We start from the raw sequence: 494,546 nt of genomic DNA, 5'->3' as shown, positions 1-494,546 counted from the left end.
AGTTATCTTTTTTTTTTCAAAAGAAGAATTGAAAAATATTTTTGTGTATAATTTATAAAATGTAAAGCACTATGGTAGGCCTTATTTTAAATTAAAAACAGAAAAAAAACCAGCCACCACCTCTTCAACAGTTTGATGAAAGAATGTGTGATTTGTACCAAAAAACTAAAATAAAAGGTCTGTATACATCCTCCATATTGGTGCATGCCCTTCCCCTCTGTGCCCATACCACCCTCTGCTCAAATCATCACACTACATTGGCAAAACATGTTCACCCATCTCCCCAAGTGGAATGATTTATTTCTGTGTCCCCTTCTGTATAGCATAGTAATGAGTTCTCAATAAAAATTTGTTGAAAAAAATGGATAAATGGGTATATGGATGGATGACTAGGTCAAATGAACATTGATATTCTGTATGATTATACCAGCCATCAGTCATATCCCGAAACAAGTTGGCCTGAAGAGGTGGAAAAATATGTTTTGTACAGATAAACATCTTCCTACCTGGTAATTCTATAAATACTTGTGTTGATGTCACCTGTGCATTGTTACCTACACTCAATGTAGGAATTTCCTGGTGTTTTAGCACAGTTTTTCTTTTGTCACAGAATTGTCCTAAAACATTTCTACTATTTAACTTACCAAATGCAGTCAACAGAACAACAACCATCATTCACATGGACTGAAGTTTTACCAAAGTACCTGAAAGCAGAGATAAAACTAAATTGAATTAAACAAGAGCAGATTGAATTCTTTATTCAGGTATCATTTCCTGCCAATTGTCAAACAATTGATTCTTTTCAAAATCAAATTCTAGTAGCTGGTCTCTCTACAGATGAATATGAACTCTTGAGCTTTGACTTTTCTACCATTATTTGGTGGAAGTTATAGATATCTAAATAAAACATGGAGGCAGCAATAGAGAGAGAGATTTCCTTCAAATATACAGTAGGAACATTGAATGACTACATGAAAATATTAGTGTAATGACCTAACTATTCTTAACGTAGACAAAGTTAAGAATAGACAGAACTTTGGGGGGAAAGCAAGGAGGTGCTATTTTGTTCCTGTAAAATTTTTGTAGGTCATTTAACTGCTCCCAAGGATGGATCCCACCCTAGGCTCAGAAAATAACTAGAGCAAAATAATGTAGAATATCCTGGAACTAGAATTTGATGACCATACCTCCAGTCAACCTACTTGGGGTTCCATTCTGATCTGTCCTTATAGTTGTAGTAAGTAATAGAGTTCTTCGGTTGAGATTAATTCCCAACTAATACTTGGTTCTGGTAAGCAGGATCCCACTTTATTACTTCACACCTGACTCTGGCTTTGGATCCTTCTTTAATATCCCCTCTCTTTAAAGAATCAGTTACCATTTTGTTCTTTTTTGTCCTCTGGGAGCTCAAATCACAGTCTTGAACTGTGTGTCTCCCTAGCTCTGTTCCTATTTTTTTGTTGTTGTTGTTTATTCTGTTCCTTTGCCTTTTCTTAGGGTTTTATGTAACAGTGAAAAAGGGTCTGGCCCATAAAATAGCACAATCCTAGAAAAGGCTGACAAAGCCTAATGGATAAAGAAAAACACTGACTTTAGAGAATCATAGACTTAAGTGTTGCAAGAAACCTATACCTATTCTACTAACCTCTTCTACCTAGGAGTATGTCTGATCTATAAAGCTGAATAACCTCAAATTCCATTGACTTTATTTATTAAGTCATGGAGGACATTACTGAAGAATCCTCTCACCAGCTAGTTTGTTTGCTTTATTTTCTGGGTGTGATTAACTTTACATATTTCAGTATAAGTAGTATGACATATGTGTATGGACAAATTAAATTTAACTAACACTCTAGAGTGAGTTAATTAGCCTAAGAAATGTCTATCAATCAACCCCTTTGGGTTAATTAATTTACATGAGACCTATAGGAAATAACCTTTTGTTGGTGATAGTAATGGGATTTGGTATATATGAAAAGTAAAGAGGAGTTTAAGATCCTTGCATGAATAAAGTATGAGAAAACTGAGCTCAATAACAATCAACACCCAGAGTGCAACACTCCATCTTTAGGATGTTTTACCCAGAGACGTTTTGCCACTGGTTCCAGTTACAAAGCCTGCATATCCTGCCATTAGAACCTCTTGTGCCTTACTCAGAGTGAGTGTTTTTCATGGACGATGCTCATCTGTGAACCTGAGGGGGCAAAAGAACAAACCTTTCTTAATTAAGCTTAAAAAGTTCTGTGATTATGTCTGCTTGTTAATGAATGTCTTTTATAGGGCAGGCAGATTTTGGCCTAAGATTTGTTTTCACTGTGACTAACATCTGCCAGAGAGGTTGCAGGGTGGGGATTGCCTCTAACCAGAGGTGGTTACTGATGTTTACCTAGAAAACCTGACATTCACTGAAGGACTGAATTGGTTTTGGCACACTTGAGTAATTTGGAACTGTTCAAAGGAACTGTAGAGTTTGAAAATGAGAAAACAAGGAGTGAGCAGCTGGTGTTTAAGAAAATGTTGCCAGGGCTTTATAGTTGGCATAGGGCTAAAGGTAGCAATAGTGACACAAGTTGGCTGGAGTGGGTACAGAAAGGGAAGGCTTACTCACATCTGAGCCTAGGCTCTTAAATTTGGACAGGGCTTCCCTGGGGAAAGAAACTTACAACATAAGTAGGAGAGTTTGGGGCAGAAAAGGTGTTTTATTTCTAGAACACTTGCAGATAATATGGAAAGCAACTCTTGAACATGGTGGTTGGTACATAAGTCAGAGCCAAAGATATTTTAAGTCTTAGTATCTTTCCCCAAAGAAGCCTCACCATGGCACATGCTAGCATGAGTAGGATTGAAATCGAAAGATAACAGATTTATAGCCACAAATCAGAGCTCAAGAAAACGATGAAAAGTTAGTAAGTCTAAGCTGCTGGCCAAGAAACCATTTGATACTATTAGTATTAGATTCTCTACTTGGGGGAGGGCATGATTAATGAGTTAGTAACCAGAATTGGGAAGGTTAGAAACAGGAACAGAAATTGCAGGAACAGAAAACTACACAGAGTCTTAAACCATCTGACCTTGAGAAGGTCTACATTGTCCCCATGTGCAGATTGACATTTATATCAGAGTCTGTTTGGAGAAGATTAATGTTCAGGTCACTCTTTCCCTTCACTTTCCATCATCTTTTTATCAAAAAAGCAGCAAATAAAATTAGGAATGTTTCGTTTTTTTTCTATTTGGCCAAAACTCTGGCTGCCAGGGAAGGAAAGATATACTATGATTTTATTTTCTTCAATTCCTTTTCACAAGAATTCTAGCATACTTCATATGGTAGATGTAAGGTTTATACACAATCCTTTTTCAAATTAAAATAAATTGTCTGTAGTCACTTTTTTAGGAATTTGGTCGAAAATTTATTTTTTCACTCATTTATCAATCATCAAAATAAAAAAATAATGTAAATTGACACACAGTTCATAAAGTACATGGGCTTCGTATAAGCTAAGGAACCTGATTGTGTAGCACAAGACATTTCAGTTTAATGCCATCAGTTATCTTTATAAAGAACTCTTCTAATTGAGTTTACTTACCCTCTCAATCAGCTTCATCCAGCAGCAATGTAGTGTTAAAAGGAAGAAATGGAGACAGAGAAATGGAGCTCTTTAGCCATTTTACTATGGAGGCAAATGCCCCGTTTTTACTAAAACAATACTATTTCACACTTACTGAGCATCAACACTGTGCATGACACTATATGAAGAACTTTATATATAGCATCTCACCAGTTTCTTGTAATAGCCCTCTCAGATGTTAGCTCTGCCTTAAAGATTAGGAGAATAAGGTTCAACCTGGTTAAGCTATTCATTCACGGTGATAGAGCCACTCAGATACATATTATAACTTAATAAGCCCCAGGCTGTTTTACCTTTGTGGACCCCTTCCTCTGTAAATAAATGATAGATAGATAGATAGATAGATAGATAGATAGATAGATAGATATAAAATAAAAGCAATATTTTGTTAATTGCCTAAGTATAAAGACTTATTATCCAGGCTAGGTCTGCTTTTATTTCTGTTTTTAAGAAAAACTAAAATCAGGGTGCCTGGGTGACTCAGTCTGTTAAGCATTCGACTTTGGCTCAGGTCATGATCTCAGTATTTGTGGGTTTGAGCCTTGCATTGGGCTCTGTGCTGACAGCTCAAAGCCTGGAGCCTGCTTCGGATTCTGTGTCTCCCTCTCTCTCTCTGCCCCTCCCCTGCTTGTGCTCTGCCTCTCTCTGTCTCTCAAAAATAAATAAACATTAAACATATTTTAAGAGAAACTAAAATCAAAATATTTTGTGAATCACTAAAAATAAAAAATTTAAAAAAGCATGGGCCCAAGTACCATGCCTACAGTGCCTCAGAGGTATGCTGGCTATACAGCCATAGGATTCAAACTCAGTCCTATGAAGTGAATTCAGAAGCCATGTTCTTCCACTTACTTTTCTCAGTTTGACCATCAAATCACCAATCTCACATTTTTTCCCACTTCTCCCAAATTAAAAAATAATAATAATATAACAAACTCATCTGCCTGAATTTTATGAGAGGTAGAACTCTGGTTTCTTTGCTTCCAAAGAACAACACTCCAGAATTAATTCAAGAATTTACAAAGAAAGTTGTCACAGTGTTTGCAATGCTGCAAAGTGAAAGGAAATGTTTTGTTCATAATCGTTTGAACTCTTAAAGCCATAAAGAACAAAGACGCCTAACCTATCTTTATCATTCATTTCTGTATTATTGAACTGCCTGCAGGTGCATGTGGCTATTTAAAGTGAATTGTAAATCGCTTTCATATCTTACCAATGTAGTGAGGATGTATAAATAGTTGCACATGGCAGATAATTAGTTTATGCCAACACATCATTGTGCTTACGAGCATCTGGATATCAACTACTTGGCAAAGGAGCCAAAGGCAGTTATTGCTAACAAAATACGCTGAAGTCGTTTGCAAAGCGCTGAGTGGCGAATAATTAAGTGACAAAAAGAATATTTAAACTTGAGCTAACGTAGAAGATATAAGTTAACAAAATTCAAAGAAAGTAGCCTGACAGTCAAGTAATGGTGTGCGTAATATATTAATGTTTCTTGAAACCTGTTTTGTTTTCCTTTTATTCTTGTAAAATAACAGAGAATAAATGCGTAAAGATACACATATAAGTTACACTTTGTCTACTTTACATTATTAGAAAATATTACAAGTCCTTATTTCTACAAGAGATATATATATAGTATAGCACACTTTTTAAAAATTAGAAACTAGGATAAGTTGGCACTCTTTTTCTTGGGAGGCAGTCTGAAATCTGTCTATCCATGGAGGGCTAAATTGCCCGTAGTCCTCAGAAACTGGGCCCCTTTTTTCTGTTATGTCCCGTGTACCACTAAGCCATTAATTTGTCTCCTGTGCTAGATCCTTCTCACCATCCCTACCTCTAAACTTCAGAGTGACTAGGACTCCACCCTCAGACAGAATATCTTTACTCTCTATGCTCACTCCTTAGGTGACCTCATTCATTCATGGCTTTAAATACCATCTATACACTGACTCTCCAGTCTGTATCTCAGAACTATTCCCAAATTCCAGACTCCTATGTCTGAAGACTTACTTGACATTTCCGCTGAGATGTTTGGTAGGTCCAGCACGTTTCTCATGTCCAATGCAGAACCGCTGGTTTTAATCCCCCAGATATGTTCCTCATACAGTCTTCTCCATAAATGGCAATTAAATTATTTATGTTGTGCAGATCCAAACTGTAAAGTCCTTGTTGATTCCCCTCTTTTTCTCAGAGTCAATATCCAGTCCATCTGCAAGTCTGTTGTTCCTGCCTTTGAAACTAGAGTCCTTCCCATGCTCACTGATTCTATTGTTTAGTCGAGGCTTAAGCTCTGTTGCTTAGACTATGAAAGTCACTGCTGAATGTTCTCTCAGCATCTCTTCATGCCTCCCTACAGCCTAGTCCCTATATGTCTGCATTTCTGTATAAGAAGTGCTTTCACCACTTCTAGCCCCAGCCATGGGATCGAAGCCAACTGTACCACCTGTCCTCCTGGGAGAAGAAGTGGATGCCAGATCTATAAATATGTATCATTCTGACTAGTATTAAGTATTTCTCGTTTCTTAAATCACTTAAAATAAATGTTATTTCTAATTCGAGTGATATATATGTGTGATTAAAACTTCCAGTATTACAGAGATGTATACTGAGAATCTAAACCCTGCTTCCCACTCATAAGTTGCACCACGTCAGAGGCAACAAGGTTTAACCCTTCCCACTGGTTTCCTCTGGCAGTTGTTTCTCTTCATACAAGCAACATGCCCAGACTGATGTTTTCTGATTGTTTGATTTCAAACATTATCCACAGAGTTCCTGCTGGGAAGATTTAGACTTCTTACAACTCAGCCTCACCTTTCTATCTCACAGGCCCTATTTGGTTTTATCACTATAGCTAGTTGAATGAATAAATAGTACATACACGATTATGGCTAGGTAAATATTTTGCTCTAGAGAGCCAAGTAGGGTAATTCTTATTCCATTTTCTTTCTTTCACAGTATTTTCTTTTTCCCTAAAGTTTTAATTATTTTTCACTTTCCTGGTTATATCCTCAAATGTTGCCTCAAACACTCAATGATGTCAGGTATTCTACTGAGACTCTCTCTTTACTTCTTCCTTTCCCTCGTAAGGACCTTCTTGCTGGAGTCGTCATTCTCCTAAACTGAATAATAAAATTTGCAACAAAAATATTTAGTTAAGATTCATTTGATTACATATAACACAGAGATAGGAAAAATCTTCTATATACCATGTACAGTTATTATGAAGCTTAAATATAAGAAAACACCTGATCGACTATAAACCACTAAAAATGCGTGATGGTATTATTATTTTTTAATGTTTATTTACTTATTTTTGAGAGAGAGAGAGAGAGCATGCTCACGCATGTGTGCTCAAGTGGGGGAGGGGCAGAGAGAGAGGGAGCCACAGAATCCCAAGCAGGCTCCAGGCTCTGAGCTGTCAGCACAGAGACTGACACGGGGCTCAGACCCACAAACTCTGAGATCGTGACCTGAGCCAAAGTCAAACACTTAACTGACTGAGCCATCCAGGCACCCCTTTATTATTATCATTATTAAAATTACCATTCTCATGTTGAGTTGTCAAATCAACTTCATGAATGCAAGATACTAAGTTCAAGACGTCAGAAAGAAGGGGCTCCTCTACCAGTAACCCTGCCTAGCCAATACCAGTTAGCTGTTTAGCTGGGAGGCAGCATAGACTATTCAAAGGAGCACAGCCTTTGTATTGAAAAGACCTGGGTTGGAAACGGGTTTTTCATGAATTGACTTTAATTAAGTCATTTAACTTTTCCACATTTCATCTTCTATAACATACTAGAGTAGAAATAGCTGTTTTTATTTCGTCAGGGTAACTATTGAAAAATAGTCCCAGCCAAATGAGAGCGAAGGGGGTCCTGTGTAGATAGTCACTTTTCAGCAACTACTTTATGTTACAGATGAAGAAATAGAAATTTCGTGGGCAGCTAGCCATCTTCTCTGCATTCTTTCACAGATGTTTATGGACATAAAAGCTGATAATACACCTTAAACTATTGTGTAAACTCCAATCTGTGATTAAAATATGAGCTCCATGTGTGAGTATGCATGTGCGTGTGTGTGAAGTGTGAATATTTCATTATTAGGACCACATGCCTGACTAAATATCAATCAAGGAATACCCTGCCTTGTTCAAGTCAATTCAACAGATATTCCTTGAGCATCTATTATATGCTAGGCACTGTACTAGGTGGTAAACATATATGAGGAGATAGAAGGCATTCCTTGCCATACAGCATCTACAGGGAAGAATGCAGGGAGAGATTCGATGAATGAGTTCCAATGCATGACAACCATATCTGTAGGTAATCAGGAAGCTGTTATTTAGTGTTTTATTTAGAAATTTTTTTAAGTGTACTATAGGGAAATAAAATAGAAAATAGCGGTACTAACAAAGCTAGACTGATTTCTTTATAGCACAACTTCTCATGCACTGTGAATCACCAAAATAAAACAAAAATACAAATTCCTAAGCGTATCTGATCACTGACATGTGCTCCCACTAAAATCTGACAGAACATTGCCATTTGAGAATTTGACAAGTAGAGCATTTTCTTTCACAATCGTATCACAGTCCTCATGTGTCAAGCACATAAAAAAAGTTCACCTGTAAACATTGTTTCTATTTTCTTTGGTGATTTGACTTGAATTTCAGATGGAAAACTCTGATTTTTTTTTCAGCTAAGTATTTTGAAAACTTTCCCATTTAGGACACGGTGGGAAACTAGAAGAAACACCATCTGTTGATACCGTGAAATCAGGCCCCCAAGGATGGGAATTTGAACAGTTCTCTTTTCTGTTTTTTATTATTTATTTAATATATATCTTAACCCTCCCTTCGCCGCCTTCTAGCCCCTCTGCTTCCTGAGGTGTCAAGTCAAAACTAACACATTATGTTCAAAAAAATAATGAAGAGTTTCTGAAAGGACATGCTACTGAAAATACTTTACATAATACTATCACCTAAACACTATATTGTTCACACTGTCTGCCCTAAAACTCACTCCTGGGGTACATCGTCTTAAACCCTGTTCAGTAAAATCTCAATTATAATTACCCCCATGCCACTTCTATCTGGCCATTCATTTTAACTTGTAATCCCTGGATGGTTGTTTTTTTGTTTGTTTGTTTGTTTGTTTGTTTGTTTGTTTTCTGCTGATATAATCAAGAACCATTTATTTCAGTGACAAATTTTTAAAAACTGATTTATTAAACTACATTGAAAAAGACACTAAATTTTTGTCATCTCTCAGGATTTTTTGTTTCCTAAGTAATTCAAGGGGGAATTTTTGTTTTTGCTTGTGTTTTTAGGAAGATTACAAAGATGTCATCATTGAGGGCACATTTTAATAAAGCCAGGCATGTGTTCAAATGTATTCTAAAATTAGTATTCATAACTTTTACTCAACAGACAGTAAAATAACTCTCTGCAGTGTTCATTTTATCATTTCTTTTCATCGGGAGCAGCCACCCTTGCTGAAAGCTGGTCACTGACTCCTGTTAAAAAGGGAACTTGGGGGGGGGCGGTGCCTGGGTGGCTCAGTTGTTTAAGCATCAGATTCTTGGTTTCGTCTCAGAGCATGGTCTCATGGTTCATGAGATTGAGCCCCACATTGGACTCTGTGCAGGTAATGTGGAGTCTGCTTGAGATTCTCTTTCTCTCTCTCCACCCCTCCCCCACTCATGCTTGCTTGAGTACTCTCTCTCTCTCAAAATAAATAAATAAACTTAAAAAAAAAAAAGGAAACTGGGACTTACACAACCTCCAGTTCTTCCTTGTTATGAAAGGAAGTTCTTGGGGGAGTTAATCTGACAACTCCCTGAGCCATTGATAGGTAGCAGAAAAAATGCAGGGTCCAGCCCAACAGAGCCCTTGCTGGGAGCATAGGGATGACAAGCCAGGGCAGATTGGAAGCACTAGCCAAGACTGAGAGCTAAACACTCTAAGACAAGCCCCTCCACTCTGTTTTCTCCAATTGTTTTCCAGCTTTCTTTGAGAGATCATAATCATAATACACATTACCTGACATTTGCAAAACACCAAGAATTTTTTTTTTTCCATCTTTCATTTCATTTGACCTACTCTGGGGAAGGCAGATGATTTTACCCACAAATTTATAGAAGATGATATTGAGACCTGAACAGATGAACTGAGACAGTTCGGGGTATGGTGAAATAGGCAGGCTTTGTTATCAGGCAGAGGTTAGCTCACACCCCTATTCGGCCATTGATTGTGTGTTTTGCCTCTTTCCAAGCCTCTAATTCTCATGTAGAAAATGATGACAATATTTATCTGGAAGGATTGTTAGAAGGATTAAATGGGTTACTTATAGTGCCTGACTTAGAGTAAATACTCGAAAATGGGAGCTATCTCAAAGGGGACTCACAATAAAACTAAGCTTGGAACTGGGCTATTCTTTCTTTACTAAATCACATAAAAGTTGGTTAACACAGATTTGCAAATTAGAAAAAATCATGAAAGTCTGCACAATTCTCTACCCAACTAGACACAAATGCATTCTACTCTGAGAATTCAAAAATGACACAGGAAGCATGTTTTCTTTGTAGTTCTTCCATTTCTTCTTCTGAATCAATTTTCTCGCCTTTTATTTTTTGGAAGACTCAGCTGTTTTACTACATGTTTTCCAAATAAGCATTTTCAATTATATTATTTATGTAATGTTTTTCAAAGTTAACAAATAAGTAACTGATAAATCTTGATGATTTTATACTGTTAAAGCCAAATTTGTAAAGAGTACCTCACATATTTCAAATTTAAATTTAAACTTTATTTACATGAATATATAATGACAAGAATAAATGCATATGCAATGACAAGAATAGGATGAAAGGTTCAAAGACACAGGTCAACTGATTCTTAAATTCTTTCATCGTAAACTATTTTTGCCTGAGTTGTTTTGCAGCAGCATTGGACCCTTTAAAATAAAACTAATCTGTTATTAGGGTGCCTGGCTGGCTCAGTAGAAAGAGCCTGAGACCCTTATTCTCAGAGTTGTGAGTTTGAGCCCCACATTGAGTGTGGAGCCTACTGAAAAAACACTAATCAGTCATTCTAAGCCAGAAATAAATACGTACACATAAATACGAATACAATAAGAAAATCAGTGGTAGGTATAAAAGTTAGTTTTACAGTGCATCCAATAAAAATGATACAGACAATTCTTAAACATTTTAGTTTTAACTTTGAAAACATACATGTGCATTTCTTGGTGAATATTTGATATAGAGATGCAGAAATATGGCGTTTTCTCTGGATTTAATTAAAGCTTTACATTGTCTCTCTTACATGAATCACATCCCAAATACATCATTTTTAGTTCCATTTTGCTTCTTTTTTTTTTCTTTCTTTTTTTTTTTTTTCACTTTCTTCACAGATTTCTGTTTGCAACCTTCCATTCCTCCTTTTGGACCTCCTCCCTCCACTCTTTCCAGTTTAATGAGAGCTTGAAAAGTCAGGTGAAACAATCTGGATTCCAAACTTGATTACAACTCAGGACTTGGTTATAATCCTTCATTAATCTTTATAATTCCATCCTAGTTTTTAGTTATCTCTCCAACACCAAATCCTCAGACTTATTTTAGCAACCCTTATTCAACCACACTTAACAGTGCACTACATTGTTTTCATGTAATATCAGTTTACGAATATCTCATCAAGTTAAGTATTGCCTTGATAAGTATAATTGGCAGATACGGATTGGGAACAAAGACAGTCTTGAGAAACATCCTAATCCTAGAGGGAGTAGAAGAGCACGGACATTGTAGAGAGAAGCCTATGTGTGGGAGCAATTGGCAACTATTGTTATCAGTCAGTGCGTTTTTTTTTCAATTTAAATTCAAGTTAGTTAATATACAGTGTAGTCTTGGCTTTAGGAGTAGAACCCAGTGATTCATCTCTTACGTATGACACCCAGTGCTCATCCTGCAAAGTGCCATTCTTAATGCTCATCACCCATTTAAACCATCCCCACCCCCATTCCCCTCCAGCAACCCTCAGTTTGTGCTCTGTATTTAAAAGTCTTTTATGGTTTATGGCCAACTAATCTTCAACAAAGCAGGAAAGAGTATCCAATGGAAAAAAGGCAGTCTCTTCAGCAAATGGTGCTGGGAAAACTGGACAACAACATGCAGAAGAATGAAACTGGACCACTTTCTTACAACATAGACAAAAATAAAATCAAAATGGAGGAAAGACCTAAATGTGAGATAGGAAACCATCAAAATCCTCCAGGAGAAAACAGGAAGTAACCTCTTTGACCTTGGCCACAGCAACTTCTTACTTGACATGTCTCCAGAGGCAAGGGAAATAAGAGCAAAAATGAACTATTGGGACCTCATCAAGATAAAAAGCTTCTGCATAAGAAAGGAAACAATCAACAAGACTAAAAGGCAACCAATTGAATGGGAAAATATGTTTGTAAATGACATATCAGATAAAGGGTTACTATCCAACTCTATAAAGAACTTACCAAACTCAAAACCGAAAAAATAAATAATCCAGTGAAGAAATGAGCAGAAGACACGAATGGACACTTTTCCAAAGAAGACATGCAAATGGCTAACAGACACATGAAAAGATGTTCAATATTTCTCATCATAAGGGAAATACACATCAAAACCACATTGAGATACCACCTCAAACCAGTCAGAGTGGCTAAAATGAACAACTCAGGAAACAACAGATGTTGGCGAAGATGTGGAGAAATGGGAACCCTCTTGCACTGTTGGTGGGAATGCAACCTGGTGCAGCCGCTCTGGAAAACAGTGTGGAGCTTCCTCAAAAAATTAAAAAAAGGGTTACCCTACAACCCAGCAATAGCACTACTAGGAATTTATCAGAGAATACAGGAGTGCTGATTCACAGGGGCACCCCAATGTTTATAGCAGCACTATCAACAATAGCCAAATTGTGGAAAGAGCCCAAATGCCCACTGATGAATGGATAAAGAAGATGTGGGTGTGTGTGTGTGTGTGTGTGTGTGTGTGTGTGTGTGTATGTATACAATGGAATACTCCTCAGCAATGAGAAAGAATGGAATCCTGCCATTTGCAACAATGTGGTTGGAACTGGAGGTATTCTGCTACGTGAAATAAGTCAGTCAGAGAAAGACAGATATCATATGTTTTCACTCATATGTGGAATTTGAGAAACTTAACAGAAGACCATGGGGGAAGGGAAGGGAAAAAAAAGTAGCTAAAAACAGAGAGGGAGGCAAACCATAAGAGACTCTTAAATACAGAGAACAAACTGAGGGTTGATGGGGGTAGAGGGGAAAGGGAGTGGGGAAAATGAGTGATGGGCAATGAGAAAGGCACTTGTTGGGATGAGGAGTGAGTATTGTATGTAAGTGATGTATCACGGGAATCTACTCCCCAAGCCAAGAGCACACTGTACACTATATATTAGCTTGACAATAAATTATATATATATAAAAACAAAGTAAGGAGCCAAACATGAGTGAGGCATCTCTTTTTTTTAAATTTTTAATTTAATTTAATAATTTAATTTAATTTAATTTTTATTTTTAGAAAGAGAGATTGAGAGAGCATGCACAGGGGAGAGAAACAGAGGGAGAGAGAGAATCCCAAACAGGCTCCATGCCAAGTATGGAGCCTGATGTGGGGCTGGACCCACCACTCTGGATTTATGACCCCAGCAGAAACCAAGGGTTGGACACTTAACCGACTGAGTCACCCAGGTGCCCTAAGTGATGCATTTTTTTTAATTTTTTTTTAATGTTTATTTTTGAGACAGAGAGAGAGCATGAACGGGGGAGGGACAGAGAGAGAGGGAGACACAGAATCTGAAACAGGCTCCAGGCTCTGAGCTGTCAGCACAGAGCCCGACGCGGGGCTCAAACTCACGGACCGTGAGATCATGACCTGAGCCGAAGTCGGCCGCTTAACCGACTGAGCCACCCAGGCGTCCCTAAGTGATGCATTTTTAATGGAAATTGAGCACCTAGTGTAAGCTGGGTACTTGGCTGAGTATTGAACACTCAGAGATGATTTAGAGATGGTCCCTGGGTCACCTGTGGAGACTGCTTAAGATTATCTTTCTCCCTCTGCCTCCTCTCCTGCTCTCTCTCTCTCTCTCACTCTAAGAAAGCAAGAAAGCAAGAAAAAAGAAAAAAAGAAACGCTCCTTGAGTTTCAAAGGTTTGAAGTGGAGGAAAACACTGAAATAAATATAGTGCACTGTGGTAAGTAAAATAGATGTATGAACCCTGTGTATATTTCGTGGAACCCAAATCGGGAAGGGCTCATACTAGGCTCAATGGAGCTGAGTTGCGGAAGACTTCACAAAGGATTCTTGTGCCAAATTAATCTTTTAGCTAAAATTCTGTATATAATGTATGTCTTTTAACTTCTTATAAATTGGCTTGATAAAGAAATCATAATTTATCCTCAGAAATTATAATTTATTCTGTTGAAAACTTCATTCAATTTAGTAGTCCTTCTCGAAAGATTAGAGACAAGTAGTTTTCTTATCAGTCTATCCAAAGGAAATGTAGAAAAAATACAATGTAGTTAGTGAGGCAGAATACATGTCAGATATCTTACATTACCAGAGTTTCAGTTTTTGTTCTTTTTTTAATGTTTACACAAAATTCACTAGGCAAATCTGAACACTTTGGTGACTTTGGCTGTTTTATGTGTAGCATTCAGCTCAACTAAGCAGATGATATAGGTTGAAACAGACTTTAAAAAGAAAGAAATGAAGAGGGGAAATATTTTAATGACATTGCTTTTTTATAATCCTTGAGAAGTATTTTCTAGAAGCAGTTGACAAGAAACAAAATTATTTCCAAGTGGCTTAAAAACACCATACTATATATACTATACTATATTTTTTTCCTATATATTCAGCTTAATTACTTTGTCTATGCATTTAAAGTAAAATTTCTATAAACTGATGGAAATAGCATATATGAAACTAATTAGGATCGCAATATAAAACATGCATCTCAACATTGTTTCCTCCATTCTATTTCCAACACACACATACACGTGCACATGTGCGTGCACGCAAACACACAGATTTTACCTGGTTAATTGAAATAGGTTTTCAACAAGTTTTAACTTACAATGAGTCGCTTGGGGTGCCAGAAAACTCCTAAATTCTCTTAAATTATTGTACCCACTCTTAGCTACTATCTACAATTTTGGCACATAAAAACAAAACATCCTTTTTAAGATTAATTAAATTTTTAAATCGCATAAAGATAAGTTTTTAAATCACATAATTCAGATGGAGGCACACATGTTCAAATTCACCCTCCAGCATAACTGACTGGCAACAGAAAATTTCCAATAAACAGATTCTGACATAGCTTTGGGCCTCTGGAGGAAGGATAGAAGACAGATTAAGAAGGTTAAGTGAAAGAAACAGAGAGGTGAGGATAACTGAGTGTAAGATCTCCCTAATTTACAAATTGGCTTAGGAAGTTATGTAGTCTAAAATTTATTATTTAAAAAGGTGACTTAGAGAACTTTAAGCTTAGTCATAGCCAATATTTTAATGCAGACAATATATGTAATGTATGGTCATTAAGACAATTAAAATGTTCTGGCAGAGGATTCCAGCCACTGATCATCTGGATAGTATCCCCCTGACTCAGGATATGTTTTGGCCTCCGCAATCCTCTGAAAACCAACTTGAGAAGGAAGAACACTATTCACCTTTTTGAGAAGGGCCATTGGTTTTGAGAAGGGCCGGTAATGCTTGAATCTGAGCCCCACTGTTGGCTGCTTTACTAGTAGGCATTTTTAACACACTGAAAAGCCTCAGTTTTGTCCTAATATCCATCTGCTCACCCCATGTAACCAGAATTCGTCCAGAACTAAGAAACATAGTAGTAGTATTCTTACTTCCATCTATTGGTGTAGAGGCAAGCACATAATCCAGTTTCAACTAATAAGACATAGGAAGTCTCCTAGGGGCTCCTGGAACATGCTTCTTCACGCCTAAATAGAGTCACCAAAGAAGAAATGATTCTGTTTCTCCCACTAAACACTGTGACATTTTCAACAAAGCGATGAATCTGTAACAGCCATTTTGCAATTAAAAAGAGACTCAGCCCGGGGGTACTACACTAGTAGGAGGCATGAGAACAGAAAGATGGAAAAAACCTTGCCCCAGATGACATCACTGGTTTACAAAATTAACCAAATCTGAAACCATTCTATCTTGAACTTTTTCTTTGTTTTTTCTTTCTTTTGGTGTGATTCTTTCCTCATTATTGATGCTATTTTGTTACTTGCAGCCAAAACTCCTTTATAGAAAATCAAGGGGAAGAATCATAAATAGAAATAATTTTTAAGATGCATAATTAAATTACACGAAGCCACAAAATGCACGTTTATTCACTACACTTCAAACTGAGATTCCTTTATTCCTAATTCTCATACCCAGATAAGGAAATAGATTGCAAACATGCTTGCAGCTTACTGAATGACTCAGCCTGGCAAGTTTCCTGTCTGGAACTATGGGCTGCTCTGAGCACCACTCATCAAACATTTATCCCAGGAGCATAAGTACATGCATTCAGCAGATATTTATTAGACACTCATTCTTAAACCTAGGAATCGGGGCACCTGGGTGGCTCAGTTTGGTTGGGCGTCTGACTTCAGCTCAGGTCATGATCTCACGGTTCGTTAGTTCGAGCCCCGCGTCGAGCTGTGCTGACAGCCTGGAACCTGGTGCCTGCTTTGGATTCCGTGTCTCCCTCTCGCTCTGCCTCTTCGCTGCTTGCTCTCTCTCTCTCTCTCTCAAAAATAAATAAAAACATTAAAAAAAAGAAACTAGGAATCATACAGAATATAGCATAAGTCTAAAACATGATCTCTGCCCTTATGATGCTGACCATCAAGTTAACAGAAGAAAGCATAACAAAATAAATTTCATATATACGTGAAAAGAATATCATAGATGGCATAAAACCAAGTGCTAAATAAATGGTGTCAGAAATATATCCTACAAACTGAAAAGAGAAAAAATATATAATCTAGCGCACTCAGCGATGATGGAGTTTATCGTAGGCCTATTAGACAAGTAGAATAGGGAGATTCAGAAAGGAAGAGAAAAGATTTTTCAGTGTTATTCTTTAACTCTGCATGGAACTGTTAGAGGAGGCAGGTAGTTAGGTTCTAATAGGATACCTGGAGGCCAGCACTGAAAAAGCATGGCCAGCTATCAGGAAGATCAGAGGCCTGTCCTTGCCGTACTCCACAAGCAGCTGGATAAAACCAGACAGCCCCAGATGGCAGATGCCTTGACAGAAAACCCCTGAAGAAATTAACAAGAAAAAAGTACAAAACCCTCAACTCTGCCCCCAATAGTAAATACTCCAACTCCTGGTTAACAACTAGGACAGGATAGAAACCCAACCCCCAGGGCGCACAGCTCTCTCTCTTGAGCTCACCTTCTCTCATATCTCTGGAGTGTACTTTTCCCTTCAATAAACTTTCCCACTTGTGTTACTCATCCACTGTGCAGTGTTTCTGTCCTTAAATTCTAGTGACAAGATCAAACTTTCAGTGACACCTTCTGGCTGTGTCGAGATCCCAGGATCCAGGGTCTCCCCAGTTTATTCAGCAACTGTACCAGGTATGTTCACAAGAACATAAAACAAGGATGATATAAGAAAGGAGTCAGAAATAAGAGAAGCACACAAGTGTAGGTTAATTCTGGAACCCTTGGACATCAGAGCAAGAAGTCTGACCCTGATCCTATAGGTGAAAAAGTAATTGGAGATTTTGAACAGGGAAATACAATACTGAAAACAATCTACCTGAAAGAAGAATCTGATGTCTGTGTGAAGGATTGGAAGGGAAGAATTGGAAGCAGGATGCAGTGAATAAGCTGTTGCAAAAATCTGTTCTCTTGAGCAAAAGCTAAGCTCATAATTCACATCATTAAGCAAGGTTGTCACTAAATAGAACTAAATTGACTTGAAGGAGATTGACAATTCAGTAAAAGAAGAAAACCAAGTGCAAGGTATTTGATATCATGTTGATTAATAAGCAATATATTGATTGATTTTTCTCTCTGGAAAATTACCATTATTGTAATAGAGCTTCTTGTTCAGTATGGGAGTCTCCAGTTGATACAGAAAGAGAAATGCAGATCAATGGCATTTGGTCCTTCATTCCATTGTTGCTGTTAATTTGTGGTTGTAGGATCTGCCCAGAGTAGTCAAGGGAAATGCAGCTCCATTGTTCCATAAACAACAGAAATAACCTTCATTAACCAAGTTGGAAAACAAAGATGTCACTTCTTCCTAACAGGATTTTTGTTACTACTTACAGTCCTTAATTATGAGATTCATTTATTCAGTCTCTGATTATACAGTCTTTAATTATTAGGTTCACTTATTCATCCAAGCATTTATTCATTCATCCAAGAACTTATTCCATTCATTCATACTTATTTCAACAAATATTTATTGATTGCCTCTTCTGTGCTAGCTTTTCTGTGCTCATTACTGGAGGTACTTAAAAACATAAACAAGATAGCCTCTTTCCCCTCTGGAATTCATAGTCTAGTTAGGGAGGTATCCCATGAACTTGAGGCTATCATAAACTGTAACAGTGATAAGGTTTATAATGCAATCAACACAGGCTACCCGAGAGCACACAGGAAAGGGAATAAGCCTATCTCAGAAATGTTCCCAGCAAAAATGATATCTCTATTCTATTTCTGTCGCTTAATAGCTATGTTATCTTGAACAATTAATTAATTGTTCCCTCTGTGTATCACTTTCTTTATCTATAAAATGGTACCTCCTTTATGGGGCTATTATAAAGAGCAAATTTCATATACCTGTGATGTGTGTGTGTATATAATGACCTTTACCTAATAAACCACTCAATGAATGTTATCAATTATCATCATTGTTATTACTATAGTATCATTACCATCATTCTTATTCCGAGTCATGAACAATGAGTAAGGGTCATCAAAGAACTGAAGCAGTAAGGAGGGGAGGGTGAAAGAGAGGGTCTAATTCATGGGTAAGGATGGGGGAAATTAAGAGCAGAGCTTATGGAAGACAGTTCTTTCAACGACATCTGTTACTAATGAATTTTTGCTGCAACAGTATTTTCTCTCAATTTGAAGCCTGTTGCTTCCTCTGCCTTATCTTAGTGTTTCCTCATCCCCAAGCACCAATTTCTGTGCCATGCTGTGGCACCTAAAGCATGATTTGCCATATTCACTGTGTGGTGAGAAAGCAATTCCCGTTCAAAGTTAAACCAAACTCCCATTGGGTAGACACCTGAATGCCCAAAGTCTTCCTATGTATTTTTTTTTTTATTATTGAGGTATAAGTGACATATAACATTATATTAGTTTCAGGTGTACAACATAATGGTTGTAAATATTGAGAAATGATCACCACAATAATTCTAGTTAACACCTATCACCATACAGAGTTACAGTTTCTTTCCTTGTGATGAGAACTTTTAAGATCTACTCTCCTAGTATATGTATAATACTTATACTAGTTCCAACCCAACTGCAAATATCCCAAAATTATATGCAAATGTCTGTTCATATGTACCTTCTAAACTTTATTTTTCCTTAAGAACAATGTTTTTCATCAGAGTCTCAAAGGGGTCTATGAGGCCCCAAATTTGCTTTAAAAATTAATCATAATTCTGGGCCATCCTTTACCACAACTGTGGATATAGCATAATTTTTCACCAACTTTAAATTTATTTACATATCTATTACACTTACTTAGGTTTTTAGCTTATGGTATATTCTGGGCATTGAATTCCACAAGGCTACTGTCCATTATAGAAAGTAATTATTTCCATTTTCTTGTGCTAAAAATCCTTCAAGCATCAAGCTATATCCCATAAGTTCTAGTTTTATAGGATCTTGGGAACAAGTCCCCAGTGAGAAGCAAATTATCTGTGAAGAAAGACCTTCTCCTCCTATTTCTCCCTGGTCTGTTGTAAAGAGACACAGTCGAAAAATAAAATTTTGAAATGCAGCAATGTCAAACTTGTGTACAAATTTCTAAGTGCATGCTCTCAATTTTTTGTACTAATTGCATATCAGTAACATTAGTTCACAGACCAGCACCAGTTAATTGGTCCACACTTTGTGCAGCACTATTATAGACCACTGGAGATGGAATGTATGATTTTCTAGAGACATTTGCATTTTATTTTTTTATTTTATTTATTATTTTTTTTAGTTTTTTTTTAATGTTTATTTATTTTTGAGACAGAGAGAGACAGAGCATGAACGGGGGAGGGTCAGAGAGAGGGAGACACAGAATCCGAAACAGGCTCCAGGCTCTGAGCAGTCAGCACAGAGCCTGACGCGGGGCTTGAACTCACGGACCGCGAGATCATGACCTGAGCCGAAGTCGGCCACCTAACCGACTGAGCCACCCAGGTGCCCCGAGACATTTGCATTTTATACGTGAGTTGGTGAAGACTGAAAGGCCTTAAATAATTTCAGAGAAATTATTTTTCTTATTCTGGTAAAGAACATGGAACAGGAAATCTACTCTCTTAACAAACGTTTAAGTGCAGAGTCCAGTATTGTTAAGTATAAGCATAGTGTCATACAACAGTCTCTAGAATGTTTCCATCTGGGGAAGCTCTGTACCCATTTAACAGCAGTCCCCTCATCTTCCTATACCCTCAGAAAGAAATTATTTTTAATGACAAAAAGTCAGTCTATGAAGGAGATAGGAAGGAAGGACAACTTCTCAGCCCCATCTTAATGTGTTTATGAAATGACTAAATCAGATGGCAAGTATAATCAGGTGATAGGACTCAAAAAGAATAATGAAGACAATATAGTTATTTCCTTTTCCCTTCCCCTAGCATGCCTGAAAATATCGTGATGATAGGAGTTCCTGTGTTCTTTGTTCACATAAAAGACAAGCTATTACCCCCTATGTATATAACCTTCGCTTTTAAAAGCTTTCTCTTAAAAATAAGGATGATAATGCAACCTGCTTCAAATAAATCATCTTCAATCATTATATTATGATCAATACTTACACAAGGATATATAACAAATTTAGCCAGGTTTCAAGGTGCTTGCTATGTAGCAAGACAGCATAGAAATAAGTCCAACACAAGGCGTTGTAGGACCAGCATCTTATGAGGTATGCAGAAAAGAGGAACTAAGAACGCTTAGTGGGGAGAAGAAACACTTTTCTTTTCTATGAGTGGGGATGAAAGTAAATATGAATAACTTCTTATTTGCACTTCTTCATTATTAAAGTTATCCTGGGCATTCCAATCTTTGGGGAAAGTGGTTTTACTGTTTCCTGTTATGAGATACATATGCACTGAGCAATGATTCAGAAACTATAGACCAGATATGTTTAAGGGCAGAGGCAGTGAGATTGAAGGTGCTAAAATGAAACAAATCACTAGGGGGCCAGATCTTGGAGTTGTTCTGAAAGGTCACATTTTCAAAACATGTACCTTATAAATGGGCAGAAGAGAAAAGTCATAACGTGAGAATCTTAAAGCGAGGTAGAGATTGGAGAAGATGACAGAGATCATACCAATTTTTCTACATAAAATAGACAATATTGAGACATCAAACTTAATTTTCAAAGGAAGAAGGAAATGTGATAATCTGAAAGGGACAGGTAAAGGAATGGAATGGAGAGGTGAAAGAAGGAAGGGATATTTTAGAATAATTGTTACAGTGAATGTGTTGGCAAACCATCAAGATATGAATAATGTTATTTTCATTGAGAACCCAGCTAGAGCCAAACAGTACAGCTCAATTCTTGGAGTCATCAACATTGAGAAAATTCCCTGAATTGATTATGGGGAGATTCCCTGAGTCATCTTTACTGTTCCTGAGGTAATAGAAACATTTTTTTTTTGTAGATGAAAATGTCCAAAATTATGCCTGCATTCTTCTTCTGAAAATAAAAACATACAATGCGATTATGTAAGTGTAGGAAATGACTCAAAGTCTGTATCCATGAAACTATCAGGCTTGATTGTGAAAGAGTTTATCTCTTTGCTTAGATTTCATTCCAGACAGAGTTTGATTCCTGCATGATCGTGATGATCAGCTTAATGAAAACTAATTCACTGGATAAAAATCAAAGGCACAATTAAAAATATGGTTATCTGTTTGGATCTTGTCATAGCCTAACTTCTTACAACATGGTGAGTTGGCAGCTCATTCCTAACTATTAGGGCCATTAGTTCTAACTGCCTACTGAATAAGTCCTATCTGGACATCCCACCAACCCTTTCAAAGAAAAGATGTAACAAAAAATGTGGTTATTATCTTCTCTTCTATAGCTCTTTTGCCTCCTGCATTCTCAAATTCTGTTGACGTCATTCTTATTCCAGGCACTCAAGCTAGAAATTTTAGAATGATTTTCTATTCGTTCTTTTGTCTTGGTATTCTTAGCCAATATGATATCAAACTCATTTGACTTTACAATAACATAATGAAATAGGCAATATTTCTTGAGGACCTACTGTGAGCTAGACTCTGTGCTAAACGCTTTGTATTTTTCATTCAATCCCCATCCTCATACAAATCCATATGTAGTGGCTATATTATCCTCATTTGTAAAATGAGGTAAAGACTAGAGCAACTGAGTAACTTCTACAAATCAATGCTGCTGGTAAGGAGTGCAACAAGAATAGGAATTTATGCTCCTACCAATATGCTGTAGTCCGTCTCCTTTCTATAGAGATGCATTCTCCTCATTCAGGATTTTATCACTTTTTTGGGCCTTTTAAACTTTTGGTAGACTGCTGTCTGGCTACCTTTCTCCAGCACTTTCTTACTATAAGGTCATAAATATTTCCACTGCTTAATAAAAGCAACTCAAAATATATAGCTAAACCTTTCATACTTTGGATCCAATTCACCTCTCCAGTGCTATCTCCCCCCATTTCGAGGCGTATAACCAGTACTCCAATTTACAATGTCGCATTTCCTCTGAAGACTATGCATGTACAGAAGCTGGGAAGTGTCGAGTGTTTGAGGACAGGGGAGGGCTACCTGCAGGGTAGTGGGGACTAAGCTAGAAAGGAGATTGTGGCCAGAATGCAGAAAAATTTGAGTCTCATGAGAGTAAGTTTAACTTCTGGCCTGGAGTCAAATCACTTTGACTTTCGGTAGAGGTGGGGGTGCCTAGGTGGGCTCTGTATGTGTTGGGGGGAAAGTCTCTATTTTTTGCAATGTTTTGATGGTTTGTGTCTAAAAAACAAGCTATCTTTATTTTTGATTTGTATGAGCATGATTAAAGAAATTAGAATGTAAAATCAGCGAGATTAGGTTGCTTCAAATAACTAAATGGTTAATGTGGACTGTAAGGTAATCTTGAACCAAGGTTTTTAATTTTCTCAAGATTTTAAGAAGTGTCAGGGTGAGGGAAATGTCAAAGACCTTTAAGCAAAATTAATAATATAAAATTATTTTGGGGGCACCTGGGTGGCTCATTTGGTTGAGCATCTGACTCTTGATCTCAGCTGAGGTCATGATCTCATGGTTGGTGAGTTGTAGCCCCACATGGAGTTCTGCACTGACAGTGTGGAGACTACTTGGAATTCTCTCTCCCTCTCTCTCTGCCCCTACCCCACTCGTGCTTTCTCTTTCTCAAAGTAAATAAATAAAACTTAGGGAAAAAAATTTAATTACTTTCAAAAGGTGAAAGTAATAAATAGAAGTCGTTATTTTGATGAAATAAGATAGCCAAACCAACCTATTATAGGATATATACTATGATAGTAAATAATAGCAGATATTTCATTAATCAGTGTAGAAATTTAACTTAAAAATTCTTATCATTCAAAAATGCTTTTGATCAATTTGATCATGTCTTCATTCAACTTTCTTAGAAATATCCAAACGTAAAATGTCCATCTTTGCACATTTTCTGTTGTTTTATGCAGTATGTGAAATCAAATAAAAATAGTAAGTTATATTAATTATTAGGCAGCCTCTCAAATAATGACCTGCATGTAGTTTTCTCTTAGTTTTAAAAAATTATTTATTAAAAAATTATAAACACAATGGTAGTTCTCCTTAAAAGAACATTTTTTTTTAAATTTTTTTTTCAACATTTATTTATTTTTGGGACAGAGAGAGACAGAGCATGAATGGGGGAGGGGCAGAGAGAGAGGGAGACACAGAATCGGAAACAGGCTCCAGGCTCTGAGCCATCAGCCCAGAACCCGACGCGGGGCTCGAACTCACGGACCGCGAGATCGTGACCTGGCTGAAGTCGGACGCTTAACCGACTGCGCCACCCAGGCGCCCCTAAAAGAACATTTTAAAGCACCAAAGAGTTTCCATTGGGTGACTTAAAAAATAACTTACATACATTATAGAACAGCATTCCCTATCTTGCATTCCATGCATGTGAGAAAGAGAATTGAAGCCCAGAAGTGCATGTATTTGGAAGACTGAGAATTCGGTGGGCATGACATTTTCTAGCCAGATAAAAATACACATGCATATGTCTGCATGACTCATTCCACACAACTCAAAATTGCTGGAGAGTGGGTGTAGCTATGAATATTACTGCACAATGAAGTTTTCAAAGGAAAAAAAACAAATTTGGCAGCTTCCAATCTTCCTGGATAACTTTAGATTAATTGAAATTTCAATTAATAAAATGCCCAAACTAAAAATGCATTAAAAGCTTGTCAAGTGCTAGAGAACAAATGAGGGAGAATGAATAATGCAACACCAAAGTGATAGCTGTTCTATAAATGCACATATTTTGTCTGTCTGTCTGACTGCATTTTAACAAAGTTAGGTCATGTCTCAGCCAGAATTTAAATAGGTAATTGATTTTTTTGTCAGTACTTCAATTTCATTGTATTTCATATCCAAATTGTAAAATCTGAATTGTCCAGATAGTTTGTTTCAATTTCAAACATCTTTTTATAAATTGTGACTTGATTATTAGTTGTGAATGAGACAGGTTCTAGTAAATAAGAAAAATAATACAGACAGCTCTAAAGCTATAACTTTTGAGTGTTTCCTTATGCCAGATACTTTGGTAAGTGACTACATGCATTAACTCTTTTGAACCTAAAAGAAACATATATGAACTTCTTATTATCTTCTTCTGTTTTGTTTGTTTGTTTCAGGTGAAAAAAATAGTATAGTGTATTGCACAAAGCTAATAAATAACATTGTCAAGATTCAGTTCCAGGTTTGTCTGATGCCAGATTTCTTCTCTGACCTATTGTACTATTCAGCATGTCTAAGAAAGAATTATTTCAGTTTAACAAAGGTTGTAGGTCTGTAGGCATACAAAAGCAGTGACCCCAAGATGTTCCATTTTGGCATACAGATTTTTCAAGCTGAAAACAATCAAGGTCTGAAAAACTCAGGAAGATGCTTTGAACTTTCCCCTAACTACCTAAAAGAATTTAGATAGAGCACCTGCTCCAGGACAGAAGCTATCACCAGAGATAGCTATAGTACAATATGAGCTAGGAATGGTCGACGGTGAGGAACTTAGCACAGTTAGTTTGTTAAAATTCCTCTCTGTGTCCCATTATTTCTGTATGATATAGCAAACATATGTTTACCAAGCGTTTCCTCTTTTTCATCTTCCTATAAGTTGTTTTCCTTCCCTTTGAAGTCTCAGACCCCTACCTCTTCTCCTTGGTTCAGGAGGACATATATACCTCATTTTGCCTGACTGTTTTCAGAAGCTCACATGTTTATATGCATTCCCTGTGCAGATATAATGTAATTAAATTTGATTTTCTTCTGTTAATCTGTCTCGTGTCAATTTGAGTCTTATATCAGCCAGAAGAATCTTTAAGGGCAGAGAAAAAAATTTCCCCTCTCAACAGGGTCATTAATAACAATTAAAATATAGGTGAGAGGAATGATATAAAAGCATGTCCTGTCTACAGTGGTTCAAACATGTATGTGAAGGTTCATCTATAAACAATCATGTATTTATATAATATTAGTTTAATCACTGCATATTCCTACTGTATATAAATTGTCCAAACGATTCGCTCAATTCGAATGTAGCAAAACCAATATTATGATTTTATTTTTTACACAAAGGCTCATACAAACATAGTAATGTACAGAAGTTGTGTAGGAAGCTTGTTGTTGGAAAGTTTATAAATGGACTAAATTTTATCTATAACAGAACTGAGTGCACAGAGTTTAGTCTCTGTAAATCACTTCATAGAAATTTTTGAAAATTGGGTGGTTAATAAAGGTTAAGGCCCAGCCAGACTCATAGTAAATGAACCCACTTCATGAGGACATATTTATGTGAGGGAGGGAAAATAAGATTAAGTATGGAAAATAACACACATGGGTCATTTCTGTGCATCTTAATAGTCAATACCAGTCACTGCGGCTTTCGCTGCTGCTATTGATTATGAAATTGGCATCGTGAACCATAAAGGCTTTGCTTGCTGTCCTGCCATCCATTTTATTGACCTAGGCATAAGTGAGCTTCAATCAGCAGATACTTGCTTTGTGCACGTTGAACAAAGCAAAAAGCAAACAAGAAAATAACATTACTTTTCCTTAATACTTTTTGTGCTCTCCCAACCTCGCCTTAAAGGCTTCATTCACAAATCCACAACTGTGCATATGTTTGTGACTTGCAAAATGCCTCACATTGATCTCACCTCCCCCGATTTCATATAACCCATTTCATCTAAATAATACATTTGGTTTTTACTATCAGTCAGATTTGAATTTCCCAATTGTATCCCAATTGCTTTTCTTTCCTCAGATAGTAAATATTCCCCAGATGGTAAATATAAGCTCATTACAGGCAGGATGTTTCATATTAATTCACTTACTTGTGCATGCGGGCATTATTTCATTCATTCAAAAAGGATTTATTACCGTGAAACTACCACAGCTTTTTCCTACTTGAAATTAGAAAAAGTCACTTAGCTACCCCAAGCTTTAGTTTTCTCATGTCTAATATGTGGCCTAGCAAAGTGAATTATAATTACGGCGAAAATTAAATGAAAAAATTTCTGGAAGAGGCCTAAAACACAGCCTGGAAGATTCTCAGCACATAGGCCTTCCTGCATTTCCTTGGGTAAGACCTGGGTAAATGCTGAACTGAATGTTAACAACTGATTAGTTCCATCAAACTGGTCAAAGAAATTATCTGTTTAGATGTAACCATTCACTTCTTTAAGTCCTTAATAAAATTAGACTTTAGGGGCTCCTGGATGGCTCAGTCAGTTAAGTATCTGACTTCGGCTCAGGGCATGATCTCACAATTGGTGAGTTCGAGCCCTGCGTCAGGCTCTGTGCTGACAGACAGGGCAGCCTGGAGCCTGCTTCAGATTCTGTATTTCTCTCTTTCTGCCCCTCCCCCACTCACACTATGTTTCTCTCTCTCTCTGTCACACACACACACACACACACATTAAAAAAAGAATGATAAAAAAATAAAATTAGACTTTAAAACATGAAAATAAATTTTCTTCACCTGATACATTCGGAAAGATATATCAAATGCATTGTAGAAGTTACTCTGGAAAGAAAGAGAAGGACGTAGATGAGGATCTGGGATGGAGGGGGTGGCAAACAGGAGAGGGACCTTGTACCGACCTACAACAACAGTGCACCTAGGCCTTAGGATTAAATTAACCTCTGCTCCTAAGAAACTGGGGAGGGAAAGGGAAAAGCAACAAACAACAACAAAAACCAACAATGCATTCATTTCGTTGGCAGGCGCGAAGAATAATAAACAAACGTTATATATCCCAATGCGAGTAAAGATAGTAAGTCCATGTGTTTATAGTGTTTATATAGTCTCTCTGCTATTTATCTAATTAACTGGCTAGCTAGCTGTCTAGCTGTCTAGGTATCAGAGTAGTTAGCTACCTAACCACCCAGCTTTCTAGTGGTTCATGTCATTGCTGAGGGTGAGTGATTCATGACATTCATATCATGATCTTCTTTAATTTGCACGGGTGCTTCCGGCTTGACATTTCCCTTCCCCCTTTCCCCACAAAGGGAAAGACAGACTTGCAAGCCTTACCTCAGCCTCCTCAAAACATGTACATCAATGTTATTGAGGAAAAAAAAATGATGCCCTCTAAAGATGGACTTGAAGCTTCAGAATGAAATGTAATAGATTTCATCACAAAAGAGAATTGATACTTACATAAAATATTTTAAAATCCTAACGTGACTTTAAGACTGGAATTATTTTCCTTTGAAGACTTAACTCAAAATTCTCAGTGAAATTTCCTTATCATGGAGAAAGCAAGATATCAGGCTGTCAGAGTGGTGTGGACACTGAGCTAAAATGATTTTGAACCAAAAAAAGAATGCATTTTATGTAAAATATAATAATGATGGTATTTCGTATCTTTATGAGGAGATGTTTTTAAGTGTATTTATTTTGAGAAAGAGAGAAACAAGAGAGTGAGAGTGCATGGGGCAGAGGGATAGAGAGATTCCCAAGGAGGCTCCACACCCCGCATGGAGCTCGACATGGGGCTCGATCCCATGACCAGGAGACCATGACCTGAGCTGAAACCAAGAGTTGGATGCTTAACCGACTGAGCCACCCAGGCTCCCTTATGAGGAAATTTTTAAAGCCAAACATCTATGATCTACATTCTCATGTTGATAAAACTTACCTCATTTATTACCTTTATAAAAATAAACTTTCTAGATTTCTACTGTACTTAAAATTATTTAAGATTTGCCCTTCGGCAGAAAAGGACTATATATACAGGAACAATAGTAGACTATTCCTGAGAAAAGTTTCCATTGTAGCTTTTTCTATGCTGCTCTTTTAGCACGGAGCCTCTAAGAGACAAGACACTTAGAACACAGAGCAATGCTAATTGGTTCTCACGTGTTAGTCAAAATGAAATCTTAAATATCCTCTTTCAGAGTGTACCTTTGTTCTTTCAGAACATACCTTGAATGATATGCCTTGAAAACATTTTTTAAATCATACAATTTTACACTGTGCCAATGCATTTTCAGGGAAGAGTCAAATTTAAACTAATGTCTGGATAAATACATGAAGTCCAAGGCACTGAAATAAAGTTATATATGTTTTAATCCTTAGGTAATTGTATTACTTTTATTGTCTCCTTTGAAAAAAATGTTAACTGTGCCTTTGTAAAATTTTAGTGAGATGACATACTAATATAGAAAATAGATTTTGTACAGTGAATATGGTAATTTGCTTAAGCTTAAAAATTGTAAAGAAATTATGATACCACAAGTATAATAATAAAGAATGATGTTTTTCGTGTAAAATAATGATTTATAATTACAGAATTATGCTCTTAACAGAAGAGTTTTCTATTTTTAATATTTGATAATAAGAGTTGTACAGGAAATTTTGCATCAATGTGTCCATGGAGTAGAAAGTTTTAATGTAGTTGCAATAAAAAATAATTTGCTAAGTTTGAAGTGTTACCAAGAGAAGCCTTATCCTTACAGTAAGAAGACTTACAAGGGGCCTTTACTCAGTGATCTAGGGACAATGTTACTTCACACATGAGTGAGAATATGGACAGAGATGCTTGGGATTCACGCATGAATACTGCCACTTACCAGACCTAAAAGCCAAACCCTTGCCCAGTTGATTCTGCTGTAGGTTGTCCTTGACCAAACTTTGAGAAACACTGCTAAAGAGTCTGACTCACATCCTTACAGACTCACAAAGCTGGAAAAATTTTAAGTATGTCAAGAATGGATCTCTCTGTCTGGAGCAGAATCATGTGCACAGAGAGAAATGTATAGTTGACCCTTGAACAAACAATACAAGTTTGAATTCTGTGGGTCCACTCATGTACAGACTCTTTTCAATACAGTCCAGTACTGTAAATGTATTTCACTTTCTTATGATTTTCTTAATAACATTTTTACCATACTTTATTGGAAGAGTATAGCATATTATACATATGTATAACATATAAAATATGTGCTAATCAACTCTTTATGCTATGAGTAAGGCTTCTGGTCAACAGTAGGCAATTAGTAGTAAAGTTTTGGGGGAGTCAAGAGTTATATGCAGATTTCAAACACCTGGGTCAGTAAGGGTTAGCACCCTTAATCATCACGTTCAACTGTATGTAACAAAATGCTAAGGTGTTAATTAAAAAGAAAACTATAACTCATGCAAAGAAGTACAGGTAGATCACTAAGGGAGACAGAATCAGAAAGCTGCCTGAAAAATACAGTCTCAAAACAAAATGATCTATAGAATTCAAATAAAGTAGCATCAAGTTATACATTGGTATTGATTTCACACACACACACACACACACACACACACACACAACTTGTTAATTATGCAGAATGGTTTTCATTTTGATGGATATAAATGTATGGAAACTTACAAAGAACACAATACTCCTTCATATATCTATCACTCAGAATGAACAAATGTTACAAGTGTAACATATTTCATTCTTAAATGCATTAATCCATTCACACTTAATTCACATAATTTATACATATGATACATACATACTATACATATATATTGTACATATGATATGTGCATATATTGTGCCTTAGCTTATAAAACATTGATGAAGTCCCTGTTGAAAACCATTTAGCCCCTTCTTTTATAGCATATTGCAAGTTGTTTTCTTGCATCATGCATAAGCTGTCAGGAATAATGTTCACTTACATGAAAGTACTGAATGTCTGTTGCCATCCTGTCACTGTCAGCTGTTAGCTTACCATGCTGCTACCGTCAATCCCTTTGAAATGCATCCAGCGGTATTGACAGGGTGCTTACTCCGTATAGCAGCTAGAAGGATATTTTACATTCGTAGATACAAACAAATAATATAAGAGGAAAATATCACATAAAAAATTATGACTGCACTCATTTTAGAAGCATGAATCAACAGTAAGGATTAAGACAAAAAGAGTTAGAAATTTCATCCTTCAAAAAGGAGCATATACTGCAAACAGAAATATTGATATATAAAAGGATATAAATCTTAGACGGAGGAGTAAAAATTTGCATAACTACTACGGCTCTAAAATAAAGGATAATAGCCTAAAATGGAGATCATCAAGAAAGGCCTTTGGGGACAGGGGGATTTTAACCTAAATCGTAGCAATCCTGGCAATAATTAGGGGAGGGGAAAAGGAAGATGACCTTTTCTGGAAACGATTCATGCACAAAGTCGCAGAAATGGAAATGAATAAGCCTGTGTAGACCATATCACAGGACCACCTAGACTATGGCTCATGACACTTGTTGAGATTTTAAAAATGGGTGAGCTGATAGATTTAAACAGTAGGCTTTTTCAAAATGATTTTCAAAGTTTAGCTTTCCTTTCATGGTGGTTTTTTTTTTTTAATGTTCATTTATTTTGAGAGAGAGAGTGAAAGAGAGAGAGAGAGAGAGAGAGAGAGAGAGAGAGATGGAGTGTTGGGGGAGGTGCCAGAGAGAAAGGGAGAGAGAAAATTCCAAATAGGCTCCATGCTGTCAGTACAGTGGGACTCAATCCCACTAATGGTGAGATCATGCCCTGAGCTGAAATCAGGACCCAGACGTTCAACTGACCGAGCCACCCAGTTACCCTCATGGTGATTTGAAACACACTGGCGTTCTGTTAGATATTAACGCTATCTCACTTCCCCTCCAAAATAATGTATTCTATTTGGGAACTGCTACCTACTCTGTACCCTCCTGGCAATTTACAACAAGTATTAGCATATCTTAGTTCCTCTGCCCCTTGTATAGCAAAGAAACATCTTTACATTTGTTCACTTTAGTCCCTGAGCTCTTTTTCATAAGAGTAACCATTTTAGGGTTTGGTAACATTTGCAAGAGATAGTGAGAATGAGTATAGATTCTTGAACAGTTTTGCAACCTGGTAAACATCATCTTTGGGAGGGAAGGCTGGAACCTGGTGAAAGAAATCTATGGAGGTGGAGAGGGGAAGACAGAATCATGTCAGAAAATTGGCAAGGTGGCTAAATCCTTCCTGCAGGTGTCAGGTAGCAAGGATGAGACCTGCATGGCACAGAGGAAATAAGAAGGGGTGCAGTCTGAGAGACAATGAAGCATTGAGACAATGAAGCAAATGAAAAGAACATATTGGTTACTTGGATATAAAGGAACAAACAAAAGGGAGGGGCAAAAACAGCTATGAGTTAGTGAAAGCCACTTAACTAGCTTTTTTCTCTTTATTGTCTTTAAAAGGCAGAAAGAGCTCAGGGCACCTGGGTGGCCCAGGCAGTTAAGTGTCTGACTCTTCACTGGCTCAGTCATGATCTCCACGTTCCTGGGTCCCAGCCCTGCATCCGGCTTTGCACTGTCAACCCCTCCCCTGCTCTCTCTTTCTCTCTCAAAGATAAATAAACAAACTGTAAAGATAAGTGTATATATATATATATATATATATATATATATATATATATGTTTTAAAAAGGCAGAAAAGGGCTTAAAGAAGTCAGTGAGGACAAAAACGAAGTTCTATGGTGAATGTGTAGATTCTATGCAGAATAAAAGGATTAAGGAATTCAAAGAAAATGGAAGATAGTTAACTAGTACATTAATCAAGAAAATAATCTATGAAATTTAGGTCACCCGTGATATTAATATTTATATATCTGCACTATTTACATATATATAAATCTACCCTATCAATGTTATATATTGGTACATACATATAAATATTATGTCAGGTTTTTTTTGTTTTTGAGTTGTAAAGTCTGGAACTCAAGGAGATTTTAAATGTTTATTTTGTTTATTTTTGAGTGATAGGGAGTGCATGGGAGTGATAAAGGTGCAGAATGAGAGACAGAGAAGAAGTAGAGAGAGAATCCCAAGCACGCTCCTTGCTGTCAGCACAGAGCCCGATGTGGGTTCAATGACCTTGAGATCAGGACCTGGGCTAAAATCAAGAGTTGGACACTTAATCGATGAGGCACCCAGGCACCCCACAAAGGAGATTTTAATACTGAGTTCAGAGAACATTTACTGAAGAAAATACATTTAAAATAAAGATGGGAAACATACACTCAAACTTGTAATTCATGTGTTAGTGGTCATAGAAAAAATAACATTTTGATTAATTTTTCCTGAAGCCTGTGATGCAACAAAAATGTCAGTTCATTCTCTATCCACTGCCGATACTGGCTTCCTGTGGAATGACAAAGTAAGACAAGTCAGGCAATAGTAATTTCAATCACCTCAAGATTGATTTATTTTCAATTGCAAGTTCAGTCTGGTGAAAGGTGTGATAATGGCAGCTTGAGATCCCCAAGGTAAAGTAGAACATGAGAAACAGTAATTTAAACTGTTCTCCACGTAGGCCTCTATCTTGACCTAGAGAATCGCTGTGGTCATTCACTTATTGAATTCATCTTTTGTTTATACTCATGCTCCTTAACTTCAATCTTGTCTGTAGAGCAGAGGGTCCTTTATGTAATTTCTATCCATGCCTTCAATAGATAAAATATACAGTGTATTATCCTTCAGTTACAATAACGGGACACTGGACGATTGTCACTATGGCACTAAGGAAATGTGAAACATTTATGTAGATGATACTCTCAACAATGGGTACAGCACTTTACTGCCTTACAAAGTACTTCTACATTATTATCGCATTTGGTATTTAGCAATAACATCATGTTTAAAATTGTGAACAACCGACTGAGTGCTTTCTCCTGAATGTGCCAAGCACCACAGAGCTATATGCTTTCAACCTGGATTTTTCCATCTTGGATCAGGAACCCCCCAGGTGTATGCAAATTTACACGTTACTTTTGTTTTTTAATTTTCTATTTCATGTTATTAGTACAAAACATGAACTTATTCTGAATTATCTGAATGATCATCTTATAATTGAATGCTGAAAAGTTTTCATTCCTGCTTTGGAATTGGGATTTGCAATAACATGTCCTTTACCAACTCTAAAATAATGGCATTTAACATTAATTTCAATGCTTCTCAAACTGGAGTTCAGAGACTGAGGCATCTGAAAATGCGTTCTTGGAATGCTGAATACTTGGGGTGCAGGTTTCAGTTGCAGAGAATAGAAGCCACTGAAGCTAGTTTAAGCAGAAAACAATTTAGTACAGAGAATTATTAAATGTTCAAAGTCACTGGGAGGTCAAAAGAACTATATCTCAGTAAGAACAATTCCCAAAGATGCTACAGAAATAGAAGCCAAAGTTGCTGCTGCTGCTGCTGCTGCTGCTGCTGCTGCTGCTGCTGCTGACATCATATGAGTGCTGCCCATGGAGTCAGCAAACTGATATCACAATTAGTGGCCCAGAACCACGCAGCCTCGGCTACAATACTCACCAGCACTATGTAGCTCATCTTCGTGTGTCCGGGAGACAATGCTTAGCATGAGGGAGATAGCCAATGAGTATTTACTGAAGAGATGAACAGATCTTCTTTCTTCTCTATTACACCGCTCCAAATTCATTTGGGCAAATGGCTAAAGAATGTAAGAGAGTTAATGATGGCCATGAAGAAAAGCTGGCGATCAATACTGTTAGACATATTGTTGTAGACTTACATATTATTTACTATCATTAGTCACAAAGATAAAACACAATCCATGAAATTTCAGTGGCTTAAAGGAATAGTAGTTCGTTTTTCACAGTTGGGTGAATTTATAGGCAGTGGGAGAATTGGGGGTTCCTTTACTTCACATCTCATGCATGGACTGGGTAGTTTGGGAACAATGCATTGAAAACAGCAACCTTCTGCAGCCTGGGTCAACATTCAGTTGGCATTCGGAAGGGTAAAAGTGCTTATGGTCCAGGCCTTGAAGGGGTACACATAATTTTCATTCACCTGACATTGATAGGTCACACAGCTCCAGATGACTACAGGGGGGACAGGGAATACAGTAGCGTTGTTCATTTTATCCACAGGAAGGATTGGAAATAGATTTTATTTTTTTTTTTAATTAAAAAAAAAATTAATGTTTATTTTATTTTGAGAGAGAGAGAGAGAGAATGAGCATGAGCAGGGGAGGAGCAGAGACAGAGAGAGAAGAATCCCAAGAAGGCTTCACACTTAGCCCAGCATGGGGCTTGATCTCATAACTGTGAGATCATGACCTAAGCCGAAATCAAGAGTTGGACGCTTAAGCAACTAAGCCACCCAGGCGCCCCAGAAACAGATTTTAATGGGCATAACTGACTTTGTGGCAGTGTTGGGAGAGAAAATGTAGCATTTGGTTTCTAAAAATTCACTAAGTGTGAAGGCTGCTTAAGATTTTCAATCTCTACCCCCCCCTTTCCTGTGTGTACTCTCTCTTTTTCTCTCCAAAACAAAAACAATTTTAAAAATTAAAAGAGAATCCTTACAGTAAATTGTATTGTGAATGCTGTTTTTGAGAGACATTACCAAAAGTATACACAGAAACATCTTATCTGTCAAAGTAGTAATGATAGGACTGTAAATAACTTTCTGGGACCACAAAGTTGGGTGTTAATATATCTTTGAGTGGTAGATAACAGTTTGTGAGATTTATCTTTTTCTACATAACACACGGAGGTCGTTTGCATTGCATTAAGCATCTAAACATTTTCCAAGGAAGGCAGGTCACAGTTGCCACTTCTCCCCAAATGAGGTATTTCCTGCTTCTGGACATGGAGTGCACTGCTCCTCCACCCATTGCATTTCATGGGAATTTCATTTAATTAACAATAATCCTAACTTTTAATCCTTAAGAGTGGACCCTTCAAAAAGGAGACTGATATTGAATCTAAGTGGATGTATGCAAAAAAAAAAAAAAAAAAGATAAGAACTGTGAAGAGTTGAAAGAAACGGAAGGGCATGTAACAGATAAAGACTTTTAGAAAAGGGTAAAATTCTATAGCTGCCCTAAATCTATGAAATTTGCTTCTTCCTGTACATTTTTAGTTTTTTGAATGCCTTAAATCCAGAAAATTAATTTTTGACAATAGCTGGTTTTACGTATTTTGAATGATATTATATGAACATCGATTATACAAAAAAAAAAAAAAAAAAAAAAAAAAAAAAGGAGGAATCAGAGACAACATTCCCAAGACTATAACTTGAAGAAGAGAATCAGGTCTTAGTCCTGAAGAATAATAGATTGTAAGAAATTTTTTTTGGTTAAGCCATGGAAACTTATCTGTGGGGAATAAGTTTTGGAATTCCCTGAGCTGGCACCAATGGGTTAACAAGGCATGAAAAATTAGAAAGCCATAGGATGTACACACTCAAGTTTGGGTAAAGATTAGGTAAATAAGATTAGGTAAATGGGGCAAAGGCCCCCAGTATAGTATAGGACAACAGCAGAAATCTGCTTTCACAAGAAGGAAGGACCAAATTAGGTAAACAGGTAAATAGGGCTATAGGCCTCAGCAGGGGGAAGTTGCCCAGAGGAGAGCTAATTAGCAAAAGAAAGATGCCTTGTTGACCATGAGGTGGCTTGCTCTATCTTTCTTGTCCCTTAGGCCAGTTTAGGTAAACAGAGGTGGGGCCTCATGTTTGCTGTAAACAACCTTCCACCCAGCACCAGAATCTTGTTTTGTATTGATCCAAACCGCTAAAACCATGTATCTCCAAAACCCACTTTTCCCCACCCATGAGTTAATGTTCACAGTTTCATTGTCTCTCTGTGCACACCCATCATGCTTGTAAGCCTTCTGATCCTAATAAAAAAGGAGCAAGGACCCTTACTCGTGGCTCTTGTCTCTTCCTGGTCATTAGCCTCTCTCGTATTTTCAATCCTGCATCCCAATCACTTGCTGGACAAGAGAGAACTCCAGACCCAGAATCTATGACACTTATCTGTCCTCCTTGAACAGCAAAGTTCAGATTCCATAGGCAAAAGATTAAGTTGCAAAAACTTAGTTTCATTTTGATTTTCAAGAATATTTAGCTTTCTCCCATTAGCAGTTAAGACTTGGGGATATGATTCTCATAACATAAATTTGGCTATTATAGTATATTACATTTATATTGGCAATGCATTTTATTTTTATATTTCATCTTTACAACCTGATTACACAGATCTCTCTCCCTCATTTTCTTTGTTCTTGAAAATGGCAACATTTCTCATGTATCTTTTCACAAATCAGATATCTAATAAATGTATGTTGTTGATGTTGGTTAGGTACACATTCGTACATTTTGTCCAATCATCAGCATGTGGTCAGAAAATTAGAACATTGTTAGTGAACAATGAAATCACTGTTTATGATTTTTCAAAGAAATTCTTCTTAATTATTTGCTCTAAATTTGCTTAGAGTTGCATATTTTGCTTTCACAGGCAATATTAATATGTCAGATATAATGGACTTTCTCCATCACTGGCACAGTTAAATTTAAAATTCAATTGTCAGTAGATAACACAACGTTAGGGATTTTGCTAACTAAAGAGGCTTTTACCAGAAGGAATTGGTTTTTTATTGGGATTCTTCATGGTGTCAATGTGGACATAACATTACACATTGATGTTATAATTGAAACAATTATTATTCATTTAGTGTGTGTGTGTGTGTGTGTGTATGTGTGTGTGTGTGTGTATATATATATATATATATACACACACACACACACATATATACACACTTCATTCTATATATATCCTTTGTTATTCATTGTCTAATGTTCCAAGATAGAGCAGTGATAGAAGACTGATAAGTAGTCTGCATTCATGGATTTTTAGTTCTCACAGACAATAAGAATATAAATAGATGAAATAAAGCAGATAGTGGTATGTGCAAAGAGAAAAGAAAACAAGAAAATGTTATAGAAACTGACTGTGATAGTGTACAACATTACACAGAGGAGTCAGAAGAGATCTCTCATGAGGTGACATTTGTGCTAAGATCTGAATGACAAAGTTGTCAGCCATGTGAGAATCTGGAGGAGGGGCTCTCTAGGGAGAAGCAAATGTAGAGGCCATGATGACAGAATGAGTTTGGTTTATTTACAAGGAGAGAAGGGGAGTGTAGCTAGAAACCTGAACGAGGGGGAGAGGGCTGGGCGAGGAGATTGGAAAGGAAGCCAGGGCCCTATCTTAGTGATGATTCTCTCATCTCTTGTGCTAGGCTGGAGGCCTCCAGAGAGAAGGCAGCTATTTGCAACTACTCATGTAAGAATATTCTTAGCAATTGTACATATGAGTTACTTTTATTTTTGTTAATTTTTCCAATTTTCCCCAAACATGGCCATAATATCTATTCATTGTGGAAATTTTAGAAAATAGAAGCAAGTATTAAAAACTAAAAAGTATCTTAAATCCCAAATGCTCAAGAAAGTACTATGACAATTTTGTTTTTATGCCTATTTTTCCTAAGTATTTAGGCTCCAAAATCTAAGCTGTCAGTGTGGAGGTCGGTGTGGGGCTTGAACCCATGGACCGTGAGATCATGACCTGAGCTGAAGTTGGATGCTCAACCAACTGAGCCACCCAGGTACCCCTTAATATTTATTTTTTACATATTTTTATTCAATGTATGTATAATAACAAGCAATTGTTAGGGTCTGCTACTCAGTTTCCTCATTTATAAAATGGAAGAAATATAGTACTTACAGCCTTTTTGTGAAAACAGAGTTTATGTATGTAAAATTCTTGGAACAATGCTTGGCACAAGAAAAGGCTAAATAAATATTATTTTTACTAGAATGTTTATTACTATTATCATTTATTATTATATATGCAAAGCACCATAAAATTAACATTACAAAAGACAATACACTTCTTTTATACCTTCCTTATACTACATGGTAAGTTTTCAACAGATATCAAGTCAATGAATGCAAAATGGAAAAGTGCATTGTGGAAAATTGAGATTTGGACACAGTAATTTCAGGGAAAATTTGATGTATGATTGGACGTGTGAATGTATATGTATTTCAAAAAAAAAAAACAGGAAGAATGAGGAATATATAAGCACCCTGCTTTTTTAAAAGTTTATTTCTTTAAGAGGGAGCATGAGCGTGTGAGGGGCAGAGAGAAAAAGGGAAAGAGAGAATTCTAACCAGGCCCAGCACTGTCTGCACAGAGCCCAACATGGGGCTCAAACTCATGAACAGTGAGATCATGACCTGAGCCGAAATCAAGAGTTGGACACTCAACCAACTGAGCCACCCAGGTGCCCTAGCATCCTGCTTTTTTATGCATAAAACCAACTGAGAAGATTTTGGTTGCTTATTCATAAAGGCAATAGGAATGAAAACAATAATAGCAACAACTAATAGTCTATACAAAAATTATCTAGAAACTTGAAAGAACATAGGATTGTAGGATGTTTATTTTCATGCCAATGCTAACCCTCTATAACAAAGTCAATAAGAAGGGGTATGTGACAGAGTTGATAGGATTAGTGTGTAAGAAGGAATTTAGCTTGTAAAATATAAAAGAAGTTCCCTTTTCTTACAATGCCATAGGAAAAGCAGAAATTTCCCATAAGCTGAGAAATTTGGCAGAAGTGTTATTTGGAAAGAGGCCAGAAAGGAAGTTTCTTGAGATAACAAAGGATATCACTAAAGCACATACTAATTATCAATGCCCAGCTATTTTTAGGTGAAGTTTCCCCTGGAAGGTCTGCTCCCTTACATATTCTAGGTTATATACATTCTCTTGTGTTGCCAGGTTGTTTATCTGAATGCATTATTTTAATATCCTTCATTCTTTCAATAGTTTATTTATTCAATAAGTATTGATTTAGCACTATTCTATGGCAAATATTGTGCTAGATATCCTGAGAATGTGTCTGTGATAAATAATAATAATAATAACATCATATAATATATACCATATACAATAATGTATAACAATATATAATTATATGTAATAATAATTATTATTATGGTAAACTTTATAGAAACTTTACAGAGCACTTACTATGAGTCCTGTTGGGAATTTTTCTAAGCATTTGATTATCATAAACAAAAAATGTCAAGACAAGTATGATAATATCCCTGATTTATAGGTGAAGAAATGAGTCACAGAGAGGTAACTCCCCCAAGTCCATAAGCCAGTAGATGTCATAGGTAGCATAACTCTAGTCTATACCTCTAGCCACCATGTTGAAGATGCCTCTGATGAGCATATATATGCTCTCAGAAAACTTATAGACAGGCACAAGGAACCAAATAGTTACAATAAAACATGACAAAAACTATGTTGGGGTATATTTAAGGTATTATGAGAACACATATACTAAGTATCCAACCTAAAGAATGAGAACAGAAAAGAGCCTATCTAAACTGAAGCCTGATGTATGAAGTATAATAATTGGATGTCAGGATGGGAAGCCAAAATGTTCAAGGAAGAGGAAACAACACGAAGTCCCCAAGGTAAGGAGGAATAAGATCTGATCCGTTTGAGAAATGAAGTAAAGTTGATTGGACCTGAAGGGGAGAGATGATGAAGATGAGCCCAAAGATTTAAGAAAACAAAGTCAGGATGCTAGAGCTGCAGACCCAATTCTTCTCTTACAGGTCTGTCCAAAGAGGTGATGTCTGACTCGCCCTCCAGAGCTCCACTTGTAATAAAAAGTGCATGCATATTTCAATGGGCCACTACCCTGCCAAGCAGAACCATTCGGGGCTAGAACAGGAAGAACTTCTAGGAGGATTGATTAAGAGAGTGGAGTTTGGATGCCCTTTTTAGATGTCAGAGTGAGTGAAAAAGTTAAAAGTGATATGAGGAATGATTTTAAAAGGAGCTGAGTAAAGGAAAGGCTTTCAAGAAGAAAGTCAATATTCTCTAAGACTGCAGAAGCATTTGATGGAGAGATTAATAACAGAACAGCAAAAAGAGAGAAAATCAGTTAAACGTAAAATAGCAAAAATCTAAATTCAGGTCAGAGAATTTGTCTATATCATTAAGGTAGAAAGTACAAAGAAAATGTCAGACAAGAATAAAATATCAGACAGAAAACACAGAATAGGCAAAGAAGAGAAAGTTAGAATTAGTTTTAACATATTAAAAAATGGACAATAAGATGGAAGAGAAAGAGAGATCAGAAATGAAGGAAATGATCCTTAAGAAAGAAAAGCAATGTGTGCCAATGCCAAGGAATTAATCAAGAAGTCAAAAATTATTCTACAGAAACATATCAACTTAAAAATTGCACAGAATAATTAAGGTAGAGTTTGGTGTTTCTCTTGGGTTTGATATTTGATGGTTCTCTGCTGAGTCTTTCAGCTCTTTAAACAAAAGTCGTTCTAAAAAACCTTTGGATTAAAGCTATATTAATAAAAGGTCAGTACAGGAAAATTACCAGTAATACTTATGAAAGAGAGGGTAGAAACATTAGAACCTAGAGACCACTAACATAACTGAATGAACACTGGTCACAAGACTTATGTAGACATCTCATTGCAAAGGTTGGCTCGGCAGAAGGCATGACACACGGGGCAAATGATGTGCCACAGAGATCCAAAAATAGCTCATTGTGAATTTCAGAGGAGATCTGAAACAGGACAAAATAGGGAGGTGGGAAAAGTTATTAATTAGCTTATTCAAAAATATGGCTTTGATGATTAACTATAATAATTCTTCCCTTAAATCCCAAACCAAAATAGTGTTTGCCAGATAAGCTGCTAAAATAAGCAAGGATGTTATATATCAAAGTGACCCACATTCTAATGCTCAATGGGTAGAGGAAGAAATAAATTAACGTGCCAAAGAGAGTGAGGCAAGTCTACCCACACAGGCCTTTCTTTTCATGTGTGTTTTGCAGACCCTCTCAAAAGAAAATAAATAACAAATCTGAGAGAAGACAAATGGGAATGATTAAAAAAAGAGATGCTATCAGAGGTTAGTTAATAAGCCTAGGTGCCTTATGCAGATAACATCATTTTGACAATAGCAGACAAACCCGAGACGTGAATATTTAAAATCGATAAAGCCCAGGAGAGCTGGGGCAAGAGGCACAGTGCTATCAAATGAGACAGAGGGAGATGAAACTGAAAACCTCAGAGTGCAGGCTGGGCCACTGGCGATTCTTGACTTGCTTTGGAGAGGGAAAAGACGCAAACTGGCATCAGTGCAATGAAAATAAGAGAACAGACGATGAAAATAAACAGAGGGGATTTGAGTTATTTGGAAGCCGGATACATATAATTAAGCACTGCCAAGTGCCAATTCGTGTTTCCACATCACTGTTCCCACCACTGTGTGCAGCTCCGTCATTAAACAGTCATTTTATTTATTTTTATTTATTTAATTTTTTAAATATGAAATTTATTGTCAAATTGGTTTCCATACAACACCCAGTGCTCATCCCCACAGGTGCCCTCCTCAGTGCCCATCATTTAAAGTTCTCATAGCACAACGGGGGCAAGAAAACTTAACAGGAGGTTTTGTATGTCTCATGAGAAGATGATCAACGTCAAAGTATTTTATCAGTCCGTGTTTTTGTCTTTCAAATACGTGAAGGCAGAAGGTGGCAAAAAGTGGGCCAGATGATGATGCACAGCACAGTGGGAAAGCACCCACTTTGTCAGGCGCAAAGCCCCTTTGACGTCAGGTTTTACAATCTCAGCTGCAGGGCTGGGCCACTTAACTCACAGCTCTAGTGTGTCTGCATCCTGAAGTTACAGTGATCATTAAATGAGGTAATATATGCAAAGTGCTCAAATATGTCGGTAGATTTTCAGAGAGGTAGAATTTGAAAATCTGAAGACTCAGAAAGGGGGGTTGCCTGGGAAGACAGCATTGAAATAATAAAACAAATTGAAGAATTTAATGTTGAGAGGTTTAGAAATGTTTTTAGGTAGGTCCTGGAAATCATGGTGATGTGGAATGTTTTGCATAAAACAAAAACAAAAAACACAGAAACACCTCCCAAGCATGAGAACGTGAGGAGACAATGAAACAACATAAGAAGGCTTTTGGAGACACTCCTTTAAGCAGGGGTGGTTGGGCAGGGGGAGGCTGGGGGAGTGGAAAACTCTCAATGGCAACTACAGTGTTGATGGGGCAATATTCAAAGAGAATAGCAAAGAGCAGAAAGAAAAAATTATTATTCATTCCTTCATTCGTGCGTTCATTCATTCACTTATGGATTTGACAAATATTTACTGTGCTAACCATGCTGAAATAGTTAAAAGAAATAACTGAGAAAAGAAATTACATTCAAAAAGGAGATTAAGAGCACACACACATTTGTTCGCATTAGTTAAATCATGATACATGAGATGCCGATTATAGGAGGATAAGAATCTTCATCAAGAAATTTACAGGGCGCCTGGTTGCTTCAGTCCGTAGAGCATGCAACTTTTGGTCTCAGGGTCTTGAGTTTTGAGCCCCACGCTGGGTGTAGAATTTACTTTAAAAAATGAAAAGGTGTTCATGCCTTTATAAAAAAAAAAAGAAAGGAAGGAAAAAGAAATTTAGGGCACTACATGTATGACAGCCTCGTGTGAAATCCCTGGTCGGATTTTCACAAATTTGAGAGAATATTTTAGTTGGTCTGACTCAACCCGCAACTCGCACTTGGGGAATAGAGAGGGAGGCATGCTTCACAGAGGTTTTTGGTTTGCCTTTGAGCTGCTTTGAACACCCAGAGTTCATAGCTTTGATGGAAGAGAAGGAGCAGAAATGTATGAATGTAACGATGGTTAGCGCTGCTTCCGAACAACATCTAAGAGGTCAGCTAGGTATGAATCACGCATAAATAAACTTGAAACTATTCACCCACGGTAGATATAAGAGATCTTTGAAAGATATAAATTATAAAAATTATAAGAGATTATTATTTGCTACTGGTCCATGAACTATGCAAGGGCCAGGCTTTTTCGTATTTATCTGTACCTACACAGCTAGCTCCCAGCACAGTGCCCTGCACAGACATGGCATTTAGTATTTGTTGAACTTGAGTACTTGTTTGTCTTTCAGTGACCCTGTTTACTTATGCCTTTACACCATACACTTTGTAAACGTTTTTCACGGGTATGCCTAGGCTAATAAGTTAAATCCCAGAACACTCTGGGAACATATTTCTAGCTAACAAGAGGAAGCTGAAGTTCTATTTTCTCCGATCTTTCTCCAATGGAAACATTAAGAAATATTCCCCAAAATTAAAAAAAAAAATTGGACAAAATAGTGACTTGTCAGGCAGCATCATTGAGTTAATCAAGTTAAGTGCTACTTTAAAGATTTCTTCCCACCACAGCAAAACTAAACAAGAACAAATAAAACAAGCATTACTGTATTTAAGAAAGACTTATAATGTCAAGATGACATACAGTTTCTGTAATTATAACGTTCCTATCACTCAGCAAGTGGCTGAATAAATTAGAAATAGAGCACAATATTACCCATTTTTTAAAAATAACGCAACACAAAAGGTTGCCAAGATACTGAGCTTTCATCATCTCTAACGCTTGTTCTCCTGGTTACTTTTGTTCTGTCTACCCTATGTGACAATGTTTGTTGCTATAGTTAAATCCAATTCTCATTTTTAGTGCGGTTGCATGCTGCTGAGATGCACAAAAGGGTAACAACACTGTGTCTTCAGGCAAAATTCCTCTACCGGGGTGCAACTTAAGCTCTTTTCCCAGAGTAATTTTTCAAAGTTGAAATGGTATCAAGAATGCTTAGCTTGTGCCAAGTTTTTTTCAAGTAAAAATATATTCTCACTTACCTGGTAATTGTGTTATAAGGTAGAGAATTCTCCTTTTCTCCCTTATGTATTACTTCCATATAATGTGTAATATGCAGTACTGATTGCATATTGAAATTTTGCCTAAGAGGAGTTACTATTTAATATATCTCATCTTCATAAAGACTTTATCTTTGATCGTGGGTTTAACAACCTTGAATTCAGTTTACATATTTAAGGAATTAAGAGCTTAAGAGGAGGATGGACCCAGATAAGTAAATCACAATAGCTATCTCTGAGAAGTGGAATCTGTAAGGCATATATTATAGATAGATAGATAGATAGATAGATAGATAACTTATCTATCTATATCTATTTCCATATCTATATCTATCATCTCTATATATAGAGAGATAGTAGAATAAATATATATATGTATGTCTTTATATGTAATTTAGTGACACACACACATATATATAAGGCTATATTTGTAATTCATATCAAAGATGTTTTTCTATACTTCCAAATTTTCTCTACTAAATTGCTTTTTTGTTCCAGAAAAACAGTAATACATATTGAAAAACCACAGTTTCAAAACTGGAATAATCAGAGTCTAAGGTGTTTTGGAGACAAATTCCCCCCTATTGAAGAAAGGGGTGAAAGGCATGGAGATAGGAATTAGCCAATGGCTAAGAAGGGTAAGAAGAAAGCAAAGCAGTGAATCATGATAAATCAGCTTTAACTGAGATGTTACCTTCTTTAATTTCCTTCTCCATGCCTTTCTGTATTGTACCCTACTATTAGAAAATACTCACACTTCATCATTACTGTCCATCATCTTTTTCAAGCCTCAGTTCACAAGACACATGTCCATCATTGTGTCATCAGATGAATAGAAATGCCTTTTTTGGGAAGCCTATCCCGAATAATTCCATCCTATTTTTAAATCCAATACTTAGTTTAAAAAAAAAGTCAAGGTTAGAGAAAACCCAGATTCATATCAGTATCTGTGTGCCAAGGTGTGACGCAGCTGCCAGCATTTAATGAGTCTCTGAGCTACATCTCAGGTCAACTTCATAGAATTGTAGGGCTTAGACCAAGAAAGATAATGGTGTCATTGTGTCCTCAGATTGTATGCTCACTTTTGAAGTATTATGACTGTCACAATTCAAACATGTTCATAGAAGAAGGACCAAAATGGTAATGATCTGGAACTCTGAAGAAAGTAGACATATTTAACCCAAAATAAAGAAGATTTGCTACATGAGATCTCTTCCTTCATGTATTTGAAGGATGTTCATGTGAAAGAAGGAATAGAAATGTTATTTATGTTTCTGAAAGGAAAGTGCTAGGACCAGTGGGGAGGAAGTGATAATAGGTAAGTTCTCAGGTCAACATGAAGGAGAACTTTCTGATAATTGGATATAATGTTAAAGAAAAATTATCTTGGCACTTGTTAAAATGGTAAGGAAGACTTCTGTCAAGACTACTGCAAAGCAGGTATTGAACAGGGGAGAGAGATTAGGCTCAACTCCAAATACAACAAAGACAATAGGGGATTTATAACCAAAAAGAAGAGTGAGGGGGTCAGTATTTGGAAAACTGCTAAGAGGAGACATGCTTATTAAACTTAATAGGATTCTTACAGAAGGCGGACCAGAGGGATTAGATATAAAGGGTGGGGATGAGGGATTTCATCAGCTATCAGGGTGACGTTTACCAAGGGTGGGGAATTCTGGATAAACTGACTTGACAGAATTCTTGCTGCAACTGAACTTAGCACAGATGGACAAGAAACCTAGGTGAGAAGAGGGCTCAAAGAAGCCTAACTAAAATTTAATCAAAGAGAGAGTCTTTGTCAATAATAGTAATACTAATGATAGTAATAATATCATCTTTTTAAATAAATGATAACATTGAGGCTTACAGAGGTTAACCAACTGTCAACCATGGACCTCTCCCACCCATCTGCTAAATGAATTGTATAGGAGGTAAAGAGATTGCTGAGGTATGTTCTAACTTTAAGTGCCCATGGCTTTATGATTCTACTGTGATGATCGCTTTCATTTTTAATCTGGGCCAGAAGGAATCTTAAAATAATCTAACGTTTTTCCGCATCCTTTCAACACTAGTTATTTCTTGTCTTTTTTTTTTTTTTTTTTTTTTTTTTTTACGATAGCCATTCTAACAGGTATGAGGTGGTATCTCATTGTGGGGAGCATGGTGACTATAGGTAATAATTATTGTGACTCTAGTTAACAATGTAGATATAGCTCCATGGTTGACCATTGGAGCTTTAGGGTTATGCCTTTCTGAGTGTGAATCCCTGCTCACTAGCTAAGTGACCTTAGGAAGGTTAATCTCTGTAAAATAATCAATGCATAGATACAAACATAAAAAACACCCTCATTTTATTTAACATTTTTTTCTTGTGAAATGCAATTCAATCAGTAATTTTCAGGGAATTGATAGGATTATTATTTTTTATTGAAGTATAGTTGACACACAATGGTACATTACTTTCGGGCGTACAACATAGTGATTTGACAATTCTATACTCGATGCTATGCTCCCCACAAGTATAGTCAGCATCTGTCACCATACAATGCTATTACGATACTATTAACTATATTCCCTACGCTGAGTCTTTCCTCCCCATGACTTAATTCATTCTATACTTGGAAGCCTGTACCTCCCACTCCCCTTCACCCATTTCGCCCATCCCTCCACCTTCCTTACCAGTTGACAACCATCAATTTGTTCTCTATATTTATGGGTTGGTGTCTGCTTTTTTTGTAACACTCTCTTTTTAGAAGTGATAAAACTGAAACTAAGAAACATAAGATGGATTGTTGATGATCACATAGTAGGTTTGTTACAGAGCAGAGAATAGGGAAAGCCCATGGACTCATGGGTCTGAAATTACGCTTGTCTATTATTTTGTAATTATCTAACCCATACCCAAACATCTTATTGACTAATTTTGCTTAAACAGTATGTCTTCACTCTTGCAGAAGTATAAGAAAGTGCAGCATTGCCTAACACAACTCAAAGGATTCTTGACTTTCAAGATCCTCAGAAATTTGGTTTTTAACTGTCCTTCAGAGTGGATGGATTTTTTTTTCAATGTTAGGGAGAAAAAAAGTGATCTGAAGGATTTTTCCACTAATGTATTAACTCCTTAATTGGTCCAGGATATCTGCATTTTAAAAGATGACCTACTGATCCAAATGAACTGGAAGAGGAGTTTCAGTTGGTATGACTTTGCCATTTAAGTGAAAGGAGCTATTTTGGGGATAGAGATATCTCCTACTGTGCAGAAGAAATGAAATGGCTCATCTTCCTCCATACTCCCAAGTTATTGATCCAGAAGCCTAAGAACCACACACACCACATTTTCTTATCACAGCTGGCTCTAAACATACTGAGATAATTCCAGGCTTTGTAAGCTCTTCTTAAATTCAGCTCTTCCTAGATTATTTTATTCTCCCAGGGGTTATGCTATGCATGTATGGAGTGTGTGGGGTTCCAATCAGCTGTGTCAATAGGAAATTGCTGGAGTTTCATTTGGCATCTCCTTGGGGGTCAGCTAGAGTCTGGAGAACTGGACCAGCAGCACAGAAGACCCCTGCACAAGATATGAAGCAACGTCTGCTTATGTATGTTCACTTTCATGTATTGTTAATCAGGAAACCTAATTTCTAGGTTCAGTTAAACAAACAAACTCTTTAGGTCTGCTTTTCCAAAGTGAAGTATGATAGTTTATGAAGCTAAATTATTTAGGCAATCTTGGGGAAAAGAAAACAACTAAGAACAACGGCAATAAATTTCATGTTTCTTTATTTTGTACCTAATAAATAATGTATTATGTTTTGACCAAAATCCAAACATTTGCTGGTAATTTCACAGTGCTGGATTGAAGTAAACAAAAATAATTTGCAAAGGCCTACTGGAAGAATGGAAGCTAAAATGTTATTTTTAATTATAGCTTAAATTATTCCTAATAACTTAAGCAAGAACAGGAATAACACTGGAGAAAAGCTTTTACAACATTGTGACAAAAGATTACAAGTCGAGCTTTGTTAAAATATGTGACTCATAGGAACATGGGATAAATTATGCCTTTCCAGCCCTAGTGATGCTCAATTTCAAAGCTACAAGATACTTTATATTTTGGATTGGGTGAAGAAAGGGCTGCACAGGAGCTTTGGTATTGTCTCAGGGAACTGGTTCTCAAAAGTAATAGAGAAATAAGTCTGAAGCATTCCCTGTGAACAAACGATCAGTGTTTCTGTTCAATATAGTAAGTGGACTTTGTGCAGAGAAGGGGGAAGTCAGGAAGTCAGTCCAGAGTGGAAGTTATCTCTTGAAGAGTTAGATTTCTCTGATTCTTACATTATGCTTTCTTCAGGAATAATTAGAGAAACTTAGAGGACTTAGAAAATGATGAGAATGTATATGTGCTGTTATTTTCAAAAGAATGGATGCTTGGTAGAAAATCAGTTAGCAAAGTGGAAAGAACCCCAAGTTCGGAGTAAAAGAATTGATCTGGTTTGAGCTCGGGCTATGCCACATTCTATTACTGCAACTTTGACAAAATTAACTCTTCCCCCTCTCCTCTTCAGTTTATCTCATTTGTGGGGGGAAAAAAGCCAATATTACTTTTTACATAGTTTTTCTGTAAGAATCATATGAAATACTATAGATGAATCATAAATGATGAAGAGTTATGCTGAATCACTTACTAGATTTTTGGAAGTATTTATTTTATTGTGAGACGTTCCAGTATTTGAAATGGTAGGAACTAGAACAGATATATATATCGATATCTATAGATATCTATATCTATATAGTGACATTTTGTTTAAAATGCTACCCCTCAATTTGCTTCTTATAATGTCCACACCTCCCTTTTTCCTTGTTTCAAATTCAACATTTATCACTTCCATTCTAAATATAGTGGTTTAGGGTACTGGTTCTGAATCCAAACTCATGAGTTGGACTCTCACTTCTGCCACTTAGTAGTGACCTATGTTAATTCATTTTACTTTTCACTGCCTTACGTTTCTTCTCTATAAATGGGGATAGTAATAACACTACTTAACCAATAAGGTTATTTAGAGGATTCAATGACATAATATATGCCAAGTTCTCAGTACAACGCTTCACACATACGTGTTGGGACCAATACATGTTGGCTATTTTCATTATTTGCACACCAGATGACATAGTCAAATAAAGTAAAAACACTTATCCCACCTAAAGGCAACTTGATCCTCCCACCTGTGTCCCCCAGCCCATCCATGTCTCATTCTTAAAAGACCCTGCTTCTTCCTATGCTTCTCTCCTTTTCTCTTTTCTGAGAACCTTTGATTTTCAATGCTTATTGTATGCTTGCTATCTTTAAACCTCATGAGGTTCTCAATTCTTCATTACTAAATGACTCTTTCAATAGACTCTGAGAATTGATACTTCTAATGAATTTTTTTCTATCCTCTCTATTGTTCTCTATCATGGCTCGGATAATTCTAATTAAACTATCTTTGGGGGAAAAGTTAATTCTGTGCTAATACATGTATGTCGGATACATGCGTATCTAATTTCATGCTTCTGTAACTTCTCTGCCTCCTTCCACCTCCCCTAACTGTAACTTCTCTCTTAAACTTCTTTTATTTTTGTACTCTTTTATTCAAGGGAACTCATTCATTTTCTTGGCTTTAGTGATAATCCCTATGAAGATGACTCACATATCATATTTCTATCATGGGACCCTATCTCCGTTCCAGGCAGTAGGCTACTCAACTTTCCACTGAAGGGTTTATCTCAAATAATAAATAAAAATAACATATTTACTCCAAACACAAAGTTTTCACTCAAAATTAGCCTTGTCTTCCAATTTACCTGTCCCTATTCCTGGCATTTTCATTGTCCCAGCTCCTTAGATTTGAAACTATAAAGTTATCTTTGACTCACTCCTTATCTCTATTCTCTATATTCTGTAAAGATAGAGAAATCCATAGTTTTACTGATAGAGAATTATTTCGGTCTTCACCTTCTTCCTATTTCCACTGTTATGGGCCACATTTTACTCATAATCAAATGATAATTACAGCTCTTTCTTTAGCTTTTCCAGAATTTCCGTTGCTTTGTCACCCAGTTTTTATAATTAACAGCCAAATTAGTTATCATTACATGGGTTTTCATCTTGTGAGCCCCTGACTGAAAGCCTAAATGTCCATCAGTGTTACTATTTCAAGTCTAAACTCCTGTGCCTGGTTTTCAGATTCCCCACTGCCTAAAGAAGACCTATATACATGTGTTCATACCTCACTTCTTTGTAACACTTCTGTTCTACCCAGGCTTACCTCTTCATTTCTCCTCAAAAACATTTTGCTGCATTCTTTAACCATATCAGCTATTGTTATATGAGAATGTATCTTTTTTTCCACCAGGGCAAACTCTACCACTCTTGTGGTAGTGTCAGCTTGTGTAAGTTATACTATTGTAATACACAGCTCCTAGTTCTTAGTGGTTCACAAAAACAAAAGTTTATTTCTCACACATGATGTGCTAATCTCAATTGCTCTGAGATTCTCTCTACATAATCTCTATGCTAGTCTCAACCTGACAGAGCAGTCTCATGTGGGACAATGACATTCTTCTTTCAGAGGGTACAAAAAGCAACATGGGTTATTAAAGCTTTTGCTCAAACTGTAACATTTTATATCCGTTCACATTTCTCTGGACAAAGTAAGTCATTTGGTGAAGCTTGGTATCCATAGGATGTCAGTAATCTGGACTACAACTGAAGGGTTTTGATGTGTGCATATTACAACATGAAAAGGATGCCTTTTCACATGAAGAGGCACAGAAAATCCCATGGCTAAGCCTGGTGTCAACAGAACTGGGATGTATAATACTTCCATAAAGAGGAGCAGCTAGTATTTTGAAAATTTATCAAGTCTATTACAGTTTACTCTCTTTGTCACAAATATTTACTCTTGTCTGCCCACAAAATATACTTACTTCCTCTTCAAGAATGGTAATTCAACATTCAACACACAAGATCAACACTCTAATCTTATGATATTCTGTATCTACATCAGGTCAAGATATGGTTCCTCTTGATTTATATATTTATGAACTAAAATATGCCCACAACATACCCTATGGTAGTAGGGGGACATAAAAATACTAGTAAGTATTCAAATTTAGAAAGGAAAAAAGATGCAGCATATGACAGGGATTGGTCAACAGCAATGTTCAAAAGTTGCTACAGGGAAGTTGTGAGGCATGCTACCATGGAGAGGAAGTGAGATCTGAATCAGACCCTGGGTCTACTCCTTCAAAGCAGCTCCCTGGTGCACTGTTCGTTGTCTTTTCCAGGGCACACTGATTTACTTCTTTTATGAATTCATGGAGTACTAGTAAGTGTTATCACATTTTGTATGTTTATTTTAAACATTCTGATCTTATTTCATATATATTAATATGATCTCTCCAAACAACTTGTAACCCCTTAATTTAGTGAGACTGAATCTTATCAGTGTTGCCAATGCATTATTGTGCATGTAATAGCTTTTAGAACAAATTAGTAAAAGTACAGTAGGGGCGCCTGGGTGGCTCAATTGGTTAAGCATCCAGCTTCGGCTCAGGCCATGATCTCCCGTCTCATGAGTTTGAGTCCTGCCTCAGGCTCTGTGCTGACAGCTCAGAGCCTGAAGCCTGCTTCGGATTCTGTGTCTCCCTCTCTCTTTATCCCTCTCCCCTCTCTCTGTCAAAAATAAATAAACATTAAAAAAATACAGTGAAAATACAAAACCATTTGTTTCAGGCTGAACCTTCCTAAGGATAAGTTGGTTCACAAAAAGGAGTTTCAAAAGTAACAACTTTATAAGAATTATATATGTAAGAAAGGATGCAAGGTTACTTATAATAGGTTGGTGCTCAGTTTTTTATGAGCAGATGTGACCACTTGACCATGATTCTCCTGATTTCATGTACCTTTTATAGGCCTGGGTTTTGTTTATGTTTTTGTTATGGAGACATTACTGGTACAGGAAAGTCCTAGGAACAGTCAGTAAAACACTAGGAGACAGTTGTCCTAGTACCTACCTGGCCCTCACCCTATATTGTGACTTTGAAAACTAATAACTTTATCCAGGGCTCCATTTGTAGATTGGGGAAATTATACTCTGCCTCTTACTATTCCCAAAGTGTCATGAGACTACCTAAGATCACATAATTGACTGTTTTGAGTCCTTTACTCTCTGAACAAAGAACATTTCATCGTGATTATTAAAGTCAGGCCTAGATAAAGCTGTGAAGTAAGCAAATGTGCTTTTATATTCTTTGGCCTCCCAATGCATTTATATGAAGTTAGAAAAGAGAGAATAATGTAGAAGTAATTATGTTTGGTTGTGTTGGTGATAGAGATGATTTTGGACAATGAGCCATTTATGACCCCTTCAAGAATACCACCAACAATACTTCTCTCCATTTATGTAGCATAGAAAACTGCTTCCCCACACAATGCCGTGAGATAGACATTAAGAACTGTTAATGTATCAACAATAGCCAAACTATGGAGAGAGTCCAAATGTGCATCAATTGATGAATAGATAAAGAAGATGGGACACACACACACACACACACACACACACACTGGAATGTTACTCAGCCATCAAAAAGAATGGAATCTTGGGGCGCATGGGTGACTCAGTCGGTTAAGGGTCTGACTTCAGCTCAGGTCATGATTTCACAGTTTGTGGGTTCAAGCCCCTCATTGGGCTCTGTGCTGACAGCTCAGAGCCTGGAGCCTGCTTCGGATTCTATGTCTTCCTCTCTCTTTGCCCCTCCCCCACTCATGCTATGTCTCTCTGTCTCTCAAAAATAAAAATATTAAAAAAAATTTTTTTAAAAGAATGAAATCTTGACATTTGTAACAACATGGATGCAGCTGGAGTGTATCATGCCAAGCAAGATAAGTCAGTCAGAGAAAGATGAATACCAAATGATTTCATTCATATGTGGAACTTAAGCAACAAAACAGATGAACATATGGGAGGAGGGGAAATAAAAAAGAGAGAGATAGAAGACAACAAACCATGAGAGACTCTTAAAGATAGAAAACAAACTGAGGGTTGATGGAAGGGAGGTGGGTAGGAGATGGGCTAGATGGGTGATGGATATTAAGGAGGGCACTTGTTGTGATGAGCACTGAGTGATGTATGTAAGTGATGAATCACTGAATTCTACTCTGGAAACCAATATTGCACTGTATGTTAACTAACTAGAATTTAAAGAAAAAAACTGAAAAGGGAAAAAAAGAATTGTTAATAGTACAAAGACTATACTATAAAATTCCCTAGAGACTGTCTTCTCTGTATCACTGGAGGCCAGAGTATGATAAGGAGGCCTGAATTGATATGGAAAGAATAGCTTTTCATTAGAAAAAATTAATATTTCCTTTCATTCCTTCATTTGTGACATCATCATCTGAAATGTGTAATAGCAATGTTTTCTATTGTATACATATATGGTGGAAATGCTGCAAGGCAAATTAATAGTGTAAAAAGGTTTTAATGCATATGTTTAACACTTAGAATAGTAATGTGCACATAGAAATTAGGGATCCTGATGTCAGTTACAGGTTAGCTAAAATATCCCTGCCCCAAACACTATTATTGTTACCAGATCCTTAAATAAATGTTTGTCCCAGATTTCTCACTTCCTCTTCATTCCAGACCTCTCTGCTCACTGTGTATATTTGTTGCTCTCTGACATCTACCTTCTTTGCATCTCTGAAATATATACTTGCTCTAATTATGTTATGCCTGCAACCTATCTCTTCTCTTCTTATCTATTAGTATGTACTCCGTAGCCAGATTTTGCTTCTCCAGTGCCTTATACTCACCTTAAAAATGTGCTGGAAATGTAGAATGAGTGATGCTTCTCAGCCATTTTCATATCAAGATACACAGACAAAAATGAGTTTTGCTAAGAATTTGTACATTATTTCACTCATTCATCCAATGAATACTTTTTAAGCATCTGCTCAAAACATCTGCCTGTCTACCAGGCACTCTTGCAACATCAAGATATGTCAATGTTCACAACACATCCCAACTCTCTTGTACTTTCATTCTTGTGAGACAGAATTGTTCTTCAAATGTATCCACCTTCCGTTAAAGTCGGTGAGTCTATTCTCTGCATTGGGTCTGCTGCCCAAGCCAGGGTTAGGAACCAGGTAGCAGTTATGACGAATTGCTTCATCATCATGCACTACTTTTGCCCAGTTCAGTTCTGATCTTGACGCTGCTATGCACCATTCTTGATTCATAGTGTGTGTGTGACTGAGCTCTTGAAAAAGGCACAGTGTTCTCTCATGGCTGGCCAAGAACAAGTGGCTGTCATCTATGCTGGTGTAAACAGGTATCTTGATAAATTGGCGTCTGGCAAAATAATGATGTTTAAGAATGCTCTCTTAGCTCATGCTGTCGGCCAACACCAAGCCTGCTGGGCAACTTCAGGACTAAAGGAAAGATCTCAGAACCGTCAGATGCAAAACTGAAAGACATTATAACAAACTTTTTGGCTGGGGTTGAAACTTAAGCTCCTATGGGTTCCCATAAAGTATCAGTTGTTTTTGCCATTGTTTCTTCTGGTAATCATTTCCATTTATAAGAAAGATCACTTGCATACTTCTGACATACAGTAATTATGTAAACATAAAGGTTCCATATCTTGGGTGAAAAAATACATAATGTCATGTTGTAATATTCTGAGGAAAATGGGAGGACTATGTAGCAGAATAGATGATATTTAGGAGGATGGCTATTATTTTAGATTGTATAAGACAGGAATAGCCTTCTGTAAAGGTGAATATTCAAACACATGCTTAGATACAGTAAAGGACATGAATCAAGAAATAATTAAACAAATGGTAACATAATAATAAAGAAAATAATTGAGGGTGATGATCTGAGTGTTATGTGCAGATAGTCTGGCATATAATTTTAAAAAGCCTTGCTGCTTCACTATAAAAATGTTTCTATTTTGTTGGAGGTGAAAATTGTCCAAAACCATCAAGTGAGAAGAATGTGGACAAGTCAATTCAATGTGTGAAAGTCTGTTATTTTGAAATTTTAGTATTTAAAAAAATATATATTTTTTATTTTTTAGAGACAGAGATTGCAAATGGAGGGGGGAGGAAGAGGGTGAGAGTGAAAGCATGGAGCTTGATGTGGGGTCCAATCCCACAACCCGGCAACCATGACCTAAGCTGAAAACCAAGAGTCAGACACTCAACCAACTGAGCCACCCAGGCTTTTTACAGATCCTCCCTCTACTCTCCAAATGTCTTTTGTAAGCATAACAAATATTTTAAGAACAGAGGCACCTGGGTGGTTCTGTCAGTTGAGCGTCCGACTTTGGCTCAGGTCATGATCTTATGGTTTCTGGGTTTGAGCCCCATGTCAGGCTCTGTGTTGACAGCTCGTAGCCTGGAGCCTGCTTCGGATTCTGTGTCTCCCTGTCTCTCCTCCTCCCCTGCTCTCTCTCTCTCTCTCTCTCTCTTTCAAAATAAATAAATGTTAAAAAAAAATTAAGAGCAGTTCTTAAGGCAAGAAGTATGATTTGATAGAATCATAAAAATAAAAATACCCTGTGGTAAACAGTAACTAAATTTAGATAAATTTAGCAGTGACTTAAGACACATGAAAGAAATTACTGTGTCACAGATGTCTTGTCCATGAGGAATATTCTAGAAAAATATATCATTAAGGCATGAAGACACCTTCTCCATAAATTTCCACAGTTGAGAAACAGCAACTATAATGTAGAAGAGTTAGTTTCTCCATACCTTTGTTTAATAGTTTCATATGTTTTTAATATTAAAAAATTTGCTGGAGGTTCCCTTTATACCTAGAATGTGGAGTTCTGGAGAAAGTGTTGCCACTACCTGGATAGCAACAAGAAACAACCAGATAGATAAACCACAAAATAAATTTTCCTTAGCACATCAGGGAGCTGAATTCCCAAATCACACAAGAAGCCTGAAATCCAAGAAGAGACAGGTTCTGCCAAGATAAAAACAAGACTGGGGGCGCCTGGGTGGCGCAGTCGGTTAAGCATCCGACTTCAGCCAGGTCACGATCTCGCGGTCCGGGAGTTCGGGCCCCGCGTCAGGCTCTGGGCTGATGGCTCAGAGCCTGGAGCCTGTTTCCCATTCTGTGTCTCCCTCTCTCTCTGCCCCTCCCCCGTTCATGCTCTGTCTCTCTCTGTCCCAAAAATAAAAAATAAACGTTGAAAAAAAAAAAAAAAACAAGACTGGCTTATCACAGACCAACAGACTATGAGAACAGATAGTGTCACTACACAAGCAAGTAGGGAGAAATCAGCTAACTTTTTATAAATGTATGAAGGCTTGGTATAGATTAATATGACTATGTAGAACTCCTAGAACTGTGAAAACAAGGGACTTTGAACCCATAGGTAGACCTGTATCCATCCATGGACTGCCTTTGGGTACTCATAAGAAAGACTGAGGACAGGTGGAATGGGTCTCCTTTTTAATTGAAGGCATGCAGGAACTTTCCCTTAGGAAAGTCACAAAACCCCATAACTTTCTCTCAAAAAACTTAAATCTCTGAAGAAGGGACAGCCAACTCTGTCACTACCAGGCATGGGAAAAAGCCCTTAACCCCAGGGGAAGACTCAGCTAATATCTCTGAGAACATTATCTTACACCAATACTAATAAAGGTTTTCTACATCTGGGGAAAAGCACAAAACTTTCTGCTGCTTAATACCTACCACAGACACAAGTCACAGGTTGGCTACCTACTATGGGAAGGATGAGCAGGAACATTGAAAGAAACCTACTTCTGAGGCCACACAGAGCTTATCTAAGACTTGAAGGTGAACTATGTCACACAAGAGCAAGCACCAAGTACAAGCAAGAGTCTAACCTTGGAGGAGAAATGAGTGGTGTGAGAGAACACCACTGTAACACAGGCATACAAGATGGCTGAAACTGAGAGTGGAACACAAACTTTGAGAGAAACCCTCCACCAGTGAACAACTGTCACTCCAATCACAGAATAATAGCATTGCCTTGGTAGGTGCACGGGCTTTTAGATTGCCAGGAATGTATCAGAGCTTATCATGGCCTTATGACCCAAAGCATCTCCATACCCAGCTTTTCCTTCCAAACTTTAGGTTAGTCTATTGATTACTCCAACTTTTATCTACTTCCCAAGGCAACAGGCACTAACATAATTGCCTGTAAAAGTTTTGAACATATGTCCCCTGAGTAGCTGCCTGATACTACAGGAATTGTGAGTAAGGTGAGCAAGCCCTTTGCAATGGTCCTTCAGGAAGCCACCAGAGAGGTAAAAACAAACAAACAAAAACAACAGCAACAAAAACCTAACTACATTTCTTGGCCCATGAGGTTTATTTTACTTCTTCCTGTACCCATACGCTGTTTTCTTTAGGGCCACTTATGAATTAGAAAGCAGTAGATGGGGCCAGAGTGTGTTAGAAGCCACAAAGCTCACTGTTCTTCACTGAGATTCAGTTGGGTTTTTTTGATTAAACATCTCACAGGGTCCTATTGGCTTCGATTAATTTGCGGAAGTCTGAAAAATTTGACTTTGCCAGTTTTTTTCCCCATTGTTTTTATGTTAGTACAAACTTTTGGAGTTCTTTATTATGCCATTTTTGCTGACATCATCATGTCACAGGAATTTGGAGTCTGTAGTGCTCTGAAGACGACCACAACAACAATAAAGCTTAGTTCATAATTAGATTGAGTCCATCATCCATATAAACTTCTTGAGGAAAGTTATGTCCTTTCCAGCTATTAATATTTACCACATCATCACCTGTTCTACAAAAGATATTGTGTTCCATGTAAAAAAATTACAAGACACACACACACACACACACACAAAAACCATTATCAAGAGACAAATCAATCAATAGGAAAGGACTCAAAGATGACCAGATGTTGGAACTATCAGGTAGAGAATTCAAAATAATGATGATTAATATGTTAAAGGTTTTCATGAGAGAAATGGATATCAAGAATGAACAAATGAGAATTTTTTTCAGAACATTAGAAATGATAGAGAGGAATCAAGTGAAAATTAAAGAAATACAAAAACCTGATAACAAAGAACCAGAGTATCTGCCCTCGGCTCCTCAGTAGACCTGAAACTAAACAGCACACTTCTAAATAACCCATGGGTTGAAGTAGGAGTCACAAGGAGAATTAGAAAATAGATTTATTATTTTATTGAAAATTAAAATAATATATCAAAATTTGTGTGATGTGGCTAATGAATAGGAAAATAATACTGTCAAATGCTGATATTAGAAAATAAGTTTCAAAACAATGTCATTAACTTTCATCTTAAGAAAGTAGAATGAGAAGAGCAAATGAAACTCAAGTCACACAAAAGGAAGATAATAATTAATAAAAAAGTGGAAACAATAACATTAAAAAAAACAATAAAATAAATGAAACCAAATTGTGATTATTAAAAAATATCAGTATAATCATTAAACCTTAGCAGTATTGCTTAGGGAAAAAAGAATGTAAAAATAAATAATATTAGCAATAAAGAAGGGGACACACCAGCAGGTCACCATAATATTAATAGATTAATCAGGGAGTATTATAAGCAATTGATGTTAATAAATTCTGAACTTTAGATAAAATAGACAAATTTCTTGAATGACACAATACCAAAGATTATTCAAGAATGCATATATTACTAGAATCCTGTATTTCCAGAATAATTCTATATTTATTTAGGAAATTTAATCATAAGTTAATAATTTTCCACCACCAACTACCACAAAAACAAAAACAAGCCACAAAAACAATTCAAGGCCCAGATAGGTCAGTAGTGAATTTTATCAAACATTTAAGGAAGATAACATCAGTATACAAGCCTCCATAAAACAGAGGGTAAAGAACACTCCCAATACATTTTACAAGACCACTATTACACTGATACAGAAACCAGATAAAGATATTACAAGAAAAGAAAATACATACCAACATCCCTCATGAATATAGACAAAAAAAGCCTCAAACAATACTATAACTCTAAATCCAGAAAGGCATAAAACATCATGACAAGTGGGCATTATGTCAAGAATGCAGGAATGCATTTTCACATATGAAAATGAATCAATTTAATTTTACATTTAATAAACTGAAGAAGAAAAACATATAGCCACCTCAATAGAAACAGATAATATCTGTGATACAATTCAACAATTAATTTATGACAAAAATATCTTCACAAGCTAAGAATAGAAGGAAACGTCTTCAAACTGATAATGAGCATCTATAATATCAAAGCCAAACTGAACCAAACCAAAACAACAACAACAAAAACTACAGGTAAATCATACTTCATGATAATGAGTAAAATAGGTAAAAGGTTTGGACAGCTGCTTCACAAAAGAAGATATATGGATGATACATAAGCACACGCAAAGATGTTCAACATTACTACCAATAGGGAAATGCCCATTAGACCTATCATAAGATACCAGCACACATCTATAAGAATGGATAAAAAAACAATGCAATGGCAATATCAGTTGCTGGTGAGAGTGCAAAACACCAGCAATTCCCATACATTGCTTGTGGGAATGCAGAATAGTCACAGTGGAAAGCAAATTGGCAGTATCTTGTAAAATTAAGCATACATTTACCATCCAACTCAAAGATCCTGTCCAGAAGTATTTCTCTGAAATAATAAAAGCAACGTTCACTCAAAGATCTGTGTGCAAGAGTTATAGTGGTTGTAATCACAATTACCCAAAACACAAATGCCCTTCAACTGGTGAATGGGTAAACTGTGGTGCCACTATACAGTGGAATGACATTTAGCAAAAAGGTCAATAAAAGTAACAAACTACTGATCCATGCAATAGCATGGGCAAATCTCAAATGCATTATGCAAAGTGAAAGAATCCAGAATCTAAAAGTTGCGTACTATATAATTTCATTTATATGACACTCTAGAAAAGGTATAGGTAAGTAGTTGCCAGTTTCTGACTTGGGGCAGAGGAAAGTGACTTGTTAAAGAGCCTAAGGAAACTGTGTATTGTGATAGATACATGCCATAGCTTGATGATGTGGTGGGAATAGTCATGTAACTGTATATCTAAAGAGTATATTTTACTATATGTATACCCCCATGATCTTGATTTAACACAAGCCAATAAAACAGAGAATCTTATTGGAAAAGAGCAAGGAGAAACCCATGAGAGTCTTAGTATGTTTATTGACAACATTAGAGAATATTTTTCATTGTTGGAAGTATGGACTAGTAAACTGGGGCTTTAAGTAATTCTGAAATGTATATATATATGTAGGATCTATAGAGAGATCTGGTTGGTGATCATGAAACTCGGGTTTCAATTCAAGTTGGAATTCAAATTCAGTGACTTATTTGACCTACTTTACTCTGATTTCTACTGCCATTTTATGTCTTCATTTTCTTGGAACATATCTATTTATGCCTGACTTAATTATTAATAGCATCCTGTTTTCCTCTCTAAAGTGTCTTTATGCGAGCAACGATCACATGGTCACCCTACTTAAGTACGTATCCTGACAGATACAGGTAGAAGAACTTTATCCCTATGGAGTTGCTAGGAAAGGGTGAGGTTCATGCTGAGTTCTCTTGGAGGAGAATGCTGTGTCAGTCTGAAGTTTAATCTTATAGTTACAAAAAAGGAAATATTCAAGGTTATGTACTCAGCATCTTTAATAGACTATCAGACATCAATTAAAAGTTTGCTGAACATGCTATAAATCTTGGTCAGCACTTTTTGCTTTGTTTCTTTAGCAACTTAGTTACTTTTTTAAATAGAGAAATTAAGCCATTAGTGAAAATGAAGTCTAAAACCATATTTTAGTGCTGGCACCTCTCTATTTCTATTCCACAGAGCATCAACAGAGATCTAAAAACAAACAAACAAATAACAACAAAAAAAGAAAGATGAGATCAATGATGAGCCTCTTCTCCAGGGTTTAATGAGATCAAGTAACAGATTCTTCCCTGTTCTTAGGTCATTGCTCCAAGGGCAGAAAGAAAACACAAATTAGTATGGTATTTAAACTATTCATTAAAAATTCCATTGAGAGGAAGGCATGGCCCCATTTTATATCCTACTTTGTGCCTTAAAGAAATAAAATGAACTTGGAGCCATCACTGAATTCCAATGAAGCTGCACTGAGTATCACAGGGAAGATGACAAGGCTAGTCTTTTCTCCCTATCACTGGACCCAAAGACAAAGTCCAATGAATGGATTAGATAGTGCTTTTTTTTTTTTTGGTAAGCAGAAGAAAGATAAAGCAAATTAAACTATTGGGAAAATTAGAAATCAAACTATAATTTTTAAGACTATTATAAAGATATTTCTATGAAAATATAGATATTGACCCCATTTCCCTTCTTTAAGTCTTACTAAACCGTACAAAATATTTAACTTATTTCCTCTTCTAGGACATAGTAAATCTTATTGGCTTGGAAAATTAATTCTCCAAATCCCTGTGAAACATCTGAATTTTTCTATCTGTAGGTCTTAAATGGCCGTAATTCAAACTTCTTCTTGAAGAATTAGACAACCATTAGTAGAGTGGTTAATACCCAGGAAAAGCTGGCATAATTCCAAAGCAATGTTCAAGTTGAAAGCTCCATTTCGGATATTTTACTTACTGTGCAGTTCATCTCAGCTGCAAAGTAGGAGAGGCAACATAATTTACCTCAAGAAATAGGTGAGTCATTTTTTAGCAAAGCAGATATATAGTAAAGTGTTCCAGAAAATATATTAAAGGAGCAGATCTTGGAAGAAAAATATAATAGAAGAAGATGGCTAAAATATGTGCTAATTCCATCAGAAGCCAACTTACTTCATTACTTGGATTCTGATACCTGCTTAGGATCTAAGCTTGTGGGGGGGGGGGGGGGAAGGTACTTTCTATTCTCTAAGAAAATGCATGAAATAAACCCTGTAGTTTTATGCCATGTCAATTAAGGAATGTGACAGTATTTGACAGGAGGATCAACCTTCTTTCAATAAATAAATCTTGGCCTTTGGAGTTCTCCAAATAACAAATACTCCATTTTAACCTGAAGTTCCTCCTAAAATACCACTATAAGATTCAATTAAAATATTCTTTCATTCTTTAAATAACAAAACTATCAATTTGTTGACTAGATTCTTTCACATCCTTTTGTATTATTTGAATTTGTTTTTTATGCATGAGCTTAAGTTATTTCGCTTGGATTTTATTATTCCCTGTTATATGTATTTTAAATTTTAGATTCTATTGAAGTAGAGAACCCATCTTTTTAATGTGTAGACTGTTTATATTCCATCAAAAAGAAAAATAAAGAAAACCAAAAAATAGACTGTTAATTTTAAAGAACAAACTGATGGTTACCAGAAGGGAGTGGGTAGGGGGATGAGTTAAATAGGTGATGGAGAACAAGGAGGGCACTTGTGATGAGCACAGGACTTTATTGTATGGAAGTGTTGAATCACTAAATTCTATACCTGGAAATAATATTATGTTAAATAACTGGAATTTAAATCAAAGAATAAAATAAAAATAAATAAAAATACATATATAATTGTAAAAACTATTTGGATAAAATATGAGCAATATTTTTAATAATTTTAAAACCCATATTAATTGGGTCATCAAGTGAGTCTTTTTCCCCTCAGCTGATTAAATTACTTCCATTACTTCCATATTCATTTCATTTGGTCAATAAGTAGCAGTAATAATGTTTTGTGTCAGATTTTGTGTCAGTATATTCAGTTATCAAAGCATCAGGTGATTTCAAAATCTTCCTAAAATCCAAGAATTTAACATTTTGACATTAATTCAGCACTAATCCTCTAAGTGACTATGAGTATATATGTTTATTTGTGTTGGGTGATTGTGACTGAATGCTTTACTAGACCTTCCAAATTTTCTATACTGGGTAAGTATCATCTCAATCAGATCAAAATAAACAGACACAAAATTCTATGGGTCCTTCATGTTGGAACAAAGCCTTCATGACGAAATCAGTACAGCTAACATATCCAAGATCAGAAAAAGTTTTGAGAAAGCTTCCAGCAATAAATAAAGGCAGAGAAACAAGGTAGTACCATGGGATATAAAACCAACCTAGCTGGAACTTAGTACCAAAAGTATCAGCAGGAATCAAGGACACAAGCACCAACCATGGGTTTCAGCGACATCTCCATTTCTCAGGGGAAGTGAGGACCAGGTCAAACAGAGCCATCATCTCAGGAATTATCTCAAGATAGCAAGCTAGAGATAGCCAAATCCCAAATCCCAAATCATCAAACTGCTGAATCTTGCTGTAGATGAGCATATTAGGATCTCTATGCAAAGGACAAGTACCTGTCAGTTCCGTATACCTCCATGGAAACCCTGACCATGGGAAGCAGAGCCAGAACTTATGTGAAAGGATATTATGTGTTCTACCTGCACAATTCTACTAGGCTTCTTCACTAATCTTGGTCTTAGAACTCTGATTTCTCTAATGGAAAAAGATGTTATCCTAAAGCTTAGAGCAATGGATCTTGGCAAATGCTAAATGTCCGCATCCTAGTACTACACAGATGTCCAGGTCTATCTCTCACACTATACAGTGTGCAAAGAGACAAGAGGGAATAACTTCATGAATTAATTTAATAGGAGTCCCTAGAGTTACATAATATCAAGAAAAGGAGGGGCTAAAGCCACACTATCTGTTAAGTGTACAAAGAAACAAATTTGTCCCAGATCTTAGAGGATTAATTAATTTCTAGGTAGGATGTAAGCTGTTCCAACAGTGATAATTGGAATAACTCATTCATTCCTTCAATTATTATGTCATTGATGGAACAAATATTTGGATAAAAGTAGACTATTTGGAAGATTATAGTAGTAGTTTAGGAGATAGATGAGTAGGGTAGAGGTGGGGAGAAATGATGACTTCCAGTGATAAGAAATAAATAAGATAAAAGTAGATAAAATAGATAAGACATAATAACATTGTTTGGTGAATTAATGTCAAGAAGGATTTCCATATTTCTTATTGAGGACTTGTTTGGAGTCCTCCTGTATGGGAGATTATGGAGATCAAGAAGTTTCAGGGAAATAAGGAATCATGAGTTCAGTTTTAGCATTGTAAAATTTGAAATGCTTCTGAAAGATCCAAGTGTAAATGTCAAGGAGGCAAATAGTTATATAGATCTATAACTCAGAAAAAAAGTCTTGACTCAATATATAAATATGAAAACATTCAGTTTATAGATATTGATTGAAGTTCTGGAAATGGATGTGTGTGGGGAGGTTATGCTAAGAGAAGAAAGTAGGAAAATACTTAGGAACTATGATATTTAAAGATCTTGTAGATAAAAACAGCCAAGAGATAGGGGTGCCTGGGTGGCTCAGTCAGTTGAGTGTCCAACTTCGGCTCAGGTCATGATCTCACAATTTGTGAGTTCGAGCCCCACGTTGGGCTCTGTGCTGATGGCTCGGAGCCTGGAGCCTGCTTCGGTTTCTGTGTCTCACTCTCTCTGCCCCTCCCCTGCTCATGCTCTGTCTGTCTGTCTCTCTCTCTCAAAAATAAATAAACATTAAAAAAATTTTAAAAAAACAGCCAAGAGACAAGGCTGAATAGTAAAGAAATGGTAAGAAGAAAACCAAGAGGAGTGTATTATGGAACAAAGGATCATACTGTTGAAAAATTAAGTAACATTAAATTAAGATTCTATAGTTTTATTGAAGTGGATCCGCCATGTTCAAATCAATAAATTGGATTGGAGTGGGTTAAAGAGTGAAGAAATGTAAAGAAAATGGAAGTTCTAGGCAGCTCCTGAGAAAGAATGTTTTCTCTATTTTAAACATGGGAAAAAGGAGGATGGCTGAGGATTCAGAGAGGTATTTATGTTTAGTGGTGGGAGGTTGAAGGAGTTCCAGAATGCTGGCTTTTACTTTCTACAGGAAGTAAGAGATTTCTGAAACTGCTTAGTATGGTGAAGTAGGAGAGGCTGGGAGTCTGGATAGAATGGATAGAACTGAAATTGTTATTATGGAAAGTAGGACAATTAGCCAAATAGGAAAACGTCATTTAAAATTTAAGCAGTGTTTATACTAGTGAACCAAAATTGTGGATGATCTTATTCCAGTCTGGTTGTGTGATTGCCTTCAGCAATGATCACTCGCCCAGGCGGAGATAGAGAGAACAGGCGGGCTCATTGGAACAGAGGCAAAGAGTTTCAGGTTTGAAGGAGTGACTGAAACAAGGGCATATGTAATCTAATCTGAAGAGAGAAGGAGGTAAAGAAAGGTGGTAGTGATGGGTAATGAGAAAAATGAGCTATCAGTGAGTTGAAAACCTCAATAAGGCCAAAGAAAGAAAATAAATGATTATACAAGCATTCTGGAAGGTAGTATGTTGGGGTTGGAGGATGGAATGTTTCAAATGGAAATGGGAGAGTTAGGGTGACTGCAGAGGGTGAGATTAGATGGATGAGTGATGCTGGAGAAGATGTTACTTTCAGTGAGATGCAGCAGGATTGGAGGAGTCTGTGGACCAGGAATGGAAGTCTTCACTAATGTGGATTTCATAAGATGAGCTAATGCTATTCAGAGGGAAGCCTGGAGCGCTGTAGAGCTGGAAAAATAAAAAGGCATTTCACAAGCTCATAGGTGAGAATTAGTCTGGAGTCTGTGTTTTGTCAATTACATCCCAAAGGGGATGGCAGAGGAAGCAGTGTCTACAAGAGAGCAAGTTGGAGGAAATAGGGAAATGTAATACCTACTTAAAATTGAGGCTGGCATCAAAGAGTTAGATGATTGTACTGCAGTCATAGAAAGTAGAAGAAGGTTCAAACTGAAGCATCTGGATCTAAGTTGCTATACTTAGCCTTTGTTTATTTATATACTCAGAATATAAGATAACAGAGCCAAAATCTATATAACTCACAGAGGCAAAGTTAATGTGCAAATTCATGGAATCTCCTAATGAATGAATAGAGGATTTCATTCTCAGGCAAAAAAATAATAATAAACTACACCAAAAATGACAAACAAAAGGATCTTGGAATTTATAAAAGAAAGGAAGGAGAAAGAAAAGAAGGAAGAAAAGAATGAAGCCCAGTGACTACCATTTTCTCTGACATTACCTTCAAAACAAATAAAAATACATTTCAACAATTATACACATACATTGAATTGACTTCTTTACCAGCATCACTTCTCTATGTTTTACAATCTCCTATTTTTTTATTCCCAAGGGTGTAAGTCCTTGCTTCATTTATCTGACACACTAAATATGTTTACTGGCTAGGCAGCATCTAATTATTCTCTTAACTATTTCTTTGAGTGCAAATCCTAATTGTTGAGTTTGGTAGTCTTTTTTAAGCTTGGATTTTCTTAAATATTTGATGATTGAGTTTATTTTATTTATTTTTAATGATTAAGTATTTATTTATTTATTTATTTATTTATTTATTTAGAAAGAGAGAGAGAACATGAGCAGGGGAGGGGCAGAGAGAGGGAGAAAGAGAATCCCAAGCAGGCTCCGTGCTGTCAGCACAAAACCCTATGTGGGACTTGAACTCAGGAAACGTGAGATCATGACCAGAACTGAAATCAAGAGTCGGTTGCTAAACTGACTGAGCCACCCAGATGCCCCTGGTGATGAAGTTTATTGTAACACATATTTGCAACACTTTCCACATTTTTTTAACTGCACCTTTCTAAAACAGCCATGGGCCTCATGGGGTGACTGACCTCAAATACCTGTGTTAGTTCTATTTCTAATGATAGTCATGAATTGTAGATGCAAGTTCCCTTCTACTTTCCTTATTTTGGTGGGGAATTCATTTCAGTTCTTGTTTATTGATAGTTCCCTTTCTTACTTTCCGGCATGATATGTACTTATTTCTTTTGATAATGGTTCTATTGTTTCTGAGTTTGACAGATATAGAAGAAATGAAGTATGAATGTAGTGTACAATTTTGGAATTAGAAATCTTAAGAAAAGTACACATACACCTAGAAATGATTCATTAAATGTGATGAGAACCAGAGCTTTATCAGTGCTACTTTTATTCAAATTAAAAGATTAAGAAAAGCACTGCCCAATGTAAATTATCTAATTAAAAATTAAAGTTATTATTATCCACCTATATGGTGAGTCAGTTTTCAATCATATTATTTCCAGTTTTCTATAAATGCAGAATCATGGTATATGCTTATTGGTTTCAAACTTCTGCTACTTATTTGTAAAATTCTAAGAGCTCATTCGATTTTTTTAAAGATTTGTTTTCTCATTGAATTATACATTTGGTTTCTCTCCAAGTCTACTTAATTTGATAGAATGTCTGGAATCACACTCTATTATAAAATAAAATAAAGGCGGCCTAAACTCTAGCAGGAAAACAACTTAATTAGTCCATGAATATTAAAAAAGGAAATTGTATCTGAACTTACTAGGTTGTATGCTAACCTAAGAACCAAGCAGGTGAGCTTATGTATTTCAACACAAACTATATACATCCAAACCCATAAGATAATAACCTATTTTGAAAATCTGAAGTGAAGGTAATATTTCAGCTATATTGATCTACAGTTTCAGTATTTGCCTTTTTCTTCTCATAATCATACATATATTGCATTAAAAATTATAGGAGGAATCACAAACGTCATATCCTTGAAAGATGCAGCATACTTGGGAACTGAAGCCCTACATGGCTATGCTGAAATTCTGAAATATTTCACAATCAAATCTGAAAACTTAAGACCACATAACATTAAAATGTTGGGGTCACCTGGATTCTTTTACACTTCCTATTTGAAATCCTTATCCCCCAAATCTGAAAAGTCTGAAAAAGTAGCATTATTGTGAACTGACAGACACAAGTGGGACCTAGAAACATTACACAGATTGCTCAAGGTTAGAGAGTGGTGGTTAATGGTCAAATCAGGGTTCAAAGCCAAGTGTGTTTCTCTAATATCTATTATTCCCCTATAGCACAGACTACATGATGGCCAGGGATCTAGTATTTTTCTTACTCAGGTCTTATATTTCAGTAACACACACACACACACACACACACACACACACACATATACACTGAATATACATGTTATATGTGAATATATGTGACTATAAATATGTGTTTATAACTCTTCCTGTGCAAAAACCTAGAAACAGGTATATATGTACATATATATGCATGAAATAGGTATATATGTACACACATGCATGTATTCATAGGCAGAGGTTTTTTTATTCATTTAACAAACACTTCTTGAATAGCTGTGTGTAGGCAAGTTGAGCAACTTACAAATGTGAACTTAGCTCCATCTTTTCTTTTAGGTCAAAGTATCAAAAATTGGAAACCAATAAACCTCAATGCTAATTTTATGTGTAATAGAAATCTTTGTTTATGAAAAGGAAATAAACATTAATATAATCCTAGAGTTTGAAGATTTGTTTTACGTATGCATCTTATTACAATATTTATTTTATCTTTCTTCCAGGTATTTTTGGTTAGAATTTAAAGCAACACAACCTTTTTTCCATACAATTGTTTTATTGATAACCCTCAATTAAAACTTATAAAAGAGAATAAAAGGAAAATTAATGCCAGAGATCCTTCAGAAGTCCATTCATGTGCAATGCCCAATTTTCCCCAATTATTACCATTTGCCTTCTTGTACAGAACATCCTGCAACATTTGCCAAGTACCTTTTAGAATCGCAATCAAAAAATAAAAGTGAACTTCAATGATTTTTGGCTCATGTAGATAGTGTCCTCAGTAGCAGCTTATGGCTTTGATTTGCCCCAGTGGAATGTTGTTTCCGGAAAGAGGGTGCATGAATCACTTTTATGGGCTAAGAGTCTTTCTCTGCACGTCACCTTGCATTATTAATGGCTGATTCAATTTTGCTGGCTAGAATTAGAGTTCTTTCTAGGGTAAGGTTAAATTCAAGTAGCTCTCTTATGATTTCCTATATGGTCAACCATTAGTATTATTTAGACCCACAGCATTTTATTTCTCTTTTACATAAGTTTGAATATATTCTTAATTTCAATGTCAGCTTCTGGGATATACTTTTGGCACTTCTTCTGATACAGTACTTTAAGACATGGGCTTTGTAGTCAGACACACCTGGATTTGATTCCTGGATCTATCGTTTAAGCTTTATAACCCTGAACATGTTAATATCTCTAAGACACAATTTCCTTGTTTCAAAAATAAGGAATGAAACAACCTATCTTATTGGAGTTAATGTAAGGATGAAGAAGATAATAAAAGCTCCTAGTAGGGTTCTTGGCAATGTAGGAAGCCTTTAATAAATGATAGGTTTAATAATTTGTCAGACAGTTACATTAAGCAATCAACAAAAACACAGCCATAATTCAAGTTCAAAAACTAACACAGGTCTAAATTATCTTTGCATAAGAATTTTTATTTTCTTGCTCTTTCAAGTGTAGGGTTACATTCTATTTTCATATTTAGTTTACAGTTATTAATTGGACAATTGCTACATGTGTTGCAACATAATAAATATTAGGGGCTTTATGATTCCAAACATTAAGGGATTTAAATCTATCTGAAATGGAAAGATCAGGATGTATGAAGCTGTGAATAATGTAAATGATACATATATACATGTTGCATTGTGTAATAGGGAAAATGAATGTAAGAATTAAAAAGAAGAAAATGAATAAAAAGGAAGATTTTTATATATTCAAGAAAGGCTTGATAAAGGACTTAGGAACCTGAGTATAATCTTGAAAGGTAGTTGTAGTTTCTTTTTCTTTTTCTTTTTTTAAATACTTATTCATTTTTGAGAGAAAGAGAGCAACAGAGCGCAAGTGGGGTAGAGGCAGAGAGAAGGAGACACAGAATCCCAAACAGACTCCAGGCTCTGAGCTGTCAACATAGAGCCCAACACAAGGCTCAACCCCATGGACTGTTGAGATCATGACCTGAGCCGAAGTCGGACACTCAACTGACTGAGCCACCCAGGTGCCACACGATAGTTGTAATTCCTATAATAACTGGAAAATAGTCAATTTGTACAGCTTATGAAAGAATGAATATGAATATGAATATGTCTCACTCACAAAGACTTGGAGTTAAATAGATTTAATATACATACTTATATATCTACGTATACTTATATTTAATATATATACTCACACACACACAATCTCTCTCTCTTTCTCTCTCTCATAAGTAGATTAGAAAATTTTTGTTGCTTGCTTAGGTAATACTAGTCAGTAGTTAAGTTCAAACTGATGTCTAGGTGTTCTGTTCCTGTCTCCTTTTTTGCTGCAATATGTTGAATGAGCAAGCCTTCAAAAGCTTCTTGAATTATTTATATAAAATATGGACAACCCTATCTTACTGCATAAGGCCATTTCCATTTAGAGATATTAGGACTGTTAAGATTTCGCTTATATTCAGCCATCTCAATGGCTAATTCGTTCACCATCAGCTTCAGCAGGGTGCTAGAGCTGGATTCTACAAGTTGCTGAAAGTCTCAAATCTGTGTTCAGTGAGGTCACACCGGTAGCTTGAAAAAAAGCCATGGTGGGAGTATTCACACCATGGTAACAAATGTTATAAATTATGACTTTTTTTCTGAAGAGAAACATTTTCCAGCACACCACTATTTGTAATAATGAATTCTCTACAATTCCACTATTAAAATGGCTAAAAATATAAAATTACATTTTTGATGTCGATAAGTGGACTTTAGAGTAAGATATGGAAAGGTCAAAGAAATATTAGCCTTTGAAGGAAAAGTGGTGAACATGGAGGAAGCATTAGGTTCTACTAGAAGATTCTCTTATAAGTAAAGAGGAACAGTTTTGATATATAATGCATGTGGAATTTGCAATTGTAGTAAGTTTTGTAATCTATATAAATTTACACAAAGTAAATAGAAATAACATACGATGGATAGATCATTCTGTCCCAGGAATGCAAGGTCATTACTGTTCCAAAAAATCTATAAATTTAATCTGTTATTCATCGATTGGTAAAATATTTAAAAAAAATGATTACTTCAATAGATGAAGATAATGCACTTGATTAGTGATTAGGCACAATGGGATAATGGCATATGCAAGCAACATATAGAAAAATTGAATACTTTCTTTTATATAAGTAAATAATAGTTACAAAATATAATCATTACCCATGACCGACAAAGATGTTCTATTTTATAAATGTAAACATACGCCCTCAAGATTATGCTGCAAACATTAACCAGATAACATACTGTGGGTGATTTTTCTTTCTGCATTAGAATTTTCTCTATTTTAAAATTTTCTCTACAGTGAAACATTTAGATTGTGTAGATTATGAAAACTAGGAAAAGAAAATATAGAGACCAGACCTCATTCACAACAGTAATGAAATTTAAATTTTTAAGAGGAGCTTTATTTATTTATTTTTTAATTTTTTATGTTTTTTATGTATTTTGAGAGAGAGAGAGAGAGAGCAAAAGAGCATGAGTAGGGGAGGGGCAGAGAGAGAGAGGGAGAGAGAATCTTAGGCAGGCTCCAGGCTCTGAGCTGTCAGCACAGAGCCCCATGTGGGGCCACAACTCATGAACCTTGAGATCATGACCTGGGCCAAAATCAAGAGTCAGATGTTTAACCGACTGAGCCACCCAGGCGCCCGTTCAAGAGTAGCTTTAAACGAGAAGAAATTAAAATTAAAATTATATCAGTCCTTAATGTGTAAGTATAAAAAGGAAGAGTAGGAGAAGGAAGTGAAAGAAGAGAGAAGAGCAGAAGAATATTCAAGGAATAATATGAATTTTACTGAAGTGTGGCATGGGACAAAACGAGAAAGAAACAAAAACTAACTTTAATAGTAGTATCTTCCTGATATGACCATATGTGTTTTGTTTTTATTCTACATACTTGAAAAAATATCTTCTTATCTTTTAAAGCATGTGTGAATTATTGCAATTTTATTTTTAATATTTAAAGAAAAGGGGGTGCCCAGGTGGCTCAGTCGTTAAGCGTCTGACTTCAGTTCAGGTTTTGATCTTGCAGTTTATGCGTTCAAGAGCCCCGTGTTAGGGTCTGTGCTGACAGCTCAGAGCCTGGAGCCTGCTTGGGATTCTGTGTCTCCCCCTCTCTCTCTCTGCCCTTCCCCACTCATGCTCTGTCTCTCTCTCTCTGTCTCTCTCTGTCTCTTTCTGCCTCCCTCTCTCAAAAATAAACATTAAAAATTTAATATTTAAAGAAAAGATGTTATATGGTTTACTTTCTCAAAGGTCCCAGGACTTCCAGCAGGAATTCTCTTCAACCACACCACACTCCCAAACTTTTTGTATGTGGCTGATCTCCCTCACTATTTAGGTCTTGGAGGTGATCCTTAACAGTTTTATGTAATATGAACCAACAACAGTAGATGTTCCTGCATCTTTTTTTCTTTTATTGTCCTTACCACAGTGATAAGCACATGTTATTTTACTTATATACATGTTAAATGCCTCCTTTTCTCTCATTTATCTACTCCAAAGGGGAGGTCACCTTTCCGTTTTATTCACCAATGCATAATCACCGCTAGGCACAAGGACGGGCACATTAGGTAGGCACTCAATAAACACCTTTGAATGAATAAATATATAAGCCAGGAAAGTGAAATTATAATACAGTTTGGAGGCATAATTAAAAATCTATAAGTACAAAATAAACATTGATTTGCCGGGACAAATCATTGCAAATTTGTCATCACAAAATGGGCCATTAGTGTCCTGATTTTTTTTTCCTTTTTGATACTCTTTTATTACTACTCTGCATTGAGATGTGCTATTTCCAAACCTGAAACATGGCCATATCATATGAGAAAAGAGTAAATAAATATGTTTTTAACATAATGTAAGCACCAGAACTGGTCTAAGGCGAGGCAACTGATGGCGTCCAGGGAACACAATGTGAGCAGGCATTCACTCCTAGGTTTGTGCAAACCCTGACCCTCAACTTTCATGACCCTGCGAGTAAGTGCCTCCTTAAACTTTGTATTCTAGGGGCCTCGCGTGTCTCATTCTGTGGCTCTGAAAGTTTATCTATTATTTATCCTTTCTATAAGTTCATCCTTGAAAGAGAAAAGAGTGCATTTCCAGGCTGTTTTAGCTTGCCAACCATGGGCTTCATGAATGCCCCTCGCTTCATACACAGATTCCATTCCGTCTCTCAACCACCTGCCAGACCCACAAACCAGAACTTCTTAAGAGATATTTTTTTAAGTTTATTTATTTATTTTCAGAGAGACAGAGAGAGCACAAATGAGCAGGGGAGGGGCAGAGAGAGAGGTAGAATCCCAAGCAGGCTTCACGCTGTCAGTATAGAGCCTGACACGGGGCTCAAACTCAGGAACTGTGAGGTCTTAACCTGAGCCGAAATCAAGAGTCGGCTGCTTAACCGACAGAGTCACCCAGGTGCCTCATAACAAAACCTCTATGTTAGGTAGAGCCATCCATTTCCTTTGCTCCAACCCCATACTGCTAACTATGGCCAAGCTTAAAGGCTGCACTACACATTTTTGCTATGCTATACAACCTTACCTGGTCTGTTATGAGACTTGCTTATTCTTTTCATTTCCATCACTTTTTGCAAGCCAGAGATTACAAATGGGCATAGACACTGTCCTTTGCTTTCGCCATACCTAATTCTAACTACTTCCTGATGTTTAAAAATGGCAATTTTACATAAAAATCCAGAACAGAAAATCTCAAAAACAAAAAAACAAAGAATATCTGACAAGAGTACACCATCTTTTAATGCATGGCTCCATTAAGCTGGAACTTTCTTATTATCCGACTGAAATAAATGTCTTCCTTAGAAGCTGCCAATGAGCTTACTATGGACAAAAAAAATTTCCTCTCAGTTTTCAATTAATTTCAGCGATCTGCAGCATTTTCCAATGATGCTTAGCACCTATATATTAAAACCCTTGTGAAATATTGACAATGGGGTGTGGGGAGCCTCCTCTCTTTCTAGCAAATGTAAGTTACTGCTCAACTCACTCCAAAAAACACAAGATCAAGCCTTTCCACATCACGTTTGTGGACACAAACTCTCATGCTGAAAAATGTCCCTTTAACATCTCAGTCACCCCTGGAACTAGTATTATTCTTTTAATTTAATTTTATTTATTTTTAAAACATTTAAAAATTCATTAAACTTTTTATTGAAGTGACATTAACATACAATGTTATATTAGTTTCAGGTGTACAATAGAATGATTTGATAATTCTGTACATTACTTATTGCTCACCACAATAAGCATAGCCACAATCTATCACCATACAATGTTATTATTAACTATGTTCCCTATGCTGTACTTTCAATCTCTGTGACTTATTTATTTTGGAACTGAAAGTTTGTGCTTCTTAATCCCCTTTATCTGTTTTGCCCATACTCTCACCCACCTCCCCTGTGGCAACCACCCATTTATTCTCTGTATTTAGGAGCTCGTTTGTTTTTTGTTTGTTTTGTTTCTTAGAAATCTCCTCAGATAAATATCTAAGTTCACCACAAACAAGTTCCACTTCCCACAAAACAGTAAGCGCAATTCAGCCAAGTGCTTTGCCACTTTATAACATAGATTGCCTTACCTCCACCTTCCGATTAACATTCCTCATTTGCATCTGGGAGCTCATGAGCATCATCTTTAAATGCTCAGACTTCTACCAACAGTCCCATCAAGGCAATCCAGTCTTTTCTACATTCACCTTAAAACTCTTCCTGCCTCTCCCATCCCACTTCCACATTTGTAGGTATTGGTTACAGCAGCGTCCCGCTTTTCAATACCAAAATCTGTGTTCATTTGCTACGGCTGTGTCAACAAAATAGACACCAGATTGGGTGGCTTAAGCAACAGAAATTTATTTTTTTCAGAACTCTGGAGTTGGAAGTCCAAGATCAAGGTGTCAGGAGCTTTGGTTTCTCCTGAAGCATCTCTTCCTGGCTTGCAGACAGCACCTTCTTGCTGTGTCCTCACATGGCCTTTGTCTGTGCGTGTCCATCCCTTGTGTCTCTTCCTCTTCTTATAAGGACACACATCTTATTGGAGTAGGGCCCCGCCTTGTGATTTAATGTAACCTAATTGCTGTCTCTAAGCACAGTCACATCTTGAAGTGTTCTGGGGTCGGTGGGGGGGGCGGTTAGGACTTCAGCATATGAATTTGCAGAACAATATGATTCAGTCCTAACACTTGTTATTTTCTCCATTTAACTTTGAGACCCAACCACCACCACCACCACCGCAGGAAAAAGAGATATTGGTTTATGAACAAATCTGCTCAAGTCCTGGTGTTATTCAGTGAGGGCTACCACTTTAAGAGGCACCTGAGAGTCACAAACCAGTGTCACTGATGCTGCTGGTGCCCCACATTGCACTGCTTCCTAGCCCACTGTGGTGCCACCCAGACACCTCCACCTTAAACAGAACACTGTAATGATCTCCCATGAGCAAAACAGCACTATGTTCCTCCAGTCCTTACTAAGGCCTGAATCTTGATAAATCCTGTGAGGTTTTTCCAAATTGGGAAAACTTTTTATTTTTCCTTTGATATGGTTCAAACCTGTCCATGAGGCTAGTTTCAGGAGCACGTGTGTTTCCCTTCATCTTGCCTCTGTGATACATTGGACCATTATTGGTAATTCTTCACTACCCTACATCAATATGCATGCCATATACCTCATGCTGGACACAGTATACCTTCTGGCTCCTTAATATTAGGCTTGGTCACATGACTTGCCTTGGCCCATGTGACACCGACATGTATAACAGAAGCAGAAGCCTTAGATGACTTTGCATGGTTTGGCTTACCTCTTGTGGTTCAGAAATCTGCCATAATTTTTCATAACAGCTGATGCCCCATCAACTTGTCCCTAGAACAAACCACATGAAATAAATATGAGCCTTGAACCCAGCTGATATCCTAGAGCTAGGTTTAGCTTATACACAGCCTGAAGCATGCTGCTCAATGGACCCAGCTTAGATCAGCAAGCCATTCAATGTCCTGACCTGTGAGCATATGAATAAATCTTTATTGTTGCAAGCCACTGTAGTTTGGGGTGTTTTTTTATATGTTTTGTTGTTGACAATGGCTGACTGATACAATATCTAAAGAAAGTGAATAACAACTGTCCTCCTTGAGACCCCTTCCATCATTCACAGAAAATAAAGCCAGTAGATAACTGGAGCCATCTGTTCACCAGTTTCTTAGATATACACAGATCCTAAATTTCAGTTTAGCAGACTTTAAATCACAGTCTCAGCAAGGAATGTTGCTTCATGTAACCTTACTATTAATGATGGCTTCCTCACTTTTCATGGATTCATAGGTCTTATTAGGGCTGGAAATCACAGTAGAAGCTACACCATAACCCTCCAATTGATGAAATATTTGAGACCCACAGAGGAAAAATTATTTACATGAAGCCACACTATAAGACAACAACAGTTACAACATTACACATTGGGTTTCCTGACTCCTAATCCAGAACTTTTCTATAATGATTCTCACAGCATAGTTGGGGATTAGGAAAACTACCTGTGAAAGATATTTATTAAAAGCATTCATGGTGACAATGAACTTGCTCAGGAATTCCCTGATTAGATAATGCCATTATCATCCTATTTTTGTAGTTTCCTTCAAGGTCAATCTTAGATGATTTTCACCCAGATTTTGATGTGAAACTTGACTGTAAAGGCATATTTTACTGAAAGGGAGTAAGAGCCATGAAGAATAATCAACTACACCAAATATTGAGATCTATAAATTGCTTGAAAACCTCCGGTCATTAAATTAAATCTCCTCAGTCATTCTTCTTGCTAAGGATTCATCTAGAAAGATGCACTAAAAAGAACCACATCAATTGTAGTTGCTTTCTTTCTACTCTTGATATTTTCAATTACAAAGGAAAAATGTTAGAATTCTGGGAGGGATAATATTGCTTATATTATTTGAGGGGAAATTTTAACAATACTTAAATGTAAAATATGCGTCTGTGTGATGGACTTGTTTCTTGTTATATTGTAATTTTCTAAAAATTCTGCAAATGTGTGTTTAAACTGGGGACATGGTAATGGGATGTGGTAATGGGACAGAGAAGCAAAATTGTTAAGAAGGGTCATCTGTTTTTACAGGCAATGTGAAAGTTTAAGGTTTGCATGTTGTTTTCCTTTCTCTCAATGCAAAGCAATATTGCACATTTTTTTGAACTCAGATTCTATAATCATACTATCTGCCTTTGACTTGGGTTCTGTCAATTATTATTTGAACAATCAGAGAAATTTTCTTTCTCTTTGTTCATCTGTTTGCTGCTTTGTAACCTGAAGGAAATAATAATAACACCTATCATGGAGAGTTGTTTTAAGACATTAATTCATTCCATAAGTATTTTTTGTTGAGCGCCTACTATCTGCCAGACATTGTTTCTCTAGGTACTTGAGCTACATGAATGAACAAAAGTGGCAAATATCTCTGCTGTCATAAAATTTACATTCTAAAGGCAAAGACAGACAGTAAAAAAATCTAATAAGTGAGTAATGATATATGGTGTACTTGAAAGACATAAGTAAAAATTTAGCATGGTAAAAAGAATCAAGAGCATTGAAGGAAAGGGTAGCTTGCAATTTAAAATAAATTAGTTGGATAGATTTCACTGAGAAAATGCCTTTTGAGAAATGACCTATAGAAGATGATTGCAAAGTCTGGGGAGAGCGCTCATAGATGAAGGAATAAGTTCAGGTGCCTAAGGCTCCTAAGATGGGAGCAGGAGATAATGGGTATGGAAACAGAAGCTCAAGAATATTAAGTGACTTGATCCAGTTTGGATGAATCTAAGTGAAAGAGTGTATCAGCAGGTGTGGAATATAATGGGCAGAGGAAAAAATATTTTCAGTCATTAGAAAACTCACATACTCAATGTCTTCCAACTTTCCCATCAAACCCATTCTGATAATGTATATAACTTACAACAAGTGAATAAACTTGTTCTACTCATGAATGTTCAAAATAATTTGAGATCATGAATCCAACACCCCTATATTTGAATTTTTCAAGGTTTAGTCTCAGAGGGGAGAATTCGAGTGCTCAAGTATACAAAAGCCCAATAGCCCTTTGGGTGCAGTGAACACAACCTCTCACTGTAGCAGACGTTCTAAGATGGCCCAATTATCCACGTCTCCTGGTACTCCTGCCCTTCTCTATTCACCTCCCCTTGAGTAGGGGTGGGACCTGTGACTTGCTTCTGGCCAATAGAATACAACAAAAATGTTGGGATAGAAACAATTATGTGGACATTATTATGTTACATAAGATTATAATGTCCACCTTGCTAGAAGAATCTCTCCCTTGCTGGCTTTGAAAAAGCAAGCTGCCTTATTGAGAAAGCCACATAGCAAGGAACTGAGGACAGTCTCTGGTCAGAAGCCAAGAAGAAACTGAAGCTTATGAACGGATGATCTGTGAGGAATTGGATTCTACCAACAACCATATGAGCTTGGAGAACTATATCTTTCCCAAGTTGAGCCTTGGATGAGAATGCAATCATGGCTGACACTTGAGTGGTAACCATCAAGAAGACCCAGAGAAGCTAGGCTCAGACTCAACCAATAGAAACTGTGAAATAATACCTGTATGTGGTTTCAAGCCACTATGCTTGTGGTAATTTGTTACACAGCAGAAGACAACTAATTCACTTACCCACTTCACTACAGACCTGTTCGAAGTAAGTTATACAGAAGCAAACCAAGACTGTCATTAGAGTGTATGACTCAGACCTACTTCAAGAGAAAATCCGCTGCAAGGAGGGTAGTTAACCAAGCCTGCAGCTACTACACTTTGGGGACCCACTGCAGTGTTCTCACCCCTCCTGTCTTCCTCCTACTACCCCTGGCTCCTCTCAGCCAATGGCTGAACAATGACTAGTGATATTAGAGCTGAGGCATTTCTGCCCAATGTGGGACTCCTCTAAAGATTAATCTTTGCTCTGGACACTCCATCAACCTAGCTGACACTTTCTCAGAACTCTACAGCAATCAGAGTCTCTTCTCTCTTTCCCTTCTCCTTCACAGTGTCAGACTAGCATTGTTATCTGAAGCCTCTCTCCCTTTCTTTCATTCTTCTTATTCTTCTTTATGCTTCGTAGGTACCTCTCCCAATAAATCTCATGCCTTTCTAATTCTGTCTTGCCATCAGCTTCCCCAGAGAGCTCAAACTGACATAGGGAACTTTTGATAGTTTTATAATTTTCCTTGTCTGGGACTTCAGCCTCAAGCTAGGCTGGAAAGGCAGTCTCATAAACTAGGAAACATGTGAATGGCAAGTATAGCAACGTTCATTCGCATCTCTGCTATTACTAAGAATCTACACCGACTCTGAGCATGTACATTGCTACTTCTCTGAGGCTGCTTCCTTTTTGTTAAAATGAGATGTTGCATTAGATGATTTTTAATATTTTCATTTCTTTTTCTACTTTCACTAATTGTAAAAGGAGAGCAAACACTAAAAATGACTTAAAAATAAACAAAAAAGGGATGTATAGAAAAGAAAGAGGGAAAAGGAGAACATAGGTAGAACCAATGGGAAGGCTTAAGAGAAAAGAATCACAATGCTACATTAGCCACTGCAGACAGTTCCTGGTTTACATCCAGACATCTGTCATGTTTAAATTTTTGTAACTAGTTTGATGTGGCTGGCATAGTTAATGGTAGACTTGCTGTAAGCCATTGTATCACTTTTCTCGGGATTTCAGATTATAAAACTTGCAGGGCTATGTGTGAGGTGAAGGCCAATTTCCTGTTATGTTCTTTTTTCCCTGTGTGATCCCCATGGACCCAGCTTGCTTTTCCTTCCTCTTCTATTGTTAGCAGTACACCCACTTTCTTTTGGGGCTCCTTCCCCTCTCACATTTGCTCCTTAGTGGTTTGTCTTTACTGCAGCTCAACATCTTCTTGAACAAATGCATGCCTTTTCGATATGAAGGTTTTTACTTCAAATCCCTTTGGGGAAACAGCCTGAAGAACAAACGAAGGAAAATTCAAAGTTTTAAGAAATCGTATGAAGTTCATAGAGTCATTGCCCCTGGTCTATTTTGCCTGCCGCTGTGACATTTATGATACCAAAAGGCACACTGGACTCCAGCCCTCTTCTTTGATATTTCCTCCAGCCTCCATTTCCCTCAGATGTTTCCCTTCCTCAAAATCTGAAGACCTTTCTTCTCCACAAAGCACCTTCTTCCTGGTAAAGAAGGTGAAATCCTAGACAGAAATATAGACATAAAACCTATCCATTGAGATGTCCACTGGAATCGATGTGTGCTTTGGGTAAGGAGAAAAGAGGTATTGACAGATGATATTTTCCAAAGGTGACTGCAACATCGCTCAACCCACATGGCCTCCTACATTAATAGGTAGTGTTACCACACACACTTTGAAAAGTGGAATCTATCTTTTCCATTTGAATCTGAACGGACTTATGGCTAACTCAACCAATAGAATGTGGCGGGAATGACATTATATGACTTCTATGGCTAGGTTCTAAAAAGCAGTGAAACTTTTGCCTTGTATTTGGGACATTTTTTATGACACCCCGAGTGGACACAAAATTTCTAAGTATCCTGAGGCCTTTATGTAGTGAGGAAGCCCACGCCATATGGACAGACTTTGTGAAAGTGTTCCAGTTGAAGTCCTAACTTACAGCTAGCATCAACTGTCAACTGAGAAAACGGATGCCTGGAAATCATTTCAGTATCCAGACATAGACGTTTTGTCGTGTCTTTCTAGCTAAGGCCTCAATATGAGGGGCCCTGTCTGGATTTCTGACCTGCAGATCCATAAGCATGATAAAATGGCTGTTTTAAGCTGCTAAGTATGGACATAATTTTGTTATGAAGGCATAAGAGCCAGCACATGGATGGAGCCCATTCAGTTCCAAGGGGGTATTCTTAAGGGATTGTCTCCACTGCCTGCCTGCCTAGATCCCTGGGGCTGCTACCATTTTCATTTTATTCTAAAGCCAGGTTTTTAGGTTTTTTTGTCGTCTCATAGACTCCTAATAAATCGTCTTTTCATTTAACTTGCCTACGGCTATTTTTTCTTGCGTGCCACCAACGAATGCAAGCTGATTCTGTGTTTCTTTGCACTGATGCTGCACTAGTGAAATACACTGGCAAGGAAGCACGATTTTAGTAACAAGAGGAAACAAGAGGTCTACCCTCCCCCAAACCTCCATCTCCTACAGATATTGGGTTGAAATTTCTGGCGAGGCACAAGTTTTTGTTTTGTTTTTGTTTGTTTTGTACTTTACATAGCACAGATATGGAAAGTAAATGGAATGCCAAACAGTTGCATTTTAATAAAGGAAAAGAAGAAAATTATCAAGAGACCAAAAAGAGATAATATACTTCCACTTTGAATTCAAGACTCTCCTCCAAAGTTAATAGTTACAATGTGTTTAGACATGATTACCATCCTCTGGGATGGTAGGAACTTCTTCTCCATGTATACAGTATAAGAGATCTGTAAAAGTCTAAATTAATTACTATGTGAATTTTTTTCAAAAAATAATCTCATGTTGTCTCAGTGAAATTATTTATCTGACATGCAGAAAAATAAAACTAGGTATAAACTCATTATGCTTATGACTGCTTTAAAACTATAAAAATTTTAAGGGTGAAAGCAAAGAACACTGCAAGCCTAGTTGAATTAATCCTGCAAATTATTAATTTAATGTGATAAACTGTATTGGTGGCACTAAATGAAATGATCTACTTCGATGTGTTCTGGCTTCAGTGTGCCAGATGAAAGTATAATTCTGCCAAAATGCATTTTACAATGTAAATCCTTTGTGTGATGTATCACGTTATCATTTGGTGTAGAGGTATAATTCACATATTTGCCCTTCTCTTTTTTGGTCAGAATCCTAAAATAGTATTAATCAGCAAATTGAAATGAAGGCACCACACTTCTAATAGAGTATTCATCTATAATGTGGTTATCTGCTTGAAAATGTATTATTCATCAAAACATGCAGTATCAGTTGTCCATATAGTATGTATATATGTGCATACATATATGGACTATGTTTATAGTATAGATATGTATGTGTGTGTGTGTACATATATGTATATACATATAAAATATATTGTTGCACTTATCTATAAGTATTCTTGAAATTTATTTTATGATAAAGTTAATTTACTTCAAAACATTTAGTTTGTGCTTGGCAGGATCAGAAAAGCATTTAGTTTAAGGCTAATTTTGCCCCATTCCTGAAGCAAAGTTTGTCTGAGTCTACTACTCATTGCCCAATGAATTATGAGATTTATCCTCTTTGGCTGCTGCGAACACGCATTTTTCCTGGTCTGTGTGAGTTCTTGGTATTGTTTTTTGTTACTGTTTGGGGCATTTTCTTTTTTCCCCAGCCTGGGGCAGTTTCTTGACCTACATCCACTGATCCATATCAGCTGAAGACTCCAGAATGCAGACCTTCTGCAGATTTTCAGAGCTCATTTTCCATGAATCTCTCCTCTCTACCACTCTGTCCTGCCAACTCTATCTGCTCCCCATTTAGTAAGTAAAACTACTTCCAGCCCCCATATCCTCAATGCAGGAGACCACTGGCTTTTTCCTGGTTTTCACTTTCTGTACTGCAGCCTGGAAACTCTCTCCAAGTGTTACTCTGGGCCAACTATAGCTCTCACCATGCTCAAGGATCATGGTCTTTTTTTGCCTGATATACAATCATGAAACTATTGTTTCTTATATTTTATACAGTATTTCAGTTGTTCCAAGTAAGAGGGTAAATCCAGTCCCTGTTACTCTATCCCAGCTGGTGGTAGAAGTCATATGATACCAGTTTTTAAATGAGATAGGCAATATAGCATGCTGATGGTTACATATACTAGTGATCTCCAGCAGTAAACCTTGGATATTAGCCCCACCTAAATATATTTAAGGTCATAAAAGCAAGTAATGAGAGTTCATTTTATACTTAGGAATAAAAGAGACAATTATCTCCATAAGATCATTATATTTCACTTACTAACATTAACACAAGGGAGAAGAAAAGTACACAGAAGAGCCTAAGGTCTATATGAAAGGTTCACTTGTGCTACTTAGTAAGCAAATGTAGGTTTTTCTTTAATGCTCTTTGATTATGCTCTTTTAACCTAAATGTCTTTCATTTAACAATATATTTATTTTTTTATGAATTGTTAATTACATAAAAGTAAATCATACTCTGGCCTATCCACAAAGTCTGTGTGTCATGTTATCATTAGCCCATGGTGAAATTGATGAGAACTCCATATGGATATAAGAGTGTTAGATACATAGCCTTCTTGATGTCAATAAATCTCTCTGTCCCTGAAGTAATCTAGGGTTCACCCACAATGACAGACCAATTAACCATTTGGCAATGAATTGTATTGAGTCTAAAAAATGTTTATTTAGATTATTACTTAAGACTGTTGGCATATAATGTATGCATTATAAGTGATTTTTTGGAAAACATCATAGCCTATCTACAGAAATGATTCTATCTTTTTCTGACAAAAACCTATCCAGCAGAACATTCCATGGCTAACTGAGTGCATTAACAGTATTAACAAAATAAAGACGGATGGTATTTTTACACTTCTTTAATATAAGCCTCCTTTATAAATGCAACAATTCTATTATTTGAAGTAAAGCTTTATTTGTTAAATATAAATTCTCCTAATACTCTTACAGACAGATGAAATGACTCCCTAAGATGATATTTGTACACATATTATGACATGGGCACTAACTGGGTTGAGAACAATAGAACAATTAGAAATACATATTGAATATTAATGATGTTTCTAGATTTATATGTTATTACTTTTTCTTTCATTCTCAAATTGGCAGAATTTTCCATCTCTTTCTCTAGATACTTATCCCTGATATATTCTATTACTTTAGAACTGTTCTTTGGATTCAATGCTTACAACCAGAAAAGGAAAAAAAAGCAGCTTCCATTTAAATGTTTTGTTTTTGTTTCTGTTTTTGTTTTTAAAGGGCCTATTTACTGTAGGAGAAACTATCTTGTAAACATCTTCTGTGTTCAAATGGTATGTTAGCAATCTTACATCACGATAAAGTGTGAATTCTTTCTGACCTTTTGAAATTCATTTCTAGAAATAAATCCGAATGATAACAGGTCACATTTATTGACAATATTTGTCAGGCACTTTTGTGAGTAGTTAACATGAATTGTCATGTTTAATTCTCACTAAAATCCTATGAGGTCAATATTATTACTTAGACATGCATGAGATAACTGAGTCACAGAGAGCCTAGGTGACTAGCCTAAACTCACATTTTGAGTGGGTGGTAAAGAGATTCAATTCCAAGAAAATGGGGACAAGGACTCACATACTCAGCTATATGCTATATACTGTTATATCCAAAGCACATAATCAGAGAGGCAAATAACATATATGGGGAGGATAGATAAACAGACAGAGACAGAAGTACATAAATGCTCATTGCTGTGTTGTTTACACTGATGAAAAATTGGGAAAAAATGCCTCATTATGGATGATTAGTTAGATACATTATAATAATCTTCATTGAAGGCTTACCATGCAATCAGCAGGGATGACAAAAGATAGATTTGTTGACATAATAGCATCTCTTTCATATATTTTTATAAGGAAACTGAAGCATTGTAAGCAGTTTACATGTTACATTACTTTTGTAAATGTATACAAAGAAAAAAAAAGAGTCTTTGATGCCTGCTTACCAAGTGACTACCCAGAATAATTTCGAGATCTCTAGATCTCTAGGTGATAAGAGTATTTATTTATTTATTTATTTTCTTGATTTTTATTTGTCTGTAATAATCATGAATTGCCATGGGGGAAAACCTTCAACAATATAATTACCAACCTTCTTAAAATAAATAGAATGAGAATACTGCCTTTCAATATTTTTGAAATATGTTAAAATTTATACTCCGAAGCTAATTTCATGCCTTACACTTTTTGAAGAAAATAATTAAGCATTCAACGCCAGATGTTTGAAAAAAAATAACTTCGAAGAAAAAAGGAGTAGGAAAATTATAAACATGAAAAGACAAACCAATACATTTGAAAATAACAAAAATATCAAGTAAGGAACATCAAATGTCATATTTTATTCTCTAAAAAATAAATATGGTTTTGAAAAGGAAAATACTAGGGGCACCTGGGTGGCTCAGTTGGTTAAGCATCAGACTTTGGCTCAGGTCATGATTTCATGGTTTGTGAATTCAAGCCCCGCTTTGGGCTCTGTGCTGACAGGTCGGAGCCTGAAACCTGCTTCAGGTTCTGTGTCTCCCTCTCTGTGCCCTTTCCCGCTCAGCTCTGTCTCTCTGTCTCAAAAATAAAATAAATAAACTAAACTAAACTAAACTAAACTAAACTAAAATAATAAACACTAAAAAAGAGAAAGAAAGGAAAAGAAAATACTAGGGGTGCCTGGGTGGCTCAATTGGTTAAGTGTCTGTCTTCGGCTCAGATCATGACCTCGTGGTTCATGAGTTTGAGCCCCCCCCGTTGGGCTCTGGGCTGACAGGGTAGAAGCCTGCTCAGGATTCTCTCTCTTTCCCATACTCTGCCCCTCCTCCACTCATGCTTTCTCTCTCTCTCAAAATAAATAAATAAACTTTAAAAAAAAAAAAAAGGAAAATACTACAGGGGCACCTGGGTGGCTCACTGTGTTAAGTATCCAACTCTGGATTTCACCTCAGGTCATGATCCCGCAGTTCCTGAGTTTGAGTGCCACATGGGTTTCTGCACTGGCAGCTTAGAGCCTGCTCGTGTTCTCTTTCACCCTCTCTCTCAAGATAAATAAACAAATAAATAAAAAATAAATAATTTTCCTTTTGTCTTAAGAAAATACTGCAACAAATATAGAAATTCAAAGGAAAATGTAAACAAGGGGTGTAGAGTATGCTGATTAACTGTGGACACAGGTGTCAATTATGTAAGTTTGCATTCAGTTTCAATACATACAAGGTATGTGATTTGGGGTAATTTACTTGATTTTTCTTTATCTATATAACAAGGATAATAATCATACCTCTCTAGTAGGATTGTTTTGAGCATAATATGAGATAATGTAAATAATGTTATCACCTATGCTTGCAAAACTTTGATAAAATACTTGGTTTTTCTGAAATAAAATTGATCCAAGAGTCAGAAAAAAAAAAAAAAAAACATCAAAAAGCAAACTTCACTTTTCAAGGATCATATTCCACTTCCTTGATAAATTCTTCCTTTACATCCTGCCAACGAACTTTCTCTCCTCTTTCTCCAAACTGTAACATAAGCTTCGTTTTTAAACTACCTTTTCAGGACTTACGGTAGGCAAGATAATGGCTCCCAAAGATATCCATGCTCTAATTCTCAAAACCTGGAATGTCACCTTACATAGCAAAAGGGACTTTGAAGTTATGATAAAAGTTAAGAATATTGAAATATGTTACCTTGGATTATCCAGGTGAGACCAGTCTAAGCATGTGAGTTCTTAAAAGTGCAGAATCTTTCTCTTCTGATATCAGATGGAGATACAATGATAGAAGAAGGTTCAGAAAGAACTCTGATATTGCTGACTTTGAAGATAGAGTAATGGAGCCCCAAGAGGATGAATGCAGACAGATTCTGGAAAGTGGAAAAGGTGAAGAAATCATTTCTCCCCTTAGAGCTTCCAGAAAGATAAAAACGCTGAGAGATGTCTTTATTTTAGCCAGGTGATACTTCAAAGCTACAGAACTGTAAGATAATAAATTTCTGTTCTTTTAGTATATGTGCTGCCGAAGCGAGCACAAATTTCTGTTCTTTTAATCCACTGTTGATGACAATTTGTCACAGCAGCAACAAGAAACTAATACACTATTATATTGTGATGTTCAATTAAAAAGCATGTGCATTGTCTTGCCCCTTTGCTTTCTGAGGTCAGGCATCTGACCTGTCTATAACCTGTAGCATCTAACCTGTTGTTTGAGTATAGATGGAAGGGTTCAGCGTTTATTTGATTTGATTCTCCCCTTACAGTATTATACTCTGCCTTCTACCCTTCTCTCTATAATCCAACAAATCTCAAGCAGTCTGTGGGAAAGTCATGCAGATTCATGTTACATAAATGTAGTTAGGTTTTTAGTTATGAAATCTGGGATGAGTATATGCATCTGAAAGACAGTATATGCATCTTGTAGATGTATTCTGCCACCTGAAATATTAATATAATCATCATCTTTTATTCTAATCCTAACCCCTAATAGCACATGACTGCACTATTTGCTTTAATTACCACATCGATACTTATGTACCACAAAACAATACACATTACACATAGACTATACCATATTCTGGAGAAAAATGCACTGCTGATTGATATCAGAGAGTCATCATCAGATGCCATATTGGCTGGGCTCAAAAGATAGACTATTTGTAGCAAAACAAACTATATATATTTAGAAAGAGAAGTGTAGGTGTCAAATAGGAAGAGAAAATAGTCCTGGAGCATTATGTTGTCCATACAAATTTCAAAAATGATTAAAGTAACTTGCACATTAATGCATCTTATATTTGAAAAAAATCACTATCACTATTATAAACTGTTATTTTCAAAATATTTGAAATTATTTATTTTAAATAATAAAACAACTGGAAGTTGGTTGTAACATTATACTATTGAACTCGGCAGGTGATCTTGAAATAATTTCATCCAACCTTACAGCTAAAGCAAGAATCCAGTCTTTAATATCTTCACCCATTGATGTAAATTATTATTTGTCTGGTGAGCTTCATAAAATTCCCAAACTTAGGAATACAAGTGATCCTTAATAGTTCAACTATGAAGAGAGGAAGTGAGGAAGTTCACAGAGGAGGCCTTGCTCTTTTATTTTCAAGAAATTTTATTAGGAAACACTGGGAAAGAAGAACATAGCAACTAGGCAAGGACCAAGATTTAAAGAGGGTTTGGTGATGCTATGAGTCATCTGAGAATATTTACAGCAGGACAGTTTGAAGTCCATCCCTGTTAACATCTTTGCTGTGTGACATAGAGGAATTACTTCTCCTTGCTTGTCTATGAAGTTAGAAAAAAAGTTCACAATGGAACGAAATCACTTTATAGACACATTTCATCTTAATATGAGTGTTCTCTCCAAGATCTTTTATCAGGTGTTAGAATATAAGATGTTCTCTTCTTCAAGTTAATTTGGTTTATAGTCACTATTAAACTTATTTCTGAATGACGGAAAATACTTGTAAAGATTATGCTTAAAGTTTGCCTTTCTTTTCGAGGAAACATAATTTTAAATTCAGCACTTAGAAGTCCTATATGTGATTTCCTAGAGTTTTTTTCCAGAACAGAATTAGTAAAAATGAGAAAAAAATTTATTCTTTTCTTCAGTTTTTAACTGTTTTGGAAAGCCACTCCATTTGTGGATGAAGAGGTTTCCATTTAAAAATCGTCTGTAAAATCCTAAATTGATGACAACACTTACAGTAAATTCAAGGCGCTCAGAATATTGGCTATCTTAAAAAAATGATTAAAACTGTATCAAAATGTTCTGGTAAAGGTGAACCCATTTGTTCATATCTGCATTCTCTAGGAAGAATGAGAAAATCTGGAACAAAAAATAACCTGTTTGGTGATGCTAAAGCCTTCCCAAGGCAGAAAATTATAAGGTAAAGATCTGGGAGAAAAGGAAAACCCATGAAGGTAAATCCAGAATACAGGGCCATATTTTCTCGAGAGGCAAATGTCAATTATAGAGAAGATCACTGAGAGACTGAGAATTCGAGCACAGCATTGGAGAGATTCATGTACAGCAAGGACAAAAACTCCAGTCAAGAGGCCACTAAGGATTAGAGGCTGTGGTAAACATATTGGGGTTTGGTTCATGGCCCAAAAGGACACATTTTAGGACAAAGAGAAAAAAATAGACTTTCTGGCATTAAAAAGAGAACGGAACACAAAAGAATGTAGAAGAAACACAATAAAGATTAGAAGATCAATTAATAAATTGATGCATTGGAGATGGGTCTCCAATGCCAAATCCTACAAATACAATGTTGAACAAAAGAAGCCAGGTCTCAATTAATTATTGCGATGATTCCATCTCTACTTTTAAAACAGATCAAATTTGTGCTTTTAGAAGTCAGGATAATATTACCTTTGGCAGGAGGGAAGGAGTCTGATTGGGAGAAGTCACAAGTGAAGTTTCCTAAAAAATGGAAATACTCTATTTCCTGACACAACAATACCTTTGCAGTTCTAATTACCTTGTAATAAATTATTAAGCTGTACATTTATGATCCATATAACTTTTCTGTATATATGTTGAGTCAATTCAATTGAAAGGAAAAAAAAGACTCAACAATAGAGCAACTGACAATGATATAATCCTCTTTAAAAATGACAATAGAGGTGCCTGGGTGGCTCAGTCAGTTAAGCATCTGATTTCGGCTCAGTTTATGATCCTGTGGTTCATGAGTTTGAGCCCTGCATTGGGCTTTCTGTTATCAGCACAGAGCCCACTTTGCTTCCTCTGTCCTCCACTCTCTGCTCCACCCCGCTTCAAAAATAAATAAAACATTTTTTAAAAACTGACACGTTGAGTCTGTTTGTTTTTCTATGACTTTAGAGTAGTAGAGGACTTATCTACATGGTGTGCTATCTAGTCTAACAAATAAAAATCTTACTTGTTAAACACAAATCAGATCTTGCTACATCCAACCCAAAACCCTCAATGACATCTTGTCACTCTTAGAACAAAATCCACAGTGAGCAAGGCTATAATCAATCTGGTCCCTGATTATTACTCCAACCTTATTCCCTATTTCTCATTTTGTGCTGGCACTCTAGATTCCTCACCAAACCTTATATATATTTAGCAGGGCTTCCATTTAAGAGTGTTTGTGATTTTTTGTTTAGCCTGGAATGTCTTTACCTAAGATTCTTTCCCTAGCTGCTTTGTCTTATTCATGATGTTACTCAATTGCTACTTCCTCACTGAGGCCATCTTTGAACACCTTATTTTAAATAGCACTCCAACTTCCTACATACCCTGTCTTTCCTTTCCCAGGTTTATTCATTCTCTTATCACTTATAACTGGTATTATGTTGCATATTTGTTCGTTTATGTGTTTGTTAGCACAAGGAATGTGCCCGTTTGCACATCACTTCCTTGTTAACGTGAAAAACATGCCGGGCATGTACTATTCCACACGTTGTTGTGAATGCCTAAAGGAACAAACAGATGAGTTAGTATATGAATGCATTGTATTCTGCAAAGACATGGCAAGAAGATTTGAAGACTTTACTACAACTCAGCAATGTCAAGACACTTGTACACCCTGGGACCACCAGTCTTAAGTTTAGTGAAGTGAAGGCAGTTTTCACAAGGGAGAAAAAAGTGTTAAATTTATTTCTAATTGAATTGCTATGAACTACAAAACACAGCAGCCTTTGTTTACAATGCTACTGACTAACTGCTCATAGTTGTAGGAGTAGCTCACAGCGCCCCTCCTCCCAGAAAATTCTTGTTGAGGCAGGATTCTGTATGGGTTTTGTTTACTTTCCTTTATCTTTTCTGGGTACTGAAGTCTTTATTGCCTAACCTAAGTGTTTGTAATAATGCTCTCCAGAGAAATGGAACCAAGAAAAAAAAATCTATATATATATAAAATATTTAGATAGAAGCTACCAATAATATATAGATAGAAGATAGATAAATGATATTGATAGATTGATAGATAGAAGATTGATAGATAAGAGATGGATAGATAGATAGAGGATAGCTAGCTAGCTAGATAGATAGATAACTGGTTCACACAATTATATGACCTACAGGTTCAATGATCTGCCATCTGCAAACTGGAGCTCCCCAGGAAAGCTGGTGGTATATTCCAGTTGGAGTCCAACAGCTTGACAGCCAAGGTAACCAATACATAAATCATACTCTGATAGCAAGAAAAGATGAGATCAGATGTCCCACTCCAGGAGTGAGGCAGAAAAAATAAGGGGTGAATTCTTTCTTCCTTCAACTTTTGTTCTATTCAGGACATCAAGTTATTGATGATGTCCACCCACAACGGGGAGAGTTATTTACTGAGTTTACTGATTCAAATGCTAATATTATCCAGACACACCCTCACAAACACACCTGGAAATAATGTTTAATCTGGGCATCCCATGACCAATAGTTGACACATAAAATTAAGCATTACAGTACCCTTATATGATAATATCTGGTAGGTCTCTTTCAACTAACGAATCTATAAAAATAACCATTTTTTTGAGAATAAATGAATCTAAGTTGAGACACACTATATTAAAATATGTCTAAGTGAAACACATATATGTTTATACATGAGACATATGTATATATGTATATATATATGTATATACTTACATACAATTAATGGAACAAGGATATACAATAATTCTTGATTCCTGATAGAAGTCTCCAGTGCCACATTATTAAGAAACAAATTTTGTCCCATCTGAATGCTTTCTCTAGTGCACAGTTTTACTACAGATCATCACAGTCCATGTTAAAAGGTCTGGTTCTTGGGGTGCCTAGGTAGCTCAGTCAGGTGAGCAACCCACTCTTGATTTTAGCTCTGGGCACGATCCCAGGGTTGTGGGATCGAGCCCTGCATCAGACTCCATGCTGAGCAGGGAACTTGCTTAAGATTCTCTCTCTCTCTCCCCCTCTGCCCCTCTCCTCTGCTCACACATACACTCTCTCTAAAATAAACAAACAAAAAAACAAATAAATAAATTTAAAAATGTCTGTTTCTTGCTTCAGGTATAGTCCACATTAGTGATTATGAACATACGATTTGGAGTTAGAACTGGCTTCAAGTCTTATTGTTGAAATTACTAGTTGTTTACTTAACTTCTCTAAGCTCCAATTCCCCCTTTTTTTAAGTTTATTTGTTTATTTTTGAGAGAGACAGAGAGAGAGCACAAACAAGGGAGAGGCAGAGAGAGAGGGATAGGGGATCCAAAGTGGGAGCCGTACTGATAGCAGAGAGCCCAACAGGGGGCTCAAACTCACAAACCTGAGATCTTGACCTGAGCCAAAGTCTGATGCTCAACCAACTCAGCCACCCAGGTACTCCTCCAGTTCCCTATATTAAAAAATGGAATTGATAATTGTACATGTTTCCTATGATTGTCAATGAGGCTTAAAAGCAATACTATTGTGAAATATTCAATACAGTACTTGGCATATGGTAATCACTTAACAAATGTGAACTAGTATAAAAAACAAAAATGATTAAACATTTATAGAATAAAATGATGTAAGGTATAATTTTATGTGCTTGCTCAACACAAGACTTCACTATTTTGATCCCTTATTCCTAGGGAAGACTTTATTTTCTCTAGTCTCTTCTGCAATTATATTTCACCAGATTGCTCTCGGTCATTACCAGCCACTCTGAGGGAATATTGTTCTTTGTTCAATCAATAATAAGAAAGAGTTTTAATCCCCGTTCTGAAGAAAGAATCCATTCTTGCTCGGCAAAGACCTTTCCCATGTTTCAGAGGCATTGCCCCCATGGTTCTTTACGCCACTAAACTTTCCCCAGGAAACCAACCATAAGTCAGGGAGTTCCTACTTCGCCCCTTCACACTCCTCATCAGGGCTCCATGGGCTCCCATCCACACTAAACAAACTGTCTTCTGCTTGGTATTTAGCCTTGTATTGCCACGGGCTGTTGCTACTGCATCAGATTTGTCCAAAGTCTAGTTATGTCTCATGTATTTTGAGATTTGGAAATGGAACGTTAGCTCTTCAGTGCCAGAGGCACCACCTGAGGCTGTTGTGTGATTCAAGCATTGTCATCTCCTCCTGCTCTTTTGCTTTGAAATCAGTAAGGTTATGTGTAATCAAAGAACAAATACGATCACTCAAAGGAATTAGTGGCTGGTAAATTTAGGACTAACCCCTCATATGCGACTTCACACAGAGATTGTTTTTCATCTTTCTCTGCATGTCACAGAGCTCATCTAAATGAGAAGTACAAATGTTTTCAAAGGCAATTCCAATCGCAGCTCAAAACTGAAATAATGATGAAAAAGAATCCTTTGGTGTATTATCTTTCCGCCCACCTGACTTTTCATTGCACTCAAGATACATTACTGATGTGATTGAATTTTTAATGATTTTTTATTAACTAGACAGGGTTACATCATTCAGAAAAAGATATTTGAATACTCATATATTAAGTGTTAAGTATGCAGAATTAAGAAGGACAGGTTAATCAACATTAATGGAATATCTACCATATGAAAAGTATTGCGATAGGTTTTAGGGGAATATAAGGATGATGTCTTAGCTTGGGCTGCTATAACAAAATACCATTAACTGAGTAGCTAATCAACAATAGAAATGTGTTTCTATCATTTTGGAGGCAATAAGTCAGAGATTGGAGTGCCAGCATAGTCAGGTTCTGGTGAGATCCCTCTTCCATGTTGCAGATAGCTACCTGCTCATTGTATGCTCATGTGGTGAAAAGAGAGCTAGCTAGCTCTCTGACCTCTTCCTAGAAGAACACTAATCTTTTTCATGAGGGCTCCACTCTCATGACCTAATTATTTCCAAAGGCCCCACCTCCAAACACCATCTTAATGGGATTAGGGTTTTAATATATGAATTTTTAAGGGACACAAATATTCAGTCTATAACATGACTAAAAATAGTTGTTGATCTCAAGGACTTCACTATTGAGGTATAGATAAGATAAATAAGGCATAATTCTGGAACCATAACCCTCAAGTTGCTTGAGGAAAATCCTATTGCATAAACCTGAGCCTATAGGACTCAGTGCTCTGGGAAACATGCCATATTGAGTAGAAAACGATCCTTTTTTGCAAATGGTCTTACTATGAGGGAGAAAAAAAAGTTAAGAGGAAAAAAATCAGAAATTAATTCAAGAAATTATATGTGCAAACTGAAAGTTTAGCTAAATCTCCATGTTTTAATCTCTTAACAGTTTCTGAGAAGCAGAGATTCATTCAACTGCTTTACTTCTAGAGCTATTGGCACACTTGTGTCCCTATTATCCTTCTAGATTCTCTCTGAGGCTCAATTCTTGTCTCTCCAGACCCATTACTGACCCCGTTCCCTTCATACATTCTTATCTCTGTGCCCTGCTCTGCTGAGTGCTTCCTTTACATGAAGTTCAAATCTTATCTAGAGCGTATTTGTTCTTTTGCCTCAGTCTCTTTTTCTGCATTATTAATGTTTTCTTCTTTCATTTCCCCTTTGCTGCCCTAGTGAAAAATGTAAAGTTCAACACCACATGAAACTTTAGAAAACATCTTTCTGGAGCTATTACTCATGACATGGCAGTTGGCTTTTAGTAGTGGATCTTATGCAAAGAATAACATACATAGGAATAAACTACTTAGCTTCAATTTATACAAAATTAAGTGAAATAGAACAGAATTTGAAAGCAAGTTTCATAGTATCTCAAGAATGTTCCTGGTGCATTTGCAAGTGATTGATTTTGATAATAACCAGAAGTGCCATAAGTTTAGGAAAAAAAGACATGTCTGCATCTGGATTGGTCTAGAACTGTCTCATGGGTTGTAAATAACCTTAGTTAGTTTGTGAAGATAGATAGGATTTAGCAAGTGAAAATGTTTGAGAAGGAAGAGGGCAATCTGTGATTAATGATGGGCGCATAAATGTACTGTATGTAAAGTTCCACTGAAAATAGTAGAATATATGCAGCTGAGGTCTAATTCCATCAAAATCTGGGTCTAGATCTAATTCTTCCCTTCTCTGTTTGCCATATAAACCCCTTGGCCGTATAAAGAAAATAAGTGTGTGTGTGTGTGTGTGTGTGTGTGTGTGAACACCAATATGTTTCTCCATGAGGTAGTAAGATACTGTTTCATTGTGTGCCTCTGTGCTGACTGTGGGGATTGGATTCAACTGCAAAGTAATAAAAGTGTAGAGAATGGAATATTACTATATTAAAGGATAAGCTTTCAAATATATTCCAAAGAACACTGTTAGAGGCTTAGGGGAAATCTCATTTCACTTGCTAACTTTTCTAATGCAGGTCAGGTGTATAACCTGTCCCCTGAGAAGATAACAATATGCTGAATAAGGCTGAGTGAGAACAGAGCAGGAAGGAAATCATGACCCTTCTCTTACCTTTTTGTGTTTAGTGATGATGTGAAGGCTAAATAGTGAGATGTTTATTGCTGTCATTGGCATTGCAAGTATAAATATTAAATGATTTGCTTGCCTAGATTGTCATTTCTAGTTATTTTTATCGATCTATATATGGCAACTAGGACGGCTGGTGCTGTTTTTCATGAAGGCTTTTCAGTACTTTGCAGTGATCTATCTGATTTGTAACTTTATGTGTACAAATTTCCCTTCTTGCTAATACCTAGCATTCTAGCTCTGTTTTCCCCTATCAACTGTTTCTCAGGTAACTTTTTCCCCACTTGCATTCTCTCCGTTCCATTCTACAGTCTCATTTTTTCATTGGTTCATTCATTATTCATTCATTGAGGTGAGAGAAGACCTCATTAAGAAAGAGAGCAGATCCAGGAGGAAAAAGATGGGGAAGAAAGATAAATCTGAATACTTTCTTCTGGATTCTAGAAATTTTATTTTTTTATGTTTATATATTTATTTGGGGGGGGGCGGGCAGAGAGAGGGAGAGAGAGAAACCCAAGCAAGTTCTGAACAGTCAGCGCAGAGCCCGACGTGGGGCTCGACCTCACGAACAGCGAGATCATGACCTGATCTGACCAAGAGTCAGATGCTTAATCAACTGAGCTACCCAGGCACCTTAGGATTTATAAATTTTAAAAGGCTCATGCTTTGTGCAGAGCTTTCCAGAAATAAGACTGATGAATAAAGAAACTACAAATCACATCCCAATAAAAATAAAAAGATTCATCACTGTCCCCTTACAGAAACAAATAAAAAAAGATCTTTAGAGGTCAAGCCTCAAAGATGGTGAGTAAGAGAAGCAGATAACAGATTAAATACTACCATGGATGATGAATTCTTTTCAGGAAGGCCCTCCTCTCTCTTTCCAAGGGACACAGTCTTCCTATCTCCATTGCTACTAGTACAGCAGTATAGGGTATCCAAGTTTCCACATCTGGAACTCTTTCTTTTCACATGAGTAATTGAAGGTCACATCATTCTTTCATCTTATTTTCAATGACCCTTGAGATAACGTGTAGCCATTATATTTTTCTGCAATAATCATGTTAAGCCATGGTTGCAATTCTGCCTTTAAGTGGTGCAAATAAAAAATGCAGTCTTCATAGGTGAACAGCATTCTCCTTCATGATTCTCTAGAGTATGGTCAGAAACACTAGCCAATGGCAGCAATGCTTCATGCATGAACCATAGAGGAAACATTCGAGTGCAATCAAATGACTCTACATCTGATTCTAGCAAAATGGACCCAAAGAGATAAAGTGCTATGGCTAATTTCATGGGTTTCTTCCTGACTGCTGAGCTGAGACTTGAACACATGACTCTAGATTCTTAGGACGAATTCATCATTTATCGTGAGAAATCTCCCTCAAATTGCGGGGTTTTTAAAATATAAATGCATTTGATTTTGCATTTGGTATTTCATAATTTGTTCACTTTTTGCAAGAAAATATGAAAATGATAAAGAAACCAGGGAACATGTTACCTAGCATCAATGAAACAAACTACTCTTCATTATTATACTAATTTACAGTAATTTTTATTCACACCAAACTCTGCAGTCACATTTCCATGGGAAAGTCTTACGTTGGAGAGTTTCAGATATTAGATGCCATCTTCATTTGGTCCTTAAGCAGAATCTATCATATGCCTAGGCTTTGGGTTATGTTAATAATGTAATGTGAAATTTATGCAAATAATTTACAATAATGGATTCTAGAAGAAATACAGTATATGCATTAATGAATCTTTATGGAAATGTTGAACCACCACTTAATACTCTAAATTTCCAGAGAACGTTGAGGAACATGTTATTTGAGGACATACCTCATCTGCACCAGAACTGGACATTAATTAGGTCTATAGAGTTTAGCCAATCTGTGTGAGTCCTTCTTTGCCTGTTACATAGAGGAAGCCTGTGTCATGAAACAAACACTAACCTAGAAGTCATAACAGTCTAAGTTCAAGCCTTATGCCATTTCTTAAGAGTATGACTCTGGAGAGCCACTGACAAAGAGAACAATAATACTTATAGAATGATGTGAAGTTTAAGTGAAATTGATGTATGTGAGCACACTTTTTAAAGTCTTAGGTGTTATAATTATAAGATCAATATATTAATCATATATTTTTTTTAAATTTGAAGTTGATATTATTTCAAAATGTTGAGAATTGGTGACTCCTAAAATAATTCTTGAATAAGGAATAGTATAATTGCAGATAATTTGGATCATTTTAAGAAGCTCTAGTATGGTGTCCAAACCCCAGAGAATTGATTTTAATTATTAGTCAATGAAATGAGCAAAGACACATGATAAAATAATCAAATGGATAATTCTGCCTTTCAATTAAAAATATGCCCGTGGCCTCAGAGCACAGTATTATAGGATATGAAGTAATCTTAGCAAGGCATTTCTTGAGATATAAGTAGATACATAGAATCCCATACTTGAAATGTAATCTCATTACCACTGTGATGGCAACTAATAATTCCAATAAGACTATCAGACTGGGTCGTTAAGTTACCCATAGACACACAGACAGCAGGTAGCAGGTCATTGTGAAAAGCAGGAGTCTCGGAACAGACATCCACGGTTTCCTTATGTGAGTTATTTAACGTTGGGAATGTTACTGGTCCTGTCTGGAGGAGAATGCTTTTTCCCACTCCAGGCTTCAAGAGGAGGTGTCTTTCCTCCACATACTCTGGCCTTTCTCCACTTCTTCATTCACTCCACCCTAGTAGAAGTGACGGTGACATAACTAATTGATTACTTACGGAAGAATAACTGCATGTGTGGTTTAATTTCACTCTTTTCTCTTTTGCTACAAAACTTGCCCTCAAAGAGTGCACACTTCCCTCCATTCCTCTAGATTGCCCATGATTGGGAGCATAAATTCACCTAGTTCTGAGGTTCAGGATTAGGAGAAGCATTTAGCTCACCAACTGAGAGCCACTCTTGTCAACTAGGTCTCTATTATTATTTTGATCTCATTTTGAGGCCTTGATTTTTTTTTTCTCAATTTCTTCAGATTACACCAGGGTAAGAGAGGAACAGTAGTAATTTTGTGGTGTTTTTGTTGAAAACCCAGCATTAAATGCATCAGCCAGAAATACCGAAAATTAAGACCAAAAGAATGGAATTTGGGAGAGTCAAGCACGCACACGGAAAGCCTTAGTGGCTGAAGGTTGTGATTTGGGCCTTGGTGCTCTGACCATGATGATTTGTCGAGGTCACTTTCAGGTTCATAGGCACTTTTACATTCTGTGATTGACTAAATGGAAATATTTTAACTCAACCTCATGATATTTTGGCTGTGGTAGATGACTGTGGCTTGCGGTCTTTTTGTCCAAAAGTACATGGCTTTATTTTCCTGGAAGCAAAAATTTAGACAAAGGTCCATGGGCTTCAGGAAAGATCCTCAAGTAGGGTGTCAATGAGAGAGGGACTGTGAGAGATGTTTTGAAACCAGGGACGGAATGTGGGCGCCTCAGCAGAGAGGGACAGGGCCACTCGGTTTTCAGCAGAGGTACAGAGTCTGGTAAAGACTCAAAACTTTAGGGCTTAGAAAGGGCAGAGTTCCAGATTCAGCAAGCTGCAGCCCCCTCCTCTATTTTTTTTTTCCTGGCTGAGACAAATGTTTTTATTGCAGGGAAAAGAGTCCAGTCCTCTTAGATATTAGTGGGAAAGTAGTATTTGCTGCTTTTAAGTTGCCAGGTAGCAAAGTTCTGCATATGCCTCTAAGCACTCCTGAGGATTTAGCTTTTAATTGTTATTGTCAGACATCTCTGGACCAGATGAGCCACATTCCATTCTGCATGTAGGACCAAGAAAATAAGTGTAGGAAGACAAATCATGAAAATCGTCCACCAACTCAAAATCCTTTCTTCTTCACAGTTTCAGGACAACATTAAATTGGTTCACTCCTGGTTAAAGGAGAAAACTTGGCGAGGAGGCAGGTTTCTTGGCAGGAGGCCCTGAAAATGTGCACTATGGCACACGCTTGCAAATGCATATTTACAAGAGAATATGCACCTGGCCCCTGAGCTGCCACCTTTGCAAACTTCTAGACTTTGTAAGCAGGCTAAGTGTCACTCTCAGAGACAGGAGCCTGGCTGCATAAATGGATTATCCCCTCAGAAATGTGATTGCCCAGCGTCAAAACTAACTTCTTGCTCGAAGAGTTCTCCCAATTGAGTTTAAATTCACACGTCATGGATTTAGAGCACCTGGAACAAACTGAGTGGTGTCCTGGCAAGGCCACGACCAAGAGAATGTTCCCACTCGTTCATAATGAGTTTCTTCTCTGGTCTTTGGCACCATTAAAATCTGGGTCCTGGAACTGCTTTTTGTTTCTTCGGTTGTTTTGGGGGGATTTTGTTTGTTTGTTTTTCCTGGAGAACCGGTTTTAGAAGTGAGGTTTGGCTTGTTACCTTAATTTGAGGAGTATGATGAATTTTTTGCCTTATTAAGTTTTCAAACTGTTTAAAAAGGGAGGCGCTACAAATTGCAGTTGAACTAATACAACTTCTCAGACCATTTAAAAGAATTTGACTTATTCCAGAGAACGGTGCAAGCTGTAGCTGCTGATAGAACCCAGCTTTACTCAAGCATGAAGAATCATTCAAAAGAAGTTGGAGAGGAGGCACTTCTTTTTCATCAAATTTTGATTAAAAGGGTAAGAATGACTTGATTTCTTGAGTGTAAAAGTGTGTTATATATTTAGACTTTAATTTCTTTCTGCAAAGTTCACAGGGGTGTGTATTCAAATGTTAGCATCTTAGAAAGTCTCAATGCTGTGTAATCTCACTGCAGTCTCTAATAAATTACGGTAGGTGGTTGGACATATTACCGGGTAAGAAACAGAATAGGAAGTGAACTGGAGTGGCCTTGGATTGGGTTTAATTAATACATGAGTTTGATCCATTTTAGAACTTTGGAAGCAAATGTTATATGTCCACACTTGATCCCAAGAAAAGGCTAAAAAGAGAAGTGGGTAGTATGTGGGTGTGGCATCTTGAAAAATGGGAGACTGTCCAAACCCACTGCTGATCACTTCTCTTGAGAGACAAGGGTCAAACCCCCTTTTTGTTCAACCTCATGCGTTTATGGGAGTAAAAAGTGGGGCAACTCTTTACTCCTGATATCTATGAGGAGAGAGTTTCCGTGAACATATCTCACCTGTTCCACTCCCTCCTCCCCTTTCATTACGCCACACAGAAAAGGAATAACAGTCATATTACCTGTGTTCAAATCCTGCCTCCACCTTTTAGTAACTGTGTGACATCAGGTAAATTTATTAATCTCCCTGTGCCCCCCCATTTCTCATTTTTACCATGTGGACATTAATGATTTCTACTTTCTCAGGGTACCGTGTGGACTGAACCAAATACTGTATTTAAAGTGGTTACAATGTCTGTATATACAATGTGCTATTTTTATTATTGCTATTATTTGTCATTTTGTCTTCAATTTTCTTTAAATGACACTTGTTCAAATTTTGAAGATTGCTCTGCTTGTATAAAAGGAAATGAAATAAAGACTAATTTTTTCTCATTGTTTATATGTGTCAATTTTCCTTAAACCATGACTTAGTATATCTCCTTGTTCATTATTTGAATAGGAGAACGAGCAGCTATGAATTATTCTACAGCAATTGTGAGCAGGAAATTCTGGGAATATTGAGACTTGAATGTAACTATTCTTCCCTTTATTACCAAATAAAATCTAAGATGAATATTTGGAAGAAGATTCTCGATTTGGGGGTATAGGAGAAGGTATGAAATAGATAACCAGGGAATTGGTAGAGTGAAGGGACTAAGGAAGTCTAAAAGTATTTCCAGATAACCTTCTTCAGAGTCGTGGTCATGAACAGAAAATGATGGAAGCTCAGGGGAGGTGCAGACTAGGTGAAGGATTGCATTATCCAAGACAGGTGTTCTGACAGGTAAGTATGATGGCTTTCACACCACCACTGGCAAGGTGAAGAGTGGTCTGCAAAGCTTGGTGAGATTTTGGTAAAATGTTCTGGTATTCCTTATAAGTGCTCCTCATGAGACTCCCACACTTTCCTTCCAGACCCCTTAAATTAACATGGCAAAAAAACAATACTACTAAAATATCAAAATACCATGATACCATTACCAAGCCAGGATAATTTCAGGCATGTTATCCTAAAATCTATCAATATAGCTCACTACATCAGGCAATTTAAGGATAAAATTCATGTAACCATGAGATAAACATATACATACATACATATATATATATATATACACACACACACACACGCATACATATACAGACACACATATATATGTATTAATCTTTAAGAACTTCTAATAAAATTATAATTAAACTGGAAGGGGAAAAAATTATTCAAATATACTAAAGGCTTCATCAACATTAAATATTACCATAGGTAAAGACACCAAAACTATTTCATTTAAATCCAAGAATCATGCAGGCATACAAACCATCACCATTATTATTCAGTATTGCTTCAAAGTTTCTAGCAAATGCAATCGTGCAATGAAATAAAATAATATTTACAAAATATAAGTAATACTTACAAAATATAAAATATAAGCAATGTGACTCACGGGTGATTTGATTTTTAAAACAGAAAAAACAGACTATGCTTATGAAAAATTAACTGAGAGAAAAAATAAGACATAAATTTCCTGCACATTTGATAAACAAACATCAATTCAATAATGTTTCTTTTTTTTTCTTTTTTTTAACGTTTATTTATTTTTGAGACAGAGAGAGACAGAGCGTGAGCAGGGGAGGGGCAGAGAGAGAGGGAGACACAGAATGTGAAACAGGCTCCAGGCTCTGAGCTGTCAGCACAGAGCCCGATGCAGGGCTTGAACTCATGGACCATGAGATCATGACCTGAGCTGAATTCGGACACTTAACCGACTGAGCCACCCAGGTGCCCCAATTCAATAATGTTTCTAATTTAGCAATGAACATTTAAGAAAGAGAAGAAGAGAAAACATTTTTCATTCATATTAGCTATAAAATTATAAAATGCACGTGATTGAATTTAATAGTAAAGGCACAGGATCTACATGTGTAATATCTTATTGAAAAACATAAAACACAATGAACCAATTAAAACCCTGTCATAGTCTTGAATAGGAAGCCTTAATACCATTAACAAGCTAGTTGCTCCAAAATTAATGAGTAAATGTTACCATTCTCATAGAATCCAAACAGAGATGAATTTCTGGGAAGGAAAGGAGGAGTTTGAGAGGAATTGAAAATAAGTTAGGATCTTATATTTCATATGAAAAAATAAATGCTTAAGAATCACTGAGAAAAATTTGGAAAAGAATAATGAACAAAAACTTTCTTATCAGATATCACAACACATTATAAAGCCTCTGTAAAACATTCTTGGCATTGAAATGGAAAGTAAAGCAGTGAAAATGAACCAGAGATCCTGGTATATATGAGAACTTGGCACGTGGAAATCATTTTTTTAAATGCTGCAATCAACATTGCCATCTTTGTGATTATGATCATTATATGGTCCCAGTTATCATTATCATCATCATAACCTCCTGATACATAGTTCCCAGCATTGAGTGGCTTCATATCAATATTGTTTGCATGGAACTGATAACAGTAGTGAGACATCAAAAATTAACTGCATTATATATTTTTAAAATTTTTTAAATATTTATTTATTTTTGAGAGAGAGAGAGAGAAAGAGAGAGCAGGGGAGGAGCAGAGAGACTTGGAGACACAGAATCCAAAGCAGGCTCCAGGCTCTGAGCTGTCAGCACAGAGCCTGATGTGGGGCTTGAACTCACAAACTGTGAGATCATGATCTGAGGCAAAGTCAAACACTTAACAGACTGAGCCACCCAGGCGCCCCTTACTGCATTGTATTTTTAAGGATCTGGAGGGGGCACCTGGGTGGCTCAGTCAGTTAAGCATCTGACCCTTGATTTCAGTTCAGGTCATGATCTCACAGTTCATAAGTTTGAGCCCCAAGTCCGGCACTCAGCTGACAGCACGTAGCCTGCTTGTGATTCTGTCTTCTTCTCTCTTTGCCCTTTCCCCTCTTGTTCTCTATCTCGCTCTCAAAATAAATAAAAATAAACTTAAAGAAAAAGAATCTGGAGAACTTTGGAGAGGTTTTTGACTAGTAGTGATATATTTATAGATAAGTGAGGTAACACATGTGAATGCTCTTTGCAGATGATAAAGTACTTACGTAAGTGTTATTTTTGACATTAGCATTACTTTATATCCTTCAAGGTCAGAGCAATAGAAAACAGTGATTTACAGTACATATGACACACACATGTTGGTAAAGTGTTAAATCACTGTTCTGTCTGTAGGATAAAAAACAAGATAATCTTACATTTCTACATGTTCAGCCAAGCTTTTATGGGCAAGGGATCAGAGAGGGGGCATTATTAACATTCTTAAGAAGACCAAATCTCATCTGGTAAAGATCTAAGTTTACCTAACTCCTCAGGATTATGAGAAAAATCCTGAGATGTAGTTTACATTTATATATTTGACTTCAAGGAATGTACAAGCTCATACAAGGTGAACCTATAGCCTGAATGATTTTCTTTGGTTTTATTAACACTATCTCATTCCCTATGCATTTTCTCAAAGGTAGCAAAAGAAAGTATCTGTTTTACGTCTGATGAGACTTTTTGTAAACCATAGGATACTGTTTACAGGTAGTGTTGAGGTTTTTCTTTGGGTTTTAATGGTCCAATGTGTTAAAAACACATTATAGTCTAATTTACTTAGGATGCTATTCCATTCCCTCAGAAGTCAGGGCATTAAGCTACATTATTTTATGTTTTAACAGATAGGATTCATTATAGTAGCGGGGAGTGGAAAGTGAGGAAGAAATTTACTAGCTGGTCTCTAAGAGTCTTTAAGGTTTGTAAATTCTATGTGCATTTAACATAGCATACTTTGGGGTGTAAGGAGAGCTTTACTTTCTTGCTTTCCTTCTTCTCAATTATGTGCAAAGTCTGAATGGATAAATCATTTTGAAATCTGTATGTCATCCTATAAAGGCAATACGACAGCTGCCATTAAGAATGATGTGTTAGTCACCTTTCAATATAGGAGTGCTCTGTGTTTGTAGTTGAGAATACAGATGATACAGGGAAAAATTAAAACATCTTTTTATTACAAACTATCACTCAGACATAAGCTATATATTCAGAAAACCCACATTATTCTTTTATTCTATACCTCTGTTGAGATTGGATCGAATATAGAATATCAACAAGAATTGAAATATGAGTATTTATTATGTGTCAGGTACATAACTGCTTCCACATGTGTTGTTTCATTTAATGCATGCTAATTTTATGTCATTTAAACATTATCACCCAGTTTAACTATGATAAAACATAGAAACAGAGGGTTTTACATAAAAGTTCACAGAAATTATCCACAATTAAGTCTGTATGGTTTTCTCCTTCATAAAAATAGGTTTACAGTCTGCTGAAACATCTTAAAAGGTAGTGCTCTCTTGACATTCTCTTTTTGAACTTTACAAATAAATAACCATGGGAGGAGGGTCCAACATTGAGGCAAAGGAAGAGCCTGAACTCACCTTCTTGCAAGAACAGAGCAAGTTTACAGTTACTTATGGAATAATTCCCACTAAAAAAAGAACTGAAAACTAGTTGAACAGCTCCTCCTACTACTAGGGATAAAAAGACCACATTGAGATGAGTGGGAGAGGCAGAGTTATGCTCTTGCCTAAAACCCAACCCAGCACATGGACACACAGTAAGGAGGAATCTCATAGGTATAAATATTCTGTTCAAGAAGCAAGGGGCTTGTGCCCCACATCAGGTACCCCAACATTTTAGACTTAACACCAGAGAAACAAGTATGGCTTTGGAAACCAACAGGCTTACACTCACAGGGTCTGAGGGGCTGTGGGAATCTGAAATACTCCTTTTGAGGGACTTGTGTGTGGACTCACTTGTCTTGGGAGTCAGTGCAAAGGATCTAACTTCCAGTCAGCCTGGAACTAGGTGCTGACTGAGATTCCTCGCTCTGGAACTCTACAAACCTTGGCACACCCTCAACAATTAAGACCTATGAAGAATAAGTCAAACTACTTAGGCAATCACAACCCAGATTTAGGTCAAGGTTGAAAGATATTTCATCTCCTACACAAGTTCTCTCCTTCAAGTCTAGGAGAGGTAGCTGTTTCACATAATACATAGAAACAAATACAGAGAGTCGAGTAAAATAAAGAAACAGAAATGAATATGTTCCAAATGAGAGAACAAGACAAAACATCAGAAAAAGACTAATGAAATGGAGATAACTAATCTACCTGATAGAAAGTTCAAAGTAACAGTCATAAAGGTTCTCACCAACTTCTAGAGAACCTCACAGAATGAACTTTGTAACAAGAACTTCAACAAAGAGATAAAAATATAAGAAAGTACCAATCAGAAGTCTGAAGAATACAATAACTAAACTAAAAATTACATTGGACAGGTGCAAAATAAGACTGGCTGAAACAGACTGATCAGCGAGCTTGATGACAGGGCAGTGGAACTCACCCAAACAGAATAACAAAAAGAAAACAGAATTTTAAAAAAGTAAGGATAGCTTAAGAGACTTATGGAGCAACATTAAGTGGAACAATATTCATATTTTAAGGGCTCCAGAAGGAAATGAGAGAGAGAAAGGGCAGAAAACTTATTTGAAGAAATAATGCTTGAAAACTTCCCTAACCTGGAAAAGGCAACAGACAGACATTCCGGTTCAGGAAGCAGAGAGTTTCAAATAAGGTAAATCCAAAGAGATCCACATCAAGACATAATTAAAATATCAAAAGTTAAAGGTAAAGAGAGTATCTCAAAAATAGTGAGAGAAAAACAATTTGCTATATACAAGGGGACCTCTATAAGACTATCAGCTGATTTTTCAGCAGAAACTTTTCAGGCCACAAGGGAATGGCATAATAGATCCAAAGTGCTGAAAGGAAAAAACTTCCAACAAAGAATACCTGGCCAGGCTGCCACTCAGAATTCAAGGAAAGATAGAGTTTCCCAAACAAGCAAAACCTATAGGAATTCATTACTAACCCAGCCTTGGAGGAAATGTCAAAGGTAATTTTTTAAGCAGAAATGAAAGGCATTAACTAATAACAATAAAATATATGAAAGTAAAATCTCACTGGTAAAAGCAAATATATAGCAAAGGTAGTGAATTAACCACTTGAAAAGCTAGTATGAAAGTTAAAAGACAAAAGTGGTAAAGTCAACTATAACTATAATAATTAGTCAAGGGATACACAAAATAAAAAGGTGTAAAATATAACATTAAAAAACACCCCAAAATATAAAATATAAAAGACTTAAGGGAGAAGTTGACAGTAATTCAATTGTAGGGGACTTTAATACCCCACTTAAGTCACTGGATAGATTACCCAGACAAAAACTTAATAAATAAAACATTGGCTTTAAACAACACATTAAACCAATGGGCTTTATAGATATTTACAGAACATTCCATACAAAAGAAGCAGAACACACATTCTTCTCAACTGTACACAGAATATTCTCCAAGATAGATAAATATTAGGCCACAAAACAATTCTTAATCAATTTAAGAAGTCCAAAATTATATCAAGCATCTTTTCTGACCAACAGAATCTGTACAATCATATACAAACATGTGGAGATTAAACAACATACTACTTAACAAATAATGGCTCAATGAAGAAATCAAAGGAGAAATTAAAAAAAAATTCCTTAAAACAAATGAAAATAGAAATATAACATTTCAATTCTAATCTTTGGTATGCAGCAAAAGCAGTTCTAAGAGAGAAGTTCACAATGATATCAGGCTACCTCAAGAAATAAGAAAAATCTTGAATAAACTTTATGCCTAAAGGAATTAGAAAAGGAAGCACAAAGCCCAAAGTTTATAGAAGGAATAAAATAATAATCACAGCAGAAAAAAAAAATGAAATAAGAACTAAAAGATAAAACAAAAACAATGGAAAAGATCAGTGAAACCAAGAGCTGTTTCTTCTAAAAGGTAAACAAAATTAATAAACCTTTAGCTAGATTTGCCAAGAAAAAAAGAAAGATGCTCAAACAAGCGAAATCAGAAATGAAAGAGAAGTTGCAACTGATACAACAGAATTACAAAGGATCATGAGACCACTATGAACAATTAAAATGCAACTAACTGAATAACATAGTAGAAATGGGTAGATTCCTAGAAACATACAATTTTTCAAAACTGAATCATAAATACAAAATCAGAATAGACTGATTACCATTAATAAGATTGAATCAATAATCAAAAACTTCCCAACAAGAAAAAGTCTAGGATCAGACAATTTCACTGGTGCATTCTATCAAACGTTGAAGACATATTTCATACACATCCTTCTCAGACTGTTTTAAAATAAATGAAAAAGAGGAAATGCTTCTAAACTCATTTTGGGGGGACCATAATTACCCTAATACGAAAAACAGTCAAAGACAACACACAAAAAGGAAATTTACAGGCCAGTATCCCTGATGAACATAGATGCAAAAATTCTCAACAAAATATTAGTAAGCCAGGTTTAAAAATACATTAAAAGGATCATACACCATGATCAGGTGGGATTTATTCCAGGGATGCAAGAATGGGTCAATATCCACAAATAAATGTGATACACCACTTTCACAAAATGAAAGATAAAAATCATATGATCATTTCAATAGATACAAGAAAGCATTTAACAAATTTCAACATCTATTTATGATAAAAACACTCAGCAAAGTAGGTATAGATGGAACATGCCTCAACCTAAGAAAAGCCATGTATAATAAACCTAAGTTAATACCATACTCAACAATTGAAAAGCTGAAAGCTTTTCTCTAAGATCAGGAACAAAACAGATGCCCAGTTTCACCAAATTTATTTTATTTATTCAACATGTTATTGAAATTCCTAGATATGGCAATTAGGCAAAGAAGAAGAAAGAAAGAAAGAAAGAAAGAAAGAAAGAAAGAAAGAAAGAAAGAAAGAAAGAAAGAAAGAAAGAAAGAAAGAAAAGAGGCTTCCAAATTAGAAAGAAATAAGTAAAAAGCAAAGATAAATAAGTACATCAAACTAAAAATCTGCACAGCAAAGGAAACCATCAACAAAATGAAAAGGCAATGTACTGAATGGGAGAAAATACTTTCAAATCATATATCCAATAAGAAGATAACATCCAAAATATATAATGAACTTCAACAACTCAATAGCAAAAAAATAAATAAACAAATTTTAAAAAATGGGCAGAGTATCTAAACAGACATTTTTCCAAAAAAGACATACAGATGATCAACAGACACATGAAAAGATTTTCAACATGGCTAATTATCAGGGAAATGCAAGTCAAAACAACAATGAGGTATCACCTCACACTTGTTACAATGGCTGTTACCAAAAAAGGAGAAATGGTAAGTGTTGAAAAGGATGCAGAGAAAAGGGAACTCCTCTATATTTTTGGTGGGAATGTAAATTGGTGAAGCCACAGTGAAAAACAGTATGGAGATTCCTCAAAAGATGAAAAATGGATTTACTACACTATCCAGCTATTCTGCTTGTGTATTTGAAGAATACAAAAACACTAATTTGAAAAGATACATGTGCCTTGTGTTCATTGCAGCATTTATAATAGCCAAAATACAAAAATAACCTAAGTGTCTATCAGATGAATAAAGAAAATGTGGTGTGTGTGTGTGTGTGTGTGCATATTTTGTTACTTTTATCATCACCATCATTGTCATCCTCATAATCATCATCAATTAGAGCAGTCTTGATTGTTAAAATATTAGTTGCAAGTGACAGAAACATCAGAAATCCATGTAAACAATGATAACAAAATGAGTACTTGGCTTATGTAACTGAAAAGTTCAAGAATATTTTCAAATAAAGCTGAATTCAGAGATTCAAAGTCTGTTAGCATGGTCTTGAAATTGTCTCTCCATCTCTTAGTTCTACTTTCTTTTTGGCCTCATTCTATGTTTGATTCTGTCCATGTGGTAGCAAAGTTGTCTCCTGGAAACTCGAGGCTTAAATGGTCCCCAGCATTTCCATTTTAGAAGAACATTTCTTACCATATATCTATGCCAATCTTTACAATATGTTCTACTTAACCTTGAAGTATGTGCCACACACTTGGGTTGCTCAGATAAGGGCATCCTGGATCTCATGCCCATTTCTGTGGAAAGCCCTCAGGGCTGTTCTAGAAAATAAAAGAAAGGAAATAGATCTTGAACAGAAAAAGCAATGTTACAAAAAATTACGAAAGATGTAATATATTTGAGAAAAATGTATAAAGTACATGCTCTAATTTTATGATGTAAGTTTCAGAGTAATAAGTATAAGACTAAATTCCATATCTTCTAATTTTCTCATCTAAATACCTACACCATATTTTGTTTCCATGTGTAAATATATTTTAGACCTAACAATGCAAGACATAATGGGTAAATCTGGTGAACCATGTGTTGGGAAGGAGGGAGGAGGAGTTGGGAGACAAAGGTCCATGTAGTTAGTCACCAGTGAAAATATTTTTAAGTTGGGTGGTCCATTATAGAAGGTTGAATTCAGAATTGAAACACCCACACAGTTTCGTTTCAGAAGTATGCAAGGAAATAAATGTGAATCTAGAGAATCTTACCAGGCTATCCAGGAAAAAAAAATATTGAAAAATGCAATGGAGTTTAGTGAAATTTTAGGAGTTTAGTGAGAGAAATTATGCGTCAACTCAAGTCATATTGAAGGATATGATATCAAGAGAGATGGGAAGTGAAAGTTTGGGATTCTCTCAAAAATAATTAAAAAGAAAACAATCTTATTTAATATTCATAAAAAGATTGAGGGAAAACATACTGAACTATTATCAGTTATGCAATGTTCAAGTGTCGTTGTTAAAATAAATTTCTTGTCATTAACATGAGCACATGAAAGAGCCCTTTTAAAAGCAAATATGATAAGGTTCATCTCTTATATTGTCCTCTTTTCTTCTTACAGTTTTCCTGAAGACAGAATAAAGCTTTCAGCATCCGCAAAAAATTATTTATGCCTTCTAAAAGTACAATAATCTTTTTCCTAAATAATATTTTCTTTCAAAGGTTTTTAAGACATGATACAAATACAGTAAATAACTCAAGGAGAGACCACATCACTATTGTACACGATTTTTGTAGGAAACTTCCTGTGGAATGGAGATGCCTTCTTAACAATTTGGATAAGACAAATCTTAATTCTCTGAAGAATGACAAAGATTTCATTCATTTATGGTTCTACAGATTAATTTTGTTGCATAAGTGGTATATTAAAACTATGTGGTATATGCTTAAAATGCAAAAATTAGCCACAAAACTTTGGAATTTTAGCACATCGCCTAGCATATGTGCCTTGTTTTTTTTTGTTTTGTTTAAGAGTAAGTGCCAGAATTCTGATAATATAATTATCTCAAATATTTCAGCACATGACTTTAATGAGCAAGTCCATGGGCCTGGCAGAATTAAATAAACCCTTTATCTCAAGTAAAGGAGCTATTAATACTCAGTTTTTTTTTAATTCAGTGGGGTTTTTTTTTGTCTGTTAAAGAGATTGACATTCATTATAGTTTTCATGATAGAAAGAATCTTTGTAACTTTACTTTTAATTGGCCTCAGGTCAACAGCTTTATAATTTACAAAGTCTTCCACCTACAAATTGAAAATAATATGAACTGTTTACATCCTGATATAAAGAATAACATGTCTCAAGTTTCCTACTTCTCCTTGTCTAGATTTATCAATTCCTTCAACTCACAAAGATTTATTTAAAAATGACTACATTCCCAGCATATATGCCTACAAATATTTCAATACACCACACTAAGGGAAATTGCAAGGCAGATTTAAAAGGGAGGATATTCAGGCTAACTTACACTACTCTCTTCTGTCTTCTAAGTGAGAAGAATCCTTTATAGTAGACAACATCTCCTCAAACATCTTCATTTCCTTTTCTAATGGTAGGACCACTGGTGGCACTCTGCATTTTCCTTTGACTCAGAGAATTTTGATAGCTTTCTATTATCATGCAAGTAAAATATGTATAATTATTTGTTTGAGTTGTAAATTTTACCTTTCCTCTATTAGCTATGAAGGAATATCTGAATTCACACTCAAATTTTGATATGTGTATGCTAGACACAAATGTATTTTAATTTGATACTTGTTTCCAAGATTGGGGATTATATGGTCCCCTGGGAACATTTATGGTGCAAGTCTAAGTATTGTCTGTAATAAGCAACCAAGATCCCACATAAAAAAAAAATCAGAAAATAAGATGAAATTCCCAGAGAGAAATGACAACACATCTTCCTTTCTGCCTTTATTGACCTTCACCCTGTCTGTTATGGTAACTGAAGGAGGGATAAGACAGGGAGGTGATATAGAAGATATTTTCTCTGCACATGAGCACAGTTTATATAATTCCTAGAAGTTGGGCTTGGGGTATGTAATTTTCAGTCTCCAAAATGCCAGTAGCCATTCAGATTATTTATCTTCTTCGTATTAATTTAGAACCATACCAGTATCACAACTCTTCAGGTCAATGACCTCTTGGAAATAATAGTGCCTGTAGTAAAATTAAATGCAAAAGTTGCTATAGAGTAACTGATTCTTTAGGGATTAGAAAAGCTTAAAAGAGGAAGTACCATATTGTTTGGTGGTGAGAAAGTTCCCAAGAGGAAACAGTGAGTAGTCATATTTTAGATCCAAAGAGCTCATCTGCTAAGTGAATTAAACATACACTAAACTTGGGGCATCTGGGTGGGTCAGTTGGTTGGGTGTCCAACTCTTGGTTTTGATAATCTCATGGTTTGTGAGGTCAAGCCCCGCATCAGGCTTTGGAGCCTGCTTGGGATTCTCTCTCCCTCTCTCTCTCTGTCCCTTCCCCTCAAGTGTGGGAGCTCTCTCTCTCTCTCTCTCTCTCTCTCTCTCTCTCTCTCAAAAATAAATAAATAAACAAACATTAAAAGAAATGCATTAAAGCCAAATGAAATGTAACAAGTTTTAAGAAGAGCAAATTATCTTCATCTTCCCCCATGAATGCAAACTAAAACCTCGATTTCAATAAACTTCTTTATTAACATTCCAGTGGAAATTAAGAAAGGTTTGGATAGTTTCATGCTGTACATTACAATTATTAGAAAAAAGTGATAATTTCAAGAGAACAGTAGGATAATTTGGTAGTCAAGTATAGCTTCATGTTCTCAAAAAGGAGGATCCCGTTTCTCAGAGTTTCTAAGTAAAGTTCAAAGGAAATGTGAATCTCTTTTTCCAGACTTACTTATTGAAGAACTGTGTTTACAAGTCACATGTATCCATTCTCTGGTAATTAATGCCCTGTTGCTTTCCACACCATCCTGCAGCCTAGGACTTCATTTACCTGACCTTATTTATTCTGCACTCATAGCTGTATCTAAGTTTCTGCTTCGAATAACATACCTAACTGACATAAGCCACTACATTTTACTTACCTGTTGAGAGTCTTACCATTCTATTGTTTCACCTTTGCATCACACCTGTGATGGCTCTTAACTTTAAGAACCAGCTATTCTATGTATCACTGTTAACTTGCACAATAATCCAGAGAGAGGCATCCCATAGAATTCATCTATTATCCTCCACGGACTATAACTAATGGCTGCCTACAACATTCTCCTTCTGTAAAATCAACTATTTTTCAACCTTATTATAGTACTATTAAAATGATTAAAATGTAACATTATAGTGACCTACTAGGGCATTTTGGCTCAAACTATACACAGAATGCAAAGCACATAAGAGTATAAATTACTACAATAATCTGTGGCTTATTTGTCTCTCGTGTTTCCTCTGCTGCAATTCTCACTTCCTTCGTGATAGGAGAATGTGTAATCATAAATCTGTGTTGGCTATAGTGTCAAAGCAAGATTACACTGGGGGGAAGAATCAAGTCCCTGCTCTATTGGAGCCGACAAAGACAATAGCATCAATCTGACCCTTTTATAACCTCATTCTCCAGGCCTTACTTCTCTCATCTCTCATGGAGAGTGTGAGCAGACCCACCTATCATGTTTTTACCCACTAAAGTGGCATGTGTTTGCAGAACATCTTGTTTTCCTTTTATTCATATTTTGACTTGGCATTTATAGCAGTTGGGTTAAAAAAAAAAGCCACAGTCTGATTTGTCTGCAACAGACAGTCTAATTAAATTGGAGGGGAGGGACAGATGCACAAAGCTGCTGAACTGCTCATAATACAAAACATGGCAGCTTCAGTTTGGAAAAATCTAGCAAGATGGTGCCAACAATTTCTGCTCACTGAACTAGCTGAAGTATGTAATTATGTTAACTTCTCTTATTTTAATTCCAATTTCACATATATCGCTGATGCATTTGGAAAGAGCTTACAAGGCCATTATTTGGGCTGTGATAAAAGAGTGATATACACATCATTCACAAATGCTGTAATCTTTTCTGACTCAGATTTTTCAGTATTAAAAGTGTTATTTAAAAAAGTGTTATTTAAAAAAAATAAGTATTTATGCATAAAATTTTTCATCTTTAAAAATTTTTTCCTATATGATTCAAATCAACATCAGTTTTCTGATACCCAAGAATTACATGCAGTCAAGAGTTCCAACTGCCATTTGTAATATTGAAAATGTGAAGCAAACCTTTATGAACATGAATTCTTATGAACAGAAGCACAGATTGTTTGCATCTCTAGTGGCAAATCCTGTGTCAAGCTGTTTTACAATCTGTACTACCAGTGTAATATTATTCTTTAAAATTTCTGTGGGTATTCATGTTGTTACTGTCAGATGGAATGCTAACCTCACACTGATCTATTTGTCTATTTCATCCTATCCTACCTCAAAAGTTGCAGTCTATAGGCATCACCACTTTTCAATGTGAAAATATGTTTACATACGTGTAGGTAAGACATGTTGCATTCAAAATTCACTTTTTCAGAATAATTTACAAAATTCATGCTCCTATGTGAATACAAAAGTTTCAAGAGACAATTGCTATAAACATCACTTAAAAAATTCTTTGAAGAGTTGACAATACAAAGAGCCCTAATTGAAATAAACTTCAAAAGTACCCAGCCCTTTATAATAGATAAAACATTTATGTCTTCTAACCTTAAAGAAATAAAACAAACAGCAACATCAACAACAAAAGGCAAGAAAGTGAGATTCATGATCAAGAGAGTAAACAGTCAATGAAAGCAGATACAGAGGTATCCCAGATTGGTTTTAAATTAAATATGATAAAAGTCCAAAAAATCTAGTGGAAAAACTATACAGCATGTATGAGGAAAGGGAAATTTTCAAGAGATATGTGGAGGCTGAAAAAAGGGAATGCTATATATGATAAATGTATCACAATAGCCTTTGTGAGTAAGTATTTATAATACTTCAATGTTGTTTAACATGCAATATAAGATATATCCCCAATAAAAGGGACAATAAGGCATATTGCCATGATTTATCATTGGCTTCTTTTCACATGCAATAAATTTTTAAAATAACTATGTGACACCTGGTTAAAGAGGACAAGTTTAACATAGGCAATAGTTTCCACTCCTTCCTAAAATATCATTTTTAAACAGCTATTTTTGAAAGAGGAATAAGCTCTAAGAACAAAGAGAAAAATGCTGGAAACTGAAACCAGATGGAAGAATAGTAATTGGTTAAATAGATCTAAGAAAGCTGAATCCTAACACAACAATGAAACTTGAGAATCTCTCATGTGACCCGATGCACACCAACGAATCAATGACTCAGGAGTTGGAAGTATCAAGTACTCATGGAAGTTGAAAAAGGTGGCAGAATGAAATCAAGGTCAGTTGAAAGTTTGTTTGGACCTCTAGATCATCACTTCTCTTCCTCTGTATAGCTAAGGATCTACTACATTAAACACACACACACTCTCTCACACACACACACACATGTACACCCCAAGTAGGCAGATGATTGGTGGTTTATCAACAGGGGAAGAATAATTAAAATATCTTTGGTCTAATTTGAAGACAGAATACTATACTAAAAACAAGGAAATTGAGGGAAATTTAAATGCCAAATACATTATCTTGCCAGGATCCCAGAACTGAAAACCCTAATTTATGTCCTGTAAGCCCCTTGAAAGAGTTTTCCTGGGAGTCTGGCCAGCCCAATAGAAAAGTCTTGAAGGTAATAACATCAAGGATTTCTCTAATAAGCAGCCCTGCTAGATTACCCCACAGGGAAACCCATGGTCTTTTCCAAATGCATAGAATCTTCAATCAGTCTTTAGTACCCTTTTTAAAATACAAGTCTACGGTAAAAAATGAATAGACGTTTGAGACACATCTCTACTGTGAAAGACAAAAGCCAAGACAAATACAGAAACAAGTAACAGAGAAAAGTGATTACAAAGAGAGAAGAAAATCACACACACACACACACACACACACACACACAAATACACACACGCTTAAATAATTTGCAAAGAAATAAAAAGAATGAGAATATAGTAAAAAAAAAGGGGGAGATATTTATAGAACAAAGAAATGAGTTCCTGGAAAATAAATATATAATATTAGAAATGAAAAGATTAGTAAGATAAATGGAAGATAAAGTTGAGAAAATCTCCTAGAAAGTAGAACAATGAGATTTTAAAAAAAGGAAATAAAATAAAATAGGCTAGAGGACCAAGCTAGGGTTTGTAACATCCTAAAAATAGGTGTTCCAGAAGAAAATCAGAGAAATTGAGATGGAAGAAGAAAGAAAAGCAAAACAAGTCGAGAAATTATTCCAGAGCTTAGATTCATGATTCTACATTGAAACATTCACTTGGTATCCAGTGTGATAGGTGAAAATAGCCTCATCCAATAGCATTGTCTCATTGGCCAGGCAGATTGTAAAACACACAACTTTAGGGGCAATGTTGTAAATGACAATGTGAATGAATGTCCCTTCACATGTGCTTTCTGTAATAGTGCCCTGGACCACTGCACTTCAGTGGCCCTTTTCAGCAATGTATGCCATTGTGAATTTTTAGAAAGCAAGATACAGAGAAAATCTCATGAAATTTCTGAGAAGGAAGCTTCTTATAAAGACATCAGATTTCTCAACAATAATACTGGAAGCTAGAAAACAACGGAGAAAAATCTATGAAACTCTCAGGGAAAAAATGCTTTCCCAAATATAATCCTATAAGAAGTCAATTGTGAGCATAAAACTGATATTTTCATACATCCAAGCTATCAACAAATGTACCTCCCAATGTGCTTAGGAAGCTCCTGGGCATCTGATCCAGCAAAATCAGAAAGGAAAACAGATTATGGAAAGTATGTGATTCAGAAAACTGGAGATCCAAATTAAGAAAGAGAATAGAATTCTTAGTGTGATGGTGTAGGGAGAGTTGTGAATGAAGTCTAGGTCAGAACACGAAATTTCTGGAAAGTATTTCTCTAAAAATATGAAATTGATAGAATAACTAATATAACCAAATGAACTAAAGGGAGATTACAAAATTAGTGACCAAATTGGGGATAGCTAAGTAGTAAACATTTTGAAAACTGAGCAAACATGTAAAAAGGGGCAATTTTTAACTATAAAGAATTTTTTAAAAGGCACAGGAATGAAAATTAATCATGGCCTACCATATGAGTCAGTTGGGAAGGCAGTCACATAATCATGAAAGTTTTAGTAATGTAAATATTAAATATCAATCTTACAGAAAGTACATAAGGATAATGATGAGATGAGAGAATAATAACAGAGGGGAGGTATGATGGGTTATGCATGAAAAAGAGTCAGTCTTCCTCTTCTGTAGTGGAAGTACATTGGGAAGTAAATTGATAATGCCACAAGAGAAAACTCAAAAAGTGGTGGATATATACAGGCGACACTGAAAAACTAAGGGCCGCCTCTGTGAAGTAGCAAGCCTGGGTGGGGTTGCGATACCACTGCTGTGGAACAAGGTGTGTGGAACTATTTCTTTCTTTAAATTACACAATATAGGAAAATCTGCACTTCAGATATGATGGGGTCATCTGATTTAATCATTTGTTGCACAGCTGGTACCAGTATTTATGGAAGTTGTCTCTACGTGCATGAACGGCTCCCTCCATTCTTGATAATCACTTGTGTTTCCTGCTGAAAATTGTCAACTGGTTGGTCAGTCAATTGCCTAATTCTTACCAGTCCCAGTCTCTGGGAGTAGACACTGGACCCTCAATCGACATATATCTTTGGGCCCTAGGTGACCATGGACTATCAGGAACTGTGATAATGCTACTTAAACGGATTTTAAGTATCACCCTTATCTAGAACTTCAAAGTTGTTTGGATCCTATAATGTGGGCTATGGTAGTATAATTTTGTGCTTAAAATCATTGTAGTGGTTAGGAGTCAGTCTGCCACTTAGACTGCCTGGATTCTCACCTTGATTCCAGAATTACTGCTTCTATGACATTAGGCAGCTCCTTAGCCAACCTGAACCTCAGTTTATTGATTTAGAAAGTGGGATGAATAGTACTACCTACCTCATAGGATTAAAAGTTAAATGAAATCCATGTAATGAGTTTATTGCAGTGCTTGGCATTTAGTAAATTCAAAAGAGATGTCAGCTGTTATTTTTATTATGTTCTCAGCTCCAAGCTTAATGGTCTATCATTCCCCGTGAACTCCTCAGCTTCTTCAGTAGCCTGGACCATGCGGCTGCCAGTGCCATCCAGCAACTTGGAGCTTTGGAGCTTTTATGCAAATGAAACTAGAGGGGCTGTCTGTAGCTTTCCAGACATCCTCAAAACAAGTATGCAAATTGGATTTAAACAGCCAGCTTGGATTACATATGAGGAAATGATTCCAACACTTACAAACACCTTCGGTAAAAATAACAAAAAGACAAGACCATGATCAAATATAGTGAAAGGAAAATAAAACTCCAAAGGTATGACTTTGACTTTTTACTCAGATATATTTTGGGCCTGTATAACGTTCACAAAGACACAAAACCCGAAAAGAAGGTAAATATACAAAGAAACTGAGAATAAAAAATTCTGCACCAGTATAGAAAAAAAGAATGAGAATAGACATAAGATTTTAAGAAGAAAGTTGTCTAACTGTAAGAACAGCATAAATCCACCCAGGTAATTAAAACACTCTATAATAATCTAAGATGTGGCTATAATTTGATTGTATCTGCATCCTCAAGTCCTGAAGTTCCTGAAAAAATTCTAAACTATCTATGAGTTTTGCTTCTAATTTCAGTTTATCATTGATTTACTTAAAATAATCCAGTAAGGACAAGCAATAAGGAACTATGTAAAGGAAGGGTGGTAAGGATCTAACAAACACAAATTTAACTTGTGTCAAGGTATCTCAAAGGGTATTTTTCGTCTAGATGCAATTATAATTCCAGATGATGTACCAGTAAAAGATGCATTATGACATTTTAAACTTGAACCACAACTCATTTGTTCAATTATTTAAATACTATGCTCTTATATAACAATAAAAACACTTATTTGATGAGATAATGAACAATACTTTCTTTTCTCCTCCACTCATGGATTGGAATCAAAAATAAGACTGAGACATAAATGAAAAGGGTACTTAGACTGCCATCTAGTACACATTTTTTTGTATAGCATAATTTCCAAAGCTGTTTGAATAACATCTCTAGCACTGGAACAAATATATGCTTAAGCACAATTGCTTTTTTTAATGTATTGAAAATAGTGTATGAGACATCCTTTTCATTCTTTGACCTAAATTCTTCTCCTAAATATTAATTTGTGAATGTTTCAATCTATATGTCAATTTATTATTACTTCATTCACCTAGCCCAGATATAGAATTTTAATCTACTAAGGATTTTATTCATAGGCTTCATTTGAAATATTCTTCCTAACCTGTTATTTTCCTTCTCTGGAAAGTATACAAAGATTTGAGCCAGGAGTCTCTCAGGATTCAACAAACTTTGTAAAACTATTTACCTTTTTCAACGAGAAGGCCTTTTTTTTTTATTGGCACAAGAATAGTTATACTAATGATTAAAATAAAGTGGAAATAGTTACATTAACGGTTCTCCTGGACTGTGTTCCGATGTCTATTTGTAAGCCTCCTGCCACTAACAACATAAGTCCATGTGCACTCTAGCTCGGACAAACCACCAGGGATTAGTAGACACAAAAACAGCCAAATAGTACATCCAAAATGAGCAAAACAAAGCAAGACCTCAAGACTTCTACTGAACACCTTTGAGATTAGCATTAAACCTTGATCAGTAAATGTTTTAACTTGGCATCAGATAGGAATGGGCTACAATCCCAAGGACATTTAAGAATATAGCAGAAACTTAAGATCTTTTGCATGTCCTTGGAGCTCTTGCAGAAAACAAAGAAATACTCAGCTTTGTTCCAGGATACAAAGCAAACAATAACAACAACTTGACTGAACTGTTGACTGGTAATCTTGGGCTATTCAACTCAATTTTATTGCATCCATTTTTACTGAGCTTTTTTTATGGACCAGAATAGACTTTGGAGATATAAGTACGAATAAGTCATGGTGTATCTCATGGACAACTTACCATATGGTGATGATACAAATTTCAGTATTTAGAAAACTTTCAAAAGGTTAAATTGTGATAAAGTGAAAAATCTACTCTTGCAGATTTTCTGTTGGAGATTAGATAATGACCCGTCAGTTATAGAGCTGAAAAGATTCCTATACTGAGAGGAAACTTAAATATCTTAGATGCCATTTTAATGCATCATTCTCTGGTTTTGTTATGAATTGAAATATTTCAATACTAAATAAAAGGGAAAGATAACGGACCATTGTATTTTATTAAGAAGTACAATAGTTTTACACATTGGCAAAGCTTTGAATAATCAAGTACCTTAAAATATTAATGAATCAGGAAATGAACTTAAAGGTTTTTTTTTCAGTAATCTCTGCATTGTAGAAATGTAATGTCAAAATAAGTACCAAAATCAAAACACAGAACTGTAAGATAACTTAAGAATACATAACCATTTATCCACTTTATCTTTCAATATGTAAGGCTTCTTTTCAATAATTTTTATCTGATCTTAGAATATTTAGCTTGAAAAGACAAGTTCGGGATAACAGTCCTATTCTATGCTGCCAAATGACTCTATGCAAAGCCCAATTCGTTTCTGCAGTGTGCCACATCAGCACCTTTCATTCAGCCATATCTCACTTTATGATTTACTTTAATTTAAAGAGCCTATGAAGATCTGAATCCCCAAAGAAGCAAAACCAATTATTTTTGCATATTTCAAAATGTAAGAAATTCAGCCAAAGCTCAATTTCAAAAAAAAAAAAAAATAAACAAAAAACAATGCTTTAAAGGGGTTCATTAGCACACTCACACACAAATGTAAGTGAACAAAGCATTCAATTCAATAAATATGAATTGAATCAATTCGTATTATTCAACTCCTCCGTAGAATACATTTTAATACAATTCAGCTTCCTTGTTTTCATGTTAGATGCTCTCTTAAATTGATGTAAACACAATATACCTACCCTTTTTCATCTTTCACTTCATCTCCTCCATGAAGTTTTCTTTCTAGACAAATATCTCTTAATAGGAGACCACTCATGTCAGGTCTCTTTGGTCTGTGTTTCCACTTGTCTGCTATATTAGTTTGCTTGGGCTGCTATAACAAAGTACCAAGACTGGGTGGTTGAAACAACAGAAATGTATTTCCTCAGTTCTAAGGTCCAGGTCTCTACAGAGTTGGTTCTGAAGCCTCTCTCCTTGGCTTCTAGATGGCCATCTTATTCTGATGTTTTCACATGGTCTTCTGTGTGTGTCTATGTTCTAATCTCCTCTTATTATTAAGACACCAGTCATAATAATGGGAGTATGAGTGGGATTAAGACCCACTCAGATGACTCATTTTTGACTAGATGACTGGATTTCCTGTAACTCCTAACGCTTTAAGATTTTTCTCACTATCCAATAATCCAGCATCTTTAGAAAAATGTTCAACTCCAAGGGAGAAAGTTATTTATAAAAGGAATGAATATAGGTTGTTAGCTTTATAAAAGAGTTTATGAAAATTAGTAATAATCCTTTATCTGTTTCTCTGATCTGTACCTTCTCATTTCATATTTTCCTAAAGATATCCAGAGTCATATCTAAAGTCGCCACTCCCTTTAGTAAAAGTTCTATAAATGTCAGATCTATGGCCAAATATGAAACATAAACCAACTTACCCTACTTATGAATTTACATACCTACAATTAAGCCTGGGTCTGTGTGAACTATACATTTCATTACAAATGTAAATTCAGAAATATTTGTTATTGTATCCTTCTGAAAAATATAGATACAAGAGAAGTATTATGAGGACCCTAAATCACTCCCTGTGCACTAAGCACTACAGGCCAAGAAGGTGAGCAATCAAGTTCAACCATTCAACAAATTATTTCAGTGTGAAGTCTGCTTACATGCTCTCCTTAGATTTCAACTTTGCTTTCCTGTGTAGGCTTTGAATTTTGACAACTCATGGGTACGTTAAAAGAAAAAAATTAAGACATTTTTAAATTTTAAAGATCATCCAATATTTTAATTACTTTCAGCAAAAGTTTTTTTCAAGTAGTTGGCATTCAATAGAAGTCCAAAATTCTTATTTTCAATATATTTTAATCTTATGCTATTGCACATATTATTGTTAATGACTTAAATTACTATTAAGATTCTTGATATTTCCAATGACCTTAGTATCCTTCATCTTGTAAATCCAGAAAAATAAACACAGTCAATCAAAATGAGGAATTGATTTGAATTAATTCTCAGAGATTGACAAATATCTAAGAATACGACATGATTATTTCAGTCCTAGTAATTTCCAAATTACTATTATTCAGACTATAGAGCATTTATATTAAATAGTGAATTGAATACACATGCTTTTATTTTTATTGGGTAATATATGCAATAATTGATTGAAGTTATTATAGCCATGACTGGTTGGTTCATCTCATTACCTAAATGTCATCATAAAAATATCCTAAGATAATAGAACTTTGAGCAAGTAAATATTGATGTGGGATAAAATAGATGTCTCACACTGGCAGTTGGATTTTGTCTTAAATGAATTTCTTTTACTTGGTACAACCAAGACAAACGAAATGTTAGCAGACAATAATTATTATCTGAAGACTTTAAATAAAATTCCATATTCGTGGCTTATTTTGAAAAATTGTTTATTTTATGACAAAGATCAACTTCCCTAGATGGTGACAGTCAGAGGGAATGGAGTAATCACTGTTCTGTTTAGCGAGGACAAACAAGACCTCATTTCACCACAGCCTCTGCCACCGCCTATTGTTATCCTTAAATACAGTCAGGTCCCTCCTGGCCCCATAGGCATTTATATTCATAACGCTTTATATCAAAGGAGAAAGATGGAAAGGATAAAGAATTTGAGGTGTTGTCCAGGTTTGGATCAAGCTCTTGGCTGAGCTGAGAATGTTGTAAGACACATCACTACTGGTCAAAGTATGGACACTTATTTTTCAAGAATATAAATAGCTAGAAAAAAAATAGAATGTGTTTTATAGAACTTTGTAATGTTCAAAACATAATGGGGGCACCTGGGTGGCTCAGTTGATTGAGCTTCAACTCTTGATCTCAGCTCAGTTCTTGATCTTAGGGTCATGAGATCGAGCTCTGTGCTAGGCCCCACATTAGGGGTAAAGCCTTCTTAAGAAACAAACAAACAAACATTCTGAATCCTTTAGTATTAAGTGTATTTTATTGACATCTAAATCTTTGAAATTGGTGGTCAATGTAGTTAACATAAAGCAACTTATCATTCAGTACAATGTTCATGTAACCAGAAAAAATAATTCCTTTAATGATTTATGTACAATGAATATAGCTTAAAATGGTTTACACAGTTCTTAAAAATCTTTTTAAGTTATTCTTTTAGTAAAGGACTTATATGAGTTACTTCTATAATGGTTCTAGAAAAGGGTCAGAAAGGAAGAATAATAAAATGTATCTTATGCTGTGGTTACAATATAGTAATCAAGTCCATAATTTCACCAAATCAGTTGGACAGCATTATGAGTTAAAGTAAAAGCCATATTGCTCAAGCATTGATATTTTTAGCCTTCAAAAGAAGACCCATCTAGTATTGCCAATAAAGTAAGATTTTGAGAGTCTCCTGATACTCATTTTTTTTCAGTAAGAAAATTAATTAGAATAATCTTATAACTAAATTTCTAAACTGTCTAGTTAAGATTAAATATATAAGACACTGGAAACTTAAAATAGATTTCTAAAGGTAATTAAGGAGAAATATCCCTTTGTACAGATAGTACTGAGGACATGAGAAAAATTTAATATTTTAACAAAAGAATATATGAGCATTACATTCTTTACAATGTGATTCAAATATACCAAAATAACATATTCAGAGAGGAGAAAAATGCATTTTCATCTGTGCTTTAATTTTAAACAGCTGAGAGAAAGAAAGAAAAAAAAAAGAAAGAGAAAGAAAAGAAAGAAAGAAAGAAAGAAAGAAAGAAAGAAAGAAAGAGAAAGAAAGAAAGAAAAAGAAAGGAGGGAAGGAAGGAAGGAAAGAAGGAAGGAAGGAAGGAAGGAAGGAAGGAAGGAAGGAAGGAAGGAAGGAAGGAGAGGGGAGAGAAAAGGAGAGAAGGAGGAAAGGAAGGAAGAGAAAAAACAAAGAAATAATGAAATATAGAATCTTCGTGGTAAAAGTGACCTAAGAAGTCATCACACTGAGCTACCTAAACTAGTTAATAAAAGAATGTTTTCTAGAAAATGGTAAGGCCATTCTTAATGAATTAAATGCAACTGTTATATAGGTTAATAAATTAGTAAATGCTAACATTAAGCCAAAATCTTCCTTTCTTCTATTTCTGTAGGTCAACCTTATTTTGACCTTCGTATCTGGAAAATTAGTCATTTTTCATTTTGCACTTCATCGTGAAGACATAACTTCAAAAAGAGTGTAATAATTCTGGTTTGCTTACTTTTGGGAGTAAGTCAACCACGTTGGAAATATGGCCTGGTGTCTTTCAGGCATTCTTTGTCCTCTGGAAATGTTAAGACATTAACTCTAGCTATGACTCCTATTAACAAGAATCATTGCTATTGAGTTTCCAAATTATTCAACTATTTTTATTTGTTTAAGTTTTTTGGTGTTTTTTTGTGGGGCTTTTTGTTTGTTTGTTTGTTTTTGTTTCTTTGTCCACCACCCACCCCTGAAGCTCTGCATAGAATCATTTCATTACCCCCGTCAGAGAAAATACAACAAAAAATTTTTTGCAAGTTTTTAAGTGAGCGTGACCTGGGGTTAATTTGAGTTGTGTTAGGTCACACTAGCCAGCTAATCAGTGCACTACCCTCTCATGTTTACTAGAAAAAAACAATGTGAACCAAATATTCAAACTCAATTTCTAAGTTTAAATTAAGGCATTATTGTCACTCAAGAATTTTTCAAGTAGACCAAATTATCAGTCTTTTCCCTACTATACATCTAGATATCTCATTCCAAAAACAAATCTTTTCCATGGAAATGTTCACAAATGCAAAAATTCAGTAAGTCAAGCAGTAGTAGAGGGAAAAAAATGTCTTTTGAAAAGTCCTGCCTGATACAATTTATTCAAGACTATTCACCAAACATGTTGAACTACTTTGAGAAGAAAAGTACTACTTTGCCATTTGGCTATTTGCTTAAGAGACATAACCTATTACTTGGAACCCCTATGCTTGCAGTGACAATTTCCTGTGGAAACAGTGATAGACCAAATTATTTGTTCTCAACATTTACACCCCCACCGCCACGTCAACAGTATGATAACACCTGTCCAATGTTATAAGATCTGCTAATGAATAATGTGGGAAGAGTATATATCCCTGCCTCAGTGATTTTTAGGCTTAACCAGGTGACATACTCTTGACAATGGGATGTGTGAGTAGATGTGCTGTTGATCACGTTAAGCAGAAACTTTAAAATTATTCTAGAGTCTGTTTCGGGCTCTCTTGTGTTACCATTCTATGCTATGAGAATAGCATGCCCCAGATAAGGGTAGATTCTTCAGCCCAGGACTTGAGATTAAATGCACCAGGACTTTGGTGCAGACTTACCACTGGTCACCAGTCTGGAACACAATCACGGTAGCCCGGCAGACTTTATGACCTCTCGGCAAGAAATAAATGTGTTTTGGGCTATAAGTCCCTAAAATCTGGAAATTACATAGCATAATCTAGCAAAAGATGATTAATGTGCTAGCTGGTACCTTTGATCATAGTCTCAGATGAGGTTTGTTATCCCCCAAAAGGCCAAGAGTTACTAGTACATAATGTGCCCTGACAGCACACAGGGATGTGGATATTTAGCAATTCTCTGCTGTATTTCATCATGATACTCTGCCAAACCAGATAAGTCAGCCTCCAGGTTCACCCTAGGAAAAGATTTTCACGTTAATCATGATTATCATTTAGTTTATCCTCACAATATGGAAAAGTAAATTACTCTAGTGTTTTAGCCTCTAACTTCTTCATTGAAGTCTTACTTGTTCCTTGCTGAAATCTTTTTTGCACCCCTGGATTTCTAATTAACAAAGGTTAAGAACTAGAAAACTGTTATGATGAAAGTTGCATTCCGATCTTTTCCAAGCACTTTAGAATATGAATAGTCATTTAAATATCTGAAGCATATGTCTGTTCTATTTTCAACTATATATTACTGAAAGATGTCACACATGCTACTAATCTGTTGTTCAATACTCGATGTCCAGATTTCTGAAATTCCTGGACTCATAATTTGCAAGATATGGAGATCCATAGAGCAACACTCAACTTCAGTGACCTGTTGTAGATAAGCACACTGAGGTCCAGAGGTTAAAGGTATGATTAAGCTCGCACACCTGCGAAAGTCAGAACTCAGACTTTGGCCTATGATTTGTACTCTTAATCTGCTCACTGTTACTAAAACATGCTGTGATTTAAAAGAGTCTGAACAAATAGCCTCTACACTGATTGACTTGAGCATTAATAGGTAAACAGAATTTGAGAACACTCAGGAATGTTGTCATTCTTTTTTTTTTTAATTTTTGTTTAAGTTTATTTATTTTTGAGACAGAGAGAGACAGAGCATGAACGAGGGAGGGTCAGAGAGAGGGAGACACAGAATCTGAAACAGGCTCCAGGCTCTGAGCTGTCAGCACAGAGCCCGACGCGGGGCTCGAACTCACGGACCGCGAAATCATGACCTGAGCCAAAGTTGGCCGCTTAACCAACTGAGCCACCCAGGCGCCCAGGAACGTTGTCATTCTTGATCAGCCCTTGACAAAACTTAATACCATGATTGTCTAAGGGCTTCAGATGCAAAACTGTTAAGAAGTTTCCCTGTGACCTACTCTCCCTTTATTGTTCTTCAATAATTCTATTCAAAGTTTCTGAACTAGCTTCTGGGTGCATTTGGTGATCGTTAAGGACACGGCAAGTAAGAATATGACTCAAAAAATATTAATTCACATCTCCAGAAGTCAAATACAGTATACGCACAGAAAATTCCCAAGAATATATTTTAGAAATCAGTCACCACTTATATCTACTTTTATGCATAATTTGGTCACTGAAAAATACGCAGTGCAATCAAATTAATTCAACAGTTTTTAACTGCCTAACATTTATCAGGCACCCTCTTATATATGAGAAATACCGAGGTGAATATATTATGGCATTTGTTCTCAGAAGTGTCCACATTCAAAAACAGACACCCAGAGATCTAACAGCTGGTGTGGCCCTTTCACTGTGAAATCATATAATCTAAATGTTTAATTTATGTAAATGTAGTCATGAAGACCACAGCACCCCTCTTTCCTGCATGAAACATATATCTATGACCTTTTATTTTATTTCTCTTTTATTTTAAAAATTCTGCTGTTCTTGAACACTAATCCTGAAGCCAGTTCTATCAGAGGGTATGGCATTAGTTGCCAAGGGTGGCCTCTTTATATTGCTTTGAAAAGTTGAATGTGATTTTCATGCAAAACATACTTAAATGTTATATTAGCATTCCTCAAATGCCTCCCCTTTCCATCTGTGTTGATAAGCATTCAAATATGTCCACTGAAGACATTTTTACATTATTTTCTCAAATGTGAGCCCATTTTAATTTAGCAAGCAATTATTTTGAGTGAATGGAAGTTAAATACGTGACTTTTTAGCTAATTTACTCTGGTTAATATTAATTCCCAGCAAGTAATTGCTTTAGAGACTGTAAAGATGAAGGCGCTTATGGTACCACGTGACTCCTTACCGCACAAGCCCGCGCAGTGATGGCCAGCTTGAACTGCCATCCTCTGAGAGAAGGAGAGCTGATACGTCAATGAAACATTCTGTTCCCTTCGTGTAAATTATGCCTCATTTTCTCACAGGACTCCCTAGAATGAAGGCAGACAGTGGGACTGAAGCAATTCATGGCTGCAGATTTTAGGAAATGATAAAAGACACATTTCAAAATGCCAGATCTGTGATTCATGTCTGTTACTTCTTTTAAGACATGGCTCACAATTCACCTTTCAAAGAAACCTTTCCTTCTATTCCCATCTGTGAGTAAGGTGACCTTATAGTTTATTGTCTAACGGAACACTGTTAACAGTGAAATGGGGCTATAAATAATGGGGCTGAGACAACAGGCATAAACTGGGCTATCCCTTTGCCAAACTGGGATGGATGGCCACCCTACCCATGAAGCCACCACTATCCCTTCAAGATTCTAATAGTATTTACTGCAGGTTTTACTTACTTGACATTCAGCATATGCTACTGGGTGTGACTTATATTTTATGTGTGTGTTCTGGGGACTTGATTTGCTTTTTAGTATCTTTTGAGAGGAGAAGGAGGATGGCTTTCACTTGTTTGTTACTCCAGATCCTAAATCAAACCTTATATATCACATGCACTCACTAGATATGTTTAAGGCAGTGCATGAACAGAATTAATACTCAATTTATGTTTGTTGAAGGAATCTGTATTAGGGTTCTCGAGAAACACAGAGCTCATGGGTTCTGCTATATATATATGTTTATATATTTATATATTTTTATGTATGTATATGTTATGTATATACATAACATGTATGTATGTATATGTTATGTATATACATAACATCCTTTATAGTAAAAATATTTTATAATAAAGGATTAGTTTACATGACCATGGAGGCTGAGAAGTACTAAGATCTATAGCTGGTAAACTGGAGACCCAAGAGAGCCAATGTGTGGTTCCAGTTTGAGTCATGAAGACCTGAGAACCAGGAGAGTTAATGATGAGAGTTCCAGTCTGAAAACCAACATGCTCAAGACCCAAAAAGAGCTGATTTTCACTTCAAGTCCGAAAGCAGGAAAAGACTGATTATCTCAACATAGTCAGGAATTTCCTTCTACTTGTGGGAAGGTCAGCCTTCTTGTTCAACTCTGGCTTTCAACTGATTGAATAGGCCCCCAAAATGGGGAGGACAATCTGCTTCACTCAGTCTATTGATTCAAATGTTAATCTCATATGAAAACACCCTCATAGACGCATCCAGAATAGTATCTGACCAAATATCTGGGTACTCCGTGATCCAATCAAGTTGACACATAAAATTAACCATCACAGAATGAATTGCATGATATTTGTAATGACAGTGACTTCAGTTAATATGATCATATCATTATCTGGACAATTTGATTTGGGCTAAGTATGTATAGTTTATTTCTACTACAAAATAATAATCTTCACTGCTTCCACAGGATCTCCTCAAAATGCCTAGATCTCCTTATTAATACTAGTAATGATGACAATTTAGAAACCGTAAAGATACAAGGTAAATGGCACAGTTTCTGCCTTCAGAGATGAATATACATGAAAGATGACTCATAATGGAGTCATGTAATGTCTGTAGTACAAACAAAATACAGCACAGAGTGGCAGGAAGTTTTCAGTCTGGAACTTGCGTTTCAGTAACCTCTATACCATTTTGGAGAGACTTGCATTTGAATCCAGCTTTGTGAATTAACGGCTGTGTCATCGTTGACTTGCAGACCTTCATCTACCCTGCCCTTGAACATTAACAATAATAAACTGTTGTCATAATTGTTAGGATTAAATGAGTTGTGAGACTAGCACACAGAAAGCACTTCTGTAAATTATTATTGTTATAATCATTGTTACTGCTATTAACATTATCATTATCATTATATCAACAGCTATGAATCTGGAGCCTTTCTTCTTCCTATGTTGTCATTAATGTGGAGAATACTAAACCCAAAGGGTTATTGTGAAGACTAAATGCTATAGCATATGTTGAAGTATTTAGTTGACTTAAAATATCATAAGTTATTTATTGGAAGTATTACTGTCATTGCTGTGGAAAAGGTGGAAATATCCCATTGATGGCACAGCTATGTCTGTTAGCTACAAGTATTTATCATTGAAAAGTGACTGGGCCAACAAATGATTCAAAGAACTGTTCTCTTCCATGTTTTCATTTTTCTGTTATATTCCTTCCTTCTATTCTTTTGTAAGAATACATGATTGGGTATGAAACAGAAAACATCCAAATCTGAGGTTGCAATAGCCAGGGGAATGTATGTAGAAAACTATTGGAAGCAAACATAAAGTGAGGGAGATACTTTCAGAAGTGACCCTCAAACAGAAAGATTTTTCTCTTGGGGTGCCTCGGTGGCTCAGTGGTTTGAGCATCTCTGACTTAGGATCAGGTCATGATCTTGCAGGTGAATTTGAGCCCCACATTGGGCTCACTGCTATCACTGCAGAGACTGCATCAGATCCTCTGTTCCCCTCTCTCTGCCCCTCCCTTGCTTGCTCTCTCTCTCCTTCTCAAAAACAAACGTTAAAGAAGGAAAGATTTTCTCTTTTGGTCAAAAGCCAGAAACGTCTATATGAGCCTTATTCTCACCACATAACTTTCAGAAAGTCATTCTCTCCCATAGTGGAAAGTAAATATGAAAATGCACACATACAAGAATCAACTTCGTAAAGAGTATGCTTTAGCTAAAAGGAAATAGAAATAGAAAAGCTACAGATATAAAGCTGAAATTTCCTCCCTCTAAGACTAAACTTTGAATGGATTCAGACCAAGAGGCTGAGCATGTGAATTAGAATTTCAGGTCCAACATAAGCATGGGATCATTTAAAGACACACTAGTGTGCAAACACACAATATCACAAAACACAGCAATGTAGAACTAGGAGTTGAAGAAAGAGGATCCAAATAGGAGCTGAGTGACTAAATATTGAGGGTCCAATTCAGTCAAAGTACAAAGTACAATTGTAATTGTATATTAATCATAATTGGGTGTGTTAATATTTATACTTAAGGGCACAGGAAAGGATGCTTCAGAGGTCATGAGATTGAAAATGGAAGTAAAATCTTGTGGATTTTCAAATATATAACCTTTTCTTATTTTTTTTCCTGAGTTTCCAGAAACATGGGGTAGTGGGCATTGTGGATTGCATTCCAAGTCCATGGATTGGGTGGAATGCTACAATTGCAATGATGGTTGGACATAGCTAGAGATGCATTTCACCCTAGCACAATAGCATGCCAGGTTGACTCATCTTTTAAACATTATCATGAAATGTTTAGGCATAAAAAGGTATAGACTGTATTACAATCAACATCTGTATTCCCATCACCCGGTTTAAGATACAACATTTTAACTTTTCTCCCTTGAAGCAATTCCTCCCTAGTATGTGATGCTTTTCATTTCCATTCATATAGTTTTTTACTACACATGTCCTCATAAACAACATATGTTATTTTGCATGCCTTAAACTTTAAACAAGTATCTTAAATATTCTTCTGAAATGTTCTTTTTTTCCCAGTATAATTAATATACATTGTTATATTAGTTTTAGGTATACAATATAGGATTCAATAACTCATTACTCAGTGTACATGATGATAAGTGTACTTTTAATATTTCTCAACTATTTCACCCATTCCCCCCCAACCAACTCCCCTCTGGAACAATCAATTTCTTCCCTATATTTAAGAGTCTGTTTGTTGTTTGTCTCTTTTTAAAATTTGTCATTGGTTTTGTTTTTAAAATTCCACATATGAGTGAAATCATATGATATTTGTATTTTTCTGACTAACTTATTTTGCTAGTTAGTAAAGCAAAATACTGGAGCCATTCATGTTGTTGCAAATGGCAAAATTTCATTCTTTTTTATGGCTGAACAATATTCCATTCACCTCTTCTTTATCCATTCATCAATTGATGGACACTTGGGCTGCTTTTGTATCTTGGCTATTGTAAATAATGCTTTTATAAATATGGAGGTGCATGTATCCCTTTGATTTAGTGTTCTTGTATTCTTTGGGTAAATACCCAATAGTGCCATGGCTGGATAATAAGGTAGTTCTATCTTCAGCTTTTTGAGGAACCCCCATACTCTTTTCGACAGTAGCTGCACCAGTTTGCATTCCCAACAACAATGCATGAGGGTTCCTTTTTCTACACATTCTCACCAACTTTGTTGTTTCTTGTGCTGTTGATTTTAGCCATTCTGACAGGTGTGACATGTTTTCACATTGTAGTTTTGATTTGCATTTCCCTGATAATGAGTGATATTGAGCATCTTTCCATGTGTTTGTTGGCCATGTAGATGTTTTCTTTGGAGAAATGTCTATTCATGTCTTCTGCCCACTTTTAGTTGGATTATTTGGGTTTTGAGTATTGTGTTGTATATGTTCTTTATATATTTTGGATACTAACTCCTTACCAAATATGGCATTTGCAACTATCTTCTCCCATTAAATAGGTTGCCTTTTAGTTTTGTGGACTGTTTCCTTTGCTGTGCAAAACTTTTTTTTTTATTTTTATATAGTCCCAATAGCTTATTTTTGCTTGTGTTTCCCTTGCCTCAGGAGGCATGTATAGAAAAATGTTGCAATGGCCAATGTCAGAGAAATTACTGCCTGTGCTCTCTTTTAGGATTTTTCTGGTTTCAGGTCTCACACTTAGGGCTTTAATCCATTTTGAGTTTACTTTTGTGTATGGTGTAAGAAAGTGGTCCAGTTTCATTCTATTGCATGTAGCTGTCCAGTTTTTCCAATATCATTTGTTGAAAATACTTTCTTTTTCCCATCACATATTCTCACTTCCTTTGTCGAAGATTAATGGACCATATAATAATTGGTTTATTTCTGGGCTTTCTATTCTGGTCCATTGATTTTTATATCTATTTTTGTGCCATAATCATACTGCTTTGATTACTACAACTTTGTACTATATCTTTAAATCTGGGATTGTGATACTTACAGTTTTTTTCTTTTTCAAGCTTGCTTTGGTTATTTGGGGTCCTTTGTAGTTCCATTCAAATTTCAGGATTATTTGTTCTAGTTCTGCGAAAAAATGCTGTTGGTATTTTGACAGGAATTACATTAAATCTGTATATTGCTTTCAGAAGTATAGACATTTTAACAATATATTTGTTCTCCCAAACCATGAACATGGAATTTTTCTTTTAGGGGTACATAGGAAAGGAGTATATTGATTGATGTCATCTAGTGATTGATTATTGTTGTTCATACTTCCCATTACACATCTTTTTCAGAGGTGCTAACATTCCTTTTCATTTATTCAACTTCAGTTAATTAATCTCAGCGAATTCTCAAATCATTTAGAGTCAGAAAATCAAATTTAAAATTATAGTTCTCACACTTGTTTTTGATCTTAAGCAAATAATTTGGGGAGAAAATAGAAACTACTTCAATGGATATTACAGGATTAAATGATATATGAATGGTTTAGCAGAGTGAGTATGATTTCACAAAGGTTAGTGATAAGCCATTTTGTTACACTAATAGATCTTTAATTCAAAGAGAAAGAATATGGAAGCCTTTCATCCTTCCAGAATATCCTCCTCTCTTTTGTTTTTCATCTTTTCATCTTGTTGCCTTCTTCTTTTCTCTGTCCTTTACTTCGGATCACAATGAGAGAAAAGGAGGAGGAAGAAGGAGGAAGACTAAAAAAGGACTTTATAAAGATGGCTCAAGCTTTAAATTCAACAATGGTTCCAGAGAAAGAAGAAAACATAGAGAAATATATAGAACAGCTGGGTCAGCAGAAAGTGAGGACTAAAAATCAGATCAACAGAGAGATGTGATAGAAGGAAAGGGTAGTTAAATGACAAACCATATTTGCCATAATATCTGAGGTTGACTCTGCCCTTAGTTGGGAGCCAAATATCTTGAAAGCACTCCCTGGCCCTATAAACATCACAAGGTGCCTTCACATTCAGTTCTTGGGATTCAGGTAGAGGAAGTTTCTGTAGAAGAATGAAATGTGTTCAGCTTTCTATGAATAATGGTCTGGCAAAAGTTCACTGTGTTCTCTTCTGACTAAGATCATCATCTGGACATGCAAATATAAGTAAATTCCTTGTGTTATATTTTTGTTATTTTTAGCCATTAGAACATAACTAATTGGGTTCAGTGTGGAAGAGAAAAATGATACATATCAGGATGTGTATCAGCTATCAACTAGCAGTGAAAACTTTGTCTAACTGGGTCAACTGTCGGGCCTTGGTTTCTTACTTTGCATAATGCAAACTTAGTAACTTCATTTTTCCATATTTCTATGATTTTTTCTAGTAGCAGTCCAGAATTCATCCATAGAAGAAATGCAAACTCTTAAAGGTCTTTGGTCATTCAATCTGTGGCTAGTGACTCACAATATTTAAAAGAGAGCACTGCATTAATTTTGAATTAACCAAATGAACAATTACTAACCTTTACTTTTGCTTGCTATAAAGCCTCCTGCAGAATCCTTCTGATAGAAAAGAGAGCTTTCATTACCACTCAAATCTACTAATTAAATTCCTTGCACATTTCAATGCTTAGGAAATAGATGGGCACAAGAACACCAACTGATCAATAGGATTTTCTGTTTACAATTAGCTAGAAAATCTTTTTGGCCTCTACCCCTATTAGAAACCATAAATTTTAATTATTTCTATTTCTTAATTTTAAAGCCATATTCAAACCAACAATTTAAATTTGTCCAGTTTATTAATTTTTAAAAGTAGATTAAACATAAGCCGTTCTTCATTGAAGGAAGTTCCTATTGTCTGAAAGCCATTATTTAGAATATAAACTCTCACTGTGCAGTTGATATAGGTGTGGTAGAAAATCAAGCTGACATTGCTTTGGCCCTGGAGATATTTTCCAGACGTAACTTTTAAATACATTCCTGTTATGCTTAGCTGTCAAACACATTTCTTCAAAAGTAGAGGGCAGGAAAGAAATTCTGATCCATTGAGAAGTGGCTACTTCATCTTCATTTCTTGTACACTTTGAGCTGTTCTTGCTTCAAGCTTCCCTCGCTGCACACCGGCACTCACTGGAGAAAAAGAATGCAACTTCCTGATGCATCCTACTCCAAGTAATAAATTTAGCATCTAGTCTTGTCTGCGTCTTCAAAGGACTCGGTAAACATTAGATAATCCCCACAACACATTTGGGAAGCAGGTATACGTTATTACCACCGTAACAAAACCGGAGCCTCCCTGAAATTAAATGAGTTGCTGGAGGCTACGTATCAAGTTAGTATCAGAGCTGGAATGAGGCGCTGCTTCCCATTCTCATTTGAAGACCTCACCAGGTCCCCTCCTGTCCTAATAAGAACACGAGTCCACCTTGTACATAGTTTTCACTGGATCAACAGTGTTTTGCAAATACAATTTGTGTATTTAATAATTTTGGACATGGCAAATTCAAGTCTCGTAACTGGTAATGGTATGAAATAGATTTTATTTCAGCTTGTTCTGACAATGACTGAAGGATTTCACCTTTAAACAAGGGAGCAGATGATGGCTGTCCAGGGAGGAAAGGATGCTATTTTCAACAAGTGTGTTAGCAGATCTGTGTTTTAAAATTTTGTTCTTAAAATAGGACATATCATATTTTTACCATAATAGGTAGAATGGACTTTCGGCAAGACTAATGAATATATATACCAAGGAAATACCTGGTAAAGTTTAAAAATGAAAGAAGTATCCTCATTAACATTTGTTGAACACTGAGTCCTTGCTAAGAACTGTATGTGGCAAAAAAAATTAATCATAGTTGAAACCTCATGGGCTCAGGCAATAGTCCTATTAATATTCTCTTGTAAGTAGCTGCAGTTGTACTTGTTAATAAAATCCCCAAATGAAGTGCAGGCCATTCCTCCCGCAATCTCTACACTTAGCATCTCAGAATGTGTACGTTCTGTAGCTCCCAAGGCAAGGAGTGCTACAAGACAGAGCCGTGCCCCGACACTTATCACAGGATTAGCAGAATTTCGCCCTCATCATGTCCAGCTGATAAACAGCCTTTGGTGAGCTGAACTCATGTTGCTGGTCTGCTAATTGGCCAGTTAGATTCATTTGGTGTTGCCGAGCCTCTAAACAAATTAAGGTTAATTGGAATCAGAAATGGATCAGCAACCTCAGTACTCAGTCTGTTTAGCAGTTCTCTTCAACTCATTATTTTTCTTCATCTAGTTCCATCCACGAGAGCGCCACTCATTCTATCTGCCTCTATTGTGACTCTATCTTATTATAAAATGTTTCCAACAGAATTATTTGGGGGACAAGCAGCAAGTCACAACACGTCAGGATCAACAGGATCAACACATCGAAGACATACCTTGTGAATGTCATTTTAACGTAGCTTTTCCAAACAGGCCTCTATCTAATCCCTTGGGACTTTTCATTTTGTTTTTTGAGGTCCTCTTTTGATGGAAGAAAGCCTAGGCCTGAAAAGGATCTCAGCATATCCAACTGGAGATCTAGCTCCCAGTCAAAGATTATATTAAATCAATTTTACAGACTAAATGAAGGAATCTTGAGTGGGATAAGAGATTTTCCCAAGTTACTACGCTGAGGGAATTAGTAGCTTGGTCTTCTTCGTAAGTTAGAGGCTCTTAGCTGTGCCCTGTTGCCTCCATACTATATCTAGTAGCTAATATTTGTTGGACACTCACTATGTCCCATGCAATGGTGAAGTGCTCTTCATGCATTACATTAATGAATTCTTACAACCACCAAGGAGGAAACATCCTTCATTGAATTAAACTGATTGCAAGGTCCGTACTATATATTCAATAACATTAATTCAACAGAGAGAATCTGTAAGCAGTTGCAGAATCCACCCCTGCCAGCTACTACTCTGAATTACAATCACAACTTTGAGAGACAGCTCTGTGGTTTAAGAAAATGGTACACATCGCATTCAGTCCTCAGCAATGAGGATGAGTGAATGGAACGAGCATTAGTACTATCAGAATCCCACTAAATAGTATGTTTTTGCTATCCCAGATTTATTTTAAAAAAATCAATAATTAAAATGTATACAAAGGTGAGGATTATTACCTAGAGAATTGAGAATTTCCTAATTTACTGAGCTAATTATGACTCAGTTGCTCTTCTTGGCATAAAACAAAGGCAAGTATATACAGCAATAAACCTACTATAACCATGTTTTGGGGCTCCATTTACATTCAAGGCTCCTTTCTTTGGCACCGTGACATTCTGTTCTTGTCGCTCTCCTCTTGGCATTTCTCCATATTTTTTACTAATATCTCCTCAGATTCCTCTCTTCAAACATCTCAGCCACCTGTTCTCAATGGTATTTAGCAGAAATACAGAGGCATCAGCCTATGTATCTTCTCTGCTGCTAGCCATTTCGTTTCCCACTACACCCTGCTGCATTAATGAAACTCCAGAAGTAGTGGAGTGATATTTGCTAGACAGAGCTCCAATGTTGTGGGTTTCTTAGGCAATTATTTCTAATATGTTTCCAGCATGTAAAAATATATACAATACCAAGCCAGTTTATTTGTTTATTTATTCTTGGATATATTCTATCATCTCCCTGGCCAAACAGTTCAAGTGTTACACATCCTTTGAGAAACTTTTAAGCTTAAGTTGTAAGATTATTAGGGGAATTATAAGACCCTCAATTGATTTGTGCAAAATTTAAAATTTATAAACCTTCTGACTGCTTTAGGGCATGATTCTCAAACCTCATGTGCATAAGAATCAACTGGGACTGTTTTTAAAATTGTAGAAATTTCTGAACCCCACATCCAAGAGTTTTAATAAATCTGGTGTATGTCTGATGGTAGCAATCTTTTGGATGCCCTTAAGAGATTTATTTATAGAGAAGACCTTTAATTACTTATTTGCTTTTAAAAATTAACAATTAATTTATTAAGGTAATGTAAGGAAATCCAGATTCCCCTTATGATCTTAAAAATAGCTTTAAGGAAGTGTAATTGATATATGATAGATTACATATATTTAAATTATATAACCATGAAACTATCACCACATTCAAGATGATGAACATACCCATCATCCCTCAAAATGTCCTCATTCGTTCCCATTTGTAATGCTCCTTTTCTCTCTCTGCACCTCTCCTCCCACTCGTGGCCAATCACTGGTTTGCTTTCAGTCACTAGATATTAGCTGTATTTCTCAAATTTTATATGAATGCAATCATATAGGATATATTATTGTTCTTTCATTTTTCAGAGGGAAAGGTCTCTGGTTTCTTTCATTCGGAATAATTTCGAGACACATATATGTTATATATGTAGTATTAGTTCATTTTTTTTTAATTTTTTTTTAAGTTTATTTAAAGAGACAGAGAGAGAGCGTGAATGGGACAGGGCAGAGAGAGAGAGATGGAGAGAATCCCAAGCAGGCTCCTTGCTGTCAGTGCAGAGCCCAATGCGGGACTTGAACTCATGGAACCATGAGATCATGACCTGAGCTGAAGTTAAACGTTCAACCGAATGAGCCACCCAGGTGCCCAATTTCTTTTATTTCTGAGTAGTGTTACATTATATGGATATACCAAAATTGGTTTATGTATTTTCCTGTTGATGGACTTTTGGATTATTTCCAGATTTTGTCTATTACAAACAAAGCTGAAATAAACATTTTTGTACAAGTCTTTGCATGTACAATGCTTTCATTTCATTTGTGTAAATACTGAAAGGTTTAACAGTAGTGTCATGTGGTAAGTACATGCTTAATTTTTTGTTAAACTACCAAATTGTTTTTCAAAGTGGTTGTACTCTTTCATATTATCACTAGTGGTATCTGAGGGATCCAGTGGCTTCACAACCTTACCAACACACATGGTAGTTCTTTTTTTTATTTTTTAAATTGTTTTAATATAATTTATTGTCCAATTGGCTAACATACACTGTATAAAGTGTGCTCTTGGTTTGGGGTAGATTCCCGTGATTCATAGCTTACATACAACACCCAGTGCTCATCCCAACAAGTGCCCTCCTCAATGCCCATCACCCATTTTCCCCTCCCTCACCCCCCCAACCCTCAGTTTGTTCTCTGTATTTAAGAGTCTCTTATGGTTTGCCTTCCTCCCTCTCTTTGTAACTATTTTTTCCCCTTCCCTTCCCCCATGGTCTTCATTTAAGTTTCTCACGATCCACATATGAGTGAAAACATATGATATCTTTCTCTGATTGACTTATTTCACTCAGCATAATACCTTCCAGTTCCATCTGTGTTGTTGCAAATGGTAGGATTTCATTCTTTCTCATTGCCGAGTAGTATTCCATTGTATATATGAACCACGTCTTCTTTACCCATTTGTCAGTTGATGGACATTTAAGCTCTTTCCATAATTTGGCTATTGTTGAAAGTGCTGCTAAAAACATGTGCCCCTATGAATCAGCACTCCTGCATCCTTTGGATAAATTCCTAGTGGTGATACTGCTGGGTCATAGCATAGTTCTATTTTCAATGTTTTAAATGTTAGACTGATTCTAATTCCAGTAGGCATGTGGGAGCTTCTTGTTGTGGGTTCAGTTTGCATTTTCCTATGACCACTGATGCCGTGGTTCCTTCCATGCACTTAATTTCCCACCTGTAGCTTATCTTTAGTGAATTATCAGTTCAAATCTGCTCTCCATTTATAAATTAGGTTATTAACTGTAGATTTCCCAAACATGTTCCTTAGCAAGGTGAGAAGATTCTCTTCAGTTTTAATTCTGAGATTTTTTATCAGGAATCAATTTTAATTCTTGTGAATTGTATTTCTAATAATTTATCTATATCATTCTGGATCAGTTTTGATGGGGCTTCTTCTAGTTATGGTTAGTATTTTCCTGCTTGCTTGTGGGTGTGGCGATTTTTAATTAGATCTCAGAAACTGTGAATTCTACCCTGAGGATGCTGAGTATGTCTGTATTCCAGGACAGTTCTTGAGCTTTGTTATAGGAAGCCACTAGGTTACTTGGAAACAATCCAATCCTTTTAGGCCTGCTTTAAGTTTTGTTTGGCAGGACCAGGGTATAGTCTAGGGTTAATTCCCCCACATTAAAGATGCAAGAACCTTCTCAGTAATTTACCCCTGTCCTGTGAATTGTGAGGTTTTCCACTCTGGCTGTGGGGACAGCATTGTCTGGACCCTGTGTGAGCTCTAAGTGTTTTTCCCTCTAATCCTTTTGGATAGCTCTTTTTTCAGCCGCGAATAGCTTCCTTACACATGTGTGCTGATGAGAACGCAGCTGAAAACTCCAGGGAGGTCCTCGCAGGGCTCTGGTTGTTTCTCTAGGCAGCAATCTCTCTGGTATTCTGCTCTGCAAAATGTAGCTGCTTTGGCCTCCCTGGGCTCCCACTTGTGTCTCCTTAACCTAGGGGGATGGCAGAGATGTGCTTTCTGTGCTGTTGCCTGGAAACTTCCTTCTGGAAGTAATCTGGAACAAAGGGCTCACCTTATTTGTTTCCCATCTCTCAGTGGTCACTGTTGCCGCGTGTCTGATTTCTTGAGAACTGTTTCATATTGTTTGTTTTTTCAGTTGTTTCTGGTGGGAAAATATTTTTGGTCCCTACTATCCTAAGTTACCCATTAAACTTTGTAAGTTAATTCACAATCTTATTCTCTTAGTATAAATCCAGTAATTAACAATCACTTTAAAGGTAGCTTTTGATTAGTATTTTGCCCAATTTATAATTATATTTCGCTTCCCCAAAATATTTAATCTGCATTTATCATTTTAAATATTCATCTTTTTAACATTTACTTAGTTTTGAGAGAGAGAGAGAGAGAGAAAGAGAGAGCGCGAGTGGGGGAGGGGCAAAGAGGGAGACAGAATCTGAAGCAAGCTCCAGGCTCTGAGCTGTCATCGCAGAGCCCGACACTGGGCTTGAACCCACAAACTGAGATCGTGACCTGAACCGAAGTCAGAGGCTCGACTGACTGTGCCACCCAGACGCTCCATAAATACTCAATATTCAATTTCAATTATGTGAGATGTAACTAACTCACTGAAGGCCTTCTAAATGGAGATGCAAAAGCATATTGGTGTGCAGAGATTACCAAATCTGTCTCCTCAGACTTTAGGATGATGTCTGGGTGGGATTTTGCGTGCCTGGAGCTCCCGTGTCTTTAGGTGCATAAAATGAAAAAGAGTGGCAAAAACTCTTCTAACAAACAACGATCTCACAAATTTGTAAGTAATTCTTTTACTTAAGAATTTTACCCTGAACAAGTTATCCTTCTAAATATAGCAAACATTCACGTTTTTTAAATCATTCTCATTGTTTTCAAACAGCAGAATAATATTCTTATTTTCAAATTAAAATTTCAATCCAAAATTATTTTAAGTTTAAATATTAGGAGAAGCGGCAAGATGGCGGCTTAGGAGGACGCTGGGCTCACCGCGCGTCCTGCTGATCACTTAGATTCCACCTACACCTGCCTAAATAACCCAGAAAATCGTCAGAGGATTAGCAGAACGGAGTCGCTGGAGCCAAACGCAGACGAGAGGCCCACGGAAGAGGGTAGGAAGGGCGGCGAGGCGGTGCGCGCTCCACGGACTGGCGGGAGGGAGCCGGGGCGGAGGGGCGGCTCGCCGGCCAAGCAGAGCCCCCGAGTCTGGCTTGCAAAAGCGGAGGGGCCTGAAGGACTGTGTTCCCACAACAAGCGCGACTTAGCGTCTGGGAGGTCATAAGTTAACAGCTCTGCTTGGAAAGCGGGAAGGCTGGAGGACAAAGGGAGGGAGAGCTGCTGAGCCCCCTGACGACAGAGCTCAGCTTGGTGGGGAACAAAGGCGCTCGCCAGCGCCATCTCCCCCGCCCATCCCCCAGCCAAAATCCCAAAGAGAACCAGTTCCTGCCAGGGAACTTGCTCGCTCCGCGCAAACACCCAACTCTGTGCTTCTGTGGAGCCAAACCTCCGGCAGCGGATCTGACTCCCTCCCGCTGCCACAGGGCCCCTCCTGAAGAGGATCACCTAAGGAGAAGCGATCTAAGCCTGCCCCTCCTGCCCCCGTGCACCTTGCCTACCCACCCCAGCTAATACACCAGATCCCCAGCATCACAAGCCCGGCAGTGTGCAAGTAGCCCAGACGGGCCACACCACCCCACAGTGAATCCTGCCCCTAGGAGAGGGGAAGAGAAGGCACACACCAGTCTGACTGTGGCCCCAGCGGTGGGCTGGGGGCAGACATCAGGTCTGACTGCGGCCCCGCCCACCAACTCCAGTTATACACCACAACACAGGGGAAGGGCCCTGCAGGTCCTCACCACGCCAGGGACTATCCAAAATGACCAAGCGGAAGAATTCCCCTCAGAAGAATCTCCAGGAAATAACAACAGCTAATGAGCTGATCAAAAAGGATTTAAATAATATCACAGAAAGTGAATTTAGAATAATAGTCATAAAATTAATCGCTGGGCTTGAAAACAGTATACAGGACAGCAGAGAATCTCTTGCTACAGAGATCAAGGGACTAAGGAACAGTCACGAGGAGCTGAAAAACGCTTTAAACGAAATGCATAACAAAATGGAAACCACCACAGCTCGGCTTGAAGAGGCAGAGGAGAGAATAGGTGAACTAGAGGATAAAGTTATGGAAAAAGAGGAAGCTGAGAAAAAGAGAGATAAAAAAATCCAGGAGTATGAGGGGAAAATTAGAGAACTAAGTGATACACTAAAAAGAAATAATATACGCATAATTGGTATCCCAGAGGAGGAAGAGAGAGGGAAAGGTGCTGAAGGGGTACTTGAAGAAATAATAGCTGAGAACTTCCCTGAACTGGGGAAGGAAAAAGGCATTGAAATCCAAGAGGCACAGAGAACTCCCTTCAGACGTAACTTGAATCGATCTTCTGCACGACATATCATAGTGAAACTGGCAAAATACAAGGATAAAGAGAAAATTCTGAAAGCAGCAAGGGGTAAACGTGCCCTCACATATAAAGGGAGACCTATAAGACTCGTGACTGATCTCTCTTTTGAAACTTGGCAGGCCAGAAAGAATTGGCAGGAGATTTTCAGGGTGCTAGACAGAAAAAATATGCAGCCGAGAATCCTTTACCCAGCAAGTCTGTCATTTAGAATAGAAGGAGAGATAAAGGTTTTCCCAAACAAACAAAAACTGAAGGAATTTGTCACCACTAAACCAGCCCTACAAGAGATCCTAAGGGGGACCCTGTGAGACAAAGTCCCAGAGACATCACTACAAGCATAAAACATACAGACATCACAATGACTCTCAACCTGTATCTTTCTATAATAACACTGAATGTAAATGGATTAAATGCACCAACCAAAAGACATAGGGTATCAGAATGGATAAAAAAACAAGACCCATCTATTTGCTGTCTACAAGAGACTCATTTTAGACCTGAGGACACCTTTAGATTGAGAGTGAGGGGATGGAGAACTATTTATCATGCGACTGGAAGCCAAAAGAAAGCTGGAGTAGCCATACTTATATCAGACAAACTAGACTTTAAATTAAAGGCCATAACAAGAGATGAAGAAGGACATTATATAATAGTTACAGGGTCTATCCATCAGGAAGAGCTAACAATTATAAATGTCTATGCGCCGAATACCGGAGCCCCCAAATATATAAAACAATTACTCATAAACATAAGCAACCTTATTGATAAGAATGTGGTAATTGCAGGGGACTTTAACACCCCACTCACAGAAATGGACAGATCATCTAGACACACGGTCAATAAAGAAACAAGGGCCCTGAATGAGACATTGGATCAGATGGACTTGACAGATATATTTAGAACTCTACATCCCAAAGCAACAGAATATACTTTCTTCTCGAGTGCACATGGAACATTCTCCAAGATAGATCATATACTGGGTCACAAAACAGCCCTTCATAAGTTTACAAGAATTGAAATTATACCATGCATACTTTCAGACCACAATGCTATGAAGCTTGAAATCAACCACAGGAAAAAGTCTGGAAAACCTCCAAAGGCATGGAGGTTAAAGAACACCCTACTAACGAATGAGTGGGTCAACCAGGCAATTAGAGAAGAAATTAAAAAATATATGGAAACAAACGAAAATGAAAATACAACAATCCAAACGCTTTGGGACGCAGCGAAGGCAGTCCTGAGAGGAAAATACATTGCAATCCAGGCCTATCTCAAGAAACAAGAAAAATCCCAAATACAAAATCTAACAGCACACCTAAAGGAACTAGAAGCAGAACAGCAAAGGCAGCCTAAACCCAGCAGAAGAAGAGAAATAATAAAGATCAGAGCAGAAATAAACAATATAGAATCTAAAAAAACTGTAGAGCAGATCAACGAAACCAAGAGTTGGTTTTTTGAAAAAATAAACAAAATTGACAAACCTCTAGCCAGGCTTCTCAAAAAGAAAAGGGAGATGACCCAAATAGATAAAATCATGAATGAAAATGGAATTATTACAACCAATCCCTCAGAGATACAAACAATTATCAGGGAATACTATGAAAAATTATATGCCAACAAATTGGACAACCTGGAAGAAATGGACAAATTCCTGAACACCCACACGCTTCCAAAACTCAATCAGGAGGAAATAGAAAGCTTGAACAGACCCATAACCAGCGAAGAAATTGAATCAGTTATCAAAAATCTCCCAACAAATAAGAGTCCAGGACCAGATGGCTTCCCAGGGGAGTTCTACCAGACGTTTAAAGCAGAGATAATACCTATCCTTCTCAAGCTATTCCAAGAAATAGAAAGGGAAGGAAAACTTCCAGACTCATTCTATGAAGCCAGTATTACTTTGATTCCTAAATCAGACAGAGACCCAGTCAAAAAAGAGAACTACAGGCCAATATCCCTGATGAATACGGATGCAAAAATTCTCAATAAGATACTAGCAAATCGAATTCAACGGCATATAAAAAGAATTATTCACCATGATCAAGTGGGATTCATTCCTGGGATGCAGGGCTGGTTCAACATCCGCAAATCAATCAATGTGATACATCACATCAACAAAAAAAAAGAGAAGAACCATATGATCCTGTCAATCGATGCAGAAAAGGCCTTTGACAAAATCCAGCACCCTTTCTTAATAAAAACCCTTGAGAAAGTCGGGATAGAAGGAACATACATAAAGATCATAAAAGCCATTTATGAAAAGCCCACAGCTAACATCATCCTCAACGGGGAAAAACTGAGAGCTTTTTCCCTGAGATCAGGAACACGACAAGGATGCCCACTCTCACCGCTGCTGTTTAACATAGTGCTGGAAGTTCTAGCATCAGCAATCAGACAACAAAAGGAAATCAAAGGCATCAAAATTGGCAAAGACGAAGTCAAGCTTTCGCTTTTTGCAGATGACATGATATTATACATGGAAAATCCGATAGACTCCACCAAAAGTCTACTAGAACTGATACATGAATTCAGCAAAGTTGCAGGATACAAAATCAATGTACAGAAATCAGTTGCATTCTTATACACTAACAATGAAGCAACAGAAAGACAAATAAAGAAACTGATCCCATTCACAATTGCACCAAGAAGCATAAAATACCTAGGAATAAATCTAACCAAAGATGTAAAGGATCTGTATGCTGAAAACTATAGAAAGCTTATGAAGGAAATTGAAGAAGATTTAAAGAAATGGAAAGACATTCCCTGCTCATGGATTGGAAAAATAAATATTGTCAAAATGTCAATACTACCCAAAGCTATCTACACATTCAATGCAATCCCAATAAAAATTGCACCAGCATTCTTCTCGAAGCTAGAACAAGCAATCCTAAAATTCATATGGAACCACAAAAGGCCCCGAATAGCCAAAGGAATTTTGAAGAAGAAGAAGACCAAAGCAGGAGGCATCACAATCCCAGACTTTAGCCTCTACTACAAAGCTGTCATCATCAAGACAGCATGGTATTGGCACAGAAACAGACACATAGACCAATGGAATAGAATAGAAACCCCAGAACTAGACCCACAAACGTATGGCCAACTCATCTTCGACAAAGCAGGAAAGAACATCCAATGGAAAAAAGACAGCCTCTTTAACAAATGGTGCTGGGAGAACTGGACAGCAACATGCAGAAGGTTGAAACTAGACCACTTTCTCACACCATTTACAAAAATAAACTCCAAATGGATAAAGGACCTAAACGTGAGACAGGAAACCATCAAAACCTTAGAGGAGAAAGCAGGAAAAGACCTCTCTGACCTCAGCCGTAGCAATCTCTTACTCGACACATCCCCAAAGGCAAGGGAATTAAAAGCAAAATTGAATTATTGGGACCTTATGAAGATAAAAAGCTTCTGCACAGCAAAGGAAACAACCAACAAAACTAAAAGGCAACCAACGGAATGGGAAAAGATATTCGCAAATGACATATCGGACAAAGGGCTAGTATCCAAAATCTATAAAGAGCTCACCAAACTCCACACCCGAAAAACAAATAACCCAGTGAAGAAATGGGCAGAAAACATGAATAGACACTTCTCTAAAGAGGACATCCGGATGGCCAACAGGCACATGAAAAGATGTTCAGCGTCGCTCCTTATCAGGGAAATACAAATCAAAACCACACTCAGGTATCACCTCACGCCAGTCAGAGTGGCCAAAATGAACAAATCAGGAGACTCTAGATGCTGGAGAGGATGTGGAGAAACGGGAACCCTCTTGCACTGTTGGTGGGAATGCAAATTGGTGCAGCCGCTCTGGAAAGCAGTGTGGAGGTTCCTCAGAAAATTAAAAATAGACCTACCCTATGACCCAGCAATAGTACTGCTAGGAATTTATCCAAGGGATACAGGAGTACTGATGCATAGGGCCACTTGTACCCCAATGTTCATAGCAGCACTCTCAACAATAGCCAAATTATGGAAAGAGCCTAAATGTCCATCAGTTGATGAATGGATAAAGAAATTGTGGTTTATATACACAATGGAATATTACGTGGCAATGAGAAAAAATGAAATATGGCCTTTTGTAGCAACGTGGATGGAACTGGAGAGTGTGATGCTAAGTGAAATAAGCCATACAGAGAAAGACAGATACCATATGGTTTCACTCTTATGTGGACCCTGAGAAATTAACAGGAACCCATGGGGGAGGGGAAGGAAAAAAAAAAAAACAGGTTAGAGTGGGAGAGAGCCAAAGCATAAGAGACTCTTAAAAACTGAGAACAAACTGAGGGTTGATGGGGGGTGGGAGGGAGGAGAGGGTGGGTGATGGGTAATGAGGAGGGCACCTTTTGGGATGAGCACTGGGTGTTGTATGGAAACTAATTTGTCAATAAATTTCATATAAAAAAAATAAATAAATATTAAACAATATTTAAAACATTAAAAATATTTTAAGTTGAAATTACCGGTTAGAAACCGTAATATAATACAATTAAGGAAATAAGCAGTAAACAAGCACCTCAATTTATCGAAACACACAATTTTTTTCTTAAAATAACATAAAAGTACTAATACTGTATATTTGATTTGCTTCATCGTATGGAGTAAATCTTTTATCTTTGATCAAAGATATTTACCCAATAAAGAAACTGTTATACTTTCCCAAGCAAACTAGGATTTACATGTCTGAAAAATGAGGTTGTATATTGACCAAAGAAAGGTTTAGCCGGAACCCTGGGGAAGAGGGTTTCCTTTCCTCCCCTCCCCTCCCTTCCTCTTTCCCTTCCCTTTGTTTTCCTTTTTCCTCCCAGAAGGAAATTGGAAAATGCTGAAGCCTATGTGCTAACTAAACAGACTCCATATTTGTAAGGGTGTTTGGTCTTACCCTCCTCTTTCCCTACATTCAAGTTCCACATTAGTCTGACTAGTCCATCTGACTTAAATCTTTCACGTATTCATCGAGCTTTAACTAATTCTTTTCTGATTTTTCAGTTGACTGGCTCTCGAAGAGATTGTATTGTCTTCTATCTCTGAAGATGCTACAATAACATTCCCTTGAATGGTTCTTGCAATGCTTCTGAATTTTACCATTTGAACTGTGCAGATGAAATTCCACATTCTTCCTTTTTCTGGTCTCACAACCCCCACAGACTTGATGTAGATCTCAAGTTAGTTTCTACTGGATTTTGAGTGACACCCTGGCTTTGTCTGACTCCAAGGCACTACACTAAAATCATACAAGCACCACTGACTAAAAAAATTCACTTCATTTTTAATTTTGATAATTACTCAAAGAAATGGCCAGCAGATATTTCTAAGATTTAAAAAAAAAATTGGGGCGCCTGGGTGGCTCAGTTGGTTGAGCGGCCGACTTCGGCTCAGGTCATGATCTCACGGTCTGTGAGTTCGAGCCCTGCGTCCGGCTCTGTGCTGACAGCTCGGAGCCTGGAGCCTGTTTCAGATTCTGTGTCTCCCTCTCTCTGACCCTCCCCCGTTCATGCTCTGTCTCTCTCTGTCTCAAAAATAAAGAAACGTTAAAAAAATTTTTTTAATTTAAAAAAAGATTAAAAAAAAAATAGTTTGACTCTTTAGGCATTCCAAGAATTAAAAAAAACAAACAAACTTGGACTCTTTAGGCAATGTATACATGAAGGGTGTCTTCATTCATGAATTTAACAAGAAAGATATTACTGAAGGAAATAGGGTTTGGGGAGGGAGGTAGAATCTTGTTGTTTTAACTGATATTCTTTCCTTCCCTCTTCATATAACTAAAGCAGGAAAAAAAGATGAAACTTTTCTATCATTTGTTTACCCAGCAAGAAGCAAGACACTAGCGCTTGACCTCACATGAACACTCAAAAATATTCTGTAGCTGTGCATTTTAGTAAAATCACAGATTTTAGAAGCTATTCACTTTGTCAATATTTATCATGTTACCCATCTTTGAAAATAACTTCTTGGGTGACTATTGGAAACTTTACTTATGGGAAGAAATTAGAGTGCACCAAAGATATATGTATGGATTCACTCCTGGAGTGTGTGCCTTTGTGCTTTGTTTTGTTGTTGTTGTTGTTGTTGTTTTGGTGCTTGAAAATACTGAATATTTTAACTTCATTCATTTAGCCTAACAAGTTTTAATTGATTCCCTTCTATACAAAGTAGTGTGCAATACTTCTATGATGTGAAAGTTTTAAAACATCAGTCACTTGTCTCAGGACCATGTTATCTAGGAAGGACAAATGGAACAAATCTGGAAAACTAAAAAATGAAAGAGATCTGTGATTAAATTCCAAATGAGTGGAGGAGTCATAATTCAGTTTTTCTTTTCCTCCTGTGACTAGAACAAAATGGGTAGCTAGACACTGCACAAACAAAATATAACCTAAACGGAGGTTATTCCTCAAAATAATATTTTTCATACATACACACTTCAGTCCTTTTTGGAATTTCCTTTTTTTAAATGTTTTTCCTTGTTTTTAATGTTTATTTATTTTTGATTATTTTATTTTTGATTGATTATCTCTGAAATCAGAGAGAGAGAGAGAGAGAGAAGGCAAATGAGGGAGGGGCAGAGAGAGAGAGAAAGAGAGAGAGAGAGACGCAGAATCCGAAGCAGTATTCAGGCTCTGAACTGTCAGCACAGGGCTTGAACCCATGAACAGTGAGATTATGACCTGAGCCGAAGTTGGATGCTTAGCCAACTGAGCCACAAAGGTGCTGCTCTTTTTTTTTTTTAAGTTTACGTATTTATTTTGAGAGAATGAGAGAGAGAGAGAGAGAGAGAGAGAGAGAGAGAGAGAGAGAGAGAGAAAGAGAGAGCAGGGGAGAGGCAGACAGAGAGAGAATTCCAAGCAGGCTCCACACTGTCAGCACAGAGTTCCACGCAGGGTGGAACTCACAAACTGTGAGATCGTGACCTGAGCCAAAATCAAAAGTCGGTCACTTAACTGACTGAGCCACCCAGGAGCCCTGGAATTTCTTTGTTTTTTGAGGGGGAAAGGGGTTCTCCAGGGATACCATAAGAAGTTAGTTTCGTTATTCTATACTTACATTTTAAGATCAAATTATTATTACTCCAGCTATTCAAAAGACTCTCTGAGAGTCAGGCAGACCCCTCTGGCGTCGGGCAAATTATTTTAACCCCTTTAAGCCTGTTTTCTCAACTAAAAATACGAAACATAGAAAACCGGGGATTTATGAAGACTAAATATGACAATGTCCATTAAGTACTCTGTCCAGGGCTCAGAGTAGGTGCTCAGTCAACATTAGTTGTTACTGTCACCATTTTTAGTTTGTATTTTTCAAACAGCATATGCATTTAAATGCATTTCTGAAAAGGTGAGCTTCCTAGAGAAGATCTGTAAAATTTCCAGGGAAATCCTAAAAAGGAAACCTACAAATGTGAGTATTGGCAGCATCGTCATAACAAGTTTGCTGCATTTCTGAGGCAGCTGCTTCCAAGAAGGAGAGGGGGTTTGTATTCAATGCTTCTCAAGACATCTGCGGTAATAGTAGCAAAAGTGATTATTTAAATGATCTTGTCACTGTGTCTGAATGCATTGGCAGGTTAGCTTGACGTTTCTGTTAAGTGAACTGGAAAGTCAGGAAAATAGCCATCTAGTCCTGGCCAAGTCATTTTCCTATTGTGCAAACTGTTTCCAATGGCTAGTTCTAAACTGGAATTCTCCCTGGAACCCCAGAGGTCTAGGTACACTTCACTGTCATATATGTCCGCATGGATATCTAGGTACCTTCAGCTCTGCTTCTCCAGTTCTGACCAACTCTTCTACATCCTGCCTACAAATCCACTCTTTCCTATCTGCATGCTACACACAGCCATTCACCTAGTGTTCCCATTTCAGAAACCCTAGAGTCACCTCAGATGTTTCTTACTGCCCCCATACACTATTCACCATCAAGTCATACCCATTCTACTTATTTATTCATTCAAGAGATGGCATTTGAGCAGCAGCATTGTTCCAGATTCTTCTTCATTCATACCTGCAGGACTTTGATCAAAATTAACCAAACCCACCCCTATAGCATCCTCACTAGTATCCCTTCTTCTCTCTCTCTCTTATCCAATATGTGCACCACACTGCCTCCTTTATGACACAAATGCCATATGCCTTCATGTCCTTCCACAAATGTCATATGGGCTCATCTTTCAAAATTCAGCTTATGTCATTTCTTACGAATTATGCTACTAACAAAACTGCCATTTTGAAATGATTGATATATGTAGGAATAAGTTTCATTTAAATATATAGACTCTCTTGTCTAGACCTACTAGGATCAAACTGGTATATCTGTTAAAGCCCTGGATCTGACTGCAAGGAAAATTTTTGAACCCAAAAAATGTGAGTTTATGCATGATTTTGTTATGATACTATGGGAAGTAAATTGAATCACAGAGGGGTCTAACATACAGATCACACACATTCTTTAGGACTAATTTTTTTAACCAACATTTTTAACAAGACTAGGAACTAGATATGATCAAAATGCCTTCAGTCTACATCAGAGTTTCTCAATTTCAGCACTATTGACATTCTGGGCCAGATAATTCTTTATTCGGTGCAGAGAGTGGGGTGGGTTTTCCTGTGCCTGGCAGGAGATTTAGCAGTAACCCTGGCCTATAACCAGTGAAAGCAGTAGCACTCGCCTCCCTAGTTGCTACTAACCAAAAAATGTCTCCACATATTGCCAAATGTGCCCCGAAGGCAAAATCACCCCCAGCTGAGATTGGCTGGGCTAGATCGTCCCAAATTCTCCAGGCTTCCGGGATCATCCTCTTCTTGAGTATCTCAATATGTATCCTCACTTCCCATCCAGTTACATGCAGGGGTTACTTGGTGGTGGGCTTTTCAGTTGCTCCTGATTCCATCCATGTGGCAGCCTGAGCCTCCACTCTACCTGGCTCCTATGACTACCTCAGCTCCTATGCTTGTCAACGCCAACTCTCTTCTTTTATTCTTCAAAAATTACCACTACCACTGAACCTAAGGCTAATGTGTTTGACAAATTTCATAGAACATTGATACATGTAAGAGAATAATCACATCAAAAGGCAAGAGACATTTTACAATCAACATTAATCATCACTGTGTCTGTGAAATTATGAAGTATGCCCTCCTTTACGATTCTCCATGAACCGTTCTCTGTGCTTTCTCTGGAATTCTGTCCCTGATTGGTGTCCCACTCTCAGGCCCTCCTTCCATCTCTCTCTCTCTCTCCTCTATTCTTCCTTCATCTCCACTCCCCTCATCTCTCTTCATAATCTCAGAAATCTCATGTTGTCATGGAAAGCAAGTACGACTCGTTGCTTTCTGACATTCCCCCATTTCAGCCATATTCAACCAGAAAAGGTCCATCTGGACCTGTCAGAGTGGTTTTCTAAGGACTGGAGCTAATTGAACAGAATATGGATAATTCCCAAGCCCAAAAGATTTTAGTAGCCCCACCCCCTAAAGAATGCTTTGTCCCAAATCTTCACCTTACTCTTCTCACCTTCCAGGTCTCCTTTTAAATATCACCTTCAGAGAAGCCCTCCCTGACTTCCTGACGACCCAACAAAGTAATTCCTCAGCTATTCTCTTTCCTAGCAGCCAGTTTTTTTTCCTCCATTGCTCAAAATCTGTATATGTGTGTTTACCTCATTATTCATGTGTTTTTTGTTCATCTCCAAGCTCTGTAGGGGTAGACCTACATTGAGTATTTTTAACCATGCCCAGTGTCCATGCATAATGAATGTGCTATTTTTCTAACTTAAAGAAAAAATGAGAGGCGCCTGGTGGCTCGTCAGTTGAGTGTCCGACTCTTCATTTAAGCTCAAGTCATGATTCCAGTGTTGTGGGATTGAGCCCCACATCAGGCTCCACACTGAGCGTGGAGCTTGCTTAAGATGCTCATTCTCTCTCTCTCTCTCTCTCTCTACCTCTCCCCTGCTCACACACTCACTCTCTCTTTCTCTGTCTCTAAAAGAATTTTTAAAATTGAGTAAATGAATGCTATAGTCGATTGAATGAGAAATAATAATCTGAAGTGTAAACGACACTCAAAGATTAGATATAGCCTTCAGTGACAGAATTAGTGGCTTCAGAACCTGAACTGAATGAAGATATTTCTAAAGTGGCCTAGAGCGGGGAAGACAGAACAACCTTGCGAAAGGATTGCAATAGTAACACAGGTACCATCCCTTAACTGCAAAGAATGTGATGAAATTGTGCTGTGTGCTCTTTTCCTTTGCAGTGAAGCACTAGGTGGAGAGAGCCTTTTCAGCTCGTGAGCTGTATGATGGAGATTTCTATGACTACTTTGTTAAAGAAGCAATGATAATTCTTTAAGAAACACAGACGGTTGAAAATTTCATAGGCTCTCTCTGAAATCAGTATTTAAAATCTCACAAATGTGAATGTATATCAAGGGAGAAAAGAGAGGGAAGGGACAGTCTCTGGACTTACCCGGCAGGGAAATCAGACCAGACAGAAGCCTCAGGCTCCCTCAGGGCCAGAAGAGATGACAGATAAATATGCAAAACGGCTTCTGTTCAAACACCCAGTCAACAGTCCCTCTCTCCACTGAGTACACTTCCTGAGAGTTCTGCCAACATAAATAGATCAAAGCTAAATTCATTCCGAAAGAACCATTCAATTTCAACACCAAAAATAATGTCTTCTCTAAAGATAAATTTTCCTTCTGGAGTCCCCACATACATACACAACATACCACACACACAAACACACACATACACTCAGATATCCATTCACAGCACACACACACACACACATACACACACACATTAACTCTGCAGTAGCGAAATCGTGCCTTCTCAAATTTAAGCTTAGAAACATAGGCTTCTAAAACACATGATATTTTAAGGATTTTGTGGGATTTTAATTGTTTCATACAACCCCTCTTTGTTCTAAAAATGAGGAGAAATTGGGGCTCAAAAACTTGGAATCACATGTCCGGGCTTACTCACCAAGACAAGGCCATGCTAGCTAGAATTAGAATCCCAAGCTTCTAAGTCCCCGTGCATTGTCTTCCAACCCTGGCCCCATTTCACAAAAGGCTTACAGAGAAACGCATGGTTGGTATTAAATTAATTGACTGCTTTTCTTGGTACACTTGCTACTACTACATGATAGTTAATGCCATATTAGAGATGAGGATACCAGATCTAAAAGAAGGACCTATTACTTGCTTGTGAGCACACAGCTATTTATGGACGCAGGGCTAGAGTATGAGCATAGGTCTCTGAATAAAAAGCCGCATTGTTCTCAATATTAAATTATAAAGGATAAAATAAGTAAAATGCTAAGGACTATGTCCAAAAAAAAATCCTATTTCCTGTTCAAGATATTATCCTGCTTTTCTCTCGAAATTGTCCTGAAAAAACAAGAAAGGCATAAAATAAATCCATAGCAGTGCGAGAGGTGAAAAAGCGTGTTACCATGCAACAAGGGGCTCAGTGGAGGGACCTGATTGAAAGTGGAAGCCCAAAGGGCTGAGGCATCTGTAATCCCATGCGTGGAGAGAGGCTCCCCCGCCAAGTCTAGAATAACTCTGGAAGAGTGCTAAGAAAAGAGCTGGGGGCTATGGAAGAAAGAGCAAGTTTGGGACAGAACACCAGCTAATTAGCTACAGGATAACAAAGTTCTGAAGAAAAATACTCATTAGAACTTAGAAGTGTGCATCTAGTTAAACTACCTTCTGATGTGATGGCACTGACTCTAGAAGCATTTTTGGACATTCAAGAATTCAAAAAGCTTATTATCCATAAACTTCTTCTGAAAGGATTCCACATATGCATGTTCAAGCAAAAATTTTAAAAGATTAATACAGAATTGTTGAAAGAAAGGGAGTAGACACAAATGCACTACAGAAATAAAAATAACATATATAGAAATGGCAACATTAATAATAGACTTACAATTCAAGGCAAAAAGAAAAAGTACCTGGAAAACAAACAGATATTGAGTTCTTACCATGGGCACTGTTTCAGGGACTTTGCATTCTTAATATAATGAATGGTCAGATTAACCAGCAGTGTAAATATAATTACCCACTATAAAGATAAAGAAACTAAGGCAAATATAGCTAAATAACTTGTTCAAGATCACACAGGTAATATGTTTTGAAATTGGGATTTGAAGTTAAGCTGTGGGATTCCAGATTCCATTCTTTTAACCATTAAATCAAGAATGTCTACAGAACCATTATTCTTAATAGTCAAAAATGGGGAACAAAATCTCAAATATCCATCTACACCTGTAGAAAGTATATAGTCATCAAAGAAAATATGCATTTAATTGATTCATATGTATTATATACATAATATATATCTGTACATCCCTGTTATCCAACAACATACATTATGTTTAGTGAAAGATACTAAAAACAAAAGAATATATACGGTATGATTTCCTTTCCATAAATTTCTAAAACAGACACAATTGATCTATGGTGACAAAGTCTTGATGGTTTATTTTTGATTCTCTTTGTAGAGGTTTACGACTACAAAAGGACCATGAGGTTGCTTCTGGGCTAATGGTAATGTTCTATATCTTGAGTCAGGTGGTCCTTACATTGATATATGGGTCACTCTGTAAAATTCACTGGATGCTGTATTTAAGATTTTTACACTTAAATATATGTAAAAGCCTCCAGAAAAAAAGATTGTACGTAGTATGCTATATATAGTAAAATATGTACATGTGGCTACTATATATGAATATGTATTCTATGAGCTTTTTATACATTTGTCATTCATTGTGACTATCCATGTTAATAAATACACTAATATCAAAATGTGTCATATCTTTATCTTATTAAAATTTGAATCACTTTTAATTCCAAAGTACATTGTATTTTTTAATATAAAAATTAAATAGAAATATAGAACTCAGCAAGTTACCAAATTGGCCATATTTTTGTATGGTTTCCCTTTGAGATATATATTAGTCTAAAAATTTCTGAGAAATAAAGTAATCCAAATGAAATGATTTCAAGACAATTTAATTTCACATTTTCTCTTTCTGTGTGAGTCATTTAAGATAGCAATAGAGTCATGACTCAAATTATTAGCTAGTCATGGAATGTCAGCTTTTATAAACTGACAACAGTAAAGACTTCTGTACAAAGACTACATAACATTCCTAGACCAGAGTTTTCAGGTGGAAACACAAGTTAGAATAAAGTAATATATTTTTGGGTAAATTAATTGAGACATTTTCTTTTCTTCCTAAACTTAGAAAAATCCTATTCATCTTTCAAGACACCGCTTAAATGATACTCTTTAAGCATCAATCCTACCCACTGACACTCCTCCTTTCCATCTGACTTTGGACAGAATCAATCAATGCCACTCTTGCATTGTCTAATGTCTAAGTTCACACCTTTATTTTAAGGAATTGTTGTTAATTGTATATATCCATCTCTCCTTAGTGAAAATGTATTCAGTGGAGGATACTGGCCAACATAGGCAAATGTTTTGGATTCAGGAAGGTCTACCTTACCCTCCAGGATCCTCTCTCATTTTGTCAGATAATCATTCACTTAATAATCCACAATTACTAAAAATAGTTAACACAGATATCTTGGAAATTGAGTTTAAACTACTTCAAAATGTTTTCTAAAGCAGATTTGGGCAAGAGAAAATGGGGGACAAAACAGGAGTGAATGTAGCACCTGTGGTCGATGGGAAGAAACTTGAACTGAGAAAACCTCTTAGAACATGAAGCTGAGGCTAGTAAAGCATTGAGGTAGGAAGGAAACTGTTTACAGAGTACCTACTATTTGTCAGGGATACATCCTCATAAACCTCTATTTTACTCATAATGAAGCTGAGGTGCAGAAAAGGCCAGAAATTTACCAGAGCTTGCCCAGGTACCTAGATATTAACAGATACCTCTAAACTTGTCTCTAAAGTCCATCTTTCTTCTCCTCCTCCTTTCTTCTTCTTCTTCTTCTTCTTCTTCTTCTTCTTCTTCTTCTTCTTCCTCCTCCTCCTCCTCTTCCTCTTCCTCTTCCTCTTCCCCTTCCTCCTCTTCCTCTTCTTCTTCTTCTTCTTCTTCTTCTTCTTCTTCTCCTTCTTCTTCTTCATATGTTTGCCTTGTTTTGTTGGCAAGTGATATCTAGGATAAGAAAATAATTCATAGCTAGAACATAAATGTTAAATATATAATTAAGAAGACTTATTTTAGTCCTTTGTTTTGTGGTTTTTTTCCCTCTTTTTCAAAGGGAATTTTAAGCGATAGCCTTTTAAAAAATTTATGAATATAGTTACAAATTAGGATGATTTAGCTGGGACAGATTTAGCACATTAAGAATACATTTATTATTTATAGAGATCAAGTAGGGATTAGATGTCTGCTCACCACACCATGTAAAAGTACTTATCAGGAAAAAAAAGCAACCTGGTCACTTTTGCAATGTTACACACTTTCAGACGTGCTTGTGCTGTCCATACTTAACCCAACCCATAAGAACCAACTGCTTTAAGGAACCATTGTCATTGGTAGTTTTGTAACTTAGACTCAGTGTTTTGTGGCATAAGGAAGTTTGAAAAACATTGCCATAAAAACACATTTTAAGACTCCTATCTGCAATTTAATTTTGTTTATTTCAGAGTAATTACCTTTAACATTTGGTAGCATATCTTCACTGGTAGTAAATCTTTCCAGGAAAGCTTATTTAAGCTTCAGAAGGAGAAAATAATCATTCAGAACCCTTTCTCATTTGTCTCGAATGCGTGTTCATGATGTTGATTTGCTGGAAAATGAATGGAAGGCAATTCCAAGCAGTAAGTCTGGCCATGGGTTGAATAACGACCACCTCTTGGAACTTCAGCCACCTTATTTTTGAAACAAGAATAATAATGATGACAGCAAACAAGGGACTTGTGAAGATTAAACAAATTAAGCCAGATAATTAATGTGAAATAATGGCAGTATATCAGGTACAAAGGAATTGCTCAATCAATTGTAGGTGGTATTAAAGTAGAAGTTTGAAACAATTTAAGGATGTGTTCTACATAGGAAAGCATGGGAGGTCTGAGGAAAAGCCAAAAACTATTGCTTTTAAGACAATTCTAAAGGAATATAATCAGGTTAATACATAGATGGTGAATGATTCACAACCCAGTACTGCTAAGTTAACACAAAAGATAATAATGGTTCAAAACCTTAACATGTTATAAGATGTACAAATGTTACGGTCAATGTTCAAAGCATGATTTCTGTCATCCTCTGTCCATTTTTAAATTTTGCTTAGTTATATCTCATGTAATATCTCTAGCATCTTGAACTATATTTGCTTTTATCCCAAAACAGTAGGCTTGGAGCCTCAAGAATCTCTGATTTAAATATTTCTCCTTCACCTACCTCCACAAACAACGCATTGCACGTTATGTGTCTCATATACCTTCAGTCTGTTCTGTTCTCTCTCTGACCAGCCTAGTGCAGGCTCTTATTGCTATCACCTGGATTACAATAACATCTCCTGAGAATTTGCCATTTACCATCACCGAGTTGTCCAACTTGTATCATGGTGTTGCATTAGTATTCAAATCATATCACTTCCTCACTCAAAGACCTTCAATGCCTTCCAGTTTCCAAATAAATCAACTTCCAATTTTTCACTATGGCAGTAAGGCTCTCCAAGGTGTACCTCCAATTTGTCTTTCTAGCCTTATCTGCAACTACTCCTACAGAAACCCTATAGATGCTGACTCTACACTATGACTTTTTACAGCAGCTCCGTGATCTGGTACTGTATTAGCATTTCCAATTTATAGAAGCATAAAATAATATTTACTAATGTTAATATTATTCATAGTTATATGTTAACTTTATATTTTTATAATTAACACTCATTTCACCAAATTCCACATAAGAAGACATTGCTATGATTCAGATTTAGATTTGCTAATGCCAAAGTCCTTGGGGTTTCTAATAAACCTGAGTACCCAATTCTATTGAGTCATCACTCCCTGACAAGACATCTTAACTGTATTCTAGGACTTGGCTTCCAATTTTACTGTGGTGAGTAAAACATCCTTCTGCCACGTGTTGTCATTTATATTTAGGGCAATATGATTTACTTGCTAAGATTCTTTAGGTTGCAAATAACAGACATTGGCACTAGCTAACCTAAGTAAAACAGAAGTTTATTGGAAGGATGTTGGGATAAATCTTAGAATTAAAGCAAACACTGAGTCTCCAAGATCATAATGGCAACCACTAGGGCAGCTGCAGGGATCTTAGCAGCAGGTTCTACCATAAGATGACTCAGTTTCAACCACTTCTGTCTTTGTGTGTCTGCATGTAATTTTTCAAAAACCTGAAAGGTAAATTCTGGTTGTCCTAGATTGATTGGGTCACAAGACTGAACTCTGGCTCATTTAGTTATATCCAGAAGACAGGAGTCTTAGCATATAAATGGCAAGTTTTGAGCCCAGTAGTTGCCCAAATTCGTGTCTAATACATATGTTGGCTCTTCAAAGAGGTAAAGCAGTCAACTTCATTCATCTGTTTGCATCTACTAACTATAAAGTTTTAAAGGAGTTTTAGGTAGGAAAATCTGCAGGATCCTCACAGACATTTTCTCACTCTGAAAGTTATAAATATAGATTTTTTTAATTGTAAGACTGAGTCCATCCTTACAAAGGCCAAAAAGAAAGAAATGACATTGAAATCACCGAAGAAAATTCAATTCATTCATTGATTCAGTCATTAAAAAATATGCATTGGGGGTCTATGGTTTGTCTTGGGGAGATATATATGTATCTCCATCTCCATAAAAGTGGGAATTATGAATCAGTGAGCTGGACTTCACACCAGTCTAGATTGTTAAAAGGAAACTGGGTGTAGCTGATACTGGAATCCTTCAAACATTCTCCAGTCTTTGGCATGCTTGTGTGTGTGTGTGCGTGTGTGTGTGTGTGTGTGTGTGTGTGTAAATTTGAATTTGCAGTGGAACATATCTGCCAGACTATAGGATGGGAAGGATACAGTGCAGACAAATACTGGGTTAATGAGAGGGTAGCTCAGCAATATGAGAGAGGGTAGTTGGGATCACCTGAACAAGCAGTTCAGAAAGATGTAAATTCCTGGGGACCCTCTGGAACGTCAAATGATTATCAGCCCCCACCATCAGTAGCATGACAATAACCACTTAAGGCAAAAGAATAAGCGAGTTAGGCTTTAGGGACTAGGAATTAGAGTTGAGATCTATGTCTGTATTCCCCAATAGGTTGACAGCAATCAATCCACAAGGAGGCTTGAATCAACGACATAGAAAGTTCCCCCCAAAGAACTTCAGAAATACTTAGGAAAGAGGACACACTAGAGACTAGAATTTTGCTAACAAATGAGTAGTAACTTACAGTTGTTGGGATTTTGCTGTGGTAATACACATGTGACCTCATTTGTAACCAATGCTGTTGAAACTTAAGGCATACCCATAGATTGCATAGACACCAACCAAAACTCCACCACTGGCCATCTTTGATCCTGTTGTTACTGTGTTATCTGATTGTATCACTCTCTACACCCTGGGCAAGAAAAGACATTCATCTATTAAGTTGACTTCACCAGCCACCTTCTCCCTAGCTTTGTTCCAACCCCCCCAACGAGTTATAAACAAACAAGTCATTTCAATTACAACTGCAGTTCATCTCAGGCACTATTCTAGGAGACACTGTGTGCTACGAACTTTGTACTTTTCTTTCCTTTACTTTCTTTTTGAAAGTCTATTCTATCGAGGTTCACTGTGATTTGTTCATTTGTTTTATTCTCTTTCCTGCATGGTAAACCTCTTCAGGACACAGTCTATCTTGCTCATATTTGCACCAAATTAAATGAAATTGACTGTTTGTATGTATACAGGCCTGATGTAGAGAGGCCATTTTTTTCTGAAAGTATGATTCAAAAGACTGGCAAAAAAAAGTCTTGTTTTCAGGATACTTAGAAAAGAAGAAGCCAAAGAGCTCTTTTTGTGTATTATACTATGTGAAAGTCAGGAGGTTACTAATGAAATTTCCTAGGAAAATCAATGTACGGGGACCTAACACTTTGAAATAGATGTACTTAGAATATATTTCAAGAAATGGAAAATTAAATTTCTTTATAAAAAGAATCAAAGTAATGTGAATATTATAGGACTAAATTGAAGCTTTGTTTAGAAAGATTGAGTGACATGACCAAGAAATAATGAAGAGAGAGCTCTTTGGCCCTGACTGATAGGTAGTAAGTGAAAAGATAGACCACAGAGTGAAATAAGATACTTTCAATAGTTAAATATGTCAAAGTGCTTGTATCTGAAATATATACAGATCTCTTTAAAATCAATAACAAATGGCAAACAGTACAATTTTTAAGAACGGGTTAAAGACGCTAACAGTCACCTCACAAAAGAATGAGATCAAAGGTAAAGACCAACAAATAAAGAATGGCTCTTCCACTGACATTGGAAAGGGAGAGAAACGTGTGATAGGCTTAAAAACAGCCCTCCAAAAAATATCCATGTCAAGTCCTTGGAACATATGAATGCTACTTTATTTGGAGAAAGTATCTTTGCAAATGTGATTATGCTGAGGATCTTGAGGAAATATTCCTGGATTATCCAGGTTGGGTTCTAAATGCCATCACAAGTGGCCTTATGAAAGAAAGTCAAGGCAGATTTGACACAGATACACAGAAAAGAAAGGAAAATAAAGACAGAAGCAGAGACTGGAGTGTTATGATCACAAACTAGGAAGCTGGTAACCACCAGAAGCAAGAAGATGCAAAGAAGGGATTCTCCCTTAGAGCCTCTATAGGGAGTATGGCCCTGCTGACACTTGATCTTGAATTCTGGCCTCCAGAAGTGGGAAAGACTAAATTTCTGTTGATTTAAGCCACCAAGTCCATATGGCAGTCCTTGGAAACTGATACACATGAATTGGGGTTTGGATAAGATCAGAGATACAGGAGAAGGAAGTTGAGAATGTCCTTACCAGGTGGTTTCATTTCTTATTAAAATAAGAATGAAGTATTATCTGAGCTTTATATGCCTCCTGTCCTCTAGAGCAGGTATGACAAACAGCCTTTTTGAGGAAGGGGAGAGGAAATGACTAAATTCAAGAAAAGAATTTCTGAGAAGAACTCAGACATTGGAAATAATGACTGTGCCATATATCTATTACCACCTTTTGGAATTTGACAATCAGCATCAAGAATGCTAATATGCAGACAAAATCATTCCAGTCTTTGAGTTCAGAGGCTGGACTAATGACCCTGGAAGAAACTAGCAAGAACAGGGCGAGACTCTAATTCTGAGGAGGGAATACGTGAATTAAGAGGGCACTGCAGTAAGAATGCAAAAATATGGACTCCTTCTAAGGGCTGAGAATTTTAGAGAATGTTGGCATTCTCGAGGCAAATCAGAAGCCTAGCAGCAAGGCAGGGCATCTGCTGAAGATAGGTTATTAGCACTTGGTACTTGGTACAGGGGTAGCATCAGTTTCTCATGCCTCACATCAGAAGGAATCCCAGAAAGCTGACTTGAACTAAATCTGCATATGAGGAATCAATTGGCCTATCCTCTGCATTACTGTATTGTGGATGTCTGGCTATTTTGGTGTTTTTTTTCATCCATTTCTGACTTCATTGCTCTTCATTCCCAGCCTAAAGAGTATGTAGGAGGGATCAGGGAGAAAGAAGGGGAGGGGCAAGAGAAGAGAAGGAAGAAAAGAGGGGAAGGGGGTGCCTTTACAAATATCACCTCACAAAAACCTCACAAAGAGCATATAATTTAGGAATTATGAATCCTATTTTAGAGAACAGGAAAATGAAATTTGAAAAATTAAATCCAAAGTCACACTATATTTATGAAAGATGAAGCCAAGATTCAAACCCAAGTTGGACTGATTCCAATGCCAATGCACTTATTCATTACTCAATTATCTTACGGGTAATCATTCAATTATGCTTATTTTTTAAACTCAAAAAGACTGTGTGTTTAAGAGAAGTTTTAGGTTCACTGCAAAACTGAGCAGAAACCACAGAGCGTTCCTTCACATTCCTTGTCTTCCCACATGCACAACCTCCCCCACTATTAATATCCAACATGATAGTAGTACATTCATTTTGATCAATGAACCTAATTTAACATCTCTTTAGCTTCCAAAATCCATAGTTTACATTAGGGTTCACTAATGATGTTGTGCATTATATGGATCTTGTAAATGTATAATCAGGTGTATCTACTATTATAGTATCACATGGAACATTTTCACTGTCTTACAAATCTGCGCTCTGCTTGTTCATTCCTTCCTTCCTTCTATACCCTGGCAAACACAACTATTTTAACCATCTTCATAATTCTCACTTTTATAGAATGTGATATGCTGTAATCACACAATATGTAGACTTTTCATATTGTCTTCTTTTAGTCAATAATAAATATTTAAGTTTCTTCCACGTCTATTTGTGACTTGATAGTTATTTCTTCATAGCACTGAATATCATTCTACTTTGATTGGCCAAAGTTTATTTAAGTATTCACCTACTAAAAGGTATCTTAGTTGCTTCCAAGTTTTTGGCAATTATTAATAAAACCGTTATTAACATCCATGGGCAAGTTGTATGTTGATATAAGTTTTCAACTCATTCAGGTAAATAGAGTGCAGTTGTTTGATCACATGGTTAAGGGTATGTTTAATTCTGGAAGATTCCACCAAAGTGTCTTCCAAAGTAGCTGCACCATTTCATCCTCACCAGCCATGAATGAAAGTTTCCGTTGTCCATTCTCACAGGTGAGTGGTGCACCTCATTTTAATTTGTAATTTCTTAATGTCATAGGATGTTGAACATCTTTCCAACTGCCTCCTTGCCAACTGTATATCTTTTTGGTGAGGTGACTATTCATATCTTTTGTCCAATTTTAATTGGATTGTTCATTTTCTAATGTTGAATTTTAAGAGTTCTTTGTGTATTTTGGATAATGATTCTTTATCAGATGTGTCTTTTGTAAATATTTTCTCCCAATCTGTGGCTTGTCTTCTCAATCTTTATTATTTTTTAAAATTGTTTTTTACTTTATTTTTTTTTTGAGAGAGAGAGAGAGAGCACAAGCGGGGGAGGTGCAGAGAGAGAGGGATATAATCTCAAGCAGGCTCTGTACTCTCAGCGCAGAGCCCAGTGTGGGGCTCGAACTCACAAACCGTGAGGTCATGACCTAAGCTGAAATTGAGAGTCAGATGCTTAACCCACTGAGGCACAAAGTCGCCCCTCATTCTCTTGATATTGTCTTTCTGCAGAACAGGAGTTTTTTTAATTTTAAAACGGTCCAGTTTATCAATTGTTTCTTTCATGGATTGTGCCTTTAGTGTTGTATCTGAAAAGACATCACCAGATCCAAGGCCATGGATTTTCTACTATGCTATGTTGTAGGAGTTGTATACTTTTGCATTTTACATTTAGGTCTGTGATCCATCTTGAGCTAATTTTTGTGAAGGGCATATGGTCTCTATCTAGATTTATTTTTAGTGATGTGGATGTCCAGTTCCAGCACTATTTGTTGAAAAGACCCTCTTTGCTCTGTTGTCTTTGTTCCTTTGTCAGAGATCAGTTGACACACTTCTGTGGGTCTATTTATGGGCTTTCTATTCCATTCCATTGATCTGTCTATTCTTTACGGTCTTGATTACTACAGCTGTATAGTAAGCCTTCAAGATGAGTAGTATCTGTGCCCTGACTTTGTCTTCTCTTTCAATATTATGTTGGGTTTCATGATCTTTAGCTCCTCCAAGTAAACTTTAGAATTAGTTTTCTGATATCTATAAATTAGCTTGATAAGATTTTGATTTGGGTCGGTTGAATCTATAGATCAACTTGGGAAGACCTTACATCTTGACCATATTGAGTCTTTTTATCCATAAATATAGAGTCTCTCTCAATTTCTTTAGTTCTTTGATATCTTCCATCAGAGTGTTGAGTTGTTCTTAGATAAAAAGGGTGATTTTTCAGAATGGTTCCTTTTTCCTTTCTCCTTCTGGAAGCATCATGGAATTTTTCTCCACTATTTACTGTGAGAACCTACAGAGCTCCTGAAGGTAAAACTCACAAATTATAGAGTCTCTCTATGGCTGGGTCCCCTTGGAGTTTTTATTTCAGTCATAACCACAGTTTAAGCTCCAGCAATTCACTAATTACAGTTTAGGTTTCCCAACCTCAGTACTTGTTTCTGTGTTGGTTTTTGCTCTGGAAAAGTTGTGATTCTCTGTATCTGCCTGCCTGTCTCTCCAATTTTGGGGGCAGTACTTTGTCCTTGTGAACTCACTCTCTGAAAGATCTAAGAAGAGTTGCTTATTTTTTCAGTTTATTCAGATTTTTATTTGTTGTTAGGATGGAGTGACAATTTCTAAGCTCCTTATTTGTCAAACCAATTATGCTTATTTTTTAATCAACATTTTCAAATTTATCCAACTCAAATCACTTTTCTGACTTGCCTTTACAAGTCAAGACTGATTATCACCAATCAAATCATCTCTGAGCAAACATTACAAAGTACCTACTAAATTAGATAAGGCTTCTGCAAGCTGAAGGGAATTAAACAGTAACTTGTAACCAAGATATATAATGCAACTGGTTTTACGATTTCACCGTCCAGTAGAAGAAACCATCAGTGAATTTCTTTCATTTCTATTATCTGTTGTTATGTCTAGTTAATAAACCATTTGGTCTCTAGATTGTATCTTTTGCAGGCAGAATATGGTATCATGTAAGAAAGATTTTAAATTTTTCATGAAAATTATTTTCATTACCAAATGAAGCAAACACTAAGTTAAGGCCGTTGTGGTCCGTGGAAGTAAGTTAAACTATGAATTCCAACAGGTTTTTTGACAGTTACAAGTGGGAAATCCATAAGCAATAGAAGGACAATGCACTGGGGAGAGATGATTTAAGAAAGCTAGATTTCTGTACTGGTATAGCATATTTTCTTTTAAATAGAAAGTCACTACTTCAAGTTACATCTAAGTTGCAGGCAAAACAGTCTATGATATTTATTATTTATGTACTGAGATTTAGGTAGAACACAAAAGTAATTTTAAATTTTGCTATGGTAACAAGTGTGAAATTGCCATGGTAGTAGGATGACAGACTCAATACGAAGCACTCACTATGTTTGCCAAGAGGCTCTGCACGGAGACTCATTTCCCATATTTTAAATAATTCTACCCAACCAGGTGGGAAGTTTACAACAAGAGAAGCAGTTGTAGCCTCTTCAGAAATACAACATGCTAAAAATATTTTAACACATCTGAGTATTTTCATCCCCAGTATTTTTACAATTCAGTGCTACCTTGCTTTTATTTACTTTCCAAGTTAAAAAACCTTCCATAATTCATTAGGAATATTGTAAATTTGTTCTAACAAAAACCAAGGTGGCAAAAAACATTCATCACATGCATTTAAAGAAATATTGCTCTTAGCCTATGTAACAGATCTTTCCCATGTTCAGTTTTTCCTCCTACATGAATGTCTAGTTCCGCATGTTTCCATCTTACGTCAATCCTCCAGCACTTTTGGGTCCGTTAAGAGTTTAAGTAAAAAAATTTCACATTGCTTATTATGAATCAGTAATTAATTATCATATGTAATAGAAACAAGTAATATAATGCTGCTTGTGGGTTTGAGAACACATTGATAAATCAAATTAATAAACAGTATATTACAGAATACAAACTATGACAAAACTCAAGGAAGCACATGGGTCATCTATGACTTCCAGCTTCCTCAAATGTGTACATGGCCCTGTGCAAATAAAACTCTCCCTTATTTAATCTTTCCAAATGTAAAGAAGATATCATCACTTATTAACTTAATTAACGCTTAACATGTACTCCATACTTTCCAGGTACTGGGGATTCAGTGGCAAATTAACAAATCAAATTCCAACTCTGTTTTGGGGCCTTTGAATTTATGCTCGCATCTAACAGGAAGGCAATTCCTCTGGTTATCATTCATCTACCTACCCTTCATTCAGTTCTTAGTAAAATATCTCTCTTTAGGACCCCGTGATCTTCCTACTGAATGGTCCATTACTCCCGTCATCTTCTATCACAACACTGTTTGGTTTGCTTAATTACTTTTTAAAGTTATTATATTTACATTTTTTTTCTTTTTTCTTGATTTTCTACCCAAGTATAGTGAAAATTCCATAGAGTAGACCCTGTAGCACCTCCAGCAAAGTGACCAATATCCTCTGCAGAGATTTTCAATAAGTGTTTCTTGAATTAATTTACTAATTCATCCATAAGAAAATAAATATATAAGTTTTTTGTTATTGTGAAGTTAACTTCTGTGGAGGGCTTTCATTATAGTGCAATGATTATTGTACAGAGGCTATCTTCAGATACAGTGTCATGCAAAATTCATGAGAAAGGAGAAGCAACTGAACCCCATTTGTTGACCAGCGTTTATCTTCATAGATAGAGTTCTAGCCATTCCCTTTCCTGGCCACTATTTCCACAAGCTATCCTATAAAGAAAAATCGCTATGTACAATCCATTATTCTCCTCTAGCTCTTATTCTTCTGAGGTTGTTTCTGCTATTAAATAAGGTTCTTTACTCATTTTCTCAAAGAAAGTAATTACCTTTTTTGTGTGTGGGTTGCAGATGGTGTAGCAGGAGGTAATTACGGGATGACTGAAGATGTAAGGATTAAGGTGTGCTCCGTTTTATCTTCCTCTAAATTGTGGCCCAGTTTCTTCGCCCAGCTCTCGCACTGGAGATGGAGTCAGATTTTTCCAAAGATCTTGCATATGTGGCAAAGTAATGCTTACCAAATTTAAAAATGGGAAATGGTGCTTTAAAGGCATCTCACAATGTGTAGTATATCCCTGGAAGAATTGATGGTTTTAAATTAATTCAAACTACTATTACCATAATAAGCTTACATTTAAAAAAAAAATCAGGGAACGTGTCTTTACATTCTATTCTGCTATTTGCAAGTTTATGTACATTAGTGAAATGTCATCCTAAAAAAGAATAAAAATAGGCTAATTGTAACTTTATACTGCCACTTTCAGTCCTTGAGTTTTTATAGTTCCCTAATGTCTTCTGTAGTTGCTTAATTTCTTCACGCTTCCATGGTCATGGCTAATGCATGTCACATAGCTTTTGGGAATCGAGTGACCTGAAAACTGCCCAAGTCATTGAATTAAGAGTAACTTTGCAAAGACAATTAAATATCAGAGAATTTTTCTCAGGAAGGGTCAAGTTAAGGTCTTCTACAGTGTTTTTGTAAATTTAACTCTTCTTTCCATTCCAATGTCACCTAAGTTTTTTTTTTCTATGTTGAAATACAGCTTTCCATTTTTATTTTTTTAATATGAAATTTATTGTCAAATTGGTTTCCATACAACACCCAGTGCTCATTCCAACAGGTGCCCTCCTCAATACCCATCACCCACCCTCCCCTTCTTCCCACCCCCCATCAACCCTCAGTTTGTTCTCAGTTTTTAAGAGTCTCTTATGTTTTGGCTCCCTCCCTCTCTAACCTTTTTTTTCCTTCCCCTCCCCCATGGTCTTCTGTTAAGTTTCTCAGGATCCACCAATGTCACCTAACTTTATGGCAATGTATGGACGCTTTTCCTGTGTATATTTTATTTAGCTCTTTTTTTTCAAAACCATCTTATTTATAAATATAATGTACTCAGTTTTGGGGTGCTAGCTTTGTTTCTCTTGGTGAATTGTTTTTTCTATTGGTTCTATTGGTGAAGGCTTTTCTTATCTGTAAAATGAGTAGGTCATTAATTGCACAAGATCATCATGATGTTCCAACATTCTGCCAGAGGCCTGGCTGCTAAAACATGGCTAGCATCATGTTATTCCCTTGCTGGCCCCCAGAAGCCATGCTGGCCCCCAGGTACCTGCTGCTATGAGATCAGATTCCGCTGTTAGTATTTCCAGGCTCTCCACCTTCTGGAGTTGCTCTCCCTCATATTAACAGTCATTTCTCTGATACACACACACACACACACACACACACACACACTCCACATCAGAGAGGTGGTCCAGGATTTAAGCTCACCTCTTCGGGAACCATAACTGAGCGCCATAGCAGTGAAACTCGAAGTGCTACCAGTCCATGAATTTCTTACAGGCTGTGACAATATAAGTGCAGGAGGAAAGTATTTAGAAACTTTTGTAGCAATTTGACATTGTCATGACACCCAAGCTCATGATGAATGCACTTGTGTTTCTGAACAGTTTTAGTGTTTCTAAAAAGGCACAGTGAGTAACACAGCGGGATCTGCACAGGGGTCACACCCAGTAAGACCACAATACACTCTACAATTACTTTGTTTGACAACTGCTGATTGTTTGTATAAAAATATGAGACTATCTAAAGATTTATTTACATTTGAAAGTTATTTTTAGGAGCATTTTTTAATTTACAGTTTAACATCATTAGCTAAGTCAGGGAATTAATATCTCTATTATTTATTTTTAACCTTAATTTAATTATGATATCCAGATAAGCTTCATTGGACATTTTTGCCATGATAAACTTGGGGTGCCTGGTGGCTCAATAGATGGAGTGACCAACTCTTGATTTCAGCTCAGGTCATGTTCCCAGGGTCATAGGATCAAGCTCCACATCAGACTCTGTACTGAGCATGGAGCCTGCTTAAGATTCTCTCTCTCTCTCTCTCTCTCTCTCTCTCTCTCTCTGCCCTTCTCCCCCACCTGCATGCACTCTGTCTCTAAAATAAAAAAATAAAACCTTATTAAAAAAGAGAAGTTAGCCTTTTAAAAATATAGCAGCAGTAATAAACTGATATATGATGATGAAAGTGATTCAGAAGAAATGAAGATAGAAAGTGTTTACATTAAGTTCTGTTTAGTAGCTGTGATCGATGATGAAGTGTTAAAATTACAGTGTGTTTTAGCTAACCGTGCTGCCTAACACACCAATGGAACCAATGAAACCTAAATAGGTTAAATATACACGTAAAGAAATGTTCAAAATCAAAAGTATCTTGTAAAAGAAAAGGTATTGAATTAAAAAGCTGATGGAAGTAAATGTTGAATATTTTGTATAGGACCATTAGTGTTTTGTGAGCTGACTGTAACACTATGAGTGAACACTAAAAGTATATGTATAGGTAACTGCTGAGTGCTCAGTGCGAGGCCATTTCAGATGCATTAGCTTGAAGAGTGAGTGAAGAGGCAACAAAAAAGATCACTCAAGTACCGCTTTCCAATGACAACATACATCAACCTCAGAAACCAACTAATGATAGGGAAGACTAACTCATACAATACATAAAGTCAGCAAAGTGCTTGTCATTGTGGCTTAACAAATCCAGGGATATTCTTAGCATGGAAATCCTTTGAGTATTTGTGCAAATTTGCACTTGAACAGGGTTTTTTTTTTAGCTTTAGTGCTAAAAAACACAGCTAGACGTGAAGTATATAAAAATATTCAGCTTGGAGTTCAAGTTCTGTGTAGGAGTATGCTCTAATGGTACAGCTGCAAAGACAAGTAAGCATTCTGGAGTAATCATCCAGATTTAGAAGCTGGTGCCAGAATATTATTAATCTCCACATTCCTTACTTCACTGAAATGTTTTGATTTTTTATAGGTGCACTAAATAATTTACTTAGTGATATAATAAAAATTGTGATCACTAAAAGCTAAAGGGTCAAGTTTGAGATTATTCTTTTTATAAGGAGAGAATATGAAAGCTAATCAAAAATTTAATTGTCTCATGCTGAAGTATAATGGCTATTAAGATGAAAACTTCTGTTGAAATATTTGGGCTGCAGAATAAAATGTCATCGCTTATGCAATGTAAGAATCCAGTTTGGTTTCAACATTTTAAAGTTGTGAATTAAGCATCCAGCCTTGCTATTTATCTGGTATCTTTGGAATTTCTAATTATCATAATACTTTCATGCAAAGGAGGAATGAATGATGTTTTTCAACAGCAGATAAGACTTAAAGGTGAAAACAAAAGTGAGAAGCTTGAAACAAGAGAGCTGCCACAGAGTGTTAAGATGTGACCCAGAATTCAGTAACAATTGTTTAGGTAGGTAGTAATCTTGATAATTTACATCTGTGTAAAGTTATCAACAAACACCTTATAAATTTGGTAGATGATTTAAATTCCTTTTCCATCAAAAGAATATTCATTTATCAGATATCAGTGGAATCCAAAATCAATTTATTTCATCATAAGTTAAAGCTAAGCAGTGACTTTCAAGATAAATTGTTGGCACGGGAGACTGATGAAGAATTAAAGTTGAACTGTGAAAATACAGCATCACTTTCTTTATCCTAGAAAAAAATTAAAAATGAGCTTGTTGAAATTGCTTTAAAATCACTCCTTTCATTGCTATCAAAATATATTTGTGAGCGATTTCTCTATGATGAGTTTATAAACATTGGAATAGTTAGATATGTTGTTCCCTGTGACTACTGTTGTTGTCAATAGAATCTATGTTAGATGAGTTAAGCAAGGAACCGATTCATTTGTCACATTAAAACATTATATTTTGATGTGTAGATGTGTCTTCAAAGGACAAAATAGGTGTTTGATATGGAGAATCGCTATTTTACTCATAAATTTTTCATTTCTATTATGGAACTATAACAAGTTCAAGTGTAATAGTGATTCTGTATATGATCACAGAGATGGAAACTTTCAATGAGCAATATGTACAGTTTTTAAATCTTTCCTCCTTCATAATGCTTGTTCCGATTATATTTGTTAAAATGTTACATAGTTTCAGTTGAAGCCAATAATGAAAATTTGGCTTGTATTTTTTTCTGTTTTTTACCTTGATTTCATTTTCCTAGTAACTCATTTTATTGAATTTTACAGAAGTATAGTTTTTACAACAAAACAAACTTTTTAAAAGCTGAGTTTTTGCTCTAGATAATTAACACACAGTGTCCTATACTTCTATTCTTGCCATAAATTATACAATGTCAGGAACATGGTAAATGTTCTGCAAATATTTATGGATATATAGATTTGTACCAATAAATTAGGTTACACTTTCTGGAGGGATTTGTACCAATAAATTAAGTTACACTTTCTGGAGGGAATAATTTCTCCCAGTGGATACCTGTATCTATAGAGACATTCTTTTCATCAGCCTGTTTCCAGGGGTAGAAATAATTAAAGCACACAATATGAATTAAATTATGTATAATTCTTCATAAATTTCAAAATGTTAATGAGTATGATGTCACAGAAAACTCCACGGAGTTTAGTATTCCTCTGAGCAAAGCAAGCACACCTTCTCTTTTCTATGAACTGTAGATATCATCATGCAGATAAAACCATATTATAGAATGTTTGAAAAGCAACAAAGAGTATTATGTAATCAGACATTTTCTTAAAAGAAAAAAAAAGTAAACACCCTGCTGTCTTTTGTTTTTGAAGATTTGATGTTAGGAAACCAACCAGGCTGAATTTTTGTTTGACCAAAGAAAGGAATGCTATGAAAGTACAAAATAAAATATTATTCAAGACTTGTGCATTTCATCATTAGTCTCATACAGGATACAAAGTCAATGTATCCCTATGGAGGTCCCTGGAGGAAATGCCGAAAACAAACTAAAGCAGATCTCCTCTTCAATACCTACAGTTCCCTGTATTTGGAAGTTAGAGAAAACTTGTTTTATTAAGTGACTATGGCAATTCTTTTGAATAAAATGTTAATCAAGATCAGCTCTTTTACTTTTAAAACCTTTAATCAAAGTCATAATGTCTTCCCCACCCTTGCATTATATCAGGGATCCTGTTAAGGACAATTGAGTATGCATGCCTCTTTCCTCCCTGAGTGGAAAGCTAAGTGCCATTGATGTTCGGTAGATTTCTTACCTTGCTTTTCCAATTGTGTGAACCAAGAATATACTTTTTCTCTAAATGACCTAAAATGTGATTAGTTGCTGCAGTGACTGTCATTTTTGTAGGTGCATTATTGAATTGCAACATGGTTTTCAATAACCTATCAATACAATTCATAGGGAATGCAATTCTATTTTTTCAATGTGGTAATAGTGTTCCCCATTATAGTGAAATGCTATTATTTGTGTAACTAATAGAACCTGATAATGTCAGAGTTAATACAACAGAGAAACATTAGCATGTTAGGACAGTTTAGATATAGGAAGTATTTTTTTAATGTTTATTTATTTATTTGTGGGAGGGAGGGGCAGAGAGAGAGAGGGAGACAGAGGATCTGAAGCAGGTCTGCCCTGTCAGCACACAGCCTGATGCGGGGCTTGAACCCATGAACTATGAGATTATGACCTGATCTGAAGTTGGATACTCAACTGACTGAGCCACCCAGGTGCCCCAGATATAGGAAGTATTTCTATAAGAAACCCTGCTGAGCTGTTAGTGAGAGAAGACACAGTGGCCTCCTTCTCAGCAAGCGGATCCTTTGTGGCCAAATCTGATGTCTTGGGAAATCGTATTGGTTAGCATTCTCTTTCCTCATCTCTATTACCCACTCTTATGTCTTCTAATAACAGAAGTCCTTCTAAAGACAGTGTTATTTGATGAAATGTGAAATCTTTATTTATGCCTATCTTTAAAATCTCTTAATAACAGCAACAAAGAGCTCTCAGTTAATCCAGCTAGTTGAATAAAGAGAAGGGCAAAATTCGTTGTACTAAAGTTATTTCCATATGATAAACCCATTCTGGATCCTCATCCATTGAAATTGCCAGAGCCAAAAAGTTTAATTATTTTAGAAAATGCAAAAAGAAAATGTCTGCAATATCTGGAAAGGAATATATCTGCTGAAATGCCTGAGATTTATAAAATTTACACAAAACCTTTATTGATAAATAATTGGAAGCCACCCACAGCAAGCTATAAAAAAATTCCAATTTTCTATCTTGTTTAATTCTGATACTATTAGCCTTCTTTGCCTGTAACATGGAAATTGAAACACAATAGTTTTTGCCCAATGTTTGAAAATACAGAATCTTGTTATATTATTATAAGTTCTTATTCCCATTCTCTGAAAATAATCTAGATTTTCTATTAAATAACTAAAATATTTTTCATTCTCTTCTTATGCACTTTATAATTTCAAGAGTCATCCTGGAAAGTGTTATGCTAAGTGAAGTAAGTCATACAGAGAAAGACAGATACCATATGTTTTCACTCTTATGTGGATTCTGAGAAACCTAACAGAAGACCATGAGGGAGGGGAAGGGGAAAAAAAAAAAAGAGAGGGAGGGAGCCAAACCATAAGAGACTCTTAAAAACTGAGAATAAACTGAGGGTTGATGGGGGGTGGGCGGGAGGGGAAAGTGGGTTATGGGCATTAAGAAGGGCACCTGTTGGGATGAGCACTGGGTGTTGTATGGAAACCAATTTTACAATAAATTTCATATTAAAAAATATTAATAAAATGAGAATAAATAAATAAATAAATAAATAAAATGACACTAAGTAAGTAAATAAATAAATAAATAAATAAATAAATAAAAAGAGTCATCCAAAAATAGCTTACATCAATTCTTCCCATGCTGTAGATGAACATAATTTTAATATCTACAGGTCATCATATGTCATTTCCTAAGAAAGTGCACCAAAGGCCTCACGTCAAGAAAATACCAGCCTTTTCAAGTATATAAGCAATTAAGGCATCACTCTCTATCCTATGGGCCCACTAGACTAAGAACAAAATTTAAAAATATGTAGAGAAACCTACGTTTCTTGATCAGGAAACAATGTGAATTTGCTGATGGAAACAAATATGTATGTATATTCTTATTTCAATCAAAGAAATCTGATGTTTTCTTGCAAACCATGGGAGTCTCTTGAGTATATTTAGAATACATTGAAGTGTAGTTTATGATTTTCTTTGTTCAAATTATCAATGACCTATCAAAATATGTAATATGTACTTCAGTATTAGAAGGACATCCAAAACAAAATCCAGAAAGGTTAAAACTATTTGAATGACAAAGTAGAAAGAATAATTGGTACACTTTTCATCCTTTACTTCTTTGAAACAAATCATTTAAATTTCTCCTATCTGGCAGAGTAGAAGTGTTTAGTGTAACAATTCCCCCAATCCTTAAATTCGATTTCTGAGCACATTTAGGCATTTTCTTTTCTTTTTCTTTTTTTCTTTTTCTTATTTCTGTTCTTAATAGAGCAGGAAGCTATGCTTTTCCCTACAGACAACTCCTGGACAACAGCCTAGCCTGTGGCCCATTTTAGTCCTTACCCATCTGAATTTAAAATGCTATCACAAGATTTCTTCTAAATCACCAAAACTTAACAGGCTATTTTCTCCCTGAATTTCTGTTTGCCACTTACTCTGGACTTTAATGCTGCAATACCAGTTCACCCTTCCTCCTCTCTCTCTTTGCCTTATATATAATGTTCCTCCGTCAGCAAAATTGGTGGCACTGTCTTTCATCTTAATTTTTAAGATAAAGGAATCATTAAGATTTGCTTTATTATTTTAAATAAATAAGTAGCAACCACTTATTTGCTATTCATTGCCTAAAAATAGTTTCTAACATCCACATGAGAATGTTCACAAAAAAGAGAGATTATTTTAAGTTATATATATGTTTTAAGTTATATATATATATCAACATGAAAGAAAATACAATCTTTACCAGAGACAATTTTGGAAGCGACCAATCACAAAATGTATTTGCATGTGAACTTTATAATTATAAAATTAGTTCCAAGATCATGATGTCTTTGGGAAGTATTCCACAGAAATTAATATTTCCATTTAAAAAAAAAGATTTTAAATGTTTATTTATTTTTGAGGCACAGAGAGAAAGAGCGCGAGCAGGGGAAGGGCAGAGAGAGATGGAGACACAGAATTGAAAGCAGGTTTCAGGCTCCCAGCAGTCAGTGCAGAGCCCTATACCGAGTTCAAACCCACCAACAGCCAGATCACGACCTGAGCCAAAGTCGGACGCTTAATGGACTGAGCCACCCAGGCGTCCAAATATTTCCATTTTAAGCCAATTTAGTTACATGGTACATTGATAAAATAATTACATTTGTATTGCATGGGTAGCAAGATATAAAGTATCTTAAACTTTAAAATAAAAGAGTACCTCAAAAGTTTAAGTTTAGTATATTTCCAATAAAAAATTAAAAGTAGAAACAAAAGAGAGACAACATAAAAATAGCAAATCAAATAAAGATACTTAGAGGTTTCAATTTCTTAAAACCCATCGTTTTCTTTTATGATTGAATTGAAACCCTTCTTTTGCTGTTTTCCAAATGAATTATCTTAGTAGTGTGCTATGTTTATGCTTTTTTACCACAGATCATGATACTTGATCACTTTCTAATCCACATACTGGGTCACATTTAGCCTTTTTTCTCTAAATTGTGCCATAGCTATTTATTTCTAGGTCTGCGTTCAGCCATTGGGAACATGCATGAAAATAAAACGTAGGGTGAATTATCCTCTTATGTCTTCTGTTAAAGATTTCATTTCCTGTTTAGTGCAATATAAGGACTGTGTGACAATCCTAAGAACCTCAGTTAACTGTTGCTCATTGTTGGTATGATGTGGATCATGCTCTCTTTCCTCTTTTTAATGCCAATGTTGTCGAACAGGTAACCGACACAGGCTATCTTCACCCCATTCCAGTTCAATTCTACACTATTTAGATCTACCATCGACCTTTACTACTGTGCTAAAACTGCTCTCGCAGTATCTAGTTAATAAAATATAGTTTATGTATTTTCATTCCCATCCTCCTGGATTTCTCTAAATGATTTGGTCTAACCAAATTCTTGCAATCATTTCTACCTTTAGGTCCACTTTGTTTTACTTTCCCAACTGTCTGGTAGTTCTTTTTGTTGTTGTTGTTGTTGTTGTTATCTTTCTACACTATAAAAATAGATATTTTCTAAAGTCCGGGTCTCAATTCTATTCTCTTTTCACTACATTCTCCTCAGGGATTAATCCAACCAACCGTATAGCTTAAATTGCTGTTTTAATATAGATGACACAAATCTTTTCCTAAGAAAAAGAACCTGAGCACCAAACCAGTTACTCAATTTAATTATAGCATATTTACACAGTATTTATTTTTCTTATTTTTTGTGTTGTTTACTTTGGTCCAGCCCCCCCCCCCCCCGCGTGCTATCTTCTCTCTCTTCCCCACCTCATCCTACTGAAATCTCTATTCAAGATTTGTCTCAAATGTATTATTTTTAATGAAACTCTTCCTGATTCCCCAATATGGATAGGATGATTATTCCTTCAATGTGGTTTGTACTTTGTTTACAGCTTGTCTTACTCTACTTGTTTTTGCTATTATATATTTGTTTAATCCTGTCTATTCAATCATAATCTTTTTCAAGGTAGGTATTTTAGTTCATTTGGACTGTTATAACAAAGTACCATAGACTGGATGGCTTATAAACAATGGAAATTTCTCTCACAGTTCTGGAAGCCGGAAGTCTAAGATGGAAGGGCTGGCATGGTCATGTTCTGATAAAGGCTCACTTCTTGGTTCATAGCTCGTGCCTTCTCCCTGTGGCCTAACATGATGGAAGGGGTGAGGGCTTTCTCTCAGGTCTCTTTTTTTATAAGGCTCTAATTCCATTCACGAGGGCTCTATCCTCATTGACCTAATTACCTCTCAAAGGCCCTACCTCCTAATACCATTTTCTTTGGAGGTTAGAATTTCAACATATGGCTTTGGGGAGGGACACAAACATTCAGTCCATAGCAGTAGAGATGATATCTTAATGTCTTTGGCTTCCTTAAAGTGAAGTGCATAGGATATAATGCCTTCACATATTGAGTGACTAATTGAATGTTTCAACTTTTTTCACTATTTTCATTTGAGGATTTCAGAAAAGTAAGTCCCACGAAACAATTCAAAATACAATTGTGGAGGAAGAAAGATGTTGAACAGTAGACATGATATACTTTTGAGAAAATTGGGAAAGAAGGTAAAGATTCAAATCAAACTGAGAGACAAATAACTGCTTTCTGCAGTCATTGGAGCATTTGTGTCGTTCAGCCCGACCAAGGAAAAAAAGATCATGATGGAACTAAAAAGGAGTCTGGACATCCCAGACTGATAGGTGGCAACAATTTGACCTCTGCAATATGATAGAATCCTTAGGACCAAAACTTTCCTACATAAAATGTATTTATAAGGATTAGATAATGCCATGCTTTGGTTTGCGCTGGGATAGTCTAAGTTTTTACTGTTGTCCTTAAAATAATTATTACCCTTTTCACTGGTTCTCAAAAATGTACCATTTTGAATAAGGTATTATGCTGAGTGAAGTAAGTGAGTCAGAGAAAGACACATATCATGTTGTCACTCATATATGGATCTTGATAAACTTAACAGAAGACCATGGGGGAAGGGAAAGGGGAAAAATAGTTACAAATCGAGAGGGAGGGAGGCAAACCATAAGAGACTCGTAAATACAGAGAATAACCTGAGGGTGGATGGCGGGTGGGGGAGAGGGGAAAATGGGTGATGGGCATTGAGGAGGGTACTTGTTGGGATGAGCACCGGGTGTTGCATGTAAGCAATGAACCATGTGAATCTACCCCCAAAACCAAGAGCACACTTTACACACTGTATGTTAGCCAATTGGACAATAAATCATATTTAAAAAAATAAAAAGGAAATAAAAGATGTATGAATTATACGATCATCTTACCTAAAATATACAAGGCTGGGTTGTTTATCAGTGTATATCCATGTATAGCTCTATGGTTGTCAATCTATGACCTTATACATTCACACACTTGTCACATTTCTAGCAGAGTGATTTATACTTTCAATAACTCAAAAATGCCGACCTACTAATTATGATTTAATGAAGGACAATAATCACTATGTTCTTCCCCTCACTTGCCTAACAGTGCCTTGCACATTATTGGCTCTTGCTCAGGGTTTATTGAATTGGACCCATGATATCAAAAGCTCCTATTAAGAGAGTCCCTGATATCAAGGGCTCTCCATTAAGTCACACATCTATACTTTCTCATGTGATTTTACTTTCTAGAAAGTTAAAGAGCGCCTTGAACAGAAATAATTTTGATACCTACTTGAAAGTAGATTTGCCATTGGCTCACAATAGTAACTACTCATTTTTGGAAAAGAATGTTCAAAGCACTGATTTATTTTTCCAACTAAATCACATTTACTACCATTAAAACTAACCCCTCCTATAAAAAACTCATTTGAAATATAATATTCCAGAAATTACACAGATATATGTCAGAAATTTTGTTATTTAGTTATTTGGATATTGAAGATTGATAGAATGAGGGTACCAAGCAAAGACAAGATAAAACAAAGAAGAATAAAATTGGTCAGACTCTGTAATTTTTCTCTTTGAGTAATTTTCAATATATCAAAAAATGAAAATTAAAAATAAAGAGATCTTCATTTCAACTCTTTATCACCCACCTACTCTTTAACAAAGAAAAAAGAAAAGAAAAAACAACCAGCAGCTCTTTTCCTTAAACCCACCCACCATTTTTAAAGATCTCATTAAATAAAAAAAAGGAAAAAAATAGATGCTTTCATTAAGTGTACAAAATTAAAGTTGTTTTGCCACCAAATCCATTAACCTCTCCAAGAGGACTCTCTGATGCTAACATTGATAATGCCTGTTAAACTTACATGCTGAGAAGAAGATAAACAAAGATGAGAAGAGAGATATGATAGAAGTAGAAGAGAAAATTGGCATCTGCCTTCTAATCTGCAGCACTAGGATTTCCCAGGAAATAAACACACCGTCAGTCATGTCAATTAATCCACACTACTAAAGGAGAGGCAACCTCAGTTGATGGGAACTGTAGTACACAGAGTATAATATCAGGCTTATTAGATAGAACATTGGGCAGAAGATCCCACTTAAAGATGTGGTCCAGAACATACAGCCAATGTTGAAATTGCCAATTCCCAAATGAAGTCTGGTTACCATAAGTGTTATCAGTGTTTGAAATTCATTATACAGTAAAAAAAAAAAAAAAAAAAAAAAAAAAGATTCTAAATAAAGGTCCAGGAGATAGCACAGGATCCAAATACTGGATCAAAAAGGGATGGAAACAAAGGAATAAAGGTGGACAGGTCAAGGGACAGAATCAGAATTCCAATTTAAGAGCACTTTTTACCACTTTTTAAAAATTGTATTTATTCACAGCTACTCTGCCCCTCCTATTTTTGTAGAATATTGGCATGTGGATGAATGAAAGAATGAAATATTCTCTAAAAGCACTTATGATACACTGTATGAGTTTAGTTCATACTTTGGCAGAATAAATGAGGTGTTCAGGTGTCTTTTGCTTCTACCCTAGCCCACACATCCTCTCCAAATGCTTGTTTTTGTTTTCAGTCAGCATTTGAAGACAGGGTAGCTATATGGTTCTCTTCCTTTTCTCACCCTCCTGCTCTTTATATAAGAAGTGGCTGAGAAGGTATTGAAATTTGTACCCTTCCAGAATTATGACAGTGGAATAGACATATCAGCCATTGTTTCAGATGATGGCTGGAGCGATATTCTGCTAGGATTAAAGATTAGCATCCAACCTAATCAGCTGGTACCCATGATGGATTCCTTATGACAGACATATTTTGAATATTACCAATAGCTAGTGGAGTATATCTATTTCAGATTAACAAAGAACTATTAAACACTAAGCACTTCTTAGTCCAGAATTTCCTTATACCCCTATCCTATATCTAACTCAAAATTATAAAAATTATCTATTCTAATATATTCTTCTAATACTTATATAGATTTACATCTTAAATTTAGACTGGATTCATTTCAAGGTAATGTATTTTGTATGCTTGTATGGTGAGATATATCAAAGTTCCTTTCTGTTTGTTTTTGCATATTGATAGATTGATATCCAACTTTTCCAGCACTAGTTGCTAAAGAGACTCCAACACTGAATTACCAACTTTACCACAAATCAACTCTGTTCCATTGATCTCTATGTCTATGTTTAGCCAATACCACACTGGTTTAACTAATGTAGCTTAAAAGTAAGTGAAATCCGGGAGGGTAAGTCATTCAACTTTGTTCTACTTTCTTAAATTGTTTTGGCTCTTCTAGGTACATTTCCATTTAAATTTTCAAATACAGCTAATGATTTTTTAAAGCTTATAATAGTTTTGGATTTATAGAAAAATTGCAAAGATAGAACAGAGCATTCCCATGTACCTCACATGCAGTTTCCCTGTTACTAACATCTAACATTGTTATGGCACATTCCTCACAATTATGAACCAATATTGATATATTATTAATTAAAGTCCATATTCCATTTGGATTTCTTTGGTTTTCCCCTATTTTTTTTTTCTGTTTCACGATGTCATCCAGGGTATCACATTATGCATATTTAGTTGTCTCCATTGGCCTTTCTTCCTGTGGCAGTTTCTTTCAACTTTCCTTGTTGTTGATGGCCTTGACAGTTTTGAGGAGTACTGATCAGGAATTTTGTAAAATGCCCCTCAATTGTGATTTATCTGATGCTTTTCTCTGGGGTTATTCTCTGATTTTCTACTGCGGTGAAGTGCTATTTTCATCATGTGATGTTAATAATACATACTATGAACATGACATAAGTATCAGTGTTAACCTTGATCACCTGGCTGAGGTAGTGTTTGTTAGGTTTCTTCTTTTTAAATTTTTACTCCCCCCCCCCACTTTCTATTCTGTACTCCTTAGAAGGAAGTTACTATGTGCAGACTACATTTAAGAAGAGGGATATTGGCATATCTTGTCTTATTATATTTCACCTTATTGAGCTCTGCAGATACTGCATTTTTTACAAATTTTTGGCAGCTCTGAATTGAGCAAGCCTACTGGCACAATTTTTTTCAGCAGCACTTGCTCACTTCATGTTTATATGCCACATTTTGGCAATTCTCACTACATTTCAAACTTGTTCATCATTATGCATTACGGTGACCTATGATCAGTGACTATGACTCACTGAAAGATCAGATGATGGTTAGCATTTTTGGCAATAAAGTACTTTTTAATTTTTTTAATAAAGTATTTTAAATTTAGGTATGTACATTGTTTTTTAGGCATAATGTTATTATACACTTAATAGCATGCAGTATAGTGTACAGATGAAGTATAGTGCATATTTTATGCATTGGGAAACCAAAAAAATTTGACTTCTTTATTGCAGGGGTCTAAAACTGACCCATAATATCTATTAGGTATGCTTGTATCTAGGTAAGTTACTTGGAATTTTCTATATAGGAGATTTATCTATTCTCCCCAATACGTATTTATTCAATCATTTGTTTATGTTAGTATGGATTCATGGATAACATCTTCTATGTTGGAGTTTAATCCATTACTATTTTATTTTATTGCTCACGTTGCTCCAGTCCTGGCCTTTAGGGACTCTTACAAGTTATTCCTGTGTATCTTTGACATATCACTATCATTGTGGTTTTGTTTTTATATTTGTTTTCACCACTCCCTTGCTATGTAGCACTGAAGTTTGTTTAAGAAAGCATATAGGGGCACCTGGCTGGCTCAGGTGGTAGAACATGCAACACTTGATCTTTTCGACAATGTATTTTGCCTTTCTAGAAAAAGAATCCTGATGGTCAAATTTTTTTATTTTGGCATACTTTGAGTGTGTCATCCTATTGCCTCCTTGAGTTCCTTGTTTCTTATGAAGAATTATGATAACATGTCCCCATGTGTGATGAGTTGTTTTACACTGGTAACTTAAGTAATGTTGCCTTTGCCATTGACTTAGCACTTTGATTATAACACACAGAAGTTGTCCTCAAACACTTCAAATCTATAAGACTTCCACCCCCTGTCCATGGAACAGTATGTGGGTTGGGAGATGCATTCGAAGTTGTGGTCTGTTCTCTATCTTGCTTGCCTTTCACATTTTGCCAGGATTTCTAGAGTCTGCTTTGCATGAGAAGACTTAGGGGTGAGAGGTTATTTCACTGCTTTTCTAGGTTCTTTTATGTTTAAGCTCTCTCCAATAAATTTCTGGCCTGCTGATTGCCACAAGCCAGAATGCAAATTTGAGCTATCATATTTGCGGATTTTCTCTGTGATTTTTTTTAACTGAAAAAGTTACTTTATTTTATTTTTTTCAATTTATTTTTTTATATAATTTATTGTCAAATTGGTTTTCATACAACACCTAGTGCTCATCCCAACAAGTGCCCTCCTCAATGCCCATCACCCACTTTCCCCTCTCCCCCACCCCCCATCAACCCTCAGTTTGTTCTCTGTATTCAAGAGTCTCTTATGGTTTGCCTCCCTCCCTCTCTGTAACTTTTTTCTCCCTTTCCCTTCCCCCGTGGTCTTCTGTTAAGTTTCTCAAGATCCACATATGAGTGAAAACATATGGCAACTGTCTTTCTCTGACTGACTTTATTTCACCTAGCATAATACCCTCCAATTCCACCCACGTTGCTACAAATGTCCAGATTTCATTCTTTCTCATTGTCAAGTAGTATTCCATTGTGTGTGTGTGTGTATATATATACATATATATATATATACACACATATGTGTGTATATATACATACATATACATATATGTATACATGTATACATATACATGTATACATATACACATACATATATACATGCATATACATACATACATATATACATACATATATACATACATATATACATACATATATATACATACATATATATGTATATATACATATATACATATATATACACACACACACACCATATATATATATATATATATATATACACACACACACACACACACACACACACATACCGCAACTTCTTTATCCACTCATCGATGGACATTTAGGCTCTTTCCATAATTTGGCTATTGTTGAAAGTGCTGCTATTAACATTGGGGTACAAGTGCCCCTATGCATCAGCACTCCCATATCCCTTGGGTAAATTCCTAGCAGTGCTATTGCTGGGTCATAGGGTAGATCTGTTTTTAATTTTTTGAGGAAGCTCCACACTGTTTTCCAGAGCGGTTGCACCAGTTTGCATTCCCACCAACAGTGCAAGAACACATCCTCTCCAACATCTATAGCCTCTTGATTTGTTCATTTTAGCCGCTTTGATCGGTGTGAGGTGGTATCTCAGTGTGGCTTTGATTTGTATTTCCCTGATGATGAGTGACACTGAGCATCACTTCTGTGATTCTAAGCCAAATCTGCAGGTTTTCACTCTCTGCTTGATACCTCTGGCAGAAGAGTCTATTACGTTTGAAGTAAAGTTACAGCTCTTCCAGACTGAGCTGGGTATGTGTTGAAGGGACGTAGAGAAGGGAAGAAGTTCTAGGCAAGAAAGTCATGCCTTTCATCATGCTTATGTGGAGCTCTTATAATTTTTTAAATAAACACTTCTTAATTTGTTGCATGTCTCTACTCAGTATCTAATGCCTTTAAATGGCTGGGGTTTTTAAAATCATTTTACCCATTTAATCTTTTTTTTTAATGTTTATTTTTGAGAGAGAGACAGACAGACAGACAGAGCATGAGCAGGGAAGGGGCAGAGAGAGAGGGAGACACAGAACCCGAAGCATGTTTCAGGATCTGAGCTGTCAGCACAGAGCACGACGCGGGGCTCAAACTCACAGACTGCGGGATCATGACCTGAGCCGAAGTCGGACGCTTAACTGACTGACCTCCCATTTAATCTTAAAGGCTAAATAATTAAGACCTTTCCTGAACTTTTTATATTTGTTTTCTACCTACCTTCTCTGGAACCATTATTGGAAATCCTATAATTATTAAATTATTGAAGGGGTTCAGTGAAACTGCTGATAAAAACAAAGTGTTATACCTAGTCATCCGGGGAAGGGGGAGAAATTCAGGCCCTAAGTGAAAATTAAATATCGCTATAAATCTGTTGAAGACATATGCTTGTTCTCTAGAGACCCATGCTTAAAACTTATGGATTAATAGAAGGTTATGGCTTTTCTATGACCCTGATTATATCTGCAGTTAAGTATGTATTTATTTTATTAGCTGCAGATAAGAATTACCAAGTTTGAACATAGCTTGTGTATTTGTATAAGCCAAAAGTTCAAGTAAGATTTTATGGATTATCTGAAGTTGTAACTCCTGAAAACCTACCAATATACAGCCCACTCTACTTCAGATCTTTGTAATTGCTATGGCTTGTGGTAGCCATATCCATAGCCACATGGCTATGGGAGAAATATTATATTTTGCCTGCTAGCCACACACACACACACACACACACACACACACACACAGAATCCTTGACATAATATTTCATTGACATTAATCAAGGATAGGCCCTCATCCGCAGCCTATGAAATGAAAAGTATACAATACATCAAAATATCAATGGTGACCTCCTCTTTGCTGTTATGTATATTTCGTGATTCTGCTCTAACTGGAAAACTATGTAATTGAGGCAAACTGAAAAAAAAAAAAGAAGTATGATAAAAAAAGAAGTATGATAAACAGAATAGAGATCAAAATAGTATCTCTGTATTCCGTCCAGTATAATCTTAGCCTTGCTAAATAACTCTAGTGGCAATTTGGAGATCTATGGTACATTGGGGGAAATGGCACAATTTAACTGAACAGGAAAAGGAGAATTTTCTTTGACACTTTCTAAGGGTTATCTCCAATTATATTAAGAAAGTGTGGCGGCATTTTATTGGAACCAGCAAAAGAGACAAATTTTTTCCTGAAACCCCAATCTCTGGTCCGGGAAAGGTCTTTATAATTTAGCCTTCAGGAAAATGAAAGTGACAGATTGCAACTGTCAGTAGATACTGACTCCCTTTATATTCCTCTACTTTTCCAATTCCCAATTGGAGAGAGAACTGATTCAACTCTGACTCCAGGATGTGACACCAAAAAGTTTCACAACCATGTGAGTGACTTCAGCATGCCCAAATGTTGCCATGGAGATCAGAATTTGTTGAACTTGACATTATAATCTGCATTAGCGCCTCTAAAAATGCTTAAATAGATGTAGTGTCAGAAAACTGATAATTCCAGTTGTATGTCTTAAATCCTATCATTCACCCTGATTTTTCAATCTTCTTAAGTTTAGTTGGCTGCTTCTATTTATTGCTACAGTATATATCAGAAAAGGTGCATATATGTCAATCTCATGACATCGTCTATGCTAATAGGTTACCAAATAATCCTTTTATGGGTATCACTATTCAATTCACAGGATTCTAAACCAGAAATCCTTGGCATCAAAATACCTGTAGTTTAACTACAAAAATAGTAGGTCAGGCAAAAGTTATGGAACTCCCTTAAACTAAGACTTATTCATGCTTGAGGGAAGTTGTTTATTTTTTTTTTCTTCTCAAGCTCAATGCAGTAGCCAAGTCATACTCTATTTCTTATCTATTTCTGGAGGTTTCAGTTGGAGAGCTTGAGCGTCCCAGCGTCTCTGAGATTAATTTTGTCAAATGTTTCCAGGCACACCTTCTCAAGGTCATTTGAGTCAGTCAGGTGAACACCTAAGGAAAATATAAGTAGTACACTTGACCCTGGAATAGACCATTATAGTTCACTTGGCTGTGAATCTATTCGTTAAGAATATTTATCTTCCTGGAAAAAAAAAAAAAAAGAGGTTAGAGAGGGAGAGAGCCAAAGCATAAGAGACTCTTAAAAACTGAGAACAAACGGAGGGCTGATGGGGGGTGGGAAGGAGGGGAGGGTGGGTGATGGGTATTGAGGAGGGCACCTTTTGGGATGAGCACTGGGTGTTGTACGGAAACCAATTTGACAGTAAACTTCATATATTGAAAAAAAAAGAATATTTATCTTCCTTTGGGGTGCCTGTGTAGCTCAGTTGGTTAAGTGTCCGACTTCAGCTCAGGTCATTGTCTCGCAGTTCGTGAGTTTGAGCCCCGCATCAGGCTATGTGCTAACAAACAGCTCAGAGCCTGGAGCTTGCTTCGGATTCTGTATCTCTCTCTCTCTCTCCCCTCCCCTGTTCATGGTCTGCCTCTCTCTGTCTCTCAAAAATAAATAAATGTTAAAAAAAAATTTTAAAGAATATTTATCTTCTGCTCTAATCAACACCATGACTCTTCTTTTTATAGCTGTTATTTTTGTGTTAAACTCTTTCTATATTCAGATTAGAAAGTTTTAACATAATATTATTGTTCTTTGAACATACTTGGCTTGAGCAGGAATATAGTTTTATTACACAAGCATAGGATGCTTTGGTTTTCAAAAGAAAAAAACACATTTAAAAGCCATTTCTAATTGGCTGACTATGACTGTCCATTGGTCTATTTCTGTATCCAACTCTCTGTTCTGACAGTGTAACTGTGTCAGATTATTTTTCTTCACATGATTACCCTTCATTTTTATTTCCTGCTTAGATTGGTAAGTTCTGAGTCCTTACTGCTTACTTTCTCCTTTAGTGAAAAATATATCAGAAATTATAAGAAACTTCTCTATTCCCTGCAGTTTCCTATACCTGTCAATTTCTAAATGGAAAGACAGGAAACCACAATTCAAAAAGATGCCCAACTATAGAGCACAGGAATCCTGCACTCTGGTATTTTAAGGCTTTAAAATATCTCCAATGACATCTTTCTAAGATTTAAGTCCATTTAGTTCATAATTTGTATTACATGTTTTCAAAAAGAGTTTACTATAATTTGGATGCCAGTAGTGCTTAAAGCTTAAATGTTTAATTTGGTTGCTCTCCCAAATATCGGTATGTTTGAATCTTAATTACTTAATGACAAAGGCAGGAGTTATGAGAAAAGAAGAAGAGTGATTAAAATGCGTCTTACTAAAATCTTAAAAGCTGTTCTTTCACTCCAATGGCAAATTCTGAAAGACCTAGAGTTTCAGCCAGTAAAAATGTTCAGAGTCAAAAACACTGATTTTAGCAGAATTAGCAGAAAATTTCCCTGAAGTATTGGGACCATTTCTTAATCTGCCCATTACATAGGGATATTCGTGTATGTTAAGATTGAAAAATATTTTGATGGTTAATTGCCTGGAGCTGTGTGTTGTAAATGATTCTGAGACTCCAATGAGGAAGAGTACTCCACTGGTTTCCAAAGTGTAGCCCTTGACCAGCAGCATGGACAGCAGCTGGGCACTTGTTAGAAATGCAGGTTTTCGTGCACCTTCAGACTTCTGAGACTGGGGCCTAGCCATCTGTGTTTTAACAAGCTCACTGGGTAAGTCTCGTACATACTAAGCTTTGAGAACCACTGCTCTAACCTGTTAATTATGTGTGCTCTGTGTGTGTGACAATGAACCAAAAGTCATTCACCTTCCTAATTGGATGAAATAAAAATCGTGACACAGTAAATAATCTCTAAACCAACGAAGTTTTAAAATAAACATTAAGTTTAAAATAGTTTTAAATAGTTCAAAAGTTTTAAATAAACATTATGGAATGTTTCACCATCATGAACTTCGCATTGGGATATTCAGTGAATTCAAAATGAAATAAAAACCTAAAGTAATTACTAGTGAACAACTGTGGTAAGTGCATTTACTCTTGTCTGCACTGAAGCTCTTCCTTTTTAGAACAAGTCCTCCCTATTCCACAATTCTATTGAGGCTGTCATTTTTGTGCCTGTTATAAAAATTGATAACAGGAATGGAGAATAAAGAAATAAGCAATGAAACATGGTAAATTGAGTGCATATGGAGTCCCAATCTCCTGGCTAAAATTTCGTAAATCTTTAAGTGGTAGCAAAATTCTGCTTAATGTTTTATCTAATATATAAGATTCAAACTCTGTGTCCATTAATGCTAAAATTTCAGGGCACTTGGTGGAAATATGTGAGTATTAGAGTGTACTGTTAACTTCTTGTGGACATCAATAAAATTTTAGGGGAATTTTATCTAAGCTGGGAAATTTAAAAGCAGATAGTATCACATGACCTTGTTATATAAGGTAATTTTCTTCCTATAGTTAGTTATGCCTAGTGGTGGGGAGTCAGTTTTTTTTTTAAAGCTTATTTACTTATTTTGAGAGAGAGAGAGCGAGCATGAATCAGGAAGGGGCAGAGAGAGAGGGAGAGAGGAAGGGAGAGAGAATCCCAGGCCTGCTCTGCACTGTCAGTGAAGAGCCCAGTGTGGATCTGGAACTCACAAACCATGAGATCATGACCTGAGCTGAAATTAAGAGTCAGATGCTTCACCAACTGAGCCACCCAGGTGCCCTGGGAGTCAGATATTTCTGTGTTTTGTCAGAATTCTGGTGAAATCTCCATTTCCAGTAAAGGTTGGTGCAAGCAACATCCAGCAGGTGGGAAAGTATAGGAAATAATATTGGCAACCAGGGCCTTTGCTTACAAGGTTTATTTCCCAGATGTCTGCATGCCTCGTCTTTTCACATCAACTCACATGCCACCTTCTCAGGTAGGCCCACTTAGACTATCACATTTAAAACTTCCATCAGTCCTGAAACTTCCCTTTACTCCTGTTCCCGCTTAGCCCATTCTATTATTTTCCATACCACCTATCCCTTCTAACTCCCAATAAAATCTTGGATTACCCATAAAATGGAAATGTTAGCAGGAAATCAGTGTTCACAGGTTGAATTATGAACTATCTTTGACCTTCCCCATACACATTCAAACTCTGCATGTACCTGCAGAGACTAGTTGTTATGGGTCATAGGACAGTGATAACTGTAATGGCAATTATTAATCATAATAAGAACAACTCATAATGATGATGGGATAATAATTATAGCATGCAAACATAAAACATATTAGTGGTATTGGGTCAATACTTAACCTACTTTCATGGTTCAAAGATCAAGGAGAATAAAATAAAGGGAATGAGTGGGCTGTATATATTCAGAGTGTTTGCATGTTGATTTTCGTGTAATTGCATTTATATGCGATGAGATGGACTGAAGATTCAGCGGACTGGTTAACAATTGACCATATGAACTTTGCTTTAACAAAACCAAAGGCGCCTTTGTTGATTTGATGAGATTTTATCGTTCATTAGGTCTTAGATATAGGAACTAATTAGAGGGGACCACATCTCTGCCTAAGACCTTTGGCAGTGGAAAGAATTTCACCTCAGCTACACCAAATCAGCACACTTGTAAATTAAACATCTCCATCTCAAGTCCAAATATGTCTCAGCCTTGCCTGAGAACAACTGGTCAAGGAAACATATGGCAAAATGAGATATCTAATCAAATCCTAGACTCCAACAAGGGAATATAAAGAAGAATATCACTTGGAGATACTTCATCCATATCCACGCTAATGTTAAAATGTCCCTCTGCTTAGCAAACCATAGAGAGAGTCATGTGAAATGTTATTTTATAACTATAAACTGTGGTACAGAAAGGTATGTGCTTGTGTGTATGCCCTATGTGCATTTAAGGATAACTGAACATTTATTCTCATGAAAATTAGATTTCTCTGTCCAGTAGTACATATGAACCTCGGCTTTCCTTTCTACATTTCTTCAATTATAAAACTATTTCATTTTTATTTCACATAACCTCTTACTTTGGCTCTTCAATAGCCCATTTGCTTTAACCCTCCGTGATCTCCTTTTCTGAATTTGGTTTTTTGTTCAATTTCTGCACATCTTGTTCATAACCAGTTGCACTCCTTGATTAACTCACCTCTTCAGCTTATCATCTCCCCACCCTATCATTGCTGGCAATTATTACCCCTCTACGAAAACTTGTTAGATGAATAAGTCTCTGTCATTTTCCTACCTACCTCCAAGGCCTTCAAAATATTGGTCTTTCAAAATAAACACAAATATATGATCTTTCCATCATTATTTATATTAAACAGAAAGGCGGTCAGGTCATTAGATAGGTAGGTAGGTAAACAGGAATAAAAGCACATATGAAATGCATATATAATACAAATCAGAAAATACATTTTATATTTGCGTGATACATATATTTAAATTTTCACATTCTTATAGTTTCTATACTGAGAATTTATCAAGAACTAGAATAGATCAGGAAAAGGACTCAAATGGAACCTGAACTCAGTTGACTATACTCCGAAAATCTGCCTCAGTGTAGCAAAGACAGAAGCAAATGAATAGCTCCAAAGGACTCATTAGTGTTTACGCTGGCAAGGCGCTTTTAAGAATAGTAGTTGGAGTTTATTGTGGACCCATCATTATCCTAATCCACAAAGACCAATTGGAGTCAATATTGCACCATGCATTACTATCATGAGTGCTGTTGTCTAACATCCTGCCAAAATGCAGAAATTAAAAAAGGAGGATGAGGCAGTAATAATCCAGGTCAAGAATTTAAAATAAATAAATAATGAATTATCTTTCACTTGATTGCGTGAAAGCTACAAATACGGAAGAGGAGGGAAGAAAAGATCACTATCCCATTTTTTGATTCTCCCCTTCAATAAATCCTGTACTTTAGCAAAGACGGAAAGAAATTGACAGCTGCCAAAAATCTGCACAGGACTCAAGTGAAATGTGTTTTGGTTTTTTTTGAAGCATTGTTAATTATAAATTACCTAAAATCATGTAAGATTTTCCCTTCCTTAGTCCTTATTATTCTTGTAACATTTTATACATCGTATTTTTCTGAGTCTAAACTCATGATACTACTTATTTTCACTTATCGTTCTATATCTAGAACCAGACTATATTGTCATGAGTTGATCTCAACTATCCCAGTGGCTTTAAATACTGTCTATACACCGATGAATCCAAAATGATTACCACCAGCCCTTACCATTCCTTGAGACATCAGACACACACACGCGCGTGCACACACACACACTCACACACACACGTTTATCACTTATTCAACAGCTGTATTTAGATACTGAATAAGCACCACAAAGTTCACACACCCCAAGCTGAATTGTTGCTTCCCTCTTTTTCTTACATACTTTGCTCTCTAAATAGCACCCACAGGAAACTTTTTGAAGTGCAAATCAAATTACTTACTTCCCTGCTAGCAGGCCTACATTGGCTTCCTATCACACTCAAACTAAAAGTCAGAGGCCTTACAAAGGCCACCAAAGCCTCTATGATCCTGTCTAGATACTTCTCCAATTTCACCTTCTGTTCCTCGTATTCACCGTGATTCAGTCACACTGGCCTATTTGCTTTTTCTCTGACACATTCCTGCTTCTGTCTCAGGATCCTTGTCTTTGTGTTTTCTATTGCCTGGAACACTCTTGTTCTAGTATCAGCGTGGTTCGTTCAATTTATTATGGTTTTGCAAATGTTACTCCCTCACAAAGGCCTTTCCTGACCACCTCGTCTAAAATGGAGTCCTGACACTCTTTATTCTTATTGTATTTAAAAAAAACTTTTAAGTTTATTTATTTATTTTGAGGGAGATAGAGTGAGAGCGGGGGAGGGGCAGAGAGAGAGGGAGAGACCCTCCCAAGCAGGCTCTGCACTGTCAACAAAGAGCCCGATGTGGGGCTTGGAAACACGAACCGCAAGGTCCTGACCTGAGCCGAAATCAAGAGTTGGACGCTTAACCAACTAAGCCACCCAGGCACCCCTCTTTATCCTTCTTTTAAGTATTAATACACAATTTCAGTACAGTAAAGCCAACAGATCAGGAGATGATTGCCAATGAAAATATAATTTATTATACGTAGATCCCAAGAGAGGGCACACCACACCATGAGGGGGCACATGGAGAAGTGACCAGGCTTGGTCACGACACAAAGAGAAAGGGTGGGGGGAGGACTGTGAGTAAGAAATTGTATTGTGGTTTCCTTGGAAAGAAATAGGTGAGTCAGAGTAAAAAGGTAGGTTTAAGATTGGCTAATTTTGGATAATTTTAGCAGTCTCTGGGGACTAGGGACTGTTTCTAGCTATCTGATACCTGGCCCTGGTGTGATTAGGGCAGAATAGTGGTCCAGAGTATGAAAACCTTGTAAAGGAAGTGGCTGAGGGTAGGGGTCTGGATGGCTTAGTTTGTATTTAAAAAACCATGGACTGGCAAGCTGTTTATTGTCTTTCGAAAATGGCTAACTCTAGGAGGGGCAGTTCCCTCAGAGTCAGGAAGTTCCAGATGTCAAAACATCAGGACAAAGAAAATAAACGACATAATTAATACAATCGTCATACCTTGCTTTATTTTCTTCATATCACCTCTCACTATTCGACCTCATATTATGGATCATTTTATTTGTTTCTTCTATATCTGTCCTTCCATAATAGAAGTTTCGTTAGAGTTGAGACTTTTCTGTTGTTATTCGCTGCTGTTTTCCCAGCGCTAGGACAGTGCCAAGTGCAGAGTAAATGTTCAAGAAATCGTTTTGAAATTAGCTGATAAATAAGTGGATGGCAGCTATACATCAGTGGTTCTCAACCAGGAGCAATTTTGCTTCCCAGGGACTTGTGGGCAATGTCCGAAAGTACTTGCGGTTGTCACAGAAGGGACAGAGGAATGCTACTTGCAGCCGGAGGGTAGAAGCCAGGTATGCTGCTAAATATTCAACAATGCAAAGATGGCCCCCCTAAAAATACAGCTATCTGCCCCAATGTCATTAATGTCAAAGTTGAAAAATTCTGCTGTAGAGAAACCAAAAAAAAACCTATATATTTTTAAGAACATAGTAATAACTATCAGAAGTTAATGGTTATGGTCATGGTGTAATTAATTTAGAACCAAATTTTCTCAATTAGAATTAAAAAAAATGTTTATTTCTTTTTTGAGAGAGAGAGACAGAGAGAGTGACAGAGCATGAGCAGGGGAGGGACAGAGAGAGGGAGACACAGAATCTGAAACAGGCTCCAGGCTCTGAGCTGTCAGCACAGAGCCCGACACGGGGCTCAAACCCACGAACCGTGAGATCATGACCTGAGCCGAAGTCAGATACTTAACCGACTGAGTCACCCAGGCGCCCCATCTCAATTATAATTTTTAATAAACTTTTATTAAATAGATAAACATAACCATCGATTGCCATTATGCCTTGTCTTAATAAAAGTTAAGCCACGAAAAGCAATGTATTTACCTGTCAATTATTTTATGTATATTCTACATCACTAAACATACAAATAAAAAATGACTGACAAAGCAGGATAGTTATAATAAAAAGCATAGTAACAGAAGGTTGCCATTCCATGAAAATATATGTACAAAATAAAAATGCCAGGGCTGGAATAACTTTTATAATTTATAATATCTTGATATTATAGTGATAATATATAATATTCATTTAATCTTCCATGTTCTATACACCTTAGTAAGTGTTTTACAGGTCTTGTTCACATATTTAAAAGTACTTGTGATCCACATACTGTGTAAGAGAATCTGTTCTCGGTTCTGGGGTGATAGCAGTGCATAAAATCAGATGGCTCCACTGGATTTTTCAGATAACAAGTAAAAGGAATAGTGTAATTTATGGAAGATAATAGATTCAAGGGGGATAATCCTTAGGCCAACTCTTCAATAGTGTTACTATTATTATCTCCACTTCACATTTAAGGAAATGATGGTGTAGAGAAGGTAACTGACTGACTTACTAAACTCACAGATTGTAAATGGGGGAAGTGGGACTCAAGTATGAGTCCAAAGTCCATGCTCTTGAGTACTATTCTTTATTGTCCTCTACTTCCAGATGTAGAAGGGACTTTCTTTCACATAGCAAGTTAGAAGCCAGGTTTCTTCAATATGGTGGCTCCACCCTCCCCTAGGTCCTTCAAGACCTATGAATCCAACAGGAAAGAGTCAAGTATCTAAGATTTTCAGGGTCATGTCTATTAAGTTGTGAAAATTACTTCTGCTCACATTCCATTGGCTATAGCTCTGTCACATGTATATACCTAACTGCAAGGGAGCCTGTGTGCCCAGGAAAAGGAAAACATGGATTTGGCGAAAGCTAGCAGTTTTTGCTACAGATCATCCTTCTTCATACCAATCATGCATTTTCATTTTTCTTTCCAGTCTTTCAATACACTTACCTTAGTCCATTGGGCTTATGAACAACAGAAATTAATTTCTCACAGTTCTGGAGGCTGGGAAGTCCAAGATTAAGGCACTGGCGGATTTGGTGTCTGGAGAGGATCTGCTTCCGAGTTCACAGCCATCTTCTTGATGTATCCTCACATAACAGAAGGGGAGAGGGAGTTTTGGGAGATCTCTTCTATAAAGGTACTAATCTCATTCATGAGGACTTTGTTCCCATGACCTAATCGCCTCCCAAAGACCCTGCCTCCAAATATCATCACATTGTGAATTAGGTTTCAACATATGAATTTGGGGGAGACACAAACATTCAATCTACGGTCACATGCCTTCCTGTCTCAAAGGGAAATAGGCCAAAGCCCCATCTAGTTACTGAACCCAGCTTGAAATCTAAGATCTTTAGGTAATAGGCTATCTTCTTCCTTAGGTCTTAATGTGATTCCACGTGAGCATAGCAACATATAAACTAAAATGATAAACTTGCTGCATCCCCAGCTAATACAAACAAGCCAATATACAATGAGGGGGCAGTGACAGGATATGCCCATTAAAAACTTCTAATCAAAAGAGTGAAAATAGGAAACATACAGCAGTCCCTGGTACATGGCAATGATGAACTCCTGCTGGGTGGGCATTTTGAAGAATCCTCTGCTGTTTGCTTAGACCTGGATTTGGTTATCTTGAAGGAACCGCTTCATCCATTATACATTTGACTCTGTCCACTGGGAGAGTGTAGGCAAGTTTGCTGTCTTTAGGGCACGGGAAGTTGGAAGTGTGGGCTAAGAGTTGGTTCAGAGTCACAAGTTAATTTTGGCTAGACTTGTGGTTTCCCTAACAATTCAATTCTGTCCAAAACCTAGGGGATTACAGCAACATAGTTCCCTCAAAAACCTTACCTATTTTTTTGTTTCATTTCCATGGTCAGTAACCACACTCAGAAGTTTTTCCTACTTTCAAGTATTATTTCTCCCTCCAACAACCACTCCTCTCTAAGAAGGAAAAAGAGGAAGAAAGCTGTATTCTTACTACCTTGGCGGGTGGGGGGGGGGGGGGACATCTGACAAAATAGGCTGGGAGTAAAGGACAATTCTCTTTATCTTATATGGTCCCATGACTGAATCATCATTTTAACCTGAGAAGTCTATATGGTCTTTATGACCTCAATGTGTTTTCAGTCTTATTTCCTATTATTTGAACTCTGGAAACTACTGGTCAGCTTTTATAATCATCTGCAATCATGGCCTTACACTTTCTGCTTGAAAGCTGGTCAATTATTCTTTCTAGAAAGAGGTAACCAACATATCTTACCTAACATTCTGGCACTTTCCAACAACTTTCCTAAGAGCTACTTTCCTAAGCTTGAGTAGGCACTTGATCTACCTTCCAACCTATCCCAGGTGAGTTTTATCAACTCTTTGCCATAGTAAATAAGAATCCCCACCTTTATAGCCTTCTTTATTGCTATTCACAACCAGACTGCTAAGCCAATGCTTTGTGTTTTCTTACAGTAGCACCCCATTTTAGATACAAATTTCTATATAAGTTAGGGTAACCTAGCTACTGCAATAAATTGCCACCATTCCAGTGGCTCAACAGACGATAAAAGTATTTTTCAATCATATAGCAGGTTCCACGCATATGCTCCTTGTTGCTTTCCTTCACATGGTGAATCAGGGATTCGGGTAATTTCCATGTTAGGACTGTGCAATCTCCCAGAACTTATAGCTCTTTGCATCCAGCTGGTGTAAGAACTATCGTGTAAAAACATACCTAAGAACTATGTATGGGAGGACAAAGAAATCAACTTTATAAATTGTTCTAATTTCTGATACCATCATAAATCACAACTGCCATGAATACAATTTTTATGGAAGGTTCTCTTCCTTTTAACTTGAATCATATTTAGTCTTATTTGTTATTATTGTTACTTATTTTCCTCTGGAGAAACAAGTTCAACATTAGGCTGCAAGTTTTGCCTCTTTTTTTTTAAGAGGCACATCAAAAACTATAGGTCTTCTGGGTCTTAAAGAAATGATCGGCCCAACTCTGGACTTGACAATGTGCCTCTCATTTCCTTACTTCAACATCAGCCTCTCCTGGCCCTTATTTAAGGAAATGTTATGACATTTACTTTTTTTTAATTTTTTTTAAATTTTTTTTTTCAACGTTTATCCATTTTTGGGACAGAGAGAGACAGAGCATGAACGGGGGAGGGGCAGAGAGAGAGGGAGACACAGAATCGGAAGCAGGCTCCAGGCTCCGAGCCATCCGCCCAGAGCCTGACGCGGGGCTCGAACTCCCCGACCGCGAGATCGCGACCTGGCTGAAGTCGGACGCTTAACCGACTGCGCCACCCAGGCGCCCCATGACATTTACTTTTACTGAAGCTTGGCGACTCACCTGTGCTTAGTGCCAAGCTTTTCTCACCTTAGCCTCTTCTTTCTTCTCAAACTGCATAAAATTTTGCGACTCACCATTCCTTTCCCTGGCTTTTTGCCCTCCACGTATATTTTTTTTTTTTAAACTTTTGCTATCTTTATGTCAGGGATCTGCTGAAACTGAATCCATCTCATTATAAACACAACAGAGGATGGCCCTTCCTCAAACCACTCACTTCTGATCCTTTTTATAACAATTCTTATCCTCTTCTATTGAGCAACTTACTTCTCTGTCAGATATAGCAAGGAAATAATGATCTGTATCATCCAGCTATGTTAGAACGTAAGTTTTTGTAACATATGTAAATAGAATCAAAAGAAATTGGTAATCGGAAAGCTAAAGAGTATCACTTAGGGAGAAAGAAATCTAAATACCTCAATGGAGGAGCGCCTGAGTGATGCAGTCAGTTGAGCATCTGACTCTTGATCTTGGCTCAGGTCATCATCCCATGATTTGTGAGTTCGAGCCCTGCATGGAGCTGTGCCCTGATGGCATGGAGCCTGCTTGGGATTCTGTCTCTCCTTCTCTCTGCCCCACCCCCACTTGTGCATGCTCTCTCTCAAAAATCATACATACATACATAAATACCTAAATTGAATCTTAAGTCACATTCCAGATCTCATGGTACTTCAGTGGTGATGCTTTGAGAACTAAGATCTTAGTGACGCATTACATAGTCATGAGTGAATTGTTCCCAGTTCCAATCTCTGACACCAGCTACAAGATCTAGGAGTGGTCTCTATGTTCTATTGGGGCAGTGTTTTTTGTCTTGTTTTGTTTGTTTGTTTTTGCTTTGTTTTTGTTTTTGTTTTAGAGAGAGATGGAGGGAGTGCAAGCAGGGGGCTGGGGTAGAAGGAGAGAGAGAGGGAGAGAATCCCAAGCAGGATCCATGCTCAGCATAGAACCAGATGTGGGGCTTGATCATGACCCTGGGATCATGACTTGAGCCGAAATCCAGAGTTGGGCGCTCAACTGACTGAATCAGCCAGGCACCCCTAGGCCAATGTTTCTTAAACTTTATTATGCCATATATCATCCAGGATCTCGTGAAAATGCAGATTCCTGTTTAGTAAGTATGGAGTGGGGCCTGAGGGTCTGCATTTTTAAGAGCTTCCAGATGGTGTTGTCTGTGGACCACACTTGGAGTAGCATAACTCCAAGTCATGCCTGGGAAATGAAGGAGGTGGGCTACAGGGCCTCTGGAAACTTAAGATGCTTAACATTCTCTATTCTTTCCAAGTACATATTTGGGGGCTGGATCTGGTCCGGTGTGCATTACTGAAAAGATTTACTGTCATGAAACCCCATAGTGAAGATTATAGGCTCCGAAGGACACTGGAACCTTCTCTTAAGTGTTAGTAATATCCTCTTATCTACCATACACTGTTTACAAATGCAAAGGAAGTTATACACAAATTTTTTTTTTGCCTTTCTCAGAATAAAATAGTCTATGCATTAGAAGTATTATGGAATCAAAAAATTTGAAGGATTTACACCAGCAATCAATCAATTCTGACATGATATTTTTCTTCATGAGTTTAAATACATTTGCTTCATTCCATATTTCACTGCACAATTTAAAAATACATTATTTTTAAATACATTTGCTTCATTCCATATTTCACTGTGCAATTATTAGATCCGTTTTTTCTCATCTCGATAATTCGTGGAGTGTTTTACAGTTCCATTTGTACATAAATGTTAAATACAGTAGAGAAGTAAACTGCACATTCTCATTATACAGTACGCATATTGTTTGTAACCATATGTCTTGTGGCCAAAGCATTAACTTAACTGAAAATACTTTTAAGTTGCTTGTTACAGAAGAATCATTTTTTCATTCTCTCTAAAATAAGCCAGATTCCAGCGTGGTTTTTTTGCATTAAAAATGAAATTTCTTGGGGCGCCTGGGTGGCGCAGTCGGTTAAGCGTCCGACTTCAGCCAGGTCACGATCTCGCGGTCCGGGAGTTCGAGCCCCGTGTCAGGCTCTGGGCTGATGGCTCAGAGCCTGGAGCCTGTTTCCGATTCTGTGTCTCCCTCTCTCTCTGCCCCTCCCCCGTTCATGCTCTGTCTCTCCCTGTCCCAAAAATAAATAAACGTTGAAAAAAAATTAAAAAAAAATGAAATTTCTTATATTTCCCTTGCCAATATCACTTAAACAATAACTGCTAAACCTTCTTTTTACTCAGTTACCCCAGGAGTGTAGTATATTTGACATTTCTGGTAAAGCCCTTGTCTCCCATTTTTGCTTTAAACAATAAAAAATTCACAAACTTTATAATGCAACTTAAATTTTTACTCAATTGTTTATTTAAAATGTAGCTTTCCTTTCATAATAGCCGAGCAGTTGAAAATTGTTTACAATTACTTCCTTCATAATTTCAAACCCCAAATGATTGCTTTTTATCTCCCCAAATGCTTTTCAAAATTGGCTATGTGTTGATGTGTTGAGTGAGTCAGCGTACTGTAGCACAATTGACTAGAACTTTACATAAACACATGATTTTTGTAATTAGAAATTTAAGTCTACTTTCCCCTAGTCATTGTCCATCAATTGAAACACATTTTTATCCCTCTGTAACCTTTGGGGGGGGGGCCAGCATCTCAAATTCTGTCTCAGTTTTTTTGTATTACTAAAATGTCATTGGTTTTCTTTTTCTTTCATGTTAAATTCTAATTATTGCTATGTCTTTCCTTTAAAAAATATGTGTCCAAGAAATATGTTCTAAGCCTGGCAATTCTGTGTTCCAGCTATATAATTTAGCCTACTGGAAATCTATTAGCGATGGCCCTGGTACTCTCTTTTTTATGTGCTCCTTTGATCATTGCTATTGAAAACCTTGGCCTCTTCAATTACATTGCTCCCTTTGTGGAACAAAGTCATACTACACATCTCTGACTGTCTGTGGTTTTACTATCAAAGCATAGAGTACCTGACTTATGCCTTTTTCCATCCTTATTGATTATTTTTTTCATATCACAAAAGAGGCAACACCTTTTTATGTGCATGGTTTCAATAAAATTCTGTCAGGAAAAGGACATAGTTTAAACCCTCTCTTAAGTTTGGGTTTCATGATCTGAGCAGTCTGTGTCCTTGGGAGCACTGCTTGGGGATCTGACTGATTCCCAAAACATCTTCTTGGGTAACTCAAAGCAATGTCAATTTAAACCTCAAAAAATACTGTGGTAGTGTATTATTGCAGCAATTAGTTTCCCTTTCAGAGTCTTAGAAAACAATGTCTTCTGTCAAAGTGAAAGAATATTCTAAGAGAAACTAATCACATGATGCACAGAAACATGCCTTTGGGTAACTCTCAACAACACATAATTAAATAAATTGCAAAGTCTACATCCTATTGTTTGCACTGGAGGTTTGGAAGTTTCATAATCATCATATATCTCTAGGTAAATGAGAACCAACTGCCCACAGCAAATGGATAGATGCGATTTTCCAGCACTAGTTTGAGAATTTCAGGAGAAAGGAGTCACGCCCTATTCAGTTCCATATTAGTTCCTAACAGAGTGCCTGACACACAAAAAATACATTTGTTGAATTCAAGCCAAGGTTACTTATGTCTTTAAATTAAATAATGATCCATAACTTAATTATATACTTTTTTTTTATAGATTTATGTTTAGAATTTTGTGCTACGGTCACTGCATATAATTCCTAATTGTTTTTTTTAATATTTTAAAATATTTATTTACTTTTGAGAGAGAGAGAAACGACCATGAGTAGGGTAAGGGCAGGGAAAGAGAGAGACACAGAGTCCGAAACAGGCTCCAGGCTCTGAGGTGTCAGCACAGAGCCTGATGTGGGGTTCGAACTCACGAACCATGAGATCATGACCTGAGCCAAAGTCAGACACTTAACTGACTGAGCCACCAGGGGCCCCATAATTCCTAATTTCTTTAACATCATAAATTCATTGTGAGAGTCAGATAACAATGGAGAGAGAGTAATATGGAGCAGGTGTTATACTAAACAGTTTTTGATTTGACAAATAAAGAAAAGCACCACAAGTGAGATCTTAAAAATATGAAATTACTTGTATATGACTTTTAAAAAAATCACATTCAACTGAGAGTTCAGCATTCAGCCAAAATTTTAAAGTGTTTTTTCTTTGAAAGCTAAAAATACTGGTTTTTACATTAATCCTTTTTGAGAAATCATTACAATAATATTATCTTTCTTTTTAGTCACTCGTCCACATTTTTACCTCAAAATATTTTAGATTTCACATGAGACGCCTGCCTTGGTATTTGAGCATTCTTGCAAAGTTTTACGCCTCAGTGAACTTTCTTAGTGATTTATAAAATACTACAGAAGAATAGAAATCTTTCATTTTAGAAGTCTGAATGAAGCAACAATAGCAGTCTCCATGGGAGAGTTAAAGAAGCAATGAACTACAAAGCATGAACTCAAATGGCTGGATTTGGAAATCAGAGGGGCTCAGATTTGAAATGTACAACATCTACTCATATTCCATTTCAAATAGAAATAGAGAAGGTCTGAAATTACTAGATGTTTATTAACTAAAGGGCGTACAGCACAAATACCCATAGAAGGACTCTCAGTGGCAGTTCTTTATAGCATATACCTTACTTAATAATTCCAAAACTGGGGAAAAAACTAGTTAAGTAGGTTAAGTAATTTGATCAAAGGCACCTGACCAGGGGAAATGGCTGAGACACAGTTGTGGAACTGATTTAAAAATGAAGCTCTTTTCACTGTTTCATGGTATCTCTCAATTAGGACATAACCAATCATCATAAATTTTGCATTTTCAACTCTAGATAAGGATCTTTGGACTGAACTCAAGAACCATGAACTGCAGTGCTGGCTCTTCCAGCATTTGTTTGCTACTGAGCAAGTTACTTAAAAAATATCTGTTTCCTTTTCTGAAAAAGGAGAGCCTGAACAAGGGACTTTGACGATTTTTCCCACCTCCAACACTATGCATTATAACATTTGAGGGTGAGGTAACAATAAATAACGGGTGAAAGAAAAAAATGATATTTTATAATGCAATTAAAAATAAACTTTTCAAACAAAGCCATGTATTTAATTCTATTCACTTAATCCATATCGAAACTCAAAAAATTTACCTTTAAAGCATTTTAGCAATTTTTTTTAAATAGGCGTGTTTGTAATTCAAGGAATTTATAGTCGTAAAAAAGGTAAGAAACTCAACAGAAGATCTTCAAGACTTCAACTCACTCATTTGTTCAATTGACATAGAGCATATTGATAGCCTCCTTAAAAGTGTAACGAAACTGAACTCTCCCTCTATTAGGCTTTTCCTAGGATATATGTGCACTTTTGTTCTCAAGAATTGAACTTTAGGATTGCAGAGAGACCGTTGTATTTATTGCCAGAATCATTTGTGTCAGATGTACACAAATATAATTACAATTATTATATTTTTATTACATTATATAATGTTTATAATTATGATCTGTGTAGTAAATAATCTGGTCTTGCTCAAAAACAGGTCTTGCCCTTGTCCTGGGCTCCAACTTCTTTTTTTTTTTTTTAACTTTTTATTTATTTTTGAGGGAGACAGAATGTGAGCAGGGGAGGGGCAGAGGGAGAGGGAGACACAGAATCCGAAGCAGGCTCCAGGTTCTGAGCTATGGGCACAGAGCCCGACGCGGGGCTGGAACTCATGAGTGGTGAGATCAGGACCTGAGCCGAAGTCGGACGCTTAACCGACTGAGCCACCCAGGTGGCTGGGATGTAACTTCTTAAAGCCTTGGAATTTCCCAAGTGATAGGAATGTCTTTGTAATTCATGGGGAGCATCTCAGACCCTACCAGATTGTTTATAGTAACAAGGTGTCTAACGACCCCAAGTAGAGCAGCACTTCTCTGTCATTTTTACAACTCTGCCTTCAACGAATTGCCTTCAATTGATTTACCATCTCCAATCAAATTGAATGTATCAAATAAGAAAGTGCTTCTCATATTCTAAAAAACCCTAGCTAAACCGGAAGCATGTTGCATACAGAGAAACTGTTATTCAGGAGAATATTTCTTTAAGGACCAATGCCAAAATTCACACCATTAGGATTTACTACTATATCTCAACTTTCTGCTTTTCTTTCTCCCACTGTTCCTCCTGCTTCTTTTCTATGGCTGGAATGGGCTAGAATTTCTAGGCATGTCCTGATCCTCATTGGCTGTTTACCGTCTTATTTAAAAATGACATTATCTTCAATCCTTGGGCTCCAAATTAGAGAACAATCTTCATCACTTGTCTGAAGCCTCACCCAGAATTTTCACCAATCCCTTTTGTTACAATCTGACTCTATTTTTTCTGGTTGAACACTGACAATTTTCAAATCTCATCTTTTCCTTTCTCTTGCCCCACAACTGGGAAAGCCGCTGAGAAAGTCTTCATCCACCCTCCCTTGGCACCAGCAGGAATTTCAACTATGCCAACTCAGCCCATACAAGAACCCTTACTCTAGTCCTATCCTCTGACCAAAATAAAAACAAAGGTCCCTCCTTTTGCCCAGGCTTTTTGTGCCTGCCCTACTCTCACCAAATAGTCCCCTTATATAAGCGGCAAACCTTTTCATAATTTCTTGGTACATGTATGATATCACCAATCTGGACAGTAACCAATTTTATTGGAGGGAGAGGTGGGCAATAAAAAAAAAAAAAAAAACCTTTCCTTTTTATCTCATCAAATTTTTTCTTGTATCCTCCGATAGCTTCTCTTGGGTCTTTTAAAGCAAAGCTCTTCAATGTTCCAATTTCTCTACTCTCATTGTCTCTTGAACACAATTCATTAATATATTCACTCCCATGTCCCCAGAGAGCCTCTTCTTGTGAAGGTCAGCAAAGATCTTATTATTTAATAGAAAGGTCGATTCTTAGGCTTCTTGCTTGAATTATCAGCAATGTCTGATTCATTTGATCACTCTTGCACTTTGAAATCTTTCTTCCCCCCTGGCTTTTAAGACACCATGATCTATAAATATTCTCCCACCTCACTGGTGCTTTCCCTGTCTCTTTAATTTGTTCCTCCTCATCTGCCTAACCTCTTGGTGTTGGACCTGGTGAAACCTCCAGGTTTCAGTCCTTACGATGAGGGAGTGTGGGGCAAGCTGAAGGCAAAGTACAGGCTAACAGCACCCTGCCTCCAAGTGGAATATGTGTGATATTCCTCAGACACTCCTGGCTACCCAAGAACAAAGGAAAGGCGTTTAAGTGCTTGCCATGGTGATGTGGGAAACTAAGGCAAATGAAAAATTAAATTCCCTTACTGCCCACAGCCCATTGACAAGCCCTTGAAGCCGGCAGAGTGATCTTCTAGGAGCTCAGCTGTCTCGATGATGACACTTTGCTAGGGGCAAAAGAGAATCCTGACCTAACATTATCCTGACCCCCCAGGAACATGTAAGTCTACTTCAACATATAAAAATTCCTTTGGAAACTTCCTTTTCCTCAACTTCCCCAAGATATATGCTGGCAATCATACTTCAAGCATATGAACCCCTGATATATAGCTGAAGGGTTTCATGACTGAGGTTTTACTAAATGGTAATAAATGGCATATCCTTTTTTTTAAACAGAGGAAGTGAATTTTATTTTATTTTATTTTATTTTATTTTATTTTATTTTATTTTTATTTTAGTTGGGTTTATTTTTTTTAATATAATTTATTGTCAAATTGGTTTCCATACAGGAAAGTGGGTGATGGGCATCGAGGAGGGCACTTGTTGGGAGAAGCACTGGGTGTTGTATGGTGTTTTCTTCACAACACTTAGCCTCTCAAGGTCCTGGAAACCTTGTTTCCAAAATCCCTTAGAGACTTACTCTATCCCTAGCCCCCTCCCAACCTGAGGATATATGACCAGTTACACCCCAGTGCAGCTCTTACTGCCCACAGGTCCTGTCCCAGTGCTTTAATAACATCACCTTTTGCACGAAAGAGGTCTTCAAGAATTATTTCTTGGCCATCAGCTCCAGACCCCACTATCACCCCCAAATTTCATCATTTAGACCTCCTTACTATATCCCTAAGTAGTCTAACCTATGAACTGAGAACTACCAAATGTCTACGTCAAAGTTTGACCTCTCGCCTAAACTCCAAAAGTGTAGAATTCAACTTCCTACTCAATACTTCATCTTAGATGCCTTAACATCCATTTCAAATTTAACCATATCCAAGACTGAATCCCTGACATTCTTGCCCCCAAATGTTCTCCATCTGCAACTTGTTCCATCTCATTTAATAGCCACTCCATCTTTCCCTAAAGACATTCTTACATCATTTTTGTCTTTCATATTTCACATTCAATTGTCACAAAATCCTGTTGTCTCTATCTGCAGAATATTTCCAGAAACCAAAGTCTCACTATCTCCATTGCTATCACACTGGTTCAAAGCACCACTATATGAAACTGGATTACTAAAATACTCTTTTAAATAACTTCAATTGAGGGTGATCTTTTAAAATAAAGTGTATCAGAGGGGATATTGGTGGGGAGATGGGTGAAATAGGGGAAGCGGTATCATGATGGGCACTGAGTAATGATGTATAGAATTGTTGAATCACTATACTATACACCTGAAACTAATATGACACTGTATGTTAACTGTACTGGGATTAAAATTTAAAACTTAAACAAATTTTACAAATATATTTAAATTTACTTATCTATTCTGAGAGAGAGAGAGAAGAGAGAGAGAGAGAGAGAGAGAGAGAGAGAGATGAGCAGAGAGAGAGAGGGCGAGAGAGAGAATCCCAAACAGGCTCCACAGTGTCAGCACAGAGCCCCGTGCGGGTCTTGAACTCATGAACTGTGAACTCATGACCTGTGCCAAAACCAAGAGTCAGACCCTTAACCAGCTGAGCCACCCAGGCGCTCCCAATTTAAAAACTTAAAAAATAAATAAAGACAATGTGCTAATAAAAAAAAAGTAATAAATTAAATTAAATTTAAAAAATTTTAACATTTATTTATTTTTGAGACAGAGAGAGACAGAGCATGAACAGGGGAGGGGCAGAGAGAGAGGGAGACACAGAATCTGAAACAGGATCCAGGCTCTGAGCTGTCAGCACACAGCCCGATGCGGGGCTCGAACTCACGGACCGTGAGATCATGACCTGAGCCGAAGTCGGACCCTTAACGAACCAAGCCACCCAGGCGCTCCTAAGTTAAATTAAATTAAATGTAAGGCACAACACATTTCAAGGGTCAGAAGCCCAGAAGCCCTGGGAATGCCTCCAAGATAATTCAGAAATTTGACCTCAACTTACCTTTCCAATCATCTCCTCTCTTACTTTATACACCCAACGCATAAGGAAGTTGAGGTAGTTAAGGAATGTGTGGCATTGGATTAGAGAGATTATTATATAAAGAAAAGGCAGTAGAGAAAGCACATAAACTGTTTAGGGAAAATAACAGAAAAGGGAACTTTGTTTTTCTGGGAATAGAAAATCAGCCATGACCTTTAATCTGTCTAGCTAATTCTCCAACTCTAAAGGTATAGTTCAGTGAAAAAATTCCATTTGGTGAAAAAGTATGTTCCTCTTACCACTTATGACTATGGTCAATATTGAGGATTAATTAGCTAAAATCAACTTATTTTTAAAACTACAGAAAAAAGGCTTTTTTTAAATGAAAGAGTTTTATTATTTGGTATGAGCCATCACTCTCAACCACAAACCACTAAAAAGTTAAACTTTAGATTGTGAAAGGTAGACATGACAAGGCATATCATCAGATTTTATTCCTTAAATTGTTAAAAATTGGTTAGTAACATAAATTTATAGTTTAAGATAAAAAAATCTATATATTTCTAAATTTGAAGCTTTCTATAGTAAATATGAAAGCACTTAACAAAAGATTCATAACCAGACAAAACTAGGTAATAATAGTAGGCCTACACAATGAGGCCACTATTCTATAATTCTAATAAGTCCATAATAGAACTATTAAAGTTACAACACAATTACTATGAAGTATAAGGGTATTCATCATAAAATTCAAGGCAATTCTAATGGCCTGAATATACTGATTTCTCCTAGGAAGTCCTGTCTACTTCCCTTCATATGAAATATGGAGGAACATTTTGCTCCCTCCGTGGATTCTGCACTTTGCTTTCTGTTACTTGCAATTTCATCAGTTTATGTTTAAATTCTAATCCCATTCTCAAGAGGCCATTTATTTCCCCATTAGTATTCCCTCTATATTCTAGGTACTCCATCAGCATATGAATCACCAGCTCTACTCTACGCGTAGTGTTATGGCTCAGCCAATGTAGCTTCTTTTAAGAATGCTTTAAAAAACCACTTGCCCATAGTATCCACCCAGCCCAAGATTGTAAAGAAAAAATAAATACAAATGTAATTCTGCTGCTTAGCTCATTAACTTATATGTATATAATTATAATCATCACTTTCAGGAAAGTGATTCTAGGCCTGTGGTTCCTGGACCAGCTGAATCAATATCACCTCGGAGCTAATTTGAATAAAAATTCTCTCTCCCCCAAACATACTGAAATAGAAACTATGGGGGTTGATTCCAGAAGTCTTTGTTTTAACAAGTCTCCCAATAATTATAACGCAGCTAACATTTGAGAACATTTCCCTAGAAGAGACATTGCAATGCACATCGTACAAGGTGTAGAAAATCAAATGGTTTACAACATAGTATATGGTCATACTGAAGATACTGCCATCACCCCCCCACACACAAAAAAGTCGTTTGTGTGGAGTTTGTTAATGTCAATGTGTTTTTTTAGACTGGGTGTTGCTCCAACGTACAACTCAAAGGGGTGCTCTTCACATCATAATCTATGTGCCTGCTCCCTCCTACAGATATGTACGGTAGTCTCGGTAACAAAACACGGGTTCTGTTGCCAGTAGCACCCTCCATGAACTCCATTCTTTATGCCCCTGTATATTCATGAGGCACAGCGTGAAAACAAAAACAAAAACTGTAATAAACAGTTGTGACATGATGTCATCAACTTTTTTTTTTTTTGGTTTTGAAATTTAGTGTTAAGCCTCTATCATTTTGAATGCATAGATCTTGATTTGTGTTCAAAACCTCCTTAAGTATGTATGATCGGTGTGTGTGTGTGTGTGTGTGTGTGTGTGTGTGTGTCTTATACACTAATTTACTGTACGTTCTTTTCTTTTTTAAAGCATTTGGCCAGATCAGAAGAAAAAGATGCTTCATGTGAGTATTTTTTCTATTTGGGGGATATTTTTTTTTTAATTTTTTTTTCAACGTTTATTTATTTTTGGGACAGAGAGAGACAGAGCATGAACAGGGGAGGGGCAGAGAGAGAGGGAGACACAGAATCTGAAACAGGCTCCAGGCTCTGAGCCATCAGCCCAGAGCCCGACGCGGGGCTCGAACTCACGGACGGCGAGATCGTGACCTGGCTGAAGTCAGACGCTTAACCGACTGCGCCACCCAGGAGCCCCAAGGGGGGATATTTTTAAATAATAATCAACTTGAGGGAGTGGCCATCTGAGTACATTACAGCCATCTAGCATTCAAAACCAGTCTTGGAATTTCTACTTACAGTTTGGTAAAGACAGGATTTGGCTGCAGTCTCCAGCACTCCATATGTTTGATTTAGAATATTTTCCATGTTGTCACTATTTTTTCACAGATGCACAGATGAAAGGCAAAGTGGATTAAGCTGCCATAAAATACTAAGCTGTATTTTACAACAACCACACAATGACTACCAATGAATCCCTGCTGAAAATTGTTATGGGCAGGCCTTTCCTTTTTGCCTTTTTGTTTAGGTTGCATAGAAAAAGGTTGGAAGGAACTCAAAGAAGTCACTTCAGTGTCTTCTCTTGTCTCTAATAAAGCTTATACTTTGATCTACCCAAAAAAGAGAGTTAATTTATCTTTTTGCTTTGAAGCACACAGAAAAGGAACCTTGGTAACATTCCAGTTTAAAGGCATTTAATTTGTTTTGACACCTATTGATTACCTATGCCAGTTACGTACAAAAGAACGTAAGTCATGGCCCTTACCTTTAAAAAATCTCATAGTGGTCCCAAAGCACACTTAGCTAAGAACAACAAACGTCAAATGCTTTATACATTAAAGAGGGTTTTGCAACATTTCTGTGAGACAGGTATTATTATTATCCTCATTTTACAGAAGAGGGCATGGATTTTCCCAAAGGTACATAACTAAGTTTGCAGAGTTACAATTTACGTCAAAGTATTCTCATTCCAAAGGCCTTTCTCATTTTACGGCACCACACTGACGCTTTGGTGCCATCAGCTCCTGGTTTTCACAGCAGGGAAAAGGAGCTGTGAATTGGCTCTGGACACTAACATGAGGCAGAAAGAGTTCTTGGGTATGTCTGACTCTCCAAACTTGATTTCTGAAGGCATACAGTGTAAAACATTCACTGGAAATGTATACAGTTATATCATTCAAACATGATCTGATCTAGTCTACCTCCTGAACCCATGGCCGACATTGCTAATCAACTTCAGCTTAATTAACCAGATGAGAAGTCTCCCTTTGAATGTCATGTGTATTGAACCATCACGACGTGCACTTTCAATATCTTACTAATTTGTCAATTATAACCTCAAGAAAGCTGAAAAAAGAGAAATTTAGCCCCAGATTTTTTTATTCACAAAGAACTGATGGTGGTCATTACTGAATCTTCAGAGTTAACATATAAAATAAAAGAGGCTTTGCTATGCTCAGTCTACTCTCAACCTTTTATCCCAGGTTTATAGTTATACTGAGTACACTGTAAATCTTTAGTAAAATATTTAGTACTAGATAAATATCAAGTTACGTGGCAGCTAGAGTTTATTCTGCCAACCAGCTTCCTCACTTTGTTGTAGAAGAAAATAATAATGGTATCACAAATTCTCCATGACAATTTCTGATGATAAAGCTTGCTCTGATTCAAGTAACCCTCTTCATTCCTTCTCTTCGTGTGGATAATTTCAACAGGGTATTAGAGGTAGAATTTAGGCCATAAGGAGTGGTTTTGGAATAGAAGTGTTAAGTACATATTACTCTATTTAAAAGTTTTAATAAAAAAAATACTATTTGGAGGGGAACACCCATGCAACAGGTGTGAATTTATTCAAGAATAATCAACCGCAAGATATGTCATAGTTTAAGCCAAATTATCCTGGCTCATAGACCTCCACAGCATTTTGCAGCCAGCCCCTTTGAAATGTTGCCACATAGAAGAGTATATCATTAGGGAAACAGGGAGCAGAGCTCTAACACCCTTCAATCCTCACAGTCCAAGAATCTCATCTTTTGCCGACATCAGGCTGTCCTCTCTGTCCCCTCTCTGCCTCTGATCCTTCTGTGCTGTGCTGTGCTACCTAGCAGCCAGTAGCTCCATACAGCTACTCAGCACACAAAACGTGGCCAGTTTGAATTAGGTACTCTGCAAGTATAAAAAAAAGGACTGCATTTCAAAGACTTCCTATGAAAATAAGAATCTGAAGTATCTCATTAACAATTTTTATACTGAATACATATTGAAACAGTAATGGTTTGGATATGTTGAGTTAACTAAAATCTACTATTAAAATTATTTTCACTTTTTACTTTTTAAAAAATATGGCCACTAAAATATTTAAAACCACATGTGTAGTTTACATTATATGTCAGTTGGACAGTACTGCTTTAGGATAATTTCAGCTAAATACTGCCCTACATTGTTACTTATTTTAGAACATTACCCCCAAACAGAATCAATTATCATACATTCTCCCACCCCCACAATAACTTAGAAAGAGGCAAAGAGAGAAAAACATTTCTCTCTCTCCCTCTCTTTCTCTCTCTCTTGGCTTGATGGCTTGAGAGAAATACAGTTAATATTTATCAGTTAGACTTATTTCAGAAGCATCAGCACCATGGTGAGGCTGAAACATGGACCCATGGTAAGGAAAATAGTTTCTCCCTGTGTTACTGTAAATTATGTAACATAGTGTTTCTGTTCTGTTCCTCTGGGTTTCAGTTTCCAAATCTCAAACACAGAACAGGTCATTAAGCTCTTTCCCATCTAGACTTCCTGTACTCTATGGAAACCATGACCTTCTTTTCCAAGTCTTTAGACAGAGAAATAATCTGACTGTGGAAGAGAAAAATGAGGTTCCATCAAAAGTTTTAATCTTATATCCTTATAGAAAGCTCAACTTTCTATCCTGACACAATTGGCTGTGCCACATGGAGCTATATTGGGTAAGCAGATTATGGCAAAACAGGATTACTAGACCGTTGACCATGAACCAATTACTTTATCATGCAGAAAAAGTTTCCTTCAGTTTCATTTATATTTTATTCTCCTCATGGAACAGGGCTCTGTTTTGTACCTGACTCTCTTGGTATCATTTTAATCAAGTGATTTTTGCATCTGGTTCTACCTGTGGATTCTGTGCTCTCTTGGGTTTCATAAAATGGTATGATGTTTGTGACTTCGCAGTGAGAAACACAATGTTCTGATCCTGTGTCCAAGTTAAACAGTATGGAAAATGACTCTCTTCTGAAGATGGGTGCTTTTCTTCACAACTAAATCTGATAATATTAACTGTCATTAATATAAAGTCAATACTCATTTTAAAACAAATGGAAATGACTTCATTGAAATTACAAATGCTTTAAAAAGTCTGATATTAATTAATACCTACAGTCTTCTGACTTATGCCTGAAAAACATACCAGAATATGGTGTCTTGTCAACATTGCATAAGAGCTTGAGTAAAGGTTTGATTTTAATTTTTTAGGGCTTAATTTTCCAGAAAAAAAATACATTTATAAGCTGATATATCATACTGAAAATTGTACCAAAATTGACATGACTCAGCTGCAATTCAACAAAATAAGATGCTATCCCCAAATTTTCTTCTCGGGAACACTGTAAAGGATATATGACTCTCCATTAAGATAAACTATTTTTTGTTTGTTTTCAAGGGGTTTTTTTTGGCAAGTTCCATTAGCTGGTTTATTTATGTTTTATTTATCAACTCTAATGTACCTATTTTCTAATGATGTTTGATTTTTATATATTGACATCTTCCCATTAAAATATTAAGATACGTGGTTATTAATATTTCATAATAATGACAGGCAATACAGGCAATGATCCTCTAGTGGGGAATAATAAATGTTTGGAGGCACTGTTCTATCTTGGAGATATATTAGAGAATAGGAGTGATTATACAAAAGCAGTTTTTGGTATATTGAAGAAACAGGTTGGTGACCAAGTGGCTTAAGAATAATCTTGAAGAAAAATACTCCAAATCTTTTGGCTATAGCCTTCAGGTACCATGTTTTTAATTTCAGAAAGATGAAAAACTATAATGTGCTATGTCCAAAGGAGCCAATTAAATAGTATTTTAATCGGGCTTGCTGAATTGTCCAGTTTTATCTGAAGTAAATACAACAGGATTTTTTTTAAAGCTTCTACATAATCTATAAGAACCATCTTTACTCCAATATTCATCTACTCCTTCTATTGCTTCTGTCCCTAATCCTTTGCTGAAATTACCCACAATAAGACCACCAAGTCACCAATGTCCTTCTAATACTGAATGTGAACTTACTATTTATTGATGCCATTGACATATGATCTCATTAAAATGCTTAGGAATTTTTTTTTAATTTAAAAAAAAAATTAATGTTGATCGATCTTATTTTTTGGCAGGGAGAGACAGAGACAGAATGTGTGGGGGAGAGGGGCAGAGAGAGAGAGGGAGACACAGAACCCAAAGCAGGCTCCAGGCTCTGAGCTGTCAGCACAATGCCAGATGCGGGGCTCAAACTCCCAAACCATGAGATTATGACCTGAGCCGAAGTAGGATGCTTAACTGACTGAGCCACCCAGGCACCCCTAAATGCTTAGGAATTTAAACTCATTTCTTCATTGTTTTGTGCATAAATGCTTTTTCTTAGTTTTGCTTTTATCTGCATTTGTTCATTTGCAAATTTCAAGTGCTTCCTGTATTAATGTTTTAAATAAAGAAAGTTTATTGAGGGAATATTTTTAGATGTATTAGAAGGGTTAAGACAACAAACAAGAGAGGGGTGCTTGGGTGGCTCAGTAGGTTAAGCATCAGACTCTTGATTTCGGCTCAGGTCATGATCTCATGGTTCGTGGGATTGAGCCCCAGGTTGGGGTTGGGATTCTCTCTCTCCCTCTTTCTCTGCCACCCCCGCCCCTCTAAATGAAAATATATATTTAAAAGAAACGACAGCAAACAGGAGAAATAGAATACTCAACAACTCAGAGAAGACAGACATTACCACCTCTGGGCCAGAAGGTGGAAGGGGAAGAAACTGTTCTTGACGCCCCTAGAGGAGAGGAGTCAATGGAAGAGAGGCCAAGTAGTGAATGCATTTATTGCAGACGGATTAAGTGTTAGAGGAGCAGTACCAAGTTAGAGAGGGACCAGGGAAAAGGAACTATCCCAATCTTTCTCTGATTTCTCTCCAATGATCTCACTGCCTCCTTTTGGTCACACATGACTAGAAGTCAACCAGAAAGCTTGAGGGATACAGTCTCTAAAAGGTCAGCCTCCTGGAGACCAGAGCTGTGCAGAGATATCAGAGAAAGTATCTGGGCTGGGGGTGAAGGCAGACAGACAGTAAAGGATTTCTGGTTACAATTGGCAGAAACACATGCACACACACACACACATGGCTGTATTCAATTATTGTTGGAAATAAAATGATCCCAAGGTACGAATTATGAAGAAAAACTGTTAGCATTTCATATTGCCAGACATTTATAATCTGATAGGCAAAAAATGTAATCTCATAATAATGCACATTTTGGAATAAGCTTGGCCAACCATATTTAATTTTTCTCTATGAAATGTTTACTGGTTTACTGTGCCCATTTTTAAGAGGTGTTGATATCCTCTATTACTTACAAAAAGATCTTATAGTTAAGTAAACTCTTTAGTTATGTTGGAAAGACTCCATCCTGCCACTTATCATAAGCCCCACTTATTACTATGCTTTTCATAGTCTTCCAGAAATGTTCTATTCATATACAACCATATATATTTTAAACTTTTTCATATAAGGGATGTACCATTTAACATACAGGGAAACTTAGAAACTCTTCAGTATTTTTTTCATTTACAGTACATTTTGAGGATTTTTTTCTTATCAATACACACCTAATTCATTTTTTAAAGGCAAATAACATCACCTTGTATGTATATAAATTTTTTTTAAAAGATCTCTTGTCATTAATTATTTCTGGTCTGATATTACAAATAAAAATGTTACACATTGTGTGTGTGTGTGTGTGTGTGTGTGTGTGTGTGTGTATTAATGTATACCAGCATATCTGAAGGAAATTATTGAGTTGAAAGGTATACACAGTTTAAGTCTTGATAGTTATTATAAAGTAGTTAATTCAAAGCCAAAGTGTCAATTTACATTCTATTAACAGTAAGGGAATACCTGTGTTAATCAAACATTTTAATATTTGTGAACATAATAGACCAAAAAATAGAATGTCATTGTAGTGTTAATTTGCATGTCTTTGATTCTGAGTGCAGTTGGGCATAGTTTGATTTTTACAAGACATTTGAAATTTTTCTTCTATATTTGCTGTTTTTTATGTGTTTTTGTGTGTAGGTATGTGCATTTATATAATAAGTTCTACCTCATTGGTTTTACTTACATCTTTTATATTTCATAATTTTTGTTCACTTGATCTTCTTTGGTGTGAGAAAGGTAGACAGATCAAAGTAACAGAATAGAGACCAGAAATAGAAGCAAATGCATATTGGGATTTAGCTAAGAGCAAAATGTGGCATTTCACTTCAATAGCAAAAAGATGGATTTTTTTTAAAAGTTTATTTATTTTTGAGAGAGAGAGTACACAAAACAGAGAGACAGGGAGAGACAGAGAATCCCAAGCAGGCTCTTCACAGAGCCCAGTGTGGGGCATGAACCTATGAACTGTGAGATCATGGCCTGTGCTGAAATCAAGAGCTACATGCTTTTTTTTTTTTTTAACATTTATTTATTATTGAGAGAGAGAGAGAGAGAGACAGAACATGAGCATGGGAGAGGCAGAGAGACGGGAAGACACAAAATCCCAAGCAGGCTCCAGGCTCCAAGCTGTCAGCACAGAGCCCGACGCGGGGCTCAAACTCATAAACTGTGAGATCATGACCTGAGCCGAAGTTGGACGCTTAACCGACTGAGTCACCCAGGCGCCCCAAGAGCTGCATGTTTTACTGACTGAGACACCCAGGCACCCCTGGATTTCTTTCTTCTTAAAAGTTTTTAGAATGACTGCTAGCCACTAGAAACAAATAAAGTGGTCCCACTATCATTGTTTTTACCAGAATGCTTTTAGAGAGTTCAAAGTAGATGTGAAAATTAATCTTATAAGAAATAGAAAAAAGAGTATATTTATTCATTATCTTAGAGTGAGTAGAGTGAGGTATGAGTTTCTTCGTGAGACATACATCCCAGAAACTATAGAAAAAAGTATTACTGAAGTTATATGTACCATAATTATTAAATGTTAATGCAGAAAAAAATATAAGAAAGTAAAAATAGGAAATGATGAATTAATGATAGGATAATGTTTATAGAAGCTTTTCTATACATTAAAAGAATAACTCAATAACCCAATAAAATATGGGTAGATTATATAAATAAGAAATGTTATCAATTTATAAACCACTCAAGATCATAAAATGCAATTTATTATATATATATATATATATACACATATATATACACACACATATACATACACACACACACACATATATATATATATATATATATATATATAATTTATTGTCAAGTTAGCTAACATACAGTGCATACAGTGTGCTCTTGGTTTTGGAAGTAGATTCCCATGATTCATCACTTACATACAACACCCAGTGCTCATCCCAACAAGTGTTCTCCTCAATACCCATCACCTATTTCCCTTCTCCTCACCCCCGATCAACCCTCAGTTTCTCTGTATTTAAGAGTCTCTTATGGTTCGCCTCCCTCTCTGAAACTATTTTTTTCTGCTTCCCTTCCCCCATGGTCTTCTGTTATGTTTCTCAGCTTCCACATATGAGTGAAAATATATGATATCTGTCTTTCTCTGAATGATTTATTTCACTTAGCATAATGTGCTCCAGTTCCACCCACGTTGTTGCAAATGGCAAGATTATTTTTCATTGCCAAGTAAATATTCCATTGTATATATAAACCACATATTCTTTATCCATTCATCAGTTGATGGCCATTTCCATAATTTAGCTATTGCTGAAAGCGCTGCTATAAACATCGGGGTACTTGTTCCCCTACGAATCAGCACTCCTGTATCTTTTGGATAAATTCCTAGTAGTGCTGTTGTTGGGTTGTAGGATAGTTCTATCTTTAATTTTTTGAGGAACCTCCACACTGTTTTCCATAGTGGTTGCATCAGTTTGCATTCCCATCAAAAGTGCAAAAGGGTTCTCATTTCTCCACATCCTTGCCAACATCTGTTGTTCCCTGAGTTGTTAATTTTAACCAATCTGAATTGTGTGAAGTGGTATCTCATTGTGGTTTTGATTTGTATCTCCCTGGCGATGAGTGATCTTGAGCAACTCTTCATGTGTCTGTTGGCTATCTGGATGTCTTCTTTGGAAAAGTGTCTATACATGTCTTCTGCCCATTTCTTCACTGGATTATTTGTTTTTCAGGTGTTGATTTGGTAAGTTCTTTATAGATTTGGGATACTAACCCTTTATCCAATATGTGATTTGCAAATATCTTCTCCCATTCCATCAGTTGCCTTTTAGTTTTGTTGATTGTTTCCTTTGCTGTGCAGGAGTTTTTATCTTGGTGAGATCTCAATAGTTCATTTTTGCCTCTATTTACTTTGCCTTTGGAGATGTGTTGAGTAAGAAAAAGCTGCAGCTGAGGTCAAAGAGATTGTTGCCTGTTTTCTCCTCTAGGGTTTTGATGGTTTCCTGTCTCACATTTAGGTCTTTCGTTCATTTTGAGTTTATTTTTGTTTATGGTGTAAGAAAGTGGTCCAGTTTCATTCTTCTGCATGTTGCTTTTCAGTTCTCCCAGAACCATACTATCTTGATGATTATAGCCCTGTAGTAGAGGCTAAATTCTGGGATTGTTATATCTCCCGCTTTGGTTTTCTTTTTCAACATAACTTTGACTATTTGGGATCTTCTGTGGTTCCATACAAATTTTAAGATTGTTTGTTCTAGCTTTGAGAAGAATGCCAGTGCAATTTTGATTGGGATTGCATTGAATGTGTAGATTGCTTTGGGAAATATTCACATTTTAACAATATTTATTCTTTAAATCCATGAGCATGGAATATTTTTCGATTTCTTTGTGTCTTCTTCAATTTTCTTCATAAGTTTTCTATAGTTCTCAGCATACAGATCTTTTACATCTTTGGTTAGGTTTATTCCTAGGTATATTATGGTTGTTAGTGTGATTGTAAATGGGATCAACTTCTTGATTTCTCTTTCTGATGCTTCATTATTGGTGTAGAAATGCAACTGATTTCTGTGCATTGATTTTGTATCCTGAGACTTTGATAAATTCATGTATCAGTTCTAGCAGCTTTTTGGTGGAGTCTTTTGGGTTTTCCACATAGAGTATCATGTCAGCTTCGAAAAGTGAATGTTTGACTTCTTTCTCAACATGGATGCCTTTTATTTCATTTTCTTGTGTGATTGCTTAGGCTATGACATCCAACACTATGTCAAACAACAGTGGTGAGAGTTGACATCCCTGCTGTTTTCCTGATCTCAGGGGGAAAGGTCTCAGTTTTTCCCCATTGAGAATGATATTAGGTGTGACCTTTTCATATATGGCTTTTATGATGTTAAGATATGTTCCTTCTATCCTGACTTTCCTGAGGGTTTTTATTAAGTAAGCATACTGTATTTTGTCAAATGCTTTTTCTGCATCTTTGACAGGATCATATGGTTATTATACTTTCTTCCATTAATGTGATGTATCACACTGATTGATTTGCAAATATTGAACCAGCTCTGCAGTCCAGGAATGATCCCACTTGATCATGGTGAATAATTCTTTTGATACTGTTGAATTCTATTTGCTAGTGTCTTGTTGGGAATTTTTACATCCATGTTCATCAGGGATATTGGCCTATAATTATTTTTAGTGGGGTTTCTGTCTGGTTTGGGAATCAAGGTAATGTTGGCTTCAGAAAATGAGTCCAGAAACTTTCTTTCTATATCTATTTTTTTTTGGAACAGCTTGAGAAGGACAGGTATTAACTCAGCTTTAATGTCTGGTAGAATTCCCCTCAGAAGCCCTCTGGCCCAAGACTCTTTATTTGTTGGGAGAGTTTTCAAAACTGATTCAATTTCTTCACTGCTTAGGGCCTGTTCAAATTTTCTATTTCTTCTAGTTTGAGGGTTGGTAGTGTGTAGGTGTCTTGGAAATTGTCCATTTCCTCCAGGTTGTCCTGTTTGTTGTCATAAATTTTTATAGTGTTCTCTGATAATTGTTTGTATTTCTGTGATGTTGGTTGTGATCTGTCCTCTTTCATTTGTGATTTTATCTATTTGGGTCCTCTCTCTTTTCTTTTTGAGAAGTCTGGCTAGGGGTTTATCAATTTTGTTTATTTTTTCAAAAAACCAGCTCTTAGATTCATTGATCTGTTCTACTGTGTTTTTTTTTGTTTTGTTTCTTGTTTTAGATTCCATATTGTTTATTTCTGCTCTAATCTTTATTACTTCTCTTCTGCTGGTGTTGGAGTTTCTTTGCTGCTCTGCTTCTAGTTCCTTTAGGTGTGCTGTTAGATTTTGCATTTGGGATTTTTCTTGTTTCTCGAGTTAGGCCTGGATTGCAATGTATTGTCCTCTTAGGACTGACTTTGCTGCATCCCAAAGGGTTTGGACTGTCGTGTTTTTATTTTCATTTGCTTCCATATATTTTTAAATTTCTTCCTTAATTGCCTGGTGACCCATTCATCCTTTAGTAGGATGTTCTTTAACCTCCATGCATTTGGAGGCTTTCCAAATGTTTTCTTGTGGTTGATTTCAAGTCTCATAACGTTGTGACCAGAAAATATGCTTGGTATGATCTCAATTCTTTTATATTTATTGAGGTCTGTTTTGTGACCCAGTATGTGATTTATCTTGGAGAATGTTCCATGTGCACTCAAAAAGAATGTGTGTTCTGCTGCTTTTGGATGAAAAATTCTGAATGTATCTGTCAAGTCCATCAGGTCCAGTGTATCATTGATGGCCATTGTTACTTTATTGATTTTTTGCCCAGATGATCTGTCCATTGTTGTAAGTGGAATATTACAATCCTCTGCAAGTATAGCATTCCTATAAATAAGATTTCTTATGTTTGTGATTAATTGATTTATGTATTTGGGTACTTCAAGTTGGCAGCATAAACATTTACAATTGGTAGCTCTTCTTGATAGACCCTGTAATTATGATATAATGCTGTTCTTCATCTCTTGTTACAGCCCTTAGTTTAAAATCTAGTTTGTCTAAGTATGGGCACTCTAGCTTTCTTTTGACTTCCAGTAGCATGATAGATGGTTCTCCATCCCCTCACTTTCAATGTAAAAGTGTCCTCAGGTCTAAAATGGGTCTGTTGTAGACAGCATATAGATGGATCTTGGGTTTTTTTTTTTTCCATTCTGATACCTTATGTATTTTGATTGGAGCATTCAGTCCATTTACATCCAGAGTTATTATTGAAAGATACAGATTTAGTGTCATTGTGCTATCTGTAGGTTTCATACTTGTGGTGGTGTCTCTGGTTCTTTGTAATCTTTGCAGCATTCCACTCACAGAGTCCCGTTAGGATCTCTTGTAGGACTGGTTTAGTGGTCATGAACTCCTTCAGTTTTTGTTTGTCTGGTAAAGTTTTGATCTCTCCTTATATTCTGAATGACAGGCTTGCTGGATAAAGGATTCTTGGCTGCATATTTTTCCTGTTCAGCACATTGGATATTTCCTGCCACTCCCTTCTGGTCTGCCAAGTTTCAGTGAATAGATCTGCTACTACCTTTATGTGTCTACCCTTGTAGGTTAAGGCCCATTTGTCCCTAGCTGCTTTCAGAATTCTTTACCTTTGTATTCTGTCAGTTTCACTATGATATGCTGTGGAGAAGATCTATTCTTGTTAAATTTGAAGGGAATTGTCTGTGCCTGCTGGATTTGGATGTCCATTTCCTTTCCCAGATTAAGGAAGTTCTCAGCTGTAATTTATTAAAGGAAACATGCCCCTTTCTCCCTCTCTTCTTCTTCCGTAACTCCTATGATAGATATTATTACATTTCATTGAATCACTTAGTTCCCTAATTCTCCCATTGTGGTCTAGTATTTTCTTATCTTTTTCTTGGCTTCATCACTTTCCATAAGTTTATCTTCTATTTCACTTAATCTCCCCTCTGCCTGCTCTGTCCTTACTATCTCTGCATCGTTTGTGCCTCATTTACAACATTTCTTAATTCGTCGTGACTATTTCTTAGTTCCTTAATCTCTGAAGCAATAGGTTCTCTGTGTCTTCTATGCTTTTTTCAAGCCCAGCTATTAATCTTATCACTATTATTCTAAATTCTTGCTCAGTCATATTGTTTATATCTGTTTTGAGCAATTCTATAGCTGTCATTTCTGCCTGGAATTTCTTTTGAGGAGAATTCTTCCATTTTGTCATATTGGCTAGTTTTCTGTCCCTTGTGTGTTTTAATAACTTTTATGAATCCTGCACCTGTGAGCACTACTCTATCAAAAAGGGGTCATAACACTGTCCAGGGCCTGGCCCTTCAGGAGGTGCTTTTGGAGTGTGGTTTGTGCTTTCTGTTGTTGAGACTATGGTTGCTTTATCTCCCTACTCGTTGTGGTGGTTTGGACCTCCACCACGTGTTCTCTGATTTGTTCGGTGAAGCAACCCTGGAAAGTTTTTTTTTTTTTTTAAAGTGGGGACTGGTGGTGGAAGAGGCTTTATCCCATACAAGGAGAGAAATGACAGGGGTGGGAAAAAGGGAAAGAAAAAAAAAAATGACCATGCAGAGAATCAGAAAAACTATACAGCTTAGTCCAGAGACAGAGAGAGAGAGAAAAAAAAAAAAAAAAAAAACGAGGGAGATACAGAAGAGGTGTAAAAAGAATAGATTAAAAATGTCTGCTTAAACAAACCAACAACCAGAATAACCAGACAAGAGAAGGGAAGAAATAAAGGGAAGAAAAAAATGAATTTTATATACATAAAATAAGAATTGACCAAGAATCAAATCAGAGATTGCAAAACCACTGGGCAAATATCTGGCGGTGCCTTGGACCCGGTGGCTGCGCTGGGCTGGAGGAGGGGACCATCTGGTTCCGTCAGTGTCAACCTTGCTTTGGTAGATATGCAGTTACCAGACACGGAGGGGCGTGGTCTGGTGTAGGCGGGCTGCCTCCACTGTGTGCCTGTTGTCCATTCCCTGAATCCCCACCTTGTTGGTGATGGGAAGAAAAATGGCAACACCCCCATCTCTCTACCACGGACCGGGTGTCCCAAAGCACTCTGTTCAGGCAGTCCTCACAGTGCCACGCAAGTGCTAGTGGGCTGGTTCTGTTCCTCTCCACAGTCTCCCGCACCTCCCATGCACTCTGCTGGGATTCAAACCCAATGTCTTAAAACCCATTCCACATGCCCCAGTTCTGGGGTACTGTCACTCTGCCAGGCAGATGACAAAGGGCCTCTGGCTGGGGGGTGGGGGGGTAGGGGTTGCTGCAGGGTCTTTTGTCCTTGCAATGGCTATTTGCCTTCCTCCCACAGCACTCAAAGGAGAGAACTGCTCTCTCCGACTGCGCCCTGGGTAGGGGGGCTGGCTCCCCTCCTCCCCAGGCGCTCAAACAGGGTGGAGAAAGCCCCGCAGTTAGAAATTGGTTCTTTCTGCATTGTATCCGTTCCCGGGTTCATGGTTTTTGTCTTGTCCAAATACAATCCTACATTCCACAGCCTCTCTTTCTCTTCCTTCTGTCTCTCTGCAGAAGGGGACCCCTCCCCTCCAAGCCTATGCCACCCGTTTTATCTCTCCCAGTTCACAATCAGGCACCTATGGCCTGCCACCTTGTCCCCGTGGGCCCCTGGAGATGTTTCTGTCACTCTGTAACCCGGATTCCTGGAACCCCAAGTCTTCTGGCCTCAATACTGCTGTGTTTGAGGGATGAGGGAACTTCGGGTCCCCCTGTTCCTCCACCATGTTGACCAACAAAATGCAATTTAAAACAAAAATTCGATAACTTTTTTACCTTCCTGGTTTCCAAAACTGAAAATAATTAATATTAATCCAACATCCTCACACACCTGGTGAAAGGAACATAAATTGGCTCCATCTCTTTGGAGAATAATTTGGTGACAGAAAGTGTAAAAGATATATTTTCTGATATAGAAATTTTTCTACTTGGAATTTATTCTTATGTGTGCATGTGCCCAAAAGTATATGCACCCATATTAACAATGCTGTCTGATGGCTTTTGTTGAGTGAGAAAAGTGAAGCAGTGGTCAATATGTAAGGAATTCTCCTACCTGTATTGATATTTGGGACCTGGGACACAGACTAGAAAGAAAATTTCTTTTTATTGCACACATGTTCAGGTGTTACATTTCAACTTGTTAATTTTTTTATTTATTCTTTTAAAATTTATTTATTTTAAGAGAGACCGAGACAGTACAAGTAGGGGAGGGGCAGAGACGGGGGAGAGAGAGAGGATCCCAAGGAGGCTCTGTGCTGCCAGCCCAGAGCCCAATGTGGGGCTCAAACTCACGAAACTGTGAGATAATGACCTGAGCCAAAACCAAGAATCAGACACTGAGCCACCCAGGCACCCCCTGAACTTGTTATTTAATTTATAGTGATACAATTCATAATAGGATTTCTACTATCCAATATCCTGGCATTTTCACTAATCTCAGGTGGACAGGTTATCCAGGACTACTAAAATTTTAACCTACACTGTATCACCCTTCTTAGAGATTTATACACAGCGGTGGCAATGGGGAGAAAGAAGCAGTTTGGGGCCCTAAACCTCAAAGCTTGTAACCATTTGAAGCTGGGACTTCTGGAGCTTGAGTTGGCACTTTCTCTATTTCACTTAAATTCACCTCTCTCATCTACCTCCTCGACCTAAAGCAGGTTTTCAATATTATCACATTCTAATTTCATGGCAGGACGAGGGAGAAGATATGCATAGAAAGATAAAGTGTGGGCTCCAGGGCTGTGGAGATAGCCAAGTTAGCGAACTGTAAGAGTAGAGGCCACTGAGAGAGAAATTCAAGTGGAGCTTGCATTTATCCTATGGATTAACTTCACCCATTGGCTCACACAGTCCATTTGGTGTTTGATATTCAATAAATGGATTTCTTCTTTGGGATAAATAAGGAGAATGTGAGAGTAGAACCTTAAAATATGACTTTTCTCCTATAAACTACAATGTGAACAACTCTTATGCCCATATGGGAAATTGAGTCCTGGATTTATTTTTTTTATTTAAAAAAATTTTTTTTTATTTTTAACATTTATTTATTTTTGAGACAGAGAGAGAGAGAGAGAGAGAGAGAGAGAGAGAGCGCATGAACAGGGGAGGCTCAGAGAAAGAGGGAGACACAGAATCTGAAACAGGCTCCAGGTTCTGAGCTGTCAGCACAGAGCCCGACGCGGGGCTTGAACTCACAGACCGTGAGATCATGACCTGAGCCGAAGTCGGACGCTTAACTGACTGAGCCACCCAGGCGCCCCTAGAGTTCTGGATTTAGAGACTGAGACTGTATTTCTAACTCAACTAAATCTCTTAATTTGGATATCTCATCATCTAAAAATTAACTTGTCCCAAACTGAATTATAATTTTCCCCTAAACCTGTTCCTCTTACTATGATAATCCCTGTTTCAGTTATGGGCCCACCAATAACCTAGACACTTAAGGTAAAAATGCCATGATGTTTCTCCGAACCTCATTGAACTGAGGCGAGAGGAACTGCCTGCATTGAACCACACACCTTAGACAACTCTGGATATCATACACACATGCACATGCGTGCACACACAGACACACACTTACTAACACTACAGGGAAGTTATGGGCACCTCTGTCATTCAGGATCTGGCATCCAGACTGGCACCAGGTGAAATACTAGTATCTTTTCTCTTGATTAGTACCCTTCAGGTTCCACCAAAATGTTTCTCCTATCTCTTGCTGTATATCCTTGAAACAAAAGGAAGCTACTTCTCCATATGGGGACGGTGTGGGGATTATGTGACTACTGACTTCAGAGAGGAAACTTGCTGTGAAGAACGAGGAAGGTTTAGTGGTAGAAATGTCTAGGTAAATAAAAAGAGAAATTAACGAACTTGACAAATGCTTCTCCAGATAGCATGAACACAATGGATTCTTGTAATAATTATCACTTCTCATTAGTGATCGATTTTCTTGTTCTCTTGGTGCTTCAATTTGCATTTCCAGAGGTATTCCAGAATGAGTAGTGTAGTAGCAAGTGCTCAAGGGAGCCTGTACTACATTTAGCAATATTAACAATCTGTACAGATTTTAAATTTGTATATATAAAGGTCTAGAGAAAACATACATAAAGTATGATATCAATTATTTACATTGACAACCAGATGGATTATAAATGCTAGAATTATATTTGAAATTATGATATTCACTATCATTTGCATTTTGCATCTGAACGTAATAGATAATTCGGTTTGCTTGGGAAGGAAAATCTCTCCTAAAATTAGAAAAAGTAATCTTTCAAGTTTATTTAAATTTACCATTTTATTGAAAATATGTTAAAAATTATATGTATTTTGAGTACAATTACATTTTAGTTTTTAATGTTTTAGGCATTGTTTTCATAAAAAAACTTGCTGAACACTCAGATATGTACGATAATAATTCAATCTAGCTACCTTTGATATTTTGCCAGCATTGTTATATGAAAATCATAGATGAACATTATAGTTAATCTGTCAGTATCAGAATTATATTTTTCAAGCTAGAATAGAACATGCCTTACTTAATGAGTTGTTAGCTTTATTTATACCTTTTAAACATTCACGGTATGTTGGCCTGCACTGACTTACGCACTGGGACCTTAAAATGTGAGGGGCCAGACTGCTCTTTCCAATCCCCTCCCATTCCCTTGCCTCTCACAGCCAACCCCTCACCACTGCCTCTGGCTCGTCCAGCTCCTAAGTGCTTCTTGGATCTTTCCCCTCTCTGATATTTTTTCTTCCATGTTCCCATGGATTTAACCTGGATAATAACAACAGTCCTCTGGTTGGTCTATTTCTTCTAGTCTCCCTGTCCTCAAATCTATTTTTCACAATATCAAGAGTGTTTTTTCTACATATCAAACAAATGATGTTACTGCCTTGCTTTAAATACTTAAATACCTTCTTTTTTATTTAAAAAAATTGTTTTGTTTATTTTTGAGAGACAGAGACAGAGACAGAACACGAGCAGGGGAGGGGCAGAGAGAGAGGGAGACACAGAATCCGAAGCAGGCTCCAGGCTCTGACCTGTCTGCATAGAGCCGGATGTGGGGCTTGAACTCACAAGAGTGAGATCACGACCTGAGCTGAAGTTGGCCACTCAACCAACTGAGCCACCTAGGTGACCCAAATACCTTTTTTTTTAAGTGTTTATTTTTATTTTTGGGAGAGGGCAAGTTGGGGAGGGGCAGAGAGTGGGGTACAGAGGATCTGAAGCGGGCTCTGCAGTGACAGGCTGACAGCAAAGAGCCCACTTCGGGGCTCGAACTCGCGAACCATGAGATCATGACCTAAGCCAAAGTCAGACACTCAGACTGAGCCACCCAGGGGGGCCCCTAAATACTTAAATACCCTGAAGGCATGTTAAGTAAGATAAGTCAAAGAAGACAAATATTGTCTGATCTCACTTCCATGTGGAATCTAAAAAAGCTGAACTCATAAAAACGATGTGGGATGGTGGTTACCAGAGGCTAGGGAGTAGGGGAACTAGGGAGATGTTGTTTAAAGGCACACACTTGCAGGGTGCCTGGGTGGCTCAGTCGGCTGAGCATACAAATTTGGCTTGGCTTCAGCTCAGGTCATGATCTCATGGTTTGAGAGTTCCTGCTGTCAGCATGGAGCTTGCTTTGGATCCTCTGACCCCCCCTCTCCGTCCCTCCCCTGCTTGCCCTCTCTCTCCTCTCTCTCAAAAATAAAAAATAAACACTTAAAAATAACATTAATGGCATAAACTTGCAGCTAATAGATAAATAAGGCCCAGAGGTCTAATACAAGTGATAATAGACAATACTGTATGATAAACTTCAAAGCTGCTAAGAGACTACATCTTAATTGTTTCCACCACAAAAAAGAAATTATACTCATGTGACCTGACAGAGGTGTCATGCAGTGACATGGGGGTGGTCAGACTGCAACACACAATTGGATCAAATCAACACACTCTACATTTTAAACTTACAATTTAATATGTCAATTATATATCAATAAAATAATTTTTTTTAATTTTTTTTCAACGTTTTTATTTATTTTTGGGACAGAGAGAGACAGAGCATGAATGGGGGAAGGGCAGAGAGAGAGGGAGACACAGAATCAGAAACAGGCTCCAGGCTCCGAGCCATCAGCCCAGAGCCTGACGCGGGGCTCGAACTCACGGACTGCGAGATCGTGACCTGGCTGAAGTCGGACGCTTAACCGACTGCGCCACCCAGGCGCCCCAAAATAATTTTTTTTAAGTAAATAAAGTGAAGTTGGTAAATGTTTAGAAAAGAATATGGTGATTATTAGGAATCAACACAGATAAACATAAGAAAAAAAATGTGTAAAACTAAGCCAGTTCCTGCTGGGGTAGTTGCAGTGGTGGTTGTAAGGGTGGTGATGGATAGAATGATCAGACTGAAAATATCTCAGTCACTATAAGTATTGAGTCAGACTCTCAATGAAATCACAGAATCTCAAAGATAAAAAAAAAAAACCTCAAATACATAAATGCATAATCAGCCCCCAAATGACTTTTATGAATAAAATCTGAATTTGTTATCATGACAGTCAAAGACACTGCATAACTTCTGTGTTTAATCATCTGTCAGGAGTGCCTGGGTGGCTCAGTCGATTAAGTGCCCAAGTCTTGATTTCCACTCAGGTCATGATCCCAGGGTTGTGGGATCGGGCTCCTGTCAAGAATCTTTCTTTCCTTCTTCCCCCTCCCCTGCTCTCTCTCTCTGTCTCAAAAAAAAAAAAAAAAAAAAAAAAATCTGTCATTTTCCATATACCTTATTCTTGGTCATACTAAATTTTTGTAATAGGCTTTATTTTTTAGAGCAGTTTTAGTTTCACAGTAATACTAAGCAGAAAGCACAGACAGTCCCCATATACCCCCTGACCTCACACGCACGTCACCCTCCCTAGCTATCAACACCAGAGTGGTATATTTGCTACCGTCAACAAACCTACACTGACACATCATTATCACCCTAAGTCCATAGTTTAAAAGTCATGCTTGGCTTCAGCTCAGGTCATGATCTCATGGTTTGAGAGTTCCTGCTGTCAGCATGGAGCTTGCTTTGGATCCTCTGACCCCCCCCTCTCCGTCCCTCCCCTGCTTGCCCTCTCTCTCCTCTCTCTCAAAAATAAAAAATAAACACTTAAAAAATAACATTAAAAATAACACTTAAAAAATAACATTAATGGCATAGACTGTTGCACAGTCTATGGGTTTTACAAATGTAGAATGTGTCCACCATTGTCTTTTATACAGAACAGTCTCACTGCCTAAGAAATCCTCTGTGCTCTGCCTATTCATTACTACTCACTCTTTCCTAATCACCAGCGACCGCTGATCTTTTTACTGTCTCCACTGTTTTGCCTTTCTAGAATGTCATACAGTTAAAGCGCTTTCCGATTGGCTCTTTTCACTTAAAAATATGCATTTGAGATGGTTCCGTGTCTTTTCATGGCTCAATAGCTTATTTCTTTTTTGGCACTGAATAATATTCCATTTTATGGGTGTATCATTGTTATTTGTCCATTCACTTAACGAAGGACAGACATTTTGGCTGTTGTCAGTTTCTGGCGATTATGATGAAGGGTGCTATTAATATCCAAGTGCAAGTTTCTTTGTAAACATGTTTTCAACTCATTTAGGTAAGTACCAAAGGAGTGTGACCGCTGGATCGTATTGTAAGAATATGTTTAGTGTGAGGTCGCCCCATCCTAGGCCCCTAGAGTTTTAAAATCACAGACTTGTGCACACTGAGGCTCTAACAACTTGTCAATTACCATTTGGGTTTCTCCTCCAGTGCCTTGTGATTCTCTGTGCCTTTCTGTCTATCTCTGTAACTTTGAGGGTAGTGATTTTGCTCTGTGACCTCACTTCTCTGATGGATCTAAGAGTTGGGGATTTGTAGTTTGTTCTGCTTTTTACTTGTTTTTAGAACAGAGTGGAGACTTCTAAGCTCCTTAGATGCCAGACCAGAAAATTCCAGGTCTACTGTCAATTTTCTTAATGGATCCTAGTATCTCTCTTACCTCAATGCCTTTACACAAGTTGCTTTACTTGCCTGGGTTTCTGTGCACGGGCTACCAACCATCGATACTAATCTACACTGTGTGACAAGTATTTATTTTTGTTCTTTTCACTTAAAGATGGAAGCTGTATACCCAGTGTCTAACAAGAAAAAGAACACCTACCCCAATCAGCTTAAGCTAAAAAGCAACTGTACTGGCTCATTTAATAAGAAAATACACGTGGTAGTTCTTGATTTAGGCGTGGTTGGAAGCGAAGGTTCAAGTGTTATGAAGAAGCTACTGTCTTTTCATTCTTAGACAGTATCCACATCTTAATAAAGATGGGAGCTCTGGATTTACTGTTCCTTTATACCAAATATTCATGCCACAAAATATTATGACTCCTTTTCTCGTAACATCAATCCCTTATCAATCCCTTGAAAAGTTTTGGAGTTGTCACTGTTCCTAAGAGCAAGGACTGTTCTTACAGGTCAACCTGGATTATGTTCTTTCTCCTGTAGGCAGGAGTCTCACATACAGGAAAGGGGACTCCACCAAAGTAAGGTACATGAACAAGATATAAAGGCCAAAGGTAAATTCTGTGGTTTGTAACCTTGCAGAGTCACCAAAAATGTTCATAATAATGCATTTTGACAACTAGAAAAGGCAACTGAAATTATCCCTAACCTTATAATTTTTCTATACTTATTTTTTACACATACAGTTCAAAGTCACTGAAAATTTATTAACTCTCATACCTAGTTTGAACTGTCCACAATGACCTCTAACAAATATGTATCCATTAACAGTTAAGAAAATGGAATGTAAATTAGTAACAGCTGTGCCCTGCAACAATTTTGTTTCCTTCCCCCCCCCAATTATCTTTAATATGATTCTGATATTATTTTTACATTTAACATTTTTGAAAAACAGAGAATTCTGGCCCAAAAGAGGGTAACTTTAAAACATATTAAAGGTTGTTTCTATTACCATAGAAACAAGCATAGTACCTGCTATTTAAAGAAACACTAACTTCTGCCACTGTCTCTGACTTGAATGTGAATCAGTAACCTTTCCACTATGTGTGATAACTTGATAAGAATTATCTGTCCAACTGTATTTTGAAAAGTTTAGACCATTTTTGACAGCACGAGATAATAAAAACAACACCGCCCTGAAGGAATGTTGTACATAAGATTATTTTCTGTAACACAGAAAAACTAAAATAAAGAGAGAATGCCTGGTCTGCCTCACTTACTTATCAAATCAGGGAAAGACTGAAAGGAGGAGGGGATCTCATCACCAGCTGTGTCTGCAGTCCTCTGCTTGCTCATAATTCCTTGACTCATCCACTCACCAAGTATTTATGGAGTGACTGCCTCTCAGCAGGTGCCATACTGGATACTGCACTTCTTTGCATTCTTTGCACTTGTCTTCCAATTATTTCTTCCGTGCTAAGAATAGAACTATTATAATTCTTGCTACATGTTTCTTTTCTTTATGCATCTCTTGTGTTTATGATTTATTTTTAAAATTTTGGCAACATGCATAACCATGTGCAGATGATGACAATATCCACAGAAAACCTAAAAGTTGACACGACATCTAAGACAGGTTATACACTACAAAATTTACAAAAACAAAACTGGTACCATATAGAAGTATCTTTGATAGGGAACACGTTTTGATTTGTGACAAAATTCTAAAATGTAACCATTATATCAGGATTGCAAAAATCATCAAAGGACCAAAGCAGGGTAATTCATGAAAGAAAAAGCAAAAACAGCCAAATAAAATTTCAAAGCATCCACCCTGTTAATAATGAAAGGAAAGCCAAGTAAAACAAGATGGAATTTCTGTGTATAATGTTGAAATTTTAAAAAATGTTAATATTATAGGGGAGGCTGGATGCCTGAGTCTGTTAAGTGTCTGACTTCTGCTCAGGTCACGATCTCACGGTTTGTGAGTTCGAGTCCTGCATCGGGCTCTGTGCTGACAGCTCAGAGCCTGGAGGCTGCTTCGGATTCTGTCTCTGTCTCTCTGCCCCACCCCTCCCTGCTCTATGTCTCTCTCTCAAATATAAAACATAAGAAAAAAAATTTTTTAAATGTTAATATTATATTTTGTAAGGTCACTGGTGAGAGGGGACCCTTATACACTGCTAACAGATACATTTTTTGTAAAGCAATTTAGCACATGAATTGTGAAATTTAAAATTTTTACATCTTTTGACTCAAATATTTTACTTTAAAGATAAAATTCCAAGGAAATAACAAGGGATGGGGGTAAAGATTTCTGTAAAGAATTCTCATTGTAGCATTACTTATAACAGTGATAAGGGACAAAACATTTTAAAATGTAGCTATGAGGGAATAGCAAATTACGTTATGATAAACTCATGACCAAAATGAAAAGTTACATTTCCTTTAAAATTTATTTATGAGTGATTATTATTTACATGGCCAATTTTCACTACACAATGTTGTGATTAAAGTCCAATACAAAGGTATACTAGAGCTATAGATGTACCTTTGAAAAAAAAAATACCAAAATGCCACTACCATTAATGTTGAGACTGCTGTTGATGGTTAATTCCTTTTTTTTTTTTTTTTGGGTTTTTAATAGTGCATTGCTTTATTGAGGGGGTGTCAGGAGGCAAGACATGATGGCAAGGAACAAAATCAATTAAAGGAAGTACAGGTACAGGAAGCAATAATGTTAAAATAGTAATAAAATGGATAACTGCAGTCATTTTAAGAGGACTCGACTCGTGGAAGATAAACTTTAATTGTTGCTGCAAGAAACATCTGTATGAAGTAGAAATTGGTTTCAGTAATATTAGTAGAGAATATGTTCTAGAAAGCGGAGGTAACTGGATGTAAAATCCTGGAAGCAATTTAATAGAATAGTCCCAGATGATTAGGCTGAGGCCAACACCTAATGAAGACGAAAGCCCTGTCTGGTGGGAATTTTGGATGATACCTAGAGAAATATTACATTGTGCGTAAACCAAATTAAGTTGTTTTCACAAGTGTTGTAAAGTTACATATAGTAAAAGGTTCTTTATACATGCACTTCAATTTCACAGCAAGAGTGGCATAGGATACCTAAACACAGAAGAGAGCATTCATGCAAGATATCTAACTCTTTGCTATAATAGTGCATACAATTCAAAATGATTACACTATCATTACGTGGTAATGGAACGTATGGCCCCCGGTATTGATATCTAAAAAGCAGCCATCACCTTCTCTGTGTGTTCTCTTTTTACGTTTTTTCTTCATTTTTATTAATCAACACTGCTGTTGTTGCTGCTTCTTAGCAAAACTGGTAAAAACAAAATTATAATCATTGAACATGGCGCTCTGGTAATCAAGACGTTTAAAACCTTCAATCTTCTGGGGTAAAGAAAGCACTGTGCAACATTTGGAACTCTTATTTACAAACAGCGTGGACACAGCTTTTCCTGGCTAGAAGACTTCCGCAATTTTCCAGGTCACGTCATCATAGGAGGTCTGACTTAAGTTCGTTTCAAAGCTAACATAAGAAAATTCTGGATGTGGAGTGATGTGAACAGTCCAATGAGTTCCATTCAATTTCATTCCATTCATTGAATACCCACAAGGATTGAACAGTGTGGCATCAATGACAGAACCCGGGGTCAGGTCACTAATTCTACTCTCAAGAGTGACATCCTTTGCAGTCGCACATTCTTTCATATAGAACTGGTCCATAACTGCTGGGTCAAGTTCACACATCAGAATTTCCAGGGTTTGATCTGGCTGACTGATTACCTGAGTCTCTGGGAAATACAAAGTATACACGTACCGACAGTCAGAATGCATGTGTCCCATACAATATAACATGCTGCTCTGTTTGGGAGAATTGCATTAAGAAACTTTATTTCTTCCTTGAAATTCCGGTGTGGGTACCTTTGGTAAGAAGGCTTCATGAAATTCTTACAAGAATAAAAGAAGCTTTGAATTGAGTGAAACTCAATTGTAATCCCTAGCAAGGTTTGGTACCACGCCTTCAAAATGAAACGTCTTTTGGAGACAAACAAGCTACTGTGAGCACTGCACATCTTTCAAAAGTATGTCCCACTCGGGGCGCCTGGTTGGCCCAATCGGTTGAGCCTCAGAGTTCAGCTCACGTCATGATCTCATGGTTCGTGGGTTTGAGTCCCACGTCATGATCACATGGTTCGTGGGCTCTGTGCTGACAGCTCAGAGCTTGGAACCTGCTTCATATTCGGTGTCTCCCTCTCTGTGCCTCTCCCTGCTCACGCTCTGTCTCTATCTCTCTCAAAGAATGAATACACATTAAAAATTAAAAAAAAAAGTGTGTCCCCCTCGGATCTTGGGATGGTGTAAAGATCCTCAGATTCTTGGTTTGCGTTGGGCTGTTGCCTGGAGAACCAAACCTCCTGCAGCTTCTTGGTCCCCTCGAAGAAAGGTGCAGCTTCCATCACCATGAGACTGCGAACAACCAACAACCACAGAAAAATCAACCAAATTAAATCTCCCACTGCTGCCCCTGCTGCTGCAGACCGTTCCAGCTGTGTTACTAAAGTTCAGGTTCCTATAATTTTATATTAAATTTAAAAAAAGTATTAGTAAAAACTTCCCAGCTTTTTTTGTTTGTTTGCTTGCTTTTTGTGAACAAAAGTTGAAGGTGAGTCTGCTGGACATAGAGGCAGATACAGTTCGGTCTCTGGTAGGCTGCTGCCCTGTTAGAGTAGAGTGAGAGCTAGCTAATATCGCTGGCCATACTGTGGAAGTTGATAGTTAATTCCTTCTTCTTTTTTTCTTTTTTTATTTAATGTTTATTTTTTTTTAATTTTTTAAAGTTTATTTATCTATTTTTTTTATTTTTTTCAATATATGAAATTTATTGTCAAATTGGTTTCCATACAACACCGAGGGCTCATCCCAAAAGGTGCCCTCCTTAATGCCCATCACCCACTTTCCCCTCCCTCCCACCCTCCATCAACCCTCAGTTTGTTCTCAGTTTTTAAGAGTCTCTTCTGCTTTGGCTCTCTCCCACTCTAACCTCTTTCTTTTTTTTTTTTTCCTTCCCCTCCCCCATGGGTTTCTGTTAAGTTTCTCAGGATCCACATAAGAGTGAAAACATACGGTATCTGTCTTTCTCAGTATGGCTTATTTCACTTAGCATCACACTCTCCAGTTCCATCCATGTTGCTACAAAGGGCCATATTTCGTTCTTTCTCATTGCCACCTAGTACTCCATTGTGTATATAAACCACAATTTCTTTATCCGTTCATCAGTTGATGGACATTTAGGCTCTTTCCATAATTTGGCCATTGCTGAGAGTGCTGCTATGAACATTGGGGTACAAGTGGCCCTATGCATCAGTACTCCTGTATCCCTTGGATAAATTCCTAGCAGTGCTATTGCTGGGTCATAGGGTAGGTCTATTTTTAATTTTCTGAGGAACCTCCACACTGCTTTCCAGAGTGGCTGCACCAATTTGCATTCCCACCAACAGTGCAAGAGGGTTCCTGTTTCTCCACATCCTCTCCAGCATCTATAGTCTCCTGATTTGTTCATTTTGGCCACTCTGACTGGCGTGAGGTGATATCTGAGTGTGGTTTTGATTTGTATTTCCCTGATGAGGAGCGACGTTGAGCATCTTTTCATGTGTCTGTTGGCCATCGGATGTCTTCTTTAGAGAAGTGTCTATTCATGCTTTCTGCCCATTTCTTCACTGGGTTATTTGTTTTTCAGGTGTGGAGTTTGGTGAGCTCTTTATAGATTTTGGATACTAGCCCTTTGTCTGATATGTCATTTGCAAATATCTTTTCCCATTCCGTTGGTTGCCTTTTAGTTTTGTTGGTTGTTTCCTTTGCTGTGCAGAAGCTTTTTATTTTCATAAGGTCCCAGTAATTCATTTTTGCTTTTAATTCCCTTGCCTTTGGGGATGTGTTGAGTAAGAGATTGCTACGGCTGAGGTCAGAGAGGTCTTTTCCTGCTTTCTCCTCTATGGTTTTGATGGTTTCCTGTCTCACATTCAGGTCCTTTATCCATTTTGAGTTTATTTTTGTGAATGGTGTGAGAAAGTGGTCTAGTTTCAATCTTCTGCATGTTGCTGTCCAGTTCTCCCAGCACCATTTGTTAAAGAGACTGTCTTTTCCATTGGATGTTCTTTCCTGCTTTGTCAAAGATGAGTTGGCCATACGTTTGTGGGTCTAGTTCTGGGGTTTCTATTCTATTCCATTGGTCTATGTGTCTGTTTTTGTGCCAACGTTTATTTATTTTTGAGACAGAGAGAGACAGAGCATGAATGGGGGAGGGGCAGAGAGAGAGGGAGACACAGAATCGGAAGCAGGCTCCAGGCTCTGAGCCATCAGCCCAAAGCCCAACGCGGGGCTCAAACTCACGGACCGCAAGATCATGACCTGAGCTGAAGTCGGACGCTTAACCGACTGAGCCACCCAAGCGCCCCAATGTTTATTTATTTTTGAGAGTGAGAGAAACAGACAGACAGTGTGTGAGCAGGGGAGGGGCAGAGAGAGAGGGAGACACATAATCCAAAGCAGGTTCCAGGCTCTGAGCTGTCAGCACAGAGCCCCATGTGGGGCTCAAACCCACGAACCATGAGATCATGACCTGAGCCGAAGTCGTCTGAGCCTCAACCGACTGGGCCACCCAGGCGCCCCCAAAATTTATTTTTAAATGTAACTTGTGGCTTCTGGTCCAGGGCTGCTGACTAAAAGCAAATATTTTTCTTCTCTTACGTCAAGATCCTCATAAAGGGACAATAAAGAGAAAAAAGTAAAAAAAGAGTGACAAAGAGGCTTTCAGTAGACAGAACATTTATAAAACATGAATAAACAGAGGACAGCCATTCTAGAACTTATGGAGAAGGGCCCAGAAGTGGAGGGGGTTGACCTTCCAGATATACCATCTCGGTGTTAATTTTTAAAAGGGCTGAAATAGTCCCCATTTACTCCCACCTCTATGCAATGCAAACACCACACAATGCGGTGTGATGTGGAGCTAGGAGTTTCTTTCCAATGAACCTGAAGTGGCTGTCTGTGCACAAACTGGGACAGTTGAGCATTTGCCTCGAAAGCAAAATTGTTCAAATTCTAGTCTTCAGAAACATTCCAGTTTCCTGCTTAATTATTCAAAGTGAACTCTGCCAGTTGACAGGTGCCACCCATCCACACAATATTGCCAGGCATTCTCAATACAAAATGATATTCAAGCATTGCTAGAAATTGAAGAAAAATCTGTAGCAAGACAAAGACCGGGATAAACAAATAGAAAAAAATTACCATAGTCGGAATATCAATTATTGGAGAATTTAATAGAACATTTTTAATAAAGAATTTAACCCTAATGCACAGAAGTTTGAAAAGGTTTTGTAATCTCCAAAATGAGAACAGAGTGATGTAAGAAAGGAATTGCTAAATATTCTTGTTATACACAAACTTCCATAGACAATGACTGAAATGGATTAATCAAGAAAAATCAACTTAACGATGTAGAGATACAAAAAGAACAACGAGGAAAACAATTAGAAAATTGTAAAATGGTTCTTTAATTCATACATTCTTTTTTTTTCTTAATGTTTATTTCTGAGAGAGAGATAGAGTGCAAGTGGGGGAGGGACAGGGAGAGAGGGAGACACAAAATTTGAAGCAGGTTCCAGGTTCTAAGCAGTCAGCACAAAGCCTGATGCAGGATTCAAACCCAACAACCATGAGATAATGACCTGAACCAAAGTTGGACACCTAACCAACTGAACCACCCAGGTGCCCCTGTAAAATGGTTCTAATGAAAGACTGAAGAAAAAGAGGTAGTCTGGAAGACCACTGTTTTTGCTTGAACCCTTTCTACACTGCTTGAGTTTTCAAAACCGTGTATTTCTATTACGTTGTTGCAAAATTTAAATGTTAAAAATTGCAGAAAAATGTGTTTCAAAACATTCCTTCTCAAAATAAGATTTCCAAACAAAAGTCAGATTTTCAAATTTACCCTTCCTCTATCACTTTAATGCTGAGTATGGAAAACAGAAACAGAAACTCATCTCTAAAGTAGTAACAATGATTTATTTTGTTGTTGTCATTGAGATTCTGTGGTCAAATGTGTACTCTGTGTGAGTCAAATATTGAGAGAAAACTTCAAGATTTCTGTGGTTTAGATAAGCTCTGTCCGTGAATGAAATTCTTCAGGCATTTTGCTAAATATCTCCTATGTCATAGTTAAAGTGCAGCCAACAACATTAAATCCTGCTTTAAAATATTGCTTTTCAATTAATTACCCTCTATGTCTTTTCTACTCATGACCTATTTGCATCAAAGCCATGTGTTCATATTATAAGACATTGGTGATTCTCTGATACAAGCTGGCTTCCCTAGCTTTTAAACTAATAATACTCCTCAGCTCAATGCCAGAAATTCCCTGCTGAGACAGGTTCTTTGACAGCCAGGATTCTTCCACCAATTTAGACTACAAAACAGCTTTGGACAATTTGGTCTTGCTTTGAACTGCCTAGAGAACAGCCACTACAACATGCCTTTCCCAACTCAAGTTGGCAAAGAGTGTGGTAGATGCAAGGATATGAAAAGAAATCAGTTCACTACAGCATTTTGGCCAAAGGGAATAATAAAGTCTCAAAAACAAATCAACTAAAGCACAAGTCTGTGAGGCTTCTCTGATATTGTGATCCCAAGACTGCCCACCTAGCAAAAAAGTTCAGTGGAAAAGGTCAAAGTAAATGATTGATTAAATGACAACATCAAACTGAAAATTCACCTGTCAAAAATATCGTGAACAAATTTAAAAGGCAAACAAGAAAATGCAGCACATATGACTGAAAAGAACTAGCATTTTACTGTATGAAGAAGTCTTAGAGTTTAATAAGACAAGAATGTCAGTCACAAAAAAAAAACAGATGAAGGAAAGTAGTGGATAATCCATACATACACAAACACACATTCACATGTAACACGATCTCATTTGAAAACATCACATATTATAATCAAAGAAATGAAGATTAATATTCAAATTACTTGGCATTTTTTCTCAGTTTTCTGGTTTCAAAGATCTTTTTTTTTTTTTAAGTTTATGTATTTATTTTGAGAAAATGAGAGAAAGTGAGAGACAGCTCAAGCCGGGGAGGGACACAGAAAGAGGGAAAGAGTGAATCCCAAGCAGGTTGGATGTGGGACTCGATCTTACCAATCGTGAGACCACGACCTGAGCTGAAATCAAGAGTCAGATGCTTAACAGACTGAGCCACCCAGGTGCTCCTTACATAATTTTTTATTTTTAAATAATCTCTACAGCCAACATGGGGCTTGAACTTACAACCCCCAGATCAAGAGTCTCATGCTCGGGGCGCCTGGGTGGCTCAGTCGGTTAAGCGGCCGACTTTGGCTCAGGTCATGATCTCGCGGTCCGTGGGTTCGAGCCCCGCGTCAGGCTCTGTGCTGACAGTTCAGAGCCTGGAGCCTGTTTCAGATTCTGTGTCTCCCTCTCTCTGATCCTCCCCTGTTCATGCTCTGTCTCTCCCTGTCTCAAAAATAAATAAAACATTAAAAAAAAAAAAAGAGTCTCATGCTCTACTGACTGAACTAGCCAGGCGTCCTTCACCTCTCAGTTTTCAATCTTGCTTCTTTTTTTTTATTTTTTTTAAATTTTTTTTTCAACGTTTATTTATTTTTGGGACAGAGAGAGACAGAGCATGAACGGGGGAGGGGCAGAGAGAGAGGGAGACACAGAATCGGAAACAGGCTCCAGGCTCTGAGCCATCAGCCCAGAGCCCGACGCGGGGCTCGAACTCACGGACCACGAGATCGTGACCTGGCTGAAGTCGACACTTAACCAACTGCGCCACCCAGGTGCCCCTCAATCTTGCTTCTTAAAGATCGGATTACTAAGAAAGAGTAAAGTATACTGAACTCCATATAATGTTAACTGGTACAACTGGTGGAAGCTGGCAAGATTTTTCTAAACAGCATTTGGATAATATATATCAAAGTTTAAGAATGGTTATACCTAGTTAATTTCTCTTGTAAGACTCCACTTAAAAATTGGGGCACCTGGGTGGCTCAGCTGGTTAAGTGTCTGACTCTTGATTTTGGCTCAGGTCAGGATCTCACGTTTCATGATTTCAAGCCCCACATCGGGCTCTGTGCCATCAGCTTGGGATTTTGGGGATTGCTTGGGATTCTCTCTCTCCCTCTTTCCCTCCACCCCTCCGCTGGCTCACGCTCTCTCTCTCTCTCAAAGTAAATAAATACACTTCAAAAAGTTACTCTACTTAAAAATACCTAAGGTGAAGACTCAAAATTTGTGTATAAGGCTGCTTAAAATAGTATCATTTCTAATACCAGCAGCAAAGGAAGAATTTATATGTCTAACAAGAGAAATGACTTAAATAGATTCTGGATAGGTGACTCTCACATCATGCAAGTTTTCCAAGAATAAAAAAAAAAAAATGCATTCAGCTAATAAACGTTCTACTTCATAGGGTGGTTAAAAATATCAAGTAAATAGGGGAGCCTGGGTGGCTCAGTCAGTTAAGCATCCGACTTTGGCTCAGGTCATAATCTCACGGTCCATGAGTTTGAGCCCTACGTCAGGCACTGGGCTGACACCTCTGAGCCTGCTTCAGATTCTGTGTCTCCCTCTCTCTCTCTCTGCCCTTCCCCCATTTACACTCTCTCGAAAATAAGTAAAAATTAGAAAAAAAAATTTAAAAAGAATATCAAATAAATACACATAAAACCCTTAGAACAGTGCCTGGACATTATAATAATAAACATTAACCATTATAAACAAATAATTATTTAATAATAATATTAAAAGCTTATTCACTGGCAAATTTGCCACTGAAATTTTTATCACCTTCTACCACTAACTAGATAGAATGACAGGTAAATAGTGGAAAGAGTAAAGGCTTTGAAATCAAACGAATGGGAATAATAACAAAGATTACCTGTTTTGAGGGGAGACTTAAAGACATAATGCATTTAAAGTGCATTTATGAGTACCAAAACATTGTAGTACTCAAATAAAAGGCACATTGTCATTATTATTATTAACAAAATATACAAAAAATAATATACTAAATATATGTATTTTTATTGTAGCAAATTTCAAAAAAGATATAATACAAAAATAGAGGTAATAAGAAAATGAACTTTCATGCATGTAATTCTAAGTTTTAATAGTTTTTGACAAATAGACATTGTTGTTTCATTTATGCATCCACTTTCAACACATGCACTGGATTATTTTGAAGGAAACTCTAGGCAGTATTTTATTTACAAATCGGATAGCTTGAAAATATGAGCATTCTTTTATTTTTAACATAACCCCAATATTATCATCACATCTAAAGCAATTCTGCAAAATCAACAAAGCCCAGTTAGGGCTCAAGTTCCTTCCCTATTGTCTCCTATATTTTTTGTTTCTTTGAATCCAGGCCCGAGGAAGGTCCATACGTTACAGTACTTTTGTCTCAAGTTTTAAACGTGAGTTCTCATCCACTCCTTTTCTTTCTTTGCCACTTGCGGAGGAAATGGGATATTTGTCCAAGGGTTTCCAGCCTCAATTTTGCTTACTGCAGCCCCATGGTGCTGCCCAAAATGTTCCTCTTTATTTCCTGTGTATCGATAGTTAAATTTATATCTAACTTCGGTTTTTTTTGGCAAGAGTAATTCACAGGCGGTTTTTGTACTTTCACCAATAGGCATATATGTTTGATTTTCTCTTTTTTGTGTTATGCAAGCAGTCACTAATTATCATTGCTTAGATCTGTTCTACCATTTGAATGGCAATATTCTAATTCTCATTTTATTCTTTATTACCTAGAATAATATGAAAAGAAACTTCTCACCGTTTATCCTTTGTTAGAATTCATTTGGAAGAAGCAGGATGAATGCTAGCTTCTTTTCTGTATATATTCCAATTTTTGCAATAAGTTGGTTTCCTAATATTCTTTGAAGGGAGCTGTTGATTCCGTCTTAGAGTTTTGCTGATCCTTACAGAGAGATACATATGTTATCACACTTACCTTCTAGCACAAGCCTGCTGGTCGCCCCTCATTGGAGGTCTGTATGCCAGGTCTGCAGGACCCCCAGCCAAATAGTGCCCCTTCTTCCGAGGTCGAGGTCTCAGTTCTGTTGATTGCTTCTTCATGCTTCCAAGATCTAATAATTGCAACTTTTTCCCTGTTTTCCCGGTCGTAGGTGGTTGTTGTTCCCTATAGTTACTACCTATATGATTTTCTTCGAGTTGTATCATTTCATTTTTTACATATTGACATCCCAGAACAATTTGGAATCAATCCTATGAATAGTGCCAGAAATGGAATCAGTTTCATCTACTTTTCCTGTGGTTTAACTAGTTAGTCCAACAGTACTTATTGAAAAGCTCAGGTTTTCTTGGATATTGTTTGTTCTTCTAAATGTATTGTATAATCAACATGTCAAGCTCCAGACAAAAGCATTGAATACATGATAAAGGCAGTATTTAAGTCGGTGGGGAACAAATTCTTGTTGGAGTGAAGAAGTGCTGCTGTTGTGACACTCAGAGCAAGTGAGGCAAAACAGGGAGGCTAAGCATCCTTAATTTTCCCTTCCAAGATCCAGCCTTGGCAGCAGCACCCCCATCAGGCAGAGACTTACTGAAGCCAGCGCACGAACAGAAATGTGGTTAGTAGAGGCCCAGACTGCAAATCTAGTCAATTATACACGGGCAGGGGCAGGTTTTGAAATGGAGACACAAGAGTGTAACAACTGGTTGTTTACAGTCTTCTGCTCTTATAGAAGAATTGCCACTAACAGCATTGCACACATGCTTTTTCATAGATTTGCTGGTGCATTTTGAGATACGTAGAGATGAGATTGCTGGGTCAAAGAATAATGTAGAATATTGCCAAATTCTCCTCCAGGGAGATTTACCGTTTTGTATTCCAAACAGAAAGGTTCGACAGTGCTGGTTTTCCTTCAGTCTCATCATAATATAGTTACACTTTGGGATCCTTTGCCAATCTGATTGGTGAGAAACAGTAGTTCAGCTTTAACTAGCACATTTCTCTTATTATGGAGAGTCGTGGACATTTTCATGTAATAAAGAGCTACTTGCATTTCTTTTTCTGTGACCTATCTGTTCCTATCTGTACATTGCCCATTTGTGTTTTATCTCTCTGCCTTCAGAAGGCTTTTATATATTAGAGGTAATAACTCTTTGAACTGATGCAATTTTCAAACCTTTTTCCTATTAGTCACTGTGTTTCTTACTTTGCTTTTTGGATTTTTTGCAATGGAAAGTTATTTCTTAATACGGTTAAATGTAATATATCAGTATTTTTTCTTACTGCATCTAGATTTCGACTCCTGTTTAGAAAATTTTCCTGTCATGTTATAAATGAATTCCCCCATGTTTCCTTCTTGCATTATAGTTTCATTTTCTGTTAGAATTTATCTTGTCTACAGTGTCAGAAATACATATAATTTTATCTATTTTCTTTATGGTTAACTAAGTATCCCAACACTACATATTAAGTGTTCATTTTCTCCTCAATGTTTAAATGCTGCTTTTATTGTCTACTAAATTTCCATATGCAGTAAGATCGATTTATGGCTTACCTATTCTATTATACGGGCCTGGTTTCCATTTGTACACATAGCATAGTGATTAAGAAATGGAAACTCTGGAAAATGTTTTAATAGAGTTAGTCACTACTGGAATCTATGTCCTGATTATTATTTGCTCTGTTAAATGACTTTTATAATTAACTTGCCAAGCTCCAAAGAAAACTAGCTTATTAATATTTTCTTGGAAAAGCTTCAATGTTATAAATTATTGCACGGAAGAATGAATTCTATAAAACATTGTCTAAGAATATGGTATGTGCTTTCATTTGTTTATATAGACACACACATTTGTTGGACATAAATTTATATACAGGTATGCTTTTTCTTTTGTAAATGGAATTGTCTCATTCATAGCATCTTTTTAAATATTGATTTCATGATTTTATAATCTGATATCACCCTGGAATTCTGTTTAAGTTTCCCCATCAATTTTTTTGATTTTCCACATATATAATTCTATCTTTACTTTCTAATAGAATTCTTACTTTCTAATTCTTATGCCTTTGTGTTTGACTGCTTTTATAAGTAATAGCTCTAATAAAAATGCTAAATAGTAATAGAAAGACAAAATGTATTTGCCTTACGTCTGACATTAATCAGAAAGCTTCTAATGTTTTCCCATTGGATAAGATACCAACTTTAGGGCAATGGTGTGTGTGTGTGTGTGTGTGTGTGTGTGTGTGTGTGTACGTGCATGCACAAATCAGATTTTTGTCCTTAAGGACAATAAATTTCAAATACTCTTAAATATCTGAATATGAGCATATGATTTACCTCTTTAGCTCTATTAATACAACAGATTATGTAAATGTGTTTGTTGATATTTAACTATCATTGCATATTGCATTCCTAGCATCACATATTCCATGTTGATATGATTGGATTGTAATTTTATTTTCGGTACAATCTTTTATGTTTAGGGTTAATAATTCACCCATTTCATTCCGGATATGAATTTGCATTTTTCCTTCTTTTCTCTGTTCTAGAATAGTGTAAATAGACTGAAGATTTTCTTATCTTTAGAGTGTGGCAAAATTCTCATCTCGATCCATTCAAAGTCATTATTTTTATTATTATTATTATTATTGGAGTAATCTCTTACTTTCCCTATTTATTTCATGATAATTGATCTGTTTAGACTACCTTTTAGGATTAAAGGATAAATTTTTATTTGATAAATTCTATTTTGCTAGACAATTATTCATCTTATCTGGATTTTCATATACATTTGCATAGAGGTATGCAGACTAATGACATATTTCCCATATATATAAAATTTCTAAATTTATGTATTCATGTTTTTCCCTACACTTTTTAAAAAATTAGTATGGTTAACTATTAGTTTTTCATTATAATTTCATTTTTTTAACGTTTTATTTATTTCTGAGACGGAGAGACAGAACATGAACAGGGGAGGGTCAGAGAGAGGGAGACACAGAATCTGAAACAAGCTCCAGGCTCTGAGCTGTCAGCACAGAGCCCGACGTGGGGCTCGAACTCACGGACTGCGAGATCATGACCTGAGCCGAAGTCGGCCACTTAACCGACTGAGCCACCCAGGCGCCCCATGATAATTTCAAATAAATGAGTTCACTATTGGGTTAATTTATTAGTTCTTAATAATGTTTTGTTATACATTTCAATTTTGGAGCTGGTTTAATTCTTCTGCTTTGTTTGGTTTATATAGTTCTTCATAAAGTTTCTTTTACTAAGCAGTTAGGTGTTTAATTCCCTTTTCATTTTTATTGTTGTAAGTATTTAATCTACAAATTTTCCTCTAGTACCTAATTTAGCTGTGTTTCATCAATTCTGATATGTTGTGTTCTCATAAAACTTTATTTTCAAGAACATCTGAAGTTTTGGTTTCCTCTTTGACTCCAAGAGTTGTGTGACAGCTGATTTTGTGCGTCAACTTGACTGGGCCAGAAAGTGCCCAGATATTTGGTCAATCATTATTCTGGGTGTGTCTGTACGGATGTTTAGGATGAGATAAACATTTGAAGTGGTAGACCAAGCAAAGCAGATTGCTCTCCCTAATGTGGGTGAGCCTCATCCGATCAGTTGAAGGCCTGAAAAGAATTAAAAAGTTAATCCTTTTGCAAATAAAAAGGGAATTCTTCTTTGTGATTGTTTGATATGAGTTATTAGTCTTCTCTGGCCCTTGAATTAAGACTGAAACATCTGCTCTTCTTGGGCCTTGAGACTACTGACTTCCATATCAGACTTAGATTGAAATTACACATCAGCTCTCTTGGGTCTCCAGTATTTCGACTCACTTTTCAGATCCTGAGACTTGTGAACCTCCATAAATGCCAACCTATTCTTTGTAATATATCTCTCCTTCCCTCTCTCTCTGCAGAGAGAGAGAGAGAGAGAGAGAGAGAGAGAGAGACGAAGGAAGGAAGGAAGGAAAGGAGGGAAGGAGGGAGGAAGAAAGGAAGGAATGGAGAAAGGAAGAAAGGAAGGAAGGAAGAAAGGGAAGGAAGGAGGGAGGGAGGAAGAAGGAAGGAAGGAAGGAAGGAAGGAAGGAAGGAAGGAAGGAAGAAGGAAGGAAGGAAGGAAGGAAGGAAGGAAGGAAGAAGGAAGGGAGACACATAGATACATAGATACATAAAAAATAATCTATGAGATATGCTTTTCTGGATAACCCTAATACAAGTTGTTTATTGATTTATTTTTAAAATCCCAGGTGGAAGGTACTTTTGTAACTTTGGAATGCTTCTGGTTTAAATTGCAATCTGGTTATGCTATTTATGTTATTTCAATCACACACACACACACACACACACACACACACACACACAACCTTACTGTTTCTATAACCATCCTATTTTGGAGAGGGGGAGGAACTTGTTTTGTGTATTTCTCCTTCCTGTTATTGATGTCTCCTATTTGTCCTTGTGTCTCCTGTGGCTACTATTTTATGGAAGTTATTGCTGTGGGATGAAACCTATTGCCCTGGACTGTTTGCCTACCCTGAACTACTAAATCAGAGAGAAATCAACTTCTATTTTCTTGAGACTGCATTTTAGTCTCTTTCTTTAGCTTGCCTTACTGTATGTAACTAACCACAGTCAAACTTACCAAGTCTGTAGCTCTGAAGAGAGACTGGCTCAGTGACAAGAAGCTTTACAAAATAGTCCTAACTAATGCAAATAAAATGTGGCACACATTTGGGAGTAATTCATAAAAGATGCTTTCTATTATTTTACCACTCTCTTCCCTACAACTACTTAAAATTCTAATAATTATATTCCACAGACTAATTGATGATCTTGCATCCAAAGATTTATAACACAAGACAATAAGTTATTAATTTTGAATAAATAGTATAAAATATTTATCTTATTACATTTGAGCTGCTGTAACAACAGAATACCATAACTGAGTGGCTATTTCTCACAGTTCTGGGGCCCAGAAAGTTCAAGATCAGGATGCCAGCAGATTCGGCATCTAGTGAGAGCCCACATCCTGGTTCATAGGTGGCCATTTTCTTGCTGTGTCCTCACATGGTGGAAAGGGTGAGTGAGTCCTCTGGGATCTCTTTTATTAGGGCACATATTCCATTTATTAGAACTTCACCATTATGACTTAATCACCTTCCAAAGGTCCTGCCTCCAGATACCATCACACTGGGGATTAAATTTCAACATGAATTCTGAAGGGACACAAACACTCAATCTGTACCAACACTGTATTACTTAAATGACTATATAAACATGTGACACATAAGTAAAGACCAAGCAACCTACTTAAAAACTGTATGCCATACATTAGTTGTGAAGAATATAAAATTCCTCTTCTCCTAATTGTCCTGGAAACTTCCTTTTAGGTGTTATTAATAGTATTGCTTCATTTTACATAAGCAATCATCCTAAATTTCCTCATTTCTTAGGTAATAATTGAAGAAATGACCACTTTGAAGTTGTGTAACATTTAACAAATGTATGTTTAGTTGGTTAGATTCTTTAACTGGCCAACCTCCAATCCAGTTTGTTCCATCAAGATGAAGTACAACAATGTTTTTATTTTTTTCATGTTGTTACATTAGGAAAATAACAGGCACAGCTCAAATTTATCTGTATTTCAGATAAAAATACTGCAAAAATAAGTTGAAAATTGAATTTTCACATATATGAAGTGGGTGGTTTACTTAAAAACAACTTATGAGTAACATTTTTGAAATGAGTGCATGGTCAAAGTCTTACCCTATTTCATTGGGGCTAACAGCTTCAATTCCTTATTCAGGATTCTTTGGGAGTAATTTATAAAGTTACCAGAATTGCAAAAATTTTCCTGGTACCACAATTCAGAGATCTTACAAGGTAAGCAGATTTTGGTAGGGTAGTATATTACTTTAACCACCATTCTCATAACGTCGAGTGATGTAATAATAATGCAATGTTGGGACGCCTGGGTGCCTCAGTCGGTTAAGCGTCTGACTCTTGGTTTTGGCTCAGGTCATATCTCATTGTTCATTTAGTTCAAGCCCCATGTTGGACTCTGTACTGACAGTGAGGGGCCTGCTTGGGATTCTTTCTCTCAAAATAAATAAACGTTAAAAAAAATAATAATGCAATGTCTTGAATACTACAGTAATAACAGCTTAAAAACTCAAGTTCATAAATTATTTAATAGGTAGGGTGGTAGGTATATAGCAAAAAGACAGAAATTGGAGTGCATCTAAGTTTTTTCCTAGTACATGTCCCTCATACATATAAGCATTTCAATGTGTTTCATTGAGAGTACATGGTCAATTGGCTAAACAAAATGTACTTCAAATTGTGACTTAACTGCAAGCCTATCTTAGCATAAGGTAAGCAAAAGTTTACAATATAGTTCTTTAACACACTTGAGGTAAATTACCATAAAGCTTATTAATCTTTAGTTACTTCCTTAAAAACAGTTTGAGAGATTCTATAATCAATGCAATTATGTATGCTTAAAGTACTCCTAATACCTGACTTAACCCACAAAATATGCAGGTTCCTATTACTTTATTTCTCTAGTTTTTAAAAAAATCAAACTCTGATTACCCCCACAGAAATCTGTCATATATCCCTCATTTAGCAAGTACTTAATTTTAATATTGTTATGATGGCAATATAGAGTCATATCATATATATGTGTGTATATATATAATGTGTGTATATATGATATATATGTGTATATATATATGATATATATGTATATATATCATATATATGTGTGTGTGTGTGTGTGTGTGTGTGTGTGTGTGTGTGTTTAACTTAAAAACGTTCAATTACATTAGGCTTGGAGAAAAAGGACAGGAACTGAAGGAAGGCAAACAGAGAAGAGTTGGGAGAAACTAAGAGACTAAAACATACAGATGACAGAGACAAATAGAAGATAAACAAATGTACACAGCACAGAACATTCCATCTACTGTTCTGCTCAGTAGCTCTCCATGCTCCTGAGTGGTTTCTCGTTTTCACTTTGCTCTCACAAAAGGAAAAGGGAATGTCCTCACATTCTGTGTCGGCCTACTGCACCATTCCATTAGTCATGTACGTGTCTTGGTAAATGTGTACTACTGTATACACTCTATATATGGACAGAAAACTATATTAAGTGAATACTGAACTTTATTATAAACTATATTTTGTCATTAGTTTTGATTATGTAATTTAAGATTTATAATTTTATAATTTAACAGATTTTGAAAATAATATTTTTATGTTACAGGCCTGTTTTAGAGGTCATTCCTACAACAGGAGGGATGAAACCCCTTCTCCACCCACCCTGTTCATGTGACCTAAGTTCCAAGCAACAATCTCAAAAATGAACTTTTGGAAATTATCCAAGATTTGAACTGGGAACAGCCTTTGTATTACCAAGATTAACTAACAGAATTCTTGATATTACAGAATGCAGCATTCATATTTAGTATGCCACCTAGAACAGTACTATCACTTAACCATGTATTAAAGGCTTGAAATCCTCTACCTCCCCGATACCTCCATCATTCATTTATTCATTTTACCAGGTAAAAATTTATGATTGCTTATTAATAAAAATTTAACTTAACTCAATTTAATCTGCAAATAATCTAAATCAGGCATGATTTCCCTCAACGTTACAATAAGAAAATGGGAGTAATGAGCCAGATAGCTAAGGGGCAGAACTAGATTCTGAATATAGATCTTTCTGAATTCAAAGTCCACACTATTTTCGGAAGTTGCCTTTAATGCAAAAATCTAGAAAGGATACCATTTAAAAAGAGTGACAGAACGTTGTTTTCAAAACTGTATGTTTATTTCTGTAGTTGGCATCATGCTTACAATTTAAATGTTCTCATTTATGAAGTGGTCTTAAAACTCTCCTGCATGTGTTAGCTAATAAAATATCTGTCTACTTCTTTGTTGTTGTTGTTATATTTGTCAGACAGCCATCAGTTATGGTTGTGTGCCTGATTGGAAGATCTTTCATTTCAAGAAAATGTGAAATGTTTCCATGGAGATCAGCTTGAGATAGCCCAGTGACGAACTTCTTAGCTATAATTTCACATTGGTTTCTATGGTTTCCAGATAGGGGAAGAAAATGAACTTGCAGATTTTTTTGTCATGTAAAAGGTTATTGGAAAATAAGAGATACTGCTCAAATTAATGTCATCCCCTTCCAGGAAAGCAACTGCTGTTACCAAAAAACATGAAAGCTTTGAAGATGCATGTTGTCCATCCATGCACTTTTCTACACTGGTAACAAATGAGGGACTATCATGATACTTAAACAACTTCCAAAATTAGCTGAAACTTCTCTTAAAAGGGCTGAATTCATTGTTTCAATGTTTTAACAATGGGTACTAATAGCTGGCTTGCGATCTAGTTCACTTTTCTTGCATCACATCTTTAAAGACAGAACACAGTGCATCTGCTAAATCAGTTAAGGAGCAGGGGAAAACTGACACGGAGATAGCTCTTTATTCATGGCTTATAACTAAAACCAGAATTTAGCAGTTTTTTTAGATACTTGTCATTGTTATTATCTGTAAGGTTGTGTTATGAAGCAAGAACTAACAAGCAGTGGACCTCATATTCAAATCCTATTAAGTGGTGCATATAATTAGACTGATCAAACATATCACCCCTTTAGCCCTATTCTCCAGCCTGACTCTTACTTACCAATCTTCTCAATAATTGGCATGCATCCACAGCATGTATTTATCAACACACCATCACCACTTGGGATAAGATCAAGATTGTCTTTTCTTAGGAAGTCAGTGAAATTCCTAATGGAGCAGTACACCAAAACAGAGAGATGTGAACTCTATTTCATCTTCACTAAAAAAAAAAATTAATTATGTTTACATATTTATTTTTTGAGGGAGGGAGGGGGAGAGAGAGAGAGAGAGAGAGAGAGGGAGAGAGAGAGAGAGAGAAATAGAGAGGGCACAAGCCAAGGAGGGGTGGAGAGACAGGGAGAGAGGAATCCCAAGCAGGCTCTGTGCTGTCAGTGCAGAGCCAGATGCAGAGCTCAAACTCAAGAACCATGAGATCATAACCTGAACCAAAACCAAGAGTTGGACACGTAACCGACTGAGCCACCCAGGCGTCCCTCATCTTCATTTTATATACTTCAATGTCACTTAGCCAATCCATGGCTAATCATGGGCATATATCTATTCAGCAAGATACATGACCAGCTTACAGACTTTACAGGATTAGTATAATTTCAAATGAAAAAAAATCCAATAATTTAACAGCTGTAACAGCACATAGATATGGAAAACAATTATTCATTCTTCACTTATTCATGCTTATTTACAGCCTAATAGCAGAATATAGCCCTGGCAGCTCAGTCTTTCCAAATAAAGGGAGAATATGTATCAAAACAAAGTTATCCAACTCTGCTGACAGCAAGCAAATGTATTCAATAACTGCCAAGTAATATTTTCCTTATAATGATAATATATAATAATGTAATTTTCCAAGAAGGGCATGAGACAATGTAAGGACTATGTTGTGGCTGTAATTTTATAAATGCATCCAAAATTTGCTTTAAGGCACATGGAGAACAACAACATGGCTTGCCTCCAATGTTTTACATATGATCAAAATATAATAACCAGTGAGAAAGGTTAGAAGCAGTAAAAGATTCAATATCTAAATTGTATTATAAGAAACCAGTGGCCACAAATTTTAATACCACAATATTTTTAAGTATATATATGTATATATACATTCCTTAAAATACTTGTATTCTTAAAAAATATACATGGATATGTATGTGTATATATTCTCTCTATAGGTTTGTGTATGTCTATGCCTGTATCTATATCTATATAGATTATTATATTATCTATATATTATATATTATTTATATATATCTATATATTTATTATTTATATTTATTTATGTTTATTTATATATATAAATCTATATCTATAAAATATATATAATCTATAATATATATATAATCTATATATCTATCTACATATATTTAGTTACATTTATTTATATATATAAATATATATTTATATATAATATCTATATATTATAATATATATTATATATATATATAATATATATATAATATATAGATATTATATATATAAATATATATATATAGATGTATACACATGCAGTCTCTTTACACATAAATACATCACACACACACACACACACACACACACACACACAGGCTTATATATACATATATAAACCTGAAGAGGTAGGCTTTAACCCTCATTTCAAATAATAAAATATTCAGGGTGAAGCTAAAGAAAGTAACTGCCATTTTAAAAAATACTCATTACGTGCCACATGCATTCCTTAACTCTACTTCCTTATTGATCTACTCTCTTCATAATGTTTTTCACTCCCAAGGTTTTCACAACAATCTGTTATTTGCTCCCTATCTTCTCTAGTTTCAGCTTGAATCTTTCCAAAATTTCCAACCTGTATACCTGAAAAAAAAGACTAACAGTGTTAACTTGAAAGTAAAAGAACAGGTCTGAAGTTTGGCTTCTGACACCACTGTTTACAAGTCGTGTGTTTGGGAAAGTTTCATTCATTCTGAACTTAGGGTATACAGGTGTGTAAATCGATGGCCCTATGTGGAACTTCCTATTACCAGTGGACCCAGGAAGAAAGAATTTCAAATCCGGTTCTGCAAAATAAGCTGGCCATAACCGAAAGTGGAGGGCTTTGGCAATACAGTTTAATCCAAGCTGGTACTGAAGAAGACTGGAAATCTTCCTGGTAGGCAGTACTTTAAGTAGCATACATAGTTGATCATTTTGCCTGGAAGGAGAAATTACCAGAGGTACAATTCTGTACTAAGTCACGGAGATCAGTTAATGGCTTGACAGGCTGATCAGGAATTAAAAGGAACACTCAGAAAACTGGTGACAGCAAGTTTAGGAGTGGATTATGTGAACAGACTTCTCTAAACGGGCATAGAGTGAAATGATATTCAGTTCCCATATAAATACTCATCGAAAGGATAGTCAGCAGAGTATTATCTTAATAATCAGACGGACAAGATGACCCATTTTATGGCTATTACTTTCTCAGCCACCATATGCCTTCTCAATGGTTCTGACACAAAGTGACCATGACAGCAGAGATGACTATGTATGGCCTTCCAATGTGGACTTACACTTATCAAGACTAGTATGGCTACAGGAACCAGTGAGTACACCCAATCTACCAACAGACAGGCCACCCCTGCACCTAGATTTAGCACCATTCCTTGGGTGCTGAAGTGGGGGAGGGGGAGGGAATCAGTTAGCCATCAGTGCAAGGTTGACTTCATTGGGCCACTTCAATCATGGAAAAGGCAGTGATTTATTACCACTTTAGCGGATACTTAACTGACAATGTAGATTTACCTTCTTTCCCTGCAACTTTTCTGTGAATGCCATCATCATCCATGAACTTGCTAAATGCCTTATTTAATACCTTGGTTCAAAGCACTGATTCTGACCAAGAAACTTACTTTATAGAAAACTGAATACATAAGTGAATTCATGCTTATAGAATTCACTGATCTTACTATGTTTCCCATCACTGATAGATAGAATGCTGCAGCCACCTTTTGAAGTACTCGTTATAGCAACAGCTGGATAATACTGCCTTGCCAGGCTGACGTAATGTCTCCCATGCTCTAAATAACCAATATATGGTGCTATTTTCCCAGAGCTGGGAATTTCAGGACTGAGAATCAAGAGGTGGAGATGAGAGGGTCCTCCACAATTACCTCTAGTGATCTACTAGAAAAATATTCATTTCCATAACTTTGGGTTTTGCTGGTCTAGAAGTCTTAGGCTTCTACTAGGGATCACAGTAATGGTTCCATTAAACTGGAAGTTGACAGTGTCACCCTGCCATAGGTAGAGGGACTTCATATCCTCATTTAGAGACAGGACTAGTGTATTGGTTTTATAAGGGAAAGTTGCATCATGTTAGGTAAAAGCATTATTTTTGTTGTCTTTACTTGAAATATAGATATGGTTGAGAAAGATGTGCACTTACGTCAAATGGACAAGGGGTAGACTACTGTGGCCTTTTTAAGTGTCAACTTGGCTAGGCTTCAACTACTTTCTCCAGAATTCCTTCCCTCTGCGGTTTCAGGTTAGGGTTAACCACAAGGGAGAAATATATAAGGATGGCAGACATAAAATAGCAAGCATTTTGTCCTTGGAAGGCAGGCATAAAACACGGAGCACTGTGCAAGTTGTGTATGCCGTTGCTGATCTTCTGGCTTGCTTTACTGATAAGGAACAGCCTCAGGGCCTATAGCTATTTAAACTTCTACCAGTTTTTCAGCTTTTTTGAGAACGGGGGCAGGTGAATGTGCACTGACACCATGAAGGGCACTGACTTCTCTCAGAAGTCATCTGCATCATCTTAGTTACAGGCAGTGACAAATGTGCCCAGGTTCTAGTTCACAGTCATGATTCCAATGCATCACTTTTCAATTTCAGTTGGCTTTTGCTCTCCCCTACTTCACATCAAGCTTCCCTCCTTTACTGAGAACTTATTATCAAATGGCGAGGCAACACCCTCCACTAGCTCTCACCATTGCATCAGTTCTAATTCCCATAATTAATCTGATATTCTGTATGACTTACACTGGTTCGGTCTCTCTGATTATCAGTCAGGGGACTGATAGAATTAGTATGGAGAATTTATTTAAAAACTTCTACAAAGTGATCAAGACAAACAACTAAATAGAAAAATGGAGAAAAAGGGGCACCTGGGTGGCTCAGTCAGTTAAGCACCTGACTTCAGCTCAGGTCATGATTTCATAGCTTGTGAGTTTGAGCCCCACGTCAGGCTCTGTGCTGACAGCTCAGAGCCTAGAGCCTGGAGCCTGCTTCAGATTCTGTGTCCCTCTCTTGCTCTGCCCCTCCTCTGCTTATGGTCTGTTTATTTCTCTCTCAAGAATAAACATTAACAATTTTTTTAATTATATAAAAAAAAATGGAAAAAGAAACAGAAAAGTCACACATACAACATACACAACACACACACACGCACACACAATGTTGGACCTCATCAGTAATTAGATTAGGGAAATGCAAATTAAAATATGAGCTACTATTTCACACTCAGCAAAGCAGTGAAAATTATAATGTATGATAAGTCTTAAGAGTGAGTTTGGATTAACAAAAGGAAGCTGTATACATTACCGGTGAGATTGTAAACTATCCACTTCGGGAAATAATCCAGCAATGCTGATAAAGCTAAAAAGCATTCCCTAAGAACTACCAATTCTACACCTAGGAAGGACCCTAGAGGAATTCTCATATAGTAAAACTGGGAAGGAACACATAATGTCCTTTGTCTACAGAATAATATTAATAACGTATACTTGAACTTCAGAAACAATATATTTATCTTGAGGTTAGTCATCCAGGAGAAAATGGTCTCCATTGTCAACTATAGTATGCAGCCCCCAAAGATCCCTGCCTTGAGGTAATCATGCCCTTGCATAATCCCCTCCCATTTTTTATAGCCTTGATTTAGTGTCTCACTTCTAGTGAACAAAAAGTATGATAGAGGTTATGGAATGTCACTTGCAAGATCAGGTTACAAAAGAACAGGGCTTCTGTCTCTCTTACTCTGTTACACTGTAAGCTGCCCCACGGAAAGACCCACACAAAAGGCAACGATGTCTCCAGCCAATAATCAGCAGTGCGGAAATAGGTTCTACTTACATAAATGGGTTAGAAAAAAGCTTAGGGTGGAAAGCTGCCAGCACGGGGCGAAAGCCCCAGAGGTTAGCTAGCGAGATATCATAATGGGATCACGAGTAACTTGTTATATAACCTGCAGGAAATTATACTATTGTAGTTTGATCAAAAACACCACTTGCTTCCAGACCCTCTGCTTCTTACACAAGTTAATGGTTACTGTCTGATTGTTTTCTCCATGTTCATATGTATAAGATCTTGTTTCCTTCACATTCACCACGTGGGCAATATCTTGTGAGCTCAATAAATACAGAGATGAAACCCCTGTTTGGGGTTCATCTCCTCCTGGACATTAGCCTCTCTCATATTCAATTCTGCGTCCGCTCTCTTGCTGGACAAGAGAGAACTCCAGACTCAGAGCCTGAGACATTCAGCCAGGTCCTAAGGCCAGTAAGCAGCCATATGTGTTTGGATATAGATCCTCCCCTAGTTATGCCTTGAAATTATTATAGCCCTGACCCTCTGATTACAGAAGTGAGAGAACCTGAGCCAGACACATCCAGCTAGGTCATACTGAGATTCTTGACACACAGAAGCTATGAGATAATAAATGTTTGTTATTTTAAGTCACTGAGTTTTAGGATAATTTATAAAATAGCAATAGATAACCAATACACTCTCCAATAATCATTGCAAACCCAGAGTGGTAAACAAATTCATTGTTTTCAGGCTAATATTCATAAATTCAACCAATAATTACCAAAAGTCTAATCTATCAGGCCCTATTATAGGGATAAAGTCATGAAAAACCCAGTTTCCAAACTATGCTTTTATGGAGTTTTGCACAAAGACAGTAAACAAAATATATCTTATGTCAGATGATGGTAATTGCTATGGAGAAAAATAAAGCAAGGAAACAGGACAAAGACCGATCTAAGTTGCAATTTTAAAAAGGTTGCAACTTTAAAAAGGGTAGTCAGAGGTCTCCTGTGAAAAGACGACATACGAATGAAACCCTGAAAAGTATGATGAAATGAGTCACACAAGATCCGCAGGAAGTACATTCCAAGCAGAGAAAAGAGCAAATGGAAAAGTCCTGATGCAGGGGTAAAACTGACCAGTGCAGCATCCAAGGGGTCTGTGTATCCTTCAGAAGACTTTTGCTTTAACTCCGGAATGAAATAGGGAGTCACTGGGTTGTGAAAAGAGGAATGATATCACTAATGTTTTAAAATGATCAGTGTGTCTGCTGTATTAAAAATATTGCGTGTGGTGGGGTAGATGGTGCAGGTTTGGCAGGGGCCATCATGTGTAGAAGCTATGAGACTGGCTAGGAAGTTTTTCTAATAACCCCAGTGAGAGTATGGTGGTTCAGATCATGGTGGGAAAGATGAAGGATGTGAAAAATGGTCAGATTATGAATATGTTTTCAAGGAAGATTCAATAGAATTTGCCAAATAATTAAACTAATTTGTAAGATACATATGTGCGTATATCCACTGAAGGATACCTAGTGTAAATCATTAAGCCAGAAGAATATATGCTTTATTAATTCCACTTTCAAATATTTATTATTCATAACCTCCTATAATCGATACCGACTGCTGCTACCTTGCTTCTAGGCACTATAATGATGATTTTCAATGACTTTTTGAAGGTTTCAAATGTATTTTATTTCTTTAATTATGCTATATTTTAATGAGAAGCAGAGTGCTTAAACAACAAGTCGACTTGGGAACAATTTTGTATTACAGTAACTTGGATGGTTATTTATCATTCCACTCTTCTGGGGTGACTCTGCCAACAGGAGACAGGTTCCATTCTATTCCAATCTGTGTGGCTGTAAACACCCATGCAACAACACAGAAAGCACTTCCACTGGCCAGCACAATATTACCATATTTGTCATGAAAATCTGGTGAGTGTTTTTCATGGCTTTGTCTAATTTGTTGAATGCTTCGAATCTTGAACCTTCTTAGTGCATTTCTGGTCAAGAGAAACATCATGAAGGTGTGATAGGACTGCAGCTGATTGCAGCTGCTGGTCTACTTCCTTGCAAAGAGACCTGGGAAAACAAAAGATGAGCAATGACATCTGATCTACATTCAGTTCCTCTCTAGGAATATTTTACTCCCACTACTCCTTATGGAGTGACCAGTCATGTAGCTTTGATAACATGATGTCTGGGTTTGAGTCTCAGCTCTACTACAGATTAGCTGTATGAACCTGGGCAGTTACTCAACCTCTCATTGCTTTAATCTCTTCAATGGCAAATGGAGACAATAATGTCTAGCTCCAAAGGGTGCTGTGAGTGGAACAGCACTCTGGCTGGTCTTAAAGGTTAACCTGCTTCAAGTTAACACACTCCTTACCTGTTGACCTCAGGGTCCTTGATCTATAACATAACTAATTCACTTTCTTTGAGATTTGCAGACCACTGGCCTTAAGGAGTGAAGGAACAGAATTTTCCTAGGCCATAGAAAACAACAAGTCTGTCTGAAGCCGCTTCGGCCTTCTGATTAGCCCAGCAGTTCTTTAGCAAAATGTTTTTCTTTTTTAAATCACACATATGACTTTACCACCTCGCTTTGTGCATCTGTAGACCTTGACCTCCTTTGCAGAAAGAATAGAGTACTCTGGCACATCACGAAATAAGAATTGGACCCCCTTGCACAACACTCTCTCACCGAGATAACTTTTATAGCTGGCATCATCGAGTCTGCATGTAATCAAGAAATGTTGCAGGCCACTGCACTCCCTTTGCTGATTAACTACCCTAAATGTCTTTAAACGCCCTCGGGCCAGGCAGAAACCTTTGAGTTGGCTTTTGGACAAGAGTCTACCTTCTCCTTAGGTTGCTGATTTCCTGAATAAAGTTCAAATTCCTTTCCAAACAAAACCTGTCTCTTGAGTGGTGATCTTCCAGGTAATGGGCAGCTGAACTTGGGTTCGGTAACATGAATATTACATGTGATAGTCCCTAACAACAACAAAAATAAGCACACAGTGTTATCTTCTCTATTCTTCACAAACAGCTAATGACTTGCTCCCTAGAAAGACTCCAAACTAATCAGCATGACTGACAAAATGACAATTCACAACATGTCCCACTAGTCCAGTGATACCAAAACTCAGGTTTCAGTCAGAATTACAAGGCATTCACAGAGTATGTCATACCTCTTCCTCATGCTGCTCCTTTTCCTCCCCTTTTAACCCCCTTCCTCATCTCCCCCTTCTCTACCTGTAACTCCTGCCCTGCACAAGTCAAAAAATCATGAAATCAGATGAACATGTCATAATAGCCCTAATAATTTTACTTTTTAAACAGATAGCTATATTGAACAAGAGATCTGGAAGCAGAAACGTGGAGTTCTGTCGATTTCTCTTCTTTGTGCAAGCTGTCAAACAGTGCTCCGTCTCTAGCAATGACGTATGTTAACTGCGGTCCAAATGCAGGCAACATGGACACAAAAATGCCTGAGGTCAGTACTTGTAAACTTGTAACTGTTCACTGAGATTTGCCAACTCAAATGACTTGATTCCCAACTTAGAAAACAAGACCCTAAGGTTCTCTTTTATTTCCTACCAGATGGTAAAGTGGTACTCTTCATGACTGTGATGAAGGGGACAAAAAGAGAACCAAATGCCTTTCTTCTGAGGTCCCAAATACTCAGTTTTGTTTTTTTTTTTTTTTCTTTTCCTGTTAGTCACGAATCTCTCCACCAAAAGGCACTAAAGTTTTAATTTGAATTGAATTCAGAAAGTAGGCTGAAGGTGAAAAGGGTCAGGGTATGACAGGTGCAGCCTTAATTCAATACAAAAATACTTGTGCCACATAGGATGGCACAAAACCAGAGAATAATTGCGATAACGGATTTCTTGCAGGTCATTCATGTATTCCTGCTAGTTTATGACAAACTGATTTCATTATTCCTATCTTCAAGATATTAAGTTGAAACTCAGATACTTTGTCTCTAGTGACACTGATCACATCCCTTTGTAGTTTAATTCATCCTTTGGTTATTCCCATATCTGTGAAGCTTTTCTTTTCCATCTAGCCTGAATTTTCTTGTACTAGTAAGTATCCACTGTTAAGATTTCCTTTTAGGAACTCCTGTAGTTTGTAGTTGGCATTTCATACTGTAATAAACAAACTGCAGTCTTTCATTCCTTTTTTGTTTTTCCTTGTCAGCATCAGCGGCATCTGTCTCGGTTGCTTTCATATCTACGTTTATCTATTTTTTGCTTAAAAAATGCATGTTAAGAGCTGCAAACCCATGGATTAGAAAAATTTTCCATATTGTTCAACTCTACATAACTTATTTTTATGATAAATTTCATGTTATCAAGAGTCCTAAGCCTATTACCAAAGAATTGAAGCTATAGGGTCTAATATCCATATGAAATCATAAAAAAAAAAAAAAGAAATTCAATAATGTAATGCAGGTAAAGAAAATACTTCTCAAAGTAGATGCTTTCTGATGAAAACAGACTACAAAGAGATGGAAGAAGACAGATTTCTCTAGGTAATAAGAACAAAGCAGAGGTTCTCTCATGCCTGTGGCAATAAAAGAAAAATACATTCTGAATAAATATAAATAGTTAAAGAGAATGAAGTATTCTATGAGGATAAAAAGGAAAAACTGATCGTGTCATCTATTTTATACAGCAATGCTGAAACTCAGTTTAGGAAAAATAACTAATACTAGACTTCAATCTAAGTGCAATAAGGCAGTATATATATTTGAAGCTTCAGTGGTAACAAAAATAATTTCAAATCACTAAAGGCCATAAAAAGAAGCAAAGCAGTAATATAGTAAGGAAACCAATATTTAATGGATATATGCCTGTTTGCCAGACATTGTCCCAGAATTTTGCACATTTGTAAAAACAGTGCTGCAATGGTGATATTTATCTCCATTTTATACATGAGAACAAACGAATTCAAGACATGAATTCAAGTCCTCTGATTCTAAATCTGGTACGTTTTTCAACTATCATGTTTTCTTAAAGTATATCCAATTCTGAATATTGGAAACAAACAAACAAAAAACCCCAATGTGGTTACTAGAGATGACCCTTTAATTGAAAATGGTTTGCTTCCCTTTACTATATTTACTGAGTGACTATCAGTGTGTCAGGATTTGGGCTGGGTGCCAGGGTACCATGCCTACTCTCATGAAGCTTATAGGAGAGTGAGGGAATGAACAGTCACTGTCACAAGGGAGAGACACGCTAGAGATGAACACAGAATGTCCTTGGTCCACAGGAGGAGTTACATTTCAGCCTGGAGTTCTAGAAACGGTTTTAGAGGAAATGACACCTAGGCTAGATCTTGAAGAATGATGAACACATAAAAAACAGGGGCGCCTGGGTGACTCAGTCAGGTAAGTGTCCAACTCTCAGTTTCAGGCTCAGGTCATGACCTTACCAGGTTTGTGAGATGAGGCCCCGCATCAGGCTGTGCGCGACAGCATGGAGCCTGCTGGCGATCCTCTCTGTCCCTATCTTTCTGCCCCTCCCCTGCTCTGGCACACTCTCTTGCTCTCTCGCTCTCAAAATAAATAAATAAACTTAAGAAAAAAGATATAAAAAACAAAGCTGGAGTGTGGGGTGTAGATACATTAGCAAAAGTAAAAGCAGAGAGGGGCGAAATAGTATGCAGACAGGGCAATCTGGTGAGCTCAGTAACACCAGGTAGTAAGTGAAGTAAATGCCTGCAGATGAGCCTGGAGGGCTGAGGAAAGAACAGCAGTACAGTGAGGACTTTATATGCCCGGCTATGACATCTGGACTCAATTCTATAGATCAGTGTTTCTCACGGTTGAGAAAACAGTGTGAAAACTCACACTGTGAGTTAACTGTGAGTTAACAATGACAATTCTTAGTTCTGTGTTCTGTATTTTTATTTTCATAACTTAAAGAAATGTAAGACAATAGTATGAGACCTAGATGATGTGGCTTATCAATTTTGGTTCCTGTGTTTATCTTTGCTCTGCAAATTTGCTTGCACCGTTTACATTTCTTTATCCTGGGCTAATGTGAAAAGAATGGAGGCAGCTTTTATATTTAAGTATGTGTTCACACCAGGGAAAAAATGAAGAATTAGACAAAGCAAGCTATGCCACAGCTCACTATATGGTACAGTCATCTGAAAATAAAAGAACTATGGCCACAGCAAGCACCGCTACAGATTCTGGACAATATTAATTAATGGTCATACTGAAATAATATTGTAATTTTGAATTTTCTTTATTGCATGGTTTGGTTCATTCTTAATTTGAAAATATTTTGGTTTCATAGCTGTATTAAAGAGGACAAATTTGGTTTTATGTTTATACATGTATAAGTGATTTTAAAATAAAATAATTGAAGAGGGTACAAGTAATATGAAAGAATTTGTTTCCCCTTTAAAAAGATTCCATATGTAATCCAAGTTTGAGAAACATTCTCACAGGTGAGGAGAAACCACCTATAAGAGGGGGAAAATCTGGGGGAAGGGAAGCACTTTACAAAGATAACTGTGAGGTGGAGAATGGGTATGAAGATGGGAAATGCGGCAGAAAAGGTAACAGGTTATTTCAAAGTTAAGTGTTTATTTCAATGGCTCATGAAAACGATGATGAGGATCTGAATTAAGTACTGATAACAGAGATGGAAAGAAACTAGAATTGAGAAATACTGGGAAAACAATCAGTCTGATGTGGAAAATAAGTTATTCTAAGTAAACTGACTAAGTTCCTTCACTTAGCCTCTGGTTTAAGATTCTGGCCCCAAATTCTATTTCTGTTAAAAATCAACAGACATTGACACTGTAGCTTGTAGCTGACCCCAGAGAATTAGAGTGTGAGTGATCTAGGTACAGAACGCAGCAAGGTCAAATCAGACATACTTGAGGTACTCTAGGAACAGGGAGGTCGAGATACCTGAGTAGAAGGAGGGAGGCTCCTAAAAGGATTTACTGTACAGTTTTGAGGAAAAAATATCAACTTCATCCAGTCTAAGTGGAAGCATAACACAGACCAATAAATGTCCTGTTTAGTTTTGATATTAAGGTTTTCTATCTAACTTTAGGAAGAAAATGAGAAACTGTGTCCTATTTCTCAAATGTGCCTAAATATTACTAGCAAGTACCTCACAGAGAGATGGCGCTCAAGATGGGATTGAGTGAATACCAAGGTTTCCCAACCTGGGCACTACTGACATTTTGGGCTAAGTAATTCTTTCTTGTTGGGGAAGATATTCTTGCACTGCAGCGTGTTTAGTAGCATCCTTGCCTCTGTATACAACATACCGGTAAGTAGTATCTTCCTCCCCTCATTCGTGACACCACAAATATATCTCCTGACATTGATGAATGTCACTCAGAGAGTAAAATCATCACCAGTTAAGAACCACTGTTGTGTTCAGAACAAAGTGTCTCCTATCACTTCTCCCATAATCTTCTAAATGGCACTGTTCTATTCAATACAGAAGCTTAAATTCTAATAAAAAACATACTCCCATTCCCTGCCATGGCCTGCATAAAGGTTGCCTACCAACATTTTTTCTCAAACTAATCTCAATTTTTAAAATGTTGTGCAGTATACAACTTAGAGGAATCACTTAGTCTACGTGGGCATCTGCTTGCTCGTCTACAAAATAAAAGAAAAAAGTGGGACTAATTTGGCTTTTCCCAACCTGCCTAATACTAAGAGTCATCTGGAATCTTTGTTACAAAATGTACGTTCCTAGACTAACAGAGCATACAGGGGAATAGCCGGAGAATCTATATTTTTTTAAGCAAGTTCTCAGAAGTCTTGTCATCAGACAAGTTTATGGAACACTGAATCAGATGATCTCTAAGGTCCTATCCAGCCCTAACACACTAGACCTTTCCAAAGAGAAAAACATTTTAGGAAGACCATTTATTCTTTTAGGCCACTGGAGGAGTAGAGTAGTAATTGAATCACCACCATGGTAATTTAAAAAGCAGCACCTGAGTGACCTCACTGATAGGGAGCCCTTAGGAATAAGTTAGTCAACAGAGACATTTGGCAGCATTTAAAAACATGAAAAGTACTAGTAATGCTGTATAGTGAATGGTATTTTCAAAGCTGATGCTCCTAGACGACATTACTCAATTGTAACTCCTTCATTTCCACCTGCTTTTATTTTTACTCTTTTTTACAGCGTCAGAATATTGACACATGATAAGAAACGATAAAAAAGGCAATCTTCTTGAAATGAAAATGCACATAACCTGCGGTGCCTTCTGTTCATAGATTTATTTCTCAGAAGACTATGCTGCTCAGGGAAGGATTAAGGGTACACAGTGCAAAGCGTCTCCCATCACGACTCCTTAAGAAGTATGGAAGCCCTGCAAGCAGCGATGCTGCTGGTAGAAATGCCGAACAACGATTCTATTTCATATGTAACGGCATCATCTCCTGAGTCACTGAATTGATGGCCGGTACAACCATTTGCTTAAGGCTGTGTTTTATGTCACTTCATTAAGCCTAAAAAGTTACATAAATGGATGTTACCTGAACAAATAAAAAGGCGGATCACAGTACTGAGCGGTTATGTCAGGAGGGAAAAGTAACAGAGTGGACAACTTGTGAGTTCATGTCCTCAAATGGCAAATGTTGCCTGAAAAAAGGAAGGGATATAAAGTATGTAGTCTCCTTCAAATTCTATTCACAGTCAAAATCTAAATAAACAGACCAATTCTATCCTATTTAGAATGCTAGAAGTATTCAATAAAGTCCATCCTGAGAATAGTCATAGTGCTCATTCAGACAGTTTCTTTTATGGACCTGATCACATTAATGTGATTCACCCAATTAAGTACCCAATATATATATTTTTAACCATAAAGTGCTTTCAACTATACTCATCTCCACCCTTTCTGACAGCTATATGTAAGAGAATACAACAGTAACAGAGAGACTGAGGGCTTTTCTCCATGCCACACCTCGAGTCAGTGGCATGATTGTGCAATAATTCTTATTTTGTTTTCTATTAAACTTTGGTAGGCCCAGCAAATTTCCTCAAGTGGATGTCCACGTGTCCATGTTAATTTTACATTTCAATCCATTTCAAAGACTAGAAATAGGTGACCTTATTATTTTAGGTAATATAATTAAGTGTTAAAGGGCTTCTGTGGTTACTCTCAAAATATTTTATACTGGCATGCCTGGGTGGCTGAGTCGGTTAAGTGTCTGACTTCAGCTCAGGTCATGATCTTATGGTTGATTAATTCGAGCCCCACATCAGGTTCCACGCTAACAATGTGGAGCCTGCTTGGGATTCTCTCCCTCTCCTTCTTTCTCTGCCCCTTTCCTCTGCGCGGGCATGCTCTCTCCCTCTCTCAAACTAAATAAATAAATTAAAAAAAAAAGATTTTATATTAACTGCATTCCATAGTTCATAGACTGCTGTATAGTCAGGTCCTTCTAGAAGAGGCTATTTCAGTGGATACAGCAAGTCAAAACATCTGGATAAATGCACAGCATTTCTCCCACTTAATCTTAGAAAATAAGAATATCATGGTTATAATAAATTCTAGAAACTTTGAAAATTTTGTACAGAAAATGATATGGAGTCACTGAGAGACATGAGGGGTGTGAGTTACATGGTCAGATTTGCAGTTTAGACATTACTCTGGTACAAGTATGGGGAAGGATTTACAGAAGAATACTGCAAATGTTCAATGAGTAATGATAAGGACTTGAACTTCGACAGTTCACGCAATTAAGGTCTCAGCATATGCCAGTCTCTTCTTTCTGTAGTCATATTTCTGTATCTAATCCTCAGCTTTGCAGAGCCAGAACACAATTCTTTGGCACAGGCACCTAATGATGACAGCCTCTGAGGAGCTATCTCATGCCACTGGAAATCTCAGAACTTGATGTATAGAGTGTGGGAATTAATTTTTTAACTTCAAAAGAAAAATATTCCATTCCAGTGACTGGAATACATCATTTATCTCTTAGCTTTACTAGCTTGACACTGATTTCAATCATAAAGTAACCTTATTATCAATATTTCCCAAAAGATGTGCCTATTTTACTAGTTCTGTTTGATGTTAGTAGGTGTTACTTTTAAAAAGAGCTTCAAAGTCATCTAAGTTTAGGAAATACACAGGTAATAAAGTGAAACTCTTTTTTTTTTAAGTATTTTCTAAACCTGTATTGTGCTAACATACACAGCTATTCTCTGAGAGGAATGGCATGTGGGACTCTCCAAACTTAGCAGAACATGCCATGCTCCCCAACCCACCCCCCCCCCCCCGCCCCGCCGGAATGTATCTCTGTATTAGTGTTTTTCAGAACACACTTCAGGGAACACCAACGAATGTCTCTGTGCTCTCAATGCTGTTACATCATTGTACTCATTTCCAATAGTTTCATAGTTCCAGAAGGAAATTTCACAACAAAATCACTTTTTAGTGGGGACTTTTAACATATGACTGAAGGAGTTTAGAGTGTGTGTTAAGCTCAGGGTGTCTTAACAACACTCATAGGAGTAATTAACGCTAGCCTTCATTATGTGATTCTAACTTCTGCAGTTTTAATCTTTGTGCAGATATTTCCCTCCTCTCCACATCTACCTTTATTCATTAAATGCTCTATGAATAGAAAGATAGCATGTTTCTACAGTGGCCATTAGAATTACATCAATAACCCCTCATCGCATCATCTGAAACTTTCATTTAAATATTGAAATGCAACTGTACAAGCCATCCCTGCATTTAATCTAAATATGTCACTGATAAATCTAAATATGTCACTGATAAAATTTTAAATTTTAACTTTTAGATATCAAAGACATTTGAAATCTGAAAGACGCATTTAACTGAATGCTTCCATTTTTCATGCAAACTGTCTTTGATTTCTAACCTGAAATCTGGCCAGTAAGGTTCTACTCCAGAGGTTAATTTTGATCAAATCCCAAATTCAGATTGGAACATTTAGTGCTGCAAAATAATCCTTTCTTCCATGTTTCTGAAATCTCCAGATTTTTTTATTTCCAATTTAAACTATCTCTGCCCTCCTAAACTCTGCTCAAATACATCTGTAAATAAAACCTTTATGAGTAAGGCTTTTGTTCTTGTCATCATCTGGGAAACTTATGAAGCATTTGCAGAGAAATTCCATTTGATGAGAAGAGCACTTCACAGCCCTGAAGTAGTAACTATGATAACCCTCCAAGTTGTTTTTCCAGGCCCGTTCTCTCTTTTAGTATACTTTTTTTTTCTTTTCACTTTCATATAATTTTGAAAACTTTTAACAAGATGTTGTTCTTTTGTTCTTCTTTTGTTCTTCCATTTAGGCTCCATTATTTGGAAGTGAGAAAGACTTTGGCCAGAGGGGCTGACTCTAGTAAACTGATTTTTTTTCTTCTTTCTTGTAAATGCCTCAGAAGAAACAGTGAGACAGGATGCACTTTGCCAAACCTTGGGGCAGGGATTCTGCTTTAGTGAGCTGATATTTCATTTTAGTTTTTAAGTTCCTGAGGGAAGGACACTAAAAAAGAGGTTACCCATCTAAACACATGCAACAGAAATTCAGAACACAGATTCTTGTTTTGAAATTCTAAGACTTCCAAGTTAGAATTCTATTTTCAAAGAGGTTACTTTCAGCTTCTCTTTCATTAATCTAATGGAGTCTAAAATGTCACAGACTAAAAATGGCACTCTTAAATTAGTATAATTTAACCATTTGAATATTTGTTAATTGGAAAATAAGATTTCTATACAAACAGGCCATAATTTTGATTACACAAGCCATTTATATGGCTTACAACCATTGCTGATGATGAAATTGTGGGTTTGTTTATATAATGTATTTTATCACATTTGTCAAATCCAAATCATAAGATCTAAAGACACAGACATCACTTTAAATTGTCCTTTAATGTCTTCAGTAATTGGTCACTGGACATTCATGACTTGATATTATAAACATAGTTAAGGAAGAACATGGGTAGAAATAAGAGTATGGGGGGCAGATAGTAAATACATAACTCTAACTATGCCTTTCTTAGACTTATATTCTATTTGAAAGAAAGGTGGAGAACCAAACTCATATATGTGTTTTTCTAATGCAAGCTAATTCTGAGAAAAAGGCACAAAGATCTAAGTATAGAAATAGGTGAGGGACCTGAATCCTTTGCCCTCCTTAGAATAAGAACATTGACTGAGAATGGAAGATGGATGGCTTCCTAAAAGCAATAGAATGCTGTTAAAAGAGGAAGGTGGAATGCATACTAAAATGAGAGAGAGAAAAAAAGTCCACTATAATGGAAGAAAATTTTGATCAAATCAAAGGTCCATTGGGGGCAGAGGTAAAAACCCAGAGATTTATTCATTAAATGACAGGGACCAGGAATTAGCTTCTCTACAGTTTGTTCTATCTCCAAAATTTTGTTTCTGCATCAAAAGCTTCAGATAAATGTGCTGCACAGGCCCAGAGAAGTCAGTGTTATGGGCAATTACAACTGTGTGAGAATGGGCCCATACATACTCTTCTATTTATTTCTATAACTGAAAGTTGCCCTCTAAAGTTTTTTTGCATAATGAAAAGATAGATCCTCTAGAAGCCCGAAATAATACTGAGATTATTTTATTGCTTAAGCATGCTTACACTGAGCTCCTCTTATGTGACTACAGCCTGCTCAACACTGGAGTTACAAAAATGGATAAGAATGGCCCATTCTTTCAGGAATGCTCAGTTATTGGAAGAGACAGATAATCATAAGGTTTCAATATGAAAAGTGTTATAACAGATATGATCAGGATGCTATGTCATCAAAAATGAAAGGTACCTTTCTCACCCAGATTCATGAGGAGCTTCCTGGATTAATAATGGTGGATGAGTTAAGTTCTCAAATACACTCAACGAGACACAAAGAATAGGAATGGAGACACTTACTAAGGCCTTGTCTCCAACTATCAATGCTAAAATTTAGCTTTCAAATACTTCTCCTTTGATGGAGACCTTCAAGTTAAAACATATGTAAATCAAGACAGTCTTCTTTCATGTCAAGCTCAAAACAGCAGCACATGTAACAGTGGCACATAAGCATCATATTGAAATAAAACTTCTGGCTTTTTGCCTATTCTATAATACATTTTCATCTTGATTGAACCTCATATTATAATCACCATAAAAACTTGCTTTTAATGTTACTAAGAAATAATAGCAGTAAGCTTGGAAGACTTCCTTAAAAATAAATGTAGGCAATTTATAAGACTGAGTAGACACAAAATAATCAGAGTTAAGATAGTTAGAATCTAATTTTGTTCAGAATTAATAATATCTGAACAAAGGTGGAGCCATTTCCTGCATTTTCTTCTGAGTTCATGATGTTGCAGGATCCCCTATAACTTTATAATTTAAAGAGCCACAGAGAATAACTAAGAAAATTTTGGGATTAATATTGGGAAATGAATAGTAGCCATGCTTCATGAAGGACTGAACAGAAGCTAGGTTATGAAGGTACTCCTCTAAAATGCCACGTGTAATCTAACAGCCTGCAAATGGTAACTGTCAAAATACTGGCAAAGTCTAAAATACTGGTAAAACATACACCCAGCAGGTAGATAATGCCAGGAATTCCCCATATAAAACATTCATTTATTTGACTGAAAAAATAGCCCCATAACAACAACAACCACTTTAAGCCAAAACATCAGTTTATAATGTGTGAACTGTACTCAGTATGAGAATGTATGGAAGGATATTGCCCCAAGCATAAAGAGATCAAGGGAGGCTGGAAAGATGATGGAGTAACAGGACCTTGAGCTCACCCTGTCCTATGGATACAACAAGAAAACACTCACATCAAATTAGGTAGTTTAAATATTATTTCTAGTAAATAACCCAGAAAACCACCTAAAGACTGGCAGAACAAACTCCACAAATAAAGGTAGAGAAGAGGCCACAATTAAGAGTGTAGGCAGGATGGAGATGCTGGGGGGAAAAAAAATGGACCTCAGTAGTCCAGAGGAGGGAGGGAGCCACGAGTGTGGAGAAGGGCAAGAAAGAGACGGTCACACTGGGGATCCCAAAGACATATCCCCATAAAACATTTGACTTTGAAAGTAAGAAAGACTGAATTTACGGAGTTCTTACAACCAGTGGGACCTAAAGCCTGGAATTTTAAAAATCAGTGGTTTTGTTCTGGGAGAGCCCCAAGGGCAATAGGAAGCTGAATCCCCACCCTTAAAGAACCAGCATGACAAAACAGCTGTTTTGTTCTATACTGGGAGACACAGTATAGAAGCAGCAGTTTGAAAAATGTCCAGGGCATACTGGAGGGAAAGCTATTTACTCATCTCTGGGCCTGTCCTATAGAGGCAGGGATCACAGGAAGACCCCTTCAAGAACAAAAGAGCTGGCAGGAGCCATTTCTCTACCAGTCCCTCAGTAGAGAGCATAAACACACGCTGCCTGCTACAGCAACAGCAGACATTCATTACCTAATTTGCCCACACCAAGCCTGACCCCCCAGTTTTGGCAGATCTGCCCTTTCCAGTCATACGTGCCTCGGTCCTGGAGCTGGAGTCCCCCTCCCCAGAAGACCAGCACAAACCTTGCCAACACTGCATCTCTCAAGTAGCGTGCTTTGTGGGGTCTTAATGCCAGTAGCAGCAGGAGCAGCAGCAGTGGCAGGGCCCTGTGGAAGCCTGAGGCACACCTTGTCAAAACTGCACACTACCCCCCAACCCTTCACTGCCCACATGCAGCTCCACCTGCAACTGCAGCTGCAGGTCTCATTTCACAAGCAGACCAATGCTGAACACCTTGTTAAAACTGCACGCCTCACTCCAGCCAGGGAACAAATACTACAAAGAAAGCCTCTGCACACGATTGGACTAAAGGAAAAAGTGGCCAGGACGCAACAGCAGGGCACACAAAATACATTTAAGAGACACCTCCTGAAATGCCAGGTTCTGGGTAATAGGGGATATACTGCACTGCAGGGCACTGTGGGACCTCTTCTTCATAAGGCCATTGCTTTCAGGAACAGGAGACATACCTGACTTCCTAATACACAGAAACAGACACAGAGAGTTAGACAACATGGGGAGACAGAGGAATGTGTCCCAAATGAAAGAACAGGACAAAACCATAGCAAGAGACCTAAGCAAAAAGGATATAAGTGATATGCCTAATAGAGAATTTAAAGTACAGACCATAAATATACTCACTGGACTTGAGAAAAGAGTGAAGGACATCAGTAACACCCTTAATAGATAAAACAGAACCAGTCAGAGATGAAGAACATAATAAATGAAATTAAAACTATACGAGATGGAATAAATAGCAGGCTACAGAAAGCAGAGGAATGAAACAGTGATGGACAAGTAATCAAGCCGAGTGGTGACAGGAAACAAACTTATATAAAATGAGAATAGACATACAGAATTCAGCAACCCCATCAAGCATAATAACATTCGTATTATAAGGATCTCAGAAGAAAAAGAGAGAGAAAAGGCAGAAAATTTATTTGAAGAAATAACAGCTGAAACCTTCTCTAATCTGAGGAAGGAAACAGATACCAGATACAGGAGGCATGAAGATCCCCCAACAATATCAACCCAATGAGGCCCAAGCCAAGACATGGTAATTAAAAGGCAGAAAGTAGTGATAAAGAGATAATTTTAAAAGCAAGAAGAGAAAAGAACACAGCTACATACAAGGAAAATCCTATAAAACTATTAGTGGACTTTTCAGCAGGAACTTTGAAGACCAGAAGGGAGTGGCATGATATATCCAAAGTGCTAACAGAAAAAAATCTGGGGGCATCTGGGTAGCTCAGTCGGTTAAGTGTTCTACTTCAGCTCAGGTCATGATCTCGCAGTTCGTGAGTTCAAGCACTGTGTTGGGCTCTGTGTTGACAGCTCAGAGCCTGGAGTCTGCTTCAGATTCTGTGTCTCCCTCTCTCTCTCTGCCCCTCCCCCACTCATGCTCTGTCTCTCTCTATATCAAAAATAAACATTAAAAAATTAAAAAAAAATCTGCAGCCAAGAATACTCTATTCAGCAAGGCTATCATTCAGAATAGAAGAAGAGGTAGAGTTTCTCAGGCAACAAAAGCTAAAGAGGTTCATGACCACTAAACCAGCCTTACAAGAAATGTTTAAGGGGACTTTTTGAGTAGAAAGGAAAGAAGACCATAAGTAAGAGTATGAAAAGTAGAAAACACAAACGCAGTAAAAATGAATATGTCTGTAAAAACCAGTCAAAGGAGCCACAAAACAAAAGGATATAAATTATGACAGCATATACATAAAATGTGGAGACAGGAAGAATAAAGAATGGCTTCAAACTTAAGTGACGATCAACTTAATATAAACTGCTATATGTGGAAGATATTAAATGTAAACCCAATGGTTACCACAAATCAACAACCAGTAAGTAGTAGATATGCAAAGAATAAAGGAGAAGCAATCCAAATGTATCACTAAAAAAAGCCTGCAAACCATGAAAGAGACCCAGAGAAGAAAGGATCAAAGAAAAATTACAAAACAACCACAAAACAAGTAACAAAGTGACAATAAATACATAGATACCAAAATGGCTTTTAACATTTATGTGCAAAATGCTCCAATAAAAGGATACAGAGTAACAAAATATATTAAAAAAAAAAAAAGACCCATCTGCCCATGGGAAACTCATTTCAGACCTGAAGACACCAGTAAAATGAAAATGAGGGGATAGAGAAATATTTACCATGCAAACAGATATCAAAAGAAAGCTGGGGTGGTAACACTTGTATTAGACAAAATAGACTTTAAACCAAAGACTGTATAGAAATACAAAACAGGACACTGTAATCATAAAGGGGACAATTCAAGAAGATATAACAACTGTAAATGTTTACGCACCCAACATGGAAGCATCCCAATACATAAACATAAAAGAAATAATTGATAGTAATAAAATAATAGTAGGGGACTTTAACACCCAAGTTACATCAATAGATCATTAAAAACAGAAAATCAACAAGGAAATATTGGCTTTGAATGATACACTGTACCAAATGGATTTAACTGAAAGACATACTCAGAACATTCCACCCTAAAACAGCAGAATACACACTTATTAAGTGCACATGGAACATTCTCCAGGATAGATCACTTATTGGCCACAAAACAAGTCTCAACAAATTTTAAAATACTGAAGTCATATTTTTCTGGCCACAACTCTATGAAACTAGAAATCAAACACAAGAAAAAATCTGGAAAGAGCACAGAAATCTGGGAAGAGTTTAAATAACATGCTACTAAGCAATGCATGGGTCAATCAAGAAATCAAGAAGAAATCAAAAGTTTCATGGACAGAAATTAAAATGAAAACACAATGGTCCAAAATCTCTGAGAAAAAGCAAAACAGTTCTAAGATGAAAGTTTAGATCAATACAGGCCTACATCAAAAAGCAAGAAAAATCTCAAATAAACAACCTAACCTTATACTGAAAGGAGCTAAAAAAAGCAACAAGCAAAATCCCAAACCAGAAAGAAGGAAGTAATAACAAATACATTAGAAATAAATAAATAGAAATAAACAAACAAAAACCCAATAGAATAGATTAATGAAACCATGAGATGGTTCTTTTTTTTTTTTTCTAAGTAGGCTCCACACCCAATGTGGAGCTTGAACTGACAACCCCAAGATCAAGAGTCTCATGGTCTACTGAATGAGCCAACAAGGTGCCTCAAGAGCTGGTTTTTTAAAAGAAATCAATAAAATTGATAAACCTATAGCCAACTCATCAAAAGAAAGAAAGAAAGAAAGAAAGAAAGAAAGAAAGAAAGAAAGAAAGAAAAAAGAGAGAGAGAGAGAGAGAAAGAGGATGAAAATAAAATCAGAAACATAAGAGAAATAACAATGAACACCACAGGAAAATGAACAATTATAAGAGAATATTATGAAAAACTATATGCCAACAAATTGGACAACCTAGAAGAAATGGATAAATTCCTAAAATCATATCTACCAAAACTGAAGCTTAAGAAATAGAAAATTTGCACAGACTGATAACCAGCAATGAAATTGAATCAGTAATCAAAAACTCCCAACAAATAAAAGTCCAGGACCAGATGGTTTCACAGGGGAATTCTACCAAATATTGAAAGAAGAGTTAATATCCATTCTTCTCAAACTTTTCCAAAAAATAGAAGGCAAACTTCCAAATTAATTCTATGAGGCCAGCATTACCCCGATACCAAAACCAGATAAAGACACCGCAAAAAAAGAGTACAGGCCAATATATGATGAACATAGATGCAAAAAAAAAGAAAAATCCTCAAAAAAGTATTAGCAAACAGAATGAAACAATACATTAAAAAGTATTCACCATCATCAAGTGGGATTTACTCCCAGGATGCAAGTGCAATTCAATATTCACAAATCAATCAACAAGATACATTCCATCAATAAGAGAAAGGATAAAAACAGTAAGATCATTTTAATAGATGCAAAAAAGCATTTGACAAAGTATAACATCCATTCATGATAAAAACCTTCAACAAAGTAGCTTTACAGGGAACATACCTCAACATAATAAAGCCCTTATATGAAAAACCCACAGCTAACATCATAGTCAATGGGGAAAAATGGAAAGCTTTCCCTCTAAGGTCAGAAACAAGATAAGGATGTCCATACTCACCACTTTTATCCAACATAGTACTGAAAGTCCTAGCCACAGCAATCAGAAAGAAATAAGAAGAAGAAAAATGAAATAAAAGACACTGAAATTGGTAAAGGACATGGAAAACTTTCACTATTTGCAAATGACATGATACTATATATAGAAAACCCTAAGACTCCACCACAAAACTGTCAGAACTGATAAATGAATTCAGTAAGGTGACAGGATGCAAAATCAATACACAGAAATCTGCTGTATTTCTATACACTAATAATGAAGCAGCAGACAAAGAAATTAAGAAAATAATCCCATTTACAAATACACCAAAAATAACAAAATACCTAGGAATAAACTTAACCAAAGAGGTGGAAGATCTGTACTCTGAAAACTATAAAACACTGATGAAAGAAATTAGAGACAACAAAGAAATGGAAAGACATCCCATGCTCATGGATTGGAAGAACAAATACTGTTAACATCTCTATACTACCCAGAGCAATCTACACACTTATTTTTTAATTTTTTAATTTTTTTTAGAGAGAAAGAGTGAGCAGTGAGGGAGAGAGAAAGAGAATTTAAGTAGGTTCCATACTCAGCATGGAGCTTGATGTGGGGCTCAATCCCACAACCCTGAGATCATGACCTAAACCGAACTCAAAAGTCAGATGCTCAAGCAACTGAGCCACCCAGCTGCCCCACAATCCACACATTTAATGCAATCTCTGTCAAAATACCAACAGCAATTTTCACAGAACCAGAAGAAAATTTGTATGGAACCACAAATCACCCCAAATAGCCAAAGTGATCTTGAAAAAGAAAAACAAAACTGGAGGTGTATCGCAATTCCAGACTTCCAGTTGTATCACAAAGCTTCAGTAATCAAAACAGTACGATACTAGCACAAAAACAGACACATAGATCAACAGAACAGAATATAAAGTGCAAAATAAACCCCAAATTATATGGTCAATTAATCTTCAACAGAGGAGGAAAGAATGCAATGGGAAAAAGACAGTCTTTTCAACAAATGATGTTGGAAAAACTGGTCGGCTACATGCAAAAAAAATGAAATTTGACCACTTTCTTACACCATATACAAAAATAAACTCAAAATAGATTATAGACCTAACTGTGAGACCTGAAATCATAAAAGTCCTAAAAGAGAGCACAGGCAGTAATTTCTCTCACATAAGCCATAGCAACATCTTTCTAGATATGTCTCCGAGGCAAGATAAATAAAAGCAAAAATAAACTTTGGCACTACATCAAAAGAAAAAGCTTCAGCACATAAAAGGAAGCAACCAACAAAGCTAAAAGACAACCTACTGAATGGGAGAAGATATCTGCAAATGACATATCCAATAAAGGCTTAATATAACAAATATGTAAAGAATTTATACAACTCAACACTAAAAAACAAAGTAATCCAATTAAAAATGGCAGAAGACATGAACAGACATTTCTCCAAAGAAGACATATAGATGGCCAACAGAAAAATGAAAAGCTACTCAGCATCACTCAACAAGGAAGTGCAAATCAAAACCAAAACGATACACCACCTAACACTTGTCATCAGAATGGCTAAAGTAAAAAACTGAAGAAACAACAGGTATTGGAGAGGATGTGGGAAAAATGAGCCCTTCTGCACTATTGGTGAGAATGTAAACTGGTGCAGTTTTGATGAAAGACAGTATAGAGGTTCCTCAAAAAGTTAAAAAGTTAAAAATAGAACTATTCCATAATCCAACAATTACCCTACTCGGTATTTACCCAAAGAATACAAAAACACTAATTCAAAGAGATACATGCACCCCTATATTTATTGCAGCATGAGCTAGGGAGGGGCAGAGAGAGAGGGAGACACAGAATCCGAAGCAGGCTCCAAGCTCCAAGCTGTCAGCACAGAGCCCAACGTGGGGCTCGAACTCACGAACCATGAGATCATGACCTGGGCCGAAGTCGGACACTTAACTGACTGAGCCGCCCAGGTACCCCCCACCTTTTTTAAAAAATATAATTTATTGTCAAGTTAGCTAATAGTGTATACAATGTGCTCTTGGTTTCGGGGTAGATTCCCGTGATTCATCGCTTACATACAACACCCAGTGCTCATCCCAACAAGTGCCCTCCTCAATGCCCATCACTCATTTTCACTCTCCCCCACCTCCCCCCCACCATCAACCCTCAGTTTGTTCTCTATATTTAAGAGTGTCTTATGAGTGTGCCTCCCTCTCTGTTTGTAACCATTTTTTCCCCTTTCCTTTCCCCATGGTGTTCTGTTAAGTTTCTCAAGTTCTACATATGAGTGAAAACATATGACATCTGCTTTTCTTTGACTGACTTATTTAACTTAGCATAATACCCTCCAGTTCAATCCACATTGTTAAAAATGGCAGAATTTCATCCTTTCTCATTGACAAGTAGTACTCCATTGTATATATAAACCACATCATCTTTATCCATTCATCAGCTGATGGACATTTGGGTTCTTCCCCAGCATTCTGTTATCTGATACAACTATCAGCCTGGCTGCTCCTGCCATTAGAACATGATCGGCCTTGTTTTAATGTAAGAAGTGTGCTAAAGCAGCTTAGGACATTGCCTGAACCTGTGTTCTTGTGCTTTCTTTCTACTGAATTCCATATATCTAAGAATTTCTTTCATCCTAATACGATCTAACATCAAGGTCTGCTGTGCACACAACCTACTCAAACTATTAGAGTGTACAAACATTTACCAAAATAACCTGACAATGGCTGAAAAGCCAAATTGTCTTTGGTCAGGACAAAGTACCACAAAATATAGTTTCCTTGTTTCTTTTTTTTTTTTTTTTAAGGAACAAAAATTAATGACTTGTATTTATATATTATATTTAATGATTTGCCTTTAGTGGTCATAATCACCAGACATTGGAATGTACTGCTTTTAAGATAAAGACTAACATCTTTGACATGATTGCTCAGGTTGTTTGGGATACCATAAAAAAAAAAAAAAAAAAAAAAAAAGCACAGACTGCATGGCTTGAACAACAGAATTCTATTTTCTCACACTTCTGAGGCTGGAAAACTCAGGATCAAGATCTGGCAGGGTTCAGTTTCTGTTGAGAATTCTCTTCCTGGCTTGGAGATGGCTGTCTCTTTGTTGTCTTCACATGGAGACTGAGGTAACTTGGTATCCTCTTCCTCTTATATAGGCACCAGCCCTAGAAGAAGGTCCCCACCCATATGGCTGACTTAACCTTTATCATCTCCTGACATGCCCTATCACCAAAATCAGTCACACTGAGGACTAGGGCTTCCACATACGAATTTTGGGGATATAGAAACATTCAGTCCATAACAACGATCAATTATAAGGCTTGTCTGACCCTTATTCACTTATCCAGCAGCATCTTACACAAATCTATTCACTTTCTATATTCTGGTTACATGCAGCTTTCCACTAGTTTCTGGAAAACTTATTCCTTCTCTCTACCGAGTCTGCTGTTCTTTCTCCTCTGACTTCACATAGTAAATTCTAACTCATTCCTCTGTTATTTGCTCAAAGTGTTCTCAGGGAGATCATCTTTATACTCCCTCATTTATTGTTTCAACTACTCAAAAGCAATTAATTTACTCTATGACATGCATCATTTGGAATTTTAGTGAGGGATTCGGCATATGAATTTTTTACTGTTGGTGGTGCAGTGCATTGCACACCATTTAATATTTGTATGTCTACTTTAGAATCCACTTCTTACATCAGTATTTTATTCACTTTTAACTTCTATCAGAAAACATAGAAATTAGTTATCTTCATTTTAGAGCAAACAAAAATGAGAAGATTTTATGTTATGCTATTATCTGTAAATCTAAGTATTTATTGAAATAGCAGCTTTAAAAAAAAACAAATGTATTATTTGCCCTTGTGGAGCTTACACAGCTCAGTGGGGAGCAAATCATGGAACAATCACAATCTTTTATAATTATGCAATGTTATAAATTCTATTAAAAAATGCTAAGTATTATAAAATGGGAATAGAAAAGCAATGTTAATATTCTGTAGGCAGAAAAGACTTATTTGAGGAAAAGACAGGGTGAGACAATACAATGATCAGAATGAAACATTCCAGTAGAAGATGGGGAAGGAAATTCTAAGAAAAAGATGCAACACACATGGAGGCCCTGAGGTGGAAACAAAGTAGCTGAGTGTGACCAAAGCATTGTGAACTAGAGGGAAGCTATCAGCAGGTAAGTTAGAAAAGGTTGACAAGAGCCAGTAAAGCAGAATCTTGCATGCCTCAAAGGGATTTTGGATTTTATTTGTAAGCACAATACTTCATTATAATTTCATTATATAATCATTTCTTATGGTACCGTTTTATAGAAACTGGGATCATATTTATTCAAAGTTCAGTTAAATCTGTTGATAGCAATTTAAGATAACCTAGTATAGATGTACGGTTTTTTTTTAATTTTTTTTAATGTTAATTTACTTTTGAGAGACAGAGACAGAGCATGAACAGGAGAGAGACAGAGAGACAGGGAGACACAGAATCCGAGAAAGGTTCCAGGCTCTGAGCTGCCAACACAGAGCCTGATGCGGTGCTCAAACTTCACAAACCGTGAGATGATGACCTGAATTGAAGTCTGTCACTTAACCGACTGAGTCACCCAGATGCCCTTAGATATACTGCTTTTTAATGTTCTAAACTGAGAGTCATAGAGCACAGAAAATCTACACAAGTGGGTGGCTCGCATGGCCCTTGCAAAGTCAGTCTCCTTCTCTTTCTCAACTAGCCATTATCTTAGCCATATATTGGGCAGTAGTTAGATAATAGTCAATTCATGTCTCTGCATACTGTCAAGTGCCTAAACATGCAAATAAGTCTGTGTGGTTATTTTAACTGATGAAAGTTTCATACACTTCCAATCTCAAGAAATGCTGATAAAAAAGCTGAAATTACATGGAGAAAAAAATAAAAAGGCATTCTACCTGAGCAGCAACAACAACAACAACAACAAAAGAAAATGAGTAAATGAGAAGAATAGCTATGTATGGGTCCAAATCTCCTTCCCAGTGAGTTTCTGATTAAGCTTTCTTTTTACAGTAATTTGGCAGGACACATGGAAGTCTATATATTCTCAAAGAAGAGGTTCAATGATAGTGGAACCCAGACAAATACAGGAGTTTTAATCAGCATTTATTCTGAGATCTTTTCCTCAAAACTTGAACTTGAATTTCAGTTTTCATGATTTCACTGTGTGTTGAAACTAGTAACCAAAACCCAAACTCGTCCAAGGCAGGAAACCTATATTCTTATAACTAAGATTTCAGAGGATTGTATCTTCAGGGAAAGGATAGACCAGAAATAACACATTCTGTAGAAAACTGCAACAAAACTAATTATCTTAAACCCTGAAAGTGCCTGGAGAACATTGGTTAAAAATGGTGATTAAGATTTTGGAACCACCAACTGTCCCTCCTGCAGGTTTTACAGTCCAATTTCACACTGTCTTGGTAGTCTGCAAGCTCTCAAGTTGAGAATATAATTTAGAGATACTAAAGTCACAGAAGTAAATGTAAATTCTCTCTGGAAGAACACACTTCTATCCCATATCTCAGAGGATTCCCACAACTAAAAATCTAAGGAAAATGAGCAGTTCACAGAGAAATTACCAAACACAAAGGAACAAGGCACAAAGGATAAGATCCAGAAGAAAAAATAGAAGTGTTTCAGAAAATGGAATTATCAGAGATAGACCTATAATAAACACTTATTACATTCAAAGAATTTTTTAAAGTCTTAAAATATATTCTGTGAATAGGAAATTATAAAGGATGACTAAGAAGATTTGAAAAGAAACCAAGAAGAATTTGTAAAAATCTAATTAAAATTAAAAAATCCAATGAATGGTTTAATGGCAATCACAACTGAAGAGAGAATTACTGAACACGAAGATATCTCTGAGAAAGTTACTCGGAATTCAGCAGAGAGAAACAAAGAAAAAACACACAAAAAAAGGTTTCTGATGTGTTCAAATGCCTGGAAGAGAACTCAGAATCACACTGGTGAGTATACACAGAAGCAAATTATAGTAAAATACGTCTTCCAACTGGGCTAGAGAATTCCTCCTTCTGATCCTTCAAACCACCCTGGCCCTTAATTTCTCAGTCACTTAAGCTGCTTGCAAATCAAACACAAGAAAACTTCTCGGAAGGCAGGTCAGTTACATATCAAGCTAAGTGTTCTCTTAGCAGGGCCTCAGCTCTTTCTTAATCAGAATCATTTTAAGTGAGTAGAAAAGGCTTTAAAAAGGATGCTATGCCAGCAGAAGCCAGGGCTCCCTGAAAAATAGCCCCTGCTTCTATGTATACTTGTCAGCAGAACCAGTAGCAGGGGGCCACCTAAATGGTAGCATCTGGAGTGCAGTATATTCTCCTGCCGTTTTCATGAAGCCAAGGTATCCATTAAAGAGCTGGAACAGCTTCCAGAGGCACATTAGACATGGCCTTTACTAAATACACAGTCTCCTCTTCCTTCCACATATAGATTATATTGCTTTAATTGTTCAGTCATTCCTACTGTGTTCTCCTGGTCCCAGGACAGGGGAGAGAGCTGAACTGTTCCTGTATGTGTTAACGGTTAACACTGTTTCTGGCTGAAGAAGTAAGAATAGAATTAAGGCTGAGAATACATTTTTTAGAGGCTTTTTATTCTAAAAGGAATAAAGGAATAAACTAAAAGGTTTTATGCCTGAATCTGAATGTTTGGACTGGATATCCCAAGCTCTTTGAAACTCAAAGGTTCATTGCTTTGCCCCAGGGAAATATGGATCTCTGCTGGGCAACATGATGAATTGTTTTTTGTTATGCCCTTCTCAGACCTTTGGAAATATTAAGGATTAAAAATCAAGAAAGCCCAGGAGAAATCAGAAATTCTAACTGTAGGTCAGAAGTTGTTGAGCAGAGTGACTTATAAGAGGCCTAAAAATTCCATCATCCATTAAAGCATCTTACTGATCCCTTTAATCACAGCTGTCATCTATCTGCGTATTGTCTATATTTTTTAAAACCACATTGGTGACACTGCAAATAATCATATGAACAATATGATCCTGGGTGAAAAATCCAGGAAATTCTGGCCTCAGATCTGCAATTTGATTAACTTTGTGACCTTGGACAGGCTGCAAACTTACCTTGCTTCATTCTCCTCATATGTAAATACAGATAAAAATACCTATTGTGGTCTAAGGAGAAATGACTTATAGGAAGTTTAATGAGAGAAGAAATAGGTAACAATGGAATATAGTACCCAGCAGAGGTAAAAGGGCTCTTAGCTCTATCATTGTATATACCAAACTTTATTAAAAATCCTTGTTCTCTTTTTTCCCCCACTTACCCGAAACTTATTGAGAACAGGAATTCTTTTATCCATATTTGAATTCCTAGTTCCTATGGAATATCTTACACATAAAAGTTCTCAATAAACTTTGCTGAATGAATGAATTCTGATAAAGCCAAGTCAAGATAAGAATCCAGACACAGGGCCATACTGGAGAAGATAAGGAAATGAGGGATTAAGGAGAGTTATGCATCCCAGTTTTTATATGTTGTATCAGTTGAGTGGAAATATATAATATATATATATTATATATAATATATTTATATATTGAATATATTTCAATATAAATATTGAAAATTGAAACCAGCTATTATCTACAAATATATAGAATAGCTTGTTTCAATTTTCCTTTTTTTTTAAAAGGGTATAACTTCATGAACTTAGAAGGAAGGACATTTCCCATTTCCCTATTTGTGTGGATGTGGGTGTGGGGGGTGTGGGCGTGTGGATGTGGGTGTGTGTGCATGTATGTTCTCTATGTTGGATAGTCTGAGACCTAAGGATAGAATCCTATTCCTACCAATGGTGACCCATGTGGTGGAGCTGGTCCTAAAATTTTCTTGATATATTTTCCAGAGGAATACAACATTTAAACTTTCATGTACAAAATAAGGTCTCTTAACCTGCTCCTGACATTTTTTTTCTTTTTGCTTCCTTTTTTAAATTTTTTTTAATGTTTATTTATCTTTGACAGAGATAGAGAGAGACCGAATACGAGTGAGGGAGGGGCAGAGAGAGTGTGAGACACAGAATCTGAAGCAGGCTCCAGACTCGGAGCTGTCAGCACAGAGCCCGACGTGGGGCTGGAACCCATGAACCGTGAGATCATGACCTGAGCCGAAGTCGGACACTCAACCAACTGAGCCACCCAGGCGCCCCATGCTCCTGACATTTCTACCAGAGTTTATGAACATGATCATAATCCAACAAAATTTAGTCCTTATTTATTCAGACTTTATATACTTACATAATTATTTCCCCACCCCTGCCAAGTCATAATTTATGAACTTAAGAGGCAAGAGATTCAGCACAAGGCAGGTAGTTTATGTTCTATATGATTTCTTAAATTGAAAATCAAAGTTTCAATTATATGGACTAAGGATGAAAAACCTGAGAATTCAAATATCATTTATATTTGAAGTTATATCCATATATGTGTGTATGTGTAAACATATATGCATTTATACATGTACACCCAACTAACAAATAACTAATGATTTCAGCAACAAACTGACTCTCTACAGAGGTTTTACTTAAGCATCTCTGAATCTCTCCATGCACCATGAGGATAAGTTGACTCCATGAGGAAAGTAATTCAGACTCCTATAGGATGTTAGAGAAGACAAAAAACAGTTTTGAATTAAAAGTATGTCCAATGACAACACACTCAGGAAAGCTTCACTCAGGGAGTAGGCAACCACCTATGTGATTCAACTGAAGTGATCTGAAAAGATTACCTTTTTAAAACTGTTCTTTCAAACTGCTATTATGCCAGAATTCTTTAGCATTTTTGTTTGCTATTTAGGATATTTAAGTGTGTATATTAAGGCAGTGAGTTTTACTTAATTTCCTCTTTGCGTAGATGCTACCACTCAATAACATTTGTTTAGAGATTTAAAAATAAAATACTACCACATGAAATTTATACATTGATTATTAAATTTCAGAAATATTGACATGAAAAAATTTGAAACGATAAAATGCATTTTTTAAATACACACACACACACACACATATTTAATGTTTATTTTTGAGAGACAGAGAGACAGAGTATAAGCAGGAGAGGGGCAGAGAGAGAGGGAGACACAGAATCCGAATCACATTCCAGGCTCCGAGCTGCCAGCACAGAGTCCGATGCAGGGCCCGAACTCACAAACGGTGAGATCATGACCTGAGCTGAAGTCAGACACGCAACTGACAGAGCCACCCAGGCGCCCCTGAGTTTTTCACTTAAAACAAAAAGAAACCAAAGAGTCAGCTACTTTAGGGGTTTAAATGGAGTGATCACAATCCAGTACCTGATTTTCATCCTCACAGAACTTCCTGATTTTATCCAGCAACTTATGTAGGTTGTTTAGGTTCAGATACTCAAACCATACTGTCCAATCCACAGTCTTAGACACCAGGATGATTTACTGCTACTGCCTAGTGTGTTCAGGGTACCTATCTCCTGTAAGGAGAGATCCAGGAAACCAAATTACCTAAGGAGTTTGTGTGGTAAGCTTCAAATAAGATTTTAAAAAATTTGATTGTTGGATATACGAGAGCACAAGGCATGACTTAAATGTCCACAGAAGCTAGAAAAATAATAGAAAAGGGGCAAATAGGCTGAAGGTTTCCTTAAGAATCAGGCATTTTTTACACTTCAATAAAAATGTATGTATTCTCTGTTTCTTTAAAATATATGAAATGCAATGTCCATTTGGAAGCTGATTCGATTTTCCATTCTGAGTCAGGGACGCAGAGAAATACTCCTCTACTATTCCAAAGAAAACCCATGGTGTAAGCATAATAAAAAATGAGAACAAACACTAAGCTTTAGTGTCAGAGGACAGTTGGAAACCATGGTGGACTAACAATGAAATAATGTTCTTTAACTGTACTTGACTTTTGTGCCATGTTGGAACTTGAGCTGGACTTCCAGATCTAATTTAAAAAAAAAATTCTTTTTTAACGTTTATTCATTTTTGAGAGATGGAGGGAGGCAGAGAGCATGAGTGGGTGAGGGGCAGAGAGAGAGGAAGACACAGAATCGGAAGCAGACTCCAGGCTCTGAGCTGTCAGCACAGAGCCCAACGCAGGGCTCGAACTCACAAACCGTGAGATCGTGACCCGAGCTGAAGTCGGACGCGTAACCGACTGAACCACCCAGGAGCCCCTCCAGATCTAATTTTTAAAGAGGTGCTGAATATCTAAGTTATGAATGTGAAATATCCTGATTTTTAAGAGATTTAGTTCCTTTCCTTTTTGAAAATTTTTCAATGTTTATTTATTTTTGAGAGAGAGAGAGCAAGCACAAGTTGGGGAGGGGCAGAGAGACAGGGAGACATAATAATCCGAGGCAGGCTCCAGACTCTGAGCTGCCAGTACAGAGCCTGAGGCAGGGCCTGAACTCACAAACCACAAGATCATGACCTTAGCCGAAGTCCTACGCTTAACTGACTGAGCCACCCAGGTGCCCCTGGAGTGGATTTAGTTTCTAAATAAGGTTCAGGGCAAACAAAACATATCTGGAAGCTATATTCAGTCTATGGCCTGCTTCTTTAAGACTTTTATCTACAGGGGCACCTGGGTCGCTCAGTTGGTTACACTTCTAACCCTTGATTTTAGCTCAGGTCATAATTTCAAGGTCCGTGGGTTCGAGCCCAGCGTTGGGCTCCACGCTAACAGTGTGGAGCCTACTTGGGATTCTCTGTCTGCCTCTCTCTCTGCCCCTCCTTCATGCTTGAAAGGAAGGCAGGAAGGCAGGCAGGCAGGAAGGAAAAAACATTAAAAAAAAAAGTTATCTAGAGGAATGTTGCTATGATCTTAATACTTGAATGGTATTTGGAGATGGAGCCTTTGGGAGGTGCTTAAATCATGAAAGTGGAACCCTTATGAATGGGATTAGTGCCTTATAAAAAAGGCTCCTAAGAGATCTCTGGCCCTGGTCATTATGTAAGACACAGTGAGAAGCTAGCAGCCTGTACTCCAGAAGAGGGCTCGCACACCGCCATGCTGGCACTCTGATCTCAGACCTGTGGCCTGCAAAACTGTTTATAAGCTACTTACTGAATAGGATTTGTTACAGCAGTCAGTGTACTAAGATAGATGTTTCAGTCAGACAATGACTAATTTAATTTTACAATCCAGAGACTATATAACTGAGAACATTTACTACAGTAACATTTACTACAGTAAGAAATCTGTGCTCTCATAATTCCCTCATTCTGTTGTTCTCTTTGGGCTGACGTGGATTTTTGCTCTCAAGCTCTGGTTCTCACAATTCCATGGATGGCTCATTATCAGTTTCTTTCTAGAAAATCAGATACAGAGTTGGTTGAGTTATGCTTTTCATGGTTATTTTTCAGTCAAGAGGTTCAGACTTTTAATGTTTTCAAACAAGCGTTATTTCGTTCTTGGAAGGTGTTTCCAGTTTTTGCTAGTGATTCTCTTTGACTTTCTGACTTGCTTTAGCTAGCAAATACATTTATAACTTATTATCTTAGGACCTGGTTCTTCTATCCATGGCTACTTTCAATGATTCAGTGTTGGATTTTAAATTTACCTGACTTTGTTCTCAAATTCAGATAAATTATACTAACTCCCTGTCCGATTATACTCACTAGTACTCCAGTGCCCTCATTTTATTAACTTTTGATGCATATTACCACTCTATATATTTTGCAGTCTTACTATGGCACAAAGTGAAGTACTTCACGAAAGGGAAGGTGAGATCTCGCTTATTCTTTTTCCACTGGTAGACCTGTCTACTTCCTCTAATTCCACGTGCAAAGTATCACTCGTTGGTATTAATGGCTATATGTAGTTTACTCAGGATGTAGTTTACACACTGCTTCTCTTTCCTATCTCTATCCATTTTGAAAGCTCAAAATATTTTACCTAGACCTCCCTTCCCCTCAAATTTCATTGTTGGTGGATAAAGGTGGTAGGTGATAATAACCCTTCCTGGGAGTGGTACAGGGACATTTTTCCTAGGGCTGATTCTGATTCTCCAAAAGGGAACCAATTTAAATTTTTCAGAGCTTTGATTAAATGTAAAATTTACATTTCCACTGTTCAATTCACATAGCAAGTCATTCACTCAGAAACTAAGGCACCATAGAAGACAGCTTATGTTTTCTTTAAATACAAAGATGCACCATTTAATTTTCAAATATATAACTGATGTTCCCATATTGCTGAAATAAAATTAGGTTTCTGTAAGTTTTAGCATTCTGATTTGTTACTTCAACTACATAATTACCTTAGGTGAGGATATTATATGTGATAATGCTCGATATTTAAAAATAAACTGCAAGTATATCAGGTTTGCTAGTCAGATTCTTTAGTATTACTTAAGATAATGACTATGAAAAGACAAGTTAGATTCTTTACAGGAAAGGTATAAATATGACCTCCAGTATGTTATGAAAAGCATATCTTATTAAGACTATATTCTGCAAACCAGAGTCTCAAGATTTCTGGAGCCAAATTTTAGCATTATGGTCATATACTGTCACAAGAATCCTCTCTATTCAGTTTGGTGCTCTAATGCAACTGTAAAAAGTCACTGGACCTTAGGATGACTTTAAAATCTTTCATCATAGAAGGCATAATACCCAATGCCTAGAATTTCACATTTCCCTGAAGTATATTGCATTTTTGTGCACTACTTTTGTTAGCATAATCTTTTACTGTTCAATAAATATGTTATTTAAATGCTTTTGTGTAATTGGGTCATATTGTAATGAACGACCCCCAGCATTATGTATGGATGCATACGAGGAAGCTCCTGAGTAATGTCTTTTTTCTCCACATACAATATAAAATATGTTACAGCAGCAAGAAACAAAGAGAGCCAAAACTTTCCATTATTTATGATGTCTTCAAGAAAAGTGAATGGGGTACAATGGAACTAAAGTAAGACAAATTAGAATAGAACTTTAGAGGCAGATGTTGGCTCAACGTGAAGAAGAAAATTATAAACATTAAAGCTATCTTATAAGGAAACAGGTTTTCTTAGGAAGTAGTGAGATCCCTGTTTTATCTGAGGTGTTCAATGAGGACCAATGGTGGTGGAAAATTCAAATTCTAAGCAGAACAATAGCTAACATTATTTTCAAGTCCCTGTCAAAAGGTGAGAATGCTAATAACTGGCAATTTTAGAAAAGACAGAATATTTATTTAAATGGAAGAAAGTTTATCTAAACATGTATTTGTTGTATATTAGAAGTTTTCCTGTGCCCTGGAGATACAATAGCTAAAAAGACATACTTCTGACTTCATGAAGCTTCCAGTCTATTGGAGAAAACAGACAACAGAAAACTGTAGATGGGTTGAAAAGCATATGCCCTTGGTTCTATAAATATATGGGGCAGTGAAAGGCTACCTTAAGTAGACCGCCAAAGCCCACGCTTGCAGCATCAGAGAAGCAGGAAACTTAAAAAAAGATTAGGTTTTAAAGAGATTTGCATGTGATATAAAACAGGAAAGTGATGATGACAAGATGACAAACACATAACTTTTTCGGAATGATTTTCCCATTTTCTGCTAAGGTGTCTGAACTAGGTCCTGACGGCAATGAGGGGCCACTAAGGAATTTTAAGGTACAGAGTAGTCTGATGATCTACATGTTACAGAAAAGTAACTGCATGTACAGAATGTAAAGGGGCAGACCTGGTAGCAAGATGAGCACTGCTGAAATAAACTCAGTGGGAAATTATTAAAAATTGAAGGTAGTAACAATTGGAATGCAGAGAAGGGAAGAAGATCAAGAAATATCAGCCTTTCCTGAATGTGGTGACTGATTAGTTTTAGAGAAGAAAGATAAGAGGAATAATGTCTCTTGGATTTCTGCCTTTTTTCAATGATTTTACTTCAGCAGCTGGAGACTGAATAATAAAATAAGCCTTTGGACTTCTCCATGCACTCAGGGGGAGCTCAGAAAACCTATGAAGCACACCCTTTACCTAGATCTTACAAAAGTACAAAAGAATTTCCAAGAATTCTGTCCCACATATCCAGGGTTTCTCCTGATCACCATCCAATAGCTAGCTAGTTTAAAGTTAAGTGCTACAGACTGTTTTTCTCCTTTTAACCTACATGTTAAAAAGCAAATAATCTGCAAGACGTGCAACAAGGCAGTCTTAGTCAACCTTATTTTTAAGTCAACATGCCCATTTCCTCTTACCATTTATATCCTTTCACTGGATGCATATGAAAAACATATGTTTTAAAGGTAGAGAGAGACTGCTGCATCATCCAGGGTGAATATGATGTCTATATGTGTTAATAAGCTTATTCCATAGAAAACAGCTAGTCCTATATGGAACTGAGGATATTAAACTGGCTTAAAAATGCATTTTCTGGATCTGAAATTTATACTTTCTTTCTTTTCTTTTTTTAAAAATTTACTCCATGGGGAAATGTACACAAGGAAATCTATCTGTCAGGCTGAAATACAAGGTCATGTAATAGTTCATTTAATGTTACATGACTGAAAATCAAGATTTTTCAGGAAATCTCTGATGTGTCAAAATACACTGATTTGGAAGTCATCTCTCACTGAGATTCAAACATTTTGGTAATCTAGAAGACTGTACTTTCATTAGAGTTTAACAGGGTATATGTCTTAGTTTAAGGCACTCTAACATAATACCATCAACTAGATGGCTTCAACAACAGAAATTTATTTCTTACAGTTCTGGAGACTGGAAAGTGCAAGATCAAGGTGTTGGCTGATTGGGTTCAGGGGAACAGCCCTCTTCCTGGCTTGCAGACTGCTGCCTTCTCACCGTGTCCTCACAAGTCAGAGAGAGAGCAAGCTCTGGTCTCTCTTCCACATCTTCTGAGGATACTAATCCCATCATGGAGGCCCCACTTTCATGGTCTCATCTAAAAGTAATTACCTCCCAAAGGCCCCACTTCCAAACATCATCACACTGGGGATCAAGGCTTCAACATGTAAATTTGGGGGGAACATAAACACCTAGTCCATTCTGCCCGTGGCCCTCCAGAGTTCATATCCTTCTTCTGTGCAATATACATTGATTCTATCCCAACAACCCTAAAAATCTTAACTCATTCCAGCATCAACTCAAAAGTCCGAAGTCCAAAAGTTTCATCTAAATATCATCCAAATTAGATAGGGGTATGTTTTGATGTAGGAATTATCCTGAAGTAAAATTCCTCTCCAGCTGTGAACCTATGTAACAAGACACAGAAGCACACATAACTATGTGCTTCTAAATATAATTGTGGGACAGGCACTGAATAAGACAGTCTCATTTTAAAAGAGAAAAATAGGAAAGGAAAGGGTGATGGGTCCCAAGAAAGTCCAAACTTAGCAAGGTAAATTCCATCAAAATTCCATCAGACCTTAAGGCTCAAGAATAATCTTCTTTGGTTTGATGCTCACGACGCACTGGAGTGGAAATCTTGTCTCTGTGGCTCTGCCCCATGGTTCTTCAAGGTAATAATCATGCCTCCAAGGCTCCAACTGGAAGCTATTTGGTCTGTTCATACTAAAACAGTGGCCAATCTCTGGACCGCCTTCCAGGTCATTTTTCCCTTTTCTTGAAGAATAGCACATGTCCACAGCTGAGTAACTCGATCATCCCATCCTGTCAAACCCAAGGAGTCTTCCTTCATTTCAGCCCATCTTCATCCCCTTCAGTTCAAACTGGCCATGTTTCTGCCTGTATAATCCCATTAACTCTTTATTCAGTGACAGTCCAGCCATACCTTTGGTGTTCGCTTTGGAACATGCTTTCTCAGCTCCTGCATAAAAGCAGCCTGAGAATTTTCTATATCCTCCATTTCTGGTCCCTATTGCTTAATAATTTCTTCTTCGATTAATCTCTGTCTCCTTGCATCTTACCAAATCACTGCTTCAACACTTTGTTCAGGCATCTTCCCAACTAGATACCCAATCTAATCCCTCACAGGTTTCATCTTCCACACACTAGAACACAGTTCAGGCAAATTCTCTGCCACCTGATAACAAGGCTCACCTTGCCTCCGGTGTTCAACAACATATTCCTCACTTCCATCTAAAACCTCACCAGAATTACCCTTAACGTCCATATTTTTAGTATGCACCTCAGAACTCTTCCAGCTTCTACCCATTACCCAGTCCTGAAGCTTCTTCACATGTTAAACTATTTGTTACAGCAACAACCCACTCCTAATACCAAAAACCCTAGTCAGCTTGAGGTGCTGTGATACAATACCACAAACTGAGTGGCATACATTTATTTCTTAACAACTGACATTTATTTCTTACAATTTTGGAGCCCGGGAAGTCCAAGATCAAGGTGCTAGCCAATTTGGCTCCTGGTGAGAGCTTTTTTCCTAGCTTTCAGACGAGACTGCTGCCTTTTCACATGTTGGGAGAGAGTGCAAGATCCAGTCTGTTCTCATTAGGATACATTCATCCTTCATGGGGGCCCCACCCTCATTATCTCATATAAATGTGATTACCTTCCAAAGGTTCCACCTCCAAATATCATCACAGTAGGGTTTCAGATTTCAATATATGAGTTTTGGTGGGGATACAAATATTTAGTTCATAACAACATATATGAGAGTATCCAAGAAAACCTCAGCATACTCATTTAACAGGTATTTATTGTACCTACTATATGCCAGATACTGTGGATATAGGAAAGACCAAAACAGACAGACACTTCTGTAGTGTTATAGCATATGTTATCATGGGGGAGGAGGAAACAACCAACAAAACAAGTCCTATAATGTAACAAATGGTAAATGCTAAGGAGACAAAACAAAGGGGATGGGCATAGGAGCTGTATAATGAGTGTATGTAATTTAGAAGCAGGTAGTGAAGAAAAGCCCTCACTGAAAAGATAGTATTTGAGCAAAGACTTAAAAGAAATGAGACAGTAAACCATGTGGCTAACTGAAAGAACAGACAAGAGGCAAAGCAAGTAAAAATCCTCAGAGCACAGTGATCTTCATGTAGTCCAGAAATAAAGAGGCCAGTGGGGCTGGATGAAGTAAACAAGAAAGAAAGTAGGCAGGAATTAGGAAATAAGAGACCAGATCAGGCAAGGACCCTAAAAGCTACTTTAAAGATTCTGGCCTACCTCTGAATGAGATAGGCTGCTAATAAGAAGTAATAAGCAAAAGAAAGACAATATCAATTGTCATTTAAAAAAATTTTTTTAAATGTTTATTTATTTTTGACAGACAGAGAGACAGAGCATGAGCGGGGGAGGGGCAGAGAGAGAGGGAGACACAGAATCCCAAGCAGACTCCAGGCTGTGAGCTGTGAGCACAGAGCCCGACGCAGGGCTCTAACTCATGGACCGGGAGATCATGACCTGAGCCTAAATCGGAAGCTCAGCCGACTGAGCCACCCAGGCACCCCTCAATTGTCATTTTATTTTATTTTATTTATTTTATTTTTTAATTTTTTTTTTCAAAGTTTATTTATTTTTGGGACAGAGAGAGACAGAGCATGAACAGGGGAGGGGCAGAGAGAGAGGGAGACACAGAATCAGAAACAGGCTCCAGGCTCCGAGCCATCAGCCCAGAGCCTGACGCGGGGCTCGAACTCACGGACCGCGAGATCGTGACCTGGCTGAAGTCGGACGCTTAACCGACTGCGCCACCCAGGCGCCCCTCAATTGTCATTTTAAAATATGACTTCTGTGTGAAAAGAGGCTATGGAGGAATAAGGGTGGAGGAAGGAGGTTCTTTTAAATCCAGGCAATAAATAATTATGGCTTAGAGTGGAAGTAGCAATGGAAGTGGTGAGAACTGGCAGAATTATGGATATATTTTCAAAGCGGAGCTAACAGGATTTCCTTACTAGAATGTGGGAATGATGATAAAGAGAAGAATCAAGGATGATTCCATGTTTTGTCAGTCAGAGCAAGTGAAAGGGTGGCATCCACAGGGGAGGGGATGGGAGTATGCTGGGGGAAAAGGCAAGAATGTTAGGTTTGAGATGTCTACTAGTCATCTAATTAAAAATCCTGGGTAAACATGTGGATATGTAGGTTGGGAGTACAAAAAAAAGGATGAGTTAGAGATAAAAATTACACAGTCATCAGCACACTGATGGTATTTTAGTTAGCTCTGCAGCAGTAACAACTCCATTCCCCAAATCTCATTGGGTTACAACAACAAATATTTATTTCTCTCTCACATTACTTCTTGGTAGCTCTATGGGCTTCATGCTGCACTTCTGTTTCTGTTTTCTTATTCCAGTATTCTGGCCGAGAGAAGAATCTCTTTCTGGCATATATCAGTCTTGTTTTATATAGCAAGATATAACGTATAGCAAGATATCAAGAATTTAACGTATAAATTTTCTGCTTAGAAGTGGTGTACTGTCACTTCCACTCACATTTCATCAGCCTGACCCAGCCAATAACATGATCAGGCCAAAGAAAGGAGTAGTGATGTATACTCCACCTACAAGGAGGCTCTGTCCAATGTTAGCCACACTGTAAGAGAAAAATGTGATATCTTGTTACAGAGACAACAGAGAATGAATGATTGAGTGCAATGCTATAATCTATTGCAGATATACAATTGTATTTAAAACCCCAAGACTAAATTAGATCACCAAATAAGTGAATAAAGAAAAAGAAGAAAAATTATCAAGTGAGTGCTGGATCATTCTGTCATTAGACGGTTGACTAGATGAGAAAAAAACTAGTAAAGGAGACCGAGAAAAAGCTACCAGTAAAACAGAAAAGCAGGCGAGTGTGGTTAACTGGAAGCCAACTACAAAAGGAATTTCAAGGAAAAGACAGTTATTATTTGTGTCAAATGTCAATAAGTTAATGTGAACTCACAAATGACCACTGGCTTTAGTAATATGAAAGCCTTTGGACTTAAACAAAGAAATTTCACTGGAGAGCAATAGTCTGAATTCAGTGGTTTTAAGAAAAATGGAAGAAGTACAACTGGATATAGTCAGTATACATAACTCATGAGGAATTCTGCTTTTAACAAAAAGCAGATAAACCAGTCAGTAACTGAAGAGGAAAGTAAGGTAAAAAGGGTGTGTGTGTGTGGGGGGGGGGTGTGTGGGGGGGGTGTGAGTGTGTGTTTTAAATTTTAAATAATGGTGAATAATAGCATTTCTGTCCTCTGAAGATGATCCCATAAAGAGAGAGGAAAAAAATAGAAGAAAAAGGGGAAAATTGCTAAAACAAGGCCCTTGACTAGACAAGAAGAAAGGGATCCTGGGTACAAATGGAAGGGCTGGCCTCAGAGTGGTACTCAGACAATTCATCTGTATTAAAATAATGAAGGCAGAGTATGTGGGTACAGATGCTGACAGGTAGATAAGCTCCACTTTTCTCAAGAAATGCATAGCGTTGTAAATTAAGAAGCCATAGGCTAGGAAAAGCAGAGTATCATGGTAGAGAAAAGACACTGCAGGGTATTAAGATCCTGGTTTAGTCCTTAACTAGCCATATGACTTAAAGCAAATCACCAAAATTCTCCATGCCTCAATTTCTCCAATGGTAGATGGAGAGAATACTGGTGCCAACATAATAAAGTTGAAAAGGATTAAATGACATAATGTATCTATCTTCCCTCAATAAAATATAAGCTCCATGAGGACATGAATTTCCACATTTTTTTTTAAATTATATCCCTAGTCCTTAAGTGTTCGAGACTTAACAGGCACACAACTAATGATGAATAAACAACATATGAAAAATACTTATATGGTACCTGGCATATAGTAAGTGCTTAATAAATGTGACCAATTATTATTACCACCAGTTACTGATTTTAACACCTTAATTGGCTGTTCACAGTAAAATGATACCTTAATAAAGACAAATGATACCTTCCTTAATAAAGACATAGGACATTTCCCTGTTGCTGAGGTGGATGTGAGTGGGTATAAGAGTTAGGGGAAGAGTCGGTATAGAGGTGTGATGTGAAAATCAAATTCTTATTTGATTCTTACTTCAAAGTTACAATTATTTTGAAAACTTCCAGATTCTCCTAAGTATCCGTGAACAAGGCTAAAACCTTTCTTATCACTATCATTTCTATTTATACTTTTCTTAAAAGGAGTTGCAGAATCTTCTATTCTCATTAAGTTTCCTTTCTCAATATACAGTAACCATGACAGTAATCATATTCAGCAAACCAGGTTACCTTCTGAATTCTCCAAACTATTGCATTTTCACTTAGTAATAGTGCAAATATAGGCAAATGTATGCAGATTTTGAGTTTCATTATTTTTCATGACTATGTAACCAAAATGTTCGTTGACTAGCAGAACAAGAAAACTAAACACCATACATCAAATTCAATTATGGGTGACTTACTCAAACAGTTTCCTACTGGTACACTCAAATTTAAAAATGTACACTTGATGCTAATTCATGAGATGAAGCATACAGAATCAGGATATATTTTTAAAAAATAGCATATATCTTGCATTTTAATCATCAATTGATGATGCACTGAATAATATATCAATTAGCTCCACCAGCATTAAAGTATTTGCCAGTATTTTGAACATCTGTTAATTCAGTTAACAGAATAATCAATGAAACTGCATTTTCACTGTATAGCAATTCAATAGTTCCTGGGTGCCTAGGCGGCTCAGTTGGTTAAGCATCTGACTTAGGCTCAGGTCATGATCTCACAGTTTCTCACAGAGCGTTGGGCTCTGTGCTGACAGGTCAGAGCCTGGAGTGTGCTTCTGATTTTGTGTCTCCTTCTCTCTCTGCTGCTGCTCCCTCACTGTTTCTCTCTCAGTCTCTCAAAAATAAACATTAAAATTAAAAAAAAAAATTAATACTCCTTCTGCCTAGTTTATTCAATTGTGAGCTCCTATTCCTTTCAAATAAAAATATTCTGTGTAGTATGCATGTTTTCTCATTCAATAAAACAATGAGTTTTCATACTTGTATACATTCAAAAAACACAGTATCAAACACATATTAGATGTTGCTTTTGCACTGTAGATACTGGAAATTTCTACATTCATTGATACAATTCTTTTGACAAAGAGCATGGGTTTACCAAGAAGAGCTTAGAAGTAATTCACCTAACCATCCACAAATATTCACTAAATAACTGAAGTTACTGGCCATAATTTACTTAAAATTTATACGCCAGAGACTATGATTAGAAATATACTTAAATTGTCACACGTAATTCCCATGTAAAATACATGGCTACCTAAAGAGGCAATGTTATTCCTAAAACACAAGTAAAGAATTTAATAAGCTTGATTAGATTCAATGACTTATCCATGGTTACATGGCTAGAATATGGTAAACCCAGTAATCAAACTTGGCCGCCCCTAAGCCAAAGCCCTTACTTTACATGTGTGATTCCCCAGGTTATGAGATGCAAAAATGATTGACACAGTCCCTTTTTAAATGTCTGGTTGGGGGACTTAAGAGTTTTCACAGTCTGGTTTCAAAACTGATATAATAACTTACTTTAAGAAAAATGTATAGAACAGATGTAGGCATAATATCTGTGTCTGGCAGAATTTTGTTCCCTAAGAACTTAAAACATCAGATCTCTGATTACATACACATGAAACATACAAATACAACCCTAATTGCTATGTTTTTGTTTGTCTGTTTGTTTGGCTTCAGGTTGGCATGCCTATGTTTCTATGTATCATACAAAGAGTCACTTTTGCTCCCATTTTTAATCTATTTGAACAACTACAAAATCTTTATTCATACATTATACCATAAGTAACATTTGGCCTTGGTCCATACTCATCATCTCCATAAAATTAATGAAATTAAAATAGTGCATTATTCACAACACTATGTCATTTTCATTATGCAAAGTCAATGTCTTATATTTTTCATTATAATTATCCCTGCAGAAAAAAATTTATGCCTGGTGATTGATTTCAATATGACAGACAAGATGACTGTTACCATTTTGACATTAGAAAAAAATCACCCTAGTAGCAGCCAAATATGTTTATCAACAGGTTGGATCATATAGTCAACCATATAGCTAGGAGAATAGATATAATAATCAGAGAGAGTGGGCAGGACAGATGATAAGGGACACATAGGACATATACTGAGAAAGCAAAAGTAGTAGCTATCACAGTCCAGTCCTTGGATGCTAATATTTAATAACTCTTTCTTCTGATAATGGACTCCTCCCTACCATGATCATAAAAGTGCGCACACGACCAAAACTGAACCAACCAGATTCTATCCTCCAGAAATTTTAGTCTCAGGGTAAAAACAGACAAACAATCAAACACACTCAGAACCCAAAATTAGTTAGAGCTGTTTCTGATGACAGTACATTAGAGATTCAGTCAGCATCACCTACTAGAGACAGAACCAGAGCTGCCCTGGTTTCTGCCCATCTCAAGGCTTGATTTTCAAACCTTCTCTTCAATCCTTTCCTACATATCCTATGTCTGACTTAGTTCTTCTCTCACTACTAAAGTAACTATAATTATAAATTATAACCTATTACAAGTGAGGTATATGAAAAACCCAGGGAAATCTAACATTGGTCCATTGTATTGTATGTTCTACTGTGAACTAAGTCAGAAGATAAGAGATGATTTGTGTGGAAAATTGTGATAATATTCAGAATATGCAGTAAGCCCATGAGTAATGGATCCAACAGAAGCAATACAGGTAGGAAAACAAAAACAAATTCAAAACATATTTTGGAGACTAGAGATTGTTGACTTTTGTAAAACAGAAAAAGCCCAATGTAGCTGACCTATAACCAGGTAGCTGGCTGATCTCTTAGAAATACCATTTCATCTCAGGGCCCCGATGCACACCAATTACTGAGAAAAACTGCTGTGGCAATAGCAATGTCGGTCTTGGTGAGAAAAAAACCCTATTGTTGAACATACCATCACTTCTGTACTCACCCTATTCTGCCACTCTGTAAATGAATAAGCCCTGGGTTGACTAAAGATGAATTACTGCACCTACGAAGTGGGTCATTCTATTTACCTATTTACTTAGAGCCTTCTTTGAAGCAAGGTCTTGCAGGTGAAAAACCACACATATTGGGCCCATTTCATGAGGTCACTTCACATTCTGTTTACTCAAACAAACTCAAATTAGCTGAAGAAAAATAAGAGAAAAAAGATCTAAAAGAAAAAAAAAATTAATCTAATTTACTTACCCAGAAAGGTTAGAGGTGGTACCTACATCAGCTATCAACTAATCAAACATCATCAGTTCTCTAAATTTGTCAGCTTTGCTTCTCTGTATAGTTTCCTCATTCTTTTCCAATAAAGGTAGGAGTCATCTCTTTGGCAGAGGACATGACTGAAACAATATCATGAACTTATCTTTTATTTCCCAGTGTCTGTATATAATATTTCATCAAGAGCTTCTAACTCACTCATCTCAGGTTATATGTTCATCCCAATCACAGCCAGACAAGTTATGTTACAACCCTCCTGCACAACCCAGTTACTTTTGTGAACATCAGTCCCATCAGAACCTCATGGACTAAAAAAGGGTCAAAGTACAAAGAAGATGGTGCTATTATTAGTAAAACTGATACCGGGTAGACAAAAATCAAACAGCACTTTATAAAAACAACAACAACAACAACAACAACAACACTATTTTCTAAAACCTAAAGTACTACACAAATTTAGCCTTAGATAGTAAAGACTGAAAAGTTTCAGAGAAATAGAAGTTATGTAAATAATACAGAGGTAGAATAGTCTACTTCTATATTATTGAAAACCAACTGAATAGAATTCTCAACCTCAGGATCTATGCTTCTGTCATAACAGGTGATAAGTCTCATGACTCAATGGATGCCTTACCAATAAATGTTCACTACTTAGTTGCTGCTATCTAGAAGAACTGTTCATACTCAGTATTATGTTTATAAAATATCAGAGGTCATCAGCTATTATTAGCTCCTTGATCTTTTTTTTAACTTTTTTTTTTTTTCAACGTTTATTTATTTTTGGGACAGAGAGAGACACAGCATGAACGGGGGAGGGGCAGAGAGAGAGGGAGACACAGAATCGGAAACAGGCTCCAGGCTCCGAGCCATCAGCCCAGAGCCCGATGCGGGGCTCGAACTCCCGGACCGCGAGATCGTGACCTGGCCGAAGTTGGACGCTCAACCGACTGCGCCACCCAGGCGCCCCCTTGATCTTTTTTTTAATGTTTGTTTATTTTTGAGAGAGAGAGAGGGAGCATGTGAGAATGGGGGGTGGGGGTTAGAGAAAGAGAGGGGGTGGAGGATCCAAAGCTGGCTCTGCACTGGCTCCCAAAGCAGGGCTTGAACTCACAAACCATGAGATAGTGACCTGAGCTAAAGTCAGACACCTAACCGAATGAGCCACCCAGGAACCCTTAGTTCCTTCATCTCAACAGGAATGATGATCCTGATTATCCTGATTATCTTTAAATTCATACAAGTTATTTTCTTATTTATTTAATTACTGAAAAGTATTTATTAAGGGGAACAATTATAGTAATATAATATGCTCAAAGCATGTGAAAAGAGTCTGGCATCAAATTGCAAGGAAAAAGAAATGTAAAAGGATCTCAATAAACTTTAAGAAACTATTTCAGGGGCACGAGTGACTCAGTCAGTTAAGTGTCAGACTTCAGCTCAAGTCAGGATTTCATGGTTTGTGAGTTTGAGTCCCACATCAGGCTCTCTGCTGTCAGCACAGAGCCTGCTTTGGATCCTCTGTCCCCCTCTATCTGTCCCTCCTCTCTCTCTCAAAAATAAATATGATAAATATACCTTAAAAAAGAATCTATTTCATCACTTCAAGTTTTAAGAATCTATTTTAACGGCATTAAAAATCAGCAGATAAAGCACAAACTTATATCGCTCTAGTCTCATTGTGTGTGCAGTTGTTTGAGTCCCAAATCAGTAGAACTTCACTCATATGCACACTAAGTAAGTGAATGATACCCTGTTTAAAGAACATTATAGCATCAATGGTATGAAATATAGTGCCAAAGGTTTGGATCTAACATAATACTGCTTTCCTGAGAAATCTCTAATTTTGTTGGGAAATGAATGCAAAAGAATTCCAGAAAATCTGATCTAGCAATTTGTGTGGAAATTCCTCAAGAGTTATCTTGATTAAAATTCAGATTTCTTCTCATCCCCAGCTTACAGTCTTTTTGCTCTCACTCCATCACCACATTCTACCCAAATCAACATCAATGACAAGCATACTAAGATATTAACCAAAGAGAATGGGGGAAAAAAAAACTTGGTGGGGGGTGGTGGTATTTTCTTCACCTAACCACATGGGTAGGGTAGAGGACAAATGACCCGTGAGAGAGGAGCCTGTCACCAGACAGCAATACTGTCAAGTAGGGACCACGGCTCTTCTATCTGCCAGTCTGATTAATGTTTTGTTCTTCTAAGGACAAAGATGGAAAATACACAAACAAACAAAAAACGTATACCTATTTTTAAGGATTGGTTGAGAGGAACAGAAATAATGTATGTAAAGTGCCTACTGAAGTGACTGACACAGTAAACAGTTTGTAGATGAAAGCAATTATATCTTTTTGAAATTCAAAATAGTTCTTTTGGCTTTATTTTCATAGTTAAAAGGAAATATTCTTTGGAAAAAATGAAAAAATGCAAGTGAACAAAAAGAGTAAGGCTGAAAACTCTTGAATTCCCAACCAACTAGATCACTTAGTCATAACCACTGATAAAATTTTGGGATGTATCTGTTGTTCATGTTCTTTGCAGCCTTTATTTTGTACATAAATATATATCATGCAAAACTTCTCGTATCAACATCTCTTTGACACCCATGTACACATGCAGTACCCCCTTGCACAGAGGCAACATACTTGTTTTAACCACCTTTCCATTGTTAAGCACTAATGTTGATTCCATTCATTTTCTCTAAAAAAGTGATACTGTGATAGGAATAAGTGTATCTAAGTATTAGTTTGCTTGTTTTTAAGGAATAAATCCTTTAGGTGTAATTGGCAGCTACAATTACAATCATTTTTCTTATCAATAATAGTCACCTGTTCAATAGTCACTGTCTTCCATTTTAGACTGGCAAATAAATTTTTGAAAGGTTCAAATATATTTTCTTTTTTCCTTTCCTTATTTTACTGATATAATCTAGCTTAGTAATTCTTTCCCCAAGAATTCACCATCTGGGAGAAAGTGGAAGCAGCTGAAGAAGTCTGTCATTTATAAAAAGCTTTAAATCACAGAGGAGATTATGTCAGATATTGTGGAGTAGAAAGCAGTAAGGTAGGGATGCCTACATGGAGAGAGATCTGTAGGTCCCTTTGGTGACACAGGCATTGATTTTCTCCAGGGAAGTGGCCAGACCCAAGAGAGTATGGTAGCAGAATAGCACTTCTAAGAAACTTGAAGCCTAGCAAAAAACTGCCACTCCACATGTAAGATAGCAGAGAAAACCTGGACTTCTAGCATCTGTTGTGGGCTTGCAAAACACAATGATACAAACAACCACAGCAGAGAGGGAGGGGCCCACATGGCAGAGAAGTAGGGGGATCCATACCTCCTGTGTCTCTCAGAGAAGTGCTGAAGCCAAAGGACTTTGAAGCCCAGAGTCTGGGAGGAAAAGAGACTGAATCTACCAGGAAGAAAATGGGTCAACTGGAGAAAAGATAGGTGGGTGATTGCGAACTGGGGGAGATAAAACAGGCTGTGTAGGCACGAAGGGGAGGGATCCCCTTCTGCAGAGAGACAAAGGGAAGAGAAAGAGCGGCTAGGGAAGTGTAGGACCTTATCTGGACAGGAGAAAGACCTCGGACTGGGACTGAGAGGGATCCAATCTCTAACTGCGGGGCTTTCTTCGGACTGGGGCCAACTCCTTGTTTGCGCACCTGGGGAGGAGGGGAGCTAGGCCTGGGTTAGGTGGTAGGTCAGGGGTGCAGTTGCAGTTGGAGAAAGCGGTCCCTTCCCTGGAGGGCTGCACGACGGTACAAAGCCTGCCTGTGCCCGCCACCCTCGGGCTCAGTGGCTGGGCCGAGGGTGCAGTCCGCAGTAGGAAAAAGTGGCCCCCTCCCTGGAGTGCTGTGGAAAAAGACAAAGCCTGCCTACGTCTGCCTGTGTCCACCACCCCTGGGGGCTCTGTGGCGAGGTTAGTGGCACAGTCAGCAGTAGAAGGTGGTCCTCCCTGAAGTGCTGTGGCACAGACGAAGTCAGCCGGGACCACATATCAGGCCGCACCGAGAGGTGCTTCCCCAGTGCCAGAGCCCACAGAGCGAGACTTTGAATCCTAGCCAAGTGCAGGGTCAGGGGAGTTGGAGGTGCAAGAAGCACCACCCCATCTGTGCCTGCGGCACAGTGAAGACAACTCAAACGGAGTCCACAGGGTCTGGGTCCGTGGAGAAGAGACTGGGGAATCACCATTTCCCCAACCACCACCACCACCACCAAGGCGGGGCCTCAGGGATCATTTCTGGGGCCCATAGTGGAGGTGGGTCCAGTCTACACCAGACCATGCCCCTTCCCACCAGATAACTGCGAATCTACCAGAGCTGGACAGACCCTGTGGACAGCTCCCCCAGACCAGTGATGCAGCACTGTCTCGATTAACTCTAGGTCAATTCTGGATATACAGATATATTCCCCCCCCCCCCCCCCACCATTTATCCTTCTTATCTCTTCCCTCCTCTAGGCTGGTTAGTGGTTTGTCTAGACATATTTAATCCATTCTCTTGATTCATGTTCTACACCTCCTTCTTTACATTCCTTTCTCCCTGGAATAATCAAGCCATATAGTTTCTCTGTCTGGATAACTTTATCTTCATGTCTTTTTCCCCACCTCCTTCCTTATTTTCCTTTCTCTCTCTCTAGATTCAGCCTTTTAGTCTCTCTGCCTAGTCAATGTTTATTTTTTCTTTGTCCCCACTCCTGTCATTTCACTCTATGTACGGTGCTCTTCCATCAACACCGCCTCCACCTTGTTCTTTACTTGTAGTCGATGCTTTGGGGTTTTTTGTTTTTAGTTTTCTGTTTTTGTTTGTGTTATTTGTTTGTGTGTTTTGTCTCCTATTTGTCTGTGTGCTGTTTTCCTTTCCAGGGCTACTCTGAGGAACAAATCAAGGCACATCTGGTGGTGGGTCCAAAATATCACTGCAAGTAGGGTAATGAAATAACCAAAGTCATAACAACAGAGAACAAGTAACAATGTCCAAAAAAACACCTCCTGACGGGCCAGACCCTGGACAGTGTATGACCCTTCTTTAATATAGCAGCACTCGCGGGTGCAGAGCACACAACAAGCTTTTAAAACGCACAAGGGATAAAGAACCAGCCAAAATGACAAAACGGAAGAATTCTCCTCAAAAGAAACTCCAGGAAGTAGCGACAGCTAATGAATTGATCAAAACCGACTTAAGCAATATAAGTGAACAAGAATTTAGAATAATACTTATAAAATTAATTGCTGGGCTTGAAAAAATCATAGAGGACAGCAGAGAATCTATTGCTACAGAGATCAAGGGACTAAAACATAGTCATGATGAATTAAAAAATGCTATAAATGAGGTAAAAAATAAAATGGAGGCGGCCACAGTGTGGATTGAAGAGGCAGAGGGGAGAAGAGGTGAATTAGAAGATAAAATTCTGGAAAAAGAGGAAGCTGAGAAAAAAAGAGATAAAAAAATCCAAGAGCACTAGGGGAGAAGTAGAGAACTAAGTGATGCAATCAAACATAATAATATCCATATCATAGGAATTCCAGAAGAAGAAAAGAGAGAGAGAAGGGGATGAAGATGTACTTGAACAAATCATAGCTAAGAACTTCCCTGATCCGGGGAAGGAAACAGACATTGAAATCCAAGAGGCACAGAGAACTCCCTTCAGACATAACTTGAATCAATCTGCTGCATGACATATCATAGTGAAACTGGCAAAATACAAGGATAAAGAGAATTCTGAAAGCAGCTAGGGATGAACAGGTCTTAACATACAAAGTTAGACACATAAGGGTAGTAGCATACCTATCTACTGAAACTTGGCAGGCCAGAAAGGAATGGCAGGAAATCTTCAATGTGATGAACAGGAAAAATATGCAGCCAAGAATCCTTTACCCAACAAGTCTGTCATTCAGAATATAAGGAGCGATAAAGGTCTTCCCAAACAAACAAAAACTGAAGAAATTCATCACCACTAAACCAGCCCCACAAGAGATCCTAAGGGGGACTCTGTGAGTGAAATGGCGAAAGGAACACAAAGTACCAGAGACATCACTACAAGCATGAAACCTACAGATAACACAATGACTCTAAAACCATACCTTTCAATAATAACACTGAATGTAAATGGACTAAATGCTCCAATCAAAAGACACAGGGTATCAGAATGGATAAAAAAAACCAAGACCCATCTATTTGCTGTCTACAAGAGACTCGTTTTAGACCCGAGGACACCTTCAGATTGAAAGTGAGGGGATGGAGAAATATCTATCATGCTACTAGAAGTCAAAAGAAAGCTGGAGTAGCCATACTTATATCAGACAAACTAGACTTTAAATTAAAGGCTGTAACAAGAGATGAAAAAGGGCATTATATAATAATTACAAGGCCTATCCATCAGGAAGAGCTAACAATTATAAATGTCTATGTGCCGAATACGGAAGCACCCAAATATATAAAACAATCACAAACATAAGCAACCTTAGTGATAAGAATATGGTAATTGCAGGGACTTTAATATTCCACTTAAAACAATGGATAGATCATCTAGACAGAGAATAAGTAAAGAAAGAATGGCCCTGAATGATACATTGGATCAGATGGACTTGACATATTTAGAACTCTGCATCCCAAGGCAACAGAATACACTTTCTTCTCGAGTGCACATGGAACATTCTCCAAGATAGATCACATACTGGGTCACAAAACAGCCCTTAATAAATATAAAAGAATTGAGATCATACAATACACAATTTAAGATCACAATGCTATGAAACTTAAAATCAACCACAGGAAAAAGTTTGGAAAACCTCCAAAACCAAAGAGGTTAAAGAACATCCTACTAAAGAATGAATGGGTCAACCAGGCAATTAGAGAAGAAATTTAAAAATACATGGAAGCAAATGAAAATGAAAATACAACAATCCAAATGCTTTGGGATGCAGCAAAGGCAGTCATGAGAGGAAACCACATTGCACTCCAGGCCTATCTCAAGAAACAAGAAAAATCCCAAATACAAAATCTAACAGCATACCTAAAGGAAGTAGAAACAGAACAGCATAAACACCCCAAACCTAGCAGAAGAAGGGAAATAATAAAGATCATAGCAGAAATAAACAATATAGAAATTAAAAAAAAGAAAAAACAGTAGAGCAGATCAATGAAACCAAGAAGATGTTTTTTAAAAAAATAAACAAAATTGATAAACCTCTAGCCAGGCTTCTCAAAAAGAAGAGAGAGAGGACCCAAATAGATAAAATCATGAATGAAAATGGATTTATTACAACCAATCCCTCAGAAATACAAGCAATTATCAGGGAATCCTATGAAAAAATTACATGCCAGCAAACTGGACAACATGGAAGAAATGAACAAATGGCTAAACACCCACACACTACCAAAACTCAAACGGGCAGAAATAGAAAATTTGAACAGACCCATAACTAGTGAAGAAACTGAATCAGTTATCAAAAATTTCCCAACAAATAAGAGTCCAGGACCAGATGGCTTCCCAGGGGAATTCTACCAGACATTTAAAGCAGAGATAATACCTATCCTTCTCAAGCTGTTCCAAAAAATAGAAAGGGAAGGAAAACTTCCAGACTCATTCTGTAAAGCCAGCATTACTTTGATTCCCAAACCAGACAGAGACCCAGAAAAAAAGAGAACTACAGGCCAATATCCCTGATGAATATGGATGCAAAAATTCTCAACAAGATACTAGCAAATCGAATTCAACAGCATATAAAAAGAATTATTCACCATGATCAAGTGGGATTTATTCCTGGACTGCAGGGCTGGTTCAATATTCACAAATCAATCAATGTGATACATCACATTAATAAAAGATAAGAACTATATGATCCTGTCAATAGATGCAGAAAAAATATTTGACAAAATACAGCATCCTTTCCTAATAAAAACCCTCGAGAAAGTCGGGATAGAAGGAATATACATAAACATCATAAAAGCCATTTATGAAAAGCCCACAGCTAAAATCATCCTCAATGGGGAAAAAGTGAGATCTTTCCCACTGAAATCGGGAACATGACAGGGATGTCCACTCTCACTGCTGTTGTTTCACATAGTATTGGAAGTTCTAGCATCAGCAATCAGACAACAAAAGGAAATCAAAGGCATCAAAACTGGCAAAGATGAAATCAAACTTTCAGTATTCGCAGATGACCTGATACTCTACATGGAAAACCCGACAGACTCCACCAAAAGTCTGCTAGAACTGATACATGAATTCAGCAGAGTTGCAGGGTACAAAATCAATGCACAGAAATCAGTTGCATTTTTATACACCAATAATGAAGCAACAGAAAGAGAAATACAGAATCTGATCCTATTCACAACTGCACCAAGAATCATAAAATACCTAGGAATAAACTTAACCGAAGATGTAAAAGATCTGTATGCTGAAAACTATAGAAAGTTTATGAAGGAAATTAAAGAAGATACAAAGAAATGGAAAAACATTTCGTGCTCATGGATTGGAAGAATAAATATTGTTAAAATGTCAATACTACCCAAAGAAATCTACATATTCGATGCAATCCCAATCAAAATTGCACCAGCATTCTTCTCAAAGCTAGAACAAGCAATCTTGTACGGAACCACAAAAGACCCCGAATAGCCAAATATTGAAGAAGAAAACCAAAACGGCAGGCAGCACAATCCCAGACGTTAGCCTCTACTACAAAGCTGTAATCGTGAAGACAGTATGGTGTTGGCACAAAAACAGACACACAGACCAATGGAGTAGAATAGAGACCCCAGAATTGGACCTACAAACGTATGGCCAACTAATCTTTGACAAAGCAGGAAAGAGTATCCAATGGAAAAAAGACAGTCTCTTTAACAAATGGTGCTGGGACAGCTGGACAGCAACATGCAGAAGAATGAAACTAGACCACTTTCTTACACCATTCATAAAAATAAACTCAAAATGGATGAAGGACCTGAATGTGAGACAGGAAACCACCAAAACCCTAGGAGAAAGCAGGAAAAAAAAACCTCTCTGACCTCAGCTGCAGCAGTTTCTTACTCGACACATCTCCAAAGGCAAGGGGATTAAAAGCAAAAATGAACTACTGGGACCTCATCAAGCTAAAAAGCTTCTGAACTGCAAAGAAAACAATCAACAAAACTAAAAGGCAACCAACAGAATGGGAAAAGATATTTGCAAATGACATGTCAGATAAAGGGCTACTATCCAAAATCTATAAAGGACTCACCAAACTCCACACCCGAAAAACAAATAATCCAGTGAAGAAATGGGTAGAAGACATGAACAGACACTTTTCTAAAGAAGACATCCAGAGGGCCAACAGACACATGAAAAGATGCTCAATGTCACTCCTCATCAGGGAAATACAAATCAAAAAGAGAAATACAAATCAAAACCATGCTGAGATACCACCTCACGCCAGTCAGAGTGGCTAAAATGAAAAAATCAGGAGACTATAGATGCTGGAGAGGATGTGGAGAAACAGGAACCCTCTTGTGCTGGTGGTAGGAATGCAAACTGGTGCAGCAGCTCTGGAAGACAGTGTGGAGGTTCCTCAAAAAATTAAAAATACATCTACCCTATGACCCAGCAATAGCACTGCTATGAATTTACCCAAGGGATATGAGAGTGCTGATGCATAGGGGCACATGCACCCCAATGTTTTTAGCAGTGCTTTCAACAACAGCCAAATTATGGAAAGAGCCTAAACGTCCATCAAATGATGAATGGATAAAGAAATTGTGGTTTATATATACAATGGAATACTACTCAGTAATGAGAAAGAATGAAATCTGGCCATTTGTAGCAATGTCGACAGAACTGGAGGGTATTATGCTAAGTGAAAAAAGTCAGGCAGAGAAAGACAGATACCATATGTATTCACTCATATGTGGACCCCAAGAAACTTAACAGAAGACCAGTGGGGAGAGGAAAAAAAGTTACAGAGAGGGAGGGAGGCAAACCCTAAGAGACTCTGAAGGACTGAGAACAAACTGAGGGTTGATGGGAGGTGGGGAAGGGGAAAGTGGGTGATGGGCATTGAGGAGGGCACCTGTTGGGATGAACACTGGGTATTGTACGGAAACCAATTTGATAATAAATTATATTTAATATAAAGAAACAACACACAAACAACCATGGCAGAGGAAACAGTCATTGCCATCTTCCACCTCCTAATCATTGCAAATTGTCCTTGTGTGATTTTAGGAGGGAACAGGAGATTAATAAAGACTGATAAGGAATTTCCTAGCAGAATGCTTGGCACACTTTACTGAATGGAATTAGAAAGTAAGAATAAAATGGGGATACTGCAAAATATTGAGGGAACATATTAATTGTAGCTTGGAGGACAATGAAGAGCCTTTACTGAAGACCAAATGTCTAGGATGAGAATCAGGGTCTGGCAGACTCAGATACACGAAGACCTCAGCACCTGCTCGGCAGCACTTCATTAGCCTGCGAGGAGGCTACAGATGAATTCTGAAATTACTCTCACACCCTGCCTTGGTTTTAATACTCTGTGTTCTCCCTATTTTCTTTCCTGGGGCTTCAGTCAATTCTAGTTTCGGTGGTTTCTACTCACCTAGTTCCCGAACACCCATGTAATCTCACCACCTGAGGTGTCTTCTCCCTCACTCCACTTCTCTTGGATGGCTTTTAGTTCTGAAGTATGCGGCCTGTGATCCCCAGCTCTTTTTGTTTTCAATATCTCTCTCCTGTTTCTTTTAATTGTGGTAACAACATTTTACATGAGATCTACCCTGTTAGCAAATCTTTAAGTGCACCATACAATATTATTAAATATGACACCAACTCTTCACTCTATGGCTATCTTGCTTGAAGCTCAAGACTTCAGGGAACAAGGCTTTCCACAAATTGAGCCAAGTATGTGGATTTGAAAATGGCATGAACTGAAGTCCAGGAAAGAAATGTGAAGGGGAAAGTCACAGAATAACATTGTAGAACAAACTATCAGGAGAGAAGCCCCCAAATTCATAGTTTTATATGTTTACAACATCGGTCATTTACATTCAGTCCAACTATATTTATTTACTTCGTAATTTTTTTAATTTTTTAAAATCTTTATTTAAATTCCAATGAGTAACATACAGTGTGCACTGTTACTTTCAGGTGTACAATAAATATAGTGATTCAACACTTCCATACAACACCCGGTGTTCATCATAAGTGTGTTCCTTAATGCCCGTCATCTATATAACCATCCCCCCATCCATCTCCCCTCTGGTAACTATCAGTTTGTTGTATAGTTAGTCTATTTCTTGGTTTGCCTCCCTCTCTCTTTTTTTTTCCCTTTGCTCATTTGTTTGTTTCTTAAATCCCACATACAGACTCTGCAACCCTGATGTTTATAACAGCATTACCTACAATAGCCAAAATATGGAAATAGCCCAAGTGTACATCAACTGATGAATGGAAAAAGAAGACATGGTACACACACAAATACATACACACACAATGGAATATTACTAAGCCATAAAAAAGAATGAAATCTTGTCTTATGCAACAATGTGAATGGAACTATACAGCATTATGCTAAGTCTGTCAGAGAAAGTACAATTACATTTAAATCAACAAAACAAAAAATAATGATGAATATTATATAATACTAAAAAAATTAAATTGAAAAACCAATTTTATTTCTGTGACAGAATAAAAACATTATACATAACAGGACAATACGAGGCAAACACTGCCTTTTGAGAGTTCTGATAATATTTGTATGTCCTTGAAAAGATTTACCTTGTTAAACCATACTACTTTTTAATGTCTAGGGCTCATGTGTCATTTTAAAACTCTGTACCAAATTAAATGGTTATTTTCAAGGAGTCAGAAATTTGAAGTAAGTTAGAAATTTAAAAAAAAATTCTAGGGGCGCCTGGGTGGCGCAGTCGGTTAGGCGTCCGACTTCAGCCAGGTCACGATCTCGCGGTCCGCGAGTTCGAGCCCCGCGTCAGGCTCTGGGCTGATGGCTCAGAGCCTGGAGCCTGCTTCCGATTCTGTGTTTCCTTCTCTCTCTGCCCCTCCCCCATTCATGCTGTGTCTCTCTCTGTCTCAAAAATAAATAAACGTTAAAAAAAAAAAAAAAAAAAAAAAAAAATTAAAAAAAAATTCTAGCCAGCATACTTCAACCTTAATGATAATTTTAAAATCCTTGTAATCACCAGAATGAATAAAACATCTCATTCTTGCCATATATACATACATATATGTTTATTTGTACATATATTTATACACATATACATATATTATTAATACATAAAATTTATTTTTAAAAGTTAAGAAAAGATAAACATAATTAAAGCAAAACTAACAGTAAGCTCATATTGTTTCAGGTTCCTAAAAGGCTGCAGAAAATGAGAAATTTATGAAAAACATGATTTTATCAACCTTAGTGCAAAGCAGAAAACTGCTGACCTAACTTAACTCAGCACATGAATGATGTGAAACAAAATTATTTATCCTCAGGATTGTAGAGAGACTTAGGTGTAAAGGCTACCATTTGTAACAAACATCAGCTTATTCGGCTAGTTTTCCAAAATATCTTCTTGTTCTTTGCTTTGGGTCCTAAGTTACCTCTGGTGTGTTCTAACTTAGTATTTGGTTTCTAAACTTCACAAAGTTTTTTACCAGAAAGCGAAATTGAAGTTTAGTTAAAAAACTTAACAGGACTCCATTTCACGGCCTGTGAATCTAATCAAGTCTCAAAAATTAGGAGGTTGATTAGGTAGGGTATGGATTATTGAGGCCATTTACTTTTCTTTTGATTGCCTCTCCTTTCACTATTCAATTGTTTACCTGCATTTCTACCAGACAAAACTCAAGTATAGGAAAATCCAAAGTAAACAGTAAACAAGGCTAGTGAATCCCAGAATAGATCAATACTGTTCCTCTCCAAACTTGTTAATGTTAGTGCTAGTTAAAAACAACCCTTAAAAAAAATAATCTCGAAACAGAAATAGATTTTAAAAATTATATTCTCTAGGAATGTTGAAATTATTTACTGAATAAAAAGATCCTTTTGAGTTATGTGTCAATTTTATCGGTCCACCATTGCTTACCATTACTATGGAAGTCTTAAAGTGAGCTATTTCTGGTGGGCATTTTACTGTTCATGGCATTCATAGTATCATGATCTTGCAACACTAGAGAAAACCACATACAATGCAATGGGATTATCATATTTCACCCAACCCAAGGGAAGAAAAATAACAAACTGTCACTCAAATGAACTACTAAAGCTTCATTTCTCAGTCTTTTTTCCAAACATTAAGCTGAGCAAGGGAAGACTTCCAGTTTTTCGATGTTTCACTTTTTCCTCCATAAACCCGGAATTGGTTTCTGTAAACTGGTCAGAGGTACGCTCTTTGGAGAATTACTTTCATAGATCCAATTAAAGTGTATCCTACTAGCATTCTGAAAGTTTAGTTTTAGCAAATGTTTCCAATGTAGGTGACACTTCTTGAAATTTTAAAAATAACATGAGAAAAGTGAGAGTCTCTCTGGAATTGCCACTTAGTAATAACTAAAAGAAATAAAGGTTATTGTACATTTTCCATCAAAAACCTTTTTTTTTTACAAGGTTTAAAACAGAGAGCAAAAAAATATATCGGTTTAGACAATGACACATCTTAAAAGCAAGTATACTTTTATATTGTATACAGTGTGTAATTTGGTATCTGTCATCTAAGCACATCTTTATACAACGTCTGCTTACAATCAGGAAATGGAAATTTCAGGACTAGAATAAGCAATTTATCTGCCCTAGTGTGTTCTTTGTGATTCTATTAACTTACTCGTAAATGTTTATTAAGCCTTGACCTAAGGCTAGGCTCTGCAGATGACTGACAGTTTGTACCTTAAATGTATGGTTTTATTTCATTTGCAGGGGGGCAGCTAAATAGCCCCTGAAAAGCCAGACTCCTAAGTTTTTTATTCATGCATATAACATTTGCAGTATTTTGAATGACATTTTTTGAGCAGTAAGTTTGGTCACTTTGTTTTCAAAACTTAAATTTATGTACATAGGTTAATTCATTCCTTTATTATTGCTATTTGTCTTATTGTTGCTCCTTTTTCATTGTCACTACCAGTATCCCGGTCCAGGCCGTGCCATCTCAGACAAAGACAATCCAACTCACCCCAAACCATATTCCTGCCTTTGGTATCCCAACTTTTAATATGTTCTAATTATGTTCAGCCCATACCTATTCTAGTTCCCTCCATCATCCTGGCACTTTCAAGCTTAGTCTCTTCTTACTATTCCTGAGATCAATCTGTCCAAAGAAAGCAACATATTAACAGTCTCACTGGGGTCTCCTGGGTAAACACTACTGGATGAGCTCTGGGCATGTGCCTGATCACATGCCTCTATCAAGTGATAGAAGAGCGGATTCTCGTTGCCAGCCCTAGCCTATTCTGACTTACCCGATTTTTTCCAAAACCTCTTAGTAAGAGTGGAGTTCCATGTGAACTTCAGTCCATTTCATGAGGGTACTTCATTTTAGCCTTAGTGAGTTAATGCCTGTAGCCCAATACTATGTACTCATTAACTGCCCAAGTTTTGAGTAGAAATAGTTACGGAAAATATTTATGACATTATAATTCTAATACTAACAAAATAATATTATTTTGCACAAAGATCTGTACATAAATCTTGACTGGACTTCAGGTTTCCATTTGTCCTTTTTTGCTTCATATTGTATAAAACTGTCTAGCGAATAACCTCAGCAGCTTTCTCCAGGCTGATCTGCAGTTAGTTAACTAGAACCAAGTGCTCTCTTTCTTCCAAACTAAACTCCCAAAGGCCCCCAAGATCTCAAAGTGCTGGGCAGCTAGTTTTCTAACACTCAAATTAAATGGCTGGCGCCTAAATGCAAACTGCGCATTTCTTTCCATGCAAAGGTGTTCTCACATTTGACCTATTTAAAGAAAACAATGGTGTTGGGAGTCTCTGCTGGAATCCAAACCCTTGAAGCATAGAGTTGCAGTCTCATCCAAGCATTCCTTTCCACAGGATGCTGAAAGAACAAGGGATCCTCCTAACTGTGAGTTCCAGCTTGTCCAGTGATGCTTACTGGTATCTACCCAATTCTTTACTATACACTACAAGAAAATATGGTATTAAAATTCACAGCTGTTTTCAATTTTGCCTTTAGCGTATACCAGTGAAATCCGGTAACATAGTTCATATGGGTACAGAGCCAAAGAGCATCTTAAGTCCCCCAAATATTTCAGTTATTACAAAGATCCTAAGATCTTATTCACAAAGATGCCTAATTAACTTCCAAAAGTAGGTTTCAACCTGTGTAGTAAGAATCTCTATTGTGTCCTTGACAGATCAGGGATCTTTTAGGATGGAAACGACTTTGTTTAGAATATTCCAGTTCCTCAATTAGATTGCCTAAGACTTTCACCCTCATGTTTAAACAAGAATCAAATGGTCTACACTGACCCAGAGAAGATGTCCTTGAAATAACTGCTATATTATTTGAACCAAGTATTTTTATAAGATATCCTGAAAATAAATTACTCCCATTCCAGATTCAAGGAAACCAAGGAGAGTATGATTCATTAGGTATTGACAATCTCCAATAGTATCATATAACCTTAATGAAGTATTTCGCACCAAAGTCACCCAAATTAGATCTTAAATGCTCTAAGAGTCATTGTTCTCCCACATATCATGTTAGATTTGCCTTGCAAATCTAGTTTGGTGATTTTTCTAATCTTCATCACCCCACTGACACTGTAAGTTAAGAATGAGTAAATGTGAAAAAGCTGAAGAACAATCCAGGTTCCAAATTAAGTACCTACTACTCTTGGTGCTTCTGAGTTCCCCACTTGTTTCCTTAACATAAAAGTACAGGGATTTTTGCCAGGAAGCTCGAGGGACTTACACAAAATTTCCTTCAAGCTCTGAATGTATCCCTTGTAAGCACAGGTCTTTACAGCCTGGAGTAGGTATACTTCCTCTCTGAAAGTAAGCTCCAGACACAATGTTAATAGGAGAAGAAACAGCCCTTTCCTATAGTCAGTTCTTTCCTACTTTAAGAGTACCTCCTGATAGCAACAACCAGCATAGAAGGTACCTCTATATTGAGAATTCAGTTTGCACTGGTTTCTATTTGTGTGATTATAAAAAACCAGGAAGGTGTGTCAGTCTAAAGGGCCAGTGTTTAGGTGAGGAGCAGAATCCCAGGAGCCCAAATAATTGCTTGGGTTTTGGTTACTTGTTACATGGGCAGGTCCACTAGTTTAAAGAAGACTAGACAAGAAAATTAGGTTGTATGTAATGAAATGTCTTGGAAGGTGTCCTTCAATATGAAAACAACTTGTTTATTTAACTAGTGTCTACAGTTTCTTTCAAGGAATGTCAAACACTGGTTTTATAGAAGTGCTAATTTTCAGAAAATCATGAATAAGGAATTTTGCAGGTTTTAAAAAATGCCCTTTTGGGGACACACAACTCTAATTATAGGCCATGGAATCACCCCCCAGTAACATTAATGCTATTTCATATAAATTATTCAAGCAATAAAGAATAAACTACAGTACTGAAATCTATTTGAGAGATGCCTACTTTGAGTTAGTTCTCCAAAGGTTAGCCACAAGAGTTTCTAAATACAGAAAAGGCTGAAAACTAGGCTGTCACATTTGCAAAGTGTCTCATGCTTGGGTTATCTTGTAGAAAAGTTGTGGAAAAGGAAATTGGAGGGATATAGGACTTGCTTAAATTATCCCCACAACTATCTGTAGGGAAGTTACTAGAACTTCAGGAATTGATGAGCTGAAAAACTTAGTCCTATAAAACTGTGAAGGGATTTTACCTGAGGGGAATTCTGGTAAGGCTTAAAAATAGGCTTCCAGAGCTAAATCGTGCCTGGAGAAGTCTACCTTCCACTCCCACATAGATAGGAAGGATTACCTTTAGATGGCTTTCAATCACCTATAATAAAAGAGATGCCATAAACTTGCTTAGCAACTAGTAACTATGGCAAATAATTCTGTGCCATATTTTGTCTTAGAAAAGCCAAACTGTTCACTTTGCTCTTAAAATTAAGGGATTTCCCAGATGTCACACAGGGTTTCCTTTCAATCTTGTAAGTCTATGGATTCCAGCATTTAATAATCTTATTAGCAAAGCCCCTGAAGTCAGGTCTCTGAGCAGTTTTGGGCTGTGGTGGTAATTTTTTCATTGCCTATTCCTTATATCCCCAGAAAAAGCAAAAACCAAATAAGAGATTCACTGGAAAAAAGTGTCATGTTGCCAGATAAAATATTTGGAATATACTTATACTAAAAATTTACTCACTGTTTATCTAAAATTCAAATTTAACTAGATCTCCTGTATTTTTACTTGTCAAATTTGGCAACTCTATAATAAGCTGACCCTAGTCTCAATTACAACTGCAGAATCTTAGCATTGGTAGGGAATTTAGAACTAGTCTAACTCAAGCTTCTATTTTATTATTAAAGTTACAGTATTAATAATGAGACTAAAATACAACCTTTACTTAAGTACTTGTAGAGATGGAAGTTTTATTACCTTCTGAGCTACGCCGTAACATTTTCAGTTATTTCAGCATGTCTCATCTTTCATTGTGCCTATATCTGCTTATTTGCTTTGGGGTAATTTTTCCTACTGGTTTTAAATGTCCTATATGGATTTAAAGAGATTCTATGTTTCAACTACTTTCTACTTCTTAGAGAAGATGGAATTTATTTTTTTAAGGTTTCATTTAAATAAGACCACAGTGTGCCTGACTTCTTGCTTTTAAATATTAACATCATGAAAGCTGTACCTTGCTAGGATCCTGTCCAACCTTTTTTATTATAGATAAAATTCCCTCCTTCTTATATTTAGCACTTTTATTAAATTATAGCTCATTCTGGGCTCTGTTAGTTATTCCTTCAAGATGCTCTGTGGTTAACTGATCTTCCCTTCAGCTTTTTTTCTGGATCTTTTACTAAAAATCTGAGTTCAATAGTGATTGCTGTCCAGTTACCATGATCCAGTTATCACGCTACTGACTTCTCTGTCAAATATTTTATTTCATTAGAGTCAATATTTTTAAGATTCCCGTATGTCTTCAGACGATGTTCCTTTAAGAGTATCAGACTATACAATCATAACTTCACAATTTCTCCCACTGACCCACTCAAATATGTTTAGTACTTACAAACACAGTACATGTCTTTATTCCAACTCAGGACACATGTTTGTAGTGCTTCTACAGCACAACTGTTCTCGCTCAGTGGAAAAAATTCAGCCTGATTTTTACATCATTGCATTTTCTACTTTCCAAGAAATACGGCTGTCCACAAAGAAAGTCAAGTATTTATTACAGCTTACACCATCCCCTCATTTAAGAAAATATCAGAATGAGACTTTCTAAAGCTATCTTCCCTACTTAATCTTACCTTTGTGGCACTTTTGAGGTCTCTGTTAGGAAAATATCATCAATACAGTCCTTACAAAAAGACTCAAAACACTATATTGAAGAATATTCTATAGAAAAACTATGTGTATGGGGACTATGTTATACATTGCAAAGTTCTTTCACATCTATTATCTTAGTTTATCCATATTACAATCCTGCAAGGTAAATTCATAAAGAATTCTTATTCCTTTTTCACAGGTGAGAATTAAGACTGGCAAAATACAGGGGCGCTTGAGTGGCTCAGTCAGTTAAGCATCTGACTTTGGCTCAGGTCATGATCTCATGGTTTGTGGGTTTGAGCCCTGCATCTGGCTCTGTGCTCACAGCTCAGAGCCTGAAGCCTGCTTTGGATTCTGTGTCTCCTGCTCACTCTGCCCCTCCCCTGCTCGTACTATGTCTGTCTGTCTGTCTCTCAAAAATAAACAAACATTAAAAAAAATTAAAAATACTTGTAAAATACAAGGTTAAGTGGCTAACAAATGACAGATCTAGAAGTTGAATACAGATTTTAAAAATTTTCAAATCTAATATTTTTGTAACATTTCTGTATCCCTCTTCTTTTTGTCCTACTTGGTTCTGTTTACAACGTCCTCCTTTCCTCCCCATTTTGTGGATTTTCATAGATCAGTATGATCTTTTATATACTCTTACTCCTTTCTGCTTCTCTTAGATGTTGCTTTTAAAACAAGGAAAAACAATACCTTTCCATGTCTCCAGGTAACCTCTAATATTTGAAGGGATGGTGACATACAAGCCCTTTACTGAAATATCTTGAATATCCTTGTAATTTCATCACCTGGGGTCCAGGTCTTTTTCTTTTTCTTCATCTTCCTAATTCTTGGAAGACCACATATGCTTAATCAATATGGACAGGTGTGAGTGCACGCACGAACATACGCACACATCTATCTCAGAGGCATTGTCTGTGCCTGTTTAATTTGCCTCATAAGAAATACTTGTTTGATTCAAATTTATCTTCTTGTCACTGTGTATTCATCTTATGTTTATGCTGCTACTGTATGTTACATGGATTCATCTTGGCTTTTAATGTACTGGCCCTAAATATACCCTTTAAATCTTTCTCCTTTTATTCATGCTTATAGTAACAGGTATCTATACCTTAATACCCCCATTCTAATATTTAATGTTCATATAACCAACCAAGTCAAGTAACAATAAACATGACTTATGAAAGGTAAAATCACAATGCTAATGATTGACTTTCCATATGATGCAAAATAAAAAAAAGGAATTCTCTTCCATCTCTTTGTAAAATTATTATAAGTTTTGATTTGTGTTCTTTTTAATAAATGGGGACACATACTGTGTGGCCTCCCTATTTTCAATATCAGGATAGCATTTTGCCCAATTATTATAATAATTTATAAAAAAATTACACACATTTATAAGTTAGAATAACCTAATGGTTGTAACAAATATACTCCAAAATATCATGAGTTAAATGCATTAGAAATTTATTTCTGTTCACTTAAAAGCAGGTGAATGGTGAGACTAACTTCCTCAAGCAAAATAAAGTCTGAATTCCAGGTCACCGAAAGGGTCAATGGGCATGGAGGCACTTACATGGAAGTTTTATTTCATTTTCACGTCTGTAACTGGCATGTATCACTTGTGCTCTCGTTCCACTTGCTGGGATTCAGACATATCCAATTCCTATTTGCAAGAAAGGTTGGCAAATGCCTACCACCATAACCAGAAAAAGTAGAACATGGATTTTGGTCAGCAGTCAGCAATCACTATAAAAACATAATTAGCTGAACCTGAATTTTGAGGTCAATTTGATTATACCTCTTCAGTCATGTGACAAACTTTTAAAAAATGCTTCTTATTTGTCTAATTCTTGATCTATGACTGGATATCAAACTTGTAGCACTGCAATTTCAGAACCAGACTTCCATTTTGTTTTTCCCAGTTCACTGGAGAAGCTGTCTTGTGCAAGCTAATACATGAATCTGCTTTCCTGTAGGTGGGTCAACCTGGAAAAAGTAGTCTGTAATGTCTCTTTAAGTGTAGACATTCCTAGATGTAATCATCTTCTTACAAAAATTACTATATGCACAGTTGACCTGAGTGCAAACTGCAGAACATTTGTAAAACAACATAATTCCTTTAAGAAATGAATTAAGCCTATAAGCTATTTTTTAATAAAAGCATCATAGAAAACCTTACTTCTTTAAAGATATGTGTGGGGGCGCCTGGGTGGCGCAGTCGGTTAAGCGTCCGACTTCAGCCAGGTCACGATCTCGCGGTCCGTGAGTTCGAGCCCTGCGTCAGGCTCTGGGCTGATGGCTCGGAGCCTGGAGCCTGTTTCCGATTCTGTGTCTCCCTCTCTCTCTGCCCCTCCCCCGTTCACGCTCTGTCTCTCTCTGTCCCAAAAATAAATAAAAAACATTGAAAAAAAAATTAAAAAAAAAAAGATATGTGTGTATATAAAGTAAAAGTTGTAATTCATACTAATGAATGATGATATGTTATGATAAGGCTCTTGGCAATGAATGGTTTCATAGATTATATTGCAAGATTCATCACTTTTTATGTCTGTATAATTCTGATGAGTTGACTGTCACTGGATACTTTTGTTGAATAAACATTAGCATTAGTTTTGGTTGCTTAGAGTGCTCATAATATTTTATATGTTAGTGAATTTGTATGTGTTGGTAAAATAAATTCTAGCAATCCTATTATTCTTTCATTTTGTTGGTATGTTCCAAGAAATTAGATTTGGTTTGAGAAAATGTCATTCAGAAGCATACACATTATTCAGACAGTAAATAAAAATTATCTCCAGTTGGGGCTGAAGCTAAACTCTTCTTCTACATGACAGAATTATTATCAATTAATGTTATAAAGTCAGTATGAACAAAATCTGTAAGTCTATTAAGTTCATGTTGTTTTGGCTCTACTTAGGTTGAACTCATGATAGCCATATTCATCATTATGGCCTGCAATGTGATAAGCAACCCTTCTTATTAATAATTCTAATATAGACTTTCCCTTTTTATATTGTACATTTTGTGCACCTTAGATCTGTCTTCCTCATGCCTCTCTTCAGTGCTAACCAAGAAAATTCCAGAACTTAGCCATGGAAATAAAAGGCTGCCCCAACTGCTAGTAAAAGAAACCTCAGCATATTAAGAAGAATGCCTGCCTTTCCCTGCAACCAGAGAAATGTAGACTCAGTTCGGCTCAACTGATGAATTAAGAAGTTTACAGATCTTACTTTCTTATTCAGGTTGGAGGAAACATATAATCCTTTTATTTTCTATTATTAAAACTGTCCTTGGAAGTGTTATTTCAATGAAGCATTATTATGATTATATCAGGGCTTCTCAGAATGCTGCAATGCCCTGTGAAAGTAAGTTTAACCTCTATAATGTTTGTAATATAGATTAGTTGCCCTAAGTAGGTAACACTTTATTTCACAGTGATAGTGAAACTGACATTTCTGTTTTAGAAAGGTTCCAACTAATACTTCTCTAAGATTTATGAAACCACAAGAAGATCTTAACACTTTCCTCTTCTCTCATGTGTGGGAATAAAGTGAGACTCGTGACTGTTAGATTTTGATATAAATTAAAAATATGAGAGTCTATTTCACTGAAAAGAAAAACGTGATGATATCCAGAGAAATAAACATGTAGGTTCTCCTTATATCTTCCACAAATGTCACCTATCTTCAGCCCATCTGACAATAAAAAATATATATATAATACATACTGAATACAAGATTGGGATTATATCCTACACTTACAACAGCATGTAAAATTGTTGTATTCATGAATACATCTGAAAGAAACAAATTATAGTTTGGTCTTCAATGCCCTTAATGATACAGTCAAAACTTAACCCATATTCTATCTTTAAGTCTCATGCATACTGGATTTATTTGGCATTATTAATACATACAACCTCTTCTCTGGCCTCCAGTTCTTGGCTTAGTCTGTTTCTTTGCCTAAATGCCCTTTCTTTATTCTATTTATTCTTCTGTCTTCTATACTTTAATGTGCATCTAAAATGCTACCATTTTTCAAAACTTCTACCCTTCCTTAAATCCAAGCTGAAGTGATCATGTTCTTCTCTGAATTCTCACAGCACATTATGAGAAACATTTAAAATGACTTACTCTGCACTATAATTAATAGTTATCATACCTGTTACTATGTTGTAATCACCTTATAACCATGATTGGTATCTGAATCTTTTTAAAATCTTCTGCAATTTCTAGCAAATGTCTTGTACATAGTAGGAACTCAAATGAATGTTGATAATATTATTTAATTTCAAAAATATTTAATTCAAAAATAATATCCTATTTGTATTAGAATATTTTATCCACTAGCAGAAAGTAATCTACTGCATAATAGAAAAGAATTCACAAATCTCATAGTATTCACTTGAGCACAATACTACAGATCTCACGGATTTGTTTACACTGTAACCCTGGCTGTGGACTAGAAGCAGACCTCTCTGTCAGAGGCATCTAAGTTAGTAAGCAGTTGCTGCACTGTCACAACTTATTGACTGAGATCCTACTTTGAATGCTCTGTAGCTTGTTTGTGAACCTCAGAAATTTTTTTAAATGGGAGTTAGATTAGGGATTTTGCCTCATTTTGCCTTTTAGATTTAGAGTATGGAGAGAAAGAGTAATTCAATCTTAGCTCAGTATTTTCAAGCAGCAGTTAGTGTATGAGAAGGAAGTCAAAAGAAGAGACAGACAAGAAAGGGAAGGGAGGGCAAGCAAGTAAATTTTAAACTTCTTTTATACAGACCAGGTGGTTAACTGACAACATGTTACTCTTCTTTGCTGTTCTAAAAAGGCTTATCTTTTGTCCTAAAAAGTTCTTTCTTTCTTTCTCTTTCTTTCTTTCTTTCTTTCTTTCTTTCTTTCTTTCTTTCTTTCTTTCTTATTTTAGTATAGCTGAAAAACAATGTTACATTAGTTTCAGGTGTACAATATAGTGATTCAACAATTCTCTACCTTATGCTATGCTCATAAGTGTAGTTACCATCTGTTACCATACAACACTATTACAACAGCACGACTGTATCCCTATTTTTTCTGTTGTCTGATGGACGATAGAAAGAATTAGAAAAGAACTAACAAGTGAAATGTTTATCACTGCTAAATGATTTGTATGGATTACTTTATTCCATTCTAACAACAATTTGTGATAGAGGCAGAATCATCATCCTTCTTTCTATTGATGACAAAGTTAAGGATCTGGGGATTTAAGTACAGCTATAGGGTCAACAGCCAAGCCAGGTGCACATTTTAGCCCATCGGTCCCCCCCAGGCCTCTTCATTATAACATGCTGAATAAACTCTAGTATGATCTGAATATTGACATTTTCACTATACCTTTTTTCTTACTTTCTCAGACATTCTTTAATTGGACAACTTTAATTTGCTATCTAACTACTGGCTCTAAACATTCTGAATAATTACATAATGAAAGCATAATCCTAGGTCACGGAGTAAATAGCACTTTCTGAAATACTTTTCCCTCTTGAGGAAACACGATGAAGTTAAAGCAAAAATAGCACGAACAGACTTAAGAGTCTGGTTGCAAAGTCAGGCTCAATGAAATTTAAAGAAATCAGGAGATGGGGAAAAGCCTCAAACTGGGGCAGCTGAAAGAAGAACAGATTCTCTAATCAGCTTAGTAGATCAGAGTGTTGGTATTGAGAAGAGTTGGAGGGTCGCCCTATCGAGACCCTCTTCAAACACATTTTCTCCCTCAGCTTCAGAACTTGCTTTGTATATGAGACGTCTGAATAACTCTTTGAACCTACGCATTTCTCAGCAGAACTTAGAAAATGAACTGATTAGAAATTTAAATTTCAGAAACATTCAAAATTGCAAAAGAGAGATTTCTTACCAAAATACCGTGCAGTGGCTTCTAGTGAGTCTTATTATACCCTGGTTACAAAGAGAAACACACTGGCATCCATGCCAGTGGATGGACTGTTAAAAATATCCAGGATGGTTGGACAAGAAAGGACGAGTAAAGAAAAAAAATCACATGTCAATTCTCAATTATTCAATGCTCCTGTATATACTCAGCAACCATTACTGAATTAACTAGCTTATTAATCTTTTGCACATCCAGCAGGAGGTTGGAAAGGTCAGTCTGTCAATTTTTTTTATTAGAGGTTCACTTGTTCAGAATATTGCAATGAACTCTGTAAAGAATACATGAGCATAGAAGACAGACTCCTAGACTTCGAGCATCTTTCAATGTAATAAAGAAATAAATACACAGAATGTGCTCATGACTATGATCAGTGGCCTTTGACATGGCATACATATGTGTTGCCACGTGTATGAAATGTACCCCAGATGGTGTATCTGACTTATCTGTGCCATAAATGCAGAGCCTCTGTTCTTGTGCTACTTCAGACATGCCAAAGTTTCAGAAAGTACCCACTTTAAGTACTCCTTTGACTGTCTTTCTTCCCAAATATGATAAATTTCAATAATGAAGGATCACTATTTCCACTTATTAATGTAACATGTGGTGCTTTATATATTATAGGTACTCAAGATATTTTTTAATGAGTGACTGAATAAGTACAATATTTTCAGTCATGCTGACATGTTCACAGTCACCTTAAATTTTGCCCTTGTTAAAACAAGGCCTTTAAAAAAACATGTTAGCATTTCTTGACTAACAAGAGATAGAGTTTCTTATATAGCAGGGATTATTAAGTGGCCAACTTCCACAGGAAAAAAAATTGTGAAATGAAGGTAAATTTGATTTGGAGAACTTTCCAATCCACCTTTATTCACCAAAATCATTTTTATGTTATCACTTCAAGGTCACAATTACATTCTTTCTACATAGATGTATTAAGCACCTATGCTAAAGGCTGGAAGTAAAATAGCACACGAACACCTCACTCTCAGGAAGCTTACAGTCCAGAAGCAGATAAATCAATAAAAGCAATGAATGAAAATTACAAACCATGGTTAAATACTAAAGCAAAGCAGAGTGGTGACAGTCCCCCCACTCCCAAATAGGGATTAGGATGATCAAGGCCAAATTTCAGACTTTTCAATTAACTGTCTTCATTTCCACAGGCAGCTGCACCATTTCTGCAAGGTATTACTACTACTAAGTATTCAGACTGGAATAACTCTAATCTCATGACTTGCTATTGCTAACACGTAACAGCAGTTGGGCAGTATATCTCAGAAAGTAATCCAATCTAAAGTAGAGGTTAAAAATTTGAAAATTTGGAATTATTACAGTTGAAGCCTAGGCATTTGAGTTTTAACTGATTCTTCAGTTGGGCTTTATGCATACTAAAATTAGTCCTACCGCCTTATGCTGACTTTGCTTAGTTAAAACACACCCCTGAGTTTTACACTTGGTTGTTCTAGTTGAAGCTTTTCTACTCTGAATTCAACTCAAATATAGATTTTCAATTAATTATTTTTAAACAAGGTGCCATATAAATTCAGTAGGAAGTCATGAAGTAAAAGCCATAAGAGGCTTTTTGAAAAATGCACCAGAAATAATTCAGTCACTCTCATCAAAGAAAAGAATATTAGATAGCAGAGATAATTGCTTCTGACAGAAATTACTTTTCCAGAAAAAAAAAAAAAACATGAACTCTATTTGGCAGTAATATTCTTTGAAGTTTTCACTGAATCCCAAATTAACCTTAAATACTTGACTTTATGTGGTACAGCCTAGCTGTGAATTAGGACACAAGACAACAGAACAGGCAAGTAAGAGTGATCACATGCGGCAGTGTTTTCAGTGATACAAGAACTGGATTTGGAATACACGGACATAGTGGTAGTTCTACCATTTACTTTTTTGTATTAAGCACATCCTTTAATTCCTTTAACCATCAAGTTCCCTACTCTTGGATAGGTGGACCACAATTCTTATATCACACTTTTAAGGAGACTTAAATTGAATAATGAATATAAGCTGTATAAACTCTGAAGTGTTATTCAAGTATATAAGTTACATAATAACCATTGTCACAAATATTTATTATCACTGTCAAATACTTCGGATTATAATGAAATATTAGAGGAGTCTCTGTTGATTAACTATACCATAAAATAAGCCTAGGAAACAGAAACCATGCTGTAATGTCTCTCTTACATTGCCAACATAGCTTCGAAGTGTTGAATACACTTTAAGAATTCAATTTATTCAACTGCTTTTAATAGAAAATACTGGGAATTCCTGTTCTGAAAGCGATGCACTAACACGAATTGGACCCCTTCCACAAAACCAACATATGGGGTATGTTTCAAAAGTGAGATGGTATGACTAAAAGAGCCCAGAATACAATATAAAAACTGTGAGATACCCATAGGGAGACAAAAAATAACAGAAAGTAGGTAGAGGTCAGCAGAAGACTATGGTACATAAGGTAAGGAGAAGTATGTTTGTGTATTTTTTTCTCTCTCACATGAGCTAGATGAATTTTTGCTCACCCATTGTCACAGATATAAAAATAATAGCACCATGCTAATTTGGCTCAGAAAGAGTAAAATTAACTAAATAAAAGAAACAAACAAAATGAAATTTTATTAAAAGAACTGCCTTCCTTTACCAAAACATAAAAAGTCCTAGATGTTTTTATAATTGTATCAAGTTTTTAAAAACACAAATAATACCTACAATTAATTCCTACAGAGAAAGAAATGATGCTACCAACTTATTTCATTGGCCTGGCAAAACCCAGACTCTAAACTAGGTAAGAAGAGTGTTCATGAATGTAGACATAAATAATAAGATAACTGAATACACTAATATATTAAAAAAATAGCTTAGAGATTAATAGAGACTCACTCTTACATAACAAAAACAAAATAAAAATTAGACAAACAGCAAATTAACAATTTTCTTTAACCCATAAGAGAAATGAGGTTTCAAACAAACAACCAATTCAAAATCTGGAAGGGAACAGATGGCCTACAAGGAGAAACAAGACCAACACTTGCTTACCTGGTACAGATATTACTATATGCCATAAGTGCTAGTAAGATTTTCAGCTAGAAAAATTTAAATAATTTCTAAAGGCTAAATATGGGCCAGTTTTAATACTGCGAAGCCCCTGAGGGTCTGCAGACATAGGGATGCTCCATGATTTTACAGGCTTTTGCTTCAGGAAATCTACTGGATGTAAACTGGGGAAAATCAAGGAAATTCCTGAAAGAGCTTCCTCCATGGTGCTAGCTTGGGGAAAACAGAAGCCAGTTACTAAATTCTATCCAGACATATCAAGAGCCTTTATCTGCAGGGGGAAGATTAAAACAACAACAAAACCTGTAGTCTGAGTAAACCATTGGAAACCCACTACAAGCTAAAGGAGAAAACTGTAGCCAACACCCAAACTCCATCACCTGTGTTATGTCTCCTCAGGAAAACAAAGCCTTAATACACAGGGGGAAAGACAATAAAATTAAACCATTAGGCCCTGGTAGAAAGACAGTGAAGCTGAGGAAGGGCAACAAGATTTAAAAGAAAAAATTTAGGGCCACCTGGGTGGCTCAGTCTGTTAAGCGTCCAACTCTTGATTTCAGCTCAGGTCATGATCTCACAGTCCAGAGACTGAGCCCCATGTTGGGCTCCATGCTGGATGTGGAGACTGCCTAGGATTCTCTGTCTCCCTCTCCCCCTTCCTGCTCACACTTCCCCCCTCCTCTCTCTCTCTCTCAAAAAAAAAAAAAAAAAAAAAAAAAAAAAAAAAAAAAGAAAAAAAAATCTCTGAGACCTAGAGTGAGATGACAATATGTGCTATCTCTAGGATTAAGAAGGGGTAGGAAAAATTGTGGAGGCCACACACCAGAGAATTAGGTTCACAGTGCCAGTCTAAAACAGGCATAATGAAAACATGACAGTTTTTCTAATCCTCACTATCCTATTAAATATAGAGTTAAATAACACTGGAATACAGTATCACTCCTGACTAAATTAAAACAAACTACAGGTTTAGCAGATATAGATCTATATAGATAGATATATATATCTAGATAGATATATATAGATAGATCTAGATAGATATAGATATACATAGATATATAAATATATATATACACTATATATATGGATAGAAATATATAACCTACATATAGATAGAGATATATAATCTATATATATCTAGATCTATATATATAGATCTACATAGATATATCTATGTAGATCTATAGATCTATATCTACATAGTTATATCTATATCAATCTATATATAGAATTTTAATCTCTGAAGAAAAAAGTGAGAATGAGATACAAAGTATATTTACATTTGAAGAAATAATGGCTGAGAAATTTCCAAAATTAGTGAGACACCAAATTACTCATCCAAAAACCTTGAAGGAAACCATCTTAAAAAAAAAAAAAGAAAAGAAAAAAAGCACTTTTTCAAACTGCTGAAACCAAAAGATAAACAGAAAACCTTAAATACAGGGAAATAAAATACATTACAGAAAAACAAGGATAAAAATTATAACAGACTTCTTACCAGAAGCCAAACAAGAAAACCGAGCAGTATCTTCAAAATATTAAAAGAAAACAAAACCGACAAAAACTTGTCAACCAAGAATTCTATCCCAAACAAAAATAAATTTCAAAAATGAAAATTGGGAGGAAGGGAAGCATTTCTGAAACTAACAAAAGTTGACACTGACTGCCAGCAGATTACTATAGGAATAAGAGAAGTTCTTAAATTAGAAGAAATATGATACAGGTCAGAAACTTGGATCTACACAACGACATGAAGAGCACTGTAAATGGAATAAATAATGGCAAATTTATCATGTTTTTATTTGCTTTAAAAGATAACTGGCTGTTTAAATCAATGATAATAACAATATAGTTATGTGTTTAATATATATGTACAAGTAAAATGCATGATAAAAATGGCACAAGGGACAGAAGGGAGGAACTGAGAATATACTGTTATCAGGTCCTCATTCTACATGTCTATTTGAAGGTAGACATAAATTATTTTTAAATGTATATTGTGAAAGAAAGAAAGAAAGAAAGAAAGAAAGAAAGAAAGAAAGAGAAAGATGGATAGAGGGAAGGAAAGAAACAAGAGAAAGGAGAGAGGGAGCAAGAGAGAGAAAGAGAAACGGAGGGAGGGAGAGAAAGAGCAATGGAGATACTGGAAAGGAGAGAGAGGAGAGGAAAGAAAAATAAGAGGCAAAATGAAAAAAGAATAAAATTAAAAAAGAAGACAGCTAGTATGATGTTAGATTTTAATTTAATCACTTGAAATATGAATGGTCCAAACAAGCATTCAAATGACCAAAAATCTCAGATTGGATAAAAAAGCAATACCCAAGTACATGATGTCTATAACAAATTCACTCCTTAAAACATAAACTATTAAATATGCTAAAACTAAAAGGATAGAGAAATGCATACCATGAAAATAAAAAAAAAAATAAAAACCACAAAAGAAAGTTGTTGTAGCCTTATTAATTTCAGGCAAAGTAGTTTTAAGAACAAGGGAGATTATGTGATATAAAGAGGGACATTTTATGATTATAAAGTGGTCAATTCATTGAGAAGATAATTATAAATGTGCATGAACCTAACAAAAGAATTTTAAAATATATGAGGCAAAGACTGATGATCTGACAGGATAAAATGAGAAATCCACAATTATAGGTGGAGACTTCAACATTCATCTCACAGTAACTGACAGAAAAATTAAGCAAAGAAGCTTTAAGTATATAAATAACTTAAACAGCACTCTGAACTATTTGTCTTAACTGACATTCATAAAATAATCCACCTAACAGGAGCAGAATATACATTTTTCTCAAGTGAACATGAAATACTTTAAAATTATAACACAACCTGGGACATATGTTAAACTTTAATGAATTTAAAAAGAATATAAATAAAGTACATTTCAGACCATAAAGGAATTAATAACAGAAAGATATATGGAAAATCCTCAAATATTTAGAAATTAAACACATTCTAAACTCATAAACCATAAAGGAATTCACAAGGGAAATTTCTAAAATGATGAACCAAAACATAATAAAAATATGATATGAAAATATGTGGGATTCAGTTAAAAGAAATGATTAGAGGGAAATTTTAGCTTAAATGCTTATATTTAAAAAGATGTAAAACTAGACCTAAGCTTCACCCTAAGAACTAAAGAGGAGCAAATTAAATATAAAGCCAGCAGAAGAAAGGAAAGTATGAAGATGTGAGCAGAAATCAATAAAATGAGAACAGGAAAAATAAAGAAAAATTAACCAAACACAGGTTCTTTGGAAAATCAGTAAAACTAACAAACGTATAGCAAGACTCACAAAGAAAAACAGAAGGCACAAATTACCAGTATCAGGAATGAAAAGAGGGGCATCATTACTGATACCACAGACACACACAAGACAAGAAGGAAATACTAAAAAACAGATAACCTGAATAATCCTATACCTACTAAAAGAATTAAATTTATAAGAAAAAAGTCTTCCAAAAAGAAAACTCAGACCCAGAAATTTCCACTGGCAAATTCTACCACACATTTAAGGAAGAACTAATAATTACATGCAATCTCTTCCAGAAAATAAGATGGAACATTTTCCAATTCAATCTATGAGACCAGAATTATTCTAACAACCAAAACAAGACAAAGATATTTCAAGAAAATAAAATCATAGACCAATATTCTTCATAAACAGATGCAAAAATGATCAACAAATTTCCATTCCAGCAATACATACAATAGTTAATATATTACAACTAAATGAAGTTCATTGTACGAATTCAAGGCTGATTTAACATTAAATATCCATCACTATAGTTCATCATGTTACTAAATTAAGTAAGAGAAAACATATGATCATCTCAATAGATACCAAAAAACACTCAACCAAATCGATATTCATTCTTGATAAAATCAAACAAATGAGACTCACCAAACTAAGAATAGAAGGGAGTTTCTTTAATTCAATAAAAGAAATATACAAAAAAACTTGCCGTTAACATCATAGAAAATGATGAGGCTGAATTTTTTCCCCTTAAAATCAGGAAAAAGACAAAAAAATACCCTCTTTCACCACTCCTTTGCCATGTTTTACTGGAAGCTCTAGCCAATGCAAAACGCCAAGAATAATAAAAGGCAGACAGATTAGAAAGGAAGAAATGAAACTACCTCAATTCATAAATAACATGGGTATCTATGGAGAAAGCCCCAAAGAATCTAAAAAGAAAGGTCCTATTCAGTGATTTCAAGATTGCAGGGTAAAGGTCAACATACAAAAGTGAACTGAGTACCTATATAGCATTAATGAACAACTGAAATTTTAAAAGAAAATCCCAATTGCAATAGCACCAAAAATATTTACATATAAATTAACCAAATATATGTAAGATCTGTGTATTAGCCAGGTTTTCCAGAGAAACACAACTAACAGAATGTGTGTGTGTGTGTGTGTGTGTGTGTGTGTGTGTGTGTGTAAAGTGGAGCCTTGAACAACACATGGGTTAAGGTCACTGGCCCCCCACACAGTTGAAACTCTATGTATAACTTTTGACTCCCTCAAAATTTAACTAGTAATAGCCTACTATTAACCAGAAGCTTTACCAATAGTCAATTACCACGTATTTCGTTTTATGTGTATTATACACTATATTCTTATAATAAAGTAAGCAAGAGTAAGTATAATGCTATTAACAAAATCACAAGGAAGAGAAAATATATTTGCAGTGCTGTTCTGCATTTACTGAAAAATATCCATGTACAAAATGGACCCACACAGTTCAAACCCATGTTGCTCAAGGGTTGTTCTTTATATACAAACACACATACACAGAGAGAGAGAGAGAGAGAGAACATTGACTGATTGATTTTAAGTAACCAGCTCATTTGTTTTTAGAGGCTGGCAAGTCCAAAATGTGCAGAGTAAGCTGGCAGTCTGCAGATCCAGACAAGATCTGATGTTGCAGCTCAACTCTGAAGGCAGTCTAAAGACATATTTTCCTCTTCCTTGGGAACTTCAGTCCTTTTTCTCTTAAGGACTTAAATTAGTTAAATGAAGCCCACACACACCATCGAGAACAGTCTGCTTTCATCAAAGTCTAATGATTTAAATATTAATATTATCTATAAAATATCTTTCACGGTGACATTCAGACTGGTGTTTGATCAAGTATTTTGAATACCATGGCCTAGTCAAGTTAACAAATTAACCATCACAATCTGTAATTGAAAACTCCAAAATACTAATGAAAACTATCAAAGAAGATCTAAAAAATGGAGAAGTATACTATGTACATGGATTGAAAGACTCAATATATAAAACTTAATATATACAAGTTCTACCAAAATTGATCTACAAAGTCAATGCAATCACAACCAAATTCACAGCAAGTATTTTTATGGATTTTGCCAACTTAATACTAATTTACATGTAAAGACAAAAAAATAGGCTAACCAAACATTCTTGAAGAAGAACAAGGTTAGAAGACTCACACTCCCCATTTCAAAACTTACTATAAAACTAAAGAAATTATGACAGGGTGGTACTGGAAGAAAGACAGATACAGCCTAGAAGTAAACCCAGATGAATAGAGTCAATGGATTTTTGATAAAGGTGCAAAAGCAAATGAATAAAACCAGCATAGTCTTTTCAACAATTACTGCTGCAACAGCTGAACATTTTCTAAAAACGAACCTCAACATTCAGCTCATACTTTATTCAAAAATTAATTCATAATAGATCATATAAGTGCAAAGTGTAAAAATAAAATTTCTAGAAAAAACATGTAAAAGAAAAGAAAATCTTTTAAGACTTCAGGTTTGGTAATAAGTGTTTTTATATGACACTAAAAGCAAGATACAAAACAAGAAGAAAAAACTTGGTAATTAGGACTTAATTAAAGTCTTAAACTTGTTTTTACAAAGGATGTTGTTAATAAGATGAAAAAACCAGTTACAGACTAGAAGACGGTATTTGTGAATCAGGTAGCTAATTAACACTTGTAGGCAGAATATACTAAAACCTCTCAAAAGTCAATAAACATAAGGAAAAAAAATTCCTCATACCAAAAATCTATAAAAAAAAAAAAAAAGAAGTAGAAGAAGAAGAAGCAAAAGCAACAGCAGCAACAGATCTGAACAGATATTTCACCAACATCAATATACAGGTAGTATATCAGCAGAGAAAAAAGTCTCAACATCCGCAGGCATTAGAAAAATATAAATTTAGAACACAGTAAGGTATTGCTATGTAACTGTCAGAATGGCTAAAATTAAATGAACAAATCTCGACAATAAGAATCTGGTGAAGATATAAAACAACAGTAACTCTTACTCATTGAGGGTAAGAATTCAAAATGATGTAGCCACTTCAGAAAACAGTTTGGCATATTCTTAGAAAGTTAAACATATAGTTATCATTGACCCAGCAAGTGTCAGACTAAATAAACAAAATATCATTAAGGATATAAAATACTATATTAGTCAACCTTACTTAATTGACATTTATGGAACATTCCACCCAATCATTCAATGAGACAAATCATACATTGAACCATGTGAACTAGTCATAGTAAATTTAAAGGGCTCACATCACAAACATTATATTCTATGACTAAAACTAAACAATTTACGTCAAAATTTTTCAGATATACCTAAAGCAGATTAGAGAAAAATTGTAACTCATAAGGTATAAAATCAATAACCTAAGGTTGTATTTTAAGAAGTCAAAAATAATTGCTAATTAAGCCCAAAGTAACTAGATGCATAGAAATAAAAAGAAAAATCAGGGTAGGAATAAACAAAATAAAAAAATAAAAGACAAATTAATGAAACCAAAGCTGATTAACTGAAAAAATCAGTAACATTACATTGTAAAACTTCCAGCTAGACTGGCTAATGAAAAAGAAGATGCAAACTATTAATAACAGTAACATAAGTGAGGCAACACTATAAAAGTGTACAGATATTAAAAGAATAAGGAATATTAATAAATTTATACTAATAAATTCAACAATTTAGGTAAAATGGAAATATTTCCTAAGAAACACATATTACCAAAACTGATTCAAGAAGAGACATCAAAACTAAGTAGCCACAGCTACATATACTAGAGAAGTTGCATTTCTAACTTAAAACCTTTCCACAAAGACTGCTCTAAGCCAAACTGCTTTACTGAAAATTTTACCAAACACATACGAAAGAAATAATACCAATTATTTTATTCTTTACACAGAGGATAGAATTAATCACAACTCATTCTTTGAGCCCCACATTACCCTGAAACCAAAACCAGAGTAAGACCTTATTAGGGAAAAAAAAAAAACATAAAAATCAACATTAAAATGCTAATAATATATTAGTCAATTGAATCCAAAAATGTAGAGAAAGGAAAATAAATCATATGTAAATAGATTACCTCAGAATGAGGAATTGGTTTTACATTTGGAAACCAACTAATGTAATGCACAGTAATAAGAACATAAAAAAGAAAAATAAAATTCATGTCAATAAATGAATAAACTAACAGCCTGCATGAGCCTCAGAATCTGAGTATAAACTCTTCACATAAAATACCTGATTAACTGCTAAACTGCAGGATATAAGATGTCTGAGAGGCTACACAAGAGGAAGAAGGAAGAGGAGAGAAGAGGAGGAGGAGACGGTAACAGCAGCTGGAAGCTGAAAAAAAATCTTACTAAAGTATCAGCTGTTGAATAGTGCAGGAGAAATAGATTTCACAGTTTGAGTCCAGACAAGTTAATTTATAAGGAGAAGAACAAAATCATCATTATCATCATCATCATCAATCGTCATCATCATCAAAAGCAAACACGAGTTTCTGAGTTGTTAAAGCGTATTACTTATGATGTCCACTTTTCCACTGAAAATTACTAAGCAAGCACAAAATAAAAGTGAAAGCAGAAAACTGTGATGCCTATTCATGAAATAATAAAATATGACTCTGATTAGGTACCAATTCTGGATATACCAGGCAAAGAATTCAAAGAAGCTATAAGTATGTTCAAAAAATTAAAGAGAGTTATTTAAAACTTAAAGGAAAACAGAGTTCAATGAAGGAACAGATAGGGAATCTCATCAGAGAAACAGAAATCATAACAAAGAATCAAACAGAAACTTCTGATCCGTGGGGGATGGGTTAAATAAATGATGAGTATTAAATGAGGGCACTTGTGATGAGCACTGGGTGTCGTATCGGAGTGGTAAATCACTAAATTCTACACCTAAAACTAATTATTACCCTATACGTTTACTAACTGGAATTTAAATAAAAACTTGAAAAGAAAAAAAAATTCTGGATCTGAAAAGCACAACCAAAATGTAAAATTTACTATATGGGATTAACATCAATTTTAAGATGAAAGAAAAAGAAATACAGAACTGTGAAAATAAAATTTGAAGAATAGAGAGAAAAAATACTGAATAAAAATGAATAAAAGCTCAAAGACTTGTGGGGTAACACCAAATGATTCAATGTACATGTCACAAGAGTCCCAGTAGTAGTAGTGAAAGAAAAAAATATTTCAAAAAATAAGGGCTGTACTGTTCCCAAATTTAGTACGAAGGAAAAAAAAAAAGAAAAACAAAAATATTAACTTACAGATCCAAGAAGTTCTACAAATATCAAGAAGGATAAACACAAAGAAAATCATACTCATATACTTTATAGTCAACTTCTGAAAGCTACAGATAAAGAGAAATCTCTGAAATGACATTACATACATGTTAACAATGATTCAATAATGGACTTTATAACACAAACAGTGGAGGACAAAAGACAACAGCATGGCACAAAGTACAGGAGAAAAAAGCTCACCTAAGAATTAATCTATATCCAGTGACACTACCTTTCAAAACTGATACTGACTTTTTAAAGTTTTTATTTAAATTCCAGTTAGTTAACATACAGTGTAATATTAGCTTCAGGTGTACATCACAGTGATTCAATACTTCCATACAACACACAGTGCTCATCACAGCAGGTGCACTCCTTAATCCCCATCATCTATTTTACTGACCCCCCCACATACCTCTTCTCTGGTAACCATCAGTTTGTTCTCCATAATTAAGACTCTGTTTTGGGGTGCCTGAGTAGCTCAGCCGGTTAAGCGTCCGACTTCTGTGGTTCATGAGTTTGAGCCCCGCGTCAGGCTCTGTGCTGACAGCTCAGAGCCTGGAGCCTGCTTCGGATTCTGTGTCTCCCTCTGCCTCTGCCCCTTCCCTGCTCATGCTCTATCTCTGTCTCAAAAATAAATAAAACATTAAAAAAAATTTTTAAAAAGAATCTGTTTCTTGGTTTGCCTCTCTCTCAAGACTCTCCTTTTTTTCTCTATGCTTGTTTTGTTTCATAAATTCCACAAATTTAATATGGAATGTGTCTTTCTCTCACTGACTTACTTCACTTTAGCATAATACTCTCTAGCTACATCTATGTCACTATAAATGGCAAGATTTCACTTTTTTATTGCTGAATAATATTCCATTGTATATATATACCACTTCTTCTTTATTTATCAATTGATGGACACTTGGACTGTTTCCATAATTTGGCTATTATAGATAATGCTGCTATAAGCATCAGGGTGCATGTATCCCTTTGAATTTGTATTTTTGTATTCTTTGGGTAAATACCTAGTGGTACGACTCTGGATCATAGGGTAGTTCTATTTTTAATGTTTTGAGGAACCTCCATACTGTTTTCCACAGTGGCTACACCACTATGCATTCGTACCTACAGTGCAATAGGGATACCTTTTCTCCACATCCTTGCCAACATCTGTTGTTTCTTCTGTTGTTTTTAGCCATTCTGACAAGTGTGAGGTGATATCTCATTACAGTTTTGATCTGTACATCCATGATGATGAGTGATGTTGGGCATCTTTTCAAGTGTCTGTTGGCCACATGTGCGTCTTCGTTAGAAAAATGTCTATTCATGTCCTCTGCCCATTTTTAATAGGATTACTCATTTTTTGGGTGTTGAGTTATATACACTCCTTATTTTGGATACTAACCATTTGCCAAAAATGTCATTTGCAAATATCTTCTCTCATTCCATAGGCTGCCTTTTAGTTTTGTTGACTTTTCCTTTGCTGTGCAGAACCTTTTAATTTGATGAAGTCCCAACAGTTTATTTTTGCTTTTGTTCCCCTTGCCTCAGGAAACATCTAGAAAGAAATTGCTACTGCTGATGTGAAAGATATTATTGCCTGTGTTCTCCTCTAGGATTTTTATGGTTTCAGTTCTCACATTTAGGTCTTTAATCCATTTTGAATTTATTTTTATGTATGGTGTAAGAATATGGTTCATTTTCATCTTTTTGCATGTTGCTGTCCAGTTTTCACAACACCTTTTGTTGAAGTCACTGTCTTTTCCTCACTGGATATTCTTTCCTGCTTTGTCAAAGATCAACTGGCCATATAGTTGTGGGTTCATTTCTGGGTTTTCTATTCTCTTCTATTGGTTTATGTGTCTATTTCTGTGCCAGTACCACAGATCACTACGGTGATCTGATCAGGTTTATAATATAAACCTGTAAGGTAAAGCCCAGAATTGTGATGCCTCCAGCTTTGCTTTGCTTTTTCAAGGCTGCCTTGGCTATTTGGGGTCTTTTGTGGTTTTATACAAGTTTTAGGATTGTTGTTGTAGCTCTGTGAAAAAATGCTGTTGGTATTTTGATAATGACAGAATTAAATGTGTAGACTGCTTTGGGTAGTATAGACATTTTAACAATATCTACTCTTCCAATCCAGGAGCATGGGAATATCTTTCCATTTTCTTGTTGTCTTCAATTTCTGTCATCAGTGTTTTATAGTTTTCAGAGCACAGGTCTTTCACCTCTTTTACTGGGCTTATTCTTAGGTATCTTACTGTTTTTGGTGCAATTTTAAATGGAGTTGATTCCTTGATTTCTCTTTCTGCTGCTTCATTATTGGTGTATAGACATGCAACAAATTTTTGCACATTGATTTTGTATCCTGGGACTTTACTGGATTCATGTTTCAGTTCTAGGAGCTTTTTGGTGGGGGCTTTCAGGTTTTGTATATATAATATCATGCCACCTGCAAATAGTGAAAGTTTTACTTCTTCCTTATTGAAATGGATACCTTTTATTTATTTTTGTTGTCTGGCTGCTGTGGTTAAAACTTCCAGTACTATGTTAAATGAAAGTAATGATAGTGGACATCCAAGTCTTTCTCCTGACTGGAAAGGAAAAGTTCTCTTTTTTTTCCCCACTGAGGATGATACTAGCTGTGGGTTTTTCATACACGTCCTTTATTATGTTGAGGTATGTTCCCTCTAAACCTACTTGTTGAGGGTTTTTATCATGAATGGATGTTGTACTTTGTCAAATGACGTTGAAATACAATACCTTTAAAAAAAATCAGTTGTTAGTTGCGGATACACACTAAAGGAGATGTTAAAGGAAGTCTGGAGGATTGAAGAGAAATGATACCACATACTAACTCAGTTATATAGCAAGACATATAAACTGTACATATATGTGTGTGTGTATATATATATGTATATATATATATATATATACACCTGTGTATGTATATATACATATGTATATGTGCCTGCATACTTATTTATGTGTACACACACACACATTTCTTCCTTTCTTTCAAAACATTTTGCTGATAAAAGAAGCCAAACACAAAATGTACACATGGCATGATCCCATTTAGTTGACATTTTACAAGAAACACAAGTAACCTTTGATGACAGAAAACAGATCACTACTTGTCTGAGTTTGGGACCAAAGGCAGAAATTGACTGAAAGGCACCAGGGACTTTTTGGGGTGATGTAAATTTTCTATATTTTGATTGTGGGGATGAGCACCCAAGTGTATTCATATCAAAACTCATTAAACTGTACACTTAACATGGATGCACTTTACTCTATATAAATTATACTTTGTTAAATTTAACACATAAGCAAAAAACTGATGAATTTGACAAAATGTAGAGAATTTCCATTTAATGAAGAATACCATAAGCAAAGTTAAAAGATTCAAGACTAGGTAGGAATGTTTGCGATGTTGCAATTAACAAAGTGTTAATATGAGCGTACACAATGAACTCCTGAAAATCAACATGGAAGAAAGGAAACCCCAAAGGAAAGGTAGGCAAAGGTAGTATTTAAGAAAAAGAGGTTCATCTTCACTACAAAATAACAAAAGTTAAAATTAGCAGTTTTCAAAATGACAAAAATCAGAAAGTTGGACAGTACCAAATATTAGAGAGTATAAGGGTTTAAGCTGCCAGGCGTTGCTGCTAGGCTTATAAACTGATCCGGCCATTCCACAGAGCAATCAGTAAGTACTTAGTGAAATTACATGTGCATGGGACCTGCAAAATCCTCATCAGGTAATACTAAGTGTCAATCATAGAAGATAAGATAAGTAAAATGTGGCATATGCATGAGACAGAACTCAAGGCAACAGTGAGAATAAAATTAGACACACAGTAGAATTAAGAAATCAAAATAAAAAAGTGTTGAGTAGCAAAACTATTAAACATATGATTCAAAATGATTTACATAAACTAAAAACACATGAACACACACATATTCGGAGTAACACCATATAATTTGCAAATATATATTTAACTCAAAGTCTAATATGAGTATGAGTACAGAGGAATGCCAGTGGAGATAGGGAATCAAGAAAGGCAATTATAAAAACACAAGAGAGGTCTTACACAGATAGACATCAGAGAAGTACCATTAATTCTCCACACATAAAGGAAAAACATATTTATGTATGCTCACTCTTCTCAATACTTTTGTAATGGTATGTCCATATTCTTTTATCTGAGCTACTACTCCTTTCTCAAATGATAGCCTAAACTCTGAAGACAACAGCAGTGTTCTAAGCATGTGCGTCAGATTACTGTCTTCCTGCATATAAAAATGCATACAGCATTCCATGAGGAATAACAAAGGATCATTTTTTTTTACTACTTTTTCTCCCTTTAAAGAGAATACAAATATTTTTCATGGTGTGTGTCATATCGCCAAGACTAATCTTGTTTTAAATTGAAAAAATGTACGGGGCGCCTGGATGGCTCAGTTAAGCATCAGACTTCAGCTCAGGTCACGATCTCGTGGTCCGCGAGTTTGAGCCCCACGTCCGGCTCTGTGTGGACAACTCGGAGCCTGGAGCCTGCTTTGGATTCTGTGTCTCCCTCTCTCTCTCTCTGTCCCTCCCCTGCTCACACTCTGTCTCTCTCTCTCTCTCTCTCTTTCAAAAATAAACATTAAAAAAATTATTTTAATGAATAAATTGAAAAATGTATCAAGAACCATGATTCAGTTTAGCTGAGCATTATAACGTAATATTGTCTCTCATTTCACAACAATCATTTGGTGATTGTAGAGTAAGTATATCTTATGTTGTCTATGAATAATCTACTTAAAAATCCATACAAGATCTACTTTCTACCTGAGCTGCAGCCACTTTATTCTTTTGCGAAAAATTCTGAGACCTTTATTTCCATATGCAAAACTTTCAGGTAAAATTCAATTAGTAATAGTTTTATGAAAGAATGTCACCATGAAGCTCTTTTTTGTAGTGAAGGACATAGAATAACTATAATAGCAATGTGTTGTAAATGATACTCCATCCTTTAGAAGAGGAAGAAATTACAAAATAAGGAGACCAGAGAAGCCTTGTGGGTGAAATAATATTAGAGCCAGACCTGAAGTTAGAGAAAATTCAGATATTCTAAGATGGAGAAGCAAGATGTTCCAAATAAAGAGAACAAAAGGAGGTGAGAAAACAAAGAGTATTTTAGTTCACACAATCTATTATACCATACAGGGAAGACATATGAAATAAGACAGCAAAATTAAGTTAAAAGGCAGATCAAAGATAAAAAATTTGAACTTTATTACATGCAATTTGGGTAAAAGGTAATGGTGTATCAGAAACAAGTTAGGAGTATTAATCAGTTGCAAGCAAAGAGCCTGGAGAAGAAATGGCATGATATGACATGACATGACATGGGGAACTTGGTTAGAAAGTTAAAATAATTGTCCTATCAAGAGATAATGAGAGCCTGAAATAGAAAAGATGCTATGAAAACGGAGAGAAGAGGAACAATTTATGTACAGAAAATTTTCTAGAAATGGGAAGCAATTGGGTGAGATAATCAAATGACTAATTTTTTTTTAGTCTCAGTGTCTTGTAGTATACTTTATTCATTACTAGGATGAAGGAAGAGGAGCAAGATCAGGTATGAAATTATATATTATATAGATCAGACATCTATATATCTATAACTATATATCTGTATATCTATATCTATATCTGTCCCTGATTCCGGTTAATATTCGATCTTTAATCTAGGAAGAGCTCCTGAAATACTTACAATGTCCTGAGTGATCTAAGTGGTCTAATACAAAGCTCCTAAATCCCCTGGAATTTCCAGGTGATGGAAACCTCCATAAAAATCCCAAAAATATAGGGTTCAGAGACCTTCCAGGTTGGTCAACACAAAAGGGCTGGGAGGATGGCACAGCCCAACTTCACAGAGACAACACTCCTGCACTTGGAACCCTTCCAGAGCTCACGCTATGCATCTCTTTATATGGCCCTTCATTTATATTCTTTAAAATATGCTTCATAATAATAAATTGTCAGTAATAAGTAAACTGCTTTCCTGGATTCTATCAGCCACTCTAGCAAATTATCAAACATAAGGATATCTGGGAACCTCTGATTTGTAGCCAAGCTGGACAGAAGTTGTGAGTAACCTGGTAACCTGTTATTGGCAATGGGCTTCTGAAGTTGAGGGACGGAGGCATCTTCTGGGACTAAGCTCTTAACCTGTGGGGTCTGCGCTAACTTTAGTAAGTGCTGAAGTTAAACTGAATTGCAGGACCCAACGGTGATGTTGGAGAATTGGTTAGTGTGGGGAAAAACTTTACACATTTGTTGGGCAAAGCAGTAGTAGACAAGAAATGTTAGAGTTTTTTTCCTTTCCAGACATCATGTTTAGCAGAATATAAGAAAATATATTCTAGACATAATGAGTTTGAAGTTCCAAGATACCTTTAAAGGGAAATGTTCAAAGGGCAATTGTATTAGTCAAGGCAATTATAGCTGTTGTACCATAAAAACCTCGACATTTAAGTGGCTTAACATGATAAATGTTTATTTCTTGCTCATGTAAAGCCTAGTAAGAGTGTAGAAGAGGGGAGGGAATCTGCTCCACAGAAATTTAGGAGGCTTGGCTGAAAATTTTCTACCATTCTTAACATATGGCTTCCACTTTTCTGTGAGCAGTGGTAGGCAAATTCTTAAAGTAGAAAGCATAATAGCAGATGACAATACAAAGGAGTAAATATAGGAGCAGTAGAATCAAACTGGAAGCTCCTAAAAATCATGTATTTTTTTAACTTCATTTATGAAATAAAGACTCAGAAGTAAGACCCAGAAACTCAGTGTCACTAAACCTAGTGGAAGGTTTTTAAGAAAGAAGAGGCAATAAAACGTATCAAATCACGGCAAGGAAGATGAACACAGGGAAAAACTGATGGGAATGAATGACTTAGACTATTATGTCACTTTATAATCATGTGGACTTAATAGTTCTGAGAGAAGAAATGAAATGAAAAGGGATGAAAGAGTCAGTGAATGATGAGAAGCATCAGTCCCTGTAGATAATTCTTTTTTTTTTAATTTTATTTGAGTATAGTCATTAGTTTCAGGTGTACAACACAGTGATTCAACTTCTCTATACATTACGCTATGCTCAGCACAAGTGCAGCTGCCATCTGTCACCATACATTGTTATTACTATATCACTGACAATATTTCATATGCTACACCTTTTATTCCCGTGATTTATTCATTCTACAGCTGGAAGCCTGTATCTCCCACTCCCCTTCACCCATTTGCCCATCCTGCGTCCTCTCCCCTTTGGCAACTATCAGTTTGTTCTCTGTATTTACAGGTCTGATTCTCCTTTTTGTTTATTCATTTTGTTTCTTTAGCTTCCACATGAGTGAAATCATATGGTATTTATCATTCTCAGTATGACTTATTTCACTTAGCATCATACCCAATAGGTCTACCCACGTCGTCACAAAGGGCACAATAACATCCTTTTTTATGGTTGTATAATAGTACAGTGTGTATACATACTTATAGATAACAACAACATAAGAAAAAAGGAGTATGCAACAAGAATGCTGAATGATTTAATTTAAAAAAATTTGACTGACAAAATCCTGGAGGAATAAAATCAAAATACAAGTAATCTGAGAAAAATAATGGCAGCTAATATCACAAACAATATGCCAGTGTCCAAATTCTTTGAAAAAAAATCCCTCAAAAGAAAAACTGGCCAAGAATATAAATTGCTAACTTATAAAAATGGAAATACAAGCGGTTCTTAAACATGAAAAATTTCTTAACCATAATAAAAGGAATAAAACTCATAAGTATATTGAAAAAACTTTTCCCTAATAGATTGGTAAAGACTCAAAAATTTAATAAATCACTGTGTTAACGAGAATGGTATAAGGAAACGGGTGTTCTCACATATTGCTGGTGGCAATGTGTGTGACAGTGTAACTTAAATAGATGAAATGTGGAAACATCTATCAAAATTATAAACGTACATATTTTTACCTTAAGTATACTTACACACAGACACAACTGTACACAGAAGGTTATTTGTTGCAACATTGTTTATAATAGCAAAGTTAGCATATCAAACGTTCCTCTAGTTTAGTCCGTAAACATCCTATGATGAAAATAGGCTACTTTCCAAATAAGTAAATACCCAGTAACTGGTTTGAGATACACAGACACATCACACACACATTCACTCACACTAAGAAAGCAGACCTCTGGAAAGTGGAAGAATAGTTTGATACCTGCACTTTGGGATAGTAAGCATGGCTAGTGTGGTTAGTGATTTAGAAGAAGTAAAAAAAAAAAAAAAAAAGGCTTTCACTGAAGAAACTGACTGCCCAGGACATAGCTTCTTAAAATTCAGCTACTAACCCAGTACATTTATATCTAGGGCATAAACTTTATCAAATCTTTGAAAATGTGTGAGGTGTGAAAACCAAATATTTTGACTCTAAAGCTCGAAAATGGCACAATTAAAATGAATTAATTAAGTAAATGTCTATATACTTTTTCATGTCAATTAGACAATAATTTAACTCACTTCACATTTAGGTACAACAATATTTAGTTGAGATACAAGTTCATTTTAACATGTTGACTTCACTTCAGGCCCGGGTTTCCAAAAGAAAGAGGACCTAAAGATCTTCACAATGGTCTGGGACTTAGTTTAGGAAATGAAAAGGTCTTAGTTCAAGAAATGCAGATACTTTAAAAATAATAATAAGGTGGAAACAATCCAAGTGTCCATCAGCAGTGAATAAACAAAATGCAGTACATACATACAATGGAGTATTATTCGGTCACAAGAACACGGATGACCCTCAAAGACAGCATGCCAAGTGAAACAGGCGAGACACAAAAGAACAAATATTATAAGATTTTACTTACATGAAATATTTAGAATAGGCAAATTCGTAGAGACACAAAGTAGATTAGAGATTACCAGGGTCTTAGTGGAGGGGAGAATGGGCAGTTGGTGCTTAAGGTGTACAGAGTTTCTCTTTTGAGTGATGAAAAAGGTTTGAAAAATAGTGGTGATGATTGCATAACACTGTGAATGTAATTAATGCCACCAAATCGTACACTTAAATATGGGATGTTTTAATATACATGCATATATACACACATATTTAATATACACACACATATTTATGTATATTAAACACACATACATGTATATTTATATGCATATATTAAATACATATAAGTATGTATGTGTATATACATAAAACCACAATAAAAAATGTTTTAAAAAGAGTGTACAGAAAGTGTTTTATAACTACTGACTGCCATTTTAAAGAATTAATTTGTATTTACCTAACTCACTTCTCTACTTGATTGTAAAGCATCTTAAAATGCTTCTTCTGACAGTCTTACACATTTCAATTCTGAGAGAGTCCAATTAAGTTTTTGTTCTATTTCCTCCAGTTTTAGAACAGTTTTAACAAAAATAACAGAAAATATATTCTGCTTGATACTAAAATAGATTTAATATTGCTGCAAATATTAACATATGTTAATTGCACAGCACATGTTAATTTCACCAACATACTAACTTTACGAGTCTATTATAGAAATGAAGTTATATAAAACATACGAGATTGTATAGGTGTATACCTCTAGCAGAGAATAAGTACTTAGTACTGCGTAGCAATATATAGAGAACATAAACTATAGATAGAACTCTGTTTAGATCTACATTAATTTTAAAAAGTAGTATGCAGAATCAAGATAAAGCTTTAAATACTTTATTTTAGACTATGTCAACTTCCTAAACCCTCTTTTACATTTTTTTTTAAGAGAGAGGGAGTGAGCAGGGAAGGGAGAAGAGGGGGAGGGAGGGAGGAATGGAGAGGCGGGGTAGAGAGAGAGAGAGAATGAATTCTAAGCAGGCTCTCCATTCAGCATGGAACCCAATGCAGGGGTCGATCCCATGATCGAGGGATCATGACCTGAGTCAAAATCAAGAGTCAGATGCTCAACTGACTGAGCCACCCAAGCGCCCTTCTTTTGTATTCTTTGTCCAGACTAATGGCTACTATAAGTGTTAATCTCTTCATTACAAACTCAACTACTGAAAATAGTTTTAACAACTAAGATTTGAAACAGTCTTTTTTTTTCAATAAAATCATAATTGGAACCTCCAGATAGCTAGAATATCGTGTATTCCATTAGTAACATAGCAAATCACACCCACAAAAGCTGATATTACAAAGTTCCATTACAAACAAATGCTTATACTTCCTTCATCTTTATCCCTCTATACTGCAGAATGAGAAATATGCTTCACAGAAGTTTCCAAATGCAAAGAAAGATCTGGCTATCACTGCATCAGAGGGAGAAGGTAAGGACAATACTAGTTAAAGAAAATTTTCAACAACAACAGAGCCACAAAAAACATTCAGCTGGACTTTTATCAAAGATACAATTAAATTAGAATGCTGTTATCTAGGCATTCTGTCTAACCAAGTTTTTCTATATGCAATTTAGGTATAGAAAATATCCACACAATATTTTCCAAACATTCTATTTCCTAAGAGATTACCTTTTCAGTAATGCCTACTAATGGTTATTTAGTTACCATTCTTTATTGATACTTGAATGCAGCTGTGAGTTTAGTATTAGTAGTCAACCTTAATTGGTTAGAAAAAAATATGAAATTTTATAAATTGTTCCTGGCTTCCAATTAATACTGTATTAATCTTCTCAGGCTGCTATAACAAAATGCCACTGACTGGGTGGCATAAACAATAGAAATTTATTTCTCACAGCTCTAGAGACTGAAGTCCAAGATCAAACTGCTTGCAAATTTGGCTCCTGGTAAGAGCCCTATCCCTGGCTTGCAGTGTGTCCTAACTCCTTGTGTCCTCACATAGAGTTCTGGTCTCTTCCTCTCCTTATGCTAATTATACTTAAAATTCTTCGACTTCTTAAATGTTTATTTATTTTGAGAGACAGAGAAAGAGAGAGTGAGCAAGAGCAAACAGGGGAGGGGCAGAGAGAGAGGGAAAGAGAACCCCAAGCAGGCTCCGCACTGTCAGCTCAGAAACTGATGTGAGGCTAGATCTCAGAAACCATGAGATCATGACTTCAGCCTGAAATCAAGAGTCTGACGCTTAACCAACTGGGCCACCCAGGCGCACCAATAATTCTTATACTTCTGATGCTAATCCCATTATGAAGGTCCCTTCCACTCTCATGACCTCATCTAAACTTTACCTCCCCAAACCTCCATCTTCTAATACCTTCACATTAGATGGGGGAAAACAGTCCATAGCACATACTTTGCAACTGTATCTAATTTGAAGTCAACACAGAACCTTAAACCTATTTCTGAAGTATCATCTCATTACAAAAAGTGTCACTCTGCATCATTTTCTTGAATATTTTAGAATGTCCACATAAACTAGTGTGCATCAGACTCATGTAGGGGAGCATGTGCAACATAAAAATAAGATCCAGCCATGATCCAGCAAGATCCAACATGCAAGTGTAAGATATAAATTAATAAAACAATTACCCTTTTTTATAGATGAAAACTGTTAGCAGGAAAAAACAAAAAAAACAAAAAAACAATCTCTTCCTGTATTGATAATCTAAGGAGGATACTGGAAAGCTAAAACAAAAAACTCCTTAAATCCAACTCCTTTGCAAAGTCATAACTAATTCTTGATTATTATATTCCCCTATCTCTTGTGGAAATGTAATGCAATCTTCCATTCATATTCATTACATATTAATGGCCCACTATAATCATACATTTGTTTATAAAAATCAAGAGTACATAATTTTGGAACAGGATTCATCATCAGGATGAGATGAGGCTCTCAGAAAAGTAATGACAAATATCCATGAAGGGATTTTTGTAACATTTCTGCTTTACGTGTTCTTATACTATCTCATGTTGTTTGTTGCCACAATTCAGAAACACCAAAGAGCAAGGCAGGATTTAAAAAAGGACAAGAAAAATAATGAACTATAAAACAGATTTACAAACGAATAAAGAAAAAATCAGAACTATTACACTTCAAAAGACTGAGGCTGAAAACCTGAAATAACTGTAAACAAAGAAGACATGGACGATGTGAGCATGAGCATCTGAATCCTAGATGCCTAGAACATAAATCTAGGAAACAATATATTCTTTGAAAATATACTACTGTTTCTGAGAGGAAGCAAGCAGCATCCCCACCATAAGCAAAATAGTTTCAAGAAACATTCAGGGGAATTTATATGTTCTAGATAAGCATCAGATTTTGAAGGAGAATCAAAAGGTGTTTAGGTTCATCCCTATTCTATAGCACTTCAAATCATGCCAAATAATTATGTGGCCTCAGAGGCAACACTTTCAAAGTAAAAACAACAACAAAAAAAAAATCATGAAGAAACTACTTATATGTCTTACACTGAAAATAATTTAGAACATCTGTAATATTTTAGGTGACCTATTTCATGTATCAGATATATAAAATGCATACAGATAGATATAGACATAGACATGGATATGGATATGGATATATATCTATTTCAGAAAACCACTGTCAAATTTCATTAGCTGAGGTAGTTATTATTCCTTATTAGATGAAGAGTACAGATGGAGCATGGTCACAGAAGCCAAAATACTTGTTATCTATGTTAGCTGTTCTTTGTTTTTTCAGGAAGACTGGACTTGTGTCACTGAAAAGTATTTAATTCTCTATCAGACCCTGTGGTCATGCATCAAAGCACAATGTGGTCCATTAATCCTGGGTAGAGTAAAATTATGGAGTATTTTGTGATGGTACAAACATGTCTAGATGCCTTACTGGTATTTATAGCTTCTCTCAAGTGTGTGGGAGACTGGAGAGGGTCAGTCCTTATTATTTAAACCTGGGTCACTGGCAGCATTCCTCTCATTCATCTTCTGGGAAAATCCTGCGTGTCACAGTTAGAAGAAATGATAATGTACTCAAATATCTTTCTGTAGCTTATCCTAAGACATGAGAATTCTAAGTGGCATTTGGATTTGGCTCAATCCCAGACATTTTATTCCACATTGATTTTCCCTTTCCTGGAGCTTTTTTTCATTTCAAAATCTGCACCAAAAAAAAAAAAACAAAAAAAAACCCTCAAGATCAAACCCTGAAATCAATGCCAATGTCCCTGGACTTTCTTTTTTGACTCAGGTTCTTGAGCACTTCTTTTTCAAAACATCTACTGATTATAATTTTTATGCTTTATTTTAAGACCATTTTCTCATTTTAACTCCTTTGAATCTCTGTGATTTTATAAATAGTGCCCTTATTATGGTCTGATTCTGGCTTTCCTCACAGAATTTGCCGAGAGTCCCAGAGTAGAACAGACTATTTTTGTGTTCTCTTGAGGAGGCCTGTTCCCTGGCCCTCCCTTATTGTGAGTTTGTTCCAGGCTGTCGGCTGTCTGATGTTTTGATGTCTCTCTCCATTAACTAACTCTTGCCTTTGAGCTTCAGCTTCTTGTTTACTGCCTTCCTTGTTACAGCTCTTGGCTTACTGCTTCAGTCTGTGTGTCAATAGAATCCTTGGCAGCTTCCTGTGTCATTTCTTGCCTCTCCTTCTCCACAGATTGCTTTTCACCAATTTGATTTTCCAAAGATAGCCTGTCAACAGTTCAAAGTGTGGATTCTGTCTGTGGTCTCTTAGACTGTGTTCATTTTAATTATTAGTATGAGGCAGCAAGGCTGACACATAAAAGTAAGTGACCACTTATACTGTGTCACTGAAAAAGCACAAGGATTAAGTCCTGTCCAGGGTGCCTAAAATCCCAGATGACAGATTCATTTCTCCAATTTCCAAAACTTTAATATTCTCAGGAGAACTTTAGCAAATTTCAAATACTCTTTTCTGTCTACCCTTAGAATTTTCTATATAAACTACTATGGCGCTTACCATATTATATATTCTATCTTATACTGCATTATATATTGTAACTAATTTTGCTTCTGTGCCTCCAAGAAGACTGTAAGCCATCTGCATAGGAATAGTATTCCAATCCTCAGTATTTCGGGTAGCACATGGTGACAGGTCTAACTACACAATTGTGGAGCTGATAAACATGAAATATAGGTGGAAAGGTGAGAAAATTCCAATGTATTTACGTTTTTTTTTCTTTTCGTAAACTTTATACTCAACGTGAAGCTCGAACTCACAACCAGCAGATGAAGAGTCACATGCTCTACTGACTGAGCCAGCCAGGTGTCCCTAAAGGCTCTATGCATTTATTTTAACTGCAGTGCTAATAAGTACCAGTTAGAGAACTGAGTCAGTGGCTACAACAGAAAATCTAAATAACAATGGCTGATGCAGCATGGTGGATTTTTCTCATGCAATGAGAATTCTATAGGAAGCACATTACTGGTATAGTTTTGGAAGTTCAAGGATGCCATGTCTAAAAATACCAATAATACTCCTGGTCTTAAGGTTACAAGGTGGCTGCTCCACTTCCTGTCATCATGTGTATCTTCTGTATCAAGAAAGCAAAACCTTTCCAGATTATATCATCAGATTTTTGGTTATATTTCACTAGACAGAATTACAGGAGACTGTTCCTCAAAACACCAAAAAGGATGAGAAGGGGGGGTGGCTTGTATTTTTTTTTTCTTCTTTTTTGCCTTTGTTTGCCTGCAATACTGGAACTCCATAAGTAAGAGGGAGAGGAGAAAAAATATTGAGTAAGTCACAGGAAACCTCTGTCAGAAGGGTATTGATGAGTATATAGGTGCCAGGAGAGAGTCAATGTAAATAAAAGAGAGAGCACATGAAATCAACTGATGGCTGCTTCTCCATCCTGTCCAGTAATGGAGGACAGGAGTCAAGCATTTTGATTTATAAGCTTTAAAGCCCTACTGAGGCATAAGTTTCAAGGGAATCCTAACATAATGTCTTTCTATTTTTCATTCAGCTCTTCATGGGATTCATAAATAAAGTTTTCCTGGGGCGCCTGGGTGGCTCAGTTGGTTAAGCGTCCAACTTCAGCTCAGGTCATGATCTCACAGTCTGTGAGTTAGAGCCCCGCATCAGGCTTTGCGCTGACAGCTCAGAGCCTGGAGCCTGCTTCAGATTCTGTGTCTCCCTCTCCCTCTGCCCCTTCCCCGCTCATGCTCTGTCTCTCTCTGTCTCAAAAATAAATAAAAACATTAAATAAATAAATAAATGAATAAATAAATAAAGTTTTCCTGAGCACCTTCTATTTATCTGGCACTGTGATACATTGAGTAAAATTATGTAATAATTTGTCTTCAAGCTGCCAACTTTAATTAAAATGAACTTTTCAATATCAGTAGTGAGCACAGGGTCATGCAGTGGTCCACTGAAGAGGCACTTAACTCAAAATGGATCTGTGCTTGTAGAGTAGGAGTTTAGTCAGAGAAGAACTGCTACAGAAGGAGAAAGTGAAGCTCGCCAATTGACGTGCAGAAGGGACTGCTGGCATAGAGTATTAGTGCATAAAGGCCCAGGAAGGCAAGACAAGTAAAAAGTATTCTGGGATTTGCAACTATTTTTTTAGTGGTGCAAAGCACAGAATTCAAAGGGTGAGGACGATGGTAGTGAGAGAAATTAGAAGAGAGGTATGCAAGAAACGATGGGTGTTTTTACACAATTAGACACTAAACCATTTTAAGCTGATACTAGTTTCATGCTTTAGTAAAGTTATCCTGATTCTACTGAAGACAGTTTACTGGAAACAGATAACACTGGAAAGAGGGAATTCAGTTAAAGGACTATTCTAATTGTTCAAGTGAAAAATATGAAAGCCCATCTCAAAACAATGCCAGAGGAATTGGGAAAAAAAAGGATACTGATTCTAAAGACATTAAACAAGTCAAAGTCAAAAACACATTCACCAAATGCTGTGTGTGCATGTGTTCATGGCAAGGGGTGGAGGGCAGGCAGGAAAAACAAGTACAGAGGTAGGGCAGAAATGAGGGTAGAAAAATAAGACAACTTCCATTTCTTCACTCATTCACTAATTCAATAATGATGACTGAGCCAATTTTCCTAAAGATAGCATATGTTTGGGCTAAGACATAATAAAAATATACACACCTCTTCATATTAATGTCTATACATCTGACACAAGCACAACTTGAGACCACCTCACCAAGAAAACAGTCATTCAGCCACTGAGAAACCTAACAATGTGCTCTTGAATCATGGACAAACAGCCTACTTCCTAAAGTAAATCTCAAAGGCCAAGGGAATAATATAACACACCAGATATTATTAAACAAAACACAGTCCTGATCAATACCATGTTTCCATAGTGAGTTACTTAGGAGCCTTCAAAACAACTTATTACGGAAATGAGACTCATGCTTTGGCTTTCTCTCTCACTCTAACCTTTTTTTTTTTTTTTCCTTCCCCTCCCCTATGGGTTTCTGTTAAGTTTCTCAGGATCCACATAAGAGTGAAAACATATGGTATCTGTCTTTCTCTGTATGGCTTATTTCACTAAGAGACTCTTAAAAACTGAGAACAAACTGAGGGTTGATGGGGGGTGGGAGGGAGGGGAAGGTAGGTGATGGGTATTGAAGAGGGCATCTTTTGGGATGAGCACTGAGTGTTGTATGGAAACTAATTTGACAATAAATTTCATATATTAAAAAATAATAATAAAAAATAAAATTAAAAAAAATGAAATGAGAAACTTATTAAACTGGCCTCTGTAGCAATTAAAAATAAAATCTATTATCTAAAATATCAGGTAAAAATTATTAAACCATAAGGAAAACGATGCAGGCTTCACAAAGCCAATCCATACCTAAATAGAATAGCAAGACACATAGGAATAGATTACAGTCCCAGGTCCAGAGAAAACCAACAAAAGTGGTGCGTTGGAAGCATGCAGCAGTTTCTAAAATTAGCATTCTATTATCCTGCCTTTATATTATGCATTAAAGGTGCCTTAAGGCTCACTAACCCAATAGGCCTTGTCACTGCTGTTACCAGCTCAACCATGCTAATAACAGGGAATCTCTTAATGCATTCTCTGGTTTGAAAAAAAAAAATGTATAGAAGAATGAATAATGCCCAAAGTAATTCTGGCTTCCAGACAAGAAGAGCATCCATATTAAAGAATCCATCTCTTGTTTTTCAAAAGATTTCTCTCCTCTGCGTTTATGCCTTGGGAGACTATTTGACCTTAAGGACAATGAAATCAACAAATTAGCAGAAATGAGTGTGATTAAAACAAATGCATAGCATAGTGGTTGTAAGCTCACTTTTAAGTCAAAAAGATCTGAATTAGAATTTCCTCGCCTCTCTAAGTTTCATTAATAATATAGACATAATAGCATCTAGTTCACAGAATTACTGTGAGAAATAAATGCTTACAAGGCACCCAGTCCCATATCTGGCATAAATAAGTCTTAAATAGATATCAACATAAAAGATGGGTTAACGGCATCTTGGGAAGTAGTGATTTGCATTTCTCTTTTACAGGAGATGAGACTGAGGCTCTGAGAGGGTCAGTGACTTGTCCAAGGTCATGATGCTAGTAAATATCAGAACAAGGATTCAAGTACAGATCAACTGTGGTATACAGCAGATTGCTCTGATTTTTTTATTCTACATTTTAGAAGATATCCTTTCAAAAAGCCAGGACTTAACATAAATACGGTGCTGAGGTTATGGCTTCAGAATTAAATCAAAGACGGAAAAGGAACATACAGAGTAAAATAAGAGCAAAAGCAGTCTACTGCAAAAAGCTCGTACTACAGCCCTGGACATGATCAAGTTTAGAACACAGAACCTGTGAGAAATGGTTAAAACAATCAAGATAATTTAGTCTGGAGAAGAGACAATAGGAGAAAATATAACTGCAACTATCAAATTTACAGAAATGTAATTTAAAAGATTATACACACTTTCAGTCTGCAAGGATGGTTTAACTATTTCCAAAAAACTAAAAATTAAATGTAACAAAAAAATGAGTTTTTTGTTGTCAATTTTGAGTAAGAGTTTGTGCTGGTGGGAGTGATTTCAAGGGATAGATGAGAGCTCTATATATGATTCACGGATGAAATACTATGTTTATATTTGCAAGTTCTGTAGCTATTGGGGAGCTGCTGGATTTTAAGGGAATATTAAAACCTAGATTATCTTTCACATGATTTACATTTCAAAAACAAAATGTATGTCTGAATTTTCATGTTTAAGTATTAAAATATCCATGAGTTTACCAAAAAGAAACTGCTCATAGCAATTTTCCACTTAACAAAGTTATTACCAGCAAAGAATTTGATTAGTATGTAAAAATTTATCTCACTATATAATTTCACACTTACTAAATGATATATTATTTGTCATTATCTTGAGATGAAGAAGTTTAGGGACTAGATATTTCCAAATTCCACTTTCAAACTGACCACTGACTCCAGATATAACCATAAATTAGGGCAAGAAAAAAATCAAATACCTATTTCTAGACAGTTACACACCATACTGACCAAATCAACCTAGTATAAAAAAAGGACCAGCACCATCTAATAGCGAACAGAGTTTTAAAAAATAATGTATAAATTTCTCATGAATCTATAATTACATAACCACACCAGGGGGCGCTCTTAACACTGAAATGATAGATGACATATTTTAAAACACATGGTGGTCTCAGTTGGCCAAAATGAGATTTTTTTCTAGGCATATAGTACTTGCAACAAGTGCTTATCTCTTGAAAATGTTTTCTGGCAACACACACATTTTTTTTTTTTACATCCAAAATGTTTGTGTTGTTAAGACTATCAAGTTAGTCTACCAAGAAAAACATTTTCTGCTGATACGAAACATCTTATTTTGGAAACATTTGTCTAGTTAGACTGGCATCTGTCTCTTATTCTTTCTGTGGTTATGCAGGTTCTCAATAGTCAACAAACTGCTTAAGAGTTCATAAAACTTTAAAAATGGTTTCACTGCCCACTTTATTTTTTACAAAATCCCCATCTAGTTTCCCCCTTCCCACCACAAAAAAAGAGGTCATCTAAAATTGACATACAGCAAAATTCTAATCTGGGCAGCATGGGATTTTCCATATTTTCTCATTACCTGGTAAGAACGTTGAAGCCCAGACGCTCTTCTCAGGAAGTTCAAGATTCAGACTCCTAAAAATACAATTAGAAAATCAGTGTGAGGCTTCAAGAAAATAGAAAGAGGCAAAAAGTAAGTTTGGGTTATGTTACCCACAGAAAATCACCATTTACTACTCTATCAATAGTAAACATTTTTATACAAATGACATCTGATTAAATAAGCTTTAAGACACAACTTAAAGTTGAATCACAAAGTTTGTGAAAGAAAGAGGACATAGCTACCGGTCTTCCAATGTAGTAGAGAGAGTTGTAAACTTTTCTCAACCCATGTAGTTGAGATCACCCCCTTTTTTTACCAGCTGCCTCCCTGACTCATCATCTACCTGTGCCTAAACTGGAAGAGTTCTGGGCAAGGTTAACAGAGTATGAATGAAGAGAAGGTTGTTACCACAAATGCTGAGTTCAAGGAAACATGAATGGACCTATCTACTGTTTGCACCCTACATGAAATTCATCAGAATATTAATATTTCAAATCCTATTGACAATACCAAATTTTTCATTCTAGAACAAAAGTAAGGATTTAAAGTAAAAATATACCTGGAGACAAAAGATAAATTTATTTATTACTTTGGATCAAAGTATATGTGAATGATGGGAAGTCCTACCTACCCAGAAGTAGATTTTAATATAATTTTTGAGTATATGGAGGGGATGGAAATAAAAAAAACAACACAGGACTGGGATGTCTGGGTGACTCACTAGGTTAAGCACCTGACTTCAGCCCAGGTCATAATTTCACAAGTTCATGGGTTTGAGCCCCACACTGGGCTCTCTGCTGTCAGTACAGAGCCCACTTTGGATCCTCTGTCCGCCCTCTCTCTGCCTGCCCCCTCTGGAAAATAAACAAACATTTAAAAAATTAAAAAAAAAAAAAAAAAAGAACACAGGACGAAAAGAGATCAGGCTATGAAGGAAAGAACCCTCCAGAAAGAAGTACGTTTGGAGTCGGGTGACCACTTTTACCTACGTTACTCCCTCTTGATCTTTGGAGTGAAAGAAACAATTACTGTTGACTAAGACAAAGGAAGCCTTGTTTGGTAAGAAGGAACAGCTGACACGAACCAATCTGGCATATGGTAAAGCCACATGATTTTCCATCAACAGCAAAGTTAAAAAGCAGTGGTATTTGGGGTTCCATGTGGTCCATCCTGTTAGAAGCGGGCCCTTAGTTACTAGAAAATGAAGAGTTTATTCCCCACTAAACTGGAATGGTTGCCAGAGAGCCACCAAGTGACCTATAGTTTAAATAAGGTTCTAGTGCCACCTGAAGATAAGGATAATAGCCAAAAAATGACAAATTTGTAAAATAGTTTGATGAAACGGCTGGTGGGTATGAGAGAATGGAAACAGTTAAGGATGTCACAAAGCTTTTTTTATCTAAGCAAATGAAAGGATAGAGCTGCCATTTAGTGGGACCGGGAAACAATAAGAAAAGCAGTTACTAGAGGAAATAATTATTTTGACTTTGGATATGTAAATTTTTATATGTCTGTCAGACAGACTCATGAAGAGCAGTATAAAGTAAGCAGTTAACCAAACCAGTGTAGAGTTTAGAGGAGACCAAGCTCTCAACTATAAACCAGGGTGTTTTTTTTTTTTTTTACTCACTGACAATATCTAAAGCCATGATATATAAAAGGAAGTGGGTGCAGACAGAGGAAAGAGAGGACAGAGACAGAGACTAGCCAGGAATGTGGTAGACTCCAGTGGCTCCATCATCCGTGCCTCTTGGTGGTCATGCCCTTGTATGATTTTCATTCCTTAGAATGTGGACAGGACCTCTAACTTGTTTCTAACTCGATATATGAGACAGGGTGTATATGAATTATACTGTGTGATTACATTGTCACATTATGTAAGATTATAGCAGATTTTCCCTCTGCTAGCTTACTTTTATGAAGCAAACAGCCATGCTGAGGAACCACTTGGCAAAGAAACGAGTGTGGCCTATAAAAACTGAGGGAAGCCTCTAGCTGGCATCTTGTAAGGTCTCCAGCCTCCAGCCAACAAGAAAATGAAGCCCTCACTGTCGCAGTCTCAAGGAAGTAAATTCTGCCAACAATTTGAGTAAACTTGGAAATAAATCCTTCTCTAGTCAAGCATTCAGATGCTACCTCAAGCACCAGATGACACTTTGACTGTAGTCTTGCAGAAGACCTAGTTAGGGTGTGCTCAGACTTCTCGCCCAAAGAAACAGAGATAATGTGTGTGGTTTTAAACCACTAATTTTGTGGTGATTTGTTATACACCAAGAGCAAAGTAATGCAAGCCCTGAGTTACTACAACATTTAGAGGTGAGGAGATATGAAAGAGCCAGGGAAAAAAGGCCAAATAAAAGAGGCCAGTGAGGTAGGAGGAAAACCAACAAAAAGCATTTCTTCAAGAGGCTTATCCCCAGCTTCCTCAGAGAAATCTGAGACAAAGAGCAATGGGACAGGTGAGTCTGCTGTCCTATTGGAGGCTCACAGGTAATCGCCATTGAAAGGGACACAAGAAGCCAGGTGCTACTTGGCTCTAGCCTCTTTCTGAGGAGAAAATGGTAAAACGCACTACTAAATAAATGAAATGAAATTCAGTCTTAACAGTCTCCCCAGAAGACCCAATTAGTGCCAGGGTTGTGCTACTTTGCTGCTTGTAAGACTTTGAAAGTTGGTATTTCAAAACTGGCTAACACTTAATACCAATCAATGTCAGCTCATTTTAATTACTAAGTAGCTCACATAACCTATTTTTAAACTTTGCATTGTTATTAGACATGCTTAGATTGGCTTGTAATTTATTTTTTTAATCAATACAACCAAATCTAATGAACATGTATTATGTGCAAGGCCCTGAATTAACAGCTATAGTCAGTGAAATGAGATGCCCTCCTGCTTTTGTACACGTATGGTTTGCACACTCCTACTGAGTATAGAGCACTGGCATACAGTGTGTAAGTTGTATGCACATTCCTACTACATATAGAGCACTGACACATAGTGTAATTTGTATGCACACCCCTACTATGGATAGAGCACTGGCACACACTATAATTCACATGCACACTCCTACTACGTACAGAGCAGTGGCACACAAAGGCTATGATGTGCCCTAATATGATTAGTATTCAGCTTTTATCTATATTTATCTATAGTTAGCATTCCATTTTCTGTAATGCTTTGAAAGCAATTTCTCCTCTATTTATTAATTCAGTGAAGATGTATTGAGCACTTACTAAAGTATACAAAGGGGCAAACTGGATTAACAAGTATTCACAATTCCTTCTGTAAGAATGGCATTATCCAAAATGTGTTTCATTTATGTCCTCAATATTCTTTACTTGTGTGTATGTGTATCTATCGACATTTACTCTGCCTAGCTTATAGTATATTTGTCTATATACACCTTGCCTATCTATATATACACTATATAGTATGTGTGTGTATATGCTATACATTTATAGTTTATTTGCCTATATACACTCTGCCTAACCTAGCAATACAACTCTGTCCCTTGCAACTATCTGTTTTTCCCCAGGTTTTGTTCTATCATCAAGCCCCAAAGATTAAATCATTATGGTCCAGTCTGTTCAACTTAGCAGTCTTTGTTATTCTCAATAATATACTTGGCACTCTGAGGCAAGGGGAAATGTAAGACTAGATCATGTCATGAAGGAGTTTTCAACCTGTTTTTTTAATGACAGCTTTCCTATTCTCCTTTTTTTCTGCCTATCCTCACCTGAAATGTAAGCTTCTCCTTAGGAGAGATTCCTATTAACTTTTTACTAATAGACCTTTTAGCACATAGTATGTGATCAATAAGCATTACTTAGCTGATTAGCTACTTTCCAAAATGATTGAGGTGGCCTGCGTGAAAACAGAAATATATACTTAGACAAAAACATGTAAATACACTGTTGGATAAACATACACAAACTATAGCTAAATAAAAAGGGGCTGCAAAATGTTTAAACCATACTTTTCGCTCAATAATTTGTTTAATAATTTGGATACAATAACTATTTTAAAAAATATTCATGTATAACTATATTTAAAAATTAAATCTAGGTCTCTGCTTTCCCACAGCTATTACAAACAGAGAAATACAGATTTTTGTAACCTTATTTCCAACAAAAGAAAGTATTTCATTTTATTAAAAAACAAACAAAATATTTTTCCTGGGTGGTAAATTCTAAGTATTTATTACAAGGATCATTAAGGAAAAACTCAGAGCACATATCTCCCTTAATGGTCTTAAGCAAGATGGAAAAATTGACTTGAAATTGTTAAAATTAAAGTGTTGCACTGAACAAGATATACGGCTCCATCCAGAATTTATACTGTGATTCTACTATCACTCTTTGTGTTGCTGATGCATATATCAGTCGATAATTATTTTTTAGGACAATTTGGTAAGCATTTTGAAGACCAGAAAAAGTCTGCTAAATGAACATAAATTTCTTGTACTTTCCAAAATACACAATGTATCCACACTGTATTGATAACTCACATGAAAAACATACCTCAATATTAATATCTATTTCCCACTTCCCAAAGGGTAAGGCTTTACTTCATTTTCATGTACAGTACCATATGAAGTTATGTGAACACAATTTTGGCCTGTAAAGCACTGCAAAATGTAAATCGATTACTAACACTGTAAAGAAGTATAGTTATTTACCAGTGTTATACAAGTGAGAACAAATCGTTACTCTAGAAAGGCCTAAAACATAGCCTGCCAATACTATAGCAAGCTGCTGAAGCCATTATCCCTGATGAATAAGGGATAATGTGTATCACATGTCCATGCACCTACAGAATCAAAACTCACCAGAGCTAGGATAGGCATCTAATCCAAGGGTAGTGAATCCATTAGGTTGGCTTGTGATATTAGATGAGGGCTTGTCCAACTAGAAAAAAATTACTGGTGGCAATCGATTTCTTTCTCTTTGAATCTGAACTAAGTAATGCCAAGAAAATTAAGCAGTGATAGAATTGAAGGTGATAAAGGACACAAGTTATTTGGGGATATATGTGCAGAGGACTATAACAGAATTGCCATCAGAGGTGTTTTGGCCCATGATAGGATCCAAGATGGTAAGTGGTCTCTGAAGAGTACTGACTTTGCAGTTCTATACAAATCAAACTGTATTCAAATAAGAAAATTTTATCTTTTTCCCCAGCTTTACTGAGATATAATTAACATATAACACTGCGTAAGTTAAAGGTATATAAGTTGTTGATCTGATATACATATGTACAGTGAAATTGTTACCAAGATAAGGCCAGTTGACACAACCATCACTTCACATAGTTAATAACATTTTGTGTGTGTGGAGAAATTTGGGGTGGGGAGAACACTTGAGATCTACTCTCCCAGCAATTTTCAAGCAAACAGTACAGTATTGTTAACTACAGTCACCATGCTATGTTTTAGATCTGTCGAACTTACTCATCCTACACCTGGAAGTGTGTACCCTTTGACCACCATCACCCACCCCTCTCCCCCCATCCCACACCAGCAACAACCACCCACTCTATGTTTCTGTAAGTTCAGGTTTATTTTAGAATCCATATATAAGTGAGATCATACGGTATTTGTCTTTCTGTCTGACTTACTCAATTTAGCATATTGCCCTCAAGGTCCATCCATGTTGTTGAAATGGCAGGATTGCTTTCCTTTTTATGGGTAAATAGTATTTTATTTATTATACCATATATATATATACATATATATTATACCACATACGATATATTATACCACATATATATTTTACCATATGGTATACCATATTATACCATATACTATATATATTATACCATACCATATACCATTATACCATATACCATATATACATACACACACACCATATTTTCACTATCCATTTATCTATCAACAGACACTTAAACTTGTTTCCGTATCTTGGCTTTCGTAAATAATGCTTCAACAAATGTGGGAGTAAAGATATCTCTTCCTATGGAAATGACTACATTCCTTCAGAGTATATACCTAGAAGTGGGACTGCTGAATCACAAGGTAGTTCTATTTTTAATTTTTTGAGTAACCTCAATACTATTTTCCACAGTGGTTACACCGACTTACATTCCCACCAACAGTGCACAAGGGTTCCCTTTTCTCCACACCCTCTTATGATACTCACTTTTATTGTGAAGAGAGGCTTTCAGGAACCTAATCCTGTATTTATCTTAGGAACAATGGTTTGGTATTCTCTAGCAGTGTTTGTGGTGACTTCACAGATCATAACTATTGTAAGTAACAAGAATAGACTGTATATTTTTTTTAGTATAGTTGCCACACAATGTTACATTAATTCAGGTACACAACATAGTGATTCAACAACCTATACCTTATGCTATGCTCACCACAAGTGGAGCCACCATCTATCACCATACCACAGTATTACAACACCACCGACTGTATTCTTTATGCTGTGCCTTTTATTCCTGTGAATTATTTATTCCATAACTGGAAGTCTGTATCTCCTACTCCTCTTCACCCACTTTGACTATCCCCACATACCCTGAATCTACCTGAATATATATTAAAGTTTTATAATGTATATGATTGTCAAATCACTATACTGTACACCTGAAACTAATATATTATATGTCAACCAAACTTGAAAGAAAGAAAGAAAGAAAGAAAGAAAGAAAGAAAGAAAGAAAAGAAAGCACTAGATTTCTGAGTACCAGAGGCTTTTGTTAATAGTTTACACGGTTCCAAGCATGATACAATGGGTGTTTTCTCAACCCATGTCTGATTTGCTTCACTCCTTTTCCATGGTTCTTTCATTGTCTCTAGTATCTTACAAAACTATGTGGTTAAGTTATTTCTATACCTTTTGGGGTTTTTGACATGGCTTTTTGTTCTAAACTTTCTATTATTTTTTTTCTTTCAAAAGTGTTTCATGATATTATTAAAATGATATATATCAGTTAAATGAAAAAAAAAAACCCACAATGAGTTTATATTGATACCTTTGATTCCAATCCAATATCACAGGAGTCATTTTAGCCTTCCCCTCTTTCCTTATTTAAACCTCTTTCTGCAATAGTGATAAAACCCAGGTCTCATTATCTAAAGTTTATTTATTTGTCCAATTCTAGTATATACATAAAAATTCTAGTGTGTATAATATGTATATAAAATATATGCCTTGCTATTCCAATCATGTTAGAAACACTTTTACTAATTAAATCACAGCATTTATATACATTTTTTTTCCTCTTTGGCTATACAATATCCAGTTAAGATTCTGTTTTCCACAATAATTTTGGTTATTTTCTTCCCTATTCTCTTCAATGTGGTTATATTACTCTTTTGTAATGTAGTTAGATTTATTTTTTAGTTTATATCCTATTTTGGCTTCTCCCTACTTTCTCATTTAATTTTATATTTGTTTATATTGGGGATATGTAAAATCTTACTATTATTCCAAGAGTCAGAATTGTACAAAAAGATATGCCAATAGAAGGGTCATTAATGGTGTATTTTAAATCAATTAACTCTAATTTACAAGTCATGAACTTAAATGTTTTCCACTTCAATTCTAGAACCTGTATTTGCTACATGCAGTTCTATATAACTACAGATTTTCACACAGGTAGGATGAGAAAATCTAAAAGCAAAAGAATCAAATATCTTTCTTGTAGACAGTTCAAGTGAACTCAGCTTCTTTAAAATTATTTTAATCAGAACAAAATATTTTAACTCTATAAATTAAAGCAACAAGATATACTGAGTAGAGTGTAATTTTTAAGTTAGATTTACTAATTAACTTTTAGTGACTCTTAATCCTTTGAGATTGAATAAATACAGTACAATGTATATAAATACATGCACCAACATATATTAACATACTGTTTTTAGAGCTTTCACATTTATTTACCTTAGTTACTGGCTACCTAACACACTGAGTTTTAAAAAAATGTTACAGAAGTTAGCAAAACCTCTAAAATAGAATTACTCAAGGTATTTCTCCTTACAGAATACATGAAAGGAACTCTTAGTATGAATCCCACAAAAGGTCAAGATAGCTGACAGACTTGAGAATATGAATAAGTAAATTCTACAGTTGCTCTATCCAAGACAGTAGCCACTAGCTATAAAGAGTTATTGAAACTGAAATAGAAATTAGTTAAAATATAATAACTGCCATTTGACAGGTCAGACATTTCTATCATTCCAGAATGTCTGGAATGTTTCTATCATTCCAGAATGTTCTATCGGACAGCACTGTTCTACTCTATAAGTTCCATGAGGCTACAGGCTAGTTTCCTGGGGCTGGCATATAATAGCCACTCAAAACATATTTGTGTAAGCAATGACTAAATGCAAAATATCAGGAACAAAATAAGGCAACAAGTAACAAGAGGTATTTATTACAGAAATTTTATAATATAAGACAATGAAATTAACTTGTATATCCTATAAAATGCAGTCATCAAAATAATAATCTAGTTTTATAATGGAATATTATAAAGCCACTAAAAGGGGTATTTAGAAAAATTAATGACTTGGAAAGACAGTCATGTTCTATAGTTAAGCAAAATAAGCCACAGCAACATTTTAATGGGAAATAAATATGAAACAATAAACACTATAAAGAGAGTGAAACTTAGTTATCAGATTATATTCTAACTTTCATTTTGTCAATTTGTTTCCTAAAGTTTTTAAAACAATGTTTTTTAATTTGTCATAGGAAAAATCAAGATTTTTCTTGTTTGTTTCATAAAGCTTAAACATTTAACTTCAGCCTAGATCTAGGATTTATTCCCAAAGAAATTAACAAAATATACTGATCAAAAATAATTATATAAGTTTTACTTCATTATAAAGAAATAAAGATTTCTATATAAGAGTGTTCAATATTTACTCCTAATAAAATATGAAAAAAGAATAACAAAAATATGACAATCATCACAGAAGAAAACATAATAAAGCATTAAAACATGCTTTTGAACAATATTAAAAATACAGCAAACTAGACAAGTACATTATGCTACTCTGATTTATGGGTTGAGTGAAAAAACTAAGCTAAAAACTAGATAATATGATCCTAAATTTACTGAACTTAAATAATGTAGAGGCAACAGAAAGGTGTTTAGGCAGTTAAACACATGGACCCAGAGGATAGACAAGTAACTTTTTTAAATGGACTTCTCTGGGTGTTGGGTAACAATTTTTTTCTTCATACTTTTTTTTATAGTTTTAAAATGCTCATCATGAAGTCTGGTTTTGTTTTATAATCATAAAAATAAAATGATATACATACATCCAAGTTCGGAATTATCTGCTCCTCCAAGTTCCTACAGGTCAGTGGGGGATAAAAGCCAGGGAGAGGATAGGAATACAGGACCAGGATGGGGTACGATTTCCTTCAAAAGCCCTTGACTAACATCACCTGTCTCAGCTGTACTTCACACACTCACCTCAGCTCAGCACTAGAGGACTGGATATTGACTTTTACTTCTCAGGACTACCTTATATGGGATTTTATTTGCCATGCTGTCCCTTTGTTTTATTCCTCAACTGCAAAGTCTGGTTTCCACTCCTTTAGTCTCCTCGCATAGTGCACTTCATCTAGCACTGGAAGGAGATTTACAAAAAAAAAAAAAAAAAAAAAAAGATATTAAATTGAACAAGATATTCTCTCTTGAATAGAAGATGCAGTTTTTCATCCCAGCAGTCTCTCTTTACATAGAAAGGGTAAAATTAATAGTTGAAGACTAAAACTACTTCTAGGGGAAAAGACATTTTTTGAGTAATTGAGAAAAAGCCTTGGGCAAAGCTATTATGACAATTTTTGTGCCCATCCAAAGTCATCACAGCTGAAGTTTTTATTTTTATTATTTATTTTTATTTTTTAAAGAGGAGAGAATATTTGCAGTGGAAGAAAATCACAACTACAATGACTTCAAAATTTCATAGATAGATGAAATGGTGACTAGGAATAAAAGTAGTTGGAACAATGGTGATATGGTTTGATACAACTAGTAACAAAGGCACAAATCTTTACATGTAAAAGTTAAAGTTCAAGTGGTCACAGGTAGAAAGACTGAAAATGTTGTCAATATTATACACACGGACATGGCAAGTGAAGAACAGAATAGAGAGGACAAGCACACAATGACAAGAAAGGTGGCCTAGTGGTTCAGGGCACAGAAGCTGAAGCCTGACAACAGTCAAAATCCCATCTCAGCTATCACGAGCTGTCTAACCTTCAACAAGTTACTTAACCTTTCTTATACCTCAGACTTCCCTACTATAAAAGGAAGGCAGTAATAATACTTACCCCACACAGCCCTGAGGAGAATAAAATTATACCACACAGTAAGTTTAATAAGTGCTAGCTGATTCGGACTGTGAGGTACTGAATAACTATTTCAGTAGAATCTGTCTTATTTGGCTTACAAACACCATAAAATGCTAATTTCTATTTAAAATTTAAAGACCAGTTTGAGCTGAAGTCATGAATACTGGCCTCTAGTTGCAGTTCTTCTACCTGGAAGTGAACTGTGGCCTCACTATTTTCTTTTCTAAGTCCCAGTGGTGTCATGAGGAGGTGTACTGGGGTAAGCTTTACATTCTCTTGCTGCTTTGAAATTCCTATGATCTATATAGCTGGGAGAAAAAAAAAGTGTTTTAATACTGCTGCTTACAAAATATTTTCACAGTAGGAACTGAAATAGTGGAGCATTTCAACATATTTATGTAACAGCTAAATTAAACAAAGAGCGAGTACAATTTCCCAGTGGAAAAGCTACAGAAGTAAAAACTGATCAAAACAAAGAGTTTTCAGAATGTATGCAGTAGTAAAATTTCAGTGCACAGAAGAAAAGCCCTGAAAAACCAATGCTGGTGAGAGCAGAGGAGTAAGAAACAATATAGTAAGCATTTTTTTCTCTTTTCCTTCATAGCCTCATAGAGAGGTGGAAGGAATACTGATAACAGATAAATTCCACTATCACAGTTGTATCTTTCAATATCACAATCTAATTTAACTAGTATGTATTATCTTGTAATTAATTTAGTTAGCTTATTAACTATTAAAAGAAGGTGGGGATTTTGAAGAATTTTTAAAAATCTTATGTCTGGCCTCTAAGAGCCTGTATGTATGTATGTATGTATGTGTGTGTGTATCTCACAGAATAAGCCTATATATAAGATATGCTATACATAATTTGGTGCATTAAAATATATGGTGTTTTTATGTACCATAGAATAAGATATATATATACACAGTTAAAGATAAAAGGTAGAATGCATTCAAGTAGACAAATAAATGACTTAACAGTGGGATCATAAATTCAAATGATTTTCAGGTCCAGGAAGGCCAAGTAAATAAGTACAATGGGCAAAGTAGATACACAGCCAAACTGAAGTATGCTTTCTCAGAAAAGCTGCTCACCAAGTGCCTGTGGACTGCTGCCAATGGGAATGAATGGAGGCCCAGGGTTCCCAGGTCTTCTCATTTTTAAAACAGAAACAAGAATCTAGAGGTGAATGTAAAATCTCTCTCTCTCTTTCTGTGTGTGTGTGTGTGTGCGTGTGTGTGTGTTGCAAACCAATTTAAAAACATCGTGTAAATCAAGCAGACACATCTCTGAGGCATATGCAGCCTGTGAGCTGCTAGTTTACAATCTTTAGTTTTATTAAGTGCTACAGAAAAAATATTTGTTGACACTTTATAATGCTTCAGATGTTTAACATGCTATAACATTTTCTTCTCATAAAAACCTTAATTATTATACCAATTTTTACAATTTTATGGGAAAACTGAGGATCAGGGAATCTAAATAATGTCTACATAGTGACATATCCAGTAAGTAGAAAATCTGGTTTCAAAACTAGATTTGTCCAACTCCAATGTCCCTTTCTGTTATAAAACTCTATCAAAAAAAAAGGATGTGTGAAAAAGAGAACTTTATGTTAGACACGGGATGGTAGGTAAGACTTGAGCAACCAAGGGGGGAGATACCAAATGGTTTTAGTTAGAGCCAATTTGTGAATACTGAGGGGAAGGAATGAGCATGGTATTTTTAAAGAACAGCTTGGAAACTGGCCTGGTGACAGTAGATATTTCATACTGGCAAAATCAGGGAAAGTGGATCATATATAAAACATAAATATTTAATTTAACATTTACCACAAAACAGAACATTAAAAGCTAATAAGCTGAAGATACTGCCTTTTTCTATTCATGTTTTAATGGTAATAGTACATTTCCTTAAGCTTATTAGCTTTTATGTACTACCAATGTCAAGCAACAATCAACAACATCCTTTATTGTCTTTACTATTTTCCTAAGAGAAAAAGATTTTGAAAATCATGCTGACACATGTACATGAACAAAATTATCTGATGTACTGTCCTCCTAAATCAGACAACCAAAAGCAACCCCCAAATAAAGTTATTCCCATATTTGAAAAAAAAGTTATGTCCTTTCTAAATGAATTATTCATAAGTTACATTCTTTATGTTCACCTGAAGATACTCAGTTTCCCTTAAAATGTCTTACTTTGACATCCCAGAGAGCATGATCTCATCCTCAAAGGAGTTAAAAAGCTTCCTTGATCATTACAAAGAAAAAAGCTTCCTTGATCACTGCAAAGATCACTGCAAAGAATGTAATTTACATTCTTAAACAAATAATTTGCTTAGTTTCAAACTCACAAGAAGACTTTGATTCCTTTAAAAATCTAAATTGTACTATCCCCATTAAAACAGTCTTCTCTTTAGTAGGAAAATCAGAAATAATATTGGGGCGCCTGGGTGGCGCAGTCGGTTAAGCGTCCGACTTCAGCCAGGTCACGATCTCGCGGTCCGGGAGTTCGAGCCCCGCGTCGGGCTCTGGGCTGATGGCTCAGAGCCTGGAGCCTGTTTCTGATTCTGTGTCTCCCTGTCTCTCTGCCCTTCCCCCGTTCATGCTCTGTCTCTCTCTGTCCCAAAAATAAATAAACGTTGAAAAAAAAATTAAAAAAAAAATTAAAAAAAAAAAAAAAGAAATAATATAAAACATGAGAAAGGAGGTTATTTATCTCACAATCAGCCTTGAAAAACAGACCAGTGTTGCCAGAACCTCTGATGTTTATTTTCTTCAAAAGAAACTGGATTTTTTTTAATGTAAAGTATCTTAATTTTTTTATTTTTTAATTTACATCCAAATTAGTTAGCATATAGTGCAACAATGATTTCCAAAGTATATTCCTTAATGCCCCTTACCCATTTAGCCCATTCCCCCTCCCATAACCCCTCCAGTAACCCTCTGTTTGTTCTCCATATTTAGGCCTCTTATATTTTGTCCCCCTCCCTGTTTTTATATTATTTTTGTTTCCCTTCCCTTATGTTCATCTGTTTTGTGCCTTAAAGTCCTCATATGAGTGAAGTAATATGATTTTTGTCTTTCTCTGACTAATTTTCCTTATCATAATACCCTCTAGTTCCATCAATGTAGCTGCAAATGGCAAGATTTCATTCTTTTTGATTGCCGAGTAATCCTCCATTGTGTGTGTGTATATATATACACACACACACCACATCTTCTCTATCCATTCATCCATCAATGGACATTTGGACTCTTTCTATACTTTGGCTATTGTTGATAGTGCTGCTATAAACATGGGGGTGCATGTGCCCCTTTGAAACAGCATACCTGTATCCCTTGGATAAATACCTAGTAGTGCAATTGCTGGGTTGTAGGGTATTTCCATTTTTAATTTTTTGAGGAACCTCCATACTGTTTTCCAGAGTGGCTGCACCAGCTTGCATTCCCACCAACAATGCAAAAGAGATCCTCTTTCTCCACATCATCGCCAACATCTGCTGTTGCCTGAGTTGTTAATGTGAGCTATTCTGACAGGTGTGAGGTGGTATCTTGTTGTGGTTGTGATTTGTATTTCCCTGATGATGAGTGATGTTGAGCATTTTTTCATGTGTCGGTTGGCCACCTGGTTGTCTTCTTTGGAGAAGTGTCTATTCATGTGTTTTGCCCATTTCTTCACTGGATTTATTTGTTTTTTGGGTGTTGAGTTTGATAAGTTCTTTATAGTCTTTGGATACTAACCCATTATCTGATATGTCGTTTGCAAATCTTCTCCCATTCTGTTGGTTGCCTTTTAGTTTTCCTGATTGTTTCCTTCACTGTGCAGAAGCTTTTTATTTTGATGAGGTCCCAATAGTTCATTTTTGCTTTTACTTCTCTTGAGCCTGGAGACGTGTCTAGTAAGAAGTTGCTGTGCCTGAGGTCAAAGAGGTTTTTGCCTGATTCTCATCTAGGATTTTGATAGCTTCCTGTCTTACATTTAGGTCTTTCATCCATTTTGAGTTTATTTTTGTGTATGGTGTAAGAAAGTGGTCCAGTTTCATTCTTCTGCATGTCACTGTCCAGTTTCCCAACATAATTTGCTGAAGAGAATTTTTTAAACTTTGGCTGTTTAAAAAATTTTTTACATTTAAAAACTGCAGACCTCCCTCCTCCTTCCCCAGCTTGTAACCTCTAGATAAAGACTACAACAGTGATATAATAGGATTAAAACACAAGGACCTAGCCACAAAGACAAAATCTAGTGAAAGATATAGAGATGTTATTAGGCAGTTAAAATGCTGAGATATTAAAACTGTAAAAGATGATTTGAGAACAAGAAATTGGTGGGGTCACTTTCTCAGTCTTAAAGAACAGGGAAGGCCTTCCAAGACCATTAACCTGTACATTGAGACCTAAAGAAAATGTGGGAATTAGCCAGGGCTGGGGACTGAGTGGGAAAGAATGGTGGCAATGTTCAAACAGAAGAAATGGTTTATACAAATGTGAAGAGAAAAGATACTGCTAATTAAATTGGGGAAACATAAATGTCACTCATTGACTTTCTTTACTACACACTTTCCCCCAAATTTCCCAATAAAGTGAAGAAAACATTGTAGCATCACTTATATCTTAGTATACTAACTCAAGCAGTAAGTGAGTGAGTTTCAGGCCACTTTTCATTCATGAAACGATTTGCTCTGCATTAAATACAAGAGAAGGAGGAGGAAATATATAGAGATTATTCTAGTGGTTTAATATACTGCATTTCAAAGTTAAACCTGACCTAATTATTCGGTTTGGTATAGGCTCACACACTCCAGGGGAATACTTAATAATTTCTTGAGGGCAGGAGACTTTTTTCAACAATACAGCTTTATTTCCCCAGCTCAAGATTCTGATGGGTACCATATGCGAGTGTGAGTGACTCTGCGTGTGTGTGTGTGTGTGTGTGTGTGTGTGTATGCATGTGCATATTTGTCTGGGTTCCAGGTGTTTTAAAGATTCTCAATGACAGCCCTAGCCTTCTGCAGATGATGGAGAAGTGTCTTATTCTTGAGGCATTTAAAGCTGGAAATAAAGGTAACTAGTCATAATAGTAACTAACATAAAACAGGGTTGACCACTTTCATAAAGCCATTTCAGGGACACCTGGGTGCCTCAGTCAGTTAAGCCTCCAACTTCTGATTTTTGGCTCAGATCATGATCTTATAGCTCATGAGTTTCAGCCCTGCATTGGGCTCTACACTGACAGTGTGAACCTGCTTGGGTTAGTCTCTCTCTCTCTCTCTCTCTCTCTCTCTCTCTCTCTCTCTCCCCTCTCAAAATAAATAAACTTAAAAAAATCCATTTCATGGGGCGCCTGGGTGGCGCAGTCGGTTAAGCGTCCGACTTCAGCCAGGTCACGATCTCGCGGTCCGTGAGTTCGAGCCCCGCGTCGGGCTCTGGGCTGATGGCTCAGAGCCTGGAGCCTGTTTCAGATTCTGTGTCTCCCTCTCTCTCTGCCCCTCCCCCGTTCATGCTCTGTCTCTCTCTGTCCCAAAAATAAATAAACGTTGAAAAAAAAATTAAAAAAAAATCCATTTCATAAACATTAATGAATATTCCTTACCACAACCTTGAGAGATAAATGCTGCTTACCACTCAAAAAAGCTATGTGTGATTTTCCTCTATTTATTTATCCAGTAGCTGGCAGAACTAGAACCTCAAAGTCTGTTGACTTAAGATGGAAAAAATATTCTTTCAGGAATTGTGTGTGGTCCTTAACATTGGATAAGTCTGATGAAAAATGCATGGATAAATGAACAAGCCCTCACCCATGGGCTCCACGATAGGGTTGAGATTGTTGAAATCTCTGTCTCTCGTCAGAAGTATGGTCTCTTCCTGCTATCCATCTTAATACCCAGACCCCAGCCCTACCAAGCATCCTCCTTTCTCTTACTGCCATGGCCACTGGTACAACCTCTTTGATTTATACTCAACCTGACTCAACTGCTCCTTCTATGTCCTCTTTTTTGACTCAGGTTCCTAGCAAAAGAGCACAGATTTAGGACTCTGGGCGAAGTTGGCACAGTAAAAGGAGCCTGACATCACCCTATCCCATTGTTTTCAAAATAGGTATCATTCACACCCAACTCAATAATCCAGAGAACAGTCTGAGTACTGGCAGTACAAACTCCACAACCAAATATAAAGAAGCTGCATCTGAAAAGGTAGGAAGTTCAGAAAGGCTGAGGGAGGCTGCCCACAAGAGGGAGGGAACTACTCATGTGGAAAGGGAAGAGAAATGGGATCTTACACCAGAAAGCTCACATGGGGAAGACTAATCCCCATAACATTTGGCTTTAAAAACCAGAGGGGCTGAATTCCATGAGTTCGTAAAACCAGTGGGACTTGGAACCTGGAGCTTTAAAAGTCAGCTGACTCAGCAGTGGGCAAACCAGGGCAAGTGACAGCTGGGTCAGCATCCTTAAGGAGACAGCAGGCTGCACAGAGACACAACATAAAAATGGCAGGTTACACAGATTATACAATTCTGGGAACAAATGGGAGACAGATCTATTCATATTGATGAATGAGTATTTTCCTTTCTCTGAAAATAAGAGAACTGGCAGGCCCCATTTTCCTTTCCCACCCTTCGCCATAAATACACAGACACCTGAAAGAACCAGGGATGTATAGATACTTGATACCTAACCCAATAGCAGGGCACCATACCCACAAGTTCTGAGGGCTCACCCACTCCAAGCTGGCTAGCCTCGGTGCCACGCTCTGGGAAAATTTTGTGAAAGCCACACATGTGCCCCACCCAGCTACCAGGTACACAGCTGCCACCAGGCATATCCACCATGCTGGGCCTAGCTAAGTGTCCCCAGGCACTGACCCACACTACACTCAGCCATGCACCCCCTGCTGCTATCATGCACAATGCCCAGCCACAGGGCCAAACCACCACACTGCGCCCAGCCACACACCCAAACGCTATCATGCATAGGGCCCGGCCACCATAGTGCTTCAAAGGGGACAGGCACAGGACTAGTAGCCCAGCAAAAATTTTGCTAACACCACTGCCCTGCTCCCAAGTTCCCCAGTGGGCATGTCTCCTCATAACTGGCTTTCCTGGTTCTCACTAACACCTCAGAGCAAGCACAGTTCACAACAGGCCGAGAGTCAGTGCAGACAACTGCACTGAAAGGAAAAGTGACTCAGACACAACAGCAAAAGATGAGCAACACACACAGAATACTCTCCTGAAGTGCCAGGTTCTGGTGAACGGGGAACAGGGAATTGCAAGCCACTGAGGGCCTTTTCTTTATTAAAGTCACTACTTTCAATAGCAAAAGACACAGGTGACTTTCTTAAAACAGAAACAGACACAGAGAGGCAGACAAAATGAGGAGACAGAGAAATTTATTCCAAATGAAAAACAGAACAAGGCCACAGCCAGAGATCTAAGCAAAATAGATACAAGTAACATGCCTGATAGAGAATTTAAAACAATAATCATAAGGATTCTCACTGGACTTGAGAAAAGAGAAGAGATGACTGGGACCTATAACACAGAAATAAGGAGTTACATAACCAAGATAAAAGGTACAACAAACAAAGTTAGAAACATGCTTATCAGTAGAATGAACACCAAGATGGAAAAAGCAGAGGAATGAATTAATGACCCAGGAGACAGAGCAATGGTAAGTAATCAAGCTGAACAAAAGGGGAAAAACAATTACAGGAAGCAAGAATAGACCTGGGAACTCAATGGCTACATCGAATGTAATTATATTTGTATTACAGGAGTCCCAGAAAAAGAAAGAGAAAAAGGGCAGAAAACCTATTTGAAAAAATAATGGTTAAAAAATTCCCTAATCTGGGGACAGAAACAGTTAGTTATCCAGATCTAGAAGGCACAGAGAACCCTTATAAAATCATCAAAAGCAGATTCACACCAAGACATGTTGTAATTAAATTTATAAAATATAGTGATACAGAAAAAAATTTTAAATCAGCAAGACAAAAGAAGTCATTAGCATACAGAAGAAAACTAAAAAGAACACCAGTAGATTTTTCAACAGAAACTTTGCAAGCCAGGGGTGCCTGGGAGGCTCAGTAGGTTAAGTGTCTGACTTCCACTCAGGTCATGACGTCACGGTTTCTGAGTTCAAGTCCTGCATCAGGTTCTGTGCTGACAGCTCAGAGCCTGGACCCTGCTTCAGATTCTGTATCTCATTCTCTCTCTGCCCTTCCTCCACTGTGCTCCATCTCTCTGTCTCTCAAAATAAATAAATGTAAAAACAAAAATTAGAAACTTTGCAAGCCAAAAGGGAATGGTATAATATATTCAAAGTGCTGAATGGGAAAAATCTGAAGCCAAGAATACTTTATCCAGCAAGGTTACCATTCAAAATAGGAGGAGGAATAAGAGTTTCTCAAACAAATGAAAAATAAAGGGGCTTATCACCTCTAAACTAACTCTGCAAAAAAATGTTAAAACGGACTCTTTGACTGGAAAGGAGAGACCAAAAGTGACAGTATAGAAGTAGGAAACACAAAACCACTAGAAATGAGTATTGCTGTTAGAAATAAAACAAGGAACTTCACACACACACACACACACACACACACACGGATACAAAACATAACATATACCTAAAATGTGAGAAAAGAAAAAAATGGATTCAAACTTAAAACGACCATCAACTTAACATAGACTGCTATGTACACAAGAGATTATATACAAACCTAATAGTAACCCAACATCAAAAAACACTAATAAATATGCAAAGAACAAAGAGAAAGAAATCCAAATCACTAAAGAAAATCAGCAACACAGAAAGGCAAGAAAGGAAAGTCTAGTTTATCTGACATAAGAATTGCTACCCCAGCTGTCTTCTGACATCTATGTGCATGATGGATGTTTCTCAATTCTCTCACCTTTATTTATTTTTAAAAGACATTTGTTTATTTTGAGAGAGACAGAGAGAGAGAGAGAGAGAATCCCAAGCAGGCTCTGTGCTGTCAGCACAGAAATCGATGTGGGGCTCGATCCCACAAACTGTGAGATCATGACCTGAGCTGAAATCAAGAGTTGGACGCTTAACTGACTGAGGCACTCAGACACCCCATAAATCTTCTCTTTTAATTTTTTTTTAACGTTTATTTATTTTTGAGAGACAGAGAGAGACAGAGAACAATCAGGGGTGGGGCAGAGAGAAAGAGAGACACAGAATCCACAGCAGGTTCCAGGCTCTGAGCTGTCAACACAGAGCCCAACATGGGGCTCGAACCCATGAACTGTGAGATCATGACCTGAGCTGCAGTTGGATGTTTAACCAACTGAGCCACCCAGATGCCCCTCAACTTCTCTTTTAATCAGCAGGTGTCTTTAGGTCTAAAATGTGTCTCTTGCGGGCAGCATATAGACGAGTCATTTTTTTATCCATTCTGTCACCCTATGTCTTTTGATTGGGGAATTTAGTCAATTTACATTTAAAGTAATTATTGATAGATATGTATTTATTGCCATTTTATTACTTGTTTTGTGGTTGTTTCTGAAGATTTTCTCTGATCCTATATTGTCTTTCTCTTTCTCTTTGTTCTTTGCATATTTATTAGTGGTTTTTGAAATAACCACTAATTTGGGATGCAGCAAAAGTGTTTCTAAGAGGAAAGTTTATAGCAATATAGGCCTACATCAAGCAGCAGGAGATATATCAAATAAATGACCTAACTTTGTACCTAAAGGACCTAGAGAAAGAACAACAAACAAAACCTAAAGTTAGCAGAAAGAAGGAAAATAATAAAGATTAGAGCAAAAATAAATGATACAGAAACTAAAGAAATAATGGAACATATCAATGAAACTAGAAGCTGGTTCTTTGAAAAAAATCAATAAAATTGATTTATCCAGACTTATCCAGACTTATCAAGAAAAAAAAAAAAAGAGAAAGAACTCAAATAAAATCACAGATGAGAGAGGAAAAATACAACCAACACCATAGAAATATAATCATAAAAGAATATTATGAAAAGCCATATGCCAACAAACTAGACAACCTAGAAGAAATGAATAAATTCCTAGAAACATATAAACTACTAAAATTGAAACGGAAGAAACAGAAAATTTGAACAGACTGATAACAAGCAAAAAAACTGAGTCAGTAATCAAAACCCTCCCCAAAAACACAGGTCCAGGACCAGATGGCTTTATAGGCAACTTCTACCCAATATTTAAAGAAGAGTTCATACCTATTCTCAAACTATTCCAAAAAATAGAAGAGAAAGGAAAACCTCCAAATTCATCTTAATGAGACCAGCATTATGATACCAAAACTAGATAAAGATATTACGGGAAAAAAAAAAGAGAGAACTATAGGTAAACATAACTGATATTGGATATTGAACACAGATGCAAAAATCCTCAACAAAATACTAAGAAAGTGCACTCAGCAATATATGAAAAAATTACGCACTGAGATTGAGTGGGATTTATTCCTGGGTTGCCAGGGTGGTTCAATGTTCACAAATCCATCAATGTGATACATCACATCAATAAAAGAAAGGATCAAAACATATGATCATTTCAAGAGATGCAGAAAAAGCATTTGAAAAAGTACAACATCCATTCTTAACAAAAACCCTCAACAAATTAGGTTCAAAGGCAACATACTTCAACATAATAAAGGCCATCTATGTAATACTTTCAGCTAGTATCATCCTCAATGGGAAAAAAATGAGAGCTATTCCCCTAAGATCAGGAATAAGACAAGGATGTCCACTCTCACTGCTTTCATTCAACATAGTAATGTAAGTCCTAGCCACAGCAATCAGACAACAAAAAGAAATAACAGGCATCCGAATCAGTAAGGAGGAAGTAAAACTTTCACTATTTTCAGATGACATGATATTATATATACAAAACCCAAAACTTCCACCAAAAAACTGCTAGAATTGATAAACGAATTCAGTCAGGTCCCAGGATACAAAAATCAATGTACATATTTTGATATACCAATAATGAAGCAGCAGAAAGAGAAAATAAGAAAACAATCCCATTTACAACTGCACCAAAAATGGTAAGATACCAGGAATAAACCTAGCCAAAAACGTGATAGATCTGTGCTCTGAAAACTACAAAACACTGATGAAAGAAATTGAAGACAACAACAAAGAAATGGAAAACATTCCATGCTCATGGTTTGAAAGAACAAATATTGTTAACATTTCTATGATACCCAAAGCAATCTGCACATTTAATGCAATCCCTATCAAAATACCAACAGCATTTAAAAAAAAAAAGGTTTTTTGAATGTTTATTTATTTTTGAGAAGCTGACAGAGTGCAAGCAGAGCGGGGAAAGAAAGAGAGAGAGACACAAAATCTGCAGCAGGCTGCAGGCTCTGAGCTGTCAGCACAGGGGCTCAAACTCACGAACCTCAAGAAAGTGACGCTTAACTAACTCAGCCACCCAGGAGCCCCAACAGCATTTTTCAAAGAGCCAGAATAAATAGTTCTAAAATTTGTATGGATCCACAAAAGACATTGAATAGCCAAAGCAATCTGGAAAAGGAAAAGCAAAGCTGGAGGCATCACAATTCTGGACCTCAACTTACATTACAAAGCTGTAGTGATCAAAACAGTATGACAGTGGCACAAAAATAGACACACAGATCAATGAAACAGAATAGAAAACCCAGATATAAAACCACAATGATGTGGACAGTTAATCTTTGACAAAGCAGGAAAGAATATCCAATGGAAAAAAGACAGTCTCTTCAACAAATGGTGCTGGGAAAACTGGACAGCAACATGCAAAAGAATGAAACTAGACCACTTTCTTAAACCATACATAAAAATAAATTCAAAATAGATGAAAGACCTAAATTTGAGACCCGAAACCATAAAAATCCTACAGGAGAACACAGGCAATAACCCCTTTGACACTGGCCATAGCAACTTCTTTCTAGATATGTCTCCTGAGGCAAGGGAAACGAGCAAAAATAAACTATTGGGTTTACATCAAAATAAAAAGCTTCTGCACAGTGAAGGAAACAATCAACAAAACCAAAAGGCAAGCTATAGAATCAGGAGAAGATATGTACAAATGATATATCTCATAAAGGACTAATATCCAAAATATATAAAGAACTTATACAAGTCAACACACAAAAAATGATTAATCCAATTAAAAATAGGCAGAAGACATGAACAGACATTTCTCCAAAGAAGATACATGGATGGCCAACAGACACATGAAAAGATTCTCATCATCACTTATTGTCAGGGAAATGTAACTCAAAACTAAAATGATATATCACTTCACACCTGTTAGAATGGATAAAATCAACAGCACAAGAAACAACATGTGTTCACAAGGACATGGAGAAAAAGGAATCCTCTTACATTGTCATTGGGAATACAAACTGGTACAGCCACTGTGGAAAACAGTATGGAGGTTTCTCAATAAGTTAAATACAGAACTACCTTATGATCCAGCAATGGCACTGTTGGGTATTTACCCAAAGAATACAAGAACACTAAAATCAAAAGGATACATATGTCCCCATGTTTATATCAGCATTATTTATAATAGTCAAGATATAGAAGCAGCCCAAGTGTCCATCAATTGATTAATAGATAAAGAAGTGGTGTATATATATACAGTAGAATGTTATTCAACCATAAAAAAGAGTGAAATCTTGTCATTTACAATGACACAGATGGAGCCAGAGTATTGTGCTAAGCGAAATAAGTCAGTCAGAGAAAGACAAATAGCAAATGATTTCTTTCAGTCATATGTGGAATTTAAGAAACAAAACAAACGAGCAAAGGAAAAGAGAGAGAGAGAGAGAGAGAGAGAGAGAGAGAAAGCCAAACAACAGACTCTTAACTACAGAGAACAAACTGATGGTTACCAGAGGTGAAGAGCATGGAGGAATGGGTTAAGTAGGTAACAGACATGTCGGAGTACACTTGTTGTGATGAGCACAGGGTGACTGATGTATGGAAATGTTACATCACTATATTGTATACCTGAAACTAATATAACATTGAATGTTAACTGGGATTAAAGTGAAAACTTAAAAATAAATTAATAATAATAATAATAATAATAATAATAATAATAATAATGTGCATGGATTTTAGAAGTCAGAGATCTGAGTTCGAATTCGGAATCTGACATTTACAAGTTCAGGTATAGAGCAGTTCTATAGCACTGCGTTAAGAAAATGAACCAAAGTCAGAATGTTGGAGTCTCAGTTCAAGTCCTCACCTCTTCCTAGGTGTGTAACATTGGACAACACTCTGTATCTAACATGGGGACAGCAATGCTACCTACCCAATAGAGCTTTGGTGTTAATTAAATATAAATTAAATAAAGTAGAAAGCACTTGGAATATGGCAGGAGCTCAAAACATTTTGCCATTTGTTAGTAAAGGTATTATCATGCCCTTCATTTAAACCACAGTCAATTTTGCTGGCTAAATTATCAGAAGACTGAAATTGATATCCAGTGGATAAATGGATTAAAATACTATAAACTATAAAGAGAAAAATATATTTGCTCTTGGATTACAATTCACTCTGTGTCTCGAATCAAATTAAACCAAGTTTTCTCTTAGTCGGTGAACTTCAGCTTACCAATCTGTGTTTTTTTTAAAGCTTAGACTTCTGTGAAAACTAAATCTAATGCATAATTTACAACATATAATCAAAATCCAATATTTAATTTTATTTTATATTAAAATAAGAGCAACACAGCTGGGGGGGGGGGAGAAAGGTCAGAATTTGCTTAAATTCATGATACTTTGAAGATTCACAATATATTAAAGTCAAAGCTGAGGTGTTCTTAGTTACAGTGAAGATGCAAGAAGATCCCAAAGGAAGGAAGTGGTGAGTAGAATTTCACCCCTGAAATCTTCACTGGGGATATACTGTTTCAATTGCAACATCTAATGTGCAAAACTAAAAAACAAACTGACAAGCTGAAAGCTATCTGGTCTTCATTTTATATTTCGTTTCTGTAACTACCAAAGAACACATGGCCCATCATATTGATTCTTTTCTGCATTTTTTTTTGTTCAAAGAGCAGAATATATTCTCAGGTATATTAATCATATTTTAAAATCAAGTTTATGCTTTGATATGTAGGTTTTATAGTCCCTGATGTGTTCTAAAAGTACACAGTAGTTTTTCTGGTCTGTGTATACCTAAATATATGAGGCTTTAAAAATATCCTTAAAATGTAAACTTGGCCAAATAACTGCAAATCTAGCAGATGTTTTATGGAAATTTCTCTCAACACTGACATTTTTGTGTATCTGGTAAGACTGGCATATGAAATTCTATGCCGGTTGCTTCTCTTCTGTTATGTGTTTGTTTGTACACAGACATAACCGCAGTACTGTTTAACTAAAATGCTCCCTATCTGAGATATCTCTGGTTACCTGCTGTTCTACTAACTATTCTCTGAAAATTACATGCTCATTTCGGTCTCCCCAAACTGCATATTAAAAATGTTTCATATCTTCCCTTTGTTTCCAGGACTGTGGCTAGGAACTAAGACTGCACAGCACGTCTAGAACAGGTACCTGCAAATGGGTTAACTACCATACTGCATATAATGATATCTTCTGCACACGTGTTTCTAATCATTTATTACTAATTCTTTTTCATTTTTCTCTTTTGCTTTTTCAGTAGGCATCTTTTAGATTTTCAGGAGGTGTCACAAAACAATTAACTGAACAGGGATCAATGAAAGGCATTTTAAATCCAATGGCAAGAGCAAAATATTACATTTTATTTAATATTTCTTTCAGAGAATGCATTGCCCACTAATTTTGCCTGCCATCTTCTAGAGTCACTTTTAACCTTTTTTTTTTTTTTTTTAATTCCTTGTGTCCTCAGTTGTCCTTGGAAAAGAGCTCAGAGTTGTTCCATATTTTCACTCTTCAGTATAGTACCTCAATCCTAGGCTATGAACACTTCCAGCTCATCTTTAACTGCGTAAATGACAGTTTTTCCCACCTCCAACCCACACTACAAGCATCCTCTAGATTAAATTTTCTAAAACACCACTTTCATCATGGCACAGTGTTGTTCAAGATCCTTCTGTGGTTCTAGTAACTATGGGAAAAAGCCCACACTTCTTACACTGTTAGGTTCCCAGTGCTAGGATATAGTATCTCATTTCAGTTATCAATTTAACCTCCTATGACTTCCCAATTTACTGTTGCTCCCACCAGGATAAATTCCTTTTCATTCCCCATGTGTCAATGCTTAGTCTGCCTCAGTGATTTTCCAAATATTCACCTCTTCTTTTTCCCTCCATCTCTACAGCTATCCAAATCCTATCTGTCCTCTAGGACAAACTAAAGTGTCACAAATCCTACAAAAAATTTCAACTGCTCCAACCCTCAAGTCATATTATTCTCCGAACTTACACTATACTCACCCTCTAACCACATAACGGGAAGTTTATATGCTGTACTGCATCGCTTCTGTTTTGAACTACTGCTGGTCCAAGTAGATCATAAACTGCTTGAGGCCATGGAATTCTCTATTCTATCTTTCCTTCCTATTATCCACTGTACTTTTTTCATTGCCGGAAACATATTAGATACACGAGAACATAAAGTGGACTCATTATAATAATCTTTTTTAAAAAAGTTTACAAAATGCAATTCTAGTGCTTGCACTATTACCTCAGGATACATTAATGATTGTCTAAGAAATGTGAATGGGGTAAATCTGTGTGTGGTGCAAAATATTAAGATCAAATTTCTATAACTAAAATAAAAGGTTAAATGTACTAGATAGTGAGATTTAAACAATCTTTTGGTGAGTCTCTTTATAAAGATAAGAGGACCACCTGATTTTCAGAGTTTCAAACACAGGTTTCTGTATTACTCTTTTCAGAAAAAAGCTTTTCAATTTTCTAAAATAGGAATTACAAAAATAAACAGGCAGGGAAGAGCAGACATATCTGTCTACTGTGAGAGGGAACACAGAGTAACCTAGAACAGTACATGAGGGCGCAAATTAAAGGAGGAGGGTATTCACAGAGAAAGTCTCCAAGTCCCCCTGTGACAGAGTGTCAGAGTCTGAACTGGGTAAAGAAGGAATCCTCATGGAAGAGCAAACTGAAGTGAGACATGAGTTGGGAAAGCCTAATACACGTACTCTGAACAAGCAGAGGGAGAAGTGATCCCTATGGAAAGGAGGCTGGATGTCAGATGTCAGCCCCTATGCACGATGAGAACATCCATGCATGGATGTAGTCTGCTTTGAAGTGTCAGAGTTAAAGCAGGTGAGAAGGATCTTCAGGAATGTAATCTGGTCCATCAGGGAGATCAAGAGCTCAAATGGAGTGAAAAGGATATTTGTAAGTGAGGAAAATGCTAACAATGGATGTCACAGTCCAAGCAGGGGGAGGAGGTACGAGGATAGTGTATAGGATCTTGAATGAACGTCCACATATGAGGAGTCAGAGTTGGAAGAGGATACGAAGGGCATCTGTGTGGGGGAGGAGCTGGAAGGGAAGACAAGACATTGGTATATTAGGATAATGTATTTCCTGAGAGAAACTTGGAAGACTGATTTCTCAGAATCACAGATGAAAACTACACATTCAAAAAAGGGGGAAAACTAGAAGAAGTCCTGTGGTTCTAGACCGCTATTGGTTGTACTAATGAGAATTTAAGGATTTCACTATACAGAAATAATTATTGACAGGATTTGTGTGTGTGTGTGTGTGTGTGTGTGTGTGTGTGTGTGTGTGTATTATACTTATTTATATTTCTTAGATCTATCCACTGTAAGGTCTGGAAGCAGTGACACTCCAAAAGCAAATGGTATACCTGACTCCTGGGTTTTAGCTTCTACCATTCTCTATTAAAAGAAATCAGGCCACTTGAAGAAAAGGCTGATTCTAGGCCTGAGACAGAGAAAGTATAAGATAAGCTACAAGTATCTGATATGGAGATATTAATATCCAAAATATGTAAGGCACTCATACAACTTAATAGCAAAATAATAACAATAACAACAACATCAAGAGAAGCACCCAATTTAAAAAATGGTCAAAGGACCTGAACAGACATTTTTCTAAAGACATAAAAATGGCCAATGAACATATGAAAAGGTGCTCAGCATCACTAATCATCAGGGAAATGCAAATCAAAAATACAATGAGGTATCACCTCTAACATATTAGAATGGCTATTATCAAAAAGTCAAAAGATAAGGGTTGGTAATTATGTGGAGAAAAAAGAACACTCTAGTGGGAATGTAATTTAGAAGAGCCAAATAGAAAATAGTATGGAGATTCATCAAAAAATTAAAAACAGAACTACCTTACCATCAGCAATTCTACTTCTGGGTGTGTGTGTGTGTGTGTGTGTGTGTGTGTGTGTGTGTGTGTATACATATATATATATATATATATATATATATGTATATATATATATATATATATATATATATATATATATATCAAGAGGAGTTGAAATCAGTATCTCAAAGAGATACCTGCCCTCCAATGCTCACTGCAACAATATTTACAATAACTAAGGCATGAAAACAACTTAAGTGTCCATCAACAGATAAGGAGAATCACATATATATCAAATTTTCTTTATCCATCCATATATACCTATATCTATGTATCTTTATATATATATAATTCAAAAGTTTATATATAATATATAAAGATACACACAATGGAATATTATTTAGCCATAAAAAGAAGGAAATCATTTCATTTGTGACAACAGAGATGAACTTGAGGACACTATGCTAAGTGAAATAAGCCAGACACAGAAAAAGAAATACTGCATGATCTCACTTATATGTGGAATTTTAAAAAGTTGAATCCATAGAAACACAATGGAAAGTGGTTACCAGGGCCTGATGGTAGGGGAAATGGGAGATGGTGGTCAAAGGGTATAGGCTTTCAGTTTCAAGAAGAGTAAGTTCTGGTGACCTAATGTACAGGATGACTATAGTTAATAATAATGCACTGTATACTTGAAACTTGCTAAAATAGTAGATTAGATCTAAGTCTTCTTACCACAAGGAAAAAAGTTAACTGTGAAGTGATGAATATGTTAATTAGCTTGACAGTAATAATTCCTTTGCAATGTACACACATATCAAATCATCACATTATACAACCTTAAGTATATGCAATTTTTATTTGCCAATCATACTTCAATAAAGCTGGCAAAAAAATTAAAGAAAAGCCTCAAAGAAAGGAAGTGCTCAAATAATGGAACATACCCTAAGAACAAATAAGTCAGTTTAAGTGGGCAAATGCTTGCCAAATTGGGAACAATTTGAGCACAAAAATAGAAACCTTTAGTTTATATAGGCAAAGTTAACAAATTAAACATATTTTTTAATTTTTTTAATGTTTTTACTTATTTTTGAGAGAGACACAGAAAGCACGAGTGTGGGAGGGACAGAGAGAAAGGGAGACAGAATCCGAAGCAGGCTTCAAGCTCCAGCTGTCAGCACAGAGCCCGGGTGCTTGATCCCACCCACAAGCTGTGAGATCATGACCTGAGTTGAAGTCAGACACTTAACCTACTGAGCCACCCGGGAGCCCCACATATTAAACAGATTTATGAGGAACAGATACTTACAGAGTTCCAAAGTACTTTCCCACAAAACATTCATTAATTACAACATAGAAAAGAGTTACTTTACAGTAAGGAAACTAGAATACTCCACCTTAATCAAGTAATCAAAGTGAGTATCATCAGTAATGGGGCAAACTGAAATCATGCACCCCTTCATAGGATGCCATGAGAAGAAAGCATTTCTTCTGTAGTTTCCTGACAAAGATACCTAATCTGAACGTAATCGTGAGGAAATACCAGACAAATTCATACTGAGGAAACATTCTACAAAATAGCCTGCAATCTTCAAGAGTGTCAAGGTCATACAAATCCAAAGGAAAAATGGTGAAAACATTCCAAACTGAAGAAGTGAAAAGAGACAAAACAACTAAATGCATTATGTGACTTTGAGCTGGACGCTTTTTCTATAAAGGATGCATGTAGGGTGACTGGCAAAATTTGACTGGAATGAGATTTCTCTGGATGTATCAAAACTGATTTCCTGGTTTTGATGGTAATATCATGATTATGTGGGAGAAGTACCTTGTTTATAGGGTTTAAACACAAATATTTGGGAATTATAAGGAATCAAACCAGTAACTTACTCAACAAATGATTCAGGAGTAAAAAACATTCTCTGTATTGTGCTTCCAATTTGTAAGCTTGCAATTCCATAAGAAAATCATTAACAAATACTTTGAAAATTATTAAAATGTGTTAAAATGGAAATGTAAACCCACACGTATATAAAATAGAGCAGGAAAGGTTGATGCAAGTATCAAAAAGGAGAGTACAGCGTCACATATGCTGAAAACATATCCGCCATTGTTTGTACTGTGAAGAGTTGCTAGACCTAATCAGTGCTGAATACAACTGATGACAAGACTAAACCTTTGGTCGTTCCAAATAAAATTCTTAAAAATCATCTCAAATAGGCAGTTGGACTAGTCCAGTAATGACTGGCTTAAGTCCAAATATAGTGGACTGAGTCCTTGCTAACCAGAAGTCATTAAAAAAATGTTTAAATACATAAAAATACTACCATAAAAATATGCATTCTTGATCTAACAAGAAACATTAGAAAAGATGGAACAGTTAAAAATTTGGGCCAGCAACCAGACATCTCTTAACAGATTTCACTCTACTATTTAGAAAGTTCCTCTCCTCTCATTCAGTATTATGGGTATCATTGATCAAAAGACACTCTGAAGAAGTGGCTGGTACAAATGACTGAAAGCTATGCAAAAATATTTCACTGAAAGTTCTAGAATTTTTTATGCCTTTATCCCAAAATAGCAAAAATATCTCTTTGACAACCAAAGCTCTCTTCCTTCTAAACTCTGTATATTATATGTATCACCTATGTGAGAACAGAGTTCTTATCCCAAATCTAAGATAAAGAATAGATTCCAGCTTGCTTTGCTTTTATTCTCTACTACTCCTGTCACATCTCAAAGACAAAAGAGACTAAGGAATGACAAGGATTTTTTTCCTCAATTACACCTGTACGTGGTCTCTAGGACACTATAAATTATGCCAATAGATATGTAAATCTAATATATTACCCTGAACCATAAACAATTTTAATGGGTCCAGCTGAAGCTGGGCTATAATTAAAATTTTAGTTTAGTAAACTTTTACACTAATATCTCAAGAGGAGTCCTGACTACTTCCTCTGCTACTTCCTCTGCTTTTGTAAGAACAGGACATTTTATAAGCTGAGGCTTTTCCAATGTAGCATGCAGATTTGCAAAGGCCCAAAGGATATTAGGTAGATCCCAAAAGAAAGCAATCCTTTGAATGCCATTAGATATAGTTGCCTGCAGGGTAGGGTAAAAATCAAATAGAATCAACAAACTGGTTATTTTCTTGAATACTAATGTAGCCACAATTCTCAACTCTTTTTCTGTCTGCAACCATCATTATTACTATATACCTGTACTATTCCTCATTACCTGTGATGAATTTTGGAACTGGGAAGAGGCATTTAATCAATATCCTTCACTTGGGGTCTTGGGTAACTTAATTTGAAGGTTCAATTTTGTACATATAAAGTCAGGTTCATCCTACTTTTGACAGACATGGGAATAAAATCTCTAAATTTTTTTGGCTTTGGGTTTTTGGTTTTGTTTATTGGGGTAAACTAGATGTATAATATTACATAAGTTTCAGGTAAACTACATTATAATTCAATATCCACATAAAGTGATCAGCACTTTAAGTCTAGTTACCTTCTATCACCATACAGTTGACTCTCATCCATTTTGCCCTGCCCTCTTGTAACCCCCTCCCTCTCCACTCTGTTTTCTGTATCCATGAGTTTGTGTTCTGTTTTGTTCATTAATTTGTTACTTAGATTCCATACATGAGTGAAATCATATGGTACCTTGGTCGTTCTAGCTAGTTTTACTTAGCTTAATACTTTCAAGGTCCATTCATGTTGTCATAAAATGTCGAGATTTTTTTATGCCTGAGCAGTGTTCCACTTCTCTATCGGATAGAGAAGACGTGGTGTACATATATCATCAATGGATATTTAGGTAGTTTCCATTTCTTAGGTATTGTAAATGATGCTGCAATGAGCACAGGAGCGCATATATCTTTTCAAATCAGCAGTTCTATATTCTTCAAATAAATATCCAGAAATGGAATAGTTGGATCATAGGGTAGCTCGACTCTTAATTTTCTGAGGAATCTCCATACTGTTTTCCATCATGGCTGCACGAATTTACATTCCCACCAACAGTATATGAGGGTTCCCTTTTCTCCACATCCTCTCCAACACTTATCATTTGTCTTTTTGATAACAGCCATTCTAATCAGAGAGGTGATCTCACTATGATTTTGATTTGTATTTCCCTAATCATTAATGATGTTGAACACCTTTTAATGTTTATTTCTTTATTTTGAGAGAGACAGAGCAAGAGAGGAGCAAAAGGAGAGAATCCTAAGCAGGCTCTGCTTACAAATCGTGAGATCATGACCTGAGCCAAAATCAAGAGTCAAATGGTTAACCGACTGAGCCACCCAGGTGCCTGATGTTGAACATCTTTTCACATACCTTGTTATACCTTAAACTTTTGATTTAAAAAAAAGAAAAAATCAAGGTGCATTATATTTTCATCCTTAAGGTTGAATCCTAGGTAAGGCTAGTACCAATCTTGGGTATAATTAAATAAAAATCACATCTGGATTACATTTTTCAATTCTAGAAGAAAATGTTTAACCATGTGAAGAACGTTATCAATTCCTTTCAATTGCTTTAAGAAATTCAATTATTTAAAAAAAATCCAATTGTTTATTTTCCTCATGCTTCCTTAAATTACTTTGTAAATTTAATATTATGGTGTACGGCTCGATCATTTATTTGACTTAATTTAGGAAATAATCTCTCCAATTTGGTCCTTTCAGGATCCCTTATCTTTCCACATTATTTTTGGCACTAAAATTTTCTCTAAAATTAATTCTTACCTACCAACTTATATGGTATTAAACATTTAATTACATTGCCTGAACATCAATTTAAAATTCTTGTCAGGGTGTGTCTTAATCCATTCAGGCTGCTAAAAGAGAACACCATAAAAACTGGGTGGTTTATAAACAATAAACATTTATTTCTCACAGTTTTGGAAGCTGGAAGTCTAAGATCAGAGTGCCAGTGTAGTCAGGTGGAAGCTCTCTTATGGACTGGTGACTTCTGTTGTATCCTTATGTGACAGAAGGAGCTAGGGAGCTGCATGGTGTCTCTTTTATAAAAGCAATTAATCTCTTTCATGAAGGCTCCACCCCCATGACCTAAGCATCCTCCAAAGTCCCCACTTCCTAATACCTTCACATTAGGCACTAGGATTTTAACATATGAATTTGGAAGGGATGATTGAGAAGACAGCAAAGTTTCAAAATTAAATCTGTTTTCAGAATGAAGTTTCTAGCACACTTTTTTCTTCTCCCTGTATCATTCTGGAACAGGATGGATCATAACTAGTATGGAGAGTTCTAATTCGTGTCCTTGCTTTGTAAGTACTTAACGTAGGGAACAGCAATTTCAGTGTTATACAGTAGAAATGAGAAGAGCTGGGTTAAAGTCTTCAGTTTTTGTAACACATTAATGGATAAATTATATGATACTGTCCTCAGTTATTTCTAGGTATTGCTTATAGTTTAGAAACTGAGAAACTTAAAAGCTCTAAGAAGTTCAATAACTTGCCCAAGGTCAGACAGCTAATAAAAAGAGTCATGATATAAAACTGTATCTACCTGTCTTCAATATCTGTGTGTGGGTTTTTAGAAAATCCTCTCTATAATGACATCCTTAATTCTTCTTTTTCATAGAAGGTTCTAATGGGGGGGAGCCAAGATGGCAAAACAGCATGGAAGTTTTTTCCTGTGTCTCACATCTGTGAAATACAGCCAGACCAACAATAAACCATCCTGCACACCCAGAAAACCGATTGGAGGATTAACACAACAATCTGCACAACCTGAACCACAGAATTCAGCAGGTACGCGACACGGAGAGGTGAACTTGGGGAGCGAGAAGCCACAGTAAGGGAGGTATTTTTGTAGGTGGAGAGAGGATGGAGACGGGTTGGGGGGAGAATATGGGAATAGCACCCCTCCCCAAAAACAGCTGGAAAGAAAGTGGAAAATTGGAAACAGCCACAGGGACTAAACTAAAAAGGGATAAAGGAGACAGGAGAGGGTTTAAATTCCATTAAGACTGTAAACAAGGGGAGCGCAGAGTCTGCAACTCTGAAGCTCAATACCTGGCCGTGCTCTGGTGGGAAGGGTGAATCCCCAGGAACAGAGCAGGGTCCCAGAGGTTCTCAGGCCACACAGGGAACAGCGGTTCCACTGCTGGAAGGACATTTGGTAGAGACTGTTGAAGCCACCTGGTCCCAGCAGACCTCGGAAGGCAGCCACATTCACTGGTGTGGGGGCAAGGTCATTAAAGGTGAAGCCTGGTGCCAGATGTGTGTGGTGATTTTCCATAATCCCTGAAAAGCTGCTGCTACACTATCTCGCAAACTTTTCCTGGGGCAGGCTGGCACCTGGCCGCAGTCTCAGGGCACCGGCAGCATCAGGGTCCAGCAAATGTTCCTGGGTGCAGTCAACATTCAGCCATTGCTCAGTGAAACCCTCCCACAGAGGGGGAGAACAGGTCAAAGCCGCAGTCCTTCGGAAGTAAGGGGACAGGGAAAACAGCCACATCTGACACAAAACCCGGGAGAGAGGTATTGCCTGGGGCTTGGTCACAGACAGTGAAAAAGTGGGGAGTGGACAAAAGCTGAAAAGGACGGATACGCGATTGCTGATCCGGGAGAACAGAGTTCCCATACTAGAGACTGGGGAGCTGGGTGATGCCATTTTCACCGCTCCCGCACATGCGCATATGCACCTACGAGCACCACAACACTCCACTCAAGTAGGCTAGCAGCGACATCTAGTGGAGAACGGAGCCATTACACTGAGCCCCACCCAACTAGGCCAACGTTGCTCATTCTTCAGGAACACAAGTCTCACCACCTGATTACTTTATGGACAATAAAGCGCTTCACAGTCTGACTTCCATGGGAAAACGAAGTAATTTCACTCCTATTTCAACCTGTTACCAGGTCCATCTATTCAATTTTCTTTTTTTTTTCTCTTTTTCATTTCTTTTCCGTGAATACAGAAAGAAAATACTCATTTTTACTTTCAATTTCTATTAAAATATTTTTCTTTAATTTTTTTACTATATTTTTTGCTTTCATGTAATTTTTTTAACTTCTATTTTACTTCCATCATTTTATTTTAGTCTACTACAGTATATTCACATTTTCCAGTTTTCAGACAATTTTTTTTCTTTTTCTCTTTTGTTTCTTTTCTTTTTCTTGAATACAGAAAGAGAAAAAATTCATTTTTATTTTTAATTTTTATTAAAAATATTTTCTTTAATTTTTTCTACTACATTCTTTACTTTTGTGTAATTTTTTTCAAATTCTATTTTACTCCAACCATCTCATCTTGGTCTACTTCAGCATATTCATTTTTTCAAATTCTCAAACAATTTCCTTTTTTCCCCACCCCTTTTTTCTCTAATCTGTCAAACCACTTTCAACACCGAAACCAAAAGACACCTAGAATCTAGTATCATTTATTCCATTTGCGTTTAAAATTTTAGTATTTTTTTAATTTCAATCTTTTTATTTTAATTTTTCTACCTCATTAATTCCTTTTATCCCTTCAAAATTAAAAAATGAAGGAATTCACCCCAAAAGAAAGAGCATGAAGAAACAACAGCCAGGGAAATAACCAACACAGATACAAGCAAGATGTCTGCACCAGAATTTAGAATCACAATAATAATAATACTAGCTGGAGTCGAAAACAGATTAGAATCCCTTTCTGCAGAGATAAAGGAAGAAAAAAACAGAATGAAATAAAAAATCCTTTAACTCTGCTGCAGTCATGGATGGATGCAACAGCGGCAAGGATGGATAAGGCAGAACAGAGAATCAGTGATACAGAGGACAAACTTATAGAGAATAACAAAGCAGAAAAAAAGAGGGAGATTAAGGCAAAAGAGCACGATTTAAGAATTAGAGAAATCAGTGACTCATTAAAAAGGAACAACATCAGAATCATAAGGGTCCCAGAAGAGGAAGAGAGAAAAATGGGGGTAGAACAGTTATGTGAGCAAATCATAATAGAAAACATTCCTAACCTGGGGAAAGACACATCATCAAAATCCAGGAAGCAAAGAGGACCCCCATTAGATTCAACAAAAACCGACCATCAACAAGGCATATCATAGTCAAATTCACAAAATACTCAGGCAAGGAGAAAATCATGAAAGAAGCAAGGGAAAAAAAGTCCCTAACCTACAAAGGAAGACAGATCAGGTTTGCAGTAGACCTACCCACAGAAACTTGGCAGCCAGAAAGGAGTAGCAGGATATATTCAATGTGCTGAATCAGAAAAATATGCAGCCAAGTATTCTTTATCCAGTAAGGCTGTCATTCAAAATAGAAGGAGAGATAAAGTTTCCCAGACAAATGAAAATTAAAGGAGTTTGTGACCACTAAACCAGCCCTGCAAGAAATTTCAAGGGGGAATCTCTGAGGGGAGAAAAGATGAAAATATAAATAAATAAATAAAAATAATAAATAAATAAATAACTACCAAAAGCAACAAAGATTAGAAAGGACCAGAGAACACCACCAGAAACTCCAACTCTATAAGCATCATGATGGCAATAAATTCATACCTTTCAGTACTCACTCTAAACATCAATGGACTCAATGCTCCAATCAAAAGACACAGGGTGACAGAATGGATAAGAAAACAAGATCCATCTATATGCTGTTTCCAAGAGACCCACTTCAGACCTAAAGACACCTTCAGATTGAAAGGGGCTGGAGAACTATCTATCATGCTAATGGTCAACAAAAGAAAGCCGGAGTAGCCATACTTATATCAGACAATCTAGACTTTAAAATAAAGACTGTATCAAGGGATGCAGAAGGGCACTGTATCATAACCGAGGGGTCTATCCACCAAGAAGACCTGACAATTGTAAACACTTATGTGCCAAATGTGGAAGCACCCATATGTATATACATCAATTAATCACAAACATAAAGAAACTCATCGATTATAATTACCATAATAGTAGGAGACTTCAACACCCCACTTACAACAATGGACAGGTCATCTAATCAAAAAATCAACAAGGAAACAATGGCTTTGAATGACACACTGGACCAGATGGACTTAACAGATATACTCAGAACATTTCATCTTAAAGCAGCAGAATATACATTCTTCTCCAGTGCACGTGGAATGTTCTCCAGAATAGACCATATACTGGGACACAAATCAGCCCTAAGTAAGTACAAAAAGATCAAGATCATACTGTGCATATTTTCAGTCCACAATGCTATGAAACTCAAAATCAACCACAAGAAAAAATTTGGAAAGGTAACAAATACTTGGAGACTGAAGAACATCTTACTAAAGAATGGGCTAACCAAGCAGTTTAAGATGAAATTAAAAAGTATATGGAAGTCAGTGAAAATGGTAACACCACAACCCTAAACCTCTGGGACACAGCAAAGGCAGTCATAAGAGGAAAGTATATAGCAATCCAGGCCTTCCTAAAGAAGAAAGAAAGATCTCAGATACACAACCTAACCTTATGCCTTAAGGATCTGGAAAAAGAACAGCAAATAAAACCCAAAACCAGCAGAAGACAGGAAGTAATAAAGATTAGAGCAGAAATTAATGCTATCAAAACAAAAAACAAAAACAAAAAAACAAAAAACAGATCAATGAAACCAGATACTGTTTCTCTGAAAGAATTTGAAAAATTGATAAACCACTAGCCAGTTTGATCAAAAAGAAAAAGGAAAGGACCCAAATCAATAAAATCAAGAATGAAAGAGGAGAGATCACAACCAACACAGCAGAAACAAAAACAATAATAAGCAATTATATGCCAATAAAATGGGCAATCTGGAAGAAATGGATAAATTCCTAGAAACATATACATTACCAAAACTGAAACTGGAAAAAATAGAAAATTTGAACAGACCCATAACCAGTAAGGAAACTGAAGTAGTAATCAAAAGTCTCCCAAAAAACAAGAGTCCAGGGCCAGATGGCTTTCCAGGGGAATTCTACTAAACATTTAAGGAAGATTTGACACCTATTCTCTTGAAGGTGTTCCAAAAAAATAGAAATGGAAGGAAAACTTCCAAACTCTTTCTATGAAGCCAGCATTACCTTGATTCCAAAACCAGACAGAGACCCTGCTAAAAAGGAGAACTATAGACCAATTTCCCTGATGAACATGGATGCAAAAATCCTCAACAAGATATTAGCCAACTGGATCCAACAATACATTAAAAAAAATTATTCACCACGACCAAGTGGGATTTATACCTGGGATGCAGGGCTGGTTCAATATCCACAAAACAATTAACGTGATTCATCACATCAATAAAATAAAGGACAAGAACTATATGATCCTCTCAATAGATGCAGAGAAAGCATTTGACAAAATACAGCATCCTTTCCTGATAAACCCTCAATAAAGTAAGGATAGAAGGAGCATACCTCGAGATCATAAAAGCCATATATGAACAACCCAACGCTAATATCATCCTCAATGGGGAAAAACTGAGAGCTTTCCCCCTAAGGTCAGGAACAAGACAGGGATGACCACTCTGGCCACTGCTATTCTACATAGTATTGGAAGTCTTAGCCTCTGCAATCAGACAACACAAAGAAATAAAAGGCATCCAAATTGGCCAGGAGGAGGTCAAACTTTCACTCTTCGCAGATGACATAATACTCTATATGGAAAACACAAAAGATTCCACCAAAAAACTGCTAGGATTGATTCATGAATTCAGCAAAGTTGCAGGATATAAAATGAATGCACAGAAATCGGTTGCATTCCTATACACCAACAATGAAGTGACAGAAGAGAAATCAAGGAATCAATCCCATTTACATAAAATACCTAGGAATAAATATAAAACCATAAAATACCTAGGAATAAATATAAACAAAGAGGTGAAACATCTATACACTGAAAACTATAGAAAGCTTATGAAAGAAACTGAAGAAGACACAAAAATTGGAAAAATATTCCACGCTCCTGGATAGGAAGAACAAATATTGTTAAAATGTCAATACTACCCAATGCAATCTACGTATTCAATGTAACCCTATGAAAATAACATCAGCATTCTTCACAAAGCTAGAACAAATAATCCTAAAATTTGTATGGAACCAAAAAAGACCCTGAATAGCCAAAGCAATCTTGAAAAAGAAAACCAAAGCAGGAGGCATCACAATCCCAGACCTCCAGCTATACTGCAAAGCTGTAATCATCAAGACAGTATGGTACTGGCACAAGAACAGACACTCAGATCAATGGAACAGAATAGAGAACCCAGAAGTGGACCCACAAACGGATGACCAACTAATATTTGACAAAGCAGGAAAGAATATCCAATGGAATAAAGACAGTCTCTTCAGCAAGTGGTGCTGGGCAAACGGGACAGCAACATGCAGAAGAATGAACCTGGACGACTTCCTTACACCATACACAAAAATAAACTCAAAATGGATGAAAGACCTAAATGTAAGACAGGAAACCATCAAAATCCTCGAGGAGAAAGCAGGCAAAAACCTCTTTGATCTTGGCTGCAGCAACTTCTTACTCAACACTTCTCCAGAGGCAAGGGAAACAAAAGCAAAAATGAACTATTGGGACTTCATCAAAATAAAAAGCTTCTGCACAGGGAAGGAAACAATAAGAAAAACTAAAAAGCAACCAACAGAATGGGAGAAGATATTTGCAAATGACATATCAGATAAAGGGTTAGTATCAAAAATCTACAAAGAACTGATCAAACTCAACACCCAAAAAACAAATAATCCAGTGAAGAAATGGGGAAAACACATGAATAGACACTTCTCCAGAGAAGATATCTAGATGGCCAACCAATGCATGAAAAAATGCTCCACATCACTCATCATCAGGGAAATACAAATCACAACCACAATGAGATACCACCTCACACCTGTCAGAATGGCTCACATTAACAACTCAGGCAAAAGCAGACGTTGGCAACGATGCAGAGAAAGAGGATCGCTTTTGCATTGCTGGTGGGAATACAAGCTGGTGCAGCCACTCTGGAAAACAGTATGGAGGTTCCTCAAAAAACTAAAAATAGAACTACCCTACGACCCAGCAATTACACTACTAGGCATTTATCCACGGGATACAGGTGTGCTGTTTCGAATGGGCACATGCACCCCCATGTTTATAGCAGCACTATCAACAATAGCCGAAGTATGGAAAGAGCACAAATGTCCATCAATGGATGAATGGATAAAGAAGATGTGGTATATATATATACAATGGAGGATTACTCGGCAATCAAAAAGAATGCAATCTTGCCATTTGCAATATATGGATGGAACTAGAGGGTATTACACTAAGCAAAATTAGTCAGAGAAAGACAAAATCATATGGCTTCACTCATACGAGGACTTTAAGATAAAAAACAGATGAACATAAGGTAAGGGAAAAAAATAATATAAAAACAGGGAGGGGGGAAAACAGAAGAGACTCATAAATATGGAGAACAAACTGAGGGTTACTGGAGGGGTTGTGTGGGAGGGGGGATGGGCTACATGGGTAAGGGGCACTAAGAACTCTACTCCTGAAATCATTGTTGCACTATATATGCTAACTAATTTGGATGTAAATTTAAAAAAATAAAAAATTAAATTAAAAAAATATAAGGTTCTAATCCAAGTTATCTCAATTTTTGAAGTAATACATATATTCTGTTCAACTATGCCTCCATGTTTGATATCAGATACTAGGATAATATAAAGATGACTAAGATGTGAACCCTTTCCTTCACCAAATTTACAATCTAGAATAAAATCACCAAAAACCTGACTTGATTATACAGAAAAAAGATTGCCTTTTTTCCCCCTCCATTTGTCTCCACATTTATATCTTCCACTAGAGGTGGAACTAGAGAAATTTGGTTTCAAGTCACATGCTATCATCATTGGCCTTGTCACAGAAAAATAGCACACAAAGGTTACCTAAATGAGGCTTTTCCTGAATTGGGTTCCAGGTTGAGATTTATTTTTCATATTAGAATTTATTGAATCAACTATTGGAATTTTTGCCATGCAGGCATCCCAGTTTCTATAAGCCCATGGTAAAATAAGATTTTCCAAGAACAGGGGTGAGAGGTAACAATTTAGGGACAAAGGCAGACTGATAACACAGAATAAGAATCTGCAGTTGTCCCAGTGAACATAGGGAAATTGCCAAAGACACTATTCGACTTCAGGTGAGCCTAGAGTATTGTGACAAGGGACTAATTTAAAAATAACCCATATGCCAGATTTCTTGTTATATAACGCATTATAAAAATCATTTGCTATAGAACGATATGAAGAAAACAACTACAGAGACTATGAAAAGATTTATTCTCAGTACAAATATAATTATCAGTCTTTGGTGTCAATATATTATATTAATTATAATTATTCACATATTTGTATATTCTGATGAATTTAAGTTCAGAAATGCAGTTTGTTTTGTAAAAATCCAATCAGATGGTAAATTTAGTTACTGCAAAGGAATTCTGATTTATAAATAAAAGTGCCAAGATATAAATTAAAACAAAAATGAAATAAAAGAAAAAAAAAGTAACTAAAGACGAAGTTATTTCTCAAACAGGAATAGGCAGTATCCCAGAATCTATTTTCAGCCTCAGATAATAAGTTGGTGAAACCAAAGTTCAGTATGAGGAAAAGCCTTTCCATAGACTTAAGGAACACTTGATTAAAGAATAAAGAAAACTCCTATGTGAATATGAAGGAGTCCACCTACTGGACAGAATTGTTAATTGATATGGAAAAAAATCACAAACAGGTGTTTTATACTCCAGGCAGAAATCTCAGCAACATGAAAACATATTTTTTTTAACAATTAGCATTATTACCATTAAGTGTGTGCCACATCTAGGACTTAATACAAAACCAATTGAAAGGAAAGAAGCAAGGGAAAAAGGCGGGGGGGGTGCAGAATGAACCCCATCTCTTCTTAATCTTCCTGTTTCATTTTGTTCACTTTTTTTCTGACAAGAATTTTAGGGGACAGATTTTCAAGTGTATTTTCCAAAGAAAGATCCTATGTCCTCCTAGCCAAAGGGTATTAGGAAACAAACAAACAAACAAACAAACAGACTCATTTAAGATGCAAAACTTCATTCTACTCCTAGCCCGTCTGACATCTGTGAAAACCAGGGAAGGCTGCCTTATGTCCTTCATCTGCACACTACCTACTATATAGGGCTCAAAGGTTTCATATAAGATCATGTATGCAAGACTTTACAAAGTAAATATCCCATAACACAGAAGACAATGAAGCCTTATTTGACAATTCATACTAAGCAGGCAAGCCGTCTTACTACTTGACTCTTCCCCACCCTCACCCCCACAGAATTAGGAGACTGAAGCCTGCAGACAGCTTGGAAAATGAAAACAAAGGCAGGACTTAGCCTAGCCCAGGGACTGCTTTGCCACCTCCTGGACATGCCTCATTCCCACTTGGTGCTATTAATCAGGCCAGAACCAGTAGGCTGCCAATCCCTGCTGAAGGCACTGATGCCCAAAATGAAAAGCCTGCTTGCTGTGCTGACACTACTCTTAATGACTCAAACATCTGGAAAACAACATTTCACAGTGACTATCAGAACTTCCCAGAGAAGCAATAACTCACATGCTGCATACTGTGCATTAGAAGCACAACAGGAGTGGCAAAGTGATGTCCCTTAGAAGGTGCCACAAGAACTTAGTGTTTTCCTTTGAGGCAAAGACTTTGGTTCTCAGAGGGGTGCCTTCAGGTAACAGACACTGCATTCCACCAAAACTTCAATGAATTCTTTTAGAATTATAGGAAACACGCCACACTTAAATCCTGGTATATTTCTACCTTGTTAAAGCCACTTTAAGAATTTAAGTATTATTTTTAAATAATAAATGTGTTTCAAATCACAAAAGTAATACATAACAAGTAACAGTAATAGACAGGTTACTGTATTTCTAAAGAGGACAGATTACTACATTTCTTCCTGAATAATTATATTGCAAAGATAGCTCTCCCCCCTTCATCTCGTTTATACTTTCTTCAATTCCCAGTTCTATCTCTTCCCCTAATCCCTCATTCTAGATACCACCAATACTCCAAAGCAAGTACCAAAGGTTTTTTTAAGTGTTTTTTGTTTGTTTGTTTTGTTTTTATTGGGGGGGGGGGGGGAATGGGGAAGGGGCAGAGACAGAGAGAAAGAATCCCAATCAGGGTCCTCACTGTCAGTTCAGAGCCCAATGCAGGGCTTGATCTCAGAAACCATAAGATCATGATCTGAGCTGAAATCAAGAGTCGGACACTTAACTGACTGTGCCACCTGGATACACCCCACTAAAAGCTTTTTTAAGGCAGCTACTTACCTGTACTTTCTAGGGTTCCTATAATGATCATTTATTAATTAACTCAACAAACCCCGGAAGAAAGTAAACTACCCTTATAAAAATTTCTCATATTTCCATCACCAACTATGCTTATAATCTGCATTCTCACTGGCAAGGACTTACCATCTTCCTTGTTAGGTCTGGCCGTGGACCTAAAGTATAGTCCTATTAGAGACCTGCCACCTGCTCCCTAGATTTAGGTTCTATCACAAACAGTCTCAGCATTGAATTCTTCCCCATATTCACCAGGCCTACCACCACATCACTCTTCTTCAAGTCAGAGATACTCTCACACACTTTAACTCTCATTTTACTGACTACTCAACTCTGTTTTCCAATGCTGTTTTTGTGCATCCAAGCAGGCTGGGTATTACATGTGTATGTGTGTGTGTGTGTGTGTGTGTGTGTTTGTGTGTGTGTGTGTGTGTGTGTGTGTGTGTGTGTGTGTGAGAGAGAGAGAGAGAGAGAGAGAGAGAGAGAGACAGAGAGAGAGAGAGGAAGAGAGAGAGGAAGAGATGGAGGGAGAACAGAGAGAGATTAGAAAGGTATGACAAAAGGATGAATATTAAAGTACAGGGTAATGGTGAACATGGAAAGAGTGAAGTCTAATTTCAAGTGAAAAGAATGCCTTCTGGGGAGTAGTTAATGAGGACAAAAAGTCAAATCCCCTCATCTTCTTGTTGTTGTTTTTTCAAGTTTTATTTATTTGTTGGGGGGAGGCAGGTGCAGAGAGAGAGAGAGAGAGAGAGAGAGAGAGAGAGAGAGAGAGAGAATCCCAAGCACGCTCCACTGACAGCACAGAGACCGATGCAGGGCTCCATCCCACGAACAATGAGATCATGACCTGAGCTAAAATCAAGAGCTGGACGCTTAACTGACTCAGCCACCTAGGCACCCCCACCCCCATCTATTTTTATTAAGATACTTAAGACAAGAACAAAGGGCTATGAATCCAAATACTGCTCAATAAATACTGTTGGCTGCCCCTAACTATGTAAGCACATACACAGATACACCCACACTAAAATAAAAGTGATAATATATCAAGATTTTAATAATGGATTTTTCTGAGAACTGGAATTTTGAAAAAAATGACTTTTCTTTTTTCTGCAACTGTTGTTTTTCCAATATTTCCTCATTAATCTAGTATATGTTACTAGAAAAAATGATTTATACAAATGAATAAATGCCAGCAGCATGAATACTAGAAAATTCACCTAAGCATTAAAACCTCTGACCTGCACAGCCAGCAGAGCTCAGCTCTAGAAATAATGAATCTAGCTGAAGGCAGTAGGACAACAGACTTAAGCCCCTACTACATAGAATCTGGAATGAATCCTGAAGCTTTATGTTACTCTAGTGTGCTTGAGTAGAAAAACCGCCTAAGTCTAGGCCTTCCTTAGTACATGGCATATTTTCATAATCACAAGGATTTGGCTTCTGTTCTAGTATAGATTAGCTGCTAAATGCTGGGTCTGGGTCTGGCTGGGAACTATAATGAATTTGACTATGGATATACTCCCTACACCTATCCCAACAGAAGGATGCTGCTCTAAAGCAAACAGAGCCCCTAGGACATTAATGATGCCTTATTTATTCATTCAGTAAATATTTACTTAGTGCCTAACAGGCATTTTAGACTCAGGGAATTTAAGAGAGGACAAATCAGACCATGTCAGGTCACACACCCATCTTACATTCTACCTGGAGATACAGCAATAAACAAAAATATAAGAAATAATTATAATAAAGGAGAAGGATGCTACTTTGAACAGGACAAGCAATGAGGTTTTCTCTCAAGCTGACACTTAAACAGAGACTGAAAGAAATACAACAGAAAATCATGTGAACATTTGGGTGACGATCACTCCGGACAGAGGCAACAGAAGTTCAAGGACTGAGGTAGAGTCCTTCCTGTATTGAAGAGCAAAGCAGCTGGAGAATAGTGACCAGGGACAGAAACTAGTTAGTCTGGAATCAGATAATATATGGCCTTTAGGCCATAGTTAAGATTTTTAATTTTATTAAGCGTGATAGAAAATCATTAGAGGGTTTTATTCAGAGTGTAACTGCATATTTACACTTTAAATGGATGCTTCTGACCATGTGTAAAGTATAGCTAAATGGAAGCAAGAATATGTTGCAGGGAGTATGGCCAGAGTCGCAAAAGATGATTCCACAAACAAAGTACAGTTAAGTGAAGGTCCTCATACGGTCCTCAGTCGGAATGAGGCCCCACTCCAGAATGAAGCTTCTTTTTATTAGGATAATTGCTAAAGACTATGTGCATAAAGTCAGGTAAGCAAGTGTTTTAATCAATCTAATGGTTTGGCTTTTCAAGGTTGAATTTTGAGTTAACTGGTTTCTGTAACACTAGGGTCAGGTCTCTTGAGGGAGGATCCAGCCCTGGACAATGATTTTTTTTTATTATTTTTTTTAATGTTTATTTATTTTTGAGACAGAGAGAGAAAGAGCATGAACGGGGGAGGGTCAGAGAGAGAGACACAGAATCTGAAACAGGCTCAGAGCGCGGGGCTCAAACTCACAGACCACGAGATCATGACCTGAGCCAAAGTCGGATGCTTAACCGACTGAGCCACCCAGACACCCCTGGCTGAACAATGTTAATGGCTCTAGGCATTCCTTAGGAGCTGCAGCCCCATTCAGCTGTGTAAACATGGCCTAAGGCCTTGCACCTTCTCCAGCCTTTCCCTTTTCAAGTCTTCTCCTTTGATGCTTCTCTCCTGCATCTCCCACAAGAATAGATACAAGAGGTAGGAGAATAAGATACTAGAACAATCTAATCAATAAATGATGAGAACATCTCATCATTTAATTTTGGCCTTTGGAACAGAGAATTAAAAAGAAAAGAATCAAAAGTTTTTCTAGACTTAGTTTATTAATAGAAGAAAAAGGTAATATCAAGGTAACTTCAGGATTGGAAAAAAGAATATAAATTTGAAAGGGAAAGCAGCAAATTAATTTTTATGCATAATTGGGTCCAGGCTAGAAATGATGATGGCTTGAATGAAAGATGATGACAACAGAAATGGAGGGAGGCAGTCAGATTCAGTTTTGTTGATGTGGGATGTGAAATGAGGATTGACAGGATGAAATTAAAATTTTTGACCTGCTAGCATTTACTTGAAGGGGAATACTATAGGAAAAACAGATTTGGTACACAAGAATAAAGAATTCAATCTGGATATACCAGGTTTAGGTACAAAGTTGGATATGGGTCTGAAGTTCAGGGGAAAGATTCAAGTCACAGATAGAACCTGGGTGATCTTTAATATAAGGATGGTAATTTAAAGACCACCTAGGAAGTGAATGCATCTGAAAAAAAGGAAGTGTCCAGGGTCAGAGTCCTGGGGCACTTCAACAATTAAGGTCAGAATGAGACAGGGAACCAACAGAGAACTGAAAGGGAGTAGAGACAAAAAGATCAGGAAAAAAGATGCCCCCAAAGCCAAATGAACAAAGTGTCTAAGAGAATACACAGTGAGTAACACAACTATGTAGTTCCCTTGTCTTCTCTCTGATCTCAGTGCCCTGCAGGAAAAACATTAGCTTATGTCAAATTTAAGTATTCCCCATGCCTTTGAAATGTATGTAGTAGAGTAGTGAATACCAGGCCATCCCATTATGGCTAAGTTTGTTTAGCCCTCTTGGTTCTTCCCCTTCTTCTCCAGCCTGTATCACTGTAATGACACTGGATTAAGCACAAGCTAAAGAGACCACAGATTCTTCAAAAATCACACATCCTGAAAGCTACGTTTGTGAGCATTGTAAAGCAAAATTAAATTACAGGCATATTATTCTAACTCAGTGAAGAGAAAATGAGTCTTAGATATAAGTAGGTTTCTTTTGTGCCAGCTCTGTGCAATGGACCTCTTCTGTATTTGTTTGTTTTCTTATTCTTTCACCCTATTCTGTTAAATTTATTTTTAGCTATTCTTGGGCATCCTTCAGGAAAGGCAAATACTAAGGACTATAATTGAGTACAACCTAAAGGTTCCAAATAACAGTCTACTTAACACATCAATGTCAAAGAGAAAGCACCTTTCCTCCTAGGAGAATCAGATTCCCTCTTGTTAACTCCAGCAGCTTGTGAGTCTTCCTGACTTTGATATTAATTGCAGGGATTATTGGTATTACTGTTATAGGTTATAGTATAGGCTAAAAAGAAGAACAGTATCACAAGTGTTCTTTATCAGACATCACTGATATTGTTGGTATTAGTGGGACAACTCTATCAGGAATGTCAGTCACATGAGTTAATACAGGTAGACAGCAGAAGTGTACATCTTTTAAGTCAATATCACATATCTTTATTTCTATTATCCATGATAGCATTTATGATGTATCTCACAGTTGGTATTTACTGGCTTGGCCATGATAGAGAAACTGAAGCACACAAGGGCATGCATTCCTTGCCTGTGAGTTACTTTGGGGACTTGCCATCAGTTTGTACAGAAGGTGGAGCTCAATGAACTTTAAAAGGTGATTTACTTCAATGGTGCCTGCCTCCTTCACCCCAAACTTTGGCTTTCTTCCCCACATCCCATTTCCTTAGAAAAAATGACTCATTGCAAGGAAATAAAATCAAAGTAGCCCCCACATCTTCAGAAAATAAGAACCAAAATAGATCACTGTATCCCCAGACCACTAGCTGCTTTGAGATTTTATTGTTGCTGTGGAAATAATTTTTTTTATTAATAAATATGGTTGGGGAAATGACTAAATTTATTTTTCTAAATTTTGTTGCATTTGTCATTTTAACATATAATTATTTACTTTCTTACTTAAATTTATATATATGGTTTTGTATTTTCCCCCAAATTATGTAAGCTCCAGTCTGCACCAAACCCTCAGCTCCCTGAGGGAAAATGTATTCATTAAAATCACATAGTTGGAAACGATTATAAGTGGACTTTGAAGCTTTGGGCTGTTTGGTCTCAAAGAGTTCTTTCTATAGCACCATTACCACCTTCATCATTCAAACCTCAGTGTTAATGAATTTCATCTTCTCTTGAGACTAAATAATTGTGAAGAGGAGAGAAAAATCAATGAGGATTTTAGAGAAAAGGATATTATTAGGCACACAAAGAAGAGGCTAGAGGTACCTAAAGATAACCTATTCCTACTTCATAATTTTGCCTAGACTTGTGCTACTGGTCTCATGTTATAGTGCTAGCTAAAAAGAATTAAATGTACATGAGTACACACTTTTATTTTGTCTGTACCCTTGCATTTCTAAAAATTTGACTATGGTTTCACAATTGGCGTGCCCATGAGACTGTCTGATGGAAAAAGAAAAATCTGCAGTACACCCTTTGTTTACAGAAATCTTTATCTCAGAGGTACCAACCTACTTTTATTTTCAGATGCCTCGTATTATTGTGCTATTGGTAAATGTACTCAACAGCAATTTCATGACTTACACACCCAATTAATAAAATAAATAATTGAAACTAGCATTAAGCATGCTAATAAGTCTACAGGATTATTTCCTAAAACAATTACACCAGTAAAACAAAGGTCACAACAGGCAGATAGACAAGCCAATTACACTTTGAGATTTGATTTTTTTGGGGGGGGGGATGGGGGAAGATTCATCGTTGCTTTGCTATTAAAGCTGGTGGAAAAGCCTTTCTCTGGGGACTACTTTCCTAATTCATTTGGTACCATGCTAGCACTAACAAAGGAAACAAATGTACTAAAAGCACAAGGTTCTATAATAGGAATAAACTTCAACACACCTAATACACAGTTAGGGCAATTGAACATTGTTATTTTTTGCCAATAGCAAGCAACAGGCACCTTTTTGCTTTTATTAATGCAGCTCAGCTGATATGAACAGACAGAATTGAAAGAATTGAAAGTGCTTTATTATTTGCAGCCAAATTTCAATTTTCTCTTTCAAGTACAGTTGAATGCATTTTCTTTGCAAGCCAAAGACAGAAGATCTTGATTACTATTGCAAGAATAATCTCAGCCTTTGTGTGAAGAATATAGGGAAAATAAATAGTCTCTCTGGATGATGTGTCAGCTTGTGAACTTACAAAATAAGATATATTCTTAGAGGTAGGAAAATTAAATTAAGGTGAAATGGTCCACCCATTAAAATGACAAATGAAGGTTTATTTTTGTAGGCCATCGCTGGCTTCCCAATTGTCCTTTGTCCTTAGCTTCACCCTAGGAGCACAGGCCACAGAACCAGAAACAAACAGGGTCAAGACAGGGGCAAGTGTCTGGAAATACAGGTCACTCAGGCTGTGAGCCCCATCGTGAACTGCTGGCTCTATTGTAAAATTAAGGTTTCAACCCTTCTATTCCCTACCACCACTCTTATTTCAGGTCTTTAAGTGGAAATAGAGTTGGTATCTCTCCAGATTTCATCTCATTTTTATCCACATAAAAATTATCAATCCAACACCATCTCAGCCAAGCACTCATCCTCTCGAGTATTAGGAAAAGCTGTATTTTTTGGTGTTATCTTTATTTGATCCCCACTCAACAGATAAACATCACCTGGGCATCTGCTAAGAAACAGAATAGTCACTGCCTGCATTAACAGAAGACACAATTTAGGAGCCAGACCATTATTGCCCCCTGTATTGTTTCTTCAAGCACCCCTCAGGATAACCCCTATGGCTGCCATCTCTGTACTGCTCGCCCATCACCACATGCACTCTTAACCTCTCTTCTCTCTCACTGCTCAAATTTAATGGCTTATTCACAATTGATCTGACACATCATTCTGCAATAATGGGTGACAGTGGTTTAATGTGCAAACTGACATGAATATAAGAGTTCAGGTCTTCCCCCATTTCATACCCCACTTCATCCTGGATAATATTTTAAACCAAGAAATTAATGAGGATTTCTCAGACCTCATTTTCTTTTAACTCACTTCAAAATTTGATGCAGCTAACCACAAGTTGTATAAGCTCAGACAGTTGGGTTTTCTGTTTTTGGTAATGCAAGTGCCTGACTTCAGTTTTCTTGTTTTTTATTTTTTGTTTTTAATGTTTATTTATTTTTGAGAGAGACAGAGCATGAGTGGGGAAGGAGCAGAGAGAGAGGGAGACACAGAATCCAAAGCAGGGTCCAGGCTCCAAGCTGTCAGCACAGAGCCTGATGTAGGGCTTGAACCCACAAACCATGAGATCATGACCCGAGTGTAAGTCGGACGCCCAAGTGACTGAGCCACCCAGGCGCCCCTTAAGTTTTGACTATTAAGGCACTGGCTTCAAACAGGCATTCCCTTCAAAGATGGCTCTCCTGAATAAACACATTGTCAGGGGCGCCTGGGTGGCTCAGTCTATTAAGTGTCCTCTTGATTTTGGCTCAAGTCATGATCTCACGATTCACGACTTAGGCTCCTGAGTTCAAGCCCCACGCTGGGCTCTATGCTAACACTGCAGAGCCTGCTTGGGATTCTCTCTCTCTCTCTCTCTCTCTCTCTCTCTCTCTCTCTCTCTCTCTCTTTTTGAGGGAGAGAGACAGAAAGAGAGAGAAAGAGAGAGAGAAAGCGAGAGCAGGGTAGGGGCAGAGAGAGGGAGACACAGAATCCGAAGCAGTCAGTCTCCAGGCTCTGAGCTCTGTCAGCAGACAGAGATCTTGAAACCTGAGATCATAACGTGAGCCGAAGTCGGATGCTTAACCGACTGAGCCACCCAGGCACCCCGTACACTTTTTAAAAACTGAATAAACACACTGTTAGCTATGAAACTAGATAAAGAGTCAGGTGACGCCCCAGGCTTCTTTGTTTCAGAGATCTTGGTTGATTTCACTAACTGTCCACTTGGGCTGCTTGTCTTTTCTCTTCCTGCACTTTAAATTCTCACTTTTATGTTGTAAATTCACCAGTAAACAGCTCTAGACCCTCTACCCTGGATCCCAATACAAGCAGAACCCCAAGTCCACACCTTTTCCCTCCCTCCCTCTCTTCTTCCCTCTCATCTCCCTCTGGACCGTGTTGTGTGGCCCCAAGTATGCCATGTAACTTCTAAGAATTCTAAGTAGTAAACTTTTTTTCAAAGTTTCTTGATGGTTATTCCAGTCCAGCCACAACGCTCGTTATCCATAGGCTGAGACTGGCACACAATACCACATTAATTTGGTATCGCTATTTCTTCAGCTTCCCTAAGTATACTGGCTACGTTCTCTGAACCTCATCTCTTTGTTTTTCCTCCTAGCTCTCTTTGAGCTATCTCTCTAACATCTATTTTTTGGGAGGCACCTGGGTGGCTCAGTCGGTTGAGCATCTGACTTCGGCTCAGGTCATGATCTCGTGGTCTGTGAGTTCGAGCCCCATGTCAGGCTCTGTGCTGACAGCTCAGAGCCTGGAGCCTGCTTCGGATTCTGTGTCTCCCTCTCTCTCTGCCCCTCCCCCACTCATGCTCTGTCTCTCTCTGTCTCAGAAATAAACGTTAAAAAAATTTTTTTAATCTACTTTTTGGGCCTTATAACTCAGAAGGTGTACTCACTCTCATAAAAGCTACCACCTTTAGATTGATGAATTCTCCTAACTAGAATTCTGGTAACATATGTTCAATGTCTATACAGAGATTCTTCTCCTGGATCTAGTCACTGGCCAATACCCAAATATGCATAAAACCTAATTTACTGTTTTCCTTTCCAAAATTATATTCTTTTTTCAGAATCCTGAGGTTACCTCTAAATGACCTCTTTCTTCCATTCATAAATTAAGTCTGGAAAAGCTGTTGATTCTTCTTTTGAATTCTCTGTTCCAAAGGCCAAAATTAAATTAGATGTTCTCATCATTTATTGCTTAGGTTATTCCAGTATTTCCCTAATTGGTCTTCCTGACACAAATCTCTTTCCATTCAATCTACCAAAGACAAATTTTCCTAAAATACTGTTTCTCATTCTTTTGCCTTCCTGTTTAAAAACTGTGATGACCCTACACTGCCCATAGCATATTATCTTAAACTCTTTGGTCTAACCTGATAGGTTCATTGCTAATAGCATATCTCTTTCTGTCCCCTAATCACAGAAGTAACCAATAATGAATCACAGTGTACTTTAAAATTATCCTATAAAATCATGAAGTAAGGGGTTGTTTCATCACTTCTTGTTTACCACTGTATGTCGCTAGAAAAAAAAAAAAATTAACATGCATTCTTAGTTCACGTTAGTATCCCTACCTGATATGCTGTCTTCTATCTTCTTATGAAAAGCAAAGCCCAACTCATATACCATATCCTCCACTAAACATTATCAATACTTCAACCTGTACTGATCCTTCTTTATCGATTCCTACAGATTCACAACATCCTGTATTGTACTTCATGTGAAGTAACTTTGTCTTTCCAGCTAGGTATTACAGTACCCTGTTTGAAAAGCCATCAGAGTATTAAACAGAAATTTTTAAAAATCTGAACCTTTATAATTAGAATCTAAAAGATGGTTAAGAAATGTGGCGAATAAGAGATTATCTTCTAACTAGTAGAATTAGCTACCAGTAGAGAATGAAGTCTCTGTGTGTTAGTAGACATAAAACCCATTTTTATAAAGCTCCTAAGAGAATGGAAACCTAAGAGCACTTCAAGGAGGCCCATGTGTGTAAGTGATATATGTACATATACATAATGCGGGGAACTCTTTCACCAAGGAAGGTTACTGACTTGTGAGGTAAATAGTCTTCCATGAGGAAAATACAGACTCCTCTCTGTAGATTTCAAGGCTCTTGACAAATACCACCCAACCTAAATTTCAGCCACGAATTCATTTCGTACATGTAATAAATAAAAAGTAATTTCCATTTTATTGATTCTGTCTGCAACATAAATACAGGCATTTTTAACATATTAAAATAATAAGCATTAGTTATTATTGCAATGTCAATCATTTGTAGAGTACTTGCTATGCCCAGGTACAGTATTAACATCTTTTATTCAGCGGAAATGATAACAATGATATAACATATATATATAAGAAAATAAAACATTCCTGGATTTCTCAATGTTCCAATGTATTTACTATAAAGTTAGAGAATCTTTTCATTTATCCTTGAAAATATTTTCATATATTACAGGATTAAATCTGTAACCATTTCTTCCCCACATTATGGTGCTAACTGCTCTGATCTGAAAGAATAATAAAACTTATCTTCCATAAAGACAAAAGGTTACATCCTGGGACAGGTACTTAGGTACTGGCTAAAAGTTCTAGGGAGACTATTTCTAGGTATTTACATTTCATGCAGGAATGAGACCCAAGACTTAGAGACCTCTCTAGGTCTGAGACACCCAGAGCTATCTGAGTTTTGGGGAGAGTTTACTTACAGACCAACGTGTTACAGTTAGCAATCAGGCTCATAATGTTTCCAAGGAGACTCTTGCAGGAGGGGAGAAAGATAGCTGCCTCCTTACCACTCAATAAGCAGAGAAAAATGTTTTTTTTCATGTTCTTCACCTATGGACAGCTGTGCTACTTTCGTTGCAAAGTAGCATTATGTCACCACAAATGTAAGGTCAGAGGCTTTTATTATTTAGGAAAATCTGTCACTGATATAAAACACCATATGTGTACATTCAAAATAAAATAAATATAAATATTAAAAACCTGAAACCCAACACAGTGTGAACTTACAGTCTTGGCAGTTCTAAAAATTCACACGTACAACACATAACTTACTTTATTTCCACATCTCATTATAATTTCTGCCTCTGATAACTTAGCCTAATACAAAACTTCAATCTTGGTTTTTAAATTTAGATTTTTCCTGTGATTTCTCACTCTGGTTTCAGAAACCCATATGTAACACTGAGGCATCAAGAGTGGTATGCAACTCTTGATCCTTGTTCATTTCTCTGCACATATCTTATGGCAACATAACTTGTCATATGTTCCCTCCACACAGACATTAAACACAGGTTACTGGAGTGTGTAGTGAAATCGTGATGTCCTTGCTGATTTGATTCCCACCTCAGTTAGGAGGCATAATCAAGTCTCTGAAATTTCAAATGAATCACCCTATTGTCCACACCATTGACTTCTCATCTTGATAAAGGCAGGAGAGGGAAAGGTCAATAACTGGTACTCCTGCTCAAATTCTAACAGTTAAGAGATACAGGGGAGTTGGCTTATGGAGAGATCAAAATTTTACTTCTGTATCTGATGAGAGCAGATAGGGAAGACTATCTATTTAGGGAAGGTTTATCTATTAATGTGTTTTCTAGTACTGAATCCAAAATTAGACTTTCTCATTCAGTATCAGCAGGATAGTATGGGGACAGTCATTCTCCTACCCTTGTAACATGGTAAAATGGGAGAGCAGAAGCAGCTTCCTGAGGACAGCTCAATCCCAACAAGGGGAGAAGAGACTCCCAGTCTCTTCTCAATTCACCAAATAACTCCCTGAACTACTCAAGTAGAAGTTAAAGGCCTAATATGTTAGGACAATGGATCATACACATAAAAGGAAGCATCGGAAGTAGGAAGAAAACATTCAATAATCCCTCCTACATACCAATATTCTACAGCTTTCTATTCTCCTAAACCACTGTGCTTAATCATGAAGCTTCAGCTGAACCAAGGTATTGTCCCCCCAGAGAAAAGGATCAGCAATCTATCAAGACATTACTGCTCCTATCTTTTTGAGTAACCTACCCCACCTGTGATTTTGGGTATCCTGCTGCGACCACTATTAGCAGTGCAGATTTTTGAGCCCAGAATCCTTCAAAATAGTCCAAAAACACATTAATTAAATGTGTAGCCATTCTATATCCAAAGCTGAAAATGTTTTCTCAATTCTATTTCCCATCCCAAATTATGAACAGCTTATTATCTAAGATTTGCTACAATTAGATCGAATGGCTTAAATTCTAAGAACAAAAGTCTAACATTATAGATATTCCAAATTTGAAAATAACCTCCTTAAACTACTAAATTCGCAAAGAGAAATTAAAGTCCAAAGATTAAATTACCCTGACAGTTATATACAAATACAAAACAAATTAAAGTTCAAAGAAATTGATGTCTACAGTCAAATGTTCATGCCCCTGTAAGGTACAACTCCATGAAGTTAAAATCGTACTACTTAGTTCAAAGTCCAAGACAAATACCTTCCTTACAAATTTCTTCTACTTCCTCTCAGTAAGTCATTCTCAATGTCTAGGATAAGTACAGTTCTTTCAGGGATTCAGAAATTGCATCATGTCAAAGACAAGTTTTTACTAACTACATTTTAAAGAATCTAAAAAACAGTCATCTGGAAAAAAATTATGACGTTGAATTGTATATCATATTCCATGACCATTGAAAAATTCAAAAGGAATCAAAGATTTAAATGAAAAAAGGAAAAAAAATATAACCATGAAAGTTCTAGAAGAGAAAAATTCCTTTATAAATTGGAGAAAGACACTTCTAAACATGATTCAAAACCATAAAAGAAATACTTGTATATTACATAACATTAAAAATAATAACCAGGATCAAAAAACAAATGACCCACTTGGGGGGAAAAAAATTAAAACTCACATCACAGGCAAAAGGTCCATTCCCCTCAATATATAAAGAGCAGGTAAATATCTAACAGAAGTAAAACACTAAAAACTCCCTATAGAAAATGAGCAAAGAGGGGCGCCCGGGTGGCTCAGTCGGTTAAGCGTCAGACTTCAGCTCAGGTCAAGATCTCATGGTGCATGAGTTGGAGCCCCGCCTCAGGCTCTGGGCTGATGGCTCAGAGCCTGGAGCCTGCTTCCAATTCTGTGTCTCCCTCTCTCTCTGCCCCTCCCCCGTTCATGCTCTGTCTCTCTCTGTCTCAAAAATAAATAAACGTTAAAAAATTAAAAAAATAAAAATAAAAAAAAAAGAAAATGAGCAAAGAAATGACGGCCAATTCACACAAAAAAATTCAAATGGCCTTTCAACAAATGAAAAGACACTCAACTCATTCATATCTTATTATTAATAAATAAAAATTTAAAACAACCCTGAAAAAATATTTTTAACCTATCAGACTGACAAAAATGTGAACATTTCTGTTGATAAGGCTATGATGAAGCAGAATGAGACTCATGGAATTTGGTAATATATAAACAATAGTACATATTCATTTATCTGATTCAGCAGTTCAACTTCTAAGAATTTATACTACAGATATGATACATCTGCCAAGAATGACAAGTATATACATTTATTACCACACTATTTGTAACTGCAGAAAAGTAGACATCACCCAAATGTCCACCAAGAGACTGTTTAAATAAACTATGACATGATATATAGTAAAAATTAAAAAATAAACTGTGACAAATTCACATAATACAATATTAACACTGTGCAGCAGTAAAAACAAGTGAAAAGCTCCTCTATATACTGATATGGAAGTATTTCCAGAATATGCAGTTAAGTGAAGAAAAAAAAAAAAAAAAACAAGGTGCAGACAGTATATAAAGTTTGCTTTCTTTTGTAAAGAAAAGGAAAAATTAAGAAAATATATTTGTAATTGCATTTTAAAAAATGACACAAGAGGCATATATAGTATAGAACATACTAAATCATCTACCTAACTAGTCTAACTTGAGCAAGACTGCCTGGGTCTGTCTCTGCCACTTACAAATTAATTAACTTTTTTAGGCCTATCTATAAAACAGGAATTATAGGAATTCTTCCATAATAGGGTTGATACACAAAATAAATGAGCTAACATTTGCAAAATACACAGGTCAGTATTGGGCACTCAGTATTATAGACTTGTTTGTTAAACACCTAAATAAGTAAAATGCAAAGTGGACAAAAGATTTGTCAATGTATACTTTTCTTTATATCACTCTAGTTTCTGAACTATTAGTTTTTGAATTTTGTATGATTCAAAAATTACAGTAAATGAAAATATAAACTTAACAAACCTGGCCCCACATCCAAGTTTAAATACAAGCCATTCTCAGATCAGATTACTTCCCAAAACACTGTGTTCCTAGAAACCAGAACTGAGTAACATCTCAAGGAAAAACAAACCTGGCAATATTCTTGGTTTCAGCTCAATTAGGATGCTTGTCAGTTTGTGTGAGTAGCAGATTCCATAAAATTTCTATTAAAGCACTAATTCTGACACTACAGATTCATCATATCTAGGGACACAATGCACTTAGCATACTGTTGTCTCTCACAGAATAACATTTGTGACATTCCTGCCTTCCAGAAAACTTTAAACATTTTCAACCCCAATCACCAAATTGTATTTGAAGTACAATATATTCCTCTGCAACCTACCTCAAAAATCTCTTCATTTCTTTTCCTTCCTTTAACCTCCTGTCCCTGGCACTCTGCAACTGCTGGAAGTGGACTCTATATTATGAAACAGGGGCTACTACCTTCAGTAAACACATATTTTGAATCCTATACTACAAGGGGCACTTTCCACCACCTCATTCTGGAATTGCAAAGCTAGTGAGGCCTGCCTCTTAGAGAGGGTTTCTCTCTCATCTCATTTGTTTCGGCTGGCAAATCACTCTCAACCGAGATTCCGGAACTGAGGTTTCAACCGATGCTTCTGAAGCCTGAACCCCTAGAGGCCCAGTAAGAACCAATACCTCTTCCATGTGCTCCTCCAGGCACTGTCTTTCATCATCGAATTGTTCAGACCTTGAATAGCATTTTTTTCTGCAGCAATGAAATATGCCTCTAGTGTTCATTTTCTTCCATCCTCGTCTACACTTTTCAGTTTAAATTTTTTAGTATGTTTAATATGTTTAGAAAGGCGAGTTTCTAACTGCTTAATCTATTAATTTGGTCTCTTCAAAACATACAGGATTACTGCTGATTGCTGGAAATGAGTATTTGGCTTCCTTTTTATGTTTTTTAGATGTTAGGGTTTGTTTCCTAATATATGCCTCTATTTATTAAATTCCAGAATCTTCTCTAAAAGCAATGATGAAACCATTCAATTCTGAGTTTACTAAAAGCACCTACTCTTAAAAAAAATTTTTTTTTCTCCTCCGCTTCCCTGGGATGCATAATTCCACACAGCATCTTTTCTCCCACCAACATGAATCATCCCCATCCAAGCTTGGATCTAACTCATCCTCTTGCCTGACTCCTTTCAATATGCCCTATTTGCTGAGTCTTGTCTCGAGACCTAATTCTTGGTCGTTCCTTCTAAGCACAAACTGTACTTCTGTACAAACCTACAATTACTATATTACCTTAAAAATCAACCAATGGTACTCTGTGCATTCTACAGGTCTTCTTAGTCTTTCCCAATCTTTAAGATGCTGTTCTGATAATATCTTTTACATCATCCCTTATCTGTGATCTCTCAGTACTTTTCTGACTCTTTTTGAGGGAGTCCTTCCACTTGAGATCTTTCCTCTTCCTTTTTGATTAACTGGAGACCTACCCCCCTATTTCAATCTGGTAACAACCGAACACCTTTCCCTTTTCCAATACTCTTTTGAAGAGAATTTACATCCCTCCGACTCACCATTTCTCTCTCACAGATGTCTACTTGAACATCGAATTATTTTCTGTCACCTTTGTCAAGTTCGTCCCCTAATTTCTCTAGATTTTTCCTAAAAAAGTTTTATTTTCCTCCAGCTGATTTTTTTGTTTCCAATTCTTTCCGTTACTCTACATTAACACTGAAGCACAAGTTTTAAGTGACTCTAACCCCTTAAATTCCTAAGCAAGATCAATTATTAGAGCCAGAGCATTCCAAGCACAGCCCTTTTTTTTTTTTTTTTTTTTTTTTTACTGGCTTTCTAAGCCACCTTTTTTGCAACATTTTATTTTTGATCCTCAATTTAAGGAGAAGGTATATGCTCTTTACAGTAAAGACCCCTATTCTTCCTTAATTTGATATCCATCAATCTCCTATGAATGGAGTCCGTCTGAATCTCAGCAATCAAAAGTCATAGTCAAACTGTATGGAACGATCAAATTCAGAGCCACCTGAAATCAAAAGGTAAGAACAACTTATAAACCTATAGACAAGTCATATGATTCCTAGATTTGTTCTTCCAACACTCCTTCCCTTGACTCTGAAGAGGAGTCAAAACATAAAAGCGGATGAGAATCTGAGAGTTTCTGTGCCACCAGCCTAGGCCTGGCCCTAAACATTTCCAGCACGTACAGCTAACACACACACACCTAAAAAAGGCTGGTACATGAAAAGGGCTTGCTTTATTACCAAAACTTTGTCTCACACAAGGCTACTTAGAAAAAAATTATATATCCGCGTTTAAGGTCAAGCAGCAGTTACCAATTTGACTAGGATGCATCGAGTAAGGATGTCTGCACTTCTAGTCCGATTTTGCTTGCTGAGCACCCCCAAAGCTTGCCTGCCTTTACTTACAGCCGAAAGCATGTAGACTTGCCTCCAAACAAATGGGTGTTTACTTTCATACAATCAGCCGCTCCCCAGTGGAAAAAACCGCCATGAGCTGTAACAACCCACTACCACGGAAAATACGTGGTGAGCGCCTAGTCCGGGATCATCAAAGTTTTTAACACCTCCCGCTATAGCCATGCCAGAAGCGTGCCCGAAGCTCTACTCCACGCTTTCCAACACAGCATTCTTCTTTTTCATTTTCTCTTTACTCCCACTCTGTATCTTGGATGTCGGGGTGTGAGGAGAGTCCGACATGTAAACGTCTTTTAGAAATAAAAGTAAAGGGGCAGGAAAACCAAAATATTCCGTTGTAACCGCCGGAGAAAATATTGAAGACCGTGGCTTATAAACTGCAGGCGTACTGATTCGGAACCCCAGCATTCGACTTACCAACGATGCCACAGGCAGCACCCAACCGCCTCGGCCACGACGGCGATGATGGCGCAGAGGTAAAACCGGTGCCCGGGAACCTTACAGCCTGGAGGGCGGAGCTAACTGGGCACTTCCTGTGGGCAGCTCCTCCCTAAGAGGAAAGAAAGAGGCGGGTCACAACGCCAATGCTCTCTTTCCAAATTGACCAATCAGACCACGAGAAGAAGTAAAAAAGCGCATGGTGAAGCGTGTTGTTCTTCTATATGTCCTTCCGTAGTACAGCAAACGGTTTTGTGAGTTAAGTGTTCCCGCTCCTCAGTGTAATGCAGTCTCTCTTGCACAGGATTTAACTTGCACGTCACAGCAACCTTTTGGCGAGCTCAGTGGTTCTCTCGGTGACATCTTCATCCCACTGGGTCACTAGGGAACTTTGAGATTACCTGTAACCTCAAAGCGAGCTACAAGTTGGCTGTGTATCTCACCTCTCCTAAAGATGCCAGGTTATTAATTATGGTAACCACATAATATATTGTCCAAACTAGAACACTTAAAAAGGAGAAAAGATTAATTAAAATTATAAGTTTTGGGCGCGTCTGAGTGGTTCAGTCAGTTAAGAAAGGAACTCTGGATCTCCCCCCACCCCCACCCCCACCCCCCCCCAGGCCAGTGAGGACCCTGCTTGGGAATCTTTCTCCCTCCCTTTGTAGTTACATCTAATCGCATATATTTTGTTTTGTTCATTCACAGAGCTTAATCTCAGAAGTTAGAAGGGACACATTGTGCTTAACACTCTTCTTTTCTCATAACTCTGTCTCCTATATCTCTGAATAGTCACTGCTACACCCCACTTCTTAGTTTTGATCCCACCCAGAAATCCAAGTTAGAAAGAAGGGGAGATTAGATCACTCAAAAGAAGATTTTGTCAGTTGCCAGATTGGTTCTTTTCTCCATAATAGAATATGATGAAAAATTAAACTCGAGAAGAACAGCAGTGAAGGGGAAAACCTGAGAGGCACATGGTATAGGTTTCAGGGAGTCGTTTATGGAGACTTTTGGAGGCAAAGATATGGAGGTGGACAGTGGAATATGGGAAACGGATAGGACATAAAAGTGTTTAAGAAGTGTTTATTTGTATTATATTAATATACTTCATAGTGTTTACATTAATTATCTACCTGGAAGTTGACTTTTTATTGTTGTGTTATGATTCTATGACCACTATACTGTAACCCTCTGATTTAAACAGGATAAAAATAGAACCAATGGAATTTAGGATAAAATTTCATAAAATCATATGTCCTGATCAAAAAATGGTTCAAGTTTAAAATAATTTCCTAGCTACATTAGCACCTATAAGATGTGTTTATGATACTGGGCTACACATCCCTACAACTTGACCATCTTCATGATTCTTTGAGAGGCTCTACTTCATGTTTCCTGGCAAGTTTTTGGTTTTCTTTTTTCATTTAAACTAATGGTTTGCAAGTTATTTGACAGAACTGACATCTCCATTTATTTATATCTTAAGAACTTCTCATTTATATAGATTCTCTAAAGTTGTGAAATTGCACCCCCAAAACTAAAATTTTCCTTGTTTCAAATTTCTACTTAATTGGTTAACCAAGGGGACAGTTAAGGGGATGGTGTCAAATTAGCAGGATACAATATCTTCATTGTCACAATCCCAAAACTCATAGTCCCTTTACTTAATTGCGTTGCTATCTTTAGCTAAGGATTAGGAAGAAGCTGCTTTGCCCGGGTAATTCTTTTCCCTGGAACCTGAATGACCTCTAATTTTTACACCCTGCTGACAGAAACATATGTGACCCAGTTTTCTCAGAGTCTTGTTTCATGTGTTATAAATGTAGAGATATGTAATCTCTATAGCTTTTATTAAAAGATAAATGATTCTTCTCCTATATCCTCTTCTCAGGATGGGTGTTTGACTGTTAGGTTGTAACAGTGGACACAACAGCACACCAAATGACACAGACGAAAGGGAAATAATAGCTTCAACCATTTTTCATAAGCTGAAACTCTGTGCTGACTATAAAGCTACTTACTCAAAGACCTTTTTGTAAATATCACAATGTGGACAATCTAGGGCCAATATATCCAAATTCCACAGTGGTTTTCTACCACCAAAAGGCATGAAATGTCGACATTCATTAAATAGACCACTAGTAATGTTAATACAAGTGCAGATTAAAGATGACTACAATTCTTCGATATTCCTCCTATTGAGAGGTAAGGTCTATGTTACCTCTGCTTGAATCTGAGAGGATTCTGCAACTACTCTGACCTATAGAATATGGTGCCAGTGCCGTATTTCTGCCAATTTGTAGCATGGTCATTAAAAGACGTACTATTTCCCCTTCCTATCTCTTGAAATGCTTACTCTGGGAAAATCCAGCTGCCCTATAAGAAATCTGACCTAAGAAACTTCATGTCATGAGAAAGCCCAAGATAGCCACATAAAGAGAGAAATCCTCAAGTAGCCACCATGGTCATGGCCCTCTCAGTCCTGATATCAGGCCTGTGGGTGAAATCACGTTCCTATGCCTCCATTGTCACCTGCTAATTGACTGCAACTGCATAAGAGAGTCCAAGGGCAAGCCACTCAGATGAGTCAACAGAACAATTAATAAATAAATAAGTACATACATAAATACATAAATAAATAAATAGTTGTTTTAAGCCACCAAAATTTGAGGAAGTTTGTTAAGCAGCAATAGATAACTGGGATAACACCCAACGTTAATTGAGCACTTAACTATGTGCCAGGTACTTTCAAAACATATTCACATGAGTCAATTAACTTAAATATTAAAACCACTCGAGATAATTATCCTTATTTGACTAGTGAGAAAACTGAGCAGCGAGATTAAATAATAGTGCCCAACGTCAGAGATTATTAAAATGCCGTATGAATCTAGAGCCCCTGGACCACCAATCTCTCCTAACCTAACCTTTCAGTAGTAAGTGAGGCACTATATAGTCATCTTACATGTCTCAGTTTGTAGTCTCCCATTTACAGTATCATGTGTTTGCCTGCCTAATAATTTATGCCCACATCCATTAAACTCATCAAAAATATTTTCAGCTTCATCATATCAGATGGCAAGGTGTATTAAAACTATGAAGACACTATAAAGAAAGATTAAATTTGAAAGTAAAATCAATACCATTAATACAAAAATATATCTATATCATATACATATGATCACTTACATAATATCAGACAGCCTTCTTCCATCAAAAGAGAACAATTAAGAAATACTGTTAAAAAAGATTCAACTTGTATATAATCTCCTAGCCATACAATATTGCCAGGGTGTATAATGTAGTTTTAAGAGTAACAGTGGGAACATGGGAGTGGCTCAGTCGGTTAAGTGTCCACCTTTGGCTCAGGTCATGATCTCATGGTTCATGAGCCCGAGCCCCGTGTCGGGCTCTGGACTGACAGCTCAGAGTCTGGAGCCTGTTCAGATTCTGTGTCTCCATCTCATTCTCTGCCGCTCCCCCCACTCGCACTCTGTCTCTCTAAAATAAATAAACATTAAAAAAAAGTTTGAGAGTAATAATGAAACATCAAAGGTAAAATAAAATACTAGATTACACGTAATCCGTTTATAGCCAGGAATAGTTAGGAATTCCCAAAGAGGAAGGCATGTTAATATGAGGGATACAAAATTAAAAGGGTTAAAGTTGCTTTGACACACTTTATATCTTCAGACCATTTCTGCTCTTACTCTCTTTTTCCTTCCACAGCTTCCTTTCTGTTTTGAAATTATTCTTAGGTAACAATATAAAGATCAATTTGTATTCAAAGGAAGTCATTTCTTACCAATCAGGCATCAGATAAGAGAAATGGTATTAGTATTGTATTTATATCCACAAACCAACAACACTCAATAAGGCTAGTTAGAACAGCAGCGGCAGTTAGTGTGCACAGTAGTATTATACTAAGTATCTGTGTTTCTGTGAAAACAATTCAGAAACGAGGACAACAAGTTTAAATATATTTCACATTATATTAACTAAAAAAGACTCATTACTCTGTCCTCTCCATTATCTAAACTTGATTTCTGTGCCCCAAGGTTAACTTTCAGTTGTACAAGACTTGAAAATTGATCTAGAAACAGTGGAATAGCATCCCAGCCTTTTAAAGTATGTCATTTCCTTGTACTCCTGGCCAACTTTAAAATCCACTGTGGAACTTTGTTCAAACTACTTTTTACCTGTGTTTCACTGTTTCTCACTGTTTCTCACCCTTTTACCTGCTTGATCCCATACTTTTGCTTCTGCTCGCACTACAGAGAGGAGTTTGGTACCTGGTAGCATGCCATTAGCAATGCACTACTATACTATTACTAAAATAAGGTTTTCATAGAACAACAATGTAATGTCAATTATGAAACCAGTGGAACCAATTCTATCCTACAATTACTTATCTGAGCTCTTATTTCAAAACCATTTGTATTGTCTGAGGAAGGCATGTTTTATAATTCAAAGCATGATCATTGTCAAAGAATGACAAATGTATTTGAGCACTTAAATGACAAACAAAAATACTCAGGGGTATAAAGAGGAGTTTTTAACCATGATGCACAGTGTGAAATTGATCCTTTTTATTTTCCATATATATTCTCTTACCAAGTGGTATGTGAGGAAAAGACAGGCAAGTTACATTTGTTATTTAAGAAAGTTAGAGCTATATTTGTTAAAGTTAAAGTTGTATTTGTTATTTAAGAAAAAGAAGATATACAATCTTACAACTTTGAAATATATACATTTGAATCCCTCTCCCATTTCTGTGAAGTAAATATCAGAATTATGATTATAGAGCTATCATAATACCTTTAGTTGAGAGCAGTAAAAACTGTTGTTTTGGCCGCAGTACACAATCTTAAATTGAAATTCTATGAAGTAATTTGTTTTGCTTGCTTCTTTTAAATAATTAAGTATTATTTTTATCAAGATGCATGAATAAACTGAAAGCTACTGCTGGCGTACTGTTGGCATCCTCTTTGGCAATCAACTAAATTCAAATTACCCAGTAAACTAAACCTACAAATTGACAAACACTATGTTAGGAACCTCAGTTTGTCAGAAGACAATGGGCTTATTGGTTTTAATCTTGTCATACTTACAAGATAAAACTGTAAACTTTTGATCCGGGAGCCTGGCCTATTCATTTTTTGCCCAAATATAATCAATCCATATTTTTATTTATTTTACAAATAAAAAACGGATCTGTTATCAAAAACTGTAATTTAATACGAAACATACTATAAAAGAGTAAGTAGGAGAAATGGATTAATTCCACTAAGAAGAATCAGAGATGGCCTCTGTTAGTGGAAATATTAGTGCTGTGGTTTATAAAAGGTTGTCAACAAGGGCAGGAAAAAGGCAATCGAGGAAAAGGACTTAGCTTGAAAAGGCACAAAGGGAATTTCAGAGAATGTTTGTTTAGAGAATTTCATATAGTCCTGGGTGGCTAGATCAAAAAACAGGTAGAAGGAGAGGATGAAGGTGACATTAGAGTTGGGTTGTTTTAGGCCCTGAATGTCATGGTAGGGAATGCCCTTTTTGTCCCAAAGGTGATGGGAGCCAATAGAGACGCTAAGGCAAGTGTGAAATGAGCAGAAATAGCCTGACATCTGCATGTAAAATGGGCAGGGCTGAAGGGATGAGCCCAAGGAGCGAGAAATAAGGCCACCACGTGAGCAGAAATGCAAGGAGTAGTTGTATAATGAAAAATGAATTAGGTATCATTCAACCTTTATGAGGAATGCCAGCATTTTAAGTCTGCTCTTTGAGGGAGTATTTGAATAATTCAGTTAGCACAATCTCTACAGGGCATTTTCAATTCTATGTATGGTTTATTCTTAGAGTGGCCAGAGGTATTATTCTATTCACAATGCAACCTTTTCCAAAATAAAGAGTAATAGCTTTTTACCTCATATTTGTTTTTCTGCTAAAAGAAACATTAGACTTAGTCTTACTTATGAGTGAAAAAAATATTGTTCTCATTTATGTTAGAGTGTTTTATATTGTACGATGTATTGGTTAGAAAAGTATATACTTGAAAATATGCAAAAATGGAATTATTCCTTTACCTTTTCCATTTTGCATGCAGAAGAAAAGGGATTTTTGTTCTCTCCATGGCACTGCTAGGGATACCATAAACTACAAAGGAAGGAGTTTTGATATCATACTATATTATGTTTACACTATGGACTAGTAGGGAAAATGCAGGAAACTGAAGTCAAGGAAGAAATAGAAATGTATCAGAATGCTGGAGTAATGTGCCAATGGAGATATCTTCCCCTGTTAAGAGTACACATGTATCAGTCTGTTTAGTTTTCAAGTGATAAATGCACGTGGGGCATCTTGACAATAATATTATTCCACAAGCAGACATATGGTCCTTACTTAATAAATAATGCCACTGATTAGCATTTATCTTAATACTAATGATACAAATTCATGAATCCATTTGCCTAGAATACCAAGCTGATGAATGTTACCCTGAAGAGTTTTCCAATGAGAACATTAGCCAAACCAATGTGAAATAGATGACAATATTTGACATTTTCCAGAATAAAAAGAGAGGGATAGCATCTAAGTACTCACATGAGGGGTGTAGACTTGACTTCAAGAAATCATGCTAGAATATAGGTAAGACTTTCATGTCATATTTCTTGTGAGAGAAATTAATTTTCAGAATGCACAGGGGGTGATAATATAGGTTAGGAAACATGGCAACCAAGTTCATGATTACTGAAATACCCCAGTGTTTTTCATAATCAAGCGGCCAGGAGTGATCTCCAGCTTCCAATTAGTCAGAAAGAAAATTAACTCTCAACTATTCTGTTTCAAAAATGAACTGTGTAGAAATTATTCACAAAGGATAAGAACGAATTAAATTAGGATAATTTAAACAATTGAAGTAATCCATCTTGAAAGGTAATAATACCTCTATGTGTTCCATTAATTTATTTGTCCTGTATCTCTATTTATATTTGTGTTTGAGAATACTTCTGTCTGATTTTGACTTCCTCTTCCTTCTACATTATTTTATATTCTCTATTATCAGTATTGAATATTATAAAATAATATTATGTTGAAAATAAAAGGCAGGCACTTTCTATCTAGTGTTCAGTTCCATTGGAAACAGGATCTGGTGCTCAGTGTGATCTATGGGGGGAAAAAAGCATTGCACAAATCACTACACAACAAAGGTGCTACACACTTTAAATATTAAAATTTTAATAGAAATGGTCTCCTAGGAGTAGAGAATTCCCTTTAGATTTGGCTGATAGAACACCATAGACTACGTGGTTTAAACAACAGAAATGTATTTCTCACAGTTCCGAAGCTGGAAGTCCCAAGATCTGGGGGCCAGCACAGTCAAGTTCTTCCAGGCTGCAGATAGTCAACTTCTCAGTGTATCTTCACATGGCAGAGAGCAGAGAGAGGAAGCAGGCTCGAGTGCCTCTTATAAAGACATGAGTCCTATTCATGAGGACTCCACCCTCATGACCTCATCTCATCCTGATTACCTCCCAGAGGCCCTATTTCCTAATACCATCATATGGGGACAGGGTTCAACCTATGCAATGTTGGAGAGACACGAACATTCAGTCCATAAATGAACAAATACAGTTAAATATGGAAGGGATTTAATTACTATGTCATAAAAGCGAACAACAACAAAAGAATACTACATGTACTATGTATTTTATTAGTTATGTATCCATACAGGAATGTGTGTGTCTTTGTATGTGTTGTGGAATATCTGTGGTCCTTTTTTTCTCTCAGGTGCGTTCTCTTTTTTAAACAATACAAATCGAAAAGCCTAAATTTTTCTTCAGAAAACAATTGTTTCAGAACAAGGAGGGTTACATTCAAAATATTTCATGATACATTATAAAATATAAAAACAAAACTAAAACTTTCATTAAGAGCATCAGAGTGTTCAAAGCATTTCATCTCATCAAAATAATTATACCTATTAGTCTGAGCTAGATATTGAAAAGCATAAGCTCACTTATTTTTGTAAGTTAACCTCATTCAGTTTCTTAGAAATTTACTTTGGTCTCACGAGTTAGAATTAAGTCATAGATTGCTATACTGTATTCATTTGGATGCATCAGAATAAAAATGACATGTAGATACATTTGATCTCCCTTTAATCAATCAAAACCACATACGTGAGGTTTTTATTACACCACATCAGATATCATGGGCCCTGTAACTTTTCTTCAGGTCCATATCACCCGCAAGTAATTTTCCTGACCATGAAAACTTGGGAAAACTATAATCGAGACAACGGTATCGGTCACGCAGGGAACTAGAGGTAAGTGAAACTAGGAATATTCACGAATGAGGGAAGACTTCAAAAGTGAAATATCATGTCCAAAACAATACTGTGGCCAATTTAAAAAAAAAAGGATATTTATGTACAGAAAAAAGTTCTTAAAGGAAAAAACAATTCCAAAGATATTCATGTTTATTGTTTTAAATTTAAATAGAAAAAAATGCATTAGATACAATGTTTGCATTTTAATGATCCCAGAGTTTAGCTCCAACATAGTTATCTTAAAATATAAGTATCTATGATCAAATTTTATAGAAATTTAAATGCTTATTCTTTTAAATACTCATCCTCTAGTGGAAAATCAAAACCTGAATTATTCCAGAATATTACGCTCACATATCAATTTTGTTTTAACAAGCAAAGGAGGTTTATTACCATTAATAGTTAAGTTTAGCTTTGAGAAGCAAGAGAAGTTTGCTTTAAGGTCATTAAAAATCATTTCTGGGGGCACCTGGGTGGCGCAGTCGGTTAAGCGTCCGACTTCAGCCAGGTCACGATCTCGCGGTCCGTGAGTTCGAGCCCCGCATCAGGCTCTGGGCTGATGGCTCAGAGCCTGGAGCCTGCTTCCGATTCTGTGTCTCCCTCTCTCTCTGACCCTCCCCCGTTCATGCTCTGTCTCTCTCTGTCCCAAAAATAAATAAACGTTGAAAAAAAAATTAAAAAAAAAATCATTTCTGGGGCGTCTGGGTGGCTCAGCCAGTTGGGCCTCCAACTTCAGCTCAGGTCATGATCTCACAGTTTGTGAGTTCAAGCCCTGTGTTGGGCTCTGTGCTGACAGCTCAGAGCCTGGAGCCTGGTTTGGATTCTGTGTCTCCCTCTCTCTCTGCCCCTTCCCTGCTCATGCTCTGGCTCTCTCTTTCTCAAAAATAAACATTAAAAAAAAATAATTTCCTAATGAATTATTTTAAAATACAAAGCCAATATTTCCCTCTTTTTAAAACAAATGTGTAAAAACCTGGGGATTAAAGAGTATACATATCATGATGAAAAAATAAATAAAATGATAAAAAAACAAATTTGCAAGAATAAAATCATAATGACTATGTAATACTCTTACATAAAATAAAATCATCAATTTCACGGGTCAAATGTGATTTCTATAAGCTCAAAAAGTGTGTACTTTGTAAGAAAACTGTCTTCCCATGTAATCAAAACACCTGTATCTCTTGACAAATTTTAAACTGTTTAAACTATCGCACTTTATTATTTGCTATTCTGATTGAGCAAGAATAATGAAGCTCAAAGGATAACAAATTTAGTTTTCATGATATGATAAAATATGCATTATTATTTTTCTATACTCCCAGAATGAGGAATACTTTTAATTGTGCAACTACACAATTTAAAATTATTCAAAGAGCAAGCAGATAAGATTTTTTTTCCTGTTTGTGCAACACTACAATTGAAAAACCAAACAGAGTATTTTTTTCTTCTTCAGTTCTCAACATTTTTAACATAACATTGTTAAGGATCTTTCATCATTAAAGAATAAACAAGCAGACAATTTAACCTCCTGTTTACTATGTCCATTCAATGTCTTATAGCATCAAGTATGACTTTACCTGAAGACTAGATTTTGATTCATTTTCCAATAAAACTCCCTTAAAGTTATAAAACTCTATCTCATCAACCAACAATAATTTTACATATCTAGAAATATGAAAGTTCTGATTGATTGTATATTTGAACTAGAAAACGGTATACATAATCAGTAAAATGAAAACATACATGTTCCACTTTATCAGCACACATCCGCGTGGATGGAATACCGCATACTGCTCACAAATACAAATGAGTAAAAGAGAATGTCAGTCAAAGGTTAACTGCAATAATATTTATTTCTTACTATTATAATTTCCTTTCCCTCCCTTAAAGGGAAGTGTTTTCTATTGACTGTGTTATCACAGATTTAATCCAGGTTTCTTATCTGATTCCAGTGACACCTGATATACAAAAGGGGAAAACCACAGAGCTCTGGTTGTCAGCCAAAAAATATCAGTAAAAGACACTCTGGTCAACCCTGGCCTAATGGAAATATAAATGATAGATGATGATTCAGTTTAAGATGGTGAAATAAAAGCATTTATAATTTACTGCTCTCCGATGAAATATTTCCAAAAATAACATAAATAATAAAAAAATGAAAAAAAAAAAGAAAATGAAACCACATGTGTAATTATAAGTAATTGGCAACAAATTATGATAAATAGCTTTCGAACAGGGACATATTTTGCACTAACAGGAGAAAAGACGTTCACTGGCACATATCTTGGATAGAATGTAGATTACACAAAGTGTCATAGTTCTGAGACATTCTTCAAAGACTGTTTGAAGCCTCCGTGAGATGGAAAGTGGACAGGCAAGAGAAAAACAAAATCTGTCTCCAGAGAATTCCAATTATGTATCTCCAAATGGTGGAATATGGGGATAAGGAAAAAAATGCTGACAGACTACATTTGATAGTTGTGAAACAGCCTGCTGGATAATCCAGACGACTAGCATTTAAGTGTGAGATGGGAGGGAGAGGAGACAATCACTAGAGGGCTAACAACACAGAGAAAGTAAAACTGAGGGAGTTTTACATTGTGAGCCACGTGGAGCACCGAATGTCAAAAATAGAGAAAAATATGGTCCCTGGGCAGAAACTAAAACAGATTTGGGGAGGTGGGCTTGAAACCTGAAACTTAAATAGCTACTGTGGGCTGCTCTGATTCATTCTCCCACCACTGCCCACATAGAGTTCAGTAAATAGCTGGCTTCATTCAGTGATTAATAGAAAGAAATCAGCCTGAAACATAGGCAAAGGAAGCAAAAACGCAATGAAAAAGCAAAGGAAGTTCATACCAGAGACCATTTTTTTTTTCAGGAAACAGAGGAAAAGTTTATATAAGTACTTATTTATAGTCTCAAATAAATTATAGGCATGATCTCATTAATATTAGAGTGAAAAGCTCAAAGAAAAGATACATTTTAATAGATTGTAAAAATAGTAGAAAGAAATGAAAAAATGAAATGGCACAGACCAAGAAAGCAATGGAAAAAATAAAACCATTATGAAGTTAAAAATTACATAAGAGGTCACAAAATAGAATAAACACAACTGAATACTCACTTGGGTTAGGGTTGACAAAAGTTGACAACAAATTTAAAAATTCAAAATTGATGATAAAGAATATTATAAATAGTTATACAGGCAAAAGAGATTTAACACAATTAGCATTTGGAAAGAAAAATTACTTAGACACACTATAGGATAAAAACTTTCCTGAAATAAAGACTGAAATGTGGAATAAGAAGACATGTGTTGCTTGATTCAACACTAAGTTTCAACAACCTCTCCAGTTTTACCCTAGTTTTTTCCATCTTATATTTAGATAACATAAATTGAATGGTTTTTAAATTATTTAACAACTTTCACATGTGAAATACTTGACTCCTAAATTTATGAAATTCTGTCTTTTGATCACTCTATTCTTCTATACAAACACGTATCTCTACAGAAGTAGCTGGCATGATATTCATGAAATATTAACACTTTCTTGGTGGTGAAATGTTGAGACTGTACATTTCTGCAATGCCTGCCTTCACTTTTAACAATTATGTATCATTTCCACAAATGACAATGAAGTCATTGGGATTTAAAAAAAGAAATGAAATGCAAAGATGAACTGAGAGAGAAAAGAAAAATGAGACTTCTCAATTCTTGTACTATTGCCAGATTCATGGCCCTTCCTTCCACAGCTCGTACAGCAATCAAGTGATTTCTCTAAAATAGAAGCCTGACATATTCATTTTCATCTTATTATACTGCAAGATTTTCAATAAATTGCCACTAATCCAGGATCAAACCCGATCTGTTTAATTTACACAAAACTCTCTAATCCAGTCCCAACAGGTCTTTCCTACATGAGCATCTTTCACTTCCCTTAATTCACCTTCTTCCTACTACCTGGAACCACTTGTGGTAAGAGTTCCTCATGTTTCAGGTGGTGGGATAAAGTGTGCTGTTTGTTTGTTTGTTTGTTTGTTTGTTTGTAGAAGTAGGCAAAGGGGCTGGAACTCCAAATTTTTCCACACAATTCAGTTCAATATCATCTCTGTGAAGCCTTCCCTGCCATCACTCTTTTTTTCCACACTATAAACCAAGTTAAAAAATTATGTGCATCCTTTTCCACCCTCTGTATCAGCACCATGCTGCACAATAGTAAAGCCTGATGCAAAAGAAAAAAAAACATTAATACTGATCCTATATTTACTTAAAATTTGGGTATTTTGTTAATCATAGGTTTTTGCATCAAGTTTGATTTTTTTAAATACTCTTTCAAAATATCATTTATCCTGATTACTGATTTCTATATATTTTTTGTTTCAGGTGAGGGCTCACGCATATCACCCTAGTTTTAGCCCTCCTCTATACTACTGAAACAATCCATAGCTACTCATCTACACATCTATTATCACTACCATACTGGGACCACATAAAAGGAAAGGAACCAGTTTCATTTCTCTATGTATATCTAAAAATCAGCACAGTCCCTAAAATGGAGCAGGAACCCATTTAGCAAAGATGAATAACAACCCAGAAAAAGAAATGACCAATTTTTTTTTAGTTTTTAAGAGTAAAATCTTCCACAGAGAAGAAAATATCTAATCTAAATGGAGAGGGGTTTGTTTGTTTGTTTGTTTGTTTTGTTTTTGTTCTTTTTTTAAGGTCAGGGAACTGTTGTTTAATTCAAGTCATGAACTTGGAGTAATTAAGCAGTGAAACCAAATCAGTTTCTTTCCCCCCATAAACATCTATTTGTGGCACAAAGTATTGAGTGTACCTATTCTAATATATTGAGTGTAATCCATTCTAAGAATATGCCTGTATTTAGTGTACTATGAGAAGCAGAAAATATTAAAATTAAAAGAAAGCTTAGATATTATTTAATCCTCCCATTCTCTTATACATAAGGAATCAAGCCTAGCAAGGTTAAGTGACTCGTTTAAAACCACAATAGGGTCAGAACTTGAAATTAGGTCATCCATTTCTCCACCTGGTGTTTTTTCACTGGAGGTTTTTTTCACAAATCTAGAAGAGGGGACCATTGGAAAATGGGAGAATGGGGAGTAGGTATTTTTTTCTAGGTCAGGCAGAATTGACCAGTTCATGGGTAAAATAAGTCACAAGCAAATATCATACTTACTGCTTGAACCATGGTCACTGCTAAGGTGATGTGGTTGAAAAATGACCTTTCAAAGTTAATTCCAGCCCCTTGCTGTAGTCTTTGTCACTGGCTTCTCTATGATTCATTTCCATCGGTAAGAGAGTGACTCTACTTTCTGCCTACTCTAATTCAAGGTTTGTGGGGTCCGATTTAAAATATACACTGCTCAAATACTCTGTATATTAACAAGGGCAAGTCATTTTTAGCTGCAGATTAATCATATAAATATATTATTATACCTAGTCATGCCTGGAGTAAATTGGAAGTAATTATGTAGGAGTTAGTTACCAACTTGGAGTTGAAAGCTAGAAAATGGATATTGGTTCTGAATAAGAAAATTCTGAATTTCATCTTTAAAAGATCGAGCCATACAAAGTCACCATTCTGAGCCAGAATTCTTCACAAATTACCAAGACTCTGAGCTCTCCTAATGACTCTTGCAAGATTTGCTCATGGTGAAAAGTGACTGGTCCTTCATAAAAGTGTTTTGTTTAATGTAGCTATGAGTTATTAGAGAGGTAGGAATGATGACCAAAATAAAATATTTAGCTATGACTTAATTTGATGAAATGCAGTTAGGGAAAATAAAATATGCATTATTATTATTGTTATTGTTATGAACATTGTGTACAAATGAAATAATCCCTTTTTGTACTAATCATTAGACTTCCTTTCTGATCAATTTATTCTTCAAATTAACAATTAAGAATCCTTGGTTAGGGGTTCCTGGGTGGCTCAGTCGGTGAAGCGTCCAACTTCAGCTGGGGTCATGATCTCACAGCTTGTGGGGTCAAGCCCCTGGTTGGGCTCTGTGCTGACAGCTTGGAACCTGGACCCTGCTTTGGATTCTGTGTCTTCTTCTTTCTCTGCCCCTCCCCTGCTCCTGCTCTGTCTCTCAAAAATAAGTAAACATTAAAAAATTAAAAAAAAAGTAATCGTTGGTTAATTTTGCCCTTTCTCTTTGTTGGGCCACCTGACTTGTCCTAAAATCTTCTTCACAAAGAAAAAAAACCATAGGCTCACCTGGATCCCTTGTCTACAAATCTAATATCATTGATTTTTATCCCTTTAAAATCTGTAAAATTTATAGAAGAATTTCTTTTGTAAAAAGGAAGCCAATAAGATATTTCTTAAGAATAAGCCAATGAATAAGTAAGGAGTATATTCTTCACTAAAGAAATAAGGTCTTTTCATTGGAATAATAAACAATCATAGCTTCCAACCACAATTTCAAGAGTTGTCCTCAAGGCTAGAAATCTACTTACATTCATAAAATAATTTGTGATAAGCTTTTTTATACAAGTACTCTTCATTAAATATTTACATATGTACAAATTTTATTTGGCCTCATATTACTGGTATCAATTTATAAATGAGGGCTTGGATTGGATGAATTCTAAAGCATCTTTCAGCCTTAAAATTGTTAGTGATTCTAGGATATACCTAGAGTGATAGCAAAAAAAGGTATCCTCAGATATGACTCACAATATTTGGCATTTGCAAATTTTACAGTTCTCATATACAATCATTCCAAGGCAATTAATAACTGAAAGACTAATGTCAATTAATTAATATTTCTTTTCTAAAAATAAGAGATTTTTGCTTGGAAAGTGGCCATTTTTATCAAAATGTTCCCCCAAACATCCAGAATACATTCATTCACACAACCTAGATCAGGAAAAAAAGAAGAATAGAAGAAAAATCTGGAAGCAACAAAACAAAAAACTAGACCTAGATTTAGTGTCATAAGACAGCTGCAAGAAATTTAATTAAGTTGTTAAGCCTACCTAATGAAAAAGAAAAGTCAGTACATGAAAATCCTGATAAATTGCATTAACAGAGTCAGCAGAATCCTACCCCTTGGCTATGAGTTTTCTTCTTTACTCCATTCCTCGGCTACTCTTTTAATTTTAAAATACCCTAGTTGTGATACTGTACAAAACCTGCCCCCCCCCAAAACACTAAACTTCCCAGAAATACAAAACTACAGACACAAAAACTTCCCAGAAGATTAGCATTTCACCAGCCAAAATAGATCTATGTTTGGAAAAGCATCTAAAAGGCCTTGTATTGAGTTCCTAATTGTGATGATTCTGATCAAATTCTATCCTACTATTCTGATCAAATTTGAGACAGATAATTTATAGGATCTTACAGTGCCTAGAGTTTTATTCTCTGGTAGGCAGTGCTTCTTACTTAGAGAACCATCTGTACACATTTTCATGTATTTTGAAGTCAATTGCTAAGGTTGTGCTAACGTGTTACCCTCTATCGGTATAGGAGAAACAGATGTTTTCAATATGTTGTCAGACTCTAAATAAATTTCTTCCATTAAAGAATGCAATGTTCTCTGCTAGTTTATGGTTCGTTAGCATGCATTGACTGTTCTACTATTCAAGTAATATCGTAGGTTAAGGTGAAAGAGCTTTCCTAGAGAGACAGTGTCTAGCATAGTGCATGGAACACAGTAGGCTCTGAATAACTATATGTTGAAATAATACATAACTGAATGAACTACTGTCAAAAAGAATTCATACAAGGAGTTAAACTTTGGCTCAAAGCACAGATTTTTCAAGTCAAGTGTTTTAAGTCCTGTTTGACCAACATAAGACAGGGAACATGTCTTCGCTGGCCTTTGTTTTTGTTTTTTGACGCAGCAGAGGTTTCACTCTATTAGTCAGTATTTGTTTTGTTCCGTTTTCCTTTTAAAAAATGTTTCATGTAACAGAGAAAGTCCTTTTCTTGCTGATACTAGAAGAATCTCCAAAGGTCACCGCATAGGATATCCAATAAACAATTCTGATTAAGGGCAGTGCCACTGGGAAATTTAGGGTTGTTGGTTGATATTCATAGTGTATATTTAAAAATGTCATAGTCTATTTTCAAATTCCAATGCATAAATATGAACCATGTATCTCTAATAGCCCTATTTCTCTTGTCCCAACTTTCCAGGATGGTCTGTATTTCATCTAATTTGAATGCTGAATTGATTCTATTCAAATCATTTTTCTGAAATGAAAGATGGCTCACTCTCTCTTCACTGAGGGATGGATTAACTCTCCCAATAACTGGCTTGGATTGTTTTTGAATGTAAAAATTACATAGGCTTTTTATTTTAATAAAGAATAATGGTTTATCTTTAAAAACATGTAAAAAGGCATTCTGTATTAAGGTCATCATCTTTTAGGAAACTATTCTAGCAACAAAATTACATTAGACTTTCTGATTTCTCCATAGTGTCCTTAGATAAATAAACAACCCAATAGACCATGTTAAATGCCCCGAATGTTACTGGAAAGAGAATACGGGCATATTTGTCTATTTTGCTTGTGCCAGACCCAGACGGCGGTGGGGCAGGAGGAGTAGTTGCTGACAACTTCCCAGAAGCCCCTGTGGTATTAACAGTGGTCTTAATTCGCTCCAGTCTTGATCCAAACACACGCTGGGTAGAAGCAGGTCCAGCAGAAGCCTGTTGGGGCACGTCCCCAGTTCTCCCAGGAGTAGAGGGAGGAGCAGAGAGAGGTGCTCTTGCAGCAGATATTGTTTCGGCTGCATTCGCATGGCTGAATGGGTTTGGACTGGAAGCTAAGTAAGACTGCGATGTGCCTTCAGAAGATCCTGGAATAACTGTGGAGGATTTGCTCGAATGGTTTCCCACCTCAGTTCTGTTGCCAGCATCAGATTCAGAGTGAACCAAGGCATTTGTTCTTTTTCTCATATTCAGATTGGCATTTGTGTTCTGAAAAGGTATATTAAAAATTACAATGATTATGTCATTCTATGTAAATTAATACAAAATTAAAGGGAACAAATAATTAAAATTAGTTGTTTCTGTGATATAAATGTTTACTCATATACGATATCCATTCAGCCTACTGTAAAAGCTTAAAAATACCTAAGGAAAAAAAAAACATGAATACATTTGAAAGTGAATCCAAAATCTTCTATTTCAAAATATTTCCATTCTTATAAATGGTCAGAAGTTAAATCTATAGAAAGATTTGGCTATTAAAGCTCTAAACTAGAGTTATGCTTGATTTTATTTGAGAAGTTCATGAAGATAGCGATACAACTTTCTTCAGTTTTATTGTAAATGATATTTTGTGATAGGTTGTATACACTTCAATGAGTTTTATATATGACTGTTTTATAAACAGCAAGAACTGTACTTACTCTTGTGCACAGAGAAACAATAACAACCATATATATGTGCATGACATTCCTTGAAAAAAGGAAACTCCAAAAGCTTAAATTTCCAAATCCCTGAAACTTATTTTCATAATCTTACATGGATGCACACACATTATTATAAAATCTGGAAGGCCTAATGCATTTTATTTTTTCACCACAATAATGAATATACAAAGGAACACTAGTTTTAAACAAAATTTTAGGGGCGCCTGGGTGGCGCAGTCGGTTAAGCGTCCGACTTCAGCCAGGTCACGATCTCGCGGTCCGTGAGTTCGAGCCCCGCGTCAGTCTCTGGGCTGATGGCTCGGAGCCTGGAGCCTGTTTCCGATTCTGTGTCTCCCTCTCTCTCTGCCCCTCCCCCATTCATGCTCTGTCTCTCTCTGTCCCAAAATAAATAAATAAACGTTGAAAAAAAATTTTATATTAGACATATAAACAGCATCACCGTATCATTGCATAAATATCTGAATTCAAACTATTTACCAATAAAGAGTATTTAAATCAAAATGGAACTCATCCATTTATTTTCTCATCCCTTTATTTTATGTGTAGAACAAGACTATATTTGAATAAAGATGCATGATAAAGTTTAAAATTAATTCTCCTTATATTCCTACAGGCACGATAAGTAACTGGATAGCCAACTATAGACTGTCCATGCTAATGAAGGAAAATAATTGCTCAAATGATTCCCAAAATAGTCATGTCTGTCTTTAGAATATACCATGAGTTTTTTGCAAAAATGCTTCCTCTTTAATTATGTTTATTCTAAGCTACATTAAGGGTATAGTGTAATTACTTTCTATACCTTCTCCTCTTACCATTTTATGAAATAGGTGGTGAGTGAAAAAAGGAGGAAGGAGAGGTGAGAGAGAGAGAGGAAGAAGACCAGCTCACAGGTGGGTGATTAGAAGGAGACAGCATACAAGAAATGTCACAGATAATATCACATACAATTAACTGAGAGCTTATTTTACGGAGAAATGTTTATTCTACAAATAGAATCCTTTTTCAATACTGCACCCATCAAGTAGGTTGAATGTGTTTAACCCATATGTAATATATTTGTGAATTATGGCTGCGAATTTGCTAAGTAGAGAAAGAGTAAAAGCCTCACAAAATGTAGAGTCAAAGATCTGAGAGGTTTACAAAGTATTCTTCATGTCAGGCTGGAGTATTCTTCTAAGCAGGTTGCAGTCAAACTCATGAGAAATTGTAGTCTAACATATGACACCTAATTTTGGTGGAGAAAATTGAAACCAAAATCGACATCAACATAAAAGCTAAAGATACCAGGGGAGCCTGAGTGGCTCAGTCGGTTAAGTGTCCACCTCTTAGTTTCGGCTCAGTCACAATCCCATGGTTTCATGAGTTTGAGCCCCTCATGGGGCTCTGTACTGACAGTGCAGAGTCTGCTTGGGATTCTCTCTTTCTCCTCTTTCTCTGCCCCTCCCCTGCTCATGCTGTCTCTGCCTTTCTCAAAAATAAATAAACTTAAAAAAAAAAAGCTGAAGGTATCATTGTTTACCCTGCACTTTTACACTTTTCCTCTACAAAGCACATTGTAAATGTCAATTAATCCTCAGATTTTGAGTCCCTTTTTACATAAAGGAATAATGCTAATTGATTGACATTAACTTTGAAATGTCATACACACAGTGAAGAATATACGGAAGGATAAGTTATATCCACAACATTAAAAGAGCTAACCCTATCATTGACAAGATGCATACCCACACACAATACAATCAAAAATATAACAAAAAGTAAAATATAGTGAAGATCAAACTGTAGTAAAATGCTGAATATATTAAGAAGGGAAGGGAAGAGAGTAAGAAAGGATCAATTAAACAAGCAGGAAAGAAACGTATTTTTCAAGTATAATCTGATATTTGCATAATGTCTTCTTCCACCAGAAGTTAGGTTGCCCTAAATCTTTAAAAACTCATATTAATCCAAAAACTAAATTCTAAGAATTAGAGATTTCTACTTCTGGTCAAAATGGAGTAAGAGGGACTGAATTTACTCTCCTGTATAAATGACAAAAAAAATAAAAAGAAAAAGAAAAAGAAAAAAAAAGAAAATCTGGACAAAATATGTGAAACAATTATTTTTTGAAGACTCTGAGCCTTAGACAACATAGAATCATAATCATCAAGAGAGAAGAAACAAACTTGAAAGTGTTTCCATGCTGTGGTAGAGGAGAGGAGAATCCAGGAGAAATCGGACAGATTCCCTGAATTGAGGAGTTGGAGCTGAAAATCTGGGGAAATCAAGATGGCTAGAATTCACAGGAAAAAATAACAGAGAAGTGTACATAAATACATACATACATACATACATACATAAGTAAGTAATAAGAGAGAGATAGAACTCCAAAAATCAGAGAGTAGCCATTGACTATTTTGCTAAGCACAGATCAGTTTGAGAGTGAAGTACTACCTGGCCATAAAAAGAATGCCCTAAAAGGATGAGAAGAAAGTACCTGAAACACAAAGCCAGAAATAATGCCTGTTCCCAGCAGTCAGACCACAAAATCTCACCATTCATGGAGCGCTTGGTAGAGTACTAAGAATGCCCTTGCCTCAGTAATATGGAATAATTAGCCCCAAACCCACAAAACTCTAGTTCTGCTGAATGAATTTTAAAAGTAAGACCTGAAAGAATGAAACTAACTGTAAGTGACTTAGCTGGGCCCCAGAAGAAAGTGCAAGAACATTTATAGGATTCTGTCTTCTTTCCCTCCAGATCAGTATCTTTCTGGAACTTCCTGAAATCCCAAATGTGAATCATGTTCTGTATCTTTGACTAAATACAAAAGCTGCACCAATTCTTCCTCCTTCTCCATAGTCATGCCCCATGTGATATGAATTTCCCATTCCACCCCATCAAGAGATGGAGCTTATTTCCCCCACAGTCTTCCTTATAACTTTTTCTGGCCAACAGTATGTCGCAAAAATGATGGTGTGCCGTTTCTGTCTTAGCCTTAAGACTTCTTGCTTCCACTCTCTTTCAAAACACTGTCGTCAACACCACTTGTCAACAACAAGCTAGGACTAGACTGCTGAAAAGATCCTTTGGAGCAGAGCCAGTCACCCCAGTGAGGCTAGCCCAGGTCATCCAACAGCTAGATGACCACTAGACACATGAATTTTCCCAGCTGAGAAAGGATGAACCGCCCAACCAAGCCTAATAAAGATCAACAGAACTTTTCAATTAACTCACAGGCCTGAGATTAAAAGATAATGTTTACGTATGCCACTGAAATTTTGTACTTATTTGTTATGCAGTATTATTGTGGCACTAGATAACATGCTTAGACCAATTAAATCAAGGGTCCTAATATAAGATATTGCCAAACTTCTAGTGAGGAGAACTTCTCAGACATTCTGGGATAAGTGGAAGGCCAACCTACCCAGAATTCATCAAAGACCATTAGGGGGCCCTGTTGCCTAACTACAGACACCAGCTAAAGGACCAAGATATTTTGCCCTTTATAATCCCATTCTTAAAAAACAACTGTATTTTAAAACTGGGAGAAATTCTAAAATTGCATTTCCTCACTTTACAGTAGAAGACAGTAGAGCAGAGAGGTTATAACTTGCTGGAAGTCATACAGTAAGTGACTTACTGAAGTGTTTTTACCATGTTGTACAGCCCCTCAATAAACAAATGTGGAGGCATTAAAAACTTAACAAACTACACCTATGTATTTGAGTCAGTTAAGTACTTGTAATAGCCAATAACACTGTTAAAAATTTATTCAAGACTTAGGGGTGCCTGGGTGGCTCAGTGGGTTAAGCATCCGACTCTTGGTTTCAGTTCAAGTCATGATCTCACAGTTCCTGGGTTCAAGTCTTTGTCGGGCTCCACGCTGACAGTGCGAAGACTGCTTGGGATTCTCTCTCTCTCCCTCTCTCTACCCCTCCCTGGCTCACTCTCTCTCTCTCTCAAAATAAATAAATAAATAAATAAATGAACTTAAAAAAATGCTTATTCAAGACTTGGAAATCAGAAAGGACTACAGCATATTCTTTCAATGTCATATGGAACATTGTTTAATAAGCCCACCCAAGGATTATTAAGCATGTAGGAGAATTTACTTGACCTTGATTTTGCTGTGTAATATTGGATTCAAGCGCAAACACTGTGGACTTTAACTTGTAGACTCCAGTCCAGTAGAAAAGATCACTGTTGCCCGGTATAATATTAATTACTTCTATATCTAACCGGGTATTTATCCTAGCACTCTTTTTCTTTAAAGTGACTACTTTTAGTCCTTAAAAAGATTTCAAACCAGTGTTTCTATTTATGTGGTTCCCTTATTAATTAATGAGTTGGACAAAACTTTGACAGATGTCCATTTCATGTTTGTATGAGTTCTATTTTCAATGGTTTAAAAATTATATTCCGGCCACATATACTATTATATTCTCATGACATCTACTATCATGACATCTACTATAAATATCACAGAAATTAAGCATAGACTTGAAGAATATGCCTAGAAAAAAAGAACTGACCCAAAGCAAAAGAGATAGGATCAGTCTAAAGTGACCGGAAAAAAAGAATCATAAACACAAGTAGACATTTGACTGATACCACCACTCACCAATCTGGTTCTTCACCTACATTCAAACCACCCTGTTCCAGGAGAAGCTAAGAGTATTGTTTTATTCCTCACCCAAGTGTAGGTATTTATCTGAAGGATACAAAAATGCTGATTCGAAGGGGCACATGCACCCCAATGTTTATGTCAACAATAGCCAAATTATGGAAATAGCCCAAATTTCCAGGGACTGGTGAATGGATAAAGAAAATGTGGTATATATATATATATATATATATATATATATATATATATATATACATACATACACACACACACAATGGAATACTACTCAGTGATGAAAAAGAATGAAATCTTGCCATTTGCAACAATGTGGATGGAACTAGAGGGTATTATGCTAAGCAAAATAAGTCAGAGAAAGACAGATATCATAGGATTTCACTCATGTGGAATTTGAGAAACACAACAGATGAACATAGGGGAAAGGAAGGAAAAATAAGATAAAACCAGAGGGGGAGGCAGACCATAAGAGACTGGAGGGGAGGTGGGTGGGGGGATGGGCTAAATGGGTGATGGGCTTTAAGGAGAGCACTTTTCGGGACGCACACTGGGTGTCATAATGAAGAGATGAATCGCTGGGTTCTACTCCTGAAGCCAAAACTACACAGTTAGTTAGTGTTAACTAACTTGAATTTAAATGAAAAAACAAATAGAAAAAAGAATCAAAGAAGCAAGAGACTTTATGAAAATGGAGGGAGCAGCAGGAAGTGTGCCACTAGGATTACCACTCCAAAACAAAGATCAAATCTTTCTGTTTTTTCTCGGTTTAAAAGTATTAGTGAGCTTTTAGAGTATAAAGACTACCTTATTAATCACTCTGGGCAAATGCACACAGCAGGCACCTACTTCGTTTTTTAATAATTTTTATTGAAATGGATATATTACAGAATCAGGATTCTTTTCAAATGAAAGTAATTGAAGGAAAAGTATCAAAAATGTTCTGACCTCCAGATTATCATTCCATTGCTTATGGAGCAGATTTCTAGACGACTGCAGATACTGCCTAAGGTGCATGTCACCCTGACGCAACCCCAGGTCTGACTAAGAATGCCTAAGGTGTCTCAATATTCATATATCAGAACACACATAAAGGAAAGCAGAATTAGACTCATTTGGGGCTTAAATCTTCGCTTTCTGCCAAGTACCCAAACGATACTCAAGTTATTTTGTACCGATTCTCATGGTCTACTATGTAAAAAGTAGTTGTCATTTTCCATGATGACAAACCACAAAAAGAGTGAGAAGTCAACTGACCTACCTGGCATCGGATTCACCAGGAATACTATTCACACAGTCTTCGAACTTTGGAACAACTAACGTGTCAGAGTGATGTAAGGTTGAGACTTGAGTGGCCTCATCACTGTTCAGTCAGTATTCAGCAGACACACAGTGGTTGCAAACAAGAAAGCACCTGGGCTTCATCTGAATTTTAAAAAATGGTTTAGCTTGAAATCATTTTGTCGTTAGTCACAACAGCCCAAAGCAAGGAAACTGGTGGGACAGAGATGCGAGGCAGCAGACTCAAACATTACCAACAAATTCAAGCAGCAACAGGCAAACGGGAGCAAATCCAAGCCATTCATCAATCATGACTGTGATCTGACACGATTTCTAGAGAAGTATTATCAACTGCAAAAAGAAAATTCATCTCAATTTATTACTCTAGCAGCAATGAGATAAAGGGACCAAGGCGAGCTTTGCAGAAGACACGCTACATTCATATGGCTCGCTTGAGAAGCTAATGAAGTTTAATAAAATGTAATTTAACCCTTCTAAATTAAAAACAAACAAGGCTAGTAATGAACATGTTTATCTTCCAGAATATCAATGAGTCAAATATTTTTAAAAAAATCCAATAATGGAAAGACATTTATTCCAGGCCATCTGACGGGGCTGCAGGGGTGAGCCACATATCTTATTTAATAAGGAAATAAACAAGTATGGTAGAGCAGCTGAAACTAAACTCCAAGGTAATGATTTACTGAAGACTATCATTAGCGTTTTTAGAAAATGCTGCTGCGTAGAAATGAAAAACATCCCCTCCAAACAAACATGCTAAATATTTCATAAATAGTTACCAGGGGACTCTATCATACATTGAACAGCAAAATGCAGAAAGGAAAATGCTGAGCACTCTATTTATTGTATTTCATTTTCTCCCCATGTTAGCATTTAATTCAATGTTTGTATTTCCATAAGCTATGGAAATACTACTTTCAATATCAGGCACTGGGATAAAGGAAAAAAAAATTATGTCTTCAATTTGAAATTACCAGAGAACAAGAGCTTAAAGGATTCATTGATTTTCGCTTTACATATTTAGACGTTGAAAGTTTAAAATATTAGGATTTCTTGAAGACATGCAAGGTGGCGGTTACTTTTATTTCCTAGTGATTCCCGGTGCTTCTTCCTATTTGTCAAGATTTGTCTATTAAATATATTGCTCTAGCAGAGGAAATCTCTTTGCCAGAGATTTCACTACTCGGAGCAGAAGTTCTCAGCTTGATCAAGTGGACTTGACCAGAACTGCTACCTGGAATTGCTTCAGAAGGTGCATCCACCAATGCTCCCAACATAACCCTAGAGAGGGTAGAGGGCAAAGGACACTCCACTCATTTTATCCGAATGCAAACACTAACCTGCATGAATTTTTTCTTGCTCGTTAACGAGAAGCAGCATTATAGTCATTCTAAATGTTTATAAGAATAATCTGGGAGCTAGTTAAAAACTCAGATCATATTTGCAGAAAGTCTTATTTATTCATTATGTTATTGCCCATCATCAGAGATCAGAAATCGGGAAACACTTGCTAAATAATTAGGACTGTGTGCCTCTGAAATCAGACAGACCTGGACACAAGCACTGAATTTGCCATTTGCTAGCGTTGAGATATCTGGCAAGTTACTTAACCTCTCAAAACCTCAAGATCTTTGCCAAAACAGGAGTTATAATGGTACCTTCCTTATAATGAATAAATAAAATAATACATGTAAGGCACTTACAATGTCCAGCACCTAGTAGGCATCAAATGAACATTACATAGAAATAGTCCAGGAGAAGGCAGATAATGAGATTGTGGTCCCCACAAGAAGGTATGTCACACATAAATAAATCACCACAGTAAATGAACTTTTAGAAGATATTATCTGTATTTCTATAAAAACATGGCCACCGTTTCTAGTAACTAGAAAGGTGGGAGAACACTGAAGCAAAGGGCAGTCTATGGTGTAGGAGAAAGTCATGAAAAGCATGTTGCCGGCTGAAATGAGAAATAAATATGAGGAAATACAAAATGCACTACAAAGTTAAAATACATATTGGACACAGTAAATGTGGAGTATTAACACTATAGCAAATCCCATAATGTATGATGTAAGACAAATATAAAAAGCTCTTCTGGGAAGTAAATGGCAATAGCAAGAATAGCAACAATGGTTAACTTTTGCTGAGTGGTTCTTCTGCAACTGGAGTTCAGCTGACATGCTTTTAACTAATTAGCTACCACAATCGTACATCATGCTCCATGCAGGAAAAACTATAGCCACAAGTATTTCAATGTCCCAAAATGATGTGGGGTCCATAAAAGTATTTATTGTATTATATCAGATCACTGGTCTCTTTCTGGAACTTTCCAAGTATTAGTGAAGTCTGGAAACTAGTGATCAGGGAAGCAGCAAAGACTGCGGAACCACTATATTCCAACCTAGAGGAGGATATTCCTACCACACCCACATACACAGAACATTGGCAACCTCCTTTGGCTGGCCCACTTTCTAAATATAATGGAATATTAAAAAGCATTGTATCTGTGGATATATTGGTCTGGCACCATAGTATCACTCTCTTTTACATCATATTTTAATTACAGCAGTCAAAAGGACTTTCTTCCGCGTTGAAATTGGATGCGGGAAATGGGGCAGCGAAGGCACTAGACTTGGGATACTAGAAGGCAACAAATGCCAAAGAAGGTAAAATAATCAAAATATTAAGAGGTTTTAATCATTACTGTAGACTGAACGGTAACCCCTCAAAATTCGTATGTTGAAGTCCTAACCACCCACTGTGTGGCTGTATTGGAGACTGAATCTTTAACGAAGTGACCAAGGCTGATTCAGGTCCCAAGGGTCAAGCCCTGATCAGATAACACTGGTATCCTTACAAAAGAAGAAGAGGCACCAGAGAACTCTTTTTCTCTAACAAAAGAGGCTACAACAAGAAGGCAGCCGTCTGCAAGCCAGAAAGAGAGCTCTCACCAAAAACCAAACCTATGGAAACCTTGATCTTGGGTTTTCTAGCCTTTAGAACTATAAGAAAACACATTTCTGTTGTTTAAGCCGATGTTGTTTAAACCTATGTTGTTTTGTTATGATGGCCTAAACAATTATCTAACTTCAATAAAATTCAATTTGAGGCATATATATTTTAAGATTTTTTAAAACAGTGAGCAGTAACTGACCTCATAAGAAAAAAGTAAAACCTAAACAAACTTGCAACTCTCTTTTTAGATATTTTCTTTGTTTCTAGTCTGTTTTCTTCTCTCTTTTACACTGAATATAACTTTCTGAAAATCCCAAATCCTAGATAGAGTTAAGATACAGGACATTCAAAGAAACTAAGATGGCTTTGACAGGAAGGAAGCATTGATTTCTTTGTCATCTTCTTAATTTTCCTTGATGAATAAAAATGCTTATATATCTACCACGGATCATCTTCCTAAACTGTCCTAATTGCCTAGACATAAGATACCTCCATCTTCTCTTCTTTTCAGCTTCTTTTCACTCACATCTGAGGAACTTGGTGGTTAAATGAGGCTTTAAATCTTCTAGTTTGGACTTAGATCCAGATCCTTCTTAAATTATTTATTTATTTATTTATTTATTTACTTATTTATTTATTTATTTATTTATTTATTTATTTATTTATTTAAATTTTTGAGTGATAGAACACAAGCAGGAGAAGGGCAGAGAGAGAGGGAGACACAGAATCCAGGCTCCAGGCTCCCAGCTGTCAGCACAGAGCCCAACGCGGGGCTTGAACCCACGAACTGCGAGATCATGACCTGAGCCAGTCAGATGCTTAACCGACTGAGTCACCCAGGCACCCCAGCTCCATATCCTTCTTAACTACCCAATACTTCTCCCTAAATATTTTTGCCTCTTTTCATATTATAACTTGAATGTATGACCCTGAAGACCACCTTCTCTCTCTGTGTTGTGGATTTCAGAGCATTTACTTGTTTAAATATTGAAAAAGTGTCATTAATAATATAATTTAGAACCGTTATTTTCCACATTTCCAGATTTCTTTAAACCTTAAAAGTAGAGTTAATTTACATAGATATCCGACAAATCATTGCAAAAGAAATCTCATTACGTTTTTAAATCCCTAACTTGGGTGGCCAAATCAATTTATTTTTTAAAGCATGCTCATCATTCTGTGGAAATGATCTGCTTCAGCTTCAAAATATTCAGAAAATTACATTTGAACTTCAAAATCATTCAGACAATGCTTTTTCTCTTAATGTAGACTTGTTATGATTTGATCATAACAAAATCGTGCTTTGAGAAATAGCCACCCAGAAGGATTCAGGTTCATGCCAACCCTCCGGGAGGCTGATATACCAAGTAGTCTGAGTCACAGTTTTATCTGCATTAGCAAAGGCAACAGGGGTACTATCCAAAAAGCAATAATTTATCAAGACCAGATTCTCAGTATACTTCCACTGGAAGGAAACATTTCAAAGCTCAAGCATTGTCAGTCACATCCCTTTGTAAAATCATAGCTATGCAGTGTAAGAAAGCCTTTGATGAGCCAAGAACCTTACCTAAAACAGTCTGAGTTTCTTTGCAATATTAGACAATGTTGGCCTATTGAATCTGAACATTTATAATAGCTCCAATAGATTTATTTTTAGGAGAAAGAGCTCAAGTGCCATGCTTCATCTCTTGCTGGAAGTGAGTAGAAGATTCACGATTAAGCTCATAAGCAATAAAGGACTTATTAAAAGCATTGATTTACCCCATTATGAATTTGTCTAACGTATATGTATTGAGTGTACTGAGTGTCCAATTATTCAAGGTATTTTGCTGAGCACTGAGAGTACAGAGGTGAAAAAAATACAGCCCTGGCATCTTCTCTCAGGAATTAAAAAAAAATTAAAATAATCAGTAAGTGCTATAAAGGGAAACTAAAGAAATTAGGAAGTGCATTACCTTTCCTGATTGCTGAGAAAGTAACTTTTAGAAAGAGACATAAACTGAAACCTTAGGAATCAGTGAGGTTTAACCAGGTAAGGAAGGAAGGGGAAAGGAAGGAAATACCTTATGGCAGTGGGGACAAATTCTGAAGATTTCTCTCAGCAGCATAAAGATAAGGAAGGCTGAGAAACTTCCTTGCCATTAAAATTTGAGATCTTTTGAGGATTTTCTAAAATCTTCCTTTTCTTTTCTTACTTTTATATTGTCTTGAAATGGGCAATTAAGGCAATGCTTTACATTCAGGGCTACTCTAACATAAGTAATGTCTAATACTAGTACTTGATAGACAGAGATCATGAATATCCATCAATATCTCTACAATGTATTGAGTGCTTACTAAGGACCCAGTACTACACTAAATGGTTTTCACAAATAACCTCACATATTTCCTGCAATCACCTGTGAGATAGTATTAATAGTCTTATTTTTTCCAATGAGGACACTGAAGCCTAGAAAAGTTAGGTACTTCACTTAAGGTCAGACAATTAACATGGGTTAGAGTCATGATGTGAATCCCAAACCCACCCACACTTTTAACCGCTTCTGGACACTGCCTAGAATAGCAATTGCATATGTTATTGAGGTTGAAGGAAAACAGAAAAGAATTTACCTGAAATAGGTCCACAACAACCCAAATCATTATAAATAGCTTGGTTTTTAATTTTATTTACATTTATTTGGTTTCTATCATAAATTAAACACTGTACTATGCTTTGACTCACAAAAAAATATCTCTGATTAGTCCTGCCTTTCCAGTGTATGTGAAAATTGTTCTAGAGTTTTTACAGATTACTCTCTCTCCCACTCTTCCTTATATTCTTCCTATTCCTTTGATGCTTGGTTGTCATAACATGATTATAGATAGTACTTTGTATCTCTACATTTTGAAAAAAAATGTAGAGATACAAAGTATGAGCAGGGGAGGGGCAGAGAGAGAGGGAGACACAGAATCCAAGGCAGGCTCCAGGCTCCCAGCTGTCAGCACAGAGCCTGACCCAGGGCTCAAACTCATGAGCTGTGAGATCATGACTTGAGCTGAAGTCAGGTGCTTAACCAACTGCCCCTGTAGATTTTGAACTGTTTTAAAATGAACTGTTTTAAAAATGAATCAACATCACCACTCAAAATTTATTAGACTATTTGACACCACTCAAAGGTATTAGACTATCTTCTATATGATGATCTTCTGCAAGATGGAAGCTGTGCCCCAACCTTCTTTGACAAACTTTCTCTTAAGTTGGAATACAGCACTTTCAAAAGACGTTTAAAAATATACTACTCAAATATATGATATGGTAAAATTGAAACATCCTCCCCACCCCCAGCACATAAGACACTGCAATTGCAACTTTAATTGTAACCCAGATAAGGTATCGACATAAACAGTGGCTCTAGTTCCTGATTTGAGAATGATTTTCCAAACATGTAGTTATCTACAAGTAATTAAAGTTAATGAAGTTCAGCAATTCATGTGCCAAATTAGGTATAAAGTTAATGTGTATACATATGTGTAGGTAGTAGAAAAAGACTCATTAAGCCACCTATTGTGTATGCTCTTATATTTTGAAAATCAATCCATTTCTCTAGTCTTTACGATTGGAAGCACAGCCAATTGGTCATAAAGCATATGTTGAATTATCCTTTTAACACGATTCATTACAAATCTACTCCATCTACAGTAAAACAATGCATTAGGTCAGAACAAATTGATATTCCACCATGACCCTAGTTGGTAGGTCTTACATTGTCAAACAGATGAACCCCCCCCCCAAACAGCTGAAGCCATTCAGATATTCTCCAGAAATAATTTGACTTGTCCTCAAAGAGTAAGTGCCATGTATGGTTTCCAATGGGGCATTAGCAAAACCATTCAACATCGAACAAGGCTCTCATGTTGAAACAGCTGTTCATCCAAAGTGAACATTTTAAAACTTTCTTGGAGCCTAGATAATCTTACTTGAGCTAGAAAATAAGGTATTAGACTATTTTGCATGTTCTACCACTTTATGACAAGAAAGACAATTTTGCACTTCAGTAAAGGCGGATTGCAAATTTAGCATGAATTGAACCAGTAGCTGAGTTGCAATTTATGGTAAATGGCTCATCAGCACATTAATGTATACCACCAAGATAACCACTTCAACCAAGCAGGCCGGAAACTACATGACCCAAATACCTGGTAGGCAGCAAGAAAAATGTGCCCTTCACACACATCTATAAAATGAATCTTAAAACCAAAAGCTACCAAATATTTATCTTCGTTATCATTCTTGTTGGTAGAACGTTAGTAGTTAAAAACCAAAGGCAGAACCATAGGTTCTAAAAGCAAGTTGATTGAAGTTTCGGATTCTGCCAAACACTACTTATGTGACCTTGGGGGAGTTATTCAGTTCCTCTGGGCTTCCGATTTCTCTCCTGGGTAAAATGAGGATAATAACAAAAAGTACTTAGAGTTACTGATGGGTAGTGCTGTGAAGCCCTTGACACACTACCTAGAACATAGTAAACAATCAATAATTGTTAAATATTAATATTATATTGTTATTTCATATTCTAAGACAGAAGTGCGGATAGTCCCTATGAGGTAAAATATTACAATGCAAGTTTCTGTTATTTCTATCCTCAGATATTTGCTATATTTTTTCAATAGAACTAAATATTTAATGAATACTGTAACTAAACACCTCAGAAAGGGTTGGAGATGTACGGGAACACTACATTTTGTGCTCTGTTCCAAATTCATCGTATTTCCTATTTCTAGATGGAGACAATCAGCTCCATTCCTTGGAGCAGTGCTAAGAACTAGCAAAAACCCAACTTGCCCAGATCTGGCAATTGTAGGAAGAGATAATTAAAGGCTCCTGTTTAAAAGGGTTCCTTTGGGGCTGATGGATGCTTGCAGAGAGACATAAAATCAGGAATCCTGTGATTTTGTTCTACTGAATTATATTAGTAATTTAAAAAATATTTGCACTTTCCCAACATACAACATACTAAAATTTCTCTTGCATTATAAAGAAGTAAACAATGTCAACATCCAAAATTCCTCAAGCTTCTGACCCCTTTCAGCTATTGTTCTTCGATCACTGCCAGTTTAGGGGAAAATTGTCTACATTTACTATTCCTGCTTCTTCACCTGTTATTTACTCTTCAACCCATTGTTATTTTATACCCGCTCCTATCTTTCCCTTGAAACTCTTTGTGGATTATTCCAAAAGGAACTTTTTAAAATATGTATCTTAAATATGTATCTTACCTACGGTCTCAGCAGTATCTAAAACTGTTGCTCACTTCTATATTCTTTAAATTTTCCCCCTAAACTCCACAAGCAAGTCATGTTCCCCTTTCCTTTCTCAGTCTCCAGTCTCTTCTGCTTAATTCTAAAATGCTATCTTTCCATACAGTTCAACTCTCAGACATCTCAATTTTCTCAATCTTTGGGTAAATAAACCTGTCCAGTGGCTTGGATTACCATCTTTATATCAATATTATAAAATCAATGTCTATATCCCAAATTTTTCTCCAACCTGAAGTCCCATATATCTAGGATGATATCAATCAGATATACTAGAAGCATACCAAAATTTTAATGTATTCACTCATATATCCACTCACTTATTCATCTAATTATTTAGCACATATTTATTGAATGCTCATTTATATGTCAGACACTGTTCTGGGCTCTGGTGATACAAAAGTGGAGGAAAGGCCCCAAATTCTTACCCTATGGAACCTACATTTTTGACCAAAGTCTAATCTATATACCAATTTGTTCATATGCAATGAACCCAATGTATTTATCCTAACAAATACATCCCTCCTGCTGTATCCTACATTTTAAAGACTGGCACGCTATCCAGCTAGCTATACAAGCCACAAAACTTCTACTATTCTTGTCTACTTCTGCTTTATTCTTTTGTGTCCAATATCTTCAATATTTTTCCAATCTGTCTAGTCTTCTTCACAGCCTTTATAAAGGCAATCAACATTTCTCACTTGGCTACTGCACAGGCTATTAACATTCTCAGACCCACATGCTTATGAATCTTCCCTCTCTCTACTCCCCACTAAAATAGTACTTATGCATTGTAAATCTGATCACATTACTTCCATGCTTATATTCTTTCAGTTGGAACTCTACTGTTTTCAGGGGGGAAAAAAAACAAAACCTTAAAATACTTACATGGCAGCGTAACACTCTACATGATCTGGGCCCTGCCTCCCCGTCAGTCTCATCTCCCCATTATTTTCAAACCCTCCGCTTAACCACCCTGGTACCCTCGTGTAGCATATGCTATTGGTGACTGGTCTGTATTTATTTGGTTTATCCAGTATATTACTCCAGACAAGATGATGGCTTGCTTCTTTTCTCTAAGGGGCACTCTGTCTACAGAAGCTTGATGTGGGGGGAGGGTTGGACTAGAAGTTCAAGAAAGCTAACATCCCTTGAGTAATCCTAATTAACAAGAGGCAAGAGTTGGTAAATAAGTATCCTGACTTCTTTGTCAGTGGTGGGACAGTTCTGACGTGTGTTCCTCACATACTCTGAGAGAACCTCTGGGATGATGAGTACACAGTGGTAAATCTGCTCATTAATCATACTTTATTGCATTTCTGTCCTTTCCATCTTACTTTCCTCACAGTGCTTCTGGGGATCGCCTAAAAAAAATAAAGTGCTTGGACACAAATCCTTGCAGCAGAACTCTGCTTTGGGAAAAACCCAATTAAAACACCTGGACTCTAGCAGGATGCCATCATTTAGTTCTACAAGCATCAGCTGCATTGTCTTGCCTCCGGATCCTTGCACATGCCTTCTTTCTCCCATCTTCGTTGCCTCCCTTTTATGCTTTCAAAGGCAGTACTCAGCTATTGATTTCTCTGAGAAATTTAATGTGACACACCCACCACCATTATCAGAATACGCCACCACAGACATGCTAATCTGAACTGCTATACCTTTACACAGCATTTTATGCTTTTTCCTAGCCTACCATGTAGCATGCTGTGTGAGTGTCCCTCCCAAATACGGGTTCCTTAGGGCTGCAGGGCTCTTATGTATTCCTTTCCCCACTAATTAGCACAGTACCAAGCACTAAGAGATCGTCAATAAAAATAAGGCAAACGAGTAATAAATAAAAGATGAGCAAACTGTATTGAAATAAATCAACAACAAAATCATTCCCTCCTGTACACTCAACACAGCAAAAATGAGTCTCACACAATGTGTCTCAGGAGATAAGTAGTTGGCAAAGCTATATAGCCAAAAGCAGAGCATTTAAATCCACTTGAAAACCAGATGACAGTCATTTATTCTATCCAGATTATACTTCCTGGGCTACTATAGTAGTTAATGAACTGTTTAATGAGTCAATCCTGGAATATTAACGATAACTGGAATTAAACGCCTTTCCTCTCCCGTTTCAGACATCTGCTTGTTTAAAAATATGACGGAACGATTACTATTGAATAGAAGAGCATCACCTCCTAGATCATCATCTACCTTCCTCTTGCCCTCTGCTGCTACACAGGAATAAGCGTGAGGCTGGTGAGCACCAACCTGCCTGCACAAGAGCAAAGCAATGGGAAATGGGAGTCTCTCCTTGAAACCACATGAAACATGTAGCCAGAGGCTGAAATAGCTTGTTTAACAAGGACTGGATTTTTCCTCTCAATCATAGTTCTAAAGCTATCAGTTATTGAAAAGCTGATTTTCAAAGCACACACTAGAACAGCTTTTCTGTACAGCTGCAATGCTATTTAAATCTTCCATGAATATACCCACAAACCCAAGAAAATTCTAAGCTGAAATATTGCTCTTAGAGAGGACACACTAAAATAAAACCCTATGGGGGAAAAATCCAGAAGTGAAATATGGTCATTAATTTTAATATTGGAATTATAAAATCAGGCATATGGCTTCTACTCCTCCAAGCCAGAAGAGCCCTTGAAATCACTATTTGGAAGGTCAGCCTTTAAGGTTCTTTTGTGAGGCTCTTTGATGGACATTACCCGTCTGCCTCACATCCATTCTTTAATACACTTCAGAAATGTGGATAAATGTCCCACCTAGTGCTATGGTGAGGTTAAAAGTAGATGTAGAATATGCAGTAAAGGCAATGCTTTGGAGACACAAAACTGATCAATAGGAGGCAAGATCGTCCTTGGAAAGAAATGACTCTTGAACTCAACTTCCTGCTCCGCAGTAAATCTCAAGTCCTTATCTGCCACACCATTCTCAAAGAATCCCTAGTACCCCTCTGGTGATCCTGGCAACACTGATGTCACACTTTAATTTCCCATTACCAGCCATATCATTCCACTGAAGCCATTCAGGCTGCCATTATAGTATTTTATTTATAGTGTTGATACTTCTTTGAATTTCACCATAGTGGAAACTTTTAGACTCTAGCCAGCACGTTGCAGTCTGAGTTTCCTTCACTTAAAGCATTCAATTTCATCAAATTGCCTACCAAGTGAAATTATATTGAACACTGGTCACTACAATATTTTGGAGCCATTTGTTTGGAGGCTGTTGATGAAAACACGCTGACACTGTATCTTAAAAAGTTCACTGCAATCACTGACCAAAGGAAACCCATGATAAGAATTGTTCCGTGCCCCATCAAGTATTGCGTAGCCCTGTGGTTCACATCTGCCATCTCTTAACCCCCAATATAATGGACTCTCCAGGCCAGGACCAAATGAATGCTTGCTAAATTACTGATTCACTTCAAATAATGAAATGACACACTATCCCGTGAATATGCCAGGATGATTATAAGACATAAGGTAAGGGACGTACACAGCCTCAATACCTAGCACAATTCCTGGCACAAATTAACACTCAACAGCTATTTGTTGAATGAACACATAAATGAATGTGCAGAAGCTGAGGTCCTGATGTTTAAGAAAGACTTACCAAACACCGGTGTATTGAAAGTTCCACCCAAATGTCTTGAATCATCATTTGACCATAAAGCACGAATATAAAGCTCAGCAGGACCAAAGAAAATTGGGATCGGATCCATATTCTAAAGCATTGTGGAATTAATAAGTAAAAAGCTAATTCCATTTTGAGATTTTGTTATGCTATGGAAACCTGCGGGTCCCTTGGTTTTAAAGTAATTTTCCAGCATACTAAAAGCAGAACTTTTTTCTCATGTTGTTCTTTCCTTTGTTTCCATAGGAAACAGTGACTTCCAGGCATCTGAGATGACACAACATAGATTGCCAAATTGCATGCCACCCTGCAGTTGCCAAGGAGATAATGTATGTCATTCCTACAAATAACATGTTGCTCACGCCTTCATTTCCTTTATCTAGCTTTTTAAGATATTCTTCGCCTGAACTGAATTCAGATAACGTTCCCTGTGAACTGATGGAAACATTCCTTTTTTAAAAATGTGTTTACCCCATTCCCCCAAGACACTTGATAGCATCACACATGCTGTCTGTGGAAGGTCTGAGCATATTTTATGCTGATTTTGGAACCAGTGATTCAGCAGTTTTCACTGGAAAAAAAATGCATCCTGAATTCTGTCTGCTTGCATTCTAAGTAAAGGTTCAATTAAATCCACACCTGGCACTAACATATTCCAGTTTGAAATGGCCTACCACAAAAGCAGCTGTACTCAGTTGAATTTACATAGGAAGGAAAAGAAGGAAAAGAGTTCTAGCAAGGAAAGGAGGGAAAGATGGAAGGAAGGAAGGGAGAAAGGAAAGGACGGAGGGAAAGCAGAAGAGTGGGAGGAAAGCAGGAAAACATGTTTACTGAGCACTTACAGTACTCCAGATTAAACATCCATAAGATGAACCAACAGAATTAGAGAAATTAAACATCTCGGCTGACACCATCCCACTAGCAAGAGGTAGAGTCGCTATTTGAACATGAGTATGTCTGCTTTTTAAAAAGCATGTGTTTCCCACTTATCTAGTACATCACGAATCACCCCAAACAGTCCCTTTCATGGCTTTGGAGGTTGACTGGACTCAGCTAGGCAGCTGTCACTCAGTGTCTCTCAGGTGGTTTCAGTCAGAGTGGCTGGGACTGGAGTCACCTGGAAGGTGTCCTCACTCACATTTCTGGCAGTTGATGATGGGCCTGTCAGCCAAAATACCCTACCTGTGGTCTCTCCATGTGGTCTGGGCTTCCTTACAGCATGATGGCTGGGTCCCAGTAAGGAGTCTCAAACGAGCCAGCGTCGATGTCATATAGCATCACTTCTACTAGGCACAGAGCCCACCCACCCCCTTGCCAACTAGATTCAAGGTTGAGGTAACACAGACTCTAACCAACATTGTAAGAAATGCATGTCAGATAACCAGTGGAGGAAGGAGCCTTAGTACAACCACCTTGAAAAATGTTTTCTGTCACAATGTATTTCTTGCAATACTCAAAATGCTTCAAACAGCCTGAGATCCAGGCTTCACGGATCTCTTTATGTGGTTGGTAGAGTTAAGTGGGGGAGGGAACAGTTAAAATTACCAGTTTTGAAAGAGGAATGGAGCAACTTTTAATGTCAGCTTGATGAATTGTGAAAAAAAAAAAAAACCTGAACATTGAAATTAAACTTTGGAATGAGTTCCTGATTATTTTTTTGTGTGCTTAGCAGAATCCCTTTCTACACATGCATTGTCAATTTTCAAAGCATTTGGTTAACATAAAAACTAACTCTACACTAAAATTATATTGTGGCAGATTCAAACATATGTTAGCACTATATAATATTACCAAAGAGCACTTTCATCTAATTCAGCTTCTTGGTTCTTTTTGTCCCTAGATAAATGGGAGTTTCCTACATGAATTATAGGTTATACCTGCTCACGTGGGGCATGCATATGTGGAAATAGTAGCACCAAATGAATGGCTGTTACAAAGGCTAACAGTCTATGTGGAGCTATGTTCTTGTCATTTTAATCTATAACCAACCATGAATGTATCAGGAACCTTCTGGCTAATGCCTTTCTCTTCTGTGCACTCTTTCAAATTGTTCTGAGAGTGAACCTAGCTAGGCCTTACATCATGAGACCACCCAGCTGATCCGAAACAGCCATAAGCCCTCCATTGAACATCAAATTTGTATTTCAACCATTAAGATAATCAAATTTGTTTATCCTCTAGAAATCTATGAAACTATTATCATAAATAAAGAGAACCTCAGCCAGAAAATAAGATATTAATGACATGAAGAAAGAACACCATGGAGTGAGCACAATAATCGGATTGTGGAGAGCTTTCCAACTGACGAAGAACATTATGGTGAGCTAGTGAAAAAGCAACAAATTCTGTCTCATTGCTTGCATTGCTGAGAGTATACGATTGTGCTTATTCTACTGTGCTAGCAGATTGATCTGGAATAAACATATATAATGTACATATTTGATGTAGCTATTTCTGAACTGACCAGCTCTATCATGAATCAGGCTGCACCACGCAATGCTAAATTAGGTCTAACAAGCAGAGTACCATAATCCCCAAAAAACAGCAGAGTTCTTTCTTTGCCGTGTAAGTCCGGCATTACTCTCAATCAGCCCAACATATATGATGAAATCTTAGGATATGCTCAATTAGGGCTTGACAAAAAAAAAAAAAAAAAAGAAAGAAAGAAAAAGAAAATTGAAGTGCTCGGGTAACACACAAGGCAATGCCAGCAAGTGACATGGACAAAAAGACTTCTTATTCAGTATTTCTCTTCTCACTTTCATACATCTGATTTCACCCCACATGTTTCAGCTCCCAATTTTACATCTTTCTGTATCTGGTTCTGTTTTGTTTTTCCACCATGAGAAAGAGCATCTAATAACAAAATCCTTGAAAGTAAAGCAGCAGTATTGATCCGTCTTACATTATAGAACAATTGGCCTGTACCTTCCACCAACACTGCAGCACAATAAAGACTTGAGATCTTTTTACTTCCCTGTTTTCTTCAATTTTATGTGCCTTGTATGATTTCCAATACTGTGAGTTGTCTAGCTGCACTTAATGACTGCAAAATGTCTGGATAGTAACCAGGAAGTTAATTGTAGCCAATAATTATCTAAAATGGTCTCATGAGGTCCTGAAATCCCCTTTTGATTATAATTTTAAACTTTAACCCCATTATACAATGCCTATTAAAGTCATAAATATCTAGATTATAATTTTAAATAATTAACTTAAATCCTTTTGCAAATTTTCATTGCTAGAAAACTGCTTTTTACATTTGCTCTGTTGTTAAGGTGGCTATCTTGTCTATTGGTCAAGCCAGGATATTTTTGTCCTAAACAAAGGCTAAATTGGGTAAACCACAAGGACAAAGTCAACCTACCCATTATACATTAGTTGAAAAAAAAAAACAATAAAAATTTTCAATTTGCTAGGAATTTGAAGACCACAGGGGGAAAAAATGTACGTTTCATTCAAAATATGATTTTAGGTTTTTCCATATTCTATCTCAATGTGCTTCAAAACCTTTCTTTAAGGTATTTTTAGTAATGAAATTGATAAAATAAATTTGGCTACAGCACGAAGGATATTACCCATTGCAAACGTGCAAAAGTGAATGATTTACATAATTTTGAAAAACAAGTACAATCCATAAAGAAACACTGTGGGAAAAAAGGTCGAAGAGAAAAAGAACTTAAATACTGGAAGTACTAAAGGAGAGATTCATTTTTTTAATTAACCAAAAACAAACAGGATTCACCACATAAAATCTAATTCTATTTTTATGAATCGCTCAGGGATACTAATATAACTTTCTGTCAGCAGATCAAGTCCCCATTGACCGTAATCTATTTCAGTCCCGAAATGTATTCTTGCTTTGTGGATAATAGGTAACCTCCTTGGTGCCATTTTTAGATCAGCCCATCGGCAAACATTAAGCAGAAAGCATGTTAACATTTTTTAGGATCAGCTAAGCCTTTGGCAAAGTGGGTTTCTTGCTTGCAGAAGCAGCATAGTAAGCTAACCACAGGGGAGCTGATGCTCTGCGTCTGTATAAGCCTCAGCTTCTTCAAGTCAAAATAAAATAAATAAACTAACAACACAATCCTACTGAGAGTATTATGATGCCCATAGAGGATGTGTTCCCATCGGCCCCAGGCACACTGAGTACCGGTCCAAGGTTTTGACATTCTTGGCTCCAACCTAAATTCTTGTCTTGAAAACAAATAAACTTAAAAAATGCTAATCACTGTAATCACCAGGATAATTTCTAATTACCTATTTTGCTGTCAAAAAGAAAAAGTTGATAAAGGAAATTGTTAAGTCAGATCTAGGCCTCATCTTCACCTCAAAAGACTGCCTTTGACTTTTTAAAACCATTTTTAACCAGTGCAAATGGTGTTTTCATATGGTTCAACTTAATACAAACTGACTTTTGTCAAAACAAATTGCAGGCCCATTTGGTCATGGAAGGGAAAGCCACGAAGGTCAAGTGCTCAGCCCATGCTCCCTCCATTCATCACTGCTGTCCATGTTTTGTTTTGTTTTTTAAGTTTATTTATTTTGAGAAAGAGAGAGAGAGAGAGAGAGAGGTGGGGGGCAGAGAGAGAGAGAGGGAGAGAGAGAGAATCCCAAGCAGGCTTTGCTCTGTCAGCAATGCACAAACCATGAGATCATGACCTGAGCTGAAACCAAAGGTCAGACGCTTAACCAACTGAGCCACTCAAGCACCCCAGTCCTCATGTGTTGGTGGTGGATCTGCCCTAAGTATATAACTATCAAGTTCCTATATGGTTGTCCAGCTCTTGCTTACTTTCTGTGGAAGCATCTTTGAAGCTCCATGATGCCTTCTTTTCTCACCTTCCAAACAGGAAGCCTTTCTAAGAGCTTCTCCATTCAAACCCAGCTCTCAGAAGGGTATTGATTGTACCCTTCTCCCACATAGAATCAGAGGACGTTTCCTTGCGTTCCACATATAGTCTGAACAGCATAGTTGAGCAGGACTCTCACTTCCCATCTAGTGGCCTGTCTATATCAGTAGCCAGAGTAACCCAAACAAGACTAAGAGTCAAAGGCATGGCTCATGAAAAAGGCAGGGATAATAGTTGCTTCATACGGCTCGAGACTTCCACAGAAACCAGGTGTTTGGGGTCAAGAAATGAGACATGCAGATTTCCTTCAGTAATCTCCAAACTTGGTGTGGGCCTCAAAAAGGGAAAAAGCAATACTGGAATGGAATACTGGAGTGATCATCTAGGACTTCTCTTTCCTGTCATTATTATTATTATTATTAATGCATTGCAGAGACCACATTGCATTGATTCATTCTTTTATCCATTGACTCAGTCAGCCAATATTAGATAAGCATTTACTGGGTGCCAGGCTCTGTGCTAAACATTGGTCCAGAAGTTCATATTCTTAAAGACTTTTTAAAAAATCTGTCCAGATGTTCACATATGCGTGTAGCTGATTAAACTAAAAACAATACTATACCCATTTTGTATGTGAAGAGTTGACATTCCACTATTTGGATACAGAGTCCATACCACATTTTGCCAAGTTCTCTTTGAAAATGTTAATCCTCAAGTGCCAATGATACGGCTGAAGAGAAAGTACACATGTGCTAAGTGATGGGGATCCTTCTTCCTTCATATCTCCTCCCTTTATTTTAATGGTACAACTTTTCACTTTCAAGGGACCCCTTGATGTCCCCATTAAACTGATTAGGCTTAGACAATCTTTTCAGGGAGGCAAAAATAGAGAGCACTAACAGAGAAACTAAACCACACACACATCCTCACACCCCCATTACTTTCTTTTTTTTTTTTTAATGTTTATTTATTTTTGAGAGAGACAGAGACAGAGTGTGAGCAGGAGAGGGGCAGAGAGAAAGAGAGACACAATCCAGAGCGGGCTCCAGGCTCTGAGAAAGCTGTCAGCACAGAGCCTGATGCAGGACTCAAACTCACAAACTGTGAGATCATGACCTGAGCCGAAGTTGGACGCTTAACCAACTGAGCCACCCAGGTGCCCTGTCCATGTCTTTATTTAAATCCCTTAAAGACAGCCTTTTCTCTGACTCTGGAGCCCACAACTGTTATCTTTCTTTTTTTTTTATGTTTATTTTTTCAGAGAGGGAGAGAGAAAAAGAGAGAAAGAGAGACCATGATCAAGGAAAGGGGAGAGAGAGAGAGAGAGAGAGAGAGAGAGAGAGAGAGAGAGAGAGAGAGAGAGAGAGAGACTCTCTGAAGCAGACTCCAGGCTCCAAGCTGTCAGCACTGAGCCTGATGTGGGGCTTAAACTCGTGAATCGCGAGATCAATGCCTTAGCCAAAGTCAGGCACTTAACCAGCTGAGCCACCCAGGTGCCCCACAACTGTTTTTAATAAGTCAAACAAAAAAACAAGTGAAAGTAATTTTTTTTAAGTTTTTAGGTTTTAGTTTGGTTTTTTTATATTAGAGAGAAAGAGAGCACGTGAGCAGGGGAGAGGGTCAGGAAAGAGAATCTTAAGCAGGCTCCATGCTCAGCACAGACCCCAATGAGGGGTTCCATCCCATGAACCCTTGGGATCATGACCAGAGCCAAAGTTAAGAATCAGTTGCTCAATGCACTGAGCCACCCAAGTACCCTTAAAATTTTGTTTTAGCCAAATTCCACCCCCCCCCAAAAAAAAAGACAGAGAAAGAGCTTGAGAGAGAAACCAAATTCACTGGACTACATGGTTGGGAGTCATGAGACTGGAGAGAATAAATAAGTCTCCATGCTAGTCATCTATATGAAGATGTTGGAGTTACAAAAATTGAAGTCAAAGTACAAGAGAGAGAAACAAAGGGAGAAAGAAGATAATCTTGCAGAATAACTAAGGAATATGAAAATTGAGGGTCACTAATAAGAGAGGCTTTGTGAAAGCATAAGATGTGTTATTCAGGCAATGAAGCTAGGCAGGTGAAGAATCTTGTGAAATCTGAAATCCTACAACACAGAAAACTATGTCATGCCATAATGTCTGAGTGGAAAGTGCCCTCTCCTTAAATTGACCAAAATAGATAATAATCTTTGACCAAAGATATTTTTACGCATAATATCCTCTAATTCATTTAAGTGAAATGAAATAAGTAATACGCAAACTGATAATTCTTGAAACTTCTGAAACATCTGAGGCTGAGTGAAAAGCTAGAGATTTAGCTATGTATATTATGTTGTGAGAAATTAGTCCCTCAAAATAGCAAAAGGGAAATTGGCAGCTTAGCTAAATAAACCAGAAGGAATGAATAATCTTACATAGTAGCTTAGGGAAAAGAATTTGCTGGAAAATGTAGCTAAACATTGAGGGAATTTGTTTCAAGCAGCTGTAATTTTTGAAGCTGATTTTTTTTCACTCTTGAAGAAGAGCTGGTTCACTCACATTACTAACAGAGATGGAAAAAGATCACCAAATTAATAAAAATTTGAAATGCCTTTAAAAAAAGACTTCTAGGGGCACCTGGGTGGCTCAGTCGGTTGAGCGTCTGACATCAGCTCAGCTCATGATCTCATGGTTCGTGAGTTCAAGCCTGCTTTGGGCTCTGTGCTGACAGCTCAGAGCCTGGAGCCTGCTTTGGATTCTGTGTCTCCCTCTCTCTGTCCCTACCCTGCTCATGCTCTGTTTCTCTCTCTCTCTCAAAAATAAATAAACATTAAAAATAATAAAAAGTAAATTTAAAAACCTTTTAATAAAATGTCACTGATGGAAATATGTGGTTCCTTCATATATTGCTATCCCTGGCACTTGAGCCCATGTCTCAGTTGTATGAGGAATGAAATCAACCAGTAAGTATTACTCAAGTACTTGCTAGGTACTTAGCAAGTTTGTTCCAGATGTGCTAGAGGAATAATGGAGTAAATGGAGAAGTCATAAAAATTCCAGGAATATAGGAATAGTTTATTAATCATACAGCAATTCCAGAATGATCCTTAGGCTAGTCCATAAATATCACAAACAAAACTAATGATATTTATAGTAATGAGCTAGCTCATTTCCTTGCTATTCTCCTGCATCTGCTGGCCACCAGTAAAATACACCTCACTGGTAGGCTGAGTTCTCTCACCATGCCTTCCCAAAGTTCAGGATGCTTCTTAAAATGTGCCCTGATCCCTACAGAATATTTGCTCCTCTTGATTATTTATATCACTATACTCTGCCACCTGAAATAGTATTAATTCATTCAGGGCAAAAAGGTCTCTTTTGAACTCCTTTAAAATTTTCCCTACAACCTTTAGAACGATTCTTCTGAATGTATGTTCTAAGTAAACATTGTTAATTGAAGATATAAACGTGTAAGACAGATTATTTCAAATAAAAAAATAACAGTCATACTTTTGAATGTTTTTAACTGTTTAAAATGTCAAAAAGTGGTAAAACTAGGGACTGCTCTATAGTTTGTCGACATGACTGCACTAATCAATTTGTCATTTTTAGCCTTGACAAAATTTTTATGTATTTTATGCAAACCTGGGCATTTGGAGAGGGTGCCTACTTTTCTGTGATTTTGGCTTCTATGTAACCTAAACTACTAGCTAAGGGATAGGGCTTGTTATAATCGGGACAGAGTTTCAAAGTACCGCTTACCTTTTGAACAACGTGAGCATGAATACAGCCCTCAGGAAAGCAGGAAATGGGGCGGGGCATGAGTATGGGGCGGTAGGCAGAGCAGAGGGTCAGTAGTGCTGGTGGTGGGTTGTAACTGCAGCCTTCATTCCCACTTGTAAACCTACCCTTTGGAGCCAGGCTACCTGGGCTTAAACCCTGGCCTGGTTACTTGCAAGCGGTATGATTTTGAACAAATCACTCAGGCCTCTCAGCGCTTCAATTTCCTCATCTGTCAGGTAGGATGAAGATCAGACAGGACTGCTGTGACAATTATATGAGTTAATATATGTAAAATGCTTAAAATACTCTCTGGCACTTGGTCACATAGTATCCGTTGATGCTTTTATTGCCACTGGAATAGTATGGTTTTTGCTATATAGGTGAGCATAAAATAACTTGAATATTTAATTGCATCTGACTCAGTGAACCCAAAAAGACTCATCCTCCTTCTAATCATTTTTTACCGAAGCAAGCACATGTTGAAGAGTATAAAGCAAGCTGGCATTGATTATAGAGAGTGAATGAGTCTGTAGTAGCACGGATTTTTCAATTAGAAGGAAATTTAGATATTACCTTGCCTAACTCGTTCATCTAACAGAGAAGTGCAAACCCAAATACTGCATTGTGTTATTAAAGCTCCATTGGAGACCTGAGAGTAGAGACAAAATCCCTTTATGCCTCCTTGTTTTCTCTACTGAGAGGCAGCACCATGCATCTGAAAGTGTCCAAAAACACTTCACCAAGGCTTATTTTCCTCAACCATAAAATTATGTGTATAACAACATGACAATTCATCCTGGGGCTCATTGTAGAAATTAGAGATAGCATATGTAAAGTAACTAGCCCTATGTATTATACACATATACACACACATATATGGGATATATATAAATATATACATATATGTACACATCTATATAGTACATTGTAGACAATAAAAAAATGATGATCATCATAGTAATGACATGCTACCTCCCCAAATTCCATGTAATATATAAATATGCTTCACAGCTTCTTCCTTTGCCATATATGTAAACATAGAATACATGAAAATAAAAAAATGGATTTACTATTAATCTATATCTATACCACACACATAGACACACGCACACACACACACACACACACACACACACACACACACCCTGCACTGTATTATACTACGTTTATAAGACACCTTACTCTTTCCTTGAACACTAATAACAGCTAATGTATCTAGCCTTCCTAATACAGCATTAAAATTATGGCATTTCCCATTCTGTAGAAATAAACAGACTAAATTTTTAATCATGCTGCTAATGTTGGCATTTTTCTACCCATGTGATTATTATCAATAGTCACCAAAATATGCACATTATGGTTTCAATGAGCTACTAAAACTGATTGCTTCTCCTCCATTTGTCATTTTGAATGATGTCCCTTAACTTGCCACGTTTTGCATTTCAAAAAAACAATGTGAAGTCTCAGCTTAATTCTCTCTGAGATAACTTATTACCCTCTCTGCTTCTCTTTCACAGCATTTTGTACATTAATCGTTATTTAATTATTTGAAATTAATCATTGAATGTTGACCTTCACTACTATTCTCATATCTATGAAGGGAGTGAGTACAGTATTCTTAGCATACGGACACTTAATAGGTATTTCATAAATATGTTCATAAATATAATAGGTTCCCAAAATGTAATTGAATATAGAGATTGGTATTTCAGCAGATAGATCTAAGGTAGCAGCAAGATTTGAGAGTAAGTTCCCACTACTAAAAGTTTGCTTGTATTAATCTAAAACCAGGACTCAGAAGACACTTCTCTATACTAACTATGCTACTAACTCACAAGACTAACAGCCTCTCCCCTTCACTAGACAACACTCCTAGGTTTTGCCTTTGAATCCTGTGTGCCCTGCATGGTGACTGTGCATAGCAGTTGTTTGGTAAATGCTTGTTAAATGACTAGATTTGTTTTCAAGGATTAGAAACAAGACAATTTCTCATGAAGCTGCACAAGACACGTAATAATACAAAAAGATAAAAAATACGGCTGGGAATGAAACAAAATTCTGTTATTCTTGACATAAATCATACAGTTTAGTAATTGTGAGATTAAGCAATGACTCATTGCCTAAAAAGAATTACTAACTACAGAACATCCTGTACCAAACAAGGTATGGGCTTGGGGAGGTACAATTTATATATGATTTAAAGAATGTCATTAAACTAGTGTCACGAACATACGTAAATGTCAAGTGAACTGACAGCAGTGCTTCATGTCCTTTTGCAAACTGCCAAGGGAATTTTAAACTACGTTAAGAAATGAAAGAAATATGGACAAATGGAAAAATGAAAGTTTCTTGTATGTTAGCTTAAACTATTTAAAGAACAGCATTTCTAAGTGGAGTTTTGAGAATGATTAAAACGAAAATCTGAAACTGACCTAGTTTGTACACCCTGTTGCAATGAAATGATGCTTGTGTATTACCAATCACTAGGAAATCATTGTATTTAACACTGATGTTGCTAACAGTCATTGACATGTGTGTAAGTGGTATGACTAAATTGACCAAAGGACAACAAATAATGCTTTCCTCTTTTTTTAATTTTTAAATGTTCTATTTAGTTTTGAGAGAGAGAGAGAGAGAGAGAGCGCGCGCGCGAGAGAGCGCGCGCAAGTGGGGGAGGGGCAGAGAGAGAGGGAGACATAATAATCCGAAGCAGGCTCCAGACTCTGAGCTGTCAGCGCAGAGTCCGACGCGGGGCTCAAACCCACAAACCGTGAGATCATGACCTCAGGCAAAGTCAGCTGTGTAACTGACTGAGCCACCCAGGCGCCCCAATGCTTTCCTCTTAATGCACAGTGGCACTTGTAGATTTACTGAGCTTTTTGTTTTGTTTTATTTTTTTTTTCAAAGTGTCCTCCTCAGTTCTCTATTGCTGCCCACTAGGTAAGTTCCACTGTTGATAAGCGCATCTCAGAATGCTAAGACTGAATATCAGTTGTTATAGCTGCTCACAGTGACCAGGCTCTAGCTCACTACTAACATCTGTTTGATGTTCACATTTACTCTGACGAGAAAGAACGTTACATAAAATACAAATGTTTTTGGACATGGTTGATAAATATATAATTTCAGAGGCACCACATTTCCCATTGTCTGATTCCTATAGTTGACTCCTTATAATCCGTCAATAAAGTGTAATTTCTAAACACCATGCACTGTGCTGTGTGAGAAAATAGAATAAAGCCACAATCAATGTTATTAAGGAGCTAGCCATCTAAACTAGGTAAATACAGCAATCACATATGAAACAATTTAGTAATGCAAAATACTTTAGGGTATTATAAATGATAAATGTTGTGATATATATTTTAAATGTTGAAGATGGTTCAAGAAATAAAGGATAATAATAATCGCACAATTATTTACTGGGCATTAATCTTGCACTATGTACTTTACATGTATGATGTTATTAAACCCTCATGATAAGCCTTTTCAGTAGGTTCTCTTATCACCCCCAGTTTGTAAATGTGGATCCTTGAGACCATGTCCTTGAGATCCCTGAGCTCAGTCAGAATAAGACACATACATGGGAAATATGGCTTGAGTTTGACTTTGAACAGTGGGTAGTAAAAAAGGAGATTCTCATGAGTGCACTTGAGTTACTGAATTCAAGAGGAACCTTCAATTTTTTATTTTTTATATCATCTTTTTATTAAAGACTCTAAGTAGAGCAAATAGCTCTTTAATTTTGTAAATATCTCTGTAAAAGGGGCACTTGGGTGGCTCAGTCAGTTAAACATCTGGGTATTGGCCTCATCTCGGGTCAAGATCTCCTGGCTCGTGGGATCGAGCCCCATCAGTCCAGCAGAGCTGCACTGACAGCACAGAGCCTGCATGGGATTCTCCCTCTCTCTCTCTGCCCCTCCCTCCCTTGCTCTTGCTCTCTCAAAATAAATAAATGAAAAAAACATATTTTAAAAATATCCTTGTAAGAATCTATGAAAAGTCCATGAAGAATAGTTATGGTGAAAAGGAAACAGACAAAGAAATTGAGTAGATGGGAATGGAAAGGTATGCTGCAGTCTGAAAACAGAAATCATTATCGTGTGAAGGGAGACAATGCCCTGCTACAGAATTGCCACTATCTAAACTTGAACTAATTTAGCTTCTTCATTAAATGTGGTTCACTGCTCTTCTCTGTTCTAGTGAATGATGCCACCACCATCTCATCCTCCATTTCTGTCACTCAACATTTCTAATCCATCGTTAAAGCTTTAGGCTTAAAAGTATGGGTTTTGTTGGCCCAGCCCTGCAACCTACCAGATAAATGATTTGGGGAAGATCACTTGATCTCTATCAATTTCCTTATTGGTAAAACATGGATTCCAACAGGACACATCTTGTAAGTTTTTAAAATTAAGTTATATATAAAATGTCTGTAAAAGTTCTTGTCACTGACATGTAAAAAGCATTCAGAATATTTTGCCATTGTTATTTATCCATAGAAATATGAACAAAAGATTATTGGGCTGATCATTTTATGCATGTGTATAATATATACATTCTAATGACTATTATTCATAAGTATATCATAAATTAAATAGTACAAAACAGAGTTTTAATAAAAGAGAATAAGTTTTACATTCAGATACAGCTGAATTAATCTAAATATTGGTTTACCATTTCTTGACTACATCACCTAACAATTGCAAGCCTCAGTTTCTTCATTTGTAAAATAGTTATCATGATCTTGAAACAAAGTAACACATGTAAAGCCTATCACATAGTACCTGACACAATTTAAAAGCCAAAGTAATTTGAGTCATTATATCATTGGATTTTTTTCACAAGATACCACATATACTCATAAATGCATACTTTCTAACTGAACAAGGACTACAGGATATATTTTCAAATGAGTTTTTAAAATATGATTTTGAGAAATCTTCTCCTTTTATAGTTATTCTCTAAACCATCCTATTAATCCAAATCACCTGCATCAGTAAGAGAGTAGATACTCTAAGAAGTAGTGAGGATATGAAAGGGTACGACCACAACAGTGAAGATCAACTCAAATACTGGAAGGACAGAATCAAAGGCAGAATTAAGGTAAGAGAAGCACAACAGCTGCTTTGCCTCTTGAGATGCCCAAAGACATATTCAAGCTGCCCATAGCTGCCCTTGGATTCTGCCAATCGGCCTTTTCTCCTTGCTCCATGAATATTCCATAAACCATACGCTTTCCAATTCCCAAAGAATAGAAGTGGTCACCATACACCTCTGCTAGGCCATTAACTGGCCATAGGACACATATAGTGACAATGAATCCAACCACTAGTGACCTTACCCAAAGACAGAATTACCAAATGTCATGTAGTCTCTGAGGGCAATTCCAAATAAGGGGTTTGAGCATATTTTAAACAAAGGCAGCTTCATTCAAATAAGTAAACAGTCACACAAGCTGGAATACATATTTGAATAAGCAAATTTCAGCTGTCTGATTAGAATTTCTACTGAAACTCCAAACCTTATATATTTTTAGAATATTTCCTTCCAATAACATATTTTAAAATGTTACTCTTAAGATATTCTTTCTCCTCCTAAATTTTCTTCTCCCTCTCTCTCTCTCTCTCTCTCTCTCTCTCTCTCTCTCTCTGTTCCTCACACTCTCCTCTCAATTTTAATGTGTTTTCAACCTTCATAGTTGAACTTGATACTAAAGCCATTCAATGACAACTGACACTGCAATGTCAGCTATGCTCTGGCAGCAATCTGGAGTTAGGAGGATGGGCTAACCCATTAATCACTGTCTTTGGAACACAGATATTCGTCAAGTAAACTGCTGTGGAGATATGGGTTATCATACACAAACAATCACATATTGTAGAGGACCGGAAGCCTACGATGCATATTTTGACCAGATTTCCTTCCCAACCTTTAAATACTATGAATTCTTGACTCTGGGTATGTCATTTGCACACAGGTTGTGGCCCAGCCTGCCAAGAGGAGTTACTGAATCAGAGTGGACTTAGCCAATTGCATGTGCTCAACCAAACATTTACTGACAATGGCAACTACTCCAACCAAGTGATAAATTTAAGGGAACAAATAGAAGATTATTGGTTCTCTTCCCACCTTTGGAAATTCTGCAAAATAACTTAAGTGTTGATAACATTCCATTATAGCACTAGGGCAAGTTCACTTTGCAAAAATGAAAAGAACTATGCCAACTCATCATAAATAGAAAAAATATGTATATAAAATATGTCTCCAGAATCTCTGGACTTGAGCAATCCTGGGGTTGGGGGAAGTTAGCACCTACATGGGAGAGTCAGAATGATTTACGCTTTCGACATTATTAGAAAATCATTAGTAGAAATATCTTGTTTCAATACTTAAAATTAACCACTAGTGATATAAAGATATATATAGCTTCCAAAGTACATGAAAAAATAAACACTAAGAAATTTTGTGAGAAAGCTATATAACAAAAGCTAATATTAAGAAAGAATTCAAAAAATATAAAAATCAGACCAAATAGAATTCAAGGGAAAAGGTATTATATGGGACCAAAAAAAGGTTATTTTACAATTATTAAATATATATACGGATATGAAAATAGAGCAGATATGAATCTTTACATGTTGAATATAAGGGTATCAAAGTGTATAAAACAAAAAAAGTTAAAAGGCAAAAAAAAAAATTTGACACAGGCTCATATTAGTGGGAGAATTTTTTGTGTCTTTCTTGGTATTTGAAAAATCAAGAAGACAAGAGGTGATTTGTTAGACAAATGAAATAATAATGTTTTAAGTAAAATTGATTTAATAACTAAAAATCAACTTCTTTCAAATTGCCATCAAACATTTATAAGTTTTTAACATAATACAGAACACAATGGAAGTATGATAACATTTACATTTATACAGGTAACATTTCTGAACACAATGTGATACAACTAGAAATGGACAGTGGAGCTAAATAAATAAACCAGTTCCACTTTGGAAATTTTATCTTCCAAATATCATAGAGAAAAACAATCGCGTAATTGTAGAATATTTTGCAAATAATTATGGTAATATATATCAAAAGTTATTAACTATGGATAAGGGTGTATGCAATATAGCTCATGGCAATAAAGGAAACTATTATTAAAGAAGAAACAGTGAAAACAAATTACTAAGAATTAACCAAAAAACTAGAAAAGAGTAACACAATTAACCTACAAAAAGATGGAAATAAAATAAATCATGAATCAACAATTAGAACACAGAAACAGTTAAATAAATGAATACATACATACATACATAAACAAATATCCAAGACTTAACTTTTTTTTGAAAGAAATAGTAAATAGAATTTTTCTACCAAGGCCTACAAGAGAGCAAAACAACTAAAATCACAATAAAAGTCAGAGAGGGCATAAATCTACCCATGGGTAATGGGAAAGGGCTAAAACTGCCTGATTTAAAAAATCAGTTTTTTTTTTTAACTGAATACAGTGTACAAAATCCATTCTAATGATTTTGAAAATTTTTCGAAACGGTTTACTCTAGAGGAAAATGTAAATTAAGTCAATTCAAATGGACTTAATGGAAAGGGCAATAATTTTCCTACCTGCTCACGTGTTATTCTTAGAGAACCAGTGCCTGGAGCTCGTAGGAGCTATAGGTTGTTGACACTTCACCAGTTAATCCCTGCTAGAGCGAGCATGGAACCTGATTTGTTCTACCGCTGTGTCCTCGGAGGACTTCCCCGACCACTTGCATGCCACCCCCCCCCATGCACCTTCCCACAGAAGACTTCCCCCGACCACTTGTATTCTGAATGGCACCCCAGCCCTCTCACAATGCGGCAGCGCTTCCTTCCTCTTAGGTGCTTCTGCACTATCACAGCACTGTCGGCATCTAACATGCGCTGTTTTTTAAAGTTTTAACATTTATTCATTTTTGAGAGACAGAGAAGGACAAAGAGTGAGCGGGGGAAGGGCAGGGAGAGAGGGAGGCAGAATCCGAAGCAGGCTCTAGGCTCTGAGCTGTCAGCACAGAGCCCAGAGGCAGGGCTTGAACTCATGGACCGCAAGAGAACTGAGAGAGATTGTGACCTAGGCAGAAGTCTGATGCTTAACCAACTGAGCCACCCAGGTGCCCCTATTTATGCAGATGATTTTAAACCATCTGTCTCCCTCTCCTCATTCCACACACTTAAATGTAAGCTCCATAGAGCGGGATATTTGTTTAGGAGGGGGGTTACCTACACTGTTGATTCTCAGACCAAAACAGAGTCTGTCACGTGGTTGGCAATGAATGTGTATTTGCTGGAGTTAGAAAATGAAGGAATTAATGAATGATTTAACAAATACAGGGAATAAGTTATTCTCTACACACAATAAAGTCGATCATTATATATACTGTGATTTGGGCAAAAGAGTTTTAAACCATTACTTGTGGTTGAATTTTTTATTGCAGAATCACTAATGTGCTCAATGTAAATTACAGTAGCTCTTAGGTTTTTACATCCTTTTAGGTCTGTTCCCTTAGGATAAGAATTCTCAGTCTTTGGTGTACATCGACTACAATTATGGGTGTTTTGTTTATTGGTTTTATTTTCTCGTTTAATACAAGGGCACAGGCCCCATCCAGTCCCATGGGATAGTGCTAATGTGGGATCATGTTAAGAACCGCTGCTTTATTTTGTTCAATGAACTCTACCAAAATGCTTTGTCAACCCACTTAAAGATATCCATAGGTTCCTCTTAAGAGTATACCTAAGATTTTGCCTGTCAAAAATCTTTTAATTCTGGCAACAAGTTACAAACAACTAGCTACACGTAAATCTAGCTCGTCCAAATATGTTTAATTTTTAGGCCATTAATCACCGTGTTAAAGTTGAAATTTACAATTATCCTTTTATATTTTTCCAGACTTTAAATAACTCACAAATTGTTATTGGGATTTTCAAATTCTCAGTTTTTCCCCTGGCAATGCAAATCTGCCCAAAAAGTTGAAATCTTAAACTGAAGGAGATTAAGTCAAATACCTGTAGAGGTGTTTCAGGATGCTTTTCTCTCAGCACTGGAGCAGCCGGGATCTCCTGGGGGGCTTTTGATGACTTCCTTTTGGCTTTTTCCATTTGAATATTGGTAAAATAATTGACAGCAGCAAACTCAATAAGTGCGGAAAATACGAAAGCAAAGCAGACAGCTATAAACCAATCCATGGCAGTAGCATAGGACACTTTGGGCAAAGAATGCCGGGCACTGATGCTCAGTGTGGTCATGGTGAGGACTGTGGTTATCCCTTCAAAACCAAAAGAGCAAAGAGACAAAATACTTTACCATTACTTCTATGAAACCAAAGCAACAAACCAACAAACCAACAAACCTAGGGATTTGGTGGGGTAGGGTTTACAAATTTTTCAATATCTCAAACCAAACCATCTTTAGTGGAAGATTTGAATCCTAGTGGTTCAGTGAAATTAGCACAGGTTTTTTTGTTAATTTTTTAAATGTTTGTTTATTTTTTGAGAGACAGAGCGTGGGCAGGGAAGGGGCAGAGAGAGGGAGACACAGAATCTGAAGCAGGCTCCAGGCTCTGAGCTGTCAGCACAGAGCCCGATGTGGGGCTTGAACTCACGAACGGTGAGACCATGACCTGAGCCAAAGTCGGATGGTTAAACGACTAAGCCACCCAGGCGCTCCAGCACAGGTTTTTGAGTAAGACACAGATATAATTAAAATCCTGCCTCTATATTAATCATTGGCTCAGTGCCACCTGGATTAAGTAAGGAAAACTCACTGGGCTTCATTTGATACTTACCTATTGGGTTTGCTATAAAGATTACAAGTATATAAGGCACCTGTCATATATTGGATTGGTATTAGTATCTGAGCCAACATACCTGAGAAAGTCAACACATCCATCTAACAGGATGTGTGACTTATTGAAGTATTCAATTCTCAACCAGAAGTGAGAAGTTGATAGCATTGTAATTTGGACCATCAAAATTTCTGGGATAGGTATGGCCCATTGCTATTGAGAATCATTACCAGAAAAAGCATGAATTATAGATATTTACAATCCTTAAGTGAATATTACCTATTGAATTAAGATAATAATAAAATAACAATAATCTAGTTGTGAAAGAGCTTAATTTATAAAAGGCAGTACATGTAGATTTCTGAAAAAATTGATTTCTAGAATAATTTTGTTTTAAATATCGGACATCTACCATGCATCAGTTCGTGGTAGGCAGGAAAATCTTTGCAACAGGAATAGAAGTACTTCTCTTTCATCAACAGGCTTCCAAAGCATATCATTTCCAGGGAAGCCTTCTCCTCAACCTAAAAAAAAGGTTAGTCCCCATTCTCAGTATAAAAATTCCACTTGCCACGAGAACTACAGAGAAATGCATTATTTAAAGATGCTAGTAGTTGACTCTTTCTGCATCTCTGTCTATCTGTATATTTAATCTATGTTATCTAGTTAAGCTTGGAAATTTCTGTGAGAATTTACTATATCCATTTAAACTCATTCTATATAATGCTCAGGATAGCTCATGAATTGACACACCCAGATGTCGGGGGATGAGGAGGAGGAAGATAGTGATGATGATGATGATGATGATGATGATGATGGAGACACCTAAACTATATATTCCAATCCATGTCAATCCTTAGTTGAAAGCCAAATAATACATGTCAAACTGAAGAAAAAGTGAGCCCCATGCAGTAAAGGAATAATAATATTTGAGCTTAGGGAGAAATTATATTGTCTCCTCAACTCAGCATTTAATTATATTCTTCCTTGTTCCCTAATTATTCCATGTATGTAAGCCTGTTTCCACAACTCGATTTAGTGTAGCCTCCTTGAGGGCATAAATGTCTAACATTTCTTCAGGACAGACCACACCTCATATAGTGCTGGATACATGACTAATGCATAAGAAATAAAAACTCATTTTTTTCACCTCCTCACCAACCCATTTTTTTCTCTAGTCCCCTCTTAATTGTCAATTTTAGAACATAAAAAAATTAAAGCTACTTGCAGTATATAAACTATAGATCTTTTAAAAATATTCCATAAACAGAGAGAAATTTGAGGATTTGGTTGTATTCCCTTTTAAAAAAATAATGGTGATTTTTTTTAGAGTTTTATTTGTCTAAAACAGATTTTAAAATGTATGCTTGGTGAAATAAGGAGATATGAAAATAGCTAGAAAATGGAGTATTGGGAATTTATTGGACTTCATTTCAGAAAGAGACCTTAGAACTTTTAGGCCTCCATTTTGAATCTCAGAAAAAATGGCAGCTTTCCCATGCTGTCTATGAAATGTAAATTAATTTTAAAAATTTTAGCTACATAGTTTGAAAATAAATCAAAGTTTTTCTTCTTATTCATAAAAATTTAAGTTTAATGGTCTATTAAGAATTTAAAAATGTTCTACAACTTCCTTACTTCCCCTACTATGCTGAAAACTATGCTGAAAACTACTATGGTGAAAAACTATGCTGAAAACACTTGGGAATAAAACATGAACAGTGCAGCCTCAATAAGAATACTACTCAGAACTCAGGAAATTCCACAGAGCAGGTGATAACAAAAAAGGAAAACTCAAACCCAACTATAAGCAATTTGGGATTTCCCATGTTGCTTTGAACATTTGTTTCTTGTACTAGAACAATTTCTCCCTCAGACCTCAAGTAATGGTCTTCATCTTCTCCTCCTATCATAGAAAGAAATTCCTTTGTTAATGTAAGTAGGATATTAATGCAATTATTGAGCCATGAACCCCAAAATTACTTTCTGATCATTAAGGAGGGTAAATCCCCAGTTTCATAAAGATGTTAAATTATGCTAGGGACATAAATGCAAAAAATCCTGGATATGTGGCCACTTTCCATTCCTTTTTCACTGACTTGAGTCAATTTAGTTTTAAGTTTGTAGAATAGCCATTGAAGGGTATATGATACTATGGTTCATCTTTCCTGACTATTGGCAAAGTTAGGAAAGGTAGCCTGCATAAACAATTGGCTAAGTGTTTGAAGTTGCCATCCTTTTCTTTAGACATTAAAAAGTTCTGTCTGCCTGGTGATCAAATTTAAAGAAAGCACTAGCATGACAGGAATGTGCTTATTACAGCTGTTTTTAGACAGAGCATTTGGTTCAATAAATACTAAAAGAATTGCAAACAGAAGCCAACCCTTTGGATAAGAAGCCATGCTTCCTCTGCATCTAGGAAGACATTGCATCTGCTCTAAATGGCTTTGCTGGCATCTACCCTCAAAACACTTCAACAACCACAGGATTTTTTTTGACACATTCAAGTATTGATGCCAGTACCTGCTTTTATAATGCTGAATATGTACCATATTGGGTGGCCCGGGAGCTGGGAGAGGACGTGGAAGAGTGGGCTAAGACTGTGCACAAGAGTAAATTTTTGGCCGGCCACTCCAAGAAAATGAACTAGTAATGATTTAGACATGCCAGCTGGCATTTACTCTGGTTTAACATTTTACTATACTGGAATAATTAGAAGACTTAAAGGCATGCAACTTTGCAGATAGAAGGCCTTTGGAGAGAATGTACTCATAGTTACACTAATTTTTTTGAAGGGGAGTCTGTTTTTTGCATGATTTCTAGTGATATCTCTGACCCAGCAAATTCTCTCCCTGAATGAAGAGGGAAATGAAAATTAGGGGAAAAAATATTAATCCAGAATGAATTTTTTACTTGAATCTCATATGAAATAGATTGCCAATGATCCCCCAAACACTTTAAACTTAACTTCCTTAGGAAAATACCATCTCAGGGCCTCAATGAACAATTTAATAACTACCATCCTGACACATCTTAGACATTTCAAGACTTCATTATTGTGCATAATTTCCCTGGTCAATCAAAACCAACATCTCGGCACATAAGCTCAAGACAGGCAAATGTCACAGTTCAAATGGAAAAAGCTACCCACAAATTATCTTCAGCACACATCCATACAATCTCACTCAGTAGCTCTGGATACTCCACAAGTGCCCACATCATACTTCCTGTGAAGACAGAATGACAGAGTAGAAATGGCAGAGTTCTCAACGTTAGACAGAAACTGTCCTGGGTCCATCACTTATAAGTAGGTGACTTTATACAAGTTTCTTGATTTCTCTGGCTTCTTTTGCTTCTCCATGAAAAATTAATAACACCTACCTTGCTGAGCTATTGTGAAGGTTACACAAGATGGAACATCTTATCCTTACTACATGCTACTTAATTTCCTCACAGTGTCTGCGTTATCAAGAAATCTGTAGGAAATGTTGGGTGGCTACAGCTGTAATCAATGTTATCCTTCTCCGCACTACTGGCGATTTCCATTATTTGGGGACAAGTGAGACAGTGGCTACCAGTTTGTGTTGAACCGAAAAAGCACCCAAAGCTTATCAAGCAATCACAATAAACATAAACTACAGAGAAGCTTTAATTATAGTATCAAGTGGTGGTCTCAAATGAGGTAGGTGGCAGGGTAGACTTATAATAATCAACATTGAAATAAAATGCATTGTGTGATAGGCATTCCTTCAAGTGCTTTATCCAAATTAATTTATTTAATCTTCATAGCAACCCTGTGAAGTAGGTACAACCATGTATCCTGTTGTAACACATGCAGAAAAGAGCAGAAGCAACTCACTGATGGTTTGTCAGCAAATCAGTGGCAGACCTAGTGGTTAGAACCCTGGCTGCAGAATCTGTATTAAGATACTATTATACCTTCACCAGATGCACAAATGATGGTCAGTATTTTCTGTTCTAGGTGTTCTTTAAGACCACAGAGAAAAGATGATAAAAATAAGTGATTTTGCTTTTATTACCAATGAAATAGTTCCTGAAATATTGATATTATTGGTGCCAGGGAAAGTTAAAGAACTTTGGTCTGATGCTCAGCCTCAGCAGGTACTTCCTGCCCAGTCAGGCTGACTCAACATGACATGGAAACACCCAAGATTAGTATGGGCACTAAATGAGATAATGAGCATAAAGGACGTAGCAGAGTGCCTGGAATTACACAACAGAACAATATATGTTTTCTTGAAAAAGCAACTAAAAATCAAGGAAATCAAGTCGGAACAAGGTAAATCTCCTCTCTGTCAGAGAAGTATGAGAGAGAGTAACTAATATGTACTAAGTGCACCATATGCCCTGTGATGAGGACCGCACATAAATCCACATCCTCACTAGTCTATGAAAGAGAGATGTATTAGCATGGATATGTATATGGATGGAGAAAATAAGTGCCAGATTCCGGTTTCAAACCCCAATCTGTTATGGTGCGAAGCTTAGATTTGTTATTTTCTGTTTCATTTTTACATACGTTTTTAATAGGTAAAATTTATTCAACACTTGCAACATGGATTTATTCTTTAATTGAACCTTTGCAACTCTATGAAGAAGGCAGTGCCATGATACCTGCTCACTACCCTCCTGGGGTCATACCCTGCCTCCAGGATTGACCTTTAAGCAGTGGTTTCCCCAGTAGGGTTCTTGAGTAAACCTAAGACTAAAGGAGGGTGGGTGCAGTGTCTATGGAAAATGCCCTCACATTCACGTGCACTGAGGACACTAAGACACCTTATGAGTTCTCTATAAGGATGGGGAAGTGAGATGAGAAGCTCCTACTTCCCCCACTTTCTTCTCACCAGCATCCATCCCCTCAGCTCTTGTATGATAAGGAATATTCTCCCGTGGCTTTAATCCTAGTAACTAGAAAAAGCAAAGGGAGATTGACATCTCTTGTGAGGACTATACCTCCAGTCCAGAGCAACTGGGAACATTTTCTTTCTTATCCTGCTACTGAATGCTTGTGCTACTCACAATCAATAGAAAAAGAATAGAGAAATTTGTTAAGTTACATAAATACCATTATAACTAATTATATTATTTAAAAGCATGACTGATATGTAGAAGACTTATGAAGAGCTATAAAATTTAAAACTGATGTGTTCTGGACCTCATATAGCTTAGAATATGATATATAGAAAGCCACTATAAAAATGAAAAGAAGAAAATATCGTGTGTTCAGAAAAAAAGATTTAACTAGAATATAACAATAAGCTAATTAACTAGGCGTATAATACCATCCAACTCAATGCATTTAAACCACTTGCATTTTGTTCCTCTTCATTAAAAGGCAAATTTTTCTAAGGCTTTCATATTTATTCAGCCATGACTTTTATTTGTTTTATTGTAAGTTCCCAGTGCATTTCATTTTAACACCTAGATATGATTTTAATTCAATTACACAACATTAAGGTAGGAGCCCAAGAATGTCACCAAAAGTGAAATCATATCCAGTTTCACACTTGGTCTTCATCTGCCGGGTCTTCATAAGAGAAATCTGATGGGGCCCCAAAGGAAGGGATAGACTGTCCATATCCCCTCAAGCCTTATTCGTCTTGGCTGGGAAAAATGGAAAGCTTATGTGATTCTTTTCTGAATACAGCTTGATATATAACCGTTTAATATTTTCTTAGAAAAAAAAATTATGTCTATGACCTATTCCCATGAATCGTGATCAAAATATAATGTGAACAAAAAATACCCAAGAAAATGAATCTCAATTACCAAACACAGTCCTAGCTGGAACTGATTCCTTGTTTATCCAGAATGAAACTTGAGAAAGAATCACTGTCATAATACATGGAATATATGTCTGAATCATAAAGTAACCCATCTTCCGTCTCAGGTGGAAGTAAACTGTCATAACAATATATTCACCTACAAATAAAACATGAGGAAAATGTATTATTGGTTATGCAGGCAATTAGTCAATAACTTCATAATCATATTTCAGCCTAAAAAGAGCATTTTAGACAAAGAATTATCTGTTGTGCATAGCAAGCAAACTGAGAAATATATAGTTCTTAACTATGGGGAAAATGACCCTGAACACAATTATTGTTCTATACGGTGATGAAGCCATTTAATACATTAAGCTATAACTTTTAAAAAATTCTTGCAGCGCTGTCTATTTTAAAGGTCCAGTACTGCAAAAGCAATTACCATTCAATTTCAGCATTTTCTAAGAGCAGAATTTAGACCGAACTTTTATGGAAAGTCAGTAGGAAAAAAAATGGAAACACACACACATTTGAAAATACTGCCTTAGTTTTCAGAAAGAGCTATATTTCTCAATGTTATATATATATAAAGAAAAATACAAAGAGAAACATATAACATAGAACCATAGTTAACATCCCTGAGTTCAGGTATATTTTATGGGCATTTAGACAAGCTAATAAGGGAAACAAACTGTAAGATTTCTAATGGCTGTTGATAAGTACTTTTAATATTACATCTGAAAGCAACAATTAAGAAAGTTACTTAGGAAGCGGTAGACTTATTCTCAGACTCTGAAGCCCAGGATTCAGAAGACTCAAATCCCAGAATCTGTTTTCAGTCCCACTTGCAGGCTCGAGAATGAATGCCAAGTAGCATATTGATTTTAATTATTAAACATCTCACCCGTAATGGACTTGATAGTTTCACTTGACACAGTTTGCCCAATCAAGTCATATTGGACTAAGCTGGAAGACTCCTTTGGAACTTCCACTGATTTCTCAGGACCTTTTGTCCATGTATAAATCATCTCACTCTTCGGATATGCATCTGAATGAGAGCCCAGAATGTGATTAAAGTCAGTGGTCCTCTCCCATCAGCACTGATGGTCAACATTTAAGAATATTACACATGTTCAAGAAAGATGGAATAAAAGTAAACAATAATCATGATTTATTAAAACACGTTTAAGACTTAGAAAACTGTAGAGATTAAATAAACCGTCTTGCAACTCAGCATGTTTCTTGCTCTTATGTCCAGAATTGGAGGAGAGATTAAAATTGGAGGAGGGGCACTTGGATGTGTTTCCATACTAATAGGAGAAGCAGTTGAAAAGCGGAAATAATACCCCTCCCCCCAAAAAGTACTTCTTTCCATTCTCGCTCACTTCCAGGGCTTGACCAACACTGACTCCTTCCATCCTACGGCAACTCTGCCAATTAGAAATGTACCAGATGCCGCCTATAATAATACAACAACAAAAACAAAAACAAACCCTACTGTTGGGAGACCTTTCCGGGGGGGTCACCTATTCCACACTGCCTCTGGGCAGTCCCCGTGCCTTCTGGGAACAATTCGGCAGTGACAACTGGCTCTGCTCTTTGTGGAGCTCTCCAGGGAATATAATTACACAACCAGTTCCACTACCTTTAAACTCTTACAATCAGGACATTTTCCTTTCCATCTTCAACAAATCCCTCCCAGAGGCAATTTAAGCCCATTTCCTATTATTTGGTGTTCAACTCAAATGGAAACCAGCTGCTTGCTGACCAGTCTACCCACAACAGATAGCTTGGCTCACGCACAAATAAGTTCAAAAGAACCAAGATGAATCGGTTCCCTCCACAAACCTTCCTAAAGTGACTACAGCACAGTAGGTCCTCAGTGAAAGCTTAATTCTACAAGAGTTGATACCTAGGGAGATTATTTTTACAAACAGCTTCTCAAAACAAACTAGGAGGCTTGTGTTGTCATTTAGCAGTATAGAGTCATGTGTCAACATTTCTCTCCTAAAGTATATTCATGCTTCATCATACATTTAAAAGACCCTGAATGCTATGTTCCTGCCCATGATATTTTAAATCGGGTATTCTTCTCTTGGCTATCCTAACGTGGTAGAATAACCTTTCTCTTAATGATTCGATACTTGAGGCAGGAAGTGGGGGCGTGGGCAAAATGGGTGAAAGCGATAAAAAAATGTCTCTTTCTAATTCCCAACCTAACAAACCAACTCCCAAGGAGTGATTTCTTTATCTAGTACAAACCCTGACTGGTGCCAACTATGTTCAAGTTGCTCTGAAGAGTGCGTCTCGATGGGCAGCAGAGGTGGATGGGTGGGAAAGAACTTCCCATAGATAAGAACGATCTGTAGGGGAATTTAAATTATTACAGTACAAATGGATTTTAATTATGCCCCAGTGAGATCGCCCTTTCTGTCTATGTATCTTTTTAATTTTCTCTCTTTAAGTCACTGGTCAGCGAGTAAATGACTCTCTAGCTTTAACCTAGCTCACCAAACACTGTGATTACTAGGGGTTGTCAAAGAATGGTGAATGCCAGTTCTCATTAAGTTACGCACAATGGTAAGAGCAGGCAACAGTTTCACAATCAGTGCACTAAGAATCCAAAGCAGTAATAAAAGCCAGCACCTGTTTTTGGTAGATTCTGAGTGAATCAAATATTTGAGGCACACATTAGAAGAAGCAATCTCATTTTTCCACCATCTCAGGTAAAGGGAGCTTGGGGAAAGGGATTCCATATTCTTTACTACCCATTCATTTCACCTTCTTGCCTTCACCTCCACAAAATATTTGCAAATCATCTACTTCATAGCTTTGCCTCTAGTACCGTCCTTGTCTAAGCCACTGCCATCTTTGATGGTACTAAAGCAATAGCCTCCCACTCTTCTCTGCTTCTACTCTAGTCTCCCTACAATCCATTCTCCATAGAAAAGCTGAAATGAAATTGTAAAATGTTAAAGAATGCCAAATCCCCTAGTAAAACCTTCCAAAGTCTTTCTGTAGCATTTACAATAGAATCTAATCCTTAATGTGGTCTATACGATGCTACATGATCTGGATCTGTCTACATATCAGACCATATCTCTTATGATGCTTTCATCATGCTTCAGCCACTTTGGTTCTAACAGTGCTGCTGATATTATTTTAACCTGGTCATTTCAAGAAGACCTGAAACCTCTATGACCTTTTTTCAAATCTGCCATAAAGAATTCTGCTTGTAACAGATGATGTTAAATTACTCCCTCTCCCCCCCTAAAAATCCTTTGTACTTTCTTTGTTACACCACTAACACATGGAGTTCAGAAGTCCTTAATTTCACCACTGACCACCAACCTATTATCTATGAGTCAGTTTACCTGGGCTATCTGTCCAAATTGATTTTTGGTTTTTGGAAAAGGGGCTGTTTTTACTTCTTTATTTAAATATATTAGGTAAAATAGAGTCTCCTAAAAGTCAAATCTTGGACAGTTATTGTCATGAACAATGATTTATGGATTATGGGAAATTGTGCACACATATAAATATCAGCTTGCGTTAGATATTAATAAATTCTAACAATACTTTTATTGTAACTTACAACTTCCAAATTTCAAAGGGCATGCATGACCATCCATGGGGAAATCCACCAATCTCATGGGACACTCCGCACTTATGGTGAGTCTATGATGGAAAAATGCGATTAAAATTAACTCTCACTTTAAAAATGATTTTTTAGACACCTAAAACGAGAAGGATGAAAAGAAGGAAGGAAGGACAGAAGAAGGGAGAGAGAGAAGGAAGAAAGAATGGAAGAAAGTATAAAAAGGAAAGAAGGAAAAAGAAAAAAATGACTACCTCATTGTGTATAAAATAGTGCCATTTCTCATAATTCTAAAAAGCTTGTTTGGAGCTGTCATATTATGTGAAACAGATTTCTTTCCATTCCTGAAGAAAGTATCAGGTGTCCATACTTTTGTTACCATCATATTGTTCAATCTCAAAATTTCAATGGGGCCATCATATTTTAGTCTTTTGTCAATCCACGTCTGTCTGAAGAACACATCCATTGTGTATTCCTAGGGAAATTAGTTTGTGACATTCAAATCACAGATGACTACACATAAATATGCATTAAATTCTAGCCTCTATCCCACTCATAAATAAAAAACTACCCAAATGAAAACTAAATTAATAGGAGCAGAAATGTTCTTACATCAATGGAGCTAAATGATTCTCAGCAATTAAAGCATGTTGTGTCCATCTTGATACCTTAATCTTCTACTTCATCAGGTAAATAAATTACCATACACATGAATCATTCAAGACTAATTACTATAATTTAATAAAACTACCAGCACAAAGTAATTACAGTTGTGCTTTAGACCAGGTAGCAAAATTAGTAAAAGTGTAACAAATATCATTGTATTATTAATCATAAAATTGTAGGCATCTCTAAGACAAGTAAAATATGTAAAAAGCAATTTTATATTCACAAAATTTATTAAAATTAGCCTAGGAGCCTAAGGCCAAGGAAAAAAGGTAAAGTAGGTCCTTTAACCTTTAAACTACATATATTTAATATTAGAGGGCACAACTGAATAGATGAATTCATCCTGACCAGTGTTTGGTGTTCTAACCTCTTTAAGCATGAGAAAGAGGCAGGAAGAGAAGGCATGGGGGAGGGGGGCGGGGGGGGGGGGCAAGTTGTGAGCAGTTGGGCCAACATGGAGTACTAAATGCAGTTAGGACTACAATATAGTTTTATACAAAAACTAATTACACTCACCAATTTTCTCCACTTCAATAATTTTCTAAGGGAAAAAATCACTACATAAAAGGTTGTGCCACTGACACAAGTAATAGTAAGGTTTTTTTTTTCTTTGTTGAGAATAACTCCAAACCAAAAAATACTCAAATATTAGAGCTGAAATGTAAATTCAATGTCTTATCCTTATAAACCTTTAAGTCTAATTAGGAGGCTCTTTGACTTTCTAGCTGTGTGCGATTAACAAGATAAATATCATTTGCCCTCTCTTCTGCATGTTTTCTTCAAAAGACAAAAAGTACATGAAGTTTCCTAAATACCTACCATTTCCACATCAGAAACAGGTCCAAAGCTGGTGACATATATGTCAGTTTTTACTTCTGTAACAGGACCTAGTAGGTATGAAGTAAATAGGAGTGAAAAAAAAATACCAATATTACAGGCAAGGAGAATAGAGCAAATACAGATATATCATGTTTTTACTGGCATCTTAAATATTTAGTGAGATAATGCACCTCTACAAAAAAAAATGTAGACAAAAGAATAACAGAACCAGAAAGCAGTGTTTATTTACAGGCAAAAAAAAAAAAAAAAATTACTTCAGATAACATTGTTTCTTAAAGAAATACATCACCTACCGGGCACTACTGTGAAAGGCAGTGCAGCGAACAAAAACTCTTAGCCTTTGTAATTTTTTATAGTCCATCATCTGATTGGCCCTTCGTAAAGAAGCAAGCTGTTAAAAAGAGGGAACTTAGCCACAAGAGTGAGGAGGAGAAAAACCATAATGGTCGTCTTTGGAAAGCTGAGGATTCTACTTAAATAAGAGCACAAAAATGATTCATGGCACCTTTAACAGTAGGTACACCATCCACCGGTAACTGAGATTAAAGACAAAACTCTCCTACAAGCCAGACCTATTCACCTCTTGCCACCTACTAGCTGTTTGATCAAGGGCAGGCTACTGAACCTCTCAAAAGCAGCAATCGCACATATCAAGCAAGACTACCGATAGGGATCAAGTGAAATTGCTCACATAAGACCCTGAACACAGTGACTCTCTCATAAGAGTACTTATTAAGCAGTAGTTTCTCTTGGCTTCTGATAAACGCCACTATTGAGATTCTTTCCTAGGTGTAAATAGCATTGGTTCAGAAACAAATACATGGGTGTGTTTGGCAGAAGGGAAAGGCGGGAGCATCATGATAATGGGGCTGACACAGATTTTAGACAAAGGAAAATTGCTACAATCTGGGTTTAGCATGGTGCTTAACATCAGGAATTGTGGAATTTAAATTTGGCTCTTTTTAAATATACGATCTTAGTCAAGTCATGAATCCTAATAGGTTAAGGTTTTAATGAGTATTAAGTAAAATAATAAATGTCAATGACTTGCCCCAGTCTCTAGAACATAATGCTCTCAATAATGATAGTCATTATGATATATATACCTTTTTATTCCTAATAAAAATAAAAAATTGTTGCCCTCTTGAACATCATTTCCTTAAATGATGGTTTATACCATTGTATGGCCAGAAGCTAGATACTCCATACTGGAAAGAATAACATTGCTATCAAGATGCACTATTTCCTTTGGATACTGGTTGGACAATTGGATTTATGCCAAAAAAAAAAAAAAAAAAAAAAGAAAAGAAAAGAAAAAGAAAAAGACAAATAACAGTTAGTATAGCTTAATGCCCTAGGTCTAAAGTTATCCTCATAAAAATGAATCAGAATATTTCTTCCTGTATAGGATGAAGACTGAGCCACAGGAAAAAAAATGGTTTGAAGGAGAATTAGAAATTCTTTCTTGAATAACTATCTTTTTGTTTTGTTTTGTTTTGTTTTTATTTTATTTTTGGGACAGAGAGAGACAGAGCATGAACGGGGGAGGGGCAGAGAGAGAGGGAGACACAGAATCGGAAGCAGGCTCCAGGCTCCGAGGCATCAGCCCAGAGCCCGACACGGGGCTCGAACTCACGGACCGCGAGATCGTGACCTGGCTGAAGTTGGACGCTCAACCGACTGCGCCACCCAGGCGCCCCTTGAATAACTATCTTAAGACAAATAGGGGTATCTGGATGGCTCAGTTGGTTGAGCTTCTGACTCTTGATTTTGGCTCAGGTCATGATCTCACAGTTTCGTGAGTTTGGGCCCCACATCCAGCTCTGTGATAATAGTGCAGAGCCTCCTTGAGATTCTCCCTCTCTCTCTGCCCGTCCTCCCCCACTCACACTCTCTTTGCCTCCCTCAAAATAAATTAATTAAAAATTTTTTAATGTTTATTTTTGAGAGAGAGAGAGACAGAGAGACAGAGCACAAGTTAGAAGGGGCAAAGAGAGAGGGAGACACAGAATCCAAAGCAGGTTCCAGGCTCAAAGCTGTCACCGCAGAGCCTGACGCAGGGTTCGAACCCACAAACTGTGAGATCGTGACCTGTGCCAAAGAATAAATAAATATATTTTTTAAAAGAGAAAAATATATCCTTTGTAAGTATAGTGAAAGAAAAGGTACAGATCAGATTGATCTATCAGAGGTTTTTTCATTTATAAATAGGTTACTTTAAATTTTATTTTAGAGACAGAGAGCATGAGCTAGGGAGAGAAGGAAAGAGAGAATCCTAAGCAGGCTCCATGCTCACGCTGAGCCTGACACAGGGCTCAATCCCATGGCCCTGGGATCATGACCTGAGCCAAAATGAAGAGTCAGACGCTCAACTGACTGAGCCACCCAGGCGCCCCAATGAGTTTGCATTAAAAAAAATAGTAACACCTTTGGAAAGCAGAGAAAATAAGTGTGAGAAGTTAACTGAATTTTCATTTGAATGAGCAATTATAAACAACAACAAAAATATGGTAGCAATAAGCTCATTAAGCCAAAATGTTCCAGGAATAGATAGGCAATCCAAGAAGCTGATAATGTGTGTTGAATTTTAGAAAATAGAGCTTTTAACTCAAAGTGGTTCAAGAGTGGGACAAGTTATTCTGCTAGTTTCTTAAGAACTGCTAAAGTATCAAAAGCATTAAGTCGCTGCATGTCAGAACAAAGGAGGTAAGTTGCTTAGAACAATTAAGGTTGCATATGTCCTGACAACTGAACTGTTGTTTGACAAGATTCTTGAGAAATTAAAAGTTACTTCAAAGATCAATTTAGGGCAGTGGTTTTCAAATTGGAACTGAATCAGAATCACCTCGAAGGTTTGTTAGAGCACAGAATGCTGGGCTCCACCCTACACTTGCTGATTGACCTAAAGTGGAGCCTGGTAATTTGCATCTCTAACAGGTTCCTAGGTGATGCTGTTCACGTTATTCTAGTTTACAGACAATGCTCATCTGATTTCTAGAATAGTATTTACCAAAATATGTCCTATAAAATATTAAGACCGTAAGTGTTCTATGGGAGTGAGAGAAGCGTAGGAGAGGAATTAGGCCAACGTAATTTTTACTTACAAATTTATTTTAAGGTGCATGGGGTTATACTAATTCTTATAGTTATAATGATTCCATGATAATAATGGGTATTTTCTTTTTTTTTAATATTTTTTAATGTTTATTTTATTTTTGAGAGAGAGAGAAGGAGTGTGTGAATGGGGAAGGGGCAGAGAGAGAGGGAGACACAGAATCTGAAGCAGGATCCAGGCTCTGAGCTGGCAGCACAGAGCCTGAAGTGGAGCTCAAACCCATGAACCGCAAGATCATGACAAGAGCTGAAGTTGGATGCCTAACTGACTGAGCCACCCAGGCACCCCAATAATGGCTATTTTCAAAGTCTTACATAATTCTTTCTTAATGATTCTTGAAAAATGTTTGCCTTCAGAATTACAATCCTAGTATTGTTGAGTTAGTTTGTGGCATTATTCAGTATTTGCTTTATGTGATCACATAGGTCTTTCAGACAAAGCTAGATTCTGAAGATATGATTGGTAAAGAGATTTCATTTGGACACTCATTCAATAAACATCTATTGAGTGAGCACCTGCTGTGTGCCAGGTTCCATACTAGGCCCTGGTGCTTCAGTGGGAAACAAGACTTAAGAGCTTCCTGCCTCAGGGAGTTAACGTGCTATTAGGGAAGTCTGAGTATAAGTAATCAAGAAATAAATTACATGGGAGGATCTTGTCATTCATAAGAGATATAAAACAGGCTGGTAATTGAGTTAGAGACTGGGAAAGCCTAGATGTTGTAGCCCTTCTTCAAAGCAGTAACTTTTAAACTGAGACCTGGAGGGTAAGCATGAGGCATTGGAGGAACTGAAAGAATTGCATCACAGGCATAAAGAACTTCAGGGAAGAAAGCCTAGAGGCGGGAGAGGCCTTAGTGTGCTCAGGGACCAGGAAAGAGGCCAGTGGGGCTGGGGCCAAGCAGGTAAGGAAGAAAATGATAAGAAATGAAAGCCACATAAACAGAATGAAAACCAGAGTCAGGGGACAGAGATCCGCTCCTGAGCTGATATTCTAAAGTGGCATATTTTAAGCAACATATTTATACTACACATTATGGTGACAGTTGTTAAAACTACATGGAAAAGAACTATTAGAGATCCCAGTGACAGATGGGCAACACATAAAGAGGTTGTTATGGGTTGAATTATGCTCTTTCCAAATTCATATGTTGAAGTCCTAACCCCCAGTACCTCAGAATGTACCTGTACTTGGAGTTAGGGTCTTTAAAAAAGGGAATTAGGTTAAAATGAGGTCATTAAGATGGGTTCTAATCCAATGTGACTGGTGTCCTTCTAAGAAGAGGAGATTAGGACACAGAAACACACAGAAGAAAGACCATGTGAATGAAGACAGAGAAGATAGCCATCCACAAGCAAAGGAGAGTGGACTTAGAAGAAACCAACTCTCTGCTGACATCTTGAACTTGCTGCCGTTTAAGCCACCCTGTCTGTAGTATTTTGTTATGGCAGCCAAACAAAAGAACACAGAAATGCAAAAGAAACAATTTTTCCCTGTTCTTTCCCAACGTTTTCTCCCTCTGATATTCAGTACAGCTCTGCCTTAGGCTGTGAGGAAGTTTGATTTTTATCCCTTAATCATTGGGAGTCCATCAAGAGTTTGAAGTAAGGAAATTATGTGACCTGAATTATATTTTTTATAAAATCACACTGGCAGTTGTATGGACAATAAATTATAGGGAGGCAAGTGTAGAAGAAGGGCTCTTATAAGAGGCTGACAGCAGCCTAGTCTAGCCAAGAAATGATGGTGGTCTATACTGGGAATATGGCAGTGGGGATGGAGTGTGGACAGATCAGTGGGCATGCTGGTGTGAAACTAACTCACGGGAATGGGTTTTTTTTTCCAAAGAGCAATAAACAGAGATATAATATTCTATGTATTGAAGGCCTACTGCATGCCAGGCAGGATACTAGCCTCTTTCCATATACTATTTCATTTAATTTTCACAATACCCTCCCAGGGTGATATTATTGTGAGGATTTTATGGATCTGGAAACTGAGCTCACAGAATTTAAATATAATAAGCCAGAGCCAGAATTATAACCCCCTTGTAGTGATCTCCAAAATATGTTCTGGCTTTAGTATGCTAATGATATCATTAAATAAAAAACAATAATTAATTGCTTATATAATTTTCTATCTACAACATAACATGCCATACCTAAGTTTCCTAAATTTTGTTTATGTTACACCTAAATTTTGTTTATGCTTAAGTTTTGAACTGTGTTCTTGCAGCTCTTTCTATGTCTTTGCTCTTATTATAGCTTATTTGATTCTTTCTTTCTCCCCTTAACAGTAAAATGAAATTTTAATGCTCCTTGAAGTTCCCAACTAGTATAGCACATTGCACATACTAGGTGGTCAATAACTATGTGTCTGTGTTCTTAGTATCACCGCACTAGTGATTCAAAAACTTCCCAAAAAGAAAAATTACTTGGATTCATGTGTTACACCAGTTAAGCTAAAAATATTTCCTGATTAAAGCTGAAACTGTGTCTTATTTATATTTGTATCCTTTCCCAGAACTAATCTCCGGCCTTAAACGTAATAGGTTTCCAATAAATCAGTTTTCTATGAATAATGGTCGCTATGTAATTAAGAGCAATTCTTAGAGACGCTTCCTCTAACACTACTGTTTAGGATGTTCAAATCAACCTTACTAAGAGCATAATTACATAGAAACCAGATAATTTTGAGCTTGGAAGGACTTCTCATAATGTTACATGCATTTGTGTAACATCAAAGACATATTTTATTTAAAAAATCTGACTTCTTTGGTAATAGGGAAGTGATTTTTAATCTGCAAAATGTAGTTGGCATTTTGTAAGGCAAACAAAGTGATCTGCAATAGTCTTTGAAAGAAAGAACCAAGACTACTAAGATCAAATGCAAAGGAATATTCCCATCTTATTAATGAATCTAACTTGGGTGCAAAGTAGGAAGACAATTAATAATATATGAGATAATTTTCCACTATTAACTTTACTTCAGCTGTACAGACCTGGTCAAAGGATATAACGATTTAATTTCTTGCCCCATAACAGTGTCCAATTTGCTGTCACACCAGGGAAAAGACCTAATGTGTCTGGCTGATTATGGAAATGGTTAATCCTGTTCACATTTTGTCCCCAGCTATGCATTTGAGGACATATTTATGGTTTTCCAGCCACTTAAATTCATGCATCAAGCTACATCTTACAAAACGCTGCTGATGTATTTCCAAAAACTCAAGAGATTTAACGTATTTAGGAGGTACAATAACAACAAGGAATCTTGAGTGATATATTTAAAGAAATCTATAATTTAGTTTGTCATCAAAAAATACAGAAATGCTAGCCTTCCTGCCTGGTAAACAAAGAAAAGGTATCCATTGATGTCACAGAGAAAACAGAATGGTATAGAGTTTTACTTAAATGACATTAAAGATTAGTGCTTCCTATGTCCTATGATCCTTCTATCAATCCAGGTCACCTTTTAAAATAATTAAAGTAAATAAATAAGAAAAGCATTTAAAAAAACAATGAAATCAGGGCCAAAGATGAAAATGCAATTCACAGAAGGAAAATTCTTGTAGACATTAAAGGTTTGAGAAGACATCCAACCACATTAGAAATCAGAAAATTCTAATTATTTCACAATCAAAGACCATTTCAAGTATGGTTGAAGGGTTTGTGGATCCTGAATCTCATATTCATTGTAAATGAGAGTTTTAATTTGTAAAACTACCACAGAAAACAGTTTGGCATTATCTCATCAAGTTGAACTCCCACTTACACTAAGATCCAGAAAAATCCATTCCTGGATGTATATGCAAAAGAAACTTTTGCACATTTACAGCAGGAAATTTGGGCCAGAATATTCACAGCAACACAATCTTGGAAACAAGCAAAATGCCTACTGCCAACAGAGAAGATGAATAAACTAGTTCCTATGAAGTGGGAATATCACACAGCAGTCAAATGAATGATCTATAGCAATATGCATCAGCAAGAATGAACCTTAGCATACACAATTAAGTGGGGGGAGAAAAACACCAAAAGCTCATATATAACATGTTCCAAGCCAATACATTTCCTAATTTAAAATTTTAAAAATTGAGCCAAAATGAGATTCAAAGAAAACCTATGAAATAATTTAAAAAGGACTTGGAGCGGTGGTTGCTTCCGATGGGGCAGACAGGGAGAAAAGATGAAGGAGACTACATAGCAGGATGGAAGTTATCAAAGTTGTACAGTTTAATGATTGAACTGGTGTCTACTCTATCGCAGTGAATGAGTCCATAGATGGATGGGTAGTTAAAAAGAAGGTTATGTGTGGACCGATAATGGGTGTTATTGGTGAACCAAGTACTTTTAATCCAGAATCCAATTCCGTGCAAAAGAGGCTTTTAAAAATAAATACAATAAAAAGGCCTAGGCAGTAATATCATGCAGGTTGATGTATTTTTCACCTAAAAGGAAACTAACAACCCGGGGAAATATTATCTAAATAAATATCCATAAAGTTGCAAATAGGCTCTATCTAGAGTTTACAGGGCCTACTTTGGGAAACACCAAAGGCATGTTGCATATCCTTGCCCTGCCCGAAAGAAAATGCAAATATACGATAGAGAGCAGCAGTACATCTTTTTTGCTAAACTGAGAGAACAAAGTACATTCCTGTTCTGGTTTCTATAGTCCCTTGTCTTTCTCTCAGTTATTCCTTCCCTCCGTTGTAATATTAACGTACCCCCTACTAGGTGATCCCCTACAGATGTATTCTGATATTTCTCATCTGAAAAGAAGGCAACCTTCTCTCTTTCTCTTGCTTTTCACATCGTGAACTTCTGGGGAAAAAAAATCCATTATTGCCTCTCATTCTTCCTTTTCTATTCACTCTACCATCTCTCATAACCTGGTTTTCATGCCCAGGATCCACGAAAATCCCTTTTGTCAATATCATTCATATCTCTGACACAATTCCCACAGATTTAAAAAAATAATTTAATCTCTCCCACTTTTAAACAGGCTCAGGTCATGATCTCACAGCTTGTGAGTTCAAGCCCGGCATCAGGCTCTGTGCTGAAGCTCAGAGCCTGGAGCCTGCTTCGGATTCGGTGTCTCTCTCTCTCCACCCTCCCCTGCTTGCACTCTGTCTCTCTCTCTCTCTTTCTCAAAAAAATAAACATTAGAAATATTAAAAATAAGTGAAAATAGAAAGGCTCTCTTGATCCTACTTCTCTTTCCATTTACCACCCCATTTCTCTGCTGCCCCGTACAATAATTTAATACAAATGTCCAAAGACTCCTCCCATTCTTTCAATGTCTCCCAATGAGACCTCCACACCCATCACAGCACCAAAACTGCTCCTGTCAAAATCACTGACCATGCAGATATTGCTGAATGTAGTGATCAATTTTATGTTCTTATCTTTCTTAATCTGTCAGGAGCATTAAGAAGCAAATGATCAATCCCACCTCCTTTTTTTTTTTAATTTTTAATTTTTATTTATTTTGGGGAGAGAGAGACAGAGTGTGAGTGGGGGAGGGGCAGAGAGAGAGAGGGAGACACAGAATCCTAAGCAGTTTCCTGGCTCTGAGCTGTCAGCAAAGAACCTGAGGCAGGGCTCAAACCCACGAATGCTGAGATCATGACCTGAGCTGAAGTCAGTCGTCTAACTGACTGAGCCACCCAGGCCCCCCCCCTTTTTTTTTTTAATTTTTAAATGTTTATTTTTGAGAGGGGGGGGAGAGGGAGTCCTCTTTTTCTTTTAAGTTTATTTGTTTTGAGAGAAGAGAGAGTGGGGAGGGGCAGTGAAAGGGGGAGATACAGAATCCCAAGAAGACTCCACACCATCAGCAAAGATGGCTGGAACTTATGAACTCTGAGATAATGACCTGAATGACACCAAGAGTCCGAGGCTTAACCAACTGAGCCACCCATGCACCCCCACCTCCTATTCTAAACAAATATCTATATCTATCTATCTATTTATATTTATATATTTTTAATTTAACATCCAGTATGCATACTCTGAGATTTTCCTCCTACCCAAAGGCCACTCCTCATTTGGTCTTCCTGAGACAGAGATTCCTCTTCTCTCCCACCTCTTAACACGGGAGACTTCAGAGTCCTGTATTTGTACCTCTTCTCTATCATCCTTAATCTCTTGATGATCCCTTTAGTCTTATGGCTTTAAATACCATATATAGTGACATACCAATCGTCCCTGCTTTTCAGACTTACCTCCACTTAATGTCCAATCGGCATCTCAAATTTAACATATCCACATACAAATTGTTCATCCACACCCCGAATCTGCTTCTGCCGCAGTGTCGGCAAGTCTATTTCTCCAGGCGTTCGAGTCAAAAACTTTGGAGTCAGATTTGACCCCTCCCTTTTCCTCACATCCCACATCCTAGCTGTCGTCAGTGGACTAGACCTTTGAAACATAGCCAGAAACCCATCATTTCTTCCAACTTTACAAGCTTCACTGCCACCAGCTTGGTCAAAATATCCATCATCTCTCACCTAGTTAATTGTGAAAACCTCTCTGCCTTTGCCCTTGACCCTGAGTGCCTGTTGTCAATACAAAATCCAAGGTGGGCTTTTGAAAATTAGGCAGTTCAGGTTTTGCCCCTGTTGGAATCTCTCTATTCACTTTTGATATGAATCACAGTAAAAGCAAAGTCCTTACCAGCTTGCAAAGCTTTACACAACCTCATCTTTGTATCACACTAACCCCTTCTTACTCTTCAGTCCTGCTGAACTTTACTGCAGCGACACTGATTTCCATGCTTAGCACTTTGGCACATAGAGTTCCTTCAACCCAAATGTGGCTTATGCTTTTACCTATACTTAGAATCACTGTTCAAATACCACCTTCTCAGGTGCCTGGGTGGCTCAGTCGGTTAAGTGCCTGACTCTTGGTTTTGGCTCAGGTCATGATCTCATGGCTCCTAGGTTCAAGCCCCATGTGGGATTCTACACTGACAGCATAGAGCCTGCTTGGGATTCTCTCGCTCTCTCTCTGGCCCTCTCCTACTCATTCTCTCTCTCTCTCTCTCCCTCCCTCTCTCACAAAATAAATAAATCAATTTTAAAAATCACCTTCTCAACGAAGTCTTTCTTTTTTTTTTTTAATTTTTTTTTAACGTTTATTTATTTTTGGGACAGAGAGAGACAGAGCATGAACGGGGGAGGGGCAGAGAGAGAGGGAGACACAGAATCGGAAACAGGCTCCAGGCTCCGAGCCATCAGCCCAGAGCCCGACGCAGGGCTCGAACTCACAGACCGCGAGATCGTGACCTGGCTGAAGTCGGACGCTTAACCGACTGCGCCACCCAGGCGCCCCTCAACGAAGTCTTTCTTACCAACTTCGTTAAAACTGCAACTCCTCCCTGCTTTATATTACTCCATAGCAGTTATCGACTTCTGACACTCTATATTTTATTTATTTCTGTTGTTCATTTTCTGTCCCTTTCACTAAAGTGTCAGCTCATGAAGGTAGGGAACTGCATCTCTTTTGTTCACTAATGCATTCCAGTGCCATCCTAGAATCATGCCTGGCACATATTATATGATTAGTAAGTAGTTAATGAAAAGTGAACCAAATGAAATATCTCCATGTGGCCAGACTTATCTTACTTACGTCGTGGAAGGTTTTGAAAAAGGTTTTTCTCATCCCTCCTTCCTAAGACATTCCATTCTCTTGACTTCTAGAAATTCACACTCTCCTAGTGCCCACCTACATATCACAGTCTCCTCTTTTACATCCTTCTCTGGCAATTCTGTTTTCTGCCTTTCCTCAACCGTTAATGCTCTTGGAGGTTTGGTTCAGGGCTCTTTGTGCCTTCATACTCTTCTGTAGCATCTATTCTCACAGTGTTATATGCTGGTGACTCTTGCATATCTCTAAACAAAACTCTTGTCTGATATCCCAACAAGTACAACCGCTAGGACTCCATATATGTATCCTAAACTCAACGTATCCACACATGATTTCTTGATTTCACGCCCATCTCTCTTCTTCCTCCCCACCTCCCTAATTTAAATAACACCATCCTCTGCCCATTTTCTCAAAATAAAAATCCAGGGGTCATTTTTTGATTCCTCCCTTTCCTTTACCACCCCTATGAAATCCAGCACCAATTAATAGTTCGATTATATTTCCAAAATGTATCTTAATTTTTTCCAATTAACTCCATTTTACTACATCTACATTTACTACAACCCACCACTAACTTCAGAGAACCTCCCATCCCTCACCACACACACACACACACACACACACACACACACACACACACACACAAACCTTCTTCATTGGTCTCTTTGCTTCCAGTATTGCCCAACCTCTATATCCTTCCTTTTATTAAGCAGCAGTCAGAGGAATCATGATACAAAGTCACACCGAGTCGTTCATTCTCTCCACCTAAAAAACTCCAATGGCTTCCGGGTTCACTAAAAGAAAGATCTAAACTCTTTTACTAAGGGTCTTGCATGATCTGGTCTTTGTTTACCATCACAAGCTAGAACTGTGAGAATCTTCCTCTTGCTTTCTTACTACCTTCATGGAACTCCCTTTCCCGGACTCCCTTCATTGCCTATATCACACTAAATTCTTATCTACCTTAGGATCCTTAAACTTGCCTTTTTGTTCTATCTGAGAACAACCATTGTTTACCTTTTCTATATCTGTCACCCTTAGGTCTCAGCTTAAGAGACTTTCTTGACCACTGTGCTGAAATAGACCCCTTATCCAATTTATTCTCTATCTTAGCATGCTATTGGATTGTCCCATGGGGAGATCTTTAATTATTTAGTTGTTTCTCTGTAGTTTTATCTCTCTACTACACTGCTTGGCCATATAGTTCACAAAGGCCTGTGTCTGATTCAGAATTACATCTTTACAAGCTCACATTGTTCCTGATACATAGTGGTCTCAATAGGTATTGGTTCAACAAATGAATGCATAAGTGGGTGTGACAAATCAAAAGAGAATGAAGCTTTATTTTTCTGTCACCCTGTGGATTTTAAGTGTTCTTTCGTCTATATACTTTCAAAAATATATTCTCTGTAGACTCAATAAAGCTAGCACAAGGTTAGTGCATTAATTTAATTTTCAGGTTAGGATATGGATCATGTGAAACATTGCAAGAATATTTTTATTTCTATAGTAAAGATGTTCCAAATATACCAAAGTATATATACTTCTCCATATTTGCTTTCCCATTTTAAAATGTTATTAAAGCTTTAGAATAAAAGTTCTCATTTCACTCCTTTGAGGGAAATGTAGTTTTGCTTATTTTAATAACCTAATTAGAAACAAGAAGGTATGTTAATGAAAATTCCACTCTTGGTAAACAGAGGATGTTTTTAAAAAGCCTTAGAAGTGGATGTCGCAATAGACCAGCTGCCTGGTGTATTAGTAGCCTTGTCTATGAGTAGTTTTAGGGTTCTTGAGCAATTCATTGGAACTTTTCTCAGCCTCCCCTAGAACATAGGGAGGATGCCCACCCTGCTTATCTCTGCTAATCTTATTAAGCATTATATGCAAAAAGGTTTTGGGGCACCCAGGAGGCTCAGCTGGTTAAGCGTGGGACCCTTGATTTTCACTGGGGTCATGATCTCATGTGAGTCTGAGCCCCACATCCAGCTCTGCGCTGACAGTGAGGAGCCTGCTTGGGATTCTCTCTCTCTCTCTCTCTCTCTCTCTCTCTCTCTCTCTCTCTCTCCCTCTCTCTTTCTCAAAATAAATAAATAAACTTAAAAAAAAATGATTCCAAACTATAGAGGACTCCACTAATGTGGAGTTCTACTATGTTGGTGAGCAACCTTGCAAAACTGACCTAATGGTCAGTTCCCATTTCAGGGAGTTTGTGCAAGAGGATCTAAGGCAACTGTCTCTAATTGAAGCATTTATTATTCCAGACCACGTGCCTCAAAAGATGGAAATGCACAAAGGTAGCGTAATCCGGCAGTAAAATGGAAGTGGGTAAGGGCTGACTTCCTAAACAATCTCCTGGTGGTTAGCTATGCATTTTTAAGACCACATGTAACAGTGTGGAAAGTGGCTAAGAGCACAGGGGACTGATTTTCTAGCTTCTTTGTGGAGAGCTTCACTTGTGAGCCACTTCTAAGCAGGTGCAAGCTACTTCAGGATGACGGCAGACTGATTTGTCAGAGGCCAAAAGAACTATACCCCTTCAGAAGTCCCAATCTGGCTTCTCTCACCATGCCTCCTTCCTTCTCTTCTCACCTTTTCCCCTTTTCTTCTCCAATGGGAGAACGTGGGAGACAAGGGAGAGGAGACCCTGGAGGGATGAAAAGAAGAGAACCATTTCAGTTCCTTTTACTTCCCGGTTGCAAGCTGTGCTGCTGAGTTAAAAATATGTAATTTAGTTTCCAAATCTATTCCAACCCCTGCCGGCCTACTGAGCAATCACAAACCATCCAATTTCAATTCAAATCTTTGCTTTTAGCTTTATTTTAAATGGAACACAGCTAAGTTGTATAAACAGATATAAAGTAAACGCTCTACAAAGAGCAGAAGTGGGATTAAAGGAACCAGGAAGTAAATCTGTATTTATAGCATACCGGTCAAAATCCGAATTGTTTTCATTTTATTTTTAAAATGCCAAACTTGCCACAAAGTACTGAAATGTCAAAGAAGGGACCAAACTTGCAGCACATCCAAGAGTCTGTGCTAAGTGTGAGTTTTCTTATTATTTTCAGCGATGCTTGTTTATAACATCCTGTAAACAGATTACACAGTTTTCTGCAGGTGAGAATTACTATCCCTCTGTCATGTTTGGAATGCTGTGAATTTACAGAGAATGACCCATGTCTAAAAAGATGAATCACATTTACCACAAATATTTATGAGCATAGCCCAAAAATTGTGTGACATCGTACATTTTTAATGATTAATCAACTGCTAACACTTGAAGTAACATGAATTCCACCTCTTCCCATAAAGCTATAAAAGTATCTCCAGGTGGGTAATGTACATCACCTAGCAGTGACAAGTAAGATGACTAATAATGCCCTTGAGACGTTTCAGCCATATTGCAGCTGGCCAAAATCCAGTAATGGCTCATGTTGACTGATTTCATTCATTTTATTGTCTATATAATATCATGGGAGAGGATAGCTGGTTCAAAAGGATTCATCCGCAACGGACACCTTCTTCTTTTTGAGTTATACTTGCATTATAACCAACGGGGGAGATACTATTGTAACTTTTGCCATTTAATAATAAAACCATACCATTTCAGTTGTAACTTTTCACTTTAATTTATGTGCAGGTACATCAATTCTCCAATAAATATTTAAACTCCTGTGATTTTGTATTTCTGTTATTTTTCCCCCTTACTTCAAATGTCATGTTTAAAACTTTTACGGGCAGATAAATCCTCTTTTGTCGAGACAATATAGTCTTTAATGGTATCACATTGTCTGAAATATTCTCGGCAAATTTTTTTCTTGGGGGGTGGGATATATAGTGATAACTTCCCCATCACTTGTGAAAGATCATGCGCTGGCAAATGATTCACTTCTGTAAGGAAGCCTCTTTCCAGATTTGCACGGAGGCAAATGCAGTGCGGAGCATCCTACTGCTGAGGCAATGTGAGGAGAACCTTTCATCCTTCTCATCCATATTTGTCACTGTCAACACGCCAAAAAATCAATTAATACCCTCAATGGCCCCCTAGCACCTTCTCAATAAAATCCAGAAAAAAAGTTGGGGATCAGAAAGCCTGATGCCAGACAACCATTAATATGCTATGTGTCCCTGTAAAATCACTTTCCATTTCTAATCTTCAGTGTCCCCATTTGTCAAATGAGGAGAACCAGACTAGTCAGACTCCAAAGAATCATCCAGCTTCACTCTATCCAATTCTGTTTTACTTCTGATAATTCTTTCAAACCACAGACAGTGTCTAATTCTGTCTTCATTCCCAGGAATGTCCTACTCCCGTTCACTTTCTCTATTCTCTCATCATCCTATCTCTTATACACTCTCAGGAGGAAGCTTGAAGTCCCCTGTGCTGCTAACATCATGTGATGCTCACCACATAGCATCTGATATCATCTCCGTCTTCATGGGTTTGTCTCTTATAAATATACAACCTGACCTGGGTTCACATCCTGCCCATGCCACTTACCAACTGTGAACTTGAACTGGTTACTTAGCCTCCCAAGCCTAAATTTCTTCATCTATAAAATGGGGATGGTAATAGCTTACTCTCAGTAATGCCTATAAAATGCCTGGTGTATATGCCAATTCAAATAAATAAATAAATGCAATATTAGTGCTTATTATTGTTACTCCTACTCCTACTCCTACTAGAGGCTCTTTTAAGACACAGCCTAGGTCTTGATCAACTCATTTCCCAGTAGGCTCAGAGTAGTTGGAAAGAAGAGGGACTTGGTGGTCGGGTCCTGAACTGACACTTGGGGTGAAGTCACGTGTTCTCCCCGAACTGGACCCAGTGGGTGTCTGAGGTTAAGAATTGAATCTTCAGATTCTGTGAACACAGTGCCTAGCAAAATGCTTGCCACATAAATTCTCATTATATAAGCAAATGGAATATGAATATGAAAAGGAGCAACCGTAGGGTTAATGGATGCGCAGTAGGGTTAATTAGAGCTACTGTAAAATACTTAAGGAAGAAATAAAGCTGAAACACCTCTAACTCCAAAGTCTTGGGAGGGAAGTAAATGACCTCTCCCCAAATGAAGTAAAAATTGATCCCACTGTGTAGGAGAACAGGAAAGGACTGGGTTCTCTAGCAGAGCAGGCAGCTTCGTGCCCCAGATTCTTGTCCTAGGTAGAGCACGGTGGCGAGGTTTTGGCAGAGGAACAAATACCACGTGGGAGGACAAGGGACTTCGGATCAGTTGCCTCAAGTGCAACCAGCTCTGAGCGAAGCGGCCAGGTGCAGGGGAAGTCCGTTCTCAGGGCGCAGCGCAGCTGGGCAGCCGAGCCCCACGTTCCCGTTTTTGACTCTTTCTCTCCAACCTCCCCCACCCAGCAGTCAGGTCCCGGAAGGTAATTAGTGTGGGGGAGAGGCAAAGCTTCTGAGTCTGCAGGGAGATGGGAAAGTAAGGGTGGAGGCGGTCTTCTTGTCAGAGGTCTCATCAAGGTGGGGGGGCGGGGAGAGAGAGGAAGGGAGGGAGGGAGGCAGAGAGAGAGAGAGAGAGGGGAAGAGATTTTCCATTTTTGCACTCGAGGCATACCTAATGATATTCCCACAGACAGACAGACAGGCAGACCGAGAGAGGGACAGACAGGACACACTTGAGCGTTTGAAATCTTTCATACCCCCAAATCCAGGACGCAGCCTGTTGTCATAACCATCGAGTAAGCTGTCCAGGATGCGGGTAAAATTTTCCGGGCATAATTTCTCCTCCTTTTGGTTTTGTCCTGGGGATTCGTTTAAACTGCAAACGCAAAAAAAAAAAAAAAAAAAAAAAGAAAAAAAAAAAAAAGAAAAAAAGAAAAAAGAAAACGGCGTAAGGGGTTGTTTTAAGAATCGATTACAGAACAGGTGGAAACAGGTTTATCTTCTAGGGAAAGAGACTTTTGCCCCAAGCTACAAGAGGCAGGTCTGAAGGATGGGGGGACAGAGAAATGGTCGGGAAAGGCGCACCCTGAGCACACGCACCCCCAAACCCACACTCTTCTTGCACCCGGTGCCCCTTCTGCTCTCCGCGTCTACGCGGTCACAGAAAAGCCTAGCTTCGGTCCCTGACCTTACAGCGGAAACAGGAGGGTCTGGTTTGCCCTGGGAGGGGCGGCGGCCGGAGGGGGCTCGGAGCTGGCCACTTCTCCACCCTTGCCCCTCAGGACCCCAAAGAACTCACCAAGCCGCCAGGCAAAGGAAGTGCAGGAGGGCGAAACTGACCCGGGAGGACGTGGCGATCGCGGGTACCTTCTTGGCAGAAACCATCTTTGCAACATGCCATACTTTAAGCCTGTTCACGTTTCCAGGCTCTCAAGATGCCCTGAGCAGGGTGCGAGGCGAGGGCAGAGGCTCTCCGCGGCGTGCGCACACTCGCGCTCACACTCGCCCGCGCTCACACTCGCCCGCGCTCAGCCAGCCCGAGCCGCGGTGGGCGCGTGTGTGCACGCGGGCCAGGGGGAGGCGGAACCTGCCTTTCCTCGCCCCCTCCTTTTCTCGCTGAGCTCTCAATGTGTATGGAGAGCTATGTATACCGCTCAACACCCTTTCGTGCCCGCACCGTGGAGCCTCCGAGGTTAACCTCAGCGCGCTGGCACGGAAAGGCTGAGCGAGTTCTTCCCAACCTTGAACTCTGGATTTCCGCCCCTCCTGGCGTCCGCCGCCCCCAACCCTAAGCGGGTCCCCGCCCACAGCAGTGCCTAGCCTCCACTTTTCCCTCCCCCCTCCCCCCGCTGCTTCCTGCTGGGATTTGGCTTTCACCAACGAAGCTCCTCTCTCAGGTTGTCTGAGGACCTGTTTTGTACCCATTTTCAAGGCTGAGGGGAAGGAGCGGGGCCATTAGGATGGCTGGGCGTGGGGACGGGAGACTGCGGTGAGCACAGGGGATCGAGGACGGACGGAAACAAACTTTGGGACTCTCCCCTTCAGGTGCTGGGGCGGAGTGGGGCGGCAAAGGAAAGAAGATTCTTCCTGGTGAGAGAGAGGGGTTGCAATTCACCGGGCACGCTCGCGCCAAACTTAGCAAGTGGACTTGAGCCTCATTCTGTTCGCAACGCGTTTGCCAAGCTGTTGCTGCGAACATAACACATTCCTTTACTACACTCGCTCCCACCTGGCACACACACACGCTCAGCTCTGCTGCCCCATCCTTTGCTGGAGAGGAGAGGAGAGGTGAAGACGAAGGACGTCGGGTCAAAATCACTTTCACTTTTGGTGACACTTCCTGCTCTTTTCTTTCACGATAGAGCTCCCTGACTTCCTGCGGTTGACCGCTTTAGGGGGCAGGAAAGGATGGCTGTGGAGACGGAGAGGAGAGAGACAGAAGAAAGACAAATGTGGTTGGGGGGGGGGGAGGGGCTCAGTAGACCTGTTTAAAACGTTAATTATTGGTTCCAAGGGGGAAAGGTGTCTTTCACATTAATAGTGATGCAAGTGGAAATTTG

The 494,546-nt window shown here is 36.8% G+C and overlaps 2 protein-coding genes, 2 long non-coding RNA genes and 1 pseudogene across 12 annotated transcripts; all 5 read right to left on the bottom strand.

The window, feature by feature from the left end:
• Nucleotides 1-124,229: 124,229 nt before the first annotated feature.
• On the bottom strand, nucleotides 124,230-169,454 carry LOC123385079. Of its 3 annotated transcripts, XR_006597118.1 has the most exons (9): nucleotides 168,923-169,449; nucleotides 167,484-167,729; nucleotides 160,230-160,397; nucleotides 157,482-157,697; nucleotides 156,753-156,978; nucleotides 154,776-154,800; nucleotides 153,304-153,442; nucleotides 127,926-128,049; nucleotides 124,230-126,063 (listed from the first exon to the last, which is right to left on the bottom strand). It is a non-coding gene; the product is annotated as an uncharacterized LOC123385079 (long non-coding RNA). The 3 variants fall into 3 exon arrangements; XR_006597116.1 differs by having other exon boundaries at nucleotides 153,304-156,978; nucleotides 168,923-169,454; XR_006597117.1 differs by lacking the exon at nucleotides 160,230-160,397 and having other exon boundaries at nucleotides 153,304-156,978; nucleotides 168,923-169,454.
• Nucleotides 169,455-231,313: 61,859 nt separating this feature from the next.
• Nucleotides 231,314-233,632, bottom strand: LOC123385077 (annotated as a pseudogene).
• A 10,527-nt stretch (nucleotides 233,633-244,159) lies between these two features.
• LOC123385078 lies at nucleotides 244,160-245,874 on the bottom strand. Its single transcript, XR_006597115.1, has 2 exons — nucleotides 245,716-245,874; nucleotides 244,160-244,432 (listed from the first exon to the last, which is right to left on the bottom strand). It is a non-coding gene; the product is annotated as an uncharacterized LOC123385078 (long non-coding RNA).
• Nucleotides 245,875-256,171: 10,297 nt separating this feature from the next.
• On the bottom strand, nucleotides 256,172-411,946 carry COX7B2 (cytochrome c oxidase subunit 7B2). 7 transcript variants are annotated; one of them, XM_023253144.2, is made up of 5 exons: nucleotides 411,402-411,946; nucleotides 361,099-361,255; nucleotides 351,622-351,677; nucleotides 263,049-263,154; nucleotides 256,172-256,588 (listed from the first exon to the last, which is right to left on the bottom strand). In XM_023253144.2, exon 5 carries the CDS (start codon nucleotides 256,527-256,529, stop codon nucleotides 256,290-256,292), a length of 240 nt encoding a protein of 79 aa, XP_023108912.1. In that variant the 5' UTR covers nucleotides 256,530-256,588; nucleotides 263,049-263,154; nucleotides 351,622-351,677; nucleotides 361,099-361,255; nucleotides 411,402-411,946; the 3' UTR covers nucleotides 256,172-256,289. The 7 variants fall into 7 exon arrangements, with proteins under 7 accessions (XP_023108912.1, XP_019685112.1, XP_023108911.1 ...); XM_019829553.3 differs by lacking the exon at nucleotides 361,099-361,255; XM_023253143.2 differs by lacking the exon at nucleotides 263,049-263,154 and having other exon boundaries at nucleotides 411,402-411,945.
• Nucleotides 411,947-421,588: 9,642 nt separating this feature from the next.
• On the bottom strand, nucleotides 421,589-493,714 carry GABRA4 (gamma-aminobutyric acid type A receptor subunit alpha4). Its single transcript, XM_003985405.6, has 9 exons — nucleotides 493,286-493,714; nucleotides 492,744-492,862; nucleotides 476,299-476,366; nucleotides 475,065-475,285; nucleotides 474,808-474,890; nucleotides 472,117-472,260; nucleotides 471,217-471,369; nucleotides 464,648-464,907; nucleotides 421,589-428,718 (listed from the first exon to the last, which is right to left on the bottom strand). The coding sequence occupies exons 1-9, from the start codon at nucleotides 493,369-493,371 to the stop codon at nucleotides 428,188-428,190; spliced, it is 1,665 nt and encodes a 554-aa protein (XP_003985454.1). The 5' UTR covers nucleotides 493,372-493,714; the 3' UTR covers nucleotides 421,589-428,187.
• Nucleotides 493,715-494,546: the final 832 nt, after the last annotated feature.

This window comes from Felis catus, chromosome B1 (assembly GCF_018350175.1).
Source record: "Felis catus isolate Fca126 chromosome B1, F.catus_Fca126_mat1.0, whole genome shotgun sequence".
NCBI lineage: Eukaryota > Metazoa > Chordata > Mammalia > Carnivora > Felidae > Felis > Felis catus.
The sequence above is the reverse complement of the archived record's forward strand: the minus strand, read 5'-3'. Positions and strand labels throughout refer to the sequence as shown.

Excerpts from the sequence above, each read along its gene's own strand:
- COX7B2 (XM_023253144.2), bottom strand. The coding sequence starts at position 256,529 with ATGATGTTTCTCTTGACCAGAAATGCACTAAGAAGGTTCAAGATTCGA.
- GABRA4 (XM_003985405.6), bottom strand. The coding sequence starts at position 493,371 with ATGGTTTCTGCCAAGAAGGTACCCGCGATCGCCACGTCCTCCCGGGTC. Across the intron at positions 492,863-493,285 it reads TTCCTTTGCCTGGCGGCTTG|TTTAAACGAATCCCCAGGAC; the intron begins GTGAGTTCTTTG and ends TTGCGTTTGCAG. Across the intron at positions 428,719-464,647 it reads ATCCTGAAACACCTCTACAG|AACACAAATGCCAATCTGAA; the intron begins GTATTTGACTTA and ends ATACCTTTTCAG.